The sequence below is a fragment of the Homo sapiens genome, chromosome 1 (assembly GCF_000001405.40).
Source record: "Homo sapiens chromosome 1, GRCh38.p14 Primary Assembly".
NCBI classification, from domain to species: Eukaryota; Metazoa; Chordata; class Mammalia; order Primates; family Hominidae; genus Homo; species Homo sapiens.
The window spans coordinates 159,998,064-160,473,534 of NC_000001.11; the positions used below are offsets into that span (position 1 = coordinate 159,998,064).

General features: G+C 45.5%; 14 protein-coding genes, 6 long non-coding RNA genes and 4 pseudogenes across 61 annotated transcripts, besides 42 other annotated features; 12 read left to right on the forward strand and 12 right to left on the reverse strand.

Annotated features, from left to right (window-relative positions):
- Positions 1–587: 587 nt before the first annotated feature.
- On the reverse strand, positions 588–23,919 carry LOC124904436 (uncharacterized). Of its 2 annotated transcripts, XR_007066682.1 has the most exons (4): positions 22,894–23,919; positions 20,176–20,301; positions 19,548–19,666; positions 588–1,431 (listed from the first exon to the last, which is right to left on the reverse strand). It is a non-coding gene; the product is annotated as an uncharacterized LOC124904436 (long non-coding RNA). The 2 variants fall into 2 exon arrangements; XR_007066681.1 differs by lacking the exon at positions 588–1,431 and having other exon boundaries at positions 17,861–20,301.
- RPL27AP2 (ribosomal protein L27a pseudogene 2) lies at positions 22,233–22,727 on the forward strand (annotated as a pseudogene).
- Positions 23,920–26,889: 2,970 nt separating the features above from the next.
- Positions 26,890–33,927, reverse strand: PIGM (phosphatidylinositol glycan anchor biosynthesis class M). Its single transcript, NM_145167.3, has one exon. The coding sequence runs from the start codon at positions 33,674–33,676 to the stop codon at positions 32,405–32,407; it is 1,272 nt and encodes a 423-aa protein (NP_660150.1). The 5' UTR covers positions 33,677–33,927; the 3' UTR covers positions 26,890–32,404.
- Positions 39,404–72,097, reverse strand: KCNJ10 (potassium inwardly rectifying channel subfamily J member 10). Its single transcript, NM_002241.5, has 2 exons — positions 71,959–72,097; positions 39,404–44,469 (listed from the first exon to the last, which is right to left on the reverse strand). The coding sequence occupies exon 2, from the start codon at positions 44,467–44,469 to the stop codon at positions 43,330–43,332; it is 1,140 nt and encodes a 379-aa protein (NP_002232.2). The 5' UTR covers positions 71,959–72,097; the 3' UTR covers positions 39,404–43,329.
- Positions 47,596–47,890: an enhancer, noted in NCBI's record as "tiled region #2622; HepG2 Activating DNase matched - State 5:Enh". NCBI's record gives its function as "activates a minimal TATA promoter and a strong SV40 promoter by Sharpr-MPRA in HepG2 cells {active_cell/tissue: HepG2}" and the evidence as "EXISTENCE:reporter gene assay evidence [ECO:0000049][PMID:27701403]".
- Positions 71,479–71,648: an enhancer, noted in NCBI's record as "experimental_419 CRE fragment used in MPRA reporter constructs". NCBI's record gives its function as "activates a minimal promoter by MPRAs in K562 erythroleukemia cells, with activity observed for both the introgressed and non-introgressed 1:160039417 or rs946420 variant alleles {active_cell/tissue: K562}" and the evidence as "EXISTENCE:reporter gene assay evidence [ECO:0000049][PMID:34662402]".
- Position 71,564: a transcriptional cis regulatory region, noted in NCBI's record as "Neanderthal adaptively introgressed variant 1:160039417 (GRCh37/hg19 assembly coordinates) or rs946420 in the experimental_419 CRE". NCBI's record gives its function as "modulates activity of the experimental_419 enhancer by MPRAs in K562 erythroleukemia cells {active_cell/tissue: K562}" and the evidence as "EXISTENCE:reporter gene assay evidence [ECO:0000049][PMID:34662402]".
- Positions 72,059–72,288: a silencer, noted in NCBI's record as "silent region_1457". NCBI's record gives its function as "represses an Ori minimal core promoter by ATAC-STARR-seq in GM12878 lymphoblastoid cells {active_cell/tissue: GM12878}" and the evidence as "EXISTENCE:reporter gene assay evidence [ECO:0000049][PMID:35858748]".
- Positions 73,826–74,185: an enhancer, noted in NCBI's record as "active region_1912". NCBI's record gives its function as "activates an Ori minimal core promoter by ATAC-STARR-seq in GM12878 lymphoblastoid cells {active_cell/tissue: GM12878}" and the evidence as "EXISTENCE:reporter gene assay evidence [ECO:0000049][PMID:35858748]".
- On the forward strand, positions 83,475–92,500 carry KCNJ9 (potassium inwardly rectifying channel subfamily J member 9). 5 transcript variants are annotated; one of them, XM_047419848.1, is made up of 4 exons: positions 83,475–83,634; positions 84,736–84,832; positions 85,065–86,817; positions 89,423–92,500. In XM_047419848.1, the coding sequence occupies exons 3-4, from the start codon at positions 85,797–85,799 to the stop codon at positions 89,752–89,754; spliced, it is 1,353 nt and encodes a 450-aa protein (XP_047275804.1). In that variant the 5' UTR covers positions 83,475–83,634; positions 84,736–84,832; positions 85,065–85,796; the 3' UTR covers positions 89,755–92,500. The 5 variants fall into 5 exon arrangements, with proteins under 5 accessions (XP_047275804.1, XP_047275806.1, XP_047275800.1 ...); XM_047419850.1 differs by having other exon boundaries at positions 83,475–85,172; positions 85,854–86,817; XM_047419844.1 differs by having other exon boundaries at positions 83,475–84,832.
- Positions 86,535–87,065: an enhancer, noted in NCBI's record as "H3K27ac-H3K4me1 hESC enhancer chr1:160054388-160054918 (GRCh37/hg19 assembly coordinates)". NCBI's record gives its function as "activates a minimal SCP1, AML or CMV promoter by ChIP-STARR-seq in primed H9 embryonic stem cells {active_cell/tissue: H9 hESC(primed)}" and the evidence as "EXISTENCE:reporter gene assay evidence [ECO:0000049][PMID:30033119]".
- On the reverse strand, positions 93,276–101,405 carry IGSF8 (immunoglobulin superfamily member 8). 10 transcript variants are annotated; one of them, XM_017002839.2, is made up of 9 exons: positions 100,346–100,556; positions 97,530–99,728; positions 97,358–97,441; positions 96,806–97,183; positions 95,647–96,108; positions 94,861–95,268; positions 94,219–94,632; positions 93,745–93,875; positions 93,276–93,545 (listed from the first exon to the last, which is right to left on the reverse strand). In XM_017002839.2, the coding sequence occupies exons 4-8, from the start codon at positions 97,179–97,181 to the stop codon at positions 93,760–93,762; spliced, it is 1,776 nt and encodes a 591-aa protein (XP_016858328.1). In that variant the 5' UTR covers positions 97,182–97,183; positions 97,358–97,441; positions 97,530–99,728; positions 100,346–100,556; the 3' UTR covers positions 93,276–93,545; positions 93,745–93,759. The 10 variants fall into 10 exon arrangements, with proteins under 10 accessions (XP_016858328.1, XP_016858325.1, XP_016858324.1 ...); XM_017002836.2 differs by lacking the exons at positions 97,358–97,441; positions 97,530–99,728 and adding an exon at positions 101,153–101,405 and having other exon boundaries at positions 100,346–100,454; XM_017002835.2 differs by lacking the exons at positions 97,358–97,441; positions 97,530–99,728 and adding an exon at positions 100,771–100,808 and having other exon boundaries at positions 100,346–100,454.
- Positions 98,162–98,688: an enhancer, noted in NCBI's record as "H3K27ac-H3K4me1 hESC enhancer chr1:160066015-160066541 (GRCh37/hg19 assembly coordinates)". NCBI's record gives its function as "activates a minimal SCP1, AML or CMV promoter by ChIP-STARR-seq in naive H9 embryonic stem cells {active_cell/tissue: H9 hESC(naive)}" and the evidence as "EXISTENCE:reporter gene assay evidence [ECO:0000049][PMID:30033119]".
- Positions 98,689–99,217: an enhancer, noted in NCBI's record as "H3K27ac-H3K4me1 hESC enhancer chr1:160066542-160067070 (GRCh37/hg19 assembly coordinates)". NCBI's record gives its function as "activates a minimal SCP1, AML or CMV promoter by ChIP-STARR-seq in primed H9 embryonic stem cells {active_cell/tissue: H9 hESC(primed)}" and the evidence as "EXISTENCE:reporter gene assay evidence [ECO:0000049][PMID:30033119]".
- Positions 99,218–99,744: an enhancer, noted in NCBI's record as "H3K27ac-H3K4me1 hESC enhancer chr1:160067071-160067597 (GRCh37/hg19 assembly coordinates)". NCBI's record gives its function as "activates a minimal SCP1, AML or CMV promoter by ChIP-STARR-seq in primed H9 embryonic stem cells {active_cell/tissue: H9 hESC(primed)}" and the evidence as "EXISTENCE:reporter gene assay evidence [ECO:0000049][PMID:30033119]".
- Positions 100,311–101,140: a silencer, noted in NCBI's record as "silent region_1458". NCBI's record gives its function as "represses an Ori minimal core promoter by ATAC-STARR-seq in GM12878 lymphoblastoid cells {active_cell/tissue: GM12878}" and the evidence as "EXISTENCE:reporter gene assay evidence [ECO:0000049][PMID:35858748]".
- Positions 102,833–103,333: an enhancer, noted in NCBI's record as "H3K4me1 hESC enhancer chr1:160070686-160071186 (GRCh37/hg19 assembly coordinates)". NCBI's record gives its function as "activates a minimal SCP1, AML or CMV promoter by ChIP-STARR-seq in naive H9 embryonic stem cells {active_cell/tissue: H9 hESC(naive)}" and the evidence as "EXISTENCE:reporter gene assay evidence [ECO:0000049][PMID:30033119]".
- Positions 110,896–111,190: an enhancer, noted in NCBI's record as "tiled region #5459; HepG2 Activating DNase unmatched - State 5:Enh, and K562 Activating DNase matched - State 12:CtcfO". NCBI's record gives its function as "activates a minimal TATA promoter and a strong SV40 promoter by Sharpr-MPRA in HepG2 and K562 cells {active_cell/tissue: HepG2 | K562}" and the evidence as "EXISTENCE:reporter gene assay evidence [ECO:0000049][PMID:27701403]".
- Positions 110,979–111,028: an enhancer, noted in NCBI's record as "active region_1913". NCBI's record gives its function as "activates an Ori minimal core promoter by ATAC-STARR-seq in GM12878 lymphoblastoid cells {active_cell/tissue: GM12878}" and the evidence as "EXISTENCE:reporter gene assay evidence [ECO:0000049][PMID:35858748]".
- Positions 111,686–112,207: an enhancer, noted in NCBI's record as "H3K4me1 hESC enhancer chr1:160079539-160080060 (GRCh37/hg19 assembly coordinates)". NCBI's record gives its function as "activates a minimal SCP1, AML or CMV promoter by ChIP-STARR-seq in primed H9 embryonic stem cells {active_cell/tissue: H9 hESC(primed)}" and the evidence as "EXISTENCE:reporter gene assay evidence [ECO:0000049][PMID:30033119]".
- Positions 113,956–114,575: an enhancer, noted in NCBI's record as "H3K4me1 hESC enhancer chr1:160081809-160082428 (GRCh37/hg19 assembly coordinates)". NCBI's record gives its function as "activates a minimal SCP1, AML or CMV promoter by ChIP-STARR-seq in primed H9 embryonic stem cells {active_cell/tissue: H9 hESC(primed)}" and the evidence as "EXISTENCE:reporter gene assay evidence [ECO:0000049][PMID:30033119]".
- Positions 114,576–115,195: an enhancer, noted in NCBI's record as "H3K4me1 hESC enhancer chr1:160082429-160083048 (GRCh37/hg19 assembly coordinates)". NCBI's record gives its function as "activates a minimal SCP1, AML or CMV promoter by ChIP-STARR-seq in primed H9 embryonic stem cells {active_cell/tissue: H9 hESC(primed)}" and the evidence as "EXISTENCE:reporter gene assay evidence [ECO:0000049][PMID:30033119]".
- Positions 115,816–116,434: an enhancer, noted in NCBI's record as "H3K27ac-H3K4me1 hESC enhancer chr1:160083669-160084287 (GRCh37/hg19 assembly coordinates)". NCBI's record gives its function as "activates a minimal SCP1, AML or CMV promoter by ChIP-STARR-seq in primed H9 embryonic stem cells {active_cell/tissue: H9 hESC(primed)}" and the evidence as "EXISTENCE:reporter gene assay evidence [ECO:0000049][PMID:30033119]".
- Positions 117,187–117,970: an enhancer, noted in NCBI's record as "H3K4me1 hESC enhancer chr1:160085040-160085823 (GRCh37/hg19 assembly coordinates)". NCBI's record gives its function as "activates a minimal SCP1, AML or CMV promoter by ChIP-STARR-seq in naive H9 embryonic stem cells {active_cell/tissue: H9 hESC(naive)}" and the evidence as "EXISTENCE:reporter gene assay evidence [ECO:0000049][PMID:30033119]".
- ATP1A2 (ATPase Na+/K+ transporting subunit alpha 2) lies at positions 117,696–145,528 on the forward strand. 2 transcript variants are annotated; one of them, NM_000702.4, is made up of 23 exons: positions 117,696–117,810; positions 122,843–122,947; positions 123,129–123,188; positions 125,150–125,353; positions 125,880–125,993; positions 126,233–126,367; positions 127,073–127,190; positions 129,489–129,757; positions 130,589–130,787; positions 130,917–131,026; positions 131,203–131,337; positions 132,039–132,228; positions 132,359–132,534; positions 136,421–136,557; positions 137,082–137,232; positions 137,371–137,539; positions 137,776–137,930; positions 138,184–138,307; positions 138,507–138,652; positions 138,838–138,968; positions 141,577–141,678; positions 141,830–141,921; positions 143,231–145,528. In NM_000702.4, the coding sequence occupies exons 1-23, from the start codon at positions 117,799–117,801 to the stop codon at positions 143,257–143,259; spliced, it is 3,063 nt and encodes a 1,020-aa protein (NP_000693.1). In that variant the 5' UTR covers positions 117,696–117,798; the 3' UTR covers positions 143,260–145,528. The 2 variants fall into 2 exon arrangements, with proteins under 2 accessions (NP_000693.1, XP_047277242.1); XM_047421286.1 differs by lacking the exons at positions 117,696–117,810; positions 122,843–122,947; positions 123,129–123,188; ... (3 more) ...; positions 127,073–127,190; positions 129,489–129,757 and adding an exon at positions 130,323–130,458.
- Positions 126,134–127,333: an enhancer, noted in NCBI's record as "CDK7 strongly-dependent group 2 enhancer chr1:160093987-160095186 (GRCh37/hg19 assembly coordinates)". NCBI's record gives its function as "activates an origin of replication core promoter dependent on BRD2, BRD4, P300/CBP, MED14 and CDK7 cofactors, with strong dependence on CDK7, by STARR-seq in HCT116 cells {active_cell/tissue: HCT116}" and the evidence as "EXISTENCE:reporter gene assay evidence [ECO:0000049][PMID:35650434]".
- Positions 153,540–188,917, forward strand: ATP1A4 (ATPase Na+/K+ transporting subunit alpha 4). Of its 3 annotated transcripts, NM_144699.4 has the most exons (22): positions 153,540–154,124; positions 155,102–155,161; positions 156,982–157,185; positions 157,982–158,095; positions 160,939–161,073; positions 161,346–161,463; positions 166,093–166,361; positions 168,465–168,663; positions 168,905–169,014; positions 169,215–169,349; positions 173,188–173,377; positions 173,522–173,694; positions 175,518–175,654; positions 176,048–176,198; positions 176,516–176,684; positions 178,029–178,183; positions 178,416–178,539; positions 179,456–179,601; positions 183,621–183,751; positions 183,867–183,968; positions 188,213–188,304; positions 188,608–188,917. In NM_144699.4, the coding sequence occupies exons 1-22, from the start codon at positions 153,978–153,980 to the stop codon at positions 188,634–188,636; spliced, it is 3,090 nt and encodes a 1,029-aa protein (NP_653300.2). In that variant the 5' UTR covers positions 153,540–153,977; the 3' UTR covers positions 188,637–188,917. The 3 variants fall into 3 exon arrangements, with proteins under 3 accessions (NP_653300.2, XP_011507884.1, NP_001001734.1); XM_011509582.2 differs by lacking the exons at positions 153,540–154,124; positions 155,102–155,161 and adding an exon at positions 155,179–155,332; NM_001001734.2 differs by lacking the exons at positions 153,540–154,124; positions 155,102–155,161; positions 156,982–157,185; ... (12 more) ...; positions 178,029–178,183; positions 178,416–178,539 and having other exon boundaries at positions 179,341–179,601.
- Positions 164,356–164,445: an enhancer, noted in NCBI's record as "active region_1914". NCBI's record gives its function as "activates an Ori minimal core promoter by ATAC-STARR-seq in GM12878 lymphoblastoid cells {active_cell/tissue: GM12878}" and the evidence as "EXISTENCE:reporter gene assay evidence [ECO:0000049][PMID:35858748]".
- Positions 168,007–168,539: an enhancer, noted in NCBI's record as "H3K4me1 hESC enhancer chr1:160135860-160136392 (GRCh37/hg19 assembly coordinates)". NCBI's record gives its function as "activates a minimal SCP1, AML or CMV promoter by ChIP-STARR-seq in naive H9 embryonic stem cells {active_cell/tissue: H9 hESC(naive)}" and the evidence as "EXISTENCE:reporter gene assay evidence [ECO:0000049][PMID:30033119]".
- Positions 171,004–171,998: an enhancer, noted in NCBI's record as "OCT4-NANOG-H3K27ac-H3K4me1 hESC enhancer chr1:160138857-160139851 (GRCh37/hg19 assembly coordinates)". NCBI's record gives its function as "activates a minimal SCP1, AML or CMV promoter by ChIP-STARR-seq in naive and primed H9 embryonic stem cells {active_cell/tissue: H9 hESC(naive and primed)}" and the evidence as "EXISTENCE:reporter gene assay evidence [ECO:0000049][PMID:30033119]".
- Positions 175,824–177,023: an enhancer, noted in NCBI's record as "CDK7 strongly-dependent group 2 enhancer chr1:160143677-160144876 (GRCh37/hg19 assembly coordinates)". NCBI's record gives its function as "activates an origin of replication core promoter dependent on BRD2, BRD4, P300/CBP, MED14 and CDK7 cofactors, with strong dependence on CDK7, by STARR-seq in HCT116 cells {active_cell/tissue: HCT116}" and the evidence as "EXISTENCE:reporter gene assay evidence [ECO:0000049][PMID:35650434]".
- On the forward strand, positions 192,512–203,823 carry CASQ1 (calsequestrin 1). Its single transcript, NM_001231.5, has 11 exons — positions 192,512–192,967; positions 194,739–194,823; positions 195,684–195,784; positions 196,949–197,060; positions 197,398–197,471; positions 197,834–197,964; positions 199,506–199,551; positions 200,614–200,668; positions 200,890–200,990; positions 201,788–201,862; positions 203,182–203,823. Exons 1-11 carry the CDS (start codon positions 192,689–192,691, stop codon positions 203,311–203,313), a joined length of 1,191 nt encoding a protein of 396 aa, NP_001222.3. The 5' UTR covers positions 192,512–192,688; the 3' UTR covers positions 203,314–203,823.
- On the reverse strand, positions 204,136–210,806 carry PEA15-AS1 (PEA15 antisense RNA 1). Its single transcript, NR_123725.1, has 5 exons — positions 210,781–210,806; positions 210,194–210,324; positions 207,275–208,313; positions 207,008–207,071; positions 204,136–204,453 (listed from the first exon to the last, which is right to left on the reverse strand). It is a non-coding gene; the product is annotated as a PEA15 antisense RNA 1 (long non-coding RNA).
- Positions 206,527–206,626: an enhancer, noted in NCBI's record as "active region_1915". NCBI's record gives its function as "activates an Ori minimal core promoter by ATAC-STARR-seq in GM12878 lymphoblastoid cells {active_cell/tissue: GM12878}" and the evidence as "EXISTENCE:reporter gene assay evidence [ECO:0000049][PMID:35858748]".
- Positions 206,977–207,026: an enhancer, noted in NCBI's record as "active region_1916". NCBI's record gives its function as "activates an Ori minimal core promoter by ATAC-STARR-seq in GM12878 lymphoblastoid cells {active_cell/tissue: GM12878}" and the evidence as "EXISTENCE:reporter gene assay evidence [ECO:0000049][PMID:35858748]".
- Positions 207,177–207,436: a silencer, noted in NCBI's record as "silent region_1459". NCBI's record gives its function as "represses an Ori minimal core promoter by ATAC-STARR-seq in GM12878 lymphoblastoid cells {active_cell/tissue: GM12878}" and the evidence as "EXISTENCE:reporter gene assay evidence [ECO:0000049][PMID:35858748]".
- PEA15 (proliferation and apoptosis adaptor protein 15) lies at positions 207,321–217,309 on the forward strand. Of its 6 annotated transcripts, NM_001297576.2 has the most exons (6): positions 207,321–207,459; positions 209,070–209,174; positions 210,401–210,602; positions 213,480–213,653; positions 215,047–215,202; positions 215,359–217,309. In NM_001297576.2, the coding sequence occupies exons 3-6, from the start codon at positions 210,542–210,544 to the stop codon at positions 215,421–215,423; spliced, it is 456 nt and encodes a 151-aa protein (NP_001284505.1). In that variant the 5' UTR covers positions 207,321–207,459; positions 209,070–209,174; positions 210,401–210,541; the 3' UTR covers positions 215,424–217,309. The 6 variants fall into 6 exon arrangements, 5 of the variants coding, with proteins under 5 accessions (NP_001284505.1, NP_001284506.1, XP_047289347.1 ...); NM_001297577.2 differs by lacking the exon at positions 210,401–210,602; XM_047433391.1 differs by having other exon boundaries at positions 207,321–210,602.
- Positions 212,026–212,692: an enhancer, noted in NCBI's record as "H3K4me1 hESC enhancer chr1:160179879-160180545 (GRCh37/hg19 assembly coordinates)". NCBI's record gives its function as "activates a minimal SCP1, AML or CMV promoter by ChIP-STARR-seq in naive H9 embryonic stem cells {active_cell/tissue: H9 hESC(naive)}" and the evidence as "EXISTENCE:reporter gene assay evidence [ECO:0000049][PMID:30033119]".
- DCAF8 (DDB1 and CUL4 associated factor 8) lies at positions 217,657–264,486 on the reverse strand. Of its 5 annotated transcripts, none has more exons than NR_028103.2 (14): positions 264,054–264,486; positions 263,222–263,295; positions 245,897–245,971; positions 241,634–242,307; positions 240,544–240,684; positions 239,072–239,166; positions 233,234–233,344; positions 227,528–227,600; positions 226,999–227,056; positions 226,379–226,486; positions 224,588–224,718; positions 220,786–220,905; positions 220,261–220,377; positions 217,657–219,645 (listed from the first exon to the last, which is right to left on the reverse strand). NR_028103.2 is itself a non-coding variant. In NM_015726.4 (14 exons), the coding sequence occupies exons 3-14, from the start codon at positions 245,943–245,945 to the stop codon at positions 219,529–219,531; spliced, it is 1,794 nt and encodes a 597-aa protein (NP_056541.2). In that variant the 5' UTR covers positions 245,946–245,971; positions 263,222–263,295; positions 264,386–264,486; the 3' UTR covers positions 217,657–219,528. The 5 variants fall into 5 exon arrangements, 1 of the variants encoding a protein (NP_056541.2); NM_015726.4 differs by having other exon boundaries at positions 264,386–264,486; NR_028104.2 differs by lacking the exon at positions 263,222–263,295.
- Positions 253,973–254,102: a silencer, noted in NCBI's record as "silent region_1460". NCBI's record gives its function as "represses an Ori minimal core promoter by ATAC-STARR-seq in GM12878 lymphoblastoid cells {active_cell/tissue: GM12878}" and the evidence as "EXISTENCE:reporter gene assay evidence [ECO:0000049][PMID:35858748]".
- Positions 263,421–264,369: an enhancer, noted in NCBI's record as "NANOG-H3K27ac-H3K4me1 hESC enhancer chr1:160231274-160232222 (GRCh37/hg19 assembly coordinates)". NCBI's record gives its function as "activates a minimal SCP1, AML or CMV promoter by ChIP-STARR-seq in primed H9 embryonic stem cells {active_cell/tissue: H9 hESC(primed)}" and the evidence as "EXISTENCE:reporter gene assay evidence [ECO:0000049][PMID:30033119]".
- Positions 263,421–264,570: a biological region, named in NCBI's record as "NANOG-H3K27ac-H3K4me1 hESC enhancer GRCh37_chr1:160231274-160232222".
- Positions 263,541–263,670: an enhancer, noted in NCBI's record as "active region_1917". NCBI's record gives its function as "activates an Ori minimal core promoter by ATAC-STARR-seq in GM12878 lymphoblastoid cells {active_cell/tissue: GM12878}" and the evidence as "EXISTENCE:reporter gene assay evidence [ECO:0000049][PMID:35858748]".
- On the forward strand, positions 263,686–264,715 carry DCAF8-DT (DCAF8 divergent transcript). The gene is made up of 2 exons (NR_147618.1): positions 263,686–263,859; positions 264,338–264,715. It is a non-coding gene; the product is annotated as a DCAF8 divergent transcript (long non-coding RNA).
- Positions 264,301–264,570: an enhancer, noted in NCBI's record as "active region_1918". NCBI's record gives its function as "activates an Ori minimal core promoter by ATAC-STARR-seq in GM12878 lymphoblastoid cells {active_cell/tissue: GM12878}" and the evidence as "EXISTENCE:reporter gene assay evidence [ECO:0000049][PMID:35858748]".
- On the reverse strand, positions 268,206–269,240 carry RPSAP18 (ribosomal protein SA pseudogene 18; annotated as a pseudogene).
- PEX19 (peroxisomal biogenesis factor 19) lies at positions 278,744–287,088 on the reverse strand. Of its 4 annotated transcripts, none has more exons than NM_002857.4 (8): positions 286,992–287,070; positions 285,467–285,576; positions 284,881–285,046; positions 284,354–284,439; positions 283,976–284,137; positions 282,007–282,183; positions 281,738–281,782; positions 278,744–281,571 (listed from the first exon to the last, which is right to left on the reverse strand). In NM_002857.4, the coding sequence occupies exons 1-8, from the start codon at positions 287,059–287,061 to the stop codon at positions 281,488–281,490; spliced, it is 900 nt and encodes a 299-aa protein (NP_002848.1). In that variant the 5' UTR covers positions 287,062–287,070; the 3' UTR covers positions 278,744–281,487. The 4 variants fall into 4 exon arrangements, 2 of the variants coding, with proteins under 2 accessions (NP_002848.1, NP_001180573.1); NM_001193644.1 differs by having other exon boundaries at positions 278,746–281,519; positions 286,992–287,088; NR_036492.2 differs by lacking the exon at positions 285,467–285,576.
- LOC107985219 (uncharacterized) lies at positions 286,302–294,763 on the forward strand. The gene is made up of 3 exons (XR_001738265.2): positions 286,302–286,792; positions 288,254–288,298; positions 293,194–294,763. It is a non-coding gene; the product is annotated as an uncharacterized LOC107985219 (long non-coding RNA).
- Positions 290,531–345,187, reverse strand: COPA (coat protein complex I subunit alpha). Of its 2 annotated transcripts, none has more exons than NM_004371.4 (33): positions 345,068–345,187; positions 342,118–342,231; positions 341,846–341,919; positions 337,179–337,259; positions 335,540–335,616; positions 334,385–334,494; positions 327,480–327,589; positions 325,368–325,467; positions 315,927–316,062; positions 315,022–315,104; positions 313,805–313,955; positions 312,129–312,195; positions 311,038–311,113; positions 309,100–309,182; positions 308,291–308,430; positions 307,625–307,710; positions 307,370–307,508; positions 301,039–301,201; positions 300,782–300,928; positions 299,493–299,682; positions 299,280–299,375; positions 297,998–298,086; positions 297,673–297,796; positions 296,705–296,794; positions 296,421–296,530; positions 295,323–295,400; positions 295,103–295,171; positions 294,421–294,557; positions 293,949–294,135; positions 293,756–293,866; positions 293,272–293,433; positions 292,429–292,623; positions 290,531–292,153 (listed from the first exon to the last, which is right to left on the reverse strand). In NM_004371.4, the coding sequence occupies exons 1-33, from the start codon at positions 345,105–345,107 to the stop codon at positions 292,094–292,096; spliced, it is 3,675 nt and encodes a 1,224-aa protein (NP_004362.2). In that variant the 5' UTR covers positions 345,108–345,187; the 3' UTR covers positions 290,531–292,093. The 2 variants fall into 2 exon arrangements, with proteins under 2 accessions (NP_004362.2, NP_001091868.1); NM_001098398.2 differs by having other exon boundaries at positions 307,370–307,535.
- On the forward strand, positions 319,202–320,411 carry SUMO1P3 (SUMO1 pseudogene 3; annotated as a pseudogene). The gene has a single exon (NR_002190.1). The product of NR_002190.1 is annotated as an SUMO1 pseudogene 3 (transcript).
- Positions 345,120–346,067: an enhancer, noted in NCBI's record as "H3K27ac hESC enhancer chr1:160312973-160313920 (GRCh37/hg19 assembly coordinates)". NCBI's record gives its function as "activates a minimal SCP1, AML or CMV promoter by ChIP-STARR-seq in primed H9 embryonic stem cells {active_cell/tissue: H9 hESC(primed)}" and the evidence as "EXISTENCE:reporter gene assay evidence [ECO:0000049][PMID:30033119]".
- NCSTN (nicastrin) lies at positions 345,320–360,886 on the forward strand. 5 transcript variants are annotated; one of them, NM_001290184.2, is made up of 18 exons: positions 345,320–345,418; positions 346,413–346,551; positions 346,659–346,763; positions 350,936–351,059; positions 351,486–351,607; positions 352,042–352,187; positions 353,159–353,309; positions 353,633–353,742; positions 353,991–354,143; positions 354,824–354,928; positions 355,097–355,174; positions 356,055–356,227; positions 357,592–357,694; positions 357,800–357,895; positions 358,197–358,284; positions 358,537–358,691; positions 358,978–359,190; positions 360,086–360,886. In NM_001290184.2, exons 2-18 carry the CDS (start codon positions 346,527–346,529, stop codon positions 360,206–360,208), a joined length of 2,070 nt encoding a protein of 689 aa, NP_001277113.1. In that variant the 5' UTR covers positions 345,320–345,418; positions 346,413–346,526; the 3' UTR covers positions 360,209–360,886. The 5 variants fall into 5 exon arrangements, with proteins under 5 accessions (NP_001277113.1, NP_056146.1, NP_001336658.1 ...); NM_015331.3 differs by lacking the exon at positions 346,413–346,551; NM_001349729.2 differs by lacking the exons at positions 346,413–346,551; positions 358,978–359,190.
- Positions 345,340–345,389: an enhancer, noted in NCBI's record as "active region_1919". NCBI's record gives its function as "activates an Ori minimal core promoter by ATAC-STARR-seq in GM12878 lymphoblastoid cells {active_cell/tissue: GM12878}" and the evidence as "EXISTENCE:reporter gene assay evidence [ECO:0000049][PMID:35858748]".
- Positions 348,755–348,804: an enhancer, noted in NCBI's record as "active region_1920". NCBI's record gives its function as "activates an Ori minimal core promoter by ATAC-STARR-seq in GM12878 lymphoblastoid cells {active_cell/tissue: GM12878}" and the evidence as "EXISTENCE:reporter gene assay evidence [ECO:0000049][PMID:35858748]".
- NHLH1 (nescient helix-loop-helix 1) lies at positions 369,008–374,783 on the forward strand. Its single transcript, NM_005598.4, has 2 exons — positions 369,008–369,274; positions 372,494–374,783. Exon 2 carries the CDS (start codon positions 372,669–372,671, stop codon positions 373,068–373,070), a length of 402 nt encoding a protein of 133 aa, NP_005589.1. The 5' UTR covers positions 369,008–369,274; positions 372,494–372,668; the 3' UTR covers positions 373,071–374,783.
- Positions 378,099–378,148: an enhancer, noted in NCBI's record as "active region_1921". NCBI's record gives its function as "activates an Ori minimal core promoter by ATAC-STARR-seq in GM12878 lymphoblastoid cells {active_cell/tissue: GM12878}" and the evidence as "EXISTENCE:reporter gene assay evidence [ECO:0000049][PMID:35858748]".
- LOC105371466 (uncharacterized) lies at positions 379,352–410,192 on the reverse strand. 3 transcript variants are annotated; one of them, XR_007066686.1, is made up of 4 exons: positions 409,940–410,181; positions 409,741–409,825; positions 408,109–408,262; positions 379,352–379,997 (listed from the first exon to the last, which is right to left on the reverse strand). It is a non-coding gene; the product is annotated as an uncharacterized LOC105371466 (long non-coding RNA). The 3 variants fall into 3 exon arrangements; XR_007066685.1 differs by lacking the exon at positions 379,352–379,997 and adding an exon at positions 405,841–406,329 and having other exon boundaries at positions 409,940–410,180; XR_922199.3 differs by lacking the exon at positions 379,352–379,997 and having other exon boundaries at positions 408,065–408,262; positions 409,940–410,192.
- Positions 394,504–394,553: an enhancer, noted in NCBI's record as "active region_1922". NCBI's record gives its function as "activates an Ori minimal core promoter by ATAC-STARR-seq in GM12878 lymphoblastoid cells {active_cell/tissue: GM12878}" and the evidence as "EXISTENCE:reporter gene assay evidence [ECO:0000049][PMID:35858748]".
- RNU4-42P (RNA, U4 small nuclear 42, pseudogene) lies at positions 394,705–394,846 on the reverse strand (annotated as a pseudogene).
- VANGL2 (VANGL planar cell polarity protein 2) lies at positions 402,501–430,607 on the forward strand. Of its 5 annotated transcripts, XM_005245357.2 has the most exons (9): positions 403,112–403,199; positions 410,393–410,571; positions 417,585–417,845; positions 417,999–418,119; positions 420,939–421,546; positions 422,348–422,484; positions 422,989–423,124; positions 425,989–426,220; positions 427,055–430,607. In XM_005245357.2, exons 3-9 carry the CDS (start codon positions 417,775–417,777, stop codon positions 427,313–427,315), a joined length of 1,566 nt encoding a protein of 521 aa, XP_005245414.1. In that variant the 5' UTR covers positions 403,112–403,199; positions 410,393–410,571; positions 417,585–417,774; the 3' UTR covers positions 427,316–430,607. The 5 variants fall into 5 exon arrangements, with proteins under 5 accessions (NP_065068.1, XP_005245414.1, XP_011508106.1 ...); NM_020335.3 differs by lacking the exons at positions 403,112–403,199; positions 410,393–410,571 and adding an exon at positions 402,501–402,806; XM_011509804.2 differs by lacking the exon at positions 410,393–410,571 and having other exon boundaries at positions 403,112–403,266.
- Positions 411,238–412,113: an enhancer, noted in NCBI's record as "H3K27ac-H3K4me1 hESC enhancer chr1:160379091-160379966 (GRCh37/hg19 assembly coordinates)". NCBI's record gives its function as "activates a minimal SCP1, AML or CMV promoter by ChIP-STARR-seq in primed H9 embryonic stem cells {active_cell/tissue: H9 hESC(primed)}" and the evidence as "EXISTENCE:reporter gene assay evidence [ECO:0000049][PMID:30033119]".
- Positions 412,536–412,830: a silencer, noted in NCBI's record as "tiled region #8449; K562 Repressive non-DNase unmatched - State 7:EnhWF". NCBI's record gives its function as "represses a minimal TATA promoter and a strong SV40 promoter by Sharpr-MPRA in K562 cells {active_cell/tissue: K562}" and the evidence as "EXISTENCE:reporter gene assay evidence [ECO:0000049][PMID:27701403]".
- Positions 431,805–432,034: an enhancer, noted in NCBI's record as "active region_1923". NCBI's record gives its function as "activates an Ori minimal core promoter by ATAC-STARR-seq in GM12878 lymphoblastoid cells {active_cell/tissue: GM12878}" and the evidence as "EXISTENCE:reporter gene assay evidence [ECO:0000049][PMID:35858748]".
- LOC105371467 (uncharacterized) lies at positions 434,802–440,114 on the reverse strand. The gene is made up of 3 exons (XR_922202.3): positions 440,019–440,114; positions 438,895–439,227; positions 434,802–434,863 (listed from the first exon to the last, which is right to left on the reverse strand). It is a non-coding gene; the product is annotated as an uncharacterized LOC105371467 (long non-coding RNA).
- Positions 455,330–455,379: an enhancer, noted in NCBI's record as "active region_1924". NCBI's record gives its function as "activates an Ori minimal core promoter by ATAC-STARR-seq in GM12878 lymphoblastoid cells {active_cell/tissue: GM12878}" and the evidence as "EXISTENCE:reporter gene assay evidence [ECO:0000049][PMID:35858748]".
- Positions 469,024–469,073: an enhancer, noted in NCBI's record as "active region_1925". NCBI's record gives its function as "activates an Ori minimal core promoter by ATAC-STARR-seq in GM12878 lymphoblastoid cells {active_cell/tissue: GM12878}" and the evidence as "EXISTENCE:reporter gene assay evidence [ECO:0000049][PMID:35858748]".

Sequence of the window (475,471 nt, forward strand, 5' to 3'; positions counted from 1 at the left end):
ATAAATCTCTAGAGTAGATCTCAAAAAAAAAAAAAAAAAAGCATGTAAACTTCAGGCGTAAATGTCATTTTTCTCTGAAACAAAGAAAGAAGAGTGTGGGTAAAAGCCAGGTTAAGAGCAGATGGCCAGGAAAAGCGCCACAAAACGAGGACGAGGTTTGTTATGTGGATTTAAGTCTATGTCTTTTCCATTGATAAGAGTCTCTAGTGATTTAGTCCTCCTTCTCTTCTTGGTGCAGAGAGGAAAACACCCTTAAAAATTGAGGTTTCCTTCATTGATGTAAATTTCTCCTGCAAAAGGGCAACTTTTCAGAGCTACTCCTATGTCTGCAGTTTCTCAAAAATAACCAACTTAAAATGACCAATACAGCAAAGAGGCATATTTTGGGATGGCATATTGTGGTCTCCTACAGTGATATTTTGGGGTGGTGTGTCCTGAGCCCCATCAAAGTTTATTTTTCTCTCATTATAAGTCTAAAGATAAGCAATCTACAGGTGACAGAAAGTCATCAAGGGCTCTTGGGAGACCAAGACTACTTCTATTTTGCAATAACATTCAACAAGCAACTTCTACGTCATGGTCCAAGATGGCTGCCAGAGTTCTTTTTATTTACATCACAGTTGTCAGAAAGGAGGAAAAGGGGTGAAAAGGAGCATGGCCCCTCTTATTCAGGACCATCCTGAAAGTTACATACAATATTCCTGCTTCTATATCAACAGCCATAGCTAGCAGCAAAAGAAGTTGGGAGACATAGTAATGATTTAGAAGACCCATGAGTCCAGATGAATTTGAAAGTTTATTACTAAAGCTAAAAGAGAGAGGGAACATTGGAATGTCTCTTCCAGACAAGCATAGACCAAAGTATACTTGAGCATTTAGTATAATTTAACATAATATCAAGGTGGCATTTAAAATCATTTAAAAGATGGTCAGATCATTGGCTAAACTTCAGGAGAAAAATTAAGCTAATGTTCCACCTCATTCTTTATATCAAAATAAATTCTAAATGGATTAAAGAGTTGGATTAAAAAAAATGAAATCATAGAAGAACTTTTTCATGCTTCCTTTCAACCAAAGCAACACTAACCCCAGGGTGCTGTTAGTAGGGAACAATCAACTGAAGAGTTGAGTCAAGTTGTATCATCCCAGCACAGCGCAGAAAACCATCTAACATTCAACATCAGACATTCCTTGCCACAAGGAATTCCTCCTTGGCTGCAGTCTTCTGGAGGCTCTACCGGTTTTCACGTGGCCAGAGCTTCTCCCCAGCTCCCCTCTTCTCTCCTCAACCTCTCACCTTCTTTCAACTTCCTGGCCCGTCATCTTCTCCAGTATCTTGAGCTGCCAACAAATAACTCAGTTCCCTCCTGTTTTGCTGTTTTGTGTGGAGTGATTCACTGCTCTGTTAGTCCCACCTCCTCTTTCCATGCCCTGAAAAAGAGGGAGAGGTGTTCACCATTCATGCTTTATCAAGACCATTAAGAATGTTTATAATTTTTAAAAATCTTTCTTGAGATGAATTCTACCATCCTCTTAAAGGCAGGAGCAGCTACAATCCTGTGAGTACATGTGTATAAATATAGGTCTCATTTTCTTCACACTTCATGTTTACATGTGCATACAATTAGAAAAAGGACTGAAAAAGCATACTTTGAAAATATTAACAACACTTCATTCTGATGACTGGGACTACAAGAGCATTTTATTTTCTCTTTGGGCTATTTTTTTTCAAAGCATCCACAATGAGTACACATCAATTTTATATTATAAAAATTATGTTTTTAAGTAATCAGATATAATAAAAAATCATTCTTTCGTTTTGTATTTTTCAAATGTAAATACTATTCACTTAATCTTAGCTTCCTTTGCCCTCAGTTCTCACCAATCAACTTAGAAGAAAAGGCAAATTTATAAATAGGTATAATTAAAGCCTAAAATGTATATTTTAAAGATGTCAACAGGCAAAGAGAAAATAAAAAGCAACTATTAAATAATTCACAACACTAACACTTAGGTTCAAAACACGGATGAAGCCTATCCTGGATTTATACTATGTATTTCCTGGATTTATACCGTGGTTTGCCTTTCAGGAGTATTCAATCAAACTCATAGACATTTGACCAGATTCATGGCTCATGAATTTTAACCACAGATAAAATCTGATAAAATCTATCAACCTTGATGTTTAGTTTTCCAAAAATATTTATGTCAGTCATTCGTCTACATAAAATATGTAAGGGACAATAGACTCCTAGGTTGAGATCAAATATGTAAGTGATGTACATCACTGGTTACAGAGTGTAGTAAGTTGAATAGCATCACCCCCAAAATTCATGTCAGCATGGAACCTCAGAATGTGTCTTTCTTTGGAAATAGAGTCTTTGCAAATATAATTAGTTAAGTCATCAATTTATTGTGAATTTAGAAGAGAATCAGTCTGAAATACACTAGGAAGTCTGATTAATCAATGGAAGATACTGCACAAAGAATTCACAGATGCCATGAAGTTCTCATTGGGGTGCTCCTCCTCTTTGAACAGGGCGGTGGGGGAGGGAACATTTAGCATAATATTCCCTTAAGGAGGAGAGCCATAGAATATAACTGCACATCCTTGGCAGCTCTGCCCAACTGGATGAAAAAGGCTGAAGCCTGAGGAATCAGGATTGATGGGTGACTGAGAAGAAGAAAGTCCAAGAACAGAAAATAATGTGGAGGACATGTCAGTGATAGGAGAAGTGTGCAGACTTTTGAATGGTCTAAGCACTGACCTCATCAATGTTAGGGTCCAGCTAGAGCATCAGCACAGTGTGTGCCAACCTGGATACTAATCCAAGGGCTCATGAATCTAGCTCACCACCAACCGTGCCTGTCTCTGAAGAAAAAGTGCAAATAACTCAGAGCCAGAAGCTGATTTTATATGCAATACCTTCTGCATGGAAAGTATTCAATTCATAAATGATGATCATGTGAAACCTTCCTACCTTCAAAGGAGGCAGAAACTAGTGGCCAGAGGAATAGGCAGATACAGCACCTAACTTTGTTGATAAAGCTCTTCGCCCTGGAAGAGTTTTATGCCAGTTTTACTAATTCAGTGAAGTTACCTGACTCAAGATGATTCCAATCAATTCTCAATTAATCCAAATGATAATGCGGATTATTCCTTTTGTGGATTATTAATACTTTTTTTCCATTCTAGGCAGACTTTTCTCTGTCATCTAGGCAGAACATTTGTGAAATGATGGCTGTGTTCAAGGAACCCAAATTAATTTCATTAATAGCTAAAGAAAAACATAATCCAAGAGATTACAAAGCCTGTTAGAAAAAAATCTACCTACTAAACAGAAAAATATGAAAATAGAGTGTAATAGTTAATAATGATAACAATAACATTTTGTTTTTATTAAACAAACATTATTAAAAGATATTGGTAGCATAACTGTGGTTTCTAAGCACGCTCATATCATGGTTTTTCTGTTCATCAGGTCTCTGTGACAGAGATGAGGTGGGGCATACACTATATTCCTTCTTTCCTGGCCTTGAATGTGGAGTCATTTCATTTATGTGAAGAAATGCTGACGTTGCAGACAGCCCCATCTTCCCAGTGTTCCCCCAATCTTTCTGGGGAACTTCCATTTGCTAGGGAGAGCTGCATGCCTTCCTATCTGGGACACTGGACATAGATTTTCCTGGCTCTGGGACTCTCTGGGCCAAGGTCTGAATGAGGATAAGGTGAAGGAGGCATCACTTTTCAAAATTTAAGGGAGTGCTACAGTTTACTCTCTCTTCTTGGGCTGGGACATCTATCTGCTGCTGCCTTTGGAAATTGGAGCTCCTGGTCCTCAGGCCTTTAGACTCTAGGACTTGACACCAGCAGTTCCCCACCCCATCCCCAACCCCAAGCTCCAGTTCTCAGACTTTTGGTCTTGGACCGTTACACCATCGGCTCTCCTGGTTCTCAGGCCTCTGGACTTGAACTGAATTACACCACTGGCTTACCTGGTTCTCCAGCTTGCAAACAGCATATCATGGAATTTTTTGGCCTCTATAGTCACACGAGCTAATTCTCATAATAAATCTCCTCTCATGCATCTATATGTGTCCTATTGGCTCTGTTTCTCTGGAGAATCCTGAATAATACAACCAGCCACCCCATGGCAACTCTTGCCTATATACACCCGATTCTCATTGCCACCAGAGGGAACTTCAACATGCAATCATGCAAATTTGATCACGTTATTCATTAACAAAATTTTCATAGCTTCCCAATGCTCTTGCGATATGGACCACACCTCTTACTGTGGCCTACAAGACCCTGCAGGATCTGCCATCTTCCCATCTATCCAGAATCATCTCATACCAAGCTCCCTTATTCTTTCCCTTCTGGCTATATTGGCCTTCTTTCAGATCCCCCAGAATGCAGTGTTCCCTCCTGACACAGGACCTTTGCACAGGCTGTTTTCTCCACCTGACATGGCCTCCCTTCTTCCCCCTCACCCTCACATCTTCCATGTGCCCTTGGCTCTTCTTCAGATCTCAGCATTATTGCTCCTCTCTCAAAGGAGGGTTTCCTGACTGCCTAGATTAGGCCCGAGTACTGCAATTGCTAATTTTTTGTGTCAACTTGAAGGGTGTTTTTGGTTTTCATGTATTTATTTTTTTAATTTTTTTTTTAAGAGAGGGTCTCACCCTTTCCTGGCTTGTGTGCAGTGGTATAATCTTGACTGACCGCAGCCTTGACCTCTGGGCTCAAATGATCCTCCCACCTTAGCCTCCCAAGTAGCTTGGACTACAGGCATATACCACTACTCTTGGCTTTTTTTTCTATTTTTTGTAGGATGGGGTTTTGCCATGTTGGTCAGACTGGTCTTGAACTTCTGAGCTCAAGCAATCTGCCCACCTCAGCCTCCCAAAATGCTGGGATTACAGGCATGCGCCACTGCACCCAGGCTTGAAGGGTGTTTTTGGATGAGATTAGCATTTAAATCAATACACTTTGGGTAAGGCAGGGTGACCTCCATAATGTGGGTGCATCTCATCCAATCAGTTGAAGGCCTCAATCGAATAAAAAGACTGGCTATCCTGAGCGAGAGGGAATTCTCCAAAAGACAGCCTTCATACTGGAGCTGGAACCTTGGCTTTCCTGGGTCTCCAGGTGCTGGCCTTCAGAATAGAACTATATTGTAGATTTGGACTTGCCAGTCTCCATAGTCATGAGAGCCATTTCCTTATCATAAATTTCTCTCCCTATATCTACATATGTGTATACACACACACACACACACACACTCACACATCCTCTTTGTTCTGTTTCTCTGGAGAACCCTGCCTAATGGGTACCTACTAGGAGCTCTTATAACATTGTGTTTGTCCTCATCATAGCATGAGTCTTTGCTTATAGGCTCTAAATTTCATGGTTGCATGATTAGTGCCTGTTTTTCCCCTCACTCTTATATCCCAAATGCCTAGCTCTGTTCCTGGCTTACCAAGCAGGCTGTTGGTAAATATGCATTTAATACATAATACATCAGGATAAACCTTGCACTCATGGAGCTCAGTGTAGTGGGAAAAGACGGCAAGTTATTGGGCCCTTTTAGTGCACGATGACAGAGGCCTTTACTGCAAGCACAGTAACCACATGCCACAACAATGAGGCTCCTGACCCAAGGTATGGGGCAGGAATAGGCCACAAAAGTCTCTCTGAAGGAGGTAACACCTGACCTGTACCTTAAAGAACAAGCAGGAGTTGACCACAAGGCATAGGGAAGGGAAGTGTGCTGGGAAGGGAAGGAGGAGCAGCCTGTGCAGAGGCGAAAGGCTCCACCCTGGGCAAATCGCCTCAACCAGAACCCAGCAGGGGCACCTTCCTAGAACAAGACCTGGACCAGCTCTCTCATCTCCTTGGGGCTGGAGGCGCAAGAGCAGGAGGAGTTGGGAAGCTCCTCCCATCCTTGCACCCCACCACCCACTCACCACCATGCACCTGGGAGCCACAAGCCTGTAATCTGCACTGACTGCCAGTGATCTTAGGTTCTTATCATTTCCTACTCATAATTGCCTTCTAACAGGCCTCCTTGCTTCCAGCTCTCATCTCCCCACCTCTCCCAGACTCAATCTTTGTATAATTCAAGTCTGGTCTTGTCTCTCCCCTGAGGAAATCTTGCAGTTCCTCTCCAATCCTTCCTTTAGTAGGGGGATGCCTGGCTCTTGGTCATAACCAGAAGCCCTGCCTCTCTCCATTCTTCTTTCTTTCCATTCCCCATCCTGTCCCCTAAGCTCTTGCCTTTTCAAGGGCCGGCAGTCCTGAGTGCCTCTGGGTTTTGATGGCACCAGAGCTTTACATGTTCCTCCCTGACTTCCCACTTGGCCGATTCCTGTGTTCCCTTGGAATCCCACCTTCCCTGTCTTGAGGCCCACCCTGCCCCTGCACACACCTCTCCCAGCAGCTGTCCCCTTCCTGGGCAGGCCTTAGCCCAGCATTTGTCACTGCGTGCCAGTAGTCTTTTTTCTTTTTTTTTTTCTCTCCCAACAGACTTTGAGCTCCTTGAAGGCAGAGACCATATATTACTCATCTTTGTGTCCCCTGACCTGACTCCATAAGGACTAAAAGATGAAGCCATAAATCAGCATAGGAATGATAGAGTAACATCTCCCCTGCTGCCCCCCCAGAGTCAGCCAGTAAAGGGACCCACCCACCAGCCAGAGAGCAAGATCAGCATGGTGTCCTCAGGGCACAAGGCACCCCAGGAGTTAAATAACCAAAGCCATCACCTAATCCTAAGAGACTAACATGATGGATGCAGCCTGTTCGCCAAGAGGCAGGTAGGAGTGGTGTTGGCCCCAGAAAAGCCAGACCGTATCTGTACACATGCATCCCCATTATTCCCTCCGTTGAGAGGCACACCTGCCACCTCCATCCCCCCTCCACAGCCAAGGTCTCTCCAGGCTCACTGTTGGCCCCAGCTGTCAGGAGTGACTGTTAGACTTCTGCCCCTGCTCCACTGCTGCCCCTCTCTCTGGGGCTGGATGGGTGCATGGCACCAAAGCTCTTGAGGGCAGAGCCTCCCCAACCCCATCTTCCCATCCCACCCCATGAGTCTCACAGGTGTTTCACTGGATGGCAGGGGATGCTGGTCGACTGCCCAGTGCCACCAGATGGCCGTGTTCTAGCCTGCTTCACTTGCCCTCTCTCTTCCCAGAAGGAAGCCCTCAAAGACGCCAGGCCAAGGGTCCAGGCGCCATCCCTAAGCAACCAGGCAATCATATCTGGGAGTGCCAGAACACACTGTCACTGGAGAGAGAAAAGCCACAGACTGGAAACCTAGCTTTCTTCTCTTGCCTGTCAGAAAGTGTCCTCTGAGTTACCAGCAAGCCTGCTCTTTTCCCAGAGGGTGATCTCTTTTCTCCCCTCATGTTCAGGCAGAGATACCTGCTTGGAAGTCTCAGAGTTCCTCCAATGGTAACTTTCCAAGGAGGGAAAAGTCGACCCGCACTACTACTTAGCCTGAAACATAGCTCTCCCTAGGCCTAGATGGGGAGGAATCATGCAGCCTGCCCACCCTGTGTTTTCCAATCCAGACCTATGACATTTTATAGGCAGCAAGACATTTTACAGACTGCAAGCGAGGCGAATAAAACGGCCTGTTTTTGAAGATTTGGGAAGCAGGTAAAAGTCTAGGAGCTTGGCAGCTATGAGGTCAGAAAGGTCTTTGTACAAACAGTTTTGTAACTTAAAATAATTCCTACACTCCCAGGTCACCTCCCATATAGTCAGTCAGAGCCCAGGTGAGCTAAACCTTCACCCTACTCTCTGGGTTATCGTGTGTCCCAGGCCCGAGGCCGAGTTTGCCTTCAGCAACTCCCTCTTCCTCCAACTTTCTCCCTCATCCCCCTCTCCCCTTACAGTAAACTTAGGACTCCACATTTTTTGGAAGTGTAGCTCAGGTCACATTATAATTTTCATGGGCCTTAGCTACTCTGGCCTTAGAGAGCCTCACCTCCATAATTTTTTTTTTTTTTTTTTTTTTTTTTTGTGACAGGATCTCGCTCTGTCACCCAGGCTGGAGTGCATTGGTGCCATCATAGCTCACTGCAGCCTTGAACTCCTGTGCTCAAGCAATTCTCCTGCCTCAGCCTCCCATGTATCTGGGATTACAGGTGCCTGCCATCACACCTGGCTAATTTTTTTTTTTAATTTTTAATTTTTATTTTTGTAGAGATGGAGTCTGGCTGTTTCCCAGGCAAAATGTAATGTAAGCTGGATTCCTTATTATATTCATTATTCTTATATTTATTTTTTCTTTGTATTTCAAAAGAACTTAAAATTAAAACATTTTCATGGGTACCAGTAAGTATCATGGCCCCAGATGGTGTGCCTCCTGAATGGGTAGTTGGCCCAGATGTAACTCACAGCACCCCACCTGCTCAGAAGATGCACAAACCTGCCTGCGCCCTCTGTCGGCAGCAGCAGTAGAGGCCTTCAACCTCTACTTCAAAGTGTAGACCCACAACACTTTGAATTATTCTTTCAGCTAACAATTTATCAGAGCAACCGACATCATAAGGTCAAGTATTCATGAATTCCCACTCCATTAAAGCCTTCACTTAGCAGCCTATACATGTATTCGGTGAATATGAATGTTCCCAATGAAAATATTTGCCTAATAAATGAATCGACTAAATCAAAACATTAAAACTGTGTGGTTGAAAAGTTATGAAAACATCCATATTTAATTATTAAATTATATTTTAACTACATCAATCAAATCATTACTTAAACACATCATTTGCTGAAATTTTGCACACTTATTCTAGAATACTTTTATAAACAGAAAAAAATAAAGATAAAAGTTTCAAATAAACTGGATTATTTAGCCTGCTAAATTACAAAGTGAAGGGTTATTTTGTATTTCATCAGTTTGATAAATTTGAATAGGGACATATCACATTTCCCCAAGTGGGGAGGGACACACCTGTAAAAGATTTAGAACAGGCATGTCTTGTTTTACATAAATACTTGTATTATGAAATTGTAAAACATAATCAGAGAACCAAATAACTTGGCCTCTTAAGTCCCATTTTTAAAATGGAAACTTGGACTAGTTAGTACTTTCCAAGCATTTTTAGTTATAAAAATGCCTTCGTAAAGTGAAATGGTCATAGTTAATAATGACAGTTAATCTTTGTGTTTTCACATATCGTCTCATTTCATCCTTACAACACCATATGATCAGTGTCATTATGTTACAGCTGAGGGAAGTGGGGCTAGACGAGGTTAAATAACATACTCAAGATCAGACAGCTAATGAATGAACCAGAACTCAGACCCAGTTGTGTTGAACTTCAAATCTCATGCCCTTCAATCCCTCAGACTCCTCTCTATGAAGTGGAAGGGGAGGTTTTGCCAATTGAATAGAAGTTAGGGGCTCCTCACAGCCCCACTAACTCCACTTCTCATCCAGGGAACTCAACTTGAAAAACATCCCTTTTTTCCTATCAAAAAAGATTTCAAGTAAGAGTTTTGCCTTTATAGCAGGTCGAATAACTCTTGATTTGATAAAACTTTTATCAAGCTTAAGATACAATTTTTAAAATTCTCATAGTTCTTTTGTGTCTCCCAAACAGATCCAGTGATTCCCAGAAGTCTGCAGACCCCACCCCAATTAAGAAATTCAAGCAAATTTCAGACAGGTGGCCACATGCACAATAATATGGCATATAGTGACATCTATTGGTCAATTGTGATATTGCATCCAACTTCCTTTCACAGGAAATTTAACAGGAGCTGGTTGATGTGGAATTATACTAGTCTCAGGTATAAATCAAAATAAGAAAAATTCCTTTCATACAGAGAAAGCAGAAGGGAGATCTTGGAATCTCCATGTTCAGTTAAAGGTCTGAGTCCTAGTCCTGATTTTACCATAAATAACTTGGTATAGACTTGGTTAAGTCACTTGGTCTCAGGAGCCTCATCTTCAATCAAACAGGGTCACGCCCTCTCAGAGGCCCTCAAAACACTAAAGGACACCCTCAGGGCCCTCTAGGAAAGGCAGAGTCAAGTGAGTGTGGCTACTGTCTTCACTCCCACATCTAGGCACATCTATTATTATCTTTTCATAAGCGAATTTTCTTCTTAAAAGTTTCAAAAATATTCTGTTTCTACTATTCGGACCTGGTCAGCCCATGTCAACATTTACTGTACCCCGCACATTTTAGGGTCCTGTACTAAATCTATTCTTGTTTAGTTTTGTTTTGTTTTACAGACAGGGTCTCACTCTGTCGCCCAGGCTGGAGTGCAATGGCACGATCACAGCTCATTGCAGCCTCAAACTCCTGGGCTCAAGCAATCTTCCCACTTTGACCTCCCAAGTAGCTAGGATTACAGGCATGAGCCACCAGGTCAGTCCGATGTACTGAATCTTTGTAATCTACAAAAATAGGAATCTAGCTCCCTTCCCTTTAAGAACTTACAATTTAGTTGTGGAATAAAACAAACACATCATCTACTCATTCTTTAACTAAGCATTTTTGTCAAATCAATTGGAAGATTTTCTTCCATGAGATCATATCTCTGATTTTATAAAACAAGTCAATGAGAGAGAGAAAATTCTTTTTATAGTCAATCTTGCTGGAAGGCATCTTTACCATAAAATAAATGTTTCAGGAGTCTCTTGGGAAGAATTCATGATGCAGTTGAGATCCACTGTCATCACTATGTAACAGTGTTCCTTCTCATGGGAATTGGATGAGATTAAGAGACTTTGTGAATATTCTCTGTTGTGCTTAAGCAAAGTTTATAAGGCTCTTGGTGTCCCAACCAAGAATACAGGCTTTGTATAGGCAAGAAGGGGAGGCATAAGATATCTGTAAATTTCCCACTAAAAGCTCATCTTCACTTAGAAACCAAATTGTTTGATTATTAAGCATTTCTATTCAAGAATAGAGAGAAATTTACTCCTCAATGATCCAAATAAGGTAATAATGTCATAAATAATGATTGATTAAGCACTTACTCTAGCCCTGAAACTCTCCTAACAGTTTTACCTCATTTAATTTTCACATCTCTAAAAAGTACATTCTATTTTTATCATCATTTTAGAGAAGAGGAAACTGAGGCACAGAGTTATAAAATAACTGAGGAAGTTATGATTAGCTAACTCCACTGATCCAGATTGCCTGCCCTTGCGAAAGTTGTAAAAGGAGGTCATAACAGTACCCCTCCCCCACAGGCTACCGGTTACCCCCAAGGACTTTGCTGTAGGCACAGCCTGCACCCAGCTCTGGGCTCAGGGACTTTCTGGACAATTGCACAAGGTCAGGAGTGGCATGGGCAATGCCTGAATAATTGCCCAGCCTTTTATGTTAGAAAAAAAAGAAAAGAAAAAGAAAGTGAAGTTCTTTAGGCCTGTCTCTGTCTCATAGCACTCTGCATAATCTGTCTTATTGTGGTCAAAATGCAATATGTACACTACTTTAGAAGCTTATCAAATCAGAGATGTTCTCTTGCTCAGGTTGGGCCCGACTGAATGATATCGGGGCAAAGTGATGAGAGTTTCAAGACTCCAACAGACATAAAAGAATAAAAGAGTTATTTCATTGTCCCATTTTTCCTCTACCCTAGAAAGTCCAAGAAACACTTGATTGTAATGTGTACAGTTTCCAGATTTTGACCGAAGATAAAGTTATTTTCAAATATCTGAGAAATCTAAGACCACGTTCCCTACCCTACCTTCCCCCTGTCCTCAAGTTAAAGACCCATGGACCACAGCCAAGCCCCTGGGCAAAGCTGGATAACTCTCAAAGGGGAAGTATTCTGACCTTTCAATTATATTCCCGAGAATGAGGATGATAAGCTTGAGTCCCCCAATCATAACTCACTGCCATCTTAGACCTGCTGAATGGACAGGTCTGCTCTGACAGATAGATTATGAGGCACGCAAAGAACAAAGAACCTTTCTCTGAGGAATTTCATAATCACTGTGTCTTTTCTTCTCCTTCCTTTAACATGTGTAATTTATCTTCTCTTGGAAAGGTGCATATAAATTTTAATGCAATTTGCTTAAGAACAATTAACAAAGTCACAATTTGAGAATCCTATTTGTTTCCCAGGAGAAAGGGAAACATCTGAACTGCATGCTGAGTACTAAGGAGACTTCAGGCCCTTAAAGAGGAATTTAACTAGAAGGTATCCCTGATTTGTCAGGCCCTTAAGACAATAAAACATATCTGTGTGATCATAAGACAGCCCCATCCTTCAACACTGACTAAAAAGCCTTAGGTGACATTGAACAAGCAGGCACATATCTCAGGACTTCAAGATTAGAGAGATGGAGCCCTCCATCTCTAGTCAAATAAAACACTAGTCACAGAATTTCTGTAAAGGAAGAGTATTAAGGACATTGTCCAATCTCCAGTTCTACGTACTTTCCCCTTCCACAATGTGTTTGGCAAATGGTCAGACTCCCTTTCTATTGTCCAGAGGCTAGGAGGAAAAGATTATCTTATTCCACATTAGAAACAAATGCTTATCCCCCAGGTGGCTATAAATCCCAGGTGGCATTCAGGTAGTTTCCCTTGTAACCTGCTGATGCAGCTGAAATTTTCTCAAGTATGGATTGGAAAAAAGAAGCTGCCTATCCATCTCTACCCTCCTTGCTAGGCTCTGGGAGGCATGCTGAATGCACAAAAGGCCCACTTTTCAACTTGAGAGTCAATACAAGTGGAATAGCCAGTGTTTCCAATTCAGCATGACAATCTGAGTCAATGCATTTAACACTCTCCCTTCGTAACTTGCAGCTGAAATGACCTATGCAAAAGAAGAGGACAAACACTCCACTCCTTGGTGTGACGGGACCAGAGATGAGTGACGATCATAAGACTGTCATTTTGTTGAGGGCAGTGTCAAATTCAAACTCCACCACCACCTTGAGAAGGAAACAGGTGCTGGAGCTCTCAAGGAGGGCCGGGTGGTCCCAGGGATGCTCAAGACTTGTTCACAGCACAGAAGGCATGGAGAATGGAGCAGAGGTTCTGATGAGGTTTGCTCTTGGGGAGGGCCGCCATGCTGGCTGGAGGGGTACTGCTGCCTGCCCCGGTGGGCTTCAGCTGCTGTGACAATCCCAGGAGGAGCCCTTCAGCCAGAGATGAGGCTGCCTACCTATGGCCACCTCTCTTCTTACTTCTCATACACCAAGACACTTCTAAGGTGGTTAAGGTCAACAAAATATAAACTTATTTCCTGTGCCAAGACTGAAAGGCTTTCACAGGGATGCATAATCTCTGAGAGAACACTTACCCATTCCCATGCTGGACAGGCATAAGCCTCCCATTGTAAGGATGAGAAAATGGAGGAAAATGACCACATATAGAAATAATGGGGCCAATATGAGGAGTGCCAGACAAACTTAATAAAATAATATTTATCTGGATTTATTCTAGCAAATTAGATTAAGAAGGATATTATTAGGGTTTATTAAGTAGTGTTAGACATTGGTAGGATTCATAATAAAAATACATACATGGCTTAAACTATGTGAAGCATATAAACCCTTAGAAAAATCTCTTATTATAATGTATTAAATTTAGAGAAGTCACAGGATAATATCAATAGATATTGAAGAGTCATTTGGTCTGATGAAATTCCACATATATTACTGATATTAATACAAAATCAAAACATCAGAGAACTATAAAAAGTATACTTCCTTGACACAATAAAAAAATGCTTACTTCATACCTAAAAGTCAAGCACAAGGGGCATTCCCATTAAAATTAGGTACCGTATAAAGATGCCTGCTATTATGAGCCTTGTGTTAGTCAAGGTTCTTCAGAGAAACAGAGCCAGTAGGATATGAGAGGGGATTTATGAGGGAATTGGCTGCTCACATGACCACAGAGGCAAAGTCCCACGACCAGCCACCTGTAAGCTAAAGAGAACCAGGGAACTCAGAACCAGGGAAGCTGACCGTGCAGCCTCCAGTCTGGGGCCAAAGGCCTGAGAGCCCTGGGAGGTCACTGGTGCAAGTCCCAGAGTCCAAAAGCCAAAGAACCTGGAGCCTGATGTCCAAGGGCAAGAGGAGGAAAAGCCTCCCACTCCAGAGGAAAGACAGCAGAGACAGAGAATCTGCTGTCTTTCTCCTGTTTGTTCCAACCAGGCCCCCAACCAGTTGGACAATGCCTGCCCCCATCGAGGGCAAGTCTTCTTCTCTCAGTCCACTGACTCACCCACCAATCTCTCCTGGAAACAGACACACCCAGAAACAAACCAGCCATTTAGGCATCTCTCAATCTCCTCATGTTAAAAATTAAAGTTAAAATTAACAGTCATAACGATTATTCAAAATGTGAGAAATTTTTAGGCAACTGTAATAAGGCGAGAAGAAAGAATTAGAAAGTATATATTTTGGAAAGAGAAGATAAAATTATAATTTTTTGCATGATGATATAATTACTTGAAACCCCAAGAAAATTAGCCACAAAACAGTTAGTACTAATTAGAGAATTCGTGTAATGTGTCCAATTGCAAAATAAATATACAAAACTTAATAGCATCCTGAAATGCCTTCAGGGATTAGGCAGACAACAAAAATGAATAAAGTACACTGGTGGGGACCTTTCCTGATGATGGGAAGCAATTGCCTCCCAGCTCCTGCACATTTTTGTCAAGGGAGACTGTGAGTCTAGAGTTGCCAGATATTCTGATTTTTAAGGAGAATTTGTAAAAACAGATTCTTGTATAAAACTTTCTGATTTTTAGATGCAGATAACTAATTCAAAAATATTCTGAACTAAATATATTCATAGGCTAGATATGGCCATGGGCCTCCAGTGTGCAACTTTTGATCAGTGCTTCCCTTTATAATTAATCTGCAAATATAGCAGAAGTAATGTGAAATGGTATAAAAAATTGATTAATCTTTGAATAGTGAATCATTTGAAATAAATTAAATTAAATTTCTACTTCTTGTATTATACCAAATAAAGTCTACAGGGTAATGATTTAAAGCAAAAAATGGAACTAAACAAGCAGTAGAAAATATATATATAGGAAAGTATTTATATAATTTCAAGTTGGGAAATGCTTTCTCAAAAATAACAAAAGAAAATATTTGCAAACTATTCATTTGACAAGGGACTAATATCTAAAATATACAAGAAACTCAACTCAATACCAAAAAAAAACAAATAATTATATTAAAAGTGGGCAAAGAATCGGAATAGACATTTCTCAAAAGGAGACATACAAATACACAATAAGTATATTTTTTAAATGCTTAACACCACTAATTAGGGAAATGCAAGTCAAAATCACAATGAGATATCACCTTATCCCAGTTAGAATAGCTATTATCAGGGAAAAAAACAAATGCTGACAAGGATGTGGAGAAGGGGAACTGTTATACACTGTTGGCGGGAATGTAAGTTAGCATAGTTACTACGATAAGAGTATGAAGATTTCTCGAAAAACTTAAAGTAGACCTACCATGCAATCCAGCAATTCCACTACTGGGTATTTATCCAAAGGAAAGGAAATCAGTGTATCAAAGGGGTATCTGCACTCCTATATTTAATGTAGGACTATTCACAATAGCATAGATATGGAAGCAAACTGTGTCCATCAAGGGGAAAATGGATAAAGAAAATGTATATATACACAATGGAATACTATTTGGCCATAAAAAACGGGATGAAATCCTATTATTTGCAGCAACATGGATGGAACTAGAGGTCATTATGTCGAGTGAAATAAACCAAGCACAGAAAGACAAATCACTCATATGTGAGAGCTAAAAAATTTGATCGCAGGGAGTTAGAGAGTAGAATGATAGATACCAGAGGGCGGGAAGGGTGTGTATGTGGATGGGGGGGATGAAAAGAGGTTGATTAATGAGTAAAAACAAACACTTAGACGAAAGGAAAAAGCTGTAAAGTTTGATAGCAGAGTGAGGTGACTATAGTTAACAACAATACCTTGTATATTTCAAAATAGCTGGGAGAGAAGACTTGAAATGTTCCCAATACAAAGAAATGATAAATGTTTGAGGTGGTGAATATCCTAAATGCCCTGACTTGATCACTACACATTCCATGCATGTATCAAAATAGCACTTGTACCCTATAAATACATACAAATATGTATCAAAAAATAATGTCTACAATAACAACATTTTAAAAATAGCAACAGAGAAATCACAAAAAGAAAAACTGGCCTAAATTACATATATTTTTTAACCATTTCAGATCAAAAAATAAAAGGCCAATGGCAGACTAGAAAAAATATTTAAAACACATAGACTCAATATCCATTTATAGAGATACTGGTCCTACAAATCAATAACAAGCATCTTCAGAGAATATTGAGTACAGGATATAGAAAAGCAAGTCATTAAATTAGAAATGCCAATAGCTAACAAGTGTAAGACAAAAACATTCAACCTCACAAGTAATCAAATAAATACAAATTAAACCACTGATGAGATACCATTTTCCCTATTGATTTGACAAACATTTTTGAAATTGTTTTTGAGACCCAGTGTTAACAAAGGCATTTATTTTTGGTAGAAGTGGACATTAATTCAGCCTGTAGAAAAATTTGGCAATATGCGTCAGAACTCTTTGACTCAGCAAGTCTACTTCTCAAAGTTTAGACTAAGGAAATAGGAATATACTGTATACAAGGATTTAATTGCAAGGATATCATTATTTTTTTGAAGCATTGTCTCACTCTGTCACCCAGGCTGGAGTGCAGTGGTACAATCATAGCTCACTGCAGCCTTATCTCCCAGGCTCAGTCTCCCAAGTAGCTGCGACTACAGGTACACACCAGCATGCCTGGCTAATTTTTGTTTTTTAATAGAGACAAGGTATCCGTATGTTTCCCAGGCTGGTCTCAAACTTCTGACCTCAAGCAATCCTCTTGTCTCAGCCTCCCAAAGCGCTGGGATTACAAGCGTGAGCCACCACAGCCAGCCAGGATGGCATTATTGACACACTAGCAGAACACAAAAACAAAAACAAAAACCAGAAACAATGCGAACACTGATAAATAGCTAAATTCGTACATTCATACTGTGAAATTCTTGGCGGTCATTTAAAGTCTGTAGAAAGTCTTGAAGAATATTTATTATTATTAAAAGATAGGGGCCCAGCTGGGCACGTTGGCTCACGCCTATAATCCCAGCACTTTGGGATGCCAAGGCAGGTGGATCACTTGAGGCCAGGAGTTTGAGACCAGCCTGGCCAACATGGTGAAACCCCATCTCCACTAAAAATACAAAAATTAGCTGGGCATGGTGGTGTATGCCTGTGATCTCAGCTACTCAGGGGGCTGAGGCAGGAGAATCACTTGAACCCGGGAGGTGGAGGTTCCAGTGAGCAGAAATCGGGCCACTGCACTCCAGCCTAAGTGACAGAGTGAGACTCTGTCGAAAGAAAGAAAGAGAGAGAGAGAGAGGGAGGGAGAGAGGGAGGGAGGAAGGAAGGAAAGATAGGGACTGGGTGCAGTGGCTCACTCATGTAATCCCAGCACTTTGGGAGGCTGAGACAGGCAGATTACTTGAGCCCAGGAGTGTGAGACCCCCCTTGGCAACATGGTGAAATGCCATCTCTCAAAAAAAACAAAAAACAAAAAAACAAAAACAAAAACAAAACTTAGCTGGGTATGGTGGCGCACACCTGTAATCCCAGCTGCCTGACACGCTGAGGTGGGAGGAACACCTGAGCCCAGGAGGTTGAGGCTGCAGTGAGCTATGATTGTGCCACTACACTCCAGCCTGGGTGACAGAATAAGATCCTGTCTCCAAAAAAAAAAAAAAGAAAAAAAGAAAAAGAAAAGAAAGAAAGAAAGATAGTCACAATACATTGCTAAGTTTTTTTTAAGTTTATTTTAAATTAAAATGAATAGTATGACTCCAAACTCTACAGTATATATACAATGATCTGGAAGAATACAACCTTAGATATTAACAGTGGTTATCCCTGGATGGTGGAGTTATGATTATTGTGTTCCAAATTTCCTATTTAAAAATTTTGCTTCTGTTTTACTATAAGGAACATATTGTTTTGATAACAAGTAAGATTTTTATTTTTACTTAAAAAATAAAGCTGGGGTCCTCAGGTGGACTAACTGACTGTTACAGTTACTTAGCTATATTAGAAAGAGCTGGACATAGTTCTTATGGCTGTTTACTCTGTGTGTGTGTGTGTGTAAATATATATACCATATATAATCAGTAAGCCTACCTTTCTACTTATGTTTTGCTTGGACTGCTTTAAACCAAACGCATATGCCAAAAGCCAATAAAGAGATCCACCCCAGACATATGCAAAATACTACAAGAGAGCTTAGGCAGGCTTTAATTTAACAATTAAAGGATTGTTAAAATTAAAATTTTATTGCAAATAATCTACAAAGCTGCATGTAGTTTATTAGAGTTGCCTATAAGTATCTGGTTTATCTATGACCACTTAATATAGTTAATGGACCTTATGCAAATATATACAGGCTCAAAAAGAGACTTAATGGCAGACTTGGCCTTCCTTCCATGCCCAGTTAACAGGGGATGGCTCCCAGCCCCTCAAACACACAGAAAGATAAAACTAGAGAGATTTTGCCAACAATTTAAGCAAGGAAAAATCTAGAGCTGCAAAGTGTGTAACATTTACTAGACTACTATGAGAATAGATTCATAAACAACACAAGTGTCCAAAATAAACTATCATATAGAGAAATTACAAACATCTATAAAGAACTATAAATTAAGAGCCCAAACTTTGGCCGGGTGCAGTGGCTTACACCTGTAATCCTAACACTCTGGGAGGCTGAAGCAGGAGGATAGCTTGAGCCTAGGAGTTTGAAACCAGCCTGGGCAACAAAGTGAGACCTCATCTCTACAAAAAATCAAAAAACAAAAATTAGACAGGCATGGCAGCATGCACCTGTGGTCTTAACCACTTGGGAGGCTGAGGCAGGAGGATCGCTTGAGCCCAGGAGGTCAAGGCTGAAGTTAGCCATAATGGTATCACTGCACTCCACTCCAGCCTGGGCAACAGAGTGAGACTCTGTCTCAAAAAAAATAAAAAAAAAAATCCCACACTTTAAAAATAATACAGCATTTCTCTGACTTAACTGACTTCTCCCCAGTTTCCTTTGCCCATTGCTGCCCAGCTAGATTATCTAATATTACAGTGCCCAGAGCTCGGTCTTAGGCCCCCCAAGCAATCCCACCCAGGCCCTTGTCTTTAAGCAACATTTATAATCTGGTGATTCCCAAATATATATCTGACTGTCCCTCTGACTTCCTCACTAAGACTGCTGACATCTCACACTTGACACGATCGATTCCAAACCGTCTTCCTCCCTAAAACTACTCCTTCCATCAGTCTTCATAATTCAGTGAAGAACATTACCATCCATCTAGTTGCCCAAGCCAAAAGCCTAGCACCCACTTTGGATTTCCCTTTTCTTTTCCCTGACACCAAATCCGTCAACAAGTTCTGCCAGTTCTCTCCCCAAGATACAAAAATGCATGCTGAATCAACCCACTTCTTACCATCTCTAGTACTGTCACTCTTATTCAAGCCTTCACAGAATCCATTCTCCATTGAGCAGCTGGAGTGTTTTTCAAAAAATGTAATTCATATCTGCTTAAATCTCTTCAGTGGCTTTCGGCTGCACATAGGAAAATAAACAAGCAAACAAAAAAAAAAACCTCTGAACTTCTCACCATGATGCAATCAAGCCTCTGAATGCCCTTCTTCTACTCTTTACTCCTTGCAGATAATTCTCTAGCCACAAGAGCCTTTTCTATTTCTGGGATGCCAAGTTCATCCTACCTGAAGGCCACTGCACTTTTTGTTCCCTTTGCCTGAAAGTCCCCCACTCTATTCCTACCCAAACCCTATTAATTAGTTTTTAAAATATTAAGAAATTGTGAATGTGCCTTGAGAGCATGCTGCGTGTAAGTGGCAATCAGAAGACTTGGGTATTAGTCTCGCACACTTTTCAAGATAGGACACCTGCTCTAAACCAATATGATAATGACTTTGGTCAACAACCAAGGTGATTCCTTGGCTCATGATTTCCCCTTCTCTGGTACAAGTCCCAACAGCTAACTCCTCTCTTGTTAATTTAAAACCCAAATATAGAGATCTGGAAACGAGGTCACTGGAGTTGGTCACCTGCTGTGGAAGTCCCCAAACTGTCCAATTTCTTGCCTCCCCAGACTTCCTTGTTCAGTTCTTTCCTAGGGATTTATGGATTGTCCAGTATCCTTTAAGTCCTTTAGCTAAAGTTGGTTTCTGTAACTTAAAATTGAAAAGAACGTTAGAAGAATCCCTTCTTAATTGTCTGGTTAGCTTCCTAGAACTCAGCTTTACAGAACCATTCTCTTAGTATTGGCTACCCCAGGGCATCTGTGGAATCTAAACTCAGCATGGATATTGACATATGTAGAACAACTTAATATTCATCTTCCCCACCTCATATTCATGCGTGCACATGCATGCGTGTGCACACACACATATTCTCTCTCTCTCTCTCTCCCCCTTTCTCTCCCCACACTGCATTCTTTCCAAGTCCTCTCATCACCCTTTGTACTTTTCTCCAGCATCCACCAGGCTGGATTTGTTCTGCCTTGATGTTTTCTCACAGTTCATCCTTCCACTGCATGCTGGGCTCCCAATATTTGTTATAAAATTAGGAACCTTATTTATGTATGTAAAGAGGCCTTCTGCATGCACAATCAATAAATGTGAGCTCAAAATGAACCCTTTCTCTCCTACGAGGCACTCACTTCCCTTGCCTTTCCTGGGTTATCTTCTATTTCATTGTCCCTGGTAGCTATGTTCTAATCACCAAGGCAGGGGTTTTACTTTTTGGAGGTCAGAGAACCCTTTGAATGCTACAGACACATTTTACAGAAAAAATGCACACAAATACACACACATTTTGCACACAACCAAGGTTTATGGGCTTCTGATTAAAACCACTTTACCAAGGAAAAGACTTCTGTGACCATCCGCCACCCCCATACACACACACCACTAATTCCTACCCTTCACTAGCAGTGACTCATCCATGCCTTTGCTGCCAGACACCAGTAAAATAAACCTGGTTCCTCTCTCCTAATATTTGTTATGTTGAGAGATAGAAAAACAAAAACACAAAGCATCCCCAACAATTATAGGCAGTTACACTTAAGACCCATTAAAAGTGTCCCCCATTAGAACACTTCCCCAAGGCAAACACTTTATAATTTCCTAGATTACTAGTTTAATGCACAAGTTACGTTTTAAATGCTTTTCTTTACAGGGAGGCATTCTTGGACCCTGGCTGAGATTAGGAAACAGCCAAGGCTTAGCAGCACACTTACCAAGAATTTCTTAGGTGGGTTATTTTCTGGGAAGATTATCACAGTGAATAATCTCATCTATTTTACTGTCAATTTCAGAGGGTGACATTTTTGGCCCTGTTCTCAGTTCTAGAGATATTGTCAAGTTGAAACTTGCAGCTTCTTATATGCTAACTCTATCTTCTAATTAGAAAAGAGGTTAGAAAATGCTGGAGCTTTCTGGGTTGCCTTCCCCAAGCTAAATTAGAGTCTACTGAAGAAAAGGAAAGGTGGAGAAGAGACAGAAGGACCGGGTGGATGCAGTAGAGTAAGAACCATACGATCAAAGGCAGGTCAGGGACTAGACAGAATAGTCTTTCTATCCTACCAATGCCAGTGGCTCATGAATGGCCCCAAGCCCCTAGGACTTCTCTTAAGCCCAATCTGACTCCCCATGGGGTCATGGATGCATTTATTTTGTCTGATGAATTGCTTTTCATTAGAGTCAACATGGAATAGAGCAGGATTTCTCAATGTAATAGAATGAAAGTCTGTGTCCTCCAAAATTTCAAATGTTGAAAACTAGGATCCCTTTCTTGCCTCCACTTCCTTGTTAGCAGGGACCCTAAGCTCTACTCCCATTGCCCTCAGCCACCCACCCTCAACCTTGATCGGGACCTCCAGGCCGCACCTGACCGTCAGCAGGGCAGTGCAGCTCAGGTGGGTCCAGGGCGGAGCCCTGTTCAGCCTGAGATTCGGGTCTCGAAGACACATGGGCCCCTCAACTTTGCCAAATGCTCCAGATGGCAGGTCCTTGGCCCACAGGCCTACAGGCCCATCTCAGGCTGGCAAGCATCGCCCCTGCTCCTTCTTCCTTAGGCCTTACCACTAAGCTTCTTTTTCCACACAGCCATCCAGACTGAGGAAATGTAGTCACCACAGGACCCAGAAATTTTGGAGCCAGGTGAGCCACAGCCTCTGCCGCATCAGCAAGCACTGAAAGCACCCAGGTGGCCGTGGCAATGCTGGCGGCATGCATCACCACAGGATCGACTTCAGCAAATGTCACCCAGGTTACTTTAGGAAAGTTGGTATGAGGCATTACCACCTAAAGAGGAACCTGAGCTTCTACCCAGCTGTCAACCTTGACAAATTGTGGGCTTTGGTCAGGAAGCAGACACAGGTGAATGCTGCTAAAAACAAGCCTGGAACAGCTCCCATCACTGATGTGGTGCCATCGGGCTACTATAGAGTTCTGGGAAGGGAAAAGTTCCCAAACCAGCCTGTCATCGTGAAGGCCAAATTCTTCAGCAGAAGAGCTCAGGAGAAGATTCAGTGGGGGGAGCTTTCTCCTGGTGGCTTGAAGTCACATAACAGGAGGTTCATTAAATGTTAACAACTGCTTTAAAGAGAAAAGGAAAGGGAAAGGGAAGGAAAGGAAATAAAACTAACCCCCAAGGTAGTGGTATTAGAAGGTGGAGACTTTGGGAAGTGACTAGGTCATGAGGGTAGAGTCTTCCTGAAGGGGATTAGCGCCCTTACAAAAGAGACTGGTGAGTTTTCTTACCCGTTCCATCATGTGAAGACAAAAACAGAAGATGGCTATCTATGAACCAGGAAGTATCCCTCACCAGACATCAAATCTGCTGGCACCTTGATCTCGGACTTCCTGGCCTCCAGAACTGTGAGAAATGAATTTCTGTTATTTATAAACTATCCAGTCTATGCTATTTTATTACAGCAGCTCAAACAGATGAAGACACTGAACCTTGGCACTACTGGCATTCAGGGCCAGATAATTCTTTGTTGTGGGGCTTTTCTGTGCATTGGAAGATGCCTAGCAGCACACCTGACCTGTACCCACTAGACGCCAGTAACATCCCCATTATAATAACCAAGAATATCTCCAGACATTGCCAAATGTCCCCAGAAAGGGGGGACAAAATTGTCCCTGTCTGAGAATCACACAAGAGAGGAAAGTTTTGGAGTCAGACAGACCTAGGTTCCAACTTTAGTTCCATTCCTCACAAACCCATAACCTTTGTGGGTGGGGAGAGAGGTAAGTATTTATGTCCTCTGCGACTGTTTCTTATTAGCAAATAATACTTAAATCAAAAAAATTGTTTTGAGGTTTAAATGAGATGATGTGTGAAAAGCATATAGGCTTACAATAGGTGCTCAATAAACAGTTGTTCCCTCCCCATACCTACTTCACTTATTTAACAAACATTTATTGAGCACTTATGCTGTATACTAAGGATATAAACACAAAACAGTAAATCTGAGAGAAAGAGACAAATGCACAAATAACCATAACATATCAAGTCCATTAACAGAGTTTACCAAATGTTACAACTCTGGCCCTATCTTTCTTTTTTTCCCCCTTAATGGCTAACCTTCTCTCTCCAAAAGCTCATCTGGCATTCCTCTTGAAAGAGGAAGTGTCCTATGAGTTGGGTCCTGAAAAACGAGTGACAGGTCATCTGAAGGCCAGGAGAGAAATATGCACACTAGGCAGAAAAAACAGCATAGGCAGGCTGGGCGCAGTGGCTCATGCCTGTAATCCCAGCATTTTGGGATGCCAAGGCAGGCAGATCACTTGAGGTCAGGAGTTCAAGACCAGCCTGGCCAACATCGCGAAACCCCCATCTCTACTAAAAATACAAAAAAATTAGCTGGGCATGGTGCCGCGTGCCTGTAATCTCAGCTACTTAGGAGGCTGAGGCATGAGAATCAACTTGAGCCTGGGAGGCAGAGGTTGTAGTGAGCCGAGTGTATGCCACTGCACTCCATCCTGGGCGACAGAGTGAGACTCTGTCTCAAAACACACACACACACACACACACACACAAACCCAGCATGGGCAAAGGCTTAATAGTGTGGTAACTTCAGGAAACTGCATTATCCAGTAGGCTAGAGTGAGGCTGAGTAGGGGAAATTGGTGCAAGATGGAGGATGCTAAGGAATTTGGACGTCTTTCTGCAGGTCACATAGTCCCCCAGGATGCTTTTTTTCAGAATGGTGGCAGGATCAGATCTGCTTTGGAAAGCACACTCTCGCAGCACTGGGGAGGATAAATGAGAGGTGGAATGAAGGGCGAGAGAGATGAAAAGCAACAAGACCAGTCAGGAGCTATCGATTCCAGATGGGAGATAATGAGGGCCTGAAATGTAGTACTGGAAATGACAATGGCAAGATGCCAGCAGGCTCCAGGGTCATTAAAAGGTAGAACTGACAGAATTTAGTGACTGATTAGATGTGGGGCGGGTAACAAGTGAAGGAGAAGAAGGAATAGGAGGTGATTATAAGATTCTAGCTTAGAAAATTAGGTGGATACTGATGGCATTTAGAAATGACAGGCACTGAGAAACTGTTTTCTCTTCTTTTTCACAGCCCCTGCCATTCACACTGTGCAAAGGAGCCTGTCAATCACTGACTGATTTTAAGCAGGAAAGTTTCAAAGAAAGCCCCCAGTACTTACCAATGTTAAAGAAAAACAGGTAAGATAACAAACATCTCAGTACCTAGTATATATCAGGTTCTGCACTAGTTTTGTCCAATTAATGTATTAGTGAACTACTTTAGGTGTATTTTACTCTAGCTACTGATTTATAACTGAGTTATAATCCTCTTTCCACCAGTCTCCTATGGCACTGGTGAGTTCCTTAAAGGCAGGACTCTAGTCTTAACCATCCTTATACCCCCAGGCTAGCTGAGTGCTTGGCACAAAGTAGGCTCCTAAGTATTTACTAGATGAATGAATCATTGGTTGGACAACGTTGTTCCTGAACTCCCTGCTTTCTAGAATCCAGTGGTTCATCTTCTGTTCACCATAGCTAAATGATAAGGGTAGTACAGAGAAATGAGTAGTACATTTAGCTCCAGAAGATCTAGGGTCTATTCCTGCCTCACATACTAACTCTGACCTTGGGCAAAGTGCATATACTCTGAGCTTTAGGGGTCTCATCTGTGAAAATGGAATTTTAAAAAATTCCCACATCACAAAATTTGTGAAAGTATTTTGTATCATTACTAAAATATAAGTTGTTTACATATATGTTTCATCTTCCTTACATATTAACATGTGCTCAGAAGCCAGAGGAAAAAAATAGGTTGGGCTCAAAGTTATTGCATTATAAGCCAGTAAAAATGCTAATGTTAACTGTATTTTTCAACTAGCATTCATGTCGTTCTGCTGGATAATGTGAATTAGATTCTGGTTGCTCCTTGCTCACTCCAACTAGTAATACTTGCCTTACTGTTCTTTAAACCTGCCAAGCTCATTCCTAACTCAGGATCTCCGCACTGCTTTCACTCAGCAGGGAGGGATGCTGAGTGAAATGCTCTTCCCTTACCTCCCTGCACCATGGTTGCATGAAGGTCATGCATTCACTTCCCAGGTCTTTGTTCAAGTGCCCTCTCATCACAGTATCTTCCTAACCAGTTCATCTAAAGAAGCACCTACTCCACTCTCCGCACTGCCATCACTCTCTACTTCCTTAGCTTGTCTTATTTTTCTTTATGATATATCATCATCACAATCCTGTACTTGCTTATTCTTTGCCTCCCCATGAAAATGTAAGATCCATAAAGATAGGGTCTTTGCCTCCCTCTCTCACTCACTGCATCTACGATGCCTAGAACAATGACTGGCACACAGAAGATACTCATGGCATTTTGCTAAGTAGTTTGCTAAGTGAATGACATTTGCTAAATAAGTGAGGTTTTCCACTGTAATCACCTGTCATTGTATAGCACTAAAAAGGACTTGCAAAAAAAAAAGATTAGAATCAGAAGATCTGGGGTCCCACCCCAATCCTGCCATTAACCAGCTATTTGGCCTTGGAAAGTCACTTGTTTCTGAGTTCAGTTTTCTTATCTGTAACATACAAATAAAAATATCCTCTACCTTGCCCTACTGCCCCTCCATTTCACAAATCACATCATTGTGGAACTTAATGGGGTGTTATATAACACTTTATCAGTGGGGTATGTTTCTGTTTCTGTTTTTACTGTTAACTCTCCAAGAGCATAAACTGTCTATTCATCTATTACAGAACTTGACACAGGGCCTGGATCTATAAATAACTGCCAAAAAAAATGAAGAGCAAAGGTTATACATTTCCTTTGTAAAAAGAACTGAGCTTCAAATATTCATGCTCCAAATTATTTTTAAATAGTCACTGTAAGTGTCATTTCACTTTGTCTAGCAGACATAGCAATTAGCAGAGTGCCTGAGCAGCTATAAATGTTCTCATTTAGTCTGGTTTTTGTTCAGGATAATGAATATAAATGCTTGTTTTGACTAAATGAATGGTTCTCCTAGGCCAGTGCTGAATAAATGCTTGTGCTATTGTGACGCTTCTGACCCAGGCAGGAGACATGTGCTTCCATCTCCAGAACAGCAACCCCTGAATGACCCCTCGATACAATGGAGAAAAGAAGTGCTGTGTAATTTAGGGGCATAAACCAAACCTCCACTGCTTAGAGTCAGCTTAATGTCTGACAGAAATATACAAAACTGTAAAGCCTCAACCAGACATCTGAATAATCTGTCCATACATTTTTCACATATCAGTATTTATTATCTTTTCAAAGGAACAGGTCAAGATGAGAATAAAGTTTATGATCAAAGGTAGTCAAACATTTATTTTATATAAATATAATTTCCTTGCCTATATCCATTAGATTTGGGGAAAAAAGGTTCAAGTTTACAGTGCCAGAACAGCTCCTTCTTTAAAGGCTTGTAAACAGTGACTTGTTCTATGCCAGCATGCACACTTTGAGCATATCAACTCACTTAATCCTTACCAACAATTCTATGAAGATTGTGCTATCATTCCCATTTCACAGATAAAAACTAATGTATCTAGATATGATAATCTTGCTCAGGATCATGCACTGGGATTTGAACCTAAGTGATCTATTCTCTGATGCCGTACTATCAATGCAGTACAATTTTTAACTGCATGAATGCACACTGCAGAGCAACAGCAATTGAACAATGATCATTTGCCTTTTGGAAATTATGGCCACATACTTTGTGTAGCTTGATTTACAAATAGCTTGGCTAAAAAGCAGTTCAGCAAATCAACTTCTTAAAATAGGCTATGAAGGAAAAGTGCATGATGAAGCCAGCAGTAAACAAAGAAATTACACAATTTGGTGAGAGAGGGTTTGGAGGTGGAGGGGAGTTGTTAAAGGCCTGGAATCATTGAAAAGTTTGGGGATGACAGTGACTTGGTACAACTGAGAGAACTGCCCCTCAAAAGATTAGAAGGACAATTGATTGGCAAGAGACACTTGACAGAGCCAGTATTGAGTTCCATTTATTTTGGAGCAGTATGCATCTGCTGGGTTTGGGTACTCTGGAAAAATCCAAAACATAATATAATGGAAAAAGCATGGGTAAAAATCACTTATTAGCAAGTTGTTTAATCTTTGAGCCTCTTCGTTCATCTATAAATTTAGAATATGAATATCAACTTTGAAGTGTTGCTGTGAAAATTAAATAAAACCATATATGGCGGAATAGGTGCCCAAAATTGGTTAATCATGAAAAATTTACCATCATCAAGATGTAAAATAATTAGCTGTTGTTGTTGGGGCAGGGCTTGGAGTTGGGGGTTGGATATTAAGATTCCAAACCTGTATAATCTTTTATCTGGAAAACCTACCAGATAAAACAAAGAGATTACCACCCCCATGTTTTTAGGGAGAGAGACAGAAAGTATGACACACAAAAGAATTAATTTGTTCAACTTTGATGGAAGGTAAACCCCTTTAGTTCTCACTTTGTTTTTAAGACTAGGAAAAGATTCAAACTTCTTAATTATGGATTATCCACCATGTTCTTTCCTTCCTCGGAATCTTTGAGATCCAAGAACGTCTGTTCTTTAAGATGTAACAAAAAACACCTGAAGAAATTTGAAAATGACAGAATGTTAAATCATAATAGATAGCAGAATTATGGTTTTGTAAGAAAATACCTGATTTTTAGGAGATGCATGCTGATATATTTAGTGGTGAAGTTCAATGATGTTTGCAACTTCACATGGTTCAAAAAATTTTATAAATATATAATTATACATATACATAAAGCAAATATGGCAAATTGTTGTTGAATTTAGATGATGGCAATATGAGTAGTGTTTAAAATAGTTAGGTCAGGCGGGGTGCAGTGGCTCACGCCTGGAATCCCAACACTTTGGGAAGCCAATGAGGGAAGATCACTTAAGTGATCTCCCTCTTGCAACATAGCAAGACCTCGTCTCTACAAAAAATAAAGATTAGCCAGGCATGGTGGCAAATACCTGTGGTCCCAGCTACTTGGGAGGCTGAGGAGGAAGGATCACTTGAGCCTGGGAGTTCGGCTGCAGTGAGCCATGTTTATACTACTGCACTCCAGCCTGGGTGACAAAGCAACATCTTGTCTCAGAAAAATAAAAAAATAAAATAGTTGGAGCTGTTTGTTTTAGAGGCAAGGTGTTGCTCTGTCACCCAGGCTGGAGTGCAGTGGCACAATCATAGTTCACTATAACCTCCTCGAATTCCTGGGCTCAAGTGGTCCTCCCACTTCAGCTTCCCAAGTAGCACTTTTTTTTTTGTACAGATGGGGGTCTCACTATGTTGTCCAGGCTGGTCTCAAACTCCTGTCCTCAAGTGATCCTCCTGCCTCAGCTTCCCAAAGCATTGGGATTATAGGCATGAACCACCATGCCCAGCTCTTAAAATCGTTTATAATAAAACATGAGGGGTGGGGGGAACCAAGAGGTTGCATTTAGGGACAATCCTAGGTATAATTTTTCCATCTTTTTCCTTTTCCATTCATAGTACAGATGGTTAGGGGAGAGGGTGGTAATGCAGAAAACAACTGATATTAGAGAAGTAACAGTAAATTCAGCCACAAGTCAACTGAAAGACAAGTTCTACACAACTTCTGAAACATCTTGTAAGAGTCCAGATGGTGAGAAGTCAGTAACTAAAATCAGTGGTTTTAGGAATTCTTTTGCCAGGAAGGAACAAAGCACTGGGTGGGAGTATTAGCCTTTCCAATGGGCCTATCAAGAGAATTTATCCAGGAATATTTAGGAACCACATTCTAAAGACGTTACAAAGGCAATTACAGAAGAAAATGTCATGTAGTTCCCTCTGTTCAGAACACACACAATCTTGAGAATCATCCCTCTTTATCTAATAATTAATGCTTACCTGCAAATGAACATATCAATCTTAAGAGGTGGTATAAGAAAAAAAGAATTATATAGGAAATAAGCCAAAGTCTTATAAAATTTGAAGGTGTTATTAAAGGATTAAAAAGGAAACAAAAGGATTGTGATAAGAAGCAAAAAAAAAACATTTTTTTTACATAACCAGAAAACAAATTAAAAAATTAAAATCCCCCAAGAAACCAAATTAACTCATTTTTTTAGTTAACTTACTAAATGTTTTGGAACATACAAAGTGCAAAATATCTTTTGCATCCCTTTAAGAAACACCTGCCTTTCTTTGGTAAAGAATTTCTTGCAGGAAAGATTCCAAAGTTTGAAGTTCCCTCCAACGATCCCAGCAGAAATGTTTCTAACTTCTAAGAATGTCCTAAGAGAATGAGCTAAAACACAGAAAATGTTGAAAGTCTTATTTAGAATATTAAAAACTGGAAGCAATCTAAAGGTCTAACAGTGGAAGAATGATGTATTTATAATGTGAATATACATGTGATGTCCAACAATTTCAATTCTAAGTATGAAGAGTAAGCCACAATAAAGAATGTTAAAAAACAATAATTAGTAAGTAAATATAATTATAAAACCAAGTCAGAAATACAAAAAAAGGGACAACTATACTGGAATGATGAAATTCGATTTCTGTTTCCTGCCTCCTCCCTTGCTGGCTCTATAATTTTTTTTTTTAATTCTTAGAATAGGAAAAAAAGGTAAGAATGCTATGGCTGGAAGGCCACTAGTAAACAAGCACATATAAAGGGTCCTCAAGACAAGACCTAATATGGGTATGAAACTAAATGTTATAAGGAAGGTCATTGTCCTCAGCAACTGACTCTGCTATTTTTACCCCAAACAGGAGCCCATACAAAACCACCCCATTCTTTCCCTCTTTCTAATGAAAGGTCCCAAAAGGTATCCATCCAAGAAGTGCTGCCAATAATAACATTGTTAATTGTGACCAGCCTATAAACATCTTATTTGCAAAGGATTTTAGGCCTGAACTGACATGAAATATAATACTGTGGAACTTTTTTTGTCTTTTTGTGAGTGTTTTCTGACTGCAAAAGAACAGTTCATCAAATTACTTATCTTTTAAAAAACACAATCACAAAATCATATTCATATACTGCTACTGTAGTATTAGGGAATCCCAAGCCTAGACAGGCTGTTTAATTAAAAAAAAAAATGTAAGGATGCTTGTTTAAACAACTCAGAAAGCATTTTTCCCCCAGAAATATTACAGTGATAAGGGAAACGATCTGACCACCTAAGCCTCAGTTCCACAATCTCCCTCTAAATTCTCTGGTCTAGAAAACCCATGGCTCTCTGGGATGCTTCTTATGCTTTTCAGGAGTTTCCCTCACAGGTCTGCATTTCTATCATGGAATTTTTGATTTTTTTTTTTAAGCTAGGAAATGTCTTACTAACAAGTTGTTTTATCACCTAAAATCTACTATTATCCATTTTTACAACATAGATAACACTTGGTTGACTTAAATTCTAGAAGAAAAAAGTCTTGCTTTAGCAATCAAAAACTTAAAAACAAAGGGGTAAGAGGATACTGAAATGTACTAATAGTTTGTGTAGGACCACAAACATTAAAGGCAAGATGATAGTTTTAAAAATGTAATAACTCAAGTCTAAACATGAATGAATTTAAATTTAATCCTTTTTGTATGAAACCAAATAGCAGTCTAATACCACTGGGACTAAGTGCTATAAAAGTAAGTAATAAAACAAATACATGAAACATGATTACAATTTAAATTCTTTGGATTATCTTTTTTTTTTTTTTTTTTTGATATGGAGTCTTGCTCTGTCGCCCAGGCTGGAGCGCAGTGGTGCCATCTCGGCTCACTACAGGCTCCACCTCCGGAGTTCACGCCATTCTCCTGCCTCAGCCTCCCGAGGAGTAGCTGGGACTACAGGCACCCACCACGCCCGGCTAATTTTTTGTATTTTTAGTAGAGAGGGGTTTCACCGTGTTAGCCAGGATGGTCTCAATCTCCTGACCTCGTGATCTGCCCGCCTTGGCCTCCCAAAGTCTTTGGATTATCTTGTAAGACCCCACATTTAATATAGAAGTTTAAAACTCTCTAAAATAATACTACTAAGCATCTTAGTATTATTTAATACTTTTCTATCTAAAAAGTTGTCCTTTCCTTTTTTTTTTTTTTTTTTTTTTTGAGACAGGGTCTTGCTCTGGGCTCAAGCAATTCTCCCACCTCAGCCTCCCATGCAGCTATGACTACAGGGGTGCACCACAACACCTGGCTAATTTTTTTTTTTTTTTTTGAGACTAGGTCTCACCATCTTGCCCCAGGTGGGTCTAGAACTCCTGAACTCAAGCGACCCTCCCACCTCAGCCTCCCAAAGTGCTGAGACTACAGGCAAGGGCCACCATACACAGTTTAAGAATATTTTTTGGATTTTCACAGCTGTCAGGAAAGCTTTAGAAAGAAAAGATGGGTGTTAAAAGTTAAGACACAGCTTAAGACAGAAGCATTGTAAAACAGGAACAAATACTGGCTTAAACCTGATGTCTCTAACTATATTCCTCTATTTTAAGAATGTTTTAGTATCTGATAGTTTCATCAGCCTTTCCATTTTCCAATATGTGACCTTTATTCCCACCATGTCCCAAATAAACGAGTCCTAGGATTTCCTAGAAGGTGGACCTCAATTATTGTGTCCCTTTTATATATAAGGCAAACATTGCTTTTAAGTTCTGTTGGAACATGGGAACTTTCACTAGAATGCTTAGAATGTTCAGAAAAAATGTCCCAAAGCTCTCTTCTGGTCCATACAAGACAATCAGAATGTAACACAGTAGCAGAGGGTGTGGAACATACACTAGTCATATTTGATTCTCTCTGTCAGGGGTTCTTCTTTGTAATGGGAAATAATTTGAATCAGGATGGAACAATTGATAAGAAGAAAGAACAAACCAGCTAACCAAATAAACAGAAAGGTGTTCTTTCCTTGAAACTCTAGAACATAGGCAGGAGCCAGCCACATGGCCTGCCCTATAAACCATAACATTAGGAGAACTACAGCTCTTTTCCAAGGCATTCTGACTAGTGGCATCACAAGAGGCAGTAAGCAGAGGTACCAAAGAAAGTACTGGGAGGTGCAGACTTTGTTAAAAGTCACAAAAATGGACGTATGAAGAAAACAACAAAAAACGAGGTCTCTGTAATAGGCGAAAGACACAGCTGAAAGCAAGATGAGCTGTGGCAGGAATGCAGCAATTCCCAGGGAAAAACTCCACTTGCTCTCTGCAGTCAAATACAGCATGTAGAAGTACGGAGAAAAGTTGTGACGGATATCCCGCCTAGTCAGGTGATAAAAGTAGGTGTGTTCCAAAAATTCCCAGCCGTACTCATAGTAAAAACCAAAGCTCAGGGCAAAAAACGTGAGTCCAGCAACTGCTACAAACAGCAGCACAGCCCGATTACACAGCCTTTTCAGGAGCTCGTACAAACAAGCCTGGAAAGTGTACCGGAATTGACGGAGGCTTTTGTCATTGTCGCGATCTGGAAGCAGGTGGAGGGTTATGGGAAGGATGTAAGTCACTGGATATATCTTCATATGCACCGCGAAACCATAGAATACAGCTGCACACGCGACGAGTCTTTTCTTTATCAAGTAGAGGACCATCAGGACCAGGGAGGCGACAATAGAGTCCGCATTACCGCGGCTGGATACTGCCATAGGCAGGGGGTTAAGAAGCCAAAAGACACAGTAGCCACAAGCCTGGCGGCGCCCCAGCCCCTTCAGCAGCAGCAGGCGGTATAAGAGGAAAGCGGTGAGGAGGTCGCAGCTGATGAAGAGAAACTTTCCAAAGAGCTCGCTGAGGTAGATGTTGGGAGTGAGGAGCCAACCCAGCAGCGGGGTGTAACGGTACGTGGCTCTCAGGTAAGGCGAGCGCCCCTCCGTGACGAAGCGCGCGGCGTCGGTGAAGACCTGGTAGTCGATGTCCGTATACCTCACGTGCAGGGTCCGGTCCTGGAAGACGCCATAGAAAACCAGGGCGACTCTGGCTAGAAAGGCCACACCAAAGACGCCGGCTGGAGCCACCTTCAAGTTCAGGAGCCATTCGCCCCAGTGCTTGGTGGAGCCCATGATCTGACCGTGCGACAGCTGCTTAGCCCCAGCTCCAAACTGCCTTCGTACTTCTAACCTTCCCTTCGGTTCTTTGCAGCAGGTGGCCGCCGCATCTCCCACCCGCCAGGCTGCCAACCGAAACGACTGCAGACTATCACATCCGGCATGAAGCCCCGCCCCCGTACTGCTACCTGTCTCCAGCCCCGCGCGGTCTTCTCAGCCGCCCGAGCCAAAAACTTGCCTTCCTCTGGATGGACGGTCTCGCTTCCGCTTCTTCTTCCAGCGGAGGCGGGATTTCCGGTCCGTGGGAGGGGAGACGTCCGCTTGCCGGGAAATCCGGCACTGGCTTGAGGATTTTATGGAGTGGAGTGAGATTTCTTTGTAAGTGACAGCCCGCCGCCCCCCGCCCTCTTCCCGCGCCCCATTTCCAGTCCTCAGAGGAAAACCCTCCGACGAGCAGCGAGCTGCGGGCTGCGCGCTACATCCTTCAGTCCTGGGCTGGAGATCCGAGAGTGAAAAATGTAGGAGTGAAAGGAAGATAAGCCTTCTCATGCTTTACTCCACTAGCTCGCCGGTATTCACCGGGGATTTGTGGGCCCCGGACAGGACAGGATGAGTTGAAGGGGGCTGAGTGTGTATGTTCCATGCAATATTGGAGGCATACTTATATTTTTAAATTACTAGTTGGTAATCAGAGATTCAGATTTAAGTGGGCAGCTTGTATTTTATCCGGCAACCCTAGGTGAAGGTGATGGGAAAGAAGACAGGAAAGCGTCACAAAATTCCTTAACTTGTCAGCCCCTTATGCCTCAGTATCTCTGTATTTGCTATTTCTTCTGTCAAAGTTGCCATCCGCTCTCCAATCACTCTGGCAAATACCTACTCAACCCTTCAGGCATCAGTGCAAGTGTTAGCTCCCAGCTCCCACTCACTTCCTCATCACGCAGAATGAATGACTTAGATGCCAGTCCCCTCCCCTGTCCGAGGATAGGTAGACTGGGGCGGACGGGATCTAAGTTCCAGAAAATCACTCACACAGAAGACCCTGCCATGCTACTAAAAGTTCTCCCAGTGCTCCAGAACTCCCTGGTCATTCCTTTGTTACAGCATTTGTCACACTGCTTTGTAATAACTGTTTTTGTTTGTTTTGCTCTCCTAGTTTTCCATCAGGACACTTTCAATTCTTCGGTATCAGAGATTATCTTGTTCTTTTCTCTACCTCAACATCTAACACAGTACTAGTAGCCATTCAGTAAAGTTGAATTGATTTTAGAGGTTCCTCCTACCAGAATATTTCTAGAGTGGCATCTTTGGATTGCTCCCAACTCCCAGTTATTTTCCCTTTTAAATATCCTTTATGTATGTCAAGGTCCCCTGCTCCCCCCACCCCACTCCAACCCTACTTCCATGAATTTCTTGCCAAGGACTGTAACCCATTAGCTCTTCCCTTTCCGTGGTTACTTAGTGCACTTACATAGTCCGCATTGTAGAATTTGATACTTTATTTTAGATTGTATTCATAGCCCTCACAAGAGATTATAGGGTTCTTGGGGGTAGAAATTATATCTTATCCTTAATTTTTTTCAATTATGTGTAATTTATTGTAGTCTTAGGCACATGGTAAATGCTTAGTAAATACTGACTAATTGGATTTTATAGAATAAGCCTGCTTCCTAGGGGAAGTCTTCTAGACTAGAATAAGGAAAAGGAGGTGACTTCATGCAGTCTGAACATGCAGCTCCCAGAACTACCTGCTGCTCATCCATCCTACACTTCAATTTATCCCTTGGAGATGAACTGTGTTAATCTTATATATTCCATATTCATATTGTGATAGCTCTATGTCCTTTTATATGCCTTGGTATCATTACATGCCTTAGATTGATAATTCTAACCATTTTTTTGCAGTATATTAGCCATATATATAGTGGCAGCACATCACCACTCATATAATGATGATTATGATGATGATGATTACTATTATTTATAATAGCTGGATTTGTTGAGGACTCATTTGCAATGTACCAGGCATTATGCTAAGTACTTTTCATGTAAGGTAGATATTCCCACCTTTACAAATGAAGAAAACCAAGGCTTATGGAGATTAAGTAATTTTCCCAAGTCACATAGCTAACTAGTGACAGTGCTAGAACTCAAAACCCAGTCTGTCTGACCTAGAATATCTTAATCATTATGTGGCTGACTTGCCAATAAAATGTTGATCACAAATTCTAATTTTCCTATGTTTTCTCTTATTGATCTCTCATCTTGATATTCTGGATATTCTCTCTCACTGTGACTCTTTCTACCTCTGATTTATTCTTTTCTTCTGCAAATAATAGATAAGTGAGGCTTAGTTCCCTAAGATAGAAAATATGGGAGGTAGGTGTCTGAGGATTAACTAAGTAAGGGTCCTTGTGGCTGGATTGGTTTCAGTAGTATAGCAGAAAGGTTTCAGTCAATCTGTCCCTACATGGCTGTCCTAGTAGAGAGATGGGAGGCACCAAATTTAGGCAGATAAGGAAACAACTAATAAAAAAATAAAATAAAAAAAAAACTAAGCATGTCACTGAAGTCAAAGGAGTGAGATGTAGATAGCAGTTGTGGGAACGAAGAAGAGACTGGAATCTGTAAAACAAATTGGACAGAGAGGTCCAACTTTAGTTACTATTTCTGGGTGGAAGAGATACATCACAGGGTCCGAGGACCCCATATTGAACTTTTTGCATTGGGTTTAGGGATTGTATTTTCTCACCTCTTTCTGAAAGAGTTACATTTTTTTCAAATGCTCAACTGTTCATTACCTCTCGGACTGTTACTTACAATCCTTCTTAATTCCCCCTTTCACTATCTGCTCCTAGATTTCTATCCTTTTAGAGCCAATGACTAAGGAAAGCACAAACATGGATCGCTCAACTTTAGTTTCCCTAGCAGGAACCTTGTCCTTGTTCACTATGCTGCATATACTCTCATTACCCTTCCATATCCACTATTCATCTTTTTTGCCCTGTTCTGTGTTCCAAGAGGTTAGGCTGTATGGGTAGCATCACTCAATCTCCCTTGTTCTCTGGCTTCCCATTAGAATAGACCAGTGGGAGGCACTAGCAGATCTTTGGCAGTGTCTGGAATTCCTCACCTAAAGCCATGGCTCCTGTTGAAGCTATAGCTCTCTCCTTTGGGTACAAGTCTCATGGTTCCAGTAACTGTCCCTTCAGGTTTAAGGCTGGTAAAGGCGTCCTACTTTGCGAGTGCCTGGGTACATCACCATATCTTGTTGATTTATTAAACTTGCCCATACCTTTGCAAATAGTTTCTTCATTAAAACATGTCCACTGGCCCTTTGAGTATACCATCTGTTTCCTGCTAGAACCTTGACTACTTTAATCACTTTCTTTTTCACTAGATTTTGTTCATATGTCTTGCTTTGTCATTTCTTTGGAATCTATTTCTAATTCTTTCCATGCCCAGCATCCTGCACCTTAGTTCAGACCTTCAACAACTCAAATAATACGTAGCGAACACCTATACTATACTATACCAGGATCTGTGACAATTGCCTTTCCCTCAAGCTTTAAAAATCTCTTAACTGATTTAATGTCTTATGTCTCAATTCTACTACCAGATTGATATTAATTAATAGTACTTTACTTAGATTCTTTCCTCCATCAAACATCTTCAGTGGTTCCTGACTGCCTAAAGAAAAAAATAATGAACACTTTAGCCTGATATTCAGTCCCCCTATTTTCTGGCTTTACCTTAGCTTTCCATCCTATTCACCTATAATGCCTCTGTTTTAGGTTTACTGTTCCCAAAATATGCCTTGTGCTTTCTTCTCATGACACTTTCTTCATGCTGTACTTCCTACAAAGAGACCTGTTTCTCTTTACTTACTTAAATGCTATTTGGTTTTTCAATGTTGAACCCAACTCTCAACTCCTCTTCCTAGACCTTAACAAGTGAAATAGTCTCTCCCTCCTCAAAACAGTGATGTTTATTGTCTGTTCTCTTTTTTAATAGTAATTATGTCATGCTCGTTATCTAACTCTTTTATAGTTATTTAACAAGATATACAAGCTCCACTGCATACTTTAGGCCATTTCTTTCTCTCTTTGCTTTCTTTCCCTCCTGCTAATTTATCAAACATCATACATGTCGGGCACTATATGAGGTGCTGGGCTGTACTCGTGACCAAACACTTGACATGAATCCCATTCATGTGACACTTGAAGTCTAGTAAGCTACACAGACATTAGTCAAATAAATTGACAAATAATATACAAATGCAGCTGTGGTAAGTGCTCTAGCTTTTAAGGGGATTTATTTGATCTCAGATGGGCATAGTGTAAGAGTTAAGAAGGTTGGCCAGGCACAGTGGCTCACGCCTGTAATCCCAGCACTTTGGGAGGCTGAGATGGGTGAATCACCTGAGGTCAGGGGTTCGAGACCAGCCTTACCAATATGGTGAAACCCTGTCTCTACTAAAATTACAAAAGTTAGCCATGCGTGTTGGCGTGTGCCTGGAGTCCCAGCTACTCAGGAGGCTGAGGCAGGAGAGTCGCTTGAACCCGAGAGGTGGAGGTTGCAGTAAGCTGAGATCGTGCCACTGCACTCCAGTCTGGGCTACAGAGCAAGACTCCGTCTCAAAAAAAAAAAAAACAAGAAAATTGGAAGTTGGCAAGCAGTGGGGAGAGTTCCACAGAAGGAATAGCAGGTGGAAAGTGCCATGATTGTACATCCCTTGATTCATGCATCATGTCTTATATTTCTTTGTCAGCTGAATGATACCTTCCACATAATAGGGACTCAGCGTTTGCTGATTTTTCTTGAACCTTAATGTATTCTAACCAAACATGTTAGATTGATACCATCCCTTCCCTAGTTCCTGTCCCTGTGAAATGTTTCCCACAGAGATCTCACTCTTTTTGGAACATTCTGCTAATGTTATATCTGGCATTAGTACATGGTACCTGCTATTGCTTTTCATTATATTTGTTATATGCTACTTGTTTTATTTCTGTTTTCTAACAAGTTTATAGGTTTCTTCAACCTTTTAGGCCTTTTAGGAACAATACATGTCCTATATCTTATATGTCTCATATGTCTTAGGATTCATTCCTAGTATTTCCTAAATGTTGTACTTAAGTATTTATTGATCATGGTAAGAGACCCAATTTTCTCCCTCCTCCTCTCTCTCTCCTTCCACTTCTGGGGAACAAGAGTCAGCGATCATAGGGTCTTTTGCCTCTCATCAGAGAAAATTCAGGCCTGGATATTAACAACCAGACCTTTCTCAGGCTACTGACAGACAAGGGTAGAAGAGAAATCCATTTATTTGAGATTTGAGGGAAGAAATGCCTGGTGATTAAAGGAATAAGCTTACAAAGAACCTTGAGGATATATAAGGAAAACTGGCAACAAGACTACATGGTAGCATGGAAGGGAAATTGGGCTTGTGATCACTGGCCAAAAGGGACAATGCCCAGGATCCAAAGCAACTTGACTTTTATGGATTAAGCTGAGCCAATTTTCATACTTCTGGGTCTTAAAGTTTTTTTCAGTATTGTCCCATGAAAACCGAATGTGAAAGGAACTCGCTAAAGCATGAGAGAAAAACAGAAGGGGCTTGGCCATGCAGTCAGAAGTTCTTCCAGCACAGCCGAATTCAACCCTCCACACTCATGGGTAGGTAGGTCTATGAGTTCAGACCTTGACAGTCTTGGTTTAGCTTTTTAAAAGAAGCTAGAGTGACAACCAAAGAGTCATCCATTTTATTTAGTAGCTTATTTTTAACAGACAAAAACAAAACAAATCTTACACACCTTTTTTTTCCTAGATAAATTTGACCTGGTTTAGTCTTTAGTGCAATGAATGGAAAAAACATCCCTAAATACTTCTGCATCAGTAGAGTTGGCCATTACTGAGCCTGGAGACCCATGCTAACTTTCCAGCAAAGGTAGTGTGTTACTGTACAAGTGAACTAGGTTAGCTAGCAAGAATAAAGGACCAGGGCAGCAGCCATGGAGAGGGCACAGTGTCCTGGACTTGTAGCAATAGTATAACTGGCTTTCTTTCTCTGCTCAGACCTTATAGGGAAACTACTGGATGATTTTATTAGGCTGACAGGGGTTGGGGGAATAATGGGGTGAAGCACATTGCAGAGATTTCGGAAGCCTCTCATGGAACTTCACCATCCCCTAGAGCAGCTGGTAACCCCACTCCTCATTTTCATTCAGAAGCATCAAAACCAAAGCATCACCCTCCATGCCCAAATGCCAGGATTGGAACTCTTCTGGAATCCATGGCTTTCTCTTTGGGCTGCTTGCAGCCACACAAAAGGCTGGGCCTTGACCTTGGGAGATCTTCAGCCTAACAGCTATTAGTCCTGGCATTTGGATTCCAGGGTTGAGGCTTCCCATTAGTGCCTCCCATACACCAAAGTGTTCAGCTCCTGAGTTTGATTTCAGGGGCTAGAGCAATAGCAGCTCCCACCCCTGTGGAAGACGGAAATACAGTGTACTTCATGAAAGGGAAACAAAATGGTGCTTTATTTTATTTTATTTATTTTAAAAAGGCGCTACAGTGGCAGGACGCTGCTGGGGATGGGGACACACAGTGTAAGTGGTAGATTTTCCAAGACTTCCCCTCCCTATTGTCCTCCGAGTTCCTCTCTTCCTGGTCCTATCAGTAGCATAGGATTCAACAAAAGCCTTCATGAATGCCTCTTTATTTCTGAAAAGGAACTTCTACCCCTCCCTTTCCCATTTCCAGACTTGAAATCCTTCATCAGCTATCTCACTTCCATGTTGAAACCAGGACCACTGATTGTAAGTCTGAAAATCTGGGTGTCCTACCCCATAACCAGGCCAAGATATCTGCCCCCAATGCTAAAGTCTCTGAATATTTCCTTTCTGTACATTCAATATATTTGGGCATATATACATCTATATACATCTTTCTATATATATATTATCTCTGTTTCTTTCTTCTTAGATAAACCTTTCATATATGTCATATCCTAATTTCCCAAGCCTCCCCACTTCTTGTTTGCGAGCCTAAGCAAGACTCAAGAGTTTCATTGATTTCACTAGGTCCCTCAGCATCATTTCTTTCTCATCTTCTCACCCCAGGTATCTTCCCCCATCAGTTGTTTCGCCCGTCTTCTGAAATCTCCCCTTTTTACACCTGTGCCTACCGAAATCTCCCCTTTTTACAACTGTGCCTACTACTCTGCTGATATTCCAAGTCCACAGTTGGTATGGGGGCCCATTTCTCACCAGACCTGGCTGCTTCTAAAGCTCGGCCTATTGCCTAAAAGAGGATTTCAGGTCAGAGGAGACAGACTATAGTCTAAAGAACCATTTAGAGTTAAGGTAGGGGGTAGTTGTTCCCTGTAGGGGGCTTGTGGGAGAAGATGCCAGATCGCATTAATAGGACAGTGTGATTTAAAGTGCAACTTAAAGCAAAGCCTGGGTAATAATGGAGGAGATTCCAAAAGGGTAAGTCAGAAAATGTTTTCTTCTCACTGTTTCATCCAAGAGTCTAGAGGCTTGAGTCTGGGGGCTTAGAATAGACAGCAGGGGAATGGGAAGAAAGCATAGCATGGCCAAATAAACCAGATGGAGGTTAACTTGGCAATGGATAGGAAGGTATAGACACACACACACACACACACACACACACACACACACACACACACACACACAGCAGTACATCTTGTCCCTACACACTGAAAGAAATAAGGTAAGTCTAATGTTGAATAAAGTTGAGAACGCAGAAGCTGGCTCTTGGCCTTCTGTTCTCTGTTTCAGATTTTTCAAGTTTTTGTGGTTCTTGTTTTTATGCCAACTAGAAGGTAATGGTGGGGTTTACTGTAGATGGACACCGAAGGGTCTTTGTTTTCAAGATATAGTTAGTTGAGTTCGAGGAGAGATCAATATAACAAGACCTTGTGCAATTATAGTTGGTGGTGATCATGGGTCTAGCCTCAAAATTTTGTGTTTCTCTGCAAGGCTCTGTACATAGATGCATGTATATATTCTGTAGCTTGTAACAATTGGCTGAGACCACCTTAAACTGCAACTTGACTTATAGTGGGACTATGCAGTACCACTATGTGAGGCTTCCTTGGTACCAAAGTGAGACCAGAAAGCACTCTAGGGATTTGGGGCTTTGGATAAAGCTCTGGTGCCTATATGCCCTTCCCTGACCCTTACCACAGACCCCACCAGGGAACAAGGAATAGGCTGAGTTTGATCTCTTAAAGTCTACTTTTTAACTTGTCTGAAAATGGCCTCATGGCAGAGGAGAGTAGAGATGACACTGATTTCTTCATTTTATACCAAGTCTCAGGAATGGCTGAGGGAAGCCATGGTTATTTGATCAGAAGGTATAATTTCATTTCCTTCCAGCATTGCCTAATGAAATAGCTGGCACTTTTCAGAAGGGCACTGGGAGGTGTAACTGAGAATAGTGGCTGCCAGCCACAGAGTTCTGCTCCTGCCCAAACCTTAACAAAGCATCACCAATTCTCAGAGGCTCTGTACAGCAGTTTGGAAATCTGAGAATTTACCCATCCCTCATGGTGGGATTGTGTTAACTTTCTGGGGAATCTGTGCCCTGTGAATCTAGTTTTACTTGAGCATCCGTGTTAAGAGAGGAAGGCCCTTGCATTTTCCCTCCCTTCTCCCAAAGAGTTGGGGTTAAGGAAGAAGGATCTAGGCTGAGCAGGAAAGGAAGAAGAGAAGCCAGGTACAGTGTAATCTGGAATATTATTTTCAGACCTTTCCATGGGGCCTGGGTACTGGACTCTTTTCAAAGGAACATATTGGCTTGGGTCCTTCCATTCACAGGACACAGGGAAACAGATCTTCTCTGGGCTGCCTGGAAGATAGGTTTAAAGGTTTAGATAACAACTTGTGTTAGTCACTCCAAATTGAAGAGTTCAGAATCCAGGATAGATATGGGTGGTTATATGTTTATGTTTCTTGGGCCAACTCCAATTCTCTGAGAACAGAGGCTATGAGGGAACTGGGTATCCTGAGAGTGTTCACTTGAGAAACTACAGAGGGAAAACAGTGGCGACCATGGTTCTAGCTTATGGTCAGAAGTCACCAGCAGAAATCAAGCTTCACAGTGGCAAACCCTGGCTTCTTTCAACAGAGATTGGTAGAAACCCTAGGATATGTTGATATCAGATTCCTGTATTTCTGAAAGCACAGACCACAAAGTGACCATCAGAGAGAGTCTTGCCTTTGGGAACTTGCTAGATGGAAAGGTAACAGAGGGAGCTCCAGCCTCAAGTCACCAAACTTCATGGTGGTGGTGGGAGGTAGGGGGCAGTCTATCCTTCCAACCACATGGTCCTCCTAATGTGAGTATCCAAGCATGGCTGAGGCCTTCTAAGCCACTTCAGCCTAATCCCACTCTTTCCCCCATCCTGGCTTAAGGGAGGTATGTGTATTGGGGCAGAAGCTGGGGAAGTGGAAAGGGGACAGTGGGAGGCGAACCTGGACTCCAGTTGGCCTAAGCTACCAACAGGCCACTGGGTTAAAGAAGAGGGAGTGGAGGATGGGTGCTTCGGGGGATCTCCAGTAAACCCGGGTAGTATTCCTTACCAGGGCATTGGAAGAGAGGAAAAGAGACCAGAGGAATGGGGGAGTGGGAACAGGTCATCAGACATTGCTGATGCGCACACTAAGGGCACTGCCCTCCTTCTCAGCTTGCTCCCTTAATGACTCCTCCAACTTGAGCTTTTCAGGGTCTCCGTAGCGTACAGTGCTGTCACGGAGGCCACTAGGAGAGGCCACTTTCACAACTTGGTCAAAAAGGCTAAAGTCAGCTATGTATTTACCACTGGCTGACAGTGAGATGGCAGGTGTGAACTCGTAGCCCCAAAGGATCTCCTCTGGCAGGTAGGAAGTGCGCACCTGACAGGTGGCACTGGTGGACTCCACTGTCCCACTTAGGATCAGCACCAGCTCAAAGTCACCCTCACCACTGCGAAGAGGGAGATCTTTCAAGGGACTGGTCTCATCTACCACATGATAGAAGGTAAGGGGTAGAATAAGGAAGGGGCTGTCAGAGGCTGTGTCTACTTGGAAAGTCACATTGACCTGGTTGAGCCGGATGTTCTCCCCTTCCTTGGTTTGGTGGGTCTGAAGCAGTTTTCCTGTCACCTGGCAGCCAATGAGGAGGCTTTTGCGCATATTGGCAACTCGGATCATGAGGCAGGGCTTGCCATTGTGGGAGGCCACAACTGCATGCTGGCTGAAACGAATGGTCTCAGCCCGCTTCTTGGGCCGGGCAATCTTCGCCAGGAAGGTACCTGTGATGAAGATTTCCAGGATGGTGGTGAGCACCAGCTGGGCAATAAGAAGCACAATGGCCAGTGGACATTCCTCACTGATGTAGCGGAAGCCATAGCCAATGGTGGTTTGGGATTCAAGGGAGAAGAGGAAGGCTCCAGTGAGTGTGTGCACCTGTACCACACAGGGGGTGTGGTTGGCCGGGGGGTCCAGCTCCAGCAGGTCCCCATGTGCCACAGCTACCAGATACCACACCACGCCAAAGAGGAACCATGTGCCTGCAAAGGTCGCAGAGAAGAGCAGAAGCTTGTAGCGCCACTGCATGTCAATGAAGGTTGTCCACAGGTCCTTGAGGTAGAGGAAGCGCTTGTCGGCAATGTGCTCCATTCTCACGTTGCTGCGACCATCTTTTGTCAGGACTCTCCGCCGTCGTATCCCTGGGCCCATTAGGGGCCGGCTTTCTGTCTGAGTGGTCTGACTGTAATACACCTTGGCAACTGACGTCATCTGGAGGGAGCAAGACAGCATAATGGAGGTTATCGTAGAAATCCAGCTGACTCCTAACCCTCACCCCATGGGAGGGAGGAATTAACATTCATTTGAATGTCGCTTATGTGTTCTTGTCTTACCAAATATTTATTGAGCACTTGCTATGTGCCAGGCACTGTGCAGGGGCCGAGGCGGGTGGATCGCCTGAGGTCAGGAGTTCAAGACCAGCCTGGCCAACAAGGCAAAACCCTGTCTCTACTAAAAATACAAAAATTAGCTGGGCATGGTGGCATGCGCCTGTAGTCCCAGCTACTCAGGAGGCTGAGGCAGGAGAATCGCTTGAACCCGGGAGACAGAGGTTGCAGTGAGCCGACATCGCGCCACTGCACTCCAGCCTGGGTGACACAGCGAGACTCCGTCTCAAAAAAAAAAAAAAGTAAATAAAATAAAATAAAATAAAATGACATCATTCTGCTCTCCAAGAACTCACAGCCTAGTGAGAAAGATGCCTATTTAGTAAGCAAATAATTGCAACACAGTCTGATATTTGTAATTCTTAGCGGAAGAGAGGCAGAAAAGAAAGAGTAGTAGCTTCACATTCCTTGAAGGTGAGGGTGAGACTAATGAGAGCCTTCACCACAAAACCAGTCCTCCGAAGAGCTCTAATTTTGAAATAGGATCCATCCCCACCCTTATGAATGGCTATGAAGCAAGACAAGCTATCCTGTTGAAATCCTTCCAGGCCAATCCCCCTTAAAACACACACACACACACACACACACACACACACACACACACACAACCTTAATTTCTTCATTCTCTGCTCTACCCCCAAGCCAATACCCACTGGTGATACTAAGATACTCATCTGGTTCAGAGAATAGCAGAAACTACCCATTCTTTTACCCTTCAAGATGCTCCCTAAGCACCCAGACCATTTCATTTTTTATCATCATCATCATCATCTGTTTGCATCATCTGGGGAAATTTGGTCTGAGTTAGAGTCTAGGGCAGTGTTAGGAAGAGTACAGATGGGACTTGAACAAAAGGAAATAAGCAGTGGTGGAGGAGAAACAACATGTTAAAACTTCCTGGAAGCACTGGGACATTTTCTGAAGGACTGGCAGAAATGCCAGATTGTGGGTGGCAAAATTGTTTTGACAGAATGAAGTAGAAGAGCTAGGGGTGTATATTAACTAGCAGCTATGTCTGCACAGGCTCAAATTCAGTATTGCTATTTGTTCTGATAGCAGAAAGTGGGGCAAGCCACTGAAATAGGAGACAATTCACTTAATACAAGGTGCCTGGCACCCTTGCCCAAGCAGTAACTTGTACTTTTCCAGCACAGAAAGAATTTTAATCACTTGAGCCCTTGGACCCTGGATCTGATAGCCAGATCTTCTGTGGAGCAGGGTGATCTCTGGGGAGTTTAGCCCTTCTTGGAGAGGCTCATTACATTCTCCATTCGAAAAAGTCTGAACCATTGCATTTTATGATTCTTCACACTGCCCACCCCACCCCCCATCTCTATTTTCCCCATGGCCTTGTCCCTGGAAAACTTCAAATCTTTTGGGCCTGACCATATGCCCAACCAGGTAGGCACTGAATTGGAGATCACCAATGGATGAGAACCCTGAGAATGTTCAGAGGCAACAAGGATGCCCAATTTACCAGCCCTGTGTCACAGGCCATTTGGAACTTCCGTTCATGCAAGACTGTTCAACCAGACCTGGATGTCATTCACTCCCCTATATCCTTGGCTGCTTTGGAACAAAAAGGAAGCTCTGCAACTCTGAAGTTTGAAGAATTTGTATTTCAAGCCTAAACAAAGCCCTATTTAGTACTCAGTAGTAGTAATAATAACATAACAACCATACTGCCTGTATCTATATACCATTTTAGAATTCACACATTAGAATACCTTCTCATTTGATCCTCAAACTCTTGAAAAAAAAGATGTAAACTCCTATAAGATTTTGAGGAATGAGAACAGAAGAAGTGCTGTAAAATTAGAGATGAATGAACATAGTTTTAATTTTCAAAAAGAAAAATGAAGTACCTTTCACAAACTACAAACAGGTAAGATATTGATCCTAGGCAAGATTCTAGAATGGAATATTAAGATTACGAGTACTTAGGTAGGATGGGGGAAAGGAAGTTATCAATAGGACCCAGTGTGGATTTACTAAGAACAAGTCACATCAAAATGGCCTAATTTTGGCTGAGTGTGGTGGCTCATACCTGTATCCCAGCACTTTGGGAGGCTGAGGCAGGAGGATCACTTGAGATCAGAAGTTCAAAACCATCCTGGGAAACAGCAAGACACCATATCAGCAAAAATTTTTAAAAATTAGCTGGATATGGTAGCACACACCTGTACTCCCAGCTACTTGGAGGCTGAGGCAGGAGGATCACTTGAGCTCAGGAGTTGGAGGCTGCAGAGAGCTATAATCATGCCACTGCACTGCAGCCTGGGCAACAGAATGAGACCCTGTCTCAAAAACAATAATAACCTAATTTTCTTTTATGATAAGGCTACTAAATTGACAAATCGAAGAAGTGCAACAGAGAACGTGTACCTAAACTTCAGGAGATTTTTGACAAGATCTCTCATTATGACCTGGGGATAAGATAAAGAAAAATGAAGAGAATGCTAATCTAATTCGGTGACTTTAAAAATCAGTGGTACTGGTGAGGGGACCATGATAGCCTGGAATTCATTTTCTATTGATACACCAGAGAGCTTCATCTTTGGCCTTGCCCTATTCAATTTTCTTAACATGAACTTCATTCAAAACTATAGAATGCTATGGCCATCAATTGTGTGCCTGACAGAAAGCTGGGACAGATAGCAAATGCAAGAGCTGGGGCAGAATTAGGATCCAAAAGGAGTCAAATAAGTAGGCCAAGTCTAACAAAAATGTTAAGTGCTGGATTATGTACTTGGGTCCAAAAATTACCTGAGCAAGTTCTGGATTGAGAAGATGTGATTTAGCAAAGCAGTACAATATAAAAAAATTAAACATATTAGCAGAAAATAATCCAATATGAGTTATTCATGTGTTTTGATTGCCAAAAAAGCAAACTAATCTTAAGCTCCTTCAGTTGAACTGAAGTCCCTAGAACAAAAAAGTAGTTGATTCTACTCTGCTCTGTTCATCCCACACCTGCAGTATCCAGCATCAAGGAACACTCAGGATATGAGAGGATTCAGAACCAGACCACATGAGAAATGATTGAAGGAAATAGGGAAGTTGATTCAGGAGAAGAGACAATCAGAAAGATATAATGAATGTGTGCAAATATTTGGTTTGAAGGACTATCACGTGATCAAAGGCTTGGACTTGTCCTTTGAGCTCCAAGAGGAACAATCAGGGAGTTCATACTGCAGGGATAAAGATTGCAAGTTGATATTATAAAGAGCATTGTAACAATCAGGAAGGCACTTTGGACAAGCACTTTGCAGAGATCCTATGGCGGAGATAAAAGCTTTGGATGGGAGATTGAAAGACTGTCTTGAAGATTCTGTCTATACCCATGGTGGGTGAGGATGTCTGCCTTCTCCACCCCACTTCTACCCCTGCACTTTCTATGGTGACATTCAGGGATCCTTTACTGAAGTCCTAGCTTTGTTTATGTTGAGGGGAGATTCTACATATCTTGGAGAATGGAAGCTCTTAGGGCCCAAGAAAAGCCTTGCTTATCATTCCCAAAATATTAGTCTATAATTCCTTCTCACTTTAAAATTTATAAAATATATAGTTTGATCCTCACACCATGAGGTAGGTAAGAAAGACACCATAGAAGCTAAGGCTCAGAGAGCTTTGCCCCAAGTAGATTAGTGGTAAAGTTGGAACCAGAATCCAGGTCTCCCAGCTCCTGGTCCAGAACTTTTTAATTGTAGCAACTGCTTTTGTGTGCCCCAGGTTCATTCTCTTGGACCTCATGCTCTCAGCAGGTGCCACTATGGTACGCTGTATGTAAGACCACACATCCCAGGGTTAAGGCTCTAGACTCAAGGGTACTGGAGATTTCGGCCACTGCTAGCCTCTTTGTTGCCTCTGGCTGTTGTGATTGCCACCTCCAGCTGTAGTGCCTGTGGTTGCCAGCCTTTGTATCTGCCACCTCCAGCTGTTATCTGCTGCTCCCAGCTGTTGTGCCACCTCCCACAGCCAGGCAGCTTTGTTCTCTGCGGTGGCCAGAGTCAGAAGCGGATAAACAATCAGCTACACTCCACCCCAAAGCTGGCCAGGCCCCTGGGGAAGGAATCGAGCCAAAGCTCTGGAAATCATCTGTTGCGCACCCCACCACCCCGGGGCACCCCCGCAAAATAAAACATACTCTTTCCTCTAGAGGGTGCTATTTCCCCAAAACAGTCCCAGCCGGCCAAATACCAGAGACAGAATTCTGAAGACCAGCCTGAGTGGCGAAAGAGACAGAAACAGAGATATTCACCTTCTTTCTCCTCTAAGACTGAACTAGTGATCCTTTCCCTAAAACAAAGCCAGTCATAGCTACAGTGATGATCAGCACGTTCCCTCAGCAAGTACCACTCCCACTTACTGCTACCCCCGGAAGTTCTTCCTGAAGCTGTCTTTTTTTGCCTGTGCACTCATTTATTTTACTTGAGAGTCATTTGTTCTACTTGAGAGTCATTTATTCTCCAGGATAATACATGGATTTATCAGGGCCTTTCTTGAGTAAGGACACTGTTGTTCTTGTGACTCTCAATAACTTGATCTGTGGCTCCCCTTTGCTTTTTGCTACTTCGCTCCTGGGTTTCTCTTCCTCAAATACACTTCTGACTAGAAAGAGTGCTTCAACCTCCTCCCAGGGACAGCAGGTACAGGGGAAAGAGAAAAGCTGCACCAGCAGGGAAAGTGCTTTATCTGTTTTCTCTGTAGCCTCTCAGCACACCATTCATGATTTGGTCTCTGCCTACTTCTGACTTTACCCTTGACAATCTTTCACAGGCCCCCTGAACTCCAACGCAGAGCCTCACTACCCAATCCTTTCTACCTTTGGACCTGCTTCTGCACTGCCCTGCTCCGTGCCTACCTGATGATCTCCTTATCTTTCAGAACTCGACTCAACTGTTAGTTACTCCCTTTGACGCCTTCCCTGACTCTCAAAAAAACAATTCATCTTCTCTGTCCCTCCCATCCCTGCCCAGAATGGGTTTACTTTACTATGCTTGCTCTTGTACATATTCTCTTTCCCCCACCTCACCCCCCGCCAGATGGGATCTCACTCTGTTACCCAGGCTGAAGTGCAGGAGTGCAGTGGTGCAATCTCAGCTCGCTACAACCTCTGCCTCCTGGACTCAAGCAGTCCTCCCACCTCATCCTCCTAAGTAGCTGGCACTATAGGCATGTGCCACCATGCCCAGCTAATTTTTGTACTTTTAGTAGAGACGGGGTTTCACCCTGTTGCCCAGGCTGGTCTCAAACTCCCGGACTTAAGTGATCTGCCCACCTGGGCCTCCCAAAGTGCTGGGATTACAGGTGTGAGCCACTGCACCTGGCCCTCTTGTACATATTCCTATTTTGAAGCATTATAGTGCTTTGAGATGGTTTGTTTATCATTGTTTACCATCTTTGTGCTCCTAATTTAAGACCACTGACTCTGCCTTTCATCTGTTTCCCCAGTGCCTAGTATAGTTTGTTAAGAAAGAGTAAGGGAATGACTGAAAGCCTGATCTGGACGGGCCAAGGCCTCACAGGAGACACCTAGTTCACACAGACCTTCAGGAGGAGCCACTTCAGAGTGCGAGGGGACCCAGGTTTACACAGGCTTTGCTAATGCTGCAGATGCCTACACCCTGTTTTCAGAAGGTAAGAAAATAAAAGCCCAAGATATCAGTCCCTGCTCCTTCTGGGCCAACTGTTCCATTTGCAGGGGGCTGGGGAGAGAATGAGCTTTGTAAATTGCTACAGAGCATTGGAGTTGATTATGCTAAATTAGGTGACTAGAGAAGATGCTTCAACCCCCTCCCAGGGGCAGCAGGTGCAGGGGGAGGGGAAAAGCTGCACCCACAGGGAAAGTGCTTTGTCTGTTTTCTCTGTTGCAAGAGCAAGTTGACTGAAAGGAGCTTTGGGATATGAATACTAAATGCATTCACTTCCAATTGTAAAATCCTTTCTTCTCCTACTTGCTGCTCTATTTTGGTTCCTAAAATAGTTAAAGGGACCATCATCCTACCCATTACCCACACTCAAAGCCAGGATCATCTCAAACTCTCTTCTTGCCTCAACTCAACATTTATCTAAAGCCATGTGCTGTGGATTTATTATTTGTGCCTCCTCTCCTTCATTCCATTGTCTTTTTTCAGGTCCTAATGCCTTGTGGCTGAATCACTGCATCAGCCTCCTACTCATCTCATGTCTCTGTTCTTTCTCTCCTCAAATCCATCCTACATTGCTCCTGGGTTTCTCTTCCTCAAATACACCTCTGATCAGGAATCAATGAACATTTATCCAGTACTTTAGAAAGCACTTTCACATTTTATTCTCATGGCATTCCTATGAAATATTAAGATTATAATCCTTGTTTTACGAATGAGGAAACTGAGGCTCAGAGAGATGGTGTGACTCAGTAAACTGTGGAATTAGATTCATGCCCAGGTCCCGTCTCCCAAATCCATCCACTTTTCATTTTACTATAATTGTCTTAGTTCTTTCTCTAGCTCAAAACATTTTAATGTCTCCCCATTATCTATCAAAGACAGGCCAAACCCAGGCTGGCATATAAGGCCTTCCGCAGTCTGCTTCTGAACCTGCTTTCTAGCCTTATCTCCGACCACTTTTCTGCTATGGCACACTGCATATTGCAAGCAAACCAACCACTCCCTGCTCCCTGCTGTGCACTCCCATGCTTTTCTGCCTTCCATGATCCTGCACTTCTCTCTTCCTGGGCTCCCCTTCCTCCTTGTCTTTACCTATCCAAGTCTTATCTTTCAGAGTCCAGTTCAAATAACCCCTCTTCCATGAAGCCTTCTCTGATTCCTACAACCTTAAGTAATGCCTCTCTTTTCTGAGTTTCCATATATGTATATCTATATCCAACTATACCCGTAATGGCACCGCTCTTAGTACATGGTGTATCATTTGTATTCTACTACAAATAAGGTCATTGAAAGAAGGATCCAGCATTTTATTTATTTATATATATATATATATATATATATATATATATATATATATATATGTTATCCTAAAGATTAGCACAATGTATGACACATAGTAAGTGCTCAAGAAGTATTTTATGATTGAATTAAAAGTAGGAGGGGACTCCTAACCCACTCCAGCCATAGGGGCCAATCTAACTGACTCCATCATCATAGGGCCAGGGAGATGTGGAAGTTCTTGTCCTAGGTAGAATGGATGGAACTTCACTCTGGTCCAGCACTTCTCACTCTGGGGCCTTCTCATTCCCCCTTCTTGTCTGTATCTTCTCTTGATTTTTTAATGATGTTTTCTTTTTTCCTTGTACACATGGAAACCCGAGATAACTAATTATCAACACTAATAGGTATGCAAACAAACCAAATGTTTTCATCTGTATTAATGTTGCCCACCACATTCAGTATGAGCTGTGTTTTTGTTCATTTATACAATAAACACTTTGTTATTGTTATTGAAACTGGGTCTCACTCTGTCACCCAGGCTGGAGTGCAGTGGTGTGATCATGGCTCACTGCAGCCTCGACCTCCTGGGCTCAAGTGATTCTACTACCTCATCCTCCTGAGTACCTGGGACTACAGGTGCACACCACCACACCCAGCTAATTTTTTTTTTTTTGTAGAGATGGGATCCCACTATGTTGCCCAGGCTTGTCTCAAACTCCTGGGCTCAAGCCATCCTCCCACCTCAGCCTCCCTAAATGCAGAGATTACAAGCATGAGTCATCATGCCCAGCCTCAGTAAACATTTTTTTTTCCAGCAACTACTGGGTGCCAAATTCTAAACAAGACAATGGAATTATGGAGATGGATCAGATGTAGATTCTTTCCGTGAAGACCTTGCAATCTAATAAAGGAGAAAACTGTAAAACAGGCAGGAAGTGATAAGTGCCATGGAAAAGGCATCAGTGAAGTACAAGAAGAGCTTGTGAAGGGAAAACTGACATCTAGTGCAAGGGAACAGGGTTGGGAAAGATGAGGAAATCCAGGGCCACCCAGGAAATAAGGAAATAAGGATCCATTCATTTTGGTTGAAGCGTTGGGAGCACATGAAAGATCTTAATAGGACACACTGGGAAAACAGTGATGTGCTGTGACCCCTCAACACCCTCCTGCTTTGTGGCCAGCCCCTGTGGATTCCTTCATGGCCAGCTGCAGGGCCAGGGTCAGGCCCTGCAGCTCCTGCAAGGGTCAGGTACAGAGCCTTGGCTTCCTCCATGGTGCTCCAGCCTGCTGGTCTGGTCTTTTCTTTTCTCTTCTTTTCTTTTTTTGTGGAGTCTCACTCTGTCTCCAGGCTGGAGTGCAGTGATGCAATCTCAGCTCACTGCAACCTCCACCTCCCGGGTTCAAGCGATTCTTCTGCCTCAGCCTCCCGAGTAGCTGGAATTACAGGCATGAGCCACCATAACCAGCTGGCCAGCTGGCCACCATGTTGGCCAGGATGGTCTCGATTTCTTTACATCATGATCCACCTGCCTCAGCCTCCCAAAGTGCTGGGATTACAGGCATGAGCTACGGTGTCTGGCCTAGCCTGCTGGTCATTCTTTCTTAGAGCCACTAGATGATTTCTGTTTTTTGACTGTGGAGTATTTCCTCTTGCAAATGTTTGGTTCAGGGACATGGAAGGAGAGATGGAGGGGAACTATCATGTATTGAATGCCTACTGTAGACCAGCACTTCATATTTCATCTTTTTAACTCTGTAAAACAAATCTTATTATCTTCATAATTACTGCTGAGGAAATTGAGGTTCAGAGAGCCCAGGTGACACAATTTATTGGTAGCAGAGCTGAAATTTATGCCTCTTCCTGGCTGGATTCCAAAGTCCTTTCCACCATTACTTCAAATTAATACTATAGTTTATTTGTCTTCACTGAGCAAACTCAACACTCAACAAGCAGAGATGACACCTTAAGCATAGTGGAGGTTAGCAGGAGCCAGACAGGTATGCAAAATTCACCAGCAGTGATGCCCAGGATGTATCCAAGGGTTGGAGGCGACGCCCTTCCTTCATGGCTGCTTGATCCCATTGTTTCTCCTAGTTTTGCATGATTTGTCTTTATTCTCCCCACTTCCTTCATGTGGACTCTCCTCCCAACGGTCTTCTCATCTCTATCAATGGTGCTTCTCTGCTTGTCCTCTCTTTTCATCCTGGCTGTCACTAAAATGTCTCCCCGACCCGTTCCTCCTTCTCACCTCCCTCTTTGCCTTTGTATTGCCTACACATCTCTCTGGCTGTCCCTTCTTTTCCTTATGGTTTCTCCAGCTTCCTGTATCTCATCCTGGTAATAGTATGCTATCCATCTAATCATAACTCTCGCCTTCAAATTCTTTACCACACTTTATCCTTCTATTCTTCTTCTGTATCACACAGCCTATGTGTCCATATTAATAGAGATATTCTAAGCCCAAAAGCCTCCTATTCTTCTCCCTACTTCTTCCCTGTAGAAAAGAGCCTTTTGATTGAGGGATCTGGAAATGAGATCAGAAAGGGAGGCAGATTCCTGGAAAATAAGAACAGTGCCTACTATAGCTATTAACTAATCCAATTATCTTAGGTTTGAAGGTCTTTCTGAACCAATCACTGTTTGGTAAAGACAAATGAATAGGTGGATAGAAATAGGGACTCAGCTTGCTCTCTGTCCTACTATCTGTCCATCATGCTCAAGAACCCCAGATCCAGCTCTGTTCTTCTTCCAACCTTGAGGGCTTACATAATCCTTGCAGTACTTTTCTTCCTTCCCTTCCTGTCCTATCCTTCTCCTTCCTCTTCCATGTTGGGAGAGCCCTGTATGCAGTAGAGGGGTTTTGAGCACTATGTCTCAGCACCTGAGATTAGGCTGGTCTCCACACCCACACTTATCTTAGACAGTTGAGCTAGGTATCTGTCCATGCCCAGTATTCTGAAGATAGAGTGAGAGAATTAGGCTCAAGGATGTGTAAAAGCCACTCAGAACTAAGAGACAGCACTGCTTGGTGGAACATGCACTGGACTGGGAAGTAAGAGACTTGGGTGCCGATCTCAACTCTGCCACTGACTAGCTGTGACCTCAGTCAAGCCTCTCAGCCTCTCGGATCTGTATTTCCTTCATTGTGGAATAGGGGTTGGTATTAGTTTCACACTTCTCAAACTAGGGCATACACTAGTATGTCAGGAGGCACTCAAAGCCACAGGACTAAATTTAGTATATTTCCTGAAGTTATCAATTTTGCTCAGATTTTGAGGGAAAATGTTGTTTTAATATTATGCCAACAATGTACAATGAAGTAGAATAAACATTTTGAATGGCTTGAGACAAAAAGAGATTTCAAGGATGTCCAGTGTGTGGCCGCTTACAGCTCATCCCTGTAGATTCTAGGGCACAAATTCCCTCTCCTCTGCCTTTCAGGACACATTGCGAGGTCAGTCTGGGAGGTGCTACGTTAGAGGATGATTAGGGTCACTTCCTGCTGTAAATCTCTATGTCTAGCCCAAGTTGCCTCCACAGCAGTCTGGTCCCACTCCTCCCCCCGGCCTCGGTGGAGAGAGCAAACAGCTACTCAGCCTCATCTCACCAACCATATTATCTGTTTTTGGATACCAGTTCCAACTTGAATAGCGACCTTAGAGTCCTCCAGAAGGAGATCAGTTGCATTGGGATGAAAAAGAAGCACTTCTGGGCTTCCAAGTGTTCTTAATGAGGGTTGGGGAAGAGAAAATGAAGGAGAGGGGTAAGAGAGGAAGGGCAGGAAGAAAAGCACTGCATGGTTATGTAAGCCCTCAAGGTTGGAAGAAGAATGGAGCTGGATTTGGGGTTCTTTTCAAACTTGATGTCTTTATTCATTAATCCGCCTCCTGTCTTGCCCCAAGGAAAATAAACAAATAGAAATGGAGCCAGATGCACACAAATCCTGAGGTGGGGAAAAAGAGGGCAGTGTGTGTGTGTGTGTGTGTGTGTGTCCTGGGGCCTGACTCTCCAGCTGAATCACTGTTGCCTCTGTCTCCCACTCCCTGGTCTCCTTCCCCCTTTCCCTCCCATCCTCTAGCCCCAGCCTGACATCGAGGCCCTGGCCCATGGAAGAATAGGCTTTTCTTCTCTTGTGTCAACGTTTGGAAAGTTCTCATAGTCTGATCAAAAGAAAGGATAAAAGCCTTCAAAGCATTTCCTGGGAGTCTGTAACCTCTGCATGGCCCTTCTGACCTGCCTGTGTGTTTTCCAGTCAAGAGAGGGAGGGACAAAAGATGGGGCCACATCAGATATTCTCTGGCCAGACACCACCCCTGCCTGTCAATGTGAGCTGACTAGGACCACTGCCCCTTCCTCCACCTCAATCCCCAAGCGGTGCCTTCTGTCCCCTGCAAGAAAGAAACAATGTTCTGTAGAGACCTGCCCACAGGATGGCATCTTGGGGACCCCCTGTTTCGCCGGCTGGAGAGGGAGGAGGACTTCCTGGTTCCTGTGACAAGTGGGTGCTGCCTCTTTGATGCACCTGCCCTCTCAACCTTTCACACTACCCCTATTGCACGCCCTCCTGAGTCATCACCCCATCCCGGTATCTGCTGCTAATCATTGTCTGGGCCAGCAAGGCTCAACAGGAGCTGGTCCTTTGTGAGGAGCTTGGCACTAGGCAGGGTTCAACTGAGGACAGAGGCTATACCACTGTCTCCTCAGCCCCAGCTCCAGCAATCCCAGTAGCCTCCCAGCCTGGCCCCATCTGGGTCCTCACCTCAGAAGAACATCTACTGGGAGATGTTAACCCATCCCTCCTCATCTTAACTGAACAGCCAGAAGAATTAGTATCAGTGCTAAGAGTCAGCTGGAAGCAATGGCATCTATAGAAATAACTCTTGTTGCTATTGTTATTCCTGTTGTTACCGCTAAGACATGCGATGCTGAAAAGGTTCCGAAGGACACTAGGGAAAATCTCAAGAGGATCCGAGCTAGGTTAGGGAGAGTCAAGGTGATAAACGAGAAGTCTGTTCAGGACCCTCCTTCCTGTGTCAGCTCTGCCTGGATCTCCAATCAGTCATCACCTGGCCTAGGCCCCGAGATTCCCCATAGGAAGAATCCATCCCCAACTTATCTCCAAAGACTGCTGGTTGAGGGGATCAACCTAGTTTAGGTACCAGAAGTATTTTTTCAGTCAGAGCCCCTCACGAGAGTGTACCCCCACCCCTAGTCTCTGCAGAGGGGGCTGACCAGGTTGCAGATGGGGAGTGTGGAAGTGGTGGAGGTGAAAGGGAACTCCTGCAAATTTCAAGCTTCACCAGCGATTTACCACTCTCCACCCCATGCGGAAGACTGACCTCCCCAACCATCAGGGGGTGGGGCTCCCCAGTCCCCTGGGGCCACCCTTGCCTGCGCAGTTGCCTGTCTCATAACCTCACAGCCCCTTCCCCGACTCCAGCTCACTCCTTTTACTATTAGGTTGAATTCTATGAAATCATCCATTTAATACATGGGTTCCCTATTGGCAATATCAAAGGGTTCAATCTAACAATACCTAATAACAGTAAAAATAACAGTAACAATCACCTCTGTAATATGGGGTTTTGAAGTCTACAAAACACTTGTATAAATTCAGAATTACTCCATTTGCCCCACACAGCCAGTCTAGGGGGGGCAGGGGGCAGTTAAAGCAACAGGAAGCAGGAAGCTCTCTCCAGTGTCACAGCTGACCTTCCATCATTAAATCCAAGGGTGTCTTCTCAGCCCTTGACCCCAGCAGTCTCTGCTACACTTGAGACTGATGACTGACCGGTCTGTTCTTAACACTCTCTTTTGGCTTTTATTGAGGTGTGGTGGGAATCCACTGATTTTATCTACCTTGATTAGCCATTAAGTAGCTCTGCCATTTCTAGGTTTTGTGATTTGGGGCAAATCACTTAAATGCATGAGTTTCTATTTCCCTTATCTGCAAAAGGGGCATAATAATACAGAGGTGACGGGAGAGTTCCATGTGATCATATGTGTGAGAACACTGCATGGGTTGTGAACACTACATGTGTGCACAGTCTCACTGTTACTCTCGGACACCATGTTCTCGGGGTTCTTTCTCTACCTCTGTGTTTACTTTGGATCATCTCTCTTGCTGTAATCTCTCCTCTGCACCTTAACTGTTGGTGTTTCTCAGGAATCCATCCACTCTTGACTCTCATCCTTGATCACTGTACTCCATCTTCCTCAACTGTTTCCCCCGTTCCGTGGATTCCACGTCACCTCTGCCCTGGGTGTCCAAGTACTTACAGGCTCCCGCTACCTGGAGCATTCCAATTTTAACATGTTCAGACTCAGCGTCCTGTCTCCTCAGAAGAGTCTCTTTTGTGTTTTCCTTCTTGTTCACAGAATTACCCTCCACTAGGTGCCCAAGCCTTAGAATTACCCCTGCTTTCTCTCTTCCCCCTCATCTGATTGGTAACTAGGTCCATCATTTCTGCCTTCATGACTCCTCTTCATGTCCATGGAGGCTGCCCTAGTTCATTCACTTGAAGTGTTGCAATGGTCTCCTGGTTCTCTTGCACCCAGGCTCACTGTGCTCATCTCGGTCCTCGGCTGCCTCAGTGCACACATTCTGACCCCATCACTTGGCTTTAAAATCTTCAAAAAGTTCCCACAGCTTTCGTGATAAAATTCAAACTTCTTGGCAAAATCCTTCAATGTCTGACTCCACCTTACTGTTCACAGCCTCCCCTGGAATATTTTCCCTGTGCAGCCCATATTCTAGCCACGTGAAACATAGCCTGTGCTCCACTTGTCTGTCTCCCTGTCTTTGCTCGGGCAGCTCGCTCTACCTAGAACATCCTCTGCCTGCTCCAAGACTCCCCTCCAGACTGCTGTCTTCCCTTTCAAATCCCCTTCCTCCTTCAAGGCCCTTCCCCAGTGCTCTCTCCACTGTGGAGCCTTCCCCACCTCCCAGGTAGAAATAGTTACTCTCCCTCTATGTTCCCGGGACATTTGCCACATCATCCTTTGTTCTCCTCTAGAGATTGTGAGCTCTTTGAAGGCACAGACTGTATTTTAGTCACCTTTGTAAGCTGTTACCTTTAAATTTAACCTAATTGGTTAGTAAAGAGGGAGGAATTAGAATCTCTGGGTGATTCTGGGCTAGGAATGTCAACTATACAGCATGTGAGCCATCACTCATCACCCCACCACCCCTTAGCAGATAACACTAATTCATCACAGTGCTTTTTATCTGACTGAGCCTCAGAATCATCCTCAATATGGTGATACAGAGAGTCATTTTCAATCAAATGGAGTTAGCCCAACAAATGAAACCTATTTCTTATCCTGGCATGTCTGAGTCACAAAGGTCCCTATGTATTCTCCTTTCCCGCTATTTGCCATCCTGTCTGTGTCACTTACTAGCTAGGGGAACTTCAGTCAATCTCTTAATCTCTCTAGAGCTCAGCTTCCTCATCTAAGGAGGCAATAAAACCTTCCACTATGTGGTCAGGATTACAAGATTTAAAGTATATGAAATCTGTAAGGCCCTTATGCAAATAAAGATGTTATTATCCTACTTTGCAGATGAATGAAAAATATTACTGAATCAGAGAAACTAAGGTTCAGAGACATAAAGTCACTTGCTGACGTTTATTTAATGGCAAAGCCAGACCCCATGTCTCCAAATCCTGTGGGCTTTTCCCTCACGTTGCCTCTCCACACCCCAGTGGCCTTGATGATGCTCAAGTTACACCATCCCTTCGATCTCCTTTCTCCAGGTGAGTTGTGGGGTAAGATTTACTCTAGCCCCAGAATTGAAGGGGACTTCCAACCCACTATTCTTTATCCCACCTCTCTATAATTCCTCCAAAACCCTCTCAGCCTGCCAAGAGGTGGGCAAGTGTGTGCTGAAGACTGCTGAGTAGAGCCAAGTTCCTTAATTACTATCCCTCAGCCTCTCGCCCTCTTGTCTGCCCCCAGCCTCAGGAGTATCAGGCAGCTGGCAGCCTTCTCAAGGCCTAGGATGGCCAGGGCCCTGGAGATAATGTTCTTGGGCTGAAGGCTAATGAGTTGTCACCTGATCTACCAGAAGAGTTTGAGAAACTAGGGAGGGTATGATGAGACCTATTCCTTGGAGTCCCAGGGCCAAGACAGGGTTCTCCACCTGAGAGAAGGGCGGGGGAGGCTGACCAGATCCCAGCTGAAGGGCCCTTCTCTGTACACTTTCCTGTCTTTGAACTTGAAGTGGTGTTGGCTGGAAATGAGGGGAGGCTTGGACCTAGGGGGTGGAGGGCCCAAGAGGTAGTGGCGGGTAGGGGAGGCAGAAGAGCTACTCCCCATTGTGAGAGCACCCCCAGGGCCAACTCCTGTAGAGGCTGTTTCATCAGCTCTGTGCCTTCCAGGAAGGACCATCCCCATCTTCCCAAACAGAGAACCTTTTCTGGACTGCTTCTTAATCTGTATTTTGTTCATCTTTGTGTCCTTCTCAGTGCCTGGCATTTCTTGACTTTAAAGAGCCTGTAGGATTGATGTTCTACATCACTTTTCCTCCTTCAGGCCCCCTTTTCCATGTGCCACCCACTTCATCCTTCGGAAGTCCTTCCTCTGAGCTTCCCATTGAAGTTTCAACGTTTGGACACTTGGGGGCACTGAGTCAGTTTCCCTAGCTCTTCTCTGCAGGCTGTGCTCAGCCCCACCCTGTCAACACTCTCCCTACTCTCTACAATGAGAGGGGCAGATGGGGAAACTGAGGCCCACTGTGGGAGTGCTTAGTAGGAGTGCCTCAGTGATAAAATCCAGGGTCTTCTGTGGAAGGCACATCTCTCTCTAGTGGTGAGAAAGGACAGAGGCAGAAAACTTCAGGCCTAAGCCAAAACTTGTCCAGAGGCAGACAACTCTGAACTTAAAGCTTCTTCCTGCACTGGCCAGGTCGTCCTAGGGGAGCCCAATGCTTCCTTGTGCTCGTGTGACCAAGGACAAGAGAAATTAGTCTTGGGAGAAAGGATGAATGAAAAGTAGGAAGAAGAGGAGAGGAAGTGGAGGGACCCTATCTCTGAAGTCCCTAGAATTACTGGTGGAACAGAGTCCTTTATGACCTGGTCTCTGCTGACCTCCCTAGCATCAGTGTTCTCTATCTGTACCCACCCACTTCACGCATGCATCATGTCCCCAGCCACACAAAACCTCTCGGTTCTTGAACAGACCAAGCTTTTCTTAGCAAATAATGGGGTCTCTTCCATGGAACACTCTTCCTTTCCCACTTTGCTTAATTTCTACTCCTCCTTCAGGCTTCAGCTTAGATGTCACTTTCTCTGGAAAGCCTTTCTGGATGCCCCCACCCACAACATGGGCTGCTATCCCCCTGTGTTCCCACAGTACCATGAACTTCCTACCTCAGGCTTTACGGTGCGCCAGGCATTGTGCTGGACGCTCCATGCCGTGCTTCATCCTAGCCTCCCTAGGGGGGCAATAGCATTGCCCTCAGATGAACGGGTGGAAACTAGACTTACATGGGTTAACTAACTTGCCCAGGAGGACTGCTCGTAAGGGGTGCACTGCAAGTTGAACCCAGGCCTGCTTAAATCTGCTTAAAGTCTGGGCTTCTCAACTTGCTACTGGACTGTGTCACAGAGTATTCATGCTGGGAAGTCCTCTATGGTCATCACGTTTAATACCCACATTTTACTAAAGAGGAAGCCAAGGCCTAGAAGAGGGGGGTAACTTTCCCAAGATCACACTGCTAGCTGGTAGCTCATGTTATTTTACATCAGAATCAGAGCAACAACCCTGGTCTTCTTCTTCATCTCAACTTATCTCTTCCTACAAGATCCTTTTCCTCACCCTGGGGTCCAAAAGTGCCAGTTTCTGTGGAGCCAACCTTGGAGCATTATCCACAGAAACTCTTCCCCAGCCAACCACAGCCACAGCCACAGCCCATTATCTTCAATCTGGGCCTCCCACCTAGTAGGTCTCAGGGTCTCCCTCACCCCTGCAGAAGCTGGCCCAACAAGAAGAGTTAGAATAAGCAGCAAATAGTGAGGTCCACGAGGAGGAGACATTCAGCAATGCTCTTACTGGGGTCTGTGGAAATGATCAAGGGATTCCTTTGAGGCCGCTGGAAACCCCACAGGGGCTCTGAGAGTCATTGGAACTATCTTCCAGGCCACTCAAGCTTTGTTCAGTAGGTGACTAAAGGGGGACTTTTCCTTCTCATCAAGGCAATGAGTTCTCCACCTCTTTCTGTCCCTCCCCTTATGCCCAGGGAATTCTTCCAGTTAAGTCAAAATTTACCTGTTGCTATCTGAGCAATTTCTTCCTATTTGTACCCTTAATGGAGCTGGAGACACAGAGGTACTCTGTACCTGTCATTCATATTCAGAAAATTGAGCCTGTTTCCCTGACAGGTGTCCTCTCAGCTCCCTTTCCTTCTTGGGGCTCCTGTTCCCTGCATGAAGAGCAGCCTCTGACCCTCACTCAGAGGAGTCTAGGGAGCTCACCATGACTCTGGGAGGCAATCTCTCTGCCCCCTCTCAACTTTTTACTTATTCCTTATCCACATTCCTCCCTTAAGAAGGAGGATGGGGTAGGGATGGCATGAGGACACTTACTAGATACAGAACTAGATTCAGAGGTGAGTGTCTCACTGTCCTCTGTCTCCTATAGTAACTAACTGCCCGAGCACAGCAGGGAAAGCTGAAGTTACATACATTGAGCAGTTCTCTTTCTCCAGTAGGGAACATTTGGAGCAAAAGAATCACACCAGAGTATAAGGGCTGGGGGAGGTGTGTTCCTGCATGAAGGAAGACAGATGGATGAGGCGGCTTAAGGAGAATCCAGTAGCCAGAGGGGAAGCATTTTAGATGAGGGGAAAGGAGAAGGAGTAGAAGGGCCCTGAGGTTCTCCCATGCAATTTTGATGGGAGGAAACATCATGGAGATTAGCACTCAATAATATTTGCTGATGAGCAAACCAATATCAGCTTAGTTCTCTATCTAACAGAGTTTCTGCAACTGTGACCCCATCCACCCTCCCAGGCCCCAGCACACCACTGTGCAGTCAGCCCTCAAGTCTCTGGGATCCCAATGGGCCTTCCTCTCTTCCCTTTTTAGGGCATCTGCTCCCAACTGCTAGAAGATGCTCTGGACCAGAATAGCAGGTGAGCCGTAGATACAGCCTACAGATCCTCGTGCAGACGTAGGATAATAACTGGAAAGGCCAGTACTAGGCAGCATGAAGGACTTATAATTGATAGAGATCCCCAACTCCAAACCCTAGCTAAGAAGGCTGTGGGGTTACTTTCCAGTGATCCAGAGTTCGTAGCAGGAGTGGGGCCGGTAGGAGGGTGGGAAGTGAAAGGAGGTAGGCTCACTCTGCCTAGGGGTAGTGCAAGGGTCAAAGTGACCTTCGGAGGTTCTTTCTAGACCCAGAAGCCCACTTAAGGCTCCTAGACCCGTTCTTCTCCCCACCCCTTCCCCTCACCATGCCCCCACTCCTTCCCAAAAAAAGGTGGCTAAAAGACAGCTCTGTTGGAATTGTAGATAGGGTTGGGGGTGGGGTCATCTGAGTGAAACCAAGAGACAAATAGTTGGGGGAAAAACACAAAAAAACTAGCGGTGAGAGACCTCCATTCTAGTCCCAGACTTGCCACCAGCTGCCTGGACACCATCATCTTACCTCTCAGAGCCTTGCTGGGAAAATGATAACTGTTCCATCTACCTCCCAGGGCCAGGAAGGGCTAGGAAATATCTATGTGCCCTGGGCAAATGCAAAGACGGACACACTGGACCTGTGCCAGCGAGGCCAGGTGGGGCTTTAGTTATTCACATAGAGCTCAGTCCAGGGTACTTGACTCAGCTCTGGGGTGGGGGGCCTGGCCCACCTAACTGCTTCCATGGTTGAGGCAGGAATGGGAGCATTGCTTAGAGTGCAGCAAGAGGCTGTGTCCATGGTTAACGTATAAGCAGGTGCAGTCTGGGGCAGCGGGACATTCTTAGCCCCAGGGCCACATTCTTAAGGTCACAACAAGTGCAAACTTGTTATAACCAGTGTCAGAGCAGCAGAGGGCAGCAAGGGCATGGGGGGGAGGGACATGGTGCTGAGATGCCTGCGGCCGTGGAGGGGGTGCAAAAGGGAAAGGGGGGTGGGGTGGAGGGAGGGTGGGTGTGCAGGTGCATATGCCAGGAGGTGGTGTTGTGGACGTGCGATCTGTGTGCTGGGGTCAGTGTGTTGTGTCTGGGCACATCCGTTTGGGTGTGTGTTGGGAGCCGTGTGTGGGGCCGCATAGATGAGTGTATGCCTGTGTGTCTCTGCATATATGAGCCCCGGGGAGTCCTGTAGTGGGAGGAGGAGAGGTGGCAGCCACAGGTCCAGGCTGGGCATACGGAACCGAGAAGTGGGCAGGCTCTGAGTGCCCCTTCCCCTTCTCAGGCCTCAGAGAACCTGCATTCCAACTCCTCCACAGACTGCCCCTGCCCCTGTGAGCCTAGGGCCTCTCCCCTCTGTGTGCCCTCTGCAGCCTGCCCTGTCAAATGCCCATCTCCCCAGCCTGCCCAGAGAGTGGGGGAGTCACCTCCTGCCCATCCCCCCTGGCCCAGGGCCCACTCCCCCGTGCTCTCTGGGCCCTCCGGACACTGGGGCGAAGGGGGGGTGGTGGGGAAGGCTCTGAAAGCAGGTGACTGTTTGGGGGAACTAGGGGACAGAGCCCCCATTGTGCCTGCCCCGGAGCCGCCTCAATGGAGCTCCCTGGCACAAAGGGGCTTTGACAATGGGCAGGACATTAGTATGCAGAGCCAGCCCCTCAGCCCTCTCCCTGTCCCACAGCCGAGGGGCGGGAGCTGGGGGACTGCTGGTAGAGGGTGAGGGGGGCCCAGGACTGAGACTAAGGAGATCTTGGCCCACAGGGGCTCCCCTGGGGGCACTGCCCAGGAGACAGGGGAGGAGACTAGACTAGGGCCTCCAAACCTGCCACTCGCCAGAAAGGACTTTCCAAATGGAAAAAGCCACGGGGACTGGTAGGAGTGGAGCGGGAGGGGCTGCGGGATGCCAAGCCCCTTGGTCCCAGGCTGGGCTCTAGAAAGAAGTGGGTGGGCAGTCTAAGTCCTCCCACGTTTTGCCTCAGTTTTACCATCTATGCAAAGGAATTTTGTGGGCAGGAGAAGAAAAACAGAGTAATACATAGCAAGTTCCCCAACCCCAGCAGGAAGGGCATGTGCTCAGGGTTTGGGGTCTTTGGGGTTCTACTTCCTTGGGGTGCCACCTTCTTTGAGATCTCCACCTGCTCTGGTTCTGGAGGCTGAAGAAGCTACTACAGGGGAAGCAGGGGTTAGGGACAAGAGTCGCCTGCCACCTGTGCTCTTCCAGGGAATTCAACCTGAACTAGTGAAGGTGGAGCTGGAAGCCCAGCTCAGGGGAATTTGACTGAAGGGCCAATGAGCCAGGACTAGCTCTTCCCAGTATATGTCTAACTCCCCATCTGCCTCCTCCTGTTCTACAATCTGTGAGGAGAAGCTTCCCTTCTCCTGCCCAGGGAACCCCAGCAGGCACCCCTATCCTCATTAATGCCCTCAGCACCACCAACTGGCTTTTCCAAGGCACCATGTTGTGCCTTGTGGTGCCTCAGCACAAAGGGCAGGGCCAGAAGGCATGATCTGGGGAGGGGCTCCTGGGCCTTGGGTGGTGGGAGAGCTGAGAGGAGGGCAGTGAGCGGGACTGAGCACCTCATGAGAAGCAGGGTTGCCCAATCACAGACTTCCTACGAGCCCCAGGAAGAGAAGGCCGGGGACACTTTGCAGAACTGCTCCCCACACGGCAAGACAGAACAATCTCTGGGCTTGAAAATGTCTTCCTAGCTTTCTTTCTCCTCTTTTCAGTTGCTGTCAGTATCGGAAGTTCTCCCTGCTGTCTGCCCTCAAGGCTTCCCACTGTACTGCCCTGGCCCTGGGCTCACCTGAGATTGCTGGGGAAAAGAAAGGTAAAGTCTGCTTCTTTCCCCGTCTTAGGACCTTGCTCCTCCACTCTCCACAAAAAAATTCTGGCGGGGAGAGCAGAGATGGAGCTAGGCCTTAGAACTCCTGGGTTCGGGGCCCAACAACCCTGTCAACTCTCTCTGGGAACTTGCACAGGTCACTTTCCCTCTCTGGGCCGAGCTCCTATGTGTAGCATTGGATGGATCTCCTCTGCAGCTCCCTGCCTTCGGGACAATGCGCAGTGGATTCAGGGGCAAGGCTCCGGAATTTAATGAGAGCTCACATCATTGAGCTCTACGCTGAGCCCTTTCCTATTATGTCATTTAATTCTCAACAACTCTAAAGGTGGGTGCTTTTTAAAGTCCCATTTTATAGATGAGAAAACTGAAGCACAGAGATATTAATAATTTGCCCATGGCCACATAGCTAGTGAGTAGTAGAACAGAGGCAGAACTTAACATGATGAACCACTACCCCATACTACCTCCCTGGTGAGAACATTCAAAAGACCATGGCAGCTGAAGGAAATCAACGAGGATATTCAAATTGGCCCAGGTTTTTGAAACTGTCTTCTAAGGTTCCTCTAGACTAGCAGTTCTCAAAGTATGGTCCCTGGACCCTTTCGGAGGGTTCCTGAGACCCTTTCGGAGGCTCTACAAAGTCAAACCTATCTTCATAATAATGCTAACAATACATTATTTGCCCTTTTCACTTTCATTATTTCACAGTGTTCAGTAGAGTTTTCCAGAAGGTACATGACCTATGATATTGCAACACACTAAATGCAGAAGCAGATGAGAAAGCAACTGTCTTTGATTAAGCCAGATGTTTAAAAAGACTTGTGAAAATATAAGACAATGTCACTCTTCTTATTAACTTTTTGTTTACTTTAATACAGCTGTTTTTCATTAAAAATACGTCATTTTGTTAACATGCAAAAATTAATAATTATTTCATGTGTCCCAGTGTTCATTTCTAACACAGTAAATGTTCATAGATAGAACCCACACAAACCAAAGCTCTTTGGAGTCTTCAGTAACTTTTTAGAATGTAAAGTGGTCCTGAGGTCAAAAAGTTTAAAAACCAGTGCTCTAGACTCTAATACACTCACCCTCTCCTCTTACCAGTTGCCTATATCTTTTTTATCACAGGGTCAACCGGGAGGTTTAGACACGTGGAGAAGGAGTGTGCCTGGCTCTACCAGTTGGAACTGGGATCAGAAGTGGAGCTGAGGAGGCTGGTCCAGGGAGAATGCAGTGCTAAGAGGTCAGACCTATACCCCACTTGGGAGGTGACCTCACATGTCTGCCACCTTGCAAGCCCCTGCTCAGAGGTATGCTCAGGACAATGGGGCTGCCTCAGACTAGACTCTGACCTTTATCCCCCTTTTTCATTCCAGACGATGCTGCTGACAAGCCCGGCCTCAGGCTGGAGTCAGACTGCCCTGGTGAGGGGAGAAAGGCTCTCTGGGGCCTACATACCTGCATTTGTGTTGGGGGGGTGGGTGGAGCAACAATGCTTAGAAGACTATAAATTGGGGGTTCTAGGGCTTGTAATCTTAGGGTGAAGCCATGTCTACAGGATGGGGTCGTTAGTAGGAGAGGGGTTTCTCTTGAGATCTCCTATAGAATTAGATAATAGGATCCTATACACACCCTGCTGCAGGATGCTCACATAAACCTCCAAAGTCAGGCTCCTTCCCCAAGAATAAGCGATCAGAAATGTTTCCTACCTAGAGTCAAACTGGACAGTAGCTACTCTGTGTCTTAGGAGGCAGGCCCTTTGCTGGGTGCCAGAGGGTCCAGAGAGAGAAGAGATGCCTTTGCCAATCTGACGGAGGTACAGGCCTCACCCTAGAGGAAACCCCCGGCTAATGAGGGAGACAAGTCTCCTCCAACATCGCCATGCATGGAGAACCCTGGGCCAAGTTGCAGATGCAAGTAACAAGCAAGATGGCAGAGCAGAGAGGGAAACAGGAGAATAGAGATCTGCGGGAGGGGTGAGACTTGGAATGGCCTTTGTGAGGGTCCAGAGTGTGGGGAGGAGCATGGCTCAGAGACTGCCTGGGATATGCTCCCCAGGATCAGGGTCTGAAGAGTGCAGTTCCACAAGATATGGGGCTGGAGGGGATGGGAGAAAGGCATAAAGTCTCTTGAAGCCTGTGATTGGGAAATTTTTATCCAATGCCAACAGATGTGTCTGGGTAGAGAAAGGGCAAGATAAAACTGATGCTTCATGATGACAATTCCAGTGATAATTTCATTATAGGGTAACAGGGAAGGAGTCGAGGAGAGAGGGGGCTGGAGTCAGGGAGGTCATTAAGGAGGCTGCTGTGGGCATCCAGGCTGATGGGATGAACAAGCCAATCAGGAGACACAAGAAGAGAAGGGCATATAAACCTGAGAGAAGTTGTGGGGGCAAACCTGGGCCGGGAGAGGGAGAGGCAGGATGAAGAATACAAGAGCGATAGGCAGGACCATGGGAGCAGGAATGAGATGTGGGGGTTGTCTTGACCGACAGAAGAAGTCTCTGACAGAAGTCTTTGGCTGAAAGAGAAGTTGCTGAGAATGGGGAAAGAGACTATTTGGTGAAAGCTCAACCACTCAGTTCTCATTTATTGAATCTGAAGACAGGACATCTGCTTGGCAAAAACTTGTGGAAAGCAGGGGCTGTGGGTGTGGAGACCCCACCTCAAGTGATGCCCAGCCTATTGGAATCAAGGAAGGAAATGCATCTTAAACTGCTTGATAATTCTTCTACCTTCCCAAACTCCAGAAGGGTGGGAAGAAAAAACCTAGGACAGAATCTCAAAACAAAACAAAGCAAAACCCACAAAGAAGGGCTGGGACAAAGCCCAGGAACAAGGAAAGATGACACAGTAGAAAACATTAGAGTGGTGGGAGAAAAGCAATGGCCCACAACTCCACTTTTTACAGACTAAGGACCATTCCAAGCCCCTTACGGTAGTCACTGTGCATCCTCACAGCAGTTATGAGCCCTATTGTGAGGATGGGACTTCCTTAGCTACTAAGTGGTAAACCAGGACCGAATCCCACAAAGTCAGACTCCAAGGCCATGCTCTTAACCATAGTGCCTGCTGTCTCTCAGAGCGGAAAGTAGCCCTGGAACAGCAAGAGAGAGGTGCAGCAGCCACCCAGGGGAGGCCCCTGACAGTTGTCACAATAATCCCTGCACTCTGAGCTCCATCACTCCTCTCGGAAGCTTTAAGGATGGGCTTCTGTGTTTGGGGATTTTGTTGGTGGTTTTTGTTTTGTTTTGGTTGGTTTTTTTGGTCCAGAAAGTGGTCTCTCTTTCCTTCCCAGTCTCCATTTCAAATGTCTTTCCTTTTCTAGGATGTGCTTCCTGAGATCTAACCTAAGTCCTTCTAGCTGCAGCCACAATCCTTTCCCCAGGTGTTGTGCCATCGGAAAAGTTGCACAATGGCCATGTATACCCTTTCTGTGCTGCACCTTGTTGGAGGCTTGAGGTCTGATTCAGTCCTCTTCTAGCTCCTGCTTCTCCAACCTCCTTCTCCATGCCACAAAGTTCTGTTCTTACTTCTCTCTCACATTCCAGAGCCAGCCCCTCCCTTCCCCCACCACCTCAAATCCAGGCTCCAAGCTGGCAAACACCCACGGGAGGGCATTTCCCACAATCCCTTTCTCTTTGCCCTTTCAAGGTTCTGATGGGGGAGGGGAGGAAGAGGGGCCACCAGATGCACTCTCTCCCTAAAGAATGGTGGCAAACATGTAGGCTAAACTCAAATGAGGGAAGAAAAGCATTGAACTCAGCCTGCTGGAGAGACCGAAGTGACATGGCAAACTCCCATTCCCAGGAGCTGCCCAGCCAACCACCCACCATTGGGTGCTAAAACACTTAGATTTTAAATCTCCCTTTCCTCTCCAATCTTTCTGTAGTTTCATCTCAACGATGTGCCTTGGCTGATTCCTTCTCTGCCCCCTTCCAGGGCCCCACTGCTATCCTGGACAGCTTGGCCTCAGCCTGGACAGTAGCACTGACCAGTCAGGCAAGAGAAGAATCTAGGCCGAGGAGGGGAGGGAGAGTGGAGGTTTTTTTCTTCCGTCCTAAATAACCTGTGGCTGGAAAGCTTAGGGACTCCATTGCCCAATGTCTCTTTTCCTCCCCACCAATGCCAGGAGGCTCGGCCTATCTTTCCATCTTGTGTGCAGAAACCAAGAGTTTTACCAGGAGGCTCAGGAGTATCCTTTGAGGAAACAGATCTTTCTGCATGACCCACCCCCTAGAGCTTTAAACCCCCTATCCTGCCAATCACAGAATGACTCCAGAGGACTTCATCTGAGCCCACCGTGATCCAAGTGTCCCAGCCTCTCTGGTCCCAAGGAAGGTCAAGGGAAGGAAGGTCCCCGGGTCCTCTGCCAGTCACTTCCTTGTAGCTCAAGCCAACCAAGCTGGAGCTGTAAATGAGCTTATGCACAGTGATGCAGGTGGGAGGGAGCTAGAATGTGGTTCAATGGGGCACACGGAGGAGGTAGGGGATACCAGCGGGCAGATCATTAATCCCCTCACACAAACATATGCACCCATAGACTGGATGTGGGTCAGATGTTGGGGAAGATGGATTTATTTTTTCCTCAGGGTAAGGGATAGCAGAGGGGTTCTGCATTAGAGCCACAGAGGGGCTGGAACCATAACCCTGCTACCCCTGCCACTCCCACTCCCCACCCACCCTCCATCGGTGGAGTCATTGCCATTTGATATCCGCTGAGACAACTTGGCTGCTCAGGCTCTGAGTGGGGGGTGGGGGGATGGCTCAGAAAACAGCAGCTCCTTTCAGGACCCAGGTTGGCAAGGGCTTTGGGAGGCTGGACCAGCCCAGATCACCCCCCAACACCCTCTCCCTCCCTTCCTCCCTTGCCACCACCACCAAAGGACTGGGGGAAGGCAGCGGGGAAAGGAGTTGGCACTGCCTGGGCCGTGCCTATTGCCTCCACAATCCAGCCCTGGACCCTCTCCCTGGCATGATGCCTTCCATCCCCCTCCTCCCTCGTTTCTTCCTCCCTGAAGAACCAGCTATGAGTCAGGATGCCTGGTTCCTTCCAAACTTGGTCCCCTATACCCAGTCTACCCCCAGAGAAATTTACAAGCCCTACCACTTGGCACAGGATGGTACCCACCATCATGCCAGGAATATGTTCAAAAATCCTTGGAGATTAGGGAGAGAGTTTCAGGATGAAACTAAATTGAACTCACTGGTGGCTGCCCACCCCTCCTGGGGCTAATTTCATGACAACCACTCCAGGCCCTCCTCAGCACCCTTAAACAAGGCCATCTCTCACATGGGGGCCCTAAATCTCCTGTCATTATCTCCCTCCCACCCAGGCAGCCTAAAGCAGTCCCAGTGGGGAGAAAAAAAATTCAAACACCACAGCAAGAGCAGACTGGCCAGACATCTTTAGTCAGAATTTGTATTGGTAAGCAACAGAAGCAGGCTTTAAGCACTGGCCTCTTTGGGGTCCAAATCTGCACCAGCTTCTTCCCCATCTGCCTCACCCTGCCTGGGGCACTCACTGGAATTAAACTTCAAGACACCAGAACCCACCCTCACTTTTTCCCAGTGTTGTCCTTCTACCCATTCCTGGGTTCAGCTCTCCTCCCCCAAATCAGGAAGTTCCATCCTTCATCTGTTCCCTAACACAGGTGCCCTGGGTTAGTTCTGATGAGAGGAGGAATGGAATGGGAAGGGGCGTCTCCATCTGGAGGGTGAGTTTATAGAACCCAATCTGCCCTTCTCACTCTAGCAGAAGTGGCCCTGCTCCTTTCCTTCTGGAAATCCCAGTGCGAAACAGCTGGGGTGAGGGTGAGGGGCCATGAGGAGGGATGTCTTAAAATGGGAGCCACTCAGAATAGAAGGAAGAGATTGGGTGGGCAGGGGTCTGGAGCACACCAGGCTTTGGTGGCTCCCCGGTTTAAGCTGCCAGTATCTGTTTTTCTCCCCATGTGGGAACTAGCGATCATGGGTGTCACTATGTGATTGTCACTGTATGGGGAGTGGGGGAGGGGCTGGGGATGGGAGTAACCTGTCCATATGGGGAGGAGGGCGCACTGTCTGTTGTGCCTGTGTATGGGGTGCCTGGTTATGTGTGGTTGTCACTGTATTAACTAGAGGAGCAGGGATGCAACTGCTGGTCTGCCCAGTGGGAGGGGGCATCGGGAAAGCCCCTTCCTTAGATGAAAGGGCTGAGGTGACCAGCCTGGCTAGTTTCCTCGTGGGGAGCCCTTCCCAGGAGGCTCCATTTGGGACTGCCCAAGGCGGGAGGCAGGGGAACAAGACGGTGGTACCGCTGAGGCCAGGCAGGGTAGGGACTGAGGATCTGGGACCCCGATGTCTCTGGAGAGTTAGGGGGACAGGACCCGGCCGGGGCGGCAGAACTCCTTCATCAGGGCCAGGGTCTTACCTTGGGTCCGAGGTGGAGTGGCCCCTTGGATGGGCCGCGGGGCAGCGGGACAGATGGACGGACGGGGCGGGCAGGAGTTAGGAGCAGAGCTGTGCGACGGGCCGGGCCAGGACTCTTAAACCCGGAGCTGGGATCAGATAAGGGCTTGTCCGGGGGCCGGGGCCGGGGTCGGGCCGGCCGGGGGCAGAGCTGGGCCGGGCCGGGCCGCCCCCTCCCTCCGCAGCGCCGGAGCCAAACTTTGTGTGAATGGAGGGGCCCGGAGGGGGGCCGGGCAGGCGGGGGCGGGGGGCTCCGAACAGACCAATGGGAGAGTGGAGCGCCAGGCTCGAGCCGCCGAGATTGGAGGGTCTTGGGCAGGGGGCGGGGCGTGCGGGGCAAGGAAGCGGAGACCCAGACAGCTGCAGGCGCAGAGAGAAATATCCAAAGACAGAGACCCAGACAGACCCGGGGAGAAAGAGAGATGAAGAGACGATATGCGAAACGATAGGAGCTGAGCTGGCAGGGTGACAGGGGAAGGGAGAAGGAAGAAAAGGGAGGCGGTCCTGTCAGCGATGGGTTACGAGAGCTGGAGCCGGGGGGCGGGACTGGGACCGAGTTAACGAAGTGGAAATGAATTCAGGACCGGCCCAGTGGCCCTGCAGGCAGCGCCGAAGGCGGCGCCTGGAAGTGAGATTGGGGCGGAGTAGGCCTGGGCTCCCTGAGCCACAGGACTGTATCTTTGGGCACAATTCCCGTGTTGTTCACCGTCTCCTAAGTCCCCGGTGCGGTGCTGGGTGAGAGACGCGCAGCACACGGTGCCCACCTGCAGCGGCTTTCTCTGTAAGGAAAGATAAGGCCGGAACCCTCAGCGAAGTGCGGGAGGTACTGAAGGCTGTAAAAGGGAGAGGTCATTCTACTCAGAGGGCTCCTAGCAGATGTGGGAGGAAAGAGGTAACATCTGATTAGGGTCCCAAAGGAAGCAGAAGATTCAGGTGCTGAGAGATGGTCCCCAGGACTCTGTTGCATTTAAGGCAGAGGGAACAACGTAGCAGAGTCCTGGGGAGACGTGAAAATACAAGTTCACTTGGGAAACAGCATCAAACTGTCCCATTTACTAGATTAGAGTGCAGGGTGATGGTTCTCAACCCTTTCATCACCAAAGATTTCTTTAATTTTCTGAATCTATGTGTTGAGAGGTTTTAATTCACCCCCACCCCCAGCATTTATTTAAAAAGAATATAATTATTTCCTCATTTCTGATCATCATAAACATTTAACTGCTAATCAATAACCAGTGTTACCATATTGAATTGCTATAAATTCAGGTAAAAAAAGGAAAGAAACTAGGAATGTAGCTTAGTTTAACCACTAAAAGCCATAAGATAAGTAAATGTCCATTCAAATAGCCTCATTGGAGAAGCTGGAAGGACGGGACTAAAGGTTAGGCACCATAGGCAGTGTTTGTGTTAAGGGGAACATCCGGAAGAAACACAGAGTTGTGCTGATTTGTGGTCAGGCCAGAGTTTCTGTAGGCTACGGAGAGCAATTGAAGGTTCTTGGGAAGGATGGAGTAGGAGAAAGCTATGGCATTTTAGGAAAATTAATCGGGAGGTGACAAAATAGTTTGAACCAAGTGGATATAGTAGGCAAGTAGACGATAGAAAATAATTGCAATAATATAAGCATGAAGAGATGACAGCCCAAATCAGCGTGGCAATGGTGAAAAGTGGAACACAGAAAATGAATTGGAGTACAGAAAAATCAAAAGAAAATGAAAAAAGTTTGAAGCCAACTTGACATGTTGAGCAAAAGAGGGAAGCTTCAGAGATCATACTAGAGTCTCAAGTCAGGTGATCAGAACTGCGAGGTCATTCACGGGCATAGGGGAGCCTGGGGGGGATCACACCTGGTGAGGAGACTGAGGTGGGGGAAGAGGAAGTGATGAGTTCAGAGCTGGAAGCTGTGGAGAGGGGTCAGAACCAGAGAGAGAAAGGAGGTCATTGCTGCCAGGGCAGTGTGAGTTGAAGCTATGAGAACAGGGTAGATCCCAACAAAGACTGCACAGAGAAATGAGAGCCTGGCACAGAGAGTGAGGAACACCTATGTTTAGGGGATGGGAAGAAGAAGGACCCCCAAAGAGTGAAAGAGAATCCACCAGACAGGCAGGAAGGAGACAAAGAAAGTGAGATGTCATGGAGCTAAGGAAGGAGAGACTGTTAAGGAGGAGGTTCTAACAGTGCCAACAAGTACAGAGAGAAGAGGCATTGGGTTTGGCAGTGACAAAGTCTCTAGTGACATTTGAGAGCAATTTCAGAAGAGTGAGCAAGGTGGGAACCAGATTACAAGTTACCACTAGAAAGTGAGAAACTGTCAGCAAGTATAGGTTACACTTTTGAGAACTCTACTCATAGAGAGGAGAGAAATAGAAACCAGACAATGTACTAGAAACAGGCCAGGCCAGGTGGCTCATGCCTGTAATCCCAGCACTTTGGGAGGCCAAGGTGGGTGGATCACCTGAGGTCAGGAGTTTGAGACCAGCCTGGCCAACATGGCAAAAACCCATCTCTACTAAAAATACAAAAATTAGCCGGGCCTGGTGGCACGCGCCTGTAATCCCAGCTACTTGGGAGACTGAGGCATGTGAATCGCTTGAACCTGGGAGGCAGAGGTTGCAGTGAGCCGAGATCACGCCACTGCACTCCAGCCTGGGGGACAGAGCTAGACTCTGTCTCCAAAAACAAAACAAAACAAAACACAAAATAAAAAGAAAAAGAAACAGTCTTCCAGTTTTTCTTCTTCACACTCCGAATGCCCTCTCTTCCTAAGTCAATATGGATGAGGGGCTGTGGTGAGGTGGTCTGAGGGCCAGCCTGCAAGACTGGTATAAGACCTTTAAGTTTCAAAAAATAGGACATCCAAAAGATCCTTAAGGGGGCCACAGTCTTGACATTCACAGACAGAGAGGACTTAGGCAGGGGTGTCCAATTTTTTGGTTTCCCTGGGCCACATTGGAAGAAGAAGAATTGTCTTGGGCCACACATAAAATACACTAACACTAACAGTAGCTGATGAGCTTTAAAAAAAAAAAATCACAAAAAAAACCCTCATGATGTTTTAAGAAAGTTTACAAATTTGTGTTGGGCCTCATTCAAAGCTGTCCTGGGCTGCATGCAGCCCACAGGCGGTGGGTTGGACAAGCTTAGCTTGGAGGCTCTGGTGGAACTCCAAAATAAACATGAAGAACACCACAGAAGAGAAAGCAAAGGGACTGTAATGATTTATGGATCATTAACAGACATTTATTGTGCACTTATTATTTTTCCAAAAATGTTATCCATCCATTTAGCTTCAACTACCACCCATGTGTCAATATGTCCAGCCCACCCGGATATCCATTTCAAACTCAACATATTTAAAGTCGAACATGTCACCTTGCTCACAAGAGTGCTCCTCTCCATTTATTCTCTACCATGGTAGATACACTATCATCACCCAACCAGAAACATGGCAGCCATCCTAGATTCTTCAATCTTCCTCACCTCATCTCCCTTATTGAATCAATGCATCTGTATTCTAAATAGCCTCAATATTGTCCCCTTCCTCTCTATTCCACTATCATTGCTGTAGTCTAGGACACCATTACCTCTCACCAGGTAATAATAGTTTGGATCTTTGATCCTGCTCAAATTTCATGCTGGATTTTAATGCCAATGCTGGACATGGGCCTGGTGGGAGGTGTTTTGATCATGGGGGCAGGTCCCTCAGCGGCTTGGTGCTATCTTCATGATAGTGAGTTCTCGTGAGATCTGGGTGTTTAAAAGTATATGGCAACATCCCCCATCATCAACTCTCTCTTGCTCCTGCTTTTGCCATGTGATGTGCCTGCTCCTGCTTTGCCTTCCACCACAAGTAAAAGCTTCCTGAGGTCTCCTGAGAAGCTGAGCAGATGTCAGCACCATGCTTCCTGTAAATCCTGCAGAACTGTGTGCCAATTAAACCTTTTTTCTTTATAAATTACCCACTCTCTGGGTTTTTTTTTTTTTAATTTTTAATCTTTTTTTTTTTTTTGAGACAGGGTTTCACTCTGTCCCCTAGGCTGGAGTGCAGTGGTGTGATCACAGCTCACTGCAACCCTGAACTCCTGTGCTGAAGTAGTCTTCCTGCCTCAACCTCAAACGTAGCTGGAACTACAGGTGTTCACCATTACACCCAGCTATTTTTTTTTTTTTTTAACTTTCAGTAGAGACGAAGAATCGCTATGTAGATCAGGATGGTCTTGAACTTGTGAGCTCAAGCAGTCCTCCCACCTCAGCCTCCCAAAATGCTGGATTACAGGCTTGAGCCACCATGGCCTATCTCAGGTATTTCATTATAGCAATGCAAGAATGGCCTAATACACCAGGGCTACTGCAGCAGCCTTCTAACTACTCTCCCTGCCTCCAGTCTTCCTCCACTCTAATAATTCTTTGGATTATGAATTTCTTTATTTGAAAGTAATTAAGCACCAGTAAAGTACATCTCTCTGAAACACACATCTGACCGTACCACTTCCAAGTTTTAAAACCTTCAGTAACTGCCAACTATCTATAAGTAAAGTCCGAGTTCCTTTCCCTGGAAGAGAAGGCCTATTATAACCTGGACCTGGTGCCATTCCAGCCTTATCTTCTTCCACTGCCCCTATACACCCAAAGCTACAGCTACTTCTTTTAACACTCAAGGTTCAGCCTTATGTTCTCTTTCTGTGTCTTGCCCCTTGAGCCTTTGTCATTTACATAGCTCCAACGATTGTCCCTGAGTGATGCCCAAATCTCTATCTTCAATCCTACACTCTTTTTGGAGCTCCATATTTCTAGTTGCTTGCAGGGGATTTCCATCTTGACTTGACAGGCCCCAAACTGAACTCAGTACCTTCCTCCCCAAAGGTGGAAGTGCTCGTGACTTCCTTAGTTCTGTGTTACTCCTGGTCAATTAGAATAAAAAACTACAAGTGACCTTTACTCTTCACCGTTGCCTTGGGCCCATTCCTGGACATGTCAAATAAGCCAACAAATGCTGTCAAGTCTCCCTTTCTTTCATCTGTTTGCAATGTGCTTTTTCATTCCTATGACCACTATCAGAATCAGAAAGATCAGGACCTGACCCATCCTTCACCTTTCTCTCCAGTCTCAAAGGAAGAGGCAACCTGTTTTCATCATGTCGGTCCCTGTGCCCTTGTTTTAAAACCCCAAACAGTTGCCTCGTGCTTACAGGTCACAGTGAAGGAGGTCTTCACCACAGAAGACCTAGAAAAAAAAAAAAGAAGATAAAAAACGTGACAGGCCCTCAGACTGAACTCGGCATCTTTCTCTCTGAGGCTGGAAGTGCTCATGACTTCCTTAATTCTATGTTACTTCTGGTCAATCAGACTAAAAAACTACAAGTGATCTACAGAAGTGTCCTCTACTAACAATCAGAGTGAGGATAGAGTCGGGTGGGACTGGGCAGTTAGAAAGACTTTATAAGTCCTTGAACAGCAGGGGTGGGAGCTTGTGGAAAAGTACACAGGTAGCTTCAACAGCACTGTAATGTTCTGAATTTAAAAGAGTGATTTAAATTGAGTTTTTGTTCTTAAATTATGCTTTATAACATATAGACATATGTCCACCATCTATATTCTTTTGTACATATCAAATGTCAGGTTTTCATTTTTAAATTTGTTTGCAAAAGAGAAGTCCTAGGACAGTCTCTAGGAGCCCAGTAGGGAATCAGTAATAAGGGGCATAGGACACTAATATTTGTGAGTGTTTACTACATCAGATAGATCAGAAGATGGGGAAACTGAAGTTCTGAGGAGTTAAGTGGTTTGCCTATGGTAACATAGCTGGAAAGTGTTTTGAGATTTGAATCCACATATATTTGACCCCAAAGCTTGTCTCAGAATAATGCCAGAGGGAATTTGCACGTTTTAAACACAATCTTGCCAACCAGAGGCTATGACCCCTGAGTACATGTTGGTATGAAAAATTCCCCAGAATTACAACATCCAATGTCCACCATGAAACATGACAGAGGAAACTTCTCTTTTTGAGGACCCCTCTCTCTTCTTTCAGTTTCCCAACTTGCGTCTTCCTTATTCTCCTCCATTTCTCCTTTCAGACTCACTGCTTCCAGCTTTGGCCTCATCTCTACTTTTACTTCATTTATAATGGGGCAGAGGCTACCTCAGAGCAGAGGAGGAGGAGAGTTGGGGTGTGTCACCTGTTTTAGAAAGAATCCACAAGTGGGCAGCAGTCTGAGGGGCTTGCGCTGGGCAAAGCAGATGTGGACAGAGGGAATCAGGAAAGCTTTGGGTTGGGAGGCATGATAGAGACTCAGAATAGTTAGTATTTAACAAGTCAGGGGAAGTGGCTAGAAAGAACAGAGACACTGGCATGGCTCACCACAGGATTCAGGATTCCAAGTGGCGTTTTGGTGCTCACATCCCACAGTGCTGAACAAATTCCATTAGTAGTGGAGCATCTCATAGCTGAATGACTCAGGCCGCAGAGGAGAAATCCAAGAGAAGGACTGAGCTACATTCCCCTAGTCACTAACGAATCATTATGTAAGTAGATCACCCCCTTTAAATAAATGCAATATACACAAACCCACATTTATAAGACATAATTTAGGGAATAGTTAGTTACCTACTAAAGAATTCTTTCCTTTAAAAAAGAAAAACATGGCCAGGCACGGTGGCTCATGCCTGTAATCCCAGCACTTTGGGAAGCCAAGGTGGGTGGATCACCTAAGGTCAGGAGTTCAAGACCAGCCTGGCCAACATGGTGAAACCCCATCTCTACTGAAAATACAAAAAAAAAAAAAAAATTAGCCAGGCATAGTGGTGTGTGCCTGTAATCTCAGCTACTCAGGAGGGCGAGGCAAGAGAATCACTTGAATCCGGGCGGTGGGGGTTGCAGTGAGCGGAGATCGCGCCACTGCACTCCAGCCTGGGCAACAGAGCGGAACTCTGTCTCAAAAAGGAATAAAAAAAAAGGAAAAAAGAAAAAAACAAATTTCTCTAACTAGGGACTTCTAGTACCTTTCCAGTTGGGTCCAATTGATAGAAATTCCATTAACATCCAATGCACTGTGATAGGAGGGAGGCAACTGGGAATAAAGAAACACGAGGAATCTCGAGTCGGGTGGCCTGAGTCTTAGTCCTGACTATGTTCTTGGGACCTATTCCTACCTGTAAAGTAAGGGCTAATCCTGTACCACCTCTAACCGTCATATAACTTTTAAATCTTAGCCTATCTCTACCCAGTCCTATAAAGCAAGATAGAACTCTGTGTGAAGGCTTCTGATCCTCCTGCTCTGCTGAAAGTAGCCAGAAAGGCAGCAAGCTCCTCAGCCTCAGGAACCCAGCCTGAGGCAAGGGGCTGGCTGAAATTGCCTCCGTCTGGCCTGGAGCTGTGCTCTGCTTCTCCCCATTTCACTCTAATCTTCAGCTTCAGTCATTTGCCACATCTACTCCTTCAACCATATCTTTCCTCTGCTCTGAGTTTTCTAGAGCCCCATCCCCCTTGAATTTATACAAATTTTTGCAATCAACCAGATTGGCCTCCCTGCTCCACTAAACTCATATCCTCAACTGTCTGCTGTCTTCCCCATCATGCTTCCTCTTCCACTTGCCAGATTTTGCACAAGATGTCTCATGATCTTGTCCAGGGAAGCCTCCCCAGTTTGGCTGATCTCAGGGCTGCCACAAAGGCACCTGCTGATGGGGCAAGTTGAGGACTGAACTGCATTCAGCTTGCCAATTCCTGCACCCAGCTCAGAGCTGTGTCTGCTGGAGGAAGGGAACCTTTTATTTTCTCCCAAAAGTATCACCTGTTCCCTGTTCTCCAAGTGACAGGCCACAGTAGGCTCTTTTTAAGCTCTTTTCCTATTTTGCACCACGGTTCCTTTTTTTTTTTTTTTTTTTTTTTTTTTTTTGAGACAAGGTCTCACTCTGTTGTCCAGGCTGGAGTGCAGTGGCGCAATCACGGCTCACTGCAGCCTTGAGCTCCCAGGCTCAGGTGATCCTCCCACCTCAACCTCCAAGGTGGCTGGGACCACATGCACATACCACTACACCCATCTAATTTTGTATTTTTTGTAGAGACAGGGTTTCGCCATGTTGCCCAGGCTGGTCTCCATCTCCTGGGTTCAAGCGATCCGTGTACCTCAGCCTCCCAAAGTGCTGGGATTATAGGTTCGAGCCACCGTGCCAAGCCAAAAGCTAGAATCTTGTCTATGCTTTTGTGTCCTGGTGCCTGGGAAAACTTTTTTTCTCCTGCCTCAGTTCAGCTCAGTGATAAATAAGGAACTGAGGTTAGATAACAGGTAAAGTCTAGGACCTGCAGGATGAGTGAATCAGGTGAGGGAGTGGTAGTCTTCTTCCTTGTCAGCCAGGCTAGGTTCAGGGGCACCTGGACTGAGGCGAGGGGCTGGCTGAAATTGCCTTGTGGAGGGCCCTGCCAGTGATGCCCCCTCCAGCAAATAGGGCCAGCTCTATGCAAATGTGTTCTTGCCCAGGAGTTTGGTTTCTTCTCTCTGAGCTCCTGGCACAGTGGAACCAATGTGAGCAGCTGCTTGGCAGGACAGAGAAGGGCAGGCTAGCAGTCCCAAAGCTCGGGTGACAGGACCAGGCCCAGGAGACGGGGATGTTGACTGGGGCTTTAACAGCACTCTTGATGCCAATCTCGGGCTGAAAACTCGATATTTCCACTTGGAACAACAAGAATCACCAGCAAGAGAGCTGAGGAGAGGGCAGTATACCGGGGGCGCCCCCTGCAGGCCTCACAGGGTGGTGCCAGAACAGAGGAAGGTGGCACAGGCAGGGTGGGGCTTTCAGGACATCCCTGAGATGATGGTGATGACAGTGACAATGATGATGACCATGAAGAAGACAATGAGGAGGAGGAAGAGGAAGACAGTAGCTAGCATTTACTGAGTACTAACAATGTGTCAGGCATTGCCTTATGTAGTCTTCATGACAACCCTCTAAGAGATGAATAATATGGTTTTCTTTTTTTTAGATGAAGAATCTGAGGTTTAACGGGTTAAATAATTGCTCAGGTTCACCCAGCTAGTAGTGGACAGAGGTGGGATTTGAACCCAAGTCATTGCCTCCTGAGCTTATATTATCCAGTACCGAATTTCCCACCTTGCCAGGTCATTCCAGGAGCTTCTAGCCCTCCGTGTCCATCTCTATGTCTTCCTGCTCCTCTAGCTCATATTTTCTTGATCCAAATTTAAAGGATCTGGATAAGAATAGATCCATATCTGGGATATAATAATACTGATAACAACAGCAACAACACTTTGCGTTTGTAAACCACTTTCTTCTCTTCATTATTTCCCTGGGGAAAAATAAACAATAAGATATTTCTGTTTCTCCAAATTTTGTTCTGATTTTTATCAGTGTTCCTGAAGCTATTTCAATATAGTCATGATCAATTTCTAAGAATATTTTTAGGTTCTGCTTTTTTATGTAACAGTGTGTTATATACACATTCACATATTTAAACACAGCAATTATTATGGCTTTACAGTAACCCATGATATTAATATTCCACAGATATTACATTACTGAGGCACACTAGGCTAAGGCTGACAACACCAAATGCTGGCAGGAATGTGGAGCAACAGGAACAGGAATTCGTGGCTGATGGGAATGCAAAATGGTACAGCTACTTTGGAAGAAAGTGTGGCAGTTTCCTAAAAAACTAAACATACTCTTACCATACGATCCAGGAATCATGCTCCTTGGTATCTACCCAAAGGAGATGAAAACTTACGTCCACATGAAAATCTGCCGATGGATGTTTATAGCAGCTGTATTCATCATGGCCAAATCTTGAAAGCAACCGAGATGTCCTTCAGTAGGTAAATAGATAAATAAACCATGGCCATCCTGAAATGGAATATTATTCAGTGCCAAAAAGAAATGAACTACAAAGCCATGAAAAGACATGGAGGAACCTTAAATTTACATTACTAAGTGAAAGAAGCCAATTTGAAATGGCTACATATTGTACAATTCCAACGACATGACATTCTGGAAAAGGAAAATTATGGAAACAGGAAAAAGAGCAGTTGTTGCCAGGGGTTAGGGAAGGGGGATTGACTAGGCAGAGCATAGAGGACTTTTACAGCAATGAGACTATAATGGTGGATACACATCATTATATATTTGTCCAAACCCACAGAGTGTACAACACCAAAAGTGAACCCTAATGTCAGCTATGGACTTTGGGCGATTATGATGTCAATGTAGCTTCATCACTTGTAACAAATGTGCCATTCTGGTGGATGTGTGGGGACAGGGGGCATACGGAAAATCTCTATAACTTTCCTCTCAGTTTTGCTCTGAATCTAAAACTACCCTTTAAGAAGTCTTCTTTTAAAACAATTTACAAAGCATGAGGTGATACAGATGTGGGAGTTTGGCTCCTGTCTCTGCCCAACTCTGTGACATTCGATAAATTACTTAACATGTCTCTGTTTCAGTTTCCTCATCTATAACTGGGAAAAATAACACCTGTCTTATAGAGTTGCCATGGGGATGACATGAGGCATGTGTCTCGTTCATATCCCATGCTCAGTGAATTAGTAGCAGCAGCCACTGTGTGTTTGTGTGTCTTTATCCCTCCTGGGTTAATGAGCTCCTTGTGGGCAGGGACTCACCCATTCTGTAACCACCCCATCTAACACACTGCCTGGCACTTGGGCTCCGCAGAAGTTTGCCGAGTGAATACTTAGTAAGCCCTAACCTAGGCTTTTCTCTCTGGTGGACATTTGGGTTGTTTCTAGGGTTTTTGCTATGAATAAAACACATTTCAAAGCCCTTTGTGGTTTTTTTGGTTTTTGTTTGTTTGTTTTTTCTTCGTTTGATCTGCTGACTCTGTGAAGCAGGCAGAAAGGGGATATTTGCTCTTGTCCACACCCTGGTACAGATGGAATAACTGTGGCTCAGGGAAGTGAAGTGACTCCTATGGGACACAGTGCAAATCAGTGGCAATAATTAGAACCCCTGACCCTGCCTCCCTTCCTTTAGTAGATCTATTTTCCTTCTAGCTACCGCCTTCTGGATCCATGGCCTCTCCAAAACTAGACCATGATGGTCAGCCTGACCTGAGAGCAGCACCTGCACGCAGAGACCCATGTTGAAGGTGGTGAGCTGCCAGCTACCAGATGGCCCTCTGAAACCCCAGGGAACCTAGCACCTTATTCTCAAATACATGAGGGCTTGTATTTTCCCCCAGGAAGGAGCTTCTTAGGAAAGAGCCAGCGTGCCAGCTTTGTTTTTCTTTCTTCTTCTTTTTTTTTTTTTCCTATGAGGGGGTGAGGAGCCAAGCTCTGAGTTGTCCAGGAGGAGGGACTTTGGCTAAAAATAGCTATGGCGTGTGGTTTGGATCAACCCCTAGTGGTACCCAGGACTGGGGAGGGGAGGGGGATGCTCTGGAGCTGTCGCCAGACTGGTTGCCGTGGAAACAAGAGAGGAGCAGGGGAGCCTGGGAAGTAGGGATGACACAGATAGCAAGTCCTAGTCAGAGCTGCCGCTACATTTAGGAGAAACAGCGGTGTCTGCGGCTCCCACCCTTCGGGGGGCCCGTGGGGGGGGCGGTGTCAGGGGCATGGACGCCACCCCCCAGGGGTCTCTGCTGCCGGCTACTCTCCTCTCCACGTGCTGTGAGTTGAGTTGCGGGGGACTTGGGGTTTGGGCCCCTATTTCCAAGGCAAGTGGGGGTTTGGGAGGAGCTGGTTCTTGGGGGAGTTTTCACCAGGTCTCTCCTTCCAAAAAATGAGCCCCCTTACTCCCCAGCTCTCTAGAGGGAGGAAGAGGGGCCCAGGAAAAGTGGTATTGCAATCTTCTGCAAAGGGGTCATAGCATGCACAAGAAATGAGGAGTAGGTTGGAGGAACTGAAATTCTTGGAGGGAAGATGGAGAAATCAAGTCCTTGATCTTGAGATAGAGGTAACAATTTCACACTTTTCCTTCCCCTGAGAAAAGTGCAGTCCCCCACTCAGGAAGACAGGATGTGGGACACATTCAAAATAAGGTTTACCTAGATCCCTGGGGCAATGGAGAGTGAGAGAGTTCTGGGGGTGATCCGACATCGGGGTTCCTTCCCCATCCCTGGGCAGAGAGATCTGTCTAGGCAAGCCGACTGGGGGTCAGATTACCTAAGACCCTGAGAGAACATCTGGAAGCCCACCTGGGACTAAAGCTAGGATAATGGGAGCAGGGTCGTTTTCTGCATGACCTGGGGTCTCTGAGCCAGTCAATGCTTACTCTTCCTGAGGACATCTGAGCTTCAGGGAAGGAAAAGGAAGCCCATTGTTGGGGGCAGGGGAAACCCTAATCTTCCATTGCCATGGGGCTCTTGGACCCTGTGTCCCCTGACTCCATGGACAATAAATGCAGGGGGTGCCCCTAAGCTCAAAGCCATTTCATTTTGATTTCTCTTCCTACCTTCTCTACCCCAAGACACACAAACACACACACACACACCCTCTCCAGAGTGCTGACTGCAGAGGACCTCACCCCAGAACATAAGATGCTGGAGTGCTAGGTTTAGAGTCACATACCCAGGCAGTTTCTCCCCAGGACCTGGTCAACCATCCAGGCCATCTGTGGTTCCTATGGCACACTCCTCCATCCCCCACCCACTAGCCAGCCCACGTTTCCGTGGAGTGGGAGGAGAGGATCATTCCCAGGAAAGAGAAGGGAAGGTGGAAGAGTCCCAAATCCTATTCTAAACCTTTCCCTGTATGGTCCATATCTCCTAGAGGACCCTGGGTGCTTTGGGGAAGGGCTCTGGACCTCTCTCAGAGCAGATTGCAGCTCAGAGAGCTCCTCAGAGGCAAGCATGTGAAGAAAAATCAGGTGGGCTTCGCTTGGAATGTGGGCTTTGGGGCATATGGCAGGTGGGGGCGGGGCTGGTGTTAGGATAGTCCATGGGAAGTAAGAGGCTGGGGGAAAATATAACTAGAGGGAGTGGGGAAATAAATGTGGGTGCTTAGTGCTTCACCTGATCTGATTCCATGTCTCTCATGAAGAATAGGATCCCAGAGGGATACGAGCCTAACTCTTTATAACTCTGGGCTTCCTTTCCCAGGCTTCTGTGTTGGGATCTTCCAGTTCCCCTCCCCATTTGCAGGCTGTCTCCACTAGGAGAAAAAACCCAAGGGAAATGAGGCTGGCCCAAGAGCAGCAGTGATCGTGGGTAGGTCTCAGGGAGGATTTCTAGTGGGAATTTCCTAATGTTCCACCCTTGTGCACTGGAGGGTTTCCACTGACTTTCCACAGCTTTCATTTCTTTCTCGTTTGTAAGCATGTTGAGGGGAGGGAATGGAGCGGAGTGAGTGAGGTCCAAGGAGGGAAGAATGAGAAAGACTGTGTATCAGTCTTGGGGTGAACTTCAAAACAGCCTGCGAGGAGAGCCATTGGTGGCTGCACTGGCTACAGCTGGGGAAGGGATGGTGGAAGTCCTTAGGGCAGGGAGGGCTCCATTACCCGCCTGCCCCCCTCCCCAAAAAGCCCCCAGTCTATTGATTTCAGGAAATCACTAGGGGGATCTGGGCCTGGGTCTTTGGCCCCGGGGCTGCCCCTGAGGTGCTGCACACCCCAGCTGGAGGTGATGGCACCAAAATATCTGGTACCTCCTTCCCCTGAAAATCATCGTGGAACTTGCACAGTTCTATCCAGTTCAGGTACATCATTCCATTTGACCCTCACAACTTTCTGAGCCTGGGGGGCAGTTAGGGCTGAATGTGTTATTCCCAGAAATAGAGGCCAGGCAACACGAAGGGACTCGCCCAGGGCCCCCCAGGGCTCGGTGCTGGCCCTGATGCCCCGTGCCTCCCCATCTCCCGAGGGGCCACTCATTCGGCAAACCTTTATTAAGCCCCTCCAGGACCCCCGACGCCGCCTAGGCGCCCAGCGACGCGCGGCAGGTGGCAGCAGCTCGGGCCCCCGCCGCACTCCAGGCGCCCGCAGCGCTCGCCCTGACGCGGCCGCCATGGCGCAGGAGAACGCGGCCTTCTCGCCCGGGCAGGAGGAGCCGCCGCGGCGCCGCGGCCGCCAGCGCTACGTGGAGAAGGATGGCCGGTGCAACGTGCAGCAGGGCAACGTGCGCGAGACATACCGCTACCTGACGGACCTGTTCACCACGCTGGTGGACCTGCAGTGGCGCCTCAGCCTGTTGTTCTTCGTCCTGGCCTACGCGCTCACCTGGCTCTTCTTCGGCGCCATCTGGTGGCTGATCGCCTACGGCCGCGGCGACCTGGAGCACCTGGAGGACACCGCGTGGACGCCGTGCGTCAACAACCTCAACGGCTTCGTGGCCGCCTTCCTCTTCTCCATCGAGACCGAGACCACCATCGGCTACGGGCACCGCGTCATCACCGACCAGTGCCCCGAGGGCATCGTGCTGCTGCTGCTGCAGGCCATCCTGGGCTCCATGGTGAACGCCTTCATGGTGGGCTGCATGTTCGTCAAGATCTCGCAGCCCAACAAGCGCGCAGCCACGCTCGTCTTCTCCTCGCACGCCGTGGTGTCGCTGCGCGACGGGCGCCTCTGCCTCATGTTCCGCGTGGGCGACTTGCGCTCCTCACACATAGTGGAGGCCTCCATCCGCGCCAAGCTCATCCGCTCGCGCCAGACGCTGGAGGGCGAGTTCATCCCGCTGCACCAGACCGACCTCAGCGTGGGCTTCGACACGGGAGACGACCGCCTCTTCCTCGTCTCGCCGCTGGTTATCAGCCACGAGATCGACGCCGCCAGCCCCTTCTGGGAGGCGTCGCGCCGTGCCCTCGAGAGGGACGACTTCGAGATCGTCGTTATCCTCGAGGGCATGGTGGAAGCCACGGGTGCGAGCAGGCCTGGGGAGGGGAGCGGGGTTGGCAGAGGGTGGGCGGGACCGAGGAAGGCAGGGGCGAGACTAGGGGCCAGGGGAGCTGGGGAGGATGGATGGAGGGGCTGGTGGAGGATGAGACAGTGAGGTGAGACAGGGGTCGGAGGCGGGAGTGGAACCGAGCAACGCCGCAGAAGGCCAAGAGAAAGCTTGGAGGAATTCTCCGAAATGGCACTGGCGTGGGGCCCTGGGCCCAGAGGAATGTGTCACTTGGAATAGGGACAGTAATAATAGCTAGTGCTCGCCCAGTATTCACCCTGTGTCATGCGCAGTTCCAAAGCACTTTCTACCTCTGAGTCGATTTAATCCTAACAAGAACCCTCTGAAGGTAACTTCTTGTTATTGTGCTCACTTTTTAGAGATGAGATTGCTCCAATGAGAAATTAAGGAAGTTGTCCACTTTCCTAAGCCAATAAGTGGCCATGCCTGGATTGGACACAGGCAATGTGGCTTCAATGTTTAGTGGTCCCGAGTTGGAAGGAGGGGTTAGGTTCAGGGGTTTTCTCACTGCAGTCAGGTTCAGGCCCCTGGAATTTGACGGTGAAGGTTTTCCATTGCCTGAGTTATTTCTAGGCCGGATCTTGAGGGGAGTTTAATACCTAGTCTCACTTGTACCTCGGTTTCCCAATTCATCCATTTCCACTGACAAGGGATATAGATGATGTTACCTTTTCTAGCTCTTTTCCAAAAGGAACTGGCAACTCATCTGTGATGTCAATAAGTCCAACCCAGACCTACACAGTGAAGGCTTTGGGAGCAGGTGAAAAAAGACCAGTGTTACAGGAGTCGCAAAGGAGGTCACTTAGGACTTGAGATCTAGAGGATAGATGAGGATGAGGAAACTGCGGGTGGAGGACCAAAGGCCCACTAGGGGGCGCCGCAGTCCCTCCTCTGACGCCAGAGCTGCTGATGCTCCCTGCCGGCTTCGCTGACAAGCTGGTGCCTTCAGATCCTTTCCCTGGCCCCTTTAGGCTGAGACTCCGCTTCACACCCCAACCCCAGCTCCGCATCACTGTTCCCATTCCTGCTTCACCCCGACTCTTTCCTCTTCCCCCACTCACCCCGTTCCCTTTCCTCTCTCTCCAGCTGTCACTCCTTTTCTGCCAGTATCTCAGGCAGGCCCCTCACCCTCCAGGGAAGTTGCTGCCCGGCCCTCTTTTCTCTTTGTACCCCCAGCCCTGCCCTCTCCTCCTCGAAGCCCTTCTCTCCCCAGTGTCCCTTATGCCTCTTTCTCTTCTCTCCCACTGGATACTTTCTATTCCAACTTCACCGAGGAATACCAATGTCTCAGCGCCAGGCTTTCCGAGTTGACAGCCACTCTCCGGTTAGCTAATGTTCACTCTTCTGTTTCCCCTTGTTCCGAGATGGATATGGGTTGGGGGCAAGACCCTGTGGCAGAAAGGAGAATGACCTGCCCTGAGGGGTGCACCAGCCCAACAGGAAGATAGGACACAAGCCCCGGGCAGGGAGGACCAGGACAGAGGAGATGAGGATAGGAATCTGTCTGTTTTTCTAGAGAGATAAAGCTGGAAAGGATGGTAATATTTTGGGTGAGACAGTCAGGATTCAAAACGCTTTTGAAAAGCAAGAATAATGAGCCAAAACCCAGCAAGATGACATTTAAAATGAATAAATATAAAATTCTACATTTAGGCTTTAAAAAAATCACTTATGTAAGCACAGCATGGAAGAGCACTGGTGAAAAAAGAACTGGGAGTTTTAGTTGGCTACAGTCTTGATGTCGTAGCAATGTGATGCAGCCTCCAAAATGATTATGTAATGTTATCCTGGGCCCTATTAGTGAAAGCATCATGGCCAGAAGAGAGAGATGGTGCGCGCTCTCTTATGCACGGAGCAGGCCACAGTTGGAAAATTTACTATACTCAAAATGCTTAAAGGGCCCTCCTTGGCCATTCTGGCTTGTAATCAAAAAAGTAGAGTTCTGGAAAACCAGGTCAAATGAGGAATCGTGGAGGAAGCCAGGGATGTTAAGTCAAGAGAGAAAACATGAGGGAATCTGAGACTCCTGTTTTCAGATACTCAGAGGACTGTGAAGTGGGAGGGGAATGAAGCCAAGAGTTGGAAATCCCAGGGTACAGGTTTTAGCTCTGTATAAAGAACAACCCAACTATTAGAGCTATCATACAAAGGAGTGGGCCCTTTATGAAGTGGTGAGCTATCAATCCTGGGAGGTAATCAAGTATAAGCTAGATGCCCATTGTTAGAAATGCTCCTTTGGGGAGCCCTGTATGGAGTGAGAAGTTGGACTAGAGGATCCCTAAGGTTAGTTTCAAGGTTAAGCTTTTTTTGGTTGGCATCACCAAATGACAGGAGGGGAAAAAAGAGCTGGACATTAAGAGGAGTTGGGGCAAATGGAGAAGACACGAGGGAGCTGGGTAAGAACAGGAGCTAGGGAGGGGGGGAAATGGACTGGACCAAAGGGAGGTGGGAGCCCTTAGGAAGGAATAGAAGGGAGGGTGCTGGGAGTAGGGTTGTGGAATGAGAAGAGGAGAGGGAAGCCTGGAGCTGAGATTCCCCCTGACCGGTGCCCCTCCTCCCAGGAATGACATGCCAAGCTCGGAGCTCCTACCTGGTAGACGAGGTGCTGTGGGGCCACCGCTTCACGTCAGTGCTGACTCTGGAGGACGGCTTCTACGAAGTGGACTATGCCAGCTTTCACGAGACTTTTGAGGTGCCCACACCTTCGTGCAGTGCTCGAGAGCTGGCAGAGGCTGCCGCCCGCCTTGATGCCCATCTCTACTGGTCCATCCCCAGCCGGCTGGATGAGAAGGTGGAGGAGGAGGGGGCGGGGGAGGGGGCGGGTGGGGAAGCTGGGGCTGACAAGGAGCAGAATGGCTGCCTGCCACCCCCAGAGAGTGAGTCCAAGGTGTGACCAGCTTCCTCCAGACCCCTGTGGCAGACCGGGGGCCAGACACAGATACATGGGGAACTGCATATCGGAGGTGGTGGAGGAGGAGGAGGAGGAGGAAGGCAAAGCCCCTGGAAATGTGCTAAAGTTGGAAAGTCCCCGTCCCCCAGAACCTCAAGTCTAGAAACCAGTATGGAAGGGAGGGGTCCTGATTTCAGGGAAATGGAGGGTGGGGCCGGGTGAAAATGCCAGTCTGTGTTTGACCTTCACATTTGTTCATGAGTGGATGGATGGACAGAATGATGGACTTTTGGGGGTTGGATGGGAAGATGGTAGCAGATAAAGACAGCTGACAGATACATAGATGGACCAGTAGACAACTGGTCCACTCAGGGCTGCCACTAACCTGTAGAACACCCCTGTGCAAATTTTAAAAAGGAACCCTTTTCCTCCAGACAGATACAGCCCCAAACCAGGGTGCATGGCTTGGGGAGCAGAGTATAGGATGGATTGCAGTCCCCAGTCACCTCTTCTGCCAGCCTCCCCACATATGGCACAACTGTCTAATGACACGGTAGGCCAAGCTGAAGTGAAGGAGAAAGGAGCCGGACCAAGATGGGCACATGAGGAGGGTGCCCTCCTAGCTCCACCCTCACCAGGATGAAGGCGTGCAAGGGGCTCAGCAAGGTGTGAATGACCTTAGTCCGCAAGTTCAGGGAAGCAGGCAGAGCGGGGAGGTGCCTGAGCTGGGGCCTGGAGAGGGGCCTGGGAAAGGAAAACCAGGGATAGCTATTTTCTTACAGTGGAGTGAGATCTTACAGGTATCAGGCACAGGCAGGAAGAGAGAGAGAGAGGTTCTGGGGAGGAAGGGCCAGGAGAGAGATCTAGAAAGTGGGTTCACTAGAGCTGGGAAACAGGGAGCCCCTAGGAAAGCAGTGTGTCCTTGGGGCACAGTCATTCACATCACTGATTGGGTGCCATGTGGAGTGGACATTCAAAAACCTGGTTCCTGTCCTCAAAATAAGGGGCACCTGGGAAAACAGAGGAATCTACCTGTGGTGACTGAACGAGGGATAATTCAAACTGACAACCTGTGCAGTCCCGTGGAGGGTAGGGGAGTGTGGGTGATCAGAAGGCTGGGGCCAGTGTAAGGCATAGGGAATATGTAAGTCAGGAGTTAGAAATCTCCAGTGTGCGTTGGAATCACCTGGAGGGCTTGGTAAAACACAGATTTTTGGGCTCCACTCCAAGGGTTTCTGACCCAAGAGGTGGGGACCAAAACCATGCATTCCTAAGAAGTCCCCAGGTCATGCTGCTGTTGCTGGACTGAGGACCACACTTTGAGAACCTGTGCTCTAAGTGAATACTTGGAAGTCGTTTCAGGACATGGGGCATAGAAACTGAGGAGTAGCTGAGAGGAAGATGAAGAGAAGCTGAGAAGAAGCTGAGGATCCTCACAGGAGCAGACAGAGAAATGTGAAGGGTGGGGTTTTATGTGTGGGAAAGGGACCCGAAGCCCAGGCTGAAGAGTTTAACTTTGGGCCCAGAAACTCAACCATCAATGGAAACAGGGCAGTGACAAGTGGAGGGGGTGTCTGGAAGCTGAGCAGGCCCGACAGAGAGATGAAGCCATCAGAAGGACTTGAGGGGGCTCCTGGGGAGGTCGGGGGGAGGTGGAGCAGGAAGAGTTTTAGGGGCAAAGGACAGAACCCCTTGTAGGACTGGAGGCAAGATTGAATGTGGGAGAAAATCGGAGAGAAGCGATAGGAGTTAGAACATCTGGATGTGTCTGCAGCCTGCTGTCAGCCCAATTGGGCCAGGGGGTCCCAAAGACGCATATTCTCACCCCACCTCCACCTGCTTCCTGATCACATCCCAGTCACCAGCGGCAGCTTCCTGGATAGTGAGGGAGAACAACTGCAAGTTGAGAGAGGCAGAGGGGTGGAAGGGACCTGAAGCTGGCCTGGAGAAAAGCATAGGCCCAGGAGAGCCTGCCCTGGGACAGCGCCTGTCTCCCACACAGCAGCACTGGCCCAGCAAGGACCTCCTCCCTTGGCCCTGGCCACATCCCACTCCTGCCCTTTCATAAGCCCCCTGGGGAAAGCACTCCAGTCTTCTCTGTTCCAGGCTGGGCAGATAGGGTCCTATGGGGCACAGCCAGGGTCCTATGGGCATAGCCAGGGCCCTATGGGTCCTCTGGAAGCAAGAAAGGGGGCCATGGAAGCAGCCCAGACAGCTGGGGTTCACTCAGAGAGGACCCAAGTCCCAGTCCCTTCCTTTCAGTCAAAACACGGATATCTTTGCCTCAGGTCACAGGGCCACTGGGGCCCTGTCATCAAAGATGAGATTCCTGAAGCCTGGCATTGACTGGTCCCCTAAGAACAGATGTTGGGATGGAGAATGGGGATTCATTTGGGTTTCAGTAAAACAGGGGGGTCTGGACAAGAGCGGGTGGGCTACTTGGTATCCACACACACGCACTCACACAGGAGCCAACCCATTGCAGCTGAACAAGCAGAGAAACTCAGTCTGGAAAGGCCCCTCCTGCCTGCTGAAGTCACTGAGACCCTGCCACACCTCTCCTCGCCACTGTCACCACTCAGGGCACCACTGTACAGTGCAACAAGTCAGGAGACCTAGGTCCTACTCCTGACACTTGCTAATTAGCTCTATGACTCTGGGCAAATCGCATATCTGGGCCTCAGTTTCCTCATCTGTAAAAATGACAGCAAACTCGTAATGCTCAATAAATGTTTAAATAACAACTGAAGGAGGCCTGCCAGATGCCTCTTAAGGTGCCGTGCAGGTAAGAATTTTAGGATCAGAGAATCCTTAGGCAAGAAAATTCATGAAACTCCTGGGGCACTGGAGGAGGGGTGAAGCTGAAGGGTGGGAGGGAGGAGACCCCAGGGTAGGTACAGGCAGGTGAAGCGGGTATATGCAGGTGTAGTGGGTATATGCGGGTAGAGGGTATATGCAGGTACAGCGAGTACATGTGGGTGCAATGGCTCTGTGGACACACAGGCCCTCCCCTGACTGCCTGTTGTCCCAGCCTGAGTATCAGTTGTGTTCTGAGGCTTCTATTCTGCTGCTATGGGTCAGAAGGAACAACAATTTCAGCCCCAGGGCCTAGTGGGAGGAGTCAGGTCCAAGACTAGCCTGACCAGGAGAATGAGACGTGGGAAGAGTTGGGGAAAGTCTGGGAAGCTCAGAAAAGGCACTGCCCCTGGAGGCCCATGCCCTTTAACATGGGAGAAGCTGGTGCGGGGGTGACCACAGGCAGCTGGAACCTACCCTCCTTTTCTATGCTTCCCTCCCCAAGTAGGAGTCCAATCAGGAGTTGTCTCAGCCCCGACAGTTCAGGCTGCAGATGGAACCCAGGTGTCCCCTCCTGGGGTGGGTGGCATGGCCCATGGAGGCCAGATGGTGTTTGTGGTGGGAAGAGAGGCCTGGGTCATCCAGAATAGGTTGTCAATCCCCAACCACCTCCCTACTATGCACCCTGAGCGTTTTACAGTCTCATGGTAGGGAAGACACAGCCAAGCCTGCTTTTTATAAAACAAGTTTATTCACATTTTAGAAAAACTAATTCCAGGACAGGAAATGGCCTCCCTATAGGATCCCTAAGAGATCAAGAACAGAAGGCCAGAGGGAGGGGCTTGGGAGGGAAGGAGTGGGGAAGGGGAGGCACGTCTCCCATTCTGGGTAGTGGGAGGTCAAATAAATTAAAGGAAGAGTGGACAGAGGGAGAGGGTGTCCAGGCAACCAGAGGAGGGCTTGGAGCTGGGCCGGAAGACAGTCGACACCTGCAAGACCTGAAAAGGGTGCCCGGTGTGGGCTAAGGACAGAGAGCCCTGAGTGGGGCTCCCTCGCGGCCTCCACCCCTTAACAGGGCCCTGTGGATCTGAGCTGCCTACTCCTCCTCCAGGTGGGGCCTGGGAGGGAGCAGCTTGGTTCAGGACTTGGGGGTGGGAAGCCCAATGAAAACAAGGTTGGGGGGTTCTTTTCCCTCACCTGGGGAGTAAGGGATCACCGTTTTCGAAGCCTCTTCATGAAGCAGCAAGTGATGGTACCAAGGACAGTGGCACCAGTGACTAGGGCCACCCCTGTACCCACCAGCAGAGGCACAAATAGGGTGTCCAGGGCTGGGGGAGAGAGGATGACTGTTCAGAGAGGATGCCATCATCCTCCACCCATACACTTGCCTCTGCGCTTTCCCCATCAAGTTCTCTGAACCCACCTTCTCCATTCACAGACACCCCCATCCCTGCCCACAGCCTGCCCCCTCAGCATGCAAGTCAGCATCAACCACAGAGGACCCCGTGCAGGTGGGCACTGCAGGGCTGGAAGTTGGATTTTTTGAGACTTCATGTGACATAATGTGGAGGAGAGAGATAGTAGCAGGAGGGTCAGAAGATGGGAAGGGAAGGCCAGTGGCAGAGGCCAGGAGGAAGGCAGAGTGAGGAGGGTGGAGGGGGTGTCACTCACCATGCATGTAGGGGTAGACTGTAACAGGCCCTGAGCGGGCACTGCCCGCCTGGTACCAGCTGTAGTCGGCATGCTGCACCCAGGCGCTGGGGGCACAGTGGTACACGCCTTCATCCTCGGGCCCCAAGCTGTGTAGTCTCAGCCGATGGCTTCGGGGCCCCACCAGCTCTACGCTGACAGGGCCTCCTCCAGGCCGGACTCCCAGCTCTGCCACACCATCCTGGCCTACGCCACCCACCAGCTGGGCAGGGACAGAGCTGAGCTCTCCGTCCTCTGGTCGCTCCACCCACCAGCTGGCGGCCAGCCGCAGTCCTGGGGGGCCACCCCGCACAGAGATGTTGCACAGCAGGGAGGCAGTCTCCCCGCGGTACACTGTGCCTCCTGCTAGCCATGCCACAGCCTCCAGCACCACACCTGCAGAACAAAGGACATGGGGTCAGAGGGTGCAGGGCCAGGGAGCATGGGGTTAGGGCTGCCGCCAAGCACCGCCCCAGGAAACTCAGGGTATTCCCACAATCTTGGTAGAAGAGGAGCGTGAGGCTGTGGCCTGCAAACAGCTGACGGAGAGGGAGGGGTCATGGAAACAGAAGGAAAAGGGGTTGACAATCCTCGAACCCCGTCCAGGGCCCAGCCCCCTCTCACCTTCCTCCCGCACATGTACAGGGAGAGGCCGGGAACGGGCACTGGCTGCTTCACGAAGCCGGGTCCCAGACCCTCGAACATAGGCTTTGGCGAGGCAGCGGTAGGTGCCCGCATCACCAGGCCTGGCAGCCTCTAGCCGTAGCCGGTATGTTCTGGATGCCACCTTCTCCATGGCAATGTGTCGGCCCTCATAGCCAGGGCCCAGGCTGCCCACACCCTCTGTGTCCAGCTGGGCTACCAGGCGGCCGGGCCCAGGTGCCCCCGCAGGTGCCATCTCCCAACCTACAGAGTATGCAGCATGACGGCCTGCTGGGGGAAGTGCCCCTGACACATTGCACAGCAGTTCCAAGGGCTCCCCTGGGCCGATCCGACGTTCACCAGGCCCCACTGTCACTGCCAGCTGGCTGGCTGAAACACAGGTAGGGGAAGAGGTGTCATGGAGGCAGGAGGGGACACAGAGGCACCCGATTCCCCAACTTCCTGTTTCCTACTTGACAGCAGCAACTTCAAAACCTCCTGTCTCCCCCTCACTAGGTATGACCATCTTTCTATTTAGGGGCTTGAATCTCACCCCTCAGCATGGGCCTCCTATCTCTATACCCAATTTCTGAGCAGAGAAAACCCATCAAGGGCCGGGGGAGAGAAATGCTAGCAAGGCTGCTCACTCTGTGGAAGATGAGTTCCTTGGAGTCAGATGATGGCTATCTGGTACCCCCTGTGGCCACAGTGCCCACCAGGATACTGTCCCTCCCAGCTCCCACAGTGGGATGTATAAGTGGCACTTACACAGCGTCTGCACATCCACGTGGGCCAGGACGGCCCTTTTCTCTGCAATCTGGGCCCAGCTGCCATCAGGATCCTGAATCCACTCAGCGGCAGTGCAGTGGTAGGTGCCTGCGTCCCCTGCCTGGGCACCCCCTACTACCATGCGGTACCGATCGGTCCCTTCCTTGCCCAGACGAAGCTCCCCTGCAGCCAATCGCTCAGCATAGGGAGCTCCAGCCTCCACGGCCAAGTCTGACCGGATTCCCACCACTTCCTGCAGAGTTGACCGCCCAACTGGTGCCTCGGGCACAGATCGCCCAAAGGACACTGCCAGGTGTGTGTGCTTCTGTGTGCTTGTCCTCGCCAGGCAGCCCAGTGCCAGCTCCTGCCCCTCATGCACCGTCATGCGTGGGGGTGAGGTTGGGGCCTGGCGGCCTCGGGGCCCTGGGGGGGCAGCAGACACCTGGAGGACATCTGGAAGAACTGGAGAGAACAGCTGGAGTGAGGGAGGGCTGGGAGCTGGCAGCCCTTGTTACTGTTTCCTGTGTATAGCCTATCTCCCTAAATAAACTGTGAGCTCCCAGAGGGCAAAGATCGCATGTTGTATTATTTCTTCTGTAACTCAGTGGTGCCAAGGGCAGTACTGGGCACAGCACAGGCGCTCAATAAATACTTGTAGAATTTCATAGAACCAGCCCATCGCCTACTCACCCTTATGTTTGAGACTGACCTCTGTTTGAAATACTGAGAAAAGCGGCTCTTTCTTCTCAGAAGACAAAGAAACTTAAGAGAGTGAGAATGTCACATGGTCTAACTCCTTCCCTAACTCTACTCTCTTTCCCAGATCTGGGTCCTGTACTGTCCAGGAGTAGAGGCTATTCAACCCAACAGTCTTCTTCGTTCTTGGGAATGGAAAGTGGACTGGACAACTTAAGGACATTTCTTCTCCCAGGAGGGGTCTTAATATGATAAGATGAGCACTGGCCTGGGTGAGGAACTCTGGGTTTGAGTCCCACATCAGCCACTGAGTTATTGGGTGACTTTGTGCAAATCACTTAACCTCTTTGGGCCTCAAGTTCCTTGGCTACAAAACCTAAGGGGCAACTAGATAGGTCACTTGTGGCCTTGACTTTCTGCCTTGAGAGGGTGTGTGGCTCCACCCCGTCCCAGGGCCCAGTACCTCTCAGCTCCACCTTGCCGCTGTAGCTGCCCAGGTAGCGGGTATCAGTGGAGGGGGTGTGGCACTCATAAATGCCGGCATCCTGGGCCTGCAGGCGGGCAATCTTGAGCACCACGGCATCACCTTGTAGGCGCTGCACCTGCACCTCACCCGCCACCACTCGGGACTTGAAGACAGCATAGGAGAACTGGGTATCCTTGGTACTGACAATGCCCAGTGCAGTATCTGGGGCCTCGGGCCTATACAGGAACCACTCGAAGTTCTGCTGGGCAGGGCCCTCATAGCCGGTCACATTGCAGGAGATGGAGACAGCTGTGCCAGCCACGCGGTACAAGGGCCCCTCGGGGACCAGCACCTCCCGGGCCCAGCATCCCATTCCTGTAGGGAAAGGCAGAAGGAGTTGGAGATGCCTGGTTCCTCATTCCATGCCCTCTGCCGCCACAAGCACCATTCTTGATCTCTGCCTACAAAAGGAAAGGAGACCTGGGAAAGCTTGTCCACAGCTTGGACCCTGTTCTGAGAATAGGAAAGGGATGCTGTGATATAAGACACCTGGATCTCAAGGAGGTGGCATGGGCCCAGGATTGCCTTGGCATCCAGATGCATCCCATTTCTGGCGGACTAGAAGCAGAGCACCTGAAGGCAGAAAGGAGTACATCTGATTCCTGACCTAACCAGGCCTTGGTTCCAACTGAACCTTGATCTGTCCCTGCCACTCACCCACCTCCATGTCTGCCATTCCTTCCTCAGCACCTGGCAAGGGGAGCCTTCTGGCTAGGGGACTCTGAGACTACATGTCCCTCTCCTTTGCTTGAGGGGAGCTGGCAGTCTTGCTCAGAAGTGCTAGTTGGCTCAGCTGTGTCACCTGGGCGAGACAATGGAGCCAGTGACCCTAGCTGGAAAGGGCACAGGCCCAGTCAGTTCTCACCACACAATGCCCTCCCCTCTCCAGCTGCGCCATGAGCTCACTGCTTCTCTCACCCCACAGGGCTGCCCAGGCAGCTGGGGCTTCTGGGGCAAGATCCAGGCTCTGCCCTGGCCATTGGGGGCAGAAGATCCCCTCCTCCAGTGCCTGCCAACCTTCCGGGCTAGCCCAGCAGATACAGAAGGTGCCTGCCCCAGTTCCTTAACAAAAGCCTTCATTTGCACATGGTATGCATTCATTTACATATATGGCTCTCTTTCTGTAGGGAGGCACTAAATCCCCAGCTGCCCCTTCTCATCTCTCTCCCTTCAGAAAGGCCAAACCTCTCTTCTTCACCCTACTCCACCCCTATGCCCAACCCTACCCCAGCAGATACTCCTGGCAGACTTAGAGGGCTTAGCTCCTCCCTTCTTTCCTTCCATAGCTCCCACTAGATAAGATCACAGAACCTCAATGTAAAGAGGGCTAGGCCACCCCTCCCCACCTCTCCCAATTTTACAGATGAGAAAGGTAAGGCAGGAAAAGTATAATATGTTAGCCAAGATCATGCTGTCCCTAGATGGCTTCCACACACTCCTCCAGAGGGGCAAAACCAGAGAGGAAGATGGGGAAACTCCAAGGCCAGGCCTGAAGGGACTGACCTCACCAACCAGAGTGTCACTTTTAGGCCTCCCAGGGGGATACCATGGACTTTCTGCAGGAGCTAGAGGAAAATGCCCAGGAGTCTGTGGTCAAACTCTACCCTCCAGCTTCTCTAGAACGGCTCCTCTGAACTTCCCCACCCCTGCTTCTGGGCTCCTAGCCCCTTCCTTCATCCTCTGGCTGGGTCACAGGGAGAACTCATGGTCTGTTGTTAAGGGCACAGCTGCCAGTCAGGAAGTGGGATTCCAGCACCATCCCCATGCCCAGCTGTGTGGCCTGGGATCCAGTCTCTTTCTGTCCTAGGCCTCAGTTTCCACACTGGAGGAGAACTAAGAGCTCCAGCTCTGACCATGTGTGAGTGCGTATGTGACTCAGGAGAGCCCTGCCCCAGGCCAGGCAAGTTTCATAATCAGAGTGACGGTGGAGACAGCCAAGCTGACACCTTCCCTGACTGCCTCAGGGCAGACTGCTCAGAAGGCCCCCTCCCATTTTCCTGGCTCCACAACTGCTGATGCTTGGAGATGCCCATGGGAAAGTCACCTCCACAGCCTTAGGAAATCAGTTGCCACACAGCTCTCTCTCCCCTCCTCTGTATCAGTCGCAGCAAGGAAAGGGACAGCAAAGAGGCCTGCTTTGGAATCAGATCTGTGTTCAAATCCTAGCCCCAACACTCACTAAATGTGCTCTCTGGGGCAAGTTACTTCATTTTCCTCATTTGTGAAATGAATGTAAGTGCCCACAGGCAGTGGGTGCTCAGACCTCTGCGTGCTCCTTTTTCAAACACAGGCCAGCACTTCCCCACCTCCCTGGGCTCCTCCCTGCTCCATGCTGCCCACTGGGGAAAACACACCAAGTGCTAGGCAACCCAGGCCCCACAGCGCCTTCCTCTCTGTACATCCTCCTGCCACCTGCCCAGGGACCAGGGAGAGGACTCATCCTAACCCTGCAGGGCCCAGGGACCTGCAGCAGGGGAAGGCTTTGCTTGGTGCCACTGTGGAGCTCTGGTCTAGAAACAGGCAGCTGGGGCTACCTTCAGCCTCTGCCTTGACGACAGCAGCTCTGAAGTCACCATCCCCACCCCCACGCTTCACTCTCATTTCAAGGGCTTCAGCCTCATCAACATCTGTACTGGCAGTTTCACTGTCTCCATGCCATACTCTTCCCCAGACCACCTCCTACAGGGAGCCCTCCAGTTCAGGCCAAAAACAATTCCACTGTCATTATCCCCATGCATCCATGCAAGATTGGCCCAGAACACCCCACCATGAACACCCACCACAGCAGGCACAAGGTGCTTGGAGATCCCAGGATCAGTCTCCATGGAACCTGGTTTCTCCTGAGGCAAGGAAGCTGGAACTAAGCGGTGTGAAAACTGATGGGTGGCTGCAGAGCCAAGTGCCATTTGGGAGACAGGAAGAAGGGCAAAGAGGGACCCAACCCAGGGTGGAGATGGGGGTGAGAGAGGGAACTGCCCCCAGTTGATGAAGTGCGTGGAGCGCAACTGGGAGAGACTTACTTCAAAGATCGTGGGCAGAACTGGCCTCTGGGCCTCCAGCCAACTCTGGGGCAATTATGAAGCTGGGCAGGCACTGCCCTCGTAGGGCGGGCACCCAAGGCCAGGCCTGGAGCTGAGTGTGGGGCAGAAAGGAGTCGCAGCATTTGGTGCAGCGACCCCAGTACGTGGGTATGCTAGCTGAGATGTGTGGCCTGCCCCGGGAGGCCGAGCAGTGCCTGGGGCAGCACCTTAGTGGGTCCTCTCTACGCCCCAGTCCCTGGCTTAGAGCTGGGGAGCCTGCACTCTTCCCAAGACTGGCTCGGCGGACAGCCACAAAGCGCAGCTGGACGCCGACCCCGGGGAGGCTGGAGGTACCCCTGACGGAGGAGGATGTGAGGAGCCCCGAAATGCTAGGGGGGTGCTGGATGGCAGGCACCTGCCCGGCAGGGCCGGGAACCGGAACGGGGGCCTGGCTTACCTAGCATTAGCAGCAGCAGCAGCGGCAGCGAAGGCGGCAGCAGCGTGGGCCTGAGGGCGCCCATCCTGCGCGGCCAGCTCTGGGGAGGCTCCGGGGGATGGCGCGGGTTCTGGGGGGCCGGAAGGGTGGGGGGCGCATGCCCAGGTTGAGGGCAGGAAGCGGGGCAGCGAGGCGTGGGTGCGCCGAGCGAGCTGAACTGGAGCTGCCGAATCCCCTCCCTCCGCCCCTCCCGCTGCTTTCCCTCCAGCCCTCGGCAGTTCTGAAACCATTCTCGCCCCGGCCCGCCCCGGCACCGCCCCTTCCACCGCCCCGTCTAGGCCCGCCCCGCCCCGGACCCAGCCTTGGCCCTGCCTGCCCCACCCCCGCCAGACTCCGGCCTTTGCTCCGCACCTGGCCCCGGCCCCGCCCCGCCCCTCGAAACTCACCTTTGAGTCGCATCGAGTCCCAGCCCCGCCCCGGCCCCGCCCCTCCCCGCCCCGCCCCGCCAAGACTCCAGCCCTGGATCCGCCCCGGGCCTCGGCCCAGCCCCAGTTCCGGCCCCTCCCCCGCCCCGCCCCACCAGGACTACAGTCGGACTCCAATCCTGGCTCCTCCCCGGGCCCCGGCCCCGCCCCAGTCCCAAGCCGCACCCCTTCCCCGTCCCCGCAGGGCTAACGTCAGCCTCCAATCCTGGCTCCGCCCTGGACCCCGGCCTCGCCCCGCCCCTGGCCCTGGCTCCGCCCGAGGCCCCCGCAGGAGTGAGCTAACTGCACCTCTGCGCATCGAAATTCCCACCCACCCTCGCACAGAGCGCATTCCACCCCGCACCTGCCAGCCTTTCCTGGAGAGTTGGGTGCAGGGTCCCTGGGATTGGCGAGGTGACTGTGACCACGCATTTAGAATTCAGTTATTTGCTCTGAGCCATAGTCCTCGCTGCAAACCCTGCTGAAGTAGGGGTTGGCGGAAGCCAGGAGTTCCTGAATGCGAAGGGTTTGAGCTGAAGGGCGCTTCCAGGATCCAGAAGGTCACTGGAGACCTGTTTTTCACCCCCTCAGAGGGCAAAACCAAAAGAAAAATGGATTAGGAGAGGGGGCCGTCCATGTGACGTCATTTCTGGGTTGGGTGATCCTAGCCCAGTTGTTTAACCTCCTTCAACTTCAGTTTTCTCCTCTGCAAATTGAATTGAGGTTGATCACATCACCCAAAGGGTTATTGTGATGATAGGTAATGTACATAAAGTGTTTGGCACAGGAAACTAACACAAAATGGGAGATAAGGATTATTTTGTTTTAGGTTTTGAATTATTATTTGAACTGCTTCCTAAGAGGCTTAGTTTAGACCTGGCATTTAGGTGAAGGAGTCTCTATGTTCAGTGACAGTGGGAAGAGATGAACATTGCTCTGTTCTAGGAAGAGTGGGGCTTGCCCTGGAGGTGGGAGAATGGAGGAGGCACCCTTCCCAGGTGCTCTGTCTCTTCCTGAACTGTAAAGATGGGAAGTGGGCAGGGGCAGGAAGGATGAGACCAGAATGGGGAGAAGAGATGGCCAGGTTTGCAAAGCCAAGGCTGTCAGAGTGGCTGTCAGTGGGAGGTGACCCCAGAGCCCATTTACCACCCTCTACCCTCCAACATCCTCCCTCTCCCCTCTCATCCCCCTTCCCTCCCACTCACTCACCCCCCTTTACAGAAGAGGAAACTGAGGCCCAGAGAGGGTAAGTGGCACAGGCCAGACCAGACCTTCCTTGACATGGTATTCCTCAAGCGTGGCACAGTGCCTGACTCTGAGAAGATGCTCACGGGGTTGCCAGTAGAAGCCACATTGAGGAACCCTGGAGAAACCAGAGAAACTGAGGCCTTGAAGGGAGATCAGAGGTCCAGCCCTCACTTCCCAGGACTGCCAGCACTGGCCCATGAACAGGGCAATAAGGTGCCTGTTTATTCCCACTTTGAAATATCCAGAAGGTTGCTCCAGAACCTCATCATCTAAATCCATCCACAGGCATATCGAGCTATGTGAAAACTGAAACTCATAGGGGAAGCTTTTGGAAGAATACGTCTCTCCCTTTATAATGGATTTAATTATCGAGTGGATTTAATGCCTTCATGATGCTTGAGGGATGAAAGATGTTACCAATTGTAATAATGATAGATGTCATTTATGAAATGCTTACACAAGAAGGCCCTTTTGGATATTAGTCCTAGTCCTTATAGCATATTTTGCAAGGTGGTGTCATTTAACAGAAGAGAAACTTGAGGTTAGGCAGGTTAAGTACCTTGCCCAAGGCCACACAGTTTTTAAGTGGCTTAGGGGTGACTTCAGCCCAGGCTTGTCTGTCTGTCCCCAAAGCCCCAAATCTTCCTACACCTCACTGTCCCTCCTCCCAAGCCTCTCCACCCTGTAAACTCAGTCATTCAACAAATATTGATTGGGCCAGGCCTTGTACTGGGCACTGGAGATGCCATGGTAAACAAGGTGGGCCTGCTCCCCTGCCCTCAGGGAACATAGTTCTATATGTTAGGGATACATTTCATAAACAAGTCATAACCAACCCCCAGTATGAGTATGATGAGAGGGGTCTTCAGGGAGGTGAGGTATCCTCTCTTACCCTGTGGCCTGGGGCTGGGAAGGAGCTGGGGGCAGGTTGGCGTTGAGAACTGGGTTGGTGTCTCCCTCCAGAGGGGATAAGGCCCAAGGAGAGAACAGTGTCTTCAGCAGGCCCCTCTGGAACCCAGGCCCCTCTGGAACCCAGACTGCGGGTTCCAGAGGCGGCCAGCAGAGGGAGCCCACAGCCCAGGCCTGACGGACCCCTCAGCTGCTTATGTAACTGGGAAAGCTGGGGGAGGAGAACAAACCCCAGGCACGAGGCACGTCACACACACAGACACATGTCCCCACTGTAATGGAGCGGGGATCAGACAGAAAGACGGCTCCCAGAAACACACCCCCACAGAGCCATGGGCAAACACACACAAGCTGCAAAACAGCGATGCATGGTGTAGATTGGAGGGCACTCATCTCATCCATTAAAAACACACACCTAGGCTGGTGCCCGAGGGTGGGGTGAGCAGAGAAAGGAGGAAGGAAGCCCTTCAGTGAGTTTCCAGGCCAGACTGAGACACGAAGGAGGAGGGAGCCTGGGTTTGCAGAGAGACCTGGCAGGTATGCAGTAGTGACCATGAGGGACCCTGATGCCCGGCTGGGCTGTGTTGTCACTGCCATCACCAGCTTCCCACCTGCCCTCCATGTACTACCCCAGGCATGGGCCTGCATCCGACACCCGTCCTGTTTCACATGAAACAGGTCTCATTTCACCTCAAGATGACATATACACAAGACACCAAGGTGACACTGAGGTGTCATGAGTATTGTTAAAGATAATTGAGACCCACGCTCTGCCCAAAAGCAGTTTATAATCCAGCTGAGATGTGACACACCACAGTCACAACCAAGCAGACAGCTCTCAGAGAGGAGCACGTTCAAAGACAGGACCATTCACATATGCTGACCTGTGTCAGGCACTAAATGTGATCTCATTTATCCTCATGTGCTATTATTATCCCTGTGAGAAAACTGAGGCATAGAAAAGTTAAGAAACTTGTCCAAGGTTAATGCATTAGTTACTGTCCACACAGGGATTCGAAATGGATCGCCTCACTGTGGAGCCTGTGCTTCTAACTCCTGTTATGTTGCTGCTTAAAGACAAACGTCACTAGGGACACAGTTAAATATGGGCTTAGCACACATGAGTATACACCAAGCTGTAGACACAGATACTGCCGTGGGGACAAAGTGACAAATACATCAAATACATAAGCACACATGCTCGTCAGACTGTCAGACATATAGAAATGGCACAAGCATACACATAGGACTCAGCTCTCTCTCTTTTAAATGTGTATCAACCGTAGCTTTGTGGGGAGCTAAGGATCACACACAAGAATGTCCTGTGATTTGTGTGTGTTTATAAAGCATTGGCCCATACTGCCCTGATGAGCTATATTTTCCCACCCTCCCAGAAGGGAAGATTCTCTCTGCTGAGTTGCTGAGAGGCTCAAGCAGAGTCAGAGACAGAAGTAGTGCAGAAACCTACCCTCGCCCTGATAACAAACTCATTCAGAGACACACTGAAACAGAAGTGCACACACAAAGATAAACACAGAGACATTATGCACACCCAAACACCAAACACACTCACAGAACCACAAAGCCATCTCCCCCCCGACACACACACACACATTCGCTTTCCACCCTCTCCCTCCCCTCTTTTCTCCCTGAGCCAGGCATCTGCACCTTCATGGTGAACTGTGTGTGTGTGTGTGTGTGTGTGTGTGTGTGTGTGTGTGTGTGTCTACTCTCTGAACCCTCCTCTTTCCCTGGCTAGGCCCACACTCCTGCCCCCATTCTTGAACCCTATGCCAAGGGGAGCAGCACAGCTGTTCAGGAATAGCAGAGCCGCGATGCCACTGGGGCTTTGGCACGACCTGGCCCTGACTCCTGAGGGGGCCCTGCCAGTTCTGAACCAAGGATTCGTGCCAGCTGCCACCCACGCTCAAATGCCACACATGGATTCCTCAGAGCTGGAATCCCCTCGGTCTCCCTTCTGACCTCCTGACAAGTTCTTTGTTCCCCAGTCCCATCGGGTGGGTGCTGGGAGCCTGGGCTCCGCCCCAGATGCTCACCCATCCCACTTCTCCATTCCCAGTCTGCTAAGAGGGAACTGACAGCTCAGATATATGTCTGGAGGGTAGCGTGGGACTGAAGCAACCCCCACTGTGTGATATTACTTCTTCTCTACCCTGAGCAGCCTAGGGTGGGGTGGGGGTCAGCCAAGGGCAGGAGATGGCAGTGGTTTGGTTAGACAGAGGTTTGTGGGCTGAGTGTTGTAGATGAGCCTCAGGGGGCAGGAGGTGGGTAGCACCAGGTGACTGCCAGTCATTTACGAGTTTGTCTCCACCCAGCTCTGAGTGGGGTGAGAAGGGAACAATTACTAATACCTACAGAGCACCTACTTCATGCTGGGCACCGTTGCACACACTCTGTGCACATTCATTCATTCAGCTTTCACAACAACCCCATGAGGTGAATACTACGAGTATCTCTATTTTACAGCTGGGAGACAGAAGCACAGAAAGCTCATATAATTTACCCGAGGTCACACAGCTAGCAAATGGTAGCACCCAGATGCAAATGCAAGCTACCTGATGCCCAAACTTCAGTTTCCCAAACATTCTTCTTCCCTTCTTCCTCCTGTTTCCCTAGCCTGCCCACATTGATTCATACATACATGTGCATATATTCAGGCACACACATGCATATCTGGTGCCTATGCAACCTTCTGAAATAACTTTTTCCACTACACAGCTCCAGCTTCCAGCACATAGTGAGTGTTCAATAAATATGTGTTGAATGGATGAATGCAGAATTGAAGGCCCAGGGAACAATGAGCGTTGTGTGTGTGGTGGTATGGGGAAAGAGGGAGGGGAAAGGAGGGATTTCACACACACACACACACACACACACAGACACACACATACACAGCCCTCTGCTGTGAATAATGTCAAAGACTCACTTCTAACTCTGGGGTCCCAGCCCTTCACAGCTACCTGGGTGGGAAAAGAGCAATGTAACCAGGCTTTACAGGATTCTCTGAAGTGGAAGAAGTCTCAACTCTCTCTTCCAATCAGAACAGAGGACAGGAGATGCAGAGAGAGCTCTGGAAGAGGACTCGAGGCACACAGCCACCTGGGCCTTCCAGCCAGGCACAGCTCATCCTGTGTTTTCACCTCTCCCTGCCCCATGCCTGCCGCGCTGCAGGCTCTCCCCTGGCTCCCTCGGGACAGTCCCTGCTTCCTCTGCTTGTCCACCTGGACTCTCCAGGAACCCGGCACCCCTTGGTTATTTTGGCTGAAGAGTAGACAATTCTCCTTTTCCCTGTTCCAACTGAAACAAGGGTGGAATTTTTCCAAAGGCTCTCTATTAGGAAAGTGAAGGGAAAACAAAGCCAGAAATAAAGACTCTGAAAAAACAAAGAAACAGATGGAACAGTGGGGGTGACCGAGCTGGCCATGGGAGAGAGCGGGGGCCCAGAGTTTTGATGCTAACGCGACCCACCCCCTTGCTCCCACTGCACCCTGTTCTCAGCTCCTTGGTAGAGTTTCCCACTCTGCATTGTAATTACAGTGCTTGTTTATATCTGCCTCTCCATCCTGGCTGTGAGCTTCTCAAAGCCACTGTTAACTCTTTTTTGCCTTTCCCCAAAGCCTACAGAGTTTCCTGGCAAGGAGTAGAAGCTCAACAGACATTTGCTGTGTGACTGAGGAAGTGAGGACATGCCGAGTGACAAGAGAAGGAATCTGGGCCCTTCCTCTCTTGTGGTCATGTCACCTCCACAGTGGACACTGTTAGTTCCTCTGGAGTCCATCATACACTAGTCACTTCCATCTACAGCTGATAGAAAGTTCCTCCTCTTATTTCAGAACCTGAACCTTCCACCCCTCAGGAAACAACCAGGCTGGCTTCCTAAGCAGCCTAGGAAGGGCTGAGTTCTGTCCTGTAGGGCGGGAAGGACGCTGGAGATCAGATCAAGCTGAAAAAGAAATCACAGTCTGAAGGCCAGGACATTGGAAATCAAGGGCATAAAATAATTGCTAACCTTCACTGGGCACTGTAATTCTCAAAATGACTCTATAAGTTAGAGCTGTTAAAAAAAATTGAAGTTCAGAAAAGCTAAAAAATTTGCCCAAGCCAGGCACAGTGGCTCACACCTGTAATCCCAGCACTTTGGGAGGCCAAGGCCGGAGGATTGCTTGAGCCTAGGTGTTCCAGACCAGCCTGGGCAACATAGCAAGACCCTGTCACTACTAAAAATTTTTCAAAAAAACAAACAACGAGCCAGACATGGTGGGCACCAACTATAGTCCCAGCTACTCAAGAGGCTGAGGCAGGAGGTTTGCTTGAGCCTAGGAAGGTGAGGCTGCAGTAAGCCACAGTTGCACCACTACACTCCAGCCTGGACAACACAGCAAGACCCTGTCTCAAAAAAAAATGTGTCCAATTAGTGGTAGACCTAGGATTTCTTCTCCGGGCATTCTGACTCCACAGCACAAGCCTTCAGCCATGTTGCGGGCCGCATCTATACCATACAAATTATTGTCCTCAGAAGGAGCTGGGAGACAACAAAGATGTAGAGGTCCAACCAGCCAGCAGGGCAGGGTGACAGGGAATCCAGCTGGTACTGAGGCCCTGAGCACTGGCATGAAGGATCCCAGCTCCTGAACTGGATAGCCCTGGGGAAAGGGGACTGGCCAGAACGAACCTGGAAATCAGGGGATGAGCCAGGTTACCAATCAGGAGCTCAGGCGTAAGAAATAAAGCTTCTGTGTTTTCAATTAAGTAAAAAGCTTGGGGGCTGGGATTTCAGAAGCAGACAGCACAGACCTGAATTTGCCAGCTGTGTAGCCTGAATCCCGTTACTCACTTTCTCTAGCCTCAGTGTCATCATCTGTAAAGTGAGAATTACTAGAGTACCGATCTCATTATTTTTTAAGGATTGTTGTGAAGATGAAATGAAAACATGTGTGTCATGGTGCCCCATTATGATCAAAGCTAGGGCCCACAGGCGCAGTGGGACCAGTGGCAAAGGAGAGGAGACTTCTAAATGGGTCTCTACTGTTCACTGCTTCCTCCATCTGCTGTCTCAGTTTACCCAGTCTTCTTTCCCCTTCCATCTCCCACAATCCCCTTGGGAGAGGATAACCTACGCCCTGCCTCAGCTTCCTCACCACACTCCTCAACGCTTCACAGGTTTATTTCCAAACTCAACCTGACATGGAAATGGTTTTCCCAAAGGACACACCAGTGACCTCTGAGTTGACAAAAAAAAAAGTGACCAGCTTTCCTTTCCCCCTGGCATCTGAAATCTGAAACTGTTAGTTTTTTGCCCCTTAAAACTTGTTCCTCTCTCAGCTTCCTGGCCCCTCTACTCGGCCTAATTCTCCATCTCTCTGGCTTCCCTACCTTGCCATCTTCCAGATCCTCTTCCTCTACCATAGGTGTTACTACCCAGGATCCTCAGACCTCTGTCCTCTAGCTCCCCTGCCTGGGCCATCTCCTCTGCTCTCCTGGCTCAGTGTTCCCCTCCATGCAGGGGATTCCCATGGCCCATGCCCTCTCCCAAGCTCCAGTCCCCATTTCTATCACCCCCCACGTGCCTTCATCTGAAGCCCTGCCTGGAGCACCTCAACCTTCATATGCCCCCATGCAAACTTGCGGCTTATTTCCCAATCTCCTTTCTCCCCTACCCTTATTTTAGTTAACTTTGCACCAACGTCCTCACCACCCCCACCATCTCCAACGGCTTCCTTCCTTACTCTGATGTCCAATCAGCTGCCAAATACTGAAATTCTACCTCCCAAACATCTTTTTCATCCATCCCTGTCTCCTCTCTGTCTTGCTCCAGACCTTCACCACCTATAGCCCCCATCAGTCTCTCCCTTCCAGCCCAACATCCCGTCCACGTACAGGCACACACCCTGCCATCAAATGAGCCTTCCTAGAACGCAATTTCAATGAGATTACTCCCCTGCTGAAAAACTTTAAGTGGCTCCATATTGTTTATAGCGATATTTCTCAAACTTGCTTGGTGGTAGGAATACAGGTTCCCACTCTCCACGCCCACCCTCATGAATCAGAATCTTGAAGAAATGTACCTGTTCTTTTATAGTTTTAACAAGCACCCAGGTGATTCTTATCATCAGAGCCTTTTTAGGAAACACTAGCAATTAGAGTGGCAATTACTCTGGCATTCAAGGCCCTCCATGAAATGGCTCCAACATCTATTTCCAGTAGTACCGCCCATATTCCTTCCTTGTGCAGAGTGCTTCTGCTGTCTGTGCCTGTGCTCACATTGTTCCTTCTCCTTTATCTCTCTGAGTCAGATCCTACCTATCTGTCCAGGCCCAACTAGAATGCCACCTCTTCCATGAAGACCTTTTTGATTCTTCCAACTGAGAACCATCTCCCCCTTCTCTGGGCTCCCACCACCCTCTAAATGCTATGGTGAGCAACCAGCAGCCAGCAATACCTGGCTCAACACAGATGCACAAGAGTTGGCACTTTTTCTTCCCCTTTATCTTCTGGAGCACTCCTCACTGTCACCACTGCATCCAGACAGTTCTGGTCATTTACTCCTGGGGACAAGAACCCAAAGGAGAAGCTTCAGTGGGTCCTTACAGCATGGAAGTTAAATGTGCAGGCTCTGGAAACAAACTAACCAGGTTTGAACCGCAGCCCCCCTACTTGGGTAAGCTGAGGATCTATGTGCCTCAGTTTTCCCATCTGTAAAATAGAGTTGTGAGGACTAAGTTAAGTACTACATGCTGTCTTCATTAGTTCTGGAGACTGGGAAGTCCAAGATCCAGGTGCTGGCAGATCCAGTATCTGGTGAGGGGTCCCTTCCTGGTTTGCAGATAGCCACCTTCTTGCTGTGTACCCCACATGATGGCCAGCAGAGAGAAGAAGAAAGCTCTCTCATGCCTCCTCTTAAAAGAGCACTAATCCCACCCTCATGACCTAATTATCTCCCAAGTGCCCCACCTCCTAATACCATCACATCAGAGGTTCAATCTGTAAATTCTGGGGAGACACAAACATGCAATCTACAATAAGTGCTCACTAACCGTTAGCTATGATGAGCTACAGATCTTAGGGACAATATAGTTCAGTGGTTCTCAAATCTGCCTGTTGATTCATCTGGGGAGTTAAAAAAAATACCGATGCGGCTGGGCGCAGTGGCTCACACCTGTAAGCCCGGCACTTTGGGAGGCCAAAGTGCGTGGATCACGAGGTCAGGAGTTCGAGACCAGCCTGGCCAACGTGGTGAAACCCCGTCTTTACTAAAAATACAAAAATTAGCCAGGTGTGGTGGTGCATGCCTGTTATCCCAGCTACTCAGGAGGCTGAGGCAGGAGAATCGCCTGAACCTGGGAGGTGGAAGTTGCAGTGAGCCGAGATTGTGCCATTGCACTGCAGCCTGGGCGACAGAGTGAGACTCAGTCTCGAAAAACAAAACAAAACACTGATGCCTAAGCCCCACCTTAGATCAATTAAAAACATGGTACCTGAAGATGAGGCCTGGGCATGGGATGTTAACATGAAGCTAAGGGTGAGAATCCTTAGCTAGTCCAACCCTCCACCCACTACTTTATTGACGAGAGGTAAAGGACTTATTCAAGTGCGCACAGCTGGTTAACTGTAGAGCAAGTCCCACACTGAAAGCCTCTGCCCTCCCTCTAGCCTAATCCAGAGTGATTTCCAATACGATTTCCAATACGCCATTGCGCAGCCTTTGCTCCCGCGTCATTGGGTTGGGAGAATCATCTAGGCAGGAGGCAGAGCCAGGCCCACTCAACCTCACTCAGCAAAAGTAGAGGTAAAGAAGTGGGGAAAGTTTGAGGAAATGGAAGTGGGGAGTCCCTAAGGACTATGAGCTTGGGAGGACAAGGTCAAGAATGGATGGGGGGATTTTGTGACTAAATGGCATGAGATTCTGAGAGAAAAGACAATGAGGGTGGGGATCTTGTTTGCCTTGATTGTAACTGTCTTTCTAGTACCTTGCACAGAATATAGCATAAAGTACGTGCTCAACAAATGTTTGTTGAATGTCTAAATGATGCAATAACATCAAAAAGCACATGTTCTGTTTATTAAGTCACCCAGAGGGCACTCACATTCCTCAAGGGGGCAGTGGTGAGAACATCCAGAGGGGAGCACAAAAGTAAAAGAATCTTGGACTTTCAGAGACACTGAGGCACAGAGGAGGCCAAGCTCCCTGAAATTCCGAGGAGAGGCTGCTATGTGGGAGGGAGGCAGTGGCCCTGTGTGCCAGATGTTTGCAGGGCATCCTGAACTCTCTGAGCATACAGAATGCCACAGGGGACAGGCAGATAAACAGAGCTGTATCCTGGGCCAAGTGGAGGGGGCCTGGTAAGGGAAGAGGGAGGTGGGAAGAAGGAGGCTGGGGGCCAAGCCAGCTGCCTCTTGATAGGGGGAGCGGGGAGGCGGGGTGCTCTGGGCCAGTGGTTGGTTCAGATCTCTGGCCAAAGCAAACCTGCCTCAGGGGGCTGGGGGACCTCTCCCTCCCTGCCCGGATGGAATCAAAGGCTAACAGGAACCCTGGAGGGTCCAGCTGTGACCCTTGCTCCTCACACTCAGCAGGGCCCATTAACCCCGTCCTCCCCATATCCTCAACACACTTTTCCCAGCCCAAAGAATCTTTGCAAACAGACTCCCCTGGTATTTGCTGATCAGATACCAGCCAAGAGATGTCAGGTTTTCCCAGTCTCACCACCAGCCCTGCCTTCCTCCCCCAAAGATACCCAGACCCTGTCCCACCTCTCACAGCGGTGCTCTGTAAGAACCCAGGGTAGCCTTTGCTCAAACCGGAGCCCTTCCTTTTTTCCATGCCAAGAGTTAAAGGGATTCGATTCATTTCTATGAGTCATAATAATAAACAAAATAGGAGCACCTGCCTCCATGCTCACAAACAAGACAGGACAACCTACCCTCTTGGATCTCCTTCTGAACCCAGGTCTCCAACTGATGGTTCTCACACAGGTACAACCTGCAGGTAACTCCTGCTGTTTACCTGAGCTGAGCTGTGCGCTGAGGCAGAAATAGCCTGGAATTTGGGGATCATCAGAACTGGAGAGGGACCTCAGAGATTTTCTTTTTTTTTTCTTTTTTTGAGACAGAGTCTCGCTCTGTCACCCAGGCTGGAGTGCAGTGGCGCAACCTCAGCTCACTGCAACCTGCACCTCCCAGGATCAAGCCATTCTCCTGCCTCAGCCTCCTGAGTAGCTGGGACTACAGGTGTCTGCCACCACGCCCAGCTAATTTTGTGTGCATGTGTATTTTTAGTAGAGATGGAGTTTCACGCATTAGCCAGGATGGTCTCAATCTCCTGACCTCGTGCCTCCCAAAGTGCTGGAATTACTCACAGATTTTCTCATCCCGTTCCTTGTCATTCAGATGAAGATGCCAAGGTCAGAGTAGAGAAGCCTCTTGTCCAACATCACACAGGTGGTTAGTGGCTTCAGCAGGACTAGCCTCAGCTGACTTGACTTTCAGGCAAGAGTCCATTGCATTGGACCACGGTGGGGACTGTGAGAGGACAGGAGGGAAAGCAGAGGCACAGAATAGCCCAGGCCTTCATGCTCCTGGGAAGGGTTGACATGGGTTCCCTGGGCTACACCATGGGTCCTTTCCTTTTTCTCCCTTGGGACTTCCACGTGAAGAAGGCACAGGCAGAACACAACATGGAGCTATCTGAATCCAGAGAGAAGTAAGAACGAAAGGAGGTGGGAATGCAGCACAGGCAGAGGCTGGGGAAAATGCTTCTGGGTGCTTTTACATCCTATTTTCTAAATTCTATACAGTGTGGTTTTAACAATAAAGAGGATAATAAAAATACTCTGGGGAGAGATTAAAATGACAGAACCAGCTGGGTGTGGTGGCGCATGCCAATGGATGCACAACTCTGGAGGCTGAGGCAGGATGACGGCTTGAGCCCAGGAGGTCGAGGCTGCAGTTGATCATGCCGCTGTACTCCAGCCTGGGTGACAGAGTGAGAATCTGTCCTTTTTTTTTAAGGGAGAGAGAAGAAGAATTGTTTTTTTTTGTCTGTTTATTGTTTTTTGTTTGTTGTTGTTGTTGTTGTTGTTGTTTTTGAGACAGGGTCTCACTTCGATTGCCCAGGCTGGAGTACAGTGGTGCAATCTTGGCTCACTGCAGCCTCTCAACCTCCCTGGGCTCAGGTGATTCTCCCACTTCAGCCTTATGAGTAGCTAAGACTACAGGTGCATGCCACCACGCTCAGCTAATTTTTTCGTATTTTTATTAGAGACAGGTTTCACCATGTTGCCCAGGCTGGTCTTGAACTCATGGACTCAGGTGATCTACCCACCTCAGCCTCCCAAAGTGCTGGGAAAACAGGCATGAGCCACCGCGCCCAGCCAGCAGAGATTTTTAGAATCTACTTTGAGTAGACTGAAAAGAAAGACCATGTTGAAGGAATGGTTTAACAGATAAAGAAAAAAAATAAGATAAAAATAAAAGAAAGACCAAAAAGAAAACGGAGGAGCAGATGTTAAAGGAGAGATGGGGAGAAAATTCAACACCATCCTTGTAGTCCAGTGAGGAAACTGACACAGCAGCAGGACTTGGACAGCCACTCTGGGGCTCTGAGCCCAACCTTTTTATTTATTTATTTATTTATTTATTTATTTATTTATTTATTTATTTTTGAGACGGAGTCTCGCTCTGTCGCCAGGCTGGAGTGCACTGGCACGATCTCGGCTCACTACAACCTCCGACTCCCTGGTTCAAGCGATTCTTCTGCCTCAGCCCCCCGAGTAGCTGGGATTACAGGCATGTGCCACCACTCCCAGCTAATTTTTATATTTTTAGTAGAGACGGGGTTTCACCATGTTGGCCAGGATGGTCTCAAACTCCTGACTTCATGATCCGCCCACCTCGGCCTCCTAAAGTGCTGGGATTACAGGCATAAGCCACCCCACCTGGCTGATCCCAACCTTTTAACAGGTCACTATAACCTGAGGGAGTGGGAGGACAGAGGGCTGGAGAGGCAGGGAGAGTGAGAAGTCATCTTTCTTGGACACTTGTCATGGCCAGTCCAGGCCTTCCCGGCTCCCCTCATCTCATCCCCCAAGGTGGGCTCCCTTTGGAAGCAGAAAAACTCCACCCACACTCCCAGAAGACCTCAGAAGCCTGATAGCAGTGACAAGACCACAGGCCCTAAAGAAAAAAAGAAAGGAGAGTTAGAGGGAATGGAAGAAGGAGAAGAAGGAGAGATGCCCAGAGGGGGGTTGGCAGCCGAGAGGAGGACCAGAGGAGCAGGGCTGGAGAGCTGGGCCCAAATCAGGACTGGGGGAGAGAAGTGGGGTGCCGGGGCGGGAGGAGGGACGATGGGGGTGATAGAGCCTCCCAGCTCTTCCTTCCCTCCCACTCTCCCTCCTCCTCTCTCTCTTTCATGATCTTGAAACAACCTTCAAGTCTGGGCTGGAGGCCCCAGGAGGCCAGTCACTTAGGAAACAAAACTGTTTCTTGGAGACCTTGAAAGCCCATCTGCAGCTGAGCAGCGTCCCCACCCCCTCCCTGTGCACACACACATTCTCCCATGGACTCTCACGTACACCCACACCCGGCTTCACATGAGCTCCCCAATGGCCCACATGCACGCACACACGGACTCCACACTTGATCTTAGCCAAAAGGCCGAGAAGCGATGCGCACTCACGGACTCACACGCACCTCTGTACTCATGCTTGCATACAGACAACCGATTCATAGCAGATTGGCCACACATCCGAATGAGTGTTGTCCTCTCCCCTGAGGAGCTCCTCCTTTGGAATGTGGTTTGGTACCACCACTCCGTCTCATACCTCACACAGGACCCAACGCTCAGGTCCTCCCAGTCATTAACTAGCACACATCTGTACACAGGCACATGCACACTCCTGTCTCTCTCCAACTGTCTTGGTCTCTCTCTCTCTCTCTCTCTCTCTCTGTCACACACACACACACACACACACACACACACACACACACACACTTCTTACCAACCAAATATTTGATTCAGGACCACTCCATCCCCACTTTGCCCTTGGTGGATCCCCCTCCTGATCTGTGACTTTCTCAGCCCACTCCCCAGCCCAGGCATCTTGGCCTTCCATCCTCCTGCTTTCAAGTCTTTCTTTCTCTCTCCTTTGCTCCTCTTACTCCAAGGGCCTTGATCCAAACTGGTACTGCTGACTGTGTCTGAAGAAACAGTAGCCCAACCCAGGCACTCCAGATCAAACGATCAGGTGTCTACACCTGTTAATATCCTGGAGGCTGAGGTTCATGGTGGACAAGAAGGAGGTAGACCACTCCAGAGCCTCAGCTCTCACTGGGCAAGGAGGGTGGTCAGTGATGCACGGTGGAAGTATAGGCCCTGGGTGTCCTGCCCACTCTTTGATTTCTCTGAGCCCTAAATATGTGAGCAGCAGCGCCCCTCGGGCTGTGCTCTCGCCCAAATGCAGGGCATGGCAGGGAGCCCCAGCAGGCTGTAGGGGCAGAGGAAGGGCACATCCTTTCCGGTATTGAGTTTGGCCACAGGGACCAGAGCCAGGGCCTTTGGAAGGACTGGGCAGTACTGGGAGGTGCCAGCAGGGGTGAGGGGTGGGATGAAAACTGTTAGAGTGCTTGAGGTTTGCACACCTTCAGATTCGGGGACTGACGTTTTCTCTCCTATCTCAGGTTGTGTTCTGGAGAGGGCTGGGCAGAAGATTACCCAGGAATTCCAACCCAGGAACCTACGGAACAGGCGCTTCCTAAACCCCAATTTATCATGTTGTTCCCACAGCCCCCAGGCAAGCCTGCCCCAATGTTGATCTCCCTAGCTGCCTCGGGGCCACTCTGGAGTGACTTTGCTTTAGACAGTCTCTCCTGGTGTCTAACCACAGGCTTTCCCGCTACTCCCCTCTCACTCTCTCCTTAACACACAGGGGCTGAACTGGTATCTGTTCCCTTCATTGTTTCCTCCCTCTGCCCATTCTCTCCCAAGACCAAATCTGAGCTCGGAGAGGGGGGCCATGAGAAGGCCCTGTTGGCCCCATCCTACCCACCCTTTCTGACTGTAACCCAGAGAGGGAAGGAGCGTGGAAGTGAGATGTGACCTACCAGGTCCCTGTAATGGAAAATCTCAACTGCAGGCCCGGAGGGGGCCAGTTATTTAGGGAATTCAGATGTTAGCCTTGTGCCCTGAGAGTGGATTTGCTAGAGGAGAGGCTGATAATCCCTCTGCAGGGAGTTCCCTCTGGGGCCAGAGATGGACCCAGCCCAGCCAGCAGGCACCTTAGGCCTCTGGCCAAAGCCCCCCTTCCCTCCCTCCCTTCCTCTCTGCTTTCTTTGCACTCAGGACACTTAGACCTGCCCCACTCCGCTGGCTTCCCCTCACTCCATCTCTGTGCCCAGAGAAACAGGGGTACTCCAGGGGAATCCTGTCCTCTGACTGTTCCCAGTAGAAGGCGGGAGCAGAATTTTTTCTTTTCTCTCTGCCCCTTCTGGGTTCCCCTTCCTCTCTGTGCCCCTCATCCTTTGGATTACTCATCAAATGAGCAGCAACAACACCCCTAGACCAGCTGGTCCTGTCCTGGGTCATCTCGTTGTCCCCAGTTTCTAGCTGGTATAAGGTTAAAGATACCCTTTCCAGCCCCAGGCAAAGCCTTAGGCATTTCTGGGATTGCTCCTGACTCTGATGGGCATCCTCACTCCTCAGACATTTCCAATCTCCCCCACTTCACTGCAGAGAGGCCTGTTCTCCAGCCTCAGTCCTGCATGCTGCAGCTTTGCTTCCCCTTCCCCACTGGAAGAAGGAAACAGTCGCTCTCCTTTCCCGTTCACATGTCTGATATTTGCTATGATATTGACCTTCACACACATCTTAGAGGTTCTGTATTTTCCTCTCTTTTGACTTCTCCCTATCACTACTCTACTCAGGCATAGATTCAGTCTAGAGCTCTTCAACAGCAATGAAACGGTAAACGAGGGGTAAACAAAACCCAGAGATGTCATCAGGTGCCTGCTAGGAGTCCCACCCGTTCCCCTCTAGCCCTGGCCTGCCCCTCCCTACCAGAGTCTTGATTCTCCTTCAAAACTTTGGAGAGGTTACATCTGGCAGGGTTTGGGGACACCCTCTTGCCTCCATCTCCAAACTTCCCGCTGCCTCCCGAGCCACCTTTGACTCCTCCTGGGCCCCCCTTCCAGGTGCCTCAAGTGCAGAGGTCAGCCTTCGGTTCAAATTCTATTTCTGGGCTTCAGTGTCCCTGCAACCTCTATAATAGAAGGAACAGAGTGGTCTATGTTTCTTTCTTTCTCTGGGAGATTGGATGTAGACTCGGGAGACCTGAGTTCTGGCTCTGTCTTATCAATTCAAATTGTTTAATCTCTCTGAGCCTCAGTTTACCCACTTGGAAAAGAAGAGTTAGGCCACATGGTCTCTGTCATCCTGGGATTCTGAGTCAACTGCTCCCCTTCAGCCAGATCCAAGGGGGCATATCCCCCCAACCTGGGACCCAGGCCCCCTTCCCTTGCAGCCTCTCTCAGTTGTGAGTGCCACAGGCCAGAGGGGGTTGAGAGGAGCCAAGGGGGGGCATGCCGTGGGACAAACGGGCTGTCTAGGGCCAGTGGCTAAAGGGGCGGGAGGGGAGGAGTCCTCAGGGATCCTGTTTCAACAAACGTTTCTTTCGGAGGAGGGGAAGGCGGGGGAGAGGGGGAGAAGGACCTATTTAAAGCTACCCTGTTGCTTTGGCTTTCTCTGTCTGCCAGGGTCTCCGACTGTCCCAGACGGGCTGGTGTGGGCTTGGGATCCTCCTGGTGACCTCTCCCGCTAAGGTCCCTCAGCCACTCTGCCCCAAGATGGGCCGTGGGGTGAGTATCCCTAAAGAGCAGGGGTCGCAGTCTAGAGGGTGAGGGAGGCTGCTGAGGAAGGATGAAGTGGGAATGGGATGTGGAAGGAGCGGGAGAGAGGAGCTGAGTGGGATACTTGGAACTTGAAACTAACAGTCTCCAAACTACCAATGTGTGTACAGATCCCACGGCGGTCACATACCCTAGTGCTCTCCTCTCCTCTGCACGCCCCAGCCCCCTGCCCACAGTTAGACCCACAGCCCACCACACATGCCCCCTCCATCTCTCCCTCCACCCCACTCCCACATCTCTAGTCCTTCCCTGCAGCAGTCCCTCCTCTCACTGCATCTCCCGGCCTCCCAGCTGAAAGGATGTTTGGCACTGTGAGTCCTCCTGTCTTTGCCACCTCCTGAAAATATCCATTCCTCTGGGAGTCCTAGCCTGAGAGGCTGGGGGTCCATTTTGAGGTTAGAGAGGGGCAGTAGAGCATCCGGCTCCCAGAGTCACCAAGTAGTTCCGGACACCAGCTCCAGGGGCCCTGAGTGCCAAGGACAGCTGGGCGGGGTGTGGGGAGGAAGAATGATGACCCAGCCCCCACCCCAGCACCCCTCCGGATGTCCCGAGCAGCATTGTCCGTGGGTTCCAAGCCATGGGCTTTGAGGACTTTCCCAGAGGCTGGTGACAGGTGACCCCCCCCCCAGTCCACCCGTCCATGGCATTCTGCAGCAATGGCTACACCAAGAGGAAGATTAACAACAATGGGGCGGGCAGGGAGAGGGCTTTGAATTCTTGGAAATGAAATTCCCATATGGAGAAGAGTGGCCCAATCCTTTTACATGCTGTGCCTGGCTGCTTTCCTTTTGTGGAATACTGGCAAAAGAGGACACAGAGGGAAAGGGCATGCTGCGGAACAGGAGGGTATGAGGAAGACTGTGCCTAGGGGGAGCCGTGGGTGTTTCTGGGCCCAGGAGGAGTCAGGCAAGGACATGTTATTGCACCTAGTTGAGCAGCTGGGAAATCCTGAGCCTGGACACCAGGGTTCCTGAGCTAGGGTTGGAGCCATAAATAGAATTGGAGTGCATGCATGTATCTGTGTGTCTGTGTCTGTGTGTGTGTGAGTGTGTGTCCTTGACCACGTGTTCTCCATAGGCGGGGAGTCCTGCAGTTACTCATGGATGAGTACCTGTGTTTGTGTCTCAGCAGGCAAATTTGTAAATGTACAAGCCTTCAAGCCTGCACAAGCATAAATGTCACTGTGTGGGGGTGCTTGAGAGTCTGTGAGCCTGCCCTTAGGAGCTGTGAGGTATGGGCTTCACGGAGGAAGAGGTCATAGCTGCAGGAAGATATACTGTCTTGGGACCTTCAGCTGCATCTTGACATCTCTGGCTCCCCATGGAAAGGGCATCCCTAGCTGAGATGCAGGACCTCTGAGAAGAGGCAGGGGTTAAAGGATCAGATAAGCCCTCCATTTCCCCCATCCAAGTGAAGAGAGAAGGAGGGGAGGTAGCCCCCTACCCTGCTCCATCTTAGAGCAAGGTAGACCCAGCTCAGGAGGTCTTGCTTGGGAAGTGATGAGACCTTGACTTTTCCAGTCTGTCTTTTTCCCCTAGCACCCCCAAACTCCCCTTAATCACCATCCTAAGTTGCTGTGGGTGATGCAATAGCAAGATGAGGAGCAGATCTGGGCTGTTTAAACTAAGAGGCTGGGTGAGGTGGGGGTATTTAGGGCCTGGAGCTTAGAGTTCAACCTACCAACGACCCCTGAAGAGGGAAGGCATCTGACACCCACAACCTGTTCTAGGGATGATTTTTCCTCCAATCCCTTCTCCCCTGCATCTCCACTGCAGAGGCAGGCTTCACTGTCCCCCCATTACCCAGTGGCTGTGAAGGGCAGCGTGGGAGTTGGGGGAAGGGACGACACTGGTGGGAGGGAGCCCAGCCTGCTCCAGCTACCACGGAGAGGCTGAGATGGGGGGAGCGTTGGCGGATTCCCAGCTGCCCCCACTCTGTCCCAGCCTCTGGCTTTCTCAAAAAGGACTCTCTGTTCTCCTTCAGCATTCAAGACCCAGAGAGGGGGACTTGTGGTTGGGGGAGGGAGGAGTGGAGGGAGGTTGGGGGGGTCCTTGCTTCCTCTCTTTCTTTCTTGCCTGGGCAGCCGCTGGCCCCAAATCTCTGCAGGCTCCTGGCTGCAGAGCCTGAGATCTTTGCCAGGACAGGAGGAGGGGGAAGGGGCAGTGTGTCTCAAGCTCTAAGCCTGCTGGAGAGCAGGGCGGGAGCTTGGGAAAAGGAGGCACTGCGTGGAGCTGCTTAGCTCAGCCACAATCCAGCATGCCAAAGTGCATGGACCAGCAAGTTTTTAAAAAGCATGCATTTTATTCCAATTTTTATGAAATTTATTTCACATCTGAATATACAGAAATTCCTCTGCACCCTGCTCTTCTGCCCACAGACCCAGCCCTGCTCCTCTGTGTATGCCTGGGCCCCCTTCTGTCCCTGAAGTTCCTGAGGGTCACACTGAAGCTCAGCCAGCCTGATCTCTTGCCTCTGTTCCCTTGATTGCATTTCTTCCTTTTCTCAGCTCTGTCCCACCACAGACAGTTAGTGAATGTAAAGCATTTCAATCCACTCAATTAAATGAATCCTCTTAGGTCACCTGAGAAAGGCAGAGGCAGAACCACTCACAAGCCTTTCCCCACCCCTTCCATTGGGCTGCTCGGTCTCCCCAAGAAGATCTGCCTTTAGGAGGCCAAAATTATACCAGATTCATAGATGCTTCAGGTGGAGACAAACCCACGATTTTACTGGTCACCTTTTCTGAGAAGAGCACTTCTGAGCAACACAGCCTCCAAAAGCTCATATCTTTTTAAATCATTGGTATCTTGGGAACAACAGTGTTGACTTCTCCTTGCATCCCCCACCCCTACCCTTGCTTCTGATTGTACTGGTCAGACTTCTACCTCTCAAGATGCTGAATTGGCGACCTCTTATGAACAAGGCAGCTGCCATACTTCTGGGATTGCTCCTGACTCTGATAAGTAAAAAAGGCATTACCCTGGAGCACAAAAGTCTTAGGGCAGTGAAGCTATTCCATATGATACCACAATGGCGGATACACGTCAGTATACATTTGCCCAAACCCATAGAATGTACACCAAGAGTGAACTCAAACTTAAACTATGGGCTTTGGACGATAAAGATGTATCAATGCAGGTTCATGATTGCAGCAAATGTAACACTCTGATGCAGGGTGTTGATAGTGGGTGAGGCTGTGCATGTGTGGGGGCAGGAGATATATGAGAACTTTCTCTACTTCCCACTCAATTTTGCTGTGAACCAGAAAATTGCTCCAAAAAAAGTATATTTTTTAAAATGCAAACAAAACCCCCAAAACTGCATTATCCTGCAAAAAAAAAAAAAAAAAAAAAAAAAAAGCAAACACCTTGGCTGTGGACCCTACCCAGGTATCCACTCTTTATGGGAAACAAAAGTTAACATCATAGTGTGGGAAAACTAATTCCTGAAAGCCTAGTGCAGACTTTGCAGAATCCAGTGGAGAAATAGGCACCAGGTGGAAACTGAGCAGCCCCTCTATGACAAGGACTCTATTTCCTGAGGGAAGTGGGAGGAGAGAAGACTGGGGCAGAAGAGGAAGTAAGAAGGTACCTTTTTGGGAACTTTTCATGGCTACCCAGGCCTTCCTCAGCCTCTATCCTATTCTATCACCCCAAGAGGGCCTCCTCTTAGAAGGAAAGATTTCCCACCCTGTCCCCAAGAAGTTCCCTGTGAGACCCTGGAAGGCTGGTAGTGGTGAGCCCACAGGCCCTGGAGTGGAAGGGAAATCAGGAGCCTCATAAGACTACAATTAAAATGTCCATCTGCTCAGGCGCAGTGGCTCACACCTATAATCCCAGCATTCTGGGAGGCCAAGGTGGGAGGATCACTTGAGCCCAGGCAATATAGTGAGACCTTATATCTAAAAAAAAAAAAAAAAAAGAAAGAAAGAAAGAAAATTGTTTTAAATTAGCTGAGCGTGGTGGTGCATGCTTGTGGCCCCAGCTACTTGAGAGGCTGAGGTGGGAGTATTGCTTGAGCCCTAGAAGCGGAGGGTGCAGTGAGCTGAAATTGCACACTGCATTCCATCCTGGGTGACAGAGTGAGACCCTGTCTCAAGAAAAAAAAAAAGGCCATCTGATTCACCAGATGACCCAGGAATGTCTAGACTTAAAAACTATATAAAATGTAGTTTTAGATTTACTCTCAGATACAATTTCTTATGTTTTGGGACAAATGGGGCTCAGTTCCCATGTTACCCAATTGTGCTTTGGGGGTCCAGTCCTGTGAGTTGCCTCCCGTCTAGTAACGGGCAGGCCTGCCCAGCAGGATGGAGAGGGCTCCCAGCACACCCCATGTCTCCACTTCCTGGACATGCCCTGACTCTCCAGCTACTGCCTCCTCTCAGTCCATCAGGCCTGCTCTTTCCATCCCTACCATTCCACCACCAGACCTGGCTCTCCTCTGGACACGTTCCTGCCTAATCCCCTGGCTCCCCAAAGACTCTTGCTCCCCCAAGTTCCTGAGTATTTCTACCCCTCTCTAAGTAAAATTGCCATGGTGTTGGGCTAAGACATTCCTACAGAGTGATTCTACTCCCTCAACAACCCCCCACAAAACCCTGTCCACTCCCTTCCAGAATTTTCCCAAATAGTGTAGGATACAGGTTTTCAAAATTTTTGTTTTGTTTTGTATTTAGCAGCAGGGTCCTTTCAACAAACAAAATCTTAGCAGAAGCCCAAGCATTAAACCACTCAAGTGGTGCTTTTCAGTCCTGAGCCCCTCACCCTTCTCTGAAACTCACATGGGAGCCCCTGGTTCTGCCAATAGTCTACAAACTGAGGGCCTAGGGTCCCTCACCCTCCATCCCCCCTATCTCCCCCAAGGCAGCCGCTGCTTTTGAACACACACCCCCACTGCCTGGGCTCCCTGGCTGAGTGGTGGGAATGGAGGCCCCAGCCCCTCTCTTCCCTGACTCTCTGGCTCTCCCTTCCTCCCTCAGGCTGGCCGTGAGTACTCACCTGCCGCCACCACGGCAGAGAATGGGGGCGGCAAGAAGAAACAGAAGGAGAAGGAACTGGATGAGCTGAAGAAGGAGGTGGCAATGGTGAGGGAACTGCTGGGCCATGGAGGAGGGGCCCCATGCTGGGAGAGCTGTCCCTGCAGCCCATTGCACTCAGAGAAACTCCGTGTCCCCCATGCTGCTCAACTCACCCCTGTGCCCTGCAGTACCCTCATATGCATCTTAGATACCTCCTCCCCAAAGTAACTCACCCTCCCTTCCCCAGGATGACCACAAGCTGTCCTTGGATGAGCTGGGCCGCAAATACCAAGTGGACCTGTCCAAGGTGAGTGGAGGGGCTTCTAGGGAAGGAACAAAAGAGGCAAGAAAACCATGCAGCATCAAGGTGGCAGGAGCCTTAAAACTGTAATCCAGCCTTCTTTACAGATGAGGAAACTGAGGCCCAGAAACAAGGACTGGCCCAAGGACATGCAGCTAGTTGGTGGCACAGCCAGAACTAGAATTTGGATCCCCTGCATCCTAGCCCAAAGCTCTCTCCCTGTATACCCTAGAAGCCAGGACTCCCTATGACCCAGGCCCCAGAGGGCCTCCAGGCAGGGCCCTTCCCTATACCCCAAGCAACTTCAGTTGCACACAGCCTTCCACAGAGCTGACAGCTGATGCACATGGGCTGACAGCCCATTCCTGTGGTTACAGTGATTTGCTGGGCCCCTGCTACATATGTGACATTGTGATAGATGCGTTACATACATTTCTCTAATCTTTACAACAACCCTTTGAGATAGGTATTGCAGACCTGTTTATTAAACAAAGGAGACTCAGAGAGGGAGAGTAACTTCCCAAGGTCACATGAACAGTAACTGGTACAGTCAATTGCTAAGCCCTTCAATTAAAAATTTGTTTAAAAATCATTAATCAAAAAATGCTGGGTGTGGTGGCTCATGCCTATAATTTTACCACTTTGGGAGGCCAAGGCAGGCAGATCACTTAAGGTCAGCGGTTTGAGAGCAGCCTGGGCAACATGGCAAAACCCCATCTCCACTAAAAATACAAAAATTAGCTTGGCACAGTGATGGGCACCTGTAATCCCACCTACTCGAGAGGCTGAAGCAGGAGAATGGCTTGAACCCAGGAGGCGGAGGTTTCAGTGAGCCGAGATCATACCACTGTACTCCAGACTGGGCGATAGAGTGAGACTCCATCTTGAAACAAGCAAACAAACAGACAAATATTTAGTGGGTGTATATCTCCTTTATGGGCCTTCCCTGACTGCTCTTTCTAAAATTCTATGCCCCTATTCCTTTACCTTACTTTATTTTCCTTAGTAACACTTTTCTATCTGGCACTAATATGTATTTGTTTATTGTGTGTCACCTCTCCAGATCATAAGCTCCTCAAGGGCAGGGACTTTGTTGGTCTTGTCCATCTCTGCATCCGCAGAGTGACAATTGTGCCTGGCACTGGATATACATTTATTAAATGAATGAATGAATGAAAAAAAAAAAAAAAGAAACGGTCCCTGCTTTAAAGGAGCTCAAAGTCTAGTAGCAGAAAAAATGCAATCCTAGGATTCCAATGCAATATGGTGAGTGCAGCTCTAGAATCAAGTATAGAACACCATGGGGAACCAGAAAGAAGCATCTGAACCAGCCTGGGGCTGAGGGAATAGGGCCAGGCAAGGCTTTCTGTGGAAAGTGACAGGTGATTGCCAAAGTTGTGTGACACTGACGGTCAATAATGTAGGACTTGAGCAGGGTGTGGAGGTGCCCACCTGTAGTCTCAGCTACTTGGGAGGCTGAGGTGGAAGGATTGCTTTAGCCCAGGGTTCAAGGATGCAGTGAGCTATAATTGCACCACTGCGCTCCAGCCTGGGCAACATAGCAAGAATCCATCTCTTAAAAAAAAATCTAGGACTCTCCTAGAATCCTTGATAAAATAATCTGAAGGAAGAGAGATGGGGAAAAAACAGTTGAGGTGTCTTTCCAGGGAGCTTATCCAGACTGCCTCCAGGGGAGATGTTATGGCCCTAACCATAGGTGTTGTCTCAATCCAATATAATTAGGGGTCAAGCCCAGTCAAACCCTTCTCAGCCCTCAAGCCCTCCAAGTTGCATCACAAATGCCACCTCCTCCATGTGGTCTCTCCTGATGGTCCCCCACCCCTTCCAACCAGGTGGGACTTTCCTTCTGGGCATTCTTCCCATGCCCGGGAGCTGAAGGGATGGGCATGGTGACTGGCTGGGTTGGCTCCGGATGCGTGCCCCTACGCCTCTCCTTGCTCCCTCAGGGCCTCACCAACCAGCGGGCTCAGGACGTTCTGGCTCGAGATGGGCCCAACGCCCTCACACCACCTCCCACAACCCCTGAGTGGGTCAAGTTCTGCCGTCAGCTTTTCGGGGGGTTCTCCATCCTGCTGTGGATTGGGGCTATCCTCTGCTTCCTGGCCTACGGCATCCAGGCTGCCATGGAGGATGAACCATCCAACGACAATGTGAGCCCACACGCCCGACCCGGGAACAGCCCGTGACTGTCCTCCAACCCTGAACCCCCAACACAGTGGGGGGTGGGCAGGGAACAAGGCCCTCACATAACAGTCCTACAGATGCCCCTGCATCTTAGGCTGGAAAGGGGAGAGGCTTCTATATATATCTGTAAAGTACTCCTCCGCCAACAGTGCATACACATTCACATACTCATTAATTAATGAAACAATCTCTCCCTGTTCCTCCCCGCTTAAGTGAGCCTGTCTGTGTGCCTGGGTCTTCATCCCCTAGCAAAGTCCTAACCCTGGGAACTTCCTAAGACTTTCCCTCCCATTTCTAGTCTTAACAGGCTTGAGGTTGGCAGATCAAGGGGGAGGTTAGTGAGAAGGGCTTTCCCCTACCATCATCACTCTCAGTCACAGACAAAGGTCTGGGCTGTCATCTTGGATGGCACTGCCTGCTCATCCCAAGTGGCAGCTGCCCCTTTAGGGTTGGGGGGAAGGTCAGGTCCCTGAAACTCTTTCTCCTTACCAGCTATATCTGGGTGTGGTGCTGGCAGCTGTGGTCATTGTCACTGGCTGCTTCTCCTACTACCAGGAGGCCAAGAGCTCCAAGATCATGGATTCCTTCAAGAACATGGTACCTCAGGTAAGATGGCAGGGCTGGGCTCTGGGCTAGGCTGTAAGGTTTTGGCAAGAGTCCAGCTCATCTTTTGTCAGCTCCCAGGCTCTAAGATAGAGATGGACAGAAAAGATCCTCCAGCTTTCCATGCCAGCACCTAATTGTTTATGGGGCTTCTCCTTCTGCTTGACGGTGTGGGAGACCAGCAGGAGAAGAAGGCAGGGGCAGAGACAAGCATTTCATGAGCTGCCTGTGGCTCCCCACAGCAAGCCCTTGTGATCCGGGAGGGAGAGAAGATGCAGATCAACGCAGAGGAAGTGGTGGTGGGAGACCTGGTGGAGGTGAAGGGTGGAGACCGCGTCCCTGCTGACCTCCGGATCATCTCTTCTCATGGCTGTAAGGTGAGGAGGTCATACCAGAGCAAGCAGTTGAGTCTAAGGAGAAGGCTGTGTGCAGAGCTGAGAGGGGCCCAGTGAGGTTTAAAGGTGGAGAGACCCAGGTCCAAATGTCAACACCATGCCTATGCCCCTGCTAAACCTTCTCTCAGTGTGGGGTGCTTGTGCAGTGCCTCCTTGCATCTGTGTGTTATGAATGCTCTATGCCCCAGGTATTTCTTTGTTGTCCACTTTTTAGCAATCATGTATTGAATACCAATTATGTGTCAGCTGCTTTATATATGTTCGATGTGCTATCTGATGTAATTCTGAAAGAGTGGTGTAATCATGCAGGGCTGCTGAATGTGGCCACACACGTTGCATCCTGAATGACCCCAGGAGGTGCATTTTCATAACTACAGTGTTAGTGTCTCCCCCTGTGGTTGTGCAAGGCAGAGATTCTGTTTACATTCACCATTTTACAGTTGAGTACATGGAGGCTCTCTTGGTTAAGCAAGTAACCCGAGGTCACATAAGAAGTCAGGAGGAGTCAGAATTCCAAACCAGGGCAGGGGCAATAGATGAGTAATGCCATAAATATGTGATGAGGGCAAGTGTGACTTTGTTCCTCGTGTCATGAAGATTGAGTGTGGTTGGAGGTGGTTCAGGAGACAGCTGTGTGCATACAAGTGGCTCTGCCAGTCTGATGACTATGCACTCCTTCCTCCTCAGGTGGATAACTCATCCTTAACAGGAGAGTCGGAGCCCCAGACCCGCTCCCCCGAGTTCACCCATGAGAACCCCCTGGAGACCCGCAATATCTGTTTCTTCTCCACCAACTGTGTTGAAGGTGAGAAGCCAGGCTGCCCCCTGTAGGAAAGAGTCTGAATCCTGAATCCATAGTCAGGATGAAGGGCTCTGGTAGTACTTACCTGGCAAAAGCTCTGCCATTGGTGGGGCAATTGAGGGGTCAGGGGGCCCTGAATATTATGGAAACACCCTCCACAGAGCAGGGTATTGACTGAGGGCAGCCTGACTCCATGGGAAATGTATCTCCCTTCCCCAGGGAGATCTCTGTTCTGTCCACCCCAAGACTGAGTGGATTTCAAAGCTTTCAGGTATTGGGTTAAGAACCCCTTACGCATGCGCACACACAGATGCACATACGCTCAGAACCAACCTGGATTCTTAGGAGTCTTTGGATTTGATTGATGCTTCTATTCCTTGTGGTTCTGGGCCTCGCTGCCCCCTTCGATAACCTTTGCTTTGGCCAGGGCCCCAGGGTCTGGGAGGGCCAAGAAGGCATTCTGGCCAGGTGAACACTTGGGGCCTACTTCAGGCTGCTTCTAACCTTTGTTACATCAAAAGACATGTTTCACCATGCACAGACTACCCAGTTTGCCCCATCCCTGTTCTGGGTTCTAGAGATAAACAAAGGTCAATAAGAACTCCCAGAGCTGCCATCACTTAATGGCAGGGGTCCAAGCACAACTGAAACCTGTGCCCTCTGTGGTAAAGCCAGTGAGCAGAGTCAGGGCTGCATCAGAGAAGGAGTAGGAGGGAAGAGACAGAAAGAGGCCTCACTAGACCAGTGGCCTCTGAAAATAGGGCAAAGGAGGCCTCATATCCCAATCCACACTTCCCCTGTCCATTACTCATTTCTCCTCAGTGTATTATGTTTCTCTGTGGTTTTTTTCCCTTCTTCGACAAGTTGGAATTCCACTGCTTGGAATCCATGAGGGATTGGTTCCAGGACCCCCTTCGTTACCAAAATCTAAGGATCCTCAAAGGCCCTGATATGAAATCGCATAATATTTGCATATAATCTGCGCACATCCTCCCATATACTTTGAATCAACTCTAGATTACTTATAATACCGAGTGCAATGTAATTTTTATACTGTTTTGTTTTTAAATTTGTATTATTTTTATTGTTGTATTGTTATTTTTATTTAGCTCCAAATATTTTCGATCTGAGGTTGGTTGAATCTATGGACATGGAATCTGTGAATATGGAGGGCCAACTGTACAAATAAAAATCACCACACATTACATTTCCTAAGTTTGTTTTTTGTTTTGCTTTTGAGACAAGATCTTGCTTTGTCACCCAGACTGGAGTGCAGTGGTGCAATCACAGCTCACTGCAGCCTTGACCTCCCAGGCTCAAGCGATCTCCCACCTCAGCCTCCAGAGTATTTGGGACTACAGGCGCGTGATACCACACCCAGCTAATATATATATATGTATATTAGAGATGGGGTCTCACTATGTTACCCAGGCTGGCCTCAAACTCCTGGGCTCAAGTGATCCTCCTGCCTCAGCCTCCCAAAGTGCTGGGATTACAGGCATGAGCCACCGAGCCTGGCCAAATTTCCTAAATTTTTAATGTACTGAGATTTTGAAATTTACATTTCCCACAATTGATTTATTCAGAAATGCCTAGTAATACATTCCTATTGCTTACTCTGCAATTGGCTTTGAAAAGAGGAAAGGAAATAAATGAGATATTTGTTGAGCACCCGCTATGTTCCAGGCACTGGCCTAAGTATATTAAAGCACAATCTCATCTAAATATTAAAACAGCACCGAGATAGGAATTCAAATAAGGATTCAAACCCAAATTTGGCTGGCTCCAATGTGCATGCTTTTTTCAATACACCACCCTTCCTTCCCAGAAGACCCCTGTAATGTCACACAAGGGTTAGCAATTGCCTGGCTTCCTCTATAGAGATTCATGCCTAATGTTGAGAAAGAAAATCTTAAGACTGGATGGAAAATCCATAATGAGTGCTTTACTTTGTGTTCATAATATACTTTTGGATGGTATCAAGTATGGGAATGATTTTACCAAAATGCCACAGGCAATTTTTATTTATTGAATCTTGTCTATTTGAACTTTGAGATTATTTGCAAGCTTCTCCCCAGGCTCGAGTACAAGAGAAAATAATTTGCTGTTGTATTGATTCAAGGATTGGCGATCTATCCAGGGAAAGGAAGGCCAAGTGGGGACAACCTACTGAATGTGGCCTCCAGATCTGCGGCTTTGGCTCACCTATCCTGTGATGATTTTCCTTGCTCAGGAAATAGGATGGGACTGCAGTCCCTGGGAGCCACAAGGCACCCAACCTGATGCCCCACCATGTTGCAGGCACTGCCAGGGGCATTGTGATTGCCACAGGAGACCGGACGGTGATGGGCCGCATAGCTACTCTCGCCTCAGGCCTGGAGGTTGGGCGGACACCCATAGCAATGGAGATTGAACACTTCATCCAGCTGATCACAGGGGTCGCTGTATTCCTGGGGGTCTCCTTCTTCGTGCTCTCCCTCATCCTGGGCTACAGCTGGCTGGAGGCAGTCATCTTCCTCATCGGCATCATAGTGGCCAACGTGCCTGAGGGGCTTCTGGCCACTGTCACTGTGAGTGGGTCAGGCTGAGGTGCCACCAGGGGAGGGTCTCACTACTCTTTCCTCAGAGTGATAGAGGCACAGTTGCTTGTAGCTTCTCACTACTTTTTCCCCCTAGAGTCACTTATTGGATGCGATACTCAGAGATCACTTAATACATGGCTTAGGGTATGAGTTGAGAAATCTCAGGTGGGGCTATTCTTAGGCACTCAGTTTCTCTTTTGGAGCTTGTCACGGCTGCCTTTTCTCACGATCTGCCAGCAGTCTGGGTCTCATTCCGTCCAAGTCTCCTGTAGAGGCTGTCTCAAAGGTCACCAGTCACTAACTAGCAAATCCAGGGACCTTTTCTCAGCTCTCCTCCCTAACTCTGCTGCTGAAACAGATACTGCTGTCCACCCTCCTACCATTCTCTCTTTTGTCGATTGCTGTGATGTGTCACTATCCTGGTTCGCCTCTCCTCTGTCCCTTCCTGCTCCCCCTACACTGATTCTCAGGCCTCAGCTGTCTGTTCTTCCTACACCCTGAGCAAGAGCCAATCTCCTCCCAGTTTGCAGTGTCCCTTCTGTGTTGATGACTCAGACATCCCTATGCTCAGCTCTGCTCTGGCCCTCTCTGGAGCTCTAGTCAAACGTCTTAAACCCCCTAATGGGCATTTCATCTTAACAGATACTCATGATCTCAACACATCTAAAATTGAACATTCATTATTTACAGCTAAGTCCCACCCATTCAAGTTAGTGGAGTAGAATCAGGGGAGGAGGAATGGAGCCACGGTCTAGGGTAAGGTTATGGCCATCTCCGGCTTCAGCCTTAACCTTTTTTATTCTCCTCTTTCTCTACCAGGTGTGCCTGACCCTGACAGCCAAGCGCATGGCACGGAAGAACTGCCTGGTGAAGAACCTGGAGGCGGTGGAGACGCTGGGCTCCACGTCCACCATCTGCTCGGACAAGACGGGCACCCTCACCCAGAACCGCATGACCGTCGCCCACATGTGGTTCGACAACCAAATCCATGAGGCTGACACCACCGAAGATCAGTCTGGTGATTGGGTGCTCCAGAGGGGGTGGATAGGATTAGAGGAGGCTGAGGGCAGTGGCGTGGTGGGGTGAGTGGTTGAGATAAAGGCTCTAAAGGGAGCCACGCTCCTGGTTCCCCCTCATTTCCTCCCAGGGGCCACTTTTGACAAACGATCCCCTACGTGGACGGCCCTGTCTCGAATTGCTGGTCTCTGCAACCGCGCCGTCTTCAAGGCAGGACAGGAGAACATCTCCGTGTCTAAGGTAGGGGGTCAGGACACACACCAGGTATGTTTTGGGGGTGTCTCCAAAGCCTCTTGCTGGCCCCAGCTTTCCTTCTCACATGATGTGGCTGCCTTGGGGGTTTCAGTGCCGCCTTCACCTGATCCTCCACTCCCTTCCCTCCCATGCTGACACTGAATTCTTGTCTCTTCTGGCAGCGGGACACAGCTGGTGATGCCTCTGAGTCAGCTCTGCTCAAGTGCATTGAGCTCTCCTGTGGCTCAGTGAGGAAAATGAGAGACAGAAACCCCAAGGTGGCAGAGATTCCTTTCAACTCTACCAACAAGTACCAGGTCTGCTTGGGTTGCCAGGACAGAGGAAGAGAGAGGGATATAAATGGGTGAGGGTGGACAAAGCCAAGGGGAATCATCACTAGCAGGAGTGGGGGTGTCTGAGGGTCATGTTCCCTCCCCCTGCTAAGTCCCCCAGGACAGCTCATATGACTGCATGTCTGATTGCAACTAGCCCCAGCTCCCAAACCTTACTCCATCCCTTACTACAATCTGTCACTCTCTCAACTCTTCTTCCCATAGCTCCGCATCCTCTGGCCTAGCCTTCCAACTCTTCTACCCCAGTCAGTGAAACCATAATTCTGTAATTCCTTTATGGTGCCCCTTAGCCTTTAGGCACCTGTTAAATGCCAAGAATGCAATCTCAGCATTCCTTATTATCCATAGAGGTAAAGCCCCCTGAGGCCAGGTGGTGGTGGGGATGCTGAGGAGGGAGCCGTTCAGCCCCTAGCACAGTGCCTGTCTTAACCTGACCTCAATAAATATTTGTTGAATGAAAGACTGTCCTACGGAGGTGGCTCTCAGGTTACAAGTGTTGGAACTGTGAGGTCTAAACACCCCCCTGCACAAGGAGATTCTCTTTGTTGACAATCTTTGATGGGTTGGGGCTACTTTTCTAAGGTGGTTTCCTTACCAGCTGCTGCTCTATGCCGCGCTACCAAGACAAGTATGGCCCTCTCTGTAACTACCTGTTGTCTCTCCAGCTGTCTATCCACGAGCGAGAAGACAGCCCCCAGAGCCACGTGCTGGTGATGAAGGGGGCCCCAGAGCGCATTCTGGACCGGTGCTCCACCATCCTGGTGCAGGGCAAGGAGATCCCGCTCGACAAGGAGATGCAAGATGCCTTTCAAAATGCCTACATGGAGCTGGGGGGACTTGGGGAGCGTGTGCTGGGTGAGAGGCCAGAAACAGGAGGCTCAGAAGGGGATTCCCAAGCCTCTGCGGCATCCCTGGGGTGGGGGACTGTGGGGGCGTCCAGGAAGCCACTCTGCGGATCTCACTGATCCCTTCTGCCCCCCTTTAGGATTCTGTCAACTGAATCTGCCATCTGGAAAGTTTCCTCGGGGCTTCAAATTCGACACGGATGAGCTGAACTTTCCCACGGAGAAGCTTTGCTTTGTGGGGCTCATGTCTATGATTGACCCTCCCCGGGCTGCTGTGCCAGATGCTGTGGGCAAGTGCCGAAGCGCAGGCATCAAGGTACTGGCCTCCCATCCTCCCCTCCATTCTAGCCTCCCCCATGCCAGAGTTCAAGGAGCTGCAGTGGCTGCTGCCCTGGAAAGGCCCAGGCCACGGTGGCCTCCTTCCCACTGACTCAGAGAAGAAGCTGTCCATCTGCAAGGAAAGGCCCACCCCTGCCTTGGGGCACTCACCCTTATCCCTTTTGCTCAGAGAGGCCAGTGTCCCATGCCCCTCCTCTCCCTCCCTGGCACAGCTCTTTGTCCCATCTGCATGTGTACCCTTCCATTCTGATTTGAAGCATAATCTGGCACTCCTATCTTGAAGACCTAGTTGTCCTACCCTTCCCAACTACTGCCCACCCTCTCTGTCAACTTAGGATGGGATTAGCAGGCTCTTGTATGCTCCCAGTGGCTCAGCCCATAACCCCACAGAATGCCTCCCACTCAAGGTTCTCTTGTTCAACTACAATTGCTTCTCACTGACCACTCCCTCCTCTGTGCTATGTTTGTTCTTCATTCAACAAATATTTACTGTTTACTATGTTTCAGACACTGTGCAAGGTGCAAACTCTAGCACCTTGCACAGTGCCTGATACATAGTAAACAATTTGTGTCACATGACACATCTAGATGGGACAATGAGCTGTGCCAGGGAGGACACATATAAATCAGGCACTATTCTAAGCACTAAACCTCTATGATTTCATTTAATCTACGCAACAACCCTGTGAATAAGCACCAGTATTTTTCCTTTTTTACAAAGAGGGAAACTGAGGCACAAAGTAACATGCCAAGGCCACACAGCTAGTGTAAGTCATAGAGCAGGTACTTGAACCAAGGCAGTCTGCTATTTCTTAACTATCATACCAGGAGACTTGTTTCTGTGGGTGTATGTGGTTTCTGAACCCCATAACCACTCTGTCTCCGAGGCAGGCATCATTATCCCTGTTAAAAGTAAAACAAGGCTGGGCACAGTGGCTCATGCCTGTAATCCCAGCACTTTGGGGGGGTCCAAGGCTGGTGGATCACCTGAGATAAGGAGTCCAAGACCAGCCTGGCCAACATGGTGAAACCCCGTCTCTACTGAAAAAAAAATACAAAAATTAGCCACGTGTAGTGGCAGGTGCCTGTAATCCCAGCTCCTTGGGAGGCTGAGGCAGGAGAATCACTTGAACCCGGGAGGCAGAGGTTGCAGTGAGCCGAGATTAGGCCACTGCACTCCAGCCTAGGCGACAAGAGCAAGACTCCATCTCAAAAAAAAAAAAAAAGTAAAACAAATGGAAACTGCAAGTGGGTAAGTCTTTTCCCCAAAATAAAACCACCAGTAAGTGATGGACTGGGACTATGAAGCATGATCTGCTTGACCGGAAAGCCTGAGCTCCTGCTGCTTGGCCAGGTGCCTCTCTCTGTGATCAGAACCATCACGGAGGCCTGGGCAGAGGACCTCTATGGGAAGTCAGCTCAGGGAAGCATTAATTCTGCCTCAGAGAACTGGACGATGTTTGACAAAAGGAATGATATTTGAGCTGGGCTTTGGAGGTCAAAGAGTATTCTGCAAAGCAGTGAGGGAGAGGAAGGCATGTCAAGATCAGGGAACAGTGTGTACCCTGGCGTGGCTAGACTGTACGGAGCGTGTGTAGGGGTTGGCAGGGGAGAGGTGGCAAGGAGTACTGGGGGTTGAGACTGGAACACTGGGTCAGAGCCAGTTGGAAGGACTTGGCTTAAATGCCAGACTTGGGCTTTATCCTGCAGGCCACAGAGAGCCATCAGTGTCACGGGGGAGGTTGAGCTTTTAGGAGACTACCTGGTTTGAGGAGGGACTGGATTTGGGGAAGAACTGGAGTCAGGGAGAGACAGGTTAAGAGGCCATTGCCATAGTTCAGGCAAAGAATGATGACCTGAACTAGGGCAGAAACAAAGGGAATGGAGAGGAATAGCCATGTCTGAGAAATGTTTTGAGAACTTGGTGACCAAACTGGATATGGAAGGTGAGGAAGATACAGGAGAGAAGGGGACAGGATGAATAGAGAGGACAACATCTAAGGTAGGGAGCAGTAGCAGGCTTGGTGGGGTGGCAGGAGTAGAGAAAAGGAGTTCAATGTTGACCTTAAGCTTAAAGAGTCTATAAGATACCCCAGGAAAGACAGATGTTCCAGTGAACATTGGAGTATGGTTTAGAGCTCATGAAAGATGGTCAGGACTGGAGATTTGAATCTCATTAGCACAAGGGTGCAAACTAAAGGCTTATAGTATGTTGTATTATATTGCCCAGAAAGAGCAGACAGGTCAAGTGAAGGGAGGAGAATGAAATCCTGTGCCAAACCAACATTTAGGCACAAGAGGAACCAGTGAGGAGGGGAGAGGGTGGTAGGAACCAATGCCATTTAATCTTCATGACCACCTAGAAAGGCAGGAATCATCTCTGCATTGTGCTGAGACCTCAGTGCTTCACTTGCCTAAGGTGCTGTAGCTGGAGAAGGTCGGTGTTTAAACTTGAGCCCCTCATTCAACTCCAAAGCCACTGCTTCTTCCATCCTACTAGGCTGCCACCCTGAGAGGCTGGGAAAGAGCATGCAGAGGAGTGGAGGGAAAACAGGAATGGAGGAGTATGTGGAAGCCAGGGGAGGGCAGGGTTTCAAGGAGAAGAGGTCAACGGTGCCAAATGCCTCAGAGGGGTCAAGTAGGATGAGGACGGCAAAGACACTTTTCATTTTTCAATTGAGAGGCCCCTGTGGCCTTTGGGTGGCAGTTTCAGTGAAGTGGTGGGAGTGGAAGATAAGGCAGTGGGGACCATGGAGGCTTCCTTTTCAGTATCCATAGGACTTGCCCTGCAAGCCCACACATGCAAATGCTATCCTAACCCAACTCTGCTCACCTCATAGCCTCTTAGCCCATCAGATGCCAGCCACCCTCCCCATCCCAACTCCATTCACTCTGCAACAATAGCAATGAACATTATGGTGAAGGTAGGGACCACCGTGCTCACCAGGGAGGATGTCAGAGGCAGATGCTCAAGGTGGTGGAGGCAGGGGTGTTGTCTCCATCTTATTCCTGTTCTGTCCATTACATTGCTGCAGTGATCAATATTTGACACTAAGAACCTCATGTCCTATATCCAGGTCCCTGTGCATTTGAGCAAATTGTAGCCCCTCTCTAAGCCTTGGTTTCCTCATGTGTAAAATAAAGGAGTTGTTAAAGGGTCCTTCCAGCTCTGACTGCCTTGAATCCCATGAAATCCAAAATCCTAAAATATCTCCTAAATAATCCTAAAGATTTGAGGCTTCTCTTCCAGGGGATCCTCATGAACTTGTTACTCTGTTATGGATACTTTCCTGCACTTAAGCAAACTATCTCTCTCTAACCCTCTGAACATAACTCAACTTGCCATTATCTTTCCTCCTCACCCACCCACTCAAATTCACACAGACACACACAAATCCCCACCTCACATACACACACATCCCACACACACACATAGACACACACAATCCCCACCCCCCACACACACATCTCACACACACGCACACATACACAAATCCCCACCCCACATACACACACACACACATACCCCACACACACACACACATCCCACACACACACATTCCCTCTCACACACACACACAATCCCCACCCCCTCACACACACACAATCCCCACCCACACACACACACACACATCCTACACACACATACACACACCCCACACACACACACATACACACACACACATACACCCCACCCCAGCCACTCCCCTGCCCACAGACGCACACACACATGCCCTTATTTCGGTTGGGATCTGCCATCCCCAGACATCTCGCTATCTAGCTTTCTCTTACTTTGGGAGAGGAACAGGAGGGGGATAAACCCTTAATACTACTTTCCTGTTGTCTCCTCTCCTTCCCACTAGGTGATCATGGTAACCGGGGATCACCCTATCACAGCCAAGGCCATTGCCAAAGGCGTGGGCATCATATCAGAGGGTAACGAGACTGTGGAGGACATTGCAGCCCGGCTCAACATTCCCATGAGTCAAGTCAACCCCAGGTGAGGCCTCTGCAGGAAGCCCCTGTGCCCTAATCAACACGTCCTCTTGCACAGAAGGCTTGGGTGTCCCCTGGGAGTATTTGGATAGCATTTCTGGGACCTTTATAGGCCTTACCTCTGACACTATTGTGACTGGTTCCTCAGCCCTGAGCTTGTATCCAGGCTGTGCCACTGAATACCCATGTAACCTTGGAGATGTCACATTCCCTTCCTGAGCCTCCATTTTCTCACCACAAAATTAGGATGCCATCTCCACTGCTGTAGGAGTGGGATGTGAGTAAAGAAACTAGCCCAGGGCCTAGCAAACTGCACTTACAACTGCGATGATCCCATGGTGAGGATTTAGACTCACATTCTCAAAGAGAAATGGGGGAAGTGAGTACTGAGGAGAGGAGAACTGAAGCAACAGGGGAAGCAGGCTCAGCAGGGAGCCTGCAGGCTGCGGTGGTGAAGAGAGGCAGGGGGCAGGAGGGGCTGGTACAGGTGCCAGGGGTCAGCTGTCTCTGTCCCCACCCACCCTCCAGAGAAGCCAAGGCATGCGTGGTGCACGGCTCTGACCTGAAGGACATGACATCGGAGCAGCTCGATGAGATCCTCAAGAACCACACAGAGATCGTCTTTGCTCGAACGTCTCCCCAGCAGAAGCTCATCATTGTGGAGGGATGTCAGAGGCAGGTGAGCACAGCCACGGGAGGCAGATGACAGGCAGGGACCGGGGAGGCAGGGACAGGGCCAAGACAAGCATGGAGTGAGAGGCGAGGAGCCAGGCTTGGGAAGGGGTTTCGTCCTCAAGTGTGGCCGTCTTCCCTCCAGGGAGCCATTGTGGCCGTGACGGGTGACGGGGTGAACGACTCCCCTGCATTGAAGAAGGCTGACATTGGCATTGCCATGGGCATCTCTGGCTCTGACGTCTCTAAGCAGGCAGCCGACATGATCCTGCTGGATGACAACTTTGCCTCCATCGTCACGGGGGTGGAGGAGGGTGAGGAGGCTGCATGGGTTGGGATGGTTTGCAGGATACTGAAGCCGGCACCTCTGTTCCCTGTCCCTTTACCCCAGTTGAAGAATCATTCCACAACTCTAGGCAGCCCAGCCCACTTTAGCTTCCCTTGAACACAAAATCTTCCTCTCTTGGGAAGACAGGCAGCCATGCTTCAGGGGCTGGGGGTGGGGAAGAGTCCCTCTGACCTCCCTGATGCCCTCAGAATCTCCCCACAGGCCGCCTGATCTTTGACAACTTGAAGAAATCCATCGCCTACACCCTGACCAGCAACATCCCCGAGATCACCCCCTTCCTGCTGTTCATCATTGCCAACATCCCCCTACCTCTGGGCACTGTGACCATCCTTTGCATTGACCTGGGCACAGATATGGTGAGCGCAGGAGGTGGAGGAGGGGACAGGCAAGGCAATCGTGATGGCACAGTGGCAGGGAGGAGAGGTGCACTGGGGCAGTGGCCCCAGCTGTGGGGGTTACAGGAGACAGGCACAGGCCTGGAAGACAATGGGGTCTGAATACACGCTTTTTTAACTGTGTCAACGATCGTCACTGTCGAAGATCAATTGCTTCTGTCATCTCCTACGTCCCTTCAAATGCCCTCCCTGCCCCATTTCCTACCCCACACAGGTCCCTGCCATCTCCTTGGCCTATGAGGCAGCTGAGAGTGATATCATGAAGCGGCAGCCACGAAACTCCCAGACGGACAAGCTGGTGAATGAGAGGCTCATCAGCATGGCCTACGGACAGATCGGTGCGCCAAGCCCCGGGCCTCGGGAGGGAACCCCAACAGGGTTCTTTTCCCAGCTTTCAGAGGAATGAGCCCCAAGCAAAATTCCAGGACAGAGGCCAGCTACCCAAGGGTCAGGGACCTCCATCTCTGGCCCTGAGGGGCTGTGCCCCTTCTGCTTCCTGCTCTGACCCTGCCCCTGCCTTTGGCCCTCTACCCACAGGGATGATCCAGGCACTGGGTGGCTTCTTCACCTACTTTGTGATCCTGGCAGAGAACGGTTTCCTGCCATCACGGCTACTGGGAATCCGCCTCGACTGGGATGACCGGACCATGAATGATCTGGAGGACAGCTATGGACAGGAGTGGGTGAGTGGTGCTGTGTAAACACAGCGCACATGTGTGAAGGTACGGGAAGCTGAATGCCTGGCAGGAGTGGCCAGTGGTGGCCAACTGGGACTGGGGCTAGGGGTGGATCAGGAGAAACCATGCTACCTTCTGGTCCTACCCTTTCCTCCGACACTCTCATCTGTCTCTGCCCACCCTCCCTCCAGACCTATGAGCAGCGGAAGGTGGTGGAGTTCACGTGCCACACGGCATTCTTTGCCAGCATCGTGGTGGTGCAGTGGGCTGACCTCATCATCTGCAAGACCCGCCGCAACTCAGTCTTCCAGCAGGGCATGAAGTGAGTGCCCACCCCCATGGCACCTACCCACCCAGGCTCTGGGCACACTCACCAACCCACACAGGCCAAGCTTCCAACTCAGCCCTGGACCAGAGCTGTAAGGAGGGCATCAGATTTTAATCTTCCATCTGTATATCCATAGATAGGTTTCATATAGAAGAGAGAAGCCATGCTTCAGGCTCCTAATTTTGCATTTTGTTATTGTCTCTCTCCACCTTTCTTCTCTCCTTCTCTCCCTCCCTTCTTTCCCCCATCTCCTACTTGAGTGCCACCTGCTCCTATCCTTTGCCCAGCCCTAAATCCAGTGTCTTCTGTGCCCACCCCTCCCCTGGCCTTCCGCAGGCAGTCTAGTTTATAGCACTTGCACTGTGGTTCTGGAGGCCACGTGCTGCCGAGGGTCGGGTTCAGCGCTTCTTGCAGTGTGAGTTCCAGCGTGCCAGGCACTGTGCTAAGTGCCTAACACATTGTTTAGCCCCACGATAGCTCTATGAGGTGGGTATTACTGTTTACATTTCATGGATAAGAGGCCCCAAACAGGTTAAATGATGTGCCCAAGGTCACCAAGATGGTAAGGGTTCACCAGATCTGTCTCTAAAACCCAGCCCTGGCTACTACCCAACATTTCTGTGCTCACACCATCTGGCACTGTTTGGAACTCAGTAATGACTGTGATTCTATTATGGGTGGTGGTTGAGCGCTGAAGGTTTCATGCTGGTTCCTTTTATTTTCTCCTACCATAAACAATGGCCACAATTCCTCACATGAGGTTGTTACAGTTTCTTAGTTTGGGGCTGGGGAGGGTGGGGAGAAGATGCCAAAGTGAAGTTAATAACACTTAAGATCCAAGGGAGAATAAAGTGAAAAGCCTGTTAGATAAATAAAGGTAACATGAAGGAAGGAGATTCCAGTAAGCTAAAAATACTAATGGAAAAAAAATGCAATTTGAAGAGAACAAGGAGCAGAGAGTCTAAGAAATTGGGTATAATTCTGGGGCCTGGGACTTGCTATGCACTGCAGGGATGACACACGAAGGTGGGAACATGGCCATAGTGGCTGCATCCAGCCCATCTTAGAGGCAAATGGGAAAAATGGCAAATGAAAATCAGGCTGGGTACAGAGGAAGAGTACTAATACCACCACAGGCCTCACCTTAGGTCCCTGGGCCACTGGGGATCCTCAGAGATGCTATTTGCCTTATTTTGAAAAGCTTTATGAAAATAAAGCACTCACCTATGCGAAGGCAACCAGGCTTACTAATGTGTCATTCTTAGGCAAAAGCCAAGAGCGCATATCATGACGTGGTGATCGGATGCTGATTCACAGTTCTGTCTGGAAGCCATGGATAGTTCTAATTAATTTTAAATGGGGAAATGTATTCAATACTTATTCACAAATGTAGCTTGAGAGACAAACAATTAAATGTGGCCTTTACAGAAGAAAATAAGGAGGTCCTTAGTGAGTGAAAATTTGGAAATCACTGGCTTGAACCAAAAAGAGGTACCTTGTGTAAGAATACAAAAGATGGAGTAGCCGGGGACAGTGGTTCACACCTGTAATCCCAGCACTTTGGGAGGCTGAGACAGGAGAATCAATTGAGCCCAAGAGTTTGGTACTAGCCTGGGCACATGGTGAAACTCTATCTCTACAAAAAATATAAAAATTAGCAGGGCGTGGTGGCACACACCTGTAATTCCAGCTACTGGAGAGGCTGAGGCAAGAGGGTCACTTGAGCCCAAGAGGTGGAGGTTACAGTGAGCTGTGATCGTCCAGCCTGGGCAACAGAGTGAGACTCTGTCTCAGAAAAAAAAAGTGGAGTAATAATGTGACTGAACATTTTCCAGGTCTGTCACTGAACATTTCAGTGACAGAACATTGCAGAGCTTTTCACGTGTTATCTCCCTTAATTTTCCCAGCAACCCTATGATAAAAAGGTAAAATCTCCATTTGATAGAGAAGGAACGTGAGGCTCAGAGAAATTCAACATTGCCTGCAACCCAAAGCTAGTCAATGGCAGAACTGGGAATAGACACCACCTGTCTGACTGCAGAAACTGCCCTGAGAACCTCCTTATTCTATCCTGCTTTTCAATTCTGATAAAGTGAACATATATTAACCACTTATTATGCAGTGATCCCCTTTACATTCTCTGAATTAAATATCTATAATGAAACCACCACCAGGAACTGTGGGAGATGCTGAGACGGTAGAAGACATACATGGGCCCTGCACTGAAGGAGCTTTCAAGCATCTTGCTGGGGAGACACACTTTCATGGGCCCTGTGCCTGGAGCAATAACAAGATCATGAGACAGGCCCCATGTTGACCACCGTGTCTCCAGTACAGAACACGTCACCCAACACCTAGAAACAATTATTTAATGAATGAATATACGTGCAATAGACAACATTCGGACGTAAACTCAGTAAGCAGAAAAACAAATAACATCTTCCTTTGGTTACATAAAGCATGAGAAGAGGCTGTTGGAAGAAGACATGCGACTATGTCGTTTAGAATTCTCTCTCCTCTTTCCCTTGCACCCCAGGGGTATCCCAGGATCTCTGCCTCCATGATCCCCCTTCACCTGCCACCTCCTTTCTTTGCCTTTCAGGAACAAGATCCTGATTTTTGGGCTCCTGGAGGAGACGGCGTTGGCTGCCTTTCTCTCTTACTGCCCAGGCATGGGTGTAGCCCTCCGCATGTACCCGCTCAAGTGAGTGTCTCTTTCGGGCGGCCTGAGTAGTCATACGGGGGGCCTTCAGCCCCCTCCAGGATCCAAGTTCTGATCGCTTTGAATGCTCCTTTATGTGACAGCCACCAAGCCAACCTCTGATGCTGCTGACACTCTCCTCCATTGCTTTCAGAGTCACCTGGTGGTTCTGCGCCTTCCCCTACAGCCTCCTCATCTTCATCTATGATGAGGTCCGAAAGCTCATCCTGCGGCGGTATCCTGGTGGTAAGCCCCTCCACATTCCCCCCAGCAAAGTGCAAGCCCCACCACCAGCTCCTCCCTCCAGGACCACACGCAGACTCCACTCCCACTACTGGTTCCTGCTTCTGTTCCTCAACACCCTCAGATCCTGGGGTCCCAGGTCCCAGGAGCCCTGACTCTTTCGAACCTGTTGTCTCTGCCCTCTTCCCATCAGATTCTAAACCCCGCCTAACTCACAGTTGGTCTCCGAGGCCCTCCACCTTCCACCTGAAACCACAGAACATCAGAATTAGAAGGGCCTTTCCAGGTCACCTAGTCCCACGTCCATATTTTACAGATAGAGGAGGCTCAGAGGTGAATCTGTTCAGGGTCGTAAAGCAAAGAATAGCAGGACTGGTACTAGAACCCAGGCCTCCTGATCCCCACTCATCAACCGACAAGTTATTGTTTTTCCTACAAGCGTTTTTTAATCACTTAGTAGAGGTTAAAATATGATGGCTTACAAACCAAATACTGTCCAGGAATACTGTTTGGTTTGACCTGTGCCATATTTTGTGTGTGTGGGGGGAGGAGGGTGGATTAATTGGTCCGATATAGAAAATTTAGGGTCTTTCACATAAAATCTGAATTCGACTTCTCCTGAAGATCAGAAGAGCTGTTAATCCCATGTCCACATCTCTGCACAGCAAGAATGGACAGCTGCTCCCTTAGACTCTCGTTCGTCACCTGAAGAGGCCCTGTGGGCGTTTGCATTTTCACCCTCGACCTATTCTGCCCCAGCCTCCAATGTGCTAAATACAAGTCTCCCCTAAAGGCAGGTTCACCCTCCCTTCCTTTAACCTATGGCCCCAGCTCACTGGACCTCCTTCTCCTCCCTTTCACCTTCTTTTTTTTTTTTTTTTTTTTTTTTTTTTTGAGACGGAGTCTCGCTCTGTCGCCCAACCAGGAGTGCAGTGCAGTGGCACGATCTCGGCTCACTGCAAGCTCCGCCTCCTGGGTTCAAGCAATTCTCTTGCCTCAGCCTCCAGAGTAGCTGGGATTGCAGGCGCATGCCACTATGCCCGACTAATTTTTTGTATTTTTAGTACAGACAGGGTTTCACTGGGTTAGCCAGGAGTCTTGATCTCCGCCTGCCTCAGCCTCCCAGTATGCTGGGATTACAGGCATGAGCCACTGCACCCAGCCTCCTTCCACCTTCCTAAGCCACTTCCCCCAGTGCCCTTCACCAGGCTTCTCCTTCCACCTGGCTTCAGCGACCCAAGCCCCTAGGAAATTGATCTCTTGCCTCCTTTTAAGCTCATGCTGCAATCTCCACTCCCAATCTCTCTAACAGGCTGGGTGGAGAAGGAGACATACTACTGACCCCATTGGAAGAAGAACCAGGCATGGAAAGATGGGGAGCTCTGGAGGTGTTGTGGGGATGGTGATGGAGAGGGATGGAAATAACGGGTGGCATTGGGTGGCAACATTTGGGGAGAGATAATGAGGCAACTCAGCAGGCTAAGTTGCGGGGTATATAAATTGGGGTGATGACCCCATAGACCTAACTGTGAACAATCAGATTAGACACTATGTGTTAGAGTCCCCCCGACCAGATCCTTTTCCATCCCACTCCACTATGTTGTCTATTTTTTCTGAGGAATTAAGGGTTACCCCACCCTGCCCACTCCCATCCCTTCAACCCCACTTCCTACTGTAATAGATCAGCATCCAAAAGCAGGAACCCATCTAAACCAGAAGGAAGCCCTCTCAGATCACCCCAGCCTCACTCCATTTCCCACTTCCACCCCCGTTAGCTTCCTGCAGGACTCTATCCCTGGCTTCCCCTTCAGACCTTGCAATCACAAAAGGTTCTTCTGGTGAGTGCAAGAGCCTGAGACTGGAAAAGGTGGACTTGTCTCCCAGTCGAGGCTGGTAAGGGACCTTCAGGGAGAGCTGGGCAGACAGGTGGGAGATGGAGGTAGGGCTGGCTGGAGGAAGGAAACAACAAAGGAAGTGAGGTAGTGCCAATGACAGGACATTTGACATGAGTCTCCAGATAGATGTCGTGGACTCCAGCTCTACGTCCCACATTTTAGAATACCCCACCAGCAGAACAAACTCAGATCTCATCAGGGTAGCAGCAGAGGCAGGACCAGAAGGCAATCAAGAGCTTCCAGAAATGCCACACTTGTGTGCCACAGAGTTCCCCGCTGACCCTTGGTTAGGGGTCCTCTTAGTCCACAAGGTCCGGATGTCACTCATGTACTTAATAACACTTCACCTTCTGTAATACTAAGTCCTCAGAGCTCCATGCTGTTCTGAAAGGGATGGCCACAAGTTCTTTCCCAGCCTCTTCCATTCCCTTTCTTTTCATGCCCATCCCGATGAACCTGCATCATTCCCCGACACTGCCAAGCCAACCCTGGAAAAGGAGTTCGCTGGCCATTGGCTAGAATCAGGGTGGAGAAGTTCCCTGAACCTTCCTGTCTCCCAGGGACATGTATGCTTCCAGGGACAAGCTTAGGTCATGAACATGGTCAGAACCTTTGGACAAGAGGAAAAATACTAAGAGATTTGCTTTTTCTGGGTGCGGTGGCTCATGCCTGTAATCCCAGCACTTTGGGAGGCCGAGGCAGGTGGATCATGAGGTCAGGAGTTCGAGGCGAGCCTGGCCAACATGGTGAAACCCTGTCTCTACTAAAAGTACAAAAAATTAGCCAGTCATGGTGGCACACGCCTGTAATCTCAGCTACTCAGGAGGCTGAGGCAGGAGAATTGCTTGAACCTGTGAGGAAGAGGTTGCAGTGAGCTGAGATCGTGCCATTACACTCCAGCCTGGGCGAAAGGGTGAGACTCCATCTCAAAAAAAAAAAAAATGATTTGCTTTTGACGTCTTAGGTGGCAGGGCTGTTCCCTCCAGGCAAATGCCCTTCAAACCGACGATCATTGTGCCCACTTACCCTGGGCTGGAGAGTTGGTTTCAGGTTCCTACAGGAGATAGCTTTCTTTCCCTTACTCCCTATCTAACACTTTTGCTCTGCAGGCAGCCTTGCCCATTCTCTAAGCCTGGCTTAGAAGGCACTGGGAATGTCCTGTAGAGAGAGACCTAGATAGGTCATGCAAGTGAGAAAGACATCTGAGGAAAATGGAAGACCTAAGGCAGACAGGAAGGAAGCACAAAAGACAAGCATTGGGTCAGACCCATAAACCACCTCCCAAAGGCTGTCATTTCATTGCACTGGAATTTTGCTTTATCAGAAGCAAGGAAGTAAGGGAGTCATTGCCTTGGGCCTGGGAATCTAAGTGGGAGACAATATTAATTTGGATCCGATTAATTGGAGATTACTAACTGTGGACAAAAGTTTATCTTTGCACAATCAATAAAAATGGCATTTTTTTAGTAAATTAAGAGCATAAACAATATTGCTAGAGGTGGCATGTTTAGTCTACCAAAAACAATACTTTTCAGGCACTTTAGAAATATCCTTTTAGAAGCAGCGAGTGCATGGGCTAATTATCATCAATCTTTATGTATTTGTTAAAGAAACATCTACAGGATCTTTATTGGTGACCTTTTGTAAGACATTAGTTTGAGGTACTACCTATGTACTTGAAAATAATAAAGTGGCATTTCTTTATGAAAAAAAAAGAAATCTCTTCCATAATTCAGATTTCTACACTTTATACTTGCCTCCCTCCTAAATCGTGATATTGAAATATGTGCTGTGGCAGAACTCGGCTTGTAGGGAAAGCAACAAAGAGATAGCAAGTGTCAGGGATGGGAGGGAAATGGTCTGGGAGCAGATGATGTCCGTGGAGAAAGCAAGAGGGGAAGAAGTTAGGTTGCAAAATAACCTACAAGAAACTATAGCAGGAGCCTCCTTCCTCATGCTGATCCCACCCTAAGAGCCACAAGAGTTTGTCCAGGACAGGGAGGGGCCTGTGAGTCTATTAAGAACAAGATCCTCAGGGGCACTTCTGCTTTTTCTGTTCCAGACCAAAATCAGGCCATTCTCTATCTGATGGGATGGGGGAAGGAGATAGTGGGTTGAGGAGCCCAAGAGTCAACACCAATTCACAATCTGTACTTCATGCAGAGCTTTGTCCTGGGTGCTCTCTTTAAGGGGTGGGGGTAAAGTGGATGCAATCCTTGAAATTCACCTGAGTAGTAGACATCAGAAACCATCATGGACAGAATGTAATGAGCAGTAGGGGGGACGCTTGTGTGCTGGAGATGGAGGGGTGGGTGGGTGGGTGTGCATTGCTCCAGGGGGGCCCTGGGAATGGGAGAGAGAAAGACACCAACTCTTACAACCTATGCCAGGATTTCAGAATAACGGTCAGAAGTCAATTCTTGCCCAAGCCATATTGCAGCCCCTTTATTATGACTCTTAACAGTGTCATTAATGACAGTTATAGTTAGTAGTGATTATAAGAGCCTTAATCACAGCTCATTTTGTGCCATAACTATGCCAAAATTTTATTTGTATAGTCTCCGTTCATCCCACCACAGGGCCTTTATTCTTGATGGTCCCTCTGCCAGGAACACTTTTCCCTAGTTATTCACATGCCTGGCTTTGTCACTTCATTCAGATCACTCCTTAAACATCAGTAAGATCCTCACAGAGGACCTCAAATAAAATGACTTCCTGGAACCTCTTTCTCTGTTCTCTTCGTTTTTGTTCATAAATACTTATTACCTTAAATTTAGATAGAAAGACAGCTAGATGTAATATTTAGAAAGATATACATGTATTTTGTTGCTGTTTATGCTTTTGTTTGTCTGACTCCTCCAGTATAAGTTCCATGAAGACAGAGACTCTATTTCTTTTGTTCAACACCTTTATCCTTAGCACCTAAAACATCTGACACACGTTAGACAATTAATAAATATGTGTTGGATGACTGAAAGGATCCTCACAGTAATTCAGTAAGATGGAGACTATTATTATCTCCAATTTACAGATGAGAAAACTGGTGCTCAGAAAGTTAAATTATTATTCAAAGTTTCAAAGGTAGTAAGCATCTGAAGCAGGATTCAAACCTAGGCCAGTCTGACTCCAGGGCCTGCCCTCTTAACCATGCCATGCTCTGCAACTGCAAGAACAGAAAGCCTATGTGCATGGACAGAGCCTGACTAGCCCAATGGCTCAGTGAACTGGGGAGGCTGCCAAGGGAGCCAGGAATTTGTGGACAATTAACATTTGAGCAGCAGGGGCAAGGCAGATCCGTGAGAAAGGGAGAAGATATGATCTCAAAGATGCGGTAGGGGGTTAAGAAAAAGATCCAGGCCAGGCACAGTGGCTAACGCCTGTAATCCCAGCACTTTGAGAAGCCAAGGTGGGCAGATCACTTGAGGTCAGGAGTTCGAGACCATCCTGGCCAACATGGTGAAACCCTGTCTTCCACTAAAAATACAAAAATTAGCCGGGTATACACCTGTAATCCCAGCTACTCAGGAGGCTGAAGTAGAAGAATGGCTTGAACCCAGGAGGCAGAGGCTGCAGTGAGCCGAGATTGTGCCACTATACTCCAGCCTGGGTGACAGAGCAAGACTTCATCTCAGAAAAAAAAAAAAAAAAGAAAGAAAGAAAAGAAAAGAAAGAAAGAAAAAGATCCAAAGAGATTTGATGGTCTGCTAGAGGATTTTAGCAAAAAGAAGAATCTTACTATTGAATGTAATCTGAGAAGCTAAGGCCAACTTTTGACCCAGGCAGAAAGTCTTTCCATGGCATTTTCTTTTTATCTACAGAATAGGAAATGTGATCATGCATCAGAGATAATCAGAGATAGTCACTAAATATTCATAATGCTAAGAACGCAGCAAAAAATAGGAAGAAAGTGGTTAGATCAATATCAAAGGAAGACATTTAATACAAAGTGAGTCTTTCAAAAATATCCTTGGCTCCAGTGAATTCAATGAAGGATTTTTTGCAAATTCCTCAAAGAATTTCCTTATATTATTTAAAATGTGCTGGAATATAAAAAATTATTTTGTGTTTTGTGTTGCCCAGCCTATTTTATGAGATAAGTACTATTTTGTTAAAATTTTATATTTAATATAGATAATAAATTGACTACCCCAAATGGTGGAATGCAAGGATAGCATATTACAAGGAAAATGTTACAAACAACTAACATTAACTAGACAAAGGATGAAATAATCATTTCAAAAAAGGTTGAGGAGGCTATCAGTAAAATTCAGTATCTATTACTGATAAAAATGTTGGAGGAAAAAGTGTATCAGAAAATATAATCATGGGCCAGTCGCGGTGGCTCACGCCTGTAATCCTAGCACTTTGGGAGGCCGAGGTAGGTGGGTCACCTGAGGTCAGGAGTTTGAGACCAGCCTGGCCAACGTAGTGAAACCTTGTCTCTACTAAAAATGCAAAAATTTGCGCGTGGTGGCACGCGCGCCTGTAATCCCAACTACTCGGGTGGCTGAGGAAGGAGAATCACTTGAACCCGGAAGGCATAGGTTGCAATGAGCTGAGATCCCGCCATTGCACCTCCAGTCTGGGGTACAAGAGTGAAACTCGGTCTCAAAAAAAAAGAAAATGTAATCATGTTCAGAGAAGAGAGGAAAGGATGTAGTAAGTCTAGAAAACCAATAACAGCAACTATAACAAATAATTGCAATAAAACATTTGAAATCCTCGATAAGCAGTTTGTGTTTAAAAGTTCTACAAAGGCCGAGCGCGGTGGCTCACGTCTGTAATCCCAGCACTTTGGGAAGCTGAGGTGGGCGGATCTCTTGAGGTCAGGAGTTTGAGACCAGCCTGGCCAACATGGTGAAACCCCGTCTCTACTAAAAATACAAAAAAAAAATTAGCCAGGCATGGTGGCGGGTGCCTGTAATCCCAGCTACTTGAGATGCTGAGGTTTGAGAATCACTTGAATCCAGGAGGCAGAGGTTGCAATGAACCGAGATGGTGCCACAGCACCCCAGCCTGGGCAACAGAGACTCCATCTCCAAAAAAAAAAGTTCTAAATAAGCCAGGTGCTATGGTTCACGTCTACAACCCCAGCACTTTGGGAAGCTGACGCAGGAGGATTGCTTGAGCCCAGGAATTTGAGACCAGCCTGGGCAACACAGTGAGACCTCATCTCTATTAAAAAAAAAAAAAAAAAAATTAGCCTGGGGTGGTGGCCCACACCTATGGTCCCAGTCACTTGGGAGGCTGAGGGAGGAGGATCGCTTGAGTCTGAGAGGTTGAAGCTGCAATGAGCCATGGTTGGACCACTGCACTCCAGCCTGGGTAACAGAGCAAGACTCTGTTTCAAAAAATAAAAATAAATAAATAAAAATTCTAAATAAATAAAACTTTGTTTTTAGCGAGCATAACTCCCTAAAAATCCAAGAAATTCAGCCAAAACAAAGCAACAGCATCAATAACAAAAAAAATCCTAGAAGCAATAAATTCAAAGTTACAGGGTATATGGGTATCAGTTTTCAAAGAAGCAAATGTATCCCTAAATATTAGGGAGACAGAAAATACAGCATAAAGAGCTTCTATTTACAATAGAATGAAAACAAATTACGCTCAAGGTTTACTGTGTGCAGCACATAGTAACTATTAAAGAAAATTTAAAAGTACAATGAGAAAAATAAAAAAACATGAATTCATGGAAAGCTAAACTTGACTGCCATTTGGGAAGGCAGAACGTAGTAAAGATAAAAATAAGTTACTATGAAAGAGTCAATTCAATATCAATTAAAATCCTCGCTGCATTTTTATAAAACATGACATATTGGTTGTGACATTCAGCTGCAAGAGTAATCAGGCAAGAATCTCAGAGGTTTTTTCTAAGTAATTATGAAGCAAATGAATAGATCACTGATGCTAACATATTTACCCCAACAGATTTTAAAACACATCAGACCACTGGCCGGGCGCGGTGGCTCACGCCTGTAATCCCAGCACTTTGGGAGGCCAAGGTCGGCAGATCAAGAGGTCGGGAGTTCAAGACCAGCCTGGCCAACATAGTGAAACCCTGTCTTTACTAAAAATACAAAAATTAGCCAGACATGGTGGCGCATGTCTGTAGTCCCAGCTACTCAGGAGGCTGAGGCAGGAGAATCGCTTGAACCCGGTAGGTGGAGGTTGCAGTGAGCTGAGATTGCACCACTGCACTCCAGTTTGGGCAACAGAGTGAGACTTCGTCTCAAAAAAAAAAAAAAAATCAGACCAAAGTGGCAATTATCAAAACCTTGTAGCATTAAGATAAAACCTGAAAACTCATTAGTCATTCAACATCTATTCAGGGACTATTTGTGGACCAGCTGCCCTGTGCCAAGCACTATCCTAGGAGCCAGGTATATAGCTGTGGAAAAAAACAGGGAAGGTCCCTAGGGTCATGGAGAACCAGACAAGTCAACAAGACAAGTCAATCAGACAAGTCAACAGTTAACAGGCAGGATAATTTCAGAGGGAGAGAAGTGTTGTGAAGATCAAAAGTGATAGAGAGAGGGCTGGCGCCGGAGGGGCTGTTTTGGATTTAACTATGAGAGAAGGCCTCTCCGAAGAGGTGGACTTTTGAGCTAAGATCTCTAGAACAAAATGAGGTTTCTAAAAATAATTTCAATTGATTGTATCTCCATAAAGTTGCTTTTGGGCAATGCCCATCTGCAAGACTGAGCTAAGTGTTATTGTCACATAGATGATGCATAGAAAAACATATGAATTTTAACTTTAATTCTAACCTTCTTCTTAAGAATTTTATGTTCATCTACATTAAACACAAAGACTGGGAGAAAACATTTGTGTTATATATGACAAGGGTTTCCTACAAATCAATATAAAAAAGAAAACAATGGAAAATTGGGCAAATTGTAAGAATGACAATTTACAAAATAAATAAATAAAGTCCAAGACCAGGCATGGTGGCTCATGCCTGTAATCCCAGCACTTTGGGATGCCCAGGCAGGCGGATCACCCAAGGTCAGGAGTTCAAGATCAGCCTGGCCAACATGGCAAAACCCCATCTCTACTAAAAAATACAAAAAAATCAGCTGGGTATGGTGGCGTGTGCCTGTAGTCTCAGCTACTTAGAAGGCTGAGGCACGAGAATCGCTTGAACACAGGTGGTGGAGGTTGCAGTGAGCTGAGATTGCACCGCTGCACTCCAGCCTGTCAAAAGAAAGAAAGAGAGAAAGAAAGGAAGGAAGAAAGGAAAGAGAGAAAGAAAGAAAAGAAGAAATGAAAGAAAGAAAGAAAACCAGAAAGCCAGTAAACATAAGAGAAAATGCTCACATTGACAATTTAAAAATGCAAATTAAAACTACAAGATATCAAAGTTCACTGATTATAATAGTAAAAATCAAGGTCATCTAGCATAATCAAAGGTGTGGAAGGCAGACATTCTTGCATCCTGTTGTTGGGATGCAGATAGATAAACACTTTTAAAGACCAATTGGCAGAATCTTTTAAGATTGTTAATGAGTGTACTCTATGATTCAGCAACAGGAACTGATTCTACAGAAATAGAAGCTCAAGGGCCTGATGATATCTATGTGCAAGAATGACACTCTAGCAATTTTATTAATGGTTAAAAAAATGGAAAATATCTCATAAATCCATCAGTAATGGGAATGATTGAATAGAGCATGGTCAATACAGAATATGGAAGCCTCACAGCACTGAAAAAAAGAAGCTTTATGTACATGACAGGTTGGTAGAGAGTTGAATGATTGTTTAAAAGTTGAAAAATACCTCCTTTTAGATATCTATTTGTATAAACATAGAAAAAAGACTGGAAGGACATGCAGCACATTGTTACCAGCAGTAACTTCAGCAGTGGGGAGAATCTGAGTTTGGAGGGAGGGAAGGTGGGGCTTTCAATTTTTATCTTAAACATTTTTAATAGAGAAGAAAAATCCAATCTGTTAAAGAAATAGACGATCATTTATCCCAGCTGGGAAGGGAGCATTTCTATTTCTGAATATTCAAGGAGGATTGCATCAGCACCAAGATGAATGTTTCCAGATACAGTCATATTTTTAAAAAGCATGCCCAACCAAAATGCAATTAAATAAATATCAGGCCAGGCTTGGTGTCTCACTTATGTAATCCCAACATTTTAGGAGGCCAAGGCCAAGGATTGCTTGAGCCCAGGAGTTTGAGACCAGCCTGGGCAACACAGGGGCACCCCGTCTTTACTAAAATAAAATAAAAAAAATTAGCCGGGCATGGTGGCACATGCCTGTGGTCCCAGCTACTTGGGAGGCTGAGGTGGGAGGATCACTTGGACCTGGGAGGTTGAGGCTGGAGTAAGCCATAATCGCACCATTACACTCCAGCCTGGGCAACAAAGTGAGATCCTGTCTCAAAAAGTAAATAAACAAATATCAAACAACAGAATGGGAAAATCTATGTGACGTGCATAATTGAAAAATATATATAATGGTTGACAGAAAAGTATAGATGCTTCAGATTATTCTTGGAAGGAGGTAGAATCCTATGGACATGCAAAACATATATACAGTTAATATAGTCAAAGCACTTACTGAGACACCAGAGAAGGTCAATGGAAGAGGTAAGTACATCATTTTAAAATGAGAAAATGCAACGCTATCACATGGAAAAGCATATTTTTACCCTCACTGAGAAGAGCTGCATATTAATCCACAAATAAAACTACTACTGAATTCAAGCTACCTATTGAGCACATACTATATATGTCACATAGTGCTTTTTGTAGAGCACCTCACTTAAGGTAGAAGGTATCCTCTTTTAAAAATAAGAAAAGAGAGGTACAGAGGTTAGGTAACTTGCTCAAAGCCACACAGCTGACAAGTGGAGGAGTTGGGATTGAAATCCAGGACTGGTTCCAGAGCCCAAGATCTGATCTATTCTGCTAGCTGATCTCCTAAAATTAAAAGATCAAACCCAATGTTAGTGGAAAAGTGTGCCTTGCTAAAAAACACACACAGAGTACCTGCTTTTTTTTTTTTTTTGAGATGGAGTCTCAAAAACAGACGGGAGAATATTAGTCCAAACTGCAACTGCACCATTTTGTAAGCTCCCTGCTATGGTTTTTTGTTTGTTTGTTTGTTTGTTTGTTTGTTTGTTTGTTTGTCTGAGATGGAGTCACTCTGTCACCGAGGCTGGAGTGCAGTGATGCAATCTCAATTCACTGCAACCTCTGCCTTCTGGATTCAGATGTTTCTCCTGCCTCAGCCTCCCGAGCAGCTGGGATTACAGGTGCCCACCACCACACCTGGCTAAATTTTGTATTTTTAGTAGAGATGGGGTTTCACCATACTGGCCACGAAGGTCTCGATCTCAGCCTCCCAAAGTGCTGGGATTACAGGCATGAGCCACCGCGCCCGGCCGAATACCCGCTTTATTTTTGAGTCATCTATTTGGCATACCTCTAAGCCTCCAAAGTCTGCAGGACCACACAAGAACTTTGTTCTAGTTCTGCCCTCAGACTGAAACTCTTTCTGTAGCAGGGCCTGCTCCAATCGTCCTCAAACCCAAAGACTGAGACTTCTAGGTTCTTGGTTAAAACCTTCATGAGGCCTTTGCGACAGCAGACCTGGACCATCGCCAAGGCAAGACTTCTGGATTCTTGGTTAGAACTTTCAGGAGGCCTTTGTGATGCCAGACCTGGGTCATTGCCCCAGCAACCACAGGGCCTGGGACTGGGGGGTTCCCAGATCCTTGAAGCTCACTCCGCCTCCTCACTCTCACTGCATTTCCCACCTTCCTGTGGGCCTTGCGGCATCTTCATCACTGAGGCACCTGGTTACGCTTCACCTCTTGTTTCCTGCCCTCACTGCATTCCCTCACCTCTACCTTTTTATCCTTCCACCCTAGGCTTCTCTCCTCCCTCTTCCCTCACTCCTGACTCTTCCTCTTCCCAGCGGACGGCTGGAGGACCGCTCAGTCTCTCCTCTCTCACTTCCCTTCCTCTCTCTCACCTTCACCACCCAACACCTCCCTCCCTGCCTCTTTCTTTCTGCTCCCTCATTCTCTCCCCACCACTCTCTTCTCGTGGCCCCCTTGCCCGCGCGCCCTCTTCCCTTCCCCTTGCCTCACTCTCTCAGCTTTCTTCCCACAGTTGAGCTCGGGCAGCTCTTTCTGGGGATAGCTATGGGGCTTTGGGGGAAGAAAGGGACAGTGGCTCCCCATGACCAGAGTCCAAGACGAAGACCTAAAAAAGGGCTTATCAAGAAAAAAATGGTGAAGAGGGAAAAACAGAAGCGCAATATGGAGGAACTGAAGAAGGAAGTGGTCATGGTGAGGCCACCCAAAGTGGGCGCTGACAGCTGCCCTCTGAAAACACTCCTCCACCTATCTTTAACATCTTACCTTGAGAATGAAACACACAGGCCAGAGCCACATCTCTTCTCTGTTAGGCTTTGGAGGGAAGGAGAGGGTTAAAAAAAAAAAAAAAGATACACACAGAGAGACAGGGCAGCTCAACAGCAAGCACAGGTATATTGCAGACACCTGTGGAAGTGGGGGATCAGCTTAATTCCACAGTCCACTGCCACTTACAGGCTGGGTACTTATAGGGATGGATGGGAGGAGTCTGGGCTGTATGGCCTGCTGCCTGGCAGGATATCGATAAGATGTTCTCATGATGAGGTGATTTTTGGCCCTTGTTTCCACAGAATATAATCATGGTATTCCCTGGACCTTTGCCCAGCAGGATGTGATAGGGATGTTTCTTTAGTGGGGTCTTTGTCTTTAATTGGGCCTTCGTCTGCCCTGTGGTCAGGTGGTTAGGCAGGCTGTTTCTCTGGCCCGAACCCCCGTGAAATGTTTCACTTTGACCAAGGCCTGTAAAATAGTGGGGAGCTAGGCCGGGCGTGGTGGCTCACACCTGTAATCCCAGCACTTTGGGAGGCTGAGGCAGGCAGATCACCTGAGGTCAGGAGTTTGAGACAAGCCTGGCCAACATGGTGAAACCCCGCCTCTAAAAATACAAAAATTAGCTGGTCCTGGTGATGGGCCCCTGTAATCCCAGCTGCTTGGGAGGCTGAGGCAGGAGAAACACCTGTTGGGAGGCAGAGGTTGCAGTGAGTCGAAATCGCACCACTGTACACCAGCCTGGGCAACAGAGTGACTCCATCTCAAAAAAAGAATTGCAGGGAGCTTACAAAATGGAGCAGTCTCAGTTTGGACTAACATTCTCCAGTCTGTTTCTCCCCCTCTCCCTGGAAATGACCTGGGCCACCCCCTGTCCCTCAATGCCTCTACTGTCCCCTCAGGATGATCACAAATTAACCTTGGAAGAGCTGAGCACCAAGTACTCCGTGGACCTGACAAAGGTGAGTAAGAAGCTCCCTGAGGAGGCAGAGAGTCTCCAACTCTGACTGTGAGGCTGCCAGGACAAAAGCTGAACTAGGAATCCAGCCCCCTAACTTCAAGTCCAACGTTCCCACCCCTCACCCTCTGCCTGGCCACGTTCCATGGACACTACCTGGAAAAAGCTGCAAATGGTAACTACCCTCAAAGAGAGTGTGGGACTAGATAAGAGAATAAGAATGCTTTAGGGCAGTGCTGGTCAAACGTCTTGTCCTTAGGTCTCCTTTACACTCTTAGAATTTATCTAGGACCGCAAAGAACTTGTGCTTATGTGGCTTAAGTCTGTCTATATTTACCATATTAGAAATTAAAATTGAGAGTTTTAAAATGTATTTCTCAATTCATTTAAAAATAACAAAAATAAAGTTATCATATATTCATATATGTTTTGACAAATAACTGTATTTTTCAAAACAAAAAAATTAGCAGCATCTTACATTTTTGCAAACCTCTTCAATGTCTTGCTTTTTAATAGAAGATAGCTGGATTCTCAAATATTTTCTGGATAAAATCTGTTGTGATGTTATGCCAGTTGGCCTTCAGAAAATTCCACTATATACTCTTAAGAAAATGAGAGTAAAAAAAGGCAAACAATGATTTAGTATTACTATGAAAATTGACCTTGTGGACCCCCTGAAAGGGTTTTGGGGCCCCTCGGGTGTTTCAGGCAGAGGTTGGGGAGTGGCTGGTGGTGATTGGCAGGTTCTACTATCATTTTCATTAACAGGAAAAAGCACATAAGCTTGTGCACAAGAGTGGAATGAGAATCTATGCATTCATGTTTTTTGTTAGTATTCTTTTCTATTTATGTTTTTTAAAAATTTATGGGCCAGGTGCCGTGGCTCACACCTGTAATCCAAGGCAGGCAGATCACTTGAGGTCAGTAGTTGGAGACCAGCCTGGCCAACATGGTGAAACCCCATCTGTATTAAAAATACAAAAATTATCCTGGCATAGTGGCACACATCTGCAATCTCAGCTACTTGGGAGGCTGAGGCAGGAGAATCACTTGAATGCAGGAGAATCACTTGAACCTGGGAGATGGAGGTTGCAGTAAGCCGAGATCATGCCACTGCACTCCAGCCTAGGTGACAGAGCAAGACTCTGTCTCAAAAAAAAAAATGGATATGTAGATGTACATATTTATGGTATACATGTATTATTCTGATATAAGCATACAATGTGTAATGATCAAATCAGGGTATTTAGGATACCCATAACCTCAAACATTTATCATTTCTTTGCATGGGAACATTCCAAATCCACTCCTCTAATTATTTTGATATCCATAATAAATTATTAACTATAGTTGCCCTATTGTGCTACCAAACACTAGATCTTATTCCCTCTAAGTTGGAGAGTCAAAGCGTGGTGTTAATATGTTATCAACATTAAGTATTATATTTCATCATGACATTGGCCCTGCACATTATAATTATCTGTATGTATTTATCTCCCCACTGGAGCACCTTAAGGGTAGGGACCATTCTTATTCATGTTGGTATCCTCAGCACCTAGGACCCGAGATAGGTTCTCAAGTTCAAAAAGGTTTGTGAATCAATCCATAAACAAAAACCTTCCTATGTAAGCATGCTAAATGACATCCCTCCTCTAATGCAAATTTTGAAACCTCACCTTATCCAGGAAGAACTTCCAGACTGACCTTCTGAAAGCGTCTTTAGTCTCTAGACCCATTCTGGGGCTCCAAATGTCAGGTTCCCTTTTGCTATGGCTGTTCCTCTTTTCACAGCTCTCTATCCAACCCTATTTCTTCTCTGCACAGGGCCATAGCCACCAAAGGGCAAAGGAAATCCTGACTCGAGGTGGACCCAATACTGTTACCCCACCCCCCACCACTCCAGAATGGGTCAAATTCTGTAAGCAACTGTTCGGAGGCTTCTCCCTCCTACTATGGACTGGGGCCATTCTCTGCTTTGTGGCCTACAGCATCCAGATATATTTCAATGAGGAGCCTACCAAAGACAACGTGAGTCTCTTCAGCTACTACTAGCCAGCCCTATCTCTGCTTAGCCCCAGACACTCTTTTGCTCAGCAGCCTAGCACTCCTGAAGTCCTCTGGCCCAAATCCCTAATTACATTATTACATTAATGTAATAATGTAATAAATGTACATTAATTATAAATGTAATTGATTGTAATTAATTACAATGTAATTGATTAATTACATTGTAATGAATGTAATTAATTATAAAATGTAATTAAATGTACATTAATGTAATAAATGTACATTACATAATAATGTAATAAATGTACATTAATGTAATAAACCAAAATCCCTAATACTCCACTTTCTAAGTTCCATCTTGGTTCCTCTCACCTTTTAATCTAAAAAGCTTCTGGTCCAGTTCCCTGAGGTGCACAATGTCCCCGAAAAACTTGCTGTTCTTTGATGACCTTCCCAATTGATCCCCAAAGCACTTTGCAGTCCCTTTCTCTTCTCCACAATTTTAACCTCATCTCCTTCCTCCCAGCCTCCCTCACAATCCACCCCCTCCATCCAGAGATTAGCCTTCCTGGAGAGAAAGATACAGGCCTTCTCTGACCAGGAATTTTGCTGACGGCTCACCATGGCTCAGGGTTCCTTCCCCAGGAAGCCAAGTGTACTGGTCCCACCTCAGATTCTTCTCTACCCCTCTGCTCTCAACTCAGTCTTACGGTCTCTTACACCTGGTGAAACTGCTGTGCCCCTTGCAGACTGATTTTCTGAGGATGAAGAAGACGACAAGGTCCCACTGATAAACGCTTTCTTTCCCCACCCTCAGCTCTACCTGAGCATCGTACTGTCCGTCGTGGTCATCGTCACTGGCTGCTTCTCCTATTATCAGGAGGCCAAGAGCTCCAAGATCATGGAGTCTTTTAAGAACATGGTGCCTCAGGTAGGATTGGAGTGGGAGGATCTAGTGGGAGCAGGAGCAGGATGTGGCCAAATACACAATGATGAAGTCCCGTGGAAAATTATATCCTATGATAAGTGAGCTGAGTGAGGTTGGTGATGAGGGGGTCAAGGTACTGTATCAGTCCTTAAAAGTACCTGGAAAAGCTGTGAAACCCTGAGAAAGACATAACGTCACCTATGAAGTGCTCTGATCTAGAAGGCAGAATCTGAATCTAAAGAGGAAACACCATACAAACCCCAAATAAGAACATTCTATTTTTTTAAAGAGACAAGTGTTGGTGGGGGTGGGAGCGGGGTGCGGTGGGGGGTGGCTGGATTCTTCAAATATCGATGACCTCAAAGACAAAGAACAGCTGTGGGGATGTTCCAGATTAAACAGACCAGGCATAGTGGCTCACGCCTGTAATCCCAGCACTCTGGGAGGCTGAGGCAACAGGATCACCCAGGAGTTTGAGATGCTATCTCTACAAAAATAAAATAAAATAAAATAGCTGGTCTACATCTGTAGTCCAAGCTACACAGGCAGCTGAGACGGGAGGATTACTTGAACCCAGGAATTTAAGTCTGCAGTGAACTGTGACCAACCTGGGCAAGACCCTGTCTCAAAAAATAATAATAATAATAAAAAGAGGCTAAAGAGGCATGACAACTATTCCGAGGGTGGTGGCTCCCACCTGTAATCCCAACCGTTTGGGGGACCGAGGCAAGAGCACTACTTGAGTCCAGGAGTTCAAGACGAGCCTGAGTAGTATAGTGAGACCTTATCTCTACAAAAAAATTTAAAAATTAGCTGAGCGTGCCTGTAGTGCCAGCTACTCAGGAGGCTGAGGTAGGAGGATTGCTTGAGCACGGAAGGCAGAGATTGCATGCCATTGCACTCCAGCCTGGTGACAGACAGAGACGCTGTCTCAAAAAAAAGACAGGGACGTGGCAACTAAATGCAATATCTAACCCTAGATCTGATTCTGTGCCAGAGGAGAAAGTAATGCTTTATTTTTACTTTTTTATTTTGAGCTTTTATTTTAGATTCGGGGATACATGTGCAGGTTTGTTATATAAGTAAACTGTGTGTCACAGGGATTTGGTGTACGAATTATTTCATCACCCAGGTAATAAGCATAGTACCTGATAGGTAGGTTTTCTGTCCTCACGCTCCTCCCACCCTCCACCCTCAAGTAGGCCTTGGTGTCTGTTTTTCCCCTTCTTTGTGTCCATATGTACTCAGTGTTTAGCTTCCAGTTATAAGTGAGAACATAAGGTATTTGACTTTCTGTTCCTGTTAGTTTGCTTAGGACAATGTCCTCCAGCTCCACCAAAGATAATGCGTTAAAGGATGTATTGGGTCAATTGGCAAAACTGGAATACTGACAGATTAATACAGTAGATTAAAGTATCAATGTGAAACTTACTGAAATTGATAACTACATTGTGGTTGTTTAAGACAATATCTTAATTCTTGGGAAATGCACAATGAAGTTTTTAAGATAAAAGATCATGATGTAGGTAACTTACCCTCAAGTAGTTCAGGAAAAGAGTATACACAGAGAGAGAGAGGATGAAAACAAATGACAAAGTAACTGGGGTGAAATGTTAATAGGTGAATCTGGATAAAGGTTATATAGGTGTTCTTGGTGCTATTTTTATTCTTGCAACTTCTCTGAAAGTTTAAAATTATTTTCAAGTTAAATGTTTTTTAAAGGTACCTGGAAAGAATACGACGGTAAACAGAGGTTCCTAGGCACGGGACTGGAAACTTGCAAAGGAATAGGCTCCACATTTTCCCTATAATATGATCATGTTCCAGTAGTATAGCCCAGGATTTCCTTCTCTTTTTGGTATCACTTAATTCCTTCCTTGGGTAAGAGTTTTGGGACAAAGTGTTTGGGCAGTTTTGGAGACTAGGAGTTTAGGCATGGTCGGTTAGCTTTTGCTACCTAACAAACTACCCTAAAACTTAGTGGCTTAAAATAGCAAGCTCCTGTTTCTCATAATTCTGTGGCTGTGCTGTTGTTCCTCAGCTGGGGCTGGATGGTCTTAGATGACCTCATCCACATGTCTGGGCCCTTAGCTGAGATGACTGGGACAGCTGGGGCCTTTTTCTTCGTGATCTCTCTTTTTACAGAGAGGTTAGCTTGGGCTTGTTCATAGGGTGGCAGAGGATTCTCAGAAACAGGAATGCAAGCCCCAGCATGAAAGCACTTTTTTTTTAATTTTTTGAGACAGGGTCTCACTCTGTCACTCAGACTGAAGCGTAGTGATGTGATCACGGCTCACTGCAGCCTTAACCTTCTGGGCTCAAGCGATCCTCCAACTTTAGCCTCCCAAACAGCTGGGACTACAGGTGCATGCCACCACACCTGGCTAATTTTTTTTTCAATTTTTGTAGAGACAGGGTCTCCCTATGTTGCCCAGTCTGGTCTTAAACTCCTGGGTTCAAGCAATCCTCCCACCTCGGCCTCCCAGTGTGCTGGGATTACAGGTGTGAGCCACCAGTCACGGCCTGAAAGCACTTTTTAAACTCCTCTTTCCATCACATTCATTCTATGGGCCAAAGCAAGTCACGTGGTCAAGCCCAGGTTTAGGGGTAGAGAGATAGACTCCACCTCTTAATGGGAAGAGCGTCAAAGTCACATTGCAAAGGGCCCTGCAAACAGCATCATGGGAATTTGCAATCTGCCAAAGACACCTTCAAGAATGATGTGGTGGGTGACAGTAAGAAAGGGGAGTAAGGAGGAGGGAGACCAATAACAGAAGGTTTTAGGCTAAGAGTGGGATGAGGAAAGCCAAAAGTTTTGGAAATGATCCTGCACTATCCTCTCATAGCAAGCTCTGGTAATTCGAGGAGGAGAGAAGATGCAAATTAATGTACAAGAGGTGGTGTTGGGAGACCTGGTGGAAATCAAGGGTGGAGACCGAGTCCCTGCTGACCTCCGGCTTATCTCTGCACAAGGATGTAAGGTGAGGGGATGCCGAAAGCTATGTGAGGGACCCAAGCGTGATCTCATGGCAGGGTAGACACCTGGGCCGTTAGAGAAAGTATAAGCTTATTACTCAGAATCTTGAGAAGTTACAAGTGCAGATTTGATGTTAGAGACAACAGATGTGTAAATTTGTTTCTCTCAGTCTGTCAGTGATGATGTTGGTGACCAGATGAAGACATACTATTTTTGTAAATAAATCTGCCTTTTTTCCTATGCTCACCTTACAACGCGTCCCCTCTCCCATCCCAGGTGGACAACTCATCCTTGACTGGGGAGTCAGAACCCCAGAGCCGCTCCCCTGACTTCACCCATGAGAACCCTCTGGAGACCCGAAACATCTGCTTCTTTTCCACCAACTGTGTGGAAGGTGAATATCGAACCATAAGTAGCATAGATTCAAAAGCAGGCACCAAAACATAAAGATTTTAATAACTGTCTTCTAAAGGTAGCGAGGTAGGTAAGAGCCAGTAAAAAGTCGAGCTTCTCCATCACGAGCTGTATGACCTCTGGTGAAAGGTCAAGGTCATCATTTCCACATTCGCACAGTGATGACAGTAAAAGTCGTTACTCTGTAGATTTTCGTGTGAATTGAGATAATATATGTAAAATGCCCAGCACAAGACCTAATACATTGTAAGTGACCTACAATTATTAGCTATTATTTTAGCTTGTGAATGGACTATGCTGTTTAAGCTGAAAATGGCACAGAGGGGAGGAAAATTGTTCAGCCCTGCTAAGTCATTCTTCTCTTAAGGTAAGCCCTAACTTCTAACTAGTCCCCTATCCAAGAGAAGATATTGGCATTGGAAACTTGAATTACCAGAGGTGCCACTTAGACTTTACCACTTAAACTTTGGCTTTGCTCCTAGAATCTAGGAATCCTTGAACTGGGAGACAGTTCTGGCAAAGTGGTAATAAAAAGGGACTGAACATCATTCTGTCAATCTCTCCTTTGCCCTTTCCCCTTAAGGAGGCCTGAAGACTCCATGGAGCACACTTGAAAACTATTATTCATGCTTAAGAACAAATGTTTGGTTATCTAAAAATAGTTCTTTTGTTTGTTTTGTGTTTTTTTGAAACAGAGTCTCTCTCTGTTGCTCAGGCTGGAATGCAGTGGTGTGATCTCAGCTCACTGCAACCTCTGCCTCCCAAGTTCAAGCAATTATCCTGCCTCAGCCTCCCGAGTAGCTGGGATTACAGGTGCCCACCACCACGCCCAGTTATTTTGTGTATTTTTAGTAGAGATGGGTTTTCACCATGTTGGCCAGGCTGGTCTCGAACTACTGACCTCAAGTGATCTGCCCTCCTCGGCCTCCCAAAGTGCTGGGATTACAGACGTGAGCCACCATACCCAGCCTAGAAATATTTTTTATTTGAATGCATAGTATTTGTTAAATATTATAAATATTATCTCTAATTCCCACATGCGCACAATACCAGATATTATCCCTATTTTACATGTAGCAGACTAAGGTTCAAAGAAATTAAGCACCATATCCAAGAGTACAACTCAATAGAAAGGAGGCGGGTCAGGGATTCTAATGTAGGTCTGTCTCCATATCTCGTGCTCCTTCCACAGACCCTGCTCTGTGCTGAAAGATTGCTATTTAATTTGAAAATACCTTAAAGAAGAAGCGTAATGTTAAGACAGAATAGACTATGAGAAAGAATCCAACTAGAAAATAAAATACATATATTAAAAATGTTTTAAAATTGATTGGACAGAAGCAAGTTAGCAAGCTTTCCCCAAAAACACTAGATGTCTACTATTAGATTTTAGGAAAAAATTTGCCCAAATTTACCCTTACAAAGTAGGGTTTTCATCAGCTAAGTATATGTTCAGATAAAGGGTATGGAGGAAAGTGGATGGTGGCATTTCGACTGGGAAGCAAGGGTCTGTTTAGATAGAAAATGGTTTTGTAGGAGGCTAAAAAAACCCAACATGTGGCCAAGAAGGTGGAGCTAGGTAGAAGGAGCTGGGCGGAAGGACTTTCAGTTGAGGAATTTCTCAGCAATTCACAGACCGATAGCATTTACCCTAGATCAATTTGCCCTTTAACCTTTACCCTAGACTTTTAACCTTTGCCTTAGACCAATTTGCAAATTAGTAGCATAACTTTAACCTTTACCCTTGCCTCCCATGTCTCATCACCGTAGACCTTGACATGGCTGTGGCACAGACTTCTCTTTGGGTTCTCATGCATCTTCAAGGGAGCCCAAGCTATTTCTCTGGCAATACATGGAAGGTGTATGAAGAAGCCAGTCTGGCCTGGGGTGCTGGATGCTTGGCCTTCTCAGCCTTCCCTGAGGTTGACATCAACCCAACCCCATCTCTAGACACACTGAGATTAATTATTAAATCCCGTTTCTCCAAGTGTGAGGAAACCATAGCAGAAGGAATAAAATAGAAGAACTAGACTAAACCATGACACAAGATATATGTAGGTGACACCATACACTACCCACCCTCCTCCACCCGGCCCAAAATAGGAAACTCCTCAGCATCTCTCAAGTATTTCAGCATCTTCATTCCATAGGACCCAATATATGCCTTTGGCAACCAGTTTGAAGCCCATCTATAGAATGCCTCGGCCTGGGAATCTTTTCAGGATTCCTCCTCCACATAAACACTGACCTGACCTGTCTGCTCCTCGAGTAGGACCCTGCTCTCAGACTCATACAGCTAAAGGCAACCTTAGAAAACGGAGACCACCACGTGCAGCAATGTTCATGGGAGCTCCCAGATTAGAGATGCTCCTACTAAGTCACAAGTATGAGTCTATATTGGTCCTACTGGAAACCCTAAGTTCATCTAAATGATGAGAAGAAAGAGAAAGAAACTAATTTTCAAGTGCCTATGATGTACCTAACCTTCTAGACTCTTAAAAATATTCAGTCCTCACAGTTTAGTAAGTGCTTTCATTCCATTTCGAAGATGAGGAAGCCTGACTCTCAGCATTTAAGTAACTTGCCCCAAGGAAAAGAGCTAGTAATTTAGAAAGCTGAACTTCCGGCCCTGAGTCTTTCTGCTTTTAAAATAAATGCAGTTTCAGTGATATGTTGCCTAAGTGATTCTGACTCTGATTTCAATGGTAGAAATTTCAGTCATTATGGTAAAGCAGGAAGAATTACTTTAAGAAAAGAATTTTGTCATGCCCCTCATTTCAAGGTGAGTGGCCTGCATCATGTGTGTGTAAAGCCAAACATGATGTCCAAGCTGCCCTTCTGACTGGGGCAGTGCTGGTGGAGAGGAAAGAGGGACCTCATAAGCACAGAAGCCCAGCTGTTATGGCCCGTGCTACCCAGCAGAGGTCAGATTGGCTCCAGCCAGCAAAGCAGGGAGGGGGCGCAAGTTACAGCAGGATTTCTCAACCACTCACATTTGGGGCTGGATAATTCTTTGTTGTGCGGGACAGGAGAGCTGTCTTGTGCGTGGCAGGATGTTTAACAGCATCCTGGCCTCTACCCACTGCATGCCAGTAGGAGCCTTCTCCCACCCCAGTAGTGACCACCAAAAATGTCTCCAAGCATTGCCAAATGTCCCCAGGGAAGGGGGTTGGTGGGTAGGGATTGCCTCCAGTTGAGAACCACTGTGTTAGGGGATAAGGGGATGTTGGAACATAGGGCTCTACCAGAAGGGTAACCACTATTCCTGGGATCTAGAAACTCCTCAGCTGCTGAGGGCAAGATAAGAACTATATAGGCAATAGAAGATACTCAGATTAAGTATAATAAAGGCCTTCTTGACAGTGAAGGAAATTAGGCAATAAAATTGGGTATTTCAGGAGAACTGTGAGACCTCTTCAGAGATTTTTCAGACTAGAAGACCTTTATTTGTATAAACTAAATATGAGGAGAGCAGAACATAATGACCTCTCAGAGGGCCTTGAGTCTCCAGTTTGTTTTTGACCATTGACAGCTTGCTCTTTGTGGGAACCAAACCAAACAGCTTCCTCAATTCAGACTCGGCATGTCTTGGGTGACCATCTCTGATGGAAAAAACAAGAAACAGCTTTTTTTTTTCTCTACACTCACGCTGAACACAGAACACTTCTGTGTCCAACATGTGTAGACAGTTCTCCCCACCAACAACCAGTTCTCCAAAGGACAATGATTGGGTGTCCTATAATTCAATTCAACTCTGACACAATCCACCTGGAGATAGCATCAGATCCCACAGGTTAGGGCTCAGCCCCACAAGACAGTCCCTAACTCTAGACCCCAGTCACAAGTCCTAGGTTATGGCCTGGCTATAAATTGGGGTTCCCACGACTCCCTCCTCAGGTTTGATTAATTTGCTAGGATGGCTCACAGAACTCAGGGAAACACCTTACTTAGGTTTACCCATTATTATAAAGGATATTACAAGGATACAGATGAGCAGTCATATGGAAGAGACGCACAGGACAAGGCACGTGGGAAGGAGCATGGAGGAGCGTCTGTGCCCTCTCCTGTCCAGGGTGCCCTCCAGTAACCCTCCACATGGTCATACACATAGACACTTTCCAAACCCAGTCCTTTGAGGTTTTTAATGGAGATTTCATTACATAGGTATAATCGGTTACATTATTAGCCATTGGTGATCAACTCAACCTTCATCCCTCCTCCCTTCCAAAGAGGTCAGTCCATGAACTGCAAGTTCCAACTCTCTAATCACATGGTTATCTGCCCTGGCCACCAGCCCCATCCTGTGGCTATCCAGGAACCCACCAAGAGTCACCTCATTAGAACAAAGATACTCCTATCACCCAGGAAACTCCAAGGCATTTAAGAGTTCTGTGTCAGACACTCCTATCACTCAAGAAATTACAAGGGTCTCAGGAGCTCTGTGTCCAGAACTGGGTCAAAGACCAAATATTAGAACAAAAGATTCTCCTAGCACCCCTATCTTTAAGGGTTTTTAGAAGCTCTATGTCAGGAAGTGGGGGCAGAGACCAATATCTATACTTCTTATCATATCACAACATCACATTGCCCTCTCCTGCTTCATCCACAGGAACCGCCCGGGGTATTGTGATTGCTACGGGAGACTCCACAGTGATGGGCAGAATTGCCTCCCTGACGTCAGGCCTGGCGGTTGGCCAGACACCTATCGCTGCTGAGATCGAACACTTCATCCATCTGATCACTGTGGTGGCCGTCTTCCTTGGTGTCACTTTTTTTGCGCTCTCACTTCTCTTGGGCTATGGTTGGCTGGAGGCTATCATTTTTCTCATTGGCATCATTGTGGCCAATGTGCCTGAGGGGCTGTTGGCCACAGTCACTGTGAGTAGACAGGGTGGAAAATGGCCTCAGGGCAGACAAACCACCCCAGGGAAAAGGGATCACTAGCGTCTCTTTTGTTGTTGAACCTTTCAAGTGCAGGGTCTTCCTGATATGTAAATAGGTATCAGGAATAATTTAGCTCTCAATATTACACTGACTCCTTCTGCCCATATATTTCGGTGTCTTCTCTTTCCTCAATGAGAGAGGAAGCAAGTTTCAATGGAAAGTGCATTGGATTATCAGTCACTGAGAGTGAGTTCTAGTATTGGCTAAATCACTTAACATCTCCAGACCTCAATTTATTCATCAGTTTATGGAGGAAGATTAATTTGGAATTATAGAATCCTACAGGAAAGGACTTCAAAGATCATATAAATTCAACCTTTCAACCAGTGCTGAATATCCTCTATAAAACCCATGGGAGATGATTATTATTTCTATTAATTGGGAAGCCCACCCCTTTCTGTCTCAATTCGTTTCATTGTTGTCTTGCTCTATTTACATTTCACTGTGTTAAGCAGAACTATAAATCCCTGTTTGTCCTAAGTTTCCCAGCTGAAGAAACACAAAATAAGTCAATTCTTTCTCTTCTACAGACTAGCCCTTTAGATTTTTGATGGTAGCCATTATGTCCCCTCAAACTCTGGTGGTAGCAGGTGAAATAATCCCTCTTCCCTTAGCCATTCTTCCTATGACATGGTCTGTAGGCCACCTGTCTTGATGATCACCTGTTGAGGGTATGCTCTAGTTTGTCAATATTCTTAAAAGAGAAATGACAATAATACTTGGGGTGTGTTTGGACTAGCACAAAAATGTAGGGACTAGTGATATTATGTAAATACATTATAACCCCTAATCCTGTTATTAGAAGCCCATACTTAGATAACCACAGCCTAAGAATTCATTAGCTTTTAAAACAATCTTGCTTCACACTTGACTTACATTGCCTTCACAATCAACAAAAGTCTTTTGGTTTAAATGATTTTTCAAGTCCTTTTCAATGCTGTGATATTATTGTTATCTCCTCCACGTTCTTTGTTTAAACTATTGGTCTGCCGGGCGCGGTGGCTCACACCTGTAATCCCAGCACTTTGGGAGGCCAAGGTGGGCGGATCACGAGGTCAGGAGATCGAGACCGTTCTGGCTAACACGGTGAAACCCCGTCTCTACTAAAAATACAAAAAAAAAATTAGACAGGCATGGTGGCTGGCGCCTGTAGTCCCAGCTACTTGGGAAGATGAGGCAGGAGAATGGCTTGAACCTGGGACGTGGAGTTTGCAGTCAGCAGAGATCACGCCACAGAATGAGACTCCGTCTCGAGAAAAAAAAAGAACTATTGGTCCAACACCCCCTCCACACCTAGCATCTTATACCACCATAAAAGATTAGCTATCTATGTGGTCCCTGGAAAGATTGGACTTAAAGAGGTGTGGCCTAAACTTGAATGAAAAAGAGATTGCTGAATAGAAAAGATGCAAAGATCCTGAGGGAGCAGAATATTCCAGGGGGGAATAAAGAGGATCCCTGTCTATGATACCCTGGTAAAGAAATACACTCTTTTTTGGCCAGGCACGGTGGCTCACATCTATAATCCCAGCACTTTGGGAGGCCAAGGCATGCAGATCACTTGAGCCCAGGAGTTCAAGACCAGCCTGGCCAACATGGTGAAACCCTGTCTCTACTAAAAATACAAAAATTAGCTGAACATGGTGGTGCATGCCTGTAGTCTGAGCTACTCGGGAGCCTGAGGCAGAAGAATTGCTTTAACCTGGGGGATGGAGGTTGCAGTTAGCCAAGATCATACTCTGCACTCCAGCCTGGGTAACACAGAGTGAGACTCTGTCTCAAAAACAAAAACAGAAAAAGACATTTTTTTTAAATACACTCTTTTTTGAAACTCTTACCATAAAGCACAAACCACAATCACTTTCCTAATTTCCTTTACCACAGCCAGAAATGAAATGTGTAAAGAGTAGGTGGGAACAAAAGGGAAGTAAGTACAAAAAATCAAAATAGCATTAAAAATGATCAAATATCCACAATGCAAAATGGTGTGAGTATTCCATCTCCCATGTGTATTCTCTCCTCTCTTCTTGGCTTTAGGTGTGCCTGACCCTCACAGCCAAGCGCATGGCGCGGAAGAACTGCCTGGTGAAGAACCTGGAGGCGGTGGAGACGCTGGGCTCCACGTCCACCATCTGCTCAGACAAGACGGGCACCCTCACCCAGAACCGCATGACCGTCGCCCACATGTGGTTTGATATGACCGTGTATGAGGCCGACACCACTGAAGAACAGACTGGTGACTAGTGGTATTGGTGGAACAAGAGTGGAGGGATTTGGGGGATGTGATGAGTGAGCTGAGAGAGAATGGTGAGTCCAGACAGACAGGAGGGAGCCTGAAAGTGGAGTGGAGAAGAGGGAGGTGTGAAGGAAAAGAAATGCTGCTCCTGTGAAGTATCTGGGTGCCAAAGAGGATGTGAATAACCGCTTGCTTAAAATTCTCATTCCCTGCTCACAATTCTTCTTTTCTTTCTCCCTAGGAAAAACATTTACCAAGAGCTCTGATACCTGGTTTATGCTGGCCCGAATCGCTGGCCTCTGCAACCGGGCTGACTTTAAGGCTAATCAGGAGATCCTGCCCATTGCTAAGGTGTCAGGCCCAAGGGGAAGAGGGTACCTCAGTGTCCAGGGTGTAACCTGACCTCTCCCAAAAAATCCTCTCCTGGAGCTCAGTAATTTCCCCCCAGGTACCCGCCCTCCCCATTTGTCCCCTCTCCATGTTGCCACAGGTATGCCTCATGCCCAGGTAGCATGCCCCTGGGGCTTACTATACAAACCCCATCCTGGCAGAGGGCCACAACAGGTGATGCTTCCGAGTCAGCCCTCCTCAAGTTCATCGAGCAGTCTTACAGCTCTGTGGCGGAGATGAGAGAGAAAAACCCCAAGGTGGCAGAGATTCCCTTTAATTCTACCAACAAGTACCAGGTACAGAACCCACAAAGGTAGGAGAATGGTGGTGGGGGGATGGGCTTATCACTGGAACAAGGGGAGCTTTGCCTCTGCCTTCAACTTCACCTCGGAGAAGCAGAGGAGCTCAGCAGAACCTGCATCCCAATTAACGGAAGACTCACATCAAGAGAACGTGACAAACAGGTAAAGAGAGGCGAAACAGGTGATAAAGGGAGAGGCATCAGTCAGTCCTATGCAGAGATCTGAGCTCTGCCACTTGGGGAAAAAGCGAGTCATAAAATCCTCTCTGAAATGTCTGTAGACAGCAGAAGCTGGTTGGTGAAAGTCATGTTAGAGTCACATGCAGCTGTTAGGAGGCCCCTCTGTGTCTACTAGGAGATTTGCCGCTGCAGTATTAGGTTGCATTTGCAGACACTTTATTTCATTAGCCATCAATATTTCCTTTCACCCCACACTTGGCTTGCAGTTCTAGTGACTGCCAGCGGGTAGGCGATCAGGAGTCTCTGCCTCCATTGGCGCCTGACCCTCTCCCCTGTGTGTCTTGTAACTTCTTTTCTTATAAGGATGCAAATCATATTAGATTAGGGCCTCCCCTACTTCTATGTAACCTTAACTAATTACGTGTGTTCGTGTTCGTGAAGTTTTTCATTTCCCAGGAACATTTTGGTCCACTCTCCGGGGAGGAGTGGACAAGAGCAGGGGAAATGCTGAGTGAGGGACCATGAAGGGACAGGAAAGAGTCTTTCTCTCCAAAGTAGAATCTGGGCAGACTGAAGAGAAGGTTATGGTAGGATGCAGGAACAGTGACATTATCAGAATTGGAGCTTTGCCAGGCTCAAGCTGAGTTCCACGGGGCAATCATGATTTGCTCAGGGAAGTAGATTCTTCAACTCCTTGCATTACTGAAAAGGCCAGACATTCAGGTGTGGGTAAAATGTCTCAGAGAAAATGACAATGAGACTCCCAAGTCTGCTGGTATCTTTTTTTTTTTTTTTTTTTTTTGAGAAGGAGTTTTGCTCTTGTTGCCCAGGCTGGAGTGCAATGGCGCAATCTTGGCTCACTGCAACCTCCACCTCCTGGGTTCAAGGGATTCTCCTGTCTCAGCCTCCAGAATAGCTGGGATTACAGGCATGTGCCACCACGCCCGGCTAATTTTTTGTATTTTTAGTAGAGACGGGATTTTACCATGTTGGCTATGCTGGTCTTGAACTCCTGACCTCAGGTGATCCACCCGCCTCAGCCTCCCAAAGTGCTAGGATTACAGGCGTGAGCCACCATGCCTGGCCTCTATATAAATTTTTTTTAACTGAATTACTCATCGTTTTACACTGAAAACTGAGCAAGTAAGGGTTAAATAGATCTATCCTTTTCTGTCTCAACTGGTTGTTAGTCAATGTAATAAAATAGGTCTCTTAGGCCCAAATGGCAAACTTATTCCCATTTTTTTCTGATGTTTAGTGGCCTCACTAGTCTGACAGGAATTCTGTGGCTTGGCAGGGCCTTTGACGGCAGCATAGCCTTTAACTGGAAAGAATTAGGTACCTCTCCGTCCATGTGATTCAAAATAAAAGCAAAACATATTCACAACATTTGTTGGGGCATCCAACAAATAGTGACTTTCTCTCAGATGACTATGTTGCTGCCTCTTCCGAGCTACCAAACATGCGGCTCAAATGGCAGACTTGTCCTCAGTGGTTCACCGAGTGTGACAGGCTGTCCCACTGGCCGCCAAGCTCTGGCAGGCACTTGTTCTGGGAGGCCCTCAGTTTGCTGCCTTCCTTAGCTTGCCCTAAAGGTGGAGACTCCAGTCTTTGCAAGAGACATCTCAGACTGCTGGCGGTTTGCAGAGCCTGGTCTGTCTCCCTCTGAGATAAAAATGAAACGAAGAAGATGCTCTGTTCCAGCATTTCCAGACTTCTCCCTCCGTCTCTTTTATATGTAATTTTCTATCAAGATGTGATTTTCTTCCGTGACCTCTGAGATTACTAGTAGGTCTTGCCATCACCTCCTGGGCCCTTCACTTATTCAACACATTTTACTGAGCACTTAGAAAACTGAGCTCTTTAAACTTTTTCCAGCTTTCTGCTTAAGTGAGTTACGGTTCTTCCTCTTAATTGCTTAAGCATATTTTGAATGTAACTGAACAAACGAACAGAACAGTTGTAACCACGTTTTGTGCACTGGTTTCCCACCCTGCTTACCCTGTGGGCAGTACAGTCCGGCCTCCTCTGCACTCCCGCTGTTCCTTTCAATGCATCGATTTTGTTCTCAACAGGCGACCTAGCGGGCATTTCCTGTCCATCACAAGAGGAACCCCATGGAGAGCTCCTTTTCATACATCAGAGATCAAGAGGAAATGCAAAACCCACATTTCTCTCTCCTTGCTGCGGGTTGTCCCCTCGGGTTCATTTCATGAATGTGCCCTTTCCCTCCCCCACCACAGCCACAAGGACTCCCATGCCCAACCACACTAGCTAGCCCCTCTCAGGAGACTTCTCACGCTTTTAGGAGACAGAGGCCCAGGGACTAGAATGACTAACTTATTTTTGGATTGTACTTCACAGTTTTCAAAGTATTTTCTACACTATCTCTTATAAAAACCCAATGAAGGGCCAGGTGTGTGGCTCATGCCTGTAATCCCAGCAGTTTGGGAGGCCAAGGTGGGCAGATCACCTGAGGTCAGGAATTCAAGACCAGGCTGACCAACATGGTGAAACCCCCATCTCTGCTAAAAATGCAAAAAATCAGCCAGGCATAGTGGCGGTGCCTGTAATCCCAGCAGTTTCCGAGGCCAAGGTTGGTAGATCACCTGAGGTCAGGAGTTCAAGACCAGCCTGACCAGCATGGTAAAACCCCCGTCTCTGCTAAAAATTCAAAAAATCAGCCCGGCATAGTGGCGGTGCCTGTAATCCCAGCTACTCGGGAGGCTGAAGCAGGAGAATCACTTGAACCCAGAGGCAGAGGTTGCAGTGAGCTGAGATCACACCACTGCACTCCAGCCTGGGCGACAGAGTGAGACTCCATCTTCAAAAACAAAAACAAAACACAACAAAAAACCCCATGAAGGAGGCAAGGCAGAGGCTTTTATGTTTTGTCGAAGGAACTAAGATTTTGCAAAGTTAAATGGACTGACCTGAGGTCATAATGCATTCTTGCTAGCCCCAGAACACAGGTCTTTGGACTTTTTTTTTTTTTTTTTTTTTTGAGACGGCGTCTGGCTCTGTCACCCAGGCTAGAGTGCAATAGCGCAATCTTGGCTCACTGCAACCTCTGCTTCCAGGGTTCCAGCGATTCTCCTGCCTTAGCCTCCCAAGTGGCTGGGATTATGGGCACATGCCACCATGCCCAGCTAATTTTTGTATTTTTAGTAGGAGACGGGGTTTTGCCATGCTGGCCAGGCTAGTCTTGAACTCCTGACCTCAAGCAATCCACCCGCCTCGGCCTCCCAAAGTGCTGGGATTACAGGCATGAGCCGCTACGCCTGGCCTTCCGACTCTTTTTCTTTCCTGTCTACTCTCTTTTCTTTCTTTGCCAGCCCCACTATTTCTGCTCTCTCGCCATCCAGTTGGCAAGGATGCAGGGGAAAAGTGAGAGTGCCTGGTTCTGCCCCCAGGGAGCTTCAGGCTGAGAAGATAATGGAGATTCCTGTGCAAATAATACCAGGCTGCAGTTTTCTGGAAAAAGGAGGAGGGGCTGGGTTCAACCTGGGGCGAGATGTGACTGGGGAGGGGAGGGAACAAAAGAAATGGGGGTATGAAACACATTTTTTTACCTTTGAAACCTTCCCCTTCTTTTTGCCCCTGATCCTTGGTCTCTCCTCCTGTCCCATCAGTGCTCCCTTTGCTCTCCCTAGATGTCCATCCACCTTCGGGAGGACAGCTCCCAGACCCACGTACTGATGATGAAGGGTGCTCCGGAGAGGATCTTGGAGTTTTGTTCTACCTTTCTTCTGAATGGGCAGGAGTACTCAATGAACGATGAAATGAAGGAAGCCTTCCAAAATGCCTACTTAGAACTGGGAGGTCTGGGGGAACGTGTGCTAGGTGAGGAGCTTTGGGAGAAGTTTTTAAAAGAATGGCATCAAAATGGTTATTATCCCTGGGGTGAGAAATCAAGGATGTTGGGGTAAGCAGATAGGAATGTAGAGTGCTGGATGACTACTGGTCCCTCCCTCTGTCTCTCTCCAGGCTTCTGCTTCTTGAATCTGCCTAGCAGCTTCTCCAAGGGATTCCCATTTAATACAGATGAAATAAATTTCCCCATGGACAACCTTTGTTTTGTGGGCCTCATATCCATGATTGACCCTCCCCGAGCTGCAGTGCCTGATGCTGTGAGCAAGTGTCGCAGTGCAGGAATTAAGGTAAATACTTGCCCAGACCAGGAGCCCCTCACCTGTCACAAGTTGAAGCATCTACTAGAAGGCCTTGCGCAGAGTAGATGCTTAATACCCTTAGTTTAATTGAGCGGATTTCTGTTTCCTTGGGCTTATGATTTTTAATTAATAGTAAGTTTCCTCTCCAGTTAGAATTCTACTTGCATTGAACATTAGAATCACCAGGGAGGCTTTAAAAATCGGATGTCTAGGACACACCCCAGACCGATTTAATTAGAAACTCTCAGGATAGGATCCTGGCAACAGTATTTTTAAAAACTTTCCTGGAGATTCCAATGAGCAGAGAAGTTTGAGAACCAGCGTCCAGCCCAGTGCTTCTCAGACCAACGTGCGTGCAGATCCCTCAGGGATTGTTTTGAAATGCAGATCTGGCTTCAGAAGGTCCATGGAAACCTGAGAGACTGCATTTTTAACGAGCTCCCAGGCGATGCTGTTGCTGCTGGTCTGCAGACCACACTAGGAATAGCAAAGTGCTAGAAGATGTCGTGTAAATGTGCTGCCGAGATGGGCGGTAAAAGGGTGAGGCTAGGAGGCCTGGGGCTCTGGACCAGGCAATAGTGAGAATGAGATATTGAGAGCTGAAGGATCTTCAATGGGTGTGAGCAGCTGCCCTAAGAGGTATATGCCCAGGTCTAAAAACTGGAAACCAAAAATCGGTCAGAGCAAGAGTGAAAGTTCAGCTTCAGAACAAACCCAGAGGTAGAAAATCCTCTTTGGTCAGGGTGGGCCTTGAACTTCATGGGATGGCAGCAGTAGAATTCTTCAAATTCTGAGGTGTTCTGTGTCCCATGTTTCCCAGGTCAAATTCTAAGACTCATCATATACATCTTTACAGCTTAGATATAGACACCTTCCGTGCTCATACCTTACATTCTGGATTACCTGTGTATTCTGGCTCCTAGACTTGGGGGATTGGAGGTATTTAAGGAGAACTAGGTGTTCTCTGTTGGAACTGGCTTTATGTTAGACCTGTGACTGTTGGCAGTTTGTCCAGGGTCAGTCTGGGCCATGTGTGCTGGGAGGGACTTGGGAACCCTGGGCAGTGGTTTCCAGGTAGTGATCATTCCTCCATTCCTTCATTCAGTAATTATTTGTTGATGGCTTACTATGTGCTAGGCATTGTGCTAGGGCAGGAAACTTTACAAGGAAGCCACCCTTGCAGAGCTCTCAGTTCAGTGGGGAAGAGAGATAAACAGGCAATCACCATACAGAGAAGTGTGGCAAGTGCTGAAATATGGCAGGAACGGAATGCTGTGAAAGCACGTGGCCTGGGTATTCATCTTTGGGTAGAAATGGGACAGGACTAGGTACCAGGTATCCAAAACCAAGCTGAAACCAAGGCACAGGGTGAGGCCACAGAAAGAAGAAAGGTAGAGTGAGAATTTCAATGCACTGGGCCTTAGATGAAATTTTGCTAGGCAGATGGATTATTCCAGACATTCCTTTATTACCACTTGTTCTATGTGTAGGTGTTTCTGTCTTTGCACTTAAGGAAGCAGAATAGCTTCTGGAGCAATTAAATGAAATTCTGAATATAGTCAAATCTCTGGCTTATTCCTGGTAAATCTAGGACCCAAATTGTCCTGTTTTATGGTCTCATGGTCTTGACCCACTCCCAAGGGTTGAAATCACAGTAGCATGGTTTTTGGTCTACACCACAAGTTCTTGGGAATGAGCGACTAAAACCCTTGTTGAAAAAAGCAGTGGTCTGTCAGTTCTCAGAGGAGAAAAATGAAGGATCCGGGCTCTGAAGATGATTCTGCTCCTCTTCCCTCTCCTTCCCAACCCAGGTGATCATGGTAACAGGAGATCATCCCATTACAGCTAAGGCCATTGCCAAGGGTGTGGGCATCATCTCAGAAGGCACTGAGACGGCAGAGGAAGTCGCTGCCCGGCTTAAGATCCCTATCAGCAAGGTCGATGCCAGGTGAGATCACTAAAGAACTCAAGATCTGCCATGTTCCCTCCATCCCCAGCCTGCCCCACCCAGATGCCACTTTACTAAAGTTCTTGGAGTCTCCTTCAATAGGTAGGATGTGTGGGGTTTACACTACAAAGTAAAACATAATAGGAAAATAAAGTGAATATGTCAGTGGGTTTTCAAAGGAAGCAAGATGAAGAAAGAGGTAAAGAGAGGAGTGGTTGGCAAAAGTGTGGGGAGGGAATAGGATGTGTCAATTTGGGGACAATATAGGGCTAGGGACAAGTGAGGAGACTAGGTTGAAAGAAGAAGCAATGAAGCTATAGTCAAGATGGGCACCAAGACCCCTGGTGAATTCTCAACACTCAAAACTAGCCTTTTGAAATTATTTTCCCTCAGTGCTGCCAAAGCCATTGTGGTGCATGGTGCAGAACTGAAGGACATACAGTCCAAGCAGCTTGATCAGATCCTCCAGAACCACCCTGAGATCGTGTTTGCTCGGACCTCCCCTCAGCAGAAGCTCATCATTGTCGAGGGATGTCAGAGGCTGGTAAGGAACGAAAAGGAGCCCCAAGGAAACTGGCAGAACTCCTGTGGCTTAGCCCCGTCCCAAACCAAGCAGAGGAACATGTGGGCTGGGCTAGAGGAGACTCCAGAGAGTACCCCATCTGGAACCTCCATGGTGGCCTTCAGTTTGGGGCTCCCTGAAAGTTTAAATATCTCAGGAGGAGTGGGAGAAGGACGGGAGCCCTAAATCAAGCATGATTACATCAGGAAACAAGGGATGCAGAAAGCGTACTGATCTTTGGGACTAGTTCTGGATCTGATGCAATAAATTGTTCACTCTCTCTGTCTGGACTTCCTCAGGGAGCCGTTGTGGCCGTGACAGGTGACGGGGTGAACGACTCCCCTGCGCTGAAGAAGGCTGACATTGGCATTGCCATGGGCATCTCTGGCTCTGACGTCTCTAAGCAGGCAGCCGACATGATCCTGCTGGATGACAACTTTGCCTCCATCGTCACGGGGGTGGAGGAGGGTGAGGAGGCAGGGTGCCCATGGTGGAGACTTCAACCCTGGACTCAGGTGGGGGTTGGTGTACATCCCCTCTTTCCGTTTTCCCATCATCCAACCTCCATGAGCCTGTACGGGCTCAGAAGAAAATCACTGTAAGACAAAATTTTGCAAATTAGATCAGCTGGTACATAGACCATCACTATCTGCAACCCCTTTTGATGAGATCGGAGAAAAGTCCCTTTTATTCATTTTGTTTTCCTATCAGGGAGACTGAGACTCTGGTATACATAATATCGTCATTGTCCTCTCACTGGACTTCAAGTAGGCCCACAGCCAGTTCCAAGATGTAGCCACACCCCTGGGACTATTCCATGCGCTGCAATCTTTAGGAGGGTCCCCTAGGAACCTGTTGCCTAAATAATGGTGACACATCAGGATCAGCTGGAGCTTGACCCGTGAATTGACTGCATGAGCCCAATTACACACCCTCTTCCCCAGAGAACTGTGAAGAGAATGCCCTCCTGCGAACAGGAGAGATCCAGAATTCTGCATTCCAGGTTCCCTGCTTTCTGCCTGGAGCTATCTTACTAAAACATATGGCAATCCACATCATAATCATGATTACCATTTCATTGAAACCTTGTATAATCCTGACACTTTGCTTGGTATTTTATATCCACTCAATTCAATAAGTTCGTTTGAACACTGACTATGTGGGAGGCACTATGCTTGATGCTGGGGATACAACAGTAGGGAGAACAAAGACACAAATCCCTGCCCTCGTGTAACTTAATTTCTAGTGGGGATGACAAACAATAAAATAATTAAATTATATAGTATGTTAAAAGAAGATAAGTGCCATGGGACAGACCAAGCAGAGAGTGCAGAGAGGGATTCGATCTTTGAAAAGGCAGTCAGAGACGGATGCAGCAATCTTGCAAGGCAGGAGGAATGAAGCTCACGGAGGTGAGGGTGCCCAAGGTCACAGCTAGCTATGGCAGAAGATGGGATTTGAACACAAGCCTGTCCCAAGCCCTGGCTGTTTCCATTCCAGCCTTAATCTTGTAAAGGCTTTTATACTGACATTCTCAAACATCGCAGGATTAACCAGGCCCAACCCTGCTAATTTTCAGAGATCAGATAACGTTAGCTAGGGTGAATCTAAGAACAAACAGTACACAGACGGCATGGCTCTGATTAAAAGGCACACAATTTAGAAACAATACTGGGACCCTGGAGGTCTAGGACCTCCAGACCCTTTCCTGGACTGTGACACTTCTTTGAGGTGGCCTGTCTGTCCCGGAGCTGGTTTGAGGGAGGCGTGTTCTCCCAGGGCTTCTCACAGGAGGTTGACCTTCCTCCCCAGGCCGCCTGATCTTTGACAACCTGAAGAAATCCATCATGTACACCCTGACCAGCAACATCCCCGAGATCACGCCCTTCCTGATGTTCATCATCCTCGGTATACCCCTGCCTCTGGGAACCATAACCATCCTCTGCATTGATCTCGGCACTGACATGGTAAGGGCCAAGCTGGTGAGCAAGAGATTCCCAGAATTCTGCCTCCTAAGCTCCCTGCTTTCTGCCTGGAGCTATCTTACTAAAACTCATGACAACCCACTTATGATCCAGCTCTCGCACCTCCTGCAAGATGGATTGAGGCTGCGTCAAGACAGAATGGTAGAGCTTGAATTACTGCTGGGTTTCCTTCTGAACTTTGTGACCCCTGTCATCCCCACCCTCCATCCTCCAGGTCCCTGCCATCTCCTTGGCTTATGAGTCAGCTGAAAGCGACATCATGAAGAGGCTTCCAAGGAACCCAAAGACGGATAATCTGGTGAACCACCGTCTCATTGGCATGGCCTATGGACAGATTGGTGCGCCCAGAGGAATGAGGGGTGGAGGGAGCAGGGAGTGGTTTCCCCTGCCTGGCAACGTGAGCCATCTCAGTTTGGAAGTCAGGGAGATATTTTCTCAGCAACAAACTGTGCTAGGCCCTGAAAACACAAAGAACCACTCATCTCTGATCTGTCCTTGACTTAGAGTCCAGTACAAAAGGAACAAACATACATAAAATGATAGCATCTCCAAGTGCCAAGTAATGAGTATAGACAGAACATACTACAGGATTACAAAGCAAGCAGGCTCACCATTATGAGGATAGCCAGAGAGGCCTTATGCAGGAAATAGGACTTAAACTTGGTGTGGGAGAGTGGGGCTTAGACTAGTAAGTGTATGGTCAGGTGTGGGAGACCAAAGGAGTGGGGAATTTCAGATGGCACAGTTAAAGAAGACTGAATAAACCAGGTTGGTAGAGCCCTTAGTCTTTATAAAGTAGTGAAAAATAAGACTGTAGACAGAGATATCATTTGTGTTGGGGTCAGCCTTGACAGACATTTGAGAGTCATTAGAAGTCTTTGTTCTTGATTTTCCAGGTGCAATGGTATTTCAGAAAATAGGGTGAGTGATGAACAGAGTAAGATCCTGTCTCAAAAGAAAAAATTGGGAGAGGGAATCAGTGGCCTCTAAAGTCCTTTTTAGTTTTAAGACCATGTGATTCAAAGCTGACTCTGGGTCAGAGTTTAGAAACAAATGTCAGGGCTTGAAGGAAAGTCCCACAGAGATGAGAGATAACAGGCTTAGGCAGCTGATGGCAAGATTCTTCCGCATTACTCTTCAGACACACACCAGCCCAGCCAGAAGCAAGTCCCAGCCCCCAGCCCTCCCCTGGCCTACCTTTTGGGGCCCTTCTCTGAACCAGGCTCCCCTGTCCTGCAACTCTGTCATTCACAGGGATGATCCAGGCTCTGGCTGGATTCTTTACCTACTTTGTAATCCTGGCTGAGAATGGTTTTAGGCCTGTTGATCTGCTGGGCATCCGCCTCCACTGGGAAGATAAATACTTGAATGACCTGGAGGACAGCTACGGACAGCAGTGGGTGAGTAGAAGGGATAAGGTAGGAGCTGAGACCAGTAAGAGTGAGAGTGACAGGGGAGAGTGAGTGCAGCAAATTTTTTAAGAGAGAAGAAGGGAAGCACCACACAAACAGAGCTGATGCCTTTTCTTCAGTCCTGTATGAGCCTTCTCACACTTGCCCTCAGTCTTCAGCCACAACAGCAAATCCTCTTCTGTTTAGCATAGGCTCATTCTGGTTGGCTCCTCCTGTCTGTTGTCTGGCCCTGCCTGTCTGAGTCCTTTGGCTCCTTGGAGTCTTTGTCATATCAACTTTTCTGAGCCGGTTTCTCTTTTCCCAGGTTTCAACCATGATTGCCCCAGAAATAAATGCTGGGTCCTCTCCTCTTATACTCTCCCTCCATGAGAGTTCAAATGATATGATTTAAAATTTGAGGCAGGGTGCAGTGGCTCACGCCTGTAATCCCAGCACTTTGGGAGGCCGAAGTGGGCGGATCACTTGAGGTTGGGAGTTGAGACCATCCTGGCCAACATGGAGATACCCCGTCTCTACTAAAAATACAAAATTAGCCGGGCGTGGTGGCGCATGCCTGTAATCCCAACCACTCGGGAGGCTGAGTCAGGAGAATCACTTGAACCCGGGGGGCAAAGTTTGCAGTGAGCCAAGATCACGCCATTGCACTGCAGCCTGGGCAACAAGAGTAAAACTCTGTCTCAAAAAATAAATAAATAAATAAATATAAAATTTGAAAACCAGCTGGGCACAGTGACTCACGCCTGTAATCCCAGCACTTTGGGAGGCTGAGGCAGGCAGATTACAAGGTCAAGAGATCAAGACCATCCTGGCCAACATGGTGAAACCCCATCTCTACTAAAAATACAAAAATAAGCTGGGTATGGTCGTGGGTGCCTGTAATCCCAGCTACTCAGGAGGCTGAGGCAGGAGAATCACTTGATCCCAGGAGGCGGAGATTGCAGTGAGCCAAGATTGCACCACTGTACTCCAGCCTGGCAACAGAGCGAGACTCCGTCTCAAAGAAAAAAAAAAACAAAACCCTGAAAACCTATTTTCTTTGTATATCCCTTCCTAATCATTCTAAACCTTTTTAACCTAGAGGATACCTCTCTATAGTTGTCTTTTCTAACAACCAAGATGAATGAGGCTCAAACTGAAGCCCTCTCCCCAACAATATGTGTTTAAGAATTTTAGTAGGTATGCTTTTTTGGTATCTGTGATACTCCTGTCCCAATTTCTAAGACAATGGGTCATGTGACATGTGACAGCAATTATTGCTAGAATTGTAGCGTCATAGAGGACACAGTAAATTTTCATCATTCTGTAGATGAGGAACCTGATCTAGGAAGATTCTGTAACTTGCTTAAAGTCCCACAGTGAATCCCTAAAAGAGCTGGACTTGAATTCTGGACTCTAGATCCCTGCCCAGCACTTTCCCACTTCACCACGATGTCTCCAAACCAAGCCAATTGCAGGTTTCTCAAATTGTGTTCAAATCTGAATTGTTGGGAAGGTGCCCCTCACATACAGTTGGCTTCCATTAGCTGAGGCTGTAAGGCCATCAGATGTCAATATTCCCAGCTATTAACACTGCTGCAGGATCCAGTGACACCCAAAGTTCTCATTGCTGTGTACCCTGCCAACATCTCAACTCCCAGCTCAAGCCCTTGTTTTCCATCTTGATACTTCCTCCCTGCTGCCAAGATGCAGCATAACATAAATTTACTGACAATAAATTAAAGGTAATTAAAAGTAATTTGAGGTAAAAAGTTAAGAATTCCCCCCTGCACATTGAAGACATCTTGAAGTGTCACAAAAATGTGTTGAGAACAGTTGCCCTGAGCAACAAACTCTACAAAGGCGTGTCCGTGTCTCTTCTATGACTGTAATTTTCAGATAATCTGGTATAGAGCCACCCACCCGGGAAGTGCATGATGCACTGCTAGAAGCAAGGATCGCTCCTTACTTTCTAAATATCTTTCATTAATTCCAGTGATTCCCTCACTCATTTGTTCATTCAGACAATATTTACTGAGCATCTTCTATGTACCAGGTACTGTTCTAGGGCCTGGGGATATGATAGTGAACAAAAATCATCAAGTTATTGCTCTCATGGAGCTTATTTCTAGTTAGGGATGGGAAGACAGATAATAACCAAATATATAATATATTTAATCAAGATATTGTAAGTCCAAGGGGGTCCAAGAAGTGTTGGAACTAGAATACTAGAGTGAGATGGAATTATAAAAATGCTAGTCAGAGAGAGAAAGATGCTTGAAATTACAGAGAAATAATAGGTATTGGAAAGGATAATATCTAGAGTTTAAGGATGGGAGCAAGCAGCCCAGGTGGGGAGTACAGGACAACATCATTGGAGGAGATCAAGGAACTGTGAGACCACGGCATTGGAAGGATCATCAACATGGACAATTCAATCTCCAAAAACAAGGACAGAAGTAATCGTGGAGTAACAGTGTCAGAAGCTAAAATCTTCAAGAAATGATAGGGAGTGACGCGGGTAACGGCAACTGACTGATTGGTCTTATTCTAAGTTCCATGCTCGGCTCATCAATTTCCAGCCTTTGTGTTCTACCGTTTAAGGCTCTACATTCCTCTCCAAGTACCACTTTGCCACATCCCGTGGGGTTTGATATGTAGTATTTCATTATTGTGCGGTCCTACCTGTTTTCAAATTTATTGGATCTACGAGTTGTTGATAAACATGCTGCTTTAGTTTTTAAAACAGAAGCTTTTTCTCTCCAGTCTAATTTAGATGCACCCCTTCTGTGTTCCCATAGCCCTCTGCAGTCTCTCTCTCATAACCTGTCTATTGCGCTGACATGGTTAGCATAATTATTTTCCCCACTAGACTCTAAGTTCCTTAAGTGTAAAGTGTGAATGAAAGAACAAATGAATGAATGAATGTCTCCTATCTGATACCACTCTTTGGGGTATTTCTTTCCCCCCTGTACTCACATTGTCCTCTGGCCCCACCATCCTTTCTTTCTGACCTATATCCCCTGACTCTGCCTTCTTCCCTTTTTTTTTTTTTTTTTTTTTTTTTTTTTTTTTTTTTTGAGACGGAGTCTCGCTCTGTCGCCCAGGCTGGAGTGCAGTGGCATGATCTCGGCTCACTACAAGCTCCGCCTCCCGGGTTCACACCATTCTCTCGCCTCAGCCTCCCGAGCAGCTGGGACTACAGGCACCCGCCACCACGCCCGGCTAATTTTTTGTATTTTTAGTAGAGACGGGGTTTCATTGTGTTAGCCAGGATGGTCTTGATCTCCTGACCTCGTGATCTGCCCACCTCGGCCTCCCAAAGTGCTGGGATTACAGGCATGAGCCACCACACGCCCAGCCTGCCTTCCTTTCTAACTCCACCTTCTTCTCTTACCCTATCCTTCTTATTAATTCAATCCATATTTATTGAGCCATGCTACATGCCATCCACCGAACTAAGCACAGGGAGAGGACATAAAGCTAAATAAGGCAAGTGCTTGTTCTTGAGAAGCTCTCAGTCAGGCAAGGAAAACATAAACAAATCATGATACAACATGAAAAGCGCTAAAACAGAGACATCTGTGAAGTGCTGTGGGGTCTAAAGAGTGAGGACCTGGCCGGGCACAGTGAGTCACGCCTGTATTCCCAGCACTTTGGGAAGCAGAGGCGGTCAGATCGCCTGAGGTCAGGAGTTCGAGACCAGTCTGGCCAATATGGTGAAACCCCGTCTCTACTAAAAATACACAAAAATTAGCTGGGTGTGGTGGCAGGCGCCTGTAGTCCCAGCTACTCGGGAGGCTGAGGCAGGAGAATTGCTTGAACCCCAGAGGCGGAGGTTGCAGTAAGCAGAGACCACACCATTGCACTCCAGCCTAGGCAACAAGAGCGAGACTTAGTCTCAAAAAAAAAAAAAAAAAGAATGAGGACCTGACTCAGCCCAGGGGTCCTGGAAGGTGGGAGAGGAAAGAAGCCTTAGGGTGTACAGAATCCCCTTCTGACACTGTTTCCTCTCTCCCTGCTGTCTCTAGACCTATGAGCAACGAAAAGTTGTGGAGTTCACATGCCAAACGGCCTTTTTTGTCACCATCGTGGTTGTGCAGTGGGCGGATCTCATCATCTCCAAGACTCGCCGCAACTCACTTTTCCAGCAGGGCATGAGGTGAACATCTCACAAAACAGCCCAGCACTCTCCCAAGCCCCACACACCAGGACATGCCATTTCCCCCTGCCTTTTCTTCTCCCTCCCCGCCACACCCATGAATGTTTCTTCCCAGAAACAAAGTCTTAATATTTGGGATCCTGGAGGAGACACTCTTGGCTGCATTTCTGTCCTACACTCCAGGCATGGACGTGGCCCTGCGAATGTACCCACTCAAGTGAGTAAGGGAAGGGATGCAAGCAGGGGATGTGCAGGCACGGGGGAGCATACAGAGGAAGGGTGTGTTTCACTAGGATTGTCATGAGCCAGGAGCTGCCTGGATACATGGAGCTACATGTACACTCAGTGATACAAGGAGAGTCATCTGTGCTCTGATAAGTGGATCTTATTTAGGGAGATATTAGAGACTGTGCCAAATGATCACAACCCACTAGACACACAAATTTAGCAGACTTACCAGTGTTTAACAGAGTGAAATCTTTTTCGTGATGATGTGTGCTGTAGTTGTCCAAGGATACATATTGCTTGGAGCTGAAGTAACCATAAAAATAGCCTAATCTATGCTTAGCTAATTCTGTTGTACTTATGCAAATATGTTTTAATGTATATGTATGTGATCGTGCCTACTGAAATTCTTATTGTCTGGTGCCTTGTCTTGTTCAACTCCAGGTTTTTGCTTTGTTTTGCTTTGCATTAACATTAGTATATGCTTGATGTGGAAAAATTTATATTTAAAAATGTACAGAGAAAAAAGCAAATGTTCCATTCCACTCCCATCCCCATTACCCAACCCAACTTGCATAGGTAGCCTCAGTTAAGGATTTAGTATGTATTCTTCCAACACATTTCTTTATTTTATTTTATTTTTTATTTTGAGATGGAGTTTTGCTCTTACTGCCCAGGCTGGAGTGAAATGGCGCATTCTCGGCTTACTGCAACCTCTGCCTCCCAGGTTCAAGTGATTCTCCTGCTTCAGCCTTCCAAGCAGCTGGGATTACAGGCACCCGCCACCATGCCGGGCTAATTTTTTGTATTTTTAGTAGAGACGTGGTTTCACCATGTTGGCCAGGATGGTCTCGAACTCCTGACCTCAGGTGATCCACCTGCCTGTGCCTCCCAAAGTGCTGGGATTACAGGCATGAGCCACCACATCCGGCCTTCTTCCAACACATTTCTATGCATGTCTCTACTCTGCTCACCTTTCCATCCCTTGTAATGTTTTACACGATGTTTTATACAATGTAGGCACTCAATTAATGTTTAATAGGAGACATTGGCACTGGCCTTAGACACTCACAATCCAAGGTGGAAATCTCAACTCTACTATGTATTATTCTGTGGCCTTGGACAAGTATGGAACCATTCTGAGCCTCAGCTACACCTGCAAAGTCTCAATAATACACTCCAGGGATAGACCTTGCAGAGTGTTGTGAGATTTACACGTAGAAATGGGCATAAAGCACCAAGCATGCTTAGGTCATGGTAGATGCCTTGTTACTAGTAGCTTTATTCTTGCTGTTATTAATGCCATTATAGACATAATAACAAATGTGGTTGGTATTATCTGTGCTTTCAAACACTCTGTGTACACATTAACCATAAAACTTAGCACCTAATCTTGCGATTCTGTATTCTGTGTGTGTGTGTGTTCACCCTCTTTTCTCTGATTCCCCTGAGCTCCTTGAGAGCTACTTGAGACCAACATGTTATCATTTTTATTTCCCCAATACCTAACACAGACACAGAGTACATAAAACAATTGTTTGTTGAATGAAGGGGTGGGGTGGCTGTTTGTGTAGAAATGTTTATATTTGTGTGTGTGTGGAATGAGCCATGGCCTAGGCTTGTACTGTCCAATACAGTGGCCACTATCCATATACAACTATTGTGCTTTTGACATATGAGACTAGGGAGACTGGGGAAGTAAATTTGTAATTTTATTTAATTTTAATCAAAGTCAAAAACTAAAGTAATGTTTTTCTATATTATAACTTCATTATTTTGGTTGGACTACGTTCCCCTTCAACTGTTGAAAATAATTTTGTATCTGAGTTCAAACATTCTGTCAGTGAAAAATATTCACTGAATTTCCAAGACTTAGGTTGAGAAGAAGAATGTAAAATATCTTATTGATAATGCTTTTTTTTTTTTTTTTTGAGATGGAGTGTCACTCTGTTGCCCAGGCTGGAGTGCAGTAGCGCAATCTCGGCTCACTGCAAACTCCGCCCCGCTGGTTCAAGCAATTCTCCTGCCTCAGTCTCCTGAGTAGCTGGGATTACAGGCACGCGTCACCACACCCAGCTAATTTTTGTATTTTTAGTAGAGACGGGGTTTCTTCATGTTGGTCAGGCTGGTCTCGAACTCCTGACCTTGTGATCCGCCTGCCTCTGCCTCCCAAAGTGCTGGGATTACATGCGTGAGCCACCGCACCTGGCCTTGATAATGCTAATATTGAGGCGGGGGTGTAGTGGCTCCAATCACAGCACTTTGGGAGGCCAAGGTGGGGGGATCGCTTAAGGCCAGGAGTTCAAGACCAGCCTGTACAACAAAGTGAGACATCGTCTCAATAAAAAAATTTAAAACTTAGCCAGGTGTAGCGGTGCACACTGACGGTCCCAGCTACTCAGGAGGCTGAGGCAGTAGGATTGCTTGAGCCCAGGAGTTCAAGACTGCAGTGAGTTATGATTGTACCACTGCACTCCAGCCTGGACGACAGAGCAAGTCCCTGTCTCTAAAAAAAACATTAAATGTAATTAAAATAAATAATGTTTATATTGATTACATATTTAACTGATATATTGATATCAGTTTTTGATATATTGGGTTAAATAAAAATATTATTAAAATTAATTTCATCTGTTTCATTTTACTTATGTTAATGTGGCTACTAGAAAGTATTAAATTTTACATGTGGCTCACATTATATTTCTATTGGACAGTGCTGGTCTAGGCCATTTCTTCTGTCATCCAAGGGAACAACTGCTGTCCTGATTCAACCCCTCCCCAGAATCCATCTTCCTGGTCTAATTATAAAAAGAGGTTGAGAAACAAAACAATATCCCCATCTTTGTAATACAGAAGCATCAATATATTCGCCGACAAAGTATCCCCACACTAAATGTCTCAGATAGACCCCTCCTGCTCAGACAACCCCTCCCCTTTGTGGGCACAAGCCCTAGAGTATGCAGAGAGCACAGGGGTCTCCCTCAGCGGCTCCACAAAAGTTGGTAGAGAATCTTGTGAACATTGCATATACTTCTAATATGACATTTATCATATTATATCATCATTGGCTTTTTTTTTTTTTTTCCCGACGAAGTCTTGGTCTCGCTCTGTCGCCCAGGCTGGAGTGCAGTGGTGCGATCTCAGCTCACTGCAACCTCCGCCTCCCGGGTTCAAGTAATTCTCCTGCCTCAGCCTCCTGAGTAGCTGGGATTACAGGCGCATGCCACCATGCCCCGCTAATTTTTGTATTTTTAGTAGAGACGGCGTTTCACCATGTTGGTCAGGCTGGTCTCAAACTCCTGACCTCGTGATCCATCTGCCTCGGCCTCCCAAAGTGCTGGGATTACAAGTGTGAGCCATCATGCCTGGCTATCACTGGCTCTTTATGTTTCTGTCTCGTGCCTCTCCTCTCCACTCCCGATCACTAATCCCACAGGATTTGACCTCCTCAAAGGTAGGGCTCAGGCCGGGCACGATGGCTCATGCCTATAATCCTAGCACTTTGGGAGGCTGAGGCGGGTGGACTGCCTGAGCTCAAGAGTTCAAGACCGGTCTGGGCAACATGGCGAAACCCCATCTCTCCTAAAAATACAAAATTTGGCCAGGCATGGTGGCTCACACTTATAATCCCAGCACTCTGGGAGGTGGAGGCAGGCGGATCACAAGGTCTGGAGTTCGAGACCATCCTGACCAACACAGTGAAACCCCGCCTCTACTAAAAATACAAAAATTAGCCGGGCATGGTGGAAGGCGCCTGTAGTCCCAGCTACTCAGGAGGCTGAGGCAGGAGAATCACTTGAACCTGGGAGGCAGAGTTTGCAGTGAGCCGAGATCAAGCCACTGCACTCCAGCCTGGGTGACAGAGTGAGACTCCGTCTCAAAAAAAAAAAAAAAAATTGCAAAAAATTAGCTGGGCGTGGTGGTGCACACCTGTAATCTCAGCTACTCAGGAGGCTAAGGCATGAGAATCGCTTAAATCCGGGAGGCAGAGGTTGCAGTGAGCCGAGATTGCACTCCAGCCTGGGCAACAGAACAAGACTCTGTCGCAAAAAAAAAAAAAAAAAAAAAAGGGATCAACCAGATCTTATTCAACTGCACTGTCTCCAGCACCCAGCACAGTCCCACGCACACAGTAGACACAAGCAATGAAACGTGCAATTCCTGTGCATTGCCCTCTGCACCTGTCCTCTGGCATCTCTCTCTCCTGCCATGCTGACTGGCTCTTGCTCTCTACAGGATAACCTGGTGGCTCTGTGCCATTCCCTACAGTATTCTCATCTTCGTCTATGATGAAATCAGAAAACTCCTCATCCGTCAGCACCCGGATGGTGAGGCTCCCCTGGGCCCCGCTCTGACTGAGTGGTCACCAGCCCCCTCACTAGCTCTCCCATCCCACCTAGTCCCTCCAGACCCACCACTGACTTTCTCCCCTCCTCGCTGCCAGCCTTGACTGCGCCTGGAGCCGAGACCTCTCTACCCCTTGGCTGCACCCCTCTGCTCCATCTGACCCTCAGTGCCCTGTGTTCCAGACCTCCCACCTCCAACCTTGTCCCTGCTTTCCCTTCTGCCTGTCTCCCCTGGATGCCTCTAATTCCTTCTCCCAGTTCACGCTGGCCTCTTCTCTTCCACAGGCTGGGTGGAAAGGGAGACGTACTACTAAACTCAGCAGATGAAGAGCTTCATGTGACACAGGGGTGTTGTGAGAGCTGGGATGGGGCCAGAGATTATAAGTTTGACACAACATCTGAGACACTAGGATGAATTATCTTGGATGAGAAAGATGGGCAATCCTGGGCTGGCTTGAGGGAATCATGGGCAGAGGATGAGGTGGGCTGAAGGGAAGCCCAGCCTGCATCTAGCTGGAGCCCCGCAGGGAGGGGCATGGTCCTGCTGAATCCCGTAGCCAGTCTAGACAGTAAATGTCTGGAAAAGCCCTCACCAGCTGGATGTGTCAAATCTGATCTTGGGGGAGTGGGGATTACTGTGAAGCTCCCTCCACAGGTCTTCATGATGACCAGGCTGGGGAAGTGTTTTAAGGACCAGAGTCAAGGCTGGGATAGGATCAGTATCAAGCATCCTTGCCCTTTAAAGTCACTCTCCGAGCCACTGGACAGCAAGGACAGGGCAAATGACTGCCTCAAAATTCCAGCTGAGATCAGAGAAATGGAAGGTGGGGGAGAGAGGAGCAGCTAAGTCACACGTGGGAAGAGGGTCCACAGCATCCGCACAGGGGGTAGGTGGGGTGGAGTCATCTGACCCCACCTTGCAGTTCCTGAGACCAGCTTGCAGACCACAGCGCTGTGGTGCTAGAAGAGATCAGATTGCATCAGTGAAAAGCCTGAAGTCCAGAGAGGTTAAATGACTTGGGAATGGCCATGTGCTGAGTGTTGTCCCTCATCTGAGAAAGGGACAGGTAGGAAGGACAGTCTCCAGGCATACTGGTGGTCCCTGCCCTCTACCCTCGGTCATCAGGGCTCCTCAACCCCATTCTGGCCCTCGGCCTGTTTTCTCTGGTGTAGCCTTGAGATAGAGGCTGTAACAAGACTTTCTGAATCCCTGTGGCCTTTACTGTGAAGCAGCCGCCCCTGCTCTGCACGGGGTGATGGACTTTCCCAAGAGCCTGGCCTCTGTGCCTGGGCCCAGGTGCATTCTCAGATGAGTGAAAACTCGTGGAGGGCCTTTCTCTCCTGCCCACCTTCGTCTCAGCATTTCTTCCTTCCCCTTCACCCGCTCATTCACTTTTGCTCTGTGAGCCCCTCCACTGTGCCATGTGGGTCAGTTCATTCTCAGGCCTCTTTCAGAGTAGAGCATTGGCTGTTCCCAAATGTGTACAGGGTGGAAGAGAAATGCTAACGAAAGCTAGGGGAACACCATCAGCTATTTCCACAACAAAACACATATGTACTAGGTGTCTGCACACTACACCTAACACTGGGACGAGGGTTTTATATACACACCATCAAGAAAGTCACATAAATGTTTCCCTACCACCCACTCCATGTTACCCAAGAAGAAACCAAGGTCTGTCCATTTTCAGAACGTGGGCCCTTAATCACTTTCAGACTAGTCTTTCAGTGAGGGCTGGGCCAAAAATACACAAAAACAAAACAAAGCAAACAAAAAAAATAGGCTAGTGATGGGGAAGGACCCGGGGTGGGTCTGGAGGATGAGAGGCCATGAGCTAGCAAAGAGAAGGCCATCGTGAGTATCGCCCGCCATTTTCCCTACATCAGGCCCCTCCTCAGAGGTCTCTCTCCCTCTTCTCCTCCCTCTTCCATCACAAGGTCTCCTAGGAACAGTGCTATATCAGCCTGGGGTCCTTCCCCAATTGCTGACATCGCTGAACCAGACCCTGGAAGATCAGTGGGCCAGGGTATATGTGAGTGAGGTGGGAAGCAGGAGCACAGAGGGGCCAGCTCCTCAGGTTTCAGTAGCAGGAGCTTCAGGTGTCTGGTGGGTTAAAAATACAGAGGCCCCAACTCACGGTCATTTGATACCAGTGGCTGAGGCTTCTCAAGTCCAAGGGCCTGAAGGGAAGGAGACTGAGTAGAAAGTAGACAGAGTGAAGCATCAAGAGAGAGCAGTGGGGGCGGGCGCTGGAAAGGGGAAGGGTGGGACTGGAGCCAGAGAGGGCAACGAGAGGGAACGGGATGGATGGCAATGTCCGGTAGCTGTAGGAAAGGACCAGGAGATGGAACAGACTCGCCACCAGAGTCCCATCTCATACTCTTGGGGGTACAAAAGGTCAGATTCAAGATGGAACAAGTTTTATGCTCCAGCGTCTCTGTCCCAGTGTCTCCCGCCTCCCCTGGAATGCAGAAGTGAGAAATCAGGGCTGGACATCACCTAGATCATCTGCTTCTGGGCAGGCCTCCCCATCTCACCTGGCTGCCTTTGCTCTGGCCTTGGGGCTTTCCCACGTTAGCCACTCTTCAGGGAGACCAGGATATGGGCTTCTGAGGTCTCTTCAGCTCCAACGTGCTGTGCTTAGGCTAGCTCCAACCTCTCCTGCTACAGTGACAGCTGTCCCTCTTGGCCTCACTCCTGCCATGCTTTTGAGATTTTCTGTGGCCTTCCGTGTTCAGCTGTGTAAGGTCCACCACACAGACATGTGGAAAAGTTATTCTGCTAACATAATTACATGACCCTCCCTGGATGCAAAACAAAACAAAAAAAACACCACTGTCCCTCTAGAATCAGAGATACCTCAGGGTGCAGTGGCAGCATGTGACTTTGATCTGACCCTCTATGGTCTCCCTCATGCCTCAGTTTACCTGTGCATAGTAAGAACCCTGGAGGGCCATGAAGAGGATCCTTCCTTCCTACGTATCCAGAGTTAAACTCACTACTCTGTCCTCACCCCCCAAGCTGGATCCAGAAGTTTAAGCCCCTACCCGCCCATCTCTGCTTTGGATCTCGGGTGCACAGAATTAATCATCAGTCTTGGTTCAGGGCACAGGGTTCACCTCTTCATGCTTGCCTAATGTTAATTTTTTTTTGCCCTGGTGTCAATACCTGATCCTCTTTGTCTTGTCAAAGACATGGGAATAAATAGTAGCTATTCACTCTCCTTGGAAGCATGCAGCCTGGGAAAACCTCCCTTCCCACTGTGCCCCAGAAAACCGAGTCCCATAGGATCAGGGTAGGGAGTGCACACACAGGTGGCAACCAAAGGACAGACCCCTTCTCATTGTGGGCTTTATAGGCAGAGAAACCCCAAACCCACATCTCTACAGGACAGGATCTGGGCCAGCCCTGTCCTTCCCTGCATTCCCAAGTTAGGAGTGCTGAGTGAAGCAAAGGAAACTGGCTGGAGCTGAGCCAGGTTGCCAGTCTTGGACGCGGCTCCATCTTTTATTCAGAGAATGACCTCATCCTTGGTCCTGGTTCTTTAAAAGAAAGTGGAGGGGGTCTCTTTCCTGCAGCCTGGCTTGCACTTTTATCGCCCCACTCTCCTACATAGTATCAAAGAATCAGAATCAGACTTCACCTACAGAAGATTCCCAGGCTTTAGGACATAGAGCCAATACCACATTTGTCCCCCTTTTGTCCTATATTATCAATTTAGCCTCTGACCCAGTTAGCTCCTCCTCTCCACTGCATTTAACTTCTAATTACCCTTGCCCCACCCTCGGCCCACCCTAATTACCCTTATACCTCCCCTCCCCCAGCCCCAGCTTCATTTACCTCCGACTCATCTGGTCTTATTTTTAGCTCCGGCATCTCTCCTTTTCCTTTCTTAATATGGCGATGAGCTCTTAGGCCAGTGTGGGGACCGGGGCTGAGGTGCCCTGGACACTGGAGGAGGGGGAGGGAAGGAGCCCCTGGGAGCCTGGGGTAGAAGTGTAGGAGGTGGGAGGATTCCGGCCCGCATGGAGCTGTCCTGGCCTCAGAAGGTTATCCGTCTCTCCTGCCAACCATGGAGACATATTTAGACAGGACCAGGTGGGGACTGAGGGGTGCCAATTTCAGGGGGCAGCTCCGGTTCCCTCCCCGCCCCCTGCTCCTATTCCTCCACCTGACCCTTTTTCCCTTGGCTCTGTCGGCAGTTTCTCCAGGACCCAGCAGTGCCCTCTGTCCACTGCTCTGGGCCATTCCCCAATCCCCCCTCCCACTTGAGCCCCTAACTCAGAATCTGGGACCCAGGGGCCCCTCCCTACCCCAGCTAACCTCTTCTGGACCAGGAGAGCCAACCCAGATCCCACTACCTCCATGAGTGCTACAGACAGGATGGGGCCCAGAGCTGTGCCGGGTCTGCGGCTGGCACTGCTGTTGCTGCTGGTGCTAGGGACACCCAAGTCAGGGGTACAGGGGCAGGAAGGGCTGGACTTCCCTGAGTACGATGGTGTGGACCGTGTGATCAATGTCAATGCAAAGAACTACAAGAATGTGTTCAAGAAGTATGAGGTGCTGGCACTCCTCTACCATGAACCCCCCGAGGATGACAAGGCCTCACAAAGACAATTTGAGATGGAGGAGCTGATCCTGGAGGTGAGTTGGGGGCACTGCAGGCCTGCAGAGCATGTCTAGCCCCTCTCCGGAATCCCCTATCCTACACCCATGTAGCTCTTTGAGGATGGGATCTGGGGGTGAGGGGCAGTGTGGTAGGAACCCTGTCCTGACCAACAGGATGCAAGTGGCATGTGGCTTTAGTCAAATGAGAAACAGAGTCTCAGGAACCCAAAAGTACTATCAGCGTCAGGAAACCTTTAGCAGGGGTGCTGCAGGAAGAGCTCCCCTCCCTGCTATAGGAGGCTGGTAGTATTTGACTTAGGTTTGGCTAGGACACTGAGGGTGAAAAAGGGAGGTACTTGGAGGGCCAGGGGAGAACAGCAGTGTATATTGCACTCCCCTACCCCACCCATCTGCTTAGCCAGAACACGTCCTCTCCACATACTTCAGGGGCTGCACCCCAAAGAGATCCAAACTGAGTGTAAATGTAAATGTTATGATACTTGCATGCCATGTTTAAATATCTCCTAGAGATCATGCCTCCCATTGGACTCCCAGTCCCCTCTCTCTTCCTTCCCCCTCCCTAATTCCCCATTTGTCTCCATTGGATAAGCTGGATGCCCTCACTGGAAAATTCTTATGGTTGCAGGAGGTGTCAGAATGTCTTCCCCAATCTTCTTTTTGTGGGAAAAGTCTCCTCACCTCCAAAATGACTTCAGGCCCAAAGGAGAAAGAAGTTATCATAAGAAAAGAAAAAAAACCTATGTTTGGGAATGTGTTCATACACACACACCTTTAGGAAATGGGATGTGAGTTTTCTTGTCCAAGCTCCTGTGGCCCCTTCTCTGGCCTCAGCTTGTCCAGAGCTTGGAGCATTTCAGGGTGAGACACCAGAACCACAGGCTCTCATTTTGTGCACCCCTGCTGGGTGCTAGAACCTGCCATCTGATTAATGAGCCGAGTATTTTTATCCTGAGTGCTCAGTATCCCTGGCCATCCACCTGCCAACCGCCTCCCTTCCCCACCCCTCTGAGAATCACAGTACCTGAGTCTGTGCTGAGTGGGGGTAGAGCTGCAAGCTGTGCCCACAGCAGAGAAAATCAGGGTTGAACGCTAAGCTGGAAGGCTTATGGGGGCAGGGACCTCCAGGTGTGACTGTCCACAGCCTAAGGACAGGCTGAAGTAGAGTGCGAAAGGGGAAAGTTGGGCCCTGATGGGGAGAACTGTCCGGTCGCTGTCAGTCTCTCTCCCTCTGGGGGGTAACAAATGGTGACCTCTTATCTCAGCTCTCTGGCCTTCCCCAACTCCTCAACAACATGACCAGACCCACCACTACCCTCCCACCCTCCAAAATTCTTCCCATTGGGAGTCACTCTGAAGAATCTCAGGGACTTCCAAGATCAACCCCACACTGAGCTTGGCCCTTGACCAGGGACAGGGACCTCCAGGTGTGACTTGAGCAGGATGGAATGCAGGACTCAACCCTGAAGGAGGGAAGGGGCCCTCAGTCACTCTGAAGCCAGACTCCTCAGTACCTCTTAGGCACTGGGAAGTATTGAGTGCAGTGTCTTCAAGTCCAACATAATAAGCACATTGCAAATGAGCAATCAATATTCATGAACTAAGTTGAGCCAAAAACAGAACTGTGTGGCTGTAGGGAATTTGGGGGATATTCTGGATCTTAGCAAAGGGTCAAGGTCAACTCTTATATCTCCCGCACCTCAACTGACCCAACTTGAAAGCATGAGAGGGAGAATAGGGGATAATAAAAATTCCAGGGGCTAATTTTAATCATAATCCTTCCCTCCAGTTAGCAGCCCAAGTCCTAGAAGACAAGGGTGTTGGCTTCGGGCTGGTAGACTCTGAGAAGGATGCAGCTGTGGCCAAGAAACTAGGTAAGAGAGGGGAGGGCAGGGGAGGGGAAGGTGGCATTGAGACAAGGGGAGGCTTAGGGCGGAGGACCTGTCAGGCAGTCCTTGGGATCCGAGGGGCTTGGGAATCTCTCAGATTTATGTCTATTCTAAAAGAGGGGGTGAGAAAATATGAGGTTGGGAGGGTTATGGCTCGGAGACTCTGCCTCTCTATTCCTTATGAAGTTCCATGCTCAAATCCCAGAAAGAGGTGGGGGAGGCCTTCTTTATACTTACCTTAAAACATGGCTAGGTGCTGGAGGGAAGGGGAGTCGGGGAATACAGGCGGGGCTGGCCAGACCTCTGCAAACTCCGCTTCCAACCCCTCCCATCCAGAGCCATGGTTGTTAGAGCAGTCAGCCACTAGGGGGCAGCACAGGCTTGAGACGGGATTCTGGACATGCATGGGGGAGGGGTGGTCAGTAATAATGAAGTCATCTGGTCAGTAATAGCAATTAAAGAGCTTGACTGGGAACCAGCTACTAGAGTGCTCAGAGGGGGTGGCATGAATACTCATCTCTAGTCGTTGCGGTCAGAGAAGGGGAGAAATACTGCTAGAATCTACACCTCTCTATTCCCTCCCCTCACCCTACCTGATCCCCCAGCTACTCCCTAGAAAGCTCTGGGGCCACGCTAGCCCCCTAGGCTTAATCCAGGGGCAGAGACCTCAGGCCTGTCGGCCTCTGGGTCAGAGGAGGTGGGTGGGGCAACGGGCCCATGAGGTGGAGCATGTGGGGCCCCGGTGATTATCAAACGGGCTGTGGCCGAGGATTTGGACCTTGAATCTGTGGGAAGCCTGGGATCATGGCTCACTACCCCACCCCTGCGCCCGGCTCACTCCCTAGGCCTAACTGAAGTGGACAGCATGTATGTATTCAAGGGAGATGAAGTCATTGAGTACGATGGCGAGTTTTCTGCTGACACCATCGTGGAGTTTCTGCTTGATGTAAGGACTCCCCTGGACCTGACGGCCTTGCTTGAAAACTCCACTGCCTGCCCCCTAGTCCCTACCAACCCCAACCTGACACTGCACACACACACCACACACACACACATACACCACACGCACACACACCATACATACACCACACGCACACACACCATACATACACACACACACCACCTGCATACACACCACACATATGCATGCACATGCACACAATAGTTCACAAATCACCTACACACCACACACTACACATAGGCACCACATGCACACCACACACACTACACACACCACACACACATCATATACATACCACACACCCATCACACACATATCACATGCACACACACACCACATGCACACCACACACTCCACACACATCACACACCACATGCACATACACAACAAACACACACCACACATGCACACACACCACATCCATGCCACGCAAATGCACACACCACACACGCCACACATGTACACACACACTACACACATGCACACACATCACACATATGCCACACATGCACACAATAGGCCACACATCACCTAGATACCACACACTATGCATATGCACCACATGCACACCACACACACAACACACACCACACACACCCATCCATACACACCACACACAACATATACATGCCACACACCCACCAGATATATCACATGCACACACACCGTACATGCGCACACACACACCACATGCACATACATACCTGCACACCACACATGCACACACTACACACATGCACACACCACATGCACACTCCACACGTACACACACCACACATTCACACACATCACACACATGCCACACATGTACACAGTAGGCCACACATCACCTACATACCGAACACTACACATATGCACCACATGCACACCACACTCATACCATCCACACACATCACACACACATCATATACATACCACACACCCACCATACATATATATCACATGCACACACACACCACACATGCACACCACACACTGCACACATCACACACTATACACACACACGCACATGCAATCCCCCACACACACACCCACACACTGTCAACATCTAGCCCCCTCCTCCAGTTCCCCAGCCTTCTTTTCCCTAGGTCCCTTTCTGGTTCTACTTGAGGATAGAAACTCTCTTCCTGCAATGTCCTCCTCTTTCAGGTCCTAGAGGACCCTGTGGAATTGATTGAAGGTGAACGAGAGCTGCAGGCGTTTGAGAATATTGAGGATGAGATCAAACTCATTGGCTACTTCAAGAGCAAAGACTCAGAGCGTGGGTAACCCTCAGACTCCACTGTGCCCCTCTCTGGATCCCCATCTCACCTGTCCTCCCACCTCCCCACATCACCCAGTGTCTCAGCCTCTACCTCTGCACTTCCCACCTCTTCCTCCAGCCGTGGTCAGCACCATCAACAGCTCTGACCTCCCTGTACTCTGGGGGTTCCCAGACAAGCACCTCCAGTATTCCACCTTCCCCTCACTCTCGAAGAACTAGAAGGGGTGGGTCTCAAAATGAACCCTGCCTGCAAAGAATTGGGGACGATAGTGGGGGATGATTCCCGGGCAGACCCTGGTTTCCCCAGAGACTGACTCTGCATTCCACCCCCCAGATTACAAAGCCTTCGAGGATGCAGCTGAGGAGTTTCATCCCTACATCCCCTTCTTCGCCACCTTCGACAGCAAGGTTCTCCTCCCCGCAGCTGTATTGGTTCTGCCTCATGTCCTGAAGCTGTCCTCCAGTTTCCTCTCCCAGAATCGATGGCTGACCTGGTCCCTTCCTACGTGCTGGCACTCCCTACCTGCCCCCCCCCCCGGCTCCTCCCACTCCATAGATTTAGAGCTGAAGAGGGGCTTTAGATGATCTAACACCCCTCTCATGTTAAACCCAACCCCAGGCAAGTTAAGACACTTGTCAGGTGTCACAGTGGCAGTGACAAGGATCCCGGCTTTCTGACTCCCTTCCTAATATTTGTTCCCCCATTATACTGCTTCTCGACATGACCCTGTGTCTCCTGCTCCACTCCCCTCCTACCCCCTCTCCCAAAGGTGGCAAAGAAGCTGACCCTGAAGCTGAATGAGATTGATTTCTACGAGGCCTTCATGGAAGAGCCTGTGACCATCCCAGACAAGCCCAATAGCGAAGAGGAGATTGTCAACTTCGTGGAGGAGCACAGGAGGTGGGGACCAAGGGCAACCCTCTCAGCGGGGTCGGCTCCTCCTTGGGCTAGAACACACTGTGTGAGATGGGCTGGGGAAAGCTTAGCCAACCGGGAAGCCAATCTTGCCTGGAGATGAATACACTTTGGGCACCAGTGCTCTCTGATACACTGACAATTTTGCACAATATTTTATACCCCACTACTTAGCCCTGAGCCCTACACCGAGAGGGTCCTTCATAAGTGTGTATAATTCAGTGTGAGGTTGATTGAGACTTAAATAATCTCTGTCAACAAATGAGTGTTGACTGCCTGTGGTGGGGCAGGAACTGCAAGGTACTTTCCATCTCTATGATTATATTAAGTCCTTTTAACCTCAGTGAAAGTTTCTACAGGTAATAAGTGTCAGAGCTTTTAACCCTGATTTTAACCCTGATGTGTCCCATGTTTGTTCTTTTTTTCTTCTTCTTCTTTTTTTTTTTTTCTTCCGAGACCGAGTCTTACTCTATCCCCTAGGCTGGAGCACAGTGGCGCCATCTTGGCTCACTGCAGCCTCCGCCTCCCAGGTTCAAGCGATTCTCCTTCCTCAGCCTCCCAGGTAGCTGGAATTACAGGCACGCCACCACACCTGGCTAATTTTTGTATTTTTAGTAGAGATGGGGTTTCACCACGTTGGCCTGGCTGGTCTCAAACTCCTGACCTCAAGTGATGCGCCTGCCTCGGTCTCCCAAAGTGCTGGGATTACAGGCATGAGCCACTGCGCCTGGCCCCATGTTCTTTCTAATACAATATCGTACACCAATGGTTCTCTACAAGGTGGGAAGGCGTGGCGAGGTGGGCATAGGTTTTTGCCCTCCAAAGGATGTTTGGCAATGTCTAGACACATTTTTGGTTGTGCAGAGTGCTACTAGTATTTAGTGGCTAGAGCCCAGGGATACTGCTAAACATTCTACAGTGCGCAGGACAGCCCCCTACTACAAAGAATTATCTGGCTCCAAATGGCAATAGTGCTGAGGTTGAATAATCCTGCCGGGCACTCACACATAATTCCCTTCCTTCATAGTAGTCCACAGCTGGAAATATCCAATCACTCTGTCCCCCAGGCTAGCGTGCAGTGGTGGATCACTGCAAGCTCCCTTGCAGTATATACAGTACTTACTCTCCCATACTACTGGCTCCCTTCATCAAGGCAGGAACATGCTTGCCTGGTTCAACTGTATGTACCCAGCACCTAGCATAGTGCTTAGAACATATCGGGCACTCAATCATAGTGAGTGAGTGAATGAATGAATAAATTAATGAATATCCTGATGTCCAGTTCTTGCCTTTCTCCCCCAGTCTCTCTTCCAGTCCCTTTGCCCACCCTCCCCTCTCCCACCGCTTTAACCATGCAATGAGCCGGGCCTGGTGCCCAGAGTTGAGGCCTTGCCAGATGGCTTTGTTGTAGGCTACAAGCTGTCTGTGCCCTGGGCCTGACCTAGAGGCAGCCTTTGCTACAGGACCCTCTGGAGGGGGCATCCTTCTAACCCACTGAGTAATGACACTCTGTCTGTCTCTTCTAGATCAACCCTGAGGAAACTGAAGCCGGAGAGTATGTATGAGACCTGGGTGAGTGCCCCTGGCCAGGGTCAAGCCCTCAGGGAAGCATGGGTGCCAGAAGACTCAAGTCCTAGAAAAACCCCACCCTACTGCTCCTCAGGCCCATTTTTAGAAAAAACAGTGCACTGACCAGCTGGGTGTGGTGGCTCATGCCTGTAATCCCAGCACTTTGGGAGGCCAAGGTGGGTGGATCACGAGGTCAGGAGATCGAGACCATCCTGGCTAACACAGTGAAACCCCATCTCTACTGAAAATACAAAAAAAATAGCAGGGTGTGGTGGCGGGCGCCTGTAGTCCCAGCTACTTGGGAGGCTGAGGCAGGAGAATGGCTTGAACCCAGGAGGCGGAGCTTGCAGTGATCCGCCACTGCACACCAGCCTGGGGGACAGAGTGAGACTCCGTCTCAAAAAAAAAGAAAAAAGAAAAAACAGTGCACTAGCAGCAACTGAAAGATTTCTACACTGAAGAATGTGTGAGGAAATGGGAGACAGACATAATTGAAGATGACAAGGGAAGAGCCTCAAGCCTGGGGATAAAGGGATTATCAGAGGAAGTGTGGGGCCTTGGAGCTGAAAGGAGTGTCACTTGGAAAAAGGTCACCATCACAAGAATATATATGGCCAGGCGCAGTGGCTCACGCCTGTAATCCCAGCACTTTGGGAGGCTGAGGCAGGCAGATCATCTGAGGTCAGGAGTTTGAGACCAGCCCGATCAACAAGGTGAAACAATGTTGTACTAAAAATACAAAATTAGCCAGGTGTGGTGGCGCATGGCTGTAATCCCAGCTACTCAGGAGGCTGAGGCAGGAGAATCGCTTGAACCCGGGAGGCGGAGGTTGCAGTGAGCCGAGATCGCGCCATTGCACTCTACCCTGGGGGACAGAGTGAAACTCTGTCTCAAAAACAAAAAAAAACAAACCCCAAAAAACGAAAGAATATATCTGGTCCTGAAGCTGGATTTCCACAAAATTGAGGTTCAATGAACATCTAGGATCTGTTCTGGGCTCCTCAACTTCAGGGAGTATAGTAAGGTCTTCTCCAAAACCCTGTTCTCCTTCTTACCCCCTGACAGGAGGATGATATGGATGGAATCCACATTGTGGCCTTCGCAGAGGAAGCTGATCCTGGTGAGGGAGGAATACCGGGTTGGACTGGAGGGAAGGCAGGGGGAGGTGGGTGTGTTTATTGGAGCATGGGCCTCACTAGGAGGCTTTCCTGGGAGTTTGCAAACAGCCTAGGGCTAGACATGTGAAGCTTGGGGAGCAGGGAGGTAGCTCTGCACTCCTGTTTCACCTGGGTCCCTTTCCTCTCTACACACCTCATACCTTGTACTTGTGTTCCCTCCAAGATGGTTTCGAGTTCTTAGAGACTCTCAAGGCTGTGGCCCAAGATAACACTGAAAACCCAGATCTTAGCATCATCTGGATTGACCCTGATGACTTCCCCCTGGTAAGAGGCACAGCTCAGGCACTGCTATCTTAAGGTGGGGCCTTGGACTGTGACATCTTCTTAGTGAGGGCTTTGTTTCAGAGGTCCCATCCCCACCTCCTAGCTGGGGGGCCCTGGGAGGGTATGCGTGTTGCATGCTTAAGGGCACTGTTGGCATGGAGGGCATCCTGAGCAAGGGGAAACAGGACGGACATCACACACATTCCCAGAGCAGAGGCTGGATGGGTAGCTCAGGTGCTAGGGCTGACTCCTAAAGAAAACCAATGTTGTGAGGCACAATAGTCCTGCACATGGGTATACACACTCAATCATAGAATCATAGCACAGAGATTCCCTGTTTCAGGAGATGATTTTGTTCTCAGCTACATTCCCAACACCTAGCACTCGCTGTTGAATGAGTAACTGAAAGAACAAAGAGAAACGTGAGAAACATTGGCACTTACCAGGTATACTTGCCTTATTTTAGAAATGTAAGATCTGAGGGCCAGAGAGAAGTGACTTGACCTTGAACACAAGGATCTGATCCAGGATCAGAACAGGGTTTCCTATCCAGTTTTCCTCAGAAAAGAGGGGCCAGTGCACCCAGCTGACCCTCCCGATTCTCTCCCTTTAGGATTTCTCCTCTTTTGTTGTTTAGTTCTACCCTTGCCTTGATGCCCTCACAGGTGGACCTGTCCCCATCCACTGCCAGTTCGCACTGTCCCCTCTCCATCCCTGGGCTGACCCTCACACTCATCCTCCTGGATTCATGTGCTCCCTAGTATCTATTAAGTTGCTGTATTTTGATCTCTCTACAGCTGGTCCCATACTGGGAGAAGACGTTTGACATCGACTTGTCAGCCCCACAAATAGGAGTCGTCAATGTTACTGATGTGAGTTTCCTGTCCTCATCCCGGGTTGACCCCCGACTCTACTTCCTAGCATAGCTAGCTCTCCTCCTCTCTGCTAACTAGGAGTTGGGCCCTTCTCACAGGACGCAGACATGCCCAGTCTAGTGGCTGGATGGAGGGGGAGACTTAGGATCTGAATGTGGCCCTGTCCCACATGTTGGAATCAGTGGCTCATCCTTCAAGGCCCAGTTCAAATTCTTTCTCCTCTGTGAAGTCTTTCCAGATCTCCCATTTAAAATCATTCCCTCCCTGGCACTCCCAGGGCTCAATAGCCATTGAGAACATGACATTTAAATGGCTATTTATGTATTATGTGTGTCTCTTCCAGTAGATTTTTGAGCTTGTTCAGGGCAGAAGTCTTCTTATGCACACACAGTAGGTGCTTCAAAACTGCTAAGTTGAACTGAATGAGCCACAGTCTCTGCTTTCATAGAATTCTCAGACTAATTAGAGAGGCAAGTGTTCCATTAACTACAAGGCCAGATCTGATAAACTTTATAATAACGATACAAATAAGACACAGGATCACATTGATTTCTGCTTGACAGAATCAGAGAAAAGTTTAAGAAAAAGTGATATTCAAAATGGAGATTCTACAATGTATACGATTTCAACAAGTGATGATTCAGGGAAGTCATTTCCAAACTGAGGAAAAAGCAAGATCAAAAGTTAAAAACAGGAAAATGAATATCAGGTTCCCGGAAAAGGCAGGTGGATTTTTATGGTTGAGAGTCTAGAGATCACTGAGAATGGTACTAGAAAAGCAGGTTATGAAAAGCCCTGGGGCCAGGGTAGTGGCTCAGGCCTGTAATCCCAGCATTTTGGGAGGCCAAGGTGGGAGAATCACTTGAGGCCAGGTGTTCAAGGCTGCAGTGAGCCATGACTGCCCCTCTGCGCTTCAGCCCGGGCAATAGAGTGAGACCATGTCTCTTTTAGAAAAGAAAGAAAGAAAGAAATGTCCTGAATGCCGAAGAGTTGCTAACTTTATTCTTATAAGCCATGAAGAGCTACCAGTGGTTTTGCACCAAAGGCATAATAGGGAAGTTCAGTGTGGCAAGAGCACGGGAGACAGATTGAAGGGAGAAGGTCTATTTGCCAATCCAACTTTTCTTCCCACTCTCACCTGTCACTATTCTAACCCATAACCCATACCTTCACCTGGACAGTTTCCCTGGCCTTTGGCAGATGAAAGGAAGGGACTGAGAATGTAGGGAAGGATGTACAGAGTCCAGTGAGTGGGAAGACAGATCCTAAGACCCGGGTTGGACTTAGCTTCCGTCCCTGCCTGTGCCATCTCCTAGGCGGATAGCGTATGGATGGAAATGGACGATGAGGAGGACCTGCCTTCTGCTGAGGAGCTGGAGGACTGGCTGGAGGATGTCCTGGAGGGCGAGATCAACACAGAGGACGATGACGATGATGATGATGACTAGTTGCTATGGCAACCATCTTTCAGCCCCACTGGTCTTTTCATGCTCTCTCCTGCCTTCCCTTGTCCTTCCCTGAGTTCCTCCAGGGAGACTAGGTTATTCTCTGCCATAGAGCTAACTGGGGTCTATATGCTGGGTGCTGAGACACTGATCCCCCTCATTTGATGAGCAAATGAGCTACTTTTCCCTAGACACCAGGCCAGCTCTCTCTTATCTGACTTCTGTTTCTTATCCCATAACTTACTTGTATCTATTATGTGTCTCTTCCATCACTCTCCATACTCTTTCTTGTGATTCTCCTCTAGCCATATATATGGGCCCCATCTCTGTTCTGTTCCCTCCATCTATGCACAGCTTTCCCCCACTCTCTCTAATCCTGTATCTTTCTGACTGTCCTGTCCTTGGCCAGAAGGAAGGGAGAATACTGTGTTTGGGACTGTATCTCAGCAATCACTTGTTAATGTATTTGGGTCAAATGAGAGGCCTCAATAAAGACATCTGGGGCAGCATGAACAAGTGTATTTTGGTGAAGTCTCACCCCTATGGCAGGAGGAGGTGGCCACTGATGGGGAATTCAGATGTGGGTGCCTTGCTAGGGATGAGCTGGGGGACTCTTATAGTGGGGACTGGGGTTCCTCCAGGCAGCTTTCCCAGAGAAGCCTGGATTGTTAATCTGCTTCAAGTCAACAAGCCTTTTCTGAACACATGGTGTTTGTCCAGGGCCACTGTTAGGCTCTGGGAGAACAGAGAGTGCTAGGCCTGTCCCTGATCTTGAGCTGATTAGCCTCACGGAGAAGTCAAGACAAGCATACTAAACAATCGAAGAAGAATACAAAGCAATATGTAATTAAGTGATTATGTGCTGCTCGATAGCACCCTCTCTGCAGCTCTTATTTGAACATCAAGACAGAGCTCCAATTATACTTCCTTGGTGAAGCCTTCCCAGAGGTGGCCCCTCCAGTGATGACCTCTTCTGAGTTCCTGCTGCACTTCCATTCCAGTACTCAGCACAGTCTGTTATTGTTCTTCATTTACGTGTCTGTCTTCCCCACTCAACTGTGAGCCCCTTGAAGGCAGGAACCCAAGCTTTTTCTTTGTGTCCACAGGGTCTGACACTCAAAAGTTGTCCCTAGTAAATGTTTCCTAAAGGAAGAACAAAGGAAAGAACAGAATGAACTCAGAAGAGAGATCAGAGTGGGCTTGATGACTTCACAAAGGAAGTAAGCCTTTACTAGGCCTTAAATTGAAGAATGGGATTTGGTTGGAGACAAAGGAGCTGAGGAGGAGACATTTCAGTCAGTGGAAAACATCAAGTACTGGCAGGATATGTTTGTCATATTGGGGGCACAGAGACCAGAGAGACAAGAAGAAAAATCAAGTTGTGGCCATGAAGTTGGGTAAGCATAATGGGGCTGGGTTGTAGAGCTGTTTGAATTGAATCCTGCCAGCCGAGGAGGCAGGGCAAAATTTAATCTGGTAGCGATAAGCAGGATGGGGAGGGGAGATGATGGAGATGCCAGAGGTAAGGGGCCCAACCCATAATCAGTGACTGTTATAATAATTGGAGTGATGTTGGGAGAACATGGACCCAAGTGGTGGCCATGGGAATGGAGAGGAGATATTGTATACAATGGGGATCTCCCAGACCTGGGCCTGCTGGAGGTCTTGGCAAGAAGGACCCACAGTCTTTCCAGAATAGGCCCAGGCTGGGGTAAGCAAAAAGGAGTTTAGGGAGTTGGGGATGGGAGGGCCAAATAGCTAAATAAGCCCATAAATAATAAACATATACATATATAGTTTTGAGATGATGCCCATGAACAATAAACATTTTATATATATAATATATACAAATAGCTAAACAAGCCCATAAATAATAAACATTATATATATATTTTTGAGATGATGCCCATAAATAATAAACATTATATATATATACATATACATATATATGTGTGTGTATATATATATATTTTTTTCTTTTTTTTTTTTTTTTTTGAGATGGAGTCTCACTCTGTTGCCAGGTTGGAGTGCAGTGGTGAGATCTCGGTTCACTGCAACCTCCGACTCCCGGGTTCAAGAGATTCTCCTATCTCAGCCTCCCAGGTAACTGGGACTACAGGTGCCCACCACCACACTCAGCTAACTTTTTTGTAGTTTTAGTAGAGATGGGGTTTCACCATGTTGGTCAGGCTAGTCTTGAACTCCTGACCTCAGGTGATCCACCTGCCTCAGCCTCCCAAAGTGCTGGGATTACAGGCGTGAGCCACCACGCCAAGCCAACATTATATTTTTCATGGATCAGGTGTAAAGTTGTTGCTGAGAGACTTAGAGGATTTCTAAGTACGGAAAGATGAGACCTGAGATTAGATATATTTTCACTCTCCACAGACAAGTCCAGGAAGTGTTCCTAGAGAATGTGGCAGGGGTGTAGAAAGCAGAAACTATGTATTCATTCCAACTTGTAGCTATTTAATAAATGTTTAATAAGTAGTATGGGCACTAAGCTAGTCTTACAATAATATTGTGGAGCTTACTGTCTAGCATAGGTCAGTGGAAGGCCCCGGTCTAAATAATAGCTCCTATTTTTTAAGCACCCATCTGTGCCAGTCCCTAGAGACTTACTATTTCTGAATCTCAGAAGAACCCTCAGAAATAGACATTGGCACCCTGATCTGACCGGTGAGGACACTAAGGCTTTCAGGCATAACTTGCCCAAGGAATGGGTGGAACTAGCACGCAGCCCAAGGCCCCTGTGTCTTGTTGCCTCCAGACCTGAGCCTTTCACTTAGAAACTACATGAGTCTCAAAGATGGGTCAACGAAATAGTTTTTGTCCCTACAACACAGAGCAAACATGATATATACAAAGGCAAATGATTAGTGTGTGACAGGGAATGCTGGGGAGAGGAAACAGCAGAGAAATGCTATGAAACCCAGAGCAGCAGGAACTTGGGCCTCTTCTAGGAATGGTGTAGACCCAAGAAAGGAGGGGCTCGTTTGAGGTTTCTGGAGGAGTCTCTGCCAGGTAGGAACTGAGATGAGATGGGTGATCCTGGAAGTGGCACAAACACTGAGGGGAATCCCCCAACCTGGGCCTGCTGGAGTTCCTGGCAGGAAGGACCTACCCAGGGTCAGACTTCTTTCCAGGGCCAAACCCTGCCCAGAGCTGAGGCAAGACCCCTTAGGCTATAGAGATGGGGGTGAAAACAGATGCTTCTCCAATTCTTCCTTTCCTCTTTTCAGTCTGGCTGAGAATCTGGGGGAGGAAAGTCCCTGGGGTAGAGGGGAAGTGAGAGCTGCCACATTGGGCCTGGGCAGAGGGGCAGAGCTAGGAGATGGAGCTAAGTGTGGCTTTGCAAGTTGTCTATATTTGCATGCTGAGCTCACTGCTGCTCTTTTTCTCCCCAGAAAATAAAATTACATCATGGTAGGGGGAAGGCAGGAGTGGGGCATGTTTGGGAAAGGTGAGAGGCACGCAAGAGGGCCTGAAGGCATCATCCTGGAAAGAGAAGATCCAGGGCTCCTCAAGTCCCCATGTGGCCCCAACCCCTCACTCCCAATGTGGATAAGTCTGATCAGTCATTTTCCACTGCGCCCCTGACCCTTAAGGCAAGGCAAGAAGTTTTTACAAATATTAAAGCCAGCAGCTAAGAGAATCCAGCCCCCAAAGGCTTTCCAACCCCCTAAACCAAACCTACTCTGTGCCTCCCAGGGGTCCTAGGCACCGTGGTCATCCAAAGGTCAAAAGGGGAGGAGGGTGCCCTACTGGGTAAGAATTAAATATGAGAATTGTTTCGCAGTTCAGGGGGAAGAGACCGTCTCCGCTCCAGCCCTCCGCCCAATTCTGTCCCCCATCCTAGGAGTCTTCCAGAACCCCAGCCCCTCGGTCCCCCGCCCCCTCCTGCCTCTCCATCCCTCCCCCTCCTCCCGCCATTCCCCGCCCCCCGCCCCTCCCCGGCTCTGACATCACCGGCCAGCCGGGTGGAGTGAGCGGCGCTGGGCTCGGGCTCCGGCTCCGCGGGCGGAAGAGGCGGCGGCGGCGGCAGAAGCGGCGGCGGCGGCGGCGGGAGCCGAGGAGGAGGTTCCGGACGCTGCTTAGGAACCGGGGACTCAGGAGTGCCCGCGCCCTGAGCGCTCAGCTCCAGAGGCGGTGAGAGGGGCGGAGAGGAGACATGTCGCGGGGAAGGGGCAGATTTCGGGGTCTAGGCTTGGAGGGGCAACGATCTGGGACACCGGGGGCCAGACGGGGAGTGTGGGGACCCCGGACGAGTCCACTTTGTGTCAGGCCTCACGGGGTCCGTCCCTCGGTCGGTGCGTCCCGAGCGCCGAGCGTGTGCTGGAGGCGGCGTGGCTCCGGCCAGCCCGTTCCACGCTGAACGGCAGTTTGGGAGTCGGACCGGGGCCTGTGGATTAGGATGCAGCCTGCTTCCCGCCCAGCCGGCTCGGCCAGGCCAGCGCCCGCCCCTCCCTCCCCGCTCAGGCTTCGGACTCGCCTCCGCTGGCGGTCTCCCGGCCCAGCCCTGTCTCGGTTCCGCGGGCGGCTGGTACCATGTGCCCTCACCCCCAGCTCACTGCACCTGGGGAAGAGGTGGGCTTGGCGGAAAGCTTGTCCAGAGGGAAGGAGGAGCTGGGGGTGTAGAGAAGTGATGTATATCTAACGTAAAAACCCTTATTAATTTCATATAATCCGTGTCAAAACTGACAGGGAAACACGCACACCTATAAGGCACGCCAGCACACACAGTGACACACACCCATGTGACTTATACACATAGTCTAGCACACTCCAAATCACAAACGTCCCTGGACTACGCATCCGGCCGCCCACCACACCCCCACTCTGTGGGGTGGGGCATCCCATGAGGAGTCTTCTGAACTGCGGGCTCCAAGTCATCAGTCCGACAGGACAGCTGAGTGGACAGAAAGGGCCACTGTCCCCAAATCCATCCTGATTTTCTGGCAGCTTTTCCCAGCCCCATGGTTTCAGATTGTTCCTCTTTAAAACTGTGGGGAAAGATGGGAGAAAATCTTGGTCTCATTCCTCTAACACAAGGAGACAGGATTTTGCGGACTAATGAGGGTAGGGGCTTCTGGTGGCTTCTCTTCCTGGGTCCAGTTAGGGCTTAGCGTGCTGGGAGTGGCTAGTTTCTGGGTAAGAGTGGCCAAGGGATGGAGGAGGAGGGGGTGGAAGAAACGGAGAGGAAAAAGAATGGGTATGAGTCAGCCAAGAATGGAACCCAAGTCAGAGAGAGAATGAGAGGAATGTGTGTGAGAAGCAGACAGACATCTCCAGAGAGGTCTAGAGATAGTCAGGGAACCAGGGAGAGGGAGGAAGTGAGAGAAAGAGATGGTCAGAGAAGTGCAAACAGTGTTTGAGAGTGCACTAAACAAATTAGGGAGGATGAAGGTTGGGGGAGACCACTGGGAGTTAGGGAAAGTGGTACGTGTGTCTGGGCCCCAGGCTGTCAGAGCGATTAGCTTTAATTGCTCTTCCCTTTGTGGTTAAATACTCCATTGGGGAAATTGCCAGTGATGCCCTAGGCTGCAGGCTTCCCTGGTTGCCTACTTCCTCAATTCCGTGCCCATCATGTGTGGATGTATTATCATGCATGAAGAGGGTCACAGAATCACAGAGCGCCTCACTCTCTCACACAGATCCTCACGCACAATGTCATGATGGATATCTTCACCAGCTGGTAGGCAGCCAACCACTGAATCTCCAAGCCACTCCGACCAAACTTACTCTGTCTTTTGTAGCAGGGATGCTCACCCCTTCCTAATTGCAGCTCCGAATATTCAGATGGGGACAGTGAAGCACAGATCTCAGGAGTCCTAAGTATTCATGGCTACCACTAAGTTGGATAGGTGAGTAGGAAATGCTAGAAGGGGTGAAAGCCTATAGAAAGGAGGAAAAGAGAGACTGAAAGATGAAGTAGAAAGGAAATGCATGACAAAGAGTGAGAGAGATGGAGAGAGACAGAAATAGAAGCAGGGAGTGCCACACCAGAAGAGTGGAAACAGAGATGGGCTGGGGAGAGTCCTAGGCCCCATTCCCCTCCTCGCCATCAGCCGGCCCTCCTCTGCTCTGCCTGATCCAGTGCCAGCTATCTCCTGATGCCCCATCTTGGGTCTGGCTCTTTCTAGACCAAGGGCTGAAGGCTAATCCTTGTCCCCATGCCCAAAGGTAATCCATTTTGCTTCTTGGACTGAAGTGAACATTTTAGGGCCCAGATGTCCTGCCTCTCGTCACTTCCAGGCTGACCCTGGAGCCTCAGAACCCTCAATTTCCTTGTTACAGGAGTAAAGACAACCCCCTCCTCCCCCACAAAGCTGGATAAAAAGCTTAAAGAAGAAATTAATTGAGAATGATATTAAAGGAAATAAACTACAGGACTGCTTGAATTTGGGGCCCAGTTATAATTTAAAATAGGAAAGCTGGACCCCTACTCTCTCCCTTCCAACCCCTCTGCCTCTCCGTGATTACTTCCAACTTCAGGCAGAAGACTGACAGACTTGAGTGCCTGGGAGTCCCCTCCTGCCCAATACAGGGACCTCTAGGTCCTTGCAGCTGTCTGGGATGGCCCCTCCCCTCAGGCTTAGGCAGCTGCAACAGATGTGGAAGAGGGACGGGCAGCAACTCTTAATCTTCAGGCTTCCTTCTCGAATTTACAGAGGATTTGGAACCAAACGTTAGAAGGGATAATCTACCACGACTTAATGTCAAAATGCACAGAAATTCTTTTGGTGCTGCCACCTCCTCCACAGGTGGTTATCCCAATTGCCAGGCTTCTCAAAGCACTCCCAGGGCCTGGCTCTTCTTACCCCAGTGCCCATGGAGCTCCCACCTGTCCCACCCTAAAAGGTCAGTATATAATGGTCCTTACCTCCTGCCCCTCTTCCCCAGCATCCTCAGTTGGTTTGACCTTTGTCAGGGCTGTGCCTGGGGCCAGCTTGGAAGGAGAGGGAGGCAGGAAGGAAGGAAGGTGTGAGGAAGCGGTGAGCCTAGCACAGAAAGCTGGGAGGGAAGAGGACTGACTTCCTGGCAGCCGGGGCTCCGGTTCCTGATTCCTGCCCTGGTATCCTGTCCCAAGAATGGCCTCCGCCCAGACTGCCTGGTGATCCCTGAGCAGCTCTCTGCACTGCTCCAGAAATCAGGAGGATTTTTCAGAGCCCAGAGAGCAGATTTCTCCACGAGCCCTAAGGAAATCTGAATCTCTGGTGAGGAAAGTGACATGGAGGATGAAGGAAACAAGCTCTGCCAAGCCCCACCATGGCCAGGCCAGACCAGCCCAGGTACAACTGTTGATCAGTGAGAATTGAGAGCAGTTCCCCTAAACAACACTCCCTTTGCTTCTTCTGCCATACTAAGGCCTAGGCAAATGGATCTCTCCAAGAAGGGAGGCAACTGGGCTGCCTTTCCTTGTACCGTCAGGGGGCCTTATTCCTATCCTTTCTGTCCCTTCTTACTCACCATTCCCTACACTCCTCCCATCTAGTGGTGTCATCCTAACGACTGGGGGTGGGGGGCACCCAGAACTGAGGTTGCTATAGTAACAGATGAGATGAGGCTACAGCCTTCTATAGTTGTGGACTGTATGCTCTCCTCCCCCTCGCCCCCCATGCCTCATTTGCAGCCTTAGTCTCTTTCTGTCTCCCAACTCCAGCTCTCTTTCTCCATTCTGTAGGCTCCCCTCACCCCTCTGGATGTGAGCCTGTGGTTATATGCCTTCTTACACATGCTCTTGGCTGGTTTAGACACATACAAACACACACATGACAGATACTCACAGCCAGTGCACCCACAGCCATATATCCAGTGCTGGCACATACACCTCCATTACCAGAACATCCAAACACACCCACAGATACCCAGCCACTGCCTCCTCCAGAGCTGTGCCCACAACCCGGGGATTAGCATCCATAAGATCCGAGCACACACACATTTCTCCTCTGCCACTTTAACATTCCTACCCCCATCTCTCTTAGGGGCCTCCTTGTATCTTTCACTCTCTTAGAAAGCTCCTACCCACTGCCCCCAAGTCTTTGTGGGTGAGTGTGTTACACACATTAATCTCTTCCCGCCTACCTCCTCTGTAGATCTGTTTTAGATTCAAAGCCCTAAATCTGAACTCCTCCCGACACACACACACACACACACACACAGACACACACACAGATGCACTCTTTCCTCCCGCAGGATCTGTAATATTTACAAACTCTCCTTCCATATGAAAGCAGGGAAGTATAACCCCCAATCCTGCCCCCTTTTCCAGCTGAGGGCTTGGCCCCAGAGTTTCCTCCACTGGGGCAGGGTCTTCTTGTCTCCTGCTGCGCTTTCCCTTCCAGTTGTACTCATGCCCCCCTACTCATTCTTATCTCCATCTCTAGTCCCCTCCCCATCATCCCCCTCACCCGTACCCCCCTCCTTCTGTCCTTGGATTATCAGTGAAGTGAGGGGGGTTGGGCTCCAGAGCTTGCTGCTGTGACCTAGATTTCAAGGCAGAGACAGTTCCTGGTGCTGACAGTCAGAGAGCATTGTTCCTGGCCCGGCCTGGCAGGGCCACTGCTGGGCCCTTCTGTCTGGTTGCACCTGGGTGTGCAACTGAGCATGCCTATGACTGCCTGTTTCTTGCGGGGGTCATGGTAGCCCTCCTGTCTGGCTCATTGTCTGCCTGTGTCATGGTGCCTGCCACCAAGGGAGGCTTGTTTATTCTGGTCCAGGTAGGGGGCTGGGAATGGGGACTTCTGGGTCTGTATCTCTTATTTTGTGACCACCATGCCAATCTCAGTTCCCCTGCAGTAGAGCAAGAAGGAAAATGTGAATGTGTCAACCAAGCCCCTTTGATCTGCCACATTCCCAGCCTAATGCTGGGGTGATTTGCAGGCAGCCTCCGTCAGGGACAAGGTCATCTTGCTGCTTGCCCACCCCTTGGTCTAGTCGCATACAGAGTGTTTATGATACAATTTACTTTTTAAAACATGCTTTACTTTTCTGACTAAAAGGAAATAGATACTCATTGTGGAAATAAGTTCCATTTTTGAGCTTACCACTAGTGTCACATTTTATCAAATCCAGAAAGTCCATTCAAACATCTGACCTTCTTTCTTCTGTCTTAGCCACAGTTCCTATCTTAGTGGAAGGAAGGCCTTGAATGTTCTCTACTTCTCACCTAAGGATCATGAAAGAGGGATAGGGTGAAAGCCTAGGTGAGATCTGGCCTTGCTGATCTCATCAGACCATGCTGAAGGTAGTGCCAGTAGGATGTTGATACGATACGAGAAGGGGGGGCAGTCCCCTTTTGCCATTCTCCCAAAGCCGCATCTAAAGTCCCCTCCCCCCACCACCCAGCCAGCCTGGGAACTGGGCAGGGGGCCAGAGCCAGTTGCTTGGTATTCTTGGGCACGGGGGCTGCAGGCACAGCACAAAGGGTAGGAGAGAGAGCTGAGTGGGGGCCTGGTAACCATCAAAGGAGAAAATGGGCTCCACAAAGGTGGGGGTGGTCCATTGCTTCCCCCACCTCGAACCCTAATGACTGAATACAAGGCTAGCATGGTGGGGCCAAGGAACCATCAGACCAAGCAACTAGGCATCTATCCAAAATGAGTCATTAGTGGGGTGGTGGGGAGTTGAAGTGAGGGACCCCTTTGCCTTTGAGGCAGAATGGGGAAGCTAGAACACATGAGTTCCTACCAGACCCTCCAGCTCTTTCTCAGCTTCTCACTGCCACAGCAAGCCTCGCCCTGGTTGTTTTGGAGTTTTTTTTCCCTGACATGGGGAGGGGTTGGAAGTGGGTGGGGCGATTCTGAGGGGGGACTTGGAGAGAGCGGGTGAGAAAGTCGGGAGCAGGTTGCTATGGTAACCGCCTCCTCAGTCAGGGGAACTGTTGCCAGGGTTACTGTTAGAGGGGGAAAACAGAAGAAAAAGATGGTGGGGGGAAGGAGGTATGACTTGTCACTCTAGGCTCCAGCCTGGCTCCTAGCTTCCCGTCTACCCTGACTGCCTCCCCTAGGTCTTCCTTTTCTCCCTCCAGCCCTAGCCACCTCCAGCCTCCATGTTCCAGGCACATGCCTGGTAGGGCAGAGTGGGGAGTAGGAGGGTAGTGCCAGTGAGTAAACCAGACTCCATACCTTAAGCTCAACTCCTATCCCTTTGTCGCCTCCCAACCCCAGTCATGGCTGAGTACGGGACCCTCCTGCAAGACCTGACCAACAACATCACCCTTGAAGATCTAGAACAGCTCAAGTCGGCCTGCAAGGAAGACATCCCCAGCGAAAAGAGTGAGGAGATCACTACTGGCAGTGCCTGGTTTAGCTTCCTGGAGAGCCACAACAAGCTGGACAAAGGTGGGGGAGGGGAGCACAGGGGTCCTGTCATCAGTCATTCAGGCTCAGTTCATTCAGCAAATAGAGATGAGCTCAAAGCTTTTACATCCACAATGTGTACCCCTCTATAGCAAGGCAGAAGAGAGGTGCTCTAAGAGTATGGGGGCCTTAGACATTTTTCACTGTGCCCCTCATCGGTAAAAAATGTTATTCAGATACTCCTGTGCTATTATCACATATACAACAGAACATAAAAACAATCTAAAAATAGTAAAATTTTAAGTGGCAAAAATTGGGAAGAATTCTAGACAATAAAAATGGAAGAATACCTGAATGAGGGGAGAACTCGAAGTGTAATCTAACTGGTAAATAGTAATACTAATCTTTGTTAAGCATTTTTTAAAAACTGGTAAAATTTAAAACTACAAGTTCTATCATTTTCTTATCCACTTTGAGAGACTACTGCTTGGGGAGTGGGATCTATGGATTAGAGTAATCCCTCACAGCTGGAGGCTTTAGGGAAGAATTGGTGTTTAAGATGGCCCTGAAAGGTGAGTGGGATTTCTAAGGCAAGATCCAAAGGAGGGCATGCCAGGCAGAGGAACACTGTCACAGAGTATCTAGTGTGTTTGGAAATGCAATCAGTCCTGCTTGGCTTGACTAGGATGTAGGGTGTTTAGAAATGGCTGGGAAGGTAAGGTAAGACTGTGTTGTAGAGAGCCTGGGTATTGGATAGGTGAGGTGAGTGAACTCAGGGCCCTTCAGATATACTATTCTGACTGCTGTGTGGCTGGCAGGGAGAACGTATAAAGGAGGACGTGTTACAGTTAGACTGTATGGCAACAGTCAGAGGGGAGGAGCCAGGGAAGAAGGTCTAAGGGCATCTATAATCTCCTGGAATTGGCCAAGCCATGGACATCGTCCTTCTGGTGGTGTCCATACCTTCTCTCATTTAGAATAACCTTTCTCACCAGGCCCAGAATCTCTCCTGGGTTGCCTAGAGATTCCACCCTGCTGGTCCTACATGTGCTGTCAGCAAATTCTGATACTTACTTGGATGGAAAGTGGAAAAGGATGGGGGTGGGGGTGGGGTATCTGGAAGTCAAGTTGATTTTTCTTTTGTCCCCTCCCCACAACATATGGGAGCTAGTATCTAAGCTAAACCCCTCATTCTAACCACAATCTAGAAACTTCACTGACCAACTATCTGCCCTTCCTGCGAACAGTCCTCTGTATTGTTGTTTGGGTACCTTAGCTTTCTTCTCCTGGATTAGTAGCCCCTCTTCCTCCAGTGTTGTACCCTCCCATAACCAATGTCAGCAACTCAGCTTTGGTTCCAGGTCACTAGTCTGGTGGAGTAGGGGAAGCTGACCTCTACAGCCTAGCTCTGACCCTATCTCCTGCCTTCCTCCAGACAACCTCTCCTACATTGAGCACATCTTTGAGATCTCCCGCCGTCCTGACCTACTCACTATGGTGGTTGACTACAGAACCCGTGTGCTGAAGATCTCTGAGGAGGATGAGCTGGACACCAAGCTAACCCGTATCCCCAGTGCCAAGAAGTACAAAGGTAAGCGGCCACTCCTTTAACTAGCTGCACCTCTGCCTCGTCCCGTTGACTATCCTTGGAGTACTTGAGTTTTGGGAGAGTGGAGGCAGATGCCCAATGGGCCTGCCTGGCATCTCCCACACTGCTGTCCCTGGACACATACCTTTTTGCCCCCAGACATTATCCGGCAGCCCTCTGAGGAAGAGATCATCAAATTGGCTCCCCCACCGAAGAAGGCCTGAGCAAGGGGGAGGAAGAGGAGGAAGGTTGGACCTTCATCAGACCACTCCCTTCCCCCATCCTCCAGGAGAGGGGGCAAGGGCAACCCACCATCTACCCACTTACTAACCTGGTCCTAACCCCCTTACTGTGCGCGTGTGTGTGCGTGTGCGCACGCTCTGGCTGTTTGTCTATATGTCTAGCTCATCTAGTTCCTCTTCTTAAGGGGATGGGGGTCAGGGGCTAGGGGAGGGGGCTGAGTTTCCCCACTTTAGGAGGAGGTGGGGGCTATTTCTATGCAAATAGAAATCAGCACATTCCTCCTACTTCCCTTTCCTCCACTCCCCCCATATCTTTAAAGTGTGGAAGCAGAAAGGACCTGCATTTTCCTACATTGAGGAGCTGACATAGGGGTAAGGTATGGGAGAGGTAGGTGGATCCAGGGAAAAGCAGTGGGGACGGAAGGCAAAGAGACCACTCAACCCCCACCTGGAAGGGGCAAAGAAAAGCCAGAGTTCCATGTTTGTACTCCTGTGCTGGACTGTTTCCTGAGTACCAGCAGGTCCCTTTTTGTCTCTCATGGGCCTAGCATAGGTATGAGCCAGGGATCCTTTCCTGGTCCCTAAGATCAAACCCCATGGAGCAGCCAGCGTTAGATGCCCCCACCCACCTGTACTCTGGAGAGACTGTGCTGGGAACATGTACCACTGAGCCTGAGATGGGGATGAGGGCAGAGAGAGGGGAGCCCCCTCTTCCACTCAGTTGTTCCTACTCAGACTGTTGCACTCTAAACCTAGGGAGGTTGAAGAATGAGACCCTTAGGTTTTAACACGAATCCTGACACCACCATCTATAGGGTCCCAACTTGGTTATTGTAGGCAACCTTCCCTCTCTCCTTGGTGAAGAACATCCCAAGCCAGAAAGAAGTTAACTACAGTGTTTTCCTTTGCACCGATCCCCACCCCAATTCAATCCCGGAAGGGACTTACTTAGGAAACCCTTCTTTACTAGATATCCTGGCCCCCTGGGCTTGTGAACACCTCCTAGCCACATCACTACAGTACAGTGAGTGACCCCAGCCTCCTGCCTACCCCAAGATGCCCCTCCCCACCCTGACCGTGCTAACTGTGTGTACATATATATTCTACATATATGTATATTAAAACTGCACTGCCATGTCTGCCCTTTTTTGTGGTGTCTAGCATTAACTTATTGTCTAGGCCAGAGCGGGGGTGGGAGGGGAATGCCACAGTGAAGGGAGTGGCAGAATCAAATTGCTACATAGTCCAAACAAAAAAGAAGGCTTTTTCAAAAAACATTAAATTCACATGCAGTCTCAGAGACTATTTAGACAAAGTTCAAGTTAGGAGCTTTTAGGATGTGGGAGTAAAACTTTAATGGGAGGGGAGGGCTGGCTGCTGGAAGAAGGAAGAAGCCAGACTGGTTAGACAGTACTCTTAACTCCTAGCCCAGCCTAGCGTGCCCTGCCCCTCTGGCCACTGCTGCAGACACCTGCCTTAACACACACACCTCTAGGACTCCACAGTTTTGCCTTAAAGGACCTTCCCAAGTCTCCCTTTCCCTGTCTGGCTTCTCCCTTAAGAAGAGAGAGATACTTGTAGAATTGGGTGGGGGGAATGAGCATGAACTGTCCTTCCATTTGGGATATGTTACATTAGAGTGAGAGAGAGAATAAGGAGCCTTTCTTATGGAAGAAATGGGAGAAGAGAGACAGGGTTCTTTTCAGCAGAGTCTAGTAGTTTCTCTGTAAGGCAAAATAATCTAAAAAGACTAACCTGCCCACCCACTCCTTATATTGCTGTGAGATTGCCCCTATCTTGTGCTCTTCTGTCTGCAGTGTGCACGGCCTTGTTCTAACCCGGAATAAAGGTGATTGATTGTATTGCAACTAACTGATTTTAAAATTTCTGTGAGTGACCAGGATTTTGCAGGCTTTGAATCACTGGGAAGGGAGGGGGAACAATATTTATGGCCCAGAATAAGGGCTGGGAAAATACCCCAAGTGTATACCCTCACCCCACCCAATCTCCTAAGTATCACTGAGCTAAATGGAGTGTATCCTACTTCCAACAGTCTCCAATTGGAGCCCAAGCACTGGAAATACGGGTCTCCCAAAATGGACTTTCTAACACTGTATCATGTGCAGAATGAGAGGGGAAGGCTAGGTACCTACATTAGTAGGAACAAAAACCATCCATTGTGAATAAATGGACCACATACCACACAGAGCAGCAGTCGGGAGAAGAAAAGCTTTACTGGGAGAAAATACAACAAATTCCAGAGTGCATGGTTTTTAGCCCACCCTATCACCCCACCAGCAATAGGAACACAGACCACTCGATCACCACACATTCCCTACCTCAGGGAGTAAGTACAGCAGCCAACATCTGGTCTCAGAGCTGCTGGGAAAAGGGGCAGGAGGAAGAAGTATCTGGGAATACCATTCTCTCACTCTTTTCCCCTCCTTCCTGGCCTGATTTAGAAGAATCTGACTGTCCCAGGATACAGAATTCTTGGTTGGATCTTGTGGAACTGGGGGCAAAAAAATAGCAGCAAAAGCACTTAAGGGCAAGAATTCAGCTGGGACTTTCAGACTCAGTGACCAGTGATAAGACAAGTGCCCAAGCTCCAGCCACTGTAATCAGTCCTTAGATTAATGACTTATTCCTCAATCCTAAAATATCAAGAGGTGGACAAGGTTTAAGTCAAACCCAGGAAGTCTTTCCCTTCACTCTTCTATAAAGAAGGGAACTGGCATGAAGTTGGATGGCTTAATGATCAAGCAGCTAAAGGTAAGAGAGACAGAGTGAGAGAGTGTGTATGTATGTGTGTGGTGTGTGTGTACATGTCTTCTGTCACAAAGTACCACAATAGTCTGCAGTGGTGGCACCACCCTAAAGTAGTTAAGTTTTAAAGACAGGCCAGCCTCTGGTTAGAAGAGCCATCCTTGGAACCCCCTACAAGACTTAAGGAGAGGTAGGAGATCTGAGGCAGAGCTGAGAGGAATTTCCTGTTTTTCCCAACCCCTACACCAAAGCAGGGAACCAGGAAGGGCAGAAATGAGGATCCTTCCATTCTCAAGCCTCCTAAAACCTAAAGGGTAAGTCCCAATCTCTAGTGACCATACACAGAGGTAAACTGACCCCAGGTGTCACTTCCACACCATTACTCTTGTTCACTCTTAAGTCCCTTTATTGCATTCAGAGAATATATAGGTATTTAAACTTTGACAATAATTTTACCTTGATACATCCAAGTTTGACTTGCTTTTTAATATATTTATAGATATAAAATTAGGCCTCTAACAGTGATAGGGACAGGGAGATTGCTGCCACCAAACAATGTTTCTTAAAAAAATAACAGAAGAGGTAATATCCTTCCTATTCTTCCTTCACTTCTGCCCCTCCTCCCACCTCTTCCCAGCCTCCCTCACCTGACCTATTTAGGGGGTGATGGGATGAAGAGAAGAGAGTGAAGGATATGTAATCAAGTGCAAAATACTGTGGTAAGTACAGAGAATGAATAAGGTGGAAAGGAAAGTGAAGAGTGTGGGATGGTTAGGGGCTTTAAGGACTTCCCAGGAAAATAGGATTCTGGGATGGGGTTGCTGGGGGTGGGGGGGGAGCCAACTGTCATAAACTTTTAAAAAACAAAGGAAGAAAAGGTCAAAAACCTAAACCAAAGAGAGAGTGGCACTCCTACCCTCCACTCTGGCCCCTTGGTACTGAATAGCCAGTTGTTCCCCCCACCCCTCCCCCAGCCCAAGAAACAAGGGAGATTAAAGAAAAAGAAACCCCATTCCCTATCCCAAACCAGTTAACAAAATAGGCTTCCCTCTCCTCTCAAAAAGAGGCTTTGGGGAGAGGCCATTTCTGCCGAGTCCTATGCACCTCTCCATAGAGCCCCATTCCAGGGCTCAACTCCCATTCCTAGGTACTCTTTGTTGGTTCACTCCTCTGGTTTGTCCTTCTCCTGGGATGTCTTTCTTTTATCTAAAGCAAAAAGTCCAAAGTGCGTTTCTGCTGAATGTAGGGCCTGGGACAGGAAAGGGTTGCCCAGGCAGGATCAGGTTGGCAGCCCCAGCCTGCCCCACCTAGGTATGAGGCCTCAAGATGGCATGCACTGCACCCGGTCAGGGCCCTCCTCCTCGTCCGATGTGTCTGAGGAGCTGGGAGACTCATCAGAGTCCGCGTCTGTGGCCCCAACCCCAGGTTCTCGCCAGCGCTGTGGATGGGAAAGGCTTGTTAGTAACTTCCCTGGATGGAACAAGGACAAGCCTGTTAGGTCTTAGCCAGAATTTAGATGCTTTAGGCCAGAGATCAGCAGAATTTTTCTTAAAGGGCCAGAGAGTAAATACTTTAGACTTGTGGTCTATATGGTCTTTATTGCAACTATTCAACTCATTGTAGCGTGAAGGCCGCCACAGACAATACACAGAATGGGTATGGCTGCAAGCCAATGAAACTTTATTTACAAAAACCAGCAGCAGGCCAACTGCCAGTTTGCCAACCCCTGAACTAGGCCTCTTTTGGCATAAGAGGAAAAATAGAAGGGTCACACTGAGACTTGTTATTTCTTCTCAATTCCCTCCTCCACCCTCCAGCTTTTGCCTTTATGAAGATAGCATTACACATGGACGGCAATGGACAAAAGTAGATACCACCCTTTTCTGCTGATGTCTCTTCCAAGGCTATATCAGGGATCTGATGGGGACAGAGGACAGTGGATAGGAAATCCGACCAAGATCACCTGATTACTGCTTGAAGTCACTACTCTGGAACTTTTTAGCCCTCTTAAAAGGGTCACTCCCTTGGGAATTCATTTCCAACCCTAGCTTACCCGGTGATGGCGTCTCTGTCTCAGGTGATGCATAAGGAACCACAGCATGTGACTATCAAACAGGTCAGTTTGGTGCAAGCTATCTTCATCCCGCTCCCGCTTGTTCTTCTTAATCACCTGGAACCCAAAAAGGTTGGGAAGAGGGGGCAGCAATGAAGAGGAACCCGGGACCTGATCAAGAAGGCTGATCTCCTATCCCAATAAAAGCTTCCCTTAAGTTGAAGTGGAGCTACATTAGATTAGGAAATGATGCCCTAGGTTCAGCTGCTGAAAAGGTAGCAGGCTTTAATACAGAATAATTCTTAAAGATGCTCCTTATCCCCATCCTATTACAAATTAGTGCCACTTCACAGCTGCCCCCTGGAGCAGGACTATTCCTACAGAGGAAATTACAGGAATGTGGGGGAGGGTGTTAGAGCAGTGCCTTTAAAGAACTGGGCAGCAAGTTATTCCTCCCTATGACAATAAGAATCAACAGTATGTGGATAAGCAGAAAGAAAATAACTTCTGCAGTCAGCCACTTACATCTTTTAACCCTGTCAGCTCAGTGGAAGCTTCAGCTGTGGGTGCCCAGATCTTCACATCATGGTCTAGGCCACTGGTTGCCAGCACAGGCAGGTGAGGGTGGGGCTCAAGACAGTTTACCTGGTCAGGAAGAAAGGAAAACACAGACTCAGCAGTGTGTGGGAGTAGGGTTTAAAAACCACTACTCACCTTGAGCCAAATAACTGCCCTTGATCAGGGCTGAGGCAGCTGCTGGGGAAGGGAGGCCCACCCATCCTGAGCCTAAGCCAAAGGGCACTGAGGGTAGAGAAACCAGACACAGACTGGGTATAAGACCAGGCACATCAATCATTTCCTATGTATAGGTCGGGGGTGGCTTCATCCCCAGATATGGCCCTAGGGGTGGGTGAGTGGACTGCCCAAGCTTACTGCTGGCTTCGTAAGAAGACAATGAAATCCAGATGACCTCATTCACTCCAGATTCCAAAGCTCCAACTTGCCCAAGGCTGGAAAAAACCATCTCAGTGGCTTTCACCAAGTGGCAAATAAATTTTAAAAAATGAAGAAAGCAGCAGCTGCCAATGAACCCCCAGAGAAGAGTCGGAGAACTATATTCATTTGGCAGTGTTTACTAGAACTGGAGGAAGGCACAGGCTGAGAAGAGGAGGCTGAGTTGCAGGGAGTGGTGGGAGTGATGGAGGCTCATGTCTGCTTGAGAGAACCTTGCACATCCCAGGGGGAACATCCTACTACTTGCCCTGAGCACAACAGGCTCAGCTATAAGGCAGCACATTAAAACCAAGCAGCTTCTTGGGGCTCCCAAAGCCTCAATCTCAGCCACCCTCTGGGTAAATTCACTGAACAAGGCAAAAGAAATAAACTCCAGCAGGCAGGCCTTCTAGCTTAGGCAGCTTCCTTCTGTCCGAAAGGCACCCAATGCCCCCTGCTGTCTGACTTGGAAACATGAGCTTCCCTAAGGGAAGGGCAGGGAAGTTCCTACCCCATCCAGAAGAGTTAGTTCCAGATCTAGCTGCTAAAGCATTTTGAGTCTTTTAGTGAAAAGAGGAACACATAGGAAAGGCACCCTGCCTTGCAGCTGGACCTATAGTCCAAGAAAACAACTTCTTTTAGTTCTCTCTGGACCAACCACCTCCGCTGCCTCACCTGCACAGGCAGAGAACAGCTGAGGAGAAGTCAAGGGCAGGCATGGAAAATAGAGCTGACCTACAGACTTCCCACTTACTTTGACTTCCATCTTACAAATAAACAAATGCTCAGAAAAGACTGAAGCTAAGACTGAGCTTATGAATAAAACAGAAACCCCGTTCTTTATCTCCTCCTCCCATTCCACATATCAGCCTATTGTGAAGTTTATCTTTGGGCTCTTTTAGGCAGTGCAGTTAAAGTCCAATGCCTGGAATAGTATCTATCTATAGTAATGGACAACTTACATATACAAACCTGCACTTTTTCATCTATCTCCTAATAAGCCCTTGTTACAGACCTGTACTCTGAGCTAGCTCTGCTTGAATAAGTCAGGAAAATAAAAAAACACAGGGGAACAATTCCTTGGAACTTAAGACTAAGGAAAAAGCCAGTGGCAAGAGGAACAAGAGAATAACATACAGTACCTGAATTGGAGCCTGCGGGGGGAGCCGACAGAGAACTTCTGGGCCAGAGTACCTGGTCACTTCACCAGACCTGTCTGAATGCCAGGACTTATCCTGTCAATAATGCCTGAGCAGAGAAAAGAGCTCTGGCCTTAGATGACTGGGCTGGGGGAATGTAGAGAATGGGATCAAGCATCAAAGTGCTCTTGGGAGACTAAGGGGCTGTCCTCTGATACCACCCCCAACCCTTGTCCCTGTGAAGCTGAATGGGAACAAAGAAAAGATCCTCAAATCAGTCAGGAGATCTGGGCAAGGCAGAAAATAACTTCTAAGATCTTTGGTTCTAACATTCTACGTTACAATTACATTCTACTCTACATTTACAATTTGCATGATATAGAACTGCTGAGTCTACTACATTGAAAGTAGTGCCTGGTAACCCCCACTGCTGGAAAATTAGGACCAAAAAACAGAGCAGAGGGAGCCAAGTAAAAGACCACATCGATCATTCAGCTTACACAGAGACAAGAATATGTAAGGAAATTTGCTTCAGGGGTAGCCTCTATATCTCTTATTCTACTCATTTACTCTTAGGACCACTAAAACTTAGGCCTGGGGCCCACCCATCCCAAGTAGATGCCTTCCTCACCTGGGCAAATGGGTTAATCATCAAACCCTGGCATTGGCTGAGCTAAAAGCAAACTGGCCTGCAGAATGCTTTTGGAGAATGGACAAATGCTGGCCTGGGAGAGGGCATTCAGCCCTGCATCTCTCTGGAACAGAATGCAAGGCAATAGCTTATGTCAAGAAAAAATTCACTGGCCCCTTCTGACTTCCTTTCTCTAAATGCCTATTGCATAATTCCCATTAAGACTCAAGTGTTTTGGGTTTGTTCACTGCAGATGACACAGGGGGACCTATGGAAGAGTTGGAAATGAAGCAGGGAAGAGTGAGACACACCTTGAACTTCTAGACTCCTCTCCATTTGTATTCAAACCATAAAAACCCTAGATCTATGCAGGTCCCAGGTCCCTGAAATTTAGAGGAAACCAGAAGAAAATTTGAAATACCCTTTCACCAGGGCAAGAAAAACATAAGGAATGGGATCCTGATTGCAAAGAACCATTCTAAATTCTAAAACCACTCTCTGAAAAAACCTCATCAAGAGATGGCTAGGCTCTTTGAAGTTCCCCACAGCTAAGAAGGAATAAAAAGGAAGAGAGACTTAGCTGTCTCAGTCATTCCTTAGAGGCCTTGGATAACCAGACTATTCTGGGCAATCAGTATAATTTAGTCTTCCAAACTGTGTTTTTCCCATCTCCTGTGGTCCAAAAACCTTGTAACAGAAAGCGATTGAACTCCTTCCTAATTCTAGGTCTCAAAAAAAAAAAAAAAAAAAAAAAGATAAGGTTAACCAGATACATCTTAAGAGCTGATTGCTCTTCATTCCCTAACTCGATTCTCACTCTTCCTTTTTGCCCTAACTCCACAGAGGGCTGCAGAACTCAAAGGCCAGGCAGACTATGATACGATCATGGGTTATACAGCAAGCAGACTGCTCAGCTACTAAAAAACAATTGCCACATTTGCGTTCTCCTTATATGTACACATGTATATGTGTTTGTTATCTATTTGAATGTACGCATGACATTTCACCCCTAAATACTTCAACATGTATCTCTTAAGTACAAGAATATTCTAAGTAATCAAATCAATTTAATATTGAATACCATGTTATCTAATGTATAAACCATATTCTAATTTTCCCAACTGTCCAAAAAATGCTCTTTATAGCTTTTATCTGCTAATCTAAGATCCAGCCAAGATCACTACTTAGTTTAGTTTAAAGGGAAGAGACATGGAGAAATCTTTAGCCTTGTGTAGGAGGGTACGCCCTGAACACTAACGCTTTTTCATTTGGAAAAGGTGCACGTCTAGAGATAAGTTACATCACTCAGGACAGGACAGAGGTTCTTCCCTAAGATCCCTTTCTTGTCTCAATAAACTGTGCTTTACAGGGACAGAAGATAGGAACAGGAAGAAAATACTCCATCAAAAACTCAGCACCTCCAGGCTAACTAGTCTTTTATGGCTGGCTGGACCTCTAAAACATGGTATCATGTAGTCACAGTGAGAATTCAGTGTCCCTGCTAAAACCTACCTTAATGACTGGAGAGATTAGGGAGCCAGCCAGCTCAGCACACCATACTCACCACGCCTCCCTTGTCCCCCTCCATGAACTGAATAATCTGGCAGGATGATTTCTCCCAGAGGAAGATGTGCCCACAGTCACTACCGCTCACCACAAACTCACTCTTGGGGCCATAGAAATTGACGCCTTTTACTGAAATGATAAATGAGGGAAGAAACCACATGAGGGTTGGCATCAGGCCTATATACATTCATCTCAAAGGGAATTTAGTTATTCACAAACTCTAAATCAGCTAGATTATGCATGTTTAACAGATAGTTATAGGAATCACACCAGTCCCAAGAGATGATTTATATTCTCCCAAAGAGCTCGCTCCTTAGGGCAGAGGAATCTGCAGTCCTTTAGCAGCAGCCTTAGTCTCTCAAGTTTATACCCTATCAAGTAACCACAGGCCTCTCTAATCTCTTACCTGTCCCACCCTGAATCATCCCAGCTCTGCCTACTCTTAGGCAGCACTGTCTTATGGCCTAGGATTATCTTTGATATGTGGACTTCATTGGTACCTTGTCAATATTTCTGGGTCATCAGCTGATCTGAGACTGATGAAGGTATATGCCACAACTGCCTCGAGAAGCAAGTGATCTGTGCTTGCTACCATTAACAGGGCTCCACTCTCCGGAATCAGTAAAAGAAGCCAAGAGTTCCAATGACTATGGTCAGTACAATATTGGCCATGAGACTGGCACCCTTCCTTTATCTGCCTGTGTACTGAGATCCAAGAACAGATTTTTCCCTCCCTTCTTACCAGCTCAGGAAAAAAAATAAAACTAACCTCTAACTGCTATCTCCAAGACAAAATCATGACAGGTATCTGCTAGGAGTGGTAACAATAGAGAAATGATTCCTCAACTTTCCTGGACATTAGAATCATGTGGGTAGTTTTTAAAAATCTCAGTGCTCAAGTTGCAGTCCATCCCTATTAAATCAGAATATATGGGGTTAAGGCCAAACTGTTATTTTTAAAAGAACACCAGGATTGGGATTGGTGGCTCATGCCCAGCACTTTGGGAAGTCGAGGCAGGCGGATCACTTGAGCCCAGGAGTTAGAGACCAGCTTGGGCAACATGGTGAAACCCCATCTCCACAAAAAATACAAAAATTAGCCAGGTGTAGAGGCATGCACCTGTAGTCCCAGCTACTCACGAGGCTGAAGTGGGAAGATCACCTGAGCCCGGGAGGTTGAGGCTGCAGTGCCTGGGAGGTCAAGGCTGCAGTGAGCCATAATTGCACCATTGCACTCCAGCCTGGACAACAGAGTGAGATCCTGTCTCATAAACACAAAACAAAACACATCAGATGATTTCAATGTGCCCCAAAGTTTGGGAACCACAGACATGGAACAAAACAGGCCAATCTTGGGCTAGTTACTACCACCATTCCTCCTCTTCTGCCTCATCTAAAAGAATTGTTTACTCCTCCTTCCTAGAGGTATAAGGTCACTCCCTATTTTAAGCAATTCAGGACCACTGACTAAAGAGGGCTTTCCCTGACTCCCTAACAAGGCATTTGTGCTTCTTTTGAAGTTGCCTGAAATCTTAAAAACAGTTAGTCTAGCCTCCTTATGTCCAAACCAATTAGAAGCAACATTATTGGAGTGGCAAGAGATGCTCTTGAGCGCTTTCTCCTCTAGCATAGCGGAGAAAACATGAAAACTCCAGCCCAATTCAGGATAATCCCTCAGTGCCCATGGCAACACAGGCAGGTAGTTTCTATTTGTATAACCTGAGTAAGACACTGTGGTTCTCCAAAGCCAACAGGCTTGGGCCAAAGAAACCTAGGAAGACAGTCTCACCTGTGGCATTATTTCTGTGGCCCTTGTATCTCTTAACATACTGGGCCCCATCACTGTGAGAGGAGTTGAAGAGGTAAATGTCTTCATCATTGTAACTGGCCAGGAGCTCTGCCAAGAACAAGAACATAGCAGTGAAGGCAAAGGCTGAAAAAAGCAGGGACCAGGAGGTGGGGGTTGGGGTGGGGCTTCTTGCCAGTAGTGCCCCCTCCAAATACCCAGGTGTAGCACCCATCTTATTTGGAACACCAGGCAAGTCCGACTGTACAGGGTAGACTAAGAACACACTGCCAACCCAGGGGCAGCAGAATGCTCAAAAAGGTCATACCCATTAACTCAGGAATGAGTCAAAGGCATAAGAACCTGCTCAGGCAAGCAACCTGGGCTTCAGGACAGGCCCTGCCAAATATCATCTGCAGCATTCTGCAAATGGTACCTGGCATCTCCAAGGGTCATCTACTGTATCCTCCCGCTATGTGCTCACCATCAGCAGTTACTCCCCAGCTGCTCTACTTGGAGCTATAGCACAGTGGTGAGCACTGGAGGGCACATGCCTCACTGGCTCAGCAGCTCCCTAGACAGAGGGGGCATGCCAGCCTAGGAGCTGGGCCCTGCTCACGTACCTGTGCCGTCGTGGCTGTACACAAGACAGGTGATGTTTGCTTTGGACTCACTGTTCACCTGCAATAAGGAGCAGATACTGACTGATGCCCCACCCCCCCATTTGTTATACCATCTTCAGGAAACAGCTTTTCCTTCAAACTCCCCTATATCTTCTCCCAGAGATTTGAGAAAGACAGACAGAGACAAGAGTACAACTGATGAAACATGACCACCTCAGGGGGTAGCATCTTGGGGCTTTCTTTTGGTTGTCATCCATGTGCTAGCCATTTTATGTACACTGTCTCATTAGGCCTCACCATCAAGGTGCAAGGCAGTTATTTTTATTTCTATTTTGTCGATTAAAAAACTGAGGCTATCAGAAGTGAAGTGACTGCCAAGATCACAAAGCTGGTAAGTGGTAAAGCCAGGATTCAAATCCAGATGACTGACTTGAAAGTCCAAGCTCTTCCCACCATACCAACAAGTTCAGGTGCAGCCTTGGGGTTGAGTCAGGGAAGCCTGCAGCAACTGGCCCTTCATGAATCTTACCAGGTGATGAGGACAGAACTTCTTGAGTACTCCATTGTTCTCATTCTCATCAATTTTCCTCTGGTCATAAATCCTACAGTTGGAAAAGCAATGAAAATGTAAAAATGTACAAACGAAACCCTTGAAGAGCTGCAATTTGATGTAGTGGCAGGAAACTGCCAGCTGGATGCAGATAAACAACATTTTCCAAACCAAGCTTTTGGTTTGTGCTCTTCCTTAAAGGGCATCCCTTTTCCAATCCATTTCCAAACCCTAAATCTTTTGTTTGTTTGAGATGGGGTCCTGCTCTGTCACCCAGGCTGTAGTGCAGTGGCATGACCCCGGCTCACTGCAACCTCCGCCTCATGGGTTCAAGCAATTCTCTTGCCTCAGCCTCCTAAATAGCTGGGACTATGGGCACACACCACCACGCCCGGCCAATTTTTGTATTTTTAGTAGAGACAGAGTTTCATCTGTTGGCCAGGCAAACCCTTAAATCCTTTATCCACATACTTCCCATTTTAAGTGGCAATCCTCAATTCTGTCAGTTTGAAGTGGTTTATCTCTCTCCTCAAGTTTTATATCACATACTGCTACTTTTCACTGAAACAACTAACATTAGTATGGAGCTTTTTACATGTACATTACCTACCGAAAAAGGTTACTCACGGGCAGAAACCATGCTTAATGTAAGTCAATGGGTCTGTAATCCCTCCTTAAAACTGTATTTGGCCTGTTCTCCCTCTCATACCCCACAATAATTATTAAAAACTACCACCCATATCCTCAAGACTCCCTCTCCTTTCCTCATTCTTATCAAGCACACTACACCTTCACCTTCCTTCCTCTCTCTAATCCAAGCTTTAAACTCATGAGGACACACATATTATGTGTCAAATATTATGCTAGGTGCTAGAAATACAGTGAGGAACAAGACAGATCCAGTATCTGTTCTCACCCAGTCTCCTCCAATCTCAGAGCCAATCTCTTGAAAAATGCTTTTCATTTCATCCTTCCAGGGACCTTGTTTGATGATTATCTAATTTCTCAACCTCTTCCTCATCACCAGCTGGCCACTTTCTAAAAATCCTTCTGCTGACTGTCCTTTCCTACTATTGCTTTTTTTCTCCTTCCCCTTACAGTTACACTACTGAAAAGAACAATCAACATTCAATATTTCCACTTTCTTACTTCCTATTCACTTCTCAGTCCATCCTAATCTGGTTTTGGTTCTCAACTCACCACTGAGACTTCTCTGGCTGAAGTCATCAGTTAATTATATCCATTTGTTAAGTAGGTGTAAGTCTAGAGTTCAGAATAAGTGTGGTCTGCAGACACAGATGTAAGTCATATATCCGTGTGAAAGGTGGTAGTTAAAGCATTGGTAATGGAATTAGATCTCCAAGGGAAAATACAGAGAAGATTTTCCCTTCGCCCTTTAGAATCTCTGGCCTGTTTCAGAATATAATGAAAACTCTAGTCCCTTCTCCCCAGAAAAATGCACATAAGCATACTTTCTGGAGGTTCACATAATATTTGTACTTCAAGTTAAAATTCCCTGGTATAGAGTAAGATGAGAGCTGAAGACTGAGCTACTGGAGAACATCAGCATTTAATGGGTGGAGAAAGGAAGACACACCCATGAACAACACTGAGGAGTGGTTGGACATCAAGGAGAGAAGGTGCTTCAGGGAAGGAGTAATAATGTCAAGAGTAGAGAAAAAGACTTGAAAAGTACTTTGTTTGCTTTGGCAGTTAGGTTACTGATGACTTAAGCCTTGACATCCCCAGCTCACACGATCCTCCCGCCTCAACCTGCCGCGTAGCTGGGACTACAGGCACACACCACCATGCTGAGCTAATATTTTTATTTTTTGGTGGAGACAGCATCTGCCCAGCTTGGTCTCAAACTCCTGGCCTCAAAAGATTCTCCTGCCTCAGCCTCCCAAAGTGCTGGGATTACAGGTATAAGCCACTACACCCCAACTAAGTGTTTATTAATAGCTTACTATATTCTACATATGATGCTAGAACGGAGTTTGGCAAACTTTTTCTTAAAGGACAAGACAGTAAATGTTTTAAGCTGGTAAACTGGCAAACCATCTAATCTCTATTAAAACTATTGAATTCTGCCATTGTAGCATGAAAGTGGTCATAAACAACATGTAAAGTAAGGCCATGGCTGTGTTCCAATAAAACTTTATTTATAAAAACAAGCACTACAGTTTGTCAAGCCCTGTGATAGACAGTAAGCATAGAAAGATTAATACAAACTTTCCTACCACTTTCTGAACATATGATAGGCCCTTGATAGTTTATATTTTACTTTTAGTTATTTTTTTTGAGACAGGGTCTCACTCTGTCATCCAGGATGGAGTGCAGTGGTGTAATCACAGCTCACTGTAGCCTCAAACTCCTGGGCTCAAGAGATCCTCCTCTGCCTCCCAAGTAGTTGGGACTACAGGAGCATACCACCACACCTGGAGATATTTAATTAATTAAAAAATTAAAATTTTTTCTTAATTTTTTTTTTTTTTGGTAGAGACACAGTCTTGCTATATTGCCCAAGTTGGCCTTGAACTTCTGACCTCAAGCTATCCTCCAGCTTTGGCCTTCCAAAGTGCTCTAGTTTTATAGTCATGAGCCACCACACCAAGCCCCTTGACATTTTAAGTCACGTAAGGAATAGTGTGCACACCTTTACCACATCTCTTCCCACATGCCTTCAGGCACCCACTAACTTGTTACCCTAAGTCTCTCTTCTATACCTGCCTTTAATCTAATGTTCTCTCAGTGTTGCTGATGTTGGCTTAAGAACTGGGGAATGAAGAGATGATTTACTGACTGTGCTTCATCAATCAGGGCCTATACTTAATCCTTTAGCAATAAATTTTCATGTCAGCCAAATTTACCACTAAAGGATTCACCTGATATATTCTCTTTTTCTTTACCCCTATAAATTCTTAAAACTAAGCTAAGCAGGAATTAGCTTAGCTTAGCAGGTGTAGTAGGGACTCACACCTATACCTCCTCTACTTACCTTTTTTTTTTTTTTGGCCACAGGCCAAAAAGCATGTCTCCCCAGAGCTTCCCTTAAATACTTTTTAATAACCCTAAACTAAAATTCAGTATTAATGATGCAAAAGCCTTGAGGATCAGTAAGCTATTTCTCTATATTCCCTTGAAGTAATTCCTTTAGGCTAGGAGTGAAAGTTAATGATGTTATGATATATAATATTCAGCAAAAATGTTTTCAAATTTATACCAGAAGATGAGCTGTTTGGGTTCTTTCAAAGGAAGAATAAGAAAGGAGAAACCTCAAAACATTCAGTTGGCTGCACAGGAGAGGTGCCAGAGAAGTTGAGTGTAACCTAATGTCAGAGAAGAGCTGGAGTGCTGAAAGGGCTACCTGCTTGTGTAGGATCAGCGTGCCTCAAAATCTTCACATAGCCAGGCGCGGTGGCTCACGACTGTAATCCCAGCACTTTGAGAGGCCGAGGTGGGTGGATCACTTGAAGACAGTTCGAGACCAGCCTGGCCAACATGGCAAAACCGTATCTCTACTAAAAATACAAAAATAGCCAGGCAAAGTGGCACATGCCTGTAATCCCAGCTACTTGGGAGGCTGAGGCATGAGAATCACTTGAACCCAGGAGGCAGAGGTTGCAGTGAGCCGAGATCGAGCCACTACACTCCAGCCTGGGCAACAAAGTGAGACTCTGTCTCAAAAAAAAAACAAAAATCTTCACATAACTTCTGCCCAGTAAATAGCCAATAGAGGAATATTGAGGCTGATAAGACACAGAAGATTTGAGTATTTCTCCTTGTGTTGAAATGCTAAAACTCTAAGCCTTACTCTAACCCTGGGAAAGTATCAGCTTTGGGTTAAGGCAATATGATATACATATCATATGAATACATATGAATACATACATACATATGAATACAGTTCTCAATACAGCAAACTACTACATTCCCCTCCAAACATCTTGGTCCTAGTGGTGGAATTTGTTAGAGACACAGACTTTTCAAGTAATCTGGAGCTCTAAGTAGGAACTCTCAACTCAAAATTTCAGTGAATGCTCAACTTGGAGGAGGTAGCAACTGAAAATCTATACAAACTACAACCCTTTTTGATCAACAGCTTCTTATTTAAAAATAAAAAAAATTGGCCAGGCACAGTGGCTCATGCCTGCAATCCCAGCACTTTGGGAGGCCAAGGCGGGCAGATCACCTGAGGTCAGGAGTTCGAGACTAGCCTGGCTAACACGGTGAGACCTCGGTTCTACTGAAAATACAAAAAATTAGCCAGGCGTGGTGGCGTGCACCTGTAATCCCAGCTACTCGGGAGGCTGAGGCAGGAGAATCGCTTGAACCCGGGAAGCGGAGGTTGCAGTGAGCCAAGATTGTGTCACTGCACTCCAGCATGGGTAATAAGAGTAAAACTCTGTCTAAAAAAAAAAATCTATGGCTACACATTTAAGGACTGTTGGTGACTAGAGGAAACGAATTTTGAAGGCATGGGAATAGGGGAAGAAGAGAGAAACAAGGTTTTGTCCAGGATTCTTGAACAAGGCAAAGTCATCTCATGTATTTTCTAAAAATTTACCCTATTCCCCATGATTCTTATTAATAAAATGAATCTGGAAATATAGCTATAAAATGTGCTCTCATTTCAAAAGGAAGATGATGCTTTTCACTTACCATTAGGAAAGCAAAAAGTCACTCATTTTTCTAGTGATCTTGCCCCTCTCTCTCCTTTCAAACTGATGAGCCCAAAGAAACATAGTTAAAATAGGCCAACTGGATAGGGATGGATACAGCTTATTACTAAGGGTCAGAGGAAATTAACTAATACATATGGAGACTGAATCCACAGTGTCTGTTTTCCTTAGGTCATGTCTCAAGAGCCAGTGTTAACAAAAGGTGTTCACGGTAACAAAGATATCACTATGGATAAAAAAAAGTGGTAGCTCAGGACAGTGAGAGCCAAAAAACCCTCAGTTCACACTAAGTGCTCCCAAGTCAAACTATTTCTGAATTGAAAACCAGTATTTAAAATTTCTAGTGCACGTTTATTTACATACGAAAAAGGTAGATTATTTACTAATATAGTACTTGCTGGTAAACCTAAATTTATGGCTTAGCTGCCACGTGAGGACCTTGGTCAATTCATCTAACTTCTTTTCTTTTCTTTTTTGAGACAGAGTCTCGCTCTGTCATTCAGGCTGGAGTGCAGTGGCACAATCTTGGCTCATTGCAACCTCTGACTCCTGAGCTCAAGTGATCCTCCTGCCTCAGCCTCTTGAGCAGCTGGGACTACACGCATGTACCACCATGCCTGGCTAATTTTTGTATTTTTTTTTTTAGAGACAGAGTTTTGCCATGTTGGCCAGGCTGGTCCCAAACTCCTGTCCTTAGGTGATCCACCCGCCTCACCTCCCAAAGTGTCGAGATTACAGGTGTGAGCCACTACACCTGACCATCATCTAACTTCTTTAAAACTTGATAATCTCTAAAATATGTAAAGTCACCCCTCAGAGACTGTTACATTAGAGAACAGAACATCTCCAAAGGCGTGTAAGATTTTTGGAAAACGGTAAAAAATTCAAGATAATAGTTAATGGATTCCTATAAAATTCGTAACTCTCCATAAAGGAGCACCTGGTAGTATACAATGCATCAGTCTTACAAACTGTCAAAGACACAAAAGAGCCACAAACTCACCTTACAAACTGATCTCGTCCACCCACTGCAAACTGGTGGGTATTGGCAGGATTCACATAGATCGTATACAGCCCCACTTTCTTCTCTTTCTCTTTTGTCACCACCAGTTTCCTTTAAGAGTAGAAAAGCACAGAAAGTTATATACTCCAAAAGATCCAAATGGTCATGGCAAAGGAGAGCCAAGAGAGTCACATGGCTAATAAGAAACCAAAGAGATTCTCATTTGGAAAGAAAGAATTGTTGTGTTTTCTCTGTTTGTTTTGTACGTAACAACAGGAAAAAAGCACATACATTTATTATATGGGACTTTGGGGATTGGGGAAAAAAATATGTAGTGAAGTCACTTTCTAGTGTTCCTTAAGAAGTATAAACTAAAGGTATATGAATGTACCATTCTTTAGGAAGCCTCAGTTTAGCTGCAGTCCAACACAGTAACAGCCAGTTATTAATCAGACAATACTACAGATACCTTCCTACCCTTTATTTATAAATATATCTTCCCTATCACCTGGGAACAAGGAGAGACGTGGAAGAAGAATCCCAGAAACAGTAGGCTAAAAAAGACCTTAAGGTCAGAGACTATTGCTCAGATTCCATTAAAATGTAACTTATGGCCAGGTATGGTGGCTCATGCCTGTAATCCCTACACTTTGGGAGACTGAGGCGGGTGGGTCACTTGAGGCCAGGAATTTGAGACCAGCCTGGCCAACATGGCGAGACCCCATCTCTACTGAAAATACAAAAATTAGCCAGGCGTGGTGGCGCATGCCTATCATCCCAGCTACTCAGGACAATCCCAGCTACTAAGGAGGCTGAGGGAAGAGAATCACTTGAGCCTGGTAGGTAGAGGCTGCAGTGAGCAGAGATCATGCCACGGTACTCCAGCCTGCGCAACAGAGCAAGACTGTCTCAAAAAAAAAAAAGTCACTTAAAACCCAACTTAAGCCAGGCACTGGCTCATGCCTATAATCCCAGCACTTTGGGAGGAACACTTGAGGCTAGGAGCTCAAGATCACCCTGGGCAACATAGCAAGACCCCATCTCTATAAAAAATTATTATAAAAAGCCGGGTGCGGTGGCTCACGCCTGTAATCCCAGCACTTTGGGAAGCCGAGGTGGGTGGATCATGAGGTCAGGAGTTCAAGATCAGCCTGGACAACACGGTGAAACCCCGTCTCTACCAAAAATAAAAAAATTAGCCGGGCGTGCTGGTATGCACCTGTAATCCCAGCTACTTGGGAGGCTGAGGCAGAAGAACTGCTTGAATCCAGAAGGCAGAGGTTCCAGTGGACCAAGATCGTGCCACTGCACTCCAGCCTGGGTGGCAGAGGGAGACTCTGTCTCAAAAAAAAAAAAAAAATTGTTATAAAAAATTAGCCAGTGTGGTGGCATGCACCTATAGTCCCAGCTGCTCAGGAGGCTGAGGTGTGAGGATTCCTTGAGTCCAGAAAGTTGAGGCTGCAGTGAGCCGTGGTCTTGCCACTGTACTTCTGCTTAGGTGACAGAGTGAGACCCTGTCTCAAAAAGTAAAAAAATAAAAAACCCAGCTTAAAATATGCACACTGAAAACTGATAAATTTTTCACTGAAGAAATCCAGAATAATCTGTCTAAAACAGCCATAATTTGTTCCAGGTTAAGGGTGGCATGAGGAATATTCTTCTCAGATCTAAGCATTCAATTAGTCAAATATGACATAATGAAGATTGGTAAATTTACAGCAAAGGAAAGACTTCAAGAAACTATAGGAAGAGGCTTGGCTTTAGTTTTTGTTTTTAAGTCTAAGGTTTTATTTATTTCTGATGCTATGGAAACAGAAAGAAATATAACCATGACAACAAGTTTCTTTGTAAAGAAATGATTTTAGCATCCTTTCTGCATAGCCAAAGTCACTTCAGCCTAGAACTGTTCTAGGCAAAGTGTTGAGATTTTACTTAGTATCTCTGCAGCTTTTCATTAAATGAATACAGAGGACCAGGTGTAGTGGCTCATGCCTATAATCCCAGCACTTTGGGAGACTGAGGTGGGAGGATCGTTTGAATCCAGGAGTTCAAGACCAGCCTAGGCAACATAGTGAGCTCCCATCTCTATTTATTTTAAAATTAAAAACAAACAAAAAAAATACAGAGGGCACTGAAAATGAATGTCATTAGGGGAAACCTCCATCCCCTAATGGTGTCCCCCACACATCTCAAAAACACAAGGCAGGAAACATGTCAAAAGAATAACAGCTTCAGGGACAAAACTAGCTAAGAGACTGCTCTAATATGAGTTTTAGACAGGGAAAGAGAGGAGGAGCTGATGCTGCTCCTTCCCACAGGACCATCTCATTTCCTTAGCAATTTGAAATTTCAGAAGGACAAGGTCAAACAAATACAAAAGTTACCATGTGGAAGCAAAATGAAGAAACTAAGGAATAGATTATGAAGTACTGGCTCCACAGTTATGTAATCCTGCTGAAGAGCTCAATCTTACTATGCCTCAACTTAATCCCATAAAACAAACATTTCTCCCTCCTGATGGGTAAATGCAGAGTACCTTGAACTCTGCAGGGGGCATGCAGAGGTGCTATAAAAATGATTATCATGGCAATAGGAGGAAAAAATGTTCACATTAGAGGAAACATTAAACAAATTCACCAAATTTTGCCTTAAAATTAATGAGCAAGTATGTCCCAGCAAAAAGGGAAAAATAATTACAGATGAGACCAAAGGATTTCTTTGAAGAATACCTCAAACTGGCTTCCACTGGCTAAAGGAATATTCCATCCACAGGTTCAAATCAAACTTTTTTCCTAAGATGTTAGTCAATTTCATTAGCTTTCAGAGACTTGGCTATCATCATATATACAAAAGAAAATCCCCCTTATGCCAACTTCACACAAAAATGCCTCTGACAAGATCATGCCACTGTACTCCAGCCTGAGCAAAAGAGTGAGACTGCACCTCAAAAAAAAAAAAAAATGCCTCTGACATAAGCAGATGTTCAGCTTTTCACCCCATGCCAGCCTGTAACACTACTTTAACCCTTACAACAAAAACTTTAAAGACTCACTGTCTTTATTACTCAAATCTAGATTTGGGCCTCCTTCTACTCTTCATTTTCTCCTTTACCCCTCTTTAGAGTCTATCCCACCTATCATTGCTTATGTTCAGATTCATGGTTAACTCTCAGCCAGACTTTCTGCCTATATAATTTCATTCTAAATTCAATAATCTGCCAAAGTCATTCGCTCTATTCATTACTTGCACCAGATTCAATTCCTGGTGGCCTAACAGTAGTTTCCCTCTGAACCTGATCCACAGGATAAGATCTCACTCTGTTTCACAACTCTTTAACACAGCATATTAAATAAACTTACTATCATTTTTTCCTTTTTTGCTCTTCCCTATGAAAAACTTGCTAATCTTCCATTACCATTACAGAACCCTGGAACTTTAGAACTGGAAATAACAAACATCATGTAGTTCAAAAGATTAAATGATTTCCTCAAAGTCAGATAACTACAAAGCTAGTACTAGAAGGCAGAACCCTTGTCATTTAGGCTTGTTCCATTTCCACTATAAATCTCCCAGTCTTTGTCCTCTTGAAGGTTATATAAACAAGCAACATATCTTTTCCCCAAGCCTAAAACATTTCTATCTTTTAAGCAGTTGTAGAAATTCTTCTACTATCCAAACAGCTTTTTCTGGACTTAGCTCTCCAAAAATAAGTCTAGTAATAATCAGCCTTCATGTTATATTCCCCAATATAAATTAATTTATATTTTACTTATGTCCTATGTAAATCATTGCCATCCCTTACTCAATACTGGTACTGACCTATAAGATCTGTTATAATAATTTTGGTTTTTTTTTTTGAGACAGTCTTGCTGTGTCACCCAGGCTGGAGTACAGTGGCATGATCTCAGCTCACTGCAACCTCCACCTCCTGGGCTCAAGCGATTCTCCTGTCTCAGCCTCCTGAGTAGCTGGGATTATAGGCATGTGCCACCACACACGGCTAATTTTTGTATTTTCAGTAGAGACGAGGTTTCACCATGTTAGCCAGGCTGGTCTCGAACTCCTGACCTCAAGTGATCCACAAAGTGCTGGGGTTACAGGCATGAGCCACTGCACCTGACCAAGATTTGTTATAATAATCTTTAAGACAAACAAGACAATAAACGATCTAGATATCTATCAATAAGGTAAAGGTTAAATAAACTGTGGTACACCAATGCTATGACATTTCTCTCATGGTTAACAACAAGGTAGCTTTTATGGTCCAACACAGAAAAATCTCCCACATTGTAACATGAAATAAGCAAACTGCAGAAACATACATATATGTTTATATATACATACAAGTATACTTATGGGGAGAAAGGAGAAAGTGTATATATGTATTTAGGTACAAAATGTATACAAAAGGGACTAAAAAGGTGTTCAAAATTACTTACAATGATTTTTTTTTTTTTTCTGAGATGGAGTTTTGCTCCGTCACTCAGGATGGAGTGCAGTGGCATGATCTCAGCTCACTGCAACCTCCACCTCCCAGGTTCAAGCGATTCTCCTGCCTCAGCCTCCTGAGTAGCTAGGGTTACAGGCACATGCCAACATGTCCAGCTAATTTTTGTATTTTTAGTAGAGGTGAGGTTTTGCCATGTTGGCTAGGCTGGTCTCAAACTCCTGACCTCAAGTGATCCACCTGCCTTGGCCTCCCAAAGTGCTGGGATTACAGGCGTGAGCCACCGTGCCCTGCCCACAATGGTTTTCAACAGCTAAAAAAATGGTGGGGCGGGGGTGACTGAGGGAGCATTTACATTTTGTCTGTATACTTTATTACTTGAATCTCTTAAACAAGAAGTATTTGTTTATTGTAAGAGCAATAAAAATGAAAAAAGAAACTAAAATAATTATAATTATAAGCTAAAACTTAATCAATTTCAGCCATGGTGTTAAACATTATGCTGAGGCATCACACACAAACACACACACACATACATACACGTACGTATATATATACATACATATATACGTGTGTGTATATAAATACATATGTGTGTATATGTGTGTACATATGTGTGTATATAAACATATATGTGTGTGTATATATGTGTACATGTGTATATGTGTGTGTATATATGTGTGTGTGTATGTGTGTGTGTGTGTATATATATATATATCCTCACAGAAACTACTAGAGAGGGAAGGACGGAGGGAGGGAAAAAAATATGCCCATAGCAAGGCTGAAGAAAATGAGGTTCAGAAGGTTATGTAAGTCATAACTAGTAGTGCCTGATTTGAGATTTGACCTAGGTCTGCCTGGATCCAAACAAGATGTTGTGTTTTTTCTATGATACCACACAGTTAAAAAGGAATAAAATTTACCTATGAGTCTCAGATTCACATACAAATGAACTGTGATAAAACAGAACTCAACTACAGCTACCAGTATTTTTGTTCAAATTTTATGTTTGTATGTTTCTATAAATAACTAAATTAAAAATGTATTTAAATTTAAAATTTACAGGACTGTACCTCTACATGAGTCTGTGGAAGAATGTGCTTTCTGTGGGTAAGATGAATGATATCCAAGTGAATAAAGAGCAAAAGATCATCAAATTATTAAAGGCCACATATAACAAGTAAACTGTTTGAGAAATGAAGGTAGACTGAATAGTATTTCACTACTGAGAAAGAGAGGAAGTAAGGAATTCCCCTTAACCTTAAACTACCTCTTAACCATAGGCACAAAGGTACTATTCGGATGAACCAGAGTTAGGCATTACCAAGACATATGGAATATGTTCAAGGCTAAGAGATACAGTTCTGTAATGATATTACTGCTACACTTACGACGCTGGGCGGTCTTGTCTCAGGTCAATGGTGAAAACAACTGCATCTTCACCTGCAGATAAGAACGTACAGGGAGAGTCTGGTTCCAGTGCCAACTGAAGAAGAAAAAGGAAAAACATGAGGTTTCTAAATATTAGAATTAGAGGTCATCTAGTTCATTCCTATAACTTTGGGAAGGGCTGCACTTAAAATGTTCCAAAAAGAGAAATGTCTACCTTTTTGTCATAAAATCCCAGGAAAGGACATAATCTAAGCCCACTTACTCTTGTTCTATGCGAATTATTTATAGTTTTGTTTATTCTATAACTAGTCAAAGGACAGTTGATTTGCTATTTCAACTAAGTCCTCAAGAGATATGAACAGATAGCAAAGAAAAACATCAGCCATTAGAGTTCATTTTCTTTTTTTTCCAGTCAGGGTCTCACTTTACCACCCAGGCTGAAGTGCAGTGGCATGATCATGGCTCACTAAAGCCTCAACCTTGTGGGCTTAAGTGATCCTCCCACCTCAGCTGCCCAAGTAGCTGGGACTAGAGGCACAAGGCACTATACCTGGCTAATTTTTTCGCTTTTTTTTTGTTTGTTTTCCACAGATGGGGTCTTGCTATATTGCCCAGGCTGGTCTTTAACTGCTGGCCTCAAGCAGTCCTCCCACCTCAGCCTCCCAAAGTATTGGGATTACAGGCATAAGCCACCACACCCAGCAACAGTTCATTCTCGAATAAAATCAATTCCATACCCTTAAGTGCAGAGAGAAATGGTGTCCAACTTCATTCCTTACATCTTAGTTCCTTACAACTGAAAATCAGTTAACTAGTGGGTTAGGAGTAGACTTAAGAATCAAAGAAATAGGTAATTTTCACATATCCTGGGCCGCCTTGGCTAGAAAAGGATACTCCAGGTCCACCTATATTTTTGCTTAGGGTTTCTAAGAGAGTACCAACCTCTTTTCATGGCACAAAAGACCAACACCATGCCTACCTTAAAACTGGCAGCTCTTAACTCCTTGTTAGCTGCCACCATGGATTATTTGGCCTATATTCCCAGCTTTAAATAGGGCTTCCAGAAACAGTGCTATTTGTGAACTGAGAGTTTGAGCAGGTAAGCTGAAGCTCTCACACAAGAGGAATAAACCACTAGCACCTTGAAACTGTCAAAATACCCTAAAAAATCACAATAAATGTAAAAGGTTTAGAGGGCACAGGAGACCTCAAAGATCTCCAAACCAACTAGGGCTTAGCTTAGGGGCCAAATACTATGAATGCATGATCTAGGGACTTTTCAGATACTTGCCTTCCTAGGAGTTTAGGGTGGCTGCTTTTGCTCCTTTCTTAACCACAAATCTTAGGACTGAAAGAGGTGAGGCACATGACCACAACAAATGTGACACAATGGGCAGAGATAAGGGAGAACCTTGGCTGAGAACCACAGAGGATTTGGATTGCACAAATTTTGGAGCAAGGTCTTACTTACCTTGTGGGACGCTCCCTTGTGCTGGGCCACACGTTTTGTATTCTTGCAACACTGTGTGGCAGACAGTTCTGCTACTCGAACCTGCCCGTCACGGGCACACATGGCCAGAGTAGAATCACCACTGTTAGGAAGAAACTTGGCCTGGGGTGTTAAAAATGAAAAAAAGGACACACAAAAGAAATGAGAGAGGTAAACTTGAGAATAAAAAATACGATGATGACCTCAACTTACCCCCTTTTCTTACATGACAGCTGGAAACTTAGCTTTCCTACTCTTGTACAGCTGGCTAAGCCCAATTTCTTCCAGGAGTTAAAGGAAAGGGAGAGAAAAAACTTCCTTTGATGTAAGAGAGCATTTCAGTTGGCTCTGGAAGATTGAACTGGCACATGATAAGAGCTCAGATGAACTAGGACTGTATCTAGCAGAGGAGAAAAGGAATAGAGGAGGAAAAATCTACTTTGATTAAGAAAGTAAATATAAATTTGCTACAAAGAAAAAGGAAAATAGGGGGAATGTCAGGGAAGAAAAGAGAACACCCTTAGGATAAATGGCTGGTACCAGTACAGTAGATGGGGCCAAGGAGTAAAATCTTTCCAGAATAACAACAGTATAAGCTAACATTTATCAAATGTTTATTAAGTACCAGTCACAGTTCTAACTGCTTAGCTTCTATTGTTACTTAATCCTCATAACCCTATGTGTTATTAGTCCCATTTTACAGATAAACTGAAGACAAAGGTAAAATAACTTGGCCAAGATCACTGAGCTAGTAAGCAGAAGGGCTAGGATTTGAACTCAGGCAGTTTGGTTCAAGAGCCTGTGCTTATACTACACTGCCTCCTACCAGCACACATTTAATAAGCTGCATGCACCCTACCTATGAGGCTTCCAACAGTCCACATGCTCAAGGAATCTAGGGTTGCCAAGAGTCTTTCAGTGTATTTAGGTCATTAGGGGAGCCAAAGTAGGGCCATGTCCCGATATGTAATTCCTACAATAACTCACTATCAGCTCCCAATCCATGCTGCAGTTCAGATTTCTCTAACTCATGCCTGATTCTCTCAGTTGCTATTATGCTCCCTTGCCTCACCTGGAACACATTACTTTTGTGGCCACTCTCAAAGTCCAGTACTGGCTGCCGCCGTACCCAATCCCACACCACCACCTTCAGGTCATCGCTGCCACTGGCCAGCCAGGTGCCGCGCTGGTTAAAGTGCAGGGTATTGACACAACCAGTATGGCCCTCAAGCCCATGCTGCAGGCGGAAACGCTGCACAAAGACTCTTGCCCCACAGGCCTCATAGACAAAGCGGGCACTTGAACCCAGCTCCCGCTCCCGAAGGGCAGGGAGGGCTTGCCAGCGAGGTCGGGGTAGAGCTGATGTTTCTGAGGACACCCAGTCCTCTAGGGCCCGCTCATCATCTGATGAGTCCTGGTCACGGTTAGCCCGCTTGCGCTGTACACGGCGCCGAGGCTGCTCTTCTTCCTCCTCTTCTTCCTCCTCTTCCTCTTCCTCTGAGCGGTCATGGACTCGATTTTCATCATTAATGGAGTAATGACCAGTGTCCTCCATGCTGTCAGAGTCCTTATCTTCACCTGAGCTCTCTGTGTCTGTGCCTCGACTTTCTGTGCTGGTGCGGTTGGGGCCACCATCATCCCCAGTCAAGCTCAAACTCAGGTCTGAGGCCTCCACTTCAATGCCTGAGGATGTCTCCCTCCCCTCTTCAGCTCCAGACATCTCCTCTGGACTGCTAGACAGGCTTCCTGCATGTTAGTGAGGAAGGAGTAGAGGAGAGGGAAAAATAAGAAAACAGGATAGTGACCACCTTAGTCTAAGAAATCTTCACATCAAAAGACCAAAAAATGAACTTTGGTCCAAGTGTTTTCATTACAAATAATTACAGAGAGTACCCTCTGAGGGGAAATCTTGTAAAGGACAAGAAATTGAAAAGATTAAGATCAAATCCACACACATAAAATACTTCAACAAAAGCAAAGAATCTCAGGACAATCTAAGATTATATTAAGTTCTCAAGAGGCAAAACATTGGCATATTGTATAAAAGTGTGCCTGATACATCTACCATTGGCTCTGTTGTATTGGATGGGCATTTATTAAGTTATAGCAAATAATTAAACAGAATATAAAAAGAAGAGCCAACTCCAGCAAGAGCTAGCATAGCCATCTTCTTAGCGAAAGACGGAAACCAGCTGATAAAAATCACTCTTGACTTATGGATGTGGTGTTGCACCATTTCCTACTTTAAGAAAGTATCAGGCCAGGCACGGTGGCTCACGCCTGTAATCCCAGCACTTTGGGAGGCCGAGGCACGTGGATCACGAGGTTAGGAGATCGAGACCATCCTGGCTAACATGGTGAAACCCCGTCTCTACTAAAAATACAAAAAATTAGCCGGGCGCCTGTAGTCCCAGCTACTCAGGAGGATGAGGCAGTAGAATGGCATGAACCCAGGAGGCAGAGCTTGCAGTGAGCCAAAGTCGCACCACTGCACTCTAGCCTGGGCGACAAAGCGAGACTCCATCTCAAAAAAAAGAAAGTACCACTACACCTTCTGTCACCTAAATCCTAAGCTTCTTCCCCACCTAAGTTTCTAAAATTCACTAAGAAAGCAAGCTGAAGGGGTAAGTGGGAATTGTGATCATTTGAGTGGGTTCTTGCTCACCTTTTGCTAGTAAATATATTTTGACTTACTTCCATTAGTTTGAATTTTTTAATATAATTCTTAGTCACACATTTTTAGTCTCTCTATTGAGACAGTTTTATTAGGAAGCATATATAAAATTGATAAAAAGCTGGGCTACTATAGTGGTGCCTAAGACGAAAGTTCAGTATATTCTAGGTCTGCTATGCTGATAGTTAAATAACTAGGTCACTTTTATCGATCTTATCTCCTATAACTACATACTGCATTCTCTTAACTCACAACAGTCAAGTCAATTCCAATGAGAACTTGAGGAATGTTCTAAAGCCAATACAACCACAACTTCCAACCTAAGTCAAGGTGTGAAGAAAAAAGGGGAGAATAAAGATTTTAAATGCTGCTCATGGGCCTCCTTTCCTCAGATGGCTATAAATTTTATCCGCCAGAAGTAAAAGCTGTCAGGAAAGGCAGACCATCCAGTATGAGCTATTCAACTCCAATACCACACTGATGTTTAAGGATTCAAAGGTGGAGCACCTTATTGCCTAGTCATGTGGATTAGAGCAGTAATTTGTGAAGAGCTCTGAAGCAATGTACTCTTAAGCAAAACCCAATACTGAAAAAAGATCAACAATACAAGTGCTTTGATTCAAGCAGTAACAGAAGCCCAGAAGACATAAACAGTTCTTGCAGGCTGGGCGCGGTGGCTAACACCTGTAATCCCAGCGCTTTGGGAGGCCAAGGCGGGTGGATCACCTAAGGTCAGGAGTTCAAGACCAGCCCGGCTAACATGGTGAAACCCCCATTTCTACTAGAAATACAAAAAATTAGCCGGGCGTGGTGGCATGTGCCTGTAATCCCAGCTACTTGGGAGGCTGAGGCAGAAGAATCGCTTGAACCTGGGAGGTGGAGGCTGCAGTGAGCCGAGATTGTGCCACCGTACTCCAGCTTGGTAACAAGAGCAAAACTCTGTCTCAAAAAAAAAAAAAAAAGCCTCAACTAAGAGCACAGTATAAAACAACTGGGCTAGGGGCTGGAAGAAAAAGTTATGAAGTACAGAAATTTGAACCCAAGGACCACATTTGCTGAGCCTGTTATATATGCTACGAAAGTTTAGCAGTTACAGTTTTTTGAAATGCAGCTGGGCTTGAGCTTGGGAGTGGTGAGCAGGGACTGAAACACCAACCTAACAGGTCTGTAGAAAAGAAAAAATAAAACACCAAAACATCTAGTGTTTATTGTTAAAATTATGAGTAACAAATATAGACAATTTTGGAGGCCTTACCACATTAACATAAGGGCCAGAGGGTATCACAAGCTCATCAAGAAGTCCCCAACAGTAAATCACCAAGATCTAGAGTAGGGGTTTGCAAATTTTTTCTGTAAAGGGCCAGATAGTAAAAACCTTAGGCTTTGCAGACCATACGGAGCTCCACCACAACTACTCAACTCCAGTATGTAGAACAAAAGCAACTCATAGACACTACATAAACGAACAGGCATGACTGTATTCCAATAAAACTTTACAAAAACAAGTGGCAGGCTGGATTTGGCCTGCAATTTATAGTTTGCCAATCCTTGACCTAGCTAATGGTCAAGCTCCAAATCAATAGTATACTTTAACTCCTCTAGAACCCTGTGCCTTTCAACTAAACCCAGTGAAAAATATGAACCACTTTCCTTTACAAAAGATGAATGAATGGCAGTGATAAGAACATATGGAGCAATAAAAAAGCATGTTGAAAATCTCACTTATCCTTCCTCCAATCACATCAACTAGAATTTAGCCTGTTATCCTGACCTTCAAGGTGCTAAGGAATGCTGGACTCTGTGCTGCCCAACTATATCCATTTAAAGGCGGCTTCTCTAATTTAAAAGTTGGCTCAGAGGTGAAGAGCTGGTTAAATAACCCAGGTGGTAGTTATACTCTATTAGAATTTTTATATTCTGCCTTCAAATCTGCCCTAAAGCCAGTGATTTGACACTTGGCAGCACTGGTCCTGAAAAGAAGGAGGAGGGAAAGGAAGGAAGGAAGGAAATAAATGGAAAGAAGGGAGGGGAAGTAAGGAAAGGAAATAAGGAGGGGAAAGATGTCCCACTCCTAGTTGGGTTGTAACTTCATCCCTTATGTAATCACCTTTTTTTTTTTTTTTTTTAAAAAGACGGGGTCTCGCTATGTTGCCCAGGCTGGTCTCAAGCTCCTGGGCTCAAGCGATCTGCCTGTCTCAGCCTCCCAAAGTGCTGAGATTATAGGCATGAGCCACCATGCCCAGCCATGTAATCTCTCTATCAAACTACTACTTACTGTGGAAAGGGACCTCTCAATATAACTGGGAAGCTCATCTTCCCTAAAATTCCCTTGTTCCTACTAGCCATTAGATTTTATTTTTCTCCTTTACTAACAGCATTTCCTAGGTTCTGCCCATCCTTATAGCTTTATAGAACTCCAAACCACTTGACCTCTTAGAAGTACAGCTCTGTTATTGATATTTTGAAAATGATCAGATAAAATCAGAAGAAGCAAAAGCATAATATAGTCCAAGGTGTTTCCTGTGTAGTTTCCTAAACTCAGAACAACACAGGAAAGTTTCCCTCTCTCCACTAAAATCCAGGCCTCCACTCTATCTTGCAGGGAGGAGGACAACCTCAGTTGATAGTAAAAATAGCTTCACCTTCATTTTGGCCCCTTACCATTAGCTAAGTCTGTTCTGCCATCTGTGCTGCTCCCTTTGCTGGACATCTTGAATGATGTTTGCTGTAGCCAGCCTGGGTTTGGGAGAGGAAGAAACCAAAACAATTAGGAAACCACCTGGGAAAGAAGACAATAGGGACAAGGAGATTTAACAATGTACAGGTTTTATCATTTTTATAAAAATGATTTGTGTATGCATGCTTAACAGGTCTTCTCAGCTTGTGAAATTTTTTCTTCCTTATGTTTTCTTCCCTATGTTTAAAATCCATATAATGATATATTTTTGGGGAGGTCAAGTGCCATCTCTTTACTTCACTCACTGAGTAACTGGCAGTGATTTTTCAGATGCGAAAGTGGGAACTAAAATAAAACCTGGAACAGGAGGCACATATCAAATGACAGGTACTGCAAGCCAAGAGTCTCAACTCAATACATAAAGCTAACTTCAGCATTGCCCCCTAGGCAAGAATCTTCCAATGTAAATAAGTGACATATGTATCCTCAAACTCTGTACAACACTTGTTTTCACAACATAAAGAGGTGGGTCAGATTCTGAGTATCATTTTACACACAAATCAACAGAAATCAACCTCTTGGGGGAAGAGATTGAGCTTTCTGTTCACTCAGATGACTAACTTCAAACCTATTATTATTATTCTTTCTTTTTTTTTTTTTGAGACAGAGTCTCATTCTGTCGCCCAGGCTGGAATGCAGTGGCGCTATCTAGGCTCACTGCAAGCTCTGCCTCCCGGGTTCACACCATTCTCCTGCCTCAGCCTCCCAAGTAGCTGGGACTACAGGCGCCTGCCACCATGCCCACCTTTCTGTATTTTTAGTAGAGATGGGGTTTCACTGTGTTAGCCAGGATGGTCTCGATCTCCCGAGTGATCCGCCCGCCTCGGCCTCCCAAAGTGCTGGGATTACAGGCATGAGCCACCACGCCCAGCCCAACTAACTTCAAACTTATTAAAGGCACAGATACTAAGGATTATAGAGCTGAAACTAGAAATCAGGAGCACCCTATCCCTAGGAAAGAAGCTTAAGTTGTTTTGTTTCCCTTAGGACTAACAGTCAGAGTCTCTAAGCACAAAGACAAAGGTGGGGAAGAAAAAGGCAACATTTCCATTAAACCATCTCATCCCATTTCATATAATGGCAAACACTGTTTCACCTAACAGCACCAGCTTTCACCAGACTCATCTTTCCTTAACAAGGAATCAGGGTATCTAACTCACTTCCTTTTATGCCACTATAAAACATTCATATTTTTTTCAGAGCCTCACTGCCACCTCCAGTAAATTCCAAAGAGCAAAGAATAATATTATTCAGACCAGAATTTTATTAAGCCCTTTCAGTGACTTGGACAAAAGGCACTAGTAAAAGACAAAGTATAATTATGACCCCAGTCCTTGTACCCAGGCACACTGGCCTCTAATCTTTCAACAGCCCTTTCATTCCCATGACAATTATTCCAGAAGCAGCCTCATCCTTATCTTTTCCTCCGCTACCCTCTATAGAAATCTAAGCTGCTTCATTAAAAGTATCCTCTGTCAAAAGACAGTAGCCCAAAGATTGTTCATAATAGGCCAAGGTGGGAATAGAAATACTGCAAGACTGGGGCTGAAGCTGACTGAACTTCAGGAAGGGACACCTGGAAGGGTGATGATGAAAGACAATGGCAACAAAAAACAGATATGTGAAGCAACATGAAGAAAAATAGTGAGAAGCTGTTTGCAATGCATTTTGTTTTCCTCATTTTTGAGGTAGACAGTTTTGTATAGCATTCCTCACACAGCACTTGTTTTTCCCTCTCAACAGTCCTTGTTTATATTCTTTAGAATAGGAGCCTATCTTCTCCATCTAGAGTTTAAAATTATATTAATTCCTATCAAGTGGGGAAAATGTACTACTTTGTTAAGATTAATCCCAGCACTTTGGGAGGCCGAGGAGGGCAGATCACCTGAGGTCAGGAGTTCGAGACCAGCCTGAGCAACATGGAGAAACCCTGTCTCTACTAAAAATACAAAATTAGCTGGGCATGGTGGCACATGCCTGTAATCCCAGCTACTAGGGAGGGTGAGGCAGGGGAATTGCTTGAACCTGGGAGGCGGAGGTTGTGGTGAGCCGAGATCGTGCCATTGCACCCCATCCAGCCTGGGCAACAAGAGCAAACTCCGTCTCAAAAAAAAAAATTAAAAAAAACTTATAAACTAAGGTAATAAGCAGACCAGTGTAACATGAAGAACAGATCTGATGTTTTCCCACCTCCATAATCAAAACTCTTTACCATACGTTTCACCCCACTATTATCCACTCCCAGAGAATTCAAAAGCAGCTGCAGAGAACCTCTCTCAAAACCAAGCATCAACTCCTACAGGAGCCCAGACTGCCTGAACTTTTGACTCATAATTGCTCTAGAAAATACATGTGCACAGATGATAAAAGTAAGTAGAATTAAATGTCAAAATTTCTGCAGAAGGATACTCTAGAGCAGTGGTCTCCAAACTTTGATTATGAACCTATATGAGTGAAAACTTTGAGCAGGAACCTGATGCTCACAGGTGTGGCATGCACCTGTAATCACAGCTACTCAGAAGGCTGAGAAAGGACTGCTTGAGCTCAGGAATTCAAGACCAGCCTGGGCAGAACTGTGAGACCCTTGTCTCTATAAATCAGTCAAGGAGGCAGAGATGCTGTGCCCTAGGTGTCAAGTATAGGAGCCACTGAAAAATCTTTTCCAGCCAGGCACGGCAGCTCACGCCTATAATCCCAGCACATTGGGAGGCCGAGGCAGGAGTTGGAGACCAGCCTGGGCAACATAAGAAGACCCCCGTCACTACAGAAAAGAAAAAAATCAGTCAGGCATATGCCTGTAGTCCCAGCTACTTGGGGTAGGGCTGAGATGGAAGGATCACATGAGCCATAGAAGTTGAGGCTGCAGTGACCTGTGATTATACCACTTCTCTCCAGGCAGGACGACAGAGCAAGACACAGTCTCCAAAAAAATAAAAAATAAAAAATCTTTTCCATTACCAAAGAATACAGTCTTAACTTTATAAACTGAGGTCTGCAGAGAACATATTTGATTCAAATCCAAACTATCTTCTTCACTTTTCACTGTATTTCCAACAAATCCACTATTTTTACTTTGATCAACTTTCATGTAAAATCTAGTCCAAAGCTAATCTTGCTGAGGTTGGAAAAGCTGATGAGCTCACTGTCCCAGGTAGTTGGAGGAGTTTAATTAGATTAGCTCCACTGTTCCTACTCTAAAAATAACCATAACTCCTGCCAAACTGAAGGTTAAAGAGTAACCCACTGGAGGGTGAGGAAAAAAGACCCAGGTGCCATTTTAATTTCACTAAGAAATTCCAGTGACCTAGATTTTTCTTGTCTTAATAAGAATAAAGCCTTAAATTTTTAACCAATTACATGACAAAATATTAACTAAAAACCAGGCAGAAAGACTTTACTACGCTGGATAAGAGTACTCTGTAAAAGAGATACCAAGTGTCTCTTGTTTAAAACTACTGGGGCTGCTCTTTTCCTCTAATATGATGAAAGATCTGCATAAGAGACTACGTATCCCTTGTCCGGTGTATCCTCTTACCCAAAATGCTTGGGGCCAGAAGTGTTTCAAATTTTTAAATATTTGCAATATACCAGTGGAGCATCTCAAATCAGAAAATTCAAAATCCAAAATGCTCCAACGAGTATTTCCTTTGAGCATCAAGTTGGCATTCGAAAAGTTTCAGATTTCAAAGCATTTTAGATTTCAGATTTTTTAATTTGGGATGCTCAACTTGTACCAGAATAACTGAACATTCAACTGCCAAAAGAAAAAAACTAAAGAACCTCAATCCATACATTGTACAATATACAAAAGCTAAGTCAAAATGAATCACAGACCTAAATATAACTTAAAACAACACAAGTTCCAGAAGAAAACAAAGAAAATAACCTTTGTGACCTTGGGTTAGGCAACAATTTCTTAGGATAGGACACAAAAAGCACATACAAAAAAATTAATCAGTTGGATTTATCAAAATTAATAAATTCTGATAAATCTGAGCGGTGGTTCAGGCCTGTAATCCCAGCACTTTGGGAGGCCAAGGCGGGTGGATCACCTGAGGTCAGGAGTTCGAGATCAGCCTGGCCAACATGGTGAAACCCCCGTCTCTACTAAAAATACAAAAATTAGCCGGGCGTGGTGGCACATGCCCGTAGTCCCTGCTACTGGGGAAGCTGAGACAAGAGAATCGCTGGAACCCAGGAGGTGGAGGTTGCAGTGAGCCAAGATAGTACCACTGCACTCCAGCCTGAGTGACAAAGAGAGACTCCATCTAGAAAAAAAAAAAAATTAAAATATCTCCAAGAGATACTGTTACAACAATGCAAAGACAAGCTACAGACTGGAAGAAAGTATCTACAAAACATGTATTTGATCAAGGACAGTAACCAGAATATCCTTTAAAACTGTCGCAACAGGCTGGGGCTGGGCGTGGAGGCTCACGCCTGTAATCCCATCACTTTGGGAGGCCGAGGTGGGCAGATCACGAGGTCAGGAGATCAGGACCATCTTGGCCAACATAGTGAAACCCCGTCTTTACTAAAATACAAAAAAATTAGGCAGGCATGATGGTGCGTGCCTGTAATCCCAGCTACTAGGGAGGAGGAGGTTGCAGTGAGCTGCGATCGCGCCACTGCACTCCAGCCTGGTGACAGAGCAAGACTCCATCTCAAAAAAAGAAAAAAAAAAAACTGTCACAACTAAATAATTATCGCGAGCTGGATATGGTGGCTCACACCTGTAATCCCAACACTTTGGAAGACTGAGGTGGGAGGATCACTTAAGTCTAGGAGTTCAAGGCTGCAGTGAGCTATGATCCTGCTACTCACTGCACTCCAGTCTACGCAACAGAGTGACACCATCTCAAAAAAAAAAAAGAGGGCGGGTGTGGTGCCTCACACCTGTAATCCCAGCACTTTGGGAGGCTGAGGCGGGCAGATCACCTGAGGTCAGGAATTTGAGGCTGGCCTGACCAACGTGGTAAAACCCCATCTCTATTAAAATACAAAATTAGCTGGGGGTGGTGGCACATGCCTGTAGTCCCAGCTACTGGAGAGGCTGAGACAGGAGAATCGCTTGAACCTAGAAGGCAGAGGTTGCAAGTGAGCTGAGATCGCACCACTGCACTCCAGCCTGGGCAACAGAGGAGACTCCATCTCAAAAACAAACCAAAAAAAGTACTGTAAATAATAATCCCTTGAAAAGATCCTCAACATTATTAATAATTAGGAAAATATAAATTAAAACCACAATGAGAATCCACTAAACACTTATTTGAATGGTCAAAAATTGTTTAAATAACAAAAATTTACTTTATTAAGTACTAACAAGAAGTAGAGCAACTACAACTCATATACACTGTTACTAGAAATGCAAAACAGTACAGTTACTTTGAAAAAAGCAATTTGGCAGTTTCTTATGAAGTTAAATATACACTTATCATACAACTCAGGAATCCCACTTCAGCTTCAGGAATTTATACAAGAAAAAAGAGGCTCAGACCTGTTATCCCAGCAATTTGGGAGGCTGAGGCAGGAGGACTGCTTGAGCCCAGGAATTAAAGACCAGCCTGAGTAACACAGCAATACTCCATCTTTAAAAATAAATAAATAAGATAAACAAGAAGGAAAATGTATGTCCACAAAATTAAAAATACCCTGTAGGTGAATGTTTTAATAGTTTTACTTAAATTCATCAAAAAACTGGAAACAAATTTTCTTCAGCTGGGTCATAGATAAACAAATTGTGGTAGGTCCACACAATGGGATACTACTGAGTAATAAAAAGGAATGAACTACTGATACAAGCAACAACATGGATAGATCTCAAGTATGTTATGGTAAGTGCAATAATTCAGACTCAAACAGCTATACAATATATGATTCCACTTATAGTACTTTCTGGAAAAGATAAAACTATAGGAATAGAGGGATCAGGGATTGCCAGGGCTTGGAGGTAGGGGAATGAAACTGACTACGAAAGGGCATGAGAAAACCTTTTGGAATGATGGAAATGTTCCATGCGCCAATCACAGTGGTGTTACATAACTATGCCTTTGTCAGAATTAAAAGAATAGGCCAACTCAAAAAAGGATAAATTTTACTGTATATAAATTATACCTTAATAAACGTGGCCTAAAAAGAGCGAATGCAGGCCGGCGCAGTGGCTCATGCCTGTAATCCCAACACTTTGGGAGGCCAAGGCGGGCAGATCACCTGAGGTCAGGAGTTCGAGACCAGCCTGACCAACATGGAGAAACCCCATCCCTATTAAAAGTACAAAAATATTAGCCGGGCGTGGTAGTGCATGCCTGTAATCCCAGCTACTCGGGAGGCTGAGGCAGGAGAATTGCCTGAACCTGGAAGGCGGAGGTTGCGGTGAGCCAAGATCGCACCATTGCACTCCAGCCTGGGCAACAAGAGCGAAACTGTCTCAAAAAAAAAAAAAAAAAAAAAACAGGATGAGAGAAGAGTGATGGGGGAAAATCATGCAAATTGTTAAATGACATAATACCATTAAAAACACTAAATTCTCAAGGCTGTGATTAATAGAAGTTGACAAAAATGGTCAATATATCATAGCAAATGAGAGCATAATGTCCAGACTTCTCACTTGAAAACGAAAGTGCTGAAAGGATTTTTGCTGCAACCAAGACTGCCTGTGTGATTTATCAGCGACCATATTAATGGCAAGATGAATCCTAAATACATAAAAAGTCTACAACCCTATTGTCTTGGTGATAACTAAGAATAGCAGAAATTTAAGTAGCTCAAAGTTGTTCTTGTGGTTGTACTATTAATTTGTATGTTTATGCTCTTTATTTTTTTTAAATTTCTCTGAATTTCATTTTAAATCCTCTGGTGCCTAGGGTCTATGAACACTGGTCTGACAACTACCTTACCTTGAGCCCGATCGAAACATCAACGTGTAAATATTATTATTGTCCTTGATCCCTTTACTAAGACCTGAATTCGGTCTGTCAAATCTCATGGTTTATATAATCCCAGCATTCTCTCAAACCAGTGCCTGCCTCATTCTGCTACTCAAGTGCCCAACTCTCCTACATAAACACCCATATTTAAATGAGACAAGGTTTTAGAATTTCCTCTGAAAGAAGAAGGTGATAAGAAAATACTTCAATTATTATTAAGACAGAGAGCCACACAGTCCCAAGTTTCTCTTGGGAGGACAGATGTCCCATACCACTCATAAATGAGCAGCTGTTCAGGGTTGATCTCCATCCAAAGTACAAATTTGCTTTTCTAGGTCCCACAGTCCATCTGGTATCAACTAGTTCTACTTTCTCCACCTCCAATTTTTGTTTCCAAGATGAAATGGCTCATTTTAAGTTTATTTTACTTTTCTTAATATTTCTCCTTCACAAGAAACACTTACTTCTCCAAGCCTACTTGCCTTCCACACTCTAATAGCATAGTGGTTTTGCAGATGTTCTTTTTTTTTTAAGACAGGGTCTCGCTGTTGTCCAGGCTGGAATTCAGTAATGTGATCTCAGCTCACTGAAGCCTCGATCTCCCAGGCTCAAGTGATGCTCCCACCTCAGCCCCTCCAGTAGCTGGGACTACAGGTGCATACTGCCACACTCAGCTAAATTTTTTGTAGAGATGGTGGTGGGGAACATGTTGCCCAGGCTGGTCTCGAACTCCTGGACTCAAGTGATCCACCTTCCTTGGCCTCCCAAAATGCTTGAGATTACAGGCACGAGCCACTGCACCTGGCCGTATAGTGTTTATTAATCAGAGAACCTCAGGCACTGAAACTCAAAGGATGACCCCAAAGAGGCTGAAACTCATTATATAAAGCATGTTTATGGTAGGTAGGACTTTAGTTCTGGGCTATTTTCTATTAAGTACTTGGAGGGGTCCAACATATGACACTGTCTCCTCTGGTAGGCTGGACAGATGAGCAGAAAGAAACTGAATGTTTCTGTAACAGAAAAATTAATCTCTATTCCTACTGTGCTGAAGATCTGACAGTACAAACAACCCAACTGCAGAGAGACTCTAGCAGGTAGACTCTAGCTGGGAGTCTAGGCTACTCATTTTTATACAAATCACAAGCCTCTGGCACCACCCAGTGGCCTATGTGTAAGCAAACATGCTGTTACACAACAGCATTGGTACCAGGCAATTTAGAAGCTACAAATATAAACAAGGCAGTCACAATCCCATTTGTAGCCAATTAATCAATTAGGAAAAATGAGTGATACAAGAGATAAAAGTATCTATCATTTTTTAAAAAGATAAATAGAATGCTGTTGTGGTTGAACAGAGGAAAAGATTATATTTAGTTTCAGGGAAAAACGAAATGCTTCCATGGAAAATTAGCTTTTAAGATGGGCTTTAAAAGACAGGCAGGATTTCAACGGGTAGAGTTGAGAAAGACATTCCACAGGACCAGAGCAAGAAAAGATATGGAGGTTAAAAACCTGACATGGTCAAGAAACATATATGGGTAGTCTACTTTGGCTAGATGGTAAGGTATAGTTGATTAGTTAAGAAGTATAATAAAAGCTTTGTTGTTGGGGGGCAGGCAGTCAGGCATCAGAGAAATTATTTTGTCAAAGATAATAAGATGGACTGAAATGAAGGAAAAGGAAAGAGAAACAAGTTTAAAAGCTATTATAGTTGCCAAGATAAGAAGTAATGAGGGGCTGTCTTGGGTTGATGGCAAAAGGAATTAAAAAGGGATCAACATGAGAATCGTTGTAAAGGTAGATAATGTTTAGCTCAATAAGCAGTTACAAAGCTGAGTTAAGAAGGACAAGTTCTTAGTCTGGCGCCCAGAGAAAATCAAGTGACACAAATGAGAAGCTGGCAGGTGGGATGAGAAATTATTCTGAATAAATTTAAAATCCAAGCCGACATGTTAGGAAGGTACTGACGAACAAATTTAAGTTTGGAACTTAAATAAAGTAAGGCCAGAGATACAGACTTGTGAATTATCTGTACAGAGAAACTTCAAAATCAAACACCTTGTAAATCATATCTCACTAAAACAAACAATTAGTTACCTAAGAAGGCTCTGGGAGAGGATGTTCAAGGGAAGAATCTTGAGGAATACCTACCCTTAGAGAAGAGAAAGGAGAGCAGAGAGAAAAATTGAGAAGAACGAATAATCAAAATTAAACCTCTGGAAGTCAAGAATAAAAAGGTTTCAAGGTGAGGATAGGCTGGGCGCAGTGACTCATGCCTGTAATCCCAGCACTTTGGGAGGCTGAGGCTGGAGGATCGCTTGAGTCCAGGAATTTGAGACCAACCTGGGCAACATCAGGAGACCCTGTCTCTAGAAAAAATTTAAAAATTAGGCTGCGCACAGTGGCTGACGTCTAAGTGACGCTGGTAATCCCAGCACTTTGGGAGGCTGAGGCGGGTGGATCACCTGAGGTCAGGAGTTTGAGACAAGCCTGGCCAACATGGTGAAACCCTGTCTCTACTAAAAATACAAAAATTAGCCACACGCGGTGGCATACGCCTGTGATTCCAGCTACTCAGGAGGCTGAGGCAGGAGAATCACTTGAACCTGGGAGGCAAAGGTTGCAGTGAGCCGAGATCGCACCATTGCACTCCAGCCTGTGCGACAGGGTGAGACTCCATCTCAAAAAAAAAAAAAAAAAAAAAAAAAAAAAATAGCAGGGTGTGGTGGTGTACACCTGTAGTCCCAGCTACTTGGGAGGCTGAAGTGGGAGGATCACTGGAGTCCCAGAGGTCGAGATTGCAGTGAACTGTGATGGGGTCACTGCACTCCAGCCTGGGTGACAGAGCAAGTCCCTGTCTCAGAAAAACAAACAAAAAAACCAAGAAGGTAAGGAGGATAGTCCATGCTTCCAAAAAAATACAGAGAACAGTATACTGTCAAAAGGCTGTAAGAGTCAGAACAGCTTTTCCCCTGGAATTATCTCAGAGATTGAATGGAATGCTGATTTTCTCTCCAGTAAAGAATCATAAAACACTAGGATTCAGCTATCTCTTAAATCTATAAAAATTATTTCCTGGGATGGGTGCGTGGCTCATGCCTGTAATCCCAACACTTTGGGAGGCCGAGGCAGGCGGATCATGAGGTCAGGAGTTTGAGACCAGCCTGGCCAACATGGTGAAGCTCCGTCTCTACTAAAAATACAAAAATAAGCTAGGTATGGTGGTGCATGCCTGTAATCCCAGCTACTGGGGAGACTGAGGCAGAAGAATCGCATGAAACTGGAAGGCAGAGGTTGCAATGAGCCAAGATTGTGCCACTGCACTCCAACCTGGGCCAAAGAACGAAACTCTGTCTCAAAAAAAAAAAAAAATTGTTTTCTTAAAAACTCATTAGCTTACCAATATAGCATAACTATGTCTAAACAATAAAAAAAGTTTGTATTCCTACTGTCATTTGAATAATTTATATACATATGTTTATAAGAAATATTTAATTCTACCTTTCAGCTTCATCTCTTGGCTTTGAAAAGCCCTGGTTTTTTTTTTGGCCAGGTACCATGGCTCACGCCTGTAATCCCCACACTTTAGGAGGCCGGGCCGGGTGGATCACGAGGTCAAGAGATCAAGACCATCTTGGCCAACATGGTAAAACCCCATTTCTACTAAAAATACAAAAATTAGCTGGGCATGGTGGCATGCGCCTGTAGTCTTAGCTACTCGGAGGCTGAGGCAGGAGGACTGCTTGAACCCGAGAGGGGAAGGTTTCAGTGAGCCAAGTCATGCCACTGCACTACAGCCTGGCGACAAAGCAAGACTCCATCTAAAAAAAAAAGAAAAAAGAAAAGTCCTATTTTTAAAGACAGCATGTGTTATGAAAGAAAGAAAAGGGCTTTGGTGTCAAACAGACCTGGGTTTGAATTCTACCTCTACCACCTGCTTTTGAGTTTTTCTTTTGTAAAATGGGATAATATTACCACCCTGCAGGAATTTAGAGGATTAAAAATAATGTATGCTAAGAGCCTGTTTGTACATAGTAGCCATTTATATTATTTTTCTAGTTTCCCATCTCTATACCAGACTACATTTCCTAGAAAATCCTGGACCTCTTTACCACTCAGCAATGATTCTCCAAACATCGTATATAATATAGGACACAGTCCCAAGTCTATGAAATCTGCTTACCCTTTCTGGCGTTTTAAAGAATTCAGAGAGCTCCGTTAATATCTTCTTTCAAGTATTCATGTTCTACGAACTGCAGTAAGACAATCTACCCAGGAACCCACAATATAAGCCTCCCTAAGTTTTTCTCCCTCTTTTAATTTTTAAAATAGATTTTTTTACTATTATTATCGTAGAGACGGAGTCTCACTATCTTGCCGCGTGGTCTCAAACTCCTGAGCTCAAGTAATCCTCCTACCTTGGCCTCCCAAAGTGCTGGGATTATAGGTATGTACCACCACACCTGGCCTCTTCTCCCTCTTGAAGGTTCTGAGGATACCCAAGATGGAAGACTGCAAAGCAATCACCATGGATAATGATGAGGATTCAAACTATGAATAAGGAACTTTGTTCCTTCTTTGAATTAATGCCTTCTCTCCCTATTGGTAACATAAAATGCCCAGTGTTTATAGTTTACTGGCTTTAATTATTGTTTTTTTATTTTTATTTTTTTGAGACAGGGTCTCACTCTGTCACCCAGGCTGGAGTACACTGGTGTGATATTGGGTCACTGCAACCTCTGCCTTCTGGGTTCAAGCAATTCTCCCGCCTCAGCCTCCCAAGTAGCTGGGACTACAGGTGCATGCCACTGCAGCTGGCTAATTTTTATATTTTTAGTAGACACAGGGTTTTGCTATGTTGGCTAGGCTGGTCTCAAACTCCTGACCTCAGGTGATCCGCCCGTCTCAGCCTCCCAAAATGCTGGGATTACAGATGTAAGCCACCGTGCATGGCCTCTGGCTTTAATTCTAATAACAGTATTTCAGACTATGTCAGGAATGCACTCTAACCCTTAAGTGTTAATTTCCAGCAGCAGAACTAAGCAAACTTTTTTTTTTTTTTTTTTTTTTTTTTTTAAGAGACAAGGTCTTGCTATGTTGCCAGCCTGAAACTCCTGGGCTCAAGCAGTCCTCCCAACTCAGCCCCCCGAGTAGTTGGGATTACAGGTACATGCCACTGCACCTGGCTAAGAGAACTTTCTATAAAAACATCCAGGACCATTTATCTCAGTTTAACTAATTCCTAGGGAAATCTACTTTTCATTTTGTTTCCATCTCAATTTACATTTACATCAGAAGTCTGTTGCCATTAACAGTTTTTGCCATTTATATTTCAAATTTTTCTTAAACTGGAGAGGATTTAAGATGAAAAAATGATGCTCCCAAGGTACAACTTACAATAAAACATTAAAGAGAGGCTTAAAACCTCAAGAAGTGCCTTCCTACAGGTTAGGTTAGAAGAAAGGGTCTAATGTTGGATTCTAAGTAAGGTTAACAAAACATACCTGGTAATGTGGCAATCATTAAAGTACACCAGAGGAATACAGTAACTTGACTACCATTAGAGGTAAACCCTATAGTAGCTTTCCAGATGGCTAAGAAAAAGCCAGGAAGAAAAAAAAAAATGGCACGTGAGGCAAATATGTATGCTTCACTTTAGAACTTGGCCAGACTTCCTTAAACAGTAACTTCAGAGGATAAACAGCAAATATCTAATCTAAAATGTTTGCATTGACCCAATCCACTAGACATACTATTAATACATTTCATTAATAAGATGACATCTTTGTCATATTAATTACTCCCCAATGCCCTATTGGCAACCTCAAGGCAGCCTCCGTTCATTAATTTATCTGTATCATAACACATTCCTGGGGTTAGATGGTACTTGAGAAATCTGGCTTCTGGCCCAGGAACTATGTCCTACAGAGGTAGAGATAAAAAAAAACTGCTGCAAAGAAGTGACTAATTCATAAAATTCATCACTCGCTAATTTTTGAAAAGCTTTCAAAGACTTTCTACTCACTCCAAGAGCAGAATGACTAAATCAATAAAGAGCAAGTAGCCTCCTTTTCTGACTGATTTTAACAGCAATGATGTTTCTTGGCTACATTTGTAAAAATAAAAGATGAAGTTTTTAATATTACTATAAAGCTAATCTAAAACTCACTGGCTTTTGGCTCTAAAATGAAAATATACAAAGTCACTACCCCATGCCTATTGCTGATTCAATTAATTCAGTTGCCTGTGTTCCAAATAGGTGAGGGTAAACAGCAGATTATCTTAGCTCACTGATAATCTGCTTTAAAAAAAAAAAAAGCTAATTCAATCTCAGAGACTTAAAAACTAACTCTAACACCAATGTTATGCAATAAAAAGTCTGGTTTGGATACCGTTATTTCTCTTTTATAATCTGGATATTTCCTAGACATGTTTAGAATAAACTTTTATACAGTAGAAATAATGGAGTAATGAATCTATCTACTGAAAGCATTTTAATAGTCACTTTATGATTTTAAAAGCCTATTACTCCCCTGATAGAATACAAGACTTAGAGCACGAAACTCAAGATCCCAGTCTTTCACAACAGGGTGCGCTTCTATACAATGTCTCCTACTAGAATCTGTTTGCTTTTAAAATGCCAGTATTGTTTTAAACTGGCAACAAAGAGGCTGCTTTCTTTCAGCTCTCTGTAGACAAGCTTCTGTCTTAGGTTGGTCCTACTCCACACTAAGGACCATGGCACTGGAACTGATTCTTTTTTTTGAGACTAGGTCTCGCTCTGTTGCCCATACTAAACTGCAGAGGCGCAATCTCAGCGCACTGCAGTGATCACTGCGCAATCTCAGCTCTACCTCCTGGACTCAAACAATCCTCCCACCTCAGCCTCCCAAGGAGATGGGACTGCAAGTACTTGCCCCATGCTTGGCTTTTTTTTTAAACTTTTTGTAGAGACAAGGTCTCAATATTGCCTAGGCTGGACTTGAACAACTAGGATCAAGTGATCCTCCCACCTTGGCCTCCCAAAAGTGCTGGGATTACAGCCATGAGCCAGCCGCACTCAGCCTGGCAGATTCTTATACATTTAATTGACTGCATTTAGCAGGGTGCAGTGGCTCACGCCTGTAATCCCAGCACTCTGGGAGGCTGAGGCAGGAGGATTGCTTGAGCCCAGGGGTTTGAAACCAGCCTGGGCAATATGGTGAAACCTCATCTTTACAAAAAATACAAAAATTAGCCAGGTACGGTGGCGTGCACCTGTAGTCCCAGCTACTCGAGAGGCTGAGATGGGAGAATCACCTAAGCCCAAGAGGTCGAGGTTGCAGTGAGCCATGATAGTGCCACTGCACTCTAGGTGACAGAGTGAGATCCTATTTCAAAAATAAATAAATAGACTGCACTTTAAGAGGTTGGTGGTGGGAACTAAAAGGTCACAAGCATTCTTAGCCTCCCACTCTAATCATCCTAGGAAATACTACCTAATAAGATGTCACAATTCTTAAGTAAACACCTAAAACCCTGGAAATATAAAAATATCTTCAAGCTGGGTGCTGCGGCTATGCCTGTAATCCCAGCACTTTGGGAGGCCAAGATGGGAGCATCACTTGAGCCGGGCAAGTAAGACCTCATCTCTTTAAAAAAACAAACAAACAAAAAAAAAACAACCAAAAATTAGCTAGGTATGGTGATATGCCCCTGCGGTCCCAGCTACTCAGCTGAGGTGGGAAGATCACTTGAGCCCAGGAGTTTGAGACCAGCCTAGGCAACAAAGTGAGACCCTATCTCTACAAAAATAAAAAAAACTTTAGAAAGATAAAAAGTTTACAGTGTGGTCCACAGACTAGAAATACTGATTTACTACATATAGATGTCACCTGGACATTCTTACCCAGCACATAAGGAAATAAACAGTCCAAGTTATCCCTCTTTCAAAGTATTTCCTTTTCTCCTCCCATCCTTTCCTTCACCCGACATGGATCTTCAGAGTTCATAAAAACACAAATGATACAAATGCAATCTCAACCCACCTCACCACCACCCTGGAGAATCCTTACCTTACAATGGAGAATTTAGACCCTGGATGATGGTAATGAAAAGTTCATCAAACCTAAAATGGTCACTGGTCTGAATGACACAGCTGCTTTCATTGTGATATTATCAGTACTTAATTTTCATGTGCCCTTGCCAAAAAGATACGAAAGAAAAGCCAACAAAAGGTTTAAAACTCTTCATCTGTGCTGTCATATTATTAAGACGGTCCAGCTGTGGAGCTGAAAAAAGAACTCTTTGGCCGGGCATGGTGGTTCACACCTGTAATCCTAGCACTTTGGGAGGCTGAGGCGGGCAGATCACAAGGTCAGGAGATTGAGACCACCCTGGCCAACATGGTGAAACCCCTCCTCTACTAAAAATACAAAAATTAGCTGGGCATGGTGGCGCATGCCTGTAATCCCAGCTACTCGGGAGGTTGAGGCAGGAGAATCGCTTGAACCAGGGAGTCGGAGGTTGCAGTGGGCTGAGATCGCGCCACAGCACCCCAGCCTGGTGACAGAGCAAGACTCGTCAAAAAACAAACAAACAAACAAAAAAAACCTCTTCATTCCTAACTCCCCAGCCCTGATTCACTTTTAAAAAAAGAGACCTTTTCCTCATACAGTTCTTTGATAATTTGTTGATGAGGATCACTGTATAGCCCAACAAGAAGGAAAAAATGTATTCCCTTCATGGCAAAAAAGGAAAGTATAAAGAATAGTTGCAGTAGAAGTAAACAACATTGCAGCAGAGAGGGAAAGAATTACAACACGGCCAACTCTGATCAGGTGTGCTAACAGAGAGTCCAAGATGAAGGAACCAATGAACAAAAAAATTTACTGATGTTTAAGAATACATTTTGAAATATACATACACCAATATCTAATATTCTCTGTCCTCTGGTTATGAACCCCCACCAAGGGTTTCATGTTCAGAAGACAACTCTAGGTGGGCACTTACAAAGGACACGTCTAAGCTGACCAATTAAAAATCAGTTGGGAAAATTAACCAGAAAAATGTGTTCTAAGGCAAAATGTAAAAGAAGCATAAATTAACGTATAACTTATTCAAAGCTGTATCAATGATGTGCAAAAAAAAAAAACCAAAAAACAACATTTTTTGAGTGTGTACCACGTGTTCTTAGATTACTAAGAGCTTTAAATAGATTCCCTATAATACTAACAATGACCCTGGGAGGTAAGTGGTATTATCACACTTTTAGAGTTGTGGAAATTAAGAGTCAGAGAAGTTTAAGTAACTTGCTCAAGGTCACATGGCTAAGAAATATTAGTCTAGTATTTAAACCTTAAAATTAAATTAAAAGTCTGTCCAATCTCTAAAGACTGTACTTTTCTCTTTATATCTTACTGATACACATATACACCATCACTAATAATTTTATTCCAGTCCATGATGAGCATTTTCTAATTCAGTCATCAGATGGAATAAAACTCACCAGTGTCACTCAATATTTTCCTACTACAAATCATAAAGATATTAGGAATTGGCCAGGCCTACCTTCCAGTCACTTAGCTTTTCTGTCACATGCCATGAGCCTCTAGTCTCTGCTACCAGAAACCTGAAAGCCTCACGAAAACTGCATTTATAAGTATGTTCTGACTCCCTTTTTGGCACCAACCCATGCTGCTGAATGCCCAGGATGTTTCTTCTGCTAACCAAGAATTCTTCAGACCAGCTACAAAAGAAAGAGCAGCCACTATTTTTTTTTTTTTTTTACAAAAAATTTCCCACTATATCCTAAAAAGTCGGAATTCTGAAATAGACTGGACTCAGACACCAACTAAAGGCAGCATCACTCATCACTCCCCAGCTTTTAGTCACAAGCAGCTAAATATTCTCCTCTAAATACCAAGGGATGACAACCCGAAGCTGTGAGAGGGGAAGAGACCTGATTTGACAACAGGATGAACAGAACTCAGGCAAACTAAGTTCCAGTTTTTAACAACGTAAAAAATATGATCGACACAAAGACAAAATACAAGGAAAATGAATAAAGAAGAAAAGAAGACATGGGGCAGGGGGCACACATTCACTTCTAGGCTTAAGTCATTTGGAGATACACAGCAATAGTTTAGGACAGAAAGACAAGAAGCCCACAGACAATTAAACTTGTAAAAGTAATTCAACCAGAGCTGGAACAAAGCCAAGAACAACACTCAAGCTCTTTGGGAAACTGGTAGGAATTTTATGACTTTAGTGGTCAGCAGTTGAGCATCAGCGCAGTCTGTCTTGAACTCAAGAATTTTAATGCCTCCAACTCCCACTCACCTTTCCTCCTTTTATCACTGAAGTAAGGCCAGGCTGAGCTCCTGAGAAAATAGGTCTGTAGATTCACTGAAGGACTGAGAAAAGTTAAAATTTACATGGCAAAGGTGTGTCTTCTACTGAACATAATAAAAATATTTATGAATACACTTTAGTATTTTTAGGCCTTCTCAAAACTACTTAAAAGCAGAATACTTTATCTAATTCTAATTACTGAACAAATAACCCACACACATATGGAAATAAAATGAACCAACATGAAGATTAGAAGCCAGGCAAGTAATCTCCCAGCTCCACTAAAACGTAAAGTCATTTAAAAGGATAACCTGAATCTTTTCAACGCTAAACCATAACCAAACAACCTCTCAACAAGAAGCCACAGAGCAGGGGGGGAAATCCCGGAGAGAATGTGATAGCGCTAGTGCCGGTTTGTTTACAGAGACTCCAGTAACAATCATGAGTCAGAAATTCAAGCCACCAGATGCTTTCCAACTAACAGGGACCAAATGGGACCGTTCTAAGATATCCTAAAAGATTTGGGAGTTAGAGGAGGTAAACTAAGATAATTATATTACAAAGGGTACAAGACCACAAGACAACAACCGACTCCGGAATTCTTGGACCTCCGCCTTCCGTACAAGGTGCTGGGCCTGGGAACTTGGGATGGGGGAGGGGGACACATTGCGCGGTGGCCCTGAGGTGACGGGGAGACGCAGGGCGAGCCGTGTCCCTCAATCTAAGGGGAGAAATAGGAGCGCACACATGGGTCACCCAACGAAGCAAGGCGTCCCTGTGAACTGTGCGGCTGGCTCTTGGGGGCAACACCAGGGCTGACCTGAGGAAAGGGCAACCAGTACTCCCAGCGATGACTTCGGGTCGGCGGAAGGAAAAGACCTGAGCGCTAAGAGCTTGGGATACGGGTCAGGCCCATCCTTAGGGGAAACCGGCTGGGAAGCGAGGGGGGGCGCAGGCCGAGCCGGAACGAGACACAGACCGGGTAGGTCAAGGGAGGGGGGGTGTCCGGCTGGGGCAGTTACAAGCACGGGAATCGGCGAGGCTCAGCAGCCCGCTTCCCGTCTTGGGTCATCCTTCTGCTAGCGGCTGCTCCGACTGTTCCAGGCCCAGCCGCCCCGTCCACTGCCACCACCAACGCCGCCGCCATCTTACACTGGCCAGCGGCCGCCACCACCACCGCCTCCGCTCTCTGCGCTTGCGCCTGCGCTGCCACGCTTTCCGGCCCCGTTTGCGACGATGTGCTCGAGAAGACTGAGGGAAGAGTGGTCGCGCGAGCTCACGGCTCGCAACCCTCCTCGAAGGACGCACAAGGGGCGGGGCTTAAGGCCAACGGAAAACAGAGCGAGAGGCGCCTGCGCATTACCGAAGAGGCAAAGTTGTTTTTGTAGTTTCTTCGGGCTTGCTTATCTTGTGATACTCTAAACAAATGCGAGTTAGGGGCTACCCAGAGTTGTGATAGAAATAAACTAAATTTCCAGCGGATTGGCAGGCCACTTCCTGGATGATGGCCAGTTTTGCCGTTTTTGAACACTGGAACGAGCAATGATTGCCACAAGGATTTCTTCTGAAAATCCCCGTTTCCTTTCAGGGCTTTGTTTCCTTAAGTGGTTTCTATACTATCGAGGCCCATTTTCCCCTGAGAGTCCCCATTTACGTATTTTTAAAGAAGGGGCTCAGTAGCTTGAGGTGTAGCTATTCCAGAAGCTCTTTTCTGAAGAGAGGTGGTGTGGGTAAAGGTTCCCAAGAGTGGGCCGGGTGATGTGGGGTGACTTTTGTACTCTGTTTCGTTATGACACCTACAGTAACCCTGCAGAGGATTACTCCCAGCTGCCAGGCTGGGGTATTTTTTTTTTTTTTCTTACCAGAAGCCCAGGGTGCAAAAATCTGACCCTTTCTCACCTCCCCTACCGCTACTCTCCTATTCCAAGTCATTACATATTACTTAAGACTACCGCAATAGAAACTTACCTCGTTTGTCTACTTCCATTATTGCCATTACAGTTAAACATAAGGCAGCCAGAGTGCTTTTTAAAAATGTAAGGTCTGGCCGGGCGCGGTGGCTCATGCCTGTAATCCTAGCACTTTGGGAGGCGGATGTGGGCGGATCACTTGAGGTCAGGAGTTCGAAACTCGTTTGAAACCAGGCCAACATGGTGAAACCCGTCTCTACGAAAAATACAAAAAAAAAAAAAAATTACCCGGCATGGTGGAGCGCGCCTGCAATCCCAGCTACTTGGGAGGCTGAGGCAGGAGAATTGCTTGAACCCGGAGGCGGAGGTTGCAGTGAGCTGAGATCGCACCACTGCACTCCAGGCTGGGCAATGGAATGAGACTCCGTCTCAAAAAAAAAGTAATGTCGTATTATTTCCCCAGTCCCCACCCTGCTCAAAACCTCCAATTCCCATCACATAATAAAAGTCAAAAGTATGATAGCCTTAGAGGCCATCAAAAAATGAATTGCCTCTAAGGAGGACCCTACATGATCTGATCTAGCACCTGCCTATTTATCTGATTCATCTCCTCCCACACTGCCTAGCTCTGCTCTAGCCTCACTAGCCTTACTGTCACTCCAGTCAAAGCATGTCCCAGCCCTAGGGTTTTTTTCCTTTTCTTGGAATGTCCATCTACTAGATATTTACTAGACTTGAGGTGTCTATTGAAATCCTACTTCCTAACACAGGCAGCTCTTGACTATTGTAACTAAAATGGAACCTCATGTCATCCTCCTCTATCCCCTTACTCTGCACTGTTTTTTTAATAACATTTTTTACCTATAACATTTAATCTAAAATTATGTTTGTGATCCAGCTATACTACTAGAATATAAATTCTTGAGGGCAAGGACTGTGTTTTTATCATCTTTGTAATCTCAACACCTAGAAGAGGGCTACAGCACAAAGTAGCTATTTAATGCCCCACCGTCCTATTCATTCTTTCATTCATTCAGTCAACAACTATTGAATTCCTGCTCTGGAAGGCCCTGTTCTATGTGCTGGGGCTGCAACAGTGAATAGAACCAAGATTCTTGCATTCATGGAACTTATTAGTGCAAGGGTTGGGAGCATAGGAGGAGGGGAGAGACACACAGATAATAAAGTTATAAAGAGTACTGTAAAGGAAAATAAAGCAGAATAAAAATGGGTTACCTGGATGGGTGTGCTCTTTTACATAGGGGATTCAGAGAAGGCCCCTCTGCTGAGGTGACATCTAAATAAAGGTTTGAAGTGAGACAATAAGCTATACATACTTGGGAAAGAATATTTCAAGCAGAAGAAACAACAAGGTAAAGACCCTGCAGCTTGAGTGTGCTTGGCAAGGAAGCCACTGTGGCAAAAGAATAGATAGGAACTTAGTTTGGAGAAACAAGATGGGAGCCAGATCACTTACGGACTTATGGACCAAAGAAAGGACTTTGAATTTTATCCTAAGAATGCTAGGAAGCCATGGAGGGTTTTGAGTAGAAGAGTGGCATGATCTGATTTATAATTGAAGATGTTCACTCTGGTTATTCTTTGAGAATTCCCTATAGGGAAGCCAAATAGAAGCTAAAAGACCAGTTAGGAAGCTATTGCAGAAGACCTGCAAAACTAGTGTTGCAATGAAATTGGTAGGATTCAGGATGTACTCTGAAAGTGGTGGAGAGGTGATGTGTTAATAGATTGAATGTGGGGTACAAGATAAAGACAAGAATAAAAAATCAGTAAAAAAGTACAAAAGTCAAAGTACAAAAATCAGTTTGATTTGAGTAACTGGATAAATAGTGATGTCGTTTACTGAGAGCGCATGTGAGGAGACAGGAGCAAGGTTTTTTTTGGCGGGGGGGAATGTCCAATTTTACTTCAAACATATTAAACTGGAGATCCCTATTAGATTTCCGAATGGAGCTACTGAGTAAACAATTGGAAATATGAACCTGGGGCTCATACAAGGGACAATGAGAGGTATAAATTAAGGATTAATTAAGTTATAAATGGCATACATAGCCATGGGGTGGAGAGAAATCAATGTGGAAGCAAAGAGAAGCAGTTTAAAGACTGAGACCTCTAATCCTGAGGCATTCCAACTAATAAAGGTCAGAGAGGAGGAACATACAGCAAAATTTATTTAAAAAGAGTAGCCAGGAAATAGGAAGAATAAAACTCAAAAGTGAGGGGTCTTATAAAACAAACCAAAAAAAAAAAGCTTCAAGAAGGGGCTATAATCTCCATCATTCCTGTCATAAAACAGGTTAAGATAACTGGAAATTGACCATCGGACTTGGAAAATGGAGGATTAGACCATGGCAAGTCATCTTAGTGGAAGCTATAGGGATAGAGGCCTCCCTTTCTATGATCTGCTTTTTGTACCCACTGTTTTGTGGACACCATGGTTATTACCACCAAATCAATAGCTATTACCACTGAATTCTCCCTTTCTTATTTGGGCTTTCCTATTGAATTTGAGGTTGTGATGATTATTATCCCTTGTGTATCCATCTTGTGACAGATACTCAATCCCACTGGTTTCCGTAACACTATATTCCACGGTTTTGTTTTTATCTCTCTAATCATTTATTTAATTAGCTTCTCTTCCCCTTCATTCTACATGTTCTTTCAGTGATTGTATCCATTCTCACATTTAAACTACTGTCCAGGGCCGGGCGCAGTGGGTCACGTCTGTAATTCCAGCACTTTGGAAGGCCAAGGTGGGCAGATTGTTTGAGCTCAGGACCAGCCTGGGCAACATGGCGAAACCTCATCTCTACAAAAAATACAAAAATTAGCAGGGAGTGGTGGTGTGCACCAGCTACTCAGGAGGCTGAGGTAGGAAGATCTCTTGAGCCTGGGAGGCAGAGGTTGCAGTGAACTGAGGTCACACCACTGCACTCCAGCCTGGATGACAGAGTGAGACCCTGTCTCCAAAAAAAAGAAAAACTACCATCCACGTAATGATGACTTCCAAGTCTTTTATTTTTATTTTTTATTTTTTTATTTTTTAGAAACTGATGTTTATTTTCCATCAACCATTTTTCCATGTTGCTTAAGAGCCCATGCAAGAACAGCTTAAGACCATTCAGTGGTTGCTCCTACCCATTCAGTGGCCTGAGCAGTGGGAGCTGCAGACCAGTATTCCGTGGCAGGCTGAGTGCTCCATTGTTCAGTAGGAACTGCTGAATAGGCACAGAGGGCACCTGTATACCTTCAAACCAGTCTGCAACCTCAGGCTGAGTAGCAGTGAACTCAGGAGCTGGAGCAGACCATTCACCCTGAAATTCCTCCTTGGTCACTGCCTTTTCAGCAGCAGCCTGCTCTTCTTTTTCAATCTCTTCAGGATCTCTGTAGAAGCAGAGATCAGGCATGACCTCCCATGGGTGTTCACGGGAAATGGTGCCACGCATGCACAGTACTTCCCGAGCCAGCATCCACCACATCAAACCCACTCAGTGAGCTCCCTTGTTGTTGCACGGGATGGCAATGTCCACATAGCGCAGAGGAGAATCTGTGTTACACAGAGCGATGGTAGGTAGATTAACATAAGATGCCTCTGTGAGAGGCTGATGGTCAGCCCCTGGGGTCAGTAACCATAAGAAGCCATGGCTCCCAGAAGGCTGCCTGGATCTGGTTAGTGAAGGTTCCAGGAGTGAAGTGGCCAGCAATTGGAGTGGCTCCAGTGGCAGCAGCAAACTTCAGCACAGCCCTCTGGCCAGTATTCCTGGAGGATATAACACTGACATCAGCAGGGTTTTCAATGGCAACAATAGCACGAGCTGCCAGCAGAAGCTTCTCCCAGGTTCCCTTCAGATTTATGATGTAGATGCCATCACTTTTCCTTTTATAGATATACTGTTCCATCTGTAAGTCAAGATTGGTGCCACCTAAGTGGGTTCCTGCTGCAAGGAACTTAAGGACATCCTCCTCCTTCATTTGCAGGACATCAAGGGCTCCGGACATTGTGAAAGTTTCCCTTTGAGTTAACGACGGGAATCCAGAACAACGCCATATGGACCCCTCTGTAGGTAGCACGGAAAGGGACTTCCAAGTCTTTATTTCCAGCTCAGGCTTTAGACTCATGTACCTGATGGCCAATGGCACTTTTTTTTTTTTTTTTTACAGCTTTCTTTCTCCTTTTTTCTCTTTCTTTTTTCTTTCTCTTTCTTTTCTTTTTTCCTTCCTTTCTCTTTCCCTCCCTCCCTCCTTTCCTTTTTTCCCTCCTTTCTCTTTCTCTCTTTATTTCTTTCTTTTCCTTTCTCTCTCTCTCTTTCTCTCTAGACAGAGTCTCTGTCACCCAGGCTGCAGTGCAGTGGCACAATCTCGGCTCAGTGCAACGTCAGCCTCCCAGGTTCAAGCTGTTCTCCTGCCTCAGCCTCCCAAGTAGCTAGGATTACAAGCACCCGTCACCACACCCGGCTAATGTTTGTATTTTTAGTAGCAACAAGGTTTCACCATGCTGGCCAATCCGGTCTTGAACTCCTGACCTCAAGTGATCCACCCACCTCGGCCTCCCGAAGTGCTGGGATTACAGGCATAAGCCACCGCACCCAGGCTTTAACAGCTTTATTAAGACATATAATTCACATACAGTTCACTCATTTGAAGTATACAATTGGCCAGGCACAGTGACTCACTACTGTAATCCCAGCATTTTGGGAGGCTAAGGCAGGCAGATTGCTTGAGTCCAGAAGTTCGAGACCAGCCTGGGCAACATGATGAAACCCCATCTCTACAAAATAAAATACAAAAATTAGCTGGGTGTGGTGGCATGCACCTGTAAGTCCCAGCTACTTGGAAGGCTGAGGTGGGCGGATAGCTTGAACCCAGGAGGCAAAAGTTGCAGTGAGCTGAGATCACACCATTGCACTCCAGCCTGGGCAACAGAGGGAGAGGCTGTCGCAAAAAGAAACAAACAAATAAAAAGTATAAAATACACTCATTTAAAGTATATACTTCAATGGCATTTTTTGGGGAAAAAATGTATTCCTAAGTAAAAAAAAAAAAAAGTATACATTTCAATGGCTTTTTGTATACTCATAGATACATGTGACCATCACCACAGTCAATTTTAGAGTATTTACACCACCTCAAAAAGAAACCTAGTGCCTTTTAAGTTAATCCCCATTCCATCTTCCCATTCCCTCATCCAGAACCCTAAGAAACCATTCATCTATTTTCTGTGTCTATAGATTCCTGTGCTCTAGACTTCCATATGAATGGAATCATATAGTATGTGCTCTTTTGTGACTGGCTTCTTTAACTGAGCACAATATTTTCAAGGTTCATCCATGTTGTAGCATTAATCAGTACTTCATTTCACCTTATGGACAAATAATATTCCATAGTGTGGATGAGCCACATTTTATGTGTTCATCTGTTGATGAATATTTCAGTTGTTTCCACCTTTTGGCTATTATGAATAATGTTGCTATCAACATTAATATACAAGTTTCTGTGTGAACGTGTTTTTATTTCTCTTGGGTATATACCTAGGAATGAATGGAATTGCTGGGTCATATGGTTAACTCTATATTTAAACATCTGAGGAACTGCCAGGCTGTTTTCCCTTTTTTGACGGAGTCTTGCTCTGTTGCCCAGGCTGGAGTACGGTGGCGCCATCTCGGATCACTGCAAGCTCCGCCTCCCGGGTTCACGCCATTCTCCTGCCTCAGCCTCCCAGGTAGCTGGGACTACAGGCGCCTGCCACCACGCCCGGCTAATTTTTTGTATTTTTAGTAGAGATGGGGTTTCACCATGTTAGCCAGGATGGTCTCGATCTCCTGACCTCATGATCCGCCCTTCTTGGCCTCCCAAAGTGCTGGGATTACAGGCGTGAGCCACCGTGCCCGGCCTGCCAGGCTGTTTTCCAACGCAGTTGCACCATTTTACATTCACAGCAGCAGTGTATGAAAATTCCAATTTCTCCCCATCCTTGACAACACTTATCTCACTTTTTGATTCTAGTCATCCCAGTGGCTGTGAAGTGGTATCTCATTGTGGTTTTGATCTGCAATTCTCTGATGACTGATGATGTCGAGTATTTCTTCATGTGCTTATATAGGTCACTTTTATATCTTTTCTGGAGGAATGTCTATTCAGATCCTTTGCCCACTTTTAAATTGACTTTTCTTTAAAAAAAAAATTTTTTTTTTTAGTCAAAGTCTTGCTCTGTCACCCAGGCTGGAGTGCACTGGTGCGATCGTGGCTCACTGCAACCTCCGCCTCCTAAGTTCAAGCAATTCTCTTGCCTCAGCCTCCCGCGTAGCTGGGACTACAGGCATGCGCCACCACACCCAGCTAATTTTTGTAGAGACTGGGTTTCGCCATATTGGCCAGGTTGGTCTCAAACTCCTGACCTTAGGATATCTGCCCACCTTGGCCTCCCAAAGTGCTGGGATTACAGGCATGAGCCACCACATCCGGCCAAAAAACAATTTTTCAGGGAGCCACATCTCACTATGTTGCCCAGGTTGGAGTGCAGTGGTTATTCACAGGCACAATCATAGTACAACGCAGCCTTGAACTCCTGGCCTCAAGGGATCCTCCTGCATAGCTAGGACTACAAGCGCATGCCACCATGCCCAACAGATTTTCTTTGTTCTTTTTCGAGAGAGGTCTTATTCTGTCGTGAACACAGCTTATTGCAACCCTGACCTCCCGGGCTCAAGCAATCCTCCTGCCTCAGACTCCTGTGTAGCTGGGACCACAGGCACATGCCACCATGCCCGGCTAATTTTTTTTTTTTTTTTTTTTTAGAGACAAAGTCTCTTTGTTGTCCAGGCTGTTCTTGAACTCCTGAGCTCAAGCAATCCTCCTGCCTTGGCCTCCCAAAGTGCTGGGATACAGATGTGAGCCACCACACCCGGGCCAGATTGTCTTTTTTTTTTTTTTTTTTTTGAGATGGAGTTTCGCTCTTGTTGCCTGGGCTGGAGTGCAATGGTGCGATCTCGGCTCACTGCAACCTCTGCCTCCCAGGTTTAAGCGATTCTCCTGCCTTAGCCTCCCAAGTAGCTGGGATTACAGGCACCTGCCACCACATCCAGTTAATTTTTGTATTTTTAGTAGAGATGGGGTTTCACCACCTTGGCCACGCTGTCCTCAAACTCCTGACCTCAGGTGATCCACCCACCTCGGCCTCCCAAAGTGCTGGGATTACAGGCGTGAGCCACCATGCCCGGCCCAGACTGCCTTTTTATTATTAAGTATATATTCTAGATACAAGTCTCTTATCAGATATCAGATATGTGATTTGCAAATATTTTCTCCCTTTCTGCGGGTTGTGTTTCATCATGATGTCCCTTGAGGCACAAAACTTTTAAATTTTGATGCGTTCCAACTTATATTTTTGTTGTTGCTCATGCTTTTGGTGCCATATCTAAGGAGACTTTGCAAAACCCGAAGTCATGAAGATTTTACCCGTGTTGTCTTCTAAGAACTTTAGTTTTAGCTCTTTTACATCACTCATCAATTTTATCTTTTGTAAACAGTGTGAGGTAAAAATCGAACTTCAGTCCTTTGCATGTGGCTACCCAGTTGTCCCAGCACCATTTGTTGAAAAACTATTATTTCCATATGGGATGGTCTTGGCACCCTTGTCAAAAATCAATTGACTATAGATATATGAGTTTATTTCTGGAATCTTAATTCTATTACATTGATCACTACATCAATTGTGCCAGTTCCACGTTGTCTTTTTTCTTTTTTTTAGGACAGGGTCTCACTTTATTGCCCAGGCTGGAGTGCAGTGGTGTGATCTTGGCTCACTGCAGACTCAACCTCCTAGACTCAAGTGATCCTCCCACCTCAGCCTCCCAAATAGCTGGGACCTTGCCTGGCTAATTTTTAAAAATGTATTTTATGTAGAGACAAGATCTCACTATGTTGCCCAGGGTAATCTTGAACTCCAGGGCTCAAGGGATCCTCCCACTTTGGCATCTATAAGTGATGGGATTACAGGCATGAGCCACTGCACCTACCCTTAAATTTTTTGTAGAGATGGGGTCTCACTGTGTTGCCCAGGCTGGAGGATTTTTTGTATGCAAGATAATGCCATCTGTGAATATGGTTTTATCTCTTCCTTTCCAGTCTGGATGCCTTTTCTTTCTCTCGCCTGATTGCTCTGGCTAGAACCTTCAGCACAATGCCAACTTGAAGTGGCAAGAGTGAATATCCTTGTGTTCCTGATATTGGAGGAAAAGTATCCAGTCTTTCACCATTAAGCTATGATGTTGGCTATAGGTTACTCATAGGTGCACTTTTATCAAGTTGACCAAGTCCCTGTCTATTCCTGCCAATGGCACCTTAACATTCCAAAGCTGAACTCACTTTTGCTCTAGCTTCTGTCAAACCCAAACTGTTCTGATTCTTGATATTTCTTAGTTGGCACCACTATTAACCTGTCTTAGGTTGGATTCTCTAAAAGCAGAGCCTGAGAAAGTGATTCTGCACAAATGGTTTATTGAGGGAGTGCTCTCAAGTAAAACCTGTAATAAAGTGAGGGAAGCAATATAGGACAGGAGGGGAAGGTTAGCCAAAGTTATAGATTCAGATGGTAAGTTTAGCCTCCACTAGGAACTCTGGAACATAAATGGCACCACATTTGTCCTACCTTGAGGAAAGGGGGAGGAATTTTGGAATTTTTTTTTTTTTTCTGAGATGCAATCTCGCTCTGTCGCCCAGGCTGGAGTGCAGTGATGCGATCTCGGCTCACTGCAACCTCCGCCTCCCAGGTCAGGATAAATTTTTGCCTTTTCCAAAATGGAAAAGGTTCAGTGTAATCAACTCACCATCAAGTGTCTGGTTGTTCTCCTTGAGTAGTACTGAACTGGGGGCTCAGCATTGGTCTGTTGCTGACAGGTTGAACACTCAGCAATAGCAGTAGTTAGGTCAGCTTTGGGTGAGAGGAGTCCATGTTTCTAGGTCAATGAGTAGCCTCCATCTCTGCCACCATGGTGATTCTACTCATGAGTACACTGTGCAAGCACTGGGACAGCTGAGGTAGTCCTGATAAATTCACCCTGTCCAACATGGTGAAACCCCATCTCTACTAAAAATACAAAAATTAGCCGGGTGTGGTGGCAGGCGCCTGTAATCCCAGCTACTCGGGAGGCTGAGGCAGGAGAATCACTTGAACCTGGGAGGCGGAGGTTGCAGTGAGCTGAGATCTCACCATTGCACTCCAGCCTGGGTGACAGGAGCGAGACTGTCTCAAAAAAAAAAAAAAAAAATCATCCTGTCCATCTGGTTACTTAGTCCTTTGCTGGCAATGCTTTAATAGGCTACACTCTCACTGACCCATCCAAATGCTCTTCATCCAACCTTGTCACCCATTTTTAAATCTTGTTTCTTCCAGGCCCCTGACCAGCAAAGCCACTGACCATGAGTTCTTGTATAACTTTATCTCCAGTCACTTTTTTTTTTTCCTCAAAGGAAATGATCAAGTACATTGCCTGAAGCCATACACACTAAGATTTCCCTCATCACTGTCTTTCAGAACCACCCAAGTCTCAGTGAGAGGCTGTAGTCCATCTGGCTTACCCCAACATAACAGGGCAGTCTACCCATAAACCAGGCCTAGATTTTTCCCTCCTTTGTGAGGTGGTTGAAGGAATTTCTGTATGGCCAGAGGCATGAGCTAAGAAAAAGGAATCAGTGCACCAGAGGTAGGTGACAGGGGAGTGCTGGGGCCCCTTGCTCAATTTAACTTACTTGTGCCACTAAGTTTGCTTGGGCTTCTTCCCAAATGTACCATTTCCACTGTAAGATGGCTTGCTGCTATATACACCCAACCTCATGACTTGGAGGGTCTAATGATAACCAGCTGGTTATATGGGCAACTGGTCACACGGTCACTTGATATCTCATGGTCAGGCACTGAGTCTCTTCCAGGGCCTAACAGCAAACCAGAAAATGCATTTCAAATGGTAAAACTTTTTCTGCTAAAAATGGCATCACCTTACTCCAGAATCCTGGAGGTCTGGGCTGGAACCGTCCCTCCTACTGGGTATTATCAAAGAATCTAGTCTCTTTTCCTACCACAGATACCTCTAATACAATGGAATTTTCCAGGTGATATGGCCCCCCTGGACCTGTTGCAGAGCTGTTTCTTGCATCCCCAAGTGCAGAATATGCTGCCTCCAAAACCGTAAGAGGCCTGAAATAACCTGTACTTTACTTTAGAGGTGATGTTCCAGAATGCTTCAGACCACTGAACTAAAAATTTCACCAATGTCGCAGGCCCCTGCATCTTTGCAGCATTTATCCCCCATCACCTTGAGTATATATGTCTAACCAAGGAATCCAGAGTACTTGACACTGCTTAGTTGTTGGGTCTGATTAACATATCCTTAATACCTGATTTGTATAACTTTTTTTTTTTTTTAAGATGGAGTCTCACTCTGTCGTCCAAGCTGGAGTGCAATGGCACAATCTCAGCTCACTGCAACCTCCACCTCCCAGGTTCAAGTGATTCTCCTGCCTCAGCCTCCCAAGTAACTGGGACTACAGGCATGCGCCACCATGCCCAACTAATTTTTGTATTTTTAGTAGAGACAGGGTTTCACCATGTTGGCCAGGTTGGTCTCAAACTCCTGACCTCAGGTGATCCACCCGCCTCAGCCTCCCAAAGTGCTGGGATTACAGGTGTGAGCCACCACGCCAGGCCAGATATTAAGTATTTTCAATTTTGCAGGCCATATGGTCTGTGTTGCAACTACTACATTCAGCCATTGTAGCACAAAAGCATCCACAGACAATATGTAAATAAATGATAGTTGCATGTTAATAAAACTTTATTTGCAAAAACAGGTAATGAACCAGATTTGGCCTGTGGGCTGTAGTTTGCTGATCCCTGTGCTAGATTAGCAGCTATATACCTATAAAAGAGGCTGTTACTTTGTCTAGTAAAGAAAGCATACCCAACACAGCACTGCAATTGGACTACTACTTGCTTAAGTTTGTAGTATTCCATTGTTATTCACCATAGGCCATCTAGTTTTTGCACAGGTCAAACAGCTGAAACTGAATGTGACTATAATGGAGACAACACCTCTACAACCTTTAAGTCTTTAAGGGTTGAACTAATCTCTGCCATTTTCCCCAGAATACAGTATATTTACTATCTTGGCAGAGGTGGGGATGCAGTTTCAGGAGCATGGCCTTTCTGCCAAAACTGCTAAACATATTCATTCTGATTATACATTTGGAAATGGGGGAAATGATCATAATGTGGGTTTTTGGACCCACTGTGAGAGCAGGGTTGGGGGTGTTGAGAGGGGAAGACACTGTGGTGGTACTTCAGGTTCCTGGGTATCAATGCCAACTCAGACCCTGTAACCCTGTTTCCCAAGTCAAAAACTTCTGCATATTCTTTTCCCAGTGTTTGGTTGTGATATTGTAAAATATGTATTTGGTCTTTAACCCCTTTTCCTGGAATATAACTTCTAAAATCCTTAAAATCTTCAAAGTGATGTCTTATTGTATTCCAATGAGTTGACTGATGGTTGGCATCCCCTAGGTAGCTTCAGGTTCAGGGTCAGTCAACAAAAAGACCAAAGCAGTATTAGAGGGTTGGAACTTTCAACCCCACCCCCAAACCTCTAGGGAGGACAGAGGGGCTGAATTTTAAATTAATCACCAATGGCCAATGGTTCAGCTAATCATGCCTATATATAAAGCCTCCATAAAAACCCAAAAAGACAAGATCTAGACAGCTTCCAAGATGTCAAACACATGAGGGTTTATAGAATGAGGGGTCCCCAACACCTGGGCCACGAACCAGTACCAGTCCATGGCTTGTTAGGAACTGGGCCTCACAGCAGGAGGTGAGTGGCAGGTGGGCCAGCAATACCGCCTAAGCTCCACCTCCTGTCAGATCAGCAGTGGCACTAGATTCTCAGAGGAGTGCAAACCCTATTGTGAACTGCACATGCGAGGGATCTAGGTTGTGTGCCCCTTATGAGAATCTAGCTAATGCCTGATGATCCGAGGTAGAACAGTTTCATCCCAAAACCATCCCCCCACCCCCCTCTGTGGAAAACTTGTCTTCTATGAAACTGGTCCCTGGTGCCAAGAATGTTGGGGACCGCTGTCCTAAATGGTGGCATGCCCAGAGAAGGAATGGAAGCTCTGCAACCTTGCCTTATACATCTTTTCATCTTTTTTTTTTTGAGAGATGGAGTCTTGCTCTGTCTGTTGCCCAGGCTGGAGTACAGTGGCACAGTCTCAGCTCACTGCAACCTCCGCCTCCCCAGTTCAAGCAATTCTCCTTCCTCAGCTTCCCAAGTAGCTGGGACTACAGGCATGCACCACCACACCCAGCTAAATTTTGTATTTTTTTAATAGAGACGGGGTTTCACTATGTTCGCCAGGCTGGTCTCGAACTCCTGACCTTAGGTGATCCACCCACCTCGGCCTCCCAAAGTGTTGGGATTACAAGCGTGAGCCACTGGGTCCAGCCATGTTTTCATCTATATTCATTGTAATATCCTTTAAATAAACTGAAATATGTAAGTAAGTGTTTCCCCAAGTTTTGTGGGCCACTCTAACAAATTAACCAAACCCAAGGAGCTGGCTGTAGACACCCTGATTTATAGCACAGGCAAAATAACCCAGGAATTGCAATTGACATCAGAAGTTGGGGGGGAGAGTCTCAGTGATTGATTGGTCAACCTGTGGGATCTGACACTGTCTCCAGGTAGACAGTGTCAGAATTAAAGTAAATTAGAGGATATCCAGCTGTTATCCACTGCAGAATTGCTTGCTTGTTGAGGGGAGGGAATTCCACACGTGATTACAGAAGAGTTCTGTGTCACTCATTGTGGTGTGAGAACAGAGGATGAACAGTGCTTTTCCACTCAATGATTAACTGATAAATGTCTCTTTCCATTGATAGTTTATGAGTCTAAGAACTATCTCAGGCTTAAAAACTGGACAAGAAATGGGGACTTTTCTTTGAAGTTTCTGACTTCAGCCTTCTGTTCAACCATTCTTGATCTCCCTTATATATAAGACAATACTCTTCTTGGTTGCCCATCTATCCTGCTCCTAGGACCACTCACATTCCGTTAGCCATCTCCACTTTGACCTTGCTACCCTTAAGGAAATTTACTCACCTTGCTTCTGAGAGTTAAGTGTTGCCACCTGGCCTCTGCTATGTCAGGATCCTATCATTCCCCCACTGCTACTAGGAAAACAGTTTCTTTTACATCTTGTATCAGCTTCGATCTAGAGAGACAGCCACTTCTAAATTTCTCAAAGATGCTGGTAACCCTTCATCAGTGCCTTTCCCATTGTCTTTATTAAAAAATAATTCCCAGGTCTTTCTGGGGTAGTCAGCTGGTGGGTTTACCAGTGTTATATAACATTCATTCTTGCATACCCATTTCCTCTAAGTCTTTTGGTCCTTTTTTGTATGGTCTGCCGTCTCCACGTCATTCAATATGGGCCAATGTTTTCTCCTAGCTCCCCAAAGCCATCTTAACATCATATTATAACTGCCTCATGGGGCTTTGACAAGACCTTCCAGAGTCACAGGAAAATGTCCCAATTATCAAAAAGTCTGTATTAATTCAATTCTTAATTCATGAAGCCACCCATACAATCACAAATTTATCTAACACATTTAATTTTGGAACAAAGGAGCAACTCCTTTAAAGTTTGAGAGTCGCATAAATATTTCATATACAGCTTAAACCTAAGCTTTGTAACGATTATTTTTGAGCAGCAGAAAAGGAAGGCTAGAGAAATGCTAGAGATGTCCTTACTAGTGACACATTCTTGCTGAAGAACAAGTTCTCTGGAAGTGAAACTCAAATAGGAGAGAACAAGAGATACAGGTAGGTATCAGTTCTGCTAGGGTCTTCAGAGAGACCGAGGGCCCCAAAACAGTGCTACTCAAAGATGATCTGCAGACTTGTGCTGGTCAGTGAACACCTTTTTTTTTTTTTCACCAGTCTGTGACATGGTGAATTAGAAATTGAGAGTGTTTAAAAACTTTTTAGCATTTCAATGTTGCTGTGATATCCAAGTACATGATCAATGGACTTAACCTACAGAACAGTCTGGCCAGTTTGGGTGCTGTCAAACTTGCCGGGTCGGCAGCACACAGTGTGAACTCCATACCTGTCATGGGCAATAGGAATGCATATTGATAAGTGAAGGACTGGAAAACAAAAAACCTGGTCCTTTACCATACATAGTTTGAGAAAGACTGCCCTAGAGTACCATAACTCCACCACAAGTCCTGGAATAATTCCAAAAGTTTTTGGAACAAAGTGTGACCTGAGGTCAACCTGCTCACATTCAATCAAAATCAAAATAAAAATGAGTGCCTTGGGAACAAAGATAAAGTGGACTAGGGCATCTATTTAGATTCCTGGAGTAAGCCCTGGCTAGGCTAGCAGAAGTGAGAATCTGTAAAAGAAAACTGGTAGGACAGAAGGCACAAGGTTCATAGAGAAGGGCTCTTTTGTTCTTCCCTCCTCCTCTCTATCCTTGTCCAGTTTTTGGCTGGAGCTTTAAGGAGAAAATAGTGACACTGAAGCCCCATGACTATATCACAAGTATACCTGTATTTTTTCCATCTCTGGCAGAACAGAGACGTTTTACATTCAGATCTGGGCTCTTCCATGCTCTGGTAAGGTATAGGAGTTGGAATTTCCCAAATAGCCTGAGACCTTGAGAACATTTCCTTCCTCACCAATACCATAAAACATGTAAGGTCTTCAAGGGGTGAAAAGTTTTAACCTCGGGGCAAGTGACATGTCAGAAGCTCAAAGCGACTCATAATGCATGTGAATTTGCTTTGGAGAGACTTATCTTCTGAGTGAACCAGGACAGCCAGCTGAGCTGACCAGAGTACCTACCAACATATGTCAGCCAAGGTCCGTAGACCCACTGGGAGCCACAGAAAAAAAGCCACGTCAGCTTAAAGAAAAATAATTTAGAAAACATAACAATATATTACTAACATTAATAACAATAATGTAAAAGGTTAAAATATAATACCACTTGAAGGGCTTTCTACATTGAAATACTCAAGGGAACATGAGGAAAGATGGCCATCCAGTCTCCTTTGCCAACTGAGGTGCAGACTGAGTTGTGGAAGGTGGGTGTTGATGGAACCCAGCATTACAATATTGTGTAGAACTAGTCTCCTAATATACCTCACTCTGCAACTTACGGAAGCTGAGGAAGATCAGAAAAAGACCACACTCCTCACTCAGAATATTTATTATATTCTGCCCCATGGGGCCTTGCAGGAAAAGGGACCCAAGCTATACCCCTACTCCTTTTCCAAGCTACTTTCCTGAACCAAGGGACAGGATTCTAAGAGAATCATGTATCTCAAATAAGCCAGAATGTATCTGGGGAAGAATAGCCATTAATTTCCTAGACCTGACACTGGGTTTATTTGTGTCTGCCAGGAAGACGGGGAGTCAGTGAGAATCGTAAATGGACTAGATGAGGGGAAATAGGATGGGCCCTTCTTTATCACAGCTTGAGCTCAAAAAGGTTGGGATAAACAGGTGTTTAAAAAAGAGAGGAGGTAAAAGGGAGGATGGGCAGGGGATAGAGGAAGGTCAGGGGCTGGGTTCACCCATATCACACAGCATTGTAGGAAGAAGCAGGGTAACCATTTGAGTTCTCAGCCTGGAACAGGGAGGTGAGGGCTCAGCACCTAGAGAGAGGAGAATCCTAAGGCCTCTCTTTCAACTCTATTGTGATTAGATGCAAAAGCCCTTTCCCTTTAGAGAATTCAGAATGGTCTGTCTGAAGGCAAGAGAGCATAGTGACAGACCTGTAGCCCCAGCCCAGGCTGTTTCTCCCCATTCTCAAAGGCTCTGCCAGGAGAACTATAGAAATACAGAGTCCCAGGTCTCTGCCCCTCCTCCCCAGATCCAAGAGAGGGAGTAGAGACAAGGCACAAAGACCCTGGACGTAAAGGTGAACATCAGTGTGGCCACATATAACATTATTTTGAGAAAGGAAAGAAAGTGCATGCCCCAAAAGGGATGCCTTCCTTCACCTTGCAGGTAGCTGGAACTTTGATAGTGGCAGAAACCACAATGGAGTAGGGTTCACAGAAATGGCCTGTGAAACAGACCCTATTCCTAGAGAGACAGAGGAAAAACCTCAGCTGGTATGGCACAATCTTGAATGGGATGACAGAGGGCAGCGGGCAGACTTCTCCCGCAGGTGACACTCCTGCCTCAGGTCCCAATGGTTCTGCTGACTCCAGATGTTCCCCATAGCTGGGACTCAGAGAGGAAAACGTGTTGTGTTTCACATGATCAGACACTGTTCACCACTGGCACCTGGTGGGCCCGAAAGATTGAGGGCATCCAGGTCAAAGTTGAGGCCAGGAGGCTGGGGAAGAGATGAAGGGACTCAGATAGTTGCTCATTTTTTAGGACAGACGTGAAGATCCATCCCCAGTAGCCACAATTTTCACCTTAGGTGGAATCCTGAGAGGTTAAAGAATTCTGGAAATTGGGGACTCAAATTAAAATCTGGAAAAATAAGACATACTCACCATCTCTCCAGCCAGCTCTTTTGGAGGATGGCCTAAATCTTGTAGCTAGAAAATAAGGAAAATGGAACATGAAATAGAGAAAAGCCCAGAAAACAACAGAGGATCCAGAAGAGGAATCTAATGAATGATCTCTCTATTTCTTCTGAGAGAGATCACAAGAGAGGATCCCTCCTCCACCTAGGTCTAGCAGTATTGCATCCTTCCCAGATACTTCCTTCACTGAACACCTAAGTGGACAGCACCAGTGGGCAGAAGGCAAGAGGCCTTACCTGCTGCATAAGATCCAGCACCATCTCAAAACGAGCCTTTTGAGTGGTTTCACTGTCTGTGGGGGTCTCTGCCTCAAACTGCTCACATATTTTGCACATGACGCTGTGCTGCTCCTGATATTTTTCAAACTGCTCTGGAGGTAGAGATTCCCGATGACTCTGCAACCATTCTGGATACTAAGAAAAGAGAGAATGGGTGGAAAAGAATTAAGTGAACAATGGATATGGATGGGTAATCAGAACAATGTGATTAAAATGTGAAAGGGAAAGGGACGTAGAAAAACGAAAAGCTAAATAAGTAAGTTCATCATGAAAAGCGGCACTGACTCCAACCAGATCACCTGGCCATGTTAGCATTTATGGTCACCAGAGATTGGTAAGCTTCTGTAAAGGGCCAGACAGTGAATATTTTAGGCTTCAAGGGCCACATATGGTCTCTATTGTGTTTTTTTTTTCTTTTTTTTCGAGACAGAGTTTTACTCTGTCACCCAGGCTGGAGTGTGATGGTGTGATCACCACTCACTGCAGCCTCGATCTCCCCAGGCTCAAGCAATCCTCCCACCTGAGCCTCCCCAAGTAGCTGGGTCTACAAGTGTGCACCACTGTGACTGGCTAATTTTTTTGTATTTTGTAGAGACAGGGTTTCATCATGTTGCTCAAGCTGGTCTTAAACTCCTGGGCTCAAGCAATCTGTCCACCGTGGCCTCCCAAAGCGCTGGGACTATAGGAGTGAGCCACTACGCTCGGCTATTGCACATTTTCTTTGTAGTTTTTTTCAAATGACCTTAAAAATGTAAAAACCATTATTTGCTAGAGAGTTGGATTTGTCCCACCCAGGTCTTGGCCTGCTGACTCGTGGTCTGTACTATTCATTACACACTTACCCACATTTCCCCATGTCACTGAAAAGCTTCTATTCCTGTATTTTATCTCTCCAGTAAAACTATACACTCTTTAGCCAGGTGTGGTGGCTCACACTTGTAATCCCAGCATTTTGGGAGGCTGAGGTGGGAGGATCACTTGAGCTCAGGAGTTTGAGACCAGCCTGAGCAATATAGTGAGAGCTCAACTCTACAAAAAATTTTGAAAACATTGGCCAAGCATGGTGGCACACACCTGTAGTCCCAGCCACTCAGGAGGCTGAGATGGGAGAAACACTTGAGCCTGGGATGGGGAGGCTGTGGTGAGCCAAGATCGTGCCACTGTGCTCCAACTGGAGCTAGACCCTGTCTCAAAACAAAATGATACAACCACACATATAAGCTCTTTTATGGCAGGGACCATCATTTAAACTACGCTTACACTGTTCACATCACAAAGCCAGTAAGTAAATCCTCAGTTAATTCTTTTTCTTTTTCAGATGGAGTCTTGCTCTGTCACCCAGGCCGGAGTACAGTGGCACAATCTCAGCTCACTGCAACCTCTGCCTCCCAGGTTCAAGTGATTCTCCTGCTGCCTCCTGAGTAGTTGCGATCACAGGCGTGAGCCACTACGCCAGGATAATTTTTGTATTTTTACTACAGACGGGGTTTCACCATGTTGGCCAGGCTGGTCTCGAACTCCTGACCTCAGGTGATCCACCCGCCTCGGCCTCCCAAGGTGCTGGGATTACAGGCATGAGCCACCATGCCCAGCCAAATTCTTGCTGGAGAAATGAAGTCAGAAATGCAAGATTGATCAGACAACAATCCCAGAGTCTTGAACCAGTTTATAGAAAACTAGAACTGAAGGATTTCCTCTTAGACCCCAAACGTTATACCTCTTATACCCCAACATACCGTGTGACAGCTTTATTCTCTCAGAGACACAACTCTCCCCAACCCCCAACTCTCCCTGCCTCAAATAAATAAAGAAGGAAAAAAAGCACACTCGAGTTACTCTTTCTGCAGGCTCTGAGTAGACAAAATAGCCCACATCAGTTGATGTGATGGAAAATGAAGAGAAAAAGCAGAAATGGAAGTTCACAAACCTTTTCTGTGATCTCCTTCAGTGATGGGTACAGCACATCCTTGGAGAGTAGGTTCTGCATAATACTCTGCATGATGGGGAGGATGTTCCCTTCCCCATCCCCTTCGTCCATGCCTAGCCCCTCCATGGCCTTGGTCAGCTCTTCTTCCGACATGCTGGAGTTCTAGATAGGACAAGTAAGAGGTGAGCAGGTATACTACCTTCTTGGGATGCTCACCACTCTCTCAGGTGACAAAGATAAACTATCTAAACTTGCCTGTAACAAACAATAAGACAGCAACAGACTTGGGATGATACTCAAAGCATCTGTCTTTTGAGACTCTGCTGGAGAAATGTCTGGGAGTGGACCCCTTGTGGGCCCCTACTACTTTCTCCTCACCTGAAGGTCAGTGGCATTTTTGGCTAATCCACTTAGTGTTTCCTTTAGGCAAGAAGTGAATTCTTGTTGGGAGGTCATATCACTGCCTAGGAGAGATTAAAAAAGCCAGCGTCATTTAGGAGTTTGTTTCCTTGCCTAGACTGAACTGGTTAACAGCTTGGATATGAAGCATTTACTAGTGAATCATTATCACTCCCAATCTTGGAAAACCCTATGGTTATCTTCATAGTCTTTTCATAAATCTATTTAGTACACGGACTCTGCATCAGTTTATTCTCCATGATGATACCCACAATAACACTGTGACCTTTCAAATGGTCAGTTTTGAATAATGTTTTCTATTACTTTCCAACCTATCTCACCCCTTTTCATTAACAGGGATTCCCATCCTTTCTCTCATTGCCTTTACCCGTTCCTTGGCTGTGACATCATGATTGCTATCAACTTCACTAAGAATTCTGGTGTTTTCAGGCAACAAAGACTTAAGAGTCTGTTCAGATATTTCCATGTATCTGGGGTCTCCTCACCCACTCTCCCTGCAGCCTCTGAGAGCTTTTGGAACTGCTCCACCAGGTGGGGTTCTTCCTCAGCCAACTCCTTCATTGCCTTCTCGAACTCCGCAGTGGCTTGGGAAGCCAGTTCACTGTCGAATAGTTCCTGGAAAAACTTCTCTTGGGAAGCGAAGAGGGCATCCTGCGGGGGAAGGATGGCTGAAATGCGTCTCTTACTTAGGACTACACTGCACCTGGCCTCTGATAGAAGCCACAGGCAGTGGCTATGGGAAATGCACCTCCCTCCTACCCAATTCCACTGGACATTCTAACTACTGCTCCTAATGAGGATAGCAAAAAAGGTATCTAGTCATTGAAGGAGGGTATGGGATGGCATACCAATCCAACCATTTAAACCTACTATTTTTTCAAGGAACTCTGAGATTCCCCCACTCAACCTCAAGTCCTTATTTCACAAGGACTGAGGCTGGCAAGAGCACTCACCAATGTGAGGCCAAGGTACCCTCCCACATTCCCCTCTGGCCCATAGGGGCCTGCCCAACCTCTGCTCAGGGCTGCATGCCCATCCCCTCCCCATCCCTTAAGGGGGTGGAATTTATACTTTGGCAGTGTCTCCTGGCGATCTCTTCTGGGGCCCCGAAGCATCAGGGGCCGTGGTGGTAGAAGGGGGTGCTGGGGAGGGTTTGGCTTTATCGAAATCATCAAGAGCACCTTCAGAGACAAGAGACATGGTGTGTGTGTTGGCGACAGATGAGAATGCAAGCAAGGCTGGGTGGTTTCTGGGCAAAGCATTAGGAATATGATTTTTCAAATTGCCAACTTTCCTCAATTTTCCTCCTTGAGTCCCCCACCTCCCCAGACCACCCTCAATGAGCCTCCTACTTCCTTCTGGATTACCTAATTTATTGTGAGCAAAGGCAAAGAAATCCCTTAAGGTGGAACAAATGTCCATCTCAGAGCTGGGAGGAGAGGATTAAAAAGTTCTGCAGAGACATCTCCATCTATAGTGTCTCCCTTGCCACACCCTAACGATTCCCTAGAAATCCCATACAAATACCCAACAGTAGTAGAGAACACAGATGTCCTCATCCCTCTGAACTCACTCTGGAGCTCTAAAAGGAATAACTTGGTGAGAAAGCACAGGACATCCCACCCAGCTTCCTGTTGGTACTGGTACCAGCACAGACTGAGGGACTACATACCAGACTCCATGGTACGGCATTAAACTATCTTCTCTTATTCTCCAGTTTAGTGCTCCCCAACAACCTTCTAGAGCTCCCTTTGGCCTGATCTCTGCAGATAACCGTACACTAATTTACACAGTCACTTGGCACTCCTCAGGGTTTCTGTTCATTTTTCTGCCTGCCCACATCTCCGTGATTGAGCAAGCGATTACAAATTCACCTCTGCCCTGAAAAGCCTGTGTCCTCACCACCATTCTGTTCGCCAGGCCTAGGGAGAGAGCACTGGCCCTACTCTGGGCAGGAAGTCAACAGGGGAGTGGAGAGTAATGCTAAGAAAACATCCCCCGTCTTTCAGGAGGGTGAACTGCTTTCCCCTGAAATCGCCACATCCTCAGTTTCTCAAAATAAGGGAAAGGAGTCCGCTTGAGCTACTGACAAGATGAAAGAACTGTTAAGGGGCCTAACGAGAGAAAGAGAAAAGGACTAGGAGGAGAAAAGTGTCTTTCGTGTTAAGGAAGACAGGACGAGGCACACAAGGACCGGCCACGAGCTTGCTAGGAGTTAATGTAAGCAATCAGTGAGTGCGTAGTTCGCTACCCAGCAAGAACCAAATGCTGCTGCTGCTGCTACTGCTGCTGAAGTCGAACTTTAAGAACTCAGTAACCTAAAGAGGAGTTTGAAGAGGTATCATGAAACGCCGTCCTGCGGAAACATCCACCATCCGGACCACTGAGGGACCCCAGGTGAGCTCCCCAGCTCCAGTCGCCGGGGTGGGGCAGGATGACCCAGAGATTTTTGGGGGGCTCGGGGGTCAGACTCTCCGCCCCCATTTAACCTTTGGAGAGCCTCTCCTGCCCGTCCCTAATATCTCAGGTTCACTTAACCCCCAGAATGGGTCCTCACACGTGCCCTCTTCGGGCCTTTCCCACTATGGGCTCTTACTTTCCAGAAGCTCCTCCAATTCCCTGTCCGCTTCGGCCCCGACACTACAGCCTTCCTCAGCGGCGGCCATCTTGCTACCTCCGACTTGCCGTAGGAGGCGGGACCTCCTCGGTGCCGACACGCCCTCCACCCCTTCGCTCCCGCCCTCTTCTGCCTCGGGTAACCAATGGTATTGTTGACCAGTGCGGAACCGCCATTTTTAAAGGGCCAGGAAGCTTTGAGTGTTTGTGTTTTGGGTATTTTTCCCTTTTCTCCTGTGAAACAGAATTAGGGATAAGATAGGGTTATTTTCTGTCTGGTTTTAGAGGCCCGGACTCCTTTCTTTCAACTTCCCAAATTACCTGGCGAAGCTCTTTCATTATTTTTTCCTGAGCTGTGAGTAGGCCAGATTGAGACAAACTGCCTACAAATAACCAGAATCTAAACATATATAATTGATATGACAATTATGGCACATAACATACTACTTTCTCTCACTTCATTTTTTTTTTTTTATTTTTTTTTGAGAAGGAATCTTGCTCTGTCGCCTACGCTGGAATGCAGTGGCGCCATCTCGGCTCACTGCAGCCTTGGCCTCCCGGGTTCAAGCGATTCTTCCTGCCTCAGCCTCCCGTGTAGCTGGGATGACAGGCGCGCGACACCACGTCCGACTAATTTTTGTAGAGACGGGGTTTTAACATGTTGGCCAGGCTGGTTGGCCAGGCTGGTCTCGAACTCCGGACCTCAGCTGATCCGCCCACCTCGGCCTCCCGAAGTGCTGGGATTACAGGCGTGAGCCACTGCGCCCGGCTTCACTTCATTGTTTCCCTCAAATATTATCTTTTCTGAAACGCTTTCCTTGGCCATTCCCGTTCCTTTTCTTCCTAACACTGAACAGTATCTGACATACTATCTACCGTACTTTTTTATTCTCCGCTCCCCACCCTGCAGAATTTAAACACCATGAACGCAAAGATTTTCGTCTGTTGTCTTCACTGCTGTAAAGCCCAACTCCCAGGCTAGGGTTTAAAACTTAGTAGGCATTCATTGGCCACTCTTTGCTCTCGCAGTCCCTAATCAGGCACATCTGTCTGCCCAATCTAGTGGCATCTCTCATTTCCTATTATCTATTAGAACTGTTTGATTAAAGGACACAGGGCCGGCCAGGAACTTAGAACTCCATGTTATTAAGAGAGCCTCTGGTACCTTGGACTGAGCAGGGCAATTCGAATGCAGTAGTAATAGACTTACTTTCCCTGAACAATCTCCTTTTCTCCACACAGAACCCAACCTCCAACTGAGTGAACACGGGGAATGCTCAGATAGAGGTAACTCTAGACGTCCCTTTCCTCCTTTGGAATTGTTCTATTCAGATGTCAGAATGTAGCAACTGTTTCACATACAAATCTGTTTTCGCACTTAGAGAGCACCTATTATTAAGGTCTTGTTCTGGGCACAGTGAGGACAGAGAGATAAATCAGGACCACCCCCTGCTGTAAGGTAGCTAAGTGGGGGTGAGCCGGAGGTATGATGAGATATACACACAGTATGATACAAGGTAAGAATTTTAAATGAAAAAAAATCCTGTGTTAAGTCACCTCATCACTTTCATTCTTAGCTTCCTAAACACACATTTGAGTACTGCATCAAGCACCAGATCAAGCACTTACTATGTCCTTCACAGATAGGGCACAGACTTGTAAAATCATATCTGCAAAACCTGTTTTCTTCCAACCACAAGTAGTGTGTTTTGGGATCAAAATATTATGAACTGTGAGTTAGAAAGCCTAAATTCCAGCCCCAATTCTGCCACTAATCACTTTTGAAGTCCTTTACAATTCTAAACTTCTGTAATCAAATCCTTTCCTGATAAACCTGTTTTCCAACACCTGCAACATAATTTATTCCAGACTTTCTCATTCAAACTGCTTACACGTGTATCTCCAATATGGCTATAGTTGTAACAAGCACGTCAAAAAAAGAAAACTTGTCTATCAACAGGCATCTCTATTGGTTTTATTTTTTGAGACAGAGTTTCACTGTTGCCCAGGCTGGAGTGCAGTGGTGCAATTTTGGCTCACTGCAGCCTCCACCTCCCGGGTTCAAGTGATTCTCCTGTCTCAGCCACCTGAGTAGCTGGGTCTGCAGGCTCGCGCCACCATGCCCAACTAATTTTTGTATTTTTAGTAGAGACAGTGTTTCACCATATTGGCCAGGCTGGTCTTTAACTCCTGACCTCAAGTGATATGCCCACCTTGGCCTCCCAAAGTACTGGGATTATAGATGTGAGCCACTACACTTGGTCAATTGGCTTTAAACTAATGTAATATAAGCATGTTAATTAAAAGATAATAGATGATAATTAAAATGGAGTCAAAAACAAGCATGATTCTTTCTTTGCATTATTTCTTAAACTTCTTTCTGCTTTTCTATTTTTACTCCTAATATTCCTAACATCTCATCTCAGTATTTACTGACCTACTGACTGCTCCTTCTGCCCTTCTAATGTATAGCGAATACTGTTGAATAACAGTATTTTATAACGCTTTCATATCACTCTGTTCCTTAAGGATTTAATGGTTCTCCACAGTTTATCGAACAAATTCTAATTCTTGCCTGGGAGTCACAATTATTTCACATCTTGTATTTTTAGTAGAGACAGGGTTTCACCATGTTAGCCAGGATGGTCTCGATCTCCTGACCTCGTGTTCCGCCTGCCTTGGCCTCCCAAAGTGCTGGGATTACAGGCGTGAGCCACCACGCCCGGCCTTTTTTTTTTTTTAAGACAAAGTCTTGCTCTTGTCCCCTAGGCTGGAGTGCAATGGTGTGATCTCAGTTCACTGCAACCTCCGCCTCCCGGGTTCAAGCAATTCTCCTGCCTCAGCCTCCTGAGTAGCTGGGATTACAGGTGCCTGCCACCCTACCCAGCTAATTTTTGTATTTTTCGTAGAAACAGGGTTTCACCGTGTTGGCCAGGCTGTTCTCGAACTCCTGACCTCAGGTGATCTGCCTGCCTTGGCCTCCCAAAGTGGTGGGATTACAGGCGTGAGCCACCACTCCCGGCTAATATGTACATTTTTTTTTTTTTTGAGACGAAGTCTCGCTCTTGTACCCCAGGGTGGAGTGCAATGGCACAATCTCATTAGTAGTATGTACTCTGTTGAGAAGGCAGCCTTAGTTTAGGGATGCTGTTTAAAAAAGCAACTCTTAAGATAAAGCTAAAAAATACAACGTATAGTATGAAGAGAAGTAAAAAACAAAGTGAAGCTCCCTAATATATTGATACGAGAAAATACCAAAAATGTTAAATGAAAAAACAAAGGTACAAAATTGTTAAATAGTGTGGTTTCATTTGTGTATAAAAGGAGATAGAGAATGGCATAGTGATATCAGCATGTGCATGTATATGTGTGTGTGTGTATATATATATATATATAAAATTTCTGGAAGGATGTAAGAAAGCTGGTAACAGTGGTTACCTGTTTAGGGGAAGGTGATAGGAACTGGGTGGCTGATGAAAGGGTGGAAAGATTTGTCACAGAATAGCTTTTTATATTTACTGATTTTTCAACTATATGCATTTATTATTTATTGAAAACATGAATTTAACACGCAAAAAAGTACTTATTTTAATCGAAGGCACAGTAATGTCACTCTACCCAATTATTCTTAGCATATGACAAGCAAAATATTGTATTGTTAATGTAATCATTGTATCATTGTAATATATATAAAGTACTATTCTTTTATCTGTATATTACATGTAAAATATCTAGAACAGTGACAGTCACATGGCAGGTGCTCAATAAATATTGCTATAATTAGCAAAAGATAAAAGGCTGCAATCAAAAACAGAATAAGGGAGCTACTTGCTTTCTATCATTTTCACAGCAGTTTAGGTCCTCATATATACCCTATGAAAAACATGTGCTTCTTTTTTTCTTTCTTTTTTTTTGAGATGGAGTCTCACTCTGTCGCCCAGGCTGGAGTGCGGTGGCGCGATCTCAGCTTACTGCAACCTCCGCCTCCCGGGTTCAAGCAATCCTCTGCCTCAGCCTCCAGAGTAGCTGGGATTACAGGCACCCACCACCATGCCCGGCTAGCTTTTTTTTTTTTTTTCCAATAGTGGATGTTTATTTTGTAATTAAAAATTATTACTGGAAGGAAGATATGTACTTTGGTGGGGTGCCTGCATGGGTGAACAAGAACATGAGAGTGTCCAAGAAATAAATGGCCAAGTCAAGAAGCTCTCATAGAGATTTATTTAGTGTGAGAAATATGAGAACAATAGTTGTAAAGAACAAATCAATAACCCGCAGTGTGCATTTTGGAAAACCAAATAACTTCTTCAAATTTCTGAGTACACAGAGGGTACCTGCCTTGAAATTTAAATGTCTAAGGAAAATGGGAGATGATTAAGAGTTGGTGTGGCCTAGTCACACCAAAATGTATTTATTACATCCTGCTCCTTTCTAGTTGACAGGAAAGAAAGCTGCTGTGGGGAAAGGAGGGATAAATACTGAAGGGATTTACTAAACAAATGTCCATCACAGAGTTTTCCTTTTTTTTTTTTTTGAGACAGAGTCTTGCTCTGTCACCCAGGCTGGAATGAAGTGGTATGATCTCAGTTGAATGCAACCTCCACCTCCTAGGTTCAAGCGATTCTCATGCCTCAGCCTCCTGAGCAGCTGGGACTATAGGCGCATGCTACCATGCCAGGCTAATTTTTATATTTTTATTAGAGACGGGGTGTTGCCATGTTGGCCAGGCAGGTCTCGAACTCCTGGCCTCAGATGATCTGCCCACCGTAGCCTCCCAAAGTGCTGGGATTACAGGTATGAGCCACTCCACCCAGCCCAGAGTTTTCATTTGTTCCTTAAAATAATTAAGCTGGAAAGGCAAGGACAATTATGAGCACAACTGTAGTCAAGTTGAGAAGACCTCAAAAAAGTCAAGTTTAGACCTTCGGATTTTCCATAGAAGAGAAAAAGATACTAGGTTTTAGGGTACAGAGAGCCAGATCTGAAGAGTAGCTGCAGGGGGAAGGTGCTGTTAGAAGGAGGATATAGACACATTCTCTGGGGGGAACATATGGTGACTGACCCATGCACACAAAGGGGGCCTTAGCGAAACTGCAGAGGACTGATCCTTAAACCAATCACATCTTTGCCAATCTCTGTCACCTGTGGAAAAACAAACAAAGGAACAAGTTAGAGATTTGTAAGATTGAGAACCCTAGAAAATGTATTCCCTATACCCCTCAATGGGCACAGTAGACAGGTATTGGGGTGTTCATCACTGACTGGCCAAGAGCAGTGGGGAGATGCTCTAGCTTTCTCCAGTGTCACTGCCTCAGGGAGCAGGGGACAAGCACAAGAAGAAAAAAAGGACCACCATGTTTCTTTCTTTTTCCCCTTCGCTCAATATCCTAGATATATTTATTGAGGACAGTACTTACTGTGGTGACCCTGCAGATTTGACCTTTGAACTCAGGGGAATAGCAGGCCCCACTGAGTGGACACTTTTCTACTGGCTTTCCACGGTAGATGGGCCGATATGATGCAGCACAAATGTCAAAGGGGTTGTGCATGTCATAATTGAGCTGGTAGGCATCTGTGGGATTCTTCTCACAGGCAGACAGGATTTTTCGGGTCTAGGGGAAGGAAGGAGTATTTAGGAGGACAGAAGGCTGCAGACAACACCTCAAAGGATCCCAACACCATGGTTTGGTAGTTCCGTTGATGTGAGACACAACTGTACTGCGTGAAAAGAGGTCCCAACCTCTGTACTGGATGTATGTGAAGGGTTAACAATCACCATTCCTATTGTATCAAACTTTCCCCTTCTCAATACAAAAGTGGCTCCATAATCTAGACCCACATTCCTCCACCAACTCTAGAGATTATCAGGGTCAGGTCCTAGAAAGGGTTAAAACAGACTTCCATCACCCAAAAAGAATGCATTTGGAGGACACAAGTAATGAGATGTGTATGTGAAGCTTTGTGGTGGTTGTGATGGGATATCTGGAGCTTAAGGACAGGACTGGGGTTACTTTCAGCTGCAGTGGAGCTATTCTAGGTTGCACGGCACTCTTAGACGAGTGCCATGTCTCAATAAACTATTAATTTTCCAGGAACAAAGGAAACACCAAGTCAGGAAGTAAACAGAGGGTAGCATTCTGTTGGCTTTTTGTTGAATGTTGTTATTTATTGCTTTGTTTCAGAGGCAAGGACCTTGGTCTGCTCCCTCCATGTAAGAGCTGATCTGGCTTCCCTATGGTCACTGAAGGAGTTCCATCTACCTGTTGGGCCACCTCAGGCTTGGGCCCGAGTTCTAGTAGGCGCCGAGCAAAGGTGGCAGCTGTCTTGAAGTTCTTGAGCTTGAAGAACAGATTGAGGGCTGTACGCAGCACCAGGATCATGTGCACAGGCTGCAGGTTTGAGTGGGTGAAATAGGCTGCCATCTGGTGGACAGAAAAAGGAACACATGCCAGGTTGATGCTACACCTGGTAGAAGTCATTTCTAAGCTGCTACACATGCATAAAAAACACAACACAAAATAGGATGATGGGCTATAAAGCTGAGAGGTCTTCTACCTCCTAGGTATGGAGGACTGGTGAGATGAGGAAGTAGGATGAAGAAATGTATCCTCCCCTCATAGAAATGAAGGGCCTAAATTTCTCTTCATCCCCACTCAGATCTGGGTTTGAAATTAAAGAATTCAAACCTAGTGAAGGGTGAAGGGAAGGACGTCTCTGTTGTGCTCAGGGTCCTATAGATCTTACCTCACAGATGCGCTTCTGCTGTTCTAGAGTCTCTTTGGGCAGCTTCTTCCTTTCTGTCTCCACGGACAAACCCACAATGTACTCACGGCAAATGGTGATGAGCTGCTGGGCCTGTAGAGGGGGCAGAAGGTCAGGATACAGAGACAAGAATGTGGAAGTGCCCAGAACTGGGACAGCGGCTAGACCCTCCTACCTCTGCAATCTCTTGTTTATTGTCCACAACAAGAAGTGGCACACTGAGAAGGATGGAACGGAATTTTTCCACAGCCTCCTCAAATTTGCCAACTGTGGTGAGCTGGTAGCACAGCTGCAACCGTTGGATGAGGTCATTAAGCTTCAGGCCCACAGCTGGTACACCATTCTTCAGCCCTGCATCCTTCCTGGAAAGGGAAAAGTAGGAAGAAGACAGGATAGTCAGTAGGCAACTAGGACCCAATTTCCTTTTCTGGCAAACATCCTCATAGCTACCCTCCTGTCTCCTGTTAAAGTAGCTGGGGAAGAGGATGACAGCAGGTGTAAACCAACCCCATAGAGTAACAAACCAAAGATCTTTTTCTACTGGGAAACCCTAGCTCTGAGAGAATTCTGACTATGTCACTGAGGCTACCATCTGAAATATCGACCACAACTTGGAACAGATGAAAGCAAAGAGAAAAGGGCCTTACCAGTTGCGATTAGGATAGCCATACATGGAGGGTAGGCAGGGCAGAGCCTGATAGGTTGTGCGGCCTCGGGCGTATGTCTGTAGGAACAGTTGCTTGTAGGGGCCAAACTGGATTACCCCTACTTGGTCATGAAGGAGCTGGAACAGAAGGAAAGAAACAAGGATTTTGGCCCTGCTGCATAAAAAGCTACTTTTCCTTGGGCAAGGTAATTAATTTCTCTGTTCACGTTTCCTCATCAGTAAAATACACTTAATTGTAAGACCTACCTCATTTAATGATACCTATTAAAGTATTTAGGATAGTGCCTGGCACACAGTGAACATTAAATAAACGTTAGCAGTTATTGCAGTGTTATCATTATTGTTGTTATTATAACAATACTGGCTTAGTGTTCAAAACAGACCTCTGCTTGGAAAGGGGTACTTATCTCACTGATATGAGCCAGAAAGCAAGCTATAAATGGGTGGAAGATGACTGAAGGATATGCCCTAAGAGATTACTAGGCCAAGTGGAAGGCAGATAACAGGAAGGCAAGTGTACTTAACAAAGATAAAGAGTTTTCATGAAAAATATACACCTTTCCCCTTATGGGTAGGATAATTTCCCTTGATTAAAATGAGTCAACCATCTCCCGGGGACCCTGGGCTAGGCACACTCAAGAGGAAAAGCCAAGGTTACTTACCCGCATGGCTGTTTCGAAAGAGCCTGCCAGGATGTGATCAACTGGAAGCTGAGAGTTATTACACCAGATCTAACAAGAAACAAAAAAACCCAAGCCAAGTGAAACTTTGTCCCTTCTCTATTCTCCTCTGTAACTATAGTAGAAAAGTAGCCAACACCTGTTATATACCAATCAAGTATTAGCCACTCATCCCTGCCGTGCTAGGTTTCTTCCCGCTTACCTGAGTTGGACTTGTTCCCTTGGTTGGGGGCACAAAGAAACCATCTTCAGCCCCACCAGCTGCCCCAGGGGATATATCCTAGGGGAAAAACAAAAATTGAGTATTGAGTAATTTTTTTTTTTTTTTTGAGACAGGGTCACACTCTGTCACCTAGACTGGAGTACAGAGGCATGATCTCGGCACACTGCAACCTCTGCCTCCCATGCTCAAGCAATCCTCCAACCTCAGCTTCCCGAGTAGCTGGGACTGCAGGCATGAGTCACCACACCTGGCTAATTTTTGTATTTTTTTGTAGAGATGGGGTTTTGCCATGTTGCCCAGGCTGGTCTCCAACTCCTGAGTTCAAGTGATCTGCCTGGCTCAGCCTCCCAAAGTGCTAGCATTACAGGCGTGAGCCACTGTGCCCAGCCAAATTGAGTAATTTTTTAAGCCATTCAAGCACTTTGTTCTGTTGAATCTAGAACACAACCATTTACATTGTTCCCTGCCCCCACTGAGGAAGAGGGGTGATAGTTGTGGGAGAAGGCTGCCAAAATAGGAGCCACCTCACCAGTGACAAAATGACATATCAAAAACTCCAATTCAGATGAAACAGCTTGCTACCTTCTCATAAGCTGCTGCTGGCAGAACGCTGATTACCTCATTCTTCTTTCTTTCAAATGGGAGTTAAGCATCAGATTAGAGATAAGTCCTACATCCTCTCCTCTTGGAGCATATCAGGATAGATGGAAGTGACAAGGCCACTAACTTTGACTCTCTCGTTCTTCCTGCTTCTTTTACTTTTTAAAATAGAGACAGGGTCTTGCTATGGTGCCCAGGCTGGTCTTGAACTCCTGGGCTCAAGCAATTGTCCTGCCTTAGCCTCCCAAAGTGCTGGGATTACAGGCATGAGTCACCGTGCCCAGCCATCTTCCTTCTTTCAAATGGGAGATAAGCATCAGACTAGGAGGGTCTAGTCCCCTTCCCAGAAGGGCTGACCTTAGGATAGTGGTAGGGGATAGGATAGGAGACCTGAGGATAGTGGTAGGGGACAATAAGGCCTCTGGCTTCCACAGGGAGATACGGAGAGAACCTTCTAAGGGTACAAATTCCACATACCAGCTCAGGAGGGAGCTCCAGATCTTCTTCTACATCCCAGCCACCTCCTTCTTCCTGTCCCTTGCCAAGAGCATCATCCCCCAAACCTTCTGTAGCCTCCACAAACCCATCTGTAAGGAAAATTCAAGCTCAAAACAGATTTGGGCAGTGGCATAATCTTAGCCAAAGGAAGTAAAATCAATCCTAGTTCGTTTCATGGCCTGGAAGTCTGCAGAGCTACCCACAACCCAGTCCCAATCCAAGGTGTCCATCACCCCAGAACAGTCTTAAAACAGCACTTTTACCTTCATCCAACTGCAGCTCTGCATCCTCTCCCCAGCCCTCTGTACCAACAGTGTCAATGTCAATGTCAGCAGCCAGTGCTCCTCCCTTCCCTACAGAGGGAAGGAACAGAACGGAACTGGTTATAGTCCAGCAAGTCTGAGATACGGCCTTTTCTGTAGGCAGGTTAAATCCTTTCAAAAACAGGTGCCAAGCTTCTGCCTACTTACTATTTATTTTTGTGTATTATTTATTTTTGTGGTATATATGTTATGCTAACTTGCAGTAGCTTTCACAGAGGGAGGGAATAGAAGACAGATGGAAGGAACTGGCCTTCCTGCTACCAAAAACTGGCTCTTAAATAATTTGTACTTACCAGCCTTTGGCTACCAACTCTTGAATTTCTTCCTGAGCGCTTTGCTAAGCTACCACCACTACAATGTGTACAGGGCATCAGGCATAGGGTAGATAGAGGAGGTGGAGAAAAGAGTGGGGTTTGGCACAAAATGCTCAAGAGTCTGTTTAGGCTCTTACTCACGGGAAATGAACTAGGAGACCCAGAAAACAGGAGGAGGTTAAGGGTGGAAGTGGTGGAGGGTGATAGCACACATCTGCCTATACCCACATACCGGAATTACAGGTAGTTGAATTAGTACCTTTAAGATTGTATGTCATGAATGATAAAATACTGAACAAAGAACATGACTACATATATAGTAAAACCTAAGAAAATACACCAAAATATTAACCGAAGTTATTGATGGTAGTAGAGGGATCCCTTTTTTTCTCCCTATTTTCCAAATTTTCTTTAATGACCTGAAAATGCTATCTTAAGTTTTTAAGACTGCACCATAAATGACTGGCATTTCAATATTCCATTAGGCTCCATGCAGAAAAAAAGGACAAGTTAAACTAAATGCTAATGGTATTCTCTAGGACAGTTCTTCACAAAACAAACAACAAAAGTGCTATGGGAGAAATAGGTACTTACCTTTGCTGGCAATGGTGCCTTCAAAAAATCCTTTGGATACAGTCAATAAAGGCCAATTGGTATCCAATGGCATGATAGGTGCAGGTGGCTGGAGCAGCTTGGCATTAGGGTCAATGTCTGGGATCTGAATAGTAGAAGAAAAGAGGCTAAAAACAAATAGCACTTGGAAGTCACGTAAGGAAAGTTATGGAGCCTCCTTTGATCTCATTTGTTTCTCTGCCTCTCCTGGTAACCAGGTGGGAGAGTGACATTCATAATTTTAAATTGTTCTAAGATCCTAGAGTTAATCCTGTAATAAGAGACAATTATGTAAATAAAGACTCACTGTCTCCTTCTCTGGGTCAAATGTCTCCTTTAGGCTCTCAGCTTCTTCATCTAAGCCATGGGTAGCAGCTGTGAGATAGGCCAGGGACTCTGTAGAGAAAACAGACTTTGTGGTATAGGTACATTTCCAAATGCATGCTGCTGTGGTAAGCAACCTCTGAAATGGCCCCCCAGTAATCCCTGACTCCTGGTATTCAAGTTGTTGCAAAATACCCACCTCTTAAGTGTGGGCTGGATTTATTAAATAGCTTCTAATGGATGGAACATGGCAGATGTGATGGGATGTTACTTCCTAGATCTGGTTACAAAGATTGTGGCTTCTATCTTGGGGTGCCCTCTTTTGCTCACTTGCTGTAAGGGAAACTAGCTACCACGTTACAAACTCCTATGGAGAGGTCAACACGAAAAGAAAGTGATGTTTCTTAGACAACAGGGAGCAAGGACATGGGGGCTGCCAATGGCCATTGAGTGAGTGCAGAAGTAGATTCTCTCCCCGGTGAGTCTTCAGATATCTGCAGTTCTGGCCAACACTTTGACTGTAGCCTCATGAGAGATCCTAAGCCGGAGGCACCTAGCTAAGCCATGCCACAAATTGTGAAATAATAAATGTTTGTGGTTTTAAACTACTAAATTTGGGGATAATTTGTTACACAGAAATAGAGAACTAATATAGCTGCTTATCTTTGAGACGTATCCATCCGTGCTGAGAACCTTGGATATCCCTGACTCCTCTCTGTTACATCTCAAATCTAGTTACCGCAATAAATCATGTTGTTTCTACCTTAAAATATATCCTGAATCTGACCACTGCTCACCCCTCCACTAATAGCGCCTTGGTCCAAACCTCATCTTTCACCTTGCTTGTTTCCTAATGTATCTTAAATGCTAATATAATGCTTGGTATATAGTGGGTTCTCAAAAAATATCCCTTGACTATATACATGAATAAATGAGTGAAACCTCCAAACTGAAAATAAAGAATAAAATTCTAATGGCATCCAACCAAGTGCATTTACTAGGGCGTCCACTCAAGACCTTTTAAAACCTCCTATCTCCCCCATGAATAACTATTCTCCTAAGGGTGTTTGGCTGGACTGAATATTCTGGCTGCACCTCCCTTTGGCTTTGAAGAAAATCTTCTAAGCACAGTAGGAGCATGTTGTCTCTCCTAAAAAAATGCACAATAAAGAGAAATCCCTCACCACTATACACAGATTAACTCAACAAAAACAGAAAAATACTTCCTCAGACCCTGAAAAAGCTGGCAAGTCTCGGATACTTACTCTGTCCACAGTTCTTCAGGATCCGCACACGCTCTGACACATCACCCAGGTATAGGGCATTCTGATAGTGGCCACTCATGTCCTTTCTGATCTCAGCTGCACCAAGTAAGAGACACCAAGTTAGGTCTTTTCTCTTAAGTTCTCTTTCTCCTTAATTCACCTTCCTCCTTCCCCCAAGAACCCCTCTTCCCATCCTTAGTTTGAGGGCCTCACCAATCTTCATCATCTTGCGAAGTTTTTCTAAGTTGCCAGTGATAAGATACAGGAAGGAAAGTTTGTCAAAGTTTTTGGTACGCTGATAGCACATTTCCACAATCTGGTGGTTCCCCTGCAGCAGGGCCACTTCTCCCAGCTTTTCCCAGCAGTTCTTGTCATCCAGTGCTTTGGCTGCTTCCAGAGCAATCTAAAGAATCCCCAGGGTCGTGTTAACAGGTTGAAGGACAATGTGACTCAAAACCAAGGACTCTGCAAAGCATCTGCATCTATATAGATTTCCTGAAGAACTTCCTATACTTTCAATTACTCCTAGCTTTTAGTCTAATTCCATTGAAAATCGGCTGGGTGCGGTGGCTCACATCTGTAATCCCAGCACTTTGGGAGGCCAAGGCAGGCGGATCCCGAGGTCAAGAGCTCGAGACCATCCTGGCCAACATGGTGAAACCCTGTCTCTACTAAAAATACAAAAAAAATTAGCTGGGAATCATGGTGCACGCCTGTAGTCCCACCTACTCGGGAAGCTGAGGCAGGAGAATCGCTTGGACCCAGGAGGCGGAGGTTGCAGTGAGCCGAGATCATGCCATTGCACTCCAGCCTGGGCAACAAGAGCGAGACTCCGCCTCAAAAAAAAGAAAAAAAAAAAAAGAAAATCCAGTGAACACATAGGACCCCTTTGGATACAGAGATGGAAATAATTACATCGCATTATCCTCCTCCTCCTCCTCAGAAATTTACTTTTACAACAAAACCACCTAGCAGTTGCTGATTCCATAGAGCCAGTTCTTGCTTAGCTACCTTACTTCCCACCTGCCAGGTTTGAAGATCCACAGGGGCTTTAGCAAAGACAGAAGAAATACTACTAGGAAGAAGTTCAGAACTGGAAAACGTTTTCATAAGCTCTTTTCGCCTTAGAAAACAATGCCTATACATTCTAGGCCCCAACGCTTAGTAGGTACTCTTTCATCTAAGTAGCCAGTCAGCAAGATCAAGTGTCAAGGAAATAATAAGATTTTCAAATTCCATGCCATCTTGCTTTTATCCTAGAAGTTACTGAATTCACACTAATTGAGGTTGACAAAAATAGAAATGCGGTGGCAGAAGCAGAGGCAGGTAAAAGTAGAGATGGGCAAATAGCAACAGGAAGATGGCTCAATGTAACAACTAAAAAAAATCCCAAATTTCATTATTCTGGCTAAAGAAGCAAGCCCAGAATAATGCCCTCCCAATGGCACTCTAACTCTCTCACCTCTAAGACAATATGGGGCTGATGACCATATTCCTCTCACCTCAATGTTTCCACACTCCAGTGCCAGACTAAAGCGAGTTTTCTCATCCTTGACAAAATGCAGTGCCACTTCAGGATAGCCCTTCTTCTGGAGATAAGCAATAATAGACTGGCCAACTAGTTTGGCATTCCTCACCATGTGCAGTACCTAGACATTTGGGGTGGAGTCGGGCAAGAAGTAGACATCACTTACAGGAAAAGAAAAAAAAAAAGAGTGCTGCCTCTCTTAATACTCTAGTTTGCATCCTCACTTCATACCTCATCATATTTTCTGTTGATCAGGGCCAGCTTGAATTTGAACTCAGTGGGATCAATGGTGAGTACCCGGGGACGACACTCCCTGTCTAGGCAGTATACATTGTTGCCCTTCACCCGTGTGACATAGATGGGTAAATCCAGAGTTCGAATGATCCCGTGGTCCCTAAGAACAGAGGGCACAGCTTTCAGTAAGTGAGAGGGAAAATCCATCCTGTGAAGAAACGGAACAAACCTAGGAAACGGTCTTTTGTCAAGTGCCATTTGAACAATGATATAGATGGGAAGTGATTCAAAAAAGAGCAGAACTAAATGCCAAATTTATCATATTCTTTCTACGATGGGGTAGATGGCACGATCTTTATATGCTATTATCCTAGAAGATGAGTAACAGATGTGGCTATAGGAATCAGACCTAAAAGTTAAATCTTAAGTTCTGATATATAATCAGTAGGTGATTATGGACAGGTAACTCCTTTATAATCTATAACTGAAAGTAGAAGAGAGGTAGATGTGAAGAGTTCTGATAAAGAAATAATAAAAAACAAAGTATTTTGAACTGAATAATAATAAATAGATTGCAAATTGAAGTTTGTCAATATAGCTAATGCAACATTTAACAGATAATTTACAGACTGCATTAGAAGAAATATTAAAAATTATTGGGTTCTACATGCATATATTAGGAGAAACTGAAAATTAACAAGCAGTCATCTCAAAAAATTTACTGTTCTTTTTAAGCCAAAGAAAGTACTTAGAAGAAAATAATGAAGCCAATAGTAGAAATTAAATAAAAAACAAAAACTACAGTAGAGAAGTTCAATGAAAGCAAAACTTGAATAAAATTGATAAGCCTCTCATGAGGGTAATTCAGAGAAAAGAAAACAATAGGAATGAAAAAGGGGATATCACTACAGATCTTGCAGAATAAAGATGTAACTTTTTAAGAGAATCAAACTGGCCAGGTACAGTGGCTCACATCTATAATCCCAGCACTTTGGGAGGCCGAGGCGGGTAGATCACATGAAGCCAGGAGTTCAAGACCAGCCTGGCCAACATGGTGAAACCCCGTCTCTACTAAAAATACAAAAATTAGCCAGGAGTGGTGGTGCATGTCTGTAATCCCAACTACTCGGAAGGCTGAGGCAGGAGAGTCACTTGAACCCGAGAGACGGAGGTTGCCGTGAGCCGAGGTCGTACCATTGCACTCCAGCCTGGGTGAGACTGGGAGTGAGACTCCGACTCAAAATAAATAAATAAATAAATAAATAAATAAATAAATAAATAAATAAATAGAAGGATCAAACTCCTAAAAAATAAAATTTGCCAAAGTTGAATCAAAAATAAATAGAAAACACCTATAGTCCTATAATGGCTAAATAAACTGAATCAGATTTTTAAAATCCTCCCATAGAGAAAGTCCTATGTCCATATGACTTCAAGGGCAAATTCTAACCAATATTCAAGGAAGAATTAATTCCAGTTGTATGCAAACTCATTGAGGGAACAGAAAAAATACATTACTTTGCTTTATGAAATTCACACAACCTTGATACTAAAACCTAACAAGGACAGTAAGAAAAGGGAAAATTACAGGTAATCTCACTTATAAATATGTGAAAACATAAGTAAAATATTAGCAACCTAAAGCTAGCAATATTTGAAAAGGGTAAAAATATCAAGACCAAGTTAGGTTTACATCAGGAATATAGTGTTGATTTAACATTTATAAAAAATCAGCTGGGCACAGTGGCTCATGCCTGTAATCCCAGCACTTTGGGAGGCTGAGGCAGGCGGATCACCTGAGGTCAGGAGTTCAAGACCAACCTGAACAACACGGCAAAACCTCATCTCTATTAAAAATTCAAAATTAGCCAGGCGTAATGGCTCATGCCTATAATCCCAGCTACTTGGGAGACTGATGCACAAGAATTGCTTGAACCCGGGAGGTGGAGGTTGCAGTGAGCTGAGGTGCTTGAACCCGGGAGGTGGAGGTTGCAGTGAGCTGAGGTCATGCCACTGTACTCCAGCCTGGGGTGAGACTCTGTCTCAAAAAAAATAAAAAATAAAAAAAAATCAATTTAATTCACTACATTAATCAATGAAAGGAGAAAAATTGTATGACTACCCCAATGCTGGCTGAGCATCCCAAACAGGAAATCTGAAATGCTCCAAAATCCAAAACTGAGCACTGAAGTGACACTCAAAGGAAATGTTCATTGGAGCAGTATGGATTTCAGATTTTTGGATGTGGGATGTTCAATCAGTAACACAAATATTCCAAAATCAGAAAAAAATCAGAAATATAAAATAATTCTGGTTTCAAGCATGTCAAGTAAGGGACACTCAACCTGTATATGCAGAAAAGTTATTTAATAAAATTCAATATTTAGGCCGGGCATGGTGGCTCATGCCTGTAATCTCAACACTCTGGGAGGCCACGGCAGGCCGACTGCTTGAGCCCAGGAGTTCAAGACCAGCCTGAGCAACATGGTGAAACCCCATCACTACAAAAAAAACAAAAATGAGCTGGGCATGGTGGCATATGCCTGTAGTCTCAGCTACTTGGGAGGCTGAGCTGGGAGGATAACTTGAGCCCAGGAGGCAGAGGTTGCAGTGAGCCAAGATTGTGCCACTACACAATGGGCAACAGAGTGAGACTCTCTGCCAAAAATAGTTAAATTACATTAATTTAATAAATAGATATAAATAAATAAATTCAACATTTAGGTTGGTAAATGTTGAATTTTACCAAGGTAAAAAAAAAAACTCTTAGCAAAAAGAAATAGCAAAATTCCTTCATAGAAAAGGGATATACATTTTAAAAATCTACTGTAAGCTCACATAATTCTAACACACTGAAAGTTCACCCTTTAAGTTAGGAATAAGACAAGAATGTTTGCTGTCATCATGTTAATTCCACATTGCTGGAGATCCTAGTCAGTGCAGTAAGCAAGAAAAATATAGTAATATATAAGTACTTGAAAGAGAAACTAAATTGTCATTACCCACAGATACTATGATTATTTGTAAAGGAAATAGAAATAAATCCTGGAATTGATAAGAGTCTAGCAAGATTCCTAAAATCAATTTTAAATTGATTTTATTGTATTTAAATTGAATTAACTGTATTTCTAAATATCAACAAAATTAGAAAATTAAAATTTTAAATAGATATTATCCATTTACAAACAGAATTTTAAAACCATCAAGTGTCTAATAAATCTAACCAAAGAAATGCAAGATCTCTATAGAGAAAACTATAAAACTTTATTGAAGGATGTTTCAGAAGACCTAAATGAATGAAGAGCTGCTATACCAAGTTCACAGATTAGGAAACTGAACACTGTAAGGACTGTAAAGATGACAGTTATCCCCCAACTGATGTAGAGAATTAATGCAATTCCAAACGAAACCACAAACTTTTTTTGTGTGGAATTTCACAAGTTACTTTTTTTTTTTTTTTTTTTTTTTGAGATGGAGTCTCACTCTGTCGCCCAGGTTGGAGTGCAGTGGCGCGATCTCAGCTCACTGCAACCTCCGCCTCCCAGGTTCATGCCATTCTCCTGCATCAGCCTCCTGAGCAGCTGGGACTACAGGCGCCCACCACCACGCCCAGCTAGCTTTTTGTATTTTTAGTAGAGATGGGGTTTCACCGTGTTAGCCAGGATGGTCTCGATCTCCTGACCTCGTGATCCACCCGCCTCAGCCTCCCAAAGTGCTGGGATTACAGGCGTGAGCGACCGTGCTGGGCCCGGAATTTCACAAGTTACTTTAAAAACTTATATGAAGGGCCGGGCATGGTGGCTAATGCCTGCAATCCCAGCACTTTGGGAAGCTGATGTGGGAGGATGGCTTGAGGTCAGGAGTTCGAGACCAGCCTGGCCAATATGGTGAAACCCCATCTCTACTCAAAATACAAGTATTAGCTGGGTGTGGTGGCATGCGCCTATAATACCAGCTACTCAGGAGGCTGAGGCAGGAGAATCACTTGAACCTGGGAGACAGGAGAATCACTTGAACCTGGGAAGCAGAGGTTGCAGTGAGCCAAGATTACGCCACTGTACTCCAGCCTGGGCAACAGAGTGAGACTCCATCTCAAAACAGCAACAACAACAACAACAAAACTTACGTGAGAAGGCAAAATTTACTTGAAAATACCCTAACGACTTTTAAAAAATAAACAAAATAGGATCAAAGGAAAAGTTGTACCAGATGTGAAGATTTATCATAAAGCTACATTATTTAAGACAGTGTGGAATTAGAGCAGAGATAGACAGACCACATTTGAAAACATGATTTATGTATAACAAAGACGAGACTGCAGAACAATGGAGAAAGAACGGTCTTTTCAATAATGCTGCTGGGCAATTGAGTGTCCTTATGGAAAAAGTGGGATTGAGCTTTCTATACCTCACACCATACATAACTATCAATGTCAGGTAGATTATAGACCTAGATATAAAAAGCAAAGTTACAATGTTTTTACAGAAGAATACAGAAGAATGGCTTTATGATTTGGGAGTCAATAAATATTTTAAAAATAGGATGAAACCTAATATCCATAAAAGATAAAGATTCATAAACTCAACTACATTGAAATTAAGACTGTTCATTAAAGGATACCATAAAGAAAATCAGAAGACATGCTACAAAAGAGGAGATACTAATATTTGCAACATGTAGCTCTGACAAAGGACTGACATGCAAAAAAGAAAGATAATATAAAATAGATTAAAGATTTGAACAGAATTCACATAAGAGGAAATCCTACTGGATGGCCAGATGAAAAGGTGCTCAATCTCATTAGGAAACAGAGAACAGCAAAACAAAATTACAAGGAGATACCATTACGCATCCATCAGATGGACAAAAATAAGTCTCACCAAACTTGTCAAGAAGACAAGAAAGGAAATTTTTTGTTCTTTTTTTTTTGAGACAGAGTTTCGCTCGTTGCCCAGGCTGGAGTGCAATGGTACGACCATGGATCACTGCAGCCTTTGCCTCCTGGGTTCAAGTGATTCTCCTGCCTCAGCCTCCGGAGTAGCTGGGATTACAGGCACCACCACCACACCCAGCTAATTTTTTTTTATTTTTAGGAGAGAGGGTTTCTCCATGTTGCTCAGGCTGGTCTTGAACTCCTGACCTCCAGTGATCTGCCTGCCTCAGCCTCCCAAAGTGCTGGGATTACAGACGTGAGCCACCACGCCCAACCCAAAAGGAAATTTTTATACCAAGCTGGTGGGCATGCAAATTGGTACAATCACTTTGAAAAGCAGTTTCACAGCTGGGCGCGGTGGCTCACGCCTGTAATCCCAGCACTTTGGGGGGCCAAGGTGGGCAGATCACAAGGTCAAGAGCTCAAAACCAGCCTGGCCAACATGGTGAAACCCTGTCTCTACTAAAAATACAAAAATTAGCTGGGTGTGGTGGTGTGTGCCTGTAATCCCAGCTACTCGGGAGGCTGAGGCAGGAGAATCACTTGAACCCAGGAGGCGGAGGTTGCAGTGAGCCAAGGTCACACCACTGCACTCCAGCCTGGGCGAGACTCCGTTTCAGAAAAAAAAGAAAAGCAGTTTCACATTGCCTAATAAATGTGAAGATATGCATAATCCATGGCCTAGCAATTCTATTCTGGGGATACACTCTAGAGAAATGTATGTACATGTACCCCAGAAAACAGGTAAAAAAGAATGTTTAAGAGCATTGTTCATACAAGCCAAAAACTAGAATTCACTCAAATATTCCTTAAGAGTAGAACTGACAAACTGTGGCATAATCATATAATTATACAAAAATGAAAATAAATACATTGGAGCTACAAGATGGATGAATCTTACAAACAAAATATTGGGCAAAATATGAAATAATATATTCAGTATGATTTCATTTATATGAAGGCAAAACCAGGCAAAACTAAATCATATTAAGAAACACAGGGCAGTAAAATTACAAAGAAAAGCAAGGAAGAAATTACTGTAAAAACTAGAATGTTACTGTTGGTGGAAACAGGGAGGGTTGTGACCACGTGGCAAAGGGCTTCTGGGGTGCCGGAACTGTTCTATTTTTTGACTTGGGTGGTAGTTATGCTGATGTTCACTACATAACTTATTTGTTATTCTATTTTTTTTTAATGTAATTGTCTATATTTGTTTTAGATTTCTCAATTTTAAAAAAGTTGAAAAAAGAATGTTCTGATGCCCCTTGCACATATATGCCAGGTAAGGCTTTTCCATGAAGAAAATTCATGGAGGACTTCAGTTACATCTCAAGACAAGACAGTGATTTCAGGAAGCTGTCTTCTCCCATTCTGTATCCCAGATAATTAACTTACCCAGTGGTGACAGCATATTTGATGTGGTTGCTTGTGGTATAGATAAATACCCCACTCTCATCCCAGGCCCCACTCTTGACACGAATGTTCTCATGAATGTTACATAAAGCATCCAGTTTGCGGTTACAGATCACAATGGCTGTAAGAGGCAAAGGGCATGAGTGTTCTGTTGGATAGGGTAAGTGCCGTAGACTGGCAGGGATCGGGGTGGAAGGGAATGGTCTCTAAATCAGGGTGGATATAATGAAGACTCACCGTGTTTGGCTAGTAGTGCTACATGTGACATGTCTGCTGACCAGATAACGTATTTCACTTTAGAAATCTTCACAGATGCCAGAGTCCTGAGATAGATAGAGATGTGCAAACATGAATGGATCTATTTCCCTTGTCTCAGGCTTTGATCTACATCAATTGCACCCTCTAATTAATGTAAACCCCAATTTCTTAATGTAATTCTAATTACATAAAATACTTAATGTAATTCCTACATAGTAGCTCAGTGACTTAAACATTTTGGCTCACATTGTGCACTTACCCCTTCCTCAACCCCCTCTCCCTCATTTCCTTGTATTATTAGGGAATCTGTGTATGTCTGTTTTCACCACTGGACTGCAAGCTCCCTTAAATGTAGGAACTATGTTATTAATCTCTGTCTCTCTCTCATTCTAAGCTCGGAGAACACGCTTTGTTCAGGTAAGTACTGTAAAAACAGATAAATAACCAAGAATCTCACTGTAATGCTAGTGTGGACGTGAAGAATGGAGAGTGATCACAGAAGGGAAAAGTTACTATAAAGAGTCTTGGAGCACAAGAAGTGGCCAAGCCACAAGACAAACTCACTTGGGGAAAAAAGGTTCCCACTAAAGATGTCCACTCTCCCCAACTACAGGGCTGTCTGCTTAGGGGCACCTGATATGTTACCGCTTCTGCTGTACGTCAAAGAGTGTGATAGAGTCCGCATCTCGAAGCAGGAGATTGCCTGTGCCAGCATAGAAGATCTCATCACAGTTGGGCACCTGTACCTTTTTGGTGATCTCATTCTTCAGATTCTTGATCAGAAGCTGCAATAAGTATTAAAGATGGGGTTAAGAGAAGAAATGTGTATAGATGATGATGACAACTGATGATGTTCCTCAGCAATTGTTCCTTAGCTTCAATTAACTAAGTATTTTTTGTCCTGTCCATGTCAATTACCACTGCAGACAGACCATGCCAACCAAGATCTTCTCTAAGGGCCTTAATACATTATTTTTTCTCCTCCAACTAAAACATCCTGAGAAGTCCCAACTAAAGTCTGAATTTCTCAATGAATGAGAGAGAGAAAACACTGTTTCTGGGGCTTAAATTTTGTTAAATATTTTCTTCAGAGTGCTTTATCTTGTGCTGGACCTATTACATTTCAAGTAACAATGGAGGCAGCAGAAGGAGGGAAATTTCCTCATCCAGCCCACTCACTTCAGATTTGATGCGTTTTGGGCTCCTGTAGTCAAGAGTGACTTTAGCTTGGTTCTTAAACCCAGAGCCACGGCGATCATCAACCCAATCAAATCAGTTTTAATGCCATTCCCCCAAGAGGGCTTAGTGTAGGGCTAGAGACAGAGGTACAGCCAATACATGAGAATCACGGCTGCCCGGGGGAGAACAGAAAAAACAATGGTCTTTATTTTGCAATACACAGGCCACTGCCACCACACTCCCCAAATTAGTTTCTGCTTTTAGTCTTAACTCACCGAATGCATCCGATCTAGGACAGCAAACCGATTTCGAGCGACCCAAACGGCTGTCAGGCCTGAGGATCGTTTCCCTTCAGGCGCTGAGAAGAACAAAACCAAAGGGTGGGAGCATGTGGTGAGTCACTGGCAGGTGACATAGTCGGGTGCCATGGAGCTGCCAGTCTTGCTGGATGCCATCTTGGCTTTGCCAGTTGAGCTGCTTCCTAACTAATTCAGCCATAACCTGGGGCTATTATTGAGTGACTTTTCCCCACCAGTCCCCTCCAAACACCAACCACCACCCCTGCCAAGGCTCTTTTCTCTAGGCCAAGTGGTTGCATTTCAGCCAACATCATGTACTGGCAGAAGGGCCGCCCATCTTGGGAGACAGCACACTCCATCAAGCTAACGAGCAGGGCCTCCCTGGCCAAGCTGCGGCAAAGCAAGCCTGTGTCATAGGACCCCCTCCACAGGATGCAGCTGCTCTCTGCTGCTTTTAACATGCAAATGCAGACTTCCTAGTAGGGCAGGGTGAGGCAGAGCACTCCCAACTAAATCTTGACAGGAGAGCTTGGTGCTGGGCGGTATTTAGAACCAAGTTGTTGCTCTGTAAATGTCAACTGACCATTCTTATCACCCTGAAGAGAGTTACAAAATGTTCCTCAGTTCAGTGGCTTATTAGAATTTTGAAATGGACACTCCATTCTCTGGGAAACTTGTAGAAGGATAAACAGAAGGGTGCATCAAAATACTCTTTTACCTATTAGACCAGCAGAAAACTGGAGAGAACATGCTGGCCAGTCTTGCCCCTGGCATCTGGAGTGGCAGGCAATTTATGAAACTAATTATTATCAAAACCAACACTCCCGTTTTCCAGGGGCCAGGAATCTGCATTATTCAAGCCCATCTCTGTTGCCCACCACTGGGCTGCTCCTTTATTATTATCTCCCTCAAAAAATGAAGTACAGAAAATAAAAGTGGTAATAAAACAAAACAAAATATTTTAAATTCTATTAATTGTAAACACAGATGGGGAAAAAAAAAAGCAAAGAGCTAGTTGGGAGGTACCAAACCATAAGATTTAGTCAGAAATGGCTTAACTGACTAATTTATAAGGGAGACTTTGACTTATGGATACCAAATACAAATATCTTTTCTTTCTCTCACTATGAACACATTTAAAAGAGAGGAGATCGATTAGCAACAATAATAACCCAGGGGCACCCACAAAAGAAACAGAGCTAGCAAATTATTTCTTAGGAATCTGTTGATGGGGTCTAAAATATCATTAAAATATGCCAGTAAGAGTGGGGATCTGCAGAATAAATCTCTGACCTGGTACTAGCCATAAACCCGCTGGAAGAAGTGCACCCAAAAGACCATAGGCAATAGTCAAATCCATTCTGAGAATGTTTTGTCAGCAAGTTCTAATCACAAGGACATCAACAAGGGATAGTGGTAATGGAAGAGGTAGGCAGGAGTCTCAGCTGGATCCTGGGATCCCAGGTGGGGTGTGGGGCTGTTAGCAGCCTCATCTTTTTGACATGCAAAAGGAAGCAAATCGGATCTGGATGTGGATAGGACAGTATAAATCCCTAGTCCCAGGATGAGGCATTATAAGATTGGAACCACATTTTTAAATAAATGAAACTACCAGGGTGAAAGTCATATCAACTGACAATAAACTAGGATAACATGCTGTGCTGAAAGAGAGAATGGAGAGTTTCTAATAACCAAATTATAAAATATATATATCTAGCTGGGGTAATAAAATGGAGGAGGAACATGAATATTTCACACCATGGTCGCCTCTGATGCAATTGTCAGCAGCACCTGCCAACAGACATGAGTGATGTGGCCATGGCTTGGGGATGGAATGTGAAAAACTTGAAGAGGAGTTATGATGCGGGTGAGGAGAGCTGGAAGCAGAGTGGGGTAGACAAAAAGAACACTTACCATCAGGATTCTGGGAGTCAGCATCTTTAGGGATGGTGTACAGGTCATAGGTACTATTCTCTAGATTGCTAGCTCTCTGTAGAAGAAAAGGGGAAATTAAAATGTTAGTGAGAAGCACCCAAGATACCAGTTTTCCAATTTACTCTGACAGAGAAAACAGTTCCATTGCACAGACACCAATCTGAAACCATACTTTTCTTACCCTTCACCCAGAGGGCATTTGACTGTTTCTACATCTATGAGTTATAGGGCTCTTTGCCAAACACATCAGCACTGATGTCACTTTATTTTCTTTATCCTCCAAAGATGCAGATATTATCTGAATGAAAGTAAGAAATGCTCTCTACTCCACAAATTAACAGACTAGGACCCTGATATTCTGGTACCCCACCCTGAGGACTCATCAACTGAGTACTCAACCTCTGGAAAGGAAAAAAAAAAGACATCAAAGAAAAGACACTATAGGAATGCAAATGTTTATTGGAAAAAGAAGAAAAGAAAAAACACTCAAGAAAACTCAGAGTATGGGACTACTAGATATTAAAGAAGAACAGATTAGACAATATAGTTATATGAGGAAAGACATTTAACTTCATTCCTTTTAACTTGGCCACGAGGGCACTAAAATTAGAATGTCATTTCTTTTTTTTTTTTTTTTGCAAATTCTGTTGCAAGAAACAGAGAGGAGTCATTGATGACTCTGAAGCCAACCCCACTGATATGAACTTCCTCTCAAAATAATAGTTCTTCTATTTTCACCCAAAGGAAGGGATCAAGGTAAACATTTTCTTTCCATAGGAAATATATATATATAGTCTAAACATTCTCTCAAATTATTTCTAGTGATCTGGGTCATTCATTCTGATGCTCCATTAAGTTCAGCTTTAGGAAAGATAGGCAGTTCACAAATGCTCAATATGTTTACGACAACTGAAACCTACCTGATTTGAGTCTCTGAGTGATCACTGTGTCAGCTCTCACAAAATGACCATTAAATAGTTTCTAAGAAGCCATTAAAGATTCCCTAAGGGCATAAGAAAGAGACCTATGGAAAATGAGGAGAACCTAGGAGGGCTCCACAGGTTACTTACTGTACAAAGCAGGACTGCATTTTCTGCTGGATTGTATGACATATTGAATACTGGAAACTTGGAACCACTAGAGATATATATAGAAAAAGGAGAAAACAGGGAAGAGGCATAAGAATAGAAGGAAGAAAGGAATCACCCCCACACCTCCTACTTATCCAATCTTTACACTATATACTCATCACTTTTATAATCAGGAATAAAATGAATAAATATTGTATTCTCTTCCTTTAAGGCTTGGCAACTTCCCTAGCTCAGCTTTGAACAAACAGTTTTAAAAAGTAAGCCATAGTAGAAGTCAAATTATTCAACAGAAGGTAGGTAGGGTTAACACTCACTGTAGTGAGTGGGACTGGTTCTGCTTGGATACAAATTCCTACACGTAATTGCAGTGGACACCACAGAGTAACATAATGTGATTTGTCTCTGGCTGGTTTCTCCTGTCCCTTGGAGTATTCACATAAACCCATTTTTTTATTGTAATGATGCTAAAGGGTGGTTATCAAAACCTCATTCCAAATTTTGCCACCATGAATGTTTCAGCATGCTGATGCAGCTGGCTTTTCAAAAGGACAGGTCCTTTTGCCAGGCATCCCAGAGGTTATTGTATCTTCAGAATTAAGAGTTTCCAGGGACATATATTCTGGTTCAGAGTTGTGCACTTTTTGCTGGAAGGCAAGGGAGAGTTAAAGAAAAGAAATGCCAAACAAAGGCGAAAAGTTCTGTTACCAGTTTGGGCCATTCTCTATCAAGAAACTTCCTCTGGCTTGCAAGAGACCCAGCAAATTGTGGCAGAATGATTTTCCATCCACAAGGTCACTAGCATTCTCAAGAAGGGAACTATCATTCTACTCATGACCACTTCCTTGCCTCCCTCACTCATTGGGTTTAAACTGAGCGGGCTCATCTAATGGGGATTCCATCTGTGACAGAATACGAGATCCAAAATGTCATTTAAAAGAAGAGTCTTGGTTGGGTGCGGTGGCTCACGCCTGCAATCCCAGAACTTTGGGAGGCCGAGGTGGGCGGATCACAAGGTCAGGAGTTCGAGGCCAGCCTGACCAACACAGCGAAACCCCGTCTCTACTCAAAATACAAAATTAGCCAGGTGTGGTGGTGCACACCTGTAATCCCAGCTACTTGGGAGACTGAGGCAGGAGAATTGCTTGAACCCAGGAGGTGGAGGTTGCAGTGAGCTGAGGTTGCATCACTGCGCTCCAGCCTGGGTGACAGAGTGAGACTCCATCTCAAAAAAAAAAAATTTAAAAATAAATAAATAGGCTGGGCGCGGTGGCTCACGCCTGTAATCCCAGCACTTTGGGAGGCCAAGCCAGGCAGATCATGAGGTCAGGAGATTGAGACCATCCTGGCTAACATGGTGAAACCGTCTCTACTAAAAAATACAAAAAATTAGCCAGGCGTGGTGGCGGGCGCCTGTAGTCCCAGTACTTGGGAGGCTGAGGCAGGAGAATGGTGTGAACCCGGGAGGCGGAGCTTGCAGTGAGCCGAGATCGCGCCACTGCACTCCAGCCTGGGCGACAAAGCGAGACTCCGTCTCAAAAAAAAATTAAATAAATAAAATAAATAAATGAAAGAAAGAAAAGAAGAGTCTTGTTTGTGGGAGTTGTATCAGGGTGACAGATGAGAGGGTTTGGAGGAAAGAAACAAGTCCGATTTACCTCCGCAACTGCATCACAGCTACATCTTTGGAGCTGTTGAAATCCAGCTGTCGTAAGAATCGGTCCTTGACATAGTGTAGCATATTGCCATGAACAGCATAGGCTGGCCGTTCCCGTTCCAGCTTAAACACAATCATACCACCATCATGGCCTGGGGGACAGGGAGAGGAGGAGAAAAAATTAAGCTGTAGGCAAGAAAAAAACCTGGAAATTGGAGATACGTAAGGATGAAGATTATATCTGTAAGACAAGACACCTGAATGCATCCCTTATTTGCCTAAATTCTCACAATTCTTGGAATCTTTATTTAAATAATTCTCTGTGAATCCTTTCCTAATACTATTCACACTGCCACACTTAGTGTCACTATCCACACTGCCCTTTTCTGTGTTCCCCTAATGCTTTGTACAAACCTCCATTACAGTACTTATCATCCTGCACTGTAATCATTTAGGTCTATCACCCACATTGTAACATGAATTCCCTGAAGGCAGAAATTATAATTTCCATCCTTCCCCAGTCTCTAGCATATAAAAAGAGTATAAGAAGTATTTACTGAAAAAATGGATGTTAAAAACCCTTTGTGATTCTGTTTTTTAAAATGTTTTGCTCTTTCCCTACTAGCACCATCATCCCTTAGAAAACCCTTCCACTCTTGTTCTCCTACTGTCTGCTCTCCAAATATAAACCAGATCATGTCACTTTCCTGCCCAAAACCTTCCAATGGCTTTCCATGTATTCAGAATAAAATCTTAAGTTCTAACCATGGCATAGAAGGCAATACACGATCTGGCCAGACCTCACCTGTTACTCAGTCCCTTACTCACTGTGCTCCAACTGGCCTCTTTGGTGTTCCTTAGCATGTGATGGTGACATGCTAAGCACCTCTCACAACACAGTCTCTGCATTTGCTGTTCCCATTGCCTCATACCCTTTCACTTTTCTGAACCACCCAATATAAAGCAGCAGTCCCCATACTCATCTGTCTCTATCTGCCTTACCTTTAATTTTTCTTCAAAGCATTTTTCACCACACATCATTTTACGTACATATAAAGTGGAAGAAAAAAAGGAGAAAAGCTTCAACTAAGTGGCTCTGAGAGTCCTTCTTCTTCTTGTCATCCTACTATACATTTACTAGAGACAAAGCTAATAATCACTTTCAAGACTTATAAACTTTGAATTAAGCAAAGAAAAAAGAGAGAAAATGGCCCTTACCTGCTGCAAAGAGGTTAAGGTTAGGGTGAGCAGCTAGGACCCAGAAACGATCATGGTCTCTGCGGAAAGTCTGAACCCCAGTCCTAGAAAAGGTACACAAAAAGAAAAACATTAATTTCCTAGGAATCTTCAGCCCATCCTACACAAGAATATTAAATGGTAAGCCAGCAAGCTGATTAAAATGTAAATCAGGGAGAGTAAACTGCATATCCTAAGTAACAGTAGTCGTGATAAATTCTACCAAGGAACAAAAAGAGGAGACTTCAAAACTGACCATATTATTATGATATATAGATTTCCCCTTTTCAGCATAATTTTATGGCTTTCATTCTGCATTTTTTTTTTTTTGAGACGGAGTCTCGCTCTGTTGCCCAGGCTGGAGTGCAGTGGCGCGATCTCGGCTCACTGCAAGCTCCACCTCCCAGGTTCATGCCATTCTTCTGCCTCAGCCTCCTGAGTAGCTGGGACTACAGGCGCCCGCCACCACGCCCGGCTAATTTTTTGTATTTTTAGTAGAGACGGGGTTTCATTGTGTTAGCCAGGATGGTCTCAATCTCCTGACCTCGTGATCCACCCGCCTCAGCCTCCCAAGTGCTGGGATTACAGGCATGAGCCACCGCGCCCGGCCTCATTCCGCATTTCTTACTTCTCTAGCTACAGAACTGGGGAAAGGGGGAAGAAGAAAACATGTTTAAATTTAGAGGCAAAAAATAATATACATGGAGATTTCTATTTGATGGAAAATTTGTAAATGTTGACTGATCTCTAGGTCTCTTCAAATTTTCATAATATATGATTTGATTTGTCTACATGCTGAAGATGATGAGAGACATAAAGAAGTATTCCAATCTAATTTTAAAAGAGAGAGTAAGAGAAAGTTCACACAACACTGAGGACTACCTTACCGCTTAGACATATCCCAGACTCGAATACTCTTGTCCTCAGAATTGCTGAGGATCAACTCTTGGCGAGGGTGGAAGACGGCACAAGATACATTGTTGTAATGGCCCCGGCAGGTATCAACCTCCCATGCCTTTGATTCTGAAGGACAAAAAGAATTAGGTCATCACAATTCCCTACTACTATAACTTTAGGATTTGGAGATATGACATCCTCTTCATCAAGAACTAAGTACTATTACAGAATGCTAAATTGCCAACTTCTTTCTAATATGGCAATCTTCTTCATTTAAGTCTCTTAATCTTTACATGTCTTGGTTCTTTCATTCTGACCCTCTTATTGATTATAAAACCTCTTCTCTTGGCCAGACATGGTGGCTCACACCTGTAATCCCAGAACTTTGGGAGGCTAAGGTAGGGGGATCACTTGAGCCTAGGAGTTCGAGATCAGCCTGGGCAACATGGTAAAAAACCCCATCTCTACAAAAAATACAAAAATTAACTGGGTGTTGTGGCGCACGTTTGTAGTCCCAGCTACTCAGGAGGCTGAGGGGGAGGATCGCCCAAGCCCAAAAGGTCAAGACGGCAGTGAGCCGTGAATGCACCACCAAACTCCAGGCTGGGCAACAGAGCAAGACCCTGTCTCAAAAAAACAAACACCTCTTTTTCATCATTCTCCATCCCTTTATCCTGTTTTATCTGTCCTGATAACAACTGTCCTAGTTGGCCTTTCAATTTTTGTTATTTTTTCTTTTTTTCAGGGACCTGCCACTTTAGGAGTTGCCATTTTAGAACAAATATGAGCTCCTTCAGACAGGGGCCTTATCTGTTTTAGTCACCGCTGTATCTCCAGAGCCTTAAACAAAGTCTAGTACAAAGGAGGTACTCAATAAATATTTGTCAAATGAATGGATGAATTCTATGTTCATACTCCTCAAAATAAGGGTACCACCACAGGAAAAAAGGGAAAGAAGGAATACTTTCAGTTTCAAAACAGTGGTATAGAAGCAAGCTGGCTTCACTCCCCTCCACAGAAAACCCAAAACAAATATACAGTGCTGAGATTTTCATCAGCAACAACCCAGAACTCAAATATGACAATGAGACAGTTCCTGGGGCCACAGAGAGATGAAAAAACTCTGAGCAGATGGTAAGAGCATCTGATTTCCACATCTGCAATGGCCCTCCCCCAACTCATGGTTTCTACACTGGAAAAAGTGAGACTGAGGAGGTCAACTACCTTCCCCATCTTCCTGGGTGCCCTGGCAGGAGATCTAACCTTGACTTAACCCATGGGAAGCATCACGACTGCCTGAAAGGGGAAATATCCCTGAGGACAGGCAGAGAGAAAGCGGGGAGGCAAGACTATCACACCCAGCCCCAGAAACTCTGCTCTGTTACTTGGCCAAAGGAGATGCCAAATCAGAGTGGCTGCTCAGCAGCACTGCATTGCAGGAAGTATATTCCACAGGTCTGCCCATACACGAACCTCTAGCCAGCCTTGACACACAGCTGGGATAATCCCTTTGGGACCTCCCCATTCAGGACAGACAATGCTCTGGTCATTTACTAAAGCCAAGGTGAACCCGGACTTAAGGTGTCACCTAAAGCCAAAGAGGAGGAAGTGACCTAGCAGTACAGATTTGCTAAGCAAATATATCCAATAAAAACCAAAGCAAGCCAAACAGAGAAAACTGGAATAAGTAACTAATCTTTCAATACAAAGACATAGGTGTATACCCAAAATAAACAATAGCAAACAGGGAACCATAACCTCCCCACAAGGACAAAGCAAAAATACAATGACTGACCCTAAAATGACAGCAATTTGTGATCTCTGACCAAGAATTAAAACTGGTAGTTTAAAGGAAACCCTGTTATCGCCAAGAGATGGCTGAAAAACAATTAAGAAATTTACCAGAGAAGTTTAACAAAGAGATTGAAACAATGAAAACAAATCAAACAGAAATCTTGAAACAGAAACACATTTGCTGAAATGAAGAGCTCATTAGAGACTCTGAATAGCAGACTGGACCAAGTGGAGGAAAAAAATCAGTGAGCTCGAAGACTGGCTGTTTGAAAAATACACAGTCAGGCTGGGCATGGTGGCTCACACCTATAATCCCAGCACTTTGGGAGGCCGAGGTGGGTGGATCACAAGGTCAGGAGTTCGAGACCAGCCTGGCCGACATAGTGAAACCCTGTTTCTACTAAAAATACCAAAATTAGCCAGACCTGGTGGTGGATGCCTGTAATACCAGCTACTTGGGAGGCTGAGGCAGGAGAATCACTTGAACCCGGGAGGTGGAGGTTGCAGTGAGCTGAGATTGTACCATTGCACTCCAGCCTGGGTGACAGAGCAAGACCCTGTCTTGAAAAAAAAAGAAGTCAGAGGAAAAAATAAAAAGAATGAAAAGGAACAAAGACTACCTACAAGACTACAAGATACAGAAAATTGCCTCAAAAGACCAAATTTAAGAACAATTGGCTGGCGTGGTGGCTCATGCCTGTAATCATAGCACTTTGGGAGGCTGAGGTGGGCGGATCATCTAAGGTCAGGAGTTTGCAACCACCCTAACCAACATGGAGAAACCCTGTCTCTACTAAAAATACAAAATTAGCCGGGTGTGGTGGTGCATGCCTATAATCCCAGCTACTCGGGAGGCTGAGGGAGGAGAATCACTTGAACTCGGGAGGCGGAGGTCATGGTGAGCTGAGATCGCACCATTGCACTCCAGCCTGGCCAACAAGAGCAAAATTCTGTCTCAAAAAAAAAAAAAAAGAATGATTGGTTTTCAAGAGGGAGCTAAGCAAGAGCAAGCGTAGAAAGCTTATTCAAAGAAATAATTACAGAAAATTTTCCAAAACTTGAGGAAGAAATATCCAGGTACAGGAAGGCCTGAGAACACCAAACAGGTCCAACCCAAGTAAGACTACCCTAAGGCATATAAAAGTCAAACTCTCAAAAGTCAAGGACAAAGAAAGGATCCTAAAATACACAACAGAAAAGAAGCAAAGAACACACAAAGGAGCTCCAATTTGTCTGGCAATAGATGTTTCAATGCAAACCATACAGGCCAAGAGAGAGAGGAATGACATTTTCCAAGTGCTCAAAGAAAAAACCTGACATCTAAGAATACTGTACCCAGCAAGATTATTTTATTTTCCAAATATGAAGGATAGTATTTCCCATACAAACAAAAGGTGAGAATTTACCACCACCAGATCCATCTTACAGTAAGTGTTAAAAGTAGTTCTTCGATCTGAAAGAAAAAAACACTAATGTGGTAGCGGAAGTTACTGCAGCTGCGGTGTTGTGCTGTGGGGAAGGGAGAAGGATTTGTAAACCCCGGAGTGAGGTTCTGCTTACCCGAGGCCGCTGCTGTGCGGAGACCCCCGGGTGAAGCCACTGTCATCATGTCTGACCAGGAGGCAAAACCTTCAACTGAGGACTTGGGGGATAAGAAGGAAGGTGAATATATTAAACTCAAAGTCATTGGACAGGATAGCAGTGAGATTCACTTCAAAGTGAAAATGACAACACATCTCAAGAAACTCAAAGAATCATACTGTCAAAGACAGGGCGTTCCAATGAATTCATTCAGGTTTCTCTTTGAGGGTCAGAGAATTGCTGATAATCATACTCCAAAAGAACTGGGAATGGAGGAAGAAGATGTGATTGAAGTTTATCAGGAACAAATGGGGGGTCATTCAACAGTTTAGATATTCTTTTTATTTTTTTTCTTTTCCCTCAATCCTTTCTCATTTTTAAAAATAGTTCTTTTGTAATGTGGTGTTAAAAACGGAATTGAAAACTGGCACCCCATCTCTTTGAAACATCTGGTAATCTGAATTCTAGTGCTCATTATTCATTATTGTTTATTTTCATTGTGCTGATTTTTGGTGATCAAGCCTCAGTCCCCTTCATATTACCCTCTCCTTTTTAAAAATTACGTGTGCACAGAGAGCCCACCTTTTTCAGGACATTGCATTTTCAGGCTTGTGGTGATAAATAAGATTGACCAATGCAAGCGTTCATAATAACTTGCGAATTGGCCCTGATGTTCTAGCATGTGATTACTTCACTCCTGGACTGTGACTTTCAGTGGGAGATGGAAGTGTTTCAGAGAACTGAAACTGTGGAAAAATGACCTTTCCTTAACTTCAAGCTACTCTTAAATTTGAGGGTCTGGACCAAAAGAAGAGGAATATCGGGTTGAAGTCAAGATAACTGATAAGGAGAGAGTAATGACTAACTCCAAAGATGGCTTCATTGAAGAAAAGGCATTTTAAGATTTTTTAAAAATCTTGTCAGAAGATCCCAGAAAAGTTCTAATTTTCATTAGCAATTAATAAAGCTATACATGCAGAAATGAATACAACAGAACACTGCTCTTTTTGATTTTATTTGTACTTTTTGGCCTGGGATATGGGTTTTAAATGGACATTGTCTGTACCAGCTTCATTAAAATAAACAATATTTGTAAAAAAAAAAAAAAAAAAAAAAACAAAAAAAAAAAAAAAACACTAATGTGCAAAAAGAAAACTTTTCAAGATATAAAACCCAAGATGTAAAATTAAGTTCATAGACAAACCCAGAAGACTATATTACTATAATGGTGGTACACAATCCACTTATAACTTTACTATGAAGCCCAAAAGACAAATATATCAAAAGCAATAATAGCTATAGCAACATGTTAAAGAGATAGTCAAAAAGGCAGGAACAGAAATGGAGTTAAATGTATAATTTCTGAGTGTGTTTTAGCCTTTGTTTTTGTTCTTGTGTTTGTGATATAAAATAAGCTGTCATCTCTTTAAAATACCTTATTCTATCTATAAGATTTTTTTTTGTGAATCTCATGGTAATTACAGCACAAAAACTATTAATATATACTCACTAAAAATAAAAAGCATCAAATTAAGACATATTACCAAAGAAAATCACTTAACCACAAAAGAAGACAGTAAGAAAAGGAAGAGAGAAGCCTCAAAAAAAAACAAAACAAAACCAGAAAACAAGCAAAAAACAGCAGTAATAAGTCCTTGCTTATCAATAATATCACTGAATGTAAATGCTCTCAATTCTTCAATTAAAAGGCATAGAGTGGCTAAACGGATAAAGAGAGAAGACCTAACTATATGCTGCCCTCAAGAAACCCATTTACCTATACAGACACACATAGACTGAAAACGAAGGAGTGGGAGATATTCCATGAAACTGGAAACCAGAAAAGAGCAGGCGTAGCTATACTTACATGAGATAAAACAGACTACCAAACCTAAGATTGTAAAAAGAGACAAAGAAGGTCACTATATAATGATAAAGGGGTCAATTCAGCAAGAGGAAATAACAATTATAAGTATCTGTGCACCCAACACCAAAGCTCCCAAGTATATAAAGCAAACACTAATAGATCCAAAAGGAGAGGTAGACTACAATATGATAATAGTAGGAGAGCTAATACCCCACTCTCAAAAACAGACAGATCATCCATACAGTAAATCAACAAAGAAACAGTGGAGTTAAACTACATACTAGATCTAATAGGCCTAACTGCAATTTACAGAACATTTCACCCAACGGCTACAGAATATTCTTTTCATCAGCACATGGAACACTCTCCAGAATAAACTATACTTTAGGCCACAAAACAAGCTTGAAAAAATTGTAAAAAATAGAAATTATATTAAGTATCTTTTCTGAACACAATAGAACTAGAAATCAATAACAAGAGGAACCTCAGAAAATACAAACACATGTAAGTTAAACAACATGTTCCTGAAAGACTAATGGATCAATGAAGAAATTAAGAAGGAAATTTAAAAATTGCTTGAAACGAATGAAAATGGCAATACAATGTAACAAAATTTATGGGATATGACAAAAGCAGTACTAAGAATGAAGTTTATAACATAAACACCTATGTCAAAAAAAAAAAAAAAAAAAGGAAAGACTCCAAATGAACAATCTAATGATACACCTCAAGGACCTAGATAATAAAAAACAAGCCAAACCCTAAATTAGTAGAAGAAAACAAACAATAAAGATCAGAGCAGAAATAAAATTGAGACTAAAAAAAATACAGACTATCAATGAAACGAAACACTTGCTTTTTGAAAAGATAGTATCAACAAACTGTTAGCTAGACCAACTAAGGAAAAAGGAGAGAAGATCCAAATAAATAAAATCAGAAATGAGAAAGGAAACATAACAACTGAGACCTCAGAAATACAAAGAATCATTAGAAACTATTACGAGAATGACATGCCAACATACTAGAAAACTTACAAGAAATGGATATATTCCTAGACACATACAACCTACAAAGATTGAACCACGAGGCCAGGGATGGTGGCCCACGTCTGTAATCCCAGCACTTTGGGAGGTGGAGACAGGTGGATCACTTGAGGTCAGGAGTTCAAGACCAGCCTGGACAACATGGCAAAACCCTGTCTCTACTAAAAACATAAAAATTAGCTGGGTATGGTGGCACAGCCTGTAGTCCCAGCTACTTGGGAGGCTGAGGCAGGAGAATTGTTTGAACCCAGGAGGTGGAGGCTGCAGTGAGCTAAGATTGCCCTGCTGCACTCCAGCCTAGGCAACACAGCGAGACTCCAACTCAAAAAAAAAAAAAAAAAAAAAAAAGATTGAACCACGATAAAATAGAAAAACTTCTAAAAACCAGTGCCTAGATCAAAGCCTTAATAAAAATTCTCCCATCAAAGAAAAGCCCAGGACCTGACTGCTTTACTGCTGAATTCTACCAAACATTTAAAGAATTAATGCCAATCCTATTCAAACTCTTAAAAAAAAAAAAAAAAAAAAAAAAGGAAGAGGAGGGAATATTTTCAAACTCATTCTATGAGGCCAGCATTACTCTGATAACAAAACCAGGCAAGGACACCACAAAAAGAGAAAACTACAGGCCGATATCACTGATGAACATAGATGCAAAAATCCTCAACAAAATATTAGCAAACCAAATTCAATAGTATACTGATAAGATCATTTACTAAGATCAAGTGGGATTCATTTCAGGGATGCAAGAATGGTTCAATATACATCAATAAACATGATATATCACATTAACAAAATCAAAAATAAAAACCATATGATAGTTAAGCAGATGCTGAAAAAACATTGGATAAAATTCAACATCCCTTTATAACAAAAGTTATTATCAACATGGGTAGAGAAAGAGCATACCTCAAAACAATAAAGGCCATATATGATAAACTTACAACTAATATTACACTTAATGGGAAAAAATTGAAGGCCTTTTCTCTACGGACCAGAAGGCAAGGATGCCCACTTTTACCACTTTTATTCGACAAAACACTAGAAGTCCTGGCCAGGTCAAGTAGGTATGAGAAACAAATAAAGGACAAACAAATTGGAAAAATTACCCTTGTTCACAGATGACATTATCATATACTTAGAAAAACCTAAGACTCAACCAAAATGATAAATTCAGTCCAGCTGCGGGATACAAAATCAACATACAAAAATCAGTAGCATGACCAGGTGCAGTGGCTCATGCCTATAAACCCAGCACTTTGGGAGGCCAAGGTGGGCAGATCACTTGAGGTCAAGAGTTCGAGACCAGCTTGGCCAACATGGTGAAACCTCGTCTCTAAAAAAAGTACAAAAATTAGCCAGGTGTGGTGGTGTGCACCTGTAGTCCCAGCTACTCGAGACGCTGAAGTATGAGAATCACTTGAACCTGGGAGGGGGAGGTTTCAGTAAGCCAAGATCGAGCCACTGTACTCCAGCCTGGGCAATAGAGCGAGATCCTGTCTCAAAATATCAGTAGCATTTATATATGCCAATAGTGAATAATCTGAAAAAAAATCAAGAAATCCCATTTATAGTAACTACAAAAAATATAAAATGCCCAGGAATCACTCTAACCAAAGAAGTGAAAGGGCCATACAAGGAAAACTATAAAACTCTGATGAAAAAAGTTGAAGAGGACCCCCAAAAATGGAAAGATAGTCCATGCTTGTGGGTTGAAAGAATATTGTAAAAATGATAGGGTAAATTACTACCTAAAGTAATTTACAGATTTATTGTATTCCCCATCAAAATATCAAAGACATTCTTCACAGAAACAGAAAAAAAATCCTAAAATTTATATGGCAGCACAAAAGACCCCAAATAGCCAAAGCAATTCTGAGCAAAAAGAACAAAGATGGAGGCATCACACTACCTGACTTCAAAATTTGCTACAAAGCTAGAGTAACCAAAACACTGTGGTACTGGCACAGAAACAGACACATAAACCAATGGAACAGAACAGAGGACCCAGATATAAATCCACAAATCTATAGCTAACTCATGTTTAACAAAGGTGCCAAGAACATACAATAAAGTGTTGGGAAAACTGGGTAACTATATGCAGAAGAATGAAACTCCTATCTCTCACCACACACAAAAATCAAATCAAAAAAGGATTAAAGACTTAAATCTAAGACCAGAAACTATGAAACTACTAGAAGAAAACATTGGGGAAATGTCCCAGGACATTGTCTGGGCAAAATGCTCATCAATAATTATCAGAGAAATGCAAATCAATGTGTCCTTAACACAGAGGCTGAAATATATATACATATATATAGAAAAAAAGACATGCGAATCAAATCCACAATGAGATATCATTTCACCACAGGTAAAATGGCTTGTATCAAAAAGACAGGCAATAACAGATGCTGGCAAGGGTATGGAGAAAGGGGAACCCTCCTGCACTGTTGGTGGGAATGTAAATTAGTATAGTCACAATGGAGAATAGTATGGAGGTTCCTCAAAAAACTAAAAATAGAACTAACATATTATCCAGCAATTCCACTACTGGCTATATATCCAAATAAAGGAAATAAATATATCAAAGCGGTATCTGCATCCCCATGTTTGTTTATTGCAGCACTATTTACAATAGCCAAAATACGGAATCAACTTAAGTGCTCATCAAGGGATGAATAAAGAAAATTACATACGCGCACGTGCACACACACACACACACACACACACACAATGGAATATTATTCAGCTATAAAAAAGAATGAAATCCTGTTATTTGCAGCAAAATGGATGGAACTGGAGGCCATTATGTTAAGGGAAGAACAAAGAGACAAATATGGCATGTTCTCACTCACATGTGGAAGCTAAAAAGTGGATATTATTAAGATCGAGAGTAGAATGGGAAGGAGGGTGAAGGAGGAAATGGAGGAAAACAGAATATAAATATATTTATTACCACTTAACTGTACACATAAAAATTGTAAAGATGATATATTTTATTTGTAAAATAATTTCTATGCTCCTGGGATTAGCATTAATTAATCACCTAAGGTAGAAAAATAGGTCAGAGTCCAGAAGACCTGGCTACTTTACCTTGCTGGCTGGCAGTTTCTTAGATATGGCGATAATGTAACCGGTTCACTCACCATTCATGCGCCAGATCTTCACTTGACGATCATCTGCCCCAGATACAATAAGGGGCATAGTGGGGTGGAAGGCAGCCCAGTTTACTCCACGATCGTGACCCTGTAGAAAAGAGTGGTTCTTCTAAAACATCTTTATAGTCATTACTCAAAGCAAACCAATGAATCAAGCTACTCGTTGTAAAAAATGTCTCTGATTTATTCTTCATGTGAACAGATTCAAGAGACTACGCTGCTCTAAAATTTTGAGCATCAGAATTACCATGTCTGTCCTCCAATATTACCCCAAATTCTCATGTGAATTTCCAAATACATATTTCTAACCCCTAAACTCAGCCTCATTTGCATTTAGGATATTCTGCTTTGTTTTTTACTTGCCTATTTTTATCTTATTTCTACAAATAATTATTAATATCTCCAGACAAATTTTATTTTTTATTTTTTATTGTTTTTAGACGGAGTCTCGCTCTGTCACCCAGGCTGGAGTGCAGTGGCACGATCTCAGCTCACTGCAACCTCTGCCTCCCGGGTTCAAGTAATTCTCTGCCTCAGCCTCCCAAGTAGCTGGGATTACAGGCACCCACCACCATACCCGGCTAATTTTTTTGTATTTTTAGTAGAGATGGGGTTTCACCATCTTGGCCAGGCTGGTCTTGAACTCCCGGCCTCATGATTCACTTGCCTCGGCCTCCCACAGTGCTGGGATTACAGGCGTGAGCCACTGCGCCCGCCCGAAAACTTTTATAACTTAATGCAGAAATCTCAGTCTGGTCTTGAAGGAGCTCCAAGATTATTTTAAGAAGTTTGCAAGGTAAAAACTATTTTCATAATATTACTAAGACTTTGTCTTCTTCATTCTTTTTTTTTTTTTTTTTTTTTTTAAGATGAGGTCTTGCTGTGTCATCCAGGCTGGAGTGTAGTGGTGCAATCATATTAATTGCTCCCTGAAGTCTCAAACTTCCAGGATCAAGTGATTCTCCTACCTCGGCCTCCCAAAGGACTACAAGTGAGCACCACCACGCCCAGCTAATTTTTTTTTTTTTTTTTTTTGGTAGAGACAAGGTCTTGCTATGTTGCCTAGGCTGGTTTCAAACTCCTGGCCTCAAGTAATCCTCTGGCCTCGGTCTCCCAAAGTGCTGAGATTACAGGTGTGACCCACTGCACCCAGCCTATTTATCTTCTTCATTCTTATTCTTTCGTAAGTATACAATAGAGTTTCCCAGCACATGATATGTGATATCATCGCTCTGACAGCTAATAGAATGTGTGCTGATATATTTCATGTTTTTAAAAGTTGTTTTAATCTAAAATGTGGTAAAAAATTGACAGATATAACCCACATAAACAAAAACTCTTTGGGGTCCTCAATAAATTTTAAGAGTATAAAGAGATCTTCAGACCAAAAAGTTTAAGAACTGCTGATTTTAAGATACTGTATACCCTATTTATACAGTTATATGGTATATTGTGACAGAATCCTGGATAAGGCAGTTTTGAATTAGCAGTATTATTGAGATGTATCATGATGCAGCGAAAAGCACCTGGGTTTTGGAGTCAGATCGAAATTCAAATCTTATTTCTTACATTTATTTACTAGATATATGTAGATTTTGGTAGACCACTTAATTTCTCTAAATCTCTTTTTTTTTTTTGTCTGCTAAATAGGGATAATAATATCTACTTCAGTGGGTAGCTATGAAGATTAGATAATTTTTTAGAACAAAAACTAGTTTCTTTCCCTTATGCTTTTCTGTTTTCCCACCTGCACAAAAGTTACACATGGCTGGTTCTCGATAACTCCGATTAAATTTCCTGCTGCCCTGCCTTACAGAAAGCTTGAGAATGGGCTCTGCTTTGGGATGGTGATGAGGTCTACGCCTGGCTTTCTCCCTTTCCCACTGGGTTTATAAGGTAATAAGACTCTCCCTCAGGTGGCACATAAGCTTCATTTCTCTGTTGGTTCACGCACAATTTGATTTCTAGTACCTCAAACAGTGCCTGGCACTTAATAAGCACTCTGTAAATATTTGTTGAAGGAATGAATAAATGAACAACATACTGTGACTTTCCCAAGATGACAGCCCATATTCAGCCCCTGGCTATAAAGATAAGTACCTCTAGTACATGCTTCACCACTGCATCTGTAGTTCCAAATAGATCAACCCCAGTTATTCCTCTCACATCCGATTCCACCGCACCAGGGGACAGGTTTTTTTTCCTCAGACCTTTGAAGGGATAAGGAGTGGGATGAAAGATGTAAACATAATATTATCTAAAACAGCACAGTATCAGAAACACAGAAATTACAGTGAAAAAGAAAAGAAAAAGAAATGGAAAAGACTGAAGAAAGAAAAGAGACTCAAGAATTCCTATTTCTAAAAATGTTCAAAATATTGAAGTACATTCACCGTCTTCTCTTCTGCTCCCTTAACACTTAAACAGATCCATTACTGGAATTTCTTTCTAGAGGAGGGTAACCCAAATTTCTGGCACACTTTAACCTCTTCTTCCACAAATCTTACCTCAAGAGGTGTCTGCTTCAGTTAATGCCCACTTTCCATTCTTCAGTGTTCTTGAAATGTGGCCCCAAATGGTAAACATTCAATTTCTACTCTCAACTTCATAAAATTTATAGCAGCTTTTCCCCGATCATTTCAGAAATTTTTTTCTTTTTTTTAAAGAATAGTCAAGTGCAGTAGTGAGAATGGGGAAAAGAGTGGAACAAGGAGTTCAATCTGTAACTGACTGTGAACAATCAACTGAGATAACTCACTATCTTCGGACTAGGCTCAAGAAATTTTAAAGGAAAGCCATTTGAGGTTGGCGTGGTGGTTCACGCCTATAATCCTAGCACTTTGGGAGGCTAAGGCAGGTGGATCGCTTGAGCCCAAGAGTTAAAGATCAGCCTGAGCAACATGGCAAAACCCCGTCTCTCCAAAAAATATAAAAATTAGCTAGGTGCAGTGGCGCGAGCCTGTAGTCCCAGCTACTTGGGAGGCTGAGAGATAGGGGGATGGCTTGAGCCCAGGAAGTCGAGGCTGCAGTGAGCCATGATGGCGCCACTGCACTCCAGCCTGGGTGACATTGAGACCCTATCTCAAAAAAGAAAAGCCATTTGAAGAAGCCACAGTGCAGTGTTTCTCAACTTGAAGCCTTTCGACAGCTGATGGGGGAAGTTCCAAATGGGTTACAGAAACTAGGCCTATTAAGTACAAAACAGCTGTTTGGTAGAAGATAACGTAAAACCATAAGCCATGTAAAAAGTGTACTCATGCCTACTACTTGACTCTTGGACGAAGAACAAGATAATTAAAACTGTCATGTCATTTTAAGTTCCTGCTTAAAAGGCTGATTATAGATTTGAATACTTGGATTTTGCCATTAAAACCTTTGGAGGCTAGTTTTACTGGGAGGAATTATCCTGTAACTTAAAAACGATGGAAAAAGACACCAGAATAATAATAGTCTTATTTGTAGAGGACCCACATATATGGCTCAAGTAAATCTATCTTTAAAAGCTATTTGTGCTATAGTCAGAACCAAAATTATGATAGCACTGCTACTATCTCACATTCGGAAAGTACTTTGTGGTTTTCAGAGAGTATGTTATGTAACTGGACTCTGATAACAAACCTTTGGAATGAACAAGCAGGTAAAATTATAACAGTTTGTAGATGAGAAAAAAAGAATTGAGACTAAAATCCTATATTTTGAAGTATTTTGGGGGAATAGTGGAAGATGAAATTACCTAGCACTTGTAAATATTTTTTAAAAAGACAGTTATGTGTAATGGAAAATAAAAACTCTCATTGAAAATAAAACCTAAAGGCTGGGCGCAGTGGCTCACGCCTGTAATCCTAGCACTTTGGGAGGCTGAGACAGGTGAACCACCGCAGGTCAGGAGTTTGAGGTCTGCCTGGCTAACATGGCAAAACCCCGTCTCTACTAAACATACAAAAATTAGTCGGGCATGACGGCGCATGCCTGTAATCCCAGCTGCTAGGGAGGCTGAGGCAGGGGAATTGCTTGAACCCGGGGGGCGGGGCTGGGGGGGGCGCAGCGCGGAGGTTGCAGTGAGCCAAGATTGCACCACTTTACTCCAGCCTGGGCGAAAGAACGAAACTCCGTCTCAAATTAAAAAAAAAGGAGGCTGGGCACGGTGGCTCACACCTGTAATCCCAGCACTTTGGGAGGCCAAGGCAGGTGGAACAACTGAGGTCAGGAGTTTGAGACCAGCCTGGCTCAAATGGTGAAACCCTGTCTCTACTAAAAATACAAAAATTAGCTGGGTGTGGTGGTGCATGCCTGTAATCCCAGCTACCTGGGAGGCTGAGGCAGGAGAATCACTTGAACCCGGGAGACGGAGGCTGCGATGAGCTGAGATCCCGCCACTGCACTCCAGCCTGGGCAACAGAGTGAAACTCCGTCTCAAAAAAAGGAAAGAAAACCTAAGTCATTTTAAGCCTAAACTTTGCCATCTGTAGGAAAATATAAGAACTTAAGTTTAATAACTGCATTTATATTTATTGTTTTAAAATTATAATATATCTCTTCTGTTATGGTGGCACCTACATGTTAACACTGGAGAAGCAAGAGCTTAGAAGGCCACAACAATTTTAATTATCTTGTCCTCTGTCCAAGATGAGCATTTAGCCAGTAGGTAGAGAGAAATAAAGCTGATGTTTTACAATATACTCTCCCAAAGGCTCATAAATACTTTATCGCTGGGATGCCTCCTTTCACTTATTTCACTTGTCCCTTTAATAAGATCTGTCAACTTTTTCTAACGAGTCTGGTATATGAAACAGATTCAAAGGAAAATACAAAGATAGACAGCTGTGAGAAACTTCACCTCCAATAAGCTTCAACAAACACATTAAAAGGAAAGCCGTATGACAGAATGGAAGGCTTTGTTGCATTTGCGTGTAATGATCCGGGAAAAGGGGAAGGGCAAAAACAGACAGATGAATGGTGACAGGCAGTGAAAAGATACTCAGAGAAGAAATATTTGAGCCTTCAACAAGCCGCTCGCTAGGACTGAACGACAGATGGAAAATTTCTACAGCAGCTACCCAAATCCAGAGGGAGGAGAGGACACTCTCAGAATGGACCAGTTTGATGCACACCTCCCAATACGGACCAGGGAAAGCAGGAAAAAGAGAGGGATGATAACAGGATTTGGCAGCAAATTAATACTTTTTTAGTAGCCTTTTCAGAGACTGAGCCTGAATTACATGGGCTTGACATGCAAAGGTATAAGCATATTAAAATAATTTAACTGTCAGTTTACTTAGAAGCTCAAGTTAAGAAAGTAACCTTTTATATGTAGGTTTGTAAATACATTCCCTTTTAAACAAATAGTTTTTGCCAGGGTAACACAAAAGATTCAGGTTAAGCTAAGCCCTGTGGGGTTCAATCCCTATGGGAGAGGTACCAAGAGATAGGTTTTCCTTTAAAGATCTCTATATTCTCTTACTGCTTAACTAACTCAGAGAGTGTCCCTTTCAAAAAAAAATAGTCAAAAAAATTAGAACTAGTCCTCTAAATTTGGGAGTATTCATACTCTCATTCAGAACTAACTTCTCCCTTTCAGAAATATAAGCACTGGTCTTTAACAGATCGGAAAGCTAATTCCTCTTCCTGTTTTCAGACTTATTTGAACCCAATAGCAAAAAAGAACCCTGCTGAAAAAGAATATGCTGATTTCTAGAGAAGGAAAGTATAAAAGTCTAACCCAAAAGCTTCTTGCACTTTGTTAAATACCAAAGCATCTCCTTCCACTCTGGTTAAGGGGTTACTGGAAGTCAAGAGTTGTGGGTAAAGAACAACACTTAGAAATGGTAAAAAGAGCATTAACATTAGTACAGCAAGCTAGCACAAAATTCTTACTATCACATAAATAAAGTATAGCAATTGCAAGGTTATTACATAGTAATCCATGCACTTCACACATTCAAGAGCAAGTATAAACCCCATGGGGTCACACTCCCTCTCTTCTCTGATCTAGGGCCCTTAATTTTGATGTAAAAATGTTCTCTGTCTGCAAAAGGTAAAGAAAAGTATTTCATGCCTTGAGCATTTCATGACCACCAAGAATCCAACCACCTGACTGCCCCCAAACTGCATTGGCTAGACTGCAGGGAACATGCAAGGCTGGCATCAGGTGGCACAAACATTACTTTTACAGTGGAGCCCTTCTCAACCCGGCGTTCTGGAAAAGAATTAAGTTTTAATGCCCGAAAGGCATCAGTTTAGGTATGTAACAAATTCTCTATGAACTAGAATAGCATTAGCTATATACCATTCTTAGAAGAACTACGAAAACAGCCACTGAAAGTACTTTCTATAGCACTTAATTCTCTCACAGAATCCAGGTTGACAAAGGATATTCTGAATAATTGCCGGCCAGGGGCAGTGGCTCGTGCTTGTAATCCCAGCACTTTGGGAGGCTGAGGCAGCTGGATCACTTGAGGTCAGGAGTTCGAGACTAGCCTGGCCAAAATAGTGAAACCCTGTCTCTACTAAAAACACACAAAAATTAGCTGGGCATGGTGGCATGCCCTTGTAGTCCCAGCTACTTGGAAGACTGAGGCAGGATAATTGCTTGAACCCAGGAGGTGGAGGTTGTAGTGAGCTGAGATCATGCCACTGCACTCCAGCCTGGGTAACAGTGAGACTCTGTCCCCACCGCCACCCCCCCCAAAAAAAAATTGCCCCTGATCAGCTGGAATAGCATGAATTGGGATCCAAGCCCATCAGGCTCCTATATCCTGAGACAGAGAGAGTGCTTTGAATGTGTGCACAGTGAAAAACCATGGAAAGCCATAGCAAGGTTACTGGGAGAGTAGATGCTAAGCTCCCTGGTACTGGCAGTGAGGAGAGGACACAGGTTCACAGTGCCTGTGTCTAGCTCCTCCTGTTGGCATGGCTGGTCACATCTGGGTGTACTTCAAAAAACCTTGTCAGTCTGATGAAAAACTGCAATGGCAAAGCCCTAGGGAAAGAGAATACAACTGCCCTATCTCCAATACCTCTTGTTTATACTCCTCCCTTTCATTCTATGCCTTTGAAAACTACAAAGACAGCATTATCTAGAGGTTCTACTCTACAATTGTCCCCATCTCCTCTTGTCTTGTTTCTATGCTACATTAACCTAAACTGCTATTGCAGTATTCCAAATGCTGTATCTCAGAATCCAAATTTTCAGCTTGCTGTTCATTAATGGTCTATAAGAACAAGTGCCATTATTGCCCCAGTCCCCCATGCCACAATGGAGTTGGGAATAGTTATCACCTCAGCTGTACAATGCAGAGGATGACTCCTTTATTACAAAGAACCAAACAAAGATCTATGAGGGGGGCCTTCCTTTCATAGAATGAAACATGTTTTGTAGTCCAGTCACTGACATTTCAAAGAACTCAAATCTCCAAGAATTTCTAAGGAAATGAATACAAAGAAACAACAGGCTGGGCATGGTGGCTCGCGCCTATAATCTCAGCACTCTGGGAGGCAAAGGTGGGTGGATCACCTGAGATCAGGAGCTCGAGACCAGCCTGGCCAACATGGTGAAACCCTGTCTCTACTAAAAATACAAAAATTAGCTGGGCATGGTGGCACATGGCAAAAATAAATAAATAAAAGTTAAAAAAAAAGAAAGAAAGAAACAACAAATACTAACTGGTCAGAGAACTACAGCATTTAGTGTTTGATTTCCCTATTCCAACATGAAGCGCTTCCATAGGTCTCACAGGTACAGTCCATTCTCTACATTTAAATTCTCTAGGTAGCACTTTCTTAGATCTCCTCTATATAAGACTAAACATTTAAATCCTTGTCTCAAAATAAAGATATGTAAACTGTAAAAGGAGGAATTATCCCAACTATCCATAATCTATAAATTATTTAATTTCTAGTCCTAAATCTGTCCATTAAAAGGTATTCTGGGCTAGGCACAGGGGCTCATGTCTGTAATCCCAGCACTTTGGGAGGCTGAGGCAGGAGAATCACCTGAGGTCAGGAGTTCGAGACCAGCCTGGCTAACATGGTGAAACCCTGTCTCTACTAAAAATACAAAAATTAGCTGTGCGTGGTGGCGTGCACCTGTAATCTCAGTTACTTATGAGGCACAAGAAACGCTTGAATCCGGGAGGCAGAGGTTGTAGCGAGCCGAGATTGCGCCACTGCATTTCAGCATGGGTGAGACAGAGTGAGACTCCATCTCAAAAAAAAAAAAAAAAACAGGCCAGCCACGGTGGCTCACACCTGTAGTCCCAGTACTTTGGGAGGCCGAGGCAGGCAGATCACAAGGTCAGGAGTTTGAGACCAGCCTGGCCAATATGGTGAAACCCCATCTCTAATTAAGATACAAAAATTAGCCAGGTGTGGTCACATGCATCTGTAGTCCCAGCTACTCAGGAGGCTGAGGGAGAATTGCTTGAACCCGGGAGGTGGAGGTTGCAGTGAGCCAAGATCATCACACCACTGCGCTCCAGCCTGGGCAACAAAGCAAGACTCCCTCTCAGAAAAAAAAAAAAGGTATTCTGGACATAAAAGTCACCAACTCCTAGAACCCAACCATGCTCCCCGCACTAGAAGAAACGTAATAGAGAGATTTTACTATTTTTAAATAAAGCGATAGGGTCCAAGAGTCTTGTTTCCCTGTATTAATCTATTCTCAAAATTTCTTTTTGTCATAGATGTATTTTTTCTTATTTGAGTGGAAAGCATGATTCTTAATCAAATGTTGCAACAGTAAATAGATTTTAACAAAAGCTGATGTAACTAGAAAGTTAAAATTTCTTCAAATCAAATGAATTTTCTAGAGTTACCTCTTTTCTTAGAGAAGACTTCCAATATGAAGAACCATCAAAGCAAATTCAACAACCTCAGAAACAAAGATGCTATTATAAAACAGAATATTCTAAATTTTCCAGTTCTAAGTCAACTCTCCTCACTATTTTAAGCAATTGCAGTTTTGCACCAGAGATGACCAGGTTGTCCTCTGAACTTGGGCAGCTCACCAGAAATATCCCAAACGCGCACAGTCTGGTCCAGGCTGGCTGATACTACCAAGTCTTCTGTGGGGTGGAACTGAGCACACATCACATAATGGTTGTGCCCTGTTAACACACTGCAAGAAAAAAAAAAGACAATACCAAATTAGAGGTGGAAGTCAACAGACTCCTAAACTAAATACCTTTCTCCATATTCAATAAATGCTTATCCAGTTTTACTTTTATGGAGACAAAGGCAGGTCATCCTACCAATTCTGAACTAATAATAATAAGCCCAGTCAGCTATTTTAACAATAGTTCTCTTCTTGCCTCTAATGCTTTAGTATTTAAATATTACTAATTTCAGGAGGACTAAGATTACATAGCTCTTCTCTCAAAAATATTTTAAAATATCAAAATAAATGTAATCTCAGTAATCCATACTGTAAATTATCTGTGAGATTTTAGTAGGGTATCCCTTTTAAAGGCCATCACTTTATTTTTTATTGTTATTATTTTTTTGAGATGGAATTTCACTCTGTTGCCCAGGCTGGAGTGCAGTGGCGCAATCTTGGCTCACTGCAACCTCTGCCTCCCCAGTTCAAGCGATTCTCCGCCTCAGCCTCCCGAGTAGCTGGGACTATAGGCACACGCCACCGCGTCCAGCTTATTTTTGTATTTTTAGTAGAGACGGGGTTTCACCATCTTGGCCAGGCTGGTCTCGAACTTCTAACCTCAGGTGATTTGCCTGCCTTGGCCTCCCAAAGTGCTGGGATTACAGGCATGAGCCATGGCGCCGGGCCAAGGCCATCACTTTAAATGGTCCCTAACTCTTCATGGAAAGTTCTATGTAAAGCTCCAGCTCCAAACACAAAATAAGACAAAGGTCTAGACCTTGACTCAGGTTTTATGGGAAAATAATTGAAAACCAGCTAAAAGTTCTTGTTCTAAAAGGCTATATGACTTCTCTTCCTGGTAAGAAATTATTGGAAGTCCAGATTCATATATGGGATTGCCTCTACATTTATTATTTTGCACTTAAAAGCATCCTACAAATACAATCAGTAATTAATCAGCCGACATAGTCCATTTGAGAAGGGAGAAGATTGTTCTAAGAGAAGCTCATTATGAAAAACTAGGAAAAATGAAGACTCTTTTCGAGCCCTCTGCCTCCTGCTTTACCAAACACAGGTTCTAGATTGCCAGTTCCACACTCGGATGGTCTGATCATCGGAGGCACTCAGAATCCAGGGATATTCCTGAAAGATATTCCAGACAAAGGCTTTAAACATTAAACAAATCTGTTCTATCAGGTTCTTGTAATCATTTTTCTCTAAAGAACTGCATTGCTTAACGGCTCAGCTACATTAGCAAAGGGGCTGCTGCTTTTGCTATCAGGTTAGCTGTCTCCTTTTCTCTACCACTCTAACAGCTTTTCTCAACTTCGGCACTTTCACCTATAAGACTTAAGAATGGAAGCCAGTTAGAGGCACAATACATTCTCAGAGGCAGATAGTGAAACATACATTTACATTTACTTCTATATGTGTGTGTGTGTGTGTGTGTATTTATATACAGTTAATCATGTAAATTAAGATCCTGTGAAAGACTCTTCTACCTTTAACTCTAGGATGGGAATATTATTTTATTGTCTGACTTCTTTCTGTCCAGTTTCAAAAAATTCCCAGGTCTCAGCAAGCAAAGCAGAAAGTAACATGTAAAGACAATTTAGCCTTTTTGGAGTCTATAAGATTGTTGAGAAAAGGAAGTATTTCTTATTTACACTTCCTTCTTACTACACTTGCTAAGCTTTGTGTTAAACACTGAAAATAGATGGTATTTCTATTTTCAATAGAGATAGTATCTCTACCTTCAGTATTTAGCACAAAGCTTAGCAAGTATAAGGCACACACATATTTAGTGAGCTGGTAAAATGAAAGAAAATAAGGTCTTTCGTAACTTTCCAGGTAGATGGCAACTTGTTCTAGGCAAGGGTCTTCAGGAAGTCCTTTATGGCAATGACAAATAATTCCTACTTAATAAGTTATCTTATTGAGTGGTTATCATTCTCAAATGTTTAAGCTGTAATTTTCTCATTCTCTCCTATCCTAGAATTTTTTAATTAAAAAAAGAAATAATATATACTCAACCAGTAAATTGTTTATTTCATCATATTCTTTCTAACTTAATTAAAGAGACTTAATTTACTGGCAATCAAAGAATAGTGTAAGTTAATGCTAATACACAGAACTATAAGGAGATCCTGTCAGGGTGCAACTGGATTCAGAGGTTGGGAGTCTGTAATCTGCACCTCACTATCTAAATCTACTATGTTACCTGGCAGATCAAAGAAAGTAGTAAGCCTGGCTAAGGGAACAGCCTCCACCAGACCCAAAAATCCTAGGATAGAGGGGTATGATTGTTAATACTTCGAAACGTTTGTTAGCTGATCAAAATGGCATCTTAGTCTGACCTTCTTCCAGACACACCTACTACTTACTAATAATACCCTACATGGGATTAGCTGGCAAACTTTTGTTTTTTGGTTCAGCAAATCTGAAATCAAATCCCTACTTTTCCCTACAGAGAAACAATGACTTCCCATAGAATCCACTGAATCCAATAAAATTAAATTCAGTATAATCCCAAGTGCTTCCTTTTGCAGAAAGAAAAAAAGCAGAAAGGACAATACCACACAGATTGTAGAAGAGCCACTCCAAAAACAACTCTATTATTAAAACATGGGTTCTCAAGGATCAAATAAAGATTACTATGGGGAAACTAAGAATGCTCCAAAACTAGCGCCACCATGACTACTTACATGATGAAAAAACGTGGTGCGAATATAATCTAAGTGCCCAAGCAATGTGAAAAGACAGCGCCGAAGCTTGTAATTCCAAACCTGCAAAGACAAATCAAACTAAGAAACAGAAATAGTTATTGAGCCTCTAAAAGGCTCAGAGAAATTGATATCTTTACAGAGATAGAAATATGTATATAAATATAGATTTATATACATTATTTGTATTTTGGCATTTCTAAATAGGTAGGAACCTTGGTAGAAAGCCTTGTTTAAGATTTGAGGGGAAAAGAACAAGAATGAAAATATAGGTCAGATAAACAACATGGGGTTGGGGTAGGATTAGGGAAAAGCTAAAGATAAAATTATTGAAGTTTTTCAGGCTGGGCGTGGTCACTCATGCCTGTAATCCCAGCACTTTGGGAGGTCGAGGCGGGTGGATCACAAGGTCAGGAGATCGAGACCATCCTGGCTAACATAGTGAAACCCTGTCTCTACTAAAAATACAAAAAATTAGCCAGGCGTGGTGGCATGTGCCTGTAGTCCCAGCTACTCGGGAGGCTGAGGCAGGAGAATCGCTTGAACTCAGGATACAAGAGGTTGCAGTGAGCCGAAATCATGCCATTGTACTCCAGCCTGGGTAACAGAGCGAGACTCAGTCTCAAAAAAAAAAAAAAAAAAAAAAAGTTTTTCTTTCTTTGGGAAGAAGCCATCTGCATTTAATAGCAGGAGATATTTATCCAGGGCTTGATTTGCAACTCTTTTTTCTACTGCAAAATTGTGCTCTTGGCTTGAATATAGACCCCTTAAGTGCTTTACCCATCACTTTTAAAAAGTATGACAGGCTGGGCACGATGGCTCATACCTGTAATCCCAGCACTTTGGGAGGTCAAGGCAGGGGGATCACCTGAGGTCAGGAGTTTGGGACCGGCCTGGCCAACATGGGGAAACCCTGTCTCTACAAAAATACAAAAAAAAATTAGCCGGATGTGATCCCAGCTACTTGGGAGGCTGCGGCAGCAGGATCACTTGAACCTGGGAGGCGGCGTTTGCAGTGAGTTGAGATCGCTCCACTGCACTCCAGCCTGGGCGACAGAGAGAGGCTCGGTCTCAAAAAAAAAAAAAAAAGTAGGACAGATAGATACCATGACTCCAAGGGAAACAATAATATAGGGCATCAGCTTCTTAGGCTCCTAACTTGATGGCAAACAACGCCCATACATGTGTGGTCTGTACTCACCTGTCAAGCAAACAGACCTTAACTTATTACATGGAAAATACTACATTGCTCAGTAAGCCTGAGCTAAGCAGAGAAACAATATCATATTCAGATGTGAAGTTGAGTCAACTACCAAAGTACTAGGCATCAATGAACACAACTGAAGACATGAAAACCAGGATCATAAATATAAAATAGCTTATCTTCCTCATTCAGAAAATCCCCTAAAATGTACAAAAATAAGAGACCAGATGCATTTTTCTTCTTATTTAATTTTTTTAAATTTCTTTTTAATATTTGTTTATAATCAATCTGGGCCAGCTTGTTACTATTTCTAATTTTTAACTTTTCTTCAGTAAATTATAAAAATTTCATTTCCTATAACAAGTCCAGACAATCCAAAAGTATGATCTTCCAAACAAGAATGCTGAGTTCCTTAAAGGCAGGGTTCTTGTCCATCATGCTCAACACTATACCCTTACCACCTAACACAGTGCCTGACATTAGGTAAGTGCTCAGTAAGCATTATGTATGGAAATAAGAATAACATGAAAAGTTAAGGTATTCCAATACCTTTGCCTCTATCTATTCAATCAGCTACATATAAATACACATGTACACAGTAGAGTTTCACATAAAAATTAGACCATACCATAAACACTATTCTTTAACTGACTTTTTTCCCCTTATAGAGTTCAGTGTTTTAAACTTTCATATTTCTAGTTTCAAAATGTCTTGACTCCTTTAATGGCCTAAGTCAAGCTCCAAAACTGTAAATCCTTAAAAACTTATAGGGGTTTTAGATGAATACTCTGACCATTTGCTGGGCTCCTTGTCTTACTCTTTGTCAACGAGGATTATAACTAATGCTACATTTATCTGGATATAGCAAGCAATAAGATGGTCCACAGACATGACTTTTCTAGATAATCCCCCTTTTTATGGAAAAATGTTCAAGTTTATTAGTCATCAGAGAAATTAATTAAAACCACCGAATGGGCCGGGTGCGGTGGCTCACGCCTGTAATCCCAGCACTTTGGGAGGCCGAGGCAGGAAGACGACCCGAGGTCGGGAGTTCAAGACCAGCCTGACCAACATGGAGAAACCCCATCTCTACTAAAAATACAAAATTAGCCGGGCTTGGTGGCGCATGCCTGTAATTCCAGCTACTCGGGAGGCTGAGGCAGGAGAACCACTTGAACCCGGGAGGTGGAGGCTGCAGTGAGCCGAGATCACGCCACTGCACTCCAGCCTGGGCAACAGAACAAGACTCCATCGCAAAAAACAAACAAACAAACAAACAAACAAACAAAAAACAAACCAAAAAAACCCACCAAATGATAGCACTACACACCTACCAGCTAATAAAGAATTCCTTTGTTTTAATAACAGCTTTATTGAGATACAGTTCAAATACCATACAATTTATTCATATAAAGTATAAAACTCAATGGCTTTTAATATATTCACAGTTGTGCAACCATCCATTTTAGAACATTTTTATTCACTCCCCTAAGAAATTCATACCCATTAGCTGTCACTTCTCATTTCCTCCCAACCCCTCCAACCCTAGACAATCACTAACCTACTTTCTGTCTCTATAGATTTACCTATTCTGGACATTTCATAAGTGGAAGATAATTTCTTTTCCAAAATATTAGTCATTTTGGGAAAACTTTTTCTTAATTAACACCCAGTTTTTCCTTTTTAAACAGATTATAAGAATCCCAAGTTAACCATTCTTGATACTCAATGTTCATCACTATAAATAACAAATACAAAAATACTATAATGAGGTGATATCCTTATGGGCTTTTGAGATCTGTCAGGTGGTTTGAGTTTTGATTGCCCCAGGATGTGGTGCCTAAAAACTAGAAAACAGAAAGAAATGTCCTTCCTATAATTCTAATAGCTCTTTTCTCTGTAGGCAGCTGTCACTCTTTACTCCCATCACCTAAGTTCTGCGGTATAATCACAATATATAACTTCTTGAAGTTGCTTATGAAAAGACTTTACCTTTTTATGAATTAAATTTCACTGGTTCGGTTTGACACATAGACTTAATGAAAACAACTAAAGGAAGTAAACAGAGGAAATTTTGATTTATTTTTATAGGTTGCTAGTCTCTGGCTCTAACTTTTGCTATTATGATAGTCAGTTGTCTTTAAAGAATTGCCTATATTCTGTCTGCTTCCTCATTTCACACTAAGGCCTTCCAAATTAAGCAATTCAAAGGTTATTTCTCAATCTTGATCTTATTCTGAACACTTTCTCCTTCCCAAAATTCTCTTCTTCCTTGGCATCCAAGAGGCTTCTTCTCCCTCTTGGTTCATCTCGAACCCCTCGAATCACTGTTTCCCATACTAACTCTACTTCCTCTCTCTCCCTTAAATGATGGTCTGTCTTCTTATTCAACGTACTCCTTGAGCAATATCTTCTACTGCTTCTCCTTTGGCTCCTCCCTTCATGACGACAAATCACAAATATATTTCTAGCACAGACACCTCAACTAGACTGTCCCTTAGGTCCCTCAAAATCACCAGAGACAAGATGGAATTCATTATCCATTCTCTTCCACTCCAGAAAACTATCTCCTCCTGATTTTCCTTTCCTAGTTAATGACACCCCCTTTACCCAGTGACCTAAACTAGAAGCCTGAAAGTCAGCTCATTTATTTCTCCTTATTGGCCCTTATTTCTCCTTATTGGCCATCTCATTTATTTCTCCTTATTGGCCATCACCCAACAGACACACTGATTCATTTCCTTAAATTCTCACATCCATCTCCTTCTCTCCATTTCAAATGCTACTACCTAAGCTCAGGTTTCCTAACTGGTATTTTTGCCTCCTGTCTTGCCCAAATCATCCAATCTTTTCTTTAATTACCACCAAGTAATCATTTTAAAAACATATAAATCTGGTATCACTCCTGTATTTAAGTTCCTCAAATGGCTCCTAGTTATCTGCATGATAACATCTAAACTCCTGAGCGCCACAAACAGGTACTCCATGATCTGGCCCCTCTCATCTTCTGCCCCTTCTCTCACCATTTCTCCAGGTTTTCTCCATACAAAACCAATAACAGCTGCCCTGTATCTAGCTGTGTCATGCTTTTTGTCTTTGCACCTATACTGCTCTTTCCTATTTCACTGTGAATATCTCTCTATTATATTGCTTACCAAACTGTACATGCTATTACTTGGATATATGTTTATCTTCTGTATTAGAATAAAAGCTCCTTGAAAACAGAAGCCATTTCTTATTTATTTTTGAATTCCCTAAAAAGAAAACAGTGTCTGGTACACAGTAAGCATTCAATAAATGTTTGCTGAGTAAGTTCTCCGGATAATGTTGTCAAAGGCCTGAGCTCTGTATGAATGAAATTTCCTGTCTTTCAGTTCCTTTCATGATTCCCAAACCTTCCCACATCCTCTTTCCTTTATTCTCAGTTATGACAGACCCTCTGTACCTTAATCTTATAGTCATCTCCTCCAGAGACGAACAGTGGCTGCTGCTTATGGAAGTCAATGCCTCGCACTGGACCTGGTGGAGAAGGCAGGCAATGTATGTTAGACAGAGCTATCCTTTCTAATCTCTAAGGTGATTCCTATTCAGGATTTTTCAGTTCTATCATTTCCACATTCTTTAATCATAGAGGAATCCATGTCAAACAAGGCTTAAAATACCCCAGGATATTATAAATACTTATACTCCTTTAACTTCCTCCTAGAAATATCTCACCATCATGTTCATCAAACTTGTCAATGAGAGTGCACATCCGATAGTCCCATAACTGGATGACCCCATTATGTAAACTAGTCAGGATCCAAGGTCTTTTGGGGTGAAAGCTGAGCCCTGAAAAAAATAGAAAATGATACAATGAGCTAACTAAGCCCCATGATGTCACCTTCTGTCAATTCTGATAAGAAAAAGAAACATCAAGGTTAATCCTAGGTTCATTCATTCGACATGCTTGATGATTTTTTACTGGATGCCAGACATCGTGAATTTTATGTTTGGTACTAGATTTTTGTCATATTCCTTTACATATTCTTGGGCTTTGCTCTAGGATACAATTAAGTTACTTGGAATCAGTTGATCCTTTCAAGGCTTGCTTTTAGGTTTTATTACAGAGGGGCTACAGCAGCCTTCATTCTAGGCTTAATCTGGAACCACTATTAAAGCAATAGCCATCTGAGGTCTCTATTTGAAGCCCTGTAATATTAGGAAGTCTTTCCTTTCTGGCAAGTAGGAACACAAACTAGTCCCAGTTCACTAGTGTGAACTCTGGGGATTGCTCTGCCTTCTCCTTTCCAGTGGTCCTTTTTCAGGTTTTGAATAGTTTTCTCACATGCAGATCAGTACTCAAACAAAGACCTGAGAAGACATCCTGCAGATCTCTAGTGCTCTCTCTCTGCAGCCCCCTCTTCTCCGGTATTTTGCCCAACAAAATCTAGCCATCTTTGCTTCCCCACACTCTAAATTTATGTCTCCTCAGAAAGACCAAGGGATTCCCCTCTTCACTGAAGCCTAAAAACTCTCTAGGCAGTAATCTACGACAATCACAGGACTCACCTTGTTTATTTGCCTTCTCTGGAGAATTATTTTCCTGCACTGCCTGTTGCCCAACATCTGTGAGCAATGTATGAACCTTTGTTTCATACATTTTGTTCAGTTGTATAGTTAAGGTGGGAAGGTAAATCTGGCTCTTGTTATTCTATCATGACTGGAAATGGAAGTCCCCAGAGGTAACAACTACTAACAGTTTGAAGTGTATCCTTTCAGATTTTTAATGCAGTTACACATAGACATAGGCTTTAGTATTTTATGAAAGTGGGGATCACGTTATGATGTTGTTCTGCAAACTTCTTCCTCACTTAACTATATAATATGGATCTCATGGAAGTACATATAAACATAACCTCATTCTTTTTAACTACAAGGGACAAATGTACTACACTTATATTATTCTAACAGGCATTTTGTCCGCCAATTTTTGGCTATCAGAAGAGCCTACTGAAGATACTTCTACACATAATCTAGCCTATTTGCATTATTACTGCCCTAGGCTAAAGACCTGTGAGATTGCTCAGGAATAGAATATGTGCACTTAACATTTTAGTACATATAGTTTAAATGTAAAAACACTGTATCAATATACAGTCTCATGAAGTTTATGGAGGTGCCCATTTTGCACACAGGCTGCTATCAGCTATTTGTTGTTTTGTTTTATAAATCTAAGACCCTCCCCCCAAAAAAGTAACTTAACTTTTTTTTTCTTGCATTTCTTTCATTACTAGTGAGGTGGAACTATTTTAATTATTTATTGAACATTTACAATTTTTCTTCTAAATTGTCTATTTTTCCATTAGGTTCTTTTTTTTAATTATGATATATAAGTACACTCAACAATGGATGTTTGCCCTCAAATATTATGACATCTTTGTTTTTCCTTCTGTACTGCCCAGCAAGAAATTAGGAGCAGAAAAGAAAACTGAAAGATTATGAAGACCCATTTCACATTTCACCTATACAGGTCTCAGAAATTCTTAATGGTACCCATCTTTCAAGGTCAAGTTTCCCAAGAGACTTAGAAACTGCTCAGAATATATTCACACATTGATAACAACCTCCAGTTTTTGAGCTACTGAGTCTACACCAGGCGCTGTAATAAATACACTCCATATACTTTCTCATTTTAATACTCTCTATAAAAGACGATTTTACAGATGAGGAAATACAGACTTAGAGACATTAAGTAAGTCATCCAAGTCACAGCTTGTTAGTGGATGTCTCAGGATTCCAAGGCAAGCCCATCTGACTTCAAAGACCAAGTTCCTAACCACTTTGTTACGCTGCATCTCACTAAATATTCTAGATACTATTTTTTCCAGGTCTTCGGAGACCTTACTTCTCTGACTTTCACATTCTAACGTTCTGAGGCTAATACTGCGATCTCAGTATTTGCCCTCCACCCCCAACGACCCACACTCGAGCTCTAGAGCTGCCGTACTTAGCAAATAAAAATACGAGATTTCCAGATAAATTTGAACTTCTGGTAAGCAACGACAGACTAAAAAACTATTCATTGTTTACCTGAAATTCAAATTTAACTGGGTATCCTGCATTTTATCTGGCAACTCTATCAAGTTGAGACTTTATTGGGGTTATAAGCCTCAAGTACTATTTCCGGGTAGTAAATAAAGCCGAATGGAGGCACTGATGTTGAGATGCTGCAGCCAAGGCCTCCTTAAGTGAGGTTGCCACTACTCGTCTCCAAAAAGGCTACTGACTCGGGTGCGAGTAACAGAGATCGAGACTCAGTTCCCAGGGCCACTCCATATAACACAGTCATCAAAAAGCCAACAGATCACAGGGCCTTTGGAGCAGAACAACACAAATCGGGAGCACAGCCAAGAGAGAAAGGGGGAAGAAAGAATAGGGAGGGGGTCTAAGGAATCCCCTGCAGTGTGGGAGCCACTTTATAGGTAAATCGAAGCCCAAGGACACACCAAAGAAGAGGGGACTGGAGAACCGCTAGCCAGGCCCAACCTCTCTCCCACCCTCCGTCTTCCTCCGGGTCCGTCTGGTGGGCCCATTTCGACCAACACCTCTACCCATTTTCTCTTCCCCGGTGTCAGCGCCGCTCCTGACATCCAACCTCCATGTTCCCCCTTTTATTCTCCACTACCTTTGACCCGCGCGCTCTTGGTCTCGAATTTGGTTAACATCTCTCAGGTCTCCGACTCCGATGTCTTAATCCGAGCCCCGACACACCCTGCTGCCCTTCGGACGCCTCCACGTCAGCGACCCTCTCCCGCGGTTTCCGGAAGCGCCTGGAAACACGAACTTCCGGTCTCTTAGGCTCCGGGCCACAGAGACGGTGTCAGTGGTAGCCTAGAGAGGCCGCTAACAGACAGGAGCCGAACGGGGGCTTCCGCTCAGCAGAGAGGCAAGATGGCTACGGCAGGGGGTGGCTCTGGGGCTGACCCGGGAAGTCGGGGTCTCCTTCGCCTTCTGTCTTTCTGCGTCCTACTAGCAGGTGAGGCCTCCCCGCCCGTGAGCTCCGTTCTCTAAGGGGAACTCTCGGATCGGCCCCGCCGCGACCGCCACTGTCTCCCTTCTGGTTCCTGCTGCCCCTCTGTCCCCCCACCCTGTAAATCCTCTTTCTTTTTCGTTCCCACGACAGAAGTTCCCCCTTTGCCTGGACCTGAAGGTCCCTTCTCCCCCGCAGCACGTCGTGTCGCTTCACTCCCTTCTCTAGGCCTCTTCCTGGACTTCGAGCCTGACCCTCTCCCACTTTGTCCAGATGTCTCGTTTTTCCCACAACCCCAGCCACCCACCCCACAGTCGAAAGGAACAGGTGTGAAAGTTAGCTTTCTTCCTCGCGTTTAGACTTTTTGAGACGAAAGCAATCTTGTTCTGTGGGTGCTGTGCGGCGCTTAAAAGGTGGATTTCTTATTTCTTCCTCTGTTGATTACATCCTAAGTCTGTGTCCCCCTGCCTTGCCTCAGGTTTTTTTTTTTTTTTTTTTTTTAATCAGTAAAGCAAGAATAAGGTAGGATATGGGTACTCTTAACTGTGAAGACCCTGAAGTAACAATTCAAGGAACTTTTGGCATTTATAATGTACTTAAGTGTTTGCTGATACGCGTTCATTTACTGATACATGGCTTTTTAGTTGGTCAAGCCCTAAAATGCAAATGCCTGTATATAACTATGACTGTGCCTTCCCCCAATTCACATTGTTTTTAAGGATCCTCAAAGGAGAAACTACAGCTGCCCCACACTGTGGGCACACAAATGACCTGCTGATGTTAAATTAACTGACCCGTGTATGTCATAAGGTTTCTCTCAATTCTGTTCACACTCTTGGAAAAATGCCTCAGAAAGTTTTCTTAGCCCAGCACCTGTGTATTAACCAATTAGTAATATACATACAGGATATACAAGCAGAAGTGTGATCACCTGTGCAACCAGAATCTGGCAAATCTAAGGTCAAACACCTTTCCTTTGACCAAGTTTTCTCTCTTTTAGTGTCACTGTCAATGGCGCTACATGGACTTTGTAATAACCCTTTGAGGCACATAGCTGGGTGCCATGTAGAACATGTATCTGTTACGATAAGTGTGTGCCCAAGAAATCAGAAGAATGGACTTTAATCTCATTTTAGAAAGTATGATATTAAATGATTTACCCAAGCCATACTTCAGGTTAATGACACGATAGAAGCTAGTACCTGTGTCTCTCAAATTTTTCTAACACTTTTTATCTTCCGATCAGGTTTGTGCAGGGGAAACTCAGTGGAGAGGAAGATATATATCCCCTTAAATAAAACAGCTCCCTGTGTTCGCCTGCTCAACGCCACTCATCAGATTGGCTGCCAGTGTGAGTTGAGATGGATTCATGTTTGTGGACATTGATATTTGTCTGTGCCCTAGATACTAAGTAACATCCATGTCCTGCTTAGGAGATTTGACACTTATATTGGACTGTATGTAGGCAGTTACAGATAACCGTCTGTCAAGCTAGGCAAGATAATTAATAAGAACTAACATTTAGTAAATGCTGCATACCAAGCTTTTTACATGTGCATCTCATACAACCCCAACCACAACCCCACAAAATAGGTCTTACTGTTATTGTCACTTTATAAATGATGAAACTAAAACTTAAAGAAGTTGAGTAACTTTCCCAAGATCATACTGGTAATAAGTGATGATGCCAGGATCTGGTGGCCCGAGCACTAAGCTGAGAGACCTTTTTTTTTTGACACGGAGTTTCACTCTTGTCCCCCAGGCTGGAGTGCAATGGCACGATCTCGGCTCACGGTGACCTCTGCCTTCTAGGTTCAAGTGATTCTCCTGCCTCAGCCTCTTGAGTAGCTGGGATTACATGCACCTGCCACCATGCCCAGCTAATTTTTGTATTTTTAGTAGAGATGGTGTTTCACCATGTTGGCCAGGCTGGTCTCGAACTCTTGACCTCAAGTGATCCACCCACCTTGGCCTCCCAAAATGCTGGGATTACAGGCGTGAGCCACCGCACCCAGCCGAGCCAGCACTCTTAACCACCCTATTATACTGTTTTTTAAGGAGAAAAAAGTCTCATATTCTATGGTGTCCAGTTATCACTTGCACTCTGAACTTTTTGGAACCAAAATGGGCTAAAGGCAATGAACTATCTGAAGAGAAGGCACTGAAAATGCCAAATAGGCTGGGCGCAGTGGCACATGCCTGTAATCCCAGCACTTCAGGAGGTCAAGGCGGGTGGATCACTTGAGGTCAGGAGTTTGAGACCAATCTGCCAGCATGGTGAAACCCCCCCATCTCTACTAAAAATACAAAAATTAGCCGGCTGGCTGCTATGGCATGCCTGTAGTCCTAGCTTCTCGGGAGGCGGAAGCAGAAGAATCCCTTGAGCCCAGGAGGCGGAGGTTGCAGTGAGCTGAGATTGTGCCACCATACTCCAGTATAGGTGACAGAGTGAGACACTGTCTGAAAAAAAAAAAAAAAAAAAAAAAGAAAATGCTGAATAATTGCAAGAGGAATTAGTGAAGCATTCTATTTATCCTTTTTTAAAACTTTTTTTCCTTAAATTCAACTGACAGGCCGTTTATTTTCACACTTTGTGTGTTCCAAAAGAAGGTTCCATGACACTGTGGCTTTAAAAACTATCAAAATCATAGGGCAGGAAAAGTAGTAATCTAAAGGCTAACCTGCTGTCTTCAGATTTTGTTTCCCATGGACAATAGCTCTGTCAGAATGTAGTTTTGCAGATAAGCAGGAAACTTGGGGTCTGATACTGGCTTCTTCATCATCAAATTGATCACCTCTGAATTTCAGTTTACCCCTGGAATAATGGTTGGAGTACTTGCATAAAGCTGAAAGTCAAATACCTCTTAATAGTTGTTTATTGATGACGCTAGGTAAATAGGGTGGTCTCAAAAGTGCTGTATAATTTCCTGAAGCCTTCTTCCCATTTGATAAGAGAAAACTGGGACACTGAGAAGTGAAGGACTTGTTCGTGGAAGCAGTTACTACTTTTTTAGCCATCTTTCCCTGAGCTATAGTATCTGTTAATTGTCCCATGTCCCTGCTATACAAAGCACTGGGAGTAGGTTGACTGGTTCCAAACAGCCCCAAATAAAGTTTTTGTTGTACTTAGTTTCTTTTTTTTTTTTTTGAGATGCAGTCTCGCCCTCTCGCCCAGGCTGGAGTGCAATGGCACAATCTCAGCTCACTGCAACTTCCTCCTCCCAGGTTAAAGCAATTCTCCTGTCTCAGCTTCTTGAATAGCTGGGATTACAGGCGCGTGCCACCGTGCCCAGCTAATTTTTTGTATCTTTAGTAGAGGCGGGGCTTCACCATGTTGGCCAGGCTGGTCTCGAACCCCTGACCTCGTGATCTGCCCGCCTTGGCCTCCCAAAGTGCTGGGATTACAGGCATGAGCCACCATGCCCAGCCCTCTGGACTTAGTTTCTGAACTGGTTTGTAGGTAGAAGAGAGCTAGGTCCAGGGTGGGCTGAGATCAGACTGCTGGTCTTGCTGGAACCTCACTATAAAGTACAGAAGGCCAGGACCCCAACCTCTTGTAACTAGGCTCTAAGAAAACTCCTTTGGGAATAAGTCATTCTACTCTATGTTCTTAAAACAGCTCTGTAGGAAGCAAAGCCTCTAGAGGTAAAGCCACGTGCCAGTACAGAGAAACAAGAGGGGGTAAGCGGGACTGTGGCCACTTCCTCATTAAGATCTTGGTTCCTTTTCAACCTACTTATTTCCAAATCTTACTTCGTCATATCTGTCTTTTCTGAGCAGGCTCCGCCCTTTTTAATTAGTGTAGCTAACATGATAAAACTAAGGAGAAAAAAGTGATACCCAGATTTGATTTCTGATTATAATACTCTGCTTCTCTTAGACGCTTTAAAGTTCTCAAAGGGGGCTTTAAATAGGTTTCTTTTCCCTCCCTCCCTCCTTCTATCCTTTCTTCCTTCTTTCGTCTGTCCCCACAGTATGAGATGAATAGAGGTAGAAAACCTCATTGAAGGCGCAGAGAAAATAAGCAAGTTACTTAAGACTACACCATTACTAGTTGGAACCCAGATTAGAATCCAGGTTTTTTTCAGTCCAGTATCATAGTTTGTCTTCCTGTCCTCGCTGGAGTTGAAGTTTTGGGGTGTGTGTGTGTGTGTGTCAGAGTCTCACTATGTCACCCAGGCTGGAGTGCTGTGGCACAATCTCAGCTCACTGCAGCCTCCGCCTCCCAGGTTCAAGCAATTCTCCTGCCTCAGCCTTCTGAGTAGCTAGCATTACAGGTGTGCACCATCACACTTGGCTAATTTTTGTATTTTTAGTAGAGATGGGGTTTCGCCATGTTGGCCAGGCTGGTCTCAAACTCCTGACCTCAAGTGATCCACCCACCCACTTCGGCCTCCCAAAGTACTGGGATTACAGGCATGAGCCACTGTGCCCGGCCGAAGTTATATATGTTTTAGTTGCCACACTATCTGTTCCTTTTCCCATGTTTTAAATGCTGTGGCAAGGGCCGGGCATGGTGGCTCACTCCTGTAACCCTAGCACTTTGGGAGGCTGAGTGGGCATTTAAAGTGATGCTGATATACAGCCAGGGCTGAGAACTACTGGTCTAAAATAATTGATGAATAACATATCCAATTTTCTGTAGGGAGAAGACTCACAGGGAGACCCTAGGATATCTCCACACAGATCACTGGGGACTTAAGGAGTATTACCTAATGCCTTGAATTATGTAGAATTCAAAGTATTCTGGACTCTGGGTCATCCATCCTCTAATACAGTGCTTCCCAATCTTTATCATGTCATGAGACACATAGAAAATGTTATTTGTATAGCATCCTGGCACATAGAGAAATGGGTGATATTTTCAGGGCATCCTGGGGTAAATGATAAGTAGGCTCCTGGCTGGAGGTGACTTTGGAAACCCTAGGTTTCCTGGAATGAGGAGAACCAATGAGAGCACATCTCTGATCCATTCGAGGCTTATCAATTGGGAAGCTCTGTTTTAGAAACCTCAGAGTTCTTGACTAACCTCATCTAAAACCGGCCAGAAGCAAGTAAAGTCATTCCCAAAAAGGGCAAAAGGAATGACGATCCAGGAAAGCTCCTGAGGCCAAGGGCATGTATGCATGTGTTTTTACAAAGGAAGATTCAAAGCTAAAACCCTGAGCTAGAGATTTAGTGGCATTTCCTAGAGAAAATATAGGTTTGAAAACTTTGGTGTCTATTGTTGTAGAATCTTATGTATATGGCTAAATAAGGTTGAGGGCAGAGGGCAAAAAAATGAAGTTCACAGAACCTTTCTGGCATATAATGAGTCCTCTTGTGCTCTTTTATATTCCATTCCCTCCTGATAACCTTCAGATGGAGCTGGGGCAACAGCTTTTCAGTTCAAATCTAGAGGTGCCTGTATTCACCCAAATATGTTGTGACATCTTTAGGGGATAAAAGATACGCAGAATCAGTGAGGCAAAGTCAGAATTGTTAACTATGGGAGCTTTAATTTGACTCATTCTGTCCTGGCAGCTTCAATTAGTGGAGACACAGGGGTTATCCACGTAGTAGAGAAAGAGGAGGACCTACAGTGGGTATTGACTGATGGCCCCAACCCCCCTTACATGGTTCTGCTGGAGAGCAAGCATTTTACCAGGTAAGAACTAGATGTATCTGCTGGGAAAACATCCATAGAGGGAAAGTTTCAGTGAACAGTCCTCACACTTATTAGTGAAAACTTCCCTTGGCTGCCCTGGTCTGGTCAGGGGAGAGGGCAGGGTGGTCCTCAGAAGGAAAGGTGTACCATCAAAAGAAATGATCTTGAGCTTAGGGCTAAATTTCACCTACCTGTCCCTGAGTAACCCTGGGCATCCCTCCCCTCCCTCCCTGGGGTCCTTACTCACTAAAGCTCTACTTTTTAGAGCAGATCATTGTCCAGACTCAGAATTTAGAGACTGAAAGGGAAGAAATAAGTCAACAGTTTGATTCCCCTAGTTCCCCATTTGTTTCCATCCTGCAGGCAGAATGTCAGGCTGTCTGATACCTTCCTGTGTTCCTTCATGGAATTCCTTTCCTATTCCAGGGATTTAATGGAGAAGCTGAAAGGGAGAACCAGCCGAATTGCTGGTCTTGCAGTGTCCTTGACCAAGCCCAGTCCTGCCTCAGGCTTCTCTCCTAGTGTACAGTGCCCAAATGATGGGTTTGGTAAGTGTCCCAAAGGATCAGGAGAGCCTACTGTCACCTAAGGCTCACTGTTGCTTCGGTCTTACGTCTTTGTGAGGGATGTATATGTGTTTGTGTCTGTGTGTAGTGTCAGTAACTGACTCCCAAACAGGGGGTAGTGTTTATTTGTCTTTGCTGCTCATCCCTTCCCTCTCCTGCTTCCCCTTCCTTTGCCTTACCTGGCATTATCTCTTTTTGTCACGTGTTCACATCCCTAATCTTACAGCCTAAGACTCCCTGATACCATTGTCTTTCTATTTTAGTGTGGATGGTAATAGACTTCATGCCTACTTCTTTGAGTCACCACCTCCTTTTGAACTCTTAGTCCCAACTGAAAGATTCTTCTGCCGTCACCTGGTTCCTAAGTACTTGGTGTCCCAGTAACCAGTCCCCCTATTCCCCATCCTTCCCTTCAGGTGTTTACTCCAATTCCTATGGGCCAGAGTTTGCTCACTGCAGAGAAATACAGTGGAATTCGCTGGGCAATGGTTTGGCTTATGAAGACTTTAGTTTCCCCATCTTTCTTCTTGAAGATGAAAATGAAACCAAAGTCATCAAGCAGGTAATGACACTGCCAGCTCCTAGCAATTCCAGTTAGAAAGAAGATTATTTTTCTAGCCAGGTGTGGTGGTGTGTGCACGTAGTCCCAGCCACCCGGGAGGCTGAGACAGGAGGATCACTTGAGGCCGGGAGGCAGAGGTTTCAGTGAGCTGAGATGGCACCATTGCACTCCAGCCTGGGTGACAGAGCAAGGCCCTGTGTCACAAAAAAAAAAAAAAAAAAAGGATTATTTTATAGGCTCTCCTATTTGGAGGGTGGCTCATTCTTCTGGTACACCTGCTGAAAGACGGTTGCTCCAAAAAGAACCAAGACGTTAGTTCTTCTCACATTCTTTCCCCACATTTTGCTCCTACCTGATATTACAGCATTAAAGCCTTTTAGACTAGAAGAAAATATAAAGAATATCTGAAAGAGTAATATGAAACAAGGTACACAGCCCAGGTTAAGAACCACTAGTATCGTTAAAAAAAAAAGCATTGGATTAGAGATTGAGAAATTCAATTTGGTAATTTCTGAGCTTCTTTTTAGCTCTAATATGCCTTAATTCTGGTCTAGTATTTCCATTTTGACTCATAGAGTAGTTAAGAGATTTGTCCAAAGTTGTATGGTGAGTTGATCTCCAAGCTGTGTCATATCTGATTTCCTATCTCTAGTTTGGTGCTCTTTGTATCAGACCACACTGAATCTTTTCAGTGGCTGAAGCTTCAAATTGGGCCAGGCCATCTGGAATGGGATAGTTTCATCTCCAGCTAAACCACTGAGTCTGCAACCCTTTGTAACTCTTGATGAGTTTTTTTCTTTGACCTTATAGATCCTATGGTGGTTCTAGGATAACTATAGCTCAGGGATAAATGTCTCCGAAAAGGGTGTGGCTCCATCCCAAAAGGATGGAACTGGGCCCTCCTCCTTCTGGGATGTAAGGGAGGGCCTCCACAAACTAGCTGTCTCAGTGGGGTCCATCTCCCCTTTCAGTGCTATCAAGATCACAACCTGAGTCAGAATGGCTCAGCACCAACCTTCCCACTATGTGCCATGCAGCTCTTTTCACACATGCATGCTGTCATCAGCACTGCCACCTGCATGCGGCGCAGCTCCATCCAAAGCACCTTCAGCATCAACCCAGGTAGGGCAGATCCGAACCATGAGGGTAATGGAATAAGGGGCAGAGGGAGAGTGGAACCAGGCCAGGGAATGTTAGAGAGACTGTAATAGGGAAGGAGTAGACACCATGAAGGAGCTCTGCATGGGAGAACTAGAAACAATTCTGAAAAATTTAGGCAGCTTGTTCCTAAAGTGGATAGTGGCAGAGAAGCCAACCTCGGACTGTTGGAAGTAGAGAAAACGACTTAGAGTCCGTGGGGCACTGGTCAGAGATTTCCAATGTTGCCTTTATAGCTACCTTCTCCTTTAGCCTTGTTGATCTCTCATTGTTTGTGTCCTGCTTAGAAATCGTCTGTGACCCCCTGTCTGATTACAATGTGTGGAGCATGCTAAAGCCTATAAATACAACTGGGACATTAAAGCCTGACGACAGGGTTGTGGTTGCTGCCACCCGGGTGAGTGTTGGCTTCTGATCAGGATGGGCAGGGCTGGCACAAAAAGAGCTGGTAGGCCCCGCTCTAGCATATCAGATTTCAAAGTTGCTAAATTGGGAAGCCTCAAATGGGGAGGAATCTGGGCTGTGGGACTCCTGGGTTGTCTCCATTGCCACAGGACAGGTATATTCTCTTGACTGGAGCAAGAAAGGAGGTTTGGGGCCAGTTTTAAAGTATATATCCCCTGACTTTTCTTCTGTTGTACCTAGCTGGATAGTCGTTCCTTTTTCTGGAATGTGGCCCCAGGGGCTGAAAGCGCAGTGGCTTCCTTTGTCACCCAGCTGGCTGCTGCTGAAGCTTTGCAAAAGGCACCTGATGTGACCACCCTGCCCCGCAATGTCATGTTTGTCTTCTTTCAAGGGGTAAGGGCTCTTTGGCTGGGGTGCAATGGCAGGGAAGAAAGAGGATAGTAAAGATGAGAGTGGCTACTGGTTGGAGAAGACCTCAGCACTTGACCTAAGTTGTTAACCAGCACAGAGCTTCTGGATGTGTCTACATGTGTCTCCCCTTTAGATTCCTCCATTTTAGGAAGCTTAGATTCCTTCTTTTTAGGAAGCTTTTACACCCTGAATTGGTATGTAACCAGCCCCCTCTTTCCCCCACTGATAAGATATATTGGAGGCGGCCTTTTACTTTTATTCTCTGGACTCCTTTACTGCTATCTCCATCCAGGAGCCGTTAGGCTCCTGACTCTCATCACTAGGACCACAGCAGAATAAGGGAACAGCATCTGTGGCTGAGTCACTGGAGGTGGGGGACCGTTAAGAATCAGACACATAATAGCTGATGTTCATCTTAGACCTTTACTAAGGCTACTTTCCCCATTTCTGGGCTTCAGAAGTCTTGTAATACATATGAGGGATAGTCACAGCTGGGAGGTGGGGCCAAGAGAAGCCGAAAGTCACATGACTGTAAGCTGACTAGCAGTTGAGGTGACCTGAGATAGTCGTCTTACCTACAGCTTTGATGATCTGGCCGCCTTCGAGGCTCTCCTAACCCTTTGGAATCTCTGTTCCCCCTCCCACCTACCTCCATCTCTCAGGAAACTTTTGACTACATTGGCAGCTCGAGGATGGTCTACGATATGGAGAAGGGCAAGTTTCCCGTGCAGTTAGAGAATGTTGACTCATTTGTGGAGCTGGGACAGGTATGTGGCATGTCCCCCAGCCCCTTCCTTTTTAATTAAATCTTCCTCCTTTGTTGTTCTGCGGTCTTAACTGCAGGAACCACCGCCTCTTCCCTTGACTTCTATCCCCTAGGCATGGCCCAGAACAGGAGACTGATTCTAAGTGTTGTTTCTTCATCCTCCCCCCAGGTGGCCTTAAGAACTTCATTAGAGCTTTGGATGCACACAGATCCTGTTTCTCAGAAAAATGAGTCTGTACGGAACCAGGTAACCTGAGCATCTCCCCTCATTTCCTATTCCTACAGCTCAGAATCCAGACCCCAACCCCTGCCCTGTTTCCACCAACCCCCAGGGCCTGTGAGACAGGGTAAGAGACAGGATTGGATTGGGTGTTGGCCAAAGGATGAACACCACAGCTGTTGTTGCTGCTGGGAAGAATCAGGAACTCAGTGACATTCCATTGGTTCCCTGGACTGGGTAGTTCTCTGATCATTTGTTGCCTAGCAGACTACCACTGCCCATTAAGGATAGGTGAGTGACTAGCTCCCTTCTTGCCTTGCTGCCCCATGGATCCAATTGTCAAGGCTGCTCTACCCAAGTCCTGGCTGTGTCACACTCGCTGCCCAACTTGTCCTCCACTTTCCTCATTGCTTGTTCAAAACCTTCCCTTCCCTCTAGGTCCACCTTTAGGCCTGCTTTTTTCCAGGTGGTCCTCTTTCTGCAATTCCAGCCTTCAGCATCATCCCTGCTCTGGACTCCTGTAGCATTTAAAGAATTGGTTATCTGTTTGGCATTCAGCACGCAGTTTTCTATTATTATTTGCTCCCTTCAATTCTGCACAATAAATAATAAGTGAAGCATCCACTGAGGATAAAGCAGAGTCTTGAAGACAGTAGAATTTACTTATAAATATGAAAAAAAAGGTCTCTTCTTTATGCCCCAATTTTCTAACTCTAAAAAGAATGGTGGAAGCTACAGGAAATTCAGAGAGCCTTGGTCCCAAAAGGCTTGAGGGATAAAGGTCTACTAGAGATAGGGTAGCTCCCCAAGCAGGGAACTTGAAGTATAGAGCATTTCAGGCCTAAAAGAGACCTCCTGCTTCCCATCCCCCAGCCTCCCATCAGTTAATCTCCCTCGTACCCCCCAGGTGGAGGATCTCCTGGCCACATTGGAGAAGAGTGGTGCTGGTGTCCCTGCTGTCATCCTCAGGAGGCCAAATCAGTCCCAGCCTCTCCCACCATCTTCCCTGCAGCGATTTCTTCGAGCTCGAAACATCTCTGGCGTTGTTCTGGCTGACCACTCTGGTGCCTTCCATAACAAGTAAGAATCACTTGGCCCTGCACCCTCTTCATTCTTGAAGAGAGTCTATTCTGCAGTCTGGGAGGAAGGTCACTGCCCTCCGCTTTCCCACACTACCCCCTCCAGAACTTCAGGTCCATCTGTATTCTTTGCTCAGTGGCGTTTTCACATCTGAACTGAAACCCTTATTTGTTTGACTGGATATTCATCTTAGAAACTCATCCTCACCCTTAGCCCTTTACTGTCAACAATCCTTGGTTATGGTTCCACTGCTCCCTAGCTCTCCAGGGTCCTGAGTTCCTCAGGGTTGCCAGCAGAGGGCATCATCTCAAACACAAGCATGGGAAGGATGGTGGGGGCCCTTTGGCTAGAAGACAGAAAGCAGTCCTTCTCTGGAACTCACCCAGAGGTGCCAGAAACAGTATTCATACTCTGTGAAATGTACCATGTTCTTGCCATGTGGTAGATGGCCATGGTTCAGTGCGAGGGTAAAAGTGCCTCCTATAGCTGATGGGGCTCCAGAGATACAAAGGGTAACTCTGGGTTACCCTTTAACTGCTCCTAACTTGAGGCCTTGGATAACAGGGGACTTCTTACTCAGGCTGGATTGCCAAGCTTCCCGAGGGCCAAATGAGTTTCGTAGTGAAAATGCTTGAGCTCTATTTCTGACCCCAGCCAAGTAGCACCTTCTCATTCATTTAGGGGAGTGACCGTCCTAGCACTTAGGGTCAGCTGTCTTCTCTAAAGCTATCCTTGTACCACTTTGGGGCAAGTGAAGATTCATCATTTGAACACATTTTGGATTTGATTATGTAGCTGACTTGACTTTGTGTGGGACAGGGATTTACTGATGGTAAAGACTGTGGAGCTCAGCCTCTCTTTTAAGATCTATCTCCTTGGGGCTCCATAAGGATCATCATGGTGATTTTATCAGTGTATTCTTATATATCAGTGAGCAGACCTGATCCTAAGACCTGCTAATCACCTCCTGCTCCCAGCTACCCTAAATATAAATGTTCATTGGAACAGTTATACAACTGATCTCATGATACATGGCAGAGTTCTCTGAAAATCATCTTAGCCATCCCCCATATCTCCAGCCCAAATGATGTAGAAGAGTCTCTCCTTTGTTTAAAGATCTGAGCTCATTCAGCTTTTCTACCTTGTCTGTCAGGAAAGTCTTTAATTTTCACTAACCACCTCACCCTCACTCCTACCTCCCTGTTCTCCACACCTTCTGCAATATGGGATCCTGATTGTCTCTCACCCCTTTCTTCTGATGCTGAAAATGAGATACTGAGTCCCTGCATAAGGAGCATTTGAGGGAGGAAAGGGGCAGAGCCCTGGCTAAATGTAGCCAAGGCTCATGCCGGCTTTCCTGGCAGATATTACCAGAGTATTTACGACACTGCTGAGAACATTAATGTGAGCTATCCCGAATGGCTGAGCCCTGAAGAGGACCTGAACTTTGTAACAGACACTGCCAAGGTAGCACTGAGCCAGGCTGGGTGGGAGCCTGGGGCACACAGTGAAGATGCTAGCATTTGAGGATAGGAGAGGTGGGCCATTCAGCCCCCTCCTCACCTACCACAGGCCCTGGCAGATGTGGCCACGGTGCTGGGACGTGCTCTGTATGAGCTTGCAGGAGGAACCAACTTCAGCGACACAGTTCAGGCTGATCCCCAAACGGTAAGCAGATGGGCCCTAGCTCCTTCTTTCTATTTACACAGCAAGCTGTCCCTATCCTCCCTTGCCCTAGTGTCCCAAACCTTGGAATTCCACATGACTGTTGATGCCGGTGAGAATGCCTCATGCCCCAGAGAGCTCTTGGGTGGGCCTCATCTGCATCTTATGAGCCAGCTACTGTCTCCCAACTCCAGTCTATCTGGCCAGTCTGGTTCCTGCCCCATGACTGGGTCTCCACTGATAATTCTTTCCCTGGGCTCCCTTCAAGTCACAGGGTTTTCTCTCTTTACTGTTCCAATCCTAGGTTACCCGCCTGCTCTATGGGTTCCTGATTAAAGCCAACAACTCATGGTTCCAGTCTATCCTCAGGCAGGACCTAAGGTCCTACTTGGGTAAGCATCTGGTGTGGGAATGGGACCCTTAGCTGAGGAAAGGGATAGAGAAAAAGTCTTTTGGTTTAACCTTTATTATTTTTTTTCTTTTTCCTCTCTGTTTTTCTTACCCCCTGTTTTCCTTTCTTTCTTCTCATATTTGATGGATCCTTTTCCATTGCCCTTCTTTCTGGCTGCTGCCAATCTTGGGCTTTTCCTATTTCACCCACCATCCACCCACCAAATCTTCCCTTCCCTTTGGTCTGCACTCAGGTGACGGGCCTCTTCAACATTACATCGCTGTCTCCAGCCCCACCAACACCACTTATGTTGTACAGTATGCCTTGGCAAATTTGACTGGCACAGTGGTCAACCTCACCCGAGAGCAGTGCCAGGATCCAAGTAAAGTCCCAAGTGAAAACAAGGATGTGAGTGGTGGTGGGTGTTGGAAGTGCCCTGGGGCCCCTTTCCCTTGGGAAAGTTGGAGGTTCTTCTAGACCTAGTTAGACCCAGGGGATTGGGATGGAGAGGTGGAGAGATGCAGTCCTCAGCAATTGGGTGTTGAAAAGCCTGGGTGAAAATGGACCATCTGAAGGGTAAAGGGACAGCAGCCAGTTAGCTCAATTGGTTAGAGCATGGCACTGATAGAGGGTAGAGGGAACGAGTGAGAAGAGGATCACCCTAGCCGTGTGTTGTGGCGCATCTTCTGTGCAGCTGTATGAGTACTCATGGGTCCAGGGCCCTTTGCATTCTAATGAGACGGACCGACTCCCCCGGTGTGTGCGTTCTACTGCACGATTAGCCAGGGCCTTGTCTCCTGCCTTTGAACTGAGTCAGTGGAGCTCTACTGAATACTCTACATGGACTGAGAGCCGCTGGAAAGATATCCGTGCCCGGATATTTCTCATCGCCAGCAAAGAGCTTGAGGTGAGATGGGGCAGGGGCATAGGTGGCAGGGATCTGTTTGACTTCTTTCTCTGCTTTCTTGTGTCATATAGCCCTTTCCATCTCCCATTTGCCCCACATTTGTAGCAAAAGCCTACTGCAAATCTGTCCCTGGTCAGCCAGCATGTTCCCTTAGGAGGCCTTTTTTTTGAGATGGAGTTTCATTCTTGTTGCTCAAGCTGGAGTGCAATGGCACAATCTCAGCTTACTGCAACCTCCGTCCCTTGGGTTTAAGCAGTTCTCCTGCCTCAGCCTTTCGAGTAGCTGGGATTACAGGCATGTGTCACCACACCCAGCTAATTTTTTTTTATTTTTAGTAGAGATGGGTTTCACCATGTTGGTCAGGCTAGTCTTAAACTCCTGACCTCAGGTGATCCACCTTTCTTGGCCTCCCAAAGTGCTGGGATTATAGGCGTGAGCCACTGCACCCGGCCAGGAGGCCTTTCTTCACAGATAGTTTGAGTAGGTGTTCATTCTGGAGAGCCCCTGTGGATCCCAGAACTCTTTCACAGCTTCAACTCCCGGCTGGCATTCCCCATCTGGCACAGCTGGGATGAGTCAGTCTAATGTACCGAGCTCCTGTCACAAGTCAGTAATGTAAGTGCCGCAAGGGAACCAAAGCCATGGGCCCTCCTTTCAAAATGCCTAAAATCTAAGTAATACAAGATGGAAGCAAGAACAGAGATGCTTTACTTCTCTTTTCAAATGGGGAGACAAAGTCTGTAGGCTGGAGAGATGTTGCCCATGATTATTCCATAGTTGGTGCTTAGAGCCAGCATCCGAATTCCCATGGCTCCAAACCCCAAACAGTTATCCAAAAAACTGCACTGAGTTCTGAGAATGCCTTTGTCCTTTCCTGCCCTCCCTCCCCCTGCAGTTGATCACCCTGACAGTGGGCTTCGGCATCCTCATCTTCTCCCTCATCGTCACCTACTGCATCAATGCCAAAGCTGATGTCCTTTTCATTGCTCCCCGGGAGCCAGGAGCTGTGTCATACTGAGGAGGACCCCAGCTTTTCTTGCCAGCTCAGCAGTTCACTTCCTAGAGCATCTGTCCCACTGGGACACAACCACTAATTTGTCACTGGAACCTCCCTGGGCCTGTCTCAGATTGGGATTAACATAAAAGAGTGGAACTATCCAAAAGAGACAGGGAGAAATAAATAAATTGCCTCCCTTCCTCCGCTCCCCTTTCCCATCACCCCTTCCCCATTTCCTCTTCCTTCTCTACTCATGCCAGATTTTGGGATTACAAATAGAAGCTTCTTGCTCCTGTTTAACTCCCTAGTTACCCACCCTAATTTGCCCTTCAGGACCCTTCTACTTTTTCCTTCCTGCCCTGTACCTCTCTCTGCTCCTCACCCCCACCCCTGTACCCAGCCACCTTCCTGACTGGGAAGGACATAAAAGGTTTAATGTCAGGGTCAAACTACATTGAGCCCCTGAGGACAGGGGCATCTCTGGGCTGAGCCTACTGTCTCCTTCCCACTGTCCTTTCTCCAGGCCCTCAGATGGCACATTAGGGTGGGCGTGCTGCGGGTGGGTATCCCACCTCCAGCCCACAGTGCTCAGTTGTACTTTTTATTAAGCTGTAATATCTATTTTTGTTTTTGTCTTTTTCCTTTATTCTTTTTGTAAATATATATATAATGAGTTTCATTAAAATAGATTATCCCACACGACTTGTACTGCTAGTTATTCTTCCCAGGCCACCTTGTTCAGCGAGCCTAGACTGGAAGTCATGAAGTTATCTTTTATGCTATCATCTTGGGCTCCAGAGGACCCAAGGAGTAAGGCTCTGTCAAAAACAGTTGAAGTCCTTTCAAATTGCAGAGCCCTGGTTCTCCTCTTGTAAGAACAATGTTAACATAGTTTCTTCTCACTTTGTAATGAACGGGCATTTTTTTTTTTTTTTTTTTTTTTTTTTTTTTTTGAGATGGAGTCTTGCTCTGTCACCCAGGCTGGAGTGCAGTGGCGCGATCTCGGCTCACTGCAAGCTCCACCTCCCGGGTTCACGCCATTCTCTTGCCTCAGCTTCCCAAGTAGCTGGGACTACAGGCACCCACCACCACGCCCAGCTAATTTTTTTTGTATTTTTAGTAGAGACGGAGTTTCACCATGTTAGCCAGGATGGTCGTGACCTCCTGACCTTGTGATCCACCCACCTCGACCTCCCAAAGTGCTGGGATTACAGGCGTGAGCCACCGCGCCCGGCCATGAACAGGCATTTCTTTATTCACTCTGAGACACTGGCTGGGGTACAGAGATGAAGAGAATATAACCCTAACCCTCGAGTAGCTCAGCTGGGATGAGAAGAGAGACAGACATTCTCACAACTACATGTAATCCAGTGTAATAAAAGGAATAATTGCAGCATATCCCAAGTGCTCTGGTAGCACATAGTGAAACTCAGGACCATGTCAGGGGTGACATTCAAGTGATGATTTAAAGCGTTCACCAGTTGTGGAAGCACAGAGTCAAGAAAAGGAGTGAGTCATGTTTGGGAGATGGTAAGTTCAGTGTGTCTGAGCCATAAGCATCAGCAGGAGGCGAGGTTGGGCTAAATCCCGAAGTTCTTGGCTGGCATGCTGCTAAGGAGTTTGGGTTTCTGTTAATGGTGGGCCTTTTGTAGGCCAAAACAAGTTTGGACTGTTTTAGAAAAAGAACATCACCTCTGTAGAGATCCTCAAATTCCCTGGGTCTTCACGGAGGCAAAATTCTGGAGTATAGCAGCACTGCTAAATAATCGTGGGCAGCGGCTGAGTCAGCCAAGGGGGAAAGAGAACCTGCAGGAGCAGAAGCCTAAACCCAGCCTTCACTCCACTGCTGGCCAGGAGGCTGCTTCTGACACGTGCCTGAATACTCGCAGCAATGGAAAGGGACTGGCTGGCAGTATTCACAGGGTCTCAAGCACTCCTCTTAGTTCCCTGATTGGACTACTTACCTTTTCAAATCCTGCTGAGAAGAGGTGATTTTTCTCCAGGTTTCTCTCCAAGTTCCCCTGGGGGGAAGGGAGACATGTTTGGAGTTCAAGAGATGAAATACACCCTGCTACTTCTCCCCCACCCCAACCCTCCCAGTTTGAGCTGGAGAGGCTGTGTGATGCTGGCGGAAGTCGAGCACAGCTGCCACCATCGACTGGGCCAGGCTCCACACCTCCCTCGGCCAACAGGTCTCCCAGCGGACAGAGCAGTAAACTCCCTCATCCTGCTGGCAGCTTCAGGAAGCAGAGAAGTGGCTGGGTACCAGTGAGGGGGCTGAACAGGGAAACACGGTTGGGCGGAATCGTGATCAAGGGGTAAGTAAGAAGTTACAAGATGTAGGACTGTCACTACTTCAATGTCCTCTGCCTAGGGAAGCATCCTGAACACAAGCTTGTCTGCTGCCTTCCATGTTCCCTTACCTTCCACCTCCTAAAAAACCAGCTTAGCTTTTTCCATGGCTCATGGAGAGGCCAGGCCCCATAGAAGGAGCACAGCCATCCAGATGACCCACTGGGCTCTCACCCTCCCTTTCTGAGACCATGGTTCTGGCTTCTTACCAGGTATCTCCTATGCCCTGAAGACCATGTGTGACTGGCTGGAAGCATCTAATGGGCCATGTACTTCTCAGTTCCTTAGCCTCCACCTCTCCCTTGATCTAGGCCTTGCCTACCCATGCCTTCTGAAATATTTCATTTTCCAGCCCCTTTCCTTTCCCTGAGGGCTTTCCTCCCTACCTACTCCTGCTTGTTGCTAGCTGACACTGTACCTTCTCTTCCTCCCAACCCATGCCAATAATTGAATAACTGACCACTCCTGCCCCAAGACCCAGCCTGCCTCTGCCTATTGTGATATCTCGTCCCTCAAGACGAAGCCTTTCCTACCCACTGGTGTTTCTTTCCCAGCTTATTTGAGTAAAGGGATTTTCTATTTTTTTCTTTTTCATCTCTGGGCCACTGCTCTCAAAGGTACATATTAGGATGAGATACTGTTTACCCAGAGTACTCTGTGTCACCATTATTCAGTAGGACTTTTGTTTCTTCAAGGGACCTTAGAAATCATTTGCATAGTCTAACTCATTTGACTGAAGAGAGAAACAGCCCAGAGGAGTGATGTGGCTTGCCCAAGGTCACACAGCAAATTAGAGACAGAACTAGGATTAGAACCTTCTGTACATCTGCACGGGCAGCCACAGCAGTAATAAGCATTTATTGAGCATGGCTCTGGGCAGGGCATTCTGCCCAGCATGGACAAAGGGGAAGAGATAGAGCAACTTCCCTTGGAGATTTGGGACCTAGAGTCTAGATGGCAGGACGAGACATAAGATAAATAACAGGCAAGGCAGCATAGGCCCCATGCAAAATCAGTGCTATAAACAAGTTCTACAGAGAAGTTCAGAGGATGAAAGGTTTCCTTCCCAGGCGAGGCCAGTATGGAGGAACGTCGTGGGAAAAGCTAAGGACCAGGATTCTGCCACTAATGCTCTTTGTGACCTTGGAAAGGGCATTTCCTCCCTCTGTAAAGTGTAGTTAGACAAGGGACTGCTCTCAGGTCCCCCCTGGCTCTGTCAGTCTTGTTCTTTGAAGAGAGAGCTGGAATTGAAGCCTCTTCCTTCTCCCTTCATCTGAAAACTCGGAACAGGGAACGTTTGAGAGGTTGATCAATTCCTGAACTTTCAAAGGTAGCCGGAGAATCAACTCTAGGGAGGAAAGCCTGAGGGGCACTATTGCCCTATAACCCAGGGACAGCAGGAATATGGGGAAACTGTGGCATAACACCATAGAAAAGACCCTGTCACCCAGCATCCCATTCCCAAAAAAAGTTTGGCAGGAATCGAAGTTAAACTGGGGAAGCAGGGACCCCTGGAAGGTTGGGGTCCCAATGGGCCTCAGATTGGATTTTTATTCCTTCCTGAATTCAAACTCCAAAGCTAGAGGAGCTCTCCCACTCCTATTGTGGAAAAGGGCAGCTGTTGCCCCTGTCCCCAGTCAGGGGAAACTTGGAGCAGGAGTGGAGGGGTCATCTCAGGAGGCCTAAGGAGAAGTCATTAGTCGGAGATGATGCAATTGTGAGTAAATGTTACAGCCTCTGGCTCAGGCTAGTTGGATGCTCAGAAGCTGGGGGCTAGGACCCCTAGAGTCCCCACTATCTCCCCCAACTCACAACTGAGAAGGAGTTAGATAAACTGAGGGAAGAAAGAAAAAAAGTGAAATGAGAGGGTATCCAGAAAAGGATAAGCTAGTGAAAGGAAACTAAGGAAGTAGGGGGTTCCTGGAAGGGCTGAAGGCGGAAAGGGAGGCTGAAAGCTGTGCTGAGAGGGATCCGAGCCTGAGGGGAGAAAGGCCAGGCGGGCGTGGCCAGGAGGGGAGTAAGCCCAGAGCTGGTGGTGACAGATGGGTGGACACAAAGAAGAGAGCTTCAGGGAAGACAGATGGATGGGGGAGGGAAGAGAAGAGGTTGGGGGGGTTAGGGGGGAGCCCAGTGGTTGGAGGCCATAATGAGATTGGAGATGGACTATGAGCTGAGGAGAGGTGAGTGAAGAGGAGAGAAGAAAGGGGAGGCCGCCTTAGGAGACAAAGGCAATACAGCCTAGAGGGCCGGGAGGAGAGGGCTCAGTTGGGTGCTGAGAAGGGGGGCTTCCAGCCGGGCTGGCAGCAGAGAGAGTGACAGATTGTGTAGTGAGCCAGAGTGGAGACCCGCTGTCACCTTCCAGAGGCACAGAGAGGTGGAGACAGAGAAAGACAGACTGACAGAGACCATGTGGAAAAACAAGGAAAGAAGCTAAGACAGAAGACATCCAAGACAGGCTGTCCCTTCCCAGAAACAACAGCTCCTGCCCAGGAGGAGCAAGCTCTGCCTGTCTTGCTCCTGTGACCCAAAACACTGCCACTGTTACAAAATAACACCCTAGCCATAGGCCACTCCTGGGAAGGGTCAGGCGGTGTGGCACAGCGAGGGTTAATGTCGTCTGCTGTCCCTGCCAGCCGCTTGCCTGGTTGGGTCCCCAGGGCTCCCCACATATGTCACCCCCTCTCCTGCCAAACCCACTGCTTCCCAGCTCCTCCAGGCCCTCCCCCCACCCTCAAGGACAAGGCCCAGGCCCCTGTGTCTTCCCTACACACCAACCTCCCTCCCCTCCCTCAACGATCTACCTCTCAGGCTATGGGGAAAGATTTGTGAATCATGATCTGAAAAAGTGAATGCCTATAAAATGTAAAATAGCAGGAACACTCATTCTATTGTATCAGGTTTTGCTTGATTATCGGATTATAGCAAATAAAAGCCAGTGGAGATTTTTAAACAACAAAAAGAAAGTAAAATAACAACAAACTATAAAGCCATAATCATCCTCCTTATCCCCAGGCCCTGGTCTTCCTGTCCTCCTTGCAGCAAAGACCCACACACAACTCCAAGGGTTCTCCCTTTCACTGGGGCCAGAGGCCAGACAACCTGGGTTGGCCTCAGAGCTCTCCCCTGCCTCCACAATCATAATGCTTCAGATATATGTGTGTATGAAACTTCTTGCCACTTTTAAATCACCATAGGAGGTTGGGATGAGCACTTTATACAGTTCACCTAGCACTTTCCCATGCATTATTTCACCTGGGTGTCACTACTATAACAAAATAAAACTCAGCCAAGGTTAAGTGACTTATCCAAGGTCACCAGGACTTAGACCCATGTGTAGCTGCCCCCAAATTTAGTAGATGTAGTTCTTCCCACCATTTCATGCGTTTATGTCCTCTTTGTCACAACTATGTTCTTTTTTAGCTACTCCCCTAAGGAGCAAAAGCTGAAATCCTAAGTGAAAACTGGGGCAGGAGGCCCCAGAGTCCAGGATCCTGGGATGCCAGATGCAGAGGAGGAGGAGCAGCCCCCAGAGCACTCTTTCACCCTCCTCTCCCGTGGAACCTTAGCTTGAACTGCGACGGGTTCAGGCGGTGTGCTTCAGGGATGGAGGTTGCAGAGCTTAAGTATCTGAGCAAAATGGCCTGAAAGGAGGGAGCCCTGCAAGGGGTTTGGCTTCTTCCTGCATGCTCTATGCCATCCTCAAGGTTCCTTTCTGCTTCGGGGGTCTCTCTAGATTCTGCTTCTTTTTTCCTCAATGTCTTACTTTTTGGGATCTGGCCTCCCTGTTTCAGTAATAGTTCCTCATCTCCATCGTTCAGTTTATCACCTTTCCCCACCTTGTTCTCTTTGTCTCTGGTATTTTTTGTTTCCTCCCAACTGTCTGCTCTCTGCTTACCCCGTGCCTATGTGGCCCCACCTTGCCTTGGGGCCTCCCTCAGGACTCTGTCTCATGGTGTCAGTATTTCCCTGCCGCTGAATAGCTGTTTCCTCCACATATGTATTCATCCAAGTCTGTGTCTCCCTAGCAGCCTCCTTTTTTTTTTTTTTGACGGAGTCTTGCTCTTGTCACCCAGGCTGGAGTGCAATGGCACAATTTTGGCTCACTGCAACCTCTGCCTCCCGGGTTCAAGCGATTCTCCTGTCTCAGCCTCTCGAGTAGCTGGGATTACAGGCGCCCACCACCACGCCCAACTAATTTTTGTATTTTTAGTAGAGACAGGGTTTCACCATGTTGGTCAGGCTGGTCTCAAACTCCTGACCTTAGGTGATCCACCCGCCTCGGCCTCCCAAAGTGCTGAGATTACAGGCGTGAGCCACCGTGCCCGGCCACAGCATCCTCTTTTAAAGCCTCTCCCCAAGTCTCTATCTCTCCCATAGCTTGGGTCTCCAAGTCTTCCACAAAGCCTTGGCAACCTGGCAATTCTGTTTCCATTCTTTTTTTTTTTTTTTTTTTTAAATCTTTTTACCTCCTTTGTGTCTCAATCTCCCCATGAGACTGTGTCTTCCCATTTCCCTATGTCTTTCCCATGTCTGTTACCCAATGACTCTGGTTTCTCATTTTTTTCTCTCCCTGAGTCTCGGTATCTTCCCGTGTCTTTCTCGTCGTTTCCCTCCGCTTCCCCTGTCTCTGTTCATCTCCCCTTCTTTCTGTATCTCTCATCTCCCCCATGGCACTCTCTCCTGAGTCTCTTGGTCTCCCAATTTCTTGGATGGGGTGGAGGGCAGGAGAGTGGAGGAGGTAGAATTGTTGTTGCTGGGGGCTCATTAGGTGGAGATTGGTTTTTAATCAGCACCATGGCAATGATGATGCAAGAACTGAGATGCCACCTGATCCCCTGCCCCCCAGCCCCCCTCCTCAAGCCTCCTTTCCCCTCCAGCTCAGCCCATCTGCTGGCGCCTGGGCACCTGTCTGGGCCTGCCCAGGTGGGAGTTGGCACCTCCCAGACTCAGGGATGGGGGCAGGTGGGGGAGCTTGGGGAGGAATTATGGGACCCCCTTAGGGAATGCTTCACCCTGGAGAAAGCCCAGAAAAGGTTGACCAGCAACAGGGAAATGGCAAGTCCCTCCAGCCTGAAGGTGGGATGTGCTCCTACTAAGCTCTAGGCCCACTACACATATTATCTCCCTTAATTTCCATGGCAACCTAAGAAGCAGCTATAATCAACCCCATTTTACAGGAAAAGAGGTCCAGGCTCAAAAGGTTGTTATTTGTCCAAGGTCACACAGCTGACAGAGCCTTTTTCACTGTACCACACTACCTCTGGAGTCCTCTCCAGTCATGGTTCTTTTGAATACTCTCAAAGGTTCAGAGAAGACATCCAACAGCTGAGTGGGGAGAGAACTTCAGACACTGAAACCCTCTATGCACTGTCTCTCTATGCACTCTGGTCCCTGTGCTGCCCCTCCTCAATCCTGCCACTCGGCAACACACACATACACACACACACTCACACTTACATTCACATTCACACACACTTGCATATACATGCTGGAGGCTGCTGAGCTATTGATGGGAGCTTAATCAGTGCCCATTTGCATATAATTTTGTGTCTGGTTTTCTTATTGCTGATTTGATGCCCTCAAAACACACTCAGAGCCTGCCTAGGCTGCCCTGCCCTCCTCTCCCAGTGTCCTTCCAATCCTGGTTCTTCCTGTCTTGGCACTCCTCCACTCCTCTCCTTTTAGCCCTTACCTCTTTCTTCCTAAGAGCCCTCTAATTCCCAGTGGGTCAGGTTGGGCTGGCCAGCCTAGAAAAACTCCTTGTGGGGTCTGTGTCCCAAATTTGATCCTGCTCCTCCCCTTGGTGATGGGTTAGGTAGGAAGATAGCGGGTGGGGTAAGAGGGTATGGGGGTGATTGAGTCCCAGGGTGATGAGGGTAGGGGCCTGAACAGTTGCTACAGGCAGGCTGGCAAGCAGTGGGTACCAGCTTTATGAAGGATAAGAGCTTGAGGGCCAGGACCCTAGGGTCCTCTTCTGCATTTTAGTGCTACCCACTTGCTCTTTTCTCGGTTTCCCTGTTAGTACCTTGAAGAGTCTCCCTCTCAGGAAAAAAGAGACACCAGGAAGGGGCTGTCCAAGTCACGCTGGGACTCCGAATGGGGCCATGGCACTTAACCATAGCTTGCTGGGAGCCTCTGCCCTGCTGCCTCTGGTGTGGGAGACTGAGGGGGTTCATCTGTGGTCCTGCCCTGGCTCTCGCCCCAGCCCCACCCCTTCCCCAGCTCTCCATTTCTTGCTTATGAAATATGCATGGAGAACAGATGTCCCTGCTCCCCCGCTCCCCGCCCCCACCCAGGGCCAGCCCCCGCCCCCAGCTCCCGAGGGGTTCCCAGATCCCTCTGCCAATGGCTGCCTGGCCTGGCTGTTTAATATTGATGAGGGGGGGGTGGGCCTGGGCCAGCCAATGGAGAGCTGGGGGTGTGTGTGTGTATCTCCATATATATACATAGGGCTGGGCCAGCTCAGGTGTGTGTGTCTGAGGGTGTGTGTGTGAGTGTGGCTGGCCCCAGTACCTGGCCAAGCCCACCACTTCCACCTGGGCCCTACACCCCCACAATGTGTACCCCTCTTATCTGCCCTGGAGCCTGTACAGCCATGCCACGCTACCCCTGAGAGTCTAGAAAGCTGGTCACTAACTTTGCAGACGGATGAGCCTTGAGCACCCAGAGGAGACTGGGGCTGTCAACGCTGCCCCTTGTCCTGCCGGCTTGGATCCCCTGACAGGGTCCTTCTAGGTAAAGGGGAAACCATGGGCGGGGAGGGATGGGCGTGTCCCTCCCATTCTCTGGCTCAAGCCCCTTCCTAGAGCCTCCCTCTAGTTCTCTCCCTTGTGCGCTGTGTCTCTCCCTGTCTCCGCGTGTCCCTCTTCTCCACTCCTCCCCTTCGACTCTTTGTGCCTATCTATCCTCAGTTGGGTTAGGGCTGGCAGAAGTGGGGTGGGAAGTCCTGTCCTGCAGGCTTGGAATTGCTGCTCCCCTGATCCTTGGACCCTGGAACTTTGAGACCAGAAGTGGATTTGGGGGTGAGGACTTGATGGGTAAATAGAAGCTGCTGCCGGGACTGGAACTGGGGAGGACAATGGGGCCAGGTGGAGATGAGACTGGGGCCAGATGGGGAGCACGGAGAGGGGAAGGAAGGGCATGGCAAAGTGATGAGGGATGAAGGAACATAGGGACCGGGCAGAGAGAATTAGCCTGTGATAGATGTGATAAATGTGTTGGGAACTCCGCAGCTGAACTCCTGCTCCCAGCCCCAGCATGGGGGGTGGGGAGTTGGGGGCACTAAACATGTACTGGGAGGTGCTGACTTTGGGGCCTCCCACACTATTGCCATCCCCCCATAGTTCATTTGAACCCCAGAATATGGAATGTGTTCTCAATTTCAGCACTAACCACCTTCTGTTTCCTGTTAAGATTGTGTGTGTACTTGTCATCAGATGTGGATGACTTTGCATCCCTCCAGAGCTTCATAGCTGTTTGTTGGCTTGACTTGAACCTATCTTCTGTGTGGTGGGGTGGGGCAAGGCTTGGGAGGATCCTAACCCCTTTGAGAGTATCTATCAGACAGGAAAGCCAGGGCTGGGGAGGAAGGGGAGATAGTGATGGTGCAGGCACCTTGGTGCTTCTGTTTCTAATCATTCTTAGTTGAGCTGATGGTGAGTGGCCCACTGTTCCCCTTTAACACTGCACACAAGCAAAGCCCTTTCCCCAGCTTTTCCCAGGCCATGTTTGTGCTGCCTTGCCCTGATCTCCTCTGGTCCTAGGACAAGCAAACCTTAGCTGAGTCCCATAAGGGTAGCTCCAAAAATCTGTCTGTGTCCTCTGCAGGCCGTGTCTGAACCTTCCTTGGGCTATGGGAGAGTATGGGGGTAGAAGGTTGATTATGTTCCCTTTCCCCAATCTTCCTTGCCCAGCCTCCAAAAGGGCCAGGGAATGGCAAGGGCTGAAAATTTCGAAGACAGAGGTGGAGGAAGAGGCTGGTTGTGCACAGTGGGGTGGTGGTGAGAAGAGATATCTTCCCCTGGTTTTAGTGGACAGGATCTCATATCTACAATGGTTCTGCTGGGAAGGTTTGGGGAACTGGGAGGGGAGCTGTGCAGAGCTGGGGCAGCTGCGCAGAGCTCCATATGTCCTAGTCTATTCTACAATGGGCAATCTGTGTGTTTATCCGCTCCTCCACCTCAGGCAGCAAGGGTGGAGAGGGGCCCTGAGAGGGAGGGGACCACAGGGCCAAGGCTTGTATTCTCCCCTCACAACTGGGAAGCATCTAGAGTCATAGCTAACTTCTCTTGGGGCTGTGGCTGCAGTCTTGCTCAGATTTTTTCCTCCTTTTATTTATTCATTTAGATAAAAAACAGCATACAATTTATAATCTTAACCATTTTTAAGTGTACAATTCAGTAGTGTTCAGTATATTCACATTGTTGTGAAACAGATCTCTAGCAATTTTTCATCCTGCAAATGTATAATTCTATACCCACTAAACAACAACTCCCCTTTACCCCCTCCCTCCAGCCCCTGGCAACGGCCATTCTACTTTCTGTTTCTATGAATTAGACTACTTTAAATACCTCATATAAGTGGAGCTATACAGTATTTGTGTTGTTACTGGTTTATTTCACTTATCATCATATCCTCAAGGTTCATTCATGCTGTAGCATGTGACAGAACTTCCTTTTTAGGGCTGAATAATATTCCACTGTATGTATATAATACATTTTGTTTATCTGTTGTCTATTGATGGACATTTGGGTTGCTTCTACCTCTTGGCTATTGTGAATAGTGCTGCTATGAACATGAGTGTGCAAATATCTCTTTGACACCCTACTTTATTTGTATATATACCCAGAGGTAGGATTCCTGGAGCATATGGTAGTTCTATTTTTTATTTTTTGAGGAACATTTATACTGTTTTCCATAGTGGTTGCATCATTTTGCAATCCCAACAAGGCATAAGGGTTCCAATTTCTCCACATCCTTGCCAAGACTTATTTTTTGTTTGTTTGGTTTTTGTTTTTATAGTAGCCATCCTAATGGGTATGAAGTGATATTTCATAGTGGGTTTGATTTGCATTTTAATGATTAGTGATGTTGAACATTTTTTCATATGCTTGTTGGCCATTTGTATAAAATCTTTGGAGAAATGTGTATTCTAGTCCTTTACCCATTTTTTTCTTAAAAAATGTTTATTTATATAAATTTATGGGGTACAAGTGCAATTTTGTTACATGCATAGATTGCATAATGGTCAAGTCAGGGCTCTTAGGATGTCCATCACCTGAATAACATACACGGTACCCATTCTGTAATTTCTCATTTCACGCCCCTCCCAATCCCTCCTTTGCCCATTTTTAAATTGGGTTATTTGATTTTTTGCTGTTGTTGAGTTGTAGGATTTATTTATATGTTCTGGATATTAACCCCTTATCAGATATATAATTTGCAAATATTTTCTCCCATTCCATAGATTGCCTTTTCACTCTGTTGATTATGTTCGTCAATAAATTAAAGTCTGATGTGGTCCCGTTTTTTCTATTTTTGCTTTTTGTTGCCTGTGCTTTTGGTGTCATTTCCAAGAAATCACTGCTGAGTCCAACATCATGAAGGTCTCTCCCTATGTTTTCTTCTAGGAGTTTTATGGTTTTAAGTCTTTAATCCTCTTGCTCAGTTTTAACCTGCCTGGTGTATCCTTCTCATCACTTCTGTTCCTTTCCTGTTACTCGTTTTCTCTTCCCTTCTTACTACCTTTCGTCCTCCTCTTCCTTTCACCCTGTCCACCTGCCTCTCTGTCTCTCGGCCTCTCCCCACCCCCCGACCCCCACCAGTTTCTGCTGTTCTTCCCTCACATTCACAGTTCCTTACCCCTCCCAGCCCATCTCAAACCTGCTTTCCCACCTCTGAGCTGAGCATTCCCTCCTCCCTCCGCTGCTATCACTTCTCTCTTCTCTTTTTCAGGCTTCAGACTGGCACCCTGACCATGGAACCCTGAAGTGGCAGTGACTTCTAGAGCTCAGTGGCAGACCCCACGACCCTTCCTCCCCCTTCCTCCCCCTCCCACCACCAGCTTTCAAGCTCCCAGAGGGAGGGGTGGGGAGGGGATCCTGATCTCACAGGGCAGGGGGCTTCCATCATGATGCTCAACTCAGACACCATGGAGCTGGACCTGCCGCCCACCCACTCAGAGACTGAGTCGGGCTTCAGTGACTGTGGGGGCGGGGCGGGCCCTGATGGTGCCGGGCCTGGGGGTCCGGGAGGGGGCCAGGCCCGAGGCCCAGAGCCGGGAGAGCCTGGCCGGAAAGACCTGCAGCATCTGAGCCGCGAGGAGCGCCGGCGCCGGCGCCGCGCCACAGCCAAGTACCGCACGGCCCACGCCACGCGAGAACGCATCCGCGTGGAAGCCTTCAACCTGGCCTTCGCCGAGCTGCGCAAGCTGCTGCCTACGCTGCCCCCCGACAAGAAGCTCTCCAAGATTGAGATTCTGCGCCTGGCCATCTGCTATATCTCCTACCTGAACCACGTGCTGGACGTCTGAACTCAGCCTGTCTCCCACCTCCCGGGCCTCTCTGGGGCCCCTTTCCACCGCTCACTGCTTAGAAAGGCCGCATCCTCCCCGAGCCCTTATACCTTGGCATGGAGTCCCAAAGGCCCTGGGCACAGGCAGAGAGCCCACCGGCTGGTCATGAGGGCCTCTTCCTTTCTCTGACCCAGGCACCTCGAGGGCTATTCTCCTGGGTTCCTTCCGGGGTTTATTGCTGAGGCCCAGCTGTGCAGAATTGTTTGCTAGTGTGGTTGGTATGGAATCCTTGCTGGCTTTACTAAGCCAGCCACACTTGGAGTCTGCCCCCAAGCTCTCTCACTGAATGCTGCCTCTTCTACCCCTATGTCCAAATTTTCAGCCACCACAGACCTCAGCTGTGTATCCTATCTGTTCTAGCTTCTCCTGCCCCTGGTGGGGATGGGCTGTCAGAATTGCAAGGGAGGAAGGCTGGGGTTAGAGTGGGGAGTGGGCTTCTTCCTCCAAGATCTCAGTCTCTCAGTGCTTGGCAGAGGGGTGAGGCCCTGGGGAGGCAGGGGTTGGTGCCCTGACTCCTGTGAGGGGAATCTCAGTAGCTGGGAATTATGGAAAAACTCTTCCTGTTTCTGTCCATCTTGTTCCTGTGGCTTAGCACATACAGACCTCAGATCTTACTTGGTAGTGAGTGCCTTGCCCTCTTTGAGCTATTTGGCTACTTCCCTGTCCCTCTGACTCCTACTGTCCCAATTTTCTCCCTCCCTGTGTGTCACTAGAGAAAAAAAAAAACAAAAACCTAGATTCCGGATTAGGGGATGACATCCCAAACAGCCCGGAGTATTTGCAGAAGGCTCAGGCAACGAGTGGGCCACATCTCACTTCTGCTTCCTCATCTCAGCCCACTCTGAAAATGTGCAGCACCCTCACTGGTTCCTCCCCCCAACGCAAGGAGGATGCCCAATTGTTGCCCTCTGAAAATGCACAGTTCTCCTGGCCCTAGGACTTACTTATTACATTTTTTTCTCTTTCCTTGAGCTGCCTTTGGCAAGGGAAGAGACCCCCAACTCTGCGCCCCTACTCCATGCTGCTGATCCCCACCTGCGCACTATAGCTCAGGGTCAGCAGTGGAATGAAGGGCCTTAGAACCTGCATAGAAGAAATGAACTCACTGCATTTCTGTGCTCCCTCCTCCCTCGCACCAAACTCCTAGCTCTACAAGTATATTTATTTATTTATTTATTTATTCATCTATTTATTTACTTATTTATTTATTTATAAATATTGCTATTTATTGCCGAGTTGTGCACTTTGGGGTAGAGTGAGGGGCTCCCAGCAGCTCTAGCTGGGTCTCTCTTGCTTCCTCCCTGCTTACGCCTTTCCTTTTCTTGCTCCTTCTTCAACTCCTGGTGTGTGTGAGCATGCCCTTTGCTTGCCACACCATATCCTTTCCCCAGATCCACCTGTCCTGACACTCTAGTCCTCCAGGATAGTGCTCCTCCCCCAGCTCCAGGGCTCCTGGATGTCCTTCCTCAACTCCCTCCACCCCTAGACAATCCTACCTGGTCCCATCTGCCTCTTTTCTCTCCCCAGCCTGCCCTGTGACCCTTGCCTCTTCCTGATACTCCCAAGAGCAGGCCCCAGGGGTCTGTGTCACATATCTCTGTGTGATTCCTTCTGGTTGCATCCCCAATTTCATACAAAAAGAAAAATAAAAGTGACCTCGTTCTAGCACCAGGTATGGTTGTGGCTCATTCAATTGGGTTAGGAAGCTGGCCTGCAGGTTATGGTAGGGTGGGCATTGAGGGTCCTAGGCTTCGTAGGCTCTTCTGATGGGGTCAGGAGAGCTCAGTTTGGGGAACAAATGAAGACAGAGAAAAGGGGCCACAGGGAAAAGAGGTGCAGGGGAGAGTATAACATACAGGTCCAAGATCTCCTCACCAAAATCTGGGTGCCAGATACTCCCTTCTTGGCACTAATTTAGTGACACTATCTGACTTCTCTGATGTTGTGCTTCCGCTCCTGCTCTCTATGGCCTGAGAAGGAGGTGAATATTTCGGTGGAACCCAAGTTAAACATGTGTCTGTGGGTCCATGCTGCTGGGAAAAGCTATGGTATGAAACTGAGACATTGCCTTCCCCTTTATTGTCTCTAGGCTGGGTCAAAATTCCCTGCAATCTCAGTTCTTGGCCTATTTTGTGTTCCCCAGCCTTAGGATACTGGGGAAAACAGATGGCAGGCCTGGGACTCAGAGAAGAATATGGACAGGGATAAAAAAAAAAAAAGAGTGCTGAAGGGACCCTCAAATGAATTTATAGATGGGGACACTAAAGCTCAGAGAAGGGTAGGGTCTTACCCAAGGCCACACAGCTAACTGGGGGCACAACTAAGGCCCAAATCCAGGTTCTTTCTACCATATGCTGCCAACTCCCCTCTGCCTCCCTAAAATGACCCAGGCTGACAGTTAGCCCTCTTTTGGACCCCATATTTTCATAGGTGCATTGATAAACTAGAGAGGATTTAGGGTTGTGTGGCGAAGAAACCAAAAGGTCTGGAGACCACTTTATAGAAGAAATAGTTGAAAAACTGAGGATATGTGTCTTGATAAGAGTAGACTTGGGGGTAATATGACACCCATCTTTAAATATTGAAAGAAGAATCAAAAATGGATATTCTGTGGGGCCCCAGTAGGCCGAACAAAACCCGTGAGTAGAAGTTAGAAGAAAGCAGATTTTAATTTGAAGAAAAATTTTGCAACACCTGGAGCTGTCCAGCAATGGCACTGACTGCCTCAAGAGGAGAACTCCAAATAGAGAAGCTGGAGAGTCAACCACACGCAGAGAAATCATAGAGCACATTGCTGCCTCAGATGGAACACTGGCTAGGTTCATTAGAAGATCCTCTCCAAACTTAAGGTCATACGAGAAGGCTGAAGGCAAACAGCAGGAGGGAAATGCAGAGACAACTTTCAGTCCCTGAAATATTTTCTTTTTTCTTTTTATCTTTTTGAGACAGAGTCTTGCTCTATTGCCCAGGCTGGAGTGCAGTGGCGGGATCTTGGCCCACTGCAACATCCACCTCCCCATTCAAGCCATTCTCGTGGTTCAGCCTCCTGAGTAGCTGGGACTACAGGCGCCCGCTGTCATGCCCGGCTAATTTTTGTGTTTTTAGTAGAGATGGGTTTTCGCCATGTTGGTCAGACTGGTCTCTAACTCCTGGCCTGAAGTGATCCTGCTGCCTTGGCCTCCTAAAATACTGGGATTACAGGCATGAATCACCATGCCCAGCTATGGGTTTTCATCTTTGATGAACAAAGAATGACATAAGCAGCATGAAGGGCTTGAGTTAGACCTAGGGAGGAGCTTCCATACAGGAGGACTTGACATCTTCCCCTTCCCATGTGAGTTAAATGACATGTGCTCTGCCCAGAGCCTGGCAAAAGGGAAGGCTGAACTGAGATCAGGGAGAACTTCAGGACTCCAAAGGGCCAGAGTTGGACGGGAACACAGAAATCACTGAATCCAACAACTTTATTTCAAAGGCAGGTAAACTACTGTCCAGACAGGTGACGTGACTCACCCATGATGATGGCCTGGGATTAGAAGCCAAGTCTTCCATTCCTGGCCCTGAGAGCTTTGTGCTTCTCTGTGCTCAGCAGCCACAGTCCTCTGGGCTCCCTGCCTCCCTCTCTTGTCTCTTTGCCTGGGCTGGAGAGCAGAAGGGCTTAGGGGGCCCCTCCCCTCAGGGATCCCTGAGGGCCTGGAGGTGGTGAGAGGGGGAAGCTGCAGCTGTTCTACTGCTAGCTCCGAATTTCTTCAGATAATCAATTGGCCTCGCTGCCGCTGTCGCTCTTGTTGCTCTTCTCACTCTGGGAAGGACAGGAGAAGGAGGTGGAGAGTGGGAAGAGGAGGGAGCAGGGGACCAGGCACTGGGGGAGGAGGGAGAGGGCAGGGAGATGGAAGTCCCTGGGCTGAGGGGAAAGTGAAAGCTTTGGGGCTAGCAGATAGGGAGGATGGGGAAAAGGGATTGTTAGAAGAGGATCTGCTCTGCATCCCTCATTCCACATCCCTCTAAACCCAACTCGTGGGTGGTGGGGTGGGGGAGGGGCAGTTAGGAGGACCCCAGAATGGGACTCTTGCACTTCACCCCTGCTTCCTTACTCCCCTTGCCAAGTATCCCATGCATGGCCATAGCTCCCCCAGCTGTCCATGCCCTCTTCCAGTCCTAGTGACCACAGGTGCCTGACCCTCCAGTCCTGTCTTCATCAACGCCCTGTCCTGTAACTCAGCAAACCCATCACCAGTGACAGAGCAGAAGTCAAGGCCCCAGGGGCTGGGTGGGGGTTGCCTAAAATCTCTCTCTCTCTCTCTCTCTCTCTCTCTCTCACACACACACACACACACACGCGCACACACACACACTGTCATAGGCTGCCAGGCATATGGCCTCTTTGTGCCCACACAATGGAGGCCCTGTCTGTGCCCTTTCCCAAGTCTGGGCACAGTGTGGAGGGTGCTCCGCTTCCTCATTCCACCCACCTCCCTTCCCTCTCCACCCCCAGTGCAGGCCCTGTCTTCTTTGCCTTTGCTTCTTCCTCTTTCTGGAAAGCCCTTTCTACCACCCAGTTCCTTTATCTTTCTGCTTTCTTCTTGTGTTCTTTCCTGAGCTTTTGACCTCTCATTGGATGAGGATTATGGGCAGAAGAAAGAGGCTCACAGTGCTGGGATGTCAGCGCAGGGAGGAGAAGGGAGCAAGCAGAGATGAGCCTGAAAGGCTGAGAGGGAGTGGAAGAAGGGAGGCAGTGGTGGCAGTGCAGCAACACTGTGCTAGAGGGGAGAAAGCCCACACCCGGCAGCCAGAGGTCCCGTGTCCCTGCTCTGTCTCCACCTTTCCCCTTTGTGCCACAGTGAGCAAACCGCATGCCCTCCCTGAGCAACAGCTTTTTCATATGGAAAGCAGGAAAGACAACAAGACCCACCGGGGTGTGATGAGGATTAAATGAGATCATCGTGAAAGTGTTCAACACCGGAAACGCTCATCAGATGCTATCTCAGGGGCAGTAAGTAGCAGGGTCAACTGTACTGTCATACAGTTTGTGCACTTTACAAAGCACCAGGCTAAGGGCAGTGCAGGGGCCTGACACCCAACCCCACTTCTACTAGACCAGCTGTGCACCAGGATGCAAGCATCCCCTGAGAGGTGGCCCTGGAACTGAGCCCCTCATGTGGGTTCCTGAGCATTGGTCAGGAGTCCAGATGAAAACTCCGAAGTCCTGACCACCTTGGGAACCAAGACAGAATGGAAAGGGACAAGAGGCTAAGGGGAATGTCTCTCCCTGAGGGGGAAATTCCTGAGCTTAGTCTTCTCTGAGCAAATAGACAATCCATGAGATCTACTAAACTAAGGATGGAGAAACTGCAGCTGAGGAGAAGAAGGGGGCTGAAGAAGCAGAAAAAAAAGAGGGAGACATGGATCGAGGGTGTGATCAGAGCAATGTGTTGGTCTGAGGACCCTTTTCTGGTTCCCTCGTCCTCCATTCCCTCCCTTCAGCAAGTTGAAGGCTGATTTGATTATTGCTTGTTGAACACTGTCCCCTGCTGGCTACTAGCAGAAACATTTTCCCTCTTCCCTATCCCTAGCTAGGAGCTGCTGAGAGCCTGAAAAAGAGAAGAAATGACCTGACTGGGGACAAAGGACGAAGGAATTGCAATTCTGCAATCTGGAATTCTCTACTTGTCAGAGATTTCTGGAAGGTGAAGGAGGCTTGAAGGCTGACTAGGGGTAAACAGAGTTTAGAATTCATAGGTGGTTCATTTACATATATTATGGCCTATAATTTTCAGATTGATTTTTTTCTGGTCTGTGTCTGTTTCATGTATTGTGTGTCTGTGTTATGTGTGTGTTCTGTATCTGGGCGTGCTTACCTGATTCTGTGGTTTTTGAACACGTGTATATCTGTGTACTTTTTTGTGTGTGTGCTCTTTTTAATATAGGAGTCTGAGTGACAGCTGGCAGGTATGGAGCAAGGAGAGGGAGCTGTCGAATTTCCTCTTTCCTAGAAGCCCGTTCTCCCCTTGAAGTTTTACCTTTGTCTCCCAGCTCCATGAGCTATAACCTATGGCTATTTATAGGTTACAGGTTTTGTTCTGGCTCCTGCCCCTCTTTGGACATCCCAAGCTCAGAGCCTTGATTCGCTCTAACCTGGGACTCTTGGGCCTCCCAAGCAGGGTCTCCAGTGTGGTTCCCAAGTGAGAATCTCTACTGTCTATGTCCCTTTTATCCTTTCTAGCATTAAACTCCAGCCTCCTTCTTTTATAAGCTTGTAGCTACCTCTTTCATTGGTTGATTTCAATTTATTCAGTGCAGCATGCCTTTATGGAATAGCCAATGTATACCGGGCACTGTTCTGGATTCTGAAATACAGGATCAGGCCCTCCCCACCACCTACTTGGGAGGGAGTATGGGAGACAGGCATGTAAACATATCAGTTTCCCAACAGTGAGAGGCATCTGCAAGGAAGCGAGTGATTACCTGAGAGAGGGTGTTGGTGAGGAAGGCAGCCGGTAAACTCTGAGCTGGGTTTTGAAGACCATGAGATACGTACAGTGAATTCTGTGGTGTGCTCCACTCACTTCTCCAGCTGTGGAAGTGTTGACTCACAGCTGAGTCCCTCTCCAGGAATTGCCTTTGGAGGAAGAAAGCCGCCTTGCCTGAGGTGTTGCTCTTTCCCTAGGGCAATGACTGGTTGATGTGGGGTTACAAAGTTATCCCAGCTTGAGAGCCCCCATGGGATGGACAGAAGCCTCTGTTGCCATTGCATTGCTTTTCAGTTTCTCTCTCGGCTTATTGCAGCTTCCCTCACACCTCACAGGTGTTCTCAAGAACTCTCCTGCTGGCACTCTCCTGTATACGATCTCAGAGTTCAGGAATCCACTTCCCAGGGAACCCCACCTACAAAGGAAAGGCACTGTAGGTATGAAGGCATGGAACCCTGAGAAGCTCTGGTGAGCAAGAGCACACTATTAGCAGTGTGGTATTGTTGGGACATTAAGTGCAAGGGGCTGGTGGGACAGGAAAGTGACGGAATGGTCTGGAGAGGTAAGCAGGGGCCAGGTCAGGAGAAGCATAATAGGGAGTGTGTGCTTGGCCACACAGTGATGGGAAACCAATGAACATTCTCTAGTGGGGTAGATAAACACTATCATCAGATGTACACTTTAGAAATATCACTTTCAGAACATTTCTTTCTTTCTTTCTTTCTTTCTTTCTTTTTTTTTTTTTTAAGAGAGAGTCTTGCTCTGTCACCCAGGCTGGAGTGCAGTGGTGCAATCTCGGTTCACTGTAACCTCTGCCTCTGGGTTCAAGTCATTCTCCTGCCTCAGCCTCCTAAGTAGCTGGGATTATAGGTGTGCACCAACACACCCGGCTAATTTTTTATTTATTTATTTTTTGAGATGGAGTCTTGCTCTGTCGCCAGGCTGAAGTACAGTGGGGTGATCTTGGCTCACTGCAATCACCGTCTCCTGGGTTCAAGCAATTCCCCTGCCTCAGCCTCTCAAGTAGCTGGGAGCACAGGCGGGCACCACCACGCCCGACTAATTTTTTGTACTTTAGTAGAGACGGGGTTTCACCCTGTTGGGCCAGGCTGGTCTCGATCTCCTGACCTCAAATGATCTGCCTGCCTCGGCCTCCCAAAGTGCTGGGATTAGAGGTGAGAGCCACCACGCCTGGCCACTTTTAGGACATTTCTGATCATAGCTGCGTAAAGGTAAGCTCTGTGCAGGGAACAGTTTTAGGAGGCTATCGCAAAGTCAGCTGCAAGAAGCTGAGGGTCTGTATTTAGGTAGCGGCAGTAGGAATGGGGAAGGGAGGACAGATTTAGGAAGCTATTTAAATGGTAGATTCAACAGGATGTCGTGATTCATTAAATGTGGCAGGCTAGAGGAGAACTCCCAGGTTTCTGGCCTGGGAGCCTGGGTGTACAGTGGTGCTACTTTCCAAAGTAGCACACGTAGGAAGAGGAACGTTGTGGAGAATTGTGGTGGAGATGGTGGCAGTAAGGTGGTGTAATAAGGACAAACTGAATGAAAGCCCCCCAGGAGCCTTCCCGTGGAGCTGCCCAGAAGGAAGTTGGCTTTCTGGGTTTGTAGCTGAAAAGTTGTACCTCTTTACTAGGATATCTCCCAGGAATGTCCAACGCCACATGTTGCAAACTGGCCACCTTATCTTCTCCCCTCTTCAACCCTCCTCCTCTCCTGGTATCCCCACGGCAAAACATGGTATCATCAACATTCAGTTGCCGTGACTATTGCTACATGTTTTTCCCTCTAGTCTCACCTCCAATCCATCATCAGTAGCTATTCATTTTACCTCCTAAACATGACTTCTGTTTTTCTACCAGTTCTACCAATGCTTTTCTTCACCTGGACTATTGCGGTGGCCTAGCTAGTCTCCCTGCCTTTCGGCTTCCTCCCCGTAGGTCCACCCTTCAGGCTGCCCTCAGACTTAGCTACCCAAAATGCAAACTGAACCAGGACACTTCTACACTATCCTTTTAATGATTCCCCATTATTTCCCCAGGATAAAACCCAAGTTCTTCAACATGGTATGAAAGTCCCTTCACAGTGCAGCTCCTGCCAGTTTGTCCAGCCCCATCGGCCATTCTGTCCTTTGTACTTTTTGCTCTAACAATTCGAAGGCACTCAAAGCTCTCTGGCACAGTCCATGTTACTCCTGACTGCCGTTCCTTTGCTCCCGTTGTTCCTCCTCCTGTACTTCACCTATACGAGTCCTATTCATCCTTCAAGACAATGCAGATGTCCTTGCCTTCAGAAAAGTACCCCAACTTGGTGTGTCTCTCCTATAGCCCCAGCTTGGCTCCTGGTGTGCTCCCTGGTCTTTCTATGCATATCTCTATCATTGCACTCACCACATTGAACTTTACTGAAATCATCTATCTGCTAGCACATGGATTTCAGTGTGACCTGGGGTGAGTTACTTCAAATCTCTGAACATGTTTTCTTTTTTTTGTTTGTTTGTTTCTTTGTTTGTTGTTTTGAGACAGAGTCTCCCTCTGTCACTCAGGCTGGAGTGCAGTGGCCCAATCTCAGCTTACTGCAACCTCTGCCTCCCAGGTTCAAGCAATTCTCGTGCCTCAGCCTCCCGAGTAGCTGGGATTACAGGCGTGCGACATCACGCCTGGCTAATTTTCATATTTTTAGTAGAGGTGGGGTTTCACTATGTTGGCCAGGCTGGTCTCAAATGCCTGACCTCAAGTAATTCACCCACCTTGGCCTCCCAAAGTGCTGGGATTACAGGCATGAGCCACCACACCCGGCCCTATCTTCACTTTTTAGACTTCTGCATAGGACATATGTATATAATTCATTGAGCTTTCCTCCTGCTGATGGCTTCAATCTTTCATTATTAACAATGCTGCAGTGCACATGATCTCATGCATATATTTGTGCATTTATATGAGCATTTTTTTTTTTTTTTTTTGAGACAGAGTCTCACTCTGTAACCCAGGCTGGAGTGCAGTGGCACAATCTCGGCTCAGTGCAACCTCTGCTTCCTGGGTTCAAGCCATTCTCCTGCCTCAGTCTTCCGAGTAGCTGGGATTACAGGCGCGTGCCACAACACCCAGCTAATTTTTGTATTTTTAGTAGAGGCGTTGGTTTCACCATGTTGGCTAGGCTGGTCTCGAACTCCTGACCTCAAGTGATCTGCTGGCCTCAGCCTCCCAAAGTGCTGGGTTTACAGGTGTGAGCCACCGCGCCCGGCCTATATGAGCATTTTGTGAAGGTAGATTTCTAGAAATAAAACTGCTGGATTAAAGAGAATGTACATTTTACATTTTGATAGATACTTCCAGTTCCCCTCCAGTAAGGCTTTATCAATCCACGCTATTTCCAACCACATGTAGGAGTCTACATTTCTCCTACCCTTTATAACAATGGATATCATCATTTTTTTTTTTGCCAGTATGATGGGCAAAAGGAAATATCAAATTTTTCTTTAATTAGAATTTTTCCTATTATTTGAAGTTGATGATAATTTCATGTACTTATTAGATATTTGTTTTTCTTCTGTGAATTTCCTGTTCATATCCTGGGCCTATTTAAAATTTATTTTAATTCTTTTTAAAATTAAAGCTATATATATATATTTAAATGCAATTTATTTTAGGTAAAATAAAAATGTGTTTATTCCCCCTTTTTTTTCAGAGATGGTATCTCACTCTGTTGTCCAGGCTGGAGTGCAGTGGTCCTATCCTAGCTCACTGCAGCCTCAAACTCCTGGGCTCAAGTGATCTTCCTGCTACAGCCTCCTGAGTAACCTCAGTGTTTTATTGGTTTTTTTTTTTTTTTTTTTTTTTTTTTTGTGGCACACTAGATAATTGGTTCATGTATCCCTTTTTGTTGCATCCTCTTTTCCCATCCCTAACCTTATTCTCCTTATTTTTATTTATTTATTTTATTTTAGATGGAGTCTTGCTCTGTCACCCAAGCTGGAGTGCAGTGGTGCCATCTCAGCTCACTGCAAGCTCTGCCTCCCAGATTCAAGTGATTCTCCTACCTCAGCCCACCAAGTAGCTGAGATTATAAGTGTGTGTCACCACACCTGGGTAATTTTTGTATTTTTAGTAGAGATGTGGTTTCACCATGTTGGCCAGGCTGGTCTTAAACCCCTGATCTCAAGTGATCCACCTACCTTGGCCTCCCAAAGTGCTGGGATTACAGGTATGAGGCACTGTGCCTAGCCACCTAATTCTCTTTATCACCCCCCATAGGCGTTGACTCATTTATTTAGTGTGTGTCTTTGAATCTACCTTTTATTCTTTTATTTTCTTTCTTTATGTATCCATGATCAATACATTAGATTATTTTGCATATTTTACATTTCAGAACAATATTGTAGTGTACATCTCACTCTGCTTCTTTTACTTTTCCTTCTTACCAAACATTTGTTATTAAATTCTATTCTGCTTTTATATGAGTTGGAATTTAAAACAATATATGGTGACTTAGTTCATTCTTTGTATCTACATTTACTATATGTACATTCCACAATATATTTATCATAGAAGATATTTTTCCTAATTGTTTGCTGCAATGAATAGCCTTGAGTATGTCATTTTACATGTCCTTTGCAGAATTATTTTTGTAATATACTCCTAGGTATTGGAACTAGATCGCAGGTTACACACATATTCAATTTTACTAGACACTTCTAAATCACCCTACAAAAGGTATCAATTTATATTCACACCAGCAGCTCACGATGCTCTTCATTTCCTACCACTTCACTAGTGGTTGATTTTTTTTTTTTTAATTGAGATGGAGTCTCGCTCTGTTCCCCAGACGGGAGTGCAATGGCATGATCTCTGCTCACTGCAACCTCCACCTCCTGGGTTCAAGCAATTCTCCTGCCTCAGCCTCCCAAGTAGCTGGGATTACAGGGGCCCACCACCATGCCCGGCTAATTTTTGTATTTTTAGTAGAGATGGGGTTTCACCATGTTGGTGAGGCTGGTCTGGAACTCCTGACCTCAGGTGGTCCACCTCCCTCAGCCTCCCAAAATGCTGGGATTGCAGGCATGAGCCACCACACCCAGCCACTAGCACTTGATATTATCCAAACTGTAAATCTTGCTGCTTAGGTAAAGTGATGTAAAGTGAGAGATATTCTTTTTCCACTTTCTGTTTGATTGTTTGGAATTTTAATTGATTCTAGGATCTCTAGAATTATTAAACTGAGGATCCATAGGTTTATAGACAGTAACACTTGCCATGCAGAAAATTTTTATTTAGTCAAATGTATAATCTTGTCTTCTATGACTTCTGTATTTTGGGCCTTGGCTTTCCCTGCTCCAAAATCATAAAAGAAAAAAAAATCCTTTGTTCTCTTTTCATACTTACATTATTAATTTTTTGTGGGTAGTATTTTACCTTTAACACTTTAATGTATCTGCATGTTATTAGATTAAGAAATGAGGTAGGAATCCAGCTTTACTTTTTCCAAATGGCTATCCAGTTGTTCCAACACCATTTATTGAACAATCCATCTTTTCTTTATTAAAAGAATAGTCTTATTCTCCCTTTGCAATACTTTTATATATTATTTTCTTTTTTCTTTCTTTAGTTTTGACAGTTATTTACGTAATCTGAATACAAGTTTTTAAAAAATCAAATACGTGATTTGCAATGTTTTCCTCTAGTCCGTGACTTGTCTTTTCACCTCTTAAAAGTGTCTTTTGAAAGTGGAAGTTCTTAATTTTTAGTGAAGTCCCACTTATCAATTTATTTCTTTTATGGATCATGCTCTTGGTGTAAGAAATCTTTGCCTCACCCAGGGTCACAAGGATTTCTCCCTGTTTTTGTCAGGAAGTTTTATAGTTTTAGGTTTTTTGTTTTTGTTTTTTTTTGAGACGGAGTCTCCCTCTGTCGCCCAGGCTGGAGTGCAGTGGCGCGATCTCGGCTCACTGCAAGCACCGCCTCCTGGGTTCACGCCATTCTCCTGCCTCAGCCTCCCGAGTAGCTGGGACTACAGGCGCTCGCCATCACGCCCGGCTAATTTTTTTGTGTTTTTAGTAGAGACGGAGTTTCACCGTGTTAACCAGGATAGTCTCGATCTCCTGACCTCGTGATCCGCCCGCCTCGGCCTCCCAAAGTGCTGGGATTACAGGCGTGAGCCACCGCGCCCAGCCTAGTTTTAGGTTTTATATGTAGTTTTATGATCAATTTTGAGTTAATTTTTGTGTATGATGGGAAGTATGGATTGAAGTTCTTTTTTAAAATTTGCACGTGGGTATTCAACTGTTCTTTATTGAAAAGACTATCCTTCCTCTACTGCATTGCTTTTGTACCTTTATGAAAAATCAATTGATCATATATATGTGGGTCTACTTATGAACTCCTCAATCTGTTCAATGGATCTATTTCTCTGTCTTGATGCCTGTACTATACTACTATACTGCCTTGATTACTGTAGCATTATCATAAATCTTGAACTTATGTAATATGTTTTTCAAATGTATTCTTTTTCAAAGCTGTTTTGGCTATTCTAGGTCTTTTGCATTTTCATATGATGTCAATTTTTATAGAAAAGGTGGCTGTGATTTTGTTTGGGTTGCATTGAATCTATAGACCAAACTTTTTTTTTTTTTTTGAGAAGGAGTCTCGCTCTGTTGCCCAGGCTGGAGTGCAGTGGCACGATCTTGGCTTGCTGCAAGCTCCACCTCCCAGGTTCCCGCCATTCTCTTGCCTCAGCCTTACCGAGTAGCTGGGACTACAGGCGCCCGCCACCACTCCTGGCTAATGTTTTTGTATTTTCAGTAGAGATGGGGTTTCACCATGTTAGCCGGGATGGTCTCGATCTCCTGACCTCCTGATCCGCCCACCTCAGCCTCCCAAAGTGCTGGGATTATAGGTGTGAGCCACCACGCCCGGCTGATCAACTTTTAGAGAAGTAAAATCTTAACAATATGAAATCTTCTAACCCATAAACAATGTATAGTATATTGCCCCATTTATTTAGACCTTCTTTAATTTATTATTTTATTTTATTTTTTATTATACTAGGGTACATGGGCATTATACTAGGGTACATGTGCACAACGTGCAGGTTTGTTACATAGGTATACATGTGCCATATTGGTTTGCTGCACCCATCAACTCGTCGTTTACATTAGGTATTTCTCCTAATGCTGTCCCTCCCCCAGCCCTCACCCCCCAACAAGCCCCTGTGTCCAAGTGTTCTCATTGTTCAATTCCCACCTATAAGTGAGAACATGTGGTGTTTGGTTTTCTGTCCTTGTGATAGTTTTCTGAGAATGGTGGTTTCCAGCTTCATCCATGTCCCTGCAAAGGACATGAACTCATCCTTTTTTATGGCTGCATAGTATTCCATGGTGTTTATGTGCCACATTTTCTATGTCTATCATTGATGGACATTTGGGTTGATTCCAAGTCATTGCTATTGTGAATAGTGCCACAATAAACATACATGTGCATGTGTCTTTATAGTAGCACGATTTATAATCCTTTCGGTATATACCCAGTAATGGGATGGCTGGGTCAAATGGTATTTCTAGTTCTAGATCCTTGAGGAATCACCACACTATCTTCCACAATGATTGAACTAATTTACACTTCCACCAACAGTGTAAAAGCGTTCCTATTTCTCCATATCCACTCTATCATCTGTTGATGGTATCTCATTGTGGTTTTGATTTGCATTTCTCTGATGACCAGTAATGATGAGCATTTTTTCATGTGTCTGTTGGCGGCATAAATGTCTTTTGAGAAATGTCTGTTCATATCCTTTGCCCACTTTTTGATGGGGTTCTTTGTTTTTTTCTTATAAATTTAATTTATTGTAGATTCTGGATATTAGCCTTTTGTCAGATGCGTAGATTGCAAAAATTTTCTCCCATTCACTCCTGTTCACTCTGATGGTACTTTCTTTTGCTGTGCAGGAGCTCTTTAGTTTAATTAGATCCCATTTGTCTATTTTGGCTTTTGTTGCCATTGCTTTTGATGTTTTAGTCATGAAGTCTTTGCCCATGCCTATGTCCTGAATGGTATTGCCTAGGTTTTCTTCTGGGGTTTTTATGGTTTTAGGTCTAACATTTAAGTCTTTAATCCACCTTGAATTAATTTTTGTATAAGGTGTAAGGAAGGGACCCAATTTCAGCATTCTACATATGGCTAGCCAGTTTTCCCAGCACCATTTACTAAATAGGGAATCCTTACCCCATTTCTTGTTTTTGTCAGGTTTGTTAAAGATCAGATGGCTGTAGATGTGTGGTGTTATTTCTGAGGCCTCTGTTCTGTTCCATTGGTCTAGATCTCTGTTTTGGTGCCAGTACCATGCTGTTTTGGTTACTGTAGCCTTGTAGTATAGTTTGAAGTCAGGTAGTATGATGCCTCCAGCTTCGTTCTTTTTGCTTAGGATTGCCTTGGCAATATGGGCTCTTTTTTGGTTCCATATGAACTTTAAAGTAGTTTTTTCCAATTCTGTGAAGAAAGTAATCTGTAGCTTGATGGGGATGGCATTGAATCTATAAATTACCTTGGGCAGTATGGCCATTTTCACGATATTGATTCTTCCTATCCATGAGCATGGAATGTTCTTCTATTTGTTTGTGTCCTCTTTTATTTCATTGAGCAGTGCTTTGTAGTTCTCCTTGAAGAGGTCCCTCACAACCCTTGTAAGTTGGATTCCTGGGTATTTTATTCTCTTTGAAGCAATTGTGAATGGGAGTTCACTCATGATTTGGCTCTCTTGTTTGTCTGTTATTGGTGTATAGGAATGCTTGTGATTTTTGCACATTGATTTTGTATCCTGAGACTTTGCTGAAGTTGCTTATCAGCCTAAGGAGATTTTGGGCTGAGACGATGGGGTTTTCTAAATATACAATCATGTCATCTGCAAACAGAGGCAATTTGACTTTCTCTTTCCCTAATTGAATACCTTTATTTCTTTCTCTTGCCTGATTGCCCGGGCCAGAACTTCCAACACTATGTTGAATAGGAGTGGTGAGAGAGGGCATCCTTGTCTTGTGCGGGTTTTCAAAGGGAATGCTTCAAGTTTTTGCCCATTCAGTATGATATTGGCTGTGGGTTTATTATAAATAGCTCTTATTATTTTGAGATATATTCCATCAATACCTAGTTTATTGAGAGCTTTTAGCATGAAGGGCTGTTGAATTTTGTTGAAGGCCTTTTCTGCATCTATTGAGATAATCATGTGATTTTTGTCATTGGTTCTGTTTATGTGATGGATTACATTTATTGACTTGCATATGTTGAACCCGCCTTTCATCCCAGGGATGAAGCCGACTTGATCGTGGTGGATAAGCTTTTTGATGTGCTGCTGGATTTGGTTTGCCAGTATTTTACTGAGTATTTTTGCATCCATGTTCATCAGGGATATTGGTCTAAAATTATCTTTTTTGGTTGTGTGTCTGCCAGGCTTTGGTATCAGGATAATGTTGGCCTCATAAAATGAGTTAGGGAGGATTCCCTCTTTTTCTATTGATTGGAATAGTTTCAGAAGGAATGGTACCAGTTCCTCTTTGTATCTCTGGTAGAATTTGGCTGTGAATCCATCTGGTCCTGGACTTTTTTGTTGGTAGGCTATTAATTATTGCCTCAATTTCAGAGCCTGTTATTGGCCTATTCAGATATTCAACTTCTTCCTGGTTTAGTCTTGGGAGGGTGTATGTGTCCAGGAATGTATCCATTTCTTCTAGATTTTCTAGTTTATTTGCATGGAAGTGTTTATAGTATTCTCTGATGGTAGTTTGTATTTCTGTGGGATCAGTGGTCATATCCCCTTTATCATTTTTTATTGCATCTATTTGATTCTTCTCTCTTTTCTTCTTTATTAGTCTTGCTAGTGGTCCATGTCTTTTGTTGATCTATTAAAAAAACCAGCTCCTGGATTCATTTATTTTTTGAAGGGTTTTTTGTGTCTCTATCTCCTTCAGTTCTGCTCTGATCTTAGTTATTTCTTGCCTTCTGCTAGCTTTTGAATTTGTTTGCTCTTGCTTCTCTAGTTCTTTTAATTGTGATGTTAGGGTGTCGATTTTAGATCTTTCCTGCTTTCTCTTGTGGGCATTTAGTGCTATAAATTTCCCTCTACACACTGCTTTACATGTGTCCCAGAGATTCTGTTACATTGTGTCTTTGTTCTCATTGGTTTCAAAGAACATCTTTATTTCTGCCTTCATTTCATTATTTACCCAGTAGTCATTCAGGAGCAGGTTGTTCAGTTTCCATGTCATTGTGTGGTTTTGAGTGAGTTTCTTAATCCTGAGTTCTAATTTGATTGCACTGTGGTCTGAGAGACAGGTTGTTGTGATTTCTGTTCTTTTACATTTGTTGAGGAGTGCTTTACTTCCAATTATGTGGTCAATTTTAGAATAAGTGCGATGTGGTGCTGAAAAAAATGTACATTCTTTTGATTTGGGGTGGAGAGTTCTGTAGATGTGTATTAGGTCCACTTGGTGCAGAGCTGAGTTCAAGTCCTGGATATCCTTGTTAACCTTCTGTCTGGTTGATCTGTCTAATATTGACAGTGGGGTGTTAAATTCTCCCACTATTATTGTGTTGGAGTTTAAGTCTCATTGTAGGTCTTTAAGGACTTGCTTTATGAATCTGGGTGCTCCTGTATTGGTGCATATATATTTAGGATAGTTAGCTCTTCTTGTTGAATTGATTCTTTACCATTATGTAATGGCCTTCTTTGTCTCTTTTGATCTTTGTTGGTTTAAAGTTTGTTTTATCAAAGACGAGGATTGCAACCCCTGTTTTTTTTTTTCTTTCCATTTGCTTGGTGAATCTTCCTCCATCCCTTTATTTTGAGCCTATGTGTGTCTCTGCACATGAGATGGGTTTCCTGAATACAGCACATTGATGGGTCTTGACTCTTTATCCAATTTGACAGTCTGTGTCTTTTAATTCGGGTATTTAGCCCATTTACATTTAAGGTTAATATTGTTATGTGTGAATTTGATCCTGTCATTATGATGTTAGCTGGTTATTTTGCCTGTTAATTGATGCAGTTTCTTCATAGCGTTGATGGTCTTTACAATTTGGCATGTTTTTGTAGTGGCTGGTACTGGTTGTTCCTTTCCATGTTTAGTGCTTCGTTCAGGAGCCCTTGTGGTGACAGAATCTCTCAGCATTTGCTTGTCCGTAGAGGATTTTTTTTTTTTTTTGAGACGGAGTCTCGCTCTGTTGCCCAGGCTGGAATGCAGTGGCATGATCTGGGCTCACTGCAAGCTCTGCCTCCTGGGTTCACGCCATTCTCCTGCCTCAGCCTCCCGAGTAGCTGGGACTACAGGTGCCCACCACCATGCCTGGTTAATTTTTTGTATTTTTAGTAGAGACGGGGTTTCACCGTGTTAGCTGGGATAGTCTTGATCTCCTGACCTCGTGATCCGCCCGCCTCAGCCTCCAAAAGTGCTGAGATTACAGGCGTGAGCCACCGCACCTGGCCCTGTAAAAGATTTTATTTCTCCTTCACTTATGAAGCTTAGTTTGGCTGGATATGAAATTCTGGGTTGAAAATTCTTTTCTTTAAGGATGTTGAATATTGGCCCGCACTGTCTTCTGGTTTGTATGGTTTCTGCCAAAAGATCTGCTGTAGTCCGATGCGCTTCCCTTAGTGGGTAACCTGAACTTTCTCTCTGGCTGCCCTTAACATTTTTTCCTTTATTTTCAACCTTTGTGAATATGACAATTACGTGTCTTGGTGTTGCTCTTCTTGAGGAGTATCTTCGTGGTGTTCTCTGTATTTCCTGAATTTGGATGTTGGCCTGCCTTGCTAGGTTGGGGAAGTTCTCCTGGATAATATCCTGAAGAGTGTTTTCCACCTTGGTTCCACTCTCCCCGTCACTTTCAGGTATAGCAATCAAACTTAGATTTGGTTTTTCACATAGTCCCATATTTCTTGGAGGGTTTGGTCATTTCTTTTTACTCTTTTTTCTCTAACTTTGTCTTCTCGCTTTATTTCATTAATTTGATCTTCAATCACTGATACCCTTTTTTCCACTTGATCAAATTGGCTACTGAAGCTTGTGCATGCGTCACAAAGTTCTCGTGCCATTGTTTTCAGCTCCATCAGGTCATTTAAGGTCTTCTCTACACAGTTTATTCTAGTTAGCCATTCGCCTAACCTTTTTTCAAGGTTTTTAGCTTCCTTGCAATGGGTTAGAACATGCTCCCTTAGCTCGGAGAAGTTTGTTATTACTGACCTTCTGAAGCCTACTTCTGTCAACTCGTCAAAGTCATTTTCCATCCAGCTTTGTTCCATTGCTGGTGAGGAGCTGTGATCCTTTGGAGGAGAAGAGGCACTCTAGTTTTTAGAATTTTCAGCTTTTCTGCTCTGATTTCTCCCCATCTTTGTGGTTTTATCTACCTTTGGTCTTTGATGTTGGTGACCGACAAATGGGGTTTTGGTGTGGATGTTCTTTTTGTTGATGTTGATGCCATTCCTTTCTGTTTGTTAGTTTTCCTTCTAACATTCAGGTTCCTCAGCTGCAGGTCTGTTGGAGTTTGCTGGAGATCCACTCTAGACCCTGTTTGCCTAGGTATCACCAGCGGAGGCTGCAGAACAGCAAATATTGCTGCCTGATCCTTCCTCTGGAAGCTTCGTCCCAGAGGGGCACCTGCCTGTATAAGGTGTCTGTCGGCCCCAACTGGGAGGTGTCTCCCAGTTAGGCTACACAGGGGTCAGGGACCCACTTGAGGAGCCAGTCTGTCTGTTCTTGGAGCTCAAATGCTGTGCTGGGAGAACCACTACTCTCTTCAGAGCTGTCAGACAGGGACATCTAAGTCTGCAGAAGTTTCTGCTGCCTTTTGTTCAGGTATGCCCTGCCTACAGAGGTGAGGTCTGTAGAGGCAGTAGGCCTTGCTGAGCTGTGTTGGGCTCTGCCCAGTTCAAGCTTCCAGGCCACTTTGTTTACCTACTGAAGCCTCAGCAATGGCAGACACCCCTCCCTCCTCCAGGCTGCTGCCTTGCAGGTCAATCTCAGACTGCTGCGCTAGCAGTGAGCAAGGTTCTGTGGGCATGGGACTCGCTGAGCCAGGCACAGCCGAGAATTTTCTGGTCTGCCGGTTGCTAAGACCTTGGAAAAGTGCAGTATTTGGGCAGGAGTGTCCCATTTTTCCAGGTACAGTCTGTCACAGCTTCCCTTGGCAAGGAAAGGGAAATCCCCAAACCCCTTGCACTCCCAGGTGAGGCGATGCCCCTCCTTGCTTTGGCTTGCCCTCCGTGCGTGGCACCCACTGTACAACCAGTCCCAATGAGATGAACCAGGTACCTCAGTTGGAAATGCAGAAATCAGCCATCTTCTTCATCGATCACCCTGGGAGCTGCAGACTGGAGCTCTTCCTATTTGGCCATCTTGGAATGGACTCCAACCTTCTTTAATTTTTTTGAGCAATATTTTATAGTTTTCAGTGCATAGGACTTGCACATCTTTGGCTGGATTTATCTCTCAGTATTTTACACTTTTTGGTGTCACTGTAAATGGTGTTTTAAATTTAATCTTTTGAGTGTTCATTGCTAGTGTTATGGATTGAATTGACCCCTCCTTCCAAGAGATACATTGAAGTCCTAACCCCTGGTACCTGTGACTGTGACTTTGTTTGGAAATAGAGGTCTTTGCAGATGCAATTCATTAAGATGAGGTAATGGAGTGAGATGGGCCCTTAATCCAATATGGTTGGTGTCTTTTAAGAAGAGGGAAATTTGGACATAGACACACAGGGTGGGAAGATGACGCAGAGATCCAGAGAGAGAATCCAGCCAAATGACAATGGAGGCAGAGAAAGGAGTGATTAATTTACAAACCAAGGAATGCCCTGGACTGTCAGAAAACACCAGGAGCTAGAAGAAGCAAGGAAGGACTCTCTCCTAGATCCTTCAGAGAAAGCATGGCCCTGCCAACACCTTGATGTCAGATTTCTATCCCCCATCACCTTGGTAATGAGTGTTTATCATTTTTAAGTTCTGGTATCATTTCAAGTCCTCTCCTCTAGTTACTTTGAAATATACATAAAATTGTTGCTAAGTATAGTCACCCAAGTCTGCTATCAAACATTAGAACTTATTTCTTCTATCTAACTATATGTTTGTATACATAATCAACCTGTCTTCATCCTTTCCTTCCCCTCCACCCTTTCCAGTCTCTGGTATTTTATTTGGAGATTTTCTAGATATCTTTCTATTATTGGTATTTACTTTAATACCATTGCAGCCAGGGAATATATTTTATATAATCTGATTCTTTTAAAATTGATCACTACTTATTTTATGGCTATCTTGGTAAATGTTCCATGTGCAATGTTCTTGAAAAAAATTCTGCTGTTGGATGGAATGTTCTATAATCAATTAGTCAAATTAGTTGATACTGTCGGTCAAATCTTTTACATCTTTACTGATTTTCTATTTGTTCTATCAACTATTAAGGTATGGGTATGGATATTACTGATTATCCTTGTGGATTTGTCAATTTATCCTTGTAGTTCTATTGGTTTTTGCTTCATGATATATATATACACACACACACACACACACACACACACACACACACATATATACACACAAACATATATACATACACAGAGAGAGAGAGAGAGAGAGATAAAGAGAGAGTCTTACTCTGTCACCCAGGCTGGAGTGCAGTGGCGCAATCATGGCTTACTGCAGCTTTCACCTCCCCAGGCTCAGGTGATCCTCCCAGGTAGCTGGGACTACAGGTGTGAGCCACCATGCCCAGCTAATTTTTTGTATTTGTATTTTTATTTTTTTCTGAAACTGAGTCTCACTCTGTTGCCCAAGCTGGAGTGCAGTGGCATGATCTCAGCTCACCACAACCTCCACCTCCTGGGTTCAAGCGATTCTCATGCCTCAGCCTCCACCTCCTGAGTAGCTGCAACTGCAGGTACATGCCACTACGCCTGTCTAATTTTTGTATTTTTAGTAGAGACAGGGTTTCACCATGTTGCCCAGGCTGGTCTTGCACTGCTGGGCTCACGTGATCCACCCACCTTGGCCTCCCAAAAGTGCTGAGATTATAGGTGTGAGCCACTATGACTAGCCCAGCTGTTTTTTTGTTTTTTTTTGTTTTTTTTCAAATTCAGTCTTTGTATAGACTGTCAAAAATTGTCAGTGCTGACTATGTTGCAAGTCATCACAGTGGGGTATTGGGAAAATTTTTCAATTAGCAATAGTCATGCCTCAGATAAACCTCATTGGCTATGATACTTGCCATTGTGCAAAGCTGCTTCACGTACTTTGAATCTCTGTTATTGGGTACATAAGTGTTTAGAGTTATTATGTCTTCTTGATGAATTGACCTCTTTATCATTATGAAATGATTCTTTTTTATCCCGGGCAATATTCTTTGCTCTGAAATCTACATTATTAGTATTAGTATAGCGATTCCAACTTTATTTTGATTAGCATTAGCATGGTACATTTTTTCTATCCCTTTAGCTTTAACCTATTTTTGTCTATATTTAAAAGGATTTCTTTTAGGCAGTATACAGTTAGATATTGCTTTTATAATCTAATCTGACAAATTATGCTTTTTAATTGGAGTATGTATGTATGTATGTATGTATGTATTTTGAGACTGAGTCTCACTCCGTCACCCAGGCTGGAGTGCAGTGGTATGATCTTGGCTTACTGCAACCTCCGCCTCCTGGGTTCAAGTGAGTCTCCTGCCTCAGCATCCCAAGTAGCTGGGATTACAGGTGCACCCCACCACGCCTGACTAATTTTTGTATTTTTAGTAGAGAGAGGGTTTCACCATGTTGGCCAGGCTGATCTTGAACTCCTGACCTCAACTGATCTGCCCTCCTTGGCCTCCTAGAGTGCTGGGATTACAGGCATGAGCCACTACGCCTGGCCTTTAATTGGAGTATTTAGACCATTTATATTTAATGTGATTACTGATATAGCCTGGTTTAACTTTTGGTCTTGTTATTTGTTATCTATCTGTACCATCTATCCTTTGTTTCTTCTTGCCTCTTTTTCTCAGGAACATAAATAACTGAAATTCAAAATAGTGAATATGGCCGAGCATGGTGGTTCATACCTGTAATACTAATACTTGGGGAGGCCAAGGCAGGTGGATCAGTTGAGGTCAGGAGTTGGAGGCCAGCCTGGGCAACATGGCGAAACCCTGTCTCTCCAAAAAATACAAAAGTTAGCTGGGCATGGTGGCAGGTCCCAACTACTCGGGAGACTGAGGTGGGATGATCAGCTGAGCCTGGGGAGGTTGAGGCTGCAGTGAGCCAAGATCATGCCACTGCCCTCCAGCCTGGGCAACACCGCAAGACCCTGTCTCAAAAAAAAAAAAAAAAAAAAAGACAAAATAGTGAATATGGTGGGAGAGATTCAGAGAAAGATTTGGGACTTTATAGAAGAGAGATATTAAGTCAAATCGATGATGTCAGGAATGACTTACTCAAGAAAATATTCAAATTGAACCTTGAAATATTTTGCATATGAGTGATGGTGTAAGGAAGGTGCTCCATATAGAGGCAATAGGATGAACAATGGGATTGGAGGCAGTAAAGCATGTGTTTGGGCTAGGGAATAATAGATTGTTCAGATAGCCTGAGAAAGAGTGGCAGGAGAGATGTGGAAAGTGCTTATGTTATTAACAGCTTCCTATGGATGTCCCTACCGTGATAGTCCACAGATACCTGAGATACCTGTCAAATCCCACATATGATCTACCCTTTAAACCTGCTCTCTCAATAGCCCCTAATTTTATGTATGGCATGACCAGCTTCTTTAATATACATACCAGAAGCCTCTGAGTCATTTTAAATGCCTCTTTGTTCCTCAACCCTATTCATCCCACCTGCAGGTCATCTCTTCCAAATTTCAGCTTTTTTTTTTTTTTTTTTTTGAGATGGAGTTTCGCTCTTGTTGCCCAGGCTGGAGTGCAATGGCATGATCTTGGCTCACTGCAACCTCTGCCTCCCAGGTTCAAGCAATTCTCCTGCCTCAGCCTCCCAAGTAGCTAGGATTATAGGCATGTACCACCATGCCCAGCTAATTTCGTATTTTTAGTAAAGACGGAGTTTCACCATGTTGGCCAGGTGGTCTCGAACACCTGACCTCGTGATCACCCGCCTCAGCCTCCCAAAGTATTGGGATTACAGGCCTGAGCCACGGTGCCCGGCAATGAGCTTTCTTTTCTATCCTTATCTATCCCCACAGCCTTGGAGCCAGGCTCAACTCCCCTCCACCACCCTGCCCCCAAACTATTTAATTAGCCTTCTTACTGGTTTTGCTACTTCTAGATTTTTCTCTCTTTAAACCAATGCCACACATACCCCCCAGCATGCCCTGAGAATGGATGTGAATTCTGTGTGTGTACATGTGTACATTGTTCTGGTGAGCGCTTGTAGCTTTCATCAAAGTCTCAAAAGTCCACAAAAGGCTAGGAGTCACTACCATGATCTTTATTTCAGATGAAACCGTGCTCAGTAAATGTGGTGCAGTTGACAGACTGCTGAACAGTAAGTCAGGAGACCCGGGTTTTAGTTCTGGGGCTGCCACTAATTAGCCGTATGACTTTGGGCAATGAGGCACTTACTTTGTACCTGTTTCCTCATCTGTAAAATTCAGAAAGTCTCTTCCAACCTCAAAATGCTATTATTGAGAAATTACCATACAATTATTATTAAGAAATTGCCATACAATGTCATAAATGCTAAAACAAAGGTATGCAGAGCTTTGAGAGCACAAAGGAGGTTCTCCGGGTGTGGGGTCATCTAGCTTTGCTTGGGAAAATTGGTAAAGAGTTGCAGAGGAGGCCACAGTTCAGTCTTGAAGGATCAACAAAACTTTCCAGGCAGAAAGAAGGAGGAAGGCATTTTAGGCAAAGGAAACTTTGTGAGAAGGCAGAGAAGTAATAGAGCCTCAAATTGGCAGAACAATGAGTAGATGCGTATAGTTTGGATGTACGTGTGTTGAAAGTTTGGGCTTTAAATGCACAGGGAGCACTAGGAGATAAGCCTGGAGAAGGCGAATGAGTTGGGGCCTGAAGTTTCTTATGTATGGTGCCAAAAAGTTTTGACTTTATCTTGTAGACAGTGGGAAGCCATGGATTGTTTTAGGTAAGAGAGTGACAGGCTGATTTCCCTTTCATAAAAATCACATTGGCAACATGGGAGGAAGACGGATTGGAAGGGAATGAGACATGTTTGGAAATGATAAAGGTCTGAATAAGCCAAGGGGATAGAGGTGGAAGGAAGATAATGTTGTTCCTTTTAAACCTATTACATTTAAGATACCCAAGGAATATCCAAGTTAAAATGTATGGTAGGAAGTTGAAAATTTGAGTCTTATGCTCACAAGATAGACCTGGATTTAGCAGCACTCATAAGTGAGTACTGACTGAAGCCACAGGAGTGAATGACATTGCTTTGGAAAAGCATGTGGAGTGGGGAGTAAGGGGGCCAAAGGCTGAATTCTGGGAAATAATAGTATTTGAAGTCAGGAGTAGAAAACACATTGGAAGGATGGCTGGGGTGCAAGGAGCTGAGGAGTGAAGGGAGGAAGAGAGATAGTAAAGAATCTATCCATTTTTTTTTTTTTTTTTTTTTTTTGAGATGGAGTTTCACTCTTGTTGCCCAGGCTGGCGTGCAATGGCACGAACTCGGCTCACCGCAACCTCCTCCTCCTGGGTTCAAGCGATTCTCCTGCCTCAGCCTCCCGAGTAGCTGGGATTACAAGCACCTGCCACCATGACCGGCTAATTTTGTATTTTCAGTAGAGACGGGGTTTCTCCATGTTGGTCAGGCTGGTCTCTAATTCTCGACCTCAGGTGATCCACCCGCCTCAGCCTCCCAAAGTGCTGGGATTACAGGTGTGAGCCACCAGGCCTGGCCTAAGAATCTACTCTTTTAAGAAGGTTGGATGAGAAAGAAATAAAAGCGAAGGCTAAAGCAAGAGGAGGCTGCTGAGTGGAGGAAGGTATTTCATTTTATTATGTCTGCTGGGCAAAGATCAGTGAAGAGGCCGAAGTTGGTTACAGGAGAGATTGTGAATAATGGATGGAGGTGGGAAAGGACAGGATATAACGCACACCTGCAGGGCCTAGTCCCAGCCAAGGGAGCTGGAGAGTGTCTATTCTTCCCAAGAAGGAGGAAGGAAATCAGAAAGTTTCATTCAGTGGTTCTCACATTAAAATCACTGAGGTATCTTAAAAAAAATGCCAATAGCTGGGTCACACCTCAGAAGTTTCTGGTTTAATTAGTCTGGGATGGTCCTGGGCATTGATGTGTTTTCAAAGCTTCCCAGGTGATTAAAATCTGCAGTCAAAGTTCACAACCACTGGTTTAATTGCAGGTAACATTTTAGATTAATGATAATGGGATTGGATTTGAGGAAACTCACACTTAATAAAGGTTGGATGAATAGGGAGTGGTCAAGGTTTCATAGATGAGGAAGGGAGAAAGAGAAGGAAGCTAGAAGGGAAGGCAGCTAATGCTAACTTATTGAATTTTATGTGCCAGAGATATAGAAATGAATGAGGCATGGTCCTTCTTCTTAGAGATCAGGATCTCACATGACAGACACTTCACCACAAGCCTATGACATAATACAGTTCTTGACCAGTTAAGTTTTTTTGTGTGTGAGCTACTTTTATTCTTTTTTTTTTTTTTTTTTAACTAAAAGTGAAGGGGGAAACCCCTCACACCCAGAACCCAGGTATTTCCCAATATAGACTGGGTCTGGAAATCCTTTTGTGAGCATTGAGAGTAGCCTTTCTGGGAAGGTGGGTGCTGGGGAAAGATCTGTAACTATTCCGGGAGATCAACTTGTACCCAGGCTCATCAGCAGGGCTGGAAGTAGATGGTGATTGTGGCCCTGCATGTGGGTACATTACTGCAGTCACCTGTACCTGGGAGGTGGCTAAAATTGCTAATTGCTTACATGGAAACACTTTGATGGCCATTCTGCTATAGTGTGAAGCTTCTATGAGTAAGGTACCAAGGATTCCCTTTCTCTGAGCAGCATTGTAAAAAGGCCCTACTTTTCATCAGAGCAGAAAACCTAACTTTTGCTACTGTGGTCTGGGCCTGACCTCCAGGGACAGCTTCATCCACACAGGAAGTAGGTAGGTGCTTCTCTATAGTCTGGACCTTCCCTCAGAGAGAGTCTACTGTCACTTCTTGAGTTCCTTGAATCTTCCCCAGGAGGGTCCAACTCCCAGGGCTCCTGGGAAGCCTCTGATCTGACCCCACCAGCCCCACCTCCACCTAGTGAGCTGGTGAGGTGTTGAAAGGGCTTTAATGGAGGGCCCTGGCTTTTAGCTAGGGGCCTCCTTCCCCGAGGAAGAGTACTGAAAGAAGTGTCCTAGAGAAGTGTTCTCTCCTAAGAGAAGTATCCTAGGCACAGAACAGAGAGGGGAAACTCGACTGGGAATTGACTGTGGCACTATGAGTATATGGAGGGTGTTCCTTCTGTTACCTCATTAGACCCTTTTTATATAAGCAGAAATTGAGGCTTGAAGAAATTAAGAAATTCGACTATGTCCTCAAGGACAGGAGCTGTACAAAATCCAATCTGTTCCATTCTATTGTCCCTCAGGCTCTTGGCCTCCCTCTGTTATTGTAGGTTGGCCCCTTTAGGAAAATCTCAGTTGAATGTCATTTCAGTGCTCTCCTTCCTTCTAAAGAATTAAGCTAGGTCCCTTAGACCATAGGGCACATGGGCCTTCTAGCTGGGTCTCTGTTTGCTTACTCAGTGACTTGGGGACGTGTGAAATCCAGATGGGATTCTATCCTGAGGTGAAGGTAGAAGGTAATACAGAGAATTGCTGAATGGGACAGACCACACCAATAAAATTTTTTGTTGGACTCTGTAATCCAGTGTTTTCATTGCAGAGATGTAATTGAAAGCCCCCAACCTCACCGTCAGAGAAAGGAGGGACTAAGCTTATTCTAGCCTGATGCCTGATACCTGTTAATTGGGAAGCCTTGTCTGTTAACATCCTGACTTAGGTTTCAAGCTTTCAGTGGGGCCAGACTATGGAATTATCTGTAATTCTGGCATCAGAAGCCCTTTTTCCAGTTCTTTGGGCCATTTTGGGGTCTGTGAAACAGGCTAGCAGCATGTGAAGATAATTCACACTAAATCTGCCTGAGAGTCAAGACAGTGCCACGGCAGCCCCGACTCTGTGTCAAATTACACACTAGCTGCCTAGCACTGGGGTGTGCTTTGGGGCAGGGCTGGGGACACCCATGTCCTCCCTACTTCCCTTAACCCTTCCCCAGCTCTCCTGCCACTCCCTCATACACCTGGTCGTGGTCACTGCCAGGAGCCCCAGTGCGGCCCAGTGCCTGCACATGATAGGCACAAGGTGAATGAGTGCCTGGACGCATGCAGGGACTTGGGTACCTGAAATGATGATTCTGCATATTTCATGTAGTCTTGATGCTGAGTCACCTGCTTACCCATACTACTGGAGGAGGGGATGAGGAAAGACAGAGTTTGGGCAAAGGAGAAAGGAAGTGTGTTTTACTGTTCTGCATCTTTGAACAATGCAGCATAGTTGGTTCTGTCCTCATCTTTGGACAGGTTAGAATGAACCATCAAAAGGGGTGAGATTAGGTCTCAGGAAATAGTTTTCATCAGGGAGGAGCAAAAATTCCCAAACAAGTGAGGAACAGAGGCTGGGAGTCTCTTTCTCTGGGATTCCTTAATCACAGGGTTGTTCAAGCAGGTGCCAGGATTGGAAACTGAAGGAGGCTGAGATATTGAAAAGGCCTTGGCCTGCTTAGGGAGAAGTATGTGAAGATGCTTTTGAAATGATACTACTCTAAGTGGCGGGTTGCACGGCAATAACATTAATGATAATTGAATACTGCTTTCACTTACTCCAAGGGGAACATGGACTTCCCACAGCCCAGGCTTTTACGGTGTGGGTTCACTCTTGTAGGGTCACATGTAAAAGAACCCTAACTGGTTTCTTGGCATACTGGGAGGCACAAATGCCCCAAACGTGTAGGATATTTTGTGAGATCCTACAATCCCTGTGTGGCACCTTCAACTCTAAAGTATCTGAAACTCCTGGGATGGACAATCTGCCTGCTTGGGGTTGGGGACCCAACTGGCCAAGGCATTTTTCCTCTTGGAGGTTTCCTGGGAGAAGGCCCCCTCTCCTCTGCCATTCAAACTCCCAGGCGCCCGCGTCTTTTCCTCCTCCCCTTCTTCCCTAAGGCAGGGTTCCCTTTGTAATTAATCCCAACACTCAAACCAGAGGGGAGGAAAAATGTGTTAATGAGGGAGCGTCCCAGACTGACTGGGGCGGTCGCTGCTCGCAGCTAGAACTCCAAGTAATTAAATTATTTTTGGAAGGAGGGGATATGGTGGTGATGGTGTCAGGGAAATCCCCGTATGCATGGGAAGAGGCGTGCGCCTCTCGCCACTAATTAAAATCAGGGATGACCCTCCCTTCTCGGACCCCTAGGGGGAAAAAAAAAATCAATCTTCCCACGTCCCAGATTCCATTGGATTTTGTGTAGTCGGGTCCGTGGCCCTAAAGAGAATATGGCCAGCCCCAGGGATCTGGGGGCTCCTTCTCCGACAGGAGGGGTCCAGGAAGACAGCCCCAGGAGGGACTGCGGGCTGGGCCAAGTCCAAGAATCGAGGCATTCCCCTGCCCACCGTTCGGGACCCGAGTGTCAGCCCCACCGCGGATTCCCAGGATCGGGGAGGGCCGCTGGGCATCTGAAGGCGCAGGGCTGGGGGAGCGGCGACTCCGGGAAGAGCGGGGCCGCAGACAATGGACGCGGCGGTAGGAGGGGCGGCGGCTGTGGGAACAGCCGGGAGGCGGCACCCGGGAGCTCGCGCTCCCCCGCCCCCTGCACCCCCCACCCTCATCCCCTCCCCCTCCGCCCCCTCCCCCCTGCGCCGCCGGCTCCCGATCTGATTCCTGATCCTTGATTCCTTGATCCTTGGTCCCGCCATGGGAGCCTGAGCGCCCCCTATTCCCCCCTGGCCCCCAGCCCCCGGGGCCTTGAGGGGGAAGAGGCAGCGGTCTGGGACGGAGCAGGGGGTGACCAGACTCAAGAACCCCCCCCTCAACATCCCCCATCGCGCGCGCTGCCTGTCCAGGAGCGCCGAGTTCGGAGCGACCCGGAGCGCTGCGGATACAAAGGCGACGGGCCGAGCGGGGCGCCCGCGGAGCCCACCCGGCAGTTCGCAGCGGCGGGTGAGTGCCGGGCCGCGGGGGCGCGGGCAAAGTTTGAAAAAAAAAGAAGAAAGAAAGAGAGAGAAAAAAAGAAATGGAAAAGGAGGAAAATCATGCAAGGGGCCAGGGGGTGCCCGACCCCAGAGCGAGCGGGGTGGCTTATGGGGGAAGGGGGGCTGGACTCCGGGCAACCCCCTTCCGGTCCGCTTCCCCACTGCACAGCGGAGTACCCCCCCCAACTTTGGGGAGGGGAAGGGGCTCGTGGGGAGGGGGCGGAGCCCAGGCCTGGAGAGCCGGGGACTTTCCTGGGCCCGGGCGGGGGCCTTAATGATCCCAGGGGAGCCGGTTGAAGCCGGAGACGGGGAGCTTGTGTTGGAGGTGGGGGGAGAGGCGTGGAAGGATCGGAGTCTGGAGGTATTGGAAGCCAAGGGTGTTTTGGGGTGCATACACCCCTCAGGAGCGTGGGGAGGGACGGAGGCAGGTATGCGTTAAGGGTGTAGAGTGGAGTCAGGGGGGCGGGTTGGGCAGAGTAGATAGGGTGTATGTACAGACCGAGGATGGGGCTGGAGGCGGTAGACTGTGTATAGGGGCCGAGGGGACAGGCGCTGGCATCCCTCTCCCCACTCATATTTACCCATCTGGGGGACTGTGGGCTCTGCGTTAGTGAGTTTTGAAGGGTTGGTGGAGGATCCGTGTGCATGATTCTTTGTTTTGGTGTGTGTGCACGCCTTGACGTGCTGCATGTTCCTGCAGGTGGGCCCCTGGTTTGGATGTGTAGGTGTTTTTCTGTGCTTGAGTGTGTGTGCACCCAGGGAGCGGCTGACCATGCATCTGCTGTGTGTTTGGATATGTGTTTATATGTATACTTAGGGGAGGGCGTGTATGTCTATGTGTGTGTACTGGGAGAGGGGTTCACGGGAAAGAGGTGTGTAGGTACTGAGGAAGGTGGGTGTGTAAGAGCAGAATGGAGTGTATGTGGATAGGTGTGTGTGCACCTGTGTACTGGGAAGGGGTGTGAATCTGTGTTCTCTTGTGTGTAACCTGTGTTGATGGGTATCAATGTGTGTGCCTGCCTTAGCTGGTATGTATGTTTCTGAGTGTGTGTCGGGGGTACCTCTAGACTCTGCAGGCAGATTTTCCTGGCAAAAATCCCGAAAAGAAGGCTGTCTGCAGGATTTTGAGACTTCGTGGATGGCCTCGCCTGGGTTTAGGGGTAGTACCTTAAGTATCTGAGACCTATGGGTGGGAGGGAATGAGTTGTCTTATGAAGTGCCTGTTTTTGGGGGATGGGTTTTTCTGGAAGAGGGCGTGTGTTGTGGGGAATAGGGAACAAGGGGTCTGGTTGTAGTCCTAGAGGAATTTGGAAGATTGGCGGGGTCAGGGAGAAGAATAAGAGGAACTTCCTCCCCCATCGTCATAGGCTGGGTTCCAGCGCTTGGAGAAGCTACACTCTTGGATTCCCAGCCTTAGGTAAAAGCTTCAGGCCACAGTTCTCTTGGAAAGCCGTCTCAGAGTTTGCTGCTTCATAGCCTTCTAACTCTGCCCTGACTCTAAGATCCTAAAGTTCCTGAGGAGTCTTGAGATTTTGGTGTGGGATGGAAACAAGAGGAGGAAGCATGTCTGGAGGGTTGAGACCTGGTGGGGAACAGCTTGGGTTCCCTGCCCATGGGGTTGAGAAGGTGGCATAGGGTGTTTCTTCAGCAGCTTTTGCAAGTGAGTCTGTGTGGTTTATCAGACCAAAAAGTTTCCCTTTTCCCTGGTGTCAAGCATGATTGAGATGGAGCTGTGGGTGTGGGGCCAGGGCTGAGTGTCTGTGTGTCGGGAAAGGGCCAGGTACCCATTGCAGGCTATACTGCTATACTCATCATCATGATAGTGTGGTGGGAAGTCAGTGACTATCCAGGAAGTGAATGTCTCTTTCCACCAAGAAGCCACAGCTCCCTTCTCTCCCTGTCCTCTCTCATCCTTTCTCTTTTGGGGTATAGGAAAGGGGTTGCTCACCTCCTTCTTTAGGATACTAGCCTTCCCCCATTGCACACTCTTTTTGCTGCCAGTGGCTGGGTTGAGGCACCCAGTTTTAAGAGCTGAGGTGAGATTGTACATACCCATTATGGTCTCTGGGCAATTGCAATTGGAATGTTAGAGTCTCTAATGGGCATGTGCAATTGGAATGTTCCCTCTTTAGTCCTCAGGGCTCCCTACCCTCCCTAAGGCCTGGAGATAAGAGTAGTAGGGGTTAGAAAATGTTTGAACGAGGAACGGGGAACGGGGCAGAGTAGGAAAAGACCTTTAAAAGACCTTTTTTTTTTTTTAATGGATCATTCCCCCAAACCCAACACCTGTCTGATAGTTAGGGCTCCCAGGGCTAGTAAGGCACTTGCATCTAAGATGGTGTGCCCTGGCCCTCTGGGGTCCCTTGTTTGCTCTGTATACGCTGATCACATGCATGATATATTATGCTGGTGGGGGCTCTCTTCCAAAGAGGAGGAATTGTGGTCAGATAATAGGAAATGCCATTTCTGAAAGTACTTCCAGATTGGGAGTCAGTGGCCACGTTGGCCCCTCCTCACCCATTGTCTTGCTCCTGACTTCTATTTCCTCTAATTCTTCCGGGGCAGGCCTCTCTGGTGTGTTTGCCTCTCCTCCTGATCCTTTTAGATCTGAGGAAATATCCCCCCTTCCCTGGCCCTAGAGCAGGACAGTTTTTTATCTGCTCATCTGGTTTCCAGGTCCTTCCAGTTAATGGGGAGGGAACTTGACTAACAGAAGCTTTGGCAGGGAAAAGGAAGAGATCTGATCCCCTCTGAGTTTTAGGGAACTCCAGTCTTCTCCTTCCCTCAAGTGTTCATCACATTGTGAGGCCAGAGAAAGGAGTCAGAGTTGGTTGGAATTAGTACTTAACAGTGGTGTGATCTGGGCAAGTAATAAACCCCATTCCCCAGCCTCTTAGGTGTCTTAAGGCACATCCTCCAAGCCTAGACTGAGCCCTTCCACAAGGAATCCCTGGTCCCCCACCAAGTGGCTTTCTTCCCTGGTTTGCTTTTAAATTCTGGCTTTGCCACTGTCTAATTCCGTGACATCAGACAAAACTGGTAACTTTTTGAAGCCTCACCTGTAAAATGGAATTAATAATAGGCCCTACTTCTTGGGGTTATGAGGATTAAATGAAATAATAGAGAAAGCACGTTGCACAGTTCCTGGCACATAGTAAATGTTAGCTGGATGGTTCGGATTCTGAGGGATAATCATCATTAAGGGAGAGAGGTCGGAGTCGGGATAGGAGAACTAGGCTTTGGTTCTGATCTTCCTTTGGCCGACCACATTAGGCACTCTCTCCTATCTGCCAGGCACAGTGTGAAGCACAGGGGATGGAGGGGCAAATAAGATGTTTTCCCAGGGGAGACATGTGAAAACATGTTGATTCACTGCAGCCCAGTGAGTGCTGTGTGGAGGTGTGTTCAGGAGGCCACTGGAGCATAGAGGAAGAGTGCTTGGCCCTGGGGTGAGGTGCCAGGGAAGGTTCCTGCAGGAGATGCCCTGTTAGCTGGATTTTAAAAAAATTAAGGTGAAATTCACATAATAGGAAATAAACCATTTTAAAGTGAACAGTGGCATTTAGTACATTCACAGTGCTGTGCAACAACCACCTCTGTCTAGTCCCCAAACATTTGCACCATCCCGAAACAAAACCCATACCCATTACACAATTGTCGCCATTTCCCCTTACCCCAGCCCCTGGCAACCACCAATTTGCATCCTGTCTCTATGGATGTACCTATTCTGGATATTTCATACAAATGGAATGATAGAATGCATGACCTTTTGAATCTGGCTTCCTTCGCTTAACATAATGTTTTCCAGGTTAATCCACACGGTAGCATGTAGCATGTATTAGTACTTCATTCCCTTTTATAGCTGAATATTATTCCCTTGTGTGGACAGACTTTACCTGGTTAAAGGATGAGTTAGGCCAACAGGAAGGGTCTTAGGATGGCACTCCTGGTGGAGGCTGAGCGTGAGCAAGAAGGCACACAGGGTATTTGGTAGTCCTGTACCTTGCAGTATGAAGTGGGGATTTGGCCTCAGTTTCTCTGTCTATAAAACAAAGTTAATCATCCCTTTCCTGCTTGTGCTATGGGCTTGGTAGAGTTGGAGGTATTAGGGGAGAAGAGAGGCTAGGGTATTATTGCCTCTTCTCAGGGTCTGGGCTGGGGATGGGACTTTTAAAACTTGCTCTTTCCTCCTCTTTCCTGGGCAGCTCACTCCTGTATGCATCAACCCTCATCCTTGTGGGGAGCCATCTCCCTGTTCACTTGACATCAGCTTCCCCTCTCTCTGAATTGACCTGAAATTTTCCCTTTTACCTTCCACAGGTGGGTAACCCTGTGCATGATGAGATTTTGGCAGCAGAGGTGAAGGAAAGGCCTGGGACTAAGTCCTACTCACATTCTACCCTACGGCGGCCCTCCCCTTCTTTATCCTGTCTCTTGGTGATGTGGCTTGGGCAGCCCTCTCTCACCTTCTCTGTTGTAGTCTGGATAGAACTGTGGTGGGCCAGGGAGAATGTTTGCATTCCTTGTCTCTACCCTGCTTGGTACAGAGTAGGAGGCAGAGGCCCTTTATGGTGGGGCCCTTTGGAAATGAGGTTTTGCTGTGCTTTGTCGGATGCCCCTGGCAAGATTGGTAATTATAGACATAACAGCTGGGAACTGGTTTGAGAGAAGCAGGCTTGGAATCAGCAGACCTGAGGATATCCTGGTAATCAGGGTGGGGCAGGGAGAGGGGAGAGTGGGATGAAGCTGGGGGCTGGGTAGGGTGGGAGGCTTGGGGCCTCCTTCCCCTGCCGCTCCACACACAGCTGGGCTTAGAGCCTAGAGGAGAGTGGGAGGTGATTGGAACCCAGGTCTGCTTTACTGTAAGTGAGGAAGGAGGAAGGAGAGGAGGAAAGGTGGGGGATCCAAGGGCCTCTGAAGAAAGAAGCAGAGAGGAGGAAGAGGCATGTTGGTTGCTCTCTCAGGCAGTACCTGGATGTGGTCTAATTTAGAACAGGGACAACCCTGCACCTAGAGGTGGTTCCATCTTATTTTGGGGTGTTTCTCCTTACAGTGAGGTTATGGGAGCAGGAAGTGGAGGGGATTCGCTGTGGACCCACTAAAGGAGAAAAGGTGGGAACTAACATTTTTTTAAGCATCTATTGTGTGCCAGAATCTGTAATATTCTGCATACATTATTTTGCTGAAAACTCTTAACCTTCTGAAGTAGGCACTATTATTGCCATTTTATAGATAAGGAAACTGAAGTTTGGAAAAGGGGAGCGACTCACCTGAGATTACATAGCTCGTAAAAGGCTGTGCCAGGTCTGACTTCAGTGCTCTTCCTTTTCCCAAAGTCTCTTCACCTTCCCCTACTGTCATTCCAGTTCGGTCTGATTGCTCATTATTGCCTTTAATCTTGCACTTGAGTAATTCCCCTGTTTTCTGAAAAGCAAACATGAGTCCAGTGTCAGCCTGAGGAGTAGAGAAGCCTACCCTTGAGGGTGGGAGTCAGAGAACGATCTCATCTCCAGGAGGAGCACCTTGGTGTCATAAGCCTGGGGCGGGGCCAGCATCTGGGCAGAAACCTCTCCTGGGGTGGGTCTCTTTCTCCTTGCTGGGCCATGATTTTGGATGGGGGTTGGGGTAAAGGAGTGACTGTAGGCTCCGGCCACCATGGCCCGTGGGGTCTTGTTTGTGAATGGGAGGAGCCTGGTCCTTATTGTCTGTAGGGTTTTCTCACAGCCCCTAACAATGTCCTTCAGACTCCTGTTTTCACCAGAGTGTTCTTGGCTCCCTCAGCCTGGTCAGAGAGAGAGGGTGTGTTTGTTTGTGGGTCTAGGGAGGGGGTTCTGGTTTTTTTTTTTTTGAAACCGTTTCGCTCGTTGACTAGGCTGGAGTGCAATGGCGCGATCTTGGCTCACTACAACCTCTGCCTCCCTGGTTCGAGTGATTCTCCTGCCTCAGCCTCCCGAATAGCTGGGATTACAGGCATGCACCACCATGCCTGGCTAATTTTGCATTTTTTGGAGAGGCGGGGTTTCACCATGTTGGTCAGGCTGGTCTGGAACTCCTGACCTCAGGTGATCTACCTGCCTCGGCCTCCCTAAGTGCTGGGATCACAGGCGTGAGCCACCACGCCCGGCCCAGGGGGTCTGGTTTTTTAGGGTAAGTAGGGTTTAGATAGGAACAGGTGCTGAGCCCGAAGTGTGAATGCAGTCACTTAAAAAACAACAGACTGTGAACAAAAACATGCATTTTGACACCTGCTTTACTTCAGGAATGGAGGTGGCAGATATAAGGGATGGGAGAGTTGAGAATTTTCAGCAAAGAGTGAGAATCTCAGGTAGGGGGGTGGTCGCGATGGTGGAGGCCGGCTGGTACTTGGGCCTTTCAGCTGGATCTGGTTTTCTAGATAAGAACTGGCCAAGTTGCCAGATCCAAGGCATTGGGCTGAGGCAACAGGAGGTTCTCAGGATGGGGATACCCAGCCCTGCCACCCTCATCCCCAGTCACACTGCATCTCACACCCTGAGGCCCACTCTACCACTTTCCTACAATCCAGCCTTTGCTGACAGTGCCCCCATATGTTCTTCCCTCACACTCCATCCTCACAGCTCAACTCTCCCCATCCACAGCAAGCCCGAGGTTGGCTAACTTCCCCTTCCCAACTAGCTGCTTTTCACATCTTTGCACCCCAGGGCAGGGGCTGGGTGAGCAGGCTTTGAAGGTCTTTTGGGGCCAGGGACAGTTGGGGCCTACCTCGAGCAGCAGGCTAGGAAGAGGGGGGCATTTGTTTTTGGAGTGTACAGGACACTCACTGACTTACGGGTCAGCACAACTCACCCACCTCCCATTGTCCACCCTCTCCCTGAAGACACCTCAAGCTGCCTGCTTTCCTTCTTGGTTCTTCCACAGCTCACCTGGTGGGCAGGTACGGGCCAGTTCTCTGCCTAGGCCAAGGGAGGAAGCAGCTCAAAGCCTGGTGGTGGAAATTGTGGGGCCTGCCTGTTGGTAAAAATTAAATGGAGAATCCAGAAGCCCTGGTTGCCTTCCCACCAGCTTAGTGTCCCGTCTTCCCGCCGGCCCCCACCTGGGACAGATGCCAGGGGCATTACTCACCTTTTCTCCTGCAGCCTTTCCACCCCCAGTGTTCTCTTCAAGACGGACTAGGAATGGGTCTGGGGAAGGCTAGGGAATGGGGTGCTATGGGACATGAATGTGCACACGTGTCTGCTTTTGTGTGCTGTGTTGGGGGGCAGGTACCTTCTGGGAGCTGGGATGGGGGTGGGGGTGCCAGAGAGACAGCGGAGCAGGTCTCTACAGAACCTGCCTAGCCAGGGTGGGTGGAGCTGGGTGGGGCAGGCAGGAGTGATTCCAGGTTTCAGAGGGGGAACAGAGTGTGGGTGTGTATGCGTATGGGTGGGTATTTTGGTGTGTTTGCGGATTTAGAGGTCCTCGGCCTCACCCCCAGCCTTAGACTGAGGGAAATTCAGGACGTAGGTGGAGAGGGGCTTGGCTCTGGCTTCCCCAACTGCTTTTGAGGTAGAATGCAAGCTCAGGTATCCTGGCCAGGAGCCCAGTCTGTGGGCCCTTCCCCTGCGGTGCACCCTGCACTGGGGTCTGCTGGTGAGAAGCTGCTCTGGAAGCCTAGATGCCTGGATGACACAAGCATGGCCAGGATCCCACCCCTCCTCTGCCACTCAGCCCAGTGAGGAGAAGGATCCTGCCCCCACCCTGGGGCTATGAGGATGGTGAGCTCATCTCTGGGGCTGTCCTGGGAGAATGCCTGGTTAACAGGGCGGGGGTGGGGCACCTGGTGCCAGCTCCTGGGCTCCCTGCTCTGCCCTTCCCACCCCTCAGCCCACCAAGATACAGCTGTTCTCTCTGGCCTCCTGGGCAGCACTGTCACCCAAGGACAGCCTTTTTCAGGGTTTAGGAATGAGGGTCAGGGCAAAATCTTCATCCTATTTTTGGTCCAGGGCTGGAGCTGGTCCTTGCCCACTCTGTACCTTAGTCTTTTCGGTGATAGCAAAAGCCCAGCCTCTCTGGATGGGTGGCTTGCCCATAGCCCAAGGCTGGATGGGGATGAAGGAACATCAAGGTTCTTAGTTGTGGTAGATGGATGGGTGCAGGAACCACCCCTTTTGGGGATAGAGGCTCTTTGGTTCTGGCTGTCTTAGCTGAGGCCTGTCTAGTCTCTGTCTCTTTGTCCCTGGTGAGAAGAGGGGGCAGGACGGAGTCAGCAAATCCTCTCCTGTCGTGGCCCTCTTGCAGTTGTGGCTACTCAAGGAACCAGTGTCCAGAGCAGTCTCATGGAGAAACCTGGTCTCACTCCAAGAGGAGCACTCCTCAAAGTCAGTGTTACTACGATTTTCCAACAATTAGAGGAGGCCAGAAATGGGCTGCCGTAGAAGTAGTGGCCATGGGCTAGTCACCTTCTCTCTCTGGGTCCCACTTTTTTATTTGTAAAATTTGAGGTTGTCCCTCTAAGGCCCCTTTCAGCTTGGTGCTGGGAACTGCTGAGAAGAGGGTGGTTCAGCCAGCTGTGTCCTCCTGAAGGGAAAAGGGAAAGGGAAAGGGAAAGGGGAAGGGGTGTCAGGGGAATGATATGGGCATAGTCAGAGGTTCAGGTACCTTCCTTCCGTCTGTGGAAGCTGTGTTGGATGTCTGCATTTTCAACCCACACCCATCAACTTCAGCCCCCCACCAGGGCCTGACAGCGCTGCCTGGGTTGAGCACATCTGTGAAACTCAGGGGAGGTGTGTGACAAGGAGGAAAACCAAGCAAGGCTCTGAAGTGCGACAGCTGTGTCTCGAGTCTCTGCTCTGCCTTGCACTGGCCTTAGGCCTTGGTGAGGTACTCTGACTGTACTCTGAGCTAGCACGGAGAGCTAGCTCCTGGGATCCTGGGCTGGGAGGTTGGACCCTGGGCTTAGTTCTTGCCACCTCCATGGCTGAAGGTGGGCTTCCAGCACTTTGAGTGGAACTTATATTGATATCCTTGGACCTTGGCACTATGGATGGTGATGATTAGGGAGCCAGGCAGCTAGGGGGTGCCCACATGCATACCCCTGCCCACGGGCTGCAGTGGGAAAGGGGTGCAAGGCATATGCAGGAAGACCCAGGCTCCTGAGTAGGAATCGGAGACCTTTAGTGGGCAGGGGCCCACAGACGACTCTTCAGGCAGGTTCTGAAGCAGTAATCACACCCATTTCCCTGTGTTCAGGCAGAACCACCCTTCCCTAGTCCCTGACTACGGAGAGAAAAATGGTCCTATCAGAGATCTCTGCCCCTGTCTGAGGAGAACTTGAGGCTTCTTGTCCTCTTTCCCATCGTCTTCCCGTCTGGCTGGAAGTCTTTTAAAAATCAAACCCAAGCACCCTTCTCAGCTGCTTCCAGCCCTGTCCTCGGTGGAGATGAGGAACACTAGGTGCCCTTTTTAGGTACATGTTTTGCTCTGTCCCTGCCCCCCTTTTCTTCCGTGGCCTACTCACCCTGGTTTCCACAGCTCTTTCTCCCAGCCCCGTCTGCATCTATGCTCTGTCTCATTACCTCACCCCAGGCCTAAAGTAGCCGGGACTGGGCTGCGGGGTGGGCCCGGGCTAGAGCAGTGGCAGGAGGTGGCGTCTGGAGCTGCCTGCGTCTGGTCATCGGCCCCCAGCACGCGCCACACATGGGGGTGCTGGCGTTTGTGTTCAACGCCTTGCCCACTTGAGCCGCCTCCTTTGAGTGGGAAATGGGAAAGGGTTGGTCCGCCCTGGTCTGTGTTTTGGCCAACACCCACCCCCCTTATACACACACACACACACACACACACGCACGCACGCACGCACTACTCTAGGGCCCTGCTCCCTCTGCCTGTTGCCAGGTTCTGAGTGTATTTTTTCCAGAGGCCTCCAATTGTTTCCTGAAGAAACCTGATCCCAGAGCTCAGACAAAAGCTGGGGCCGCCAGAGGAGAAACCCCATTCTCTCCTCCTCTGTCCCTATTGCCCCCACCTCCATAACCTCCCTCCCTTTGGATGCTGGGTATGGGTTCCAGGACCCGGCTGCCATCACCTAGGCAACAGGGGGCTTTTGTTGCCATGGTGATCAATGTGGGAGAAGCTGGGCAGCAGGGACAAAAGCCCCCACATTCCCCCCTGCCAAGCTCCCCCCCAATCCCCTTGGGATGATACTGAGACACATTCCATTAATTTTATTTCTGAAAGGCCTTTGGAGGGGAGAAGGGTCTCCTTTTTGTAACAGGCTCTCTCTTCTCTCCCTCTCTCCTCCCTGGCCTCATTTTAACCCCAGATAATCCATGGTTGGTTTGAGCAGGGGACTGAGTGTGTGTGTTTGTGTCTTGGGAAGTGGGGGGCAAGGTGAAAGGCAGTGGGGCACATTCCTTTTCTATAGCCTCCCCCTTCCCCAGACTAGGGCAGCTCCCTGTCCTGCACCAAGTCCGGACTTCCCTCCCTGTCTCGTCATCCCTCTTGACGTTTCCACTTGTTGATCTCATCCAGCCATCCCCTCCCCCCATCTCTTCCCTGGGAACGCTGCCCACCCAGGGGACCCTCCAAACCCCTGATCCCTGAGACTGATTAAATAAGGGGAACTTCTGCCCTTCTCTTTACTCCCCTCTCCTCCCTCCTCCCAGGCCCCCCAGCAGCAGTGCTTGGATTAGTTCCCTGGTGTACTTGAAGACACAGCAGGCAAGGGTCTCAGAAGTCGGGTTCATTTTTGGCACCTGTGTTTGGTAGGGAGGAGACAAGCGTGTTTTGGTGCTTTTTGGGCACTCTGACTTGGGTTGGCAGGCCAGGGGAGCAGGATTCATGTTGAGTCTTTAGTAAGTAGCAGGGGAGGAAGATAGGGGGCACTAGGCTGGGCAGCTCAGAACAAAAGGGGACTGGTACCCTTGTCTGGTTTGAAATTTATCTGTAGGGGAAATGAAATGGCATCAGTTTACCTTCTGGGTGTGTTTGAAGTGGTGGTTCTGGTTGGTGTGTGTGTGTGTGTGTATGTGTGAGACTTCTTTATTTAGTTGTACTAACAGCAGGGTTTATTTATACCACCTCTTTCCCTAGTCTCAGAGGAAGTGTCTGAGGATTGGAGTATGAGTGATCCTGGAGCTAAAACTTGTTAATTGCTTAACTAATTACTAGCTGAACCATTTATAAAAGCACTTCTTTCACCCTCGTGATCCTTACGGCTACCCCATGAAAAGGCATCATTGTCTTCACTATTTTACTAATGAGCTTACCAGGCTACAAGCACAGAGGTGTTAAGTAACTTGCACATAGTCACACAGCTAGTCAGTGGAAGAGTTAGGTTTTGAACTCAGATCTTTGAGTGCACATCTCTGGCTCTTCTGGCTGTTGGCTTTGGCAGATGATGGGTATACAGGAGGATGAGGAGATGGACAGCCTGGGATCTAGTGTGTGTGTCTAGACTCTAGTCCGTGGCAGTTGTTTACTTCTCCACCCCCTTCTCTACCCCCATGTCACTCTGTGACCCACTCGTTGCCTTTGAGCCTCCTAGCAAAATTCAGTTTTTATGAAGAAGACTAGAAAGAATAGGCTGGAACCACAAGAGAAATGCAGGTCAGATGTCTAAACTATAAGGAGGAGTAGGCCAGTAGAATGGGTCCTCAGGAGAGTGGGTAGATGAGCCCAACATATATTTTTCAGGTAGGGGGATAAATAAGGGTCATTTTTGCTGCAAAGTTTTTTGGAAAGGCTTATGGTTGGGTTAAGGTATTATGTCCCTGTCCTCTAAGTGTGTCCTTATCACGCACGTGCTTTGACATGGGGATACTGACAAATATAACTAATCCTATGGAGGATTGCCTCCATTGAACTCTGTTAAGAAGATGAATGAATAGATTTCACATGCTTTCATCTCCCTACAGTCATTATAGTTTCCCTGAGAGCCAGAGAGGCATACAGTCATGGATGTTTTGGTCAACGATGGACCACATATATGATGGTGGTCCCATAAAATTATACTATTGTATTTTTACTGTACTTTTTCTATGTTTAGGTACACAAGTACTTACCATTGTGTTACAGTTGGCTACAGTGTTCAGTACAGTAACATGCTGTACAGGTTTGTAGCCTGGGAGCAATAGGCTATACCATAAGGCCTATGTGTGTAGTAGGCTATACCGTCAAGGTTTGTGTAGGTACATTCTATGATGTTCCCAGGATGCAGCTGCCTAATGACACATTTCTCAGAAAGTATCCCTGTGGTTAAGCGAGGCATGACTATGTTCATTTACTAGGTTGGTATCAGTTCCTTGCTCTGTGCCCATGGGAGGCGAGATGGATATAAATATGTATCAATCATATTGCTTATTCTCAAATTACTGATGGTTTAGAGTAGTTGGAGTAAAGGTAATGATACAAAGCAAATCCATTTTAGGTTTTTTTTTTTTTTGAGACGGAGTCTCGTTCTGTCGCCCAGGCTGGAGTGTAGTGGCATGATCTCGGCTCACTGCAACCTCCACCTCCCAGGTTCAAGCAGTTCTCTGCCTCAGCCTCCTAAGTAGCTGGGATTACAGGCACCTGCCACCATGCTTTTTAGTAGAGACGGGGTTTCATCATCTTGGCCAGGCTGGTCTTGAACTCCTGACCTCGTGATCCACCCGCCTTGGCCTCCTAAAGTGCTGGGATTACAGGCTGGGATTACCCGGCCCCATTTTAGTTTTTAACATAATCAGCCTCTCAGCAGCATTTGACCTGGTTGACTTAATTCCCACCTCAAAACACTGTTAAATTTCTGGCTGCCTTGAGACCCCACTCTTCTGGCTCCCCTCCTCCTCTGGCCTTCTCATCCCCTTTGCCTGCTCCTTTTCCTCTGGACATGTCTACCTATTGGGGTCCTTTATGTCCATGGAAGAGTTAGGTTTTGAACTCAGCTGGATCTGAGTTCTATCTATCCCCATAGCTTTTCACACACTCAGTACCTCCAGCTCAGACTGTCCTCCAAGTCTGGCTCGTCTGACACCTGGCTGCCTACTGTCTCATGGCCACTAACTTAGCAGGCTAGAAGCTGAACTAATTATCTTCCCTCACAAGGCTGCTTCCTCCCCAGTCTTCCCTACCCTACTGATGGTGCTACCATCTGCTCCCTTGCTCAGGCCGGGGATTCTTAACTCTCCCTTCCCGCTCATTAGGTCCTGTTGATTTGACCACCAACATTAAGTCTCAAACATGACTGTTACTCACTCTTCTGTGGCTCTACCCTTAGCAAGCCTGTACTACTGCAGTCGCCTCCTTATTGATCTCCCTGTTTCTATTTTTCCCTCTTTTCAATCCATATCTGCATAGCTAAAATCCTTCAAAGTTTTCCTGTGGCCTTAGAATAAAATAAAGCTCAAGCTCTTCACCTGGTGCCTGGCTGTCTCTGCAGTGCCACCTTCTACCACCCACTCTCTTCCTCAACTCTAGCTCCACTGGCCTTTGTTGGTTCTTTAAATACAACAAGCTCTTTCCTGCCTTTGGCCTTCACACATGTGATTCCTCTGCTCCATGGGCATTTTCCTGCACTCTTTGCTTGGTTAATTCCTATTTCTTCTTCAGGCCTCTGCTGAGGTGTCCTTTTCTCAGACTTTCTAGAACCGCTAAGTTTAAAGTGGTAGCCCTTACTCCATGGGTGTCTCTCATAGTTTGCTGTTCTGCCCTTCCATCATGCCTGCAATCGGTCGTTTATACTTATCTGCTTACTTGTTTGGTGTGCCCCTTCCCTGCTAGACTGTAAACTCAGGGTCTGTTATACCACTTTATACCTAGCAGAATACATGGTTCATAGAAGGTGCTCAAACAAGATTTGATGCGTCAATGACTGAAGATAGGAAGTAAGCGCTCGGTGGATGGTGATGGCTGTTAGGGGAGTCAGGGTCAGCAGGGAAGATAACATTGGGTCTAGAGTAGGTGGGGGCTCCTATGAGGGGGTGGGGCCGGGCTCTGAAGAATGAGCAGGATTTGGGTGGGGGTTAGAGAGAGGAGAGGTCATTCTCCTCTGCAGAATCAGAAGGTGAAGTATGGTTGAAGATAAGCCTATAAATAGGCAGATAAACTTGTGCCTTGCCTGTTTCAGAACTTCAGGCAAGTAGAAACTTGTCTTCTCCTCCCATCCCCTACCATATTATCCATAGTTTCCACCCCTCACCCTCACCTGGGGCTGTGCATATGTGTGGCAACCTCAAGGAAGCTGCCAGCCTGATCTTACCGGTAACACTGGGTGTGTTTGAAGTAAATGCTGGGGAGATGGTATCAAGGGAAGCAGCCCACTGTGGGCACACTCAGAAAGTATGAGTGAGGGGAGGAGGTGTAGCATGGGGAGAAGAGGCCTGGGGTAGCCCCTGGACAGAAGCCCGCTCCTTTCTGCTCTCTGAGGTGTCCACTGATTCAGCCTGTTGGCCTGGCCAGAACCTGCCCTCTTCATGCCTCGGTTTCCCTGGCTGAGAATAGGGAAGCAATGCCCTGCTCCTCCCTTCCAGAGGGCTTGGGGTTGGGTCATTCTGGGTGAGCCTTCCTGCCCTGGGAGCCTTTGCTGGCCATCTTCCCCCATGCCTGAGTCCTTGGCACAGCCTGGCAGGGCTCTTTCTAGAGAAGGGTAGGAGGAACTGGGCCCAGTGGACAGCAGGAACCTGGGTGGAGATATTCTCAGGCTATGGCTGGGCTCATTTGAGCCTCCTGTGGCTGTTGTGTGCAGATGGTCTTCCTCTGCCCTGACCCCACAGGGAGCTCGAGCCGCCTCTAACTAGCTTCTTCCTCTCACCAGGAGCGTCGCTGGATTTTCTCTGAGACAAGCCCACCCGTCCAGCAAAATAGAGTCCCTCAGGGTGACAGTTGACTTCCTGAAGGTGCCTCTTGGCCTAAAGAAGCCGGTGCTGAAGGAGGTGGCTGTGGGGCCCCCCAAGAGGCCCCAGCCTGCGGCCCTGGAGCGCTACAAGGCGCGGCGTTCAGACGCCATGGACACCGAGTCCCAGTACTCGGGCTATTCCTACAAGTCGGGCCACTCCCGCAGCTCCCGCAAGCACAGGTGGGCAGGCATGCAGGGTGACATGCGTGGCGGAGGGAGGGTTGGGGGCTGTTAAGAGGTGGGCACGTGCAGGGGTGGTAGGGTAGAGTGGCTGCTGAGAAGACCCTGGTCCACCACTGGACTTTCTGTGCCTTTTCTGGCTTCCTGCCGCAGGGACCGCCGGGACCGACACCGCTCTAAGAGTCGAGATGGGGGCCGAGGGGACAAGTCGGTGACAATCCAGGCTCCCGGGGAGCCCCTGCTGGACAATGAGTCCACACGAGGGGATGAGCGGGTGAGCACTGGGGATGCGGTGGTCCAGACCGGGCATTTTCAGACTGCTCCTGAGGGGCTGGAGGCTCCACGGAGTGGGGGAGGGCTTGGAAACCTGGTCTCAGACAGCCATCAGATCGGGGAGTGTGTTTTGTGTTACACTTAGCTTGGCTTAGTGTCTTAAGGTAGGACCTTCAGGAATTTCAGTATAGAGATCCCTCTGGAAGCAGCAGCCTCTCCTTCCTTATCTCCAGAGGAGTGGGGGGTGACCTGGGCTGTATGATGGGAATTGGCCAGCTCCTCTGGAGCTGCCGCCAGCCAGTCAGGCCCGCTGGGAGTCTGGAGCAGGAGGGTGGTGGTGGTGGCTGGGCCTGGGGTATGTGTGAGCAAAGCTGAGTATTCCTGGAGCCTCGAGATGTGGGCACTCTGTGCCCTCTGGTGTCAGCCTGTAGAATGGCGTCACCTAGATCTTGGGAAAGGAGTATGGGAAGAGTAGATGGAGAAAGCCCAAGGGACAAGAAGTAAGGCTGAGGGATGGAGCAGGGACCCCAGGAGAGAGTTCTCCAGGACAGGGGTGAGCAGGTTTTCTATTCTAACCTCTGCTGCCCACTGTGCTCACCTGGTAGGGAGGACAGTGGGCAGAACACAGTCCTGGAATAGGGCAGAGGCAGGATTTTAGGTGACACTGAGGTTGCCCAAGTCTCATTCCCCTTGGGATCATCTTTGGGGGCTGGAGATTCCCAGCTCCTTTTTCCTCAGAAGAAATCTCTGTGGCTGACATTGGGAATTCCTGGGCCTTGGGAGCAGGTCAATACCTGAAGGAAATGTTCTTTTTCCCTCTCTCCCAATCCCTTCTTCCTGGGGCCTGGCCTCCTGAGTTCTTGAAGTGACCCTGAGACATGACCAGCTCACCTGCTACTGGGGAGGAGATCCCAAGCCCTTGGTCCTTGGAGGGGGTGGGCAGTATGTCTAGGGGTCAGAGGGCGGGGAGCAGACCCAGGGCTTTGAGCTGAAGGCAGTCAGTGCATCTGCTTTCTATCTTCACATCAGACTCGTTCCCCATCCTGTAGAGAGGAGGTTCCTCAACCTCCCTAATCACTGGTGCTGTCGGGCTGCCTTCATCCTGTAACCTCAACCTCCTGGGTGTCAGGTTGTGATTCCATATCCCCAGGCTGTCCCAGGAGCGAAGGGTGGGTGCTGAAGGCAGCTGGTGGTCTTGGGACTCCTCCGTGGGATGGCCTCCAGCCACTGCAGAGAAACAGCTTGAGCAGACCACACTTAGAGGGACACCTGGGGACCTCAGCCTGGCCACCTTCTTGCCTCCAGAGACAGGTAGCCTCTGCACTGTAGACATTTAGATGGCCCAGCAGAGGTGGCCTTGCAGACCAGAGACCCAGAGTGGCCTTGAGTCTGCACAGTGTCCTTCACGCCTTCACCCCTTTACCCCTGGGGTCTTCTGTTCTTCTCTGTGCTGCTTTGATCAGGTTTACTCCTTCAGTGGCTCTCCATGCCTGGAGAACAGGTGCTTATTGCCCAGCCCAGCACTGCAGCGTGGCCTGCACAAGCCCTGCCTGGCTGCTGTCTGCCTTACCTTCCTGGTTGCACCTTGCTGTGCTTCTGCACAGGGATCCTCTGCTCTCATAGCCCTTGGGTGCCTCAGTTCATGCCATTCCTGCCCTGGAGGCTCCTCCTCTAGCTTCTGCCAAAATCATGGCATGCTGGAAGGAACTTAGATAGGACTTCCATAATTTTTTTTTTTTTTTTTTTTGAGATGGAGTTTCGCTCTTGTTGCCCAGGCTGGAGTGCAATGGCACGATCTCTGCTCACCACAACCTCCTCCTCCTGGGTTCAAGCGATTCTCCTGCATCAGCCTCCCGAGTAGCTGGGATTACAGGCATGTGCCACCACACCCAGCTAATTTTTTGTGTGTGTGTGTTTTTAGTAGAGATGGGATTTCTCCATGTTGGTCAGGCTGGTCTCGAACTCCCGACCTCAGGCGATCTGCCCACCTCGGCCTCCCAAAGTGCTGGGATTACAGGCGTGAGCCACCGTGCCCAGCAGGACTTCCAGAATTAATGTTAATGTTTGAGTGATTCATGTGGATCTTGTTAAAATGCAGATTTGGTTCAGTAAACATGCGGTGGGCCTGAGGTTCCGCCTTTCTAACAAGCTCCCAGGTGATGTCCACACCGCTGGTCCACAGATCACATTTTAAGTAGCCAGCCAGCCCTTAGAAATCATTTAGTTCAGTGATTCTCAATCTTGGATGACCATTACAATCATCTGGGGAGTTTTTTGTTTTTTTTTTTTAAAGGTTCACAAGCAGATTGCACTCTCCAATAATTAGCATTATTTTCCAACTTCCCTAAGTGTTCTAATGTGTGCATCTGGGATTGAGAACATCTTCCTTGGAGCCCCCTTCCCCCAAGGATCAGCTCAGGTCCCACGGTTTCTGGAAGCCTGCCTGCTTTGCTTGGCGAGTTTGCCCTTGGATCCCAGTCACTGCCTGAGCAGCATCTTCAGCATTTGTCCTGTGCTGTCTGCTCTGAGGGTCATTGCCGCATGTGTGGTTTTTTCCTCTCTCACTGACCAGTGTCCAGCTCCCCGAGGGCTCGGGTCTTGGATTTGGCCATCTGCAGAGGCCAGACTTTGACACACATTGGAGCTCAGTAAATACTTTGATGGTTGCGTATTTGTTGATTACCCTCTCTTCTTTCTGCCTTCTCCTTTCCCATGTGTTCTTCTCTGTCTCCTGTCCCCTCACCCTTTCTCCTGTTTCCCTCCTCTTCCTCTTCTTATCCTTTCCTCCTTATTGTGTGGCTGGCCCCCTTCTGCCTGTAGGATGACAACTGGGGGGAAACGACGACAGTAGTAACGGGCACCTCAGAGCACAGCATCTCCCATGATGACCTCACACGCATCGCCAAGGACATGGAGGACAGTGTCCCTCTGGACTGCTCCCGTCACCTGGGTGTGGCAGCGGGGGCCACCCTGGCACTGCTGTCTTTCCTCACGCCTCTGGCCTTCCTGCTGCTGCCCCCACTGCTGTGGCGGGAGGAGCTGGAGCCTTGCGGGACGGCCTGCGAGGGCCTCTTCATCTCTGTCGCCTTCAAGCTGCTCATCCTGCTACTGGGCAGCTGGGCTCTGTTCTTCCGCCGGCCCAAGGCCTCGCTGCCCCGCGTCTTTGTGCTGCGTGCCCTGCTTATGGTGCTGGTTTTCCTGCTCGTGGTCTCCTACTGGCTCTTCTATGGTGTGCGCATCCTGGATGCTCGGGAGCGCAGCTACCAGGGCGTGGTGCAGTTCGCCGTGTCGCTGGTGGACGCCCTTCTTTTCGTGCACTACCTGGCCGTGGTCCTGCTGGAGCTGCGCCAGCTCCAGCCTCAGTTCACGCTCAAGGTCGTGCGCTCCACCGACGGCGCCAGCCGCTTCTACAACGTTGGCCATCTCAGGTACTAGCCCACGGCTGGAGAAGGGTTGGGAGGGAAAGGGCATGGGAGGATGTGGAGTGACTGCTAGGGTGGGAGGGTATGATGGTGGGCTGGAGGTGATGGGCTTGGAGGGTTGTGTGGGAGGGAGTTGAGTACTTTGCACCAAGTAGGTTTTCACCAATGTTTGCTGCTTGATAGGCAGGTTCATGTACACGGTCTTGGGGCAAGATCAGTTGGGAGTTATGAGATGGGAATGAATAGGCATTTAGAGGTAGGGAATATTAGAGGGGGATGGACCAAAGGGAAGAAATATGGGGGGGTGCACAAACAGGGGCTTTTTGGAATCCCTTTTCTAGTCCTTTCTGGGAGGCGCAGCTTCTTGTGAGCACTCAGAGTGGCCTGTGAAGTGACCTGGCCAGAGGAGGGATCCCCAGAGAAAGAGATAAGGAGGAGAGTTCTTCAGCTCCCAGTAAACAAGCTACCCCTCGAGGCCACACAGAATATCAGTGGCACGTCCTGGGTCCTGTAGAGGATCTTGGGGGAACGCTGAATGGGGATGAGGTGATCTTTGGCTGGGGACCCAGGCCCAATGCCCTTTCTCTGCTAGGCTTTGGCATGGTGGGGAGGGACTGGCAGGCCCAGCCCTGGGAAAGGCTTGGGAGCCTGGTAAGTAGACCTCAGGCCCGGAGTCAGGCTTCTCGGAAGCAGCTTGTCCCTGTCCTGTGTCCTCTCCTGCCCTGCCAACCTGCCCTAATGTGTCCCTTTCCCCTGTGCCCCTTGGTCTGTCCCTTCTCCCACCCCCTCCTGCCGTCTCCCCCACAGCATCCAGCGCGTGGCAGTGTGGATCCTGGAGAAGTATTACCATGACTTCCCTGTCTACAACCCTGCCCTCCTCAACCTGCCCAAGTCCGTCCTGGCCAAGAAAGTGTCTGGCTTCAAGGTGTATTCCCTCGGAGAGGGTGAGCAGCCCTGCTCCTCTGCCCTTCCCTGTCTCTTCCCAAGCAGGACTCCAAGTTCCCGCCTCTCTTTTACCCTTTGTCCCTTGCTTTTTCCTTTCCTTAGCCCATGTTCTAGCCGCTTCTATTCAGTCATTTCCCTTGACTCCAGGTGGCTGATCTTAGCTGCTCATCCTACTTGCTGTCCCTTTATGCTATGGCATGTCCCCTGATCTGGCTCCTCTGTGTCTCTCATCAGCCCTGGTCTAAGCCCTTTGGCTCTCGGAGCTGCAGAACCCCCTGCACTGGGGAGGAACAACTGCAGGACTCTTGCGCTTCCAGTGCCTTCCTTGTTGCTTTCCTATGGCCTCTCCCAGAGGTGGCCAGGAGGGTTGGGATTAGGAGGTATTGCTGGGTGGTGGGAACAGCTTCTTCTGGACATGTCAGGCTGCTGTCTCCAGAGCTCCTGGAGTGGGAAGAGAGGCCACACTCTGATGTGACCATCTCCTCTATCCTGTTCCTGTGCAGAAAACAGCACCAACAACTCCACTGGCCAGTCTCGGGCTGTGATTGCAGCGGCAGCTCGGAGGCGGGACAACAGTCACAATGAGTACTACTATGAGGAGGCTGAGCATGAGCGAAGGGTGCGCAAGAGGAGGGCCAGGTGGGTCCCTGGGGGAGAAGAGGAGAGGAGGTGCTTGTTGGGTGAATGGGGAGAGGAAGACCAAGGAACTTCTGTAACTGCTGGAAATATAGGGCAATGATGACATGAGTTGGGGGTGTGTGCTTGTTTTCCGTTGCTGCCCTAACAGATTACCATAAACTTAGCAGCTGTGAAACAGCACACATTTATTATCTCCCAGTTCCATGGGTCAGGTGCAGGCTGGCTGGAGGCTGTGCTCAGGCCTCACAGGCTGAAATCAAGAGGACTCTCATCTGAGCCTATGCTTTCTCTTTCAAGCTCATTATTATGGGGAGAATTCAGTGCCTTGTCACATAGCCCCATAGGCAGTTTACATGATGGTAGTGCACTTTTTTTTCCAGCAGAAACAGGTCTCTGACCTCTGCCACCAGCTGGAGATAATGCTGATTTTAAAGAGCTCATGTGATGAGATCAGGCCCTAAAGGACAGTCTTCTTTTAAGGCCACTGACTTGGCACATTAATTACATCTGCAAAATGTACCAAGATTGTTGTCTAATGAGGGGATGGGAGTCTGGTAGAAGTGGAGGGTATCTTTGAATTCTGCCTGCCACAGTGGGGTAGGGACCCAATAAAGGGATGTGAGCTTTACCTGCAACAGCATGGACTCAGGCTAGACTAGCCTGCCTGCCAGTAGATCTTGAGAGGACTCACCAGATGGTGCTTTTGTTGCCTTCAAAAAATGACGTTTTATTGCCTATATTTTGGTAAATTCTTAAATGCCATCCTAGCTTCTCCCTTTCCCTATTCATATTATTAAGTGAATTTAGTCAACCCTGAAGAATCTTACTTGGTGCCTACTCTGCCGGGTTCCATCTTGGTCTGTCGGGAGTTCCCTGAGGGAGGAGCAGAGTGCCTCAGGACTTGACCACGCACCTGGCCTCCGCCCCATCTCCCACATGAACTCCAGGCTTCAAGGGCAAGAGGTAGCCCTTACCTTGTTCCTATTTGAGGCTGGCATCCCCTGTAGTAGAACAAAGATCACCAACTCCATTTCTGTGGCATTCCAACCTGTCTCTAATTGTCTTGGAAATGGCCTGAGACTTGGGAAGGAAACCAGTGATGTCCCTACCCCTTTATCTTCTGCCCTGACCAGGGTCATCCAATCTCCTGTACTGCCACCACCATTTTTGGCACATAGAGGACTCTTTCCTTTCCCCATTACCTTGCTTTTAACCAGGAGCAAACTTTTTCCTTTGTTTACCTGAGATAAAAGGATCTTTTCAAAGGGAATTTACTGAGAAATGTAGGGGAAGCAAGAGAATAAAGGAAGAAATGATAGACATACACAGATCCACACCTATATACCCAGAGTCCCATCTGAAATGACTCAGGTTCCTGGGTTCTGCATAGAAGGCCTCACTTTCTTTCTTTGTCCTGTCACTTCAGGCTGGTCCTGCTCTTAGGCCAGGGGGCTTTTATTTTGGTTTTTGGACTTGAAGTGCAGATAATTGCATTAATTGCTCTTTTCAGCTTCTAACATATTGTCATTATAGAGTTTTTCATGGTTCTTTATTCTGTTTCTTCTTTTCCTCCAGTTCCCACTTTCACTCCAGCGCCACATTTTAGGCATCCTGTTGAGTGTGTTTGACTTCCTTAAAAGCTATATGTATCCTTGTGCAAAGTTAGTGTTAGTGTAGTGATCTTTGTTGGTGTTGGTGTGTGTGTCTGTATGTATGCTTTTTTTTTTTTTTTTATTGAGATGGAGTCTTGCTCTGTCCCCCAGGCTGGAGTGCAGTGGCATGATCTCAGCTCACTGCAACCTCCGCCTCCTGGGTTCAAGTAATTTTCCTGCCTCAGCCTCCCCAGTAGCTGGGATTACAGATGCACACCAGCATGCCCAGCTAATTTTTGTATTTTTAGTAAAGATGGGGTTTTGCCATGTTGGCCAGGCTGGTCTTGAACTCCTGACCTCAGGTGATCCACCTGTCTCACCCTCCCAAAGTGCTGGGATTATAGGCATGAGCCACCACACCCGGCCATCTATATGCTTTTAATGTAAATGGATTTTTTTTTCCTGCTTCCTCCTTAACACTGTGTTTTTGAGATTCATCCAAGTTGTCTGTACATCTAGTTTGTTGCATCTTTTTGCTGCATAGTAGTTCATGGAATACTCCCAACATCCTATCCAATATTTGGTTTATAGTTACCTTCTTTCTTTTTTCCATTTTGATGGAAAAGTAATATTTTACTAACATTTTCATTTGCATCTCTCTAATTGCTAGCCAGTAACTACTTCGTATATCTTTTAGCCTTTCAGTCCTCTTGTGAATTTTCTGTTCACCTCCTTTGCCCTTTTTTCTCTAGGTTTCCTGTCTTTTTCTTCTTGATAGAAATTGTAGCAAATTCTTTGCATGTTCTAGATCTGAATCCCTTGTTGGTTTTAGATGTGTATATTTTCCCCAGCTCCATCAGATGTCAGTTAATGTTGCCCATGCTGTCATGGTTGAACAGAAATCTGTCATTTTGATGTAATCATATCTATTAATTGTTGAGCCAATGAAGTATGATTTGGGGGTCTTATTTAAGAAGGTTTTCCTTAAAGTTTGGTGGAATGCTTTGTCTTTCCTATAGCATAGTTCCTAGTTGTCTCTCTGGGTTTGACACTAGGTTTGCCCTCTGAGTCCCTGGGCTGGGCCCACTGAACTCTGTGGCTGTTTACTGTTCCCAGTGGCAGAAAGGCACTATTGCCTCTGGCTTTGTATTACTTTGGGTGAGCACAAAGGCCTGACCTCATTCAGGCTGCTGGAGTGTTGGAGCTAGGGGAGAGGGGTGGGGTGGGGGAAAGAGAGGTGGGCATCTGGCCCAGTCCCCTCCTGTCCCCTAGGCTTGTAGTGGCGGTGGAGGAGGCCTTCACTCACATTAAGCGGCTGCAGGAAGAGGAGCAGAAAAACCCCAGGGAGGTGATGGACCCCCGGGAGGCAGCCCAAGCCATCTTTGCATCCATGGCCCGTGCCATGCAGAAGTACCTTCGGACCACCAAGCAGCAGCCCTACCACACCATGGAGAGCATCCTGCAGCACCTTGAATTCTGCATCACGCATGACATGACGCCCAAGGTAGGCCTGCCCTGCTGCCAGCATCCTTCCTCCTTCCCCAGCTCCTCTTCTTTCCCACCTTCATTTTCCCTTATTCTCTCACTACTTTCCTCACTGTCCACCTCATTTCTCTCTCCTCACCACCTCCTTTTTATAATCTTCTCTCTCATTCCTATTCCACCTGCCCCATCTGTGTGGGGTGAAGTCTTTAGGTAGATGAGGAGAAGGGAGTCCTCAGGACCATTTTGGGGATGGCTGAGACTTATTTCTCATCTCTATGAGGGCTCCGGAATTACCAGATCCAAAGGCCCACTTTCACCTCCATTACCCTCTTCACCTCCACTAGCTGGTCTTGGCTTTGTGTCATTTTGAGCCATTGCCCACCTTCAACTCTATTGCCAGCTTCCTAGAATTGCTTTCCCTGAGCCACCCTTGGTGAGCAGGTAACTAAAGATGTTGCACTTTAACCTTGACACCTTTGGCTCCCTCCTGGTGCAGACCTGCTTGGCACGAATCATACAAGCTGTGTGGGAAGGAAGGAAGAATGAGGGAGGGCTTGCCCAGGTCACAGCCTGGTGCAGGGAGAAGAGCAGCAGATGGGGGTCAGGGGAGCCGAGTTCAGTCCTACCTGATGAGCCACATCCCCCTGTGCACTCCGGCTTCTTCATTTATAAAATGAGGGTCTGAAGCAGATGATCTCAGGCCCCTTCCTGCTGTAACATTCTGAGGTTCTAGTTCATATGCATAGAGTGAGCTCAGGGACGTCCTTCTTGTCTTTGGAAACTATGACCTAGGGGATGAAGGACCGTGGGTAGATGACAGAGATTCTTATGCAGCCCCTTCTTTCCACTTCAGGCCTTCTTGGAGCGATACTTGGCGGCTGGACCTACCATCCAGTACCACAAGGAACGCTGGCTGGCCAAACAGTGGACATTGGTGAGCGAGGAGCCGGTGACCAACGGCCTCAAGGATGGCATCGTTTTCCTCTTAAAACGCCAGGACTTCAGCCTGGTGGTCAGCACCAAGAAGGTCCCATTCTTCAAACTCTCCGAGGAATTTGTGGATCCCAAGTCACACAAGTTTGTCATGAGGCTGCAGTCTGAGACCTCAGTGTGACTGTGCAACAGCAGGGGGAGTGGGAAACTCTGGGGGGTCCTGAGGGGGTGGGAGGGGGCTTGGTTCTCAGGCCCAGCCACATTCCTGCCACCCTTCTTCTTCTTGCTCTTTTTTTTTTACTTGAATTAACGCACCCCCACCTTCTCTCCTCGCTTCTTCCTTATTTTACCCCATGTGAACCTGGAGAGACCATCCTGCTGTCAACAGTACCTGGGAAGGACTCCCACCTCACCAACAACTTTTGTATTACTCTAGGCCCTGCAGGAATCAGTGCCTCTCTCCCTCTTCTTTCCCTAGTCTTTTCCCAGATTACAGTCTCTCCTGAAAGGGCACAGGGCCCTGCTGATTGTACTTTCCCCTCCTGAGCCCCGACTCACAAATCCAAGTTCTTAAAACATTTCTCTTCAGTGGCCCAACAGGGTTTCTCTGGGGCACATGGACATGACTCCAGAGAGCCACAGTGCCAAACTCCTCCAGGGCAGCAACTGGCCCTCCTGTCCCTCACCCCAGCCACAACAAACCCTGGGTTCTAGGGCAGGGATACTCCTGCCACACAGCCCGAGTTAGAAATCTCCTTGCTAGGAGCATTTGCTTCCACATATATTTAGAGCAAAGAAGGATCCCATCCTTTTCCCAGAAATCTCCACCTAATGTTTTTGGTTTGTATGGTCACGTGACCATAGGCAACCACGTGGAAACCCTCTGTGACCACTTTTCCAGGGACTTAGGGGAAGGTACCTTTCTTCCAATGTGTCTTCCTAGGCAGCCCCTGAGGAGGAGGGCTGAATAGATCCCTGAGGTTTTGGAGAGACCCCCATCACTGACTCCTGCTCCCTAACCCTACCCTCACTTTCGTCCCCGCTCTTCCCAGTGAAGGATGGTATGTAGACTCCTGTACAGACATAGTGGCTTGCAGACCCTGACCCAGCCCCTGTGGTCTTAGACAAATGTTTTTATTTTTGTCACCAGCCACCCCTGTCCTGCCGCCTTCTCTCGACTCCAGAGACCTGTTGCCTCATCTCTTTTGGGGAAGAGCCGGCAGCTCCTCCTCATCCCCTGCCTTAAGTCCAGTTCTTTGCCTCAGGGGTCTCGTTTCCTTGGCCTTCCAGGGTCCCCACCCCTTTTCTCCCTGCCTGATTCTCTGAGCTCTGGGCTCCGTCTGTATTGGGTTGAGGGGCAAGGATTACTGCCTTTTGTAGGTACTTCACCCCTCACCCCATTTTAGCTTCCATAGTCTTTGCACCAAATCCAAATTCTTGATAATTTAGATCTCATTTTGAGCAAAATTTGCTGGCCCTCTAATAAATATTTTCAATATAAATCTGAGCCTTTGACTCAGACATTTTTGCCAAGGAGAGTAGAATTAGGAAGTACCCATATACATCCAGCCAGGATCCACATGGAGGACCTTTCTGATGGCTGCAATGACTAGGCCATTCCTCTGAGTAACTCACAGTGTCCTTTTGTAGGCCCTTCTTTTCCCTGAAAGACTGGTTGGTACTTACCTTGCAGAGCACATCCTGGGATAAGATCCCCAGTGTCTCCCCTGGGAGGCTCCCCCTCTGTGTAGCACCAGCCCTGGGAATGATGGAGCCTAGTGATCGGGGTTTCTCCTGCTGTCCTTTCTGCAAAAGTTCACTTGTTTACCCACCGCATGCTAGAGAGGAGCTCATTGGCCAATGCTTACCTTGTCCCCAAAGGGGTGGGTTGTGGAGCTCACTTAGGCAGGGCCTCTGGCTGGGGCCAGGGTTATGAGATAGGCCTGTATGAAATATGTCCTGTTCTGGGGGTCTGTCTCTTTTCTTCTCTTCAAAAACTTTGTGTCAGAGAGTCCCTTCTGAGTCACATAAATACCTCACTATCCTGGAAAACAGGGCCTGGATGGTGACTGGGGTCATTGCCTTTGTGGACAGGATGGAGTGTGGTGTGGTCTGAGGAGCAGGTTGGGGTGGGGGAGAGGGAAAGGATTTGGGATCTTAGTTGCTGCCCTAGGTTAGGGGCTGGGGAGTGTTTATTTTAAGATCCTGCCATGTTTTTAATCACTGTGATTTTTTTTTCATTCCCCTTTCCTAAAAAAAATTTTTTGCCTCCAACTCTCTAAGCACTAAGGGCTGTGCCTGAGAATGGTAGCATTTTGGTCTTTTGCTTCAGAACTGTGGTATCTTTGTCTTTTTTCATTATTATTATTATTATTATTATTATTATTACTATTGTTTTTTAAAATGTCAGGATGAATTGTCAGACATATGGCCATGTGTTTGTCCTCTGCTTCTCCCCTGTGGGAAGTTGTCTCCATGCTGTGAACTGCTGTGGGGTGTGCAGCTGACTCAGTCCCTCTGAGCAGTTTCCCCACTGTGTCTGTCCCATCATGCGCTGGATCTGCTCATTCTCCTGCTGTGGGGGTATGCCCACCTCTTACCCCCTTGACACCATAGGGCTGCTGTGGCTGGGCCTCACCAGCACTGTCTTTTGTGTGACTCATGGCATCCTCGTTCATCCCCACCGTGCCTAGCAGGCCTTCCTTTTCACCACCTCGGAACGCTTGCCTTTCCTCCCTCCACAACAGGACGCTGTGCCTCAGTCCTTCACCTACCTCGCCACTCTGCCACTGTCCCCATTGGTCCTTTCTCCTAAACTGGTCTTTGTGCTCTCTTTGTTTTTTCTTATTTCCCTCTTGTCTCTCATTTTTTCTTCCCATTCCCCTCCCATTTCAGCCCTTAACTTTTCTCTTTCCCATCTCCACTCAGTATTCCAATGGCAAACCCTGATGATGTAACACCTGCGATGAGACATCGGACTCTCCGGAACTTTCTCATCTGACACGTCTTTTTCCCAGGGTTCGTACTTCTCCTCCATTGGTCCCAGGCTAACTCCCCTGTTCCTCTGTGGTGTCTGTCAGTCCGTCTGTCTTCTCTTTCCTCTGCCCTTCCCACAGGGCAGTATCTGCTGATGGATTCAGTCCTGGTGTGTGATTGTTGTGATTTGTTCTTCCGTGCGCAAAAGGAAGAGGGCTTTTTGAGTCCCTTCCAAGTGAGATTGTAAATGTAGAATTTTCCACTGTTGGATCTAGATTTTTTTTCCTTTTTTTTGGGGGGGTGGGGTTACAGAGCTGAGACCTTGTGCATGCATGTAGAAAATTGTAAAATGTAAATTTTTTTTAATATATAAAAAGCTTGTTTCTACAGTTTGCAGTGGATCTAAACATTACGGCAATTTTAGGATTTTTTTCTTAAACATAGGAACTAAAACTGTACAAATTTTTTTTATATAAAATAAAGACATTTGACTTTTGTGGGGGCATTCTGTTGCTTTTCTTTCTTTACAGGAATGGGAGCAAATGAGGGCCAGGGAATAATGAATATATTCCTTGTTAGGGAGGGAATGGGCAGGAGGGGGCAGTGTGAGCTCATCATTGCTCTGCAGGCCTTCAGGGTGTGTTGGAGAGAAATGGGAAAATGAAAAAGGAAATTGCTTATTCTGAATCCTGATTCTAAAGAGAGAGAAACAACAATGTGAGGGCTTAACCACTTCCTGGTGTAGTTGTCAGGATAGAGAAAGAAAGATTACTTCCTGGGTCCACCCTCCTGAGCAAGCTTGTGTCTGTATGGCCTCTAGGGCAGGAGTGGGTTTCTAAAACGTATTTCTAAAACATAAAGTGCCATAGGAATTTCAGGGGATAGTTGAGATTTCAGTCAGTGGTGACAGCCCATCACAATTCATTGAGACAAGTTTCTGTAGTATATATATTAGTTCTAAATATGTAGAGAGTTCAGTGCTCTGTTGTCACTGTAATGCATGTAATCAGGTACTAAAATCACCCTCAAGAGATTGGGTCCCTTCTCCCAGTCTTACCTGGGCCTGACCTCTGTGACTTTGGGCAAGATGCTTAGCATGTAAACAGCCTGCTAAGGTTAAAAACAAGCATTTCTGTATGGAGGTGGCCTATTCACTAGATTTCCTCCTCCTCTCCCCTGCCTCATACTCTGCCAGGCTCTGGGGATGCAAAGGCAAGAGAGGCTCCATCCTGGAGGATGACCCAGTTTACAGGGGTGACAGGCTGGGTGACCCTAGTGCAAGGCTTCATGGCGTGTTCTCAGGCAGAGTGTAGACAAACCCTGGCTGGATTCCAAGGAGCTCGGGGAGTTTCCTTCAAGAAATCTAGGAAGTTTGTTTAAGACTCAAGATGGGGGAACACACTCACCTTGAGATTACATTTTGTTCATCTAAGTATTCCTAGAATTGAAACCAGTTCCTCGCATATAGTTGGTCCTCAATAAAAAATTGTTGCATGAATAATGAACTGAACAACTAACAATACAATAGGGGCTCATGAAAGGGATCATATACTTGCTTCTCCCTTTAAAATTGCACTCCAGTCTTTCTCATGTGAAAACAAACAAAAATACTTCCCTTGAAATTGCATCCCCATTCTCACGGCTCTGTTCTTTCTGTAACTAGGTTTGTAGAATAGTTTCACTTGCTGTTTCCAGTTCATTTCAGAGTCAACTTGTGACTTACATTGTGACCAAATTTCTACCTTAGCATGCCTCTGAAATTATTCTTGTTCTCAACAGCCAAGTATAGTAAACACCTTTTAAGTTTATTCTTTATTTAGTGCCTATGATGTTCCCAGCCTGATACTAAAGTACTTTCTCTGGTAAAGATACTGGATATGGTCCTGCCCTCACTGAGCTAACCTTGGTGGACCCTTGAGAAGGCTAGTTAACCTCAGGGACCTCCTCTTGTAATGCTGGCCCCAGGAATTCATAGATTTAAAGCCAGACCTCAATATTTGATTGATAAGATCATATTTTCTCTAGAGGTTTGCTGCAAGCAAAAGTGATAATCCTGACCATTTGTCAGGCAGCAAAGGGTATTTGTAACTTTTGTTTGAAAGGATGTGTTTTCCACAGAAGTTCTTCACATAGCACTGAAGTTAGGGACCCAGCTTGGTGGATTGTCAGGGTCATGCCTGGGACTTCATGACATTATATGTGATTATATGTGATTACATATGCTGCCCATGTGTGATTTTTGTTTTTTAGCCTTTGCCTTTGAAATACAGCCGAGAGGGGGAACTGGGGGCTGGGGCTCTGGCTGAGGAGACATAAAGATCTTTAGACCAAGGTCTCAGTGATTTGTTATTAGTTTTTTATTTTTTAATTTTAATTTTTTTGTTACTATTTTTTTTTGTTTGTTTGGGATAGTTTAATGGCTTCTACAGACTGAAAGTCAGCTTGCTTAAGGTAACCCTTGGCTTTTTTGTTACTTTAAGCATATGATAGTAATGCTCTTCCAATTGCCAGGAAGGCTGGGGTAGGGGAAAGTCAGCCTTTGGAAAAGCACTGCAGCATTAGTGTACACATGGTCATGGAAGATGCTAGAGAGATAATAAAGGACCACCTACATAGTAAATCTTGGAGAATAGTCATCCCTGTCTAGCTCCCCAGTTTCTTTTCAGGCTGAGAATGGGGTCCATTTCTCTTGGTACAAACGGCAGGGCAGACATGACATCCTACCTGCTCATAACAGTGAATGCCACATTTGAGTATGTAGAATAGTGGGAGAAGGTACTGGTTTAGAGTTGGGAAACCTGGCCAAGGCATTGGCTTCTCTCATTTCATCTCAGCAAGTTTTGGGGGCACACTTACTGTGTGGTAGGCATTGTGATACAAAGATAAATAAAACATTGGCCCCCTCCCCTTGGAGCTCATGGGACTTTTGCTAGATAAGTTGGGAAATTTTATTTTGTCATATGTTGTAGGCAACCCGAGGAAGCACACTATTTTCCTGGAGGTGGTAAATACCATCTGTAAAAGGCAGACTGAAGCCAACAGTGTGTGAGGGTATTGAGCCTGATATGTAAACTATTTTGATGTCACTTGTCAAAAATAGCCATCTGTACTCTGATATCCTGTAAGGGGAATGACTTTGGTTATAAGGTTATAAAAATTAGGAGTATGGCTGGGCGCAGTGGCTCACGCTTATAATCTCAGCACTTTGGGAGGCCGAGGCGGGTGGATCACCTGAGGTCAGGAGTTCGCGACTAGCCTGGCCAAGATGGTAAAACCACGTCTCTACTAATAATACAAAAATTAGCTGGGCGTGGTGGCACATGCCTGTAATCTCAGCTACTTGGGAGGCTGAGGCAGGAGAATCACTTGAACCCGGGAGGCAGAGGTTGTGGTGAGCCGAGATTGGGCCACTGCACTCCAGCCTGGGTGATAAGAGTGAAACTCTGTCTCAAAAAAAAAGAAAAGAAAGAAAAGAAAAAAGAAAAAAAAAATTAGGAGTATGAGATCTTCGGTTGTGTATTGTCCCTTCTTGCTTTTGGGCACAATTAGGTCATGCTGCTGCTTCACTTAGGGTAAGTATGTGGTTAAAAGTATGTGGTTTTAGGATTTTTTAGGGCAGTGGAACTACTGTGTATGTGCTATAAATGTGGATACTTGGCATTATACATTTTTCCAAACCCATAGGATATACAGTACCAGTAGTGAAGCCTAATGTAAATTATAAGCTTTGAGTGATTAATTGGAACAAATGTACCACTCTGGTGGGGGATGTAGATAATGGGAGAGTCCATGCAAGTGTGGGGGCAGGGCATGTATAAAAAATCCCTGTACCTTCCACTCAATTTTCACATGAAACTAAAACTACTCTAAAAAGGCTATTTACATTTGAGATCAGGAGTTCGAGACCAGCCTGGCCCACATGGTGAAACCCTCCCCCGCTGTCTCTACTATAAATACAAAAATTATTTTGGTGGAATGCGCCTGTAATTCCAGCAACTCGGGAGGTCAAGGCATGAGAATCGTTTGAACCCGGGAGGTGGAGGCTGCAGTGAGCTGAGATTGTGCCACTGCACTCCAGCCCGGGCAACAGAGCAAGACTCCATCTCAAAAATAAATAAATAAATTACAAACAAACTCTATTTAAAAAAACCTGACTAAGAAGACATCAAGCACAACTTTACCTAATTCTAGACACCGCTCTAGTAATAAAAGTGATAGTATTATAGGTACTTGTGATTCAGGGGAAAAAAATGCAGGTGTGTGCTGTTTCCCCTGAATCCCTTAACAGTGTCACTATGGAGCTTGGAAATCTGTTAAAGACCACTGAAGAGGAAGCTGAAGCTCTGTTGGTCCATCAATAATACTGTGACAACCAAAAATTTGCATGAGGGGACTTAAATGAGTCAGGAAACATGTGATTTAACTTAGTGAAGATTTTCACTCCTTTCAAGTTCCTGTTAATGTTAGTTCTCTTTGACATAAGAATGTGTGATTTTAGGGTGGGGTTGGCTGGGATGGTTTTTACTGTAATAAAGAACACTTGTTGAAGGACTTCTTGTCTTCTGTCAGTTTACTTATATCTTAACACAGTACCTCTGGCCTCAAAGATGGAATCCAGTTGAAGTGAAAGCAGATCCAAACTGTATCATCAGGGAAAGCTGAGCTTGTAGAATTCATTTTCAGTGACTGGTACGAGATTGTGTACTTCTGGTTTGGAGCATATTGAAGAATTCGACCCTGGGCAACCTTTTTCCTGGAATTGAAATGTTCATCGGGTTTTTACTCTGTCTTGAAATAGGTCCCCAAAATAGAGTTTTTCAAACTTTAATGGTGCGTATAGCAAGTGTACAAATCACTTGGGGATTATGTGAAATACAGACCCTGATTCAACAGGTCTGGGTAGGGTCTGAGTTTCTTCATTTCAAACAGGTGCCCAGGTGTCTTAGTCAGCTCAGGCTGCTGTAACAAAATACCATAGACTGACTGGGGGTCTTAAAATCCAGAAATTTATTCCTCATAGTTCTTGAGGCTGGAAGTCCGAGATTGGGCTGGCAAGCATGGTTAGGATCTGATGAGGGATCTCTTCTTGGCTTATAGGATGCTGCTTTCTTGCTGTGCCCTCACATGGCAGAGAGAGAGAGAGAGAGAGAGAGAGAGAGAGAGAGTGAGAGAGCGAGGTTTCTTATGTCTCTTCTTATAAGGGCACTAATTCCATCACGAGGGCCCTAGTCTCATAACCTCATCTAAATCTAATTACCTCCCAAAGGCCGCATTTCCAAATAACATCAAATTGGGGGTTAGGCTTCAACATATGCATTCTGGGGCAACACAGTATAAAGCACCAGGTGCTGCTGCTGATGTTCTACAGACCTTATTTTGAGCAGCAAGGCCCTAAAAGAAGCTTAATATACCCCTGAAAATTTGAGGGTCCTAAACACGCCTTACTTAACTCTAAGATAATTGATGCAAGAGATCAAAATTGTTAAGAGGTCTAAATTTTATGAATGTAATAAATAGTTTGGTAAGGTCATTGTTGCTCATGCTATAAAATTGTGCCACCTGTATCAAATTGTGATTTTATGAGAATCTTAAATGATATGTTGTGAGATAGGCCTTACGTGTGGAGTTTATACAAAAGCAGTTCAGTATGCAACTTAACTGATCCATGAGACGTTAATAATGACACAAAAAAAGGGCCAAAATGAGATCTTATCACTAAAGGCCATAGAAATTGAAGGAGCAGTTTCCAATATAAATTATCTTTGGCTAGAAATTTTTTTGCCAACATGACTGTATTAGTCTATTCTCATGCTGCTATGAAGAAATACCCGAAACTGGTTTAATTGACTCAGTTTCTCATGGCTGGGGAGGCCTCAGGAAACTTGCAATTCTGGTGGAAGGGGAAGCAAACACATCCTTCTTCACTTTGTGGCAGGAGAGGGAATGAGAGCCAAAATGCTGCCAGTCTCTTTGCGTTGCAAGAGTGACATTTACTTCAGTTCTTAACAAGTTCCTCATCTCCATTTGAGACCACCTCAGCCTGGACTTCATTGTCCATATCACTATCAGCATTTTGGTCAAAGCCATTCAAAAAGTCTCTAGGAACTTCCAACCTTTCCCACATTTTCCTGTCTTCTGAGCCCTCCAAGTCTCTAGGAAGTTCCAAAGTTTCCTGTCTTCTTCTGAGCCCTCCAAACTGTTTTAACGTGTGCCTGTTACCCAGTTCCAAAGTCACTTCCACATAATTGGATATCCTTATAGCAGTACCCCACTCTCTGTTGTACCAATTTACTGTATTAGTCTGTTTTCATGCTGCTATGAAGATATACTCAAGACTGGATAATTTATAAAGAAAAGAGGTTTAATTGACTCACAGTTCCTCATGACTAGGGAAACCTCAGGAAACTTACAATCATGACAGAAGGCAAAACAGGCATGTCTTACATGGCGGCAGGTGAGAGAAGTGAGTGCCAACTGAAGGGGGCAGCCCCTTATCAAACCATCAGATCTTGTGAGAACTCACTATCATGAGAACAGCATGAGGGTAACCACCCCCACGATTCAATTATCTCCGTCTGGTCTCTCCCATGACACATGAGGATTACGGGAACAAAAATTTAAGATGAGATTTGGGTGGGGACTCAGCCAAACCATATCAATGACCAATAGAACAGAGGAAATTCATGAGTTTTACCATATTTAGATAGTTTCAGATAAGGTGACTTAATGTACTTCAATATTTGCATTAATTGCTATGGGTATAGAATGAAAGTGTGATCCTTGAATATCTGAGACATGTCTCAGTTAATTTAGAAACTTTATTTTTCCAAGGTTGAGGACACATGCCCATGACACAGCCTCAGGTCATGATGACCTGTGCCCAAGGTGGTCAGAATACAGTTTGATTTTATACATTTTAGGGAGAGATGAGACATTAGTCAATGTATGTAAGATGAACATTGGTTTGGTCTGGAAAAGGCAGGACAACTTGAAGCAACGGTGGGGCAACTCGAAGTGAGGAGGGGGGCTTCCAGGTCATAGGTAGATAAGAGACAAATGGTTGCATTCTGTTGAATTTTTGATTAGCCTCTCCGAAGGAGGCACTCAGATATGCATTTATCTCAGTGAGAAGAGGGGTGACTTTGAATAGAATGGGAGGCAGGTTTGCCTTAAGCAGTTCCTCGCTTGACTTTTCCATTTAGGTTAGTGATTTTGGGGCCCCAAGATTTATTTTCCTTTCACAAAAGTAACACCATATTTCAATAATTGTAGGTAGCATCATATATCAATAATTTAGAAATATGTTCTCAAGTTTCTTTGCCCAAGTGGTGGTCACTGTACAAACTTCAAGATCTTAACGACCTTGTAGTTAAATGTTGCTGGAAACTGTCTTATCTGTGTTTACTGTTTTTCACTCATTCTGTCATTTAACCAATATTTGTTGAGCACCTTCTATGTGCCAGGAGCTATGCTAGGTATTGGTGGCATGGCACTGAATAACATGGACATAGTCTTTGTTCTCAGATAGTAATCACTTAATTTCAAAGGTGATGAATGTAGTGATGAAGTATAGGGGACTATGGGATCTTACAGTAGGAAACTGACCAAGGTTGTCAGGAAAGGTTTCCTTGAAATAAAGGATGGGGCACAACATCTTTTTGACTGGGAAGAGCTTCCTCATTCTCTTCAATAACCAAACTCTATCCAAGAAATTGCTGTCTAAAAATTGAGTGTCAAAGTAATTGGACCTTGGAAGTTGTCAAAAGATTTCTTGAGAAGGCTAGCAAGGATGTATAGCAAGGGGAATGCTTGTACACTGTTGGTGGGAATGTCAATTAGTACAGCCACTATGGAGAACAGTATGGAGGTTCCTCAAATAACTAAAAACAGAACTACTATATGATCCAACAATCCCACTGCTGGGTGTACGCCCAAAGAAAGGAAATCAGTATTTCGAAGAGATGTCTGCACTCCCATGTTTATGGCAGTACTATTTACCATAACCAAGATATGGAAGCAACCTAAATGTCCATCAATGGAGGAATGCATAAAGGAAATGTGGTACATATATACAATGGAATTCTGTTATTTGCAACGATATGGATGGAACTGGAGGACATTATATTAAGTAAAATAAGCCAGGCACAAAAAGACAAACATCACATGTACTCATTCACATATGGGAGCTAAAAAAAATTGAAGTTATGGAGAGAGAGACTAGAATGATGTTTACCAGAAGCTGGGGAGAATAGTAGGTACAGGGGGATAAACAGGGAGTGGTTAATGGATATAACAGTACAGTTAAATAGAATGAATAAGTTGTAGTATTTGGTAGCACAATAAGGTGACTGTAGTTAACAACAATTTATTGTATATTTAAAAATAACTAAAATAGGGGAATTGGAATGTTCTTAACACAAATAAATGATAAATAAATGCTTGAGATGATGGATACCCCAATTACCCTGATTTGATCATTACATACTATATGTCTGTATCAAAACATCATATGTGCTCTGTAAATATATACAACTATTACGTAGCCATATAATTAAAAATAAAAATGAATTTCTGAACAACTAAGGGACTGCTATTTTACTAAGACTCTGATGGCAACTGAAATAAAAGTTACAAATGAATCTTTTGTTTTAAGAATAAAATCAAAGACAGGGAGAAGAATTGGAACATCTAATGTACGCTGTGTATATGTACACATAATTGCTCGACACTAAAGAGAAGAGGACCTTTGTGGAGCCCCTCATGTTTATACCACAGAACCCATACCTGGTACTTGCTATTTCTCAGCTGCCATGGTTCTTTCTGAGGGCAGCGTCTTGCCAAAGCTTACCAACCGTTTCTGAAATAGTATTTACTATTTGAGGAGAGCTCTGAGTTAAGCATTTTCAGTTCAGATGTTGTTTTCCCCTTGAATTTTCAGCAAACCATGTGGAACCTCTGCTTCCTCAGATTCCTGGTATGGTGCCATATTGTGGTCAAAGAGATGTCCAAGAAGTCCTGTTTGCCTCAGATAGTACCTCACAGAGTGTCAGTATCTTAGGAGGTCATTACTGGTCCAGACATTCTGTCTTCATTAAGTAATCAAAGGGAAATAACATTCTGGAAATGGAATAAAACCAGCCATACATATAAAAGAGCAATTATAAATAAGAATGTTAATTTATCAATTTATAACAACTGATAGATCTAGTTTGGGAACTGGAGTTGGTCATTTGTACAGGTATATTCCTGATGGGACAGTTCAAATTGATAAATTAGCATTTGTCTATTAAATACAGAACCAGACAGGAGGAATTGGAAATTCTGAAGGACATCATTAAATGTTGCAGTACTTCAGTCCCCTTTTCTCTTTTCTACATACTACCCATGGGTATCCTCATCTCATCCCAAGGCTTTAAATACCGTCTGTGTACCAGATAGCACAGCATAGTAGTAATGAACATGGGCTCTGGGGTCAACCTGCCTGGGTTTTTCTTCTGGTTTTGCTCCCAGTAGCTATGTGGCCTTGAGGAAATTTTCTGTTTCTTTATCTTTAAAATGAAGACAATAACACAGTGCCAACCTCACAGGGATGTTGGGAGTGTAACTCAGAAAATATTCATAAACTACTTAGATATGCCTGGCATGTAGTAAGTACCCAATAAATGTTAGTTATATACCAAGTACTCCCAAATCTCTATTTCTTGCCCTGACTTCTCCCCAGAATTCTAGACTTATAAATCTAAGTGCTTATTTGACATCTTCACAAAGACATCTAAGAGATATTTCACACTTACTATAGAAATTAGTAGCCTAGGGAGATAAAGATAATGTTTGTCTGTGGGGCAGAGAGCAATGATTTTACCAGGCTCTTGAGTACGGATCTGTGTCAGTAAGCAATCTGCGCTTACTTTCAGTTTCAAGTGACTGGTGGTGATCCAGGTTCACGTAAACAAATTCTGTTTGTGGTCTACCCAAACATCTATATCCTCACTACCAACACCATTTATTTTAGCTGTGGGGACCCCTTAACTAGTGGCCACTGCCTTATTGCTTGTTGGCTTGTGCCATGGGGCTTACTGTTTCATCATAATAATAGCCCTCCCTCCTTCTGCCCAGAGGAGAAAGAACAAATACCATTTGGACAGCTTGCTTCAATCCAAACTAATACCCCTCAGCCCCATTAACAGGTAGAACAGTGGGTATCCTCATTCTCCACCTCTCACTCACTACTTGGATGAGAACAGTCACTACTGGATCCCCAGGAGTCTCTCAGATCTTCCAAACAGGCCTGCAAAAGGGCCATTGTACTTTCCTCTTCCCGAAAGCCCTATCTCTGTCAGCATCTCGTCCTCATTGCCAGAACTTCCAACAACTATGAAAAGCCTGAGATTTTATGCCACTTCTAAACTAATAAGTTTGTCTGTTAGTTTCATGGGTACTGACAAAAAACATGAGACTCCTGGGTCAGAGACAAAGGACTTTATTACACTTGGCCCAGCAGGTAGCATGAACTTCATATTTGCATTAGTTCTCCTTGCCTCTAAGTTCCACTGGGTGATACGGAGCAGCCAATCTGGATGCTCTGCATACAGTAAGTTTATGTCATGGTTGAGGAACCCTGGGATTAGGAAACCCTAGTATTTTAAAGAGCGTTTACTTGAGACACAAATATCTTAATACTGTGACCACTTTATGTAGTTCTTTCCCAGACTTCCTTTTTACTGCTTTTCCAATATTGTTTTTCATTTAAGTGACTGACAAGGTGGTCAACCTGTTAACATGCTGCCCATGATTCAATGTAGATATGTACCTCAGGCAATCTCTCCTTCCAAACAAAGTGTACAACTAGATATGCTGCTTCAAGTTCTGCCTGCTGGAGAGATTTTCTTTCATTACTGACTTTGAAGCCTCTACTGAGTGAGGTTCACTGTAGTGGAGAGGCCATTCTCATTCATCTGGGGCTGACATAGCATGCAAATCCAGGCCCATGCTCTTTCTTCCTCCATTAACTGTTCATAGGGAATTCCTCATGAGGCCGTCGGTGTAGAGCAAGGGAGAGGTGGAAGAGTAGCTGGAATTACAAAGTCCCCTGCTTATGCAGCATACTTGTGTATTCTGGACCTGTTCAGACCCATTTTTGTATATTCCACTTCTGTTTTATAATGAATTCCTGTTAGGTAATTCAGTTTTATATTTGGTGGTTCAGAAAACACCCAGTTCATGATGGACAGTTTGCGTTGCATGATAATTTGGTGTCCCGAGGCAGACATTCAATTTCTACCAGCTCTCAGAAGCAAGCTAGGAATTGCTTTTCAAATGGCGAAAGGTTGTCAGCACAAGTGGACATCAGCTTACTGCAAATCTCCTGGGGGGATATCAAAGACTTCCAAGGAGGAAAAAAATCAATCTAAATTCGATTACAAAGAAATGCAAGAGACTCCAGGCCTCAATTTCTTTGCTTTGTATAAAGGTAAAAATGATAGATTTATTACAATTTGAGTTATAAATTTAAATTTACAATTTAGTTACAATTTTAAAAGGCTAAAAGAAGCTTTTTTGTACCAAGCTGTAGAAAGTTTTAGTATAATTTGGTAAAACGATAAGAGAACTTAATTTTAATTAAGTTTTACTTACACTCCTAATAAAAAGAAACCATGTAATAAATTAAATTATTTTGTGAATTTGGGGTTAAATTATGTCTACCTTTTTTTGCTGTTTTTTCCACAGCATGAAATAAAAATGCAAGCATGGCATATTAATTAATTCAATAATTTGTATTTCTGTTTTAACAAAAAACTAAATTAAATGGAACTATCTAAATTTCAGTTGAATTAAGATAGTTAATTAAGATAGTTCTAAGATAGTTAATTAGAACTAATTAACAATTGTCCTATAAGTGAAATAAGTAATTATCGCCTATCCATTATTTAAAAATATGTAAATCTAAACATAGATATATGCAACTACATTGAGTTATAATTTAAATAAGTGGTATATCTGTATAACCGGTTCTTTTATAGAAATCTTAGGCAATATTGCAGATTATATAGACCTACAGAGCTAATCCATTTATACTGTACGTGTACAGTTTTAAGGTGTTATTGGTTTTCTGACCTTTTCTTTCCTTCCTTTGTTCCTTCCTTCCTTCTCTTGCTTTTTCTTTTTCTTTTTTTTTTTTTTTTTTTTTTTTGACAAGCTCTCACTGTGTTGCCCAGACTGGAGTGCAGTGGCAGGATCATGATTCGCTGCAGCCTCAACTCCTGGGCTCAAGCAGGAGTCCAGCTAATTTTCTATTTTTCTTTTCTTGCAGAGACAAGGTCTTGCTATATTGCCCAGGCTGGTCTTGAAGACCCAGTCTCAAGCGATCCTCCTGTCTCAGCTTCCCAAAGTACTGGGATTACAGGCCTGAGCCACTGTGCCCAACCCCATTTCTTAATAGTGTATTGCACCTGAATATTGATTTAAATATACTTTTGAAGTTTCTTAATGGACTTTGAATGCAATAGAATATTAAATTAATACTCAATAAATGTATAGTATAATATTGAATTAATAAATCTGGCAATTTTTAAAAACTTTAAAATCAAGACATAAGACATATAGTACATAGCCACTGTATAGTGCTCATGTGTTTTTAATCTCTATTTTTTAATATTTCTTCTGTAATCAATCACATTAAGATAATAAAATCAATACATTATAAACATTTAAAATAAAATACTTGATAATATGCTTTATAAATGAGAATTTTAAAGATTTAGATAAATACCATCATTTAAAATATTGTTTTGGCTATCAAACAATGTGAATGTCATACTAGGACTAGTAGCTGAAAAGAAGTGAAGATTTGCCTTTGATTATGAGTCTGTGCCTCTTGTGAGGTGCTAAAGAGTCTGTTTTTTGTTTGTTTCCATGTATTTTGTTCAGTTAGCAGAACATTGCTCTGCCAGAGTGGGCCCTCTTCTCAAAATTAACATTTAAGGCCGGGCATGGTGGCTTATGCCTGTAATCCCACCAATTTGGGAGGCTGAGGCAGGTGGATTGCTTGAGCCCAGAAGTTTGAGACCATCCTGGGCAACATGGCAAAACCCCGTCTCTACAAAAAATACAAAAATTAGCCATGCCTGTAGCCCCAGCTACTTGGGAGGCTGAGTTGGGAGGATCACCTGAGCCTGGGGTGTCGAGGCTGCAGTGAGCTGAGATCACATACTGCACTCCAGCCTGGGTGACAGAGGGAGACCCTGTCTCAAAAAAAAAAAAAATTAACATTTAAGTTGACTCTGGTTTTATGCTTTCGGATATTTCATTGATTGTGAAAACAAGGGTTTCTTACTCCTGGAAGAACAAGCATTTCTCAAGGTTCTTTTCTTACCCTCTTGTTGTGGTTGTAATAAAATCGTTGTTTTGGTTAATAACTCTGGACTTTTTTACTCACCAGTATCTTTGTTATGACCATTATCAATTGACTATATTCCCCTGGTAATTCTATCAAATGTTTCTCTTCTCCAAAATCAGATCTCATATTCAGAATTTTTGGAGACCATTAGAATGACTTTGTTTTTGCTTTTTTTTTTCACCCATAGTCTTTGGGGCTCCTTAGGTAGATGCTTGGTAGCACCAAGCTTGTGTGGTCTATCATATGGCAATTGTGAACAAAGAAAGGGCAAAAGGAATTATTAGGCATGGCTGGTTTGCTTCATGAGCCCAGAGTTATTCAATGGTATTGTACAGGTTATCCTCTATCAGGCCTTAGGGGAAAGGGGGCAGCTCAGCTCCCCTTGTGGGGGGCATTAGTAAATAGTTGGATTGATTTATATAAGCAAAGTGTTGTTCACCTACATATGCTTTAGTGACTATGTGTATCTTTATAGGATGTTCATCTAGTATGTTCATAAGTAAGGGCTTATTTGATGCTCTGCAAGCGATCTCTAAAAGACACTATTTCTCAGTTTGCAATATCCTTGTCTATTAATAGTAATCTGGGCACACATTTTATGGAACAGATTATAAAATCTGAAAACCTCAAGATTTATCAATGTTTTCACTGCCTTTAATTTCTTACAAAATTAAATGAAGGCAATAAAACACTAATGGAACTTAAAACTGGCCAACAGGTATAGCAGTTTATTCATTCAAAGTACAGTGACCAGATGTTCTGTCCATAAATATAATGAACATGACTGTTATAACAAATATAAGGCTAGCACTATTCTCAAATGAAATATGAACAAGTAGGTTCATGAGATGTCTGGTTACTAATGGCCATGCACTGGTGAGACATCCATGTGATGGATAATGTCGTCTTAAATTATTATAAAGCATTAAGGGCAATTCATTCAGAGTTCAAGAAGCCCTGACTCAATGGATGAGAATCAAGTTTCATTCCAAAAAGACATTGTTTGGACTTTACTGAGAGGGGTCTAATCCCGTTAAGCTATTAGTAAGGCCTCTGTTTAAGATATATGTCTCTTACAATAAGGAAATATTGCCCTCACCCATTTAAACATCTGCTTGCTATTAATCTCTGTTTTTCCTTAGACATTGGGACTAACAACAAATTCACCTTTTCTTTGTTTCTTTCTTTTTAAATTAATATCTATTTTTTAATTTCAATAGCTTTTGGGGTACCAGTGGTTTTTAGTTACACGGAAGAATTGTACAGTGCTGAAGTCTGAGAATTTAGTGCACCTGTCACGTGAGTAGTGTACATTATACCTAATATGTAGCTTTTTATTCCTCACCCCCTTCCACCCTTCCTGCTTCTGAGTCTCCAATGCCCATTAGACTTACTTTGTATGCCTTTGCATACCCATAGCTTAGCTCTCACCTGTAAGTGAGGACATGTGATATTTGGTTTTCCATTCCTAAGTTACTTCACTTAGAATAATGGCCTCTGGCTCCAAGCTGCTGCAAAAGGTGTTATTTCATTCTTTTTTATGGCTGAGTAGTATTCCATGGTATACATATATATCACATTTAAAAAATCCTCTCATTGCTTGATGGGCAACTGGGTTGGTTCCCTATCTTTGTAGTTGTGAATTGTGCTGCAATAAACATACATGTCCAAGTGTCTTTTTGATATATTGACTACTTTTCCTTTGGGGAGATAACCGGTAGTGTGATTGCCAAAGTGAATGGCAGATCTACTTTCAGTTCTTTGATAAATCTCCATAGTTTTCCGTAGTGGTTGTACTCATTTACATTCCCACCAGGAGTGAATAGGCATTCCCTTTTCACCACATCCATGTCAACATCTATTGTTTTCTGACTTTTTAATAATGGCTATTCTTGGCTGGGCTCAGTGGCTCACGCCTGTAATCCCAGCACTTTGGGAGGTCGAGGTGGGTAAATCACTTGAGGTCAGGAGTTCAAGACCAGCCTGGCCAGCATGGTGAAACCCCGTCTCTACTAGAAATACAGAAATTAGCCAAGCGTGGTGGTGGGCACCTGTAATCCCAGCTACTCGGGAGGCTGAGGCAGGAGAATCACTTGAACCCGGGAGGCAGAGGTTGCAGTGAGCCGAGATTATGCCACTGCATTCCAGCCTGGGCAACAGAACAAGAATCTGCCTCAGAAAAAAAAAAAAAAAAAAAAAAAAAAAGGCTACTCTTGCAGGAGTAAGGTGGTGTCTCATTGTGGTTTTAATTTGCATTTCCCTGATGATTAACAGCATTGAGCTTTTTTTTTTTCATGTTTGTTAGCCATTTGTATGCCTTCTTTTGATAAATGTCTATTCGTGTCATTTGCCCACTTTTTATGGGATTATTTGTTTTTTTCTTGCTGATTTGTTTAAGTTCTTGTAGATTCCTTGTAGATATTAGGCCTTTGTTGGATGCATAGTTTGCAAATGTTTTCTCCCATTATGTAGGTTTACTCTGATGATTATTTCTTTTGCTAAGCAGAAGCTTTTTAGTTTAATTAGACGTCATTTATTTATTTTTGTTGCATTTGCTTTTGGGGTCTTTGTCATAAATTCTTTACCTAGGTCAATGTTGAGAAAAGTTTTTCCTAGGTTATCATCTAGATTTAGTCTTTGATCCATCTTGAGATAACTTTTGTATATGGTGAGAGATAGCGATGCAGTTTCATTCTTCTACATGTGGCAATCCAATTTTCCCAGCACCATTTATTGAATAGGGTGACCTTTCCCTAATTTATGTTTTTGTCTGCTTTGTCAAAGGTTAGTTGGTTGTAAGCATTTGGCTTTATTTCTGGGGTCTCTATTCTTTTCCACTGGTCTATGTATCTAATTTTATACTGTATGGTAATTTTTATTTATTAAAGTAGGTGCTGACTACACAGGTGTTTATTATTATCCTTTTCTTAACTGATTTGAAATTTTAAAAAACGTGATTCTGTGTAGTGCTGCTAACTTTGCTAGGAGATTTGAAAGTTATACTATTCAAATGTTCAAGCTAATTGAATATTTGAATAGCACTTAAATTTCCAAAGCATTTTTTGTTATTTAATTTAATCAACAATGCACATAATTTTTGATTATTGGTTGTAAAGAAATCTGCTGACTTGCTTGATAAAATAACAAGTTTGCCAATACAGATATTCCTCAACTTATAATGGGATTATGTCCCAATAAATCCATCATAAATTGAAAATATCTCAAGTCAAAAATGCACTGAACATTATAGTTTAGCCTAGCTAAAAGTGCTGAGAACACTTACATTAGCCTACAAATGGGCAAACTCATCTAACACAAAGCCTATTTTATAAAAAAGTGTTGATATCTCATGTAATTTGTTGACTACTGTACTGAAAGTGAAAACCAGAATGGTTATATGGATATTTAAAGTGCAGTTTCTACTGAATGTGTATTGCCTTTGCACCCTCAAAAAGTTAAAAAATATTAAGTTGTTAAGTCTGGCACTGTCTGTATAGTGAGACTTCACATGACCTATGTAGCGTGGCTCCAGGTAACAATTCTCCAACTTGTATCTTGGTTCCCCATTTGCCTTGTCCATGGGCATCTTCATTCTGGCCCAACAGCAGACTCATCATTACTTTCCACTTACTTTTCCATAGCATGGTTAAGACCTTCCCTTCAGGAAAAACTTTACTCTTACCCAAAGGGATGAAATTTTTCCTTGGAACCTCAATAGGCCTACTACATAAGAATTCAGTTTTACAAGCTCCACATAGGAGCAACACATCACAGACAGGAGGGCAGGAGGGGTTGTTGTTTTATCATTGTGGTCCCTCAACCACTGTAAGGTAATAAGTAGGCCAAAATAATAGGGTAGATGGCTATAGAGTCCCTGAAATAAACTGATGAAGAAAAGTGGTCATTAAGATTTGCCAGGTTTCCCATCACTTGCAACATGCCACTCCAAGCTCAGCAACTGGATATGTGTCAAGTGACTAATGGGATGATATCTCAATTTTAACTTCACTATCACTATCCCAGTCTGGAATAAGGTTTTGCTAGACAAGTAAGAACCTTCTTCATATGTTGCTATGTCTGTAGCTGAACCATAATCTTCACTCAATTTTAAACACTGGAGTTGGTGTTTGTGAGTAACAACGGAACTGGGCTAAGGTGAGTTTTGGCCAGTGAACTGAGCAGCTAGGGCCTTTTTCATGCAAGGTCTAGGATAGAGAATAATGCATACAGTATGTCCATACTGACCACTTTTGCAGGTGGTCTGTATAAGGTAATTCAACAGCAGCAGAACCATTGACAATTTCTTACCTTTGGGCTACACTTTCTGGAGTTCATTAGCATCACTACCTGATATAAATTAATAATTTCTAAATTATCTAAATAATTATCTATGACTAAACTAGTCACTGTAAATAGAGTCACTTCATGTCACTTCATGATTTAATATACTACATTGTATTTTAATGAACTGTATTCATTCATTCATATATATATATAAAATATACCTATGTAAACATCATCTTTAGAAGGGCATCCTCTGGGTAAAAGACAATGTAAATGAAGTGAGGGAAGAACAATGTGGTGTATTGTATTCAGTCTTAGTGTTTTTTGTTTTTTTAGAGATAGGGTCTTGCTCTGTCACTCAGACTGGGGTGTAGTGGCGTGGTACTGCAACCTTGAACTCCTAGGCTCAAGCGACACTCCCATCTCAACCTCCTGAGTAGCTGGGACTATAGGCGTGCACCATTTTACCCAGCTAATTTAAAAAGTTTTTTGGGGGCTAGGCACGGTGGCTCATGCCTGGAGAATAGCTTGAACTCAGGAGGCAGAGGCTGCAGTGAGCTGAGAATGTGCCACTGCGCTCCAGCCTGGGTGACGGAGCGAGACTCCATCTCAAAAAAAAAAAAATTTTTTTTTCTTTTGCAGAGATGGGGTCTCATTATGTTGCCCAGGCTGTCAGTCTCAGTATTTCTTTTCATTTTGATGTTTTATTAGTGTTTGGTTTCTTTTGAGTTTCTAGAATTGCATTGGGACTTACTGGGGGTTGTCAAGGTTTGTTTTTACACCAGTAAAGGATGAACCCAACAAGGTAATGGCCCAGAGATTAGATCCAGGCATCTGTGACATTATGGGCTGAGGGGATCTTAGGAAATTTTTGGAAGGGTGTAACTGAGTACTTTGCATTGAATTTTGGGAAGTCTGTTGCATTCTCTTAATTCACCCAACAGTACCAGCCAAACTATAATACAAAACTTGAGGTTCTTACCTGAAATATGAATGAGAGAACTATGCTATGCTTACATTTCTACATAACTTGCCTTCTTTCCACATGCCTATTTTTCGTTTTGTTTGGTTTTTAAACTAAACTGGTTGAAACTGAATCAGCACGGATTTTAAGCTTTCTTCTGGTCTCAGGTTTAAACTGAGTTTCCAGTCTTTGGTGCCTATTGCTAATGGGATGGTGGTGGGGTGTTTACGAGGGTGGGGCGGGGACCGTTGGCACAATCCATCCTGTTTCCACAGCAGATACCTCCCATTTCCTGTTTATTTTTTTAACGTTCTATATAGAAATAGTTTGTACAACTTCGAATAAAAAAAAAGAGTTTCAGGGTGGAAAAAACCAAGCCATCTGCAAGCCCTACTGAGGCAGAAATCCACCCTAGTCTGGGCAGCCTGTGGCTTTGTCTGAAAAGGGACCTTACACATTCAGAGCTTCTGTTCCTGGTATCCTCAAAGCCTTGGCTGACCTTGACTCCCTGGCACAACTGGCTCCCCTGGAAAGGTGGCTTGGGATTTGTGAGTTCAAGACTCTCAGTTTTGCACTAGGAGACTGGGGTTAGGAAGAGCATGCAGTTTAAATCTCTGTTCTGTTCACTAGACTTCATGAAAGCAGTGGTGGTTCTATCTTAACTCCTTTTGGCTGCTTTGCCTCCAATGTCTCCATGCTGATAATGTTGCTCTTGTGATGAATGATAACGGACTGATATGGACGTGTAAGAGAATAAGAATAGTGACAGTCATAGTGCTTGCATGGAATCTTCTGTTTTTTTCAAAGCATATTCACATAATTCTTCATTTGCACCTTTCTGAAACCATCTGAAGAAATGTGACAGAAGAGAATGGGACCCAGTAACAAAACTAACATTGATAAATTATTTATGAAGTGCCAGGCATTAAGCTAAGCTATATACAGTATTGACAACACTTTATTTATGTACATACATATTTACATACATTTCATAATAACTGTGTAATATAGGTACTGTTATCTACCTCTACTTTACACAAGATGAAATCGCTGACAAAAAATTGATTAATTGGGCCAAGGAGACATAGCTTATAAGTGTTGGGCTGGGATTCAAACGTGGTCTGCCATCTGCAGAGTCCAGTGTTTAACCACTAACAAGTGGAATCTAGGGTAAAGGGCACCTGTGTGGTATTATAACTCAGGTTAGAATCCAATTCGTTACCTTAGAACCTGGGTTTCCTGACTTTTATCCAGTGATTGTTTCTTGCTTTTTTCATTCTTTTATTGTGAAATATGTCATACACAGACTATATTGGATGAACACACACATTCAGTTTTTGTTGAACCATGCATGTGAAATTGTCAATATTTGCTCAGATTTGGCACGTAACAATAGCAACTTCATGATTTAATATACCATATTGTATTTTAATGAACTATATTAATTCATTCATATGCATATATATATATATACACACACACACACATATATATATATATATATTTTTTTTTTTTTTTTTGAGAAGGAGTCTTGCTCTGTCACCCAGGCTGGAGTGCAGTATGTGATCTCAGCTCACTGCAACCTCCATCTCCTGGGTTAAAGCGATTCTTGTGCCTCTGCCTCCCGAGTAGCTGGAATTACAGGCATGCGCTGCCATGTCTGGCTAATTTTTGTATTTTTAGTAGAGAGAGGGTTTCACCATGTTGGCCAGGCTGGTCTCAAACTCCTGACCTTAAGTGATCCACCCGCCTTGGCCTCCCAAAGTGCTGGGATTACAGGCATGAGCCACCATGCCCAGCCAATTCATTCATATTTAATGAACCTATTTAATGAACTACTATATCCTGGTTTAATGAACTAGTTTAAAGTTAAGCAAACCCTAATATAAGCAGCACACAGTTTAAAGAGTAGAGCATTGCCCTCTATGTGCCCCTCCTCCTCCTCCTTGCCCTCTGTAGATAATACTATGCTGACTTTTGTGATAATCATTTCTTTTCTTTGTAGTTTAACAACTGTGTTGGCATCCTTACAGAATATAGTTAGTTTTGCTTGTTTATGTCTTTATATAAATGGGTTATACTGCAAGTGTTCTTTTTCAAGTTGCTTTTTTCATTCAATATTAGGTTTATGAGATTTTCCAGACTGATGCATGCATTTATAGTTTTAATTAATTAATTGATTTTTATTTCAATAGCTTTGGGGGTACCAGTGCTTTTTAGTTACATGGATGAATTGTAGAGTGGTGAAGTCTGGGCTTTCAGTGTATCCATCACCCAAATTAGTGTACATTGTACCCAATAGATAATTTTTCATCCCTTATTCTCATCCCAACTTCCCCCTTTGTGAGTCTCCAATGTCCATTACACCACTCTCTTAGATTTCCAATCCATGAGCATGAGATGTTTGTTTGTGTCATCTATGATTTCTTTCAGCAGTGTTTTGTGGTTCTCCTTGTTGGTTAAGTATATTCCTAGGTATTTTTTTTTGCTAGCTATTGTAAATAGGATTGAGCTCCTGATATGATTCTCAGCTTGGTTGTGTTGGTGTATAGCAGTGTTATTGACTTGTATACATTAATTTTTGTAACCTTAAGATTTGATGAATTCATTTATCAGATCTAGAGATATTTTAAACAACTAAACTAGATCTACACTTGGATCCAGCAATTCCGCTACTGGGTGTCTACCCAGTAGGAAGGAAAATAAGTCATATTAATAAAGACACTTACACATGTATGTTTATTGCAACACAATTCATGATTGCAAAGATAAGGAATCAACCCAAGTGCCCATCAACCAATGAGTGGATAAAGAAAATGGTGTATATACATGCCACGGAATACTACTCAGCCATAAAAAAGAATGAAGTAATGTATTTTGAAAAAACTTGGATGGAATTGGAGGCCACTATCCTAAGCGAGGTAACTCAGGAACAGAAAACCAAATACTGCATGTTCTCACTTTTAAGTGGGAGCTAAGCTGTGGGTATGCATTTATAGGGTTTTTTTTGTTTGTTTTTTTGTTTTTGTTTTTTTTTTTGAGATGGAGTCTTGCTTTATTGCCAGGCTGGAGTGCAGTGGCACTATCTCGGCTCACTGCAACCTCTGCCTTCAAATGATTCTCCTGCCTCAGCCTCCCAAGTAGCTGGGACTACAGGCACATGCCACCACGCCCAGCTAATTTTCGTATTTTTAGTAGACACGAGGTTTCACCATATTGGCCAGGATGGTCTTGATCTCTTGACCTCGTGATCCGCCTACCTTGGCCTCCTAAAGTGCTAGGATTACAGGTGTGAACGACTGCGCCTGGCCTATAGTTTTTATTGTTGTTGTATGATATTCCGTTCTGTGAATAAATCACAGTGTACTTATTCATTCTACTGTTGAAGAGCATTTTGGTTGTTTCTGGGTTTTAGCTAATTAGCACAACACTCCCGTGAACATTCCTACATGTGTCTCCCGGTGCAGATGGCAGAAATCCCTCCAAGTCTAGTGTACATATTTATGGGTAGATTTACTGAGTGGAAGACAAAGCTAAACCATTTACACTAAATGACTCTGCACCCAGCAGGTACCAAGTTTCCATTGCTCCACATCCTCTCTTACACTTGGCGTTATTAATTTTAATGTGTTTGTCATCTAGGGGTGTGTAGTGATCCTTCGCTGTGATTTTAATGTACATTTCCTGGATTATTAAAGAGGGTGAACAATTTTACGTATCTTCAGTGATCATTTGGATTTCCTCTTTGCCCTTTGGGAAATGCTGTTCATGTGTCTCCCTCTCTCTCTCTCTCTGTGTGTGTGTGTGTGTGTGTGTGTGTGTGTGTTCACAGGAATTCATTACATGTTTCTGGATATTAGTCCTTTGTCAGTTACATATACTGTAAATATCTGCTCCCAGTTGTGGCTTGGTTTTTACTTTCTTTATGGTTTCTTTAAGTAAAAGGATTTTTAAAAATTTAATGTATGTGTATGATTAGTGCTTTTTATGTCTTGTTTAAGAAATCCTTTTTTATGCCAAGATCATGAAGATATTCTCCTATATTGCCTTTTAAAATCTTTGTATTTTTGTCTCTTACATTGAGGTCTTTCATACTCTTAGAATTGAGTTTTGTGTATGGCGTCAGGTAGTGGGAGGAGGTCTAGTTGTTCCAGTGTGATTTATTTTTAAAAATCCATTGTTTTCCTACTGATACGCATTGCTATCTTTGTTATGTATCAGTTTTCCGTGGCTTTTTCCAGTGGGGTAATCACTGTCCCCTGTTCACTTTTGAGAACAATTGATGATTAACTTTATGTACTTGTTCTCTCCTCCGTTTATTTTTTCTATGTGGTTATTTTACAGATGTAGTATCATGAAAACACTACAGTGTAATCAGTATTATCTCTTAACTTCCTTGATTTAACTCTAGTCAGACTACCCATTCATGCCTTGTAAGTCCCCTTGGATGCTGTGTCCCCATCGGTGGCCTCGTCCCAAGTCATGCAAATCAGAGCTGCGTGTTTGGTAACTGTTATGAATAGTTGACTCTCAGGCTTTGATACCTGGGGAGAAGAAGGAGAAAATTCAAGTCACTAAGCAAATAATTTGGGCAGTGAACTAAAGGAGTAGTACCTGCAGAAGTTGCATACTAAGCTGGAAGCAAGAGGTTCTCCATCCTTTCTTTAGCTATTTTTTGTGTGATCCTGTTCTCAGTTTTCTTATTTGTTGGGCTACATGAGCTACACTATCTCTTTCACTTCTAAAATTCAAATGAGACTCTGTCACCATCTTTCTGTGTGACTATATGTATCTAAATATCTTTTTGGTTTTCCTTTCCATAGCTCCAGTTTCTCTTACAGAGACTATTTAGAGTGAGTACTAAGTAAATATTTGATTTCTTCCTGCTTTGGGTAGAACAGCGCTGATGTATCTAAGGAGGAAATGGAAAAGAGGACTCTTAGTTGATGAGAGTTGATGAGAAGTTTATGAGAAAGGGCGAAGAGCCACCCAGTCTGCCCCTGGGGTCACTTTGAAGCTTAAAACAATACGTCTTCTTTGAACCTGTTTCCTCCACTAGCAAATGAGGATATCAATAGCTACCTCACTTTATAAACTTGTTGGGAAGATCACATCAGATATTATACCTGTAAATAATAAAGTATCTTTTAAATGGAAACAACTGTATAGGCATTCACTAGGCATCCACTCTGCCACATCTTATTTGCATAGCTTCTTAAGGTTTCAAAGACCTTTCACACACATCTCACTTGACTCTTACAACCTACCTACTAAGGAGGCAAAAATGACAAGGAATAGTTGTGTTTGTCCAGGGGCACACAATCAGAATTTTAGAACAGATATTACCAGCTGTCTCGTTTACCTTTCCTAATCCTCATTGTACAAATTAAAAAGCTCAGGTTCAGAGAAGTTAGAAGACTTGGCCAGGATCACACACAAGTACACTATCAGGGAACATGCCTTCTTGCATCTACTCCAGTATTCCTCCCATGATACCATGTTGTCTCTAAAGAAGTTCTGGACTGTGAAATGCTTGAGGACTGGGATCATAAATCCAGCCTTGGTAATTTTGTTTCCAGATTGTAATTTTCCAGGCACCTAGCATATTTGCTATCCTTGCATTTCTTTCTTTCTTTCTTTCTTTTTTTTTTTGAGACAGAGTCTCGCTCTGTCGCCTAGGCTGGAGTGCAGTGGCCCGATCTCAGCTCACTGCAACCTCCGCCTCCCGGGTTCAAGCGATTCTCCTGCTTTGGCCTCCTGAGTAGCTGGGATTACGGGGGCATACCACCACACCCGGCTAATTTTTGTATTTTTAGTAGAGACGGGTTTTCACCATGTTGGCCAGGCTGGTCTCAAACTCCTGACCTCAGGTGATCCACCCGCCTCGGCCTCCCAAAGTGCTGGGATGACAGGCATTAGCCACCGCGTCCGGCCTGTCCTTGCATTTCTTGGTGGTTTACAGGATTATGACTTCTCCTTCTGTCTTTTCACTCACCCAATGTAATACACAAGGATCAATCATGCAAGTTATTATCAACTTAGTAAAAAGTGAGTAAATTTGCTGAATAAGATATGTTTTTTTGAGACAGCATCTCACTCTATCGCCCAGGGTGGAGTGCAGTGGTGTGATCTTGGCTGACTGCAACCTCTGCCTCCCAGGTTCAAGCGATTCTCATGCCTCAGCCTCCCGAGTAGCTGGGACTACAGGCATGCGCCACCATGCCTGGCTAATTTTTGTGTTTTTAGTAGAAATGGGGTTTCACCATGTTGGCCAGGCTGGTCTCGAACTCCTGACCTCAAGTTATCCACCCACCTCGGCCTCCCAAAGTGCTGGGATTACAGGCGTAAGCCACCATGCCGGGCCAGAATAAGATATTATATACCAAAATGTAAATAATCTTAGTTTTAGTGATTTTGGTCTACTTTACCGATAGGGCCTCTTGACACGGTTGATATCAAAGTGCTGCCTTGAACGGTTTTATGCGGTCCCTTGGACTTTCCCATTGATGTCTCCTAACTTTTTACTCTGTTGCTCTTTGTCCTTTACCCAGAACATGCTCCATAGCCATCCACCAGTGCCAGCCCATCTTTGAATGCTGTACTCAATTCCCTTGGCCTTTGCTTCTGCTTTAAAGCTGGCAGGCTTCTTTTACTTATATCAGCTTTCTGTTTGAACCTCAAATGCTCAAAAATAATTCCTTTTAAACATTTCCTGCCACCTTTCTTGGATACTAATGTAGTTCTCAGAGTGTATGGGGGATTACTCATATAAAGCCTCAGTGCTTCAAAGTGAGGAATAACTGTGTAATAAATAGATCTGGCCGAGGATGAAATGAGTGTTAAACAAGACAGTCGCTGATATCACCGGACGTTGTCTAGCTAGGCTGGGTAACTACCCATCAGACGTGTTACAGAGGCATTTAAACAGGTGATGGGAGTTTAAGGTGGCCTTAAGAGCTTTCCGACACTAAAAATGTCGTGATTCTGTGTTAGCAAATTTACTAGCAGATTGACTGCTCTTCTACTTTTATGAGTCTCCTAAACTGAAAATGGGCATGAGGGATCTTTTTGGGATGGTGAAATGTTCTAATATTAGACTGTGGTGATGGTTGTCCAACTGGATACATTTACTAAATATCGTTGAACTGAATACTTCACACCAATGATTTCATGGTATGGGAATTATGCCTCAATAAATCTGTTTTTAGAAAGTCTCTTAAGACTATAACTGCCATATTTTGAAAACAATGTATTTATTTTAAAACATACATTATATAGGTTTAAAGTGTATGCTAATAATTTATACACTTTTAAGAGGCTAGATATTCAAATAAGAAGTTAAATTTAATACCTGGAAAATTATCTAGAATATATTAAAATGATGCACACTTAAACATGGATGTAAATCACTACCAAAGCTGTTGCCCTATTTTAAAAAATTATTTAGTTAGTTTTAAATTTACATACAGTAAAACTTATTCTTTGTGGTATATAGTTTCATGGATTTTTGCAAATGCATATAGTCCTGTGACCACCCTCACAATCAAGATGCAGAACAGTTTCATCACCCTCAAAAATTCCCTTGTGCTACCAATTTGTAGTCATCCTCTCTCCCCACCTGCAACTCTGGCAACCACTGATGACTTCTCCGTCATTATAGTTTTGCCTTTTCAATGACATTATACAATATATACAGTTTGAAGAGAGATTTTCAAACTTAAAATTTATTCATTTTAATAGTTGAATTATGAAAATAATGGTTATTTTGGGGTTGGAGGGATTTCCCTGCTGGTAACTAGTCAGATGAAGAAGAGTGAGGTAGACGGAGGCAGTATAAGACTAGCCTGAATTCAGTCACACTTGTAGAATCACAGGTGGTTAGACTTGGAAGGGTTTTTGGAGTCATTTAGCTAACATCCCAATATGAAGAAACTGAGGTCCAGAGGGAAGAATGAGTCTCAAACTTGCGCAACTGTGTGGAGCTGGCCTAGCCCTCAATTTCCCAATAGTCAACTTCAGTATGCTTTCAACTACTATACGCCCTGATTCGTACTATCAGTTTTGCCTGACTCTGAGTTCTAGCACAAATTCTTCCCCTTTGAAATTCCTCTGCCACATCCCTGATTGCTGATGATCAAAACAATACTTGATATTTATCACTAGCACTGGAAAAAAGGACAATTTCTGAACTATCATCTCATTAAGTTATGATTCCTGACTCTTTGCATCATGAAACCATAACTCATTCACGACTCTTAACTCATCATTACTGGATGGGTGTTCATTCTGTTATAGGCAAAATGCCCAAGAGAAAATATACAATCCAGAATTAAGTCATTTTGAAAGGCAAGAACTGGAAAGACCATTAGAAATAACTTGAGGTGGTTTTTAGGCATCCTTAGGCATCTCCAAAGTTCCCACTGGGAGCACCTCAGGAGAGGGGTAAGGAAAAGGCTCAGTGGTAGCTGTGCCACCTCCTCTGATAAAACCATTTGTGATCACTTTCATTCTTCCTGAAAGGCTTCCTGTAACATTTCTTACAGCGCTGATATGCTTGTGGTGAATTCTTTCAGCTTCTGTATGTCTACAAAAGTCTTTATTTTACCTTTTTTTTTAAGGTTATTTTCACTGAGTATAGGATTTTATGTTGACAGGTGTGTGTGTGTGTGTGTGTGTTTCCCTCCTTGCTTTTAAGATGTTGCTCCAGTGTCTTCTGGCTTGCATTGAGAAGTCTCTTTTTTTTTTTTTTTCCCCCAAGACTGAGTTTCGCTCTTGTCGCCCAGGCTGGAGTGCAATGGCCTGATCTCAGCTCACTGCAACCTCCCCCTCCCAGGCTCAAGTGATTCTCCAGCCTAATCCTCCCTAGTAGCTGACATTACAAGTGCCCCCCACCATGCCCGGCTAATTTTTGTATTTTTAGTAGAGATGGAGTTTCGCCATGTTGGCCAGGCTGGCCTTGAACTCCTGACCTCAGGTGATCCACCCACCTTGGCCTTCCAAAGTGCTGGGATTACAGGCGTGAGCCACCGCGCCCAGCCAAGAAGTCTGCTTTCATTTTTACCTTTCTTCCTTTGTACATATTGTGTCTTTTTTCTCTGTCTGCTTTTAAATTTTTGTTTTTATTAATGGTTTTAAGTAATTTGATTATGATGTTCCTTGGCATACTTCTCTTAAATTTCTTATGATTGGGATTTAGTGAGCTTCTTGGTTATAAGAATTTATAGTTTCACCAAATTTGGAATATTCGGTGACTATTTCAATTTTTTCCTCCCTTCCTTCTACTTAAAAAATTAAAAGATATTTTAAATTGAAGCAGCCATGAAAGTACATGTCAGGCCTTTTATTTTGGGCAGTTGATTGGTGACTCCAGCAGCTGTTCTCTGACTCTACCTTGTATTTCCACTGAAGCCAGACTTTTAATGGGCTGCTCCTAACCAATGATTAAATGTGGTACAAATGTGAATGCAGACCTTTTTCTGCAAGATGCAGACTCTTCTGATGGGTGACTTTGACTTGAGGACTCCCCATCAGCCTGGCTGACACTTTTATTTTTTTGAGTCAGAGTCTCACTCTGTCACCCATGCTGGAGTGCAGTGGCATGATCAGGACTCACTGCAACCTTGACGTTCCAGGCTGAAGCGATCCTCCCACCTCAGCACTGCCAGCCCCCACTCACCCTGCTGCACCGCCCCTTGAGTAGCTGGCACTATAGGCATGTGCCACCATGCCCTGCTATTTTTTTTGAATTTTAGTAGAGATGAGGTCTCACTGTGTAACCCAGGCTGGTCTGGAACTCCTGAGCTCAAGTGATCCTTCTGTCTTGGCCTCCCAAAGTGCTGTGATTACTTACAGGCGTGAGCCACTGCACCTGGCCTGAAACTATCTTAGAACAGTGCAGAAGTCTGAGACTATTCTTACTTAATCCTTCTTCCTTTCCTCTCTTTTTCCCAGGGTTCGCATCTACATGGTCTAAGGAGTTTCCCTATCATCTCCATCTCTATCTTCTTTTTCCTTCACAGCCATCTCCCCCAATAAATCTTTGGCATCTGCTTCCTGGAGGATCTGAGCTAACACGTTTATTATTACCATTATTTTATTTTTATTTCCCATCAGTATAAGATTTCACTTAAATAAAAGGTGGCTCACACCTGTAATCCAGCACTTTGGGAGGCCGAGGCGGGTGGATCACCAGAGGTCAGGAGTTTGAGACCAGCCTGGCCAACATGGTGAAACTCCATCTCTACAAAAAAATACAAAAATTAGCCAGGTGTGGTGGCACGCGCCTGTAATCTCAGCTACTCGGGAGGCTGAGGCAGGAGAATTGCTGGAACCCAGGAGGTAGAGGTTGTGATGAGCTGAGATCACACCATTGCACTCCAGCCTGGGCTGATAACAGCAAGACTCTGTCTCAAAATAATAATAATAATAAATAAAATAAAATAAAAAGAAAAGATTCCATATCTAAAAGTGTTTGAGAACTGGTGATCTATTTTTTACCATGTTATAGTTGAGGGACTGAAGCTTGGAGATCTCTTTTGGATACTAAGTTTCCAAACTGAAATCAACCTAAATTATGACAATAGTCAAGTCATAAAGGCTTGTTCTTTTTTTCTGGGGTCTTGAGGCCCTGGACCAAAATTCGGCACCAATGTCCTAATCATGACATTACTACTAACTTCTTTATAGTACATGACAAGCTACTTACCTTCTCTAATCTTATTAAAGGGCTTGGGTTAGCTTATCTATACAGACTTTTTAACTCTAAAATGTAACTTTATAGGTGAGAAAACTTAAATAATTTACCTGACCAACTATCCAAAAACTTGTTAGAGAAAGACTGTATGGATTGGATTTTTTTCTCTAATAGCCAATACAATGCTCAAGACTTTTTCTTGTATTGAACTGTCTTTGGGAAAATATCCTGATAAACCACTCATGGCAAAAGATGTGGCCATGGACTTCAGGAACCAATAGAGTTTTTAAAAAATGGCTGAATTGTTCTGCATAAGCAGAGGAAGGAAGGAATTTGGTTTTGATCCTAGGAGGAAACAGGAAAGGGAAGGAGGAAGGAGCAAAGCCTTAAGAGGGTATAAAACCAGAGAGGTACATGGAGTGAAAATCCCTGGGGATAGAATGGAAAAAGGGGCTTTTAAGGTTAGAGATACCCAACGTTTAATTGGAAACTTTTTGCTGTATTATTGAGGTTTCTGGTGTTTGAAAGTAACATAAACCCAGTTCCAAGAAGCTTATACAAAAAAGGGATCTTAGTGGCTCACAACATTTGGAAAGATTCCAGGATTGTTTGCTGCATCCAAGGAAGAATTATAGAAACTAAAGCGGCAGACACCGTACAGAAACTTGAATTAACGCTGCCAAATCTCTTTCTCTCCCTCACTCCATCCTTTCCTTTCCTATCTTTCTCATCTCTGCTTAACTCTGTTTCCCTTTCCATGTTGACCTCACATTTTCCTATGACAGAAAGGACTTTGCCATGTGAAAGAGACAGAAAGGAGACATGGTTGCAGCCAGACTCAGCTCAGCAACCATAGAGAGCTTTTTTCTCTAAGTATCCATATAACAATTCCAAGGATGTGTTATAATTGTCCCGGCTTGGATTACATGTCCATCCCTTGTCAATGCCAGGGAAATAGAGCACCATGATTATCCCACACAGGTCATGTACCTCTGTTTTTGCCTGGGGCTAAGGGTCTTTAATGAGAAGAAAGGAGGTGGAAATTCTTGATGGGAAGATAAAATGATAGTTGCCACTTTGTGTTGCTTCAGTGTAAACCAATGCCTCTTTCAAAAACATTCAGTATAACCAGAATGTTCCATCCATGCAGCAGCCTTGTGTACATCGGGCTGTTTAGGTGAAAATTATGGCAAGGATGCTGGGCCTTGCCTAGGTTTAAGGTGGTAACAAATAAGGAAACACCCACAAGGGGTCAAATGACCTGTAATCTGAACTAATTCAACTGAATCAGGAATTTGGAGCCAGAGGTGACCATGGGAGCCATGTCAGGAAAGGATGTGGAATAGAGGCTTAAGTGCAGCTTATATGCCTTTGTGACCAGGAATGGAGCAGATGTACAATTGCTGGCTAGTTTTCCCATGGGGTATATTTTAGGTTCTTCAAAGATTCCTTTGCTGGGAACTTTTAACTGTAATTCCTGTGAGGTAGGTGGTGCTTCTTATGTGACTGGCTGGTTTTCACTTCAACTTCCGGGACTGAGCTTCCCAGAGTTGGTTATGGTTATCACTCTATAATGAGCTTTCAAACAGACTCCTGGCCAACTCTGACTTGGAAAGTCTATGTGTGGTCTTGGGAAACACTTCTGCATTGTTTTCCTACCATCTGTAGATGGTCAGTCCTCATTCTTTCTCTGCTGTGTGGCCTCAGGCACATCTATCAACAGCCTGTCTTCACATTCCTTATATATGCCAAACTCCAGAGGACAAATGTCACTCTGAGTGATCTTCCACTTATGGTCCTGTTGAAGCTCATTCAGCTGGCTTGAAGTGAAGGGAAAGTCTCCCTTCCCCATGGAAGGGCGCCCCCCCTTCCCCATAGTAGCACAGCATTCCAATGACTCTTTATGGAGAAATCCTCTCCCCTCCTTCTCTTCAACTTCGACTCCTGATATGGGTGATGTGCCAAGAGCCACAAAGCCAGCTTTTGGTCATCTCCTTTGTCAATCCCTGAAAAAGTGGGCAAGCTTTGTAATGTGGGGAGAGCTTAGCATCTATTGTTTTGTTTTGTTTTGAAAGCAACCACACCAAGGCTAACTGATTTTTGGAGCCTGGGCTCAAACTAAACAAGAAAGAATCTCATTTTAAATCCTTTTACACATGCATTATCTCACGTAATCGTTTAGGTATATTGGTCCCATTTTACACATGGGAAAACAGGCTTAGAGAGGTCAAGTGATTTGTTCAAGGTCTCATGGTAAGTGGCAGAAAAATCTAAACCCAGATTTTTTCTGACTCCAAAGTTAGTGCTCGTTCCACTTTGAAACTGTTAATTGATTACCAGAGTCCTGAGTCTTTTGGTTAATGCTCTGAGTTGGCATGGGGAGTCTTGTTCAAGCACTGGTACCTCTGACTCACGACTGTGTTCTTAGTCCATTCACCTCTGCACCTAAATTTTCCTTTATGTAAGTGTGTCACATAAGAATAATAATAATACTTTTTTTCCCTGCTTCCCAACAGAACTGTGTTGATAATGAGGTTTGAAGGTGGGTGGGTAGGAAAAATTTGTTAGAACTAAAAATGTTTAAACACCCACTACTATATGCCAGGCAGGCTCTGTGATAGGCTTTTTACAGACACTATTTAATTTAATCAAAGTTGACTAAAAAATATTTAGCAACTGGTCCAGCGCAGTTGCTGGCCAATCACAATGATGCTGGCTACTGACTGTCAAACTGTGCCAGGGAGACTGCTGGAAGAGGGGGTGCAAAGCACACAGGGCCAGCCAGCCAGCCAGCAAGGAGTGGCCAGCGTTACTCTCAGAGCGCCCCACGACAAAGTTCCTGCTCTTTTTAGTTATTTGAACACTTCAGAAGAAAGCAGCCACACCAAGGATAGCTATTATTATTCTCAGAGGTAGTTACTCAGAAGTTATTTGGATAAGGGTAAACAAGGCTAAGAAGTTTCATTTTTAGGGTTCCGCTTTCAAAGGAACACCGTTTTGCTCCTTTCTCTTATTTGTCTCTTTCTCATGCTGCTGGTGGACCAATGTCAAAATCTTGTGCTCAAAACCTTACTTCCTGTCCTTGTAGTAGCAATTCCCAATGGAGAAACATTTAAAGCACTGAAAGCAACACTCAAAAGAAGGAAAGAAAGGATAGAAAGGGAGGCGTGGGGGAAGATCATGAGGAAGGAAGGAAAAAAGAAGGAAAGAGAAATAAAATCAAAGAAGGAAGAAACAGTTCAGACCAGTTTGCAGATTTAGAAGTCATTTCTGGCTCCCTAACAGTTTTCATCCTCAGAGTGCTTTCAGGCCACCAACATGTTCACGCAATACTGGGCCGTGATCATCATGACCCAGGAGGGGAGGTAAGAGTGAAAGGTGGAGTCGACATTTACTGTGGAAAAACCAAGGACAAACAGGAAGAATTAAAACAGGAAATGACTCATGAACAATGGAAGGGGTGCTCCCCTCACTTTTATTATCCCCCTCAGAGAGAAAGAGTTTCCACTAGCTTTGTTTTTGGGAGTTTTTCTTCAACAACAACTCTAACTCTAACCCTCCTAACCCCCTTCTTTGAGGGAGACTCAGTTTTTCCAAAGTTGCAACACACTTCTCTACCCTCTTCTTTCACCCCAGCTTCTCATGAGGCATCTTAACACTGAATATTGTGTTCAATATATGCTTTTGAAGAAAACAGAGGAAAACGCAAAGATTAGTAAATGGATTATTTGAAAAAAACCATGGCAGCTGTTTCAAATTTTAGGGATGTTGGTAAAACTCATCTGAGAAGTAGAAGGCTATTGGGTTTAGACAAACTCCTTAACGGGCCACTTTGTTCAGATCTAGGCCCCATAGCATGTTCTGAAAAGAGATATACTGTGAGTAAAAATAGTTTAAATTGGTCTGTGTACTGGAGTCTGGAGTGACAGGTGTGTTTCAGTTTTTTCCTGGAAGAGTGGGGGAGTTTTGTGCTGGTAAACGTTTAACAATCACCTCTCCAATAACAACAACAACCAAACAATACAAAGTACTCTAAAACTCTGATTTGTAGCACTTGTCCATTTCTGTGGTAGCATTTCCATCAAGTCACTGAGTTAGGAAAAGATGTGCACCATTATATAGTGTTTCCTCTATGTGTGTGCAGTAGATGTAAATCCTCTCAAGAGCATAGAATAGTAAAGGATAGTAAAATAATTAAGAAGTGATGCATTTGAGTACTTACTACCCTTTTAAAAATATATAATTTATTTAAATATCAGCATTTAGTTACTGACGGGATGCTTAACAGCTAACTTGCAGAAATCCTGAAATTTTAGCTATTGACTCATGTGACTAGATTTGGGGGTCTGGAACCTGGAGAAAAGGAGAGTGAGACCCAGTAGGCTCCCGGGAAGGGTACATGCTGGGGCCTAAGGAAAATAGTACCCAAAGAGAAAGTTCCTGTGCAGGGATGACCAAAGGAATTTGAGGACAGTGATTTAAATAACTTTTATTTATTTATTTGTTTGTTTATTTTTGAGATGGAATCTCACTCTGTTACCCAGGCTGGAGTGCAATGGCGCTATCTCGGATCTCTGCAGCCTCCACCTCCTGGATTCAAGTGATTCTCCTGCCTCAGCCTCCCGAGTAGCTGGGATTACAGGCACGTGCTACAATGCCTAGCTAATTTTTGTATTTTTAGTAGAGATGGGGGTCTCACCATGTTGGCCAGGCTGGTCTTGAACTCCTGACCTCAGGAGATCCACCTGCCTTGGCGTCCCAATGTGCTGGGATTACAGGCGTGAGCCACCACGCCCAGCCAATAACTCAATTTTAATCTGTTTCCTAGTCTGTCCTCTGCTGTAGTCTCCTGCCCTTATCCTCAAATCGTCAGGCTTGTGTTGGTGTTCTTTTGATGGCTGGGTCCATGCTTCTGATGAAGCAGCATGGAGAGAAACATGGTTCTAGAAAGTGAGGTGATAACAGGGACTGGAAATTATATGGGAGCAGCAACATGGATGAGAGGCTACCAGCAGAATATAAGCACTGCTCCCTTCCCACCCATCCAGCAATCCTCACAGATGGAGGTCTCCAACTGGGTGTGGGAAGGTGCGGGAGGTATTTTATTTAAATGTTGAAGGAAAGGGTGACCTCAGAAGGCTAGAAGACCTAGAAACATTTTGTTTAAATATTTAATATTAAAAATGGTTTAAATGACTAAGAGTGACCCAAAGAGATAAGGTTTGATTATTTCATTTGGATATTGGACAAATGAAGAGTGGTTCTAGTCACTTTTCCATCCCCATTCCTCCCTTGGCAACAGGGCTGGTATGGCAATATGTACAAAAACTGAGCCCAAAAGTTGTGCCTGTAAAATTATTACAGAAATTGCCCCGGACTTCCAGAAATTGTAGACATTCAGATTCCCTGGCCAGGAGAAACAGTAAGTAAATAAGAGCGTATCTGCTAAGGTGGCCACCACCATTCCTTTGTCCTAAAGCTCTGTAGGAGAAGTCCTTGGGTGGTCTTTCAGAGCCTACCAACTCTTATTCATATAGAATCCAGGTTATTGTATTCTCACACCACAGAAAAAAGGAAACAGCTGGTTACAAAGTACTGGCATTATAAGAGACAGACTCTATGACAAAAGAAGTAACTACTGTTGTCCTGATAGGGAAAACCTAATAAGATACAAACACAATTCATCAAGAAATGGTGAAATAAGTTATTGTCATCTATTTAAGAAGGGAGATGTTAATAAAACAGTCTAGGCAGATTTTCATAAAAACTGTTTACAACAAAAAGATGTTACTTGGAGAAGTAAACTTTAGCTATCTTAAAAAATGCATTAATGTAAATCATTTTGTTCCTTAAGGATGCTGGATACATGCAGATTTGCTATCTAATTTTTACATTTGAGTTTTAGAAAGCCATCTGCAACCACTTTCCTAAATTATCAGAGTTGTCAGAATATTAACCGGAAGCTTAAATTATACCTCTGGCTACACTTTTCCACTTACTGTTCTGTTTTCATCTCATTCTCAACTTATTTATAACCAAACTTGTAAAGTCACCCAAACTAACCTCCTATCCACACTACCAAGTTTCCATTTTTGCACCACAATCACCAAGCCTGAAGCTTTGGATTCATCTTTGAACAACCTTCTTATTTCCTGTGTGCAATCAGTTTCAGCGTTTTGTCAATGCTTCTTTGGTTGCTCTTTTCCTCCATTTTTATTCCCCTGATTAACTTCATATTACCTTATACCCAAGTTATTCCATAGATCTCTAATTGTAATGGTCTCCAGCTTCCTGGGCTCTTTCTCCAGACTATCTTATTAACACACATCCATTACATTGGCTTTGGAAATCCAATTCTTTCTATGGTGTGCTGACTGAAAGAGTGAAATTTGCTTTTAGACCTGGATTTTGTTCCAGCGCTACTTCTTTCTCTTGTGGAAACTTGGGCAAGTCATTTAGCTTCTAAGCCTCCATTTCTTCAGCTGTAAAATGGAAATAATAATAGTGCGTAAACCGCAGAGCTGTTGTGAGGATAAAATGAGGTGTTTTTTTTGTATATGATATGATTCATATTCTTCTTACATTCTTCTATATTTCCCAAATTCCTTTTCATGATGATGAATTACTTTAAAAATATAAATAAAAATATTTATGGGGTACATTGTGATGTGTAATGATGAGATCATGATAATTAGAATATCCATCGTCTTAAAAATTTGTAATTTCTTTGTTTTGGGAACATTCAATATTCTTCTTCTAGCTATTTGAAACTATATAATATATAGTTGTTAATTGTAATCATCCTACAGTGGTACAGAACACTAGAATTTAGTCTAGCTGTAATTATGTATTCTTTAACAAATCTCTCCTTACTCTCCCCTTGCCTTACCCTTTCTAGTCTCTAATATCCTCTGCTCTACTTTTTACTTCTTTCAGATCAACGTTTTTCAGCTTCCTCATTTGAATGAGAACATGTAATGTTTAACTTTCTGTTCCTGGCTTATTTCTCTTAAAATAATGATCTCCAGTTCTATCTATGTTGCCATGAATGACAGGATTTTATTCTTTTTTTATGACTGAATATTATTCCATTGTGTGTATATACCACATTTTCTCTATCCACTTATCTTTTATTGAATACCTAGTTTGATTCCATATCTTGGCTATTGTGAATAGTTTGATTCCATATCTTGGCTCTTGTGAATAGTACTGCAATAAATGTGGGACACAGATGTCTCTTTGATCTACTGATTTCCTTTCTTTTACATAAATGCCTCATAGTAGGATTGCAGGATCATAAGGCAGTTCTATTTGTAGCTTTTATTTGTCTTTTTTTTTATTTTTTAGGGATGGTATCTCACTCTGTCACCCAAGCTAGAGTGCAGTGATGTGATCATAGCTCACTACAGCCTCGAACTCCTGGGCTCAAGCAATCCTTCCATCTCAGCTTCCCAAGTAGCTAGGGCTACAGTGCACCACCACACCCAGCTAATTTTTGAAAGCTTTTTGTAGAGAGGCGGTCTTGCTATGTTGCCCAGGCTGGTCTTAAACTCCTGTCCTCAAGCAATCCTCCTGCCTTGGCCTTCCAAAGTGCTAGGATTTCAGGCATGAGTCATTGTGCCTGGGCTTATTCTATCTGTATTTTCTTTAGGAACCTCCCTGCTGTTCTCCACAGTGGTTGTACTAATTTACATTCCCACCAACAGTATATGAGAGTTCCTTTTTCTCTGCATCCTCTCCAACATTTATTTTTTGTCTTTTTGATAATAGCCATGCTAAGTGGAGTGAGATGATACCTCACTGTGGTTTTGATTTGCATTTCCCTGATGGTTAGTGATGGTGAGCATTTAAACACGTATTTCAGCCAGACACGGTGGCTCATGCCTGTAATCCTGGCACTCTGGGAGGCCGAAGCTGGCGGATAACGAAGTCGGGAGATGGAGACCATCCTGGCCAACATGGTGAAACCCTGGACCTGCTAAAAATACAAAAATTAGCCTGGTATGGTGGTGCACACTTGTAGTCCCAGCTACCCGGGAGGCGAAGGTTGCAGTTAGCTGAGATCGCGCCATTGCACTCCAGCCTGGTGATAGGGTGAGACTCTGTCTCAAAACAAAACAAAAACAAAAACAAAAACAAAACACACATATGTGTTGGTCATTTGTATGTCTTCTTTGGAAAAGGACTGCTTGAATCATTTGCCCATTTTAATCAAATTGTGGGTTTTTGAGATTTTTGCTGTTGAGATGTTTGAGTACCTTGTATATTCTGGATATTAATCCCCTGTCAGATGAATACTTTACAAATATTTTCTCCCATCCTATATATTGTCTTTTCACTCTGTTGATTGTTTCCTTTGCTGTGAAGAAGCTTTTCAGTTTGATATAATCCCATTTCAAAATTTTTGCTTTTGTTGCCTGTGGTTTGGAGGTCTTATTCATACAATTTTTTCTCAAACTGATGTCCAGAAGTATTTCCTCTATGTTTTTTTTTCTAGTAGTTTTATGGTTTCAGGTCTTGCATTTAGGTCTTTGATTCATTTTGAGTTAATTTTTGTACAGGGTGAGAGGTGGGGGTCTAATTTCATTCTTTTGCATAAGTATATTCAGTCTTTCTAACACCATTTATTGAAGAGACTGTAGTTTCCCCAGTGAGTATTCTTGGAGGCTTTGTCAAAAATCAGTTAGCTATAGATATGCAGATTAATTTCTGGGTTCTTTATCCTGTTCCATTAGCCCATGTGTCTTTTTTTTTTTTTTTTTTTTTTTTTAAATGACAGCACCATGCTATTTTGGTTTCTATAGCTTTGTGGTATATTTTGAAGTCTGGTAGTGTGATGACTACAGCTTTGCATTTTTCCCCCTTCTTCAGGATTGCTTTGGCTATTCAGGATTTTTGTACTTCCATATGAATTTTAAGATTTCTTTTTTTAATTTCTGTGAAGAATGTCATTGGTATTTTGTTAGGAATTACATTGAATCTGTAGATTGCTTTGGGTTGTATAGTCATTTTAACAACATTAATTCTTCTGATTAATGAGCATGGGATGTCTTTCCATTTGTTTGTATCCTCTTCAATTTTTTTTCATCAGTGTTTTTTTATTTTTTTTCCTAAGACAGGGTCTTGCTCTGTTGCCCAGGTTGGAGTGCAGTATGCAATTTCAGCTCACTGCAGCCTCGACATCCCAGGCTCAATTGATCCTCCCACCTCAACTTCCTGAGTAGCTGGGACTACAAGCATGCACCACTACCCTCAGCTAATTTTTCTATTTTTTTGGTAGAGATGGGGTTTTGCCATGTTGCCCAGGCTGGTCTCAAACACCTGAGTTCAATTGATCCTCCCATCCCTGACCCCCAAAGTGCTGTAACTATAGGTGTGAGCCACGGCCCTTGGCAGTCATCAGTGTTTTGCAGTTTTCCTTGTAGAGGTTTTTTACCTCCTTGGTTAAATTTATTCCTAGGTTGTTTTTTTTTTTTTTTTTTGTAGCTATTGTAAATAAAATCATGTCATCTGCAAAGAGGAACAATTTGACTTCTTTCCAGTTTGGATGCCCTTTATTTTCTTCTTAAATGCTCTGGCCAGGACTTCTGACATGAGGCGATGTATACGCAATCTTGGCACACAGTGGCTTCCCCCATCTTACTCACCACTCCTGGTCAGACTCCTTTTTCATATCCTATTTGGGGGCAGCAGTCTGCTTTAGCTCTTCCCCTTTCAGTCTATGCTCACATGTAAATAATCTCATTTATTGTGCCTTTAAATATCACCTATATGTTGGTGATTGTAAGATGTAAGTTATCTATTCCCACTGGCATTTTTGGGTTGCTGGCTTCTTCAGCTCCAAGTTTGGGGTATATGAAGCAAGAAGAAAACTCAGGAAACTTACCATCTAGTCATTCCTTGGGTCCTCAGGTCCCTAGCCTGTCTGTCTTCTTCTGCCCACCTTTCTTCTTTTGTGTATATATAAATTACATATAATTATACATACTATATATAGTGATATATAATGTCTAGAGGTTTTTGTGGTTTTACTTAGTGAGAAGAATAGAAAAAATATATCAACTCTATCTTGGTGGCAGTGCTTATTGAGGTTTTTCTAAAATTAAAAAAAATTTTAATTTTGTTAAAAAACACATAATATAAAGTTACCCTCTTGGCCATGAAGTGTACAGTTCAGTAGTGTTAACTATATTCATATTATTGTGTAACAGATCACTACAACTTTTTCATCTTGCAAAAACTGAAACTCTAAACCTATCAAACAACTTTCCATTTCTCCCTTTCCCAGTTCCTAGCAACTACCATTCTACTTTCTGTTTCTGTGATTTTAACTACTCTAGATATTTGATTTAAGTGGAATCATACAGTATTTGTCCTTTTGTGACTGGCTTATTTCACTCAGTATGATGTTCTCAAGGTTCATCCATTTTGTAGTATGTGACAGAATTTCCATTAGGGCAAAATATTTAGTGAGTTTCTAATTTTAGTGATTATATGCTTAATCTACAAAAATTCGATTTTCTAAAATCTTGCTTTTTGTTTTCTTTATGTTTTTAGTAATTTTAAATATAAAAATTATATTGTCAACCTACTATTTTAAGTGCTTGAGAGCTTTAGTTTTCCTTTTTAAATTTGCTTTTCCTCATAACGAATTATTTTCTTGTGTGCTTCGGACTTTTTAATGTGTGCTTTGGACTTTTTAACGTGTGCTCATGTTTTGCAGGTTTTTGTTTTTTCTTCTCCTGTGAGAATCCCTAGCGGTCTAGGTTTTGGATCTATCCCGTCTGAGTAAGCTCTAGAGGGATATCACAAATTAAGATGAAGTTTGGTGTTAATTCTTGATTTGAGGATTCCAAGGCTATGTGAGGAGCATAAATTTAAACCCTAAACTCAATAGAAGATGGAGAGCCATGGTTTTGAATTCTCAGGTTCTTAGAGGAGACTTTTGTTTCTTCCACTCAGAGCTCAGGCAGACAGACAAGCTTCTTTGTCAACTCCCAATTCAGATGGATGACTTTTTCCCCTAATCTATCGGATAGTGCAGCTATTATATTGTCCCAACTTTATCTGGGGTTTTCTGTTTCATGTCACCACCTCGAAAGGTCTCAAGGCCTCATTTCTTGTTCCTATTGAGATTCAAGGCCCTGGGTTAACTTTAGCATTGTCTTTATTTTGAATTCTATATGGTTGAATTACTGAGTAGCTAGCTTCCAAGATGGCCTCCCTTTTTGCTGGTATTCACAGCTTTGTGTAATCCCCTTCTACATGGTACTACAGTTGCTCTATATGACCAATAGAAGACAGCAGAAAGGATGGCATGTCACTTTCAACGTTTAGTTTAAAAGCATCAGGGGCTTGATTACTCTCTTTATGACCATTCACTGTGTGGGAAGCTAGCTACCATGTCATGGGAACACTCAGGGAGCTTATACATCACCAGAAAATGATGTCTCTGGTCAATAGTGTATGGCAGATGCATCTGACAGCAATAATTTAAGCATACCCTGAGGATGACCTTATGGTGTAAGAAGAATGTTGATTCAAAGTTCCCAGCTAAGGAATCCAGTAGTGGCCAACCCAGAAGTTTACCCTTTATTAGGTTGGTGCAAATGTTATTGCAGTTTTTACCATTACTTTTAAATGGCAAAACCCACAATTATTTTTGCACCAACCTATACAAAGGACATCTGAGCCCTTGGCCCCTTCCTTGGAATGCAGGTTGTGCAAGGAACTGAGCTGAGGTTCTTTGTCTTGAACTCGGTGGAGGTTGCTAGATGAAGGATGCCAAGTGAAAATTCCTGTATAAACTGCATGCATTTTATGAACAGTAGCAATTTTTTCTGTCCAGGCCGTCGCTCCTGGGCCATTCTGTGTGTAAGTCCTCAATACACTCTATGTCTGGTTTGCTGGCTCTGGGTTTCTTCTTTGGCCTCTTGGACATGGTGCTATCCCCATTGGAATCAACAGGGTTCAAGGATGACAAATAGCCAATGAGGCCCTGATGCCCTCTAACAGTCATGTGAGTAAACTTGGAAGTAGATCCTTCAGCCTTCAGATGGCTCAGTCCTGGCCAGCATCTTGACTGAAACCTCATGAGAAATCCTGAACCAGAACCACCCAGCTAAGCCGTTCCTGAATTTCTGAAGCTTGGCAACTGTGAAAGCTAATAAATGTCTCTTTTTTCAAGCTGTTTAATTTTGGGGTCACTTGTTACATAGCGATAGGTAACTAACATGGGTACCATAATTGTTTGACTAGCTTAAGACCTTAAAGATATAAATCTAGCATTGATAATTTTGATGTAGTACCTTTATCTTTTTGGCTGATCTTTTTAAAACCATCCTTTTCTATACATCCATAAACTAGACCTTGCCAGTTATTATCTAAAACTGCTCCACTCTTCTGAAATATTAGATTCTATATCCTACCTTTGACTACAGCTTCATATCCTTCTATCTCTTGTGTCATTTCTCCACACAAATGATAAGGCTTATCAATGACCCACTCATTTATTCCCAGTTTATTTGTCTCCTTTCTGGCCTTGCTTAATTCTTCTACTATGGTCGACCTATTGCTTTTCTGTATGTTAAATACCTATGTCTTTTGGGAGCTGCTTTTCTCCCACTCTGTTTGGTGTTGGTGAAGCTGTTACTCATATGACCTAACCTTTCTCACCACAGCTGTGGGCTCCTGACCCCGGTTGACCAAGCAATCCCTATTGGGGATTGACAGGCACACTGTGAAAGAAAGGGTTGGAGTCTGCCTATGGCGTTATGTTTTCTAAGGAATACGTAAGACTAGAACTGCTGGAGGTTGTCCTGTTGTGCTTGGATATATTTTAAAGAGAATGAAGTCAAGCAAAGGCAAGCAGAGCTGAGAGATGAAGAGGGACAACATTCTTATGATGTTATTTGAACCATGGATCCTGTTGGACTTGAGGCCAGTTCTATTCCTTAGACATTCCAGCTATATAAACCAATAAATCCTTACTTAGCTTTTTTTCTTATACTATTTTGTAACATTTTTGTTTTTTAACAACCAAAAGCACCGTGACTAACACTCTTAGCCTGGACCTCTATTTCAGTTATAAATGCATTTGGTTGCAAATCACCAGAAAACACAAAAACCATGTCTTACATAAATAAGAGTTTATTTGCTCCACATGGTAAAGTCTAAGGTAGGGCAGTCCAGAGCTAATGCAGTAGCTCAGCAGTACCATCAGGAATCCAGGTTCTTCCTGTATTTCTGCTCTGCCATCCTTACTTGTGGATTTTGTCCTACTTATTGCCAAGTGGCTGCCACTTCTCTAGGTGCCACAACTGTGCTCTAGGCAGAAGGAAAGAGGACGTGGAGAGGCCGTATTTGCAGACTTCTGTTTATGTCTCATTGGCCAGAACTGTGTCCCATGGCTTACCCAACTGCAGGGGAGCTAGGAAATTAAGTGTTTAGCCTTTATTGTCTCTGTATTAGAAGTAGGCAAAGGAAAGAAGAGTTGGAAATGGACAAACCCAAATTGAAAACTTGGATTTTCTCTGGATTCCAGAACTATATCTTACATTTTCACCTGCCCTACAAACAACCAGCTACCTTCTAGCTTTACACATCATTCTGTGTTTGAATTCTGTGTTATTGGATAGAACCTACAAAATTGTAAATAATGGAACTTTTACAAATTAACGGCATTAAGGCACCCAGAACTGTTTGTTAGTTCTTTTTATTTTGTTTTCATTAGCTGCCTCTCCTACTACCTTTAATTGTTATTACAAATCTTTAACACACACTACCTTTATTAAGCCCTCTTCTCATATCCTTTTTACTCTCAAAGGATTGCAGTCCCTTGCTTTGCTAAGAAAATTGAGGCTATGACATACAAAGTTTCTCAGTTTCCTGTAACCAACTTTTCCTCTTTTCTTTGTTTCCTTTCAGTTTTTAAACTAGAAGCTACAGTTGTGGTCTTAACCTCACCCACAATCATTGTGCTACAAATTACCTGATGTTTATTTCAGTCATTATTGTATATCAACTGTTGTCATCATGTGGTAGTAGGCACACCATAAATATTTGTTGAATACTTATTGAAGCCGCCTTACAGAACTTTTCTACATCAATTATTCCTTTTCTCTCCTGAATCTTTTGCTTCTCCCTCTTGTACCTCCTATCTGTCAGTCTGTAAATATATTCAAACTGTTTTTTTTAACCCTGAAGGTAAAAAAGAATCCCAAAAGAACAAAAATCTTCCTTCTAATGTGCTTATATTCACCTCCTGGCTAACAGTTAATTTTTCTCTTTCTGTACTGAACCAAACTCTCAAAATAATAATTTCCATTTTCAGTCTCTACTTCCATTTCTTCTAGTCATTTCTCAACTCATTGTCTACTGGCTTCAACTCTACCATGTGAATGGGAGGTCCCTGATGATTTCCTACTCACAAAACTCATGTTACTTAAGTTTTATGTAGAATTTAGTTACACATTTTCTATTTCTTGTAACTGTCTTCTTCCTTAAATTTTGTGACACTAGGAATTTTTTGTTCCCCTCTCTATCAATTTTTTTTCCTTCTGTTGGGATTCTCATCATCAGTAATGTTACCCAGGGCTCTGTATGTGATCATCTTTTCTTTTCATTAAACACATACTCCTTACAAGATCTTACCAATACCATGGCTTCAGCTGCCACCCAAATAAAAATTGTTCCGAAGTCTGTATATCTAGTTCCAACCATATTCTTTTGTTAAGACCTTAAAGAGGTAAAAGAATGAATCACGTGAATATTTGGAAGAACAACATTTCAGGGAATGGAAATAGCAAGTGCAAAGGCCCTGAGGTAGGAGTGTCTTCATCATGTTCAAAGAAAAGCAAGGAAGCCAGTGTGGCTGGAGCTGAGAGAGTGCAGGAAAAATTAGTAGAAAATGAAGTCAGAGAAGCAGTGGGAGAGTGAAGGTCAAATCACATAAGGTCTTATATGCCATGTTGATGATCCTAACTTCTACCGGGAGTGCAATGAAAAGCCACTGCAGGGTTTGAGCAAAGAAGTGATATACTCTGACTGAAGTTTTAAAAGGATAACTTTGTGTTGAATATAGATAGAAAAGAGCAAAATAGGAATTAGAGCAACCAGAGTAGGAGTCTATTGCAATAATTTAGATGAGAGATAATGGTGGTGATCTGGACCAGAGTAGCGGCAGTCAAGCAGCTGGTCATGAATACATGTTATTGGAGAGCCAACAGCATATGATGACAGATTGGATGTTGGGTTCTGAGAAAAAGGAGAACTCAAAGATTTTTGGCCTGAGTAACTGGAATGATGGAGTTGCAATTTACTGAGCTGAGAAATACTGTGGGAAAAACAGATTTGGGGGAAGATTAGGAGGTCAGGTTTGGACCAATTAAATATGAGCTATTGATTAGACAATCAAATGTGAAAGTCTTGAGGCAGCTAGATAAAGAATGGAGTTTAGTAGTTAAGTGGGACTAGAGGTATAAATTTGAAATTCATCGTCCTGTAGATGGTATTTAAACTCATGAGGCTAGATGAGTTTATCACTGGAATGAACATAAAAGGGAAAGAGAAATGCTTTAAGAACCGAGTCCTTGAGCAATCTGGTGTTAAAAGGCAGGGGTGATGAGAATGAACCAGCAAAGGAAATTAAGGAATGGCCACTATGTGGGATGAAAATTAGAAGAGTGTGATGTCTGGAAAGATAAGTGAAGACATGTTTCTAAAAGGAAGGAATTGACTATGGCAAATGTTGCTGATAGATCAGTTAATTTGAGGATTGAGTGTTTCAGTGGGTCAAAAGAGTGGGAGGAAAGAAATAGGAATTTTTCGTAAAGGATGGAGAAAAATGGGGCAGTAGCTAGAGAGAGAAGTGGGCTCAAGAGAATTTTGTTAATTAGATGAGAGAAATAAAAACATGTTTGTAACTTGATGGGAAAGATCCAGTAAAGAGGAAATTTTGTTAAAGCGGGGAAAGGGTAGAATTGCTGGAGTGATGTCCTTAAGTAGGTGAGAAGAGATGGGTTCT

Coding starts and splice junctions, on each gene's coding strand:
- PIGM (NM_145167.3), bottom strand. CDS start 33,676: ATGGGCTCCACCAAGCACTGGGGCGAATGGCTCCTGAACTTGAAGGTG.
- KCNJ10 (NM_002241.5), bottom strand. CDS start 44,469: ATGACGTCAGTTGCCAAGGTGTATTACAGTCAGACCACTCAGACAGAA.
- KCNJ9 (XM_047419844.1), top strand. CDS start 85,797: ATGCCCCGTGCCTCCCCATCTCCCGAGGGGCCACTCATTCGGCAAACC. Junction 86,818..89,422: donor GGGCATGGTGGAAGCCACGG/GTGCGAGCAGGC, acceptor CCCTCCTCCCAG/GAATGACATGCCAAGCTCGG.
- IGSF8 (XM_017002836.2), bottom strand. CDS start 100,409: ATGGGCGCCCTCAGGCCCACGCTGCTGCCGCCTTCGCTGCCGCTGCTG. Junction 96,109..96,805: donor CGGCAAGGTGGAGCTGAGAG/GTACTGGGCCCT, acceptor TGTTCTCTCCAG/TTCTTCCAGATGTCCTCCAG. Junction 95,269..95,646: donor CGTGGATGTGCAGACGCTGT/GTAAGTGCCACT, acceptor CCTGTGTTTCAG/CCAGCCAGCTGGCAGTGACA.
- ATP1A2 (NM_000702.4), top strand. Junction 129,758..130,588: donor GGCTTCTGGCCACTGTCACT/GTGAGTGGGTCA, acceptor TTTCTCTACCAG/GTGTGCCTGACCCTGACAGC. Junction 131,338..132,038: donor ACTCTACCAACAAGTACCAG/GTCTGCTTGGGT, acceptor TTGTCTCTCCAG/CTGTCTATCCACGAGCGAGA.
- ATP1A4 (NM_144699.4), top strand. CDS start 153,978: ATGGGGCTTTGGGGGAAGAAAGGGACAGTGGCTCCCCATGACCAGAGT. Junction 175,655..176,047: donor ATCAGCAAGGTCGATGCCAG/GTGAGATCACTA, acceptor ATTTTCCCTCAG/TGCTGCCAAAGCCATTGTGG. Junction 176,685..178,028: donor CGTCACGGGGGTGGAGGAGG/GTGAGGAGGCAG, acceptor CTTCCTCCCCAG/GCCGCCTGATCTTTGACAAC.
- CASQ1 (NM_001231.5), top strand. CDS start 192,689: ATGAGTGCTACAGACAGGATGGGGCCCAGAGCTGTGCCGGGTCTGCGG. Junction 199,552..200,613: donor AGAGTATGTATGAGACCTGG/GTGAGTGCCCCT, acceptor ACCCCCTGACAG/GAGGATGATATGGATGGAAT. Junction 201,863..203,181: donor GAGTCGTCAATGTTACTGAT/GTGAGTTTCCTG, acceptor GCCATCTCCTAG/GCGGATAGCGTATGGATGGA.
- PEA15 (XM_047433391.1), top strand. CDS start 210,542: ATGGAGGATGAAGGAAACAAGCTCTGCCAAGCCCCACCATGGCCAGGC. Junction 210,603..213,479: donor GCCAGGCCAGACCAGCCCAG/GTACAACTGTTG, acceptor TCCCAACCCCAG/TCATGGCTGAGTACGGGACC. Junction 215,203..215,358: donor CAGTGCCAAGAAGTACAAAG/GTAAGCGGCCAC, acceptor TTTTGCCCCCAG/ACATTATCCGGCAGCCCTCT.
- DCAF8 (NM_015726.4), bottom strand. CDS start 245,945: ATGTCCAGCAAAGGGAGCAGCACAGATGGCAGAACAGACTTAGCTAAT. Junction 227,601..233,233: donor GGACGAGATCAGTTTGTAAG/GTGAGTTTGTGG, acceptor TTCCAACTGTAG/GATTTATGACCAGAGGAAAA. Junction 220,906..224,587: donor AGGGGGACAAGGGAGGCGTG/GTGAGTATGGTG, acceptor CTTCCTGACCAG/GTAAACTGTCTTGAGCCCCA.
- PEX19 (NM_002857.4), bottom strand. CDS start 287,061: ATGGCCGCCGCTGAGGAAGGCTGTAGTGTCGGGGCCGAAGCGGACAGG. Junction 284,440..284,880: donor AGAGGCTGCAGGGAGAGTGG/GTGAGGAGACCC, acceptor AATCTCTCCTAG/GCAGTGATATGACCTCCCAA. Junction 281,572..281,737: donor AAGAGCTGGCTGGAGAGATG/GTGAGTATGTCT, acceptor TCTCTTCCCCAG/CCTCCTGGCCTCAACTTTGA.
- COPA (NM_001098398.2), bottom strand. CDS start 345,107: ATGTTAACCAAATTCGAGACCAAGAGCGCGCGGGTCAAAG. Junction 342,232..345,067: donor CAAGAGCGCGCGGGTCAAAG/GTAGTGGAGAAT, acceptor TATTTTTTTCAG/GGCTCAGCTTTCACCCCAAA. Junction 316,063..325,367: donor GAAGATCTGGCGCATGAATG/GTGAGTGAACCG, acceptor TTTGTCCTTCAG/AATCAAAGGCATGGGAGGTT.
- NCSTN (NM_015331.3), top strand. CDS start 345,334: ATGGCTACGGCAGGGGGTGGCTCTGGGGCTGACCCGGGAAGTCGGGGT. Junction 352,188..353,158: donor AAACCAAAGTCATCAAGCAG/GTAATGACACTG, acceptor CTCCCCTTTCAG/TGCTATCAAGATCACAACCT. Junction 353,743..353,990: donor TTGTGGTTGCTGCCACCCGG/GTGAGTGTTGGC, acceptor TGTTGTACCTAG/CTGGATAGTCGTTCCTTTTT.
- NHLH1 (NM_005598.4), top strand. CDS start 372,669: ATGATGCTCAACTCAGACACCATGGAGCTGGACCTGCCGCCCACCCAC.
- VANGL2 (NM_020335.3), top strand. CDS start 417,775: ATGGACACCGAGTCCCAGTACTCGGGCTATTCCTACAAGTCGGGCCAC. Junction 422,485..422,988: donor GGTGTATTCCCTCGGAGAGG/GTGAGCAGCCCT, acceptor GTTCCTGTGCAG/AAAACAGCACCAACAACTCC. Junction 426,221..427,054: donor CGCATGACATGACGCCCAAG/GTAGGCCTGCCC, acceptor TTTCCACTTCAG/GCCTTCTTGGAGCGATACTT.